Source organism: Leuciscus leuciscus (assembly GCF_965113295.1).
Source record: "Leuciscus leuciscus genome assembly, chromosome: 7".
Classification (NCBI taxonomy): Eukaryota; Metazoa; Chordata; class Actinopteri; order Cypriniformes; family Leuciscidae; genus Leuciscus; species Leuciscus leuciscus.
The window spans coordinates 31,185,921-31,729,740 of NC_138731.1; the positions used below are offsets into that span (position 1 = coordinate 31,185,921).

The window sequence follows — 543,820 nt, forward strand, 5'->3', positions numbered from 1 at the left end:
TTTTCTCTGGGTGTCCTCTATGGCTCAATATCCTGTACAGAATAAGTTTTAGGTGGGGTGCAGGTACAGGGATAGCCCAATTCCTCCGGAATTAAGCCCTTCTCCTGTCATGGGTAGGTCAAGGTATGTTACAGGTACAGCCTTATTATTATATGACATCTATCTATCTATCTATCTATCTATCTATCTATCTATCTATCTATCTATCTATCTATCTATCGTTCTATCTATCGTTCTATCTATCGTTCTATCTATCATTCTATCTATCTATCTATCGTTCTATCTATCGTTCTATCTATCTATCATTCTATCTATCGTTCTATCAGTCATTTTATATATCGTTCTATCTATCGTTCTGTATGTCATTTGATGTATTTATCTATCTGTCTGTTTTTTTAAATTTAGTTTATATGTCTGTCTGTCTATCATCTATCTATTACCATATTATGATTATTATGAAGGCAGAATGTGTCCTTGTCCGTAAACAAGTCCCGCAGGATTAGGCTAATAAAGTCTTTGGGCCATCCTTTAAGGAAACTCACAAGCCAGAAAAAAAGAGGGAGAACCCAGCAGATTAAAACCATCCCAGTCGGTTCTCTCTCCCTGCCTGTTCTTCAAAGACCCGACTCCCAGATTGCGTCTTAGATAATGCAGCAATCGGACACGAGGAGATTTATTTTGGAGAGAGAATAGATAACATGCCATGAACAGAACGGTCACTTGAGTGCACAATTATAAATAAACATTGGGTATTCTTTTTCAGTTTTTGGATGTGGCCATGTCTCTTCGCTCCAGCTGCTTTGGTCCACATCTGATTCGGGGCTCGCTGAGACACGGAAAACACAGATGAGTTAAAAAGGCGTGGTAATGTGCGTGTGATCTGTGCACGGTAGTGAGACGGTGCTGTGGCAACAGAGGGAAGGGTGACTGAACAAGCGCAAACCTCATCCCCGTTCTCTTTTCCCCGCCGTGACTGGCTCATAAATATGCATTCAGGTAAGCTGCCACATCCCTTTGCTGGCCGAACCCTTTTGCTCTTTTCACTTCAGAGTCCTTCAGAAGTGGTGGCGGTGGCAGTAGTTACCCGATGCACTACTGGTGCTCTGTGGTGCGGCCACGTCCCAGGGCCTTCCCCGGCCTCTCCTCGGCAGAGCCGTGGCCCTCTGAAGAGATTAAAAGATTTATGTCACAGCAATAAAATCTTGAGAGAGTCTGCGCTTGACTTACTGGGCTCTGGCCCAAAGGCATTGTTTTGAAAAGAATTAACCTATAATGCATCTCAAACTCTTGAAAGAGCTCTGTCTGTCTTCCTTTGGCTTAGAAAGACAAATCTACGACAGCTTTATTTTCTGATGGTGTCAATAGAAATGGTGTGTGGTTGTGGGACTGTCTGTATGTCCGTCTGTCCGTTGTACTTTTTATTTTATTTAAATTTTTTTATTAAATTTTTTTACATTCACATTTGAATTGGCATCCTGTATGTTACCTCCATTCAAATTCAATTTAAATTGTAGTGTAGTAATAAATGGCACACTTTACAGCACTATAAGTGGGTGCAATTCATTCTCAAAGAATCTTTTCAATACTCCAATAGACCATCACCCACATAACAAGGGACACACCAGAACACAATTCCAAATTATACAAGCTCTCTGTAAATAGTGGACTAGTAAATTATTTTAATGTCCCTAATATCCAGAGAAAAAAAAATCCTAAAGTATTTAAAGACCCCCTGTGGTGAAGTTTTTAATGTTGTATAATGTTTATGTGGTGTTTTTAATATGCCTTAAGACAAACCATGTGCAAATTCATTAGTCAACACCATTGCTGAGTATTTTTCTCCTTAAAACTGCAGTGAAAAAAGACAGTCTCAAAAACACGGTTTGAAATTGCCATTGTTCTCTACGTCACAAATTACTCTTAACCAATCACGTCAACTTGTGGGCGGGCTTTAGCATACAACTATGATGCCAAGCAGGGGGTCTCAAGAGAAGCCAGGTTATCCCGGTATATTTTTCTGTTGATATGAAAAATTGGGTAGCCTACATTTAGCAATATAGTGGGTAAATGATGCTTACATAAATGCATTACCATTCTGATACATCGACTTGAATATGAGCCTGTATAATTCACTCTTCCACTTCTTATTCTGAATCAGTATCTGGTTCAAACATATATGGCTAAATTTAACCAGTATTTCCATTTGCCATTGTGCAGTGTTTACTACAGTAAAGTTGACCGAGTGGATCTCTGAGCTGGTGTGAATGAGTGAGGCGGGGCTAATTTGCATATTCATGGATCTACATTTACTAAATGCAGCAAGGGTGTGGAGTTACAATTTTAAGGCATGAATAATTTTTTTCACTGGAAAAAACTTTTAAACGTCATTTTGGTGATCAAAGATGAGTTTTAAGGGATAACATTATTGACTACAGGGGGACTTTAAATGTATTAAGTATTTACATCTTATCTTATCATTTATGTAGATTCCAAAACAGGAAAAAAAGAAAAGAAAAGAAATATATATTTTAAATTGCACTCTCCTTCAAATTTGTTAATGCTTTTGAACCCTGCAGTTGTTGTTGTTGTTGTTGTTGTTGTTTTGTTTTTAAACCCTGATGTTGTGGGATTCCTTTCTATAATTTCTGCTTTATTCTTATGTGCATACTAACGGTAGAGATGGTAATTGATCCATCAACACTGTAACATCACATTTTATTTTTCACCGCCACATCATGCCTTCCAGATTGCAGCCCAATCACAAACAGCTTGTTGAGAAAGTCACACAGCCGAGCAGATGATGGGGTGGTGTCAGATACACATGTCTGTAGCAGGGGCTGATGGGAATCTCACTGTGTTTGGGGAAGAAGGGGTCAGCGGGAAGACGTTGATTGGGCAGTGAGCCAAAGCTCTCCTGCACAAGGCATTGCATTGATCCATACCCATGCAGCTTTAGAGCACTTTCTGCAACCTTCATATTCACTGCAGGAATAAGCAACTGCACACTCAGAAGTCATCTCTTTCAGTTCACATCCCTCTCTGTCTCCTGCTCGAAAATGTCAATGTTAGGACATGGAGAGGAAGAGGGAATTTAGAGGTCGGGTCCGTGGATCTTCTGTTTTTCTCATTGCTGTATATTTATGATCTACCCAGAATAGTTCACTCAAAAATAAAAAATTATTTCAGCATTCGCCCTCATGTCTGTCCAAATTTGTATGGCTTTTTCTTGTGTGGAATGCAAGAGAAGATATTTCGAAGAATATGAAAGCCAAAACAACATCGAACCCTATATATATATATTAGTATATAGGGTTCGATGTTGTTAATGTACATATATATACATACAGTATATATACACAAACCCATAAAAAAAGCTAAATAAATTTCAAAGGGATAGTTCACCCAAAAATGAAAGTTCTGTCATATCATTCCAAACCAAAGTATATGTATATGTATATGTATATGTATATGTATTAGAAGAATACCCAAAGAATACCCTTAATTAGAAGCACCACAATTTTTAAATAGTGCCTTCTGTTAGGGGCTTCTGAACAGACATTTAGAAGTTTATTTAAAATGCAAAGTATTGAAAATCAAAATAAAGCTCTGTAAACACTTGCACTTTTTGCAAGGCTATAAGTGTTTCCCATCGGGTAATCAAATGTTCTAAACACATTTGTGGCCAGATACAGGAAATAAGTCATGTAAGTAGACAAATGGTCGAACGCAAAGACCCCAAGTGTGGGTATTTGGACAGACCCATTAAGTTTCATTGTAATATAGTCTGCTGCAGGTATTTGTGCAGGTAAATCATAGAGATCTTTGAGGCTGCTAGCTCGACCAAATGCTGCCTATCCTGGGCTGAGTGGAGCCGTAACTCTCCTGACCTTGCTGTCAGCCGTTGAGCCATCCGAGCTGATGTGCCTAGCCTCCTCGGCCTGTCTGTCACGGGGGCATCAGTGCTGTGGAAATGGTTCATTTGATTCTCTGACACTGGATAGCGTGAGTTGGTGGGTGCAGAAACAGAGGTTAGCCTCACCATCTGACAAGTGGGCACAAGAATGCACAGGAAGCAGAGATAAAGATAGGTAGAGAGAGAGAGAGCTTCTGAGCGTTTTCATGAAGGACGTCGGGTAATATCCAAAGCCAAGCTACACAGCTGGGGATCAAATCCCATAGATGCAGCAGAGCAACTTAATTAGAATTCATAAGGTGCAAAAAGTGATTTGTGTTTGTGTGGGCACAGTATGAAAAAAATGAACAATAGACATTATGTGTAGCAGAAACCTTTTAAAAATATTATTTATATATTCAGCTTTTCTGCTAATTTTCTGTTTATATAGCCATGTATATAATATCCCACATCGATTATCAATGTAGTCTTTAGGAAATCTCAAATGAATATCCGTGTGTGTGTATGTGTATGTGTATGTATGTATGTATGTATGTACTGTATATGTGTATATGTATATATGTGTGTGTGTATATATATATATATATATTATATTTGAAAGTGTATATACATTTCACAGTATGATAAATGGATATTCATTTTGAGATTTATTTATAGTCTTACAATACACACAATCTATTATTACCTTTCATTTTAATTTTCATATTTTAATGATAATAAGTTGATTAATAGGCTCTGTTTTTGTTCACATTTTCATTTTTATTTACAAACTTACAGGACAAGCATTTGCTAGATTATGCATTTATTTATTTACCGTGCACCACTTTTCAGATTTCCATCTTGAAGGTTTGTCCAATAAATTGCAATATGCTTTGTGCTTTGTTACTTTTGAAACAAAGTCTCAGCTTTCAAATTCTGTTCATTTTGGCGCTCTTTAAAGCAGCACTCAGTAGCTTCGGGATTTCTTCGCTGTATTCTCGCTTTTTGCTCGCAGGTTTCTCTCTAGAGCTCCCCCCACAGCTTCGGAATAGATATTTGACAACACTGTTGTAAAAACTCGTTGGTGATTCTCAGACACCAGAGGCTAGTAGATCAACGACATCAAAGCAGATGGGACATTCTTTAAAACGTCTTCTTCATTCGGGTTCGGACAGCGTGAGGGAGCGCAATAATGACAGCATTTTAGCAGATTTCTTTTGGCCGTAAAGCAATTGTTTACATCGCGAGACCACCTGATATCACGCGATACTTCCTGACGCAGCGGCCGGCCGGCTCAAAGTTGCAAGTGCGTATTTTCCGCTCACGGACACCAGGGGGGTGCGAAACGACCACCATTCAACCAGAAATAAGTAATATAACCATTCCAATGACTCCGAAGCTGTTCAGTTAAGGTAAAAAAAAGTTACTTAGTTCACCTTTAATGTGACGCGCCACATTAAAGAGCGCCAAAATGAACAGAATCTGAACTGTAGCACCTCCGTTCAAGCGAAGTGAAGCGCGAGTGAAAGTCATTCGTTGACTATTAACATAGTCATTAAGAGCGCACTCGCCACCAAGTGGACAGGGGGGAGAATTACAGTTACAAGTTACAATAAATCAGCCTCGGTGTAATCTGTCAAAATGACAGACGGCTTTCAGATTTTTCCGTCACTGCTAAAAATATTTTGTCAATGACGAAAAAAATTTGGTTAAGGATACCTCTGATATACATATATAACTGTCAGATATAAATGTATAATGTATAACAAAAATTTGAAGTAAAAAATTACAATAAAAATACACATATATTTTACATCCACTGAGACTCCAGTTATTCAATGAGTTATGGTAAGTGTACTGTAAATCTCTTTGGGTATGTGTGTGCTAAATGACTACTTATTATTTTCAGGCCAGTTGCTGTGGTCAGCAGCCCTGCTGTGTTTGTGTAGCGATCTGACTCCCGTCGTCAGGTTTCACTCCTCAAGACTGACAACAGTCTCCAGTCATCCACTGATCTGAGACAGTGTTACTATGTTGCCGTTGGCTACCTGAGTTCAGCCAGGCCAGACGCCATGACAGAGCGGCCCACTCATGTCCTGCCAGGCTTCAACCGTTTAGATAAACAGTTTAGGCTTTCAAAGGCTTTCGACGGACACCAATCCGCACATTTTGCCTGGCTCGGTATGGGTCTGCATGCTACGTGTTAGTTGAGTACTGTCCTTTGCTGAAATGATGTTTGTGGATTGTGGGTATGTAGTGATGCAATTTTACTTCCATCCTGTGGTTGAAGAGCAAAATAATTGCGAAAATAAACCTTTGTTAGAAACCAAAATCACATTCATAAAGGATTTCATTTTGCAGTGAATTACTATACAATTCCATCTAGGTTGAATGACTTTGTTACTCTCTCTTTTTTTGCAAAGTTCCAAGCTATTCTGAAGAAAATTAGCCCTCATTCTGTGCGAATGGATGTCACCTCACACATCTGCCATCGCTTCAGACCCCAATTATCATCCTGATAATTTTAAATTGTACATTAACTTAATGGAAATTGGATTGTGTATGTTCATACCGCATCCTGACACTGGAAATTAAACAGGGTTCAGAATTATTATGCAAAAAATTGGCCCTTGATACACAAGCCCAATCAAATTTGTTGCAAAACCATTTAGCCCGTGTTAAGGATTAATGACGGCCATTGGAAACAATTTGGAACTTAATCAGTTTAACTGAGGAGGGTAAATTTAATATGATAATTGATCCGCATAAAGCAGAGTCACATAGCGGGGAAGCTATGCAAATGACTGACCCTTACCTAGTGACTAATCGGCAGATGCGCTGATGCTGGGATCTGTTTTCATCAGGGAACTTTGAGGAACTTCCGAGTTTAGGAGTGCAAGTCCTCCTTGGAGTCCAGGAAGCAAACCTATCCCGTCTCACACTGGGCCCTGTCGTGGTCAACCTACATTTCCATAATTCACAGCTTCCCCTGCCATGACTGCAAGACGCAAATAAGTGTTTCTAATGATATCAAATGGAGTTGTAGAGGACAGGGTTTTAATGCAGTGAAGGGGCTCCCAGTGGGACTGTTATTGCCACTATAGAACATCAGTTACACAGTTGCAACAATAGTCTCTTAATTGATTCATTTAATTAGCGGGAGATGCAGCCAGTGCTGCGTCTTGTCATCTTGTATCTTAGGGGGTCCCGTACAGCCTGTGTGCTGTCTGCCACTTAACAGTCCCTGCACTTGTCACTCTCCTATTAAAGTGTAATTATATGTAAATGAAAAACCACAAAACCTGACAGAAGTTGCCAAATGAATCATTGTTAGATATACCATGCTTCTGGAAAGATAAGGGGAGAAGGAAGTGCACACTGAATATAATATATATATAAATATATATACCTGACATGAGCCTGTGGAGGAGCTGTAACAATGCTATGAAAGGTGACACTCAGTCTTCAAACCCACAGTGTTTTGCTAATGCCTTTGTCTCGGCCATAGCAAAGCAGGTGGCTCGCAATTTTTGAGTCCTTTTAAGCCTGTATAGGTGAAGACATCACCTATGTTTCAGACATGCTCTGTGGTCATTAACCATCAACGGTTTGTACTGTATCATTGCAGACTGGGGAGAATTTTCCCAATTGAGATATTCTCCCAAGGGAACTAGTCAGATCTTCATACAAAAAGTAATTTGGTAAAGGTATACCATATTATTGTTTTTAATGGTAAAAATAAAATTACATTTTGAAATAATTGTAATAATGTTGCCTGGGTGAAAAAGTAATTGCACCCTGAACATAACCACTTTTTCCACTCTTAAGCAGATAAGTCTGTCATATCGCTGTGGAGAAATTTTGGCCCACTCTTTGCAGAATAATTTAGCACCTTTGAAGTGTTTGTGGGCTTCCAAAATTCCTTAACAGCAAAGTGGAAAAACAGATTTCTAATTTTACAGAACAGCCTTTACTTTTTCCACAAAGGTCCGATTGTTTTTTTGTTTGTTTTTGTTTCGTTTTTTGTTGCTTTAAGTAACTTAATAATATACAAAATGTATTTATTTTAACATATATTATCTATACATTGAATAACATTTAGTGTTAAAGTGTGTGTGTGCATGATTGTGACCACCCATATTTATTGTGTGGGAATATGGGTGCGCTTCCCTAGTCCAGATGTGTATGGATGCACCCACAATCGTCACCTGACATTGGCATCTCAGGGTTAAGTACGTTTCATGAATAATTTTGTATCTAAAGGAGACCCTCTCCATACAAGTTCCGTCATTCAGGCATTTTTATATAGATCTTCTTTGCAAGTTGTCACCAGATTTATACCCCTTTCTGACATTGTGAATGACAAGTATTGATTGACCGCTCGCAGTCTATGGACGTGTTAGTTAATTCCAGGAAAATGGAGGACGTGCTAAAATTGAGGAAAATCAAATTGGGGGAGCTGGGGAATTCTGGCCTGCTGAAATACTCCATTCAGAAGACACAAGTAATTATACGTATTACATTCGATCGCTACCTAAAAGTGCGGTAGACCCTCGTGCAAAAAGTCTTGGGGCTTTTTCTATTGACTTGAGCACAGCAGTAACTCTTTGATAAAAGTGCAGAATACGAAGGCTTCTCTGTTCATTTGGCTTGCCCGCCCATTCTCCTTTCACTGTACTATAACACGCTGTGCGTTTAGGTCAATACACGAAAAGAGGGTTCGTGAGCATCATGAGGCTGGTTAATGGACACCCAAATTCACATTAATTTGACCGGATGCATACTAGTTGAACCGAATGACGAGGAACAGCGACCCATTAATCCTATTCAGCCGCATATCCTGTTGTGAGACTACTGTCATCCCCCGCACAGGGTTCTCAGATTAATTAATTGATTGAACTGATTTGCCGGCACTTACAGCAGGAAATGTACTGTATTTGTAAATGTTAACTTTTAAAGGTGAGCCTGTCCCCTCTCGAGAGCGCGTTGAAAGAGAAAGGTTATAGTCACGGACGGGATTATAATTTTCTCAAATCCCATTAAATGCTCTTATCGGCGGTCAACCCAGAGGCTAAACTCTTTCTGCGGCCCTTTCATGCTGACTCAGCCCGCAAAACGAATCTCCGCGACCTGTATCAAAGCTTGATTGTTCTTTACACTTTGTTTCTGTGTGTTTTGGCTTTCCTTTCCTGTCTCAGTTACATAATGCATATTCGTACCCTATTTGAGAGGGATGATTAGAGGTTGAAAGAGGGATATCTACAGAGACAGAACAACTTTCTGGCCTGCTCCCGCTCTCTGCCTTCATCTTGTGTGTTTTGAGTAGTATTGTGTTCAGAGGCTAGGGAGAGCTGTGGAATTTCCTGTTCGGGGTAGGCCAACGTGCAGCTCCGCACTCGTTCCCTGCCCCAGCGAAAGAGCGCTTTCAATGAGTGCTTGGAGCACGATCAGTGAGCTAAGAATATCTCGCGGCCCTCGGGTCAAAACTAAATGTGCTTCGACGGTTGACATTGCTGTGTTTATTTGGAAAAGGAAAGTAAGGATGGGCCAGTTGGATGAGGTTGCCCTCTCTTTGCCCACAGGAAAAGGGCGCTGCTTTCATTAATCACAATGATGTTTTGAGCCTTGATTTCATTGGCTGAGGTAATGAAACAAATATGATTTATATCAAAATTCAAGTTGGTAATAGGATACACAGAGAGAAGCTGCACAAATCCTTCTTAAGCAAATCCAGAGACCAAATAAAGGGCCAATCCTGATATGTAAAATCGAGGGGGGGTATTTCTTATTGGTTATCACAAAACCTGCTAGTATTATCAGTGACGAAACATTTATCAGTGCCACGGCCGACTCAATGTACTTTCTAAATATATTTTTGTTCTGTGTTTTTGGTTGAGTCAAAGTTATCAGTAGATGTACTGTATCAAAAGAATTTTAAGCTCAATGAATGTTCTGATTTGAGGATTATCTGAGAACTTCCTGTTCCTTGCTCTCAGATTACACAGGTGACGCTCTGCAAATCTTATCAGCGTTAGAGGACAGTTGTTTGTGTGTGTTATGATGTGTCTACTCAGAGTACTCTGTAAATGTGAATTATAAAAAAAATCATGCTTTTGATTGCGCACACAAGGGGTCACGTTGCGCTCTCAACAACCAGAGCATGTCTTCCTTTGCCGTTTTATACACCCGCACTTTTGCATTTAATGGAAAACCGCTTTAGCCCTGTCACACGTTTCCTGAGCTCTCAAAGTTTGTAATCGCATTTGGTGAGCAAAACTCTGAAACTCTTTCAAATCATATCCTACAGAGAAAGTTCCTGTACGCTTTTATGAACTGTGAGTTTGTCAGAGTCAAAGGCCAACATTAAAACCACAGAGATTAGAAAGATTAATGCTGACATCTCATAGCCTCTCTAATATATGGAGTGATGTATGGTGTTCCTGTAGAATGACCTCACTCCCATGACTAATGGTTTCACTTGGCCGATGCAGAAAAGGTCATGACCCAGTGGATAGAGGAAATGGCCAGTTAGTGGGAGGTCACCCCACAGGAGATGCCTTTGGAGTGTCACAGTAGTGTCACCTGCACTGATTCGCTACTTCAGGCCTGGCACCTGACTCCCTACTAGAAAATACTGAACAGTCACCGGTAGAGCCTTGCATTTAGGAGAACCCGGCTCACCCAGTAGAACAATTGCAAAGTGTCAATTTCAACAAAAAAATGAAGACAAATTGAAAGAGGAAACAATTCGTTCACAACAGGACACGCGGCTGTTGAGGATAACCTGCCTTCAAAAGATGCTGGCCTGTCCGATCGGACTAGTTTAGCGCTAGGGCACTTCAAAGCATCTTGTCCCGAGCAGCTTTCCTGCCATTCTTGTTTACGGCTCTCAGGTTGCTATAAGTAGCCCGGCATCCTGTCCCCTGCCGTCTCAGGTGGATTGACTTTGTTTGTGTAGCTGAGACGCAGGGATTTAGTGGTCCTTGGTGCCTTCAGACTTCTGTTAATGGAGCTGTTCAGTTTGCTTGTGCTGTGTCATTTATCACTCTGGAACTGGACAACTGAAGGCCACTCACGGCCAAGTTCTTTTTCGTTCTTCACTTGAAGAGAAGAGAAGTTTGAAATACCTGAGCAGCAATATACTGTTAACCTATTGCGTAATAATAGCACTCCTACCCATTACATAATCGCCATGGTCCAATGGTAGTTCAGAGGTGTTTTCCAGATGGACCGAACTTATGTCACACCAGTTTGCTTTTTGATCTCGCTTGAAGTATACCCTGCCCTTGAGAGTCGAGTGTTGAGTTGAGTGTTTTTTTAAAGGCATGTAAGTGTGTAAAATAGCATCTTTAGGGGTACAACAGCTGGGGTCACTGGGCCGGTACCCTCAGAAGGTACACCTTATCTACGCATGAGGGGTGCATATTAGTTCTTCAACGGTCTAGTTCACCCAAATTCTGTGATCATTTACTCGCCCTCATGTTGTTCCAAACCTGTAGTGTACATTTTAAATATTTAGAAACATTTATTTTGGTTGTCCTTGTCCCGTACAATCAAAGTCAGCTAGGTCCAATGTTGGTTGGACCCCACTGTCTTTAAAATATCTTCTATTGTGTTCCTTAAGAAAAAAAGGACAGACTGGTTTGGAACAACATGAGGGTGAGTAAATTATTATTTAGTGTGATATTTGGCCGAACTATCTCTTTAAGGGTACATATTAGTAGGCTACCTTTTGTAGGTACTGCCCCAGTGACTAGCAGTTGTACCCCTAAAGGTATATTTTAGCACTATTTAGTACTATTGTGTAGTACATGAAATGTACTGCACAGTGGTACTAAATAGTAATAAAATGTGAAATTAAATGATGATAATGTACTTATATATGAACATGGAAACAAAACCATTTTTCCTTACCAACAGCAGTCTTGAGATTCTAGACTTTTGTCTCCGGCATAACACATAGTTTTCCATGTTAATTACGCAGGCTGAAGAGGAGGAGGGGGTGGAGAAAGAGAAAGCGAAAAATGAAACCGTATAGTCAACTTCATTTAGTGGTTTCTAATTGCACCCTACAGGCCCCTGGCAGACGGCAGGGGTCTCTCTACGAGTGGGACGCAGCAGTGTCTTTTACACGCACACACACACTCCCGGAGAAAGAGAGTGGCGAGAACATGAAACGGGTCAGAGATTAAACACTTTCTTTACACTGGTAATTAAGCCATCATCAGGCTGAGGGGCGTTTATTATCAGCCCGCCGCTTGTCTAGATGGATGTGAATTCTGAGTGAGCTCTTAAGACTTCCATCCACACAAACATGCTTGTGCGCACACATACACACGTAGCCTACCCGTGTACACATACGCACACTCATTTGTCTCTAATGATGTCTTCGCACACAGGGTAGAGACTGCGTCAGGAAGCGGACAACTCCAACTCATTTATTAGGGCCTTTTATTTCTCAATATTACGTTATTGCTGAAATGATTGTATGGGCAGGGAGGTGCGTTATTTCACACAAGCTTTTATCATTTGCACTCACTGTGCTGTTGGATATGATTTAAAATGTATTATTTGAATCATTGACATCAAGCAGAAATTAATGTAGGTTTTAAAGAAAATATCTTGATTGTATCCTGATTGCTATTTAAAAAGTGGACGGGGAAAAAAAAGTTGTATTTGAAGAACATGCACATATCCAGCAACAGATGCGGCTTTATATATATATGTGTGTGTGTGGATTACATTACATACATTACATAATCAGTTTCTTTAAAGGGTGCTATCAGCTGTCAATCACAGATTTTTAGGGGCTGAGATGGAAGACAGGGGTCTTATAAATAAATGAGCATGTAAATATAGGACCTAGAATCACCTGTAATTTCAATTAATTATTGGATTGGCACTTAAAAAGAGAAAATATTTAAATATTCATTTAAGTTTGTATTTTTGTCATAAATAAGGCCTAAAAGTGTCTTATAAATAATGAGATGTATAAATTAAACCAAGAAGCACAAATAGGGGATGAATGCTCACTATGTCTCATTTCAGGTCAATAAAATTAAAGTATGCATTTACATCAGCCAGTGTAGCTGTCTTAAGATGTCAGTCATCTTTAAACAATAATAGATGCAGCTTTCCTATAACATGTTCTTATTTTGAAATTGGCATCATTATAGATATCGAAATAACATACTACTGCTTGCTTATGCCAGCTTAAAGTAATGTTTAAAGTCAGTCGACACTTGCCTTTCATTTGGAGGATTTATTTACCACTGTCATTCTTTGTGTCCATGGTTGACGTGGCGCATGTGTTTCTTTGGTGGTCTCGGGCCAATCGGCTCAGCCCACCTCATGAATGGCACACATGTTCCATTGTTAGACCTCTGTGCATAATTGCACACAGTCACACCAACAGGGTGGCAAAAGTGGCACTTAGTCCAGTAAATTACCTTGGTTGGGTAATTACCTGCTTGTTCGGTATGGTTTTGTGGTCACCTGTCAGACCAACTCCTGTCCAGAATGTACTGCTACACCTGCACCTTTTGTCAGGACCCCATAGCAGCGTCTCCAACCACCTTCTCTTCACCACCCGCCTCTTCTTAATCACTTTCGACTTTATCTCCCCTTCCGCCCAACGGAGGGGTTATCTTCCACCTTCATTACCTCACTGCTCTGATTACAGGGGAACAGGAGAGTGGTGGAGGTGTGTGGCGCGCAGCGCCCGCCATTCACTAAGTGTTTATGTAGTAACGCTTTGTGTCATTGTTATTAATGACTTGTGTTTCGGATATACCCATCTGGATCAGATGAGGTGGGGCACAGAAGCAGCCACAGCAATTATTTGCGCCTGCCCGACAATGAGGGCAGATAGAGGAGTAAAGCTGGGAGTCTGCATTGCATTATGAAATATGCTACATGAGGATAACCCACTGGGTTTTTGCGTGTGCCGTGGTGTGTGCCAGGCTCCTAGGCGGGCAATCTCAGAGACAGTAGGGAGGCCCGGTGTTATTTCTAGGCACATTTGGCATGGCCTCCATGGGTGTTAGCCTGTCAAACTGGAACAGAAGTCATAAAAGCAACTTTTGATACCATGTCTTTGGATACATATGTATTTAAAGAGGAATGGATCAATTAAAAGAGATATACAAAAGGTAAAAAAACAACAACAACAAAAACATATAGTCAACATAAAACCATTATAGAAACAATTTACACTACCGGTGAAAAAATTGGAAACATTAAGGTTTTTAATGCTTGTTAAAGTCTCTTAATCTCACCAAGGATGCATTTATTTGATCAAAAAATACAGTAAAAACAGTAATACTGTGAAATGTTATTACAATTTAAATTAACTGATTTCTTTTGTAATATATTTTAAAATGTGATTTATTCCTGGATGGAAAAACTTAATTCTCAGCAGCCATTACTTCAGTCTTCAGTGTCACATTATCCTTCAGAAATCATTCTAAGATCATTTCTAATTATTAATGTTGAAAACAATTTTAGCTGCTTTGGTTTTTGGAAATCATGATATGCTGCCATTCAAAGGTTTTGGGTAAATAAGATACTTAGGCTAAGTAAAATAATATACTTTTATTTAGCAAAGGCACATTAAATTGTTCAAAAATGACAGTAAAGACATTTATTAAATTAATAAATATGACAAAAAAAGTTCTAATAAATGCTGTTATTTTGAACTTTCTATTCATCAAAGAATCCTGGGGGAAAAAATCTTCTTTAGCACCAAATCAGCATATTAGAATGATTTCTGAAAGATCATGTGACACTAAAGACTGGAGTAATGGCTGCTGAAAATTCAGCTTGTTACTATATTTATGATCAAATAAATGCAGCCTTGGTGAGATTAAGAGACTGCTTTGCTTTCACAGAAATAAATGAAATTTTAAAATGAAATGTTATATGTAATGTTATAATATTTCACAATATTCACATGTTTTTTGTTTGCCTCTGTGCTGGTAAATCAAAGACATTAGGTTCAGTCCAGGGTGACCCCATTAACCATATTATAATTTCACCCTCGAGCAAGGAACACAACACTAAGTTGTTCTAGGGAGACTATGCCTGCCATTAGTGTGCTGTACGCCACTGTACTTGCTACTGTACGCGTCTACTAAATAGCTGGTCATGAAATTACAGCACTACCTGTCTGACCTAGACTCTGTTTTCCACTATTCTCATTCTAATCAGCCTGCTGTGATCATCATTTCTGTCAGGACCACTAACGTCAAATACGATTGACAATTAGCATTTAGCATACAGTTTGGATTGGCGGTATGGTTCCGTTTCAGGGCGAGAACTCCCTGCGCATCCATGCAGCCTAGCATGGATAAGAGCAGGGAGCAGAAATAACCCCCCTTAGGGTAAACAGAACCAACATGAATGTATTGCAGATATCATTAATTCAAGATTTTAAAGTACAACATAATTCAAGAATTCATTCTGATTCAAGGGGAATCAGAATGCCATACTGACTGGAGGAGCTGGGGATGGAGGAGGGTAATCAGCTCCTGAGAAACGCGATAGCTGCTGATAATACTGAAGGAGCTTATATATGTATACAGTGATAGGCGTTGTATTCCTATACATAGATGTGGATCAGCTGAGAGTCAGCTGATGCGAGCTTGACATGCCAGAACTGACGCTATGCTTGGTGTTCACGAGTCTCAAATAGAAAAGCCAAAAAGACTTGTTTTTGAGGCCAGTGTTGTGACATGTTTACCTGGTATAACAGTGGCACCATGCCCAGCTGCCATAGAAGCAATGCAAAAGCTGGCCAGATTCGGTGATGTGAGACGTCTCAGGTTGGATATCGAATGAGACTGCGAGTCTTGTCAACCCTGTTGTGTTTGTTGCCGCTTGTACAGCCTTACAGAAACGTACCTGTCAGTCTGGCCCTGTCGTGGTTTTGGGATCATTGCTGCTTTCCTGAATTTGAGACTGTCATGCTGAACAGTTACAGTTAAGTATCGGATTTATACAATAGAGATTGTGTCAAAGTAGCTTCACATTAATAATTGGTAAAATAATTGTTAATGTTGTAAAATTAATCAATTATGAAACAAATTGAATTTCAGCTGTGAAGCAGTTAGAAGAAGATAATAGTGTAATTTAGCTCAATTTAGTTATGTTATTTAATCAACACATGTGACATACTTTTGAACTAAATCAGGTAAAAAAATAAAAAAAACAGTTCATTTGGAGTTCATTTCAGTAGTTCAGAACAGCTTGCCAAAGCAAACTTTCTGAAAAAGTTTGCTCCAGCTTGTTAATACCTTCGAACTACTATTGGTACGTGGAGATTACATATTAAGTAGGTGTGGCTCTGAGGCTCTGCCTTCTTTGGCATGGAAATCTTCTCTTCTATTCAGTCTGTCGAGGTCAGACACGGGTGAACATGAACACTGGAGAGCTACTTTATAGAAATTGAAGTTGTACTTAATTGAAAGCGACACTGTTTTTTAATACAGTAAAGCTGCTTGCTAGTAATCTCGTATATAAAGTGTGATATAAATAATGTGCCACAACTTCATTGGAGTGCCGAATTGCAGAGCTGGTGCAAAAATATGGTGAATGTGATTTTACCAAGTACATTTTCCTGGATCAATATTGTTGATCCTGGAGCAAAATTGCAATCAGATTTTGAGGGACAAGTTTACAGTTTCTGTCTGCAAACATATCTGTCTGCAAATAAACTTATTTTTACCCTTAAAGGGGCTATATGCTTTTTTCTGAAATTTAAACTCGCGACTGACACCTGTGGCCAAAAAACAGAACTGCTCTTCCTTTCTGCTCGCTCTCGCAGCGCGCGCTCGTACGTGCACACTTCACAAGTCATCTGCTGCAAGGAGGTCAACATTATGTTTACTGAGGTAAGAATTATTTATCTGAAATTAGTGATCTGAAACGTTTAACATGAACGCGCTTGACGTCACATCCGCAGACAGCGCGGGAAAAATCTGACCCGACAGAAAATAGGAAAAATAGGATACAGGCTTATAGGTGCACCCACTGTGAGCGGACAAGGTGTCAGTATGCTCATCAGGAGATGTTTGAGTCATAAATGGTAAAATAAAAAGGCTATTGTTACGTTTATTTTGGGGAAAAAGATGCATATAGCCCCTTTAAGCGAAGAACGGAATTTGCAGTACGTATATTGGGTTGCTTTAACTCCCTGCTCTTAATTGCAGAGCTAGTTCTTCAAGGGCTTTTTATCATCCAAAAATTAAATATAGACTTTAAGAAGGTAACACTTTAATTCAGTGTTTTATAGCTCTCATGCAGCTTTATGACTTGTATATAGTTGTAAAGCCTGTAAAAGCAGCTATCGGAGGACATAATCTTACCATTTTCTGATTTACAGCTGAATTAGTCCACATTATACATCTAAACCAGTTCCTTTTACTTAACCTATGTTGGATGGTGTGGATGGGGGGACTCTGTTGTGTTTCTTATGGCGTGGTTGCTATGGTTACATATGTACAATAGCCTTTCCAAGGTTCTGACCCCATGCGACCTGGGTTCAGGAGGAGAATGTGGGGCTTCCTGTGAAGTATAATGGGGAAATGTGCACTTCCCAGACCTTCAAGTGCTCCCCAAAAATCTGTGATTTACGGTTCCCAGTGTGGTTTCCCTGATTGGTTTTATGGTGGAACTTCCTAGTCTTCTACTGAATTGTGTGAAGGGTGTCCACACCAGCTATATATACAACAGTCGGACAGCTGGGGAAGATGATGCAATGTCCAAGAGTGATGGGCAACATGCTAAAGTTCATGAGGGCCATGTAATGAGGACATGGTCTGAACTCTCACCCTTCCTTGCATTAAATATGAGTTATGATAAGACCATGACTTTCACCCAGTCATGCAGACAGAAACAAAGCCATTTATGGTTCACATGCATCAGGCTGCCAACCCCTGGTGGATTTCTATTGAATCTATTGATTGTAAATTTTCTGTATTGTGTGAGTTCATGTCAATAATGCTGAAAAATCACCATAGAGATACTTGATTCTTGTTGTGTTTTGGTTTACTTTGTAGTTTTTGCGGCTTTACACCTTTCAGGAACACAAGTAATGTAACTCGATACAGCTTATCTGTTATGCAGTTGTTGTTTTTAAGTTGAGACAAGAAGCACAGCAGGTAATTGTTTTTGTTTTGTGCTTTTTGAGTTCAAATAGGCCTATATTTAAAAAAAAAAAAAAAAAAATATATATATATATATATATATATATATATATTAGTAATGTAGTCCTATTCACCACTTTTCCCAACAAGCACTTGTCTTGTGATGTCAGGATGTGTGTCCCTCTATTGTAATGATCTGTTTATTTCCCTTTTGTTTCATGTACAAAGTCTTTTAATGTATTTATGAGTGTTTTTGTCATGTAATGTTTTGGTAGTATATCCATGGGATGTTGACAATAGTCTGAGATAACCAGATTCTTTTATTTTATTTTATCGTCTTTTATGTTCCTTAAACAATAATTAATAAACATTCAGGTTTTGAAAAACGTGATGGTAAGTAAATGATGACAGTTTTCGTTTGGCGGAGCAACTTGGCATCTTAAGTTCAGTAACCATTAAGTTCAGTTAAGAAAATTACATGCAAACTGTAACATTTATTTATTTTTAACTTCTGTGGACACCTAATTGTATTACAGTGCATCTGCCAAACACCTAATGACTGTCATGATGCACAGAGACTAGTTGTTTTTACAAGGCATAATTATTCAAAAGGATTAGATTTATTGATTATGGTGCCCAAATTAAATGTAACAATGCAATAACAGCTTGACCGATGCTTAACATGTTAAGATTTATTTTGAGCATCCCAAAACTGATAGCATCTTTTGAAAAAAGAAAAACCCTGATGAAAAGTTCTATTTTGAGAACAAAGGTGCCGAGAAGATACACTCGATGAAGGACATGATTAATAACTTTTCAATTTGGGTGGGGCCATTATGCAGGGTCAGTGGATGATTAAACAAACCTTTAAATGATTATTAAGCTGACCAAAAGTGCTCAAAGCTGCTAATAGTTGGCATAAAGAAAGCCAGGAGCAAGCATGAAATATGTGCAGCCCCCATGACGGGGGAGAATTATGGTCTCCCACATAAATGGGCCACGCCAGAGACAGATGGCAGCCTGGGAAAGATACTACTCTAGGCTCAGTGGCGAGAAGAATGACAGTGCATCATGTGTGATATGAGAAAGGAACAAAGGAGTATGTCATTTTCACTAACTCTGATTGAAAGCGGACAGCAGTGCTTAGGTAATTAGACTCCCGTGGATAAGGAAAAAAAATGACTGGGAACTCATGAAGACACTGTGCACTGGCCACACACAATTTTTGTTCTTTGCTGGATGACTTTACCTTCCTTTTTGTGTGTGTTTGCTGTTTTAGTTTTGTATTTTGTGTATCAGTTATTTGTTGGCGTGTTTTGATACAGATTTCCAGTATCAGTGTTAAGTAGCATTTTCAGATGTCCTTACCTGGCGATTAACCAAAGAGAGAAGTTGTTTTCCATGACTTTACAAAGTGGATAATGAGCAAAAGCACTGTAAAACGCCTTTCAGATCCTTTTTGTAAGACATTTCATTTCCTTTAGTCTCCTTTGCAAATAAGTTGTCAGAACCTGTCTTTTCAAAGGCAAAGCCAAGGGCGCTAACAAAGGCATTGTCTGTCTGTATCCACATAGTAACTACATCAAAAAAAGAAACTGGTCCAGGGCCTAATTAAAGGGGGAGATGAGAGTCTTCTGGCGTTAGCTCACAATAAGGGGCCGCGGCAAATCAATGGATACCCAACACTATTATTATCATCAACAGCAGTGAATTCAGGGTGATTTCACAGGGACAAAAAGACATATTAAAGACAAGTCCAGGAAACTCCAGACACCTGCGTGGCTGAACAGCGACACTGTGGACTAACAACATGTCCTGTGTGCTGGAGGGATTTTAAACTCATTTGTTTCAGTATTTAAAAAAATAATCATAATAGTAAGATAAGCTACAGTAGTTGTTTTTTTCTAAGTTGACTGGATCTCCCTGGCGTATTTGTAAGAACATAAGTGAAGCTTTGTGCGTGTTTGAGGTAGTTAGTCTCAGCTTAGCTGGATCGGGTTGCTTTAAAAACATGACCTTGTGAATGCACTCTAATTCTTGTGTCTAGGATGACTCTTTTAGGTACTTAAAAATTGAATTCGACATTTATGCATAATTATGCATACGACATATGCATTTAAAATTGGTTTCTTTCATGAAAGTATGAGACAGCAATGTGTTTAGGTGGCCCGTTTGAGAATATTTAGGCCTGGTTTCACAGACAGGGCTTAGATTAAGCCAGGATTAGGCCTTAGTTCAATTAGGACATTTACCCCCGGTTTCACAGAAAAGGCTTCAGCCTAGTCCCAGACTAAATGCATGTTTGAGCTGTTTCAACTGAAAGCAACTTACATCTTAAAATATGTCAGTGCCATTGTTTTATCTCAAGATGCACACCAGTAATGTACATTTTTCAATGCATGTTTATAAAAGCTATTTAAATGCCCCAATTGTACTGAGGCCTAATCCTGTCTGTGAAACTGTGAAAAAAAAAAAAAACATTACTGGTGTGCATCTTGAGACAAATCAATGGCAAGTTGCTTTTGGTTAAAACAGTACAAACATGCATTTTAGTCTGTAACTAGGCTTAAACCTTGTCTGAGAAACTTAAATTCAAGGGCACCAAATCAACCTTGTTGAATTTTTATTTTTTTATTTTTATTTTTGATCATCTGATCTGATCAAGTCTAACAAATTAATATGCATATGGAGTTCAGATTTGTCCAGCATAAAAGAATAAAGCTTAACAGTAACTAATATTTTGTATGTGAATAAGCCATCGTTCAAGCATAAATTTAAGGCTGCGAATCATACCTTCAAATCAGGTGTTGGTGACTGCAGGGAGGGAGTCACAGGGTGTTGGACCCCACGTCCCCCACGCAGGTGGTCACTGGTGCCCCCTGAGGTGTGCACAGCCTTGTTTAAACACTTTCTTCACTCCATGGTCCTTTCATCTGTTTTCACTGTTCCTCCCTTCCATATGACAAAGCCATCTTCTCCCTCTGTATTTCCTCGCTGCTTCTGTTCTCTCTGTTCCTCCTCTCTTCTGTTCCATTTGTTTGTCTGTGAAGTGGTACATGAGATACCCTGATTGCTACAGTAATGGGGTTTTAAGCCTTGTGTCCATATTGAACTAACTCTTGTTTACTTTTGACTGTACACACAGGCGCGTTAAAATATATTTTGGGTATGTAAGATTATAAATACAGAATCATGAATCACAGTATCCTAAAAAAATATGTAGCTGTTTTTAACATTAATAATAATGATAACAAATGTTTCATGAGCACCAAATTGGCATATTATAATGATTTCAAAATATATAATAAAAGAGAAACACTTATTTTAAAATGTAATACTATTTCATATTGTTACTGTTTTTACTGTATTTCTGCACATAAATGCAGCATTGAGGAGCAAAAGAACTGAAAGAATGATAAATTGTTATGAAAAAGAGCAGTTTTTATGTTTTGATATTAATTTGATATTCTGTTCTAAAGGAAAGGTCATAGACATTTTGAGTGACACAATTTTCAGTGTAAGGATGCAAGTGATTTTGGCCACATTTTAGGCTTTTTTTTTTATCCTAAAATAATCTTGATATTTGAATACCTCTGTGAATGCCTCTGTGTTCATGGTTGACATAATTTACGGTTCACATGAATCAAATCTGTTTTGGAAATCTGTCAAAAGTTATTTAGTTATTTTTTGCGGTTCACGGTTTCCTTGTGGTGTACAAATTTTCAGGGTAGTAAATGAATGTGATGTCATAAAGATCACATGTATAATTATACAAGAAACAATTTTTGTTTAAAATATAAGTTTAAGTTTAAGTCACTGCTTAACATTTAATGGCTATCTGTGTGCATATTTCCTAAGAAAGGAGGTTATTTCTAATAATCGTAGACCCTTTGTTTCTTTCACGTCTCTGTTGTTCATCACTGTGTTGAGTACATATGGACACACACACATTACATCTGGTATTCATGCTTCATCACCCTTTTGAAGTGACTTTCTTTTAAATTAAAAAATTTGAGTAAAAAATTAATAAAAATCCCGCACTGTAGAACTTATCAAGGAAAGTAGCGCTAGGCATGTTGAGGAGTATTGAAAGCCATGTCATCTCCATATGGTTCATACGATAAATCCTCTATCTACCATCTACATCTCTCTCTCCTCCATGTTCTCGCCCGTGGCTATGTTTCTATCTCTGCATCAATTAGCGCTGTGATTAATACAACAAGCAAGCAGTTTAGAGGTAATGGCAGACAATTAACATCTCATTGCACCATAAAGGGCTATGCTAACTACCCTGGCCACTGCTTTTCTCTGCCTGGAATTGAAATAAGTGTTTGTCTTCATTCGTACACTATCTAATGTGAAGTAGGCCCAATTTGTATGCCACAACACCATTAATCTAATTAGAGCGAGCTGAGAATGAATTCACGTCCCTCCAAAGAGAATGAATGCAGCGTTGTCACTGTTATTTAGCGCTGTGCCACCGTGCCGCTTCCAGCGCCTCTCTCGAAAATGAACCGTCTTCAGTGTGCGTACTGAGACTTGTTGCTGTTTTTTTTCCTGCACCTCTCCACATCCTCTCTCTCACTCGCTCTAATTATTAGAACATTGCAAATACAACTGTGCACATCAGTGAATAGAGCCGTAGCTGTGCTGTCATGGGCATTGCAGGAGGAAAAGTCCTTGGAGTGCTGTTGAATTAAATGATGCATTCTGATTGACAGCTACCTTGAGACTGGGCTGATGGAGTCGTCAAGGCAGAATGCTAACAGGCTGCCACCACTCCGCCTGCTAGCACACACACACACCCACACTACACAGCGCTTTGAACAAAAGCACTCGTGGGCATGTATAATCACACAATATATATTTGAAGGTTATTGGGGTGTATGTGCCAAAGTTAACAATTGAAAACTGCTCCACCAATTAAAGAGCAACCAATTAAAAATAGCATGGTGTTCATTCCGTAATTCCTAAATAAAAAAAAAAGCTCTTTACCTTTTTGTAAGGGCTTTCTAGCCCTCATGTCATGCCAAATCCAAATATGTCTTTATTTCTTCTGCAGACCACAAAAGCAGAACTCTTTGTGTCCATGCAAAACTTATCTTCCATTGTGTTTGAACAAGTCGTATAGGTACTTGAATGATATGAGGGTGAGTAAATGATATTGGTTGCTTTAAGCAACTATGTTCTTGGGAGGATTTTTTTCCTGGAGTGTTGTTGGTGTTTGCAGCAGGGGAGCAGTATTTCTAAATATCATTATGTAAATCTGACATGTAATGAAAATAATTGGGATTTATTGATGTATAGGTTACTGGTGCCTCAACCAAAGTGCTTAAATGAATTAAGAGAGATGCTTTGGGTTCCCATGAGAGAATCCTGCCACTGTTCAAATAACCTTCATGAAGGATTTTGAAACCATATGAAACTCTTTATTTCACAGGAACATAAAAAGCAGATTGAACAGCAAAGCTTAATACAGTAGTGGCATTCTGCAATTCTCTGGGCCCTCCTGTGACCCATGAGACAGGGCCCCAACCACAAATAGTGATGTCATACACAAGGGGTCTTGATGGTTTTTAATCAAGGACTTTCAATATAGCGATGGTAATAGGAACTTGGTAACGCTTTACAATGAAGTTCAAATTAATGCAAATAAATAATGATTTGGACATAAACTAAGAGACAGCAATACTTTACAGTATTTTTAAATTCAGGTTATTAATGACATGTTTAACTAATATTTATTTGAACTAATACAGATAAAAATGTCATGTTGTATTCGTTTTTTAAGAATAAAAGAACGTTATGAATTAAAAATTAACTGAACTCTGAAAACAAGTCTAAATCTGCAACAAAAAAAATTATCTGTGTATATGTATTAATGAAATTCATATACAAAAATTGTATATGTATGTCATTAATATAAAGCTACATAATGTTCTTTTTTTAATTCATGTCCATTCATAAAAAAAAAATATAATGTTATAAATGAACATTAACATAGATTAATACATTTGTGAATAATGTTGTTTATTGTTAGTTCATGTCATTCTGGATTTTGTTCTGAATAAATGTACAGTATATAGGCTTTTATGTAGTGTAGAAACAGCTCTAGATATGCAAATTGAAGTCCTATTATAACTGGCTCATAACGCTGTTAGCAGGCCCCCTGCACAGCATGGACTGCAGGGGCCTCCTGTACACCCTGGAAGGCTTCTACATCAGTCTCCCGCTCAGAAGTCACCTAGTCCAGCGGTCACAGAGAAACTAGGGATAAAGACAGAAATCAATGAACAAGGTGAGAGACCCTTTTGGTACATGTGATCCGGTGTCTTTCATGTTAACTGTTGGCTGTGTAGTGTTTAGAGAGAGTCTCTTGATCATGTGTACACCAGTTCAAGGGTCACGGCAGCCTGCGAGTGACCACCCAGTCTCTTCGTTCAGTTTCCGGACTTCAAGCGACCCCCCTTTTTCTTCTTTCTTTCATTTTCTGGCCCCTCCTCACAACGACACTGGTTTTCATCTCTTGAAACAAAAGCTAACTGTTTTGCTCAGCACTAGATCAAGGGCCTCCTTTTTCCTCCAGGAGAGGTGGAAAAACAAACATGTGTACGCCGATACCTTCTGTCGCTTCCAGATTCACATCTGCAAGCTCCACCACTCTTCAGCTCCTCCACCCAGCTGTTGAGAGCCTACACACACATACACATAATATCCCAACCTGCCAACCACATGATGGATCCTACCACGAGCATCAAACGTGACACTCGGGAGGGTGGTAGCACGGGTCAGACCCCTGCATGAACCTACGGACCAGGCCGGGACGCTCGCTCTGAGCTGTGGACACAAATGTGTACAGATGCCCTGGAGATAATGGTACTGTTTGTACTGAGACTGTGATTCCCCCATTAGGTGTTCCAGCTTTGATGAGAACATTTCATCTCATCAGAATGGCTGATCAACTGGAAGTCCTGTACACTTTTCTAAACACGCATGATCGGCTCTGTTGGATCTGACGTACAATGGCATGTTTTGTTCAGGTCTTTGATCCCAGACACCATCAGTTGTCATCTCTTGTCTCTAAACAGTGGTCTGCCACTTTTGATTTAAAGTCATGCACTGGCAAAGAACAAAGTATTATGTGAGGTTTTACATGATCAACTAGTATCACCAGAAATACAAACATAAAACGATTTTTCCTTATGCTATACACTAAATACTAGTCTAGACACTAATCTAGTGTATGCATTTTGAGTGAAGGGCAATTTAGTGCAAGTATAGTGTCTCCTAAAGCATGCTGAAAAGAGTACGCCTAACACTCTAACAGCTAATATTGCCCACAACCCATTGCGCTTTGATGGAGGATTCGGTTCAGAACTACAAATACAAATAAAAAGTGTTAAAAACAAACATGGCGGATGTGCACAACCGAGAGGTATAGAGGTTTAGATAAATGGGGTTTGAGTAACTAATATTGAACCTGATTAAAAACTATATTAAATGTTTTATTTAATCTGCAACAACAATGTGAACTCCATGTATAAAGCTCCGTTTGGCCATTGACTTTTAAATTCATCATTATGCAAAAATATGAGGAGAGTTCTCCTCATTAAAGATCCATAGATCAATATGTTACTTCTTTTCTCTCCAATATGGTAGGAAATTAAATGAAATGTGGAGGATGTTAACTGTGATTGACAGGCCAGTTTACGGTAGCAAGATGCTATAGTGGCTAAGCGACAGTGTCCATTTAAAGACATATTTTTATGGCATGATGGTATGTCCCAAAGCTTGTCAACTCTTCTGCTAAACACTCAAAAGTCTGTACTTTTTCTTCACAAAGAGAGTACATACGTTTAGGGCATAGCATAAGTAGGCGAATTGGGGCGCAGCAAGTAATCATTACAAATACATTATCTGAAAACAAGTCTTAATATTATACAATATATTGCTTAGATGTATTGCTTTAAGTAAATGCATACATTTTTTGATATTTTACCTGGAAAATAAGACAAAAAAATGTTTCTTCCCTCAGTGGCCTTCTGTTCACAGAACATTCGTAGATAAATTTTTGGTCAAGTTTACACTATATAGAGAAATGTATGTCCACCACATTTTTCCTCACGGTACATTGTCTTTTTTCTCTTTTGTGTGAACTACTTGATGTAATGTAATAGAGTAGTGCAGAAGTGTGAAAAATGGGAAAGCCTGTATAGTTTTGAACGTTTAACTGAATAACAGAATGGCTTTTCTGGTTCACCAGTATAAACCAGCCTGGAAAAGCATTGGAATACTGAGCTAGTCTGAGGACGACTTGATTTTTTTTTTTTAACCAGCACCATCTATTCCTCATTCCTTCACCTTCAACTCAATCTCGTCCTCCTTGAGTGTATTTGAATGAGCTCTGCTTTTCCACAAGCAGTCCGTCCTTGGTGGGCTGCGTCTCCAGCGTGCTTTTAATCCAGAGTGTCTTGATGCAGAGACAGTCCAGCAGAGTAAAGCTTCATTCTAATTGGTCAAGTCTCATGGTGTCGCGTTTCAATCGGCCTGCAATCACAAAGTGACTATTAGTATTCAACAGTGTTGAGCAAAACACTCTCTTACCTCAATGTTCCATGTCTTTTCCTATGAGGATGAATATGAAGACATCATTCCTTTTGTCAAACTGTACAGTAAATACCTTATAATGCCTATTTTGAAAGGGAATGTTAGTTATGTGAACCCGGATACATTAAATGGCCCAATCTAGCGTAATTATACACAATTTCAATATCTTCATACAATTACAGCTGGAGAGTCTGACTTGGAAATGATTCAGTGGAGAAGTGACTGTGACTCATTCTTTTATTCGATGCTTCCAATTGTATCTGGCCAGTAATCTCTCAATTTCCTGGACAGCCAACACTTTATCATTGCATGTTCACTCCGCTCATGGAATAAGAAAAACAAATGAGCAGGCAGATCTCTTTTGATATCAAATATTAAGTTGTTTACCATGACAAATCTGTAAGTCTTCTTTAAGTGACATTGAATTGCAGTGGTTTTATATGTGGCTACACAGAGGCTGAGGAATCCTTATGAATAAAGAAACTGCTTTAGCATTCAAAATTGTATTCATTTTTATAAATCTATTTAGATATTATAAAGTAAATCCTAAAGCTATTTAACATTTGAACATGTATGGAGGACGATTTCAGTGCACTGTATCCGTCAGTTAAAGTCGTTTCTGTGAGCCTTCGCAAAAAAAGTAAATAAAAAAAGATTTATTATATGGCTAGCTGAGGCTGTAGCATGCATTATTAGCAACATTTACCAGAGCATCACCCTCCAGTATCACCATAAAATAGGCTACAGAACGCTTTGATAAATACCTAAACAAGTGATCAGATGTGCATCAGAGATAGGTTGCCATCTTCTGGATTTTCTGCAAAACTTCACCAGACCTGCAAATGATGTTTCTGTCATTTCCTGCACCTGACCTGTGCTGTAGGCTAATTAATGTTTTGACAAGCGTTGTGAGTATTTATCTTGAAATATTGATATTAAGAGAGCCAAACGGAGGATGGAGATACAGTGTCAGTATATGTCGCTGTGTAACAGTGTATCTCCACCCGTTACCTCACCGCTCGGTGAATCATGCTGTGGGTGGACTTTAATTAGCATCGCTCGCGCTGGAGTCAGCCGTCAGCCGGTGACAAGAGGAGCAGGCCAGGAACTCGGAGCGTGTGCGTGTGTGAGTGTGTTCTGTGCGACTGAGTCTGGTGTGAAGGTGTGGCTGCTGAGTAAGTCTGTGACCACGCTGAGTCGGCACTGGCCCCGGGAAGTGCCAGAAGACAGCGCTGGCGTCCTGCGTTCAGCACTGTGGTGGTGGTGTCCGTCGGGCTGGGAGACGCAGGGAGAACACAACCCCTCTGGCCCTGCTCACTCGTGTCTGACTGGGCTGCCAGGCGAGCAGGGCACCTTGGCGCCTCAAAAATATGTTTTCCTCCTATCCAAGCCAGGGGGGTGGGGGGAGAGGCCTCATTTTCTCAAGGTGTGAACATTGTCATTGCTTTCATAATTTTACCAATCAACACAGAGAACTGAACAGAAAGACATTTTTATTATTTAATTTTTTTTAGTCTGTGAAGGATTTGACTGTGATGGCTTTTACATTATTTTGTAGTTGTAGATATTTTTGTAGCTACAAAAAAATTGGTAAAACTGTAAAGAAAGTAGTATTCTGAAAAGCATATCCTCCTCTTTGAAGTGTTCAGCAAGTAGCCTACCCAAATTCTGTCCCCAGAGCCACTGAAACAAATGACATTAAATACCACAATGAAACTCTTTTAATAATCCTCCATTATGAAAGAGATCCATTATAATAAATTATAATCTATTATCACATTTAAAAAATAATACAACAATATTAATGGCAATTACAGTCAAGATTTTTGTTACTTTAAATATTTTACTTTCATGTTCAGTTTCATATCAGTTTTCTGTGATAGGAGATTTGGTTTTAATAGACGTTTAGGACTGACAAATTCTGAATCGAATAATAAAAATATGCTAAACTAATTTTCTATCATTTTCAACCTTTCTGTTATTAAATTGTTTACATTTTTTTATTTTTTTTTTATTCAATAGCCTACTCTTAAGCTTTCAATTTGAAGACCCCTAAAGTACAGGGTGTTTTTGCCCACTAATAACTAAATGATTTATATAGGTTCAGAAAACCATATAATCGTCCTGTCATTTATCCATTTTTCTGTCCATTTTAGGACTTCAGATTCTAGGACTCAGCAGAGTAAATCATTGTTATTTTTACATTGCATTGTATGAAGAAGCTTTAGATTTGAATCCCAATTGTCTGACAAAATCCCTTGTATTTAGTAGGTAACAGTAGCATGCACATGTGGGCTGAATTATTGTTCGATGAATGCTGCATCTCATCAGATCTGCTTTTTAAGCAGAAAATTCAGCTGTCGCACTGAAGTCCGTCGGGCCCCTCAGAGTCTTTCAGAAAGCCTGGATTTGATTGCTGTTTATTCCTTCCTTTTCTATGAACCTTTGTGTTTGCCCTCTGTTGTTAATCATTTAATGGTCTGTGAAACCAAGACAAGTGAGGAGGAGTGACACTGATCCGTTTCTGTATTGTAAAACAGGTTACACTTCTTCTTTTTTCTTGTCTTTTTGGAAAGATTGAGTAATTTATCTGGTCCATGACTTATCCCTGAGACCACCCATCATTAACTCTTTTATACTCTTTCATGTAATGTGAACATTGTAATGTGTTTTGAATGTTTATTCACACTCTTAACATTTAACTTATTTTCTTATTTATATTGGTTCAGCTTTTAATCATTGTTATTAAAATGCCTTTCCGTTTCTATATGATTGCAGCTCGAATCAGCCTCATTTGCCCTCTGATGATTGACAGGCTGTTGACAGGAGTATTGCCGTAGTATTTAGCGAGGTCTCGGAACCCCCGCTGCTAAAGTGAATTTTATGGAGTCGTCGGTCAGTCACACACATAAAGCAAAGTCAAAGCAGTCTCTAAATTCATGCAAATGAATGTATTTTACATCCTGTCATGTGCGATATGCCACTTGATTGCTTTGTTGAGAGAAAAGAAAAAAACAAAGGGTGCACGGAGAGTCAAGAGGACAATGTGGCCCGTGGCCTCTCCCTGCCCTGACGCAGGGGCCCAGGCCGTGTGGAGTATATCATCAGACCTAATTTACAATCTATGGATTCCACCGGGTGGAACAGGGGCAGATATGAAGTAGTTAAGCGCTTGGCTAGCAATGCTTAGCATTCAGTCGGAGGGGAATCTGTTGTGGTTATCTAATGCCTGCAATTATGACTTATTAATGAAGAGATTAGCCAGTGAAGTGAACAGAGAAATAAACATGTAACTCTTTCACAGGGTTATGAAGAACAAATGACTGAACACATTTAAGCAAATAAAGCAAAGCAATTAAGACTGGATTGAAATGGTAGGCTTTTAATTATTTTATTTTTGTAAAAAAATATTTAGTGATGTATATGAATGAAATATGTGAATAAAGTATGATTATATATATATATATAGTGTTGGATGTAAGGTAATGTGAGCACTAATTGTACCCCTACTATGTTATATTATCTAACATTATGAATTCAAATTGGAATACTTCAGAATTCAGAGCTCATTCCAGAAATATCATTTCATGTTATATCTTCAAACATGCAGAGGCACAGAATTATAATATTCCACCAACAGATGGAAAGAATGCTCATTTAGTAAATGGCTTTCTGATTTTACATGTAAATGCTCTGGCTCTGATGTTATCCATCTGCATAATTAGCCTTTTTAGTAATAAGAACACAGTGAGTGAGACATTAATTAGACCCATTTAAATGTTTGGGAATCAAATAGTGCATTAACACAGAAAACAGGGCCTCCTTGGCTCCAGTTGGACTGTTTATTTGTTTAGATATGTGTTAATTATTTAACACTTCCTCCCCTTGTACTCTTCCTTTTCGATATGCTCATGAAAGTTTTCAGTCAGTGTCGTTTGTTAATGATTTTGAACAGAATACAAGATTTTGATTGTTTTATTATTAGTAGTAGTAGCATTATTTGTATTATTATTATTTCATGTCATTACATTTTTTATAAAATAATATTGTCTAATTGTTTGATTGAGTTTCGCAGTTTGGGTGGTCATTCTGATTTTTAGACAGACAGATAAACATTATTATTTTTTTCGTCCTTGCCTAACCAGTTATTTCAAATAAATACATATTCTGATAGGCTATTTTTTTTTATTTTTTTTTTTAGACATAGACATTTTAAAAAGCATTTCAGAAATTTGTCTAATTTTTTGATTTTTGTAGATATTTGTTTGCTGGCTTGTTTTAATAAGTAGCAAGACATCTTATTTCACAGAAGAGATCTTTTTTGTGAGAGAGGTTTTGGCTTTTTTTTCTTTTTCTTTTTTTTAGAAGAGATAGTGCAAGTAGTTTCTTGGACAGCACTGCCCCCAGTGTTCAGTTCTGGAATTGCAGACTTGTTTAGTAGAAAGTAGTAGTAATATTTTGTTGGCCTTTATTAATTCTCTGTAGCCTGATTTTTTTTTTTCTCATTTTCTCTTTTTTATACAAACCAAGTATAGTTTCATTGATATAGATCTAGTATTTCATTAATTAAAAAGTGTCATAATGAATACATTCCTTAAAACATTAAATAAATGTTATGTTTTACTATTAAAAGTGAATTTTGAATAATAAAAAAATAAAACATTTGCATTAGCAAATTTTTTTACATAATGTTATATATGGAGAAAAAGAATTCTACTTTAAGCTTGAAAGTCTAAATGCTTATGATCCAGCAACTCTGACAGAGAATGTATAAGATGGAAGAAAATAAAGGTCCAATTAAAGGATTTTCACTTTGTGGTGCAGGCAGCAGGGTTCTGAGCGATTGTCTTTGCTGGGTAGCTGCTCAGCAGCAGAAGGTAATAGTGGGGTGGACCCCCTTTACCCTCAGAGCCTTCTGTTAAATTTGGCAGAAAAACACCGGGCCCAAGTAGGAACAAAGACAAACCTTTCCACATATAGAATAGGGAAAGGCTTTGAGAAGAATGGTCCAATTTGACCCAATCTTCCAACCAATTTGGTGCCCTCTCTTGCAACGAAAACATTTGGCCTGAAATTACCAGAATCGAACTCATATACATTCCCTCTATGGCAGATGTTGCGTATTAATTGGCATGTGCGCGGCTCTGACCCAGGGTCCCTAACTGTGGGTTTAAATAGCTTATCTATTATTTGTTGTAACTCGGCCGACTCGGTAGGCACTTCCAGACGTGGTATTTCACGCTTTGCGGTTTCCAGTGTCGGCGTGGGCTTTTGGGGGGAGCCCAGTGTTTCAGTGGTGATGTCGTAACAGCAGGTAAGCTCTAAACACCATCTATCAGGCACCCATACTCTCCTCTCACACGGCCAGAGCTGTGACTGATGGACCTGTCTGTAGTATGGATGTTTAGCGCAGTGGCAAGCCATATGCCACTGGCACCGTTTCCTCCTCGCTGCCCTCGCTGAGCTAAAGAGGGGTGGTGCTGAGAGAGAGACCAAGAAAAACACACAGACACAAAGAACGCAAGAAGCCCTCCGCGACTGACATGAGACAAATACCTTTCTCTGATTTCTGGAAAACAAGATGATAAGAAATTACCCAACAGCCATTCCATTCGATCCCGTCCCGCCCTATTCACCCCCACCCGCCTTAAAGCCTAAAAAGCAGAGGATATTGTGTTTTTAATAACAGTGAGAGAGCTCTGATGTATTTTTCCATCTGTTCAGAGCGGCCCACCGCCCGGCCGAGTGGCCGCCCCCTTGTGAGAGGAGCACAGCTGTTACTGTAAACCCTGTCCAGAGAGCAGATCACACCCCTCTGCACCTCTAAAGGATCAAATGAACAAGTTTGGCTCGGTGCAGTCAGCCTTTGCAGCTGCAATTTCAAACCTCTTTAAATCATTTTTCATGCTTACCAGAAATGAATAATGCACACATTAACTGGTGCCAGTTAATAAATTTCCATCTCAGTGCACCATTTTTTTTTTCAGTAAGATCCAGAGCATCTCATTTTGTTGTGCAAAACAGCTGAGAGGGCTCCCTTAAAAATATTCATTCGCCTCCCTGAGGGAAAGACTTTTTTTATTTTAAACAACCAGACTGGCTTTTATACTGGTTTTATGGTATTAAGTTGTCAACTAGATCACGACCCTCTTTTTTTTTGTTCTATCTCACTGTAAAAAAGTATTTTTCAAAGTTGTAAGAAAAGTATGAAATTTACTAACAATTTCTGATCCTTTTTTTTTTTTTTTTTTTGTGTGTATTTATCTAGAAATACATCAAATGCAATCATACATAGTTACTTGAATATACCTAAATTCTGTATTAAAATTGATTTAGATATTTGGGAGCTTAGGCTCCCAAAAAATATAGAAACTTTGATTATTATTTCTTAGTAAAAAATATTTTAGAAAAAATGCTTAAGTCAAAAGTTTGTTTTTCTAGAAAATACTATTTCAGTCTGTTTTTTTGTTTGTTTTGTTTTTAGCCATTTAGATAGTTTGGGGGCTATTTGTTTTATTTTGAACATAAAAAAAAAAAAGGAAACTAAAGGGCCCTGCAGACCCACATGACTGCATGTCAAGGTCAAGAAGTCTCTTAAAATATCAGATATTTTAACCTTTTTATGACAAGGCAATACTAGTTATGGTTGAAAAAAGACTTTCTAAAAACTTGGCACATATTTTAAACAAATATTTCTATTAAAATGCTTAAAAAATATATTTTTTCAACATTTAATTGGTTTTAACTGAATCAAATCACATAAAAAATACACCCAAGCATGCGTCTAAACTTGTTTCATGTCTCAAGGACTTGTGAATGACAGGGCAGTGTTGGCAGAAAATGTCCATGATATTAATTCAACAAACACAGACCAGCAGCTGGCATCGATGGCCTCTACTTCCCCATCGCGAACAATTAATCACAGTAGGGCAGAGGTGGACGCAGGGACTGGTGGTGGCGGCGGCATCGCGTGTGACAATCAGTCCTTTTTAAAATGCTGGGCAGTGTATCGCAGTAATTCGTGGAATGCTCCTCAGAGCGGGGCAACGACAGTGTCAGGCAAGATGCTCCCTAATGAGTGCCATCCTAATAATCACACGTATGCGTGAATCCTGACCCGGTGTCAGAGGAGCGGATGTACCGTGCCGGATGGCGGCTACCGTTCTGGGAAGATCTGCAAAATGTACATCAATTAGACTGGAAGTCGGAGAGCCGACATCACAACCCATTAGTTTTGTTTAAAGGACTGCAGGGTGGGCCAGGGAGCATGTTAGAAGAGCAACATTGACAACATCCTGTCAGATTGATTAGCAGTCTGTCAGAGGAGCTCTGAGCTGTAAAATGTGATTCAGGGCTTGTTCATCTAAACATGCAGTGGGGCCAAGCGGCGTTCACAAAGCGGCACGTGTCAAGTGCTACACTACTACGAGCTAGCCAAAGTGCTGAAGCTTAAATAAACCTCAGGTCACTGACTGTAAAAAAAAAAAAAAAAAAAAGAAAAAAAAAAAAAAGGATTTTACTTGTTTTCTCTCTGCAGACTCTTGGATTCAAAGGATCACAGTCACAGACAACTCATAGAACTGCTGGTGTGGAACCGACGAAGCTTAGCCTGATTGTTTCTGGTTTGAACTGGAGAGGGGGTCTCAACTGAAATTGGTTCATAATGGTAGATAGATGGAAACATGGAAAATATCTAATTTAGTCCATATCATAGGCTACTAGAGCCATTTTATAAAGCACCTCAGATCAGCAATTAATGAATGAATTGTCATGCTGTGATATTCCTTTAGCAACATAGTAGCATACACCACATACTTTTGAGTTTAGGTTAAAATTAACACGCTTCATAAGTGCATTGCAAGAGAGAATCAAAGATACTGTTCTGCTCTCGATTTTTCACCTAAATTTTGTTTTATAGGTTATAAAAAAATAAATAAAAATAAAAAAAAATATATATATATATATATATATATATATATATATATATATAAATCAAGCAGCACAGCTGTTTTCTACATTGATAACAAGAAAAGTTTCTTGAGTACCAAATCAACATACTGGAATGATTTCTGAAGGAACATGTGACACTGAAGACTGGAGTAATGACGCTGAAAATTCAGCTTTGCCAACACAGGAATAAATTGCATTTTAAAACACATTCAAATAGAAAACAGTATTACAGTTTTTATAGAATTTGTGATCAAATAAATGCAGCCTTGGTGACTTTACATTAAAGTGGCCCTGACCTTCAAGGTAAACTTGACAAGTAGATGTTCTCTGCCACATTAATTTGTCTCTCCAGCTTGTGAATTATGTAACTACACTTGATATAACACCATGTATTGAAAATAATCATTACTGTACAGGTTCCTTTGTCCCTGGAATACCTGCACTTTGATCATCCTTTATCGAACCTCCATAATCCAAAAATATTCAAATGCATACAGTTTTTCACATACTGTATAGCCCTGTGTTTTTTGTTGTTGTTGTTAACTTGCTGTATTTTTCAAGAACCAATGGACCTCCTATCCATGCATTTTAGTACAACTGTTCACTTTCTCTGAGAAAGGCTAGGCAGAGATCCAATGGATTCCACACTTTTAAACTCAGTAATGTGTAAAAACAGAACTGGACACAGTAATCCTTCTATGCAACACTATGAAAATATTGCGGGTACAACATGTGTGAAATTCAAGCAAAGGTGGAAAGACACCGGTCCACCCTTGTTGGTTCAATTTCAGCAGTGTGAAGGGAAGTAGAAGAATAGCATGAAAATTCAGACAGACAGTGGTTACCACAATAATTCAAAGCTTTTTTTGTTGTTCAAAAGAGTGATTCTAGTAATACCTTTGTCTATATATTATATCTGCAGTCTGATATTTCAGATCTAAGGATGGTATCGTTAGAACCAACAACCCTGTCATCTTAGCAGCATCATCTTTGCGATCCTTGGTCTTCAAAAGTGTCCCGTTGGCTAGAGGAAGCAGGTGAAAAAATAAAAGCACGATGCACTTTAAACTAAGAAGGAGACTTGTTGACTGAAGTTGTCTCGAGGTCAGCCCTCGCTCAGCTCACTAACTTTCAAGAGCAGCCAGCATGTGTGAGATGCCCCTAGGGACTGCGTTCCATCTCCTTTGAAGCCCCCATTCTGAGCTTCACTGTTTTCTTTGCTGTCATGGCTGCCGGCTTCCTACTTCGGGTGACCCTACGGCCCCGGCCTCGGCACATCAGAACAGCGACTCGCAAAACACCTTTCCGACATTAACTACAGAGGACTCGGAGGAACAATAGGCCATGATCCAGTCCTCGAGACACCTATGTCAGATACCACGGAAGGCATGTAAACAAACATGCTAACAAAAACCATAGCGGTTTGTGCGACACATGGTAACTCAACATTTTAAAACGCAATTTGTTGCAATGTCCACAGTGGGGTATGTTCTTGGTGAATAGCCAAGAGTAACATACTTTGCAATTACAAAGTGTAACAGACTAATAAATAGAGGCCCAGCTGACATAACATGAGGTCAAAGATGAAAGTCAAGATAGTGGATATGTTCCATATGTCTTGAGACTACAGTTACACGTGACAAACTCATTTGAGCCGGTTAAGAAACCGTAGTCTTGACCTTAAAAAGACTATACTGTGGCCAGAATTGAAGCAACCATGTGAGGTGGGAATATTCATAATAGACAAAAGTAAACATTAATTAGATGAATTAATTTATTTAGTTATGTAGAGACCGTACAAAGACTTCTGTGGCATGCAGTTATCAAAAACAGTGTTATCCAATAGTCCTTTGCCTCTGTTCTATTTTGCGTTTCAGCATGTTGTAGTTTTCCTTGGTCCCTGGGGCGCTGGGATCCAGTCGAAGAGACAGTTCATAGTGCCGCTTTGCCAAGTCTAGTTTCCCCCAACGGTGATAAAGAACAGCTGCAGGAACACAAAAAAGACCTGTCACTTAAATCAAGGGACTGTACAGTAACTCAGCATCGGTCCCCAGTGAATGGGAGACGAATCATAGCCACTTCGCTTTGTTTATTGATTCAATCGCACCGATTTATCCCTGTATCGTGTAACATTGCAGGAGTCAAAACTTGCACAACTGTTTTTGTGACAATACTGAAGTGCCAGCGGGATCCTGAGAGACTTACCAAGATTACCATGGCAACTGGCAACGTTTGGGTTGATCTTCAGAGCGTTAAGAAAGAATCCTTCCGACTCCTGGGAGTAAAAGGAACATTGGTTATTATAAAGTTCCTTCTGTATCAAATAAATAGTTTGAGTAACATTTTCACAGAGGAAGCAACACTACACTGAAAAAAGTTTGTATTAACCTTGTATTTTTCCTGTTTCCCAAGGACATTGGCGAGGGAGAACATGATGGTGTGATCTTTTGGCAATATCTTTAATGCTTCCTTTCCAATCAGCTCAGCCTGAGCCAGATTACCTTTAATGAAAAGACAAAACATTAAATAGTTACCTTGCTTAACCCACTGGGCATTTACTTTTCCAAAAGATTAGGCATAATGATTTTTGGTTGGTGATAAAATGGGGGAGAAAATAAATAAATAAATAATGGACATACAAAATGCTTACGTATTTTGCTTAAACCTCAGCGCTACATGAGCTTCTTGTATAGTATTCTCCCATATTTCTAATAACTAACAATCATATTATATATAACATTTTAGTATATTATATTAAAACAACTTCTTAGTAATGAACTTCAGATGCTTTAAATACCTTTAGCATGAAGGTAGATAATATAAATATTGCTTCGACCTGTTTTGCGACAGTTCTTTGTGAGAAAATGTAATCTTAATTTTCATAAACTGTGAAACCAGAAGTTGCTGCGGCCACCAAGGCTAAAGGCAGAATCATGCATAGCGTCTGTTACACTGAAGGACGAACCCAAGCAATATCTAGGGACCAGAATTTCAGTGACTACTAACTTACATAGTGTAAGTAACCACCTAGCAACCACTCAGAACCCTAGCAACGTGCTAAGATCACATAGAATGCCTTAGCAGTTGCACATCATGCTCTGGCTATAATTTGGAACAGCCTAGTATGGATTTTTGCACAGGTAAACCATTTTCTTTATAAAATGTAAAAATCTAGCCATTTAAAATAAAGAACATTTAATTAGTGTTTAGTGCCAGACTTTTGAATCTCTTTCACACAAAAAAAGCGTTTGTTGTGTATTAAACCATTTACAGCAATAAAATTGGCCAATTAAAAACCTAAGGAATTATGAAGGAGAAAATTGATTACATTTTTATATATATAGTTCAAAATGTCACAAATAGAGAATTGTATACCGTCCTTCTGTAATTTCTGTTGACTTTGCAGAGCGGATTGCTCTGGTGTGTCAGCAGCCTCCAGAAGAGAGTTTTTCCACTCCACACATGGCTGATTCTTTTAGCTTCCTAATTAGAGGGCAACACAAGGGCTACTGACTTATTGATCTGGATGTCAAAACTCCCTCTGACCACAGGCTCAGATAGATCTTCTCTCACTGGCTGGCCCTTAACAAATTCATGAGCTGCTGAGGATTATTCCTCACTGTTGAAACCTAAATATGACTCATGTTTTATGTTCGCACACTTTCTTGATACTTTTTCAGTTTAATCTTACAAGGAAACAATAGCAGGAGAAAACTCCAATTTCCTGGTTGCAATAATTGACTTATTTTTGGGAGGGGTTTGGGGATCAATTGGGACTGGAAAATGCAGAGGGTGAAGATGCTGGTGCCAGGTTGTTTTTTTGTTGTTTTTTTGGCAAGGAAAATGGGCCGTGCCAAGAATCTCCAGGGAGGGCCAACCTGCCTGGGAGACGCGTTTGAATAAACGGCTTCTGTCAGGGAATCGCGCCATTCTCCACACGGCAGGGAAGAGTGGCTTTAAAACAACACACAAGGCTTTTAATACATAAATTTCAAGCATTGTTGATTCTTGCTCTTCCGGTCTAATCATGTTGGGTTCTTATGCTGGCATTTCCCGGAAAAGACATCCTCTGTTAATCCTGTAATATCTCGTCAAAACGACAAATTTTGGGGAAATTGTTCCTTCATTATAATAAAAACACAGGCACAGAAATATATGCATATCAATATGGTTAAATGAACTAATATATATATATATATATATATATATATATATATAGTTCATTTAACTTGGTGTGAAGTTACTTGGTATATATATATATATATATATATATGATTATTATTATTTTTATTTTTTTATTAGGGCTGGTCAATAAACAAAATTCAAAATATATCTGTAATCATTTTTGTTGGTGATACAAATTCAAGAAACAAAGTAAATAACATTTTCATGTTTCTTAATTGACGATTACTTTTTCCAAAGACTGTCATTAGACTAGTTTCAAAACTTTCATGAATCGAAAAATGCCAAAAGTGGTAAGTTTGATTCGTTTCTGTGAATCAGTTCTTCTGAACTGACGACGTGATTATTTTTAACTACCGTACATTTCTACTGTTTGAGTTAAACATTTATTATTCTGAATTCTATTTTTGTTTAAAGTTATGGTTCTGACTGTAAATTGTAACACATCCCAAAGTATGTTTAACTTGCCCAACTATATGCTAATTATATCAAACAAAGACAAAACATTAAAATGTTACTGGACAATTCTAATAGAAACTAAGTTGCTAAGGTATCCGTGTAGGGTCTGTGACGAGAAGAGGGGGTGAAGATGGGGTGCAGGAGTTAATTGTTGTAAAGGGTGAACTAATTATGCAGCATGGCCCCATGTGGCAGCGTGCACCTGACGCTCAGCATCTGCAGAATGGAAGTTCACACCTCTCTCTCTCCTTCTATCACACACACAGCTATGAGCCACGGCTATACTTGGGACACACCAGACGAAAACGACAAGGCGGGAAGAATTGGGAGGAAGCCAAGATCATCTGTTTACCCCCAAGGGCAGGGTCAAGGTCACGTTTAATGAGAACATTCACTCAGCTTATACATACATGACTGGCCCTGTCTGTACTTAACAATACGAATCTATACTGCATTGTTAAACTACAAACTGAACTCCGATAAGGACCCCAATGTAAGGCTCACTATCGCACATATATACACCAATTAAACAAACAAATAAACATGAAATATTTAAATAAATTTAAAATTATTTTAGGGGCTGTTTACACCTGGCCACTTCATGCGTTTTCTCAGATCGGATAGCTATCTGATTTATCAAAACGTTTCCATTTACACATGGTCACATAAATGTGTTTTTGCAAAACGGATATAAATACGATCTTCAATTCCCGCGCTATATGCAGATTCAATGGAGTGCACGTCACCGAAAGCAACAAATATGAGCTGCATTTTATTGATCATCAGCTAAAAATTTTAAATCAAAGACAGAGCGGCAACAGCCTTGGTAAGATCATTTTGTTTCTTTACTTTTAATGATGATGATTGTGTGTTAACTGTTAAGAGTCTGCAACTTACTTTCACTTTGATTTGCGATAGTTTGCACGTTGGCTTAATGAATAGATGCTCAGCTGCTCATCTGCGGTGATGCGTGTTGCAGTAGCGTCGTCATATTTGGCTATAACATTACATATAGCCTATAACACGCTCTCACACGTTTATTTTTTAGCATTTTTGGGAGGAGTAAAATTTACATATGTGGTTTCAACAACCAGATGCATTTACACTTGTCCAGTTTCGTCCGGAATGCGGCCCAGACCGGCCCAGTTTCGGAGGGCATTTACACCTGGTCTTTTCACGATCGGATAGCTATCCGATCACAGAAAACGCATGAAGTGGCCAGGTGTAAACAGTCCCTTAATATGTGAGAAGAAAGAGACTGCAGAGTAATATAAGACACTATGTTGCTATGTAGGGACAATGTATAATTAAATAATTAGCAGTCATTATAGAAAATAATTGACCATGGAATGCAGCAACAGACCAATCAGAATCAAGTATTCCAGACTACATGTTGTACATCAGCAACAAGTATACTAATTTCCCCTTTTTGTGACAGGATGAACTGACCTTTTAATCAAACCCAATAAATTCCAACTCCACCTTACCAGTGTTGTCCAACAGTATGACCATGTTGTTCCAGGCCAGGCTGTGGTCAGGCTTCAGCATGGTTGCGTTCCTCCAGGCATTTAGCGCGTCAATGCTGCGGTTCAGGTCTGCATACTAGATATAAAACAAACAAGCACCCAAAAAAGTCTTATGCTTTACACTGTCATTTTTAAAATAATTTTATTCTAGGAGGAAAAAAGGGAGGAAAGGGCAATGAAACGATTTAGGTGGCAACAAAGCTCAACACGACTCTGAAGCGTGTTGATAAACCACTAGTCCACACCTTTGATAAAACTAAGGGTGTAACAATACATCGTTATATCGAGATGTGAAAACGCGACGACATGTATTGTTGATGTAAACGATATGATTTGTGATAGAGTCTCAGTTTACTGTATTTATAAAGTAATCCACCCAAAAATGTAGACTATGTCATCATGTACTCACCCCCATGTTGTTTCAAACCTATACAATTTTCGTTTAACTTCCAAGCACAAATGAAGATTTTTTTTATGAAACCTGAGATATTTCTGTCCCTCCATTTAAAGTCCATTCCTCTAAAACTTAAAAGATCTACCAAAAAAAATCATAATGGCATCGTAAAAATAATCAATCGAGTGGTCTAATCCAAATCCAACGGTGCAGCCGAAATCGCATACAATCCGAGTAGGTACTACATTAGAATTTGAACTTACTTCACAACCATTAAAAAAAGTATGTTCTATATAGTATGAATGTAATCCGGACAAACTACATCCATCATGCTGTCATCATGAGCCCTACCAGCGTCAGTTGTGTCGCTTAACTTCAATTAATAAATCCCCTCTAGTGGTTTCATGGGATAGTAAAGTGTCTATTTAATGCGCACTTCAAAATCTCGCCGAAAGTAGTAGGTCATCCGGGGACTTTTCGCCTACGGTTTATCAAATACTATAAGTGCGTCCCAATTCACGTACTTATGCACTATTCTATGACGTTTTTAAGTATAAATAGCGCAAGTAGTGTATTCACACTGAAATATCCCCCCAAAAAATTTAATTAAATTAAAGGGATACTCCACTTTTTTTGGAAATAGGCTCATTTTACAACTCCCCCAGAGTTAAACAGTTGAGTTTTACCGTTTTCGAATCCATTCAGCCGATCTCCAGGTCTGGCGGTACCACTTTTAGCATAGCTTAGCATAGATCATTGAATCGGACAGGACCATTAGCATCTCTCTCAAAAAATGACCAAAGAGTTTCGATATTTTTCCTATTTAAAACTTGACTCTTCTGTAGTTACATCGTGTACTAAGACCGACGGAAAATGTAAAGTTGCGATTTTCTAGGCTGATATGGCTAGGAACTATACTCTCATTCCTGCGTAATAATCAAGAAACTTTGCTGCCGTACCATGGGTGCAGCAGGCGTAATGATATGACGCAGCGCCTGAAAATAGGTCTAATAGGTTAGACAAACCTAGTCCCGGTCACGTTGGAAGTTACCGAGCAGGGGACTTTTTTCAGGCGCTGCGTCATATCATTACGCCTGCTGCACCCATGGTACGGCAGCAAAGTTTCGGAGAGAGATGCTAATGGTCCTGTCCGATTCAATGATCTATGTTAAAAGTGGTACCGCCAGTCCCGGGGATCGGCTGAATGGATTCGAAAACGGTAAGACTCAACTGTTTAACTCTGGGGGAGTTGTAAAATGAGCCTATTTCCAAAAAAAGTGTATCCCTTTAACGGAAAAAGCGAAGTGTGGAATGTTGAACACTTCATGCACTCAACTGTGACTGTTACAACTTTAATTACATAGCGGAGGGGGAGGGGCATCAGACTCCGATGTTCAATGACAAAATAACCTAATAAAAACCATACACTAAACAACACTCCTCAAAGTGAAAGCACAAACATCATTTTAATCACCATCTCACATTTAGTTTTAGTATTATGATTATTCAAAACGTTTTTGATGGTTTATTCTTATATGTATTGTGCATTAATAGCAGGAGAAGTGGGACATAGCAAGCTCCGGGAAAGTCTGTGCAAGAGATCCAACAAATGCCTGCATTGGAAGTGCGATTACTGCGTACAAGTTTACGGTATTTCATTGACATTACTCCATTAAACTACTATATATAATGTTGAATATAATGTATAATAATGCAATGGGGGGAATAATTGTGGGTCCTGATAATTATAAAATAATAATAATAATAATATGATTATTTTAATAATAATAATAAAGTAAATATAATAATTAAAACCTCTCCTTTATTCTAGCTTGAAATATCACAATAGTATTGTATCGAATTGTGACATGAGTGTATCGTTACACCCCTAGATAAAACTGCTCTGAAGTTGATAATTCATAGAGTACAGGAAGCAAATCTTCATTAACACAAAAATAGCATGTCATTACACATCAAATTGGCAATATTTAGAGCGGAATAGCCAATTTCTTGCCATAATTGATAATAAATTGCACCATGTTGGTTTGTACTCATACAGGAAGAGTGAATATAATAGCTAAGGACCAAAAGCACACTAGACATAATACAAATACATGCTGTTCAGATTAATGAAATTGATGTTTATGAGGAATATGGGGAAATGTCTATAATAAGAAAGAAAACATGCTTTAAATGCATTGAAGGCTGTATGCAAATTACAGAGAAAACAAATCGCTTACCAGACGTCCCAAATTATAATAACAGTCTGGGTACTTTTTCCTGAATCGAATGGCATTCCGATAGCTCTGTTCAGCCTTGTCAAACTTTTTCAGACTGTTCTGAACAATACCCAAATTCATCCAAGCTGCAGCAAAATCAGGCCTAAACCAAATCAAAGAAACACAGCAGAATGATTTACAAGGATGAATTAAGGCTTCATAACAACAGCACTGATATATTTGAACTCAAAATCTTTACTCACTGGATGTAAACCGCAGCTGACAGGAGCTCTTCGGCTTCCCTTAACTCGTTTCTTTCCTTTAATATATTGCCAAGATTGTTCATAGCATGAACGTACTTGGGGTGTAATCTGTACCAACAACAAACAGAAAAAGCATATATGGAAATAAGGTGAACTAATTTATATGTCGCATAATAGACACTACACTGCACTGTTGAAAGTGGAAAGATTTGAGTGTTTGCCAAACCGAATATGATGCAATCATGATCTTTTTTTTTCTTCTTTTTTTTTTTTTTACCTCACTGCCTCCCTGTAGTACTTGACAGCAGCACTCTGGTTGCCTCTGTCAGCAAGGCTTTTGCCAACATTATAATGCACCTGTGCAAGGAAGGAGAAAGTTAGAGAGCTCATCAAGCTAATGAACTCACTGGTGTGCAAAACTGGACTGAATACAATTGAGAACAAATATATTTTTTAATTTTTTATATTTTTTAATTTTTTTTAGCTGATGCTTCAAATCCAGACTGACTCACAGAACACTTATTACAGGTTCAGTTCAGTCTCTTCCTCAAGGCATTTTGGGTGTTGATGGGTAAGCTGAAGTTACCATAATGGATTTCACCAATGGAGTGGAGTTAAACTGCAGTATGAAGGGGAAGGTGTGCAGTCTCACCTTGGCGTTGAGCGGGCAGACAGACAGGGCGCTGGTGAAGAGACTCTGTTCAGACCTCCACTGCTGACTGCGCTGTGCAGAGCGAGCCACGTTCACACACAGCAGCGTCAACGTGGCCGCTCTCAGCAGCCTCTGCGGTCATCCCACAGACACGAGACGTGAACACAAACTCAACGGAACATTAGTTACAGTGAATTATGGTCTGATGGTGAATATTAGGAGGTGATAAGTGGGAAATTGAACAGGTTGAACAGGAAGTAGAACAGGTCACATACCTTGTGTTTCCTCCAGTGGCAGCAACAGTAGCCCACAGCGTAGGCAAGAATGAGGCAGTAGCCCGCTGAGGAGAGGTACAGCACCCGCTCTGCTATCACAAACCCCACCCTGAAGAACAGATTACTGGCTGGCAAGAATGGAATGACCAGCAGTACCAAGCCAAACGTCAGAGTCCTAAACAGAAGACATTAAATTGATCAAGAGTGACAGTAAAGACGTTTTCAAATAAATGCTGTTCATTTGGATCTTCACCCATTAACAGAAACATGAGTTAGTCTGGAGTGCCCTATTCGACAGCATGTGTAGGTAATATAATCCCAGCAATTTTCTAATTGGACACAATGTTTTACACCAACAACAGAATTGATTTTGTAAAGTTTGTTTGTTATACACTGATGCCATTCAGCTTGCCATTTCTTGCGGATATAAGTGTTTATGATATGTTTGAGTTCTGAAGGTGGATTTGGGCATTTTTTGAGCTCTGAAGATCAAGCTTCCTTAGTCGCAGCATCAGCTTGATCATTTCCTGAAATTCCACAATGCCCTGTAGGGGTGGCACGGTTCACAAAACCCACGGTTCGGTTCGTATCACGGTTTTAGGGTCACGGTTTTCGGTTCTGTACGGTTCTTGTTGTTGTTTTTTCTTTTAATCTTTAACACTCCAAAAATTTACTTCAGCATATGATATATAGCTGAATTATCTAATTATTAATTAATTTATTTCATAAATGGGGTGTGTTTGCAAAACGCAGCTTCTCATTTCCCGTGGGCTGTGTCGGACAGTTATTTGTCACCACTTTTTGCCAGGGTTGATATTATGTCCCAGCACGGATGTACCAATACAAATAAATAAAACATTTCCAGTTAACTAGCAAAGTATTCGTTTCGTTCGTTTGTTAAATAAGAAGCAATCTAGCGCTGAAATGTGTTTTTTTTAATCAAGTGATCAAAGTGCTCGTTGCCGTTGCGATCAGTGGCGCTGATACAGTGTTCTCGTGGCTCGCGCACACACCGCAGCGGCCGCACATTCTTCACTCAGACGCGCGCTTCAGTCCGTTGAGGAGACTCTAGGCTACTCTATTCGTTCCGATGAAATCACAAAACAAAATTCATACAAATCTGTCCCTGCTTGATATACAACCGCTGATAAACATAATCGGTTTTGATGAAAAAGAAAAATATATACGAGTGCAGATTAGAACTCAGAACCTTTGACACGCTTGGCAAGTTCTGCCACTGGACCATTAAAGTACATACCGGTACGTGGAACAGTCGATCTATGTAGCCTATTTATTCACGTGAAAAAAACAACATATAGCCTAGCCTAGTGGAGTTGATCTCATTAAATGTCTAAGTAAACCCAGTGTACTATTTAAATCGATTGCTGGACATTGTAATGTTATTCTACATTTGTCTGATTTATGATTTAGCATTGTATTAGCAGTAGCACGGGCACAAGGCTACATTGCGCATGCGTCGAACCGTGCGAACCGCGCGACGCACACACGCACCGAACCGAGACAAGCGAACCGAACGGTTCGGATGTTTTTTCATGTACCGTGCCACCCCTAATGCCCTGGTACCCAACAAAACAAATACTTTAAAATTCTGTGCCTCCAAGGACCTCACATTTCCTGAAATGCTGGGTGTTTGTTTATATTTCAGGATGAATACTCCTTTTTTTTGTTTTTTTGTCATACAGCAAAGAGAACTGAGGTGCAAAAACTGCTTGATAAGCTGGATTAATTTTGTTGGTTGATAACTTTATTGTGTATTGCAGGGCTACATTGATAATAAGACATGTTTCTTAAACACCAAATTAAAATATTAGAATGATTTCTGAAGGATCATGTGCCAAATGAATAAAAATAGTAGCATTATAAATTGTACTGATATTTTACAATACTGATTTTACTGTATTTTTGCTCAAATAAATTCAGCCTTGGAGAGTATAAGAAAACATTATAAAACATTTAAGACATCTTACTGTCCCCAAACCTTTAAACTGTAGTGTTTATATTGATATAATTAAAATACATATATTGATGCAATATTTTAAGACAAATATGTGATTATCACAGCCCAAATGTATTAAACATAGAAGAAATAGTTGCCAATAATTTTAGTTGCCATTACTTTTCCATAAGGAGAATTTGAATAAGGAGTATTTTTGTATTTTGTGTTTCAGGGGGGAAAAAACTAAGAAGACAGGATTGGATTTAAATGATACAAGTAATACATGATCTATCCATTAAAATAAGTCTTAAAAGTAGTATTACAGTATGACAACTGTATAGAAATAAATGTTCAGGTAACAACAACTAGGCTGTCTTCTTCAAATCATCCCTACACAAAGCATGTCTTGTTTTGATACAGTGCTTACCTTCTTTTATTGCTGTCCTGTGAGCACAGAGCTTGGCTTACCAAGCCCATCAGACAGCACCATAGCACAAGAGGCCAGACAATCCTCCAATCAGTGGCTGATTTAATCAGAGGCACACAGCCCATTGACCAATCAAAACACAACCACCAGGGACACAGCAGCAGCCAGGCATTCAAGGAGTAGTAGTAATTATAGTTCACAATCTGAAGAGAGAAGGAGAGCAGAGAAGAGGAACATGTGAAAACACAGTCTGCATGGGGAAAAATGACTAAGAAGTTATATTAAAGAGTACAGTTTATGAATACATTTTAAAATGATTATTATATTACTAATTATTTTATAATTATTAATATACATATATATATACAGTGAAAACAGTGTCATGTAAACAAGTCCTTTTTTCTTCTAAATACAATTTTTAACTACAAAAATACATTGATATAAAATGTATAGTAAAAATACATATTAACAGTATCACAAGCATATTATCAAAAACAACCTAAAAAGATAGGGCTGCATAATATATAGAAATTATCGGAACATTGCAAATGGCTTATGATATTTTAAAAGATTATGAAAAGTTTTAGGTTGACACAGACAGCAGTAAATAGACTAGACATAGATACATGTGACATGCTTAATGTTATTAGGCGCAATAAAGCGAAGTACTGTGTACGGAAAGTAGTCACTAGGACAGCACATAATCACGATTTCAGTTCTCTTCCGCAGCTTATATGGCCAAAAACATAAAAATTATGCAAATTGCCAAACTTTGTGAGTATTCACGTAAACAAGTCATTTATGTCTTAAGTGGAGTAAAAAGTTGAGAAAGCACACGTAACAATATCTTGGATCCATGCAGCTCTTAAAGTGACAGCAGCTTTAATAGGCATCAGTATATACTGTATTTAATTCATACAGTGAAGACTAAGCAGTGTTTTATTTTTACATTTGATTATTCAGTTTCTGTTGTTTAATAACATTATCGTATCGCATTATTTAAAGAGTTATCGAATTTTTCTTCAATATCGTGCAGCCCAATCAAAAGTGCTGTTCAAAAACCCAAACTGAAAGGACTGCTTACCCTTAAGATAATATTTTCAGCAAAGGACGCTGGGTTATCCACCTCAGTGAAAGATGGAGGCCCAGTTCCCATGATCCTCCATCTTGCATACAAAAGAAAGGAACCACCAAGAAAGAGAAGAGCCAACCTCATAAGCAAACCGCTCTGCACTAACCCACCAACCTAGGTGTAAAAGAGAAAGTATATATCAATCCAAAGTTTGTTTGGGTCTAAAGAGTGACTGAGAGTAAGACACTTACATCAGCTGATTTTCTCCTGGACAGCAGCCGGTGAGCGAGTTCATATATGTTCAGATTACAGACCATGAGAATATCATAAGCAGCATTCACTCCCTTCAGACACGGAAGAAAAGAACAAGAATATTTTATAGATGATCAAGGATATGTATTGTAAAAATAGATGTGGGATTATCTAATATTTGTATGCTAATACCATATATTGTATTTGATCTGCAGATCTCAAATGTATACATTTTCACTCACCAAAACCGTAATGCCTTGCTCCTTGCACAGCATGGCAACTGCACAAAGAAGAATGCTGCCAAATATCCACAACACAGAGAACTTTCTATCACCACCTACAGAGAAAAATTCAAGAGCAACTAAATGAAACAGTATGCTTGGTACAAAGAAAGAGATATTTTCAGCAATATTCCAACATGCAATGTCTGTAAATTAAAGGATTAATTCACCCAAAAATGTAAATGAAGTCCTTATTTCTCCACTGTTCAAACTTGTATGACTTGCTTTCTTTTTTATACAATTACAATGAATGAGGAATTATGCTTTAAGTCTTCAAATAGCACATAAAAGCACTATAAAAGTATCCTTAAAGAGGTATATAGAGTTCATGAACAAATAACTCTGATCTTTTCTCAGTGGATCAAGTTCACAAAACATGTATGATCCCAATGATCTTTTTGAAGTGGTTAAATTGTCATTGAAAAATGACTTAATTTTAGTCCACAAAAATCAAACACAAGACATCAGAAGACTTACAATACAGTACACAAGTTAAATGGACTACTTTTGTGATGCTTTTATGTGTCTTTTTTGAATCCTGAAAACCTGAAGTCAAAATCAGAGACCAACTTCATAGAAAAGAGCAACCAGTGCAATTTTCGAAATTTCTCCTTTTATTCATTACATTTATATAGAGCTTTTCTCAGCACTCAAAGTGCATTACATATAATGGGGAAATCTCCTTAACCACCACCAATGTGCATCATCCACCTGGATGATGCGACGGCAGCCATGGTGCACCAGAACAGCCACAAACACCACCTTATTGGTGGAGAGGAGACAGACTGATGAAGCCAATCAGTATATATGGGGATGAATAGGAGGCCATGATGATGGACAGAGGCCAAAGGGCAAATTTGGCCAGGATGACGGGGTTAAACCCCTACTCTTTTTTCGAAGGACATCCTGGGATTTTTAATGACCACAGGACCTTGGTTTAACGCCACATCCGAAGGACGATGTTCCACAGATGCAATAAAGTTTAGAACAGCAGAGTAAATGATGACCGAATAAAAAAAAACATAATAATTATTCCTTTTAAATTTTATTGCTGTAATTTAACATAATAAAATTGCCATAATAACTGTAACAAAGACTAGTGCTTTAGTTTATCAACTGACCTTGAAACGCTCTGCAGTAAACCAGAAAAGAGAGTTGAAAAAAGAGGGCACACAACAAATCTGCTCTGCCAACAATGCCAGCCACCTACAAGACAAAGAGCCAACAAAAAAGATTATTCATAAGATCAACTATATACTTCAGAGAGCTAAAGGACATTGTTACATCAAGCATCATCCGTCATCAAGCAGGTCACGGCTGTGAAATCCACCCCGAGGGCATTCGTTTTAATAGCATCTACGCATTCTACATCTACACCTAAACTAATGAAATCCTGCTTGTACATTAAAGACAAAAATGGGCAGCATAAAAACATCCTTCGCCATCCTTTCGTCTGTGAAATTGCCTGTATTTCTGGCAGTGCCAAATTAACGGTGGAGGCAGGAGGCAGCACTCATTACAGAACTGCAGTCGGCCCTGGCTGGAGTCCTGGGGCCACCTTCTTTGATACATCCCGTAGGCCCTAAGTCAGTGGTCTTTCTGAACCTCACCCCCTCCAGGTCCAGGGCCGGTCTTTCTGAACCTGATTAAAGAGCAGATACCGGAGCATCTCCAGTCTCTGCCGTGCTCGGACGCATCCGTGGCAGGCCAGAGCGAGCGTTCGGTAACTGTTAATAGCCACGGCTGACTGTAGAGCCCACCTATGTGATGCACACCAGCTGCGTGAAGCTTTCTTCTCCATAGGCCTTGTAATGTATATTTCATGCAACATCAATGAACATTGTGATATGAAGCATTGTAGACAAAGATTGTTTACCGGGCAGAGACAGCCTGCTGAATCAAGTCTTCCCACTCTACTTACACTTTCCGTGTGAACTGGATGTGCAGCAAAGAAGAGCGCAGCCAAGAAGGAAGCTTTCGGAGAGAGATTGAGTGTCACCCCTCTTCCATCGTGATCCAGGCCGCCAATTAATATTGCAAACACATCGATCATTAACATAGAAATAACACAGTGGAGGGCAACGTTGAGCGTGTGGAAGCCGATTGGATGCAATCCACCGGCCAAGAGGTAGTTGATCCTGGGAAAATAAATAATATCCAGAATAATTAAAACCAACTTTGACTACTGTGATCACAAAAGTTTTGTATTTCTGAAACACAAACAAGCAGAGATATGATGGCATACAGACATAGCAGCATTATAGACTAACTTTTATGGTTGAGTTGGGATAACGGGCCATTACTGATGCAAAACGATGTCATTCTCATTAGCAGCATGCAGGACATGAATTACGCCCCCTATATAGTTTCCTCACAGTAAGCAGTCAAATGCCAAAGACAATTCTGAAATGAGTTTGAAAAAAAAGCAATATATGCATCCAATTTTAATGTCAATTATTGTGGCGTTTGGTGAAGAAGCACTCGAGGGACCTCTTTTGATTTCCCACTGAGAATAAAATTACAAGTCCACACATCTAATGCATGCAAAGAGGTTTGACAATATTCACTATAAGAAAATTGGCCTATTACCTTGTGTTAATCATCAGTCACACAGCAGTAATTGAAAGACACTTTTGTCTTTGTGGTAACGTACCTGAAGGTCAGGACAGTCAGCGGCCGGTAGGATTTGTGACTGGAGTTGCTACTTAAGTTACTTCCCCAAAAGTCATTTTTCCAGATGTTGCTCAGAGGAGTGCCAGGATTCAAATCCTAAAAAGTGTAGAAATCACAATGGCTTGCCATACAAAAATACTTACATAATAATTTCTTTAAATATTTTGCATAAATATTATGCAAATATTACAAAAGAATTAGATGTATGCACCCAAAATATTGCAATCCAATAGACTTGAGATAATAGCCAATCAACAAAACTTAAGACTATTCAGGAGAAATCGGTTGAGAATGTACAATGTAAAAGTCTGCAAATATATGTATGTTGAGATCACAATTGAACAAAAAGGGGGGCTTTCCCCAAAATGTAAAAATTAAATTACTCAAAACAGAATGTCAAAGCTGCTTTTTCATACAATGAAAATTAATGGCCAATACTTGGTCATCATCCATTGTCAACTCAAAATGAATTGGGTTTGGAACAACATGAGGGCAAATAAACGATATCAGAATTTAGATTTTTAGGTAAACTATTCCTTTCATAATAAACATCTGAATAAATATTTAAGTAACCAGGGTTTAGGGAGGGGTTAATACCTTGTTATTGATGATGGCTTCTGAATCATCAAAGACAAAGTCCCCATCATGGCTGTTTATGAAACAGATCAGGGCAACAAAGGCAGTGACCAGCCTGGAGTGCAAGGGTCCCAGTTTTGGCAGGGGGATGTGATGATCCCAGTAAGGCTCAGAAAGCACCATCTTTCATGAGGTTTCTGTTCATTCTGACCCACCACTGTCTTGCAGAACAAAGAAATCAGGTTGGAGGTTAAAATAGCAAACCAACACCCCAAAAAAGACTTCCAAAATCAAAACATTTCACGAGAAGGGTGAACAGACTGGAAACATACCTACTGTATACACTAAAGAGATCTGTTAGAAAAGGCAGTGTGACATCTCAGCACAGTTGCATGCTATGCTGCTGCTGCATGGTTGTATACACACAGATGCATGCAATGCATAGCAACCGGCTGTCACGGCGAGCAAAGGATACTAAACCATTCACACTTTCTACGTTTTCTACACATATATTCTGCTCGCGCGCGAATGACAATCGTCAAAACATGATTCACAAATATTAATAGTATAAACGTGCACTGACGTCAATAAATGTCTGCCCGCCGAAGAAGACGATGTGCAATCTGTAGGAGACGAGCAATACAGGATTTAAATCACCTGTGTCACATAAATACGATGCACATATCGCGAAACCCCACGAATGTGAAAATAAATGCTTAATACGTGGCTAGACGATGGCTGATCCCTGAATGAGCCTCTCTCGCTGTACTTCCTGCTAGCGCGCGGAGAAGAATAGACTGTGACGTCACGTGACCTGAGCCAGCCAAGTGGAAATAATGTGAGGACTCATTCAAACAAATGAAAAATTATTCACAGTAAATGGCTACATCACATGAAATGTTAAGCGGCAGCAGTGCGATGTGGTATAATTTATCTAAAACTTTTTAAACAACATGTCCTAAATGAACGATGGATTAATGCTGCTGCCTGCATGCCTTCACGTGCTATCGAAATTATGCTAGTTTTCTGGTTAAAAAAATTGGACATGAACGTCGTCTCAAGCAAGTCAAAATTTGAACGCGATAAGCTCGTAATCACGAATTCAGAAGTGGGAAGTAACAGGACATTTCCGATATGATGCCAGCATAGCTGCAGTCTTTTTATTTTCTTTCTTTCTTTTTTTGTTGTTGCCATTTTTGACAAATATCATTAGAATATATTTAGACATATTATTTTAATATCAAATTAGTTTTCTATAAAAGGATGCTTTATTGTATAAAGTGCCCCTTTTTAAAGTCTATTCCCCCTTGCGCCGCCATTTTGAAATTATCACTAGAGGCTACAATGAATAATAATAATAATGCTAATTATATGTTTTACATTATATAGATATTTTTTCAAAGCATAACATAAAAGTACTTAACAATATAAAAACAAACACAATGTAGCCTACATAGGCCTACTGAAGACACAACTTAATGGAGCCTGATTCAACAACATCAAGCGATTGGATCAGACTCCGATGTTTAGTGAAAAAATAACATTACAACATTTACGTCAGTAGTGCATAGTATACGGTGACCGGGAGGGGTTCGGTTCATTTAGTTTGTCGTGGCCACAACATATAAACTCGTGGGAAAGTGATAATAGATCATGGCCACGAGATCATTATGAAAGTCGAAAAATCGTGGCCTCGAGATCATATGTTGAGGGAACAATATATTTTTCTCGTGGCCACGACTTCATATTTTGAGAGAATGACATCTATTTCTCGTGGCCATGAGTTATGTTGAGGGTACCACACCGGTCAATACTGTCCAGTCGGAGATGGAATTAGGAATTAGGAATTACTTTGAATTAGGAATGTCATATAAAGATGCGGTCTCTGGCATTAAGACATAAGTAATGAAAGACACCTGAACATTCTTAAGTTGAATGGGCTTTTTCGTCTGAAATTTGCTGGCTTGAATGAAATACTCGGGTCACGAATAAAGTCCCGTTTTAGGCAATAAACAAAAACAAATTATGAGAAACTTAAATGAACAAATAACAAAGTAAATTATGACCGGGGTAAAAGGAGGAGCCCGTATCGCGTGTGAAGATTCGTTTCCCACATGTTATAAAACGGATGGCCATGAGAAACGGATGTTGTACCCTTAACATATTAAGTCGTGGCCACGAGATGTGTTCCCTCAACATATTAAGTCGTGGCCACGAGAAACGGATGTCATTCCCTCAACATATTACGTCTTGGCCACGAGAAACGGATGTCGTACCCTCAACATATTAAGTCGTGGCCACGAGAAACGGATGCCGTTCCTTCATCATATTAAGTCGTGGCCATGAGAAACGGATGCCGTTCCCTCAACATATTACGTCTTGGCCACGAGAAACGGATGTCGTACCCTCAACATATTAAGTCGTGGCCACGAGAAACGGATGTCGTACCCTCAACATATTAAGTCGTGGCCACGAGAAACGGATGCAGTTCCCTCAACATATTAAGTCGTGGCCACGAGAAACGGATGCCGTTCCCTCAACATATTAAGTCGTGGCCACGAGAAACGGATGTCGTACCCTCAACATATTAAGTCGTGGCCACGAGAAACGGATGCAGTTCCTTCAACATATTAAGTCGTGGCCACGAGAAACAGATGTCGTACCCTCAACATATTAGGTCGTGGCCACGAGAAACGGATGCCGTTCCTTCAACATATTAAGTCGTGACCATGAGAAACGGATGCCGTTCCTTCAACAAGTCTTGGCCACGAGAAACGGATGTCGTTCCCTCAACATATTACGTCTTGGCCACGAGAAACGGATGTCATACCCTCAACATATTAAGTCGTGGCCACGAGAAACGGATGTTGTTCGCTCAACATACGATCTCGTGCCCGCGAGATATTGTGACGTTTCCACGACTTAATATCGCGTTCCCACGAGTTTATATGTTGTGGCCACGACAAAACTAAGTGAATCGAACATGTTCCCTCCCGGTCACTGTGTATAGTGCATTATTCGGGCCACAACTTGTGACTAATCAAAATTCAAACCTATTAAAATGGTGTTTTTGTAGCCTATATCTAAACATGTTCTATCACTGTGTAATTTGTATTTCCCTGTTTGGCTTTATAATTGGATAAAGGCCAGAAAAAATTAGCTTTAATCTAGACTTGCAATTTTAAATAAACCTATTCTTATGGATCATTGTGAAGGCTAGTATTTACCTTGTGAGATACATTATTTAAGATTTCAGAATGGTGCCAACATGTTGTAATAATGATTGTCCTACTATCCTCTTGAACCGCTGACACATCACTAATCAGTCAGCAACACAAATACCACTGCGGCCAGTAAGCTCCGCCATGCCAGTCCCCATCTCATGAGGGATGACATCACAGAGATTAGCTGTAACTCTCTGATTCCTGGTACAAACATTTCAAACACAAACACTCACACCAGTGGCAGAGCTTTCACTATCAATAGAGGCTTTGAGCATGCAGTGAAACCATTCCCTTGTTCCCCTATGGTGCGATGATACATTGTAAGAGCTGTGAATGGAACTGTCCAGTCATACTGCTAACATAATTCAAAGAGGGTAACAGCACTGAAACTCCTCAAGTTAACAGAAATCAGTTATTTGAATTACCACAGAGATTAAGACTGAGTAAGCAGAGTAGTTACAACCTGTTGTAATCTCGAGAATCAGAAGAAGTGTTCCTCCTCCACTGGCTTCAAAATGAGGTAAGAACTTAGATATTTTCTTTAGTTTGCCTTCCTGCTGTTCCAAGCTCTGGTCTTCTCCCCTCTTTCAGCATTGTAATTCACTTTAATGAAAGAATGTGCAGTTATAGTGGTGATTGATTTAGTCTGAAGCAGAACATTTGCACAATAATGTGCTCTATTACCTGCTTAATGAATTGCCTCTGTCCCGTTTGTACTGTCATAGAATGGAGACTCACATCCTGTCTAATTACACCACAAACGAATAACCTTATTTACATTGCGGTTGTCACACATGCGATTATTATCATGAACAATTTGCGGCCTAAATAAATGTATGAATTTGGATCCCCCACAGATCCAGTAAACTCTTTGTCCTGTGTGTTTCTCATATCGAGAGTATGCAGTAAATCTGTTATATTACCTGAATGACCACAATTATACAGATAAAGTTGATGTAATGGAAATACTTTCTTCTAACTTGGCATTTGAGCAGACAATAACACATTTTAACCAAATAATTTTTAGCTGTTGTTACTGAGGATTTATCAGACTAAATAATGTTTAAATCAGTGATAGAAGTATAACAAATAACTAAAGGTCAACTACTGTAGGCCTATGTTTGTGGAGCATTTTATAGCTACAATCTTTTTCTTCGTAATACAACATTTTTATTCCAAAATATATTATGATAATTTGAATAATAACAATAATTGTATTGGAATTTTTTTTTATAAATAAATATTTATTTAAATATGTAACATTAGCATATTTTAATAGTAGGCTCACAAGGCTCATGTCAAGATAAGTTTAGTGATTTGTCTGTTCTACCTGTTCTAGCTAAAGGAGTAACACCTTTGCCCGCTGCCCACAGTCCTGTTGGGAGAGGAAATCACAAGTGTGTTTGACTCTGCCCCCTCCTTGCAGCCGTTGGCCCCTTGCCGTGGCCATTAGGAAGATTCTCAGTCTTACTGGAGCAATGACAGGTGAAATGAAGCACAAAATACTCTCTGTGTTTCTTTTTTCCTTTCTCTCTCGCTTTGACACAAATTGGAATGAAAAGTATAAATATTCATAAGTAAAAATGTGAAACAGGCATAAAATAAGTCCAGTGAAAAGACAAAATATTCTCTTATTATCACTGGCTTGTTATACTTTTTAACATCTCACCTTGGATTATTTATTTTTTATTTGAGAGAGAAATTGAATGGATAAATTAAAAGCTATAAACATGCAACAAAAGTAACACGCAATATGCATATTCAAATCATTTTAAATTAGTACAGGCAATATTATTAATTAACTACGTTTTTAACTTAAATGAACATAATGCAGTTTTTACGTCATAAAGTTAATAAAATGCGTTTCTTGCATTGTTTAGTTGCGGAAAAGGTTTGTGGCCCGTGACATTGCGTGATATCCTGCCATTTCCTCACTTTCATGCCATTTGACCCTGACCTTTCCTTTCTTTTATCATTACATGTACCGTCAGATTGCAAAAAAATCAATGTCTGTCACCCTTTCTGGGATCACAAGACATTACATCCCCATGTTCTTTGATGACTTGTCTGTCACTTTGCATTTGGGCCATTGGCTCTGGAGCCGGTCAGGAGAGAGGGGAGGAGCCCCTCATTAACAGATTTCCCCCTCATATAAATATCAAAGTGCTGCAACCAGCCAACTGATATTAAATCCATATTTCATGCATTTCGCATATGGGGGCAATTATCAGTGACCGAAAAAAAATCTGAACATGAGGTATTTATGCATATTTAGCAGACAAAAACACAGAAATGCAGCTAAATGATTTGAAGGGGTGTCTGCATTAAGTAGATGGTAATAGGAACAAATGCTAATTGTTTGATTTTTTTTTTTTTTTTTTACATACAAAAACACAACTGCAATATGGTACTGCTGTTTCAAAACTGAGCAAATATCTTTAACTAATGAAATAAAAAAAAACAACTTAAAAAAAATTTCTTCAAAAAATATTGCATAAAGAATTGCATCATCGCAAAAGCACTATATAATTCTTCATACATTGGTCTTGTATTTGTATCCTTTGTTAAAAAAAAAAAAAAAAAAGTATTTGTTTTTGTAGACAAAAGCCGTTAAGAGAAAATGTCTCTGAGGGGCCGTCAGAGACCTCCTAAACTGGAGCGACTGGAGTCGGTCATGAGCCGGTTCTCTGGCAGCTTGGACCAAGATGATCTACAAGACGACCCAGAGGAGCTTGACTCAAGTGGCCATACTGACCTCTGTGGCGGTAAACTGCTGCTTCAGTGTGTCTTTGCGTCTATCGGTGACCTCATGACAGCTGACCTCTCAGCATACTGCTTTCATTATGTCAGAAGGAGAGTGAGTTGTACGATTCTAAATTGGACTTTTTGGAGCAGCATACTGTATAGTGCGATAGAAACATGGTCTCTGCACAGCTGATACTGAATCTAATGTAAGGAATATGATTTACATAATGCAAGCATAAATGCATGTGTCACGCTGGTTGCAGCAAGGAGAGTTAAGAAGCAGGATCTAATTCAGCAGTCCCTTTATTTAACAATTAAAATGAAATAACAGAAATGCAGGAGCACTGGATAAATGGAGGAGAACAAGATATAGACAGCCAACTTAAAATTGAAATGAGAACAGACAGGGATGAACAGAAAATGAGGGCTATATATACCCAGAGTGAGCTAAATAAATGGAACAGAAACAGGTGCGTAACTAATCAGAAACCAGGGAAACAAGTGAAGTTCCTAAATTTGGGAGGAGTGAACTCCACCAACGTAATTTAGGCATCTTGCTACCAGACTCAACTTCCAACCATTATTAGTCCCACTGGGGGTATATCTAAGCTCAAGTTGAGGCTGCTTCCTCGAGCCCTTCCACTGTGGACAGCAAGCCAAATAAGTTACACCTTAATAGATTAAAGATTGTATGGGCAAACGATTTTGTGAAACAAGCAAAGTGAACACAGACAAACGGGAACATAACAGAACCATACCAGAACACAATGAACCAAACATACTCCCGACAGCAGAATGCAGCACAATGCAGCAAGCTTAGAAAAACTGTTCACATATTTTTACTCTCAAATACTCAATTAAATGCTACTTTTAATTATTATCTGAATTTAATTACCAAATTTTTTTTACTTTCCTCCCATATAAAAACTGTCATATTTCTTAAAATTGTGACACCCAAAACATTCAACTCTGTTATACAAGTTATTGTTAAAAAACTTTAATATAATAATATATATAATAATATATAATTTAATATAATATAATAACATTATAAAAAACTGAAAATGTAATCAATGTAATGTTAATCAATAACAGTAAATTAAAATTTGGCCACAGCTGTCCCCTACTGAGTGAATTTAGACTAAATATGCAATTACTTGCAACCGTGCAACCAAATGGTTACCATGATTTTGCTGAGCCAGACATGCTCCTGGATCAACATATCAAAAATTTAGTTCTAACCATATAACCTAACTCTACCCAAAACATCCCAATCAGGAAATGATAGATGAATAACACTGGTGTAGAAGCACCTAACTGGTTGTAAGCCTAAACTTGACAAAAACTGGAAACTTGTCCCTCAAATCTGATTGGTTGATTGGAATGTTGTGCAGGATCTACAAAGTTGTTGATCCAGGAACATGTTGCACTTGGTGAAATCACACTCACCGTAACGCATCCTGACTTTTTAAATTTTTTTGGTTGATAAATGTAGTTTATTGAATTTCAATGTTTATTTAACGTTTCTTGCTAGACAAATCCAAGTTTTGTATACTGTATTTATTTAGACATGTCACATATTCTGGTAACAGTGTTGCAACAATTGCAAACCTCATAGAAAATAAATAGAAAATCCAGCTCATATAACATTTATTTTGATCTCCCGAGGATGACGATCAATTTTTTTTCCTGAATGTTAAGCACCTCACTGACCATTTGTTGAAAAAGTTTTTTGCCACTATTTTTTACTGTATAAAGTGCTGTTTATGCTCACTTCTAAATCAGTGCATGTTCATTAATATTTCCAGGAACAATATTTCATCAGGTAAAAGCTTACCAAAATCATTATCTGATACAGAGCAGATTTAGCCTTGAGAAACTTCAGAGCACACAGCATACTATACACCTCCAGCCGGAGTCTTCAATCGCTATCCTGCTGACAATCAAATGGAGCCTCTACATGCCATTACTGCACAACTTCAAAAGATAAAAAGCCAAACAAACTATTTCTAAAGTAGCTGTACTCTTTGATTGCTAAGATGTTATCAGCCAGTTTAAAATACAAGGCCAACATGAATCAGAATGATTACCACAACATAGGTGTGTGTCAATGTTTTCTTATTGATCTCAATAGCTCATATGATTATGCTGAGAAAAAATCACTACAGTGACTCATTTCAATATTATGATTACTTTCAGAATCAAGGAACATATCATTTCAAGCAATATACAACTTTCTTCCATTCAAGTCCCTGGATGGTGTTATATTTCTTGAAGAAGTGCCAATCCTGGTGCAGGTGACAGAGGTGGAGCGATTCACATCTACAAGGGTAATACAAATTAAAACACTACAAGTTAATCATTTACACATTTCTTCAACACTAAAAACGTTAGGAATTTTTTTTTAACTATGATGCTATTTTTTATAACAGGATTATTTGCTAAAGAACAAAAGTAAAATAATACTATGTAGTATTTAAAAAAAAATATCTATACATTTGTACCATGTATCATGATTAGATTAGTACAAAAACATAATTAGTTAGTTCTTGTTTCTCGAAATTATCCACTCAAAGGTGCTGAATCCCAACCTGTATACTATAGAGCTGAGCCACGGAAACTTCAAGTGGAAAATCAAGCGTCGTTTCAAGCACTTTCAGGCACTTCATCAGGAACTGCTCAAATTCAAGGCCCTCTTAAAAATCCCCCTGCCAACCAGAATGTAAGATGCACTGTATTAATTTCATCTTTATATGCATACAGTACACTCTCTCACAAACAAACCACAAGTCTTAAAAAACAAACTCGCTTCATTGCTTTTTGAGCTGCTAAGTGTTTTCATTTTTCAGTTGGGTGTACTCAATTTGTCCCAGATGTATTCTTGTTAGCGCCCCTAAACCCTACGAAAAACCCTTTTCTCAGCCTCAATGCACTGTTACCTCTCGGTTAATCAAATCAGAGGCGCTTTCACGGACACGCAACCCAAATCTTGTCAAATATTGACAGTCAGATTTCCTGTTTTTGACAGACACTCGGTCAAAAGGAGGTCATTCAAAGGCGGCAAACGGTTTCACGGAGGACACATACCAACATTACCACGAAGACCTGATGCTCTTGTCAAAGAGGAACAGCTCATCAGTAGAAAAGTTAAATGATTTATTTTAACTATTGTTTGAACAACTTAAATTGACATTGGCATGCATAAGTGTGCCATAGAATATCAATCAACCCTTTATACAAACTCTGCCCACAATAAAAAAAAAGTATATATTCACAATATATGGAGTAAACAGTTAAAAGGTATAATTAATGCTGGGAATATTTATAATTATATTTAAACACATATATTTTAGCTTTCTTTCTGATGTTTGGGTCTTTGTTTTGATCTTACAGTTGCAACTTGAGGACTACCTGAGGAATATATTGAAAAGGCCTTTATACAGGACACATCCTACAACGGTACTTTTTTCCTTGTATTTGCCCTTACGAAAAAGTACTGTGGCAGCACCATTTGATGGTAATACAATGTCATTGTCATGATATATAATGATACTGAATGATCAAAGAATGAATAAAACTTTTCTCATATCATCTATGTGCAGTACCATTGTCTGCCAATAGCCCTTGCATAAAAAAATAATGGTTCCGTTACCATTGTGTCACATGATGGCAGAATGAAGGTTCTGGAAGGAACTCTACCTGCTGTGTCCCCACTCATTAAAACAGGCTATTTTGTCGAGGACGCCTCTGAGAGGTGATTCCACACTTAGCTCAGTGCTTCACAGGCTAATTCTCTGACAGTCACATAATTAGCAATAGTTTGCAGGGCTAATTAAAGAGTACTTGTACCCAGAAACATTTTCCTCTGCTTCAATTTTCACCTCACACTTCCCTGACTAATTATTAAGGTAGAACTGGACTGTACAAAGCAGAAGCCAATTTGTGGTTCATTTTAGTCAGCATAACTGAAATGATTCAAAGAACCATGCTTAACTGAAATAATGATAAGCAAATTTTAAAGTAACTAGTGTGTGGCTTATACACATTTACCATAAAGCTGCTTTGAGGCTTATTGATGCTAATAATGCTAACTGCATTTTATTTCAGCTTGAATTTTTGGAAGTGAGTCAAATCTCATTTATTCAGGATCTGGGACCAAAAGGAATGTAAGAATGTACATAGTAACATAAAGTACAATAAAACAATCCTTGGCTTGATTAGTGTTTGTTCATTCATATGTTTGTTTGCCTTGACAAAAGTGAAGGTCTGATCTTAAAGAAATCAGGAGGAAACACATTCCCTGTATGTTACTGGTGCGGGTCCAACAGCGTTTGTTACCGGTGGTCCAAAAGGTGAGAACTCTTCTACATTCATTTACTCAGGAAATCATGTTTTTTAGGAAATCATAATACTGTGTCGAAAACCAGCCTTTTTTATTTTTCACCTTTGTTCACATCGTGAGGACAGAACATACTATCTTTCTGAGAAAAACACTTCAATCAGTAGTGTGTGATCTCCGTCTCTTGGTTTCATAAGTAAGAACACCAAGCCCTGAAATGAATACTGGTGAATAACAGATGCTGATGTTGAACTTCATCTGTGCAGACGGGGTTGTTATTGTTTTTTCTTTGACAAGCAACTACAGTAACATTACACTTACATAATTCACATAGCTCTTAAAAGCAAACACTAGAAGACTCTGCCCCAATTGAATTTTGCTCCTCGGATTGCGGCCTTGCTGAGCCTTTGGGTCGTGGCATGTCTTCTGTTGCGGTTGTTTACTTATTTAGGTTATTATGATGTTTTCCCACAGCTGATAGAATGGCTCTCCCCCTTGTTTTAGCTCTCATGTGGTGACTGCTTCATGTTTCAGATGGCTGGTGGTAAAAGACTCCTTTGTTCTCTACATGAGGCCAGAGGATGGCCAAGTAGGCACCGTGATTCTATACGATAAGGGATTTCACATCAAAATTGGGACCCAGGAGACCGGAGTCAGGCACGGAGTCACTATTGAGAATCTTTGCAGGCAGGTTGAGATAAATATGTTTTATACTGCGGATAATTCATCATGCAGTAATTGTTAGATAACATGCTTTCAAAACTCTCTCTCTCTGTGTGTGTGTATGTACTGTTAAATAAGTTAATTATATATATATATATATATATCATAGTTTTGCAGGGATTTTGCTTTAAAACAATAAAAAACATTTTTCCAGTGGGGTAAAGCTAAACTTATTTCAGCATTTTCAGTATTCTCTATAAACAAGTCTTATCTTAATAAAATTGTAAGATAATTGTAAGTTAAATAAATTTGTCTTGTTTAAAAGGTTGTTTTTTTGTTTTGTTTTTTATTTACAGGGCACTTACTATCAAATGCTCCACATATAGGCAGGCTCGTTGGTGGGGGCACTCCATAGATGAGTTTTCTCAAATGTTTGGACAGGACTTTCTGAGGGAAAACCGCCATGGGTCTTTCACACCTGTTAGAGAAAACACTACTTCAAAATGGTGATGAATTATGCATGCACAATAATTACTTAAAGGGATAGTTCACTTTGAAATTAATTTTTGGTATGTTTTAGCTTACCTCAAGGGCATCCAAGATGTAGGTGTCTTTTTTTTCCACAGTAGTTTCAATTTTTATATTTTTAGGTCAAACCGTTCTTGTCTGTCAGTCATATAATGCAGGTCTATGGTCATTATCTCAAAACACAAGCACAGAGTCCAAATTAAAACAATTCCCCGTCGTCCAAATTAAACAATTCCCCATCGTAAGTACACATTGATGGCCTAAGACACGAAACGAGCGGTACTGTTCGTTTTCTCACACAAACTGCTCGTTTCGTGTCTTGGGCCATCAACGTGTACTTACGATGGGGAATTGTTTAATTTGGACGACGGGGAATTGTTTTAATTTGGACTCTGTGCTTGTGTTTTGAGACAGTGACCATTGACCTGCATTATATGACTGACAGACAAGAACGGTTTGACCTAAAAATATAAAAATTGAAACTACTGCGGAAAAAAAGACACCTATATCTTGGATGCCCTTGAGGTAAGCTAAAACATACCAAAAATTAATTTCAAAGTGAACTATCCCTTTAAATATAATACTCCAATTAAAACTATAGAGGACACAGTGCATTCTTTCTAAATAAATTTGAATGTGCAGTATTTAATTTAATTTAAAATATTACATTAATCTCAGAAGTTCAACTAGTCCCTTATTCTTTGTTCTTTTTATGTCAACATGTGAGCAACACTTACCAGAACATTTTCTCTCAAATCTCTGTGAAGTACCCTGACACAGTTCTTAAATGAGGCACCCTGTGTTCCTTTTGAAGGTTTGTCAACGCAGCTGGATACTTTGATGCCCTAGCTGATGCCCTGGAAGGAGCAAAGGAGGAGATCTTCATCACAGCCTGGTGGTACAGATTAGAATCAGCATCAATTACTTCCCATGGTCCTAGCTTTTACAATTAAATGAGCAATGTCGCACTGCTTAATGTAGGCCAGTGGTAGCCAATAACCAGTAGCTAACCAAAACTGGCTAGTACAACCCTTCCAATGTTTATACCATGGTTAATTAAAATGAATTAAGCTATTAATTAATTATATGCATCGTGCATTCAGAGCTTTTATGCGCGCTAAGTTCCCACCCGAACTGAATGGACCAATTATCAGCACAATTTCGACGCTACGGCGATGATAAAATGTGAAACCCAGACAGTCAAACATGATGTTAAATAGCCACATAAACTAAAAAAAGATGGTTTCACTTTATTTTGATGGTCCCTTTAACACATTCTGTTGACTATTAGTAACGTCGCACTTACTTGTCTACTAACTCTCATTAGAGTGTTAGTAGAGTATTAGTAGACTGGTAGGGTTATGGTTAGAATAAGTTGACATGTCTGTTGGAGGAGCATCACAATAAAGAGTTAGCAGATATTAAGCAAACAGACTAGTACTGTAATACTAGTACTGTAAAACTGCAAATTTACTTCTAGTCAACAGAATGTTAAAAAATGACCGTCAAAATCAAGTGTTACCAAAAAGAGTGATGAAAAGAGGAGACAACCATCTTGCATCAACATAAATTAGAAAGCTTTTTAAATTACCAGCAACACTAGAATTGATCATGTTTAATTGGCCTAAAATAACAACATTGGCCTAATGAGGATCCATTAATGGTCTCACCTGTTATTATAACTTTATATTACAAATGTTACTGTAAAATAATTACAAGAACTTTGGTGCATTTTCATAAAGGCAAGTACTAGGTAGAATCAAAGCTTTAAAGTCTGGACCTTCTTGAATTATTGACCAAACAATCAGTTTCCCCCATGTGTAAAATGTGTAATGATGACTAATATTAGGAAAAACCTGGCCTTCAGATACTCCAAGAGCCAAAATCATTAAGAGCCTGAGGAACTGTTAAGGAGAAGGAAATATGAATTATGCCTTAAATGTGACAGAAATAAAGAATGAAAGTTGTGTGGAAACTGTTAAAGGTTTTTAAATTGGTTTTGGTATGATCCTCAGGTTAAGCCCAGAAATCTTCCTCAAACGACCTGTAGTAGATGGGAACATGTGGAGATTAGACCATGTCCTCAAGCGAAAAGCAGTGAGTCTGAACACCTGCTCAAATCTGGACTTCAGCCAGTTTAATTTTACTTCTCACACATCCATATATTGTGTTGCACCTCACAGTTCACCCAGTTCTCTTTGGTTTTCCCAGTCCGAACGTTGTTTTAACAACATTTTGTCTTTCGTCAACTCAGCAACAAGGAGTGAAGATCTTTGTCCTGCTCTACAAAGAAGTCGAGGTAGTGATGGGTCTCAACAGCGAGTACACAAAGAAGACCCTGATGGGACTTCACTCTAACATCAGGGTGAGTCGATCAGTATGTCAAACATTGTCAAAAGCAGAATTATGCCCAGAAATGACAGTATTACAGAGGAGACCCGTCCCTCCGAATCAGCTTCCCACTCTTACGTGTACCCATATCTCTCCAAGAACTAAGGCTCGATCAAATCAAATCATAGAAAGCACGAGAACACCTAGTGTGCCCACTACTTCCCCTCCAGACACAGGAGTAGCATGTTACTTAGATCGTGTTTGGACATTGCCAAAATACTCTCTAGTAGAATGACGGGGATCACTCTGTTGGGAACCCTACGGATTGTGTCTGAAGATGGTCAGGTTCTCCCTTGCCGATTGTCTTTATAAGAGCCTGGGGCTGCAAGTCTGCTTCCTCCCCTGGTGCCACAGAGCTTCTATGGCACCATAGTGCTGTGGTATTCATCACCGTAGCACCCCAGGCCGGTGTGTGATTGACATGCCGTCACATTATCTTATTGGAGCGCTGGTTGAGTCTGGGCAGAGGAGTGACACTGGGAAGTGGCTTGGGATCCACACCCCAAGGACGTGTGCGGAAAAGCAGCTGGATGGAGGTATTCCTGGGCCCTGCTGGTGTAGAAACACCTGCCAGGGGCGGCGTCCTCTGGAGGCTCTGCCAAAGCTGGTGAAGACGCAGCTGCTTCGCACAAAAGTTGACACCATCTACATTGTGGTGTTATTTTTGGCTGAGAGCCCGCTGTATTTCGTTAGCTCATATTTAGGAAATTTGGTCAATCGACAAAAGTTAAACTCTAAAAAAAATTTTTTTGTTGTTATGACAACTTGAATGAAATTATGTTAAACCAACAAACTATACTGAGTTAGAGGAACTCATAACATGTATGCAAATCTTTTCAAACTCAAAAAATGTAGTCACTCCAACTACTTGAGTTATAGCCCTGGAACCAATTTATCTGATCTATTTCAGTTAAATCCACGCTATTATAACACATACTAAATGTAACTTATTTATAAAGTTAATGTGTAATGTAATGTAACTGCATTAGCGCAGTCATTGCTCATAGAGTCAATGTAGTGTTTACTTCATTTCATAAACTCTTCTATCAAAATGGTAACCACAAAAATGTCAGCATTACAGAAACTCTTTAAAATGTCAAACATAACAGCATTAAACACTAACAGGTCTTTCCATTCACTAAAAAACACATAAAAAACACTTAATTTCAACATTTATTCTCCTTATACAGTATAATGCAAAGCATGCAGGGAACTAGAAATACACTACCGAAGTTTCAAAGACAATTTCATTAAGTTACTCCAACTTAATAATAAAAAAAAATCAATTAAAGCAAAAAAACAAAAAAACAATTATATTACACACAATAATAATGATCAACATTATTATGCCGACAAAATTGTTTAATTAAATCAATAAATTAGAATTTTTAACTTGCAACCATGCATTTATTTAAGTTGTGGTAACAGGTCCCCTGAATTACTTTTTAGCGTGCGTGTTTATCAGTTTGTGTCTTGTAAAATCTATGATTGAATGATTGATTGATTCAAAGAACTTTCTGGCAATCCACACATTCATATATGTTCTGATTGAATATTGTATATTTTGGCACATATTCAGAAGTACTTGTATTTCATGTACCGTTCAAAAGTTTGGGGTTGGTATAATTTTTTTGAAAGATTTATGCTCACCAAGGTTGCAATTATTTGACAAAAAATACAGTGAAAACATTAACATTGTGAAATATTATTACAATTTAAAATGTTTTCTAGTTTAATATATTTTAAAGTGTAATTTATTTCTGTGACGGCATAGCTGAATTTTCATCAGCCATTACTCCAGTCTTAAGTGTCACATTATCCTTCAGAAATCATTCTTATATGCTGATTTGGTGCTCAAGAAACACTTATTATTATTAACACTGAAAACATTTGTGCTGCTAAATATACTTTTTTCATGATTCTTTAATGAATAGAAAGTTCAAAAGAACAGCATTTATTTGAAATAGAAATATTTTGTAACATTATAAATTTTTTACTGTCACGTTTGATCAATTAAATGTTCCTTGTTGAAAAAAAAGTACTGACCCTAAACTTTTGAACATTTGTGAATGTGTAAATAGTATTTTAGTGTTGTGCATAACAAACATACAAGAAATGACTGAGCAGAATTGTAGCATTCTGAACACACCCTCAGTTTTTTTTCTTCTTTAATAAAGAATTTCCCAATGCTTTGTGGATTTGAGAAAATGAACCTGACAAGCTGTCCATCTCTACTGATTGACAGGTCATCCGACACCCTGATCACATGCCCTCCACTGTTTTGCTCTGGGCTCACCATGAGAAGTCGGTGGTGATTGACCAGTCACTGGCCTTCCTGGGAGGGATTGACCTGGCCTACGGAAGATGGGATGATTCCCAACACCGACTGACTGATGTGGGGAGTGTGAGAAGAAGCCCCCAGCACAGTCCTGCTCTCTCCCCCAGTCTCACTCATGTAAGACCACCACTATTATTAGTGGTACTTTTTGAGGCAAAAATCACTATTACTATTCTACATACAGTTATATATCTCATAACCCATTCTTCTCCTGTAATACACTACAGTTCAGAAGTTTGTGGTCAGTAAGAAAAAAAATTAAACTATGCTCACAAAAGCATTTATTTGATCAAAAATATAGTAAAATAGTAATATTGTGAAATATTATTACAATGTAAAATAACTGTTTTCCGTTTTAAAATATGTATTTATGTGATGGCAAAGCTGAATTTTCAGCATCATTACTCCAGTCTTCAGTGTCACATTATCCTTCAGAAATTATTCTAATATGCTGATTTGGTGCTCAAGAAACATTTATTATATTATTACTGATCCCAAACCTTTGAAGGACTTGACTTTGAAGGACTGGACTTTTACCTGACTATTATCACTTGATATTTTCATCTGGTGGATAATAAAACAGGAAAAACAATCCCATGTATTCTTACAGTGTCAGAGAGCATTTTGAGGCCAGTAATACCTCTTTTATACCAGAATGGTTAACGTTCTGGAGCCAGAGCCCATTCTTTGCCAGTTCTTAGCCAGGCAAACTGAAGACTGTTGCAAACCGTCTGCATGTTTCCACAGGTTTTAGAAACGAACGGTGACGTACTGCTGCTACACGTTGTTTACCTGCGTAACCAGTGTAAATATAAACATTGTGCGTCCCAGTGTTTGTGTAGGCAGTGTGGCAACTATGTTTAGCTTTTTTTTACAGTACAGGGAGTGATAGCAGTGTTACACCACAGTCTGTGACCTATTGAATCTCGTAGAATTTTATCCAATAGAAACTACTCTGAATGACCTACCACAGGGCAAACACAACTCGCATTTTGATCAGAAAATGTAAAAATGTAGTAATTATTCCTCTTATCAATAATGGATTAAACAAACTTAAAGTGTAGGATAAAGTTTTGATGAGTCCCTTGAGATTAATATTTGTTGGATTCAAATAATAAAATTAAAAACATAATCCTTGTTATTCCCTATATGGATTTATATACATAGAGAGGGTAGGCTATATCAGAAATAGATGATACCACTTCTTCACAGAGGCAAAAGTGAATTGGACAGGAATAAACTTGTAAATGTGACCCATTGCGAGTGTTAGCCAACAGTGTCTTTGCAGTGTTTGTCAACATGCCATGCTATTGCCAGCTGGGTGTTTCTGATATCTGTCAAAGAACTCAATGGGGGAAGTCGACACACACCTGACAAACGTCTGCTAAAGCCTTCTCTAAACATGTGGACTAATGCACCAATTCAATTCAATTTGATTTGTATATAGTGCTTTTCGCAATACATGATCATTAACAAAATGTCATGTAAAATTATTATTACGTATTTATCTTTGTTATGTTATATATTGATTTGTGATTTATACTTGAAAGCATTGACAGCTAACCTGAATTACAATTGTAGTGATTTCTATTTTGTATTGCTGTTCTAACAATGGTGATCATAAAGGACTGGTCCAGACTGCATTTCAGTTGTATGCTTACTGGGATTGATTTTGCGGCTGGTGATTCAGGGCCTCTGCCTTCTTATTCTTTTCTTTTCCCAACGAGCAAACGTAAAATTGCAATTACGGAGCATCTGGGGCACCCTTGAAGGGCCTGCGGTTGATAATTCCAGTCCTTCTCGCTGGGCCTTTCCTTCCCCCCAGAGAGCTGCATTAAACATAAAGGCCCTACATGGATGAGTGAGTCAACAAATGACTGGGGCCACTAAATGGGAGCTTGATTTTCGTCTTTATGCCACCTCTCCCGGCCTGCTGCCTACCTGCCTGCCGTTGTGTCATTAAATATGGGTCTGAGCTTTTAAATAAACATGATTTGAACCCTTCAGATGAAGGCACTTATTGCATTTACTAAGGGGCTTCTCTTTGCATGCTTGAGTGACTGTATCTATCAATGCGGGGCTCCTCAGCTGTAAAATCTTTGCTAATATACATGAAACTGTTACAGCTGTTGGTCTAACCTTTCAAAACGTCTCCTAAGGAGCACAGTGATATTTGCACTTAATAAAATTATGCCCACCAGGAGAATAGTGCTCTGACATTTGCCATTTGTCAAGTCGAGGGCACTATGATCCCCCATGAGCCATTAACTCGCACACATCAGAGGGCATTTTACCCTCGTTCAGACTCCGCTCAGCAGACTGGAGTCACTTACACTATCGTTTAAGTCATAGCTTCCCTGGGCTGATGCCGCACGGGTGGCCATTACCACTCTCTACGTACTGCAGGCTGACAGCTAGCCCGATATATCAGCCACATATAGATAACATGGACGTTTTAACTGTTGAATTTTTCAGAACGTGTGAAGAAAAAGATGGTCTTGGTTCTTTGGCCCTCTGTTGTGCACCAGTGAGAGACTTATGTCTCTAACCATTTATTGTATTTTTTTAATAATACTAAACAGTGTAGATAGAATCAAGTCAAGCAGACAGCCCAGACATTGCATACATGTGAGATTTTGAAAATACTACACTAAAAGTGCCCAGATGGAATAATGTTTGTGGTGGAGCATAAGTGTTCTCACAATAATCGAAAAACTAGACATTTTTAATGTGTAAGGAATGGAGAAGTCATGGGAAAAAAAGTAATATATTTCCAAAATGAAATGAAATGTTCTAGTTAAGTTAAAGGGATAGTTTATCCAAAATGTTTAATTCTGTCATAATTTACTCACCCTCATCTGACTTTCTTTCCTCTGTGAATCACAAATGAAGTTATTTTGAAGAATGATGCTAACAAAATAGTTTTGGTGACCATTGACTTCCATTGTATGAACAAATTACAGACATTTCTCAAAATATCTCCTGTCATTCAGGTTTGGAATAAATTATATTTTAGGGTGAACTATCCTTTTATGCTTAATAATTTAATGGATAGTAATTACTCTTCTTGTGTGAGTGCAATTTCTATACATTTAAAATGTTCTCTTTTTAAATAGAAATTTAAAGCTTTCGTCCGCAACTTTTGGCGCTATAGCGGTTAATAAACAGAACTGCACTTGTCTTGCGGAATAACATTGTAGCCTGAGCTACTTCTCTTTGTTAATGTCTATGATGAGGCACGCAGGTACTGGGCTACGGTGCGACCCAAACCAGTCTAAGGGCGTTTTTCCACTGGGTTCGTTTGCTGCGGTCCGAACCCGAGTGCGCTAGTTCCCGGCGCCCCCCGCAGCGTTGGTCTGGTTTCACACTCAATTAGTTGTATCGAACCCAGGTGCGTTTGCAGTGATCTTACGTCATCGCAAACGCACACGGAAAATGCATGGATAATACAACTCGACTGAGCATAGCTGTAATTTGTCTGTTTTTGTGGTGCTATTATGCACAACATAGTGAGAGACATCACCTCTTCAGTGTCCCACAACGTTCCCTTGCCACTCATGGTTGTCGTGTGTGAGGAAACAATGATATCGACAGTGATACGCATGCGCGGGATACTATACTTCCTGAACAAGCGCGCACCCGAGTCCGTGTTGCTTGCACATTAACGCGAACCGCGCCACGGTTCGGGAGCAACCGAGCTCAGACCACCTCCTCCAGGTAGTCTCGGGTTCGGTACTCTAGTGCGCACCCGGGTCCGATGACAGTTAAGGGCGCTTTCACACTGGCAGTTTAGTGCGGACCGGGGCACGGTTCGCATGAAAAATCGCTAATGTGAACGCTATCAATATCATTGTTCACCCGCCCTAAGGGCGCTTTCACACTGGCAGTTTAGTGCGGACCGGGGCACGGTTCGCATGAAAAATCGCTAATGTGAACGCTGTCATCGGACCCGGGTGCGCACTAGAGTACCGAACCCGAGACTACCTGGAGGAGGTGGTCTGAGCTCGGTTGCTCCCGAACCGTGGCGCGGTTCGCGTTAATGTGCAAGCAACACGGACTCGGGTGCGCGCTTGTTCAGGAAGTATAGTATCCCGCACATGCGTATCACTGTCGATATCATTGTTTCCTCACACACGACAACCATGAGTGGCAGGGGAACGTTGTGGGACACTGAAGAGGTGATGTCTCTCACTATGTTGTGCATAATAGCACCAAAAAAACTGACAAATTACAGCTATGCTCAGTCGAGTTGTATTATCCATGCATTTTCCGTGTGCGTTTGCGATGACGTAAGATCACTGCAAACGCACCTGGGTTCGATACAACTAATTGAGTGTGAAACCAGACCAACGCTGCGGGGGGCGCTGGGAACGAGCGCACTCGGGTTCGGACCGCAGCAAACGAACCCAGTGGAAAAACGCCCTAAGGGCGCTTTCACACTAGCACTTTTGGTGCGCACCCGGGTTCGAATGACGTCAGAGTTCGGTTCGTTTGGATGATGTGAACGCTGTTTTCCGAACTCGGGTGCGCACCCGCGAACCGTACTCGAGTCCGCTTAAAAAGGTGGTCTGGGGTACGGTTCATGTGAACTCGGGTACGGTTCGCTGCTGATATGAACGCAATTGTACCAAATCGCGGAAGTGAACCGCTATTGATGACGTATAATCTGGTGCGTGCCTGCGTGCGTGTGTGTTTAACAACTGTAAAAGGGTCTATATACACTTACCTTGACGAAAAGCGGGATTGACGCACTGCAAGCAGAGAGATGATTTCTGCTTGCCTCCACAAAAATTGTCTTCGGCAGGCGGGCGGACATCCCGACATCCCGCTGTCTTTGGAACGGATTTAATACTTTTGCGGCAGACAGACGCAAGTGTGTTTCTGTATCTTTTCTTTGAAAACAAAACCAAAGGTTCCAAAAAAAAAAGAACAAATGTGAAGCGAGCAATTCTATCCATTTTGACGCCTTTTCATAGCGGTTACCAAGCAACACGAGTACGCGCCAGCTGCAGCATGATGACGTAAGAGTACCGCGGTTCGGATACAAATAATATAATGTGAACACAGTCCATCGGGGGCAGGGGGAGGGGGGAGCAATCGAACTCAGGTTCGAACCAGGCAATCGAACCAAGTGTGAAAGCACCCTAAAATAGTCTGAATATTCAGGATAAGACATACACACGGGTTGGAAAAGGATTCATGATATACTTGCTTAATATGTAAAGAAAATACAGTTTGTACATTTTGAAAAAGTTACGGACTGCAGCTTTAAATTTAATTTATTTTATTATTATCATATTAATTATATTTATATTTTTATCCATGCAAATTCATTTGTCAAAAGGTGTGGGATGCCTGATCCATGCATTTTTGGGGGGCTAATATTGCCCACAACACTTTGCACCACAGAACAGGAGCAGTTTGTCAATTTCATGTCTACTTTTTTAAGAAATTGAGACTGTTTCCCACAGCAGTTATAAAATATATGAACCTAATAGTATCATTTTTACTAATACATTTTTGATCATCAGCCATGTACATATTTTTGGTGCATACAATATTTATTGGGATGCAGGAATGAGCTTACTAAATAGCAAAACATATGTCTTTTCTGTCTTATCTATGTTTTATACGTGTTCATTTTTGTTCTGTAGCAGTCAGTTGCCATGGTGGAGGAGGGCGAGGAGATGAAGATTAATTTGATAGTTGAAGAAATTCAGACTGGAGAAGGAGGAGATTCAGGCTCAGTGGAGGATCCAGGTGAGATCTGTGTGAGCTTCACTTTGCCCATAGAGGAGGAACAGGGAGAAAACAACAGAGGAAGACTGCTAAGAACGCCATCAGAGAAAAGTCGCCACAGCTCTGATGGAACAGAGTCCAGTAAGAGAAATTCAACAAAATAAATGGTTATATAGATATGATTATATTTTAAATACTATATTTATTTTATTTTGTATTTTATTTTATCTATACATTTATAAAGCTTATTTTTTTTCTAGTTTATTTAGCTATTTTGTTTGGTGCCGATTGTGGTGCAATTAATTACATAACAGAGACTGTGTTTGTGTTCTGTGTGTAGAACATCACTGTAGGAATAGTCCTAATTCCAGGACCCCTCTCACTCGGGAATGTTACACCAAGAGCTTGTCTCTGCATTCCAGCGATTCATACTATCTCGGCCTTCATCACTCTCTCCCTTTGCCTAATGGTTAGTACACAAGCATTAAAACCAAACACATCTGTGTGACATGCAAATATTGACACATAAATCCAGTATTCATACACAACTTAACCTTATTATTCATTCACTGAAGCTGACGTTCAATGACCAGCTATGAGAACTAATCAATCTTTAAGTTTATAAATATATTAATTGCTACATCTGTGTGATGTCGACTTGTTTTAGAGACCAGTTCCCTGAGAAGTTACATAGGCAGTACTGAACTCTGTGGAGAGACTCGTTTCTGGCACGGCAAAGACTACTGCAACTTCATCCTCAAAGACTGGGTCAAACTCAACAAGCCTTTTGATGGTACGGAACAGCTGAATTAAACACGACTGGTGCACATCTGTAATATCACAACCACAGCCAAAAAAATTTAAATGTAGACCTCAGCTGATTTATTTTGCATTACAAAAATATCAGGACACATTCAAATTTCGGTGTTTCCCGAAACAGTGAATCTTTAGGCCTTAAGACAAAAAACTAGCAGAAGAGACAAAAATGACAACGACACTACACATTCTTTGATATCTTAAGTCAAATTCATCAAATGAAGCAATCTCTCCAACACAGGAATGAGGGAAAGAAGACACAGAAGTCGTTTCCAACAATCCCATTCTGTAGTCAGTATGGGGTTATTTTCCCAGCTCTATTCTCTTGCCAGAGGGAGATAACTTTATTTTTGCATCTCTGCTTTGTAAATGTGAAGTCCTGGTTTTGCACATAGTGCCAACTGGGTAGGACACAGCAGGAGAATGGAGGAGTCTGATAGATGAATGTAGTGAAATACTCTAAGATGGTTGTGCATTGTCAAAGACGGTGAAAGAGAAAAACCACACTGGGATGCCTTCAAAAGGCCTGTCTGTCATCTCTGTATAACCTGAGATGTATATCTTGGCCAGGACACTCCTGCAAAAGAGATTTTAATCTCAGTGAGGTTCTGGTTAAATAAAGGTTAAAAAAAGAAATATATATAATTGTTTGGTTAATGTTATTATGCATTATAGCGGCTGTTTGTTGTTTATTTTTCTGGTTAAGACTTCATTGACAGGTATAAGACACCTCGGATGCCCTGGCATGATATTGGGGTGGTGGTTCATGGGAAGGCTGCAAGAGATATTGCACGACATTTCATTCAGAGGTGGAACTTTACAAAGGTAGGAGATATTAGATATGTTCTTGGCTATCTTACGGTGCGTCCGAAATCGCGTACGGTCTGAGTAGGCACTACATTTGAATTTGAACTTACTTCACGACCATTAAAAAAAAGTACATTTTATATAGTATGAGTGTCTGTAGTATAATCCGCCCAAATGTACATCCACCATGTTGTCATTATCATGTGACCTACCAGCGTTAGTTGCGTCGCTTCACTTCCATTCATAAATCCTCTCCTGTGGCCTCATGGGATAGTAAAGTGTCCATCAAATGCGCACTTGAGAATATCGCCGGAAGTAGTAGGTCATCCGGGGACTTTTCACCTGCTGTTTTTTAAAAACTGTGTATTCAGACATACTACTCTGTTGGTGCACTGTTTTTCACATGCTATATAGTAGGGACGTATTCGATTTCGGACGCAGCGTTAGTCCTTCTCAATAAGATTAAATGCAAAGGAAATCCTGAGAAAAAGAAAAATCTCTAGAGTTTCAGAAAATTGTGTCCCAGAAAATTGTGTCCAAGAAAATTGTGTCCCAAATTGTGTTCAGCATTGTCAAGATATCAAATGTCAAGATATTTGCATCAGGTTATTTCAAGATCAGATGTTCTGAGCTGTACGATCTAAGTTTATTTCAGAACTCTACTCTTACTCTACCTAAATTACTCTTTTTAAACAACTTTGGAAGAAACCTCGGAGTAAAACCTCAGAAATGAGAACCTGCTGAGCTGAAAGAACAACCTATGAGCAACATAATTTTCATCTGGGGGAGTTTTACATTTAAAAGCATATGTATTATAAGAGTGTTGCAAAGTGTATTGGCCACATATTGTATCGTTTGCTATACAGTATGACTATAAAGCATATCCACTTGAATGTCCAGAAAAATCACTTTCTTAAATGGTTAGAAGGTGCACAAATACCACCTCCATTCAGAACTCTAATTGTAAGAATTAAAGATCAGAGCGCATGCATGAAGCCGAGGTTTCCACCCTCTCTCAAGTGTGTTTGAATAACCATCTTTATTAGCTTGAGCTTAGCACCCCCTGCAGTTGCTCATTGTGTCCTGTTCTGAATGCAGTCAGCATTCAATGGCCGCCCGTACTCTCAGCCCCCTTTTAGAGCAATTAGAGGCCTTTTTACTTTGATTGTTCAGTAATTGAATTGGTTTGAGGCCTGTATGATTTCCTTTGGATTATGCCAGTCATATTTCAGGCTTGGCTACCGATCAGACACTCTGCTGGTGAATAATTAAAGGAGAGGAAGCCAGGTGTGTGTGCGGCAGACGAGGACAAACAAAAGAAAGTTGAATGCCTCTGATGAGGTGTTTAGTGGAAATGAGAATTTACGGCTCAAAGACAGACCAGTCTCATTTATATCTTTTGCTGTTGATTAGGGAACACCACTTGTCACATTCACAACAAAGAAAGTATTTCGAAGTGGGAACAATCCTGTCAGTGATTTGTGTGGATGGCATTATGAGATAGCCTATATTACAGGACTTTCCATACAGTATATATCAAAAGTTTGGGGTTTGTAAGTTTTTTTAATGTCTCTTAAGCAAGTAACTATTTTCTTATTTGAATATATTTTAAAATGTAATGTAGTATGTAATGTAATGTAAATCTAGCTGAATTTTCAGCATCATTACTCCAGTCTTCAGGGTCACATGATCCTTCAGAAATCATTCTAATATAACGATTTGCTGCTCAAGAAAAAAAATCATATTGTTATCAATGTTGAAAACTGTTCATTTATTTGAAATAGAAATCTTTTGAAACATAAGTGTCTTTACTGTCACTTCTGATATTTTGATCTATTTAATGCGTCCTTGCTGAAAAAAAAGTATTTTGAATTAAAAAGTATTAAGCTCTTACTGACCAAAAACATACGGTATTATACAGTATACTGTAATAATAACAATATTTGCATGAGTTCTGAATTAAACTTGTATAAACAATTCAATTTACATTGTAAAATACATTATCCTGCAGTATCTTGTCATCTGACCTTTTATTAAATATAACATCTGAGTTTTATTTGCCCTTTATTTATGAATAATGCATTTGTACACCTGTGCTAATCTAACTTGCTATTATCTAATGTTATCACAGAACTTTCCATCTCCAACCATAAGATCAGTGTTTTATGATCTGCACCTGTAATACGAAGAAAAAAAAATTGAATTAGTTTAAGTCCAGCTTTTTTTAGAAGTGTGGTGATTCAAACATGTGATTCACTATCAAGGTCACTGGAGTTATAAGTATCGCTTGGGCAGCTGCCAACAGCCCGTGAGCAGAGTTAATGTTAGTTCTCCCTCATCAGGGCTCAATGGATTTTAATCAACACATTATGCCAGTTGTTAATTGCCTGAGAACCATCTGTTTATAACCACACGGCCCAGATTACCGCTTGCCCACAGTGTAAGCTGACATGGCGTACAGCTCGCTAATTTGCACCATGAGCACTTCCTTCAAGAGGGGTGAAAACGTCAAGTAAAATAAAACTTCCAAAGAAACTCAAACTTAAGCGAACAAATCCTTTTTTCTCACTTTGTTTTAATAACACTGTTACAGAACAGAACAGAACAGAACAGAACAGAAAGTCTAGATGAATGAAGAACACATTCGTCTTTTATGTGACCACCAAATATCATGGAAAGCATTGAAAATGCTAAAAAATATTGTTTCTCCCATATGTAGATAATTGGTAGGAAGTGGCAACATCATTTTCCTTTGTTTCCCAGGAAACAAAGCTTGTCTCATGTTCAAACAACCTTTGAACCATGTGCCGGGCCCAGTTGAAAACAGTCTGAGTGTAGTCTAGTTAGGACAATAGCCATTAAAAACCTAGTTTCGCAAACCCTTCACACACACGGCCATCAATTTACTGTAATCAGCGGCACTGTCTAAGACTAAACAGAGGAGACTTTTATTCAGCCTCAAACAAGTGCTCTATCTCTGGGGAGTGGAGGTAGCAGGCAGGGGTTGATGGTCAGCCCAACAGGCTATCTGGATGTGGCACAGTAATTAGCGCTCTTTAGGGGTGTGATTTTTGGAGTCTGCGTCGGGCATTCTGTCTGATCCCAATCAACTCTTCTTTTATTTGCTAGCTGGTGAAGAAGCGGTCGGGGGTGACGTGCTACCCCTGCCTCATGCCCAAGTCTCTCTCCGCACCCATGGTGCCAGCTGAGTACCACGGCAAATCCACACAGGCTAACGTTCAGGTGAGATTTCAACACCAAATTACATGAGTTTCTGCTTTGTACTGGCAATATTAAGTTATCCATCATTTTTTTGAGAAATGTGTGTTTTGTGATAAGTCATTCCTTGCGATTCTATTTATTTCCCCCCCAAAAAAACTAAAACAAGGTTTTGAGATCTGTGTGCCAGTGGTCTATTGGGTCAAAGGTCCATGAGGAGTCCATTCATTTGGCCTACGTATCAGCCATCCAGAACAGCAAACATTTCATATATATAGAGGTAAAATACATAACCACAAGCAGTGTTGCGTAATCAGATTAAAATTTTCAAGTAACTTTACTAAACTTACTACAGCTACTTTTACATTTATTCATTTACACCTCTCCTGTCCCCATGTTGAAATAAAAATCAGGAGTGAGATGCAGAGGCGTTATGTGCGCTGTGTAAACATTGTAGTTCTAGACTAAATGTAAGAATGCATTTACTCATCTCACTTGCACAAAACTAGATTCAGTATTCCTCAAATTGAATAAAAACAGTGCAATGCAAACTCAGAATATTACGCAAACCAGCAATAATTAAATATGTGAAATAATACAAATATACTTTATGTTTGTATTATTATTATCTCACTTTATTAACCAATGTCTTTGCTGCAGACCTAAAGCAAACATGACTTTAGTTAAAGGGATAGTTCAACCAAAAACAATTCTGCCATCATTTAATCGCCCTCAAGTTGCTCCAAATCTATATGAATTTATTTATTCTGCTGAACACAAAAGAAGATATTTTGAAGAATATAGGTAACCAAACAGTTGATGGGCCCCATTGACCTCCGGAGTATGGAGAAAAAAAATACAATACACATAAAATACAATTAATAAATACTAAATACACTACTGTACCGGTGTGAATTTGCATTTCCTTCAGCCTAGGCTTATTCATTTCACTGTTGGTGTTAAAGGGTCTTTACATTCATTTTCAGAAAAAGTAACTAAGTAACGTAGTTAGTTACTTTTTTAAGGGAGTAACACAATATAGTAACACTGAACACTGAAACAAGTATACATCAGCTGCACAATTTGAGATAGGGCCTATGCCTGGTCATGAGTACAGAATAAGAGGATTTTATTTTATTTTAAGGGGCACAGTAATTTATTTACCCAGTTATTCATTTAAAGTATATTATTTTTATTTCATATGTAAAAAAAAAATAAAAAAAATAAAAGCCTTCTAAAAATGTTAAACAAGCAAAGACATTTATGTTTTTACAAAATAATTATATTTCAAATAAGTGCTATTCTTTTGAACTTTCGATTCTATAAAACATATTAAAATAGAAAACAGATATTTTACATTGGAATAATATTTCACAATATTACAAATTTTACTGCATTTTTGATAAAATAAATGCAGCCTTGGTGAACATAAGAAAAATCTTACAGACTCTGAACATGATATAAATATATCATTCATATTATGTATTACAAAGAAACTAAAAAAAACAAAACAATTAATAAACAGCTGATCTGGAACCCTGTTTTATGAGATTGTGATTCTTGCATAATGCTTCAGATGCAGTTCCTGTGCCGTATTTTCAGTTTTTCATCTTTCTCTTGTCCCTTTTGTCTCTTTATCTCTCAGAACCAGTTCTTCATCAGTTGTGCTGACAAATCCATCCACAACAGCATTGGAGATGCGCTCACGGAGAGAATCCTGCGGGCATACAGGTGCATCATGACAATAGATACACTTGTATATGAATTTGAACACAAAAACATCAATGGGCAAACCTAACTCATTTTCATTTCCGTTTGTGACTTGGCCACAGGGAGAGGAAAAAATTTCGGGTCTATGTGGTGATGCCCCTGCTGCCCGGCTTTGAAGGTGACATCTCCTCAGGGGGGGGGCAAGCCATCAAAGCAATCATGTACTTTAATTACAGGTAATAACCCTCCAAACATGCGTCTTCTGTAATCACCAAATTGCCACAATTAAGGGCAAAAATGCAGCAAATTACACGTGTGTAATGTGGAAACAACGGTCCCCGCTACTCACGAGAGAGAAGCAAAAGACGATTACAGCCCCAGCTTGGAGGCTCAACACTAGGCTAGATAAGGGGAGTAGAGAGGATGCTGTGGTAACTGGGGTTCAGCGAGCGATGTGATTGGTCGGGTGAAGGAGAATTAAGACACACGATTGGTGCAAGTCAAGACAGACAGTAGATGAAATGAAACCTTTCTTTCTCCATTACAGGACAATGTGCAGAGGGGAGCGCTCCATTATTGAGAGGCTCAAATGTGTGAGTAAGTAGACTAGTATGCAGAAATATAAATTTAGACTACAGCGGTCACATTTGCAAAAATCATGCCAATCAAATGTGGATTGCATCATTTTAATGTATTATAACAGGATCAGGATGAAGAAAGTGTGTGTGTGTGTGTGTATGTATTTGTCTGTGCAGTGGCAGATTGCTGGATCAAGTACATCTCATTCTGCGGTCTGCGCACTCATGCTGACCTGGATGGGCGTCTGGTCACTGAACTCATTTACGTGCACAGCAAGCTCATGATCGTGGATGATTGCACTGTCATTATTGGTCAGCCAATCTCCCCTCTCACACATATAGAAAAATAAAATTGGGTCGTTCTCAGGAAATGGTATAATTTGTGCCAGAAAATTTCATGAATTCATTTCAGACACAATATTTTCCCACGTTTTAGGCTCAATGAAGCAATGCTATAAATGAAACATAGGTGGAGGTGACTTGCTTGATATTCAGATTAGTGGTTGACACATGAGTTTTTTTACTGGCTGATACTAACTACTAAGGTATATTTGGAAAGACAGCATATATATATATATATATATATATATATATATAGAAATAGAATATATATTCTGTTTCTAGAAATAGAAACGCACCTGGACCTGGTCATGTTGTTTGAAATCTTTTAACTGTAAAACTAGTATACGCCACTAGGGGGCACTGCATTCATACAAAACACATCTCGTGTGGACATGAGCAGAATAACAAACACCAACAGATGTTTATGAAAAGCGAAGTCACGCCTGTCTCCTCAATCCACACAAATGCATTATTAAAATCCCATTAACGTCGCTCAAATCCTGTCTGTCTTTATCAATTCCAATTATCCTCTTATCCTTATGAATAGGCTTTGAAGAAGAAAAACAAGAAACCACTGTTTTTCACTGATATGTCCTTGAGGCTCTCAGTAGAGGTCACACCCAAATACAGATCCAGAACACGCATCCTACACTCCCCATAGGCATTAACTATGATAGTAGGAAAAGGAAAAGTGTCTGATAGGTATCTGTGATCTACTTAGGCTCATCAAACATCAATGACAGGAGCATGCTGGGAAAGAGAGACAGTGAAATGGCTGTGGTTGTTGAAGACACAGAATTCCAGCCCTCTGTCATGGATGGAGGGAGTTATCAGGCTGGCAGGTTCGCCCTGTCTCTACGGGAGGAATGCTTCAGGTCTGCTTTTCTGTTACACGTGAGCAACATGGCAACAGGATTTTTATTTGCAGTGGGAGGTTTTACAGTCCTGTGACATACATTGTTGATATTTATTGGATGAATCTCTCAAAGAAAGAAATATATAAACATATATAGACCTTAAATTAAATTAGCTAATTTACACACTAAATCTGCACTATTTTTAAATGACTAAATACTCTGGTGTGAAAACATTTATTATACACATAATGTACATTTTTGCATTTTTTACAATTTTGTGCATGGGAGAAATGAAATTATGAAATTAAATGAAATTATACAGATATAAAAAAATTAAAATCGTAAATATTTGTCCTAAAATCGGGTTAAATAAAAGTTGTTGTTTTTTTTAAGGTGAAAGATTAAATACAGCCTAATTCAACCAATTTAAATGTATTAATATTTTGTGCCCCATTACATTACAAAAGGTTTAATTTAGAGTCTGAAAACAATCTCTCGTTTTAGGCTTGTTCTTGGCTTGCTGGGAGACAACACAGACATCAGTGATCCCATCAGTGACCGATTCTACAAGGAAATCTGGATGGTGACAGCAGCCAAGAACGCCAGTGTGTATGACAAGGTAAATAAGTCACTCAGAAAAGGTAAGAGCACAGCACTGACCTTCCTCACCGAACGCTCTAAATAGCCCTCGATTTATTTTTAGAAAAGACAGATCTTAGATATTTGATTAACCGGCTCAGTCAATAGAGCCGGATGTTTACTAGTGGTTTATTCTGCCTTTTTCCCTTGTCATTGAAATGCTTCAACAATCCAATATTAGATAAATATGCTTAAGCTCTGGCGTATCACCATCACTGCCTCTCTGTGCAGGTCTTCAGATGTTTGCCCACTGATGCAGTCCTAAACTATAAGATTCTGAAGGACTACATGTCACGCCCATGCATGGCTGCCGAGGACCCTGCACAGGCCTGCACTGAACTGAAGAAGATACGAGGCTTTCTGGTCCAATTTCCCTTGTATTTCCTGTCTGAGGAGAACCTTTTCCCTTCTTTCAACTCTAAAGAGGGAATGATGCCCATTGAGCTGTGGACATAGACTCTTTGAAACTGTAATGGCTGCCCTCTCTTTTGACGCTTGTCATCTAATGATGCTATATGTGCTGTCAGTAGCATGCATACATTTGTAGAGCGGAAACTACCTCTGAGCTATCCATAGACGCTAGCTTTACATGTTGCTGTGAAGTCTCAGACAGTCTTAGTGTACATAAACCTTCATTCTTCTGCTGTATATTTGTCCTTTTTCCCTGCAGGTTTATAACTGAACTCTTTTAATGAAATATACATGGACACTGCAGCTGTTGTAAATAATTAACTTTGTTCTTCCAGATTATTTCTTTATGAGTGCATAGTTATTTTCATTTGTTCCTGAAAATACAGGCAAAAATGCTTAAAATAACAACACAACCACTTAAAGTAATATCACAGTGACTTTAAATTTAAAAGCAGGCAAAAACTTGCTGAAATTCTCATTTTTACAAAATATATTAAGTACATTATTTCAATATATTATTTAAATTATTCGTATAACTTACATACGTATCTTTATTATAATTCTTAAACTGAGTCACAGTCACATAGACACATATAATAATGGTAACATTAAATGTCTTGCAACAATGTTTGCAAGTGTTTGCATTTTGTAATCCGTAAACCCATAGATTTACAACACAAGATAATTGTGGACCTTACAAACGATGTAATGAAGATGAATTATGGTGGCACAAAGACTAACAAAGAGAACGATATGGCTTTGATTAGGTGCATCACATTAAGCATGTGCATTTGCCTAACCATTACATCTAGATTATTAGCCTCTTATATTACATTACATAAACTTCCTGAGGACACATTTCAGCTGCTCTTTCATCATACATTTTTCCCATTGACAAAATAATGCTCACTGAAAATTTTCCACACAGTAGAGTGATCATTAACATGGTATAAACCGGTATTTATGTTTTTGAATGAGCAAAAGGTGGCTTGAACGGGTGCAGGTGGCGCTTTAAGCGGCATAGAAACACCTACGTGAAGCCAATACAAAGGATAGCGGCTTACGCTAAGAAGTGAATACAAAAGATTTCGCCGAATGATCCTTTCTTAAGCGGAAAATCTGGAAAATTAGTCAGCAGTTTTGCTTCAAATATCAATGAGGTCATCACCGCTTTCATCACTTTCCACTGTCAGTTGACGAGTCCACCACTTTTTGACTTCAGACCCCGAGGAGGCCTCGTCACTCACAGGGTTCATCTTACACACCATGGACTTCACACTTGTGCGGCCTGCGGGAGAAACACAGGACTGTGATGTGAGTCACGGGTTAACCAGACACACACACGGCAATTTGCAGAATACTAATTACATGGAATATTAAACGATAAACAAGTCTTTGTTTACCAACCCCTTGCAAAGAAACATGGGAAGCAGGGCCTAAAAAAAAACTTTTTGCCAAACCTGCCACTGACTTGAGAAAATTTACCAGAAATAAATGTTTTTTACCTACCATGAAATCAAATTAATTTGTATTAGAATCAAATTTGTATTTGATTATTTTCTTTGAATCAAATTAAAAACACAGACAGCAGCAGGAATATTAGGCTTCTGTTACTTTAAGAGCGAAGGCACGGATCCAATATGCTGATACACGTTTTCTCTCTCAACTGTTTATGTTCACTTAAGACAGGGTTTCTCAAACTCGGCCCTGCACAGTTTAGCTCCAACCCTGATCAAACACACCTAGCTTTGAGTTTCTAGTGATCCTGAAGACATTGATTAGCTTGCTCAGGTGTGTTTGATCAGGGTTGGAGCTAAACTGTGCAGGACAGCAGCCCTCCAGGACCGAGTTTGAGAAACCCTGACTTAAGACATAACTGACTGTTTACAAGGATTCTTGCCAAGATGGGCATTTTGTTTGAACATAATGTAACATAATTTGTCTGTTCAAATGTAAGAAGACGTGAAAGAGAGCTCAATTCAGTATTCATGTACTGTCTGAACACACAGAGAAACAAATTGAGTTCCCTTTCATGTCTTCTCGCACTTTCTTCTGTCCCGATTGTTTTTCACGTTTGTTCATGTTCTCACAACATTGCATTGTTGGAATTCATAAAATGTTACCAGCGATTGACACCGTTTCATAAACTCGCCAACACCGAATTTTTACTCGCATTTGGTGCTTGCCGTGCGTTAATTTTAGGCCCTGATAGGAAGGCATTTGATAAATTGTTTATGCCAAAACAATTTGGTATAAACAAACAAATATATTTTATATGTGCTGCAATTTTCATGGTTATATATTTATATTAAATCATTTGTAATAACTTATAATGTATATTAAAAATATAATTATTTTTATTTTTACAATTTGAACATATTTTTTAAAATGTTAAATATTTAAATTTTCCCGCAATTTTCATTTTTACAAAAAATACCAAGTTCGTTATTTCAATATATCATTTAAATGAGTCTTATAACTTATGCATATTTTTTATAATATCTAAACATCTGGAAAAGTCTGTCATATACTATGGTTACATTAACTGTGTTGCCATAATGTCTGCAATTGTTTTTTTATTATCATGTTATTTTTTGTCATTTGTAAGCTGCTTAGGATAAAATCAATAATTTTGTAAATGTAACAAGCATGTGTAATAGTAAAAGTATATAAAGTTTGGTATAGACCTGCAGGCAGTCGCCATTGTCCCAGCTTCCTCTGGGGTCGGTCGGCGGAGTCCTGTCGGTAGCCGCTGCGGTCTGACAGGGTGGGGCTCAGTAAGGTTTGAAGGCCACTGTTCTGCTGGGTCAGGACCAGGAAAATCATTTTAAATCATTTCATTAGAATGAAGACTCAATGACACACAAAATCTTTCAAGAATAGACACTGGTAAGGTTACCTCTGGCTGAGTGGGATTGTCATGGTTATGTGCGTTGGTGTCCTCACTGGGGACGGTGGTCTCAATGCTGGGAGGGTTGAGCAGGCGGCGGAGATCCTGCTGTTGGCTCTCTCTCAGACTGAGAATGATGCTACATGACTGCTGCTGTTTCTGAAGAAGGAAGGTGATGTCAGTGTTTTCATTCAGTTCATCCTGCATGTCTAATATCAGGATCTATCGCAGTGCCAGTATGCCGATATGGGACTAATTCTATTGCACAATGACAATAAAGGAAATTGAGCTGAATATGCCATCAGTGATCCTATCAGTGGATCTGTGTGAGTTTTATAGCCTTGACTCTGGCCATGTTCATTTCCTACTCAAATCAGATTTCTTTTCGAGAAGAGATATCAAAGTTCTTTTCAAGAAAAGTCAGTTCACTCTGTGGCTATATATGCAATGCCTCCAGGCAGCTATTTTGGGCATGCAATTCTTACAACAGTGAGTGTTTGACATGGTAATGGATACGTTGATATGTTTGGTCTTGGTGGAAAAGATCTGCTACACTGCTTCTGCATTTATGGGACTTTCTACTGCCAATACATACACGACACGCAGCTGTAAGCATAGAACACATGCTGCTAACATACAATATAGCATACATGTATAACCCATAGCAGATCTATACCGGTGGAGTTGGGGAAGGTGGAGGGTTTCTGAAAGCGTGCTGCACTGCTACATCAAATGCTGTCTGAATATTTGAAGGTTGAGCAGCGAGCTCATTGGCTACTGATAAAGCAGGAACCAATCAGCTGTGCTCTATAGAGAATGACGTGACTGCAACCAGATTGAGTAAAGGACTTTGTATTAATCTAAAAAAACTCGAATTTTAATAACATTTTAAATTTGCAACAAAATCTGTCCCAATTAATGTTGTTTCTTATGCTCAAATAGTGTAACAAATATCTCAGGTTGGTCCAGCCAATGTGCATGTGCAGTTCCAAGCTCAGGACACTGATTGTATCTAACAACATTTGCAGTGACACGATTGGCTCTTTTATTTAGAAGATGGGACATATTCTGCCGTATTACAAATTGTACTTTATCCCATTCAGAGTAATATGAATGAACAGTATTGGTACATATTCAGTCCTTGGTGATATTTACAGCTGCACAAGCTGGAAAAAGTTTTCTGGGCAAGTTTTACTGATAAAGGTTAGCAAGGTGTGGTTTATTTACATAAATATTGCATGAATTCTCAAACTGACTGGTCCCACTGCATATCAAATTTATTTCCACATATTAAAGTGGGCCAGATTGAAATTGGCAATGTCAGATTTAATGTGAAATCAGATTTGGGCCACGTTGATATGTAGAGTGAATGGAGTCATTGTCAAACCGCTGAACTGTTTTCAGTTGAGTCAGGTAAATGTCATGACTCTCAGGAGTGTGAGAGCCATGGTGTTTGTGTGGACTCACGGCTCGTATGCGTTTCAGGCACTTCTTTAACCACATGCGGATGGTTTGTTTGGCCACCTCCTCCTCTATAGTGTATTCAAGCTGCTCTCGCGCCAACAGCTCCTCCAGCTGAAGACTCTTCCGGATATCAACCGAGCGGTATGACAACATGCTGAAACATACACGATCAACGATTTTAAACAGACTACAGAACAAGCTTAGGGACCAATATGAACAACATAATAGCAATTGATTAACCCTTTCAGGTTTTGTTCTCTTTGGGCTGGGGAAGAAGATTAGAGTTTTGATAGTAACTCTATTACAAAATAGGACATTTTGATTTATCATAATGTGAAAATGTGCTCTAATAAATGCCACAGTTCTTTCTAACCTCAGAACATCATGGAAGGTGACATCTCCTCCATTGTGCAGACGTTCCATCTCGTAGCACATGTGTTTGAAGAGAAGCTTATCTTTGTCCAGGTCAACTTCCAGACGACCTCTCAGCAGACGGAGCAGAAACTTCACCCGAGAGGTTGGAATCACTCCCTGTATCAAAATCATCCAGACCTATTGCTGACGTTGGTTTCAGAAAACTTCATATATCATCATAACAGTAAATACCTGCTCAAACAGTGAAGAAAAAAAAGCTAAGCACTGTAAGAAAATGATCAGATATTGCTCTGTTCCTAGTGGGCTGTCTATGTAGACAGCATTTTAAGGGATCAAAGGCATGTTCCTTTTATTAAATTCTAAGGAAGCATCATATGGCAATCCCAGAATGCTTTGTGATAAATTATGAATGGTGAAATAGAAATAGCAATATTCATTATAAATTAAACAATAAAAAAAATAAAAAAAACTTTTGGTTTCGTCCAAAATAGTTTTGGAGGACCAAAATCACTGACCGAAACAGTGACATTTAATTAGCGCTTCTCTGATGATGCGTTTTGACTATTTCAGTGTCAGTGTGCAACAGCAGGAAAACCATTTGACCATGACCCAAAAGGATGCTAGAGTAGCAATAATGTAAAATCTGTTTGGCTGAAATATCGAGAGGCGGGCAGCTTGTTGTCGAAGAACTTTACTATGGTTAAATTTATCACAAGAGAACAAGACATTATTTTCGGTTTCAGATTGCCTACGCAGAGTTACAAATCAGCTTTGTGAGGTTCCATCACAGTCAGGATGATTCCGAAGCAGATCACTGGATTTTGGATCAGAGCTCATGTCTCTAATTATGGACCTAGTCCTTCCTGTGCTCAGCTGTTACAGTCTTATGGTTTCAAGTGTTTCTAGCTGATCCCAGCTTGACTCATTAAGGCCAGAAAATGACTGGTGTGCCTCATTTAACTCATATACACGAGCAGATATTACTAATCCTACGGGGGGAGGTCAAATCTGCACGCACTTCTCTCTGCTGCTCTCAATAAGGCTGTTTCCACCTAATGAAGATGACAGCTCAACACCTCTCACTATCTGTGACAGGCAGTAATAACCTCCAATTACTCTGGAGGTGAGAATGTCGATGCGTGTGATTCATTCATTTGCAGCTTCAGAGCCAGTGCGGAGAGCACACATGGGTATTAACTCAAAATCATCCCCACTGACAGCCGCTGATCACAGGCACGTCCCCTCCTCCTCACCTCCCGCTTGTCATCCACCATGTTCCAAATGATCTGGAAGTGACGCAGGTCGTTGTAGCTTAGCAACTGGTCCTCCTCGGTAGAGTAGAACAAAGAGAAATTCTCCACAATGATAGCTGAGGGGGAGATAAAGTGATTAGGGTTGGGTTAGCTTTCAGCTAGGCTCTCAGTGCTTGAGCATAAGGTTGAAAACACTCTAAATAAGTGTGCAAATGCATACTTGGCTGATGCATTGCAAGGACATGGTCCTGTTGTACACACTTTGTGTTCTTGCATTTCTGTGGTGGTGGTAATAAACCTCAAGGGGGTGATAGAGTAAATGCCTGGGTATACTTCATTTTACGCAATCAGCTCCGTCAGAGCGGTCACAAAAATTTGGCTGCAATGCGCTGTTGACCGCACACCTCATCCGTGGATCCTCCTGATGACGAAAAATACATCACACGGACGGTGTGCGGACACAGACGGCCAAAGTATACTTTGGGCTTTTCAGTACCTTCAAATGCCTCTATTAAAATGTCAAGCTGTTGACAGTTAATGCCCACTATAGCACCCCTTGTGGCAATGATGGGAATGCAACACATAATGCATTGAGTAACATTTCAGAGCATAAATTTGAGTCATACAATCACTGTGCAGAGAGTGTATCGGGCCTCACCCTATTGAAAAGACTAGCTGAGACTATTATGATTTTGCTGGTTTAAGCTAGTTATTGCAGATTTGGAGTTGGTCTAGCAAGTGGATCACAATAACCATGGAAATCTTGCTATCAGGATTGGGCAAAATACATTTTTAATTACACTAGCGTTCAAAAGTTTGGGGCTAGTAATATTTTTATTTAATTTTTTTGAAAAGTCTCTTCTCACAAAGGTTGCATTTATTTGATAAAAAAATACAGTAAAAAAAAATTATATTGTAAAATCTTACAATTTAAACTGGTTAACTGTTTTATATTTGAATATACAGTTCTTTCATATACAGAATTTTGGCCATAATTTACAGACTTTCAGCTGTTTGCAATGAACAAATCAAACAAAAGTAATTGAAATAGCTCTACACAACAAATGTTTCAAGTGGTTTCCCAAAATTCAATTCCTCATGAGCAATGGCCTCCAGTTCAGTAATATTCTCGGGTTTGTGTGCTGCAACCGCCTTCTTCAAATCCCACCAGAGATTTTCTATGGGGTTCAAGTCAGGTGACTGATAACCACTGTAGAATCTTCCAGGACTTCTTCTGCAACCAAGCCTTGATGGAATTTGAGGTATGCTTGGGATTATTGTCCTGTTGGAAGGTCCAATGACGGCCAAGCTTCAGTTTCCTCACTGACGGCATGACGTTTTCTCCAAGGATTTCCTGATATACAAAAATGAATCAATCTTGCCTTCCACACGCTGCAGGTTTCCAGTGCCAGAGGATGCAATGCAGCCCCAGAGCATCACCGAGCCACCATCATGCTTAACTTAAGGCAGAGTGTTTTTTACAGCATAGGAGTCATTCTTCTTCCTCCAGACATACCGCTGATCCACAGGGCCGAAAAGTTCCAGTTTTGTTTCATTGCTCCACAGAACAGAATCCCCAAACTTCTGTGGCTTATTTATATGATTTTGAGCAAATTGGAGCCGACTTTTCTTGAGCTTTTGGGTCAGTAGTGGTGTACATCTTGGATTTCTGGCATGGAAACCACATGCGTTTTTGTGCAAGCTGAAACCTCAGTGCCTGTTGCCACCAAGTCTTGCTGAAGGTCTTTTGCAGTCACTCAAGAGTTTTTCTGAACCTGAGGTTTCTCAGAAATCTAGTTGCAGCCATCGATAGCTTCCTTATTTTGCCCTGTCCAGGTAGTGTAACCACTGTTCATTTAACTTTGCAAACTATGCTTTCCAACGGTGTCTCTAGGAACATTTTGTGCCTTTGCTATCTTTTGTATCCTGTTCCTTGTTTGTGAAGGGCGATGATATCTTCTCATATCTTTTTTGGACCATTCTTTTGACTTAACCATATTTCTTACATTTGGGTCAAACGTGACACTCAAAAAAACAGTTCAGGTTTTTCACGTGTTCTTGTTCAAGCAGTAATAATGACTATAGAAGTCATTAAAACTTGCATTTTCAGTTGAATTTGGGGAAACCACTTGAAATATTTGTTGTGCTTGAGCTGATTTGCAATGGGGGTTGAATACTTTTGATTACAAATGTATTTTAAAATTTAATTTATTCCTGTAATTTTCAGCATTATTACTACAGTCTTCAGTGTCACATGATCCTTCAGAAAATAATTCTAATTTACTAACCTTTTACATTGAATACATTGAAATTTCTTAGTATTATCACAATGGTAGTGCTGCTTAATATTTTGAAAACTGTGATACATTTTTTTTCAGGATTCTCCAATAATAGAAAGTTCAAAAGAACAACATTTATTTGATATAGAAAAGTGTTTTCTGTAATTTCTGAACAATTTAACCACTCCTTGCTAAATAAAAGTATTAATGTTTCAAAAATCATATTGACCCCAAACTTTTAAATAGTAGTATACATTTTTACACATAAAAAAAAAAATTGTAAACACAATTTCACCTCAAGTTCCATTCCTAACCAAGAGCAATAGAGACAGAGAATAAACTGGCTTAGACCTAAAGTGATTCAAAGCCTCATTCATATTCAGTAGTGACCAGCGCTGAGCTACAAGAGAAAGACTTTCAGAGGGAGGAACCTCTCTGTTCTGGGAAAAAAGAGATAATAAACATGGAAGGATGTCAGGAAGAATAATGAGCAGCGATATTGTATTTTATGAGCTAGTTTAGCTAGCGTCAAAAGCGGGAGGAAATTAGATGGGACCCTGGGAGATGGAACAGGATATTGTGCCTGCAGTCAGGAGAAAGAGGTGCTTACCTACGAGCAGGTTGAGCATGATGTAAGCAATGATGACATAGAAAGAGCAAAAGTAAATGAGGGCGCCAGCATAGTTTCCACAGTCTGTTTCCCAGTAGCGATGTTTGTCCGGAGTGCAGAATGGCGGCTGCACCTGGGGAACAAGGCAGACAAACAAACATAATCAACACATGGGGCTCGCAGCTGATGTGTTTTGATTTAAATAAATCATTCAGAAGTATGTCGAATGAAAAAATATGCTGTTCAGTTATATTTGCAATTCTATTTGATACATTTAAATTATTTGTTTACTGTTTTTTTTTTTTATGATTTTCACAGCAAGGACACTTGCTTGCGGGCAAAATGGAGCTGCCATCCAATCTCTTACCATGCAGTCATGCATGATCTTATTCCAGTCTTCACCTGTGACTATTCGAAACAGTACAGTGATGGCTTTCCCCGCGGTGGAGAAGTTTGCGTGCCTGTTGGCGAGAGAGGAAAAGGTAACAGCTCACGCAGAGTCACTTCCTCTCATGCTGTCAGCTTCACCTGGAAACTGATTCTCCCAAATACAAGTAGGGCCTTCAAGCAAAACGTTTAGACAACACCAATTATATCAGCGCTGTGGGTAGTAGTAAGTGTGTTACAAATCTTGCCTCTGGTACACTGACAGTCAAATCATTGCTTCTGTGTGTCATAAGACGGCTCACCTGTTAATGTTCTCGCCGTATTTGACAGTGCCGAAAAGGACGACGCCAGCAAAAGCGTAGCACAGCAACAGCAAGAACATGCCCACGATAATAAAGAAACTCTTGTACATGCTGACGACCACAGTTAGCAAAAGCATCTTTAACGTCACCTGTAAATACAAGACAGCTCAGTGGGGGAGGAAATGCACTGTAGGGTTTGAAGTGGACAAGGAAAAATTTTTTTCATGTTATGTTGAATATTTTTACAAGCATAATCATTTATGCATACTCACATGCTTCCCACATATGGTGAAAAACCTGAATACTATCACACATGTGCCCATCATGTATGTGTAAGCATTCTAAAGAAAGAGAAATTCAAGTCATTTCTTTGTAATATAACGTACATTTCAAGTCAACACAGGTTGAGTCAAAGTGCTGTACTGTACATCACAAAACAAAACCATGAATGTTACATTTAAATCATAATAATTTGTAGCGTTTGTGAATCTGAAGAGAAACAACAGATCAGATAATTGGTTTTCTACTGTTTAAAAAGCAGTGCATTTTCAGTCTGACGCGTATGATAGGCCTCAAGTTTCAATTTTGGTACTGGAGTTTATTAGAAATTATTTAACCTTTTGTATAACAATTGAAGATGTACAAAAATTAAAAAAGTAGAGGAAGATTGTTTCATTCAAGACATGTGATGTCTTCACATCAGAAGACCCCAATATATAAGCTGTTGTTTTCCTTAATTATTTTGTTAATCTGAAAAATATTTTTGTGTAGTGCTTTTATTTGTTTTTGTATTGCCTAATTGTAATTGTGCAAGAAATTAAAAAAGAAAAAGGAACTCAAATCATTAAAGTAAAAGGTACAAATTAAATCCCATTGATGAAAATGCATGACATTTTAGTGTGTACCAGTAAAGCAAAGTGCAAAATGATCCATATGACTCCCAGGGATGTGACGAGTAGGTCATATCTGTTTCTCCTGCTCTGCCAGTATCCGGCTGGTGACATAGCTATCAGCTTCATAGTCACCTGCAGCAGAGGAATTCATTCTGTCATGACCGTACAATACTTCCAAAAGACCTCATGAACTGCAAAGCCTCTGGTGAATTTTTTAACTTTTTTTTTGTGGCAGTAAAAAAAGAGGAAGAACTCATGAAAGAACAGGAAACGGAATTTCAAATGTACTGTAACATATTTACCTCCAGAACAAAAATGAAAGTGAAAACCACAGACATTGTGGCCAAGGGAAAAGTAACCGGGTCAAGTACATCCCACTGTAACACATACACACTAATTAATTTGTTATGTTAGTGCTAAGATACAAAAAAAATGTGTTTTATGGCTGTAACCCTCCTCACCTTAACAGACAGAAGGACAGACTGTGCTAACACCAGCACTGCGATACCTCGCTTGAAAAAAGGATGCTGGGTGATGTCGTACATTTTTGCACGGAATCCACCGTTTTCTGCAAATGCAAGAGAAGGAATTTCAGATTTGAAAGAACAGAAAATTAGGGCTTTTCAGCATGAACCGGTACTGTGGTTATAAAACAAAGACCTGGTCAAAATTCCCTGACCTTCAGAATAATTTCTGTGCTCTCTTTTATCATAATTTAAAGGACTCACTGAGAGAAAATCGTCTCAACTGTTCATTCAATGCACTCGGTAAGAGCTTTACCCTTGGCCTTGCTTTTACAGATCCGCCACATCATCGTTTTGCTGTCTTTTAGCTGGTCACAAGGTCTGAGTGTCATTCATCATGCACTGTAATCACAAGTTCATTTCAACAGCCACAGAATGCAGACAGATTATTTGAAGCTGGTTTCAATAGAGTTGGAATTGATGTGGTTACTCTGCCGAGTGCTGACTAAGGTATTGATTTTTCTGTTATTCCAGTGTGCAGACTACCTGGCAGGAAGCACAAAGGAAGCTCCGCCTAACGCCGTCTACAGCTCTCTATATCTATTCCATATTTTAGTTCTTATACGGCATGCACTGAAAATTATTGCAGGAGTATTATTTTAGTATTATTTACAAACTATTATAACATTTATCACGATTTAAGGTCTATGACGCCCATAGGGCAGACCCGTTTAGGGCAGAAAAATAAAGAAGAACCACCTTCAATGCTTGGACCCCTAAATATTATTATTATTAGTAGTATTAGTAATAGTAATAGTAAGGATGTTTGCTTTTTGAGACTGCTAAGATCAGCTGAATATGTGGATGTTAATTATGCTTGATAGTGGGAGAACAAGTAAAAAGAAAGGAAGTAAACAACTATTTACAGCTGATCATGGTTTGAGTGAAATTTAATTTAAGTAGGAGGCTGTGTAACTTGCAGTGTGGCTTACAAAATGCATTTTGTTTTGTTTGAACAAAATTAGATTTCAGTTATCAGTATTGGAGGAAGAGCATGCTGCCTCCATGCTGATAGTGAAAAGCCATTGGTTCAGTCCATTATTTACAAAGATGAACAATTCTTTTGTAATTTACAAAGAACTGCCGCATTTTTTCTATCGGTTAAAATGATAATTGAACAAGTCAGACGTACTTAATGACTAGAAAATAAAAGTACTGAAAATCTGTCCATTGCAGCCTTTGGAGTTTGGTTCAAAACATATCAATCAAACATGTCAGTAGATTGGAGAATTTTTTGTGTCTAATTGCCACATTAAATATGCCTGGATAATTGCCTACTATGATAATTGTGTTTATTCTTTCCTGCTGTTATGAAACATGTCTTTGAAGTGTCTGTTTCCAGGCGAGTCAATGGCAGTCAAACATAAAAACACAACGAGCTACCGCCGTCACTGCAGAGCCTGCGACTGCCAAATCAATCAGTCAGTCAATCTACGGGAGACACAGGGAGAATCGCTCTTCTCTCTTTGGCTCTAAGGTGCCCACAGAGCCCAAAGTCATTCATACTACAGGCAGCTATAACTTCTGACTCAGAAGTGGAGTGGTTATTATCAAGTGTGTGATTGCCTTGGGGGTGTACCCACCGCTGAAAGCTTAAATTTAGTTTGTTCTCTACTACGGCAGAAGAGAGCTGATTAAATGCTTCAGGAAACACATGCAAAGCAGGGATGGCTCATTAGCGGAAGAAGGGAAGATGAAGGGAGGGAAAAAAAGGGAAAGAAAGAGATGAGAGACTGAGAGGTTGCTGCTGAAATTATAATACACTCACTGCGCTGGTGACGTTTATCTGCGCACCACCGAAATGTCTCTTTGTGGCTGTCTGACCATTTTTGGAGGATTCAATGATACCTCAACAAAATATCAAACAGTGTGATGTAGTTTATACTTATTTCAAATATAGTATTATTCTTGCTACTTATATATCCCTGTTGCTCAAACACATGATGGTGTCCAAAAGGCAACATTATGGTGATGCACAAATAGACATTTTAATTGTGGAGACCTCCAGTGAGCACTTACCTGGGCGAGGGGGGAGGTGGAGTGGCTGAGCAATCTTCAGACGACTTTTCAAATCTTCCCATCTCCTCTGATCCACAGTCAAAAGAGCTGTGCCCTAAACAAACACATTTAACACATATGATCAGGGAACAGCCAACAAACATAGCTACTAATCAACTAACAGTAAGAAAACTGCCCTACCTTATTTTCATTAAAGTTGGCTATGACAACACCAACAAAAAGGGTGAGCCCAATCATACAGCCCAGGAACACAAAGACGTGGATATAGATGCCATGAATCTGAGACAATCAAAGGTCATGATGAGTCCAGTCCAGATTAATCAGTTTAGTAGTATAGAGTTCACTGTTAAAAAAGTAACTTACCGGTCCCACTCTGTGTATGATGACGTCTCTCACCTCCACCCAACCCTTCAGTGACAGCACCTCAAACAGAGCCAGCATGGCATTGCCCACATTATCGAAATTGAAGTTTCGAGGGTTTGCCCTAAAAGCAGCAGCACAACATTTTATTTGGGTGAAATATGAAGCATTTTTAAAATGTGTCTCTTACAAACAATGTATTTTTGTCAACTATTCATCTGCGTTGGTTAAGGTCAAGAAACATGCACCAAAATGTCTGTCTGCCTGTCTCTGTGTCTCTGTGTGCGTTTGTGTGTTTGAGAGAGAGGACATGCTGTTCTACGGGCTGAACACAAACACAATACCTAGTGAAACAAATGCCTTGTTCTTTTCCTGTTACCACACAAAGTGCTCAAAGATAAAAGTGCGACAACTTTTCTTTCTTTCTTTCTCTCTCTCTCTCTAGCGGGAGTGGGTTGTTGCGTGAGATTGCACTTGTGAGAGCGCCTGTGCCTTTTTTCGGGCTTTTCTGTTTTCCCCTTCCTGTTAGCTGGTGGATTGTAAAGTAAGGAAAGATGACTTTGTTGGTGAAAACCAGCCATGTGGTGTGGTTTGCTGGTATGGCGTCTCCTTGAGTACAGGGAATACCACCATTATCGCTCCAGAATGGGTGCAGGTGTGTACCTGAACCTGGTGTAAATGTTGAAAATATGCTTTTGGTAGTAGAACAAATAGGATTTGATAAAATCGTCTCTGCTTCACGTATGAATAAAGCGGTAGTGGTGTTTCTGAAGTGAAGCGCTGGTTAATGAGTTAACTGTGAATGGAATTCAGGTGAAGAAAACATTTATTTCTGTGACCCCGCTATCGGAAGTAATTACGAAAGAACTCATAAGATTTGGAAAGACCACAAGCCCGATGAGATCAATTCCTTTAGGATGTAAAAACAGTATGCTGAATCATGTTTTGTCCTTTAGAAGACAGGTGTATATGTTTTTGACCATAACAGAGAAATCATTGGAATCTCTTTCCGTGTTAATCACGGTGAGAGTTTGTATATGGTCTATGCACGCATCAATAATCTACGGTGCTTTGATTGCAGAGATTTGGGACACAAACACATTTCTTGTCCGCATAAACACGAAATTAATGATTAGCTGCTGCCGCCATCAGAACAAAACAATCGAAAGTATCTTCTCAATGCACGGATGAGGGCTCAAGTGATGAGCAATGGTTAGATGGTTTGGATGTGGCAAGAATGGATGTTAAGGACTTGTATACTGTTGATCAAATTAATAGATTTCTGGATGAGACAAAAGGAAAAGTGGGAGTTGAAGTGTTTGAGTTGATTTTTTTCTGAAGTGTGAGTGAAAAATCAAGGTAAACAACCGTATACTTGGGTGAAATTTAGCAATATAGTCTATGTTGCACGTTTAGATTGTTTTTATGTATCAGATAATATGAAAAATATACTTTTGCATAGTACAATTTTTCTAAAGCTTTTTCTGGTTACAAGTTAATTACAGTTGACTGCAGTTTGGAAAAGTGAGCTTATAAGAGCTGCTATTGCCATTTCAATGTGAAACTCTTGAAAAAAAAGTTGTGACATTTTTCAAAACTTTTGGGTAACTTGGGAAAAAGAAAAAGAAAGATTCGAGAACATTATGCAGTGGTTGGAGATTGGGAAGATACATATTAAAGGGCTCTGTCAACAATATGTTTCTCATTCCACTATGTGTATGGAAATTACATAAGAGTGGATTGTAAAGAGTTAGAGTGGCTGCTTCCCCTGTTGTCATATGGGGGAAGGATCCTAATTTGTAATAACCAGGTGGCATAAGATGACCATACTTGAACAAAAAATAAGTTCATAAGATATTGTACAAAAAAAAAAAAAAAAAAAAATCTTTAATAGACTTTTTTTGGTGTGGACAATATTGGTGAAAGCACCATTATTGTTTTTGCCTTCAAGGAGGTCAATGTTTAGTGGAAATAAAGTCAAGGATAAAAGCCTTTAGACTTCAGACAGCCCAGTGACTACTGTATGGTGACAACATGTGTTGGTTTAAAATAGCCTGTGCACTACTAAGAAGTGCAGGCAGCATGGCACTAGATCATCACCGGCTATTTCTCATGGACATTGAGAATCTTAATCTAACAGAACTGACAACTTTCTATAGATCAATATTGAATGCATGGAAAGTGTTCAAGTTTTTAAAGAGAACGTACTCGGTTACTAACGTAACCTCGGTTCTCTCTAGAAGAGGGAACGAGTACTGCGTAAGATATCTTACGCTAGGGGAAAATCCTTTTCCGCGAGATATTGAAGCCAAAAATTATCCTTAATTTTGTAATAATGCAAAACGCGTTGCAGCAGCAATGCAGACATAGGCGAGACAGCTCGCGCGCCTATTGGCTGCTCTGCGGCAACTGCAGCAGCCTATCGAGCGAGGCCTGGCGTGACGTCAGACCCAATCAGGGCACTTCGCGCCCGCTGCGTCACGTCCCGCCGAAATGGGCGTGGTCTAGGCCTATAAATATCGCTCGCAGGCAGCTATTATCTGGTTTTTCATCATCGAAGCAACCAGAGCGTGTGCATGCACGGCAAGATACGCAGTACTCGTTCCCTCTTCTAGAGAGAACCGAGGTTACGTTAGTAACCGAGTACGTTCTCTTACGAGAGGTCTCTCGTACTGCGTAAGATATCTTACGCTAGGGGACCCAGTGTAAAACGCCGTGCATGCTGAGATCTGACACCAAAGACCCAAGGGCAAAAGCCCGGGGTACATATAGTGCACAATCACTCAGTGAACTCACAGAGAGTCCGGGAAGAAGGAGGGGTGCAGCCTCACTTTTCCACATAAAGTAGCGTCGAAGGGACGCAAATTTCATCATACAGACAGGGCGGGGTACGGCCTGAACTGATGGGAAAAAATGTGGGTCTTACACAGTTTGCCCAGCTTTAAACTGTCGAAAATTGAGCTGTGCTCAGTAAACGCAGCATTCTGAGCTGAACGCATCAGGTCAGATAATACTGGTAGTTTAGACCGACAGCAGCCTGGCCTGCAGGGCGGGAACCTCTAGGTTATAAAACCTTATAAATGTAGACGGGGAGGCCCAGCCTGCCGCCATACAAATATCTTGCAAGGCAATCCCACTTGACCAGGCCCACGAAGAGGCCATGCCTCTCGTGGAATGCGCTCTGACACCCAAAGGGCACTGCATGCCCTTGGAGGCGTATGCCAGCGCTATAGCATCAACTATCCATCTGGATAGGCTCTGTTTCGACGCGGCTAGTCCCTTAGAACGTCCGCTAAACGAAACAAAGAGCTGTTCCGTCTGTCTGAAAACAGACGAGCGAGACACATAAGCTCGTAATGCCCTGACTGGGCAAAGGAGGCTCGCGTCTCTTTCCTCATCAGGGACCGGTAGGGCTGACAGAGAGATAATCTGCGCCCTAAACGGTGTGTTGAGGGATTTTGGAACATAACCGTGCTTAGGTTTGAGTATAACTTTTGAGTCATTGGGCCCAAACTCCATGCACGCCGCGCTCACAGAGAGCGCGTGCAGATCCCCTATGCGCTTCACTGAAGCGAGAGCCAGCAAAAACACCGTTTTGAAAGACAGGTGTTTCAAATCGATTGACTGTAAAGGCTCAAATGGCGCACCTTTCATGGCTTCCAGAACCGTAGAAAGGTCCCATACGGGGACTGAGGGAGGTCTGGGAGGATTCAGTCTCTTAGCTCCTCTAAGGAAGCGGATGACTAAATCGTTCCTTCCTATTGACTGACCAAGCGTTGTTTCTGAGAACGCTGCTATAGCCGCCACATAAACTTTGAGCGTGGAGGGGGCCCTGCCCCCATCCAACAGCTCTTGTAGGAAGGAAAGCACCTCCGTCACATCACAGTTTGTGGGTGACACACCACGGGCTGTGCACCAGCCCGAAAACACTGACCATTTCGAAGAATAGAGTCGTCTTGTAGACGGAGCTCTAGCCTGCGTGATCGTGTTTAATACTCCTTTAGGGAGTCCAACATGTACCCGTTGATGGCCCAGACATGAAGGGACCATAGTTCCGGGTGAGGATGCCAGATCGAGCCGCGGGCCTGTGAGAGGAGATCTCTCCTCACTGGTACTGGCCACGGGGCAGTACTTGCTAACTGCATCACGGCTGGGAACCAAGGTTGGTTTTTCCAGAACGGTGCTACCAGCAGTACTGAGCATCCTTCTTCCCTGATCCGTTCTATCACCTGAGGCAGGAGAGAGACGGGGGGAAAAGCATAGAGCGGGCGGCGGGGCCACACATGGGCCAGCGCGCTCCTGCTCTTGGAGAAAAATTCTTGACAGTGAGCGTTTTCTTGAGACGCAAACAGGTCCACTTCCGCTCTGCCGAATTTCTTCCACAGCAGTTGGACTGTCTGTGGGTGTAGAGACCACTCGCCTGCCGGAACATTGTTCCTGGACAGTCTGTCTGGTCCTATATTCATGATCCCTGGCACGTGCGCTGCTCTGAGCGAGCGCAGGTTGCACTGAGCCCATACCAGGAGGCGTTCTGCCAGCCTGTACAGTTTCTCGGATCTGATGCCGCCCTGGCGATTTATGTAGGACACCACAGACATGTTGTCCGAACGGACCAAGACGTGGTGACCTTTTATTTGGGGACAAAAACGCGTCAGTGCGTTGTCTACTGCCAGCATTTCGAGGCAGTTTATGTGCAGGAGCTTCTCCCGTTCTGACCACTGGCCGAAGAACGGTCTGCCCTCGAGCAGCGCTCCCCATCCCGAGGTGGACGCGTCCGTGGACACCACTTTCACCCTCGAGGAAGTCCCCAGGCTTACACCTGATTGGTACCAGTCGTTCGCTTTCCAGGGTTTCAGAGCTGTAACGCATTTCTGATTGACCCTGAGGCGAAGCAAACCGGGTGCCCACGCTTCGCGTGGGACTCGCGCTTTCAGCCAAAACTGCAGCGGGCGCATGCGGAGCAGACCCAGCTGGAGCACTGACGATGCTGAGGCCATGAGACCTAGCATCTTCTGAAAATCTCTTGAGCGGGACAGACGCGCCGCAGCGAAAAGAGTTCGCTGTGCGTCGAATGTCTACCGCGCGCTGTTGTGATAGTCGCGCTATCATGGATAGTGAGTCCAGTTCTGTGCCCAGGAAAGATATTTTCTGACTGGGAGACAGGGAGCTCTTCGCCCAATTGACACTCAGACCCAAATCCTCGAGGTGATCGAGTAAAATGGTCGTGTGTTCTATGAGCACTGCGCGAGATTGCGCTAGAATCAGCCAATCGTCCAAATAGTTCAGCACTCGCATGCCTCTCATTCTGAGGGGTGCGAGCGCCGCATCCATGCACTTCGTAAATGTACGGGGTGCTAGGGACAAACCGAACGGCAGGACTGTGTACTGATATGCCTGGCCCTCGAAGGCGAATCTCAAATATCGCCTGTGACGTGACGCTATCTGTATTTGAAAACACGCGTCTTTCAGATCTATTGACACAAACCAATCTCCTTGGCGAATCTGCACAAGGATTTGCCTGGTCGTGAGCATCCTGAACTGTCGCTTCACAAGCACTTTGTTCAGTTGCCTTAGATCTAGTATGGGTCTGAGACCCCCGTCTTTTTTCGGTACCAGGAAGTATCTGCTGTATAGCCCTCCCTCGCTCTGATCTTGAGAGAGAGGTTCTATGGCCCCTTTGCTCAATAGTTTCGTCACCTCGGCTCGAAGTAGATGTGCTACTTCTGCTTTTACCGTGGTCTCGACGCGCGCCACATAGCGGCGAGGGCGTCGGCGAAACTGCAGCGAATAGCCTCTTTCTATAATGTTCAGCACCCACTTCGAAACCCCGGGTAGCTTTGCCCATGCGTCTGCATGGATAGCTAGGGGTCGAATACGAAGCGCGCTCCGCTCGCTCAGCGATGGAGAAGCTTCGGTGTGCTGTAACACAAGCGTGTCGCTCGTGACATTTGAGGCATGGGGCGCGCTGATGACAGCGGGCAGATTGCCCGCGCTCGACTCCTCTGCGGTGGTTAACCGCGAGGGGGAGGGCTGGGCGGTTCCCGTGGGAACTGTCATGTCTATGTGTGGATGTGGGCGCGGGACAGCGGGCACATTTATCACACCGAAAGCATCGTTCGCTTGCGTGAAGCGAGTGCACGTTGGTTTCGTTTTTACAGAAACCGTGAGACATGCATAACGTGGTGTTAGTGGGCACATTCACCATGTTTGAAGCGCAATCGGTCTGAGCCGATTCATGTGCGCGAGCCCTGTGTGACGGGCTGTGCTTGTGTGTAGAGATGGGCACTGGGCAGTGGGCATTCTTCTTACACATAAAGCACCATCGGCCGTGGCCGGGACACCAGAAAAAATTCACACTTATGGGATTTATCTGGGTAGCCGTAAAAACGGCGTTTGTGTGCAGGCAAGCGGGTGACAGAACCGACTCGTTTACTGCAGGATACACTGGAACAGTCACATTTACTGGAACTGAACGAGCGAGAAGTTGCCATAGAAACAGAGAGCGTCAACATGCTGGCGTTTATTGCAGGCCTGCGTGCATTACAACAGGCTTGTTCACTGCAATATTGACATTTCCAGTCGCCTGAATTCCAGAGGGGAATGGGAAATGTATAGGAAAAAGGAGGTTGGTCCGTCCGCAGCGGGACCAGAAAAACTCCCTTTTTTCCTTACGCCAGTGACGCACGGAACACCATAGAAACGGTGTTTGGGTGCAGGCGAGCGGGTTGTACAACGCGCTCGTTGGCTGCAAAATACACATCTGCAGTCGCCTTTTCAGGGAACTGACAGAGCGAGCATTGACGGCATAATTTTATCTGCCGGTAGACCCGGGGATCGAACGCGGGTCTCTCGCGTGCAAAAACCTGAGAGTCTGCCACTGGGCCACAGGGGGAGACACATTGTAACTCAGTTAGCGCGAGTATTATAAGAGACCGTCAACGTGCTGGCGTTTGTTTGCAGGCATGCGTGTATTACAACAGGCTTGCTCACTGCAATACAGACATTTCCAGTCGCCCGAACTTCAGAGGGGAATGAGAAATGTACGAGAAAGACGAGGTCGGTCCATCCGCGGGGGGACCAGAAAACGCTCTTTTCTCCTTTCGCCAGTGACGCACGGAAAACATAGAAACGGTGTTTGGGTGCAGGCGAGCGGGTTGTGCAACGCGCTCGTTGGCTGCAAAATGCACGTCTGCAGTCGCTTTTCAGGGAACTGACAGAGCGAAGCATTGGCGGCATAATTTTAACTGCCGCTAGACCGGGATTCGAACTCCGGTCTCTCGTGGGAAAAACCAATGATTCCGCCACTGAGCCACAGGGGGGGAACGCAAAGGTTTTTGGATGCACGAGCATATAAGAGCGTCACATGCTTTCTTCGGCGTATGCTTGCAGGCGCGCTTGTATTAAAACAGGCTCGCCTGCTGCAATATTGATATTTCCAGTCGCATGATCAGGGAACTGGGAATATGTATGAGAAATTGAAGGTTAGTCCATCCTCGGAGGGACTAAAAAACACATCTTTCTCCTTTCGCCGGTGAGTGACGCATGAATGGGGCGCAGAAGGCAGGGTAGCTTTCTTATAACGTAAAGAAAAACTAACCCCGACCGTCCGCTTCCAGCCTCCCTTGTGAGCGGCGCAGTTTGCGCGGCTTGAACAGAGGGAGAGAGAAAGCTAGCCCCGTGACCGCCCGCTCCTGACATCCTCTGTGAGCGGCGCGGTGTGCGCGGCTCGAACAGAGGGAGAACAGGTATCGTCCCCCAAGCAGGCAAGGCAAGCGGGCGAACCGGCAAGCTTTGCGGGTTGGGGGGGGGGCGGAGGAGCAGTCTCGGAGAAGGATGCCAGGTGAGTCCTCAGAGTCACCATAGGCAGTACCTAACTCGCAGTGAGGGCAGTCGCCGTCAGCGAGTGCGAGAGCTGCGTGATCAGGAAAAGGGGCGTCTTGAAAAAGACGCCCAGCTCTTTTAGTGCAATGGGAGTGTGTGTCGCGGCGGCGAGCACACACACATACATAAACACAGTAGCAGAGAAAGGATATAATGCCGGAAAGCGCAGCAGGAAGGCAAGGAAGGCGGCGCGGCCAGCGACTTCAGTGACTCGTCCCGCTGAAGGTGCTCTCTCTCGACGGCGCGGCTTCTAATCCAGCTCCAGCGATGCGTGTGCTTCGCTTGAAGGATGAAAAATCAGATAATAGCTGCCTGCGAGCGATATTTATAGGCCTAGACCACGCCCATTTCGGCGGGACGTGACGCAGCGGGCGCGAAGTGCCCTGATTGGGTCTGACGTCACGCCAGGCCTCGCTCGATAGGCTGCTGCAGTTGCCGCAGAGCAGCCAATAGGCGCGCGAGCTGTCTCGCCTATGTCTGCATTGCTGCTGCAACGCGTTTTGCATTATTACAAAATTAAGGATAATTTTTGGCTTCAATATCTCGCGGAAAAGGATTTTCCCCTAGCGTAAGATATCTTACGCAGTACGAGAGACCTCTCGTAAGAGAACTAAGTAGTGTTCAGGGCTTGTGGCTGAGAGAATAACCTCTTTTGTGCAATCCTGCAATAGATGTGGACCTTTTACCATCTATAAAGCTTGTGGAATGCAGGCATAACCAAAGTTGGAAATTTAATAAATGGATGGTTGTCAGCAGAAAACTTAGCTTTAAATACCTATATAAAGTCAGTCCAATTGGGGAAAAAGCTGTTGAACAAAGTTAAAGATATGTTTCTACAGAATTATATATTTTTTCTCCTGAAAGACTTTTTTTAAGAAGAGCATACATTATCTCGGCTTTTCCAGAGTTAAACATTTCAGCTGCGGTTAGGACATGGCAGGAAGTGAAAGGAAGTCTGCTTACCTTTAAAACACCTCAGCTAGAATTGTTCAGTGACACCAGTAAGAAAACTGTGTGTCAATGTGTTACATCTTTTATCTCTTGAAAACCTTAAAGATTCAAAATGGCATAAAGTGCTTGGGTCAGATCCTTTCCTGAAAGGAAGCAGGAGGACCTTGTATAAGGCCCCATTGCAAAAAGAACTGGTGATTCTACAGTGGTGGGGTTGTGCATGGTATTGTAGTGCCCTTTTTGTAGGAAATAAGAAACTTTTTTCATATATTTTTAAATTGTGAATGATTGATCCCACTTTTTAAGACACTAGCTGGAGTGCCCATGATATCCACCAGAGGATCCACTCCTTCCATCTCCTTTATCCCACCATGAACTACATTTCCCATAACCCATTGCCTGGACTAATCATGTTCTGATTACTTCCACCTGTGTGTTATTATCTCTTTTACCCCTGCCTATTTAAGCCCTGTGTATTCACTCATTCTTTGTGAAGTCTTGTATGTGTTACACTGCATTTCTGAGCACTATTTTTGGTATGCCGTGTCATAATTTTGATCTTCTGCCTGTCTCCCAGGATTTCTCTTTTTGTCTGTGTCTTGGACTTATCTGGATTGTTTGCCCAGTGGTTTTTGACCCTATGCCTGTTATATGGATTACAATTGTGGATAACCCTTAATAAAGCTGCGTTTGGATCTCCGACCCAAGTCTCAGAGCACCATGTAATGAAAAATTTCACCATATACAGATCGAGCAGCCGATTGAAATACAGACCACAATATGGATCCAGCAATCACCCTAGTCTGCCTTTGCCAAAGAAACTTGCTCACTCGAGGACCACATTAAGGACTTTCTGGACATTAATCATTTCAATGATCTCCCAGACTTTGCTCTCATTGATTTCTTCTGCTATGGACTCAACAACCCATTACAATCCACGATGATCCGTGATGGTCCTCCAGGATTGCTGAGCGAGTTCCTGGACTACACCTTCCCATTAAGCGGTTCTCCCTTCACTGTGGGGCAGGTAGAGGAAAACGCTTCCCCAAAACATTTTTTTGCCGTTGATGTCGGTGCGAGCAGTTGGCATCTCAGTGGACCTGACATCATCTTCGAGTCCGGTGGTATTGAGTCTGGGGGTCTCACAGGTTCTCCCACGTTTGATTGCACTTCCAGTTACGGCAATGGTCATTCTGTGTGTCTGGGACGCATCTTCAGTTTCTCCCGAGGAGAAACCCGAGGCACCTGACCTAGTTTATCTAAGGTGGCAGCTACTGTTCTTGAACTCTTGGTATGTCCTGCTATGGCCAAGGAGACCACTGATGAACTCTCTGCTTCACTTTCCGTCTGAGAACTTCCTGGCTGTCCAGTTATGACCATAGTGGTTGTCTGTTAGTCCCTGTCTGCCAAGAAATGACCATGGAGGTCATCCCTGAACTCCCTGTCTTGTCCTGTCACGACCACAGAGGTCGCCTATGAACTCTCAGTCTGTCATGTCATGACCACGGAGGTCAATCTGTAACGCCCTGCCTACCCTGTTAGGGCCACGGAGGCCATTTACTGAACTTCCTGACTGTTTTGACATGGCCCCAGAGGACAACCCTAACCTCTGTGTTCTTTGCTTCAGACCCGTCTGCTCTGTTGTGGTGGTCTTCTGCTCCGCCGTGGGGATGTTCAGATGGGCAGTGTCACAACCACTAGCTGGAGTGCTTATGATCTCCAGCAGAGGGCAATCCTTTAGTCTCCTTCTCACCATGAACTAAATTTCCCATTGCCTGGACTAATCATACATAATCGTACTGATTACATCCACCTGATTACTTGCTTGTCATAGACTGGGACAAGTGTTTACAGTTGTTTTTATTAGATTAATATTTAGGACTATATATAAGAAAGACTTGAACAGTTGCCTTGGCTTTTGGCTTGCTTAGTTGGAGACATTTAATATTCAACAATATTATTGATCTGCCTTATTATGGGTGGACGATGATGCAATTTTCTTCTAGAAACAAACTTTGTTGTATTATTTTCATGTTATCAATGTGAAGCTGCTTTGATACAATCTGTATTGTAAAAAGCACTAGGCTATATAAATAAAGGTGACTTGACTTGACTATACAGAAAGGTTTCAATTCAAATGGGCTTTTAATAATTGTATTTGTGAGGTTACTTATGATGATCTTTTAAATTTGTATGTTTAAATTATGTTTTTTTTTTATGTATTTAAAGACTTTGTGAGATCTATGTTTGTTTAAGAAGAATGTTGTTGCGTTTCTGTTCATGATTCAGTAGATTATTTATTGTAAATTAAAGAACTTAAGTAAAAAAATCTCTATTTTAATCTCACTCTCTCTCTCTCAGTGCTATGGACCCATTTGTGTGTTTTGGTGGTCTTCATTATTTAATTTCTTACAAATAATTTGCCATTGTTTTGCCACAAATCTCTAGAGCAATAACAGACTCATTGGTGTGTGGGTGTATGATTGTATGATTGTGTGTTGTTTGTGTTTATGCCCGAGGGAAAGATATATCTGCGCCCACGACAAACTGTACAACTGTACTGCAACACTGACTATTGCTTATGGGGAAAATGAATATGAAAGATGATGAAAATGTGGTGCTGTTTATGCGATGAGAGCATTCATCATACTGGTTTGTGCTGTCACAGATGAGATGTTACTACAGGGATTTCTCAAAAACACCTCAACACTTAAGGTGTGACCGGTTCAATTTGTGTTGAATTATTCAGTGTTTTTAAAAGAAATTGAATTTGGTTTGTTAGTGAAAAGCAATTTTTCTCTTTAAATGTTCTAATTTTATTAGTCAAGTTGATATCAAAATGACCATTTCTATTTTGCTTTAATTGGATGTTAAATTTGAAATGTTTTTAAATATAATTTGAATGGCGCCCATACAAAAGTCACTGGTAGCCAGAGCATTCCTATGTGGTTATTTGTTCTGAGGAGTTGCTAAAGTGTTCCGAGTGGTTGTTAGGGCATTGCTGTGCAGTTGCTAAGGTGTTCTAAGTTATTGCTAAAGTATGTAGCTTTGTTGCTGTGGAGTCACTATTTTCTTCTGACGAGTAGTTAGAGTATTCTGAGTGGTTGCAAGGGTGTAACAATGTGTTTGCTATTTTGTTCTGAGGAGTTTCTAGAGTGTAAGTGGTTGTATACTGGCCCTTACTAGACTTGATGATATTCTGGTCCCTAAATATGACTTGGCTCCCTTATTCAATGTGCTTCTATTGGTTTGTATACCTGTTTTATCATTGGACAGACACAATAAAAAAGAAAACTGCTTAGAAAATAACACATCACAACAAGTCACAGTTTGAGGTATCATTAATGTTCGTATTCAGGATGGAGTAATCTTAAAGTCCCCCTGTATATATACATATATATATATATATATATATATATATATATATATATATATATATATATATATATATATATAGAGAGAGAGAGAGAGAGAGAGAGAGAGAGAGAGAGAGAGAGAGAGAGACATTCTTGTTCTGTTTCATACCAAACTCTTGGCACCCAGAATCCTGGTTTCTTCTCCCCTGGCCCGAGCTTTAAATTCAGGTTTTTTGAAATGCTCACATTGATTCTAAAGATGCCGTGGCAGTCTTCCTAAAAAGTCCACAATGCACAACATTTTAGTGAAGTACAGAAGAGCCTCCACTCTGAACACAATTTGAAAAGTTGCAAGAATTGCCTTGTACCTTACTGGAGATATGGGGATCATTACATTTGGCAAGTTTTCCAGCAAAGAGTTGCACCCCAAAGGTTGCAAACACCAGCATTAGTGTCAGAAGAAGAATAGAGACCTGTTTGGGAAATCAATAATCCAGTCTACGGCAAAATGGCTTTCCCACAAAATCTAGTCAATGCATTACTTTCATATACAGTAACACTATAATAAGCTCACAGAAAAGTACCCGAGGGGAGCAAAGCTTTAATGAAGAAGGTCCATAAAAAAAATCTCCAGGACAAATACTGGCAAGTTAATCTATTACATTCCACTACTGCAAAGAAGAAAGCTTCTTGCCTTGCAATTAAAGGGGACATATCACGATGAATTAAAAATAAAAGTGTTTGATGTCATATGTAAACATACACTACGATTCAGAATGCAAACCTTTTTGTCCAAAAATGTCATCTACTGAAACAATGCTACAACAAAAGATATGTAAAACGTATGTAAAACTATAATGCTAAAAAGTAAATGTTAAAAGAACATAATATGACCACTTTACGCAAAAATGTTAGCACAACCAATATATATCTTAGTAGAATTAACAATCAAATAACCAGTCATCTCTGCTTTCTTTTTACGGAGCGACTAAAGGCAGGAAGTGGACCTGTTTGGTTACTCACCAGGAATATCTCTTTGAAACCCTTGAGGACTTCTCGAACCACTTTCCTCATTTGCGGCACCAGCTTAAAGATACGCAGTGGGCGTAGGCAGCGTAGCATCATGAGGAGCTGGGCACCAGACTCAGGGGGCACATTGTTTGGTAGCCAGCATAAAAAGATCAGACTGACCTACAGAGTGGGCAGAAAGATCACCTTAAAGGGCACAGCTCTTCCCTGATTCCAGATCTTGAATGTGAAATCACTAACTGCAGATGATTTTGCGATGGCTCATTTATATTGCTTTATTAAAATGCAATATTATATAAATGAAATAAGTATTCCATATGAAATAGTTAGCATTGTTCTATTAAATGCAAACAATGTTTATGTGAAACTGTCCGAATTCTTTTCAAATGAGTAAACAAAAAATTGATGTGACTGGGTCATTTAAGTAAAGTACTGTTTAGGGAAATTAAAAAGGGATCTTCAGAGCCTCATTAGAGAAGTGAGTAATCAGATCAAAGGCTGCCATTCACATGCATCAGAAAGTGGGTTTTTCACAGGAGAGCAGATGAGATTGGAGTTTTACTAAGTAGATGAAGATGTCCATGACGCCACCGAAGTCTCGGATGACTGCAGTGGGAGTGAAGAACAGACCATCTGCCATGATCTTCAGGTTCAGCTCAATGCTCATGAAGATGACAAAGACATATTCTCCGATCTGCAGGGAAAGGTGTTGTTTAGTATACAATAGCATACAATGAAAATTAGTGGTGTTTCATGGATTTCAGTGATTTTACCACAGGTATGTGGTGTTCTTAGGCACAACGCAAGACGAAGCAATGTAGCAGCATTAATAAAGAGCATATGATCACAGGTGTGTGTTTATCTGTATTTTATAGACACTGAGTTAGCAGTCACATTTTTTATCTGTATTATACTAAGGCAATGAACAGAAATCATCCAATCAGAATTTCGATTCTGAGCAAACTATTTTGTAATTATTTTTTACCTACAAATCAGTGACTATTAAAGTGAGTTTCTATGCGAAAGTGTAAATGACACATACTAGTACTATTGACATGATTTTGGGGAACAAACAAGCTCTACATTCAATTTGTAGCCAGCAATGTCAATAATATTTCCTCATAACAAAAATACTGTAACTATAGGTCATAACATTTCCTTGTTTGTTGGCCAGGTTTTAAAACAGGGAGTGTCGGGACACAGAACTGCGGCCAGGATACAAAAGACAGAAGACTTTCAAGAGCAGCAGGTCAATCAGTTAAATCTTTCTGTATCATAAATGACAACACAACATATTTTAAACAGAGGCACCCTATAAACATTCACATTCAAAGTCAACATAGGTGAATTCCAAAGTAGCCTAAATTAGTGGGGATCATAACAAAATGTGCTCAAAAGTAAAATCGCAAAATTAGTTGGGAGTGGCAATCAAAAGTGCTGGACTGCAACAGAAATGAGACATGATGACCAGCCTTCAGGAAAGAGATGAGGAATATTTGCAGGTTAAAAAAGTTAGTTGGATGTTTTGTGTGGGATAGAATGGTGGCCGGTTGGGTTTAGAATACCTGCAGGGTAGGGACATGCATGACCCTAGTAAAAGGGGACTCAAACATCATGGAAATACAAGAGCAGATGGTGACCACGATCATCACCCAGTCCAGATAGGTTACCAAGCCCAGCAAATCACTGGAGAACACACAGACACACACACATGCAAGGTTTAGTGCAGGTTGAATGTGCCAAAACATGTTTTTTCTACTCTGCATTTTTCCTACTCTTTTCCTACAGTCTGAGTTTGTGTAAATTTTGTCTTAATTTGTTTTGCTGTGTAAAATGTCAATTTTGCAGATCTTTGGAACTGGTGAAATCCTAGGACAATGCAGCCGAAAAGTTCTCATCTAATCCCACACTAACTCACCCTGGCAAAACTTTACAAAGCCAATTCTCATTTTGCATTTCTAGAATCAAATTAGACATATTAATTAAGGAATCATAAGGACAACTTTACGACCCCAAAAATGTGAAAAAAAGAAATGCAACCATTATTTTGACATTATTTTCATGACAATTACGCACATTTCTCCTCCATATTCTCATTAATGTAATGCTTCCATATGTTGTTTAACTTTTGAGTTAAAAAAAAAAATTATTGGTAATTTTTCACTATTTCAAAATAAATTCTACCAGAATGTATTAATATTTTACAATTATATAATGTATTATTTCATTTGCATTACATTTAAGTAATGCAAGTGTATGTAAGTATAAATGTAAGTGTATGCTGCTATAATTTTTTATTCTGAATTTCACTACCCTTTCCTTTAATTATGAAGAAAAAAAAAATCGGTGTGTATATTATCAGGCTATAATAGTGCAAAGGCCCTAAACATTTACAGACTTACTATAATTGATGGTATTTTGTGCTGTTCACTGCGCCTGTATTGGGATCCGTTTTAGACCTATTCATAAAAAGCCCATTAACACAGTGTCAGCAAAGAAATGGAAAACACATGCACACAACAGTTTGTGAAACAACATGGCATTATTTTCTGTGATTATGGTACAAAGGGATTAGTCATTGATCTCATTGATGCGGATGAAAATGCTACTGTAACTAATAATATAATGCAATGGATTTGTATTTGCTTTGGTCTTACACATTGAAACGTGCCCGCACAATCATTCGGCAAAAGTTTCGGAAGCGGTGCTCTCTACCAACGATGAAGAGTGGCTTGTCAAAGTATGGATGGTTTTCCCGAAGTTCCTCCTCTTGGACTTTTCTGCGAATGAAAAAAAAAAAGCATCAGAGACGTATCAATAAATCCATTTGAAATCTCATCTGCTGCAAACACTGATTTTATCAAAAAGATCTTGGGTACACAGAAGGGACCTTAGTAGTTCTTAAACCATTCTGTATCTGTAAATCAGCTAAAATTATTTCACTTTTATAGTCCCTCTGTACATGGCAAAAATATACAGCCAACCAGAAACAAAAGCTTTGCTTCTGTGCAATATGTCTTGATGTCATATATCAATGGCACTATGCCACCATCAGCATACAGTACAAGAGAAGGATAAGGTGCAATAACTCCCACATGGCATGTTTTGTTTGGGGAGAGGAGATCAAATCTGTTCAACTGACCACATGCCAAGGCAAGTGTATGGAGTGGCAGAAATACCGTTTCATCTCAGCCTGCTCCTTTTTCTCTTGTATCATCTTGATTTCACTGTCCTCACGCTGAGCGTTACGGTAACGGACTGTGCTGGAGTGCTGCAGAGTTCACACGCATGTCAGAGATCACAGATAGACACAGATATCATAGCACTGCCAGCTATTACTCAATGATATCTGAGTGTGTGTGTACTCACATCCTGAGTGAGTGTTTCCAGGGATTTCCCTCTGCTGATTCTCTGGCTGGTAGAGCCATGTCTGAGGGACCTGTGCCAAAAACAGGGGGTTAATACAGAGCACACTAGCATATTGTAGTGCACTTTATTAATATGCATCCATCCAGTATTCTTTTAATAAATTATACAGATGAGTATGTGAAAGCATGTTAATGTGCTTTCCAAACCGGCGCTCTTGACGGATGTGATGCTGGACACTGAGTATGGATCTCTCTTTAGTTGGCTGACCCTCAAAGGAACCACTCAGCATACGTTGTCTGGTGCAGGCTCTGAAAGAAAAACCCAGACAAACCATAACTAGGTCAAGAGCAAATTAATAAATTATGACTGGTATTCTCTTTTTTTTATGCAATCATGAGACTTGTCTGGCTGTCCGGACAATATTAAGATAACTTTACATGTTAACTAACTTCTAATTTAAATGTGTAGTTATACTGCATATGATTCATTAGAACATGTCAAAAGTTTTCATCATCAAAATCTATTAACTATCTCCATTTAGAAGTCTCATCCTAAATTATTTTCGCTGATTATTCTGTTTCACTCAAAAAAAAGTCTACAAAAGCTCATGTCGTTTCTAAACTACTGCATTTGTTTGGGTACAGTACTCTCCCTGCTGAAAGAGTTTTACAAATTAGAAGTTTTTCGCATTTTGTGGATAGAGAGCACGATTGCGTATTTTAAGTTGCGTTTATGAACTTCTTTACTTACAAGATTGATAATATTAGAGAGAAAATTATAACTATGCAACCGTCTACTACAGTATCGCATCAGACAGTGCATTGTAGTCTCCCTGAGGAAAAATTTCATTCATTCATTGATATAGGAGAGGAATAATTGTCTAAACTCGTTAAATCATCTAAATCAACAACATGTATGTTAGACCCTATACCGACTAAGCTATTGAAAGAGATGCTTCCAGAGGTCATAGATCCTCTTCTAAATATCATTAATTCATCTTTGCCACTAGGATATGTACCGAAAACTTTTAAGCTGGCTATTATTAAACCTCTTATTAAAAAAACGCAACTTGAACCTACAGAATTAGTAAATTACAGGCCGATCTCGAATTTACCTTTTCTGTCAAAGATACTAAAAGCAGTATCCTCACAACTATGTTCCTTTTTATAAAGAAATGGTATATGTGCGGATTTTCAGTCAGGATTTAGACTGTACCACAGTACTGAGACTGCTCTCATTAGAGTCACAAATGATTTGCTCTTATCATCCGATCGTGGTTGTATCTCTCTATTGGTGTTATTGGATCTTAGTGCTGCATTTGATACTATCGACCACAACATTATTTTAAATAGACTCGAAAATTATTTGGGCATTAGCTGAATTGCACTAGCATGGTTTAAATCATACTTATCTGACCGTTATCAGTTTGTAGCAGTAAATGAAGAGATGTCATATCGATCAAAAGTTCAATATGGAGTACCACAAGGCTCAGTACTAGGACCGTTGCTGTTCACTCTGTACATGCTACCCTTAGGAGATATAATTAGGAAGCATGGTTTTAATTTTCACTGTTATGCTGACGATACTCAGCTCTATATTTCTTCGCACCCCGACGAAACACACCAATTCACAAAATTAACGGAATGCATACTGTAGCTGATATAAAAATGTGGATGACTAGTAATTTCCTACTACTTAATTCTGAAAAAACAGAGTTTCTAATTATTGGGCAAAAAACCTCTGCACGTATTAACCCAGAACACTGTCTAACACTTGATGGCTGCTCTGTCAAGTCTTTGTCGTCGGTTAGGAACCTGGGTGTGCTCTTTGATACCAATCTTTCATTTGAAAGCCACGTTTCTAGCATCTGTAAAACCACATTCTTCCATCTTAAAAATATATCTAAATTACGACATATACTTTCAATGAAAAATGCGGAACAGTTAGTTCATGCGTTTATGACCTCAAGGCTAGATTATTGTAATGCTCTACTGGGTGGTTGCCCTGCACGCATAATAAACAAAGTCCAGTTGGTCCAAAACACAGCAGCTAGAGTTCTTACTAGAACCAGGAAGTATCACCATATTAGCTCCGTTCTGTCAACACTGCATTGGCTCCCTATTAAACATCATATACATTTTTTAATATTGCTGTCTACTTACAAAGCACTAAATGGTTTAGCTCCCCAGTACTTGAGCGAGCTCTTAATGTATTATAGTCCTTCACGTCTACCGCAATCTCAAAATTCTGGCCAGTTGACAATACCTAGAATATCAAAATCAACTGCTGGCGGTAGACCCTTCTCCTATTTAGCACCTAAACTTTGGAACAGTCTTCCTAACATTGTCCGGGAAGCAGACACACTCTGTCAGTTTAAAATCTAGACTAAAAACGCATCTCTTTTACCTGGCATTCATATAGAACATTACATTTCTATTATTCAAATCAGTTAATTGATTATTAGGCTGCATAGATTAGGTTAGCCGGAACCGGGGGACACTTCCCACAACACCTGATGTACTCGTTACATCATAAGAAGAATGGCTTCTACGCTATTGTTAGTCTTTCTGTTTATTCCGAGGTTTACTGAAGTCAGCCGGATCCGGGCCGTATCCAGATCAGATGGTGGACCTGCGCCTGGACCCATCCATGACGCATCCCTGAGGTGCCAGCCTCATCAGCCCTGTGAAGTCCTCATCGACACAACAGCCATCGGCACTGATCCTCAACAAACTCGTCTCCATACCGGCGTGATGAGTCCGACTTCCAACCAGATGGAACTGGATAATATTCTGAATGTTCTGATCCAATCTGACTTCTGACCTGTAATGCTGCCTGAATCATAATCATACACTGTTCATTCGTTGGCCAGAAGAGAACTGGCCCCCGACTGAGCCTGGGTTCTCCCAAGGTTTTTTTCTCCATTCTGTCACCTGATGGGAGTTTTGGTTCCTTGCCACTGTTGCCTTGGCTTTTGGCTTGCTTAGTTGGGGACATTTAATATTCAACAATATTATTGATCTGCATTACTTAAGGTGGACGAAGATGCAATTTTCTTCTAGAAATAAACTATTAGTATTAGTATATAGTATTATTTTCATGTTATCACTGTGAAGCTGCTTTGATACAATCTGTATTGTAAAAAGCGCTATATAAATAAAGGTGACTTGACTTGACTTTGAATGTACAAGATTATGTAATGATCATCAGTGAACACCCTGTAAGCTATGGCACTATTGACTGTCATGTACTCTGTTGTACGTCCGACACAGCAGATGGCTCTTATTAGCTTATACTGTGTTGTGCAGGTGGAAACAGTTCTAAGCAATGGGGTGCCCAAAGAGAGGATGTCAGGATTCTCTTCTGTTTATTGTGTTTGGTTCTGTCATTCATTCATTCTCTCTCTCTCTCTCTCTCTCTCTCTCTATGTTGAAAGGAATGGCTACTGTTCTCTGCTTTTCAACAAATCATTTGCACACACATTTCTGTCATTTTTCTATCTGAAGCTATAGTTGCCTGAAATATTGAAAGCTCCGGTCTCTGTGTTTAGCGCGAAAGCTCACGTGATTGCCGCTGGCTCGAGATAAAATTCGTGCAGGACAGTCGTGCCGTGTACCAGCTGCTTTGACGCGATTCATAACGTGTGCAATATTTTTACGTGTCCTTTGAGTTTTCCACGTATAGACGACACCAATGTCAAAACGATCCCCATTCACACGAATCCACGAAAACGACTAAAACCCTGTATTCTGCTGCCAGGACATCAGATGGCGATGAAACCCTATAGACTGAACACGTAATACGCATGTGCATGAGGTCATCGTCTTCAGAGATTTGCATTTTTGTTGTTTACACAGAGAGAGTTTACAAAAACTTGCTCTTTGAAACCCATCTTCAAAAGTTTGTGTTTTCAGGCACCCAAAACGCTGTTGTTGTGTAAACGAATAAAAAGTTTTACGTTGGTTTTTAGTTGAAAGTGGTGTTGTGTAAACACCCCTTTTTGTCTGATCTTGTCTGTATTTAGTGGTTGTGTTTTCTCTGTTTATCTCCCGATTTTCCTTGTGAATCTAAAATAAAGACTATTCTCTATCATTGTGCAATCATTACAAAGGAAACTAATCCTTTTTTCAGAGTGGTCAAATGTGACCTGTGGTGCACTAAAATTTCAGGCTAACAGTGAAGTGAAGTTGAAGCAGTAGGAGGGAATTCATCTCCAGGCAAAACAAGGTTACATATCTGCTAGGCTCAAGTTCCAGTTCTGACAAAATAAAAATTTAAATTAAATAACAAAAAATAACATTCAGTATGCATATGGGTCATACACAGGAAAGAACCCCATTTGTATTTTCCATTACTTAATACTGATTAATTTAACAGCATACTAAATTACTTGCATTACTTGGGAGATTAATTTGTTTGCTTATCTCTTCTCTCTGTGCTCACACATCCTACTGTATTTTAATACAGCCAAATTTCCAATAAAACTGTTTTAATTGTTTCGGTTGTAGGATTGAAAATAATCCAAGATATTTGAAATGAACAAAGACATTTGCTTTACTATTTTCCACCCCCTCTTTCCCCAATGACCATTTGGAGTTCCTAAAGGCACAAAGGGGCTGATAGTGATCAAGGCCTGTAGGCCAATATGTGTGTACTTTGGAGGTCGATGAATTGTCACACCTTTAGTACAATGGGGGAAGTTGTAATGATCTGATTGGTCAGTTCGAACGTCTCACATTTGGGTTAAAATCACATGGTCAGGGAAAGGATAAAAGAAGATTGTAACTGTTGCTCTGTCTCTTTTATGCTCTGGCTCTATTCTTATTCTCTGGGTCCCTTTCTTGGGGCTCTCTCCCTTTGCCTCCTCTTTTCTTTCTCTCTCTCTCTCTCTCTCTCTCTCTCTCTCAGGTAACATTTTACATATATGCTGGGTACAATTAATGGTATAAGTTATTATCATCTCCTACATCTATTTTGTAACTATTTTAAGTGTAACCATAACCATATATTGTCATTACTAGTTTTGATTTGCTATTGACTTTGAAGTGCTACTTATTGCAATACAATGTCGTCACTCTATATAGCAACGCTCTCCCACATATTAAGCTATTGTAACTGCGCTTATTTCCGTCGTTGGTATAAGTAGCAGTGGGTGGTAAAAGACAAGAAATTTACAGTTTTCTACCATCTTGCTGACAACGTTTCTTTAGTCATTCGGCAGTCTTGCAGCCTGAACCCCTGCAGGAAATCCACCCTTACACGGTTGTCAGACAACGGGATGAATATGAAATAGTGACTGAAACGTAGCCCATTAAGACTACATGTTAACTAGCTCTCCCTTCCAAACTGTTAATCTGCACTAAAATCCTGATTTATAATTGAGACATCATCTGACAAATTCACCATACACGTAAGATAAAGACAATGTCTGTGCTGTGATTTCGGCTATGGTTAGGTTAGAAGCAACAGAATATCTATTTTAACTGAATGCCCTGTTCCTCTCAGGCTCAGCCACTCGCTGAACAGAGTAGACACAGAGAGAGGTGTGTGCGTGGTGGGAAATCAAAACCTCGTGCTTGTGCGGCAGTACCGGCGAGTCTCGGAATCTAGATAAGGCTTGTCCAAGATCTGTTGCTAAGTGTTTTTTGGGGAAAAAGTCGCTAGAGGGCTCTGAAAAGTTGCCAAATCAACTCGTTGGCAACACTGGTTTCATGAAATAAAAAATAACTAACCTAAATTTGACTTTTTTTTAATTTAAAATACTATGTAGCTAGTTGTTTTCTAAAATTATTTATGCATTTTCTGAAGTAGAACAATTTCTCACACATTTTTCTCACACAGACTGCACCATTTTTTGAAGACCCATATTTTGTGTTTGTGACAACTGCTTAAACAGGTAACAAAACATGCAGAATAAGTCTTTGAATAAACAAAAGGAAAAACCCTCTGTACTGCAGTACCTTGTGGTGTTTTCTGATGGTTTATTAAAAGCAAATCTTTTAAAGATATGTTGAAATGAAATGTAACTGGTGAGGCTATTGATATAATTGGTATTGGGAGATTGTTCCGCCGCTGAGATCCGATTGGCTGTTTATGCTCTGAATCAGCGCTGATCTATGTATGCTTTAAAAAGCCTGCTGCTCACCACCGCCTCTCTATTGTCCATTAATTGCAGAGTCATGTACCAGAACACAGCTAATGACAATTTCAGCTTCAAGAGAACATGTCGCCCTTATTTATGGCCACTCAGAGTGATGAGTGCCTGGCTGATGAAGTGTGTGTGTGTGCATGTGTGTATGCAGACAGACCGAATGCCCCAGACGGCACAGACGACGTGGGATGGCTACTGATGTGCCGTCTGTCTGCTTAGCAGCAGGAGGAGGGGTGGACAAGGTGAGGTGTATGAGTGTGTGTAACACAAGGGAGGTGGGGGGACGGCATCGACGTGACCTGAAACTTAACGACAGAGACAATAACGGTTGCAGGAAAGTGTGGGAATATCTGGCTGCATCCCTGCCAGATTTTTAAATATGAATATGTTCATTTACGCTCACAGGTGACCCACTAACAGTTACATTGATATGGAGATGGCATTATCTGCTTTGACTGCTGGGCTGGCTGGATGACAAACATGGAGTCAAAATCATGGAAATGGAGGGTTGAAATGAAAACACATTACCCTGTATAGGAATTAATTGTTGTTGCCTATGGCAGCCAGAGAAAAGCAATGCTGTTAATTTCAAATCACAGAGAATTTCATATCTATAATATGAATAAATATTATAATCCAAATTAATTTCAATATTTCTGCTTGATGGAAAAACCACTGGGTCTCATTCACTAACTGTCTGTATGCATATATCTACATGCACATATCTACACATTAAAATGACAAAAATCATTACTTCATACTGTAAATAAAATTGCCCTTATTACAGATCGATTAATTTTGACTTTTTAAAATGAATATATGGTATTCATTTTCTAGCCCTGCCAGGATAATGCTAAGCATAATATCATAATATCAATCTCAGCCACTGAAATAGTAAAAAAAAAAAAAAAAAGAAAAAAGAAATCTCACCGCAGAATTTTATTGACAGTGGTTTCCTTCTCTATGAGGTTACGGGCTCGGATGCTAAATACTGACTTTCGGAGCTAGGAAGAAAAAAAGGTTTACACAGTAAGATGCACACAGATCAATATGCAATATAATTCAGACATATACATTTACAAACAACTACTTTATTATTATGTGGGTAAAGCTAAATTTGATATCAGCAAATAAAAACATCCCAATATAATCAACAAAATATTGTTATATAACTGCTGGTTATTTAGGTCTTGTTGCGTGGGAAATAGATCTGTTCCTTTCAGAGCATTCATAAGCTTATTGTTTAGTCCCTGTGTGTACTGAGGGGGCAGACTGTGGGAGTTATGGAGTGTGGTACCTTCTGATCTATGTATTTATTATCCTCAATGGCAGACCTCTTGGAATGGTCGCAGGATGAGGACGATGCTGAGGGAAGGCGACGGAACAGACAGCTGGGGTCCTGCTGCTGTCGGTCGATGAACTGCTTCATGAAGCTTTCCCTGTGGCACACGCCCACGGGCACACGCATAGCGAAACAGACACACGCAAATACACAAGGGACTTCATGTTTTCAGAGGATTCTTGAGGACGAAGTAGGCATTCAGTGTAAAGGAATAAGTATATTTGCAAGCATGCAGGTTTGTTTTTAGAAGAATGAATCTTTCATGAAAAATCTTGTTTAAATTTGTTTTCACTTTCTGACAAAGATCTGATTGATGGCTCCCATGGTACTGCTATGCAGTTGACAAGGCATTCTAAAAAGGCTTTTAGCATATAGCCACAGTAAATCCAGATCTAGTTGCTTACTAATCGAAGACACCACCAAGACAGCCCAATGATACTCTGGCTCATATATATATATAAATTGGGAGCCTCCAGTAATGTAAGATTTTTTTGCATGTTTTATCATCCATAGAATGAAAAAGTCTGATCACTTTGAAAAGTAATAGCACACCTATCTTCAACAATTCACTAGATATGAGGTATCATTCAGTGCACATAGTACCTGATTCTGGGCACAGTGAAGTCTGAAGGCAGCTTGGAGATTTTCACCATCTGTGGTCGATTGGGGAACTTCTCAAAGATCCGTAATCGCAGAGGAAGTTTCTCTTTCGTATCAGCATTGGCTTCGCTCTGTTTCAGCTGTGGAGAGAAGCCAGGAGACTCACTTGAAACAAATGTTACATTCTGTGACTCAACCGAAAGACACTGATAGGGCCACATTGTGTTTTCACACATAGCCCTCAAAACATTTGGTAGACAGTCCAAAATTGACATAAGTTATCCATCTCTACTCCTGATTACCCCTTTTGAAAACTCAGCTAGTCTTCATGTAGAATGTAAAGAGTGTATTTTAAATTCAGTTCCTCACTTCTGCTGGTGAGAGAGGAAAGGGTTAGCCTGTATGGTGCAACGCTCTGAATTAATGTGCTCCTCTGAGGCTTAACTGACTTCATGTGCCACAACCTTTTATCTTTCCCCATGTCTATCAAGCAACATAAAGGCCTCGGATGATTAGGCCGGAGCACACTAGAGGACCACTTCTCATTCTTCTGTCAGAAGAGATGCATAAATTAAAGTGAATAAGATAAAACCAAGATGACAGATTGCTTCATATTTTCTAAACATACATATGAATGCACATTAAAAACATCTACAGAATGCTCTATTGATATAAAAAACAAACAAAAAACATGTAACTACAATTTTATTCACTAAAACAGTAACACTCATGCTAACAAAACCCTAACAACATTTGTTAATTAATAAAAAAATAGAAAAATAGAGAACAAGATGTTCGTTTGGCAGGATTTAAAAGCAAAAATTATTATTATTATTATTATTATTATTATTAAAAGCAAAACATTATGTTAACAGAGTGCTGTTCTGCTAGGCTGTCCAAAGATGGCAGCAGCGCACAGCCTCAACGCAGTTATCCATCCATTACAACAATGGCTGTCAACTAGTTTTGCTTCAGGACCCAGATTTTACATAGACATCAAGTAGAAACCCAATACAGCTCCAACACTGTTTACCAAGCAAAAATAAATCAAACAAATATGTCATTATAACCTAATGTTTAAATGTTTTTGTTGTTTTTTTAAGCCAAAAAGGCACAAAACAGTGATTGGCACAAACTGTTTATCCTCCTAGCAAGTGAAACTAATTTTTTTTACAGTATATTGTGTAGGTTTGTTTATATGGTATTGATGATGCAACCTGTCTATGCCGGCATCTTTCTAATTTGTCTAGCTTCTACCTTGTGACATAAATTTGTGCCAAAATACCATAGAGTTAGATATGCCTATTTACAGTGAGGAAAATAAGTATTTGAACACCCTGCTATTTTGCAAGTTCTCCCACTTGGAAATCATGGAGGGGTCTGAAATTGTCATCGTAGGTGCATGTCCACTGTGAGAGACATAATCTAAAAAAATAATCCAGAAATCACAATATATGATTTTTTAACTATTTATTTGTATGATACAGCTGCAAATAAGTATTTGAACACCTGTCTATCAGCTAGAATTCTGACCCTCAAAGACCTGTTAGTCTGCCTTTAAAATGTCCACCTCCACTCCATTTATTATCCTAAATTAGATGCACCTGTTTGAGGTCGTTAGCTGCATAAAGACACCTGTCCACCCCATACAATCAGTAAGAATCCAACTACTAACATGGCCAAGACCAAAGAGCTGTCCAAAGACACTAGAGACAAAATTGTACACCTCCACAAGGCTGGAAAGGGCTACGGGGAAATTGCCAAGCAGCTTGGTGAAAAAAGGTCCACTGTTGGAGCAATCATTAGAAAATGGAAGAAGCTAAACATGACTGTCAATCTCCCTCGGACTGGGGCTCCATGCAAGATCTCACCTCGTGGGGTCTCAATGATCCTAAGAAAGGAGAGAAATCAGCCCAGAACTACACGGGAGGAGCTGGTCAATGACCTGAAAAGAGCTGGGACCACCGTTTCCAAGGTTACTGTTGGTAATACACTAAGACGTCATGGTTTGAAATCATGCATCAGGGTTTGAATTTCGGCGCGGGATTGCGGGTATTGCGCATCATCTTAATCATTCCCGCAGGTCTCCCATTTATAATGCGGGAAATTCCCGCAAACATTGATTCACTTTAGCATGTAGGTTGTATTAGTAAATTAATCCACACAGATTATAAAATCAAATCAGTCATTTTAAAACTGTCTGCGAGACGCAATTTCACAAACAGCGTGAGTGATTCAGCGGTGCTGCGTCTTCTATCGTCTCGCAAAATGGGTTGCACAAGGCAATCATTAAGAGCTGCAGGCGGCGATAATACACTCTCGCGTTTCGGGAGTCGGGATAGATGGAATTGTCACTTGCATAATCGGGCCAGCATTGCATAAGTAACTTTACCATTTGCACGTCTTTTTAAGTCTTACCAGTTTAAACATTCACGCGATTTTAAACTATTCAGTACTTGTGCGCTGTCTGAGAGATGTTTCTCTGCACACACACATAGAGTAAAGCCGCCTCACACACAGCTCGCGGGTAACAAAAGTTATTTTTAGTGGATTATATCGCTTTAACAGTCAAAAACATGCGAAAATTGTCAATTTCGGTCTTGGTGAGTATCCTCTAAACACAGTCGGTTATGTCTTAAATAAGCATAAATCGCACGTGACCGTATAATGACAACAGGATCCGTGCACTATAGCTCTTAAAGGGACAGCAGACATATGTGTCTGTCATTAATTTGGTTGTCAAAACAACAAAACATAGCTTTCATTTGAAGGAATCAGGATTAATAGCCTATGTATTTAATTTAGTCAGGACTAAAATACTACCCAGTGTTATTTTACATTTGATTACTTTATTCAGTCTCTAGTATTTCTGAATACTAGTGTTAGACCTAAGCAAAAACTTTTCTCTTTATTTCTCTTTATTGGTATCTTTATTCTATTGTATTTATTTGTGCTACTTTTTTCAATTTAATTCAAGGATTGAAATCAAGCTTCCTTGTGTTGTGTAAATTCTTAAGAACAAAATTACCCCATTGTAAAAATGCAATGAGTGAGCATACATTTAGGCGAGATAAATGTAATACATTTTTTTTAAAAGTCTAAACTCCCCCCTCAAATAAAAAATTCCCCCCCATAAGAATCATCTAAGGGGGGATTTCCCCCCCATTTTCCAAAATGAAATTCAGGCCCTGTGCATGGCACGGAAGGTTCCCCTGCTTAAACCAGCACATGTCAAGGCCCGTCTTAAGTTTGCCAATGACCATTTGGATGATCCAGAGGAGTCATGGGAGAAAGTCATGTGGTCAGATGAGACCAAAATAGAACTTTTTGGTCATAATTCCACTAAACGTGTTTGGAGGAAAAAGAATGATGAGTACCATCCCAAGAACACCATCCCTACTGTGAAGCATGGGGGTGGTAGCATCATGCTTTGGGGGTGTTTTTCTGCACATGGGACAGGGCGACTGCACTGTATTAAGGAGAGTATGACCGGGGCCATGTATTGCGAGATTTTGGGGAACAACCTCCTTCCCTCAGTTAGAGCATTGAAGATGGGTCGAGGCTGGGTCTTCCAACATGACAATGACCCGAAGCACACAGCCAGGATAACCAAGGAGTGGCTCTGTAAGAAGCATATCAAGGTTCTGGCGTGGCCTAGCCAGTCTCCAGACCTAAACCCAATAGAGAATCTTTGGAGGGAGCTCAAACTCCGTGTTTCTCAGCGACAGCCCAGAAACCTGACGGATCTAGAGAAGATCTGTGTGGAGGAGTGGGCCAAAATCCCTCCTGCAGTGTGTGCAAACCTGGTGAAAAACTACAGGAAACGTTTGACCTCTGTAATTGCAAACAAAGGCTACTGTACCAAATATTAACATTGATTTTCTCAGGTGTTCAAATACTTATTTGCAGCTGTATCATACAAATAAAGTAAAAAAATCATACATTGTGATTTCTGGATTTTTTTTTTTAGATTATGTCTCTCACAGTGGACATGCACCTACGATGACAATTTCAGACCCCTCCATGATTTCTAAGTGGGAGAACTTGCAAAATAGCAGGGTGTTCAAATACTTATTTTCCTCACTGTATTTTGTTATCTAGGCATGATTTTATGGTTAGTTTTATTTTATTTTATTTTATTTTCTCACTAGGACCCTCAAAATAGACCCACAAACCATTTTTGGTTCACTATCTACCAACATAGTGCCTATTAGGGAAGGAAAACAAAACCAAAATGAGGACACATTCACACAAGCAGGCTAAAACTGGTCAAACAAACAAAAATGTCATGAATAACGGAGAGCAATTAATTTAATTTAATTACATATGAAAGGAAACATTGAAATTCTTTAACTGAAAGCGTCTGAGCGCCTGTAGATAAATAGGATGCATTTCTGATTAAGAGTGAGAAACACCAAAATTAGGTTCTCTGATGACTGCTTATCTTTATAAATAAGCAGGTGACCTGGACCCTTCAGAAAATTGAAAGAATTTGGCAAGAGTAACCAAGAGGAACCGACAAAAAGAGAGAAAAGCTAAAAATGTCATTGCATTATATTATTGTATTATGACTCATGATTTTTTTCATTCATCACTTGAATTGTCCGTACATTCAGACATTAGCAGTGCACCACACATGCTGTTCTTTCATCGAGTTACAGACAGCAGGTCATGTTTTGGGCTGGAAGGGAAGCACTACTTTGAAGAGGTTGTGCTAATGTTGCAGAAAGCCTACAATGAGGACGATACCGTTGGATGCTTGAGCCAAGAGGAAATGTGCTCAACACGGATCTTGATGTTTTCAATGTTTTCAGATGAGAGTAATCGCCTACTCAAACCAAATGTGGCATGCCGGTGTTAAGAAAAAATAGCTTTAGCGCCACCAACATGCTGGGTTGTGCAATGTAACCAAAAGCTCATGGAATAGGTCCGAACGAATGTTTGTGGCCATTGTGAAATGGATCCATTGTTTATATACAACAAACATTCACAACAAATATTCAGACTTGGTATGAATAGTACTTAAGGGAGGAAGAATGCATTGGGAAACCGACCGCTTGCTGTGCTTTCATATTCTTGGCTGCTTGGTGGAAAACATAAAAACCGGTTTAGTCAAGTCAAGTCAAGTTTATTTGTATAGCGCTTTTCACAATACAGATTGTATCAAAGCAGCTTCACAGTATTAAATTTAAATAATACAACAAAGTTTGTTTCAAGAGGAATTTATTGATTGATGAAATTAAATTAAATATCCCCAAAATATCCCCAACTGAGCAAGCCAAAGGCAACAGTGGCAAGGAACCGAAAAACTCCATCAAGTGACCTAATGGTGTCCTAAAACTCCATCAGGTGACCTAATGGAGAAAAAAAACCTTGGGAGAACCCAGGCTCAGTCGGGGGCCAGTTCTCCTCTGGCATTTATGAGCTAGAGGCCGGATTGTAGTTTGAACTGTGGGATTATATGAATGCCTGGCTGAAGAGATGCGACTTTAATCTAGTTTTAAACTGGGAGAGCGAGTCTGAGCAACGAACAGTATCAGGAAGACTATTCCAGAGTTTTGGAGCCAAATGTGAAAATGCTCTCCCTCCTTTGGTGGTTCTGAATATCCTAGGTATGACCAAAAGCCTTGAATTTAGTGATCTTAAAGAGCGCGATGGATTATAGGGCGATAGAAGATCCGTTAAATAGACTGGAGCTAAGCCGTTTAGGGCTTTATAAGTCAGTAGCAATACCTTGTAATTAATACGGAACTTTATAGGTAACCAATGCAGTGATGATAAAATCGGTGTTATATGATCATATTTTCTTGATCTCGTAAGAACTCTAGCGGCGGCATTTTGGACTAACTGTAGCTTGTTTATTGAGGATGCAGGACAACCAGCTAATAAGGCATTACAGTAATCCAGTCTCGAGGTCATGAATGCATGAACTAACTTTTCTGCATCAGAAACTGATAGCATATTACGTAGCTTAGCAATGTTTCTAAGGTGGAAAAAGGCTGTTTTTGTAACATATGAAATATGATTTTCAAAAGACAGGTTGCAATCGAGTATAACACCCAGGTCTTTTACTGTAGCGGATAAAGTAACAGGACATCCTATGATGTTAAAGTTGTATTGTGCGAGGTTTTGTGGGCGGTTTTTTGAACCGATAAGTATTACCTCTGTCTTGTCTGGATTTAATAATAGAAAATTACGCGTCATCCAATCTTTTATATCTTTAACACACTCTGTCAATTTGGAAAATTTAGCGTTTTCATCCGGCCTTGATGAAATATATATTTGAGTGTCATCAGCATAACAATGGAAACTAATTCCATGTTTCCTTATAATATTTCCAAGTGGCATCATATATATTGAAAATAACAGAGGGCCTAACACAGATCCCTGCGGCACTCCATAGTTTACTGGAGTTATGATCGATTTTTCTCCATTTAAATAGACAAAATGGTAGCGGTCAGATAGGTATGATTTGAACCAGCTTAGTGCTTGTCCTTGAACACCAGTATAATTTTGTAGTCGATCTAAGAGTATTGTGTGATCTATAGTATCGAACGCAGCACTAAGATCAAGTAAAACTAGTATTGAGATACAGCCTTGGTCAGAAGCTAAAAGTAAATCATTTGTGATTTTAACGAGCGCAGTTTCAGTGGTATGATGCGGTCTGAATCCAGACTGAAACTTTTCATAGATATCATTTTGGTTTAGTCTGCACAGGGGCAAATTTAGATTTCCCTGTCTCCTATCCAAAACAAAGTCTACATCTGTTTCCGGGCAACTTTATTGTAAGAGTGTGTGTTTGAAATCTCACAAGTCCCAAAGGCTCCAATCAATAGCTCTGCACTCTACAGGGTGGCTTCAACTCTGCGTTTTACTCGGCAACAGCCTCTGATTAGCTCTCACACAAAGACACACGACACGGAGCACTGCGGAGAGAACAGGCGCTTCTAAGTAATACCAACACAATTGACATCCCTCAAGTATAAGTACCCAGATAGCATGGTGACATTGATACAATGTTGAGTTTTGATCCAAACCATCATTTTGGTTGAGATTGACATTTCAATGTTTAAAGTGTGTTGGATCAGCATTGAAATTTTGATGAAAGCCAACTGCACACATGGGTGGAGACAGTGACATTGGACTAACAGTGATTTGTAGTTGATGAGCACAAGATCATTCAGGCATGTATCTCTGCAGAACACTAGTGGCTGTTTCTCAATCAGTGGGGCGTTTTCAAACCACAACGGGCATTTTCAACCGCTTTACCCGATTTGCTCTTATCCACTGGGGGCCTGGTTTAGGGGTGGGCCTTCATGATTTTAGCAAGTCTGTTGAAAAATGGTTGAAAAACATTTATTGTAGTTTGAAATTGGCCACTGATTGGTAAACACCCATTTTGGTTTTGCATGTGCACTTCTCAGTAGTCTAATGCTTCCTCATTAGAGAAAAAACATAGGTGCATCCTATACAGAAGTCTTGTTTGTTGAAGCATCTGATATACTTACATGAATTCTCTAGCACAGTTTCAAACAATGGTGCATCTACCTTATTTATCTGTTCCTTTGTTTTGCGTGCTTATTTTCATTTGATTTCTGTTGTTACTCACTGTAATTAGATAGATTAAGAAGTTGTTAAAGTGTCTGAATAAAGCATCTATTTTTCTCCATCTTAAAAAATGCACCTTGCTTTAGTAAAGTTTATTAGGAATTTCCTGAATAAAGTTCTAATGTCATTTAACAGATTTTTTGAAATGCAGGAGACATCAACATGAGCAAGAACACTGCAAACATAGCCCATGTCTTGCATCCGCCAGTGCTTGCATGCAGAGCACATTGCTCCTTTAGAAGGAGTGAAGGCAGATGAAGATCGACAAAAAAGAAAAAAAAGAAAAGTGAAGCACCCTTCTGATAATGCTGACATTGATTATACACTGAGTTGTTGTCGACAGCATAATAACCTGACCTGGGACTTGATGATATCCTGTGCCTTATCACTGCTTAATTAGGTAATCATTCATATTCCTGAATCTGCATTAAATTTGAGAAATATAACTGATTTCCATTCAGTTTTTGCTTGTTTCCACTAAAAAAAAAACTAAAAAAACATCTTGTGCTTATTAAGAAAGTGACTGACATGGCTATGTTGTGATATTTAAAGAAATTAAGGTCTACATAAGGTGAATCTGCAGCTTTAAAGGGATAGTTCAGCCCGAAATGAAAATGATGTCATCATTTATTCACCCTCAAGTTGTTCCAAAACTGTATGAATTTCTTTTTTCTGCTGCACACAAAAGAAGATAGAGTGAAGAATTTTGGTAACCAGAGAGTTGATGGTAGCCATTGACTTCCATGGTATTTATTTCCTACTATGGTATTTAGTTCCACATCAACTTTCTGGTTACCAACATTCTTTAAAATATCTTATTTTGTTTTCCTTTAAAGAAATTTTAATTGAAAAAACCTAAGCTCTTTTATTCTACAAGATAAACTTGTTACTTGAATGATATGTATAGTTTCACAGAAAATGAACTGAGATATAGTTAAAGGGATTGTTCACTTTGAAATTAAATTTTGGTATGTTTTAGCTTACCTCAAGGGCATCCAAGATGTAGGTGTCTTTTTTTCCGCAGTAGTTTCAATTTTGATATTTTTAGGTCAAACCGTTCTTGTCTGTCAGTCATATAATGCAGGTCGATGGTCACTGTCTCAAAGAGCATGCACAGAGTCCAAATTAAAACAATTCCCCATCGTCCAAATTAAACAATTCCCCATCGTAAGTACACATTGATGGCCCAAGACACGAAACGAGCGGTTTGTGTGAGAAAACGAACAGTATTTATATAGTTTTTACCTCTTGAACACAGCTGCGAAACCGTAGCCAATGCGACATCTAGTGTATATATCTATACCCGCCCGCACTCTCAGATCATTTGGACGCAGCTGTGTTCAAGAGGTAAAAACGATATAAATACTGTTAGTTTTCTCACACAAACCGCTCGTTTCGTGTCTTAGGCCATCAATGTGTACTTACGATGGGGAATTGTTTTAATTTGGACTCTGTGCATGCTCTTTGAGACAGTGACCATCGACCTGCATTATATGACTGACAGACAAGAACGGTTTGACCTAAAAATATCTAAATTGAAACTACTGCGGAAAAAAAGACACCTACATCTTGGATGCCCTTGAGGTAAGCTAAAACATACCAAAAAATTTTTTCAAAGTGAACTATCCCTTTAATGGCTATAGCTCAGAGGTGTTTGTTCCTCTTTATGAAGAGTTTAGCTCCAACTTGTGATGGGTCATTCATGAACGATCATTGCGTCTGTCACGTGACAAATGAACGAAAGACTCGGAAGGTAAAGTTATTATTTATGAGAGTCAGTAAAATGATCCGAACTTCCCATCACTAGCTCCAACACACCTGCCTGGAAGGTTTCATTGATTCTAATGACATGGATTAGCTGCCTCAGGTGTGTTTAATTAGGGCTGGAGCTAAAATTGGACACCCCTGCCATAGTGCTTTTTTTATATTGAAGCATTACTAGATTTTAATCAAATAAATAAAATAAACAGAATTTAACGATACTATAATCGTAGTTTGAATATTTTGTGTTCAGGAATTATTTATTTTTTAAAGTGAATCATATTGTGTTTAGTACATAAACATTCTTGAATGTGACTGTATGTATGAGAACTGAATTGACTTGTTCTTGAGTAACATCATGCTTTATTTTTCAGATTTCAGAGAACCCAAAGGAAAAGAGGCAGTAGTCTGATGTAAGACAGATTTTTAAAAACCTGAACCGTTGGACCACCTGTAGTTATGACATCAGACTTCTGAAGACAATTTTATTTTTAAAGGTTGAAATGCTTTTGTCCTATTTCTCCCCCTTTCTTTTTTAAAGAATGATCTTTTAATATATTTTTGTCATTGATTGATTGAATAAAATAAATTGCTGGAAAGGTGTCATTTATATTTTTAAAGGTTTTCGCCAAATTTTGAAATGGTCAGGAATTTGTTGACGCACCATTGAAGTGTAGTTGAAATATTAATGTTGTTTCAACTAGTGTTGTCACGATACCAAAATTATTGTTTCGATACCGATACCAAGTCAAGTATTGCGATTTCGATACTTTTTCGATACTTTTCCTGAAAAGGGAGAAACACTCTCAAATATCACTGCTGTGCTTTATTTTAAAACCGGGACAACATTCTAATCATATAACACACTAATAAATGAACATATGAACAGCAGATATATTAAACATTTGAACAAAATATGAAATATGAAATATAAAAAATAAATTAGAGCAATGACATTCAAGGAAAAAAAAAGATAAATTTAGCAGCATTATCTCATTTATCATAAGAAACATAAGAGCTTTATCTTGATTCTGAACTTTGAATAAAAATATGAACAGCGATTATATTAAACAATGTTTAATATTGGTAACATATGATAAGCCTCATTGGTGATATATTTGACATGTGGGGAGAGAGTTGTGGAAGGCCTATACTTCATGTTAAACATAAATATATAGCAGCAAAGACAACAATAGGCTACAGAATAATTCGTTCTGTATTGAGAGGTGCAATATTTGAAAATCGATAATATTTTTTTTAATTACATTTATTGTATTTATGTCAAAACTTTCAAACATCAAAATGTCATTTATTAATATGTATTCGTGTCAAAATGACATAGAAACATCTTTTCCTATTCTATTTTGCCTGGAAACGCTTCCAACAGGCTTGCGTGTCGCGTGAAAAACAGGAGTCGGTTCTATTTATAGCATACACGCGTTTTCCGCGCGTCTCGAGCTGCGCCCAGACGCGTGTGTCACGCAGGCAGTTAACATGGGAGCCGAAATAAAAACGGACACGACACGCAGACAGTGTGTCGCCGGCCTTACAAATCTGGAACGTGGTCATTCTTAGAAGTATGATACTAATAAATTAAGGAATCGTGACGTTTTTCATTTCCTATTTACTTTTGAAGTATCGGTGCACCGTGCAACAGAGCAAGGTAGGCAACGTACTTCCATATGTCACTCCTCGCGTCATCTTTTTCTACGAGTCGTGGACCACTTGTGCTCGCACATGCAGCCATCTCGCTGTAGTGTTTTGTCACATGACACTGACAGCGGCAGGTTCTTTGCTGCGTGCGTCAGGAAAAAAACACAGACGTCCATAGGGAGGCGTTTTTTCAAAAAAAAAATTAAAGTATCGATACTGATAAATTTAGGTATCGTGACGTTTTTAATTTCCGAGTATCGCGATACTTTTGAAGTATCGGTACACCGTGCAACACTAGTTTCAACATTAACTTATACATCAGATGGCAACATTGTTTGACATTCCTTTTCAGTTGTATTCTCAGTGTTTCAGCAAAATGTATTTAGAATCAACATCACATTACATTGATCAAACCACATTACCAAATATGATTTTTGTTAATTTCAGAGTTAATTCAACAGCAGTGATGTAGATTCAACATCATAGTGTAACGTAGATTCAACATCATAGTGTAACATTGATTCAACAATACTATCATTGATTATTTTTTGTTAATTTCAGAGTTGATTCAACAGCAGTGATATAGATTCAACATCATAGTGTAACATTGATTCAACTACCATTGATTATTTCTGTTCATTTCAGTGTTGATTCAACAGCAGTGATGTAGATTCAACATCATAGTGTAACGTTGATTCAACAATATTACCATTAATTATTTTTGTTAAATTCAATATTGATTCAGCATCGGTGATGTAGAATCAATCATAGTGTAATGTTGATTCAATAGCATTACCATTGATTTTTTGTTCAACATAGTTTCAACATTAACCTGTTAAGCTGCAATGCCACTTTTGAAAAATCCCCAGAAATGGCATACCCAAACTGAAACAGATACAGTTCATGAACCCTTTGTACTAAAAGCACATTTGAAAAGCACTCATTTCTGACCATGTTATATATAAAATCTGAAGATGATAAGTCTAAAACTCTGTATTTAGTTAAATGTTTTTCAAGATCATGTCATATGACTTTATTTTGATTAGACTCTAAAATGCAACTGATGTTTGTCATCATCTTCTAATCATCCATTCAGTCCCATTCAGAGTCAGTCTTTCCTGCACACATTCACACCTCTCCAGCCTGGTTATGGCTCTAAATATGCATTTCTTTTGCCTGCATTATAATTACTAACGACTGGCTATTCACACTGAATCCCTAATTCAAGGGTTTCAATCCCTAATTTATTTAATCAAAGTTCTCACTTCACATTTGAAACTGTATCAAATGCCCTTCTTGAATAAAGAAACATTTCAGTAAGCATTCCTATTTAGAAAAATTCATAAAATATTAACTGCTAGGTGGCAGGTGCACCTAGGGCTAGCAATAAGTTAGCTTAGCACACCATCAATACACGACAATTTATGAGATTAAAACCATGTTTGTGCTCAAAACTTACTTTATAACACAAGTTGAGTGTTTTAAATAACCTTCTGTGATCTGATTTGGCTTCAGATAAAAAAATCAGACAGAAAATATATTATTTTATAGTACTCTGCACGATGATAAAGTCTATATCGATTAGCATTACATTATAAATATAATCTATTATTATGAAAATACCTGACATGGCTCGAAGAACACTGGTAAATCAAATATCATTGAAAACATGTTTATTGTCCTCAAAACGTCTTTATCTGCATGTTACAGCGATCTCTGTTAGCTTTGTATGTGTCAGGGACTTCCTGGAATGTCACATGATTATGGATCTTCTTCATGTCTTCCATATATGGACTATACCAGGGGTCTGCAACCTTTTTGTCATAAAGTGCCATTTTTAAGTTTCCGAGTTCATCACTGTGCCACAACACACACATAGCATATATATATATATATATATATATATATATATATATATATATATATATATATATATATATATATATATACACACACACACACACACACACACACACACACACACACACACACACACACACACACACACACACACACACACACACTCATAAATACACAAACATTTTACATTTTCATAATGGCTTACACAGAAATAGTACAGAAATGTAAATATTTCTCTTGAAATTTGTTTTAGATTTAGATAGACAATTTAATAGTATTTATAAATCCTAACTAGAGATGCACCGATTACAATTTTCTAGGCCGATTTCCGATTTTTCATTGAGTTTGACCTGCCGATACCGAATTTTTTTGCCGATTCCGATTTAATTTTTTCTAACCACTTTACAGCACACACAAATATTTCTTTTCTATATATTTTTTTAATATAAAATACCATATCCTTTTTCCCAAACTGAATAATAAAAACAAGTTTAAATGGGTAAATTTGATATAAATACTTTTGAGTCTTAATTTTCTTTTCTGACATAACCTAATCCAGTTCTTCTAAAAACACACTAGACATGCACATTATGTGCATTATGGTCACTTTTGTTTGGAATCATATTTATTTTGTCCATCAAAAGTGTGCTTTCACTTTAGCCCCTTTCACACAGCGCTTTGAACCCGGGAAATTGCCGGCAAATTGCCAGAGTGCCTTCTGCGTGAACGCAAACACGACCCGGGATTGATGCCGGGTTGGGGACATACATTGCCGTGTTCAGTCCCGGAACGCGCGCTGTGTGAACAAAAGCCGTAATATGCCGTGTCGTAGTGATGACGCTGAAGCGCGGGATCGTTCGCCAGCTAGTGAAACGGTACGTAATGCGCAAGTTTATGATCGAATCAGAGAAAAAAAATGCACAAGCGTGGTTTTTTGAGAGAGAGATCGCAGCTCATAAGCAAACTTAAGACGCCGCAGAGACATTTTAAGTTACATTGATGTCACGTGTTTTTACGGGATTTGTACGGCTTGTGTGTGAACGCACTCTCTGATTCAGGAAAATCCTGGCAGTGTGAATGAACCAAAATCAAACGAACCCGGGTCAAATCTCGGGTCACTTTATCCGTGTATTTTCCGGAATCTCTGTGTGAAAGGGGCTTTAAATTGAGCGTGAGCAGCGCAGACAAAATAGACTCGGCGGCGAAACCCCCGCTTCACTGCTGCTCACGTGATGCTCCTGTTGGGCGCTCACGCGCTGCTCCTGCTCCCGGTGTGAATGCACTCATTGATTAACATGCACGCCGGAAAAAATATGCGTGAAACGGTCGTAATCCACGAGGTTTCCTACATGTGCGGAAGTTCCGTGTGCACGTGTGATGCTGATGTTGCGCGATGTTAATCATGGGGAGCCCGAGTGCATTTGACCGGCATAAAACTAGACTACTTTATCTGAATGAAATACATACACTTTTCTCGCATTTACTTGTGTGCCAGCGATTAACCCTCCACGTGCCAGTGTTGGCACACGTGCCTTAGGTTGCCGACCCCTGGACTATACTGTGCATAGGGCGCCCTCAGGCTGCTGGTATGGATTGAAAACACAGTACATCAAAGTATCCAGCGCTCATAATTATTACATCGACGCATTTGGGTATAAATTCAATAAATATTATTCCTGTCTATAGAAATTTGATGTAAACCTATGAGAATATATCAATATTTCTCCAAATCTGCAAATTTTTGAGCTAAAAGCCCTGAGGGACGTTGTTTTGTCAAGCGCTGTCATGACGACAGCACAGGAGTTTTTTTATGAATCGCTCATAACTCATATTAAAGGTATCAACTCATTTTTTCGTTTCATAACTCCTGACCAGGGGCGTAATTTGTGGGGGGGTTGGGGGGAGATAACCCCCCCAATATTTAAATCTATGCATTACAGCCCCCCCAATATTTATACCATGATCACATGAAAAATATGCAGAATAATTTTTCAACCCCCCCAATGTTCAAACCAAATCTACACCCTTGCTCCTGACACAAATTAAGACATAACTGTCACTATAAGTTTCTTAGAATACAATAGTGGTCAAATACTGAAACTTAAGTCTTATATCTTTTTAATGATGTATAGTTTGTCAAGGTAATAACATTAAATGTGATAGTAACTTTGAACTATATAAAAAAAAAAAAAACGCTTCAGTGCGTCCACGCACTGGTGAAGCTTAACTGAGGGTGCAAAAGTGATGTTGATAAAATATCACTTTGTAATGCTGAATCCATACTATTACATAGATTTTTGGTTGAAATCTCAACATTATTTCAACATTAACTAAGGGTGCAAGACACTGCGTCCTAGGACGCTAATGGTGAATGCCTCCAACATGACTGATGTCTAAAGCATGTGTTAACCCTCTGAGGTCGAGAAACGCGCCGACGCGTTTTGCTGGATTTTTTTCACATAGCAGCAACATAAACTTAAATTACTCCGTCATTTATGGTTATACAGAAAAAAGAAATATAAAAAAATAATCTGTGATATTTCTACTTTTGTATGTGTCCACTTACAATCAAATCAAAACATTGTGCTTTTGTAAAATAAAGAAAATAAACAGGGTGTGCGTTCTGCCTCTCCGTCGCGGTGAACTTTTTTTTCTTGAGCACGTCTATAAACTGAATCAAAACTCAGCGAATACTTCTCACACATTTATGAGCCATATACCTTTATACACATTTAAGTGTGTACTTTTAAATGATCGGATTCAAACTGAAAACAAATATTCTCTGTTTAAGTAATTTGTATAAAACCAACAGGATGTCCAGTATCTCAAACGCTTGCTAATTACTTTTTAATTCGACACGCCCACACGTGCAAAAGAGATTCACATGCAAATCTCCACACAAAACACAAAACACCAAAAAACTTCACAAGTCTCTGCTTTTCGTCGAGTTTGGAAGACACGTCTGAGCTTACATTGGATTTACCCCCAGAAGAAGAAGAACGCGATTTGAAGACAAGAAAGATGTAAGGTAAGAAATTCTTACTTATTAGTTAATGGTATTGTTGCATAAACTTCACATTGCAGTTGAACTGTTGCTAGATATATGGTGAATATTATACTATTTAGACCTGTGTTTACTGTTAAATACTGTTTGTGGATATCTGCTCAAACATAGATATGTATAACCATAATGTTTAATATTTTATAGCGCGATGGCGTTTGAATGTATCATATTTTGGAGCGCGCTGTGGGTTTGAGTATCATATTTTGGAGCGCGCTGTGGGTTTTAATGTATCATATTTTGGAGCACGCTGTGGGTTTTAATGTATCATATTTTGGAGCGCGATTGCGTTTGAAAGGAAAAATGCACCAAACATTAGGCTTTATGTTTTTACTATTATCTCATTTCATATCATCATAACGAATGGAAACATTTGAAGTAACATATAATAATCAATATATTTTTCTCTAGCGTAGTTGTTCTTGAAATCTTTTGGAAGATTTAATTTATTGTTATTATTATTTTATGCAGCACTGCGTAGCCTATGCCTACAAGGCACAACAAACCTGGTGTTCATTATATATTGTTGGAAACGTGTGTGTGTGTATTCTGTGAATTTTAAAAATAAATTTTAACCAGAAAAATCTAAAATCTATTCCCAAAATCGTGCAGCCCTATAGTTTCTCTTGATATCAGTATGTTCACAGTTTTTCTTTTTCTTTTTTTTCTTTCAGGGACCAGATGCAACTGAGTCCTGCTGACTTCAACATTCACATGAGTCTCTGTACATGAACATGGTAAAGTGAAAATCAACTTTTAAAGGTATGTACAATGTTTTTAGGAATGGCACAAAGGTCTCTGTCTTTGGATCATTGTTTTCAATGTGCTCTTTTGTCATTTGTATTTTTGGATTGTGTTGTGTTGTAAATAAATCCAAACAATCTAAAAGCCATTCTTTTTTAAATCTCCTCATTCTTTGTGCAAGGTTGCTCTGAATGACAGGGCCTGATAGCTCCTAATAGGGCAGTTAGGGGAGTGTCTTTGTCTTTCTCAGGTGTGAAAAGCTTACATATTAATGAGATGATCACGCCTCTTCGCATATGGCTTTGTCACACAAAACACGTCTTAGAAATTTTAAATCACTATATTGTCTTATCTGAAGTAGCAGTCAGGGTGATTTTCACATAGTTTTGGAGCAAATATTCTAGGCTATGTCATACAATTTTCAAAAGTCTTGTGAAGAAATAATCAGTATGGGTTTCATGGCCTTATTTCAGTGAGAATTTTTTTTTGTATTTTCACAAACCACGCATAAAGGTCATTATCTCAAAACTACAAACTTTTACATACATGCTGCTGATATATTATTGTAGCAGAGTTTGTGCTGAATACAGTGTAATTAGACTTTAGCCATGAAAATGTCACTAGTAACAGAAAAAAACACAAATGTCAGAGCATGTCAGAACACCTCCAGAGCCCAGAAAACAGCTCAGACCTCAGAGGGTTAAAAAACACGACAATAACATTGGCTGGCGACAGCATGGAGGTCCCACGAGGGGAGACCTAGCAATACTCGGGAGCTCTAAAAGTGGAGGCCTCACCAAGATGATGCTCTAAAGCAAGAGGAGGCCAGCTAAGTTCTACGCAAAGGACTGCTTATCAAGGAGGCTAAATGCTAAAAGGAGGCTAAACACTCAATACTGCTATCCAGGCGGAGCTCTGGTGGCGGATGCCTCAGCAGGACGACTCTCTAAAGCGAGAGGAACTCTAGCAACGCCACCTTGAAGACAGTTAACCAGGGAGGCTTCAGCATAACGACCCTCTATAGCGAGAGGAAACCTAACAATGCTCTAGGCTAAAAGACCACCTCACTAAGGAGGTTAACAGAGAGCAACACAACTTGGACTGGTTATCTAATGTGGAGCTCTGGGGAGCGCTCTAAATTGAGAGGAAGCCTAACAATGTTTTCCTAGGGTGGTTACACCAGGAAGGCTTTCAGAGAGCCATTCAACCCAACGTAGCCACCCCAACTGAGCTATAAGAATGGAGGCCTCAGTAAGACAACTCTCTAATTGAGAAGAAGCCTAGCAGGGGCCACTTTGAAGACAGATAACTAGCGAGTCTCGAGAAAGAGCCAATGACCCAGTCTAGTGCCTCCATGGAGCTCTCAGAGCGAAAGCTTCAGCGTAACGAACCTCTAAAGCGAGAGAAAACCTTACTACGCTTTATGCTAAAAGACCACTTGGATATGTTATCTAATGTGAAGCTCTGGGGAGCGGAGCTTTCAGCATGACGACTCTTTATATATATATATATATATATATATATAAATAAAATAAAAAAGAGTAGAGTAGAGTGGAAACCCTAAGGGTGGTTCCACCAAGGAGGCTCACTGAGAGCCATACAACCCGGCGCGACCACCCCGGCTGGGCTCTATTAATAGAGGTCTCAGCAAAACGACTCTCTAAAATGAAAGGAAGCCTAGCTACATTTTACGCTAAAGAACACTTACCAAAGAGGCTCGAAAAGAGCCGAAAGTCTCCTCAACCACCACCAATGGTACCACAAGTTCACTTGCAACTCGCAAGTTTCTGGATGGTACGCATGTCTGAAGTGATGAGTTAAAGGGATAGTTCACCCAAAAATGAAAATTAGCCCATGATTTACTCACCCTGAAGCCATCTTGGTGTATATGACATTCTTCTTTCAGACAAATACAATCGGAGTTATATAAAAAAATGTCCTGGCTCTTCCAAGCTTAATAATGAGAGTGAATGGCTGTTTGACTTTGGAAGTACATTAAAGCACATCTATTCATGATTAGAGTGCTCGACACGGATCTGCGGAGGTTAATAAAGTTATTCTGAAGTGAAGCGATGCGTTCGTATAAGAAAAATATCCATATTTAAAACTTTATCGACTAAAACAACTAGCTTCCGGCAGACGGTCGTACGCATCGATTTACGCACCTTATAGGCACTTGAACTTGACGCACAACGTAATGACGAACGCGGTTGCCCAGTCCTGTTTGTTTGAACCTCGAGAGGCATCAATTGCCGTCATTATGTTGTGCGTCAAGTTCAAGTGCCTATAAAGTGCGCAAATCGATGCGTACGACCGTAATATAATATAACTCTGATTGTATTCGTCTGTAAAAAAAGAATGTCATATACACCTAGGGTGGCTTCAGGGTGAGTAAATCATGGGCTAATTTTCATTTTTGGGTGAACTATCCCTTTTAAGATATAGGGGTGAAGGGCCAGTGGTTGTTCTGTAGGCAAACATCAGTGCCTTGAATTTAATGCGAGCGGCAATGGGCAACCCGTGAAATTTTATGAGGAGAGGTGTGACAAGTGCTCTTTTTGGCCATTTAAAGACCACTCTTGCAGCAGCATTTTGGATCAGTAGTAGAGGTTTGACAGTTGATGCTAGAAGGCCTGCCAAGAGAGCATTACAATAGTCCAGTCTGGATAGAACAAGAGCTTGGACAAGGAGATGTGTAGCATACTCCGATGGGAAGGGCCTGATCCTCCTAATGTTGTATAAGACAAATCTACAGGACCAGGCAGTTCTAGCAATGTGATCTGTGAAGTTCAACTGATGTGATGAAGTGCTGGGTTGGTCGACACCAAAAGCAGCTCTGTCTTTGTAAGGCTGAGTTGGTGGTCCTTCATCCAGCAAGAAATGTCTGTCAGGCAAGCCGAAATGTGAGCATCTACCATCGAATCGTCTGGTTGGAATGAGAGGTAGAGTTGTTTTATCAGCATAGCAGTGATTAGGAAAAACCATGTTTCTGAATGATAGATCCTAGTGATGACATGTAGATGGAGAAGAGAAGTGATCCAACCCCCGAGCCTTGAGGCACCCCAGTAGTTAGACGTTATGTCGTAGACAACTCACCCCTAAATGACACCCTGAAGGACCTACCTGAGAGGTAAGACTTGAACCATTGGAGTGCTGTTCCAGAGATGTCTTTCACCTTGAGGGTTGACAGGAGGATCTGGTGGTTAACTGTGTCAAAAGCAGCTGACAAATCCAGCAAGATGAGTACTGGGGATTTGAAAGCTGCTTTTGCCAGTCTCAGAGCCTCAATAACCAAGAGCAGGGCAGTCTCAGTTGAGTGTCCACTTTCGAAACCAGACTGGTAGTTGTCCAGGAGGTTGTTCTGTGCAAGAAAGGTAGAGACTTGGTTGAACACGACTCGTTCAAGTGTTTTAGCAACGAATGGAAGAAGGGATACCGGTCTGTAATTTCCTAGAAGTGCTGGACTTAGAGTGGGTTTCTTAAGTAGAGGGGTTATCTGAGCGCTTAAATGCTGTGGGAAATGTACCAGTGTGAAGAGAGGTGTTGATGATGTGAGTGAGTGTGGGTACATCTGAAGAAGAAATGGCTTGAAGGAGATGAGTGGGTATAGGATCAAGTGAACAGGTAGTAGGGTGATTGGAAAGGTTGAGTTTGGAGACTTCTGTCTCCGAGAGTGGAGAGAAGGAAGGGAGAATGTGTGTGTTAGCAGTTAAGATGTGCGTGTCGATTTGTGGAGTGGAAAATTGGCCGCTGATGGTTGTTATGAAGAATGTGGCAAAGTCATATATGAACAACCATATAAGAACAGATAGCCGAGGAGGCTCACAGAGAGCCATACGACATAGCTCCACTGCTCATTCCCAGCTCCAAAGAGCGGAGGCTTCAACATAACAACTCTCTAAAACGAGTTCAAGTCTAACTACGTTCTATGACAATACTGCTTACAAAGGAGGCTCCAAGGGAGCTCTACAACCGATATTGCAATCCTAGCGGAGCTCTGATTGGGTGGAAATGGAAGGCTCAAGAGAGCTGGACAATTATAGCCGGAAATATATCGCTCATCTAACCGGCTGCGCTATGGCAGATCTAATCTCTCTGTGGCGCAAGACACAACATCCAAGCAACTTGTCGTACGAGTGGCAGGCAGGCTGTGAGAATTCAGAACCTACATCGTCCTCAACAGCCACATCCTGCTCTTCTTGGCTTGAAGCCAGGGGTGCACTCACCGCCAGATCAGAGGATGTGAGCAATAACACATCCTCATCTAGCAGCTCGCTCTCGTCAGCTACCGAAGAATGAGAAATTGCCATACCTTTCTCGAATTCCTAGGCAAGCTCCATCTAAGAGCCCCACAATCTCAGTTTCATCCTCGCCTCAGCTGCAGCAGGCCCCGATTCGCAGGGCATAGATGATTGTCCCAATTACCTCGAGAAAAGAGACAAACGAGAGCGGAGTTTCTTCATAGAGAAACTCCTCGCCCAAGCATATCACGCACAGATCGTGTGTATCATCAGATGTCTGACAGCACTGCACACTCACTTCCTAAATTTCACTGCCATAACTGCCTTCAACATGTCACAAACAAAAGACTCCTGAAGACAAGAAAGAGGATGACGTGTAGTACAGGAGCCCAATTTATACTCTGGTCGCAACAGTAGTGACATCATAGGCTGTTGCTGGCCAATGTCATTGTTGTGTTTTGACACGTGCTTCAGACACCGGTCATGTCGGAGGCGTTCTCCATTAGCGTCCTAGGACACATTGCATGTTCCCATTTGAAAGGGAACTAATATGAAGGTAAAAGAGTAGCAAAACTCGAGAGACCGAAGATGTGAATTTGAGAACTTGTACAATAAAAATGCGTACTTGTACGTGAACATTTACACTCACAGCTCCAATGTGAAAACTTGTAAAATAAAAATCTCTCTCGCCGCCACAAAACTAACTTGTGGTGGCGAGAGAGAAAGGGGGTGAGAGAGAAAGGGGGGTGGGAGCGGGGGTGTTCAAAGGAACTGTTTTATTGGTTGGCGCCTAGCCAATGAAATGGGACTTCTATTGTACGCGATGATGTCACGAAACTCGTGCTCTCGGGGACACTCTGAAACACTAACATGGCTTAATGCATTAGACTGATATAAAAATATCGATATCAAACTCAGTAAACACCATACTAATAATGCATACTACAGAAAAGCAGATGAGCACAGAATATGAACGCAACGCGTTTAAAGGTATAGCGGAGGATTTTCCCGAATTTTAGAAAAGAACCGCCCTCTCCACTTTTTGAAAAAATGCACATGCGCAACACTCTACCTGCTCCCGAGAGGGAACGCCTATTAAACGCTAGCATCGCTAATCATAGCTTACATTAACTTTTACTAGCACTGATTTTAAATGGATTCCTCCAAATAGCATGCCAAACTTTACCTGTCGAGTAGAAACTTCGCGACTGAGGCATCAGTGGGAAGCCCAACCAGTGCTTTTAGCGCACGCCAGCGTGTGAAATATTCTCCCAAAAACACTGGTCTTGTTTCTTTCTTCAGAGGCCTTTCTCTTCTTGTCATACAATTCGTAGACACTTTTTCTCTTGCGACCCTCAGACATTTTGAAAAAACCCGGTGAGAACGGCGAGCTTCAATGAATGGCTGAAACCATAGCTCACCACACATATACACCTGAAAGTGCGCATGCGCAGAAAGGACGAGCACGTACGACGGCCTTACGTAAACATATCACCAGAATGATTGACACTTAGGTGGACCAATAGTATAGGCTACCCACCCGGAAAAAGAAAATCCTCCGCTATACCTTTAAGGCAGTGGTATTAAAAGACCAAACTCAGTAAACACCATACTAATAATGCATACTACAGGAAAGCAGATGAGTACAGAATATGAACGCTCTCGCCCCCCTTCTCTCTCGCTGCCACTGAGTTTCAAGTGCACAAGTTAGTTTTGCACCTAATATATTGCGAAAAGAGTAGCAAGTGTCAAGGCGCGAAATTTGAAATTGCAGTGACAGATTTGAGAAGTTGCAAGTGCCTAATTGAGGTTGTACTGCGAATGTGAATGTAAGAATAAATGCAAATATATATTACAAGTTTGTGTCTGTCATTGTATTTCTGTGAATGGCATTTTACACATTTGTGACTACTTGTCAGCAGCTTCAAATTCAGAATACAGGTTTGTGACTATTGTCTGCGAGTGCAAATTTCAACATTCACCTTCAGATTTTGATTGTACAGGTTTTCACATTGGAGCTGTGAGTGTAAATGTTCCCGTACAAGTACGAATATTTATTGTACAAGTTCTCAAATTCACATCTACGTGCTCTCGAGTTTTGCTACTCTTTTATCTTCATAAACTAACAATAAAATAAATTCAAGAAAAATCAAAAATATTAATAAATACTTTTTTATATATATATATATATATATACACACACACACATACATATGAATATCTGTTTTGGATCCACATGAGGGTGAGTAAATTATGACAGAATTTTCATTTTCAAGATGTGGTAAGTACATGTGATGGAGTGCTGAAGAGGAAGGTAAAGACACATCAAATCAGCACTGCTAGACAGTGAAATCCACAGATCAATAAACAGATTAATATAAAATAGGCCGATTTGCATCTTTACATGACTGCTAGCTGCATTTCATATCCCGATGGCTAGTGAAAAGTCTGCGTGTAGTGCATATTTTTTTGTAAGAATGGCGTATGGCCGCAGCTCTTCATAATAATGAATCATATGTAGCATTTTACATAAATCATAGCAGTGAGAGCCATGCATCTAAAATAAGTGTGTTGGCCTTGGGACACATTAGGGTGATCCATTCACTCCTATTCACACATTCTTTCCAATTTCAGGCTCAGGTGAACCATACTAGACTATTCTCCAAGTACCCTGCCTTTCTAGAAGACAAGGGTCTTGGTTATTGACCAATTGCTGCTTGGTCTGTGGCACATTAACAAAGGAGCCTGTAACAGTGTGTTGTGCTCCCAGCATCATGAGTGATTGGTTGGTCTACAAATCTGTATGTCACCATCCAACAAATTTACTCTACAGGCCATTAGGCACATTTATGCTCCAGTTAGGTCACCATAATACAGTGGAGAATTAATGTAGACACAGGTAATAATGTCTAATGGTGTGTGTGTGTCTGTGTGTACTTGTACAACTAAGAATATCTGAATATTTGAATAAAACAAGAATATTTGTTAGGCTCAAAAGTCTTCGGTGTGAAATTGGCAAGACTATAGCAGCAATAAAAGTGATATAGTTCACACAAATGAAAACTCATGTCGTTTTTAAACTTGCATGACTTTCTTTCTGTGGAGCAAAATAGAAGATATTTTTCATAAGAATGAAACTGTTTTTGTCCATTCATAATCAATGGGGCCTAAAACAACATTGGACCCCATTGACTTTCATTGTATGAGCAAAAACACATATTTTTCATAAAAAAAAAAAGTTTAGAATGACACGAAGATGAGTAAATGGTCTAGTGCAGGAAAATAATAAATTGTGGGTCTACGTAAACATGCACGAGACACATCATGCCATTTAGTTCTGCATTTTTAACATGCTGTGTTAAAGTTAAAACAAGCTAAGAAGAAGGTACAGTTTTAAAAATGCTCCAGACCAGTAGAACACATCCTGTGTAAATGACCCCTGAGTAGAGAGCAAGGTTCTCAGGTTCACTTTTCAGGTTCCCTTTCAGTTAGGCTGCTGATTTAGTTCTAGCATGCATGATAAACATACATTACGCATGCCGCTCTACTCTGCTCCAGACTTGGTGAACTTCCATAAGCAGCTCAGGGGTAGAGGGGTCATTCTCTCCTTCTCATTTAGTATCTAATGAGGCATGGTGCTGCATAGGCTATAAACTCCCAGACCTCTTAGAGGCACACCTTTGCCACCAGAGAGACTGACTGGCTGAATACTTAGCATGGCGAGAGTAGTGCAGCATGGCAAGGCAAACTGTCTGATGTTCCTCAAAAAACTCCTGTGTGTATATTTGGACAGTTCTCATGACCAGACATATCCCCCACTGGAGTTTCATTCATGATGAACACAGCTGGATTTGATCTTTGCTCCCTCCAGTGTAACTAATTATGGCATTCAAGGACTAACAGAAATGTCTGCAAAGAAATATGACAAAGTCATGGTCCTATAAAGAAAACATTTAAAGGCATTGACAAACCATTTTACTTCCCGGATTTTTTTTTTTTTTTTAAATCTATCACTTTTTTTTGTTTCTATTATTTTTATAACCTTTAACCATCAGTAAAATCACAGCAATTTAGAAAGATAGGTACAGTATTTGGCCATATTTGTTTGCCAAGTTTACATGCAAAAATCTAACATTTAGTGGGGTGTAATACTGGGCACACACTACAAGATATTCGGTGCGATTTTGGACTGATTTCTCCCCTTCTAACAATCCTAGGTAGAGTCCCGATTATCTTGATGGTTCTATAGATTATTTTATCAGATTTTCCTGTGGTGTGAGAGAGTGACTTAATCTGATCGGAAGAACGTCGGAGCCGCCCCGATCTCGAATCGTAAATATTCAACATGTTGAATATTTACGATCAGAAATCCTGTTGTGTGGGGGGAACCCCGAGGACAAACGGGCGCACGATCTGGAGATTATCACGTGAAACAAAACAATACCCAATCAGAAAGCGAGCTGACGGAAGACTCACCTCCAGCTCGTCCTGTAACATGTAAAGTCCATGTTAACATCATCTCCACGACTTAATCTAAAATAAAATAAAATTCCCCCCCCACAAATTTTATGTAAAAAGCTGTCCATACACTATAAGCGCCATTTCTTCTTGCCGGTCGTCCGCCATGTTCGTTTACTATATAATCACGTTCGATGTGAGAGATTTTGCAAGATTTTCCATGTTACAGGCGGGACTCTGTTGTTCGTGAATGGAATCTGTTAGTGTGTGGTGTGCTTTCCAGGTCACATCGCAGCACTCCACACACTAGAGGAGCAAAACGGTTAAATCTATGATTTCTTAAGCATTTCTTAAGGCCCCAGTTTAAGCAGATCAAAAACGTACAAATAAGATTGTCCAAGAAAATTCGTATGAATTTGCCACTGTAACAATGTTAAAGGCTCAGGGAACAAGGAGGCTGGAACTGGTGAACGATCAACAAACTTTATTTCCAAAATAAACAAACAACAAAACGAAAGTCAAGCAGCAGCCCATAACGGATGACTGATGTATAAGTTAAAACAAAACAAAAACATAAAGTCCAGGCCTGGTCCTCACTCGTCTTGCACTGTCTTCACTCCTCATTTTATCCCTCCGGAGCTCCTCCATGAGACTCGAGACCGGTTTGCATGGAGCGAGGCCGGTGGCCGCTCATTAGCACTCACGTCACCCGCCTCACTGCATTCCCATGGCTCTCGGCCCCGCCCTGCTTGCCACTAGGGCTGTACTCAACCAAAGAAAATCTTGGTCGACTGAAGTCCTGAAATTTTCGACTAAAAATCGACCAAAATCGACTAAAAATGATGGTAGAAAAAAAAACGTTAAATTAATTAGATGCGCACTGTACGCAGTACTTGGTAGCCTTGTTGTCCGCCTAAATGAATTATAAATAAACATAAAAAACTAGTAGGCTATTTGCAGTATATTAAATCGTTTTTGACCTAATTATTTTGCACTGAAATGAGTCTGACACTCGAGTCTGTCGGCTCTGACAGCGTTGCATCACGTGCACGCACCTGCGCAATATCATAGCTTATGATTTCCGAAAATAGTACTATGTTGTCAACTAGTGATATCATCACAAGAACTGTTGAGGAATATGCAACATAATTTAGACAATAATTTTTGTCATACGTTATAATAATAAGTTATAACTGTCAGACACTATCATTTCACCGTGCATGTCCTCGCACCGAGCGAGGCTGAACATGAGCTCAGCTTCGCAGCTGAGACACGAATAGACTATTAACTTAAAGCTTTTACTCTTAATAAACACAAAAGGCTCGTCCACTTTAATAAAAAAATAATATTTATTAAACAAACCAGATCAAGAGCAGAAACGAAATAAAGTGCATAACTGAAAAATAAAGCATCCTAGGCTCAAAGCTAACACAACCAACAGCACAGCGCAATTGCGCATTAGGCTCCAAATAAAAAATAAAAAAGTTAGGTTATCACACTAAAACATTGAAATATGCTAATTCTGAAATGTTCATATAGCCTACTCAAAACAGACAGGGCAAGCTAACGCAGACAAGTGAGCTTACCACTTTTAGATGATATGTCATGTTTGTCGTCGAGCTGTGGAAAACTGTTGCTTGCAAACTTTGCATTCGACCTTTTTCCTGTTATCAATTTTAACAAAATGCTGCCACACTGTCGATTTCTTTGTTGTTGACATGTTAGAAGAGGAATAACTAAAACGCTCTCACAATTAAATAAATAATATTCAGCATCAAACCTTCTATAGTTATCGCTCTCTCTTGGGTTGGGCTAATCCAAAAAAGGTGAAAACAAGGGGGGTGTTCTGAAGACAGACTGTTACAGTGAAACAAGGGTACTCTGAAAACACCCCCATTAGCAGAACTTTAGTGCTTTCCACCTGATGAAATGAGCGTGCCTCAGCGCGGCAAAACTGATGAAATAAACACGGCAAAACTGATGAAATGAACGCGGCAAAAAATCGACCAATCAGAATTTTGGTCGAACCAGAACGTATCGACCAATTAATCGACTAATCGACTGGGACAGTACAGCCCTACTTGCCACAACCACCAATGCAGTAAATTGTAAAATGCTTACAAAATGTCATTAAAGTGTGTTGGAATATGACCAAATACTGGTCGGTGCAACCTAGTTGACAATTACAATTACAAAGAAATGTAACAATTACATTTCTTTGGAATAACGCAAACTGATGAATCATGCATTATAAGACCAGCAAAGTCTAGAGGTAAATAAGGTCAATTTTTATTTTATGTTGAAACCCCATCATAAAAATGTGGGCTGCTGAAAGGATGAAAACGGGTCTATGTTGAAGATGGAACACACACACAAACACAGTGTCTGGGGCAGCAGACATCTGGATCAGGTGCAGCAGTGAGGGTAGGTGTGGAACTGATGCACTGGAAGGCATTTTATGGACAGGGCTGTGACTGAGGGTCCTTTCTGTCTATCGCAGCCAGAGGGAACCAGCATGTGTGTTTGTGTGCCTGTGTGACAAATTGTTGACGCCACACTTTTTTGTCTGGGTGTGATGATATACAAATGTGTGTGTGTGTGTGTGTATACACTGTATGTGTGTTAGTACATCTGAGTCCCGTAGCAATTTTTGTTAGGAATTTCTGAGCAGGACCAGATGTGCTTTGTGCAGATGAGTGCAAGAGATGGAAAATTAACAGAAAACAAAACAAAAAACGAAAGAAAAAAATGCCGGAGATGATTTTGTCTCATGTGAAAAGAACACATTGTGTGCTTCAGCAGCTGGAAGCAATTTAATACCCTCAGAATTTTTATTTATTTTTTTATAAATTCCTGCAGTTTATCTTTGTTTCATCCACAAACGCAGCAATAATTTCATACTCGACTTCTTTATCTTTTACTAGACCAGGCTGTATACCACCAAACTGAGTTTGGCCCACTCTGGAGCTGCTTCTTACACAAGGTCTTTGCACACTGAGTCCGAAATTTTCGCATGTGCTTTTTCATATTCGTCATTCGGTGGCTCAAAACACCATTCATGCTTGCTACGGATGCGAAAAACGCAGAAAATCGAACCTGATTTTTTTATGACGGACGAGAGTTTCGGAGGCAGTGTGTAAGCGTGATTGACAAAACTTGAGGTTGTATTTATTTTTTAACGTGCGAAAATTTCGGATGCGAATTTTGGACTCATTGTGACATTTACTGTAAATTGACTCCAAGAAGCCAGGCAGTCAAGTTAAAATATCAGTCGCACAGGCACACACTTCTGTTAGAAGGGTGAAGTAAACTGTTAAGAATATATCTAGGTCATATTAAATCTATTTTTAGGATCATTGAGATTTGTTACATTATTTTCATGGTAATTAAAGATACCCACACAATCCAGTTATTGTGCATAAAAATAATGATATACTATTTAAATATTTGAAATATATTATAAAAAAGTGGTATACATCATTCCGTTATTTTCTGAACAGTATTTAATAAAAAAAGAAACAATTAAATAATATAGGATGAATTTGATTACTGTAGTACATTAAAGAGAGAATGAGATTTTTTTTCAATGGGAATTAAAAAAATATTTCCCAATGCAATTAAATAAATAAATATTTATATAAAAAATGTTTTGGGGATTGATATGATTCTTTGTGGGATTAACCTAGAGAACGTATTCCATAAGGAGTGGGAGCTGTAGGCACTAGATGGCAGTGTGGTAAGACCCAAAAGAAAATTTGACACCAAGCACGTATACAGTAGTTGACACTGTGACCTTTTCTTAAGTTCAATCTTTAGATGGTTCTTTAATGTCATAGAAAGCATTCCATTCAACCAGCTAGGAAATAAGACTGTTAAACAACCACTGCCTTAGGTAACAGCACCATTCCTTTGTAGAAAAAGTATTCATGAATGGATGCTTCTACTCCGCAATATGACTCGCAATGAGTGTATCTATTAACTAGTGTTTCTTGTTAAAATATAGTATTGCTCATACTTAGGGTTAGGGGTTTTGGAAAAATTGTGGTGGTTTTGAACAGATAAGCACTACTCACATTGTCTTAAGGCAATGTAAAAAAATAAAATAAAATAAATAATAATAAATAGTGGCCTTTTATTGTCAACAAGTACTAAACTGTTTGAACTTTGACACGCTAGAAGGTTTTGATTTGAAGCATGTCGTATGTACTTCTTGAAAGAGTACAGGACCTCAGTTAACAAACCAACCATGGTCCCACCACCAAACCCTCCCTCTCCTTCCCTTAGGGAAAGTCCTCCCTTTGATTTCTGTCAATAAAAAGATAAACATTTCCCCTATCAGTTCTAGACACTACTCGTTGCCATTTAACCGGAGGAAAGTAATGATTTCTTGAGCCGCTAACAACCATCAATCTCTGCCATCAGAGAGGGAAATAGCTTGTGACCGGCCAAATGAACAGACTGAATCAGGAGATGTGGCACAAAAGGTGATGTGTAGCAAATGGTGGTCAGGTGTCACGAGGGAGACCGGCTTATTCAGGTCATGATTTGTACCACTAGACTTTTCTTTCAACATTTGAAATTCCACTAACCACTTTTGCACATTTGAATGGGCACAGTATAAATTAGGCTGAAAAAAGTATTTAAAAAATGTAATCTATATTTTGCAACAATTCGGTTAATCGATGTTTACATTTATATATACCAAATTTTCTAATATAACTTTTTCGTTGTGCTTTAATGACCATAAATCATATGATTAATTGCAATTATTTTTCTACTGGCAGCTATAAAAACAACTGTGTATATAGTTTTGTGCAAATAAAACTAAATCTAAGTGTTAATCTCTCTGTTACATGTATGCTCTGTTTTGGCTTAGTTTCATTGTGTTTTGGTTCTGTTCCTGTTTGCCCGTATGCCCTGTCATTTGACCTAGTTTCCTAGTGTGTTTGATTAATGATTCCGTTGACCGGTCCTTCAATTAAATAACTCATAACTAATTAACGATTTTGGGCTGTCCTAGACTAAAGATGATCAATCGTGGTGGTTTCTGTGGTCGTGGCTCCTAAACGGTGCGATCATTTTCTGACAGAATTTCCATTTACAAAATTTGCATGCCAAGTTGGCCTCTCTTCCCCAGCCATGACTGCGTCCATATTCTCCTCTTTCGCTTCCTCTTTGTTTAAGCGCACATAAAAAACACCATTACCATTGTTTACCACGAGCGCATGCTGATGACGTTTTATTCTTCTATAATAACTTGGTCGTAGCCTATACTGTAATTCGAAAGGTGTTAAAGAAATACTTTTATTCAGCAAGGATGCATTAAATTGATCAAAAATTACATTAAAGAGTTTTACATTGTTAAAAAAGTTATATTTCAAATAAATGCTATTTTATTTAAAATTTAACACATTTTCTGTTCAGCAAAGAATCATGAAAAAAACAGTACCGTGGTTTCTACAAAAAATATTAAGCTGCACAACTGATTTTAACATAATAATAATAATAATAAGAAATGTTTCTTGAGAACCAAATCAGCATATTAGAATGATTTCTGAAGGATGTGATGAGACACCGAAGACTGGAATAAAGCTTGCTATAAATTCAGCTTTGCCAAATATAATGGATAAATTACATCTTAAACTATATTTAAATAGAAAAGTTTGAATAGAAAAGAGTTGGTGAGCAGAAGAGACATTAAAATTACCTTAATTACCTCTCTGGGCATCTCCTTCTCAATCATCACAAATCACCTCATATTAGGGCTGGGTATTGACACAAATTTCACAATTCGATTCAATTTTGATTCACAAGCTTGCAATTCGATTCAATTTCGATTCCAATTCGATTCCAATTCGATTTCAATTCGATTTCAATTCGATTTCAATTCGATTCAATATTGATTATTTTGGATATCAGGTACAATACATGGCAAATTTTCTCAAGGAAAACCAATCTCTTAAAGGGTAACTCTCGCCAAAATGCAACCTAGGCTCTTTTTGTTAATCTACTCGAGGCAAACTTTCATTTAAAAGCATAATTAGAATGGAAACGCCACTTTTAAGTTTGACTGTATTTTCGTTTTAGGTTAGCCTGGGAAAACCCAGACAACTTCCGGCAAATTTAGATTTGCTCTGCAAGTAGTCTGGCAAAGAGCTCATTCAAGCCCATTTCTAATCCCTCGAAATCGCGGCACCAGTCAGAAACGTTGGGGCGGGCTTTACACGATGACGATCACTCTGATTGGTTTTAGGTCTATCCAATTGCGCCCAGAGGCATTTGAGCGACGTCCGTTGGTGAAGCGCAGCAACTTTTAAATGCATATTAAAATTGCAAACACATGAGGACAGTCTCCATGAAAGACCCACTGGCAGATGAACGTGCTACTACATTTCTCTCCAGAACGGTAGGAAATGAAATTAGATTTAATAGAGGATTTTAACTGTGACAAGATGATTAACAGGGCATCAATTGTTTGTGTACACAGAGTTTACTAAAAAGAAAGATTTGTAGCTGTGTCCGCCGGCATTTTGACAGTCAAAAATAGGGTTCGGTTCTGGGTTCGGGCCCAATATCCGAGCTCAGAGCCCTCTCCCCGGACAGCACGCCAAATATGCATACCATTTATTCTATCTAACTTATTTGTAAGTGTGAACTCGTGAAAAGACCCTTGGTTGCATTTTGGCGAGAGTTACCCTTTAACTAATGCTGTAAACTATGGGAGTCAGTTGTAGCCTACTAGGCTTCATTAGCCTACTATAATATTACACTTGCAGATGCTCATTCATGTTTATTTCGCGCTGTAACTTGTATTATTAATGCGGAAGAGAAGATCATGTGCGCTGCTGCTTCTCTTGATCTGAGCTGCGCCAGAGCGATCTCACGCCACAGCGCCAAAACAGTATTTATGCATTTGAATTTCGTAAGAAAATGGATGTAATTTGAAATCTGAGACTTTGTTTCATATCAATAGTAACAAAGCACAAAGATTATTGTGATTTATTGGATGGGATGCGCGCTACAATGTTCCATTCATTCATCAACTGAAAACAGGATGACTAATTGATTCTTGGGATTTAAGAATCGATATCGGTTCGTAAAAATGAGAATCGATTAAAATCGATGCATGCAAAGCTGTTTGAACAATTCATTAAAAATTATTAAAAAAATTTGATGGAATAAATGCATGATTTCAATCCGTGCTAATGGGAGAAGAGTGCAGCATGAGCAGGTATGGACAAGTTCTGACAGAGGGAAGAGGGAAGCTCATTATACACTTCCTCTTATCACTGGCTGATCTGCAACGTGTGGAACACACTGGATATTCATTAGCTCTCCCTCCTCTTATCCTGTCGGGTTTAATTACTAATGATCCTTTCAGTGTGCTTTTGCAGGTGCCTGCCACGATGCCTGACAAATTGAATCTACGCTCACAAAAAGGAGACTTAGAGGGGTGTGTACAATTTCCGAGGTCTTTACTTAACCCCAGTGGTGGTTGCTTATAGCATCTCCTTCCTGATCCTATACCTGTTTGTTGCAAACTAGAGATGCTACGATCCGCTACATTCATTCTGTCGTGGTGGTCCGCCACACCAAAAATCGTCCCGCCACGGCTGCAGCTTCTCAGTTGAGGGGCTGTTTACACCTGGCCACTTCATGCGTTTTCTCAGATCGGATAGCTATCCGATTTATTAAAACGATTCCATTTACACCTGGTCACATAAATGTGTTTTCGAAAAACGGATATAAATCCGATCTTCAATTTCCGCGCTATTGGTGCGTTCAAGTCCTCCTGGGAAGTTCGTACGTACGAGGTGGGAAGTTGTGTTTACGACAGCATGTGTGTTCAAGTCACTTTCGTCAGAGTAAAATGACGGAGTACTTTCTCTTAATTAATTACACAAAAATACAGTAAGGTTCTTAAACTCTTGTTCTAGAAAATGAAAAACAAAGAAATGTGCACCAGGTGTACTTTGTTTTTTTATGTTTTTAATTAATTTATGAAGCCACTGCCAACTTTATCGTTACATGTTGCATTGTTATATTATAATGCCTTCATATTCTGTGCCGGCAATTAGCTTACTGTGCTGTAAATAGAAAAGCCTGACAATATCACTGCTAAATACCTTTAAGTATTGTGGTATTCCGCCATGTTTCTCAGTGACACACCCCCAACTCGTAAAGATCAGGGCTTAGAGAAAATCCCGAGCTCCCCACCGGTATTTACGACATTGTGGTCAAGTGTGTTCAACTCGTAAATACGATCTATACGAGATGATATGGTACCATATGCATATTTAATTGAGTACACGTCACCGAAAGCAACAGATATGAGCTGCATTTTATTGATCATCAGCTAAAATATAAAAATAAAAGACCGCAATAAGAGAGAGCGGCAACAGCCCTGGTAAGATCGTTTCTTTACTTTTAATGATGATGATTGTGTGTTAAGCGTCTGCGACTTACTTTCACTTTGATTTGCGATAGTTGGCTTAATGTTAAGTGGCTTGATAGTTGGCATGTTGGCTTAATGAATAGATGCTCAGCTTCTCATCTGCGGTGATGTGTGCTGCAGTAGCGTCGTCATATCTGGCTATAACATTACATATAGCCTATAACACGCTCTCACACGTTTATTTTTAAGCATTTTTGGGAGGAGTAAAATGTATATATGTGGTTTCAACAACCAGATGCATTTACACTTGTCCAGTTTCATCTGGAATGTGGCCCAGACCACCTCCTGAAATGGTTTGAGCGATTGGATTCAAATCCATCTCGAAAGCGTTTCGGAGGGCATTTACACCTGGTCAGTTCACGACCGGATAGCTATCCGATCACAGAAAACGCATGATGTGGCCAGGTGTAAACATCCCTGAGGTCCGATATTGTCGGATAGGTAAGTATAAAGCACAACGTTTTCGTGCACTATATTCCAAGACTTCTAAGGTTATTCGATAGCATAATGTGAGGTAAAAATGAATATTTAAGTCTTTAAGTTAAAGTTAATGGAAACTCATCTCTACCCAGTCATTCTCCATTCAGTATTCAAACAGCGCGTTCGGTTACGACAGTAACACGATGACACTCTCTCCAAGATCAATGTTCCCATTATTATACTTTATTTGTAGATAAAGGTCTATAGTTTGCATAAAATGACTTTATCTTGCTGGAGTTCATTGCGCTTTCTAAATCATATTCCTTTCTCCCGGGTGTCTGTTAGATTACAGCACTGGAGTAGAGAGCACTATGAATTGTTCTTCATGCACACTGTAACTGAAATTTAAAACTGTTAAAAGAAAAGGCTCAATAAACTGTTGAATAGATATAATACACTAAGCATCAAATATCTCTTCGCTTTGTGCTTTGAACTTTTCAATGTGAAGCGCTGCACGCAGCACGCTGTGACTTGGCGTTGCTTCAAGTGCATCATTCTGCGCACGGGATGCGCATAATCGATTTGCCGCTCTAAATTGGAGCCTTTCATATTATAATACTTAGGGAGGTTTAAACATGTGGGGCAAGGGGACGTGGCCCATGAGAATATCACTCATGGGTGACGCCCCCTCCCCCTGCCACCACAGCTGGAAAAAATCCTAGAGGAAACACTGATTTGTATCGGGTATCGGCTCTGATATGGAATAAAATTGTAGATTGGGTATCAGTAACAATGGATATCGGCATCAAATTACAGCGAGAGCGATTCGAAAGCTTACAAAGCATCCAGCTCTCTAAACGCTCTTGCGGTAATTCTATGCTGTGCGCAAGTGTGTTGCATCACACGCAATAGCAACATGCGCAGCACGCAGGCGGCAGGTAAACAGTTTTCAATTCAAACAAGCTAACGTACACAGAGCAGTCACCAGCATGGAGCGATCACATATTTGGAGTTATTTCACGCTAGCTATGCCAAAAAGTTTGACAGCAGTTTGCAATATATGCAATGTCAAGGGGTGGTGATAAAGCTTCGAATTATAACACAACCAACTTAATCAGACATCTCCAGAGATGTCATTCTAAATAGCATTACAAAGACAGCTGGCTCATGTTTATTTTGAATGTGTACTAAGCTGTGAATCTTTTTTGTCAGTTTCAGCTCCTTTGTTTATTGTACTGTACATTGGATTTAAAAATGTATGTTAGCCCTAACAAAATTATTATAAAGAGTTTTTGTTTCTGTTTTTTTATAAATTTTTTTTACATGTTTTACAAAGCTTGTGAAGCTGTTGGTTTATTCTACTGCTTTTGTATTGGATGTTAAATTCACAATTTCAGTAAACCATTACAAAGACCTACTGACTCCTGTTTACTTTGAATGTGTACCAAGCTAGTGAAGCTATTGGAATACTTGCATTTGTTGCACAATTAGCTATTTTATCAAATAATTCACTACATTTGTCTCTGTTTCTTAATTTGTTTTACAAAGTTAAGAAAGTAATGTTTAAGTCAAGCCTGCCTGATGCCTTTCACAAAAGAATGATCCCAGTCTCTTCCACACAGTGAGGCATACTGTTTATTAGGTAATTCAGCACTGTTTTTATTTTAGTATCGGATCGGTGATCGGTACTGAATCCCAGATATCGGAATCGGTATCGGAGGCAAAAAATGCTGATCAGAGCATCCCTATTGCAAACCACAGATGAGGATATGATGTGGAGTTATGGCTAAAACATTAAGCATCTGTGACCTGTACTGTTGATGAGGGAACCAGTGTCTGACGAAATTGTGCTGAAGTGAGTCGAGATTGTGGACAGAGTCAAAATGGCCCTCCTGTGGCCATAATGCAAGAACTAACCCGTGTCTATCCATCAATGCCTGCAAATCCACAAATGTCCAAGCCATTTGTGTCTGTGGCTTTGAAATGTACTTCAAATAAAGACAAATCATCTGCCAGTATTGACAGATGCAAGCCATTTTCATGAATCCCATTTATTGCAATCAGCAAATGATGACGAATGTCACTTTGGGAAAAGGGATTGATTATCTCATTGTTTGGTAAATACCATTTCTGTTGTAGTGTTTTTCAACACCTTTGATGGCACAGAGGGCAAACCTTGTTGAAATTATTCTGAGCAAATCTAAAAAATTATCTTTTTGAGTCAGACTTAATGCACATGTGAGAAGAAAATGGCATTGTTTTCTGTTTGAAGAACTTTTGTGAGGTGAAAGCAGGTCAATTTTAGCCAAATTCTGTGTTGTGTTTTCTTTTCTTTTTTAAATTAGTCATTTAGTTTATAAAAGATATGGCAGCTATTTAAACCTAATGTTCTACACTAATGCATTTCTAAAATGCATATTCACCTTAAATGCCTGCTTTTGCCGGCCAGTCTTGTCCTTTGAAGGGTACACAGAAGTAGGAATACTGACTACCCTCATCTGGAGTGCTACCAAAATGAATCTATATGATGTTCCAACAAGTTATGAGTCATCATCTCAGTCTTCCAACTCCTCAGAGCAAGTTCTCTAATAATATATGTGCAAACTTTAGGTTTGAACATGCATTCTTAGCTGCCAGCTACTGTATGCCAAAAATACCAGTTATCGAAGTCAATATCAATGAAAACAGATATGGCTCATTCAAAGCTCTGAATAAATGAGTCCAACAAGCCACACTACAAGCATATCCTGAATCATGAATAGCTCTCACGCAGCCTTCAGCAACCACAGTAACAAATAACATCATGGAGTGCCACACAAGGTCCTTCTGACTGAATACATGTGAACTGTTTCACAGTGAAACAGTTCTATTCTCTGAGAGAATGAAAGAGGGATACAGTAACAGGCTGTTCAGTTTTCTTATGGAAAATAAATATGCCACCATTGCTCGTTGTATGGGATCTCGGAAAGCATTTTAAAGCACAACTGGACAATCACACTAAACTGATTATCTATTTCTGTATTATGTGGCTACAAACTTTTTCTGTGGTGTTCTGTGCTGAGTAGCTCTGCCAACTGTGAAATCTCCAACAACAACAAAGCCATATATACACATATATTGTACACTAAATATGTTCTGATTGGCTTTGATTGGGTTGTTGTACAGCAGATTTCCTCACGTGTCAAGCTTTGATAGGACACAGTGTAACAGTCCTTCCTCTTGGCTCAAACATTTCCAAGTTTGTAATTTTGATACACACAATCATAAACTAAAATAAATTGGAAAAATAGAAAGGTAAAATTACTTGACAAATATTTGTTCTGTTATTTTTGTAGCTGGCAAAAATATTAGTGTGGGAGGATAGATCAGGGTCAGACTCATTTCAACACTTACCCTGTCCTGCAGTGAGAGTGAAATGGAACCACCAGGTCTATTTGTGGAATCTAAATAAACCATTAAAAAAAAAATAACACCCTTAAAACCACCCAGCTGATACATTCTCTAGATTAGAATTTTCTAGATTTGTCCAGGGCTTTACCATCAATCAAAGTGAGAGGATGTTACTGTCCCTAGAGATGTCATGTCTGACATGTATAGCATGAAACGAGATGAAATATCTTGATGAAACAAGATAAAAAAAAAAAAACTAAAAAAAAATCCTGATCACAGACTAGCTATACATACTATACATGCATATAGCCCTCAACCTCATGTATACTTTGGTTAACATACTTTTTTTTTTTTTTATACAATACAATACCACACATATTTTACACTGTACAAACTGTATATTCTACCCCCCTACACCAGGGGTGTACAAACTCGATCCTGGAGGGCCAATGTCCTGCAGAGTTTAGCTTCAACTTGCCTCAACACACCCGCCTGGAAGTTTCTAGTATGCCTAGTAAGACCTTGATTAGCTGGTTCAGATGTGTTTAATTGGGCTTGGAGCTGAACTCTGCAGGACAGCGGCCCTCCAGGAACAGGATTGGACACCTCTGCTCTGCCCTAAACTAACCCTACCCCTAAACTTACCCATCACAGAAAACTTTCTGTATTTTCACATTTTTTATAAAACAATGTGCCATGTTTTAGTGTAGTATGTTTTAAAGCCATTTTAATTACGAGGACTCAGGAAATGTCCTCATAAACCAAGTTTACATTGTAATACCAGTGTAATTACCCCATGTCATTATACAAATTTCCTCATAAATCATATAAACAAGCGCGCACACGCACACACACACACACACACACACACACACACACACACACACACACACACACACACACCAACACACTCTATCTCTCTCTCTCTCTCTCTCTCTCACACACACACACAGATAAATATTATTAAAATTTAAAATAACTATTTTCTATTTTCATATATTATTTTCAGCAGCCATTACTTCAGTACGTCACATGATCTTTCAAAAATCCTTCTAACATGATGATTTCAGTATGGATGTGCTAAAATGACACAAAGCTATTCCTGCCAAGCTTTGCAATAAAAAAAATTGTCTGTGAGGATGTAAGAGATTGAAGGTTAAATATACTGTCTTGATTAATGTTCCATTTTCAGAAATTTTTCAATCTAGCAGTCGGCCAAACTTTTTAGGAGACAGTTGCTGATGACTTTATTACAAGGTGACAGAGGTTCTGAGGCAGCAACGAAAAATCCTACGGAAAGAAAAAACAACCTATACTGTAGGAGAGCTGACATAAAGCCACTGTGAGGAAAAGGACAAAAACGTGTCCGGTTGTTATTTTTTCCACATCAGCTAGAAATGGTTTTCCTTCAATTAAGGTCAGCTGTTGAATTGTGCTTTATAAAAGCCACCTGTATACTTGGAGAGCAATCACAATCTAGTCTATTTTTGGATTGCCCCCATCTGTGCTTGAAGCACCTATAAAATAGGCAATTTTACAGGTGGAACCGTGAATCAGTCAGCTGTGTCTGTGTCTGAGGGATAACCGATCTGGGCATGTGAAGATGCCTGGAGCTTGACAGCCGGGTGGATTGAAGGACCACACAGCTCATGTCATTTACTCGGAATGAAAAAAACACTGAGAAAAAGAGAAATCACAGGAAACCAGTGGCTTTTTCCTTTCAATTTACACTTTTACTTTAACAATTTGTCCTAGCATATTTTGTAACACAGCAGATTGTTATGACAAATTGCAAAAGTAATCATGCAAATTGTGATTTGTGTTTTGTTTTTGTTTTTCTCTTTCCCTCTCTCAACATTTTAAACAATTGCTGAACTATGTTGCTGATGCGCTCAAGGAGAGGTGACATGCTGTTATCCACAGAGACATGCAACCTCTAATTGCTTTCAAAAGCCATTTCCTATGATACTTGGCCGCAGCAGAAGTTCATTTGCAGTGCGCTTGCCAAACAGGTCACGCTTTCTCACACCAATTATCCTATGAGTCATCATTACCTGCGCATCATGGATGGCACCATAAAAAAAGTAAAAATAGACAGAGAACAAGATGGAGAACTGTACTAATTAACATGGCAGGCTCACCCTGTTTGCTGATTTTCCTCAAATGCAGAAAAGACACACCACACTTTTTTAAGGCTATTATTTTTGCTTGTTGACGAATGTTTTTGGATATATTTTGATTCCATGGTTCAGCAACTCTAGAAAGCACACTGTCAAAGCGTTATAAGCTAATTTAGTTTTGAACTTGATCTTATTAGTTAGTTAGAGTAGGTCTGACAGCGAATGGAGGGATTTAACAAGTTGTTTTAATTCAGCTTTGCTAACTGTCCTATCCCAGAGTCATTCCCCCAGAAAAGGAGGACAGGTTTAAATGTTACCAACTGCTACGAAATAAAATAAAAATACAGGCACTACCATTCAAAAGGATCAGTAATACAAAATAAGAAAAAAGAAAAAAAGAATTATACTTTTATTTAGCACGGGTGTATTAAATTGATCAAAAGTGCCAGTAAAGACTTTTACATTGTTACAACATATTTTTCCAAATAAATGCTGTTCTTTTGAAATTTATATTCATCCTCCTGAATCCTGAAAAATATTATGCAGCACATAATAAGCAATATTAAGCATTAATAATGAGAAATGTTAAGTTCTTATGTTACCGTGGAAAATTGTAAAAATACAGCAGCCGCACACTCAAACACTGTGCAAGATCAATTTCTTATGTTACAAAAGCAGCATATTAGAATCATTTCTGAAGGATCATGTAACACTGAAGACTGGAGTAATATTTCACAATATTACACTGTTTTTACTGTATTTTTGATCAAATAAAGGCAGCCTTCTTTCAAAGACTTCAAAAACATTACAAAATCTTACCGACCCCAAACTTATGAACGGTAGTGTATAAAATAAGCAAAATAAATAGAACAATGTCTTACCTGTTTTAACTTTTTCAGGTCTTCATCCAACTCAAGATTGTCCAAAATAACGGCCACAAAAAGGCTCAGAAGGATCTAAAAAACAGGAGCATATTGAATTTAGATTCCTGGCGGGACAAAGCAAATAAACTATTTGAAGACATTTAAGACCATTCTTTTTTTATCAGACACGCATCTTAATTGAACGTTTGAAGGTCCCAGCAATTTTAAGATATAAACATGGTGATGTGGCTTCAATATTCTCAGTCATACATTGTCTATAGGTGTATTGTGCTGACAGGGTGATGTTGACAAATAAACTGTCGTGCAAACGTGAGTTTCTGTCCAAGATGTAGTTCTGAATCCAACAATAAAAATGTTTGATAAAAGAATATGTCGTAGTGGCCATGCAATGTCAGAGAGAGAAAAAAAAGGTGTCACCATGAACAGCATACTATACAAGAGGTATATGTATGCTCAGGACAACAACGAAATAATGATTTACAGTAGTAGATCAATAATGGATTCACAGCTGACTGTGACTTAGATGTCATCAGTGCTTTGATATTAAATGACAAATTAAAGCTGTCCTCAAATGCATTAGGCGTTGCTTCTTTTCTTTTCATCATATTTTCTTTTTTTCCATGACAGGAAATGAATAAATGATTCAGCCGTGTCTTGATTACATGCTCGATCTGTTCTGTCATTAGTGAGCGCTCTCATTCAAATGTCAAATTTAAATGGCTGCTCCTCACTCACTCACTCAAACTTGTCAAAAGACCAGAGTACATTTTGTTCTCCACAGAGGACATTTCCAAGAAATGGTAAACACGGATCTATAGTACTTCATGTGCAAATATTTCATTATCTTCACAGAGTACATGTGCATTACATTGTGAAGCTTTTTCATGTCAATAAACTGCTCCAATGGTTGGTTCAATAAACAACAACCACAACAAAACATCAACAACAAGTCACCAATGGCTAAATGTTTGCCTGTAATATCTGTAATGGGGAGTGACAGGGGCCGTGATGTGGCTGTGAAAAGCCCCAAAGACGTGTTTTTTAAAGATAAAAATATGGGTGAAGGGAGCGTGTTATGTCAGGTGTGACAACTGGAAAATACATGTGTGTTAGGATGTTTTCAGAGGCACTTCACTGTCATATTTCCTAAGCAAGTATTGTTCCTCTTCTTTCTGTTGATGGCTGGGAGGCAGCACAGGAATTTAACCATGTCCACGCCATACACTACTTGAATCAGGCAGTTTTTCAGGCTACAAGCAGTCTGATACCAGGATTTCCCCCTTGAGGTCCGTATAGTCTCTGCTTAACATAGCAGGCAGATTCTCAATTTCTGTTCAACAGAAAGTCCTACACACAGACTGATCGCCTTTATTCACACTCACTAAGTACCTGAGTACTTTAGACAGCAGCTAGAGTGCCGCATCTTTTCAAACCCCACAAAACTGACCATTAGAGGCTGGAAAACTGCTCTCACTAACATCCAACCCGCTGCAGGATCTCTGAATATGTTCTCTTGATGGCTAGGTAAGCCAGAAGATCAAGAGAAGGAAAGAAGGATGAAGGATGATTCATTTTCTAATAGTCTGGTTGGCTCCCACCGGCACAAACACAAGCTGTCTTCATTTTAGATGCATTTGCTTTGCTACTGTGTCCCTGAAAACATAGAGCATGTGTAACACATGGAACTGGGGACCTTTACAAGAAGCCAAAAATGAATGGCAAAAGTGCTGAGGAAGAACAGGCTTCAGACATGTTCCATCACACACTGCCAGCTATCTTGTAAGTGTAAACCCTGTGTAAATCCCATGACCACATGCTCTCATAGTTTTACCTTGCACCAAAGATGCCAGAGCAACAACTGGGAGCTAATACGTCACATGTCACTTTATTTTATTTTATTTTATTTTAGATTAGTTTCCAGAATTGCATTTTAAAACCCAGATTTTCATTGTGGTCTCAGACCCCATTGTACATCACCATTATATCATACAGTATGTCTATACCACCATTAAATAGTATGTGTCAGTGTAGTTGCTCCAAAGTAGATACAAATTCAAATAAAATAAACAGAGCAATTCCAAGAGGGTCCTCACACCATCGGTGCTCGGGCCCTAATTATATTTTGATAACACAGTGCAATAGAGTACTGAAGGGGTGACATATTTTTGTAGGCCAAAGCCTGGAAACAAGTTAGTATTTTAGACTTTTGTCCTAATGCCAATGGGTTTTTGGTTAAATGGCTGAAATATATTCAAGATATTCTCACATTTTATTCAACAACATAAAATACATCAAGGATTTTTTAAAGTCTATACTGTTGCTAACAAGTGGCTAAATTGGAATACAGAGGTTTCGTGCACATCAAACATCATGACGGCGAACTCGCTAGTCCACTTTCACAGCCTCATTGTTTATAATCGTGCTCTTGCAAACTATTCTAACTCAAATGAGTTGTTGGAAGCTTAATGGTGGAGATGAAGTAATGTCACTGTAGTGCAGTTAGTTTATAGTCGTTTATAGATACGTTACGTTAGATGGCAATTGTATTTAGGCTTCAAAAAAATATATAAAAGTTAATTTGTGAAGATTATTATGATGAATAAAAGTATCATAAACTTTTGTCAATATTCGAAAAGCCAATGGAAAAATCATATTGGGCTTTTGTCGAGAGAACAAGGGTGATGCTAACTTCCGGGTTGGCCAACAAAAATACGTCATCATTGCAGCACTCTATCAAAGCCCTTTTGTTTTATCTTACAGAAAAAGCACAACAAATCATATTTACCAGTGTGGCAAAGAGGTGGTAGAGAATGAAGTATATGGCCACGATTGGAGCCCACATCTGTCCCACTGCCACCAGCGTTTGGTCCATGACATCCACCCAACCCTCCTGAGTAAGAATCTGGAACATGGACATAAATGCCTACAGGATAGAAACAGAGAAATGATCAGCCTGTATTCTTTTTTATTTCTCTTTAATCAGAGAAAAACAATACGTCCTTCCTTATAAATACTTAGTCAAATAACTCAGTTAAATTTAAATATGCTATGGCTTCATACGAGTCAGACAACTTATAGCAGCCCCAATCAGTCTGGATTTTGACTAACAATGCAACGACAAAAATAAGTCAAGGCAGAGCACAACATTCACTGAAATGGATGCAAAACAAAAAAACAGTGCGCCCCAGGTCTCAGACTCCTACGGAGTATTGAGACCACATTTTCATGGTCGTTTTTCCATGGAAGTCAAATGAAGGTCTAAACTCAGCTGGTCTCAAGCCTGGTTACAGTCACACTGTCTCTGAGTGACTGCAGATGAAGATAATTTTACAACAGGTCTATTGACAAGGGAGCTGGGTAAACATCATTATCTTCAATGGTTATCGTGCCACCCGCCTTGGAAATGAGCGGCATCTGTTTATGTGAGCCCCTCCAAATCCCAGTACGCATTGGGATCAGTGGAGTCCCACTAATAACGGAGGATAAAAAGACACCACTAATGAGAACCCCTCTCATGAGCACATAGTATCAAAAAACTTGGAAGAGAGTCTTGCATCTACTGACAAATTAGGTATTATAATATATTTAGAGATATTTTGGTCCACACTGGTTCATGAAATCTCTAGATTTAACCTGTGTTTTTCTGACGTGATAATTGTAAGTATTTTAACATCTCGGCTATTTAAATCACACAAAAGATTGTTAGAATACCAAAATCTCCAATCAAATGTCACAGATTTCAAGAACTTCATTTTGTTCCTCCAAGACCAAATTGTTTTAGCATTTCATCTTTTGATCCACAACTACATTCAGTTTATCAAGAAAGAGGGAGCTTTACCCGTGGAAATGTTGTGAAACGATCCAAGTCCTCTACAAAGCAGAACATCTGCAGACTGATGGCAGACATCACTATGAGCAGACTGGCAGTGAACACCACTAGACTGCCGAGTTTCTTCCCTGGACCGAAGATTTTATACACAAAATCCTCTAGTGCTGGGGAGATCTTTATTAGACGGACCACTCGCAAAACCTGCAGGAAAGAAGGAAGGATTTAATTTGAGGTATTTCCTACTTAATATTTGCTTAAAATGCATCTTGAAATGATAAATACATTTTTCAAAGCACTAACTAACCAATATATCCACCGAAGCATCTCATTACACAATTTTGGCACAAATACCATCATGAAAACTATCACAAGAAGAAGGGCTACGGAGCATAGTGGTGTTTGTTTCATTGATATTGAATGAGCAAATGTTGATATTGGAATCTTCCAAGAGTAACTTTGTAACAAATTGCATAGTTGCTCTAGCAGTTACTTAATTACTCTAGGTGACAACAAATTCGAGCAATGATGCATTGATGCTAGGTTGAGTTTTGATCAAGAACAGAGAATGGATATCGATCCATTTGCTTCAAGCAGAATGAGACCTGTTCTTACTTTTAAACCTAGAAAAATCATCCAGTATTCCTCAGAAGGTCTTTCTGCACAACAAACATTGTGAGAAAGCCCTAACCATGCCCCCTGAGAGATTTGTATTATACGGCACTCAGCCAGGTGCGGCCATGCAAAATCGGCAGCTGAGTTACAAATCAGGCCGGCTGGTCTGTTATTCAACAAATGTTTTTTCTCAGTGCGTAAATGATTACGGTGAGTTTTCTTATATATTTCGCCTTTGTAATTGATATTGTTCTGAATGTCGAGATTTGCTCATAAAATGAAACCAAACCGTTTTCATATAATTTTCTAGCTCAAAATCTGATTGTAGTTATATTAGATTATAAGATATTATAGTCACTTCCTAGTTACAGATCACTCGGTTTGTTCAATATTGTTTGAAAATGTTGAATTTGATGACATTGTATGTTTGCTGCTGTAATATTGAGCATACGCAACGATCGTGCAATCTGCGTATCATTGTTTGCTTTTATTTTATTAATATAATCAGCACGCAGTTAACCCATGTATGTAAATATATATATTAATTAATAACTGAATGTTTGTATCATTTACTGATATACTTAGAACTGTTTTCTTTGTTTCTATTCTGTTTATTATAGACCACACATTTGTGAAGTAACATATACAAAACTCCTTTGAATAAACAAGTTAAACTGGGATTCCTTCTCGTGTTTCTCTAACAGATGTTGTGCCGAATTTCGACTCCCGCCAAATGATTACCCCCCTAGCATTGGTAGGTTTAGGATTAGTTGTGGGGGAGGGGTTAGGATTCGGGGTGGGGTTAGGATTAGGCAATCAGGGACTGACTTCAACTAGGGGGGTAATAATTTGGCAGGGGGTCGGAATTCGGCACAACACCTGTTACACACACCACCATCTTGACTGCATTACTCCTGAACCCCTTGAGCGTCCTATACGATCGTATAAATATATCAACAATTGTGCTTCTTTTGGGTTTTGTTACTTGAGAGACTTATCTAATGGTGTTGAGCGACAGTTATAATCTTGATTTTTTTTTCTGAATTATTTCAAACACTGAATTTTTAAAGTATTGTGCTAGTAAATTTGATTCCCAAGGAATACACAAAATTCTCCCAAGGAAGGTGATGAACTTTATTCAGGGACACTTTGTTTAATGTACAAGAGTTCCCTTTCAAGGGAACTCGCGTTGCGTCGAAATTGACGCTATGGGGAACGCTTTGCGTGATGACGTCTTGAAGCACATGTAAAATCAGTCCAATGGTGTGGCGGAACGTCAGAGGCGGGTGACGTCACGTACCAGGAAGCTATAAAAGCCGGCCCGAAACAGAAAACGAAAGCTTTGAGTCTTCAGTTGCGCTCTGTGTGAAATCTGTCTGTATATTTGGTGTTGTCTGTCTATATCATATATATATATATATTCAGTATGGCGAGCAAGCAGCAGTTTAGAGTGTGTGTCCATCCTTGCCCGCGTTATTTAACGGGAGGTGATATTCACACTCTTTGTGTTGTTTGTTTGGGTGAGGAGCATGCCCAGTCAGCACTCGAGGGTTTTGACTGTGTGCATTGCGACGCGCATCCATTGCGTACGCTCCGATCCCGCTTGGCTCGGTTCAATCCCGATCGCGTTCCCCAGGGCTCTGGTCCCGCCGCTGCCGAGGCACGGCGGCAATCACAGACCTGGGGTTCGCAAATGGATCTATCAGTGGATGTTGAGACGGGCTCTGCCTTATCTCAGCCTCCTTCTGATAGATCCAGTGCCTCTCATCAGGGTGTGGAAGCACGCGTTGCGGTTTCTTCCCCCCCGATGGAGGCACCAATACTGCAATTGTCCAGCTCTGAGGAGTTGGACGTTGTTAGTATTGACGCTGAGTCTGAGGATTCGCCACCTCAGTCTCATGCGTTTGAAGAATTGCTTGATGTTATCACTAGAGCTGTCGAGCGATTATCTATTGAGTGGCCAGAAGATAGGCAGGGCGCTCGTTCGAAAAGCAAGCTCGACGAACGTTTCCTGCCATCTCGTGCACAGCCTCAGTGCAGAAGCCTTCCGTTTTTCCCCGATCTCCACACCGAGGTGTCGAGATCGTGGGGGAAACCAGTGTCATATCGAGTGTATACTGCACAAACATCACACTATTCATCCATTCACAATTATAAAGAGCATGGTTATGGGGAGATGCCGAAGGTGGAAGAGACGCTCGCGAGCTATCTCTCTCCAGCAACGGCATCTTCTCTGAAGGCTCCTGCACTTCCATCCAAGCCAGTAAAAGTTACATCTTCCCTGGTTCATAAAGCTTATGCCGCCGCCGGTCAAGCTGCAGCGTGTTTACATACAATGTCCATAATGCAGGCTTACCAGGCTGAGTTATTGGGTGATTATGAGGAGGGCGGGGGTATTAGTGCTCATACGGTGTCTGAACTACGTAGAGCCACAGATTTGTCTCTCAGGGCCACCAAGGAGACTGCTAAATCCATCGGCCGCTCTATGGCAGCCCTGGTGGCCACTGAGAGGCATCTGTGGCTCAACTTAAGTGACATAAAGGACAAAGAAAAACATGTTCTTTTAGATTCACCAGTATCCACGCAAGGGTTATTTGGAGACGCAGTTAATAGTGCTGTAGCGAAGTCACAAGAAGCTTCAAAACAGGCAGCTGCACTTCAGAAACTTCTCCCCCGCCGTTCTTTCTATGAGGCTGCTGAGCGGGAGCAGCCTCACTCCTCTAAAAAGAGCGCTGAGCACCGCGCCACTCAGAAACAGAGCGTTTCCTCCCGTGCTCCCCCACAAAAATCTCGGGGACACGGAGGGCCCTCTCAAACCCAGCAGTCTTCGAGGGGTAAAACGGATCTGCGGACCGCTATTACCGCCAAGAAGGCTGCTGGGAAAAAGTCCTGATGTCTGAGGGCTCAGGACAAATGAGGGTAGTCCCCCCGAAGCAGAGCGGTTAACACCTCTTTTCACGGTGCCCGTCTCTCTTCGGTGCCCTCAGGGGACCGTTCTGCCAACCCTGCCGCCTCCGGTGTTACAGGGCGCAGCGGTCTCCGGCGAGCACATATCTCAAGGTCCACCCGGAAACGTAGTGGCCTCGGGATGCCCGCCCCCTCTGAGGAGGGTGCTAGAGCAGTCTGTTTGGTCGTTCCCTGCCGGTGCGCCGTTACAGGGCGACGAACCGACTACTCAACAGCAACAAAATTCAGAAACCAGTCTCGAGAGGCTGGTACCTCTAGTAGAATCTTTGACAGCGTGGAAGCTACTGTCAAATGTTTCTCGTTGGGTCCTGCAGACCGTGGAAAAAGGGTATTAGATACAATTCTAGTAACGCCCACCGCGGTTTATGGGGGTCCTGCCCACAGTGGTGGGCCCCGAGCAGGTTCTGGTTATGGAACAGGAAGTAAACACTCTGTTAGAGAAAGGGGCCATAGAATATGTACCTCCCTCCAACAGGGAAACCGGGTTTTACAGCCGGTACTTCATAGTTCCAAAGTAGGACGGGGGATTGCGTCCCATTTTAGATCTTCGAGTTCTGAATGAGTCAGTCATGCAGCTCAAGTTAAAAATGTTAACATTGAGACAATCGTGCCACAGATTAGTCCGAGGACTGGGTTGTCACGATAGACCTCAAGGACGCATATTTCCATCCGTCCGTGTCATTGGAAGTTCCTGAGGTTTGCTTTCGGGGGCAAAAGCATACCAATATCGAGTTCTTCCATTCGGCCTGGCTTTATCACCCCGCACTTTCACCAAATGCGTGGATGCAGCTCTGGCGCCTCTGCGCCTCCAGGGTGTTCGCATCATGAACTACATCGACGATTGGTTGATTTTAGCTCAGTCGCATCAGATGGCGGTTCAACATCGAGATGTTGTTCTCGCCCATATGAAAGAGTTGGGGTTAGGGCTGAATGCCGAGAAGAGTGTGCTTTCTCCATTTCAGAGGACCACTTTTTTAGGCGTGGTTTGGGATTCAGTGTCGATACAGGCGCACCTGTCACCGCCACGCATAGATTCCATCCTTGCAGCTGTGAAAAGTGTAAAGCTAGGCCAGCTACTCACTGTCAAACAGTTCCAGAGACTGTTGGGTCTCATGGCAGCAGCTTCCAACGTGATACCTTTTGGACTACTGCACATGAGACCCCTGCAGTGGTGGCTCAGGACCAGAGGGTTTTTCCCCGAGGGGCAACCCATTTCGCACAATCAAGGTCACGCGGCGATGCCGACGTGCCTTGGTTATGTGGAAGAAACCTTGGTTCCTGTCCCAGGGCCCAGTGCTGGGAGCTCCTTGTCGTCGCAAACTGCTAACGACGGATGCTTCCCTCACGGGTTGGCGAGCGGTCCTGAGGGTCGCTCATCTCAAGGTCTGTGGGAAGACCATCATCGTTCCTGGCATTCTATAGCCTAGAGATGTTAGCTGTCTTCCGGGCTCTGAGGAGCTTTATCACAGGTCTCAGGGGACACCATGTGTTAGTACATACGGACAACACGTCGGTAGTCACCTATATCAACCACCAAGGGGGTTTCCGCTCGCGCCCATTATCCGATCTGGCACGCCATATCCTCTTGTGGTCCCAGGGGAAGTTGCTGTCACTCAGGGCAGCCTACCTCCCCGGGGTTCAGAATATAGGAGCAGACACTCTGTCGAGACAGGGGCCGAGGCCCGGGGAATGGAGGCTCCACCCCGAGGTGGTGGAGCTGATATGGAGGGACTTTGGTCTCCCTCACGCATCCAGCTCCTCTGGACTGGATGCTTTGGTACAGACGTGGCCGAGGCTACGTCTGTACGCTTTTCCCCCAGTGGCTCTGCTCCCGGGAGTTCTGGAGAGAGTTCGCAGGGACCGGGTTTGCCTGCTTCTTTTAGCCCCGCGCTGGCCGGGCAGAGTAGGGTTTCCCGATCTTGTGTCCCTCCTCGACGGGCATCCTCTGGAGCTTCCTGTCAGGAGGGACCTTCTGTCCCAAGCAGGGGGCTCAATATTTCACCCCCGCCAGAACGGTGGAACCTGTGGGCTTGGCCTCTGAGGGGGCCCAGCTCATAGAGTCAGGTCTCTCAACTGAGGTTGTTGAGACTGTTCTACAGTCCAGAGCTCCCTCCACGAGGAAACTTTATGCCCGGAAGTGGAGAGTATTCACTTCTTTGTGTAGTGACCGTCGGTTGGATCCAGTCAACTGCCCAATTGGTACAGTTCTGGAGTTCCTGCAGGACCGGTTCACTGCAGGTCTGACCCCGTCCACTTTAAAGGTTTATGTGGCGGCCGTAGGTGCTTACCACAGTCCTTTGGGTGGAATGTCTGTGGGGAAAGACCCTTTGGTATCTCGTTTCCCTCGTGGCACTTGGAGGTCCTCCTCCCTTTTGAAAAGTGGACCAGGAGGCGAATAATTTGCTTTGCCCTGTTCGGGCGTTAGACGCATATGTCCACAGAGCTGCCCTGTGGCGGAAAAGTGATTAATTGCTCCCCTAACAAGGGAGGTCCAGTGTCTAAGCAAAGGATGAGCAAGTGGGTGGTTGAGACTATCTCACTTGCTTATGAGGCGGCTGGGCAGCCTTCTCCTTGGGCTGTCCGGTCGCACTCTACTAGGAGTATGGCGGCCTCTAAGGCCCTTATATCAGGAGTATCTTTACAGGACGTTTGTGATGCGGCAGGCTGGTCCTTACCGCACACCTTCGTCAGGTTCTACTCTTTAGACCTAGACTCTACTCCAGGGTCTCAGGTTTTGCCTTGCTAGTGCTGCTCACTTGATTTCACACAGGACAGACATTTGTAGCTATGGTGGCGTTGGTATAGACGTTCCCCATAGCGTCAATTTCGACGCAACGCGAGTTCCCTTGAAAGGGAACGCCTCGGTTACGACTGTAACCTCGGTTCCCTGAAGAGGGAACGAGCGTTGCGTCGCCTTGCCATATCTCCTTCATGCCTGTCAGCACGACTTCAGACTCTACGAAGCTTTCGTTTTCTGTTTCGGGCCGGCTTTTATAGATTCCTGGTACGTGACGTCACCCGCCTCTGACGTTCCGCCACACCATTGGACTGATTTTACATGTGCTTCAAGACGTCATCACGCAAAGCGTTCCCCATAGCATCAATTTCGACGCAGCGCTCGTTCCCTCTTCAGGGAACCGAGGTTACAGTCGTAACCGAGGCGATTTCTTACTGTGTAGTTTAAGAACCAATGGAAATCAAGTACTAATTAGGCACTCTAGAAACAGAAATGTAAGACTTATTGTATATGGCAAACCAAAATTCAAAGGCTTAGTTTGACCTTTACACTTAAGGGATGACTACATGACTGGTCTTTCTAGTAAGGAACTTGAACAGTGTTTAAAACTGCTTATTAAATTATTAACTTTTTGCATATTTTGCAAGGTGTATGTAAACTTATGACCTCAGCTCAATGCAGTTATGTGCGGCTAATACAATGGGGCTAATACAATTTCTTCGGGAAATGAATGTCTACAATATACATAAATTACATAAATGAAAATGTAAATATAAGATGTAAAAACAGATTACAGAATATTCAATAATACAAAGAAGTAATTATGTTCAAAAAGTTTTAGAATAGGAGTTTGAAGACAGACATTTCTATTTGCGACAATGATTCATTTCACTAATGATGGAAAAATATAGAATGCCATTTCCAAAACAAATTTAACATGGTGACTGCTCATGGTGAATCATGTGTTTTTTTTGTTGTTTTTTATGGCAGCTTCATAATCAGCCCAGATATGAATATTCACAGTTGGAGCTCCACCCCTCCTGCCGAGAGAAAACTGGAGGGAGAGCGCAGGTTGTGTCATTAATGAGGCTTGTCAACATGAGCGGGTTTCATCCATTCCCATTCCCTGCAGCTGCCTGGAGATGTATGAAAACAGCTCCGCCATGGCCACCAGTATGCATTATTATTACCCTGCGTTAGTGCATGATTAGCATCTCAGAATCTAGCAGGTGCTGCACTCATGCAAGGAGCCTTTTACAAATGCTCTGGCTACACACAGTCTCACTAAAATAAAAAATAAACTTTTCTGTGCATAATTTCTCAAAACACTGCTATCAGAGTAAATTATATCTGAAAACTAATCTAAGCAGTTTGAAAGATTATTATTATTATTATTATTATTCATATGCATTTTATTTATAGGCGCCTTTCTTGACACTCAAGGTCACCATACATCATCAACAAGACAATAACAATATTTAAGTAAAAACAATGAAATGCAATACAATTAAAAAAGACAATGCAGTTGTGGACCAAAAAGATATGAAGGGGCAAGATTATGAATGACTTTAAAAGTTAGGAGAAGTATTTTATAGTTGATATGGTAAATGATGGGGAGCCAATGGAGCTGTTGTAAGATAGGAGTGATGTGATTAATAGAGGGGGGTACGAGTGATAATATGAGCAGCTGAGTTTTGGACCAGTTGAAGTTTATGGAGGGTTTTATGCGGGAGGCCAAACAAAAGGGAATTGCAGTAATCTAAACGAGAAGTGACTAAACTATGAACAAGAATGGCAGTGGAGTGAGGCATGAGGAAGGGATGTAGACGGTTGATGTTTCGAAGATGGTAGCAAGCAGACCAGGTAACATTATTAACATGAGACATAAAAGATAGGGTGCTATCGAAAGATGATAGAGAGCTTATTGATTTACAAACACTGCAATTTTGTCTTAATTCAGCATGTTGACATGTTGGTAGATGACAGTACTGATGAAAAATGTAACTAAACCAAGTCAACATGAGTTTCTACTCTCAAATGACCAATGTTTTTATTGGTCTCACATTCTAAGCTTCCAACGCTACACCATAGATTAATTTAGGCAGTATTCGGGAAGATGTATGCAGGTTTGCTTGAATACTCGCATGATAAATTTCAGCAATGACTACTTCCATATGATCTTTCGATCAATAACTGTCTCTAACCTGGAAGTAGGTGAACTGCGAGTGGTAAAGATCAGGATAGATGTGCAGGGTGGTTCCCACTACAAGCAGTGACTCAAACTTGTGTAGAGAGGAACTGATGTAGCCATTGAAGCCCAAACACCAGATTTTCAGCAGAGCCTCCAAATCAAACAGCACCGTGAAGGCGACCTGAAAACAGCAGAAAGAGGCAGGAAGTATGATAATGGAGAGCTGTTCCTTGTGTGCCCCATTTCTTAGTGATTGCATTTTAAGTGTCCTTAGAGTCCTTGGTTTTTGCAAAGGGAATATGTACTGTATGTGAATACATGGACATTCAAACAAAGAAGGCTGAAGAATAATTTCCATTCACAATAACTTTGCTTTTCATTTAGAAGACACAGTATATACTGTAGGAATGCAATCATAGTGAGATGCATTTAGGCACAGGAATGTCAACAGAAGACAGAACACAAAACTAGTGTTCCCCAGTTTTCCCCCATTTGGTCTGATCCAAATAAAGAGCAGTGTGGATTAATGATGAGATGGATCGGCCTGTGAATATACGGGGTGCCTTTTCCTCCTTATCTCCGTCTTTCAGCTTGGAGTGGGCGGGTGGCCACTGTGCCACCTGCATACTGATTGCAGAGGCAGTGAGTGGCAAACAGGACACATACACACACACATGCGTACCTACCCGGCACTAGTTAAAATGGAGTGTTGCCCACAAGCTGTTTGCGCCCACGTTGTCACTCAGTTGATTTAATCTCAGGGTTTTTAAGGCGACAGAAAATGATGATGATATGTTTATATGAGCTTTCAGCAAAAGTCTTATCTGCTGACGCATTTGAGTGCAATAACAATATGGTTATTTTGCCCATCTCACAACAGATGACATAACAGTGTAAAATTGTGTCTTTTAAAACTAATACACATTGCCAAGACAAAGAAAGAGCAGAAAACCCAACCTAGAATGCAAGAATATGACAAGAAATATATCATTTTCAAATGTTCATTATCAAGTAGCATCTTGACACTCCAATGAATATCTGTAAAAGCCGTGAAGACTTTCACAGTGGGATTCAAATTATACAGCATTCGTAGCACCTAGCATGAAAAGTGATCAGGGTGTGACTAGTAACATCTGGGGCATCCATTTTAGGAATCAGATAAATACTCCCTAGAGAAAAATACATTTATTTTTATTCCATATATTATTAAAATATTTAATAATCATTAACAATACTAACTTTTCAGTGCAATCTCATTGCTGTACACAACACATAAAAAAAAATATATATATAAAAAATACATTAAAGAAAATAAGGTCCAGGGCCATTTCTAAGTGCCAGTTTTGACAGGTCTCACCTCAGCCAGGTAGAACTCGTCATTGGTGAGTTTATGGTCCTCGCCCTTGTGGTAATTGCTAGCAGCTACAATCACGTCAACGGCCACCATACTTAGGATGAACATGTGGAAAACTGAAGATCGCATCAGTTTCTGCAGAGATGAGAGAAAAGATCAGATGCATTTAGTGAGACAGAGCAAACACAGTGTTGTTGTTAGCTTAGCCGCATGCAAACAAAGTCCATATGAGACTTTCAGTCAGTGCAGTCAACTTTTTTGTCAGCTGTGCGTATATATTTCAACTGTGCACAACTTCCATTCCTAGAGTTGCCATGCTGAGCATTACGATTTCTGCCATTCATTTTTATATGTGTGGTCCATCTCCTCTTCCTTTTAATGTCTCTGGATGTATATCCTCCATTATGAACAAGCAGGCTGACCACATCCTCATACTGAGTGTAGTCGCTGGAAGAACATTATTTTCCACTTGATTCTCCACTTTTGTATGATGGAAGTTTTTAATCACAGTAGTAAGGACTGAGCCAAAAATGGACCCTCACTCCCTGAGCCCTCAGCAGGCCAAATTAACACATCTCAGGCCCATTACAGACCCAGGAACATGAGGCAGGAAAAATAACTTAATTTAAACCCAGACTGAGACACCTGCCTGCTGCCTATATTTGAGACTGTGGTAGGTGTTTTTTTCTTATAAAGCTGCAACACTGGATGAATTATAAATGTAGGTATTTGATATGACGAACAACCTCATTAAATCCAAATTGCATTATAAAGAAGTTTTCCTACCACAAAGCATGATATCTGGAATACTGTAACTGTATTTTTTTCTCTTATTTTAAAGATCAAATTAAATCATATTACTGATAGTTAGCACTGAAAGGTTTCAAAAGCCTCTTTCCTCTTGATCCGACACAGCTAAGTTTCTTCCAGTGAAACACTGACTAATAAGAAGACATAATCTTTTGGGTCATTTGTCTGGAAGCCAGCATTCTAGATAAACAGTTGTCAGTGGAGCTGATATCATTGGACTCTGAGTACAAAATACAACATATTAAAGCCATAACAGTAACAAATAAGCAAGCAAATAGAATATGAAAATAACTCACAGACAAAATGAGAATGTGTTTATTAATATATATTTATACTACACCTGCCTAGCATGATTTTATTAGAAACAGCTTTACTACAATACATTTATATTATTGTCAATACACTGATACTTTCTCAAATCAGCCTTTCACTAAAAGCAAATAAAAGCAAGTGAAATTTGTATAATAACCTGCATTTTTTTATTAAGATGAGTGAAATATGTATTGCCTATTGAGTTGTCTGTTGTTTAGCGAGTTACATTTGTATTATAAGATGGGTCCACACCCGTTTTATACCCATATTTTTGTTGAAAAAGAAAGAAAACCCAATCAATTACTCTGCAGAAAACAAGGGGAAGTTCAGGCGAGGTTGTGTGATGACACGCTTTAGGTCAACTAAATAAATAAATACGTATTATTGTGGAATTCCTGGTAAAACTATGCTACCCACAATCCTGAAGGAGATCCACCAACCAGAGAAGTAACTGTTACCATGGAAACAGGAATCATGGGAATAGTGCTCAACAGTGACCACCCACTCCCATGAAGCATTGCAAATGATGCAAATGAGTATAGTCTCTTTACACTCTGAAACAACCTATATTTATATTGATCTGAATAGTTTGCAATAAACATCAAATATACAGTAATAAGACTATAGTGGAAGAGTAGTGAGAGTAGTGGAAGACACAGGGCAGGGTGGAGTCAGTGTTTAGGGAAACATATTAAAAAAGAAATAATAATTTTTTTCAATTAAATTTGATGCCCCTAATGCCACAGAAAGTACATGCTGCACCTTTAACTCTAATTCATTAGCAACTTGACTATTGGCCAATTTCTCTTTCATTGCAGTGTCAAAACTTGTATAAGCACTCACTGCTTGGGTGCATTTATGTGTTATAAAACAATGAGAAGACACACCAAAGAGATGTAGATAAAATGCAACGTGCAGTCGACAGTCCAAATACATGAACACAGCTTGTGGGTGGGTGGAAAATCTCAAACTGGAAAAAAAAAGAGAGAGGAAATGGAAACGAGAGAAAAAAATTAGGAAGAGGGGAGAGAAAATGAGAACAGAGGAAGGACCTTTTGGAAGACCAACAGAAAGAATCCCACATCTTTTGGAGCAGCGAAAATAGTCATTAACAATTATGTAAAAGCGATTAAACTCCTCTTTAATAAAGTTAGAGGGAGCGGAACCAGTCTACAACAGCATTAAACTGATATATCTGATACATGTATCTAATAAAAGTAAAATGTAGTAATATTTTATTACATTATATACAGCTAAAGCATTTAGGGTAGGCCAAGAATATCCCCTTGTTACAAAATCGTACTCGGTTACTAACGTAACCTCGGTTCTCTCTAGAAGAGGGAACGAGTACTGCGTAAGATATCTTACGCTAGGGGAAAATCCTTTTCCGCGAGATATTGAAGCCAAAAATTATCCTTAATTTTGTAATAATGCAAAACGCGTTGCAGCAGCAATGCAGACATAGGCGAGACAGCTCGCGCGCCTATTGGCTGCTCTGCGGCAACTGCAGCAGCCTATCGAGCGAGGCCTGGCGTGACGTCAGACCCAATCAGGGCACTTCGCGCCCGCTGCGTCACGTCCCGCCGAAATGGGCGTGGTCTAGGCCTATAAATATCGCTCGCAGGCAGCTATTATCTGGTTTTTCATCATCGAAGCAACCAGAGCGTGTGCATGCACGGCAAGATACGCAGTACTCGTTCCCTCTTCTAGAGAGAACCGAGGTTACGTTAGTAACCGAGTACGTTCTCTTACGAGAGGTCTCTCGTACTGCGTAAGATATCTTACGCTAGGGGACCCAATGTAAAACACCGTGCATGCTGAGATCTGACACCAAAGACCCAAGGGCGAAAGCCCGGGGTACATATAGTGCACAATCACTCAGGGAACTCACAGGGAGTCCGGGAAGAGGGAGGGGTGCAGCCTCACTTTTCCACATATAGTAGCGTCGATGGGACGCGAATTTCATCATACAGACAGGGCGGGGTACGGCCTGAACTGATGGGGAAAATGTGGGTCTTACACAGTTTGCCCAGCTTTACACTGTCGAACATTGAGCTGTGCTCAGCAGACGCAGCATTCTGAGCTGATCGCATCAGGTCAGATAATACTGGTAAATTTAGACCGACAGCAGCCTGGCCTGCAGGGCGGGAACCTCTAGGTTATAAAACCTTATAAATGTAGACGGGGAGGCCCAGCCTGCCGCCATACAAATATCTTGCAAGGCAATCCCACTTGACCAGGCCCACGAAGAGGCCATGCCTCTCGTGGAGTGCGCTCTGACACCCAATGGGCACTGCATGCCCTTGCAGGCGTATGCCAGCGCTATAGCATCAACTATCCATCTGGATAGGCTCTGTTTCGACGCGGCTAGTCCCTTAGAACGTCCGCTAAACGAAACAAAAAGCTGCTCCGTCTGTCTGAAAACAGACGAGCGAGACACATAAGCTCATAATGCCCTGACTGGGCAAAGGAGGCTCGCGTCTCTTTCCTCATCAGGGACCGGTAGGGCTGACAGGGAGATAACCTGCGCCCTAAACGGTGTGTTGAGGGATTTTGGAACATAACCGTGCTTAGGTTTGAGTATAACTTTTGAGTCATTGGGCCCAAACTCCATGCACGCCGCGCTCACAGAGAGCGCGTGCAGATCCCCTATGCGCTTCACTGAAGCGAGAGCCAGCAAAAACACCGTCTTGAAAGACAGGTGTTTCAAATCGATTGACTGTAAAAGCTCAAATGGCGCACCTTTCATGGCTTCCAGAACCGTAGAAAGGTCCCATACGGGGACTGAGGGAGGTCTGGGAGGATTCAGTCTCTTAGCTCCTCTAAGGAAGCGGATGACTAAATCGTTCCTTCCTATTGACTGACCAAGCGTTGTTTCTGAGAACGCTGCTATAGCCGCCACATAAACTTTGAGCGTGGAGGGGGCCCTTCCCCCATCCAACAGCTCTTGTAGGAAGGAAAGCACCTCCGTCACACCATAGTTTGTGGGTGACACACCACGGGCTGTGCACCAGCCCGAAAACACCGACCATTTCGAAGAATAGAGTCGTCTTGTAGACGGAGCTCTAGCCTGCGTGATCGTGTTTAATACTCCTTTAGGGAGTCCAACATGTACCCGTTGATGGCCCAGACATGAAGGGACCATAGTTCCGGGTGAGGATGCCAGATCGAGCCGCGGGCCTGTGAGAGGAGATCTCTCCCCATTGGTACTGGCCACGGGGCAGTACTTGCTAACTGCATCACGACTGGGAACCAAGGTTGGTTTTTCCAGAACGGTGCTACCAGCAGTACTGAGCATCCTTCTTCCCTGATCCGTTCCATCACCTGAGGCAGGAGAGAGACGGGGGGAAAAGCATAGAGCGGGCGGCGGGGCCACACATGGGCCAGCGCGCTCCTGCTCTTGGAGAAAAATTCTTGACAGTGAGCGTTTTCTTGAGACGCAAACAGGTCCACTTCCGCTCTGCCAAATTTCTTCCACAGCAGATGGACTGTCTGTGGGTGTAGAGACCACTCGCCTGCCGGAACATTGTTCCTGGACAGTCTGTCCGGTCCTATATTCAAGATCCCTGGCACGTGCGCTGCTCTGAGCGAGCGCAGGTTGCACTGAGCCCATACCAGGAGGCGTTCTGCCAGCCTGTACAGTTTCTCGGATCTGATGCCGCCCTGGCGATTTATGTAGGACACCACAGACATGTTGTCCGAACGGACCAAGACGTGGTGACCTTTTATTTGGGGACAAAAACGCGTCAGCGCGTTGTCTACTGCCAGCATTTCGAGGCAGTTTATGTGCAGGAGCTTCTCCCGTTCTGACCACTGGCCGAAGAACGGTCTGCCCTCGAGCAGCGCTCCCCATCCCGAGGTGGACGCGTCCGTGGACACCACTTTCACCCTCGAGGAAGTCCCCAGGCTTACACCTGATTGGTACCCGTCGTTCGCTTTCCAGGGTTTCAGAGCTGTAACGCACTTCTGATTGACCCTGAGGCGAAGCAAACTTTCAGCCAAAACTGCAGCGGGCGCATGCGGAGCAGACCCAGCTGGAGCACTGACGATGCTGAGGCCATGAGACCTAGCATCTTCTGAAATCTCTTGAGCGGGACAGACGCGCCGCAGCGAAAAGAGTTCGCTGTGCGTCGAATGTCTACCGCGCGCTGTTGTGATAGTCGCGCTATCATGGATAGTGAGTCCAGTTCTGTGCCCAGGAAAGATATTTTCTGACTGGGTGACAGGGAGCTCTTCGCCCAATTGACACTCAGACCCAAATCCTCGAGGTGATCGAGTAAAATGGTCGTGTGTTCTATGAGCACTGCGCGAGATTGCGCTAGAATCAGCCAATCGTCCAATCGTCCAAATAGTTCAGCACTCGCATGCCTCTCATTCTGAGGGGTGCGAACGCCGCATCCATGCACTTCGTAAATGTACGGGGTGCTAGGGACAAACCGAACGGCAGGACTGTGTACTGATATGCCTGGCCCTCGAAGGCGAATCTCAAATATCGCCTGTGACGTGACGCTATCTGTATTTGAAAATACGCGTCTTTCAGATCTATTGACACAAACCAATCTCCTTGGCGAATCTGCACAAGGATTTGCCTGGTCGTGAGCATCCTGAACTGTCGCTTCACAAGCACTTTGTTCAGTTGCCTTAGATCTAGTATGGGTCTGAGACCCCCGTCTTTTTTCGGTACCAGGAAGTATCTGCTGTATAGCCCTCCTTCGCTCTGAACTTGAGAGAGAGGCTCTATGGCCCCTTTGCTCAATAGTTTCGTCACTTCGGCTCGAAGTAGATGTGCTACTTCTGTTTTTACCGTGGTCTCGACGCGCGCCACATAGCGGCGAGGGCGTCGGCGAAACTGCAGCGAATAGCCTCTTTCTATAATGTTCAGCACCCACTTCGAAACCCCGGGTAGCTTTGCCCATGCGTCTGCATGGATAGCTAGGGGTTGAATACGAAGCGCGCTCCGCTCGCTCAGCGATGGAGAAGCTTCGGTGTGCTGTAACACAAGCGTGGCGCTCGTGACATTTGAGGCATGGGGCGCGCTGATGACAGCGGGCAGATTGCCCGCGCTCGACTCCTCTGCGGTGGTTAACCGCGAGGGGGAGGGCTGGGCGGTTCCCGTGGGAACTGTCATGTCTATGTGTGGATGTGGGCGCGGGACAGCGGGCACATTTATCACACCGAAAGCATCGTTCGCTTGCGTGAAGCGAGTGCACGTTGGTTTCGTTTTTACAGAAACCGTGAGACATGCATAACGTGGTGTTAGTGGGCACATTCACCATGTTTGAAGCGCAATCGGTCTGAGTCGATTCATGTGCGCGAGCCCTGTGTGACGGGCTGTGCTTGTGTGTAGAGATGGGCACTGGGCAGTGGGCATTCTTCTTACACATAAAGCACCATCGGCCGTGGCCGGGACACCAGAAAAATTCACACTTATGGGATTTATCTGGGTAGCCGTAAAAACGGCGTTTGTGTGCAGGCAAGCGGGTGACAGAACCGACTTGTTTACTGCAGGATACACTGGAACAGTCACATTTACTGGAACTGAACGAGCGAGAAGTTGCCATAGAAACAGAGAGCGTCAACATGCTGGCGTTTATTGCAGGCCTGCGTGCATTACAACAGGCTTGTTCACTGCAATATTGACATTTCCAGTCGCCTGAATTCCAGAGGGGAATGGGAAATGTATAGGAAAAAGGAGGTTGGTCCGTCCGCAGCGGGACCAGAAAAACTCCCTTTTTTCCTTACGCCAGTGACGCATGGAACACCATAGAAACGGTGTTTGGGTGCAGGCGAGCGGGTTGTACAACGCGCTCGTTGGCTGCAAAATACACATCTGCAGTCGCCTTTTCAGGGAACTGACAGAGCGAGCATTGACGGCATAATTTTATCTGCCGGTAGACCCGGGGATCGAACGCGGGTCTCTCGCGTGCAAAAACCTGAGAGTCTGCCACTGGGCCACAGGGGGAGACACATTGTAACTCAGTTAGCGCGAGTGTTATAAGAGAGCGTCAACGTGCTGGCGTTTGTTTGCAGGCATGCGTGTATTACAACAGGCTTGCTCACTGCAATACTGACATTTCCAGTCGCCCGAACTTCAGAGGGGAATGAGAAATGTACGAGAAAGAGGAGGTCGGTCCGTCCGCGGGGGGACCAGAAAACGCTCTTTTCTCCTTTCGCCAGTGACGCACGGAAACCATAGAAACGGTGTTTGGGTGCAGGCGAGCGGGTTGTGCAACGCGCTCGTTGGCTGCAAAATGCACGTCTGCAGTCGCTTTTCAGGGAACTGACAGAGCGAAGCATTGGCGGCATAATTTTAACTGCCGCTAGACCGGGATTCGAACTCCGGTCTCTCGTGAGAAAAACCAATGATTCCGCCACTGAGCCACAGGGGGGAACGCAAAGGTTTTCGGATGCACGAGCATATAAGAGCGTCACATGCTTTCTTCGGCATATGCTTGCAGGCGCGCTTGTATTAAAACAGGCTCGCCTGCTGCAATATTGATATTTCCAGTCGCATGATCAGGGAACTGGGAATATGTATGAGAAATTGAAGGTCAGTCCATCCTCGGAGGGACTAAAAACACACCTTTCTCCTTTCGCCGGTGAGTGACGCATGAATGGGGCGCAGAAGGCAGGGTAGCTTTCTTATAACGTAAAGAAAAACTAACCCCGACCGTCCGCTTCCAGCCTCCCTTGTGAGCGGCGCAGTTTGCGCGGCTTGAACAGAGGGAGAGAGAAAGCTAGCCCCGTGACCGCCCGCTCCTGACATCCTCTGTGAGCGGCGCGGTGTGCGCGGCTCGAACAGAGGGAGAACAGGTATCGTCCCCCAAGCAGGCAAGGCAAGCGGGCGAACCGGCAAGCTTTGCGGGTTGGGGGGGGGGGGGGGGGGCGGAGGAGCAGTCTCGGAGAAGGATGCCAGGTGAGTCCTCAGAGTCACCATAGGCAGTACCTAACTCGCAGTGAGGGCAGTCGCCGTCAGCGAGTGCGAGAGCTGCGTGATCAGGAAAAGGGGCGTCTTGAAAAAGACGCCCAGCTCTTTTAGTGCAATGGGAGTGTGTGTCGCGGCGGCGAGCACACACACATACATAAACACAGTAGCAGAGAAAGGATATAATGCCGGAAAGCGCAGCAGGAAGGCAAGGAAGGCGGCGCGGCCAGCGACTTCAGTGACTCGTCCCGCTGAAGGTGCTCTCTTTCAGACAGCGCGGCTTCTTATCCAGCTCCAGCGATGCGTGTGCTTCGCTTGAAGGATGAAAAATCAGATAATAGCTGCCTGCGAGCGATATTTATAGGCCTAGACCACGCCCATTTCGGCGGGACGTGACGCAGCGGGCGCGAAGTGCCCTGATTGGGTCTGACGTCACGCCAGGCCTCGCTCGATAGGCTGCTGCAGTTGCCGCAGAGCAGCCAATAGGCGCGCGAGCTGTCTCGCCTATGTCTGCATTGCTGCTGCAACGCGTTTTGCATTATTACAAAATTAAGGATAATTTTTGGCTTCAATATCTCGCGGAAAAGGATTTTCCCCTAGCGTAAGATATCTTACGCAGTACGAGAGACCTCTCGTAAGAGAACTGTTTTTTGCCTTCCTTACAGATCACGTTTTTCACACTAGTCAACTGGTCATATCGAGAGTAAGAGAGTAAGAAGAAATAAAATAGGAAATGGTCTATTAAATAGAGAGGTGAAAGACTGAAAGATTATGTGGCAGGGTTCATGGGCAGAGACATAAAAAAAGAGACACTCTCCCTCCGGGTTTGACAGCCAGACGGCCACATGTGGAACAATGTGGCCCCGTGCCACATACAATCTTCAAAATAAAGCTTGCCTTTGGAAAGACAATGGCAAAAAGGGCATACAAGAAGAGATTATCTGAGAACAGATTTTCTCTTTTTCTGTGTGTCCAGAGGCTGTTCAGCTGCCCAGAGAGAGATATATCGACAACAGTTCCTTAGACTTGTGTATGTTGTAAATAGAAGGTAACAGTTTTTGTAATTGGCAATAAAACCATCCTTAACCCTGCTAGGGCTCTGTTTGGATTGCAGTAAAGTCATTTAAAAAAGCCAATGGCTTGCACACTATTAAATCCCCATTATACCATAGATTTCTCAACTAACCGGCCACATGAAACCCAGCAAAACTTTCTGCATTTTATACAAAAAAACCCCCCAAAAAACAAAAAAACTTTCTTTACATTAATTTTATAGCATTTTTACAAATGAGTATGTCCCCAAAAGGAGGTTATGGGAGATTTTGTCAGGTCACTTGATCCAAATTTGTCCACAAAATATGGTGAATTAGGTACACACACACACACACACACACACACACACACACACACACACACACACACACAAAATAGACTGAAAGCAAAAATGGTTAACCAACCATTGACAATACCGAGCGACTAATAAATCACTTTATCACTAATGCTGCTCTAATACATTAATTGATATTTATATATTTTTTATTTATCAAAAGGAGGAACACTAATATGAAAAGTAAACAAAGTCGTTTTCAAGAAATTCATGATTTAAGTCTTTATTCATGATTTAAGTCTTTATTCGTAAAAATCCCCTCTACTGTATTTTCAGTTCCCTGTCAGTTAGTCACTACGAGTTAAGTCAGAGACTGACGAATAGGGGTTTCGCTAGAGAGCCCTATCACATTTGAGCTATTAGAAAATGAGCCAATGGTATGAAAAAAACATGGGTCTGCAGAATTTGCATTGTAGATTTAAAAGATGTCTTTAAAAGAGACATTTAAAGATGTCTCGCCAGTGTGTTTCTGGATGTGGGCGCATGGTCCATCCGCCTGACGGTCACGAGCGATGTCTAGTGTGTTTGGGCTTTAATGACGCTCAGACAGCGCTCGTGGATGACTCGTGTTCTCATTGCAGGAACATGACCATCACGGTGTTAAGATCGAGACTCAATGACCTCCGTGGAGGTAAAGTCCCCTCTGCCACACCCCAATTTATCTCCTCCTCGATAGGGGATACTTTGGCTGATGGCCAGGGTGATCTGAGGGTTACGGTGTGGAACAACCCGACGAATCTTCCTCGGGCCACACCCCCCTGCACATCGCAAGCCGTGGAGCTTCCGGAGGAGCCTGGTTCCTCTCGGGGACCCAGTGTTTCATTCGGGGCTCCGGTGGATGACGCATACTGGCACCCGCCAGCATCCGCCCCCAGTACCTTTCTTCCCGGAAGTGCATCAGGTCACAGATCATGTAAGTCCCCATTGACTTCCCACGGCCCGGCAGTGTCCTCCGCCTTCTCCTCCCTCGATGGCGCGGCGGCCAACAGGTACACTGGGGTCCCCTAAGCAGCGCTCCTGAGACAGGCAGCTCGGAGCAAGGGCGCAGTTTTTCCCAGGAGCCAGTAGCAGGACCACTCCTTCCCCCGGTGGAGGGCCGGGGGAGAATCTTTTGTTCTCCTTCCCCAGCCGCTGGCCTCATGGTGGGCTGCACCCTAGAACTGTTAAAAGAAAGAACTGACTCCCCTTCCTCCGAGCCCCAAGAGGCCGCGGATGGCAGTGTGCGACGCTATGCCTCGCCACTCTCGTCCTCCTCTGTCACCAGACCCCTGTCAGAATAGGCCACTGCGGAACGCTCGTCCTTCCCTGGCCTCCTCTGTCAGAACGAGGAACTTGACCACGCCTCCCATGTCTGGGCCGGTCATTCCACATCGCTGCCCCATCGTGGGTACGCCTGTAGGTCCAATGACCTCACTAGTTCAGTTTTTGGGAACCTGGCTAGAGCTTCCCAATCTGTCCCGCTGACTCGCACGAACGGTCAGGCTCAGCTATGCGATTCAGTTCGCACGGTCTCCTCCCCGCTTCCAGGGAGTCCGCTATACCATGGTGGGTGGCAATGCCCCTGTCATGTGTGCGGAGGTCGCCACCCTACTGGCGAAGGGTGCAATCGAGACTGTCCCTCCAGCCGAGATGAAGTCTGGCTTCTAAAGCCCCTACTTCACTGTACCCAAGAAGAGCGGTGGGTTACGACCTATCCTGGACCTGCGCGTCTTGAACCGAACCTTTCACAGGCTTCCATTCAAGATGTTGACAGCCAAACACATTTTTGAATGCGTTCGTCCATTGGATTGGTTTGCAGCGATCGAAAGCACGTACTTTCATGTCTCCATTCTTCCTCGACACAGACCGTTTCTTCGGTTTGCTTTCGAGGGGCAGGCATATCAGTACACGGTACTCCCATTCGGGTTAGCCCTGTCTCCTCGCGTCTTCACGAAGATCGTCGAGGCAGCCCTTGTGCCACTCAGACAACACGGGGTTCGCATCCTGAACTATCGCGACGACTGGCTGATTGTAGCTCACTCTCGAGAGCAGGTTTGCGAACATGGACCTGGTGCTCCGGCACCTCGCCCGTCTGGGACTTCGGGTCAACTGGGAAAAGAGCAAATTCTCCCCCGTGCAGAGGATCTCTTTTCTTGGTATGGAAATCGCCTCGGTCGCCATGTACGCGCAGCTTTTGAGCGAGCACATGTAGTCACTGCTGAATTGCCTGAGTCAATTTGAGGGCAAGAGTAACTTCCACTGAAGTTATTTCAGAGGCTCCTAGGGCACATGGCATCCGCAGTGGCAGTCACGCCGCTCAGACTGCTTCATATGAGATGGCTTCAGCACTGGCTTCGCGATCGAGTCCCAAGATGGGCATGGCAACAGGGCACGTTCCGGGTGCTAGTCACTCGGGCCTGCCGTCAAACTTTCACCCTGTGGTCGAACCTCTCTTTTCTATGGGCCGGAGTTCCCTTAGACTGAGTTTCCAGGCATGTTGTTGTGTCAACAGATGCCTCCACCACGGGTCGGGTGCCATGTGCAATGGGCATGCTGTCGCTGGCTCCTGGACAGGACCCCAGTGCCTATGGCATGTCAATTGCCTCCAGTTCCTGGCCGTACGTCTAGCTCTGCACCGTTTTCGGACGTTGCTGGAGGGCAAGCACGTACTGGTCCGTTCAGACAACATGGCGACAGTAGCGTACATCAATCATCAGGGTGGTCTGCGCTTCCGCCGTATGTCTGAACTTGCACACCATCTCCTCCTATGGAGTCAGAAGCATCTGAGGTCGCTTTGAGCCATTCACATCCCGGGAGACCTGAATCGTACAGCCGATGAGCTCTCACGACTACGGCTTTATCCCGGGGAATGGAGACTCCATCCCCAGAAGGTTCAACTTATTTGGGAACAGTTTGGCGACGCACAGGTAGATCTGTTTGCCTCCCCAGACACTTCCCACTGCCGCTTGTTTTACTCCCTGACCGAGGGGACCCTCGGCTCGAATGCACTAGCGCACAGCTGGCCGCGGGGACGGCGCTCCTGGTTGCTTTGGCCTCCATCAAGAGGGTAGGGGACCTGCTGGCATTTTCGGTTGATGAAGCGTGCCAGGAATTCGGGCCGGCTAACTCTCACATCATCTTGAGACCCCGGCCTGGATATGTTCCCACCACTCCTTTCAGGGATCAGGTGGTGAACCTGGAAGCACTGCCCTCGGAGGAGGCAGACCCAGTCTTGGCACTGCTCTGTCCAGTACGTGCCCTTTGTGCTTACGTAGACAGAACGTGGTGTTTCAGAACCTCAGACCAGCTCTTTGTCTGTTACGGTGGGAAGCTGAATGGAAAGGCTCTCTCCAAGCAGAGGTTGTCTCACTGGATAGTGGACGCCATTGTCTTGGCTTACCAGGCGCAGGACCTGGCATGCGCCCTAGGGGTGAAGGCCACACTCCCACCAGGCTGGGCGACACCTAACACTTTCGTGAGATTCTACAATCTCTGTGTAGAGCCAGTGTCCTCTTGTGTACTCGCTCCCAGTAGCCAGTAAGTAGGACCTGCCCGGTGTCATTGCTTGCTGTGCCATTCCACTCCACGGACTGGATACGTGAGTTCTCCATAGACCCTGAGTTCCTCCTGCACTGTTGATGCCATCACCAGAATACATGTCCGGTTGGTCAGCCCTCGTGATCGGTTAAGTGCCTCCATGTGCATGGTTCACCAGTTGGCCAATTCCACCCTGCGGGCTGGATACCTCTGAGCTTTCCGTATGCATCCCGTACTCTGGTAATATGTGTATTTTAAGTCCTCTCTGCGTGTAGGCACTGTGTCACATATTCCATCTGGGATATGCTACCTTAGTATTTGTACCTTAGTATTCTTGCGTTAGCCTGGCCCTTCACTCGTGCTATTCTCACGACAAGGAGCTGGAGCTTGAAAGGGAACGTCTTGGTTATGTAACCCTCGTTCCCTGAAGGAGAGAACAGAGACGTTACGTCCCCATGCCACTGCCATAATATGATAATGCGAGACTGCACTCACGGCTCCTTTTAAACCCACGTGGTGGGGTGGTGTTCGCGATGCAAATTCTGCAGACCCATGGTATTTTCATAACATTGGCTCGTTTTCTAATAACTCGAAGGTGATAGGGCTCTCTAGCGAAACCCCCATTCGTCAGTCTCTGACGCAACGTCTCTGTTCCCTCCTTCAGGGAACGAGGGTGTTTGCTGTCTTCCTTGACTGTGAGGCTTTCCTTGTAAACTACCATTCAAAAGGTTGAGGGGTTGTTTCTTATTGTTTTAAAGAGAAGTCTCTCATACTTACCAAGGCTGTATTTATTTGATAAAAAATACAGTTAAAACAATAATATAGTGAAAGTAATTTAAGATAACATTTAAGTTGGTAACACTTTATTTTGATGGTCCCTTTAGAACATTCTATTGACTAAAAGTAACTTTTTAACTACATGTCAACTACTGTAACTATCATTAGAGTATTAGTAGACTGTCTGCTTAATATCTGTTAACTCTTTATTGTGATGCTTCTCCAACAGACTGAAGTAACTTTGCAACGTCAACTTATTCTAACCTTAACCCTAACAGTCTACTAATAATCTGCTAACGCTCAGAGTTAGTAGACATGTAAATACAACGTTACTAAAGGCAGGGTTCTCAAGTCTCACGCATTGGCCGTGAGACACACGCAATTCAACCAGTTCACACGCTCACACGCCACACAGTGTATTTCTCACGCTGAAAAGGCAATGCCAACCAAGTTGTCCTGCAAGCTTTATATATAACGTATACGAGCATAGATATATACACAAGTATATATCTTGGTATACAAGGCGCAGGCACACAAAGTGAAGTTTCCTGCCGCCAGCACGTATCTCGGCCAGATTGCGTTCGTTACAAGGCAACATAGATGCGCAAACACACAGAGATTGACGGAACATTCTCAGCCACCGTACGTTCATTACTAGGTAACCAACAACATCGCGCGAACACACGTCGTGATGGAGAAGGTAAGTTGGAAGAAAGCTCGTCTAACATTTTTAGGCTAGAACATTTAATATATTGCCCATCGTATACATTATTATTGATGCAGTCAAAAACTCTACAACAATCATTATACCATTTCGACTAGACACATTCAAAATGGAAAAAGATTTGTTTTTCCAAACTGTTTGGAGCAATTTGTTATATTTTTGTAATTATTGTATATTTGTAATTTTAAAATATAACATTAAAGAGTATATTTGATGTGATGAATTGCTCTGTCATTTATCAGATTTACCAATTGTTATAATTGCAATTTGTGCTGGTTAATTATGAACAATGGGTAAAATTGTGGGGCGGGGGCGGGGCTCCATTAGGGCTCGTCCCCTAACCGCATGTGATCTCACTCCAAGCTTTTGATAAAACTTGAGAACCCTGCTAAAGGCCCTTTCACACCAGACGTGTAACGAAAAAGCGTAACAAAAAAGCGAATAGTTCGCGTGCGAATAGTTCGCGTCAAAACCATTCACATCAGCCGCGACGTGAATTTGCGACGTCTGTGACGTTCAGAGCTTCAACATTCCAAAACTTGTTTCGCGCCGACAGCTGAGAAAACATGGACACTTCATCATCATCATCCAGTGAAGACGAGCTTTTCATTTTCTTTAAAAGACAGAAAAGAAGGTTTTGGGTGCACCCAATCTTAAAGAACAGAGTCTGAAGGGGAGTATGCTAATGTCCACTTTTAGTTTCCTTTTCCTCTCTCCTTTTTCTCACATAGGTGTCCCTGAGGTTTTTCCACAGTTTTCTTGCGTCTTCAACTAAACACAGTGCGTTTTGTAATGTCAATACACATTACATGTAACACACGAAGTAACAAGTTAAAATCATTCGACTAGAAACTGTAGATATCACACAAAGATTGTATACTACATTTTGTTACAGTAAACAAACATGGATCTTTGACGATAGTGTTAGCTTTCTAACCCAAATGTAGTTTAGCCTGCTAGCCTACACAGCACAGGACTATACAACGACAAACTATCACACAACATACTCACAGTCGTGATAACCGAGTTGGTTGGCAATGCTACGCCACACATTGTCCTTGTAGTATGTGATTGGCTGAAGCCTTTTCTGTCGCGCAAAAGTACAAAAAAAAAAATTCTACATCGAAGCGGAAAAAAGAAAAGACGTTTTTTCGCCGCAGCACATTCGCGTTCGGTGTGAAAGCACTCATTACACAAACAGCTGATCAAAAAATAAAACCATTGCGCGAATTATTTGTGCGTCAAAATCGCGTCCAGTGTGAAAGGACCTTAATAGTCAACAAAATGTGTTAAATTGACCATCAAAATAAAGTGAAACTTTTTAACTTTTCTATTTTAATATATTTTCAAATGTAATTTATTCCTGCGATGGCAAAGCTGAATTTTCAGCATCATTACTCCAGTCTTCAGTGTCACGTCATCCTTCAGAAATAATTTGAATATGCTGATTTGGTGCTCAAGAAATATTTCTTATTATAATCAGTTTTGAAAACTGTTGTGCTGCTTAATATTTTTGAGGAAAACGTGATAACTTCCCCCGAAGATTCTTTGAATAGAAAGTAAAAAAAAAACAGCATTTATGTAAACTATGTAAAAGTATTTCCTGCCAATTTAATACATCAATTTAATGCAACCTTGCAGAATAAAAGTACTAATTTCTTAAAAAAGAATGCATTTCCCATTACTGATTAAAAATGGAAAACAACAGCATCTTGCTGTTTATACACAAAATAACCCAGAATATTCCTTTTACCGATTCAAACTATACACACCTTCAAGATGCTAATGAATTGAAAATTGTCTGTCAAATCTGTAAATGGAAAGTCTGTAGTCATACAGGACTTGTAGAGCTCCAGGAAATGTCCTTAGTGTCTTACAGTATATCTCGAGGGAGAAAGGTGAAAGAAGGACAGTGGCAGTCTGGTCTGTCTGCTGGTCTGGGATCACAGCTCAGAATTCACTGAGAAGCCTCTATGACTAATATGGGACATGAAAAAGCAGTCTGACATTTTCAGCTTCTCGATGTTGGTTTTCCCTCGGGTGTTTCGGCTGAAGGGGGACTAACAGGTGACTCCATTTTCTCAGGGCCCTTGACTTCACCTAAAAATGTTCCTGGCTTTCTGAAAGACTTGCTTTTATAGCAGGGTTTGAAAGCTTGCTTGTGCAATTCATCCATTGTCTACTTCAAGACTTGTCTGTGATGTGATGCCTATTTCTCTTGTATGGAGAACATAAAAACAGCACTGTCAATGCACTGAAGGTGTGGTGGCCTACTTCTTCTGATGTTGCTGGTGCCACATGAATACCTAGCCGAGCTGTCGCAATCAAATAAAAAGCAACCTTTGTGAGGGCGGGATGCACCTCTCTCGCTCTCTCCATTTCATTGCATTTGATGCAACCCAATTTGTATGCTCCAAATCTTCCTCCAAAGAGACAATTCAGAGCATCTTGTTACTGCTCCTCCTTGTATGTTTGAAACTTCAGGCTTTACACCTGTCAGCTGACACACAATTAGTGTTCTTTACAGTAAGGTGCCTGTCATGCTTCATCAGTTATGTGCCAGAATCAAAGACAGCAACAACTCAAAGGGAATAACATTTATTTATCATTCAGCGTACGTCAGCGGCATTTGACCAAACATTTACTGATTCCTAATGGAATAGTTGCCCCAAAAAGTTTTACTCACCAACGTCATTCTATACATGTATATCCATATGAATTTATTTTTTCTGTGAAGAAGGTCTGAAGACTATGCTGGTCACTCTTTTACATACCATTACAATAAATGGGGACTACTGACGCTTTCCAGTTTCAAAAGGATGCCAAAACATAAAAGTATTACCAAATTGGTCCATACTTCAATCTTAATAAATGAAGCTTATTTACTGGCATTGATGTTTCCATTAAGAATCTTTAACATCCATGAACCTTTCCATTTCCCAAAAGGTTCTTTAAAGCGGAAAATGGTTCTTTAGATTATTAAAATGTTCTTCACACCAAGAAAAGCTTGGTTTTTTTAAGAACTGTTCACTGAAAGGTTCTTTGGAGAACCAAAATTTGTTCTTCTATGGCACTGCTAAAAAAAAAAAAAAAAAAAAAAAACTTTTAGAACCTTTATTTTTAAGAATGTTGTGCCCTATTTTATATATATATATATATATAAAAAAAACATAATTCCACACAGAACTCAACACTCCAGACCCCAAATCACCAATCCAGAGCCATAAAATCCAGGCTCCAGCCAGTCTACGCCAACCAATGAAAACCCCCAGCTAAGAACTTTATGGCCATGCAAGCAACTAAAGGACAACTAACGTTGTCAATGTTAGATGGTTTGGAAAAGACTGATTGGTTCAGAGATGGCTCAGCTCAGTGCCCGATCAAGATAACAGCAAAGGTTGCTTGATCCCAAAACAGATATACAAAACAGACCTCCTTCTTCTGAAGGACCTCTGAATGACCCCAGGGTGTGAAATCTCTTATATCTCTTTATCTCTTACCTATAAAAATACATAAAACCATCCCAAAACAATTCTTGATGGACTTATAATCAAACATCGTTCAACTACATAATTCTATATTGTGTCTACAACCTATATGTGTGTCTAATATGATTAGATCCCATATAAGTCATGTAATTGTTATAACTATTAGATGTTTGAATGAAAGTGTGTCTTGTTTCCTATCAGTATGATCGTATGTTCTTAATTCAAAAGATAGCTTGATTGAAATCTGTGTAAAATGTTTTGTATTCTTATAACAGGAATGATGTCTAAACTGTGGCCTCTGTACTCTCTGCTAGCGCTGGAGAGTAAGGAGATCACAGATAACGCATGATTTACGATGAGAAGTGAAGAAAATGCCACCTCTCAAATAAAGACAGTGTCTAATTGGTCAGAACTCATCCAGGAGGCTGGACAAACATTTGAGTTTAAAATCTTAGGACCCGAACAAAGCTTTGGGCAGAAGAGAAGAAGAGAAAAGTAGATTCAAAAACGATCATGGAGAAGCCATGACGGAGTGACCAGGCAGACCAGTAACTATGTAGACGAGCAGACGAAAGAACCCAAATCAAGATCAGAAGAACATGGGTTAAACAGCTTCATTCAAGCCATCTAACTACTCTCATCTCAATTTTCTTTATTTTCTTAGTTTTCTTTTCTTAGACACTCCGTTGTGAGTCTCGGTTCTAAGTTAAGTTTTGCGACAAAGTTTCGGTCCACGATTCGACTGCAAAGCCTGCTTCCCACTTCAAAGACTTTCCATCCATCCGCCAGCACACCACGTGATTGGCCGCCCCAGACCTCTATCCAGGCAGGATAAGCCAGCCAACGAACCTGGGAAACCCCTTTTTATGACAACAAAAGGGAATCCCCAAAAGGAATGCAAAAACAAGCAAGTAGCCTCCAGACTTTTAAGCAGAACAGGTGCATTGATATATACTTAATAACCCGCCTAAGAAACAATAGAAGGGTTAAATTAATGATTGATGGTTCGTTCAGGTCAGGTCTAATAAGTGCATATAGAAACTTGGGATTTCATCATCTCACTCTTAAAACTCATTCTTTCCTCACTCTCTTTCTTTCTGCAACTCGTATGAATGTGTGTGCGTGTGTTTGTGTTAGATATTAGTTTTATGTGTTAGAATAATCAATAAAGTATTGTTTGTATTTTAAAGAGAAGTGTTACTTGTGTTATGTGCTTACGAATTGAATGTCTTAAACTGCTGATCTAAGTTACCTTGCTAATACATAGTGTTTCACTATAGTTTGGATATTTATATCCGCTGCAGAGCTGATAGTTGCGGCCGGTTCAAATGAACCCTGGACGAGTCATTTGCTCGGTCGTAATAAATTATTCTTTAGAATTCCCTATAAATTAATTAATAATTCCTTTTGAGCTAAATTGACCTGTCAGAATCACTACATTTACATTACAGAAGTTTGAACGCAGGTTACCATTCGTTGCCATTGCATGAAAATTCATGGAATGAAAATAAGCAGTATTAACATTCTGCTAAACATCTCCTGCTAAACGTTATAAAATTAGATTTGAGGTAAACTATCCATTTAAGCTTAAATGAATTTAAAAGCAAAAAGTCCAGCTTTTATGTATTCCAATTAAATGGAGGAGAACAAAGAACAGAAAGATGAAGAAGATAAAGGTTATTCTTTAATAAAAAAAAAAAGGACACCTGCACACTGACTGAGAGTTATGTCTGTCAACAAGCATCAGCAAAGACCAATGAAGCATCTTATAGTACTGTACATCTAACACACCAAATTTAAGTCATCAGCAAACTGAGTGCTACAAATGCACTTTTTGTGAACTCCATAGGCATACCCCGCCACATTCGCTCCATTGTTTAATTAGAAAACAGGAACAAAAATAGCTGATGGGAGACCTGCAGTGTTCAAATCCCACTGCTTATCAAAGTTATTACTGCAGTGAGGTGATTCATGCTCTGTCTGGGACCTGCTGGTTAATTAAAACTGACTGTCCTCTAGAATTCTCCAGCCACCATTCAAGACCAGGTTAGGGATGCAGACGGGCTGGGTCGTGAGTGTCACGGTTGCGGTTGTTGATTAGGCACACTGATAGCTGGGAGAAATAGGTCCCTTGGGAGAAATAAGTGTTGTAAGGTCAGAGTTGGAGTAATGGAGGGTTTCCTTTATATAAATAACCTTGGTGTGGGAGTGGGGCCAAGGTGTTCCCTCTATGGGCAGCACCTTCAGTTTAACAGGGCTATTAATCATGACGTCCAGGGTTTACAACACAGAGAGGCTGAGCGGGAAAGAGGCTGAACGATCAGGGAACTGCTCTTCATTGAACTGTATTGTAATTCTAAATGACTAACCAACTGTGTTGAGCTTTATCTAAGTTTAGTCCAAGATGTTAATGGCCAACTACATTTTTCTGTCACATTAAAAGTACAATTCACCCAAAAAAGAAAATCTGGGTAACACCTTTTATTTTATTTTAGTGTCCTTGTTACATGTAGTTACTATAGTAATAACTATAAACTATGCATAATTTCATGCAACTAACCCTAAACCAAACCCTAATCCTAACCTATAGTAACCCTATAGTAAGTACATGTAGGTAATAGTATTACTCAGTACAATATAATTACACAAGTCTTACTCATAAATAACATCTCACACATTAATCATTAACAAATACCAACTGTATAGCGTAAAAGAGGCAAATTTACACTGTTTTGAACAGGCACAACATGGTACAACATGGTACAATGTCAAGAGAAACATTATTTCTGTGTTCATTTTAGATTTTGTCTTAACCAGTAATGAACGTCACAAGCAACATGCAACAACACATTATCTTATAAACATGGTCCCAATACATTTGGGGCCCTATTTTAACGATCTGAAACGCAAGTATCAAACACGAAACGCAAGTAACTTTGTGGGTGGATCTCGGGCGCTGTTGCTATTATGCCGGTGGGATAAATGACTCTTGCGCAAATCTAAAATGGGTTGGTCTGAAGTAGCTACATTACTCATAGGTGTGGTTAGGGCGTAACGTGAAATAAACCAATCAGAGCGTCATCTCACATTCCCTTTAAAAGCAGGCGTGCTTGTTCCATGGCGGATTGATATTATAACGGCGGATTTGCCAGGCACACGCCAGGAGTGGTTCACAGCCGAGGAGACCGACGTTCTCGCCAGGGCCGTAAAAGACAGAGAAGTGACATTGTATGGGGATGGGAGAAACTCACCCAAATTAGCTTCGGTTAAACAGGCATATGTGTAAGCTAGATTTATGCCTATTTTTTCACATCTTCATGGACACCACAATGATCTGTAAAGTAATAAGCAGACTCAACTGATTTTTATGCTATTAAAGTAAAATTGCAAATCCACTATTGTAAAGGTCAGGATTTAAACTGTGAATGAAACATTTTTTTTGAGAGAGAGATTTATATCTAGAGTCGAAACTAATAAAAAGTTTTTGCAAAACTCTAGACAAGAAATCTTTTACTTGAGAAACTTGCTTAAAAAATCCATTAGAATAGCTGTAGTGCAATTATAACATATAGGGGAATGCAAAGGCCTAATTAACATCAAGCTGGCCTTTGGAGAAGAGATCAAGTAGACCTCATTAACCTTAACCATATAATAAAACACAACCAAATACAGAATAGCCACTGCTTCCAGTTTTAATATACCGGTATATTAGAAAGAAGAAGCTAGTGTCTGCCCACAACAGAAACATACATATGTTAGTCTATGCTGAGTTATGACATCAAGACTGATTGCACATAATGACAGCTGAAAATGTATCTGCTGCAGATTTTATTATTTGTATTAGCTTTTTGTTTTCAAAGTGCATTACTATACTGTTTCACATTCATTTTTATAAAAAACTATTTTGTGTTGAAATCCACTTCATTTTAGATGCTGGCAATGCATAATTAATTTTTTTGCTTTACAGAAATTAGACTTATTATTTTATATATTTAGAATAGAGATTTATAATCCCCCTTATATAATTATATTACAATTAGAAGGGGACACACTTCTCATTGTAACGACTGAAACAAATCAGACACAATTATTTGTTATATTTAACAAATAATCTTTAAAACTCACTCTGGGATCTATGGTCCCATCCCCCCAACAAGGGCAAAAAGGGTCTTGGTTACCATGACTACGATCAGATAAGTTGGTTTTATTGCTGTTAAAAATGTGGTCACGTGGAAAAAGCAGAGGCCATAGGAAAGACCCACAGCCCTTAAAACAGACTTTACAAGATTAATTTAAGGACGAACTGATCTGTAAATGAACATAAACCCCAGGACACTGTGTGAATGATTTACTGTCTTGTGTAGTGTCTTTTGATACTATTATGTCTTTGATACTATGTATTTTATGATAGAACCAATGGTCAATGTAACCCCACCTGTATCGTGTCTCCTATCTAATTAATCCTCATTTAATGACTCACACTTTAGTGTACATCACCTTCTCATAGAATGCAGTGTGTGTTTGTTATATCTATCTGAGTATAAATGGACACAAACAGCAAGGCCTATGTCTAACCACACTTCAGACAGAGCCATAAATCCTCCCAACAGCGGAATTTCCCGCTTGGAAATTCTCCCTTTCTTATTGATCGAGCCTACCCTGAGAGGTGGGACCTTTCTCAGACTTTAAATGGCCTCTACACAAGCCCTTCCCTCTCTTGGCCTTCTCAGTACTTTCGCATAGCTGTCCTGCGTGGCCACACTAGGCCCCAGGGCAGCAGGCCTTGACCCACAACCAGCTATGTGCTCATTCAGGAGAGAGAGGACTCTCTCAACCAGAACAGAATTCACCAATTCTTCAGTCAACGCCGAAGAATTTGATTGAGACTCATGGGACCATCAAAATCAGGAACTTCACGTTATGTTTCACTGCAAAGGCCATTCAAGTATACATTTAATGAGGTGCTCTGAAAATGATAAGCTGATGGTTCTTTTCATAGTTAAATGGATCTTTTCCATAGTTCCATTTCCTGCTTCCGGTTTCATTCTGCCACTCACCATTTTACCTATGCATGTATGTATGTATGTGTGTTTAGTTTAGTTATGTTTGTGATTTAGTTAATAAAACTCGAACACAATACGTATTTGGTTCTGATTCTCTGCTTGCAACAAAGTTTATTTTACGATTTAGATTTTGACTACAGGCTCTTAGTAGTACTGTACAGTAAGAAAGACATTTCCCTCACCCGGAAATGAACATTTCTTTAATTAATAAACAATTAACACTAAGTGTTCATGGGACGAACAGGTGGATTAATTTTAATATTAATTTTACTACATTAAGTTAATTTTATTAACTGATCCAAATATTCATAATTAACAAATTATAACAAGCTATGATTGATTATTAATATTTCTTTAGAGCTAGTTTGCTACATCATGAAAATATTAAGGTAATGGTCCAAAAATGTTGCTTCATTTTGTTTATGAAAAATAATTTTCTTTCTCTCTTTTTTGTTTTATTTTGGAGTGAAACATGACAGACATTTTTTTGTGAGGTTCACTCAGGAATCTTTTCCTTTAATTTCTGTCAAGGTTAGTGTTCATTTGTCTGCCATTTGTGGCACGACACTTCAATAACAGTTCACAATATTGAACAGAAAGCCATTGTGATTGAAGTCTATGATGAACTACACCTCCACCTACAGTACTTTCTGAGTTCTCTCTCTTTCGTTCACCCCATCCTACCCCCTGTAAACTTTGCCCCTCTCTGAGGAAATACAAAAGCCTTCCTTTACCTGATGGGATCGCATCATGGAAACCTAGCCCCAGAAATGTCATTAAATGCCAGTCTTTGGTCTTGTTTCTTTTTTCTTTTCTTTTTTGCACTGAATATTTTCAAATGCTCTCTACCATGGGAACAATTGAAAAGCTTTTCACCAGGAATAGACTGTTGAATCTTAACCCAAATAGTGTGATGCATTAAAATGTATTTTTGGATATTAAATTCTATGTGACTCTGCCGAGGGCCTATTTTAACTGATGATCTCTCTCCCTCTGTGTAGGCAGATGTAAAAGTCAGGACTGTTTTTTAAAGGTAAGTGCCATTAGACTCTCTCCAGATGCTGTTTTTTTCTGTTATTATCGTATTATCAACCATCAAAAGCCCACTCTATTCTGTAACCATTCAAACCCAATTCATAATTTCTCTGCAGTACAGTACTACAATAATAAGCCATTTAACTTTTTGTCCATTAAAGTAAAAAAAAAATGGTATTAGCAGTCATTTTTTTTCTTTTAAAAAACATGTACTGATAAATCAAGCAGAATAAGACAAGGAACATGGTAAATTGAAAGTAAATGTGGTCAGTATTGATTTCATGTTGACTTCAAAACTAATATTCACTGATTTAAAGTAAAATAGGATGAAAGTGTAAAAATATTGGGCTTATGCAAAGATATTAAGTATATTATCTGAGTGTGTGGGTAGGTGAGTTATGTAGAAAGCATACTGATGTATATATTGTGCATGTGCTAAATTGGGCTCACAAAAGGGGGGAAGGCAAACTTTGCTGTGTTCATTCCACGGTCTATTCATTCTCTGTCAAATTCATACCAGCTAGTTTGAGCGAAATCTAAATGTGGCCATTGCGTTCAGGCCGCCTGCAGCACATTTCTTGCACTCCTACACAGCAGTGTGGCATTAAATGTGGCAGTCAGGCAATACTGAGGGTGTGCTGACGGTCGGGGGCGTCAGTGCCATTAAATCGCATGTCTGGTACCTGGAGGCAAGCAGGCGCCCGGCCATGTGGTTTATTCACGTCCACCGCCACGAGCTGCCATCCTCCAGACGCGTCCTCGTGAAACATCTGCCACCAGGAGGAGAGATGGAGAGAGAGGGAAAGAATGAAGAAGAAAGGGAGGGCCAATTGTTAACAAGTGTGAATGGATGGCGATTTGTCAGTTAACATGCAAAGTTAAATAAAAAATAATTTTAAATGCCATGAAAATGCATTTTTGATAACACAAATGTAGCAAATAAATTGGGGAGGAAATAAGCAAAAAAAGTTGGCTACAAAGACAATTGGCAATCTCAAAAACAATTGGCAATTATATTAATAATTCTTCACCAACATCATAACCATTTTATAAACACAGGCAAGGTCACAAGAAATTGACTTCATGATCCAGCGAGCATCTATTCACATTTCAGAATCTAAATGCACCATGACTTCACTTTGACAGATACGAGGAGACAGCGGCGGAGACAGCAAGGACTAGAGTAGGGAGGCGATGCTACAGCCGGCACCTTGAATCTGGCAAACAACAGAGGCTACTCATATCCATATGTACACAGCCCAGAACTATCAGACGGCTCTGTACTTGAAGCCTTTTTATCATCTGCCTAGTGAAAATCTAAATAAAATGGATTGTTTAGAAAACAAATAGCCCACCACTGTTCAACAAACCACATAATTTGATATTATTAATTTCCATAACACAAAAGGTGTGGGATCAGATGCTCGTCTATGTGCCACATTAAATGTTGCCGTATATTTTACGAATATATATTGAGCTTCAGACACTTTGTGCCCCCTCCCACTGTTTGTATTCCCATCCTAAGCACAAAAGTGAAAATCTGCCTATGGCTGTTCCTAATGTGCACTGCTGCTGTTCCACTTATGTCTGTCTTTTATCAGTTCAGAAGAATAGATAACCAATTAAACCCACGAGAAATGACAGTCATTAAGCTCACAATGCCCCTTCAGCTCTGACAGATTAAAAAGGTTACTACATAAATAGATATTTAAAAAGTTTCCCCTCACAGTCTTGTAATTATAACTGCAATTCATGTGGTAATCTTCTTAAGGGACCTTATTGAATTATATTACTTTTTATAAGACAGTCACAAAAGGGATGGTGCAAATCTTGCCAAAAGAGTATCATCAGGCCCCAGGAGAACCTTATTCTTTTTTATTTCTTTCAGATTAAAGGCATCATTCCGAGTCGTATTGTCTAACACTCAATAAACCAAGGTTTTGTGTACCCTAAGAGATTTTTCTTCAATAAGACATTTCAGCGTAATTAAAATTAAGACACAGAAAGGCTATTTGTTTTCAAGGTCACAACACTTCAATTTGTTAACTCAGGGTCATTTTTTAATTCTGGTTAGTCAGGGGTTAGCGTTTTCACACTTTACATTTAGAAACCCTGGGTTATCATTCTAATTTGCATTTTTATGAGGTCACAATAACATTGTGACCTGCTTTAATAAATGCATGTCCAAAATTGTATACAAACGTTACAAATCACAGCACCAATGTAAATAAATTGATTGTGTGAATCTGCTTTCTTATTACAAATGGATAAAAAAAGACAACGTGAATTAACTTTCAAAACAGTATCAGTAAGCTGATGTTTCTTGCCCAATATTTCATGACAGGAAATAGCCAACCAAGATTCTCACACATTCCTAAGCTATTTCTACCTGTGAAGTTTTAGACACCCAAAATAGCCTTACCTAGACCAAGAGCAAAAGACTACATTATACTGTTTTCGCTGCAGACATTAAAGATAAGGAATCGATTCAAAGTTTTGTAAATGGAAATGGACTTAGAAAACTATATTTTACTGAAGACAATTCAACTTTGTGTCCCTCAGAATGAGATTTGCCTTACTGCTTTTGGAAGGCTTTACTGCAGATTGCAACAAAACTGTATTCCATTTTTAAACCTGTGGCCATTCTTTTCTCATTTCTTTATTTCATGGTAGTATGGTATTCTTTGGTATAGTAGAGTCTTGTGAAATCTGCCAAGAACATGTACAGTTCACTACCATTCAAAAGTTTAGGGTCAGAAATATTTTTTTTCATCATGGATGCATTCAACTGATTAAAAAAATTGACAGTGAAGACTTGTACTTTATATACAAACTTTATATTCATCAAATAGTCCAAAAATAAAAGTTTATCATGGTTTCCACAAAAATATTAATCAGCAAAACATTTTTCACAATATTGCTGTTTTTACTTGAGACTTTTTTTTAAAAAACAAGCTGACCCCAACTTTTGAACAGTAGTGTATATAAAGCTTCTATTTTTTTACAAAAACAATAAATATATATATTATTATTAAAATATACAGTATATTTAAATATCTGAAAAAAACAAACCCAAATCCAGAAAAGTTGGGACATTTTGTAAAATGCAATAAATCAAGAGTCTTTGATTTGTTCATTCTTTTTAACCTTTATTTAACTGCAAAAGTACAAAGAAAAGATTTTCAACGTTTTTTTCACAGACCAACTTTCGTGTATTTTGTAAAAAAATAAATAAACGAATTTCGATTTTGATGGCTGCAACACACTCAAAAAAAAGTTGGGACAGAGGCCAAATAAAAGTGAAAAGCTAATAGAATATCCAAGTAGGCGATATATTGTATGACATTGTTATGCGCATCTCGTCAGTAAAGTCGGTTCCTTGATTAGTAGTAAATCGCCATCACCTGCTTTCAGATGGAGCGGCATTTACTACACAGAGCCGTAGTTCACTGACAACTGGGGCAATTTCCCCTTCATTATCACGGACGTATCATACGCCTGCGATAATTAATGCGATATGGCTCAGCTTGTCAGTAAACTACGGCTCTGTGTAGTAAATGCCGCTCCATCTGAAAGCAGGTGATGGCGATTTACTACTAATCAAGGAACCAGCTTTACTGACGAGATGCGCATAACAATGTCATCCGATATATCGCCCAGCCCTATATCCAAGTTAAACTCTTTAAAAACAGTCCACAATACGTAGGTGAATTGGTAATAGGTGAGGGTATTGTGATTGAGTGTAAAAGGAGCATCTCAGTCTTTGCAAGCAAAGATGGGTCATGGCTCATCACTTTGTGCCAAATATCATGAGAGAATTGTCAAACAATTCAAAAATCTCATTTGGATTTTTTGAAAAAATGCAAGATTGCAAGGTCTTTCACCTTCTACCATACATAATATTGTGAAAAATTCAGGGAATCTCAGCACATGTAAGGCAAGGCAGGAAACCTCTGTTGAATGTGCGTGACCTTTGAGCCCTCAGAAGGCATTGCATGAGAAACCGTCATGCTACTCTTAAATACAGCCATATGGGCTCAGTTTCTTTGGAAAAGAACTTAACAGTCTGCTACTGCATAAATAAATTGCCACTTGTCTGTTACGCAGGTATAAAAGCAAACATCTGCCTTGGTATGGGGTGCATCAGTGCACTTGCATGTGTGTGAAGGTACCACTGATGTGGAGGCATATATTGGTATTGTACAGAGACATTTACTGCCATCAAGATCTTTCCTGGGGAGCGAGGCAATGGCCAGGCCTCATTTTGCACATGCTAAAACAGAGTGGTTTCTAGACACTGTACATCATAGAAGGGATGTGCTTGACTGTCTCTTATTGAAAATGTATGGCACATCATGAAAAGGAGAATCAGACAACGATGACCACAGACTGTTGAGCAGCTTATCAGGCAAGATTGGACAAAAAATTCTATAATTAGAATCCTAAATTCCCAAACATTTAACAAAGTGTAATTAAAAGGAAAAGTGATGTGACACAGTGGTAAACATGCCTCGGTTCCAACATTTTTGGAGTGTGTTGCAGTCATCAAAGTCAACATTTGTTTATATTTACAAAATACACTTGGTCAGTGAAAACCAGTGAAAATATTTTCTTTGTACTTTTGTCAGTTATATAAAGGTTCAAGAGAATGAACAAATCACAGATTCTTGATTTTATTGGATATTACAAAATGTCCCAACTTTTATGGATTTAGGGTTGTATAAGACATGACCATTCTCATTCATGTATTCCAGTAACAAGAATAAGATTTGCTTTGGATTATAGTAACGAGAATTTCAAGAGTTCTTGGTTTTCTTCATGATTTGTTATTTTTGTTTGTTTCATTTTGAGATGACATATGCATCAGACATTTCTTCATGAGATTTACCCCACTAAAGAAGTGCTGGAATAAATTTTGTGTGCTATAGCCGTTATTTTTCCAGAGTGCAATTCTACAACCATAAGACTTGAATAACGGTGGTCAGGTCACTCCTGTGCTGCCAAAAAAAAAGCTGCCAGCTCCACTCATGCCAACCTCCAAGGCTTTGCTCCAGGACTGGCTCTGGCACTGTGACTGGCGCAGTCAGGGATACACTATGCCTCAGTTCACACAATTACACACACAACTTTTCACACCACGCCCCCGCTCCAGATTTTCTGTGCATTTGCACCATTAGCTTGGTTAGTGTGAATTTCTCACTAAACATTAGGTAGGCGATGGTTGTATAAAATCAACAGGACAGGTTTCCCCACAGGAGAGCTTTGCAGGCAGGAAAGCAAGAGCATTTAGGGTTAATTGATCATCTCGATCAGTCACATCAAATCCAAGCTGAATGACACATTTTCTGTATTTTCCTTTCTTTTGGCCTGTTGCGCATTCAGCCACGTTCCTCTATGACTCACCCTTGAGTCTGCCAGCCGCCCAATCAGATCTCTCTGTGCCGTTCGGGGCCCCCACCTGATAAGCAGCCAAATTTATTTAAAAAACAGCTTGCTGTTGGGTGTATCCTGCATGCTGAACGCCAGGGAAGCCAGACTCACAGCCTCCAGGGAATTACGGGAAGAATTCCTTCAGATGTCTGTGTTGGTGTGCATCAGTCTGTGCTTAATAATCATACATGCTGATTTTGATATTTTTGCTTTGGTTGGTTTAATTACATCTGCCCATATATATTTTGTAAAGAGGAATGATCAAAGAGATTAACAAGTGTGGAAAATGAATCACACACCAAAGCTTGCTTGCTTTCTGTGCAGATGTGCGTAAGTGTGTTTGCATTTACCTGTGTAGTAGCAGTTGACGTGGTGCTGCTCCGGGATCCCCACATTTGCTGAAACTGCACTCTGATCTCAGCAAAAGTTTCTATAATCACAGCGATGAACACATTCTGGGAAAACAAGCAAACAAAATGAATGAATGTCCATAATTGATGAGATAAATGATATAGAAATGATTTATTAAATTATGCAGAAAATGTAGCAATGCCATCACAGAAATAAATTACATTTTAAAATATATCAAAGTAGAAAAGTTATTTTAATATTATAATAATAATTTATTATATTATTACTGTTTTTACTGTATTTCTTATCAATTAAATGCATAAGAGAGAGCATAACAGAGATCCCGAATAACCCTGACTTTTCTATGACTAGAAATGAAGGAGGACCCATGTGCCGGTTATCACTATGTTTTTGCAGATCACTGGTGTGAGAAGAAAAGGCTTTTTCCACCTTGACCAGCCAGGCGAGGAAGAAGATGAGCGTGATGAAGTAGAAATATGAGCGCCAGCGTGGGAAGCTGTCGATGGCTCGATACATGATGAAGACCCATCCCTCCTGAGACGCGGCCTCATATACTGTGAAAATACTGGTGCCTGCAAGAGGAGATGACAAGAAGGGTCATGACGGGGACAAGAGAGGACAGAGGAGGGGGAGAAGCTCATATTTGAGATGTTCCTGTGCCCCCAGAGTGGTCTGACTGGGCACTGAGACAAAAATTCAGACATAAACACAGTCTTGGCATTAGTGAACCTTGTCAGGTGCTTCCTATTACCCAGCTATGTGTTTCTGTCTCCAAACAGCTGAATGAGATGGTTATCCGCACTTCTGAAGTACTCTTTGGTTCCATGTTGTGCCGGAGTGTAAAAGTATCAGTATATCAAAGGAACTAGGCTATGAAGAACTACACACTCAAGGACGGATTGCATTCATGGCTATTATGTCTTTTTGCTTATGATTATGTATTTTATGTCTTTTTGATCATACAAGTGTGATTTCATAAAAGATGAAAGGAAAGAGGACAAATCCTCAAGGAACTTATATGAATAGTCTTGTTATTTTCAGTATTAATTCTGTTATTTAGCCACCCTCACACTGTTCCACACCCTGTTTTACACAGAGGGAGATGTTTAGCAGAGTATTTCATTGCCTTTTACATACAATAAAAAAATTATGGGGATAAACGTCATTATGGCACCATCATGGCACAAAGCATTTTTTCTGGAAATGCCAAAGCGGACAGCGCTTTCAAGGAATTACCTCCTTCACCGGAAGTACTGTAGAGTAAATGTTTCTGATCAAAGATCTATTCTTTGCCAATCAAAATTCTAAATAAAATGAAATGGTTTTGGTCTTGACAACTTTTAAAAAAAGAATACAAATAACACAAGCAAATAACAAAATGACTAAAACAAACTAATAATTAGTTTGTTACTAAAACCATTGGGACTGGGTCCCAATTCACATGCTATTCATCCTAAATAGGCTAGTGTTCGTAATTAGTATTGGTGTGTCCCAAACCATAGTATGTTGAAATGAGTATTCCAAATATACCTGGATGGTCAACTATTTCCAGTTAGAATTCAAAGTGCCGATCCATGCACACTATAACAGCTAATATTGCTCACAACCCGTTGTGCGTTGGACGAGGATGCGATTAGAACTACAAACAAAGATAAAAACAGCACTGTGAACTTTTATAAAGATACATTTGGTCATTATAAATGCATCATTATGCAAATTTCAAAGACATAAGGAGAGTCTCCGCATGAAAGACCCACGAAAGACCCATTTCTCTATGATACGATAGGAAAGTAAAATAAATTGAATGTGGAAGATTTTAAATGTGACAAGATGATTGACAAGGCAGTTTAAACGGTGACAGGATGCACGCAACTAAGCGGCAAAGCGGTCTGTAAAAGATACAATTATGACAAAGTAGTGTCCCAAAGCTTGCCTAATCTTCTGCTCAAAACTCAAAAAGTATGTACTTTTTCTTCACAAAAACAATACATACTTTAGGGCATTGTATAAGTAGGCTAATTGGGACGCATCATGAAATTAAAAAGAAAACGGAAAATATACACCCAAAAAAAAAGATTACAAATATAAATAAATACTGCAATAGTATATAAGTAATATTAAAATATATGATAAACAAATGACTTATTTCATATACACGGTGTATGATGTGCTCTCTAGTTCCAAGCCCTCAATGATGTTATCTCTGCACTCACAGTGACCCATGATGCCGTGCTGCGATATGGCTGCCAAAGGCCAGCAGGAAGCATGCCACTCAGTTCTGCTTCCTGCCATTTCCCACCAGGTCCGAGGGCAGAATGGGCCAAGGACACTGGCAGGGCCCTGTAAAGGTTAGCTTCATCACCAACCATACACTTATCCTTTACAGAGACCCATGTTGATGAAATACACTATTTCACTTGGCTTTTTCAAAAAACTGTTAAATCAATATGTAATTCGCATTAGATAAAGTACATGCTTTAGTATAAACAGTAACAGAGTCTTTCCCTGGATGAATTAGAGGGAAATGCACTTGGCAAACTAAAGACTTCCATTAAAAATCACTTAGGGATAAATCATTGTCTCCAGAGATGCCTAGCAAAGGAAACCCTTTTCACATTTCTTACTGGATGGCCTAAGAAGGGGTATCAAGACTAAAGACCAAGGGGTATCAACACAAAAAAAAGACAATATTATTCCAAAAGCCTTGACTGTGTTCCTACAACTCTGTTATTAAAGTTTAAAATTAAACTAAAAAAATTGAGATTTAATTTAAATAAAACAAATACATTAAAATAATGAATACAATTATAAACTTGATCTAAAAATGTGATCTATGATAAAAATGTTTTTAAAAAAACATTGTGGTGGGGTCAGTGAAAACGTTGGAAGTCCAACTGGATCTGCAAAAAACATATATTAACCCTGATATGGGACCTTTTTCCAATCATACTTTATGTTTCTGCCTCCCTGAATCTTGGAAGCCAAAATAAGCCATTGTTGTTGAGGCTGCAATCCGCACTGTGAACACGGATGAACGGACGACAGATCACTGATGCAGGAGCGGTTCTGGTTGACTTACACATGACTTATCGGTGTACTGAACTCTATAAAGAAGACTGAGAAGGGCCCTTTCGCAGATCTCAATGTTCTGTAAGTCAACGGTTCAAAGCCACAACTGTTTTTCTAGGGAAAAGCCTCCCTTCATGGCTATTTGGAGATTAGTGGCACTGCTCTGTGCACCTTTCTAGTGGATTTATCTCAAATGAAAGCGATAAAAATATGGCATGCTGCTCCGTACAGATCAAGGTGCTTAAATAAACTGGTCTATTTGTGAAGCTGCCTTCACAATGCTTTGAAATATAAGCTTTGCTGAAAATATTACATTTCCAAAATGCAGAGAGAGAGAGGGCATTTATCTGTTAATATTTGCTTGCACATAATGCATAGATCAACTCAAAACGCTTCAGCTAAAAATGCTACAATTAATCACACTTTGTCAAAAAATACATAATTGTTCTTAATCACTGTACATAATTACAAAGGGCAGAGATGGAATAATTTTCCACAGACAATTAAAACTAGACCAATCAGGCTTATATTTCCTGGTAAAAAGGCGAGAGACAATGTTTTATTGAAGTAAAAGAAAAATAATAATATAATTAATATTTTTAGCAACAGCAGGACAAATTGACCAAGAGCAAATTGGAGACATACCAACAACAACAAAAAGTGAAATATATGACAGATAGTTCTGATTGGATGAGCTGTGTTCAGAACTATTTTACATTAATGCACATTCTATGTCATATTATTATATGCTTGGTAACTATTATTAACTGATATAAATTATTACTACAGTAATATGTTAATATGTTAGTTAGGTTAGGGGTTTTATGTTTGAAAGAAGATGTGAGCTGAATTTTTGCATTGGCAAGCAGTCAGAGCAAAGAGCAATTCTTCAGAGAACAGAGTGGATGAAAATTAACAGAGAAGAAACAAAATTACAAACATCATTTTATCATGTAAGTGCCGCAATGACTCACCAAGCTCATTGAAGCCACTATATCCGAGTTCCTGTCTGCTAAGTCCCAATTCTTCCAGATCCATACACTCAAACCCCGCTGGACACTGATAACCCTCCCCGTTTGGAGAGCAGTGTGTATCAGGAATCGCAAGGCTGTTCCATGTCACATTACTGGAAAAAGACCAGAGTGAGTTTTCAAAGAATTATTATCAAATGTTATATCTTATCAAATCAACCACTATATTGTAACAGGCCATCTGGTGTTTTCACAGACTGGCAGTGTTATCCTGGTGCTCTTTGGCAACATATAAAGTCAGCATTTGGGACTGACAACCATATTTACTTACAGGTGTGACTCTAATTGCCCTGTACACGAGATAGGAGTTTTAAAGGAGAATAAATGCATACATTATATACACATCTGTCTTCATATGTATTCATCATCAGGCTAAGCAAAAGCACTTCACCACAATGGTAACCCAGTGTAATTGAAATGGTTCTAAATACCAACATAATTGAACATTAAACACTATCAAGTATTTTCCTTTTCTCATCTTGCTTAAAAACATATAAAATAATGACATTTTTGCTCTTCACATTACAGTAAGTCCCATGAAAAGCATGCTAGGAGTCAAGTTTCAGTAATGTCAACAGCAAAAATCATTGTCGAGTACTTACTACATTCAACCTACATAATTGAATCTATTATATTGCATATTTTAGAGAATTACATTAATCAAAAGCAAAGAAATCAAGTTTAGAAGGAAAACACAATTTTGTTGTGTAAATCACACAATCTGTGTTTTCCTGTTTTTCTTTACACACACACACACACACACGCTACTTTCATTCTCTCAGATTTTCATGTTTAGATGTTGCTTAGCTTATAGACTGTATCCGCTCTATTGCATAACTAAATTGTATTTAGCACTCTAAATAAAACTTATGACCTTAATGTCCCTGAAAGATGATAAAAGATATACTTATTCTAACACACATGCATATGCAGACAGCTTTAGATTGGACCACAGGTGTTACTTCAGGAGGCACTTGATGTCTCTAATGAAAATTAATGTTTTCAAATTGGCTTGCCAGACATACTTTCAAATAGTTTATTAAAGACTCTGAAATGAGTAGGGATCATTGATTGCAGTATCACAAAGGCCAATCAGAGGCACAGCGGCGAATCAAAATAGCTTTAATTATTCAGTGATAAATAATCCGCCAAAGAGATCATCCCTTTGAAGAAACTGATAACAAACACTAGTCAAAAGATACTGATAACATCAAAAAATTATCCATTTTATCTAAGTATTGTACACTTAAATGGATATAAAATGCTAGAAAATACAGACAGAAACAGAGATTGTATCATATTGATCACCTGTCATAACTTGATGCCTGTAATTGAGAGAAATGTGTGGGACATTTTCTAAACAAGGTGATAGTTTATGATTGGCAAGGTCACAAGGCCTGTGCTCATTCATATTTTAAGCACCCAAAATATAAAACGTTGAGACATCAAATCTAAAAATATATCCCCAATAGACACAAGTCTGGCAAACTCCCTAGCTCATTTATCCAATTAAATCCATGTGTAATTCAGATAGCGACTAGCCAAGGACAAGTATTGTAGATCTGCACGATGATCAACACTGAGTTTTTCTGAAATACACTTCCATGACGCATAAAAATACTGCCTGTCTACATATATTACATGGCAGACAATATTTGTTAACCTATGACTAATACCTTTTGAATAATAATATGTTGAATGTCAGTGCAGTGAGATATCTCACAATATAAGAGCTCTTTTCTCTCATGCATATATAGAAGGATTGAGGCCAGGCAGCCGAAAAGACGCGAGCATGTGCATGATGCCCAGGCAACAAAGGAAACATTAATTATTGTGATTAGTGCTCAGCACACTCTTCTGTTGCTGATGGTTTAGATTCTTTGTTTTAGTGCCGGCTCTGACACGCCACACATCTGCAACGGAATTTTAAATAGGCCTGGGTTTTAAAGGAGAACCACCTCCACAGCTCCATACACACGCTGCATTAAGACTGCGCTCAACCCTGCTTTCGTCACGCCCTCAAGTTGGGATGCGTGCGAGTGTTCCAGCAAGATTTACTGTTCATTTTTAGACATGAATTTCTGTTGGCTTTTCAAGCGCCTCCATGTGATTAGATATGAATGAGAAATTCAGACAAACATATCATATAATGTGGCTGTTCTTACTTGAGTGTTTATGAGGCTGCGACATCACATGATGAAAATTATGATCTGTTATTAATTCCACTTACAGCTGCTAATGGGATTTGTATTCCAAAGAACAGATGTGTGTGGGAGGTCTACAGCAACAGACGCATACTTCTTATCTTGCTCTGATGCCAGGAAAAACTTCAGCATTATGTTAAATCCCCTTGATTTCTTGGGCTATTAGGTTAAATTATTTTATTGGATTTAAAGAGAACAGTTGAGAGAATAATGATGATGAAACTTTCTTACTATCTCTGAGTACCATTGATGACACAGTGAAAATTGAAGGTGCCAAACATCTGAACTCCCAGGATTCCATACAGGAGCAGGAAAAACAGCAAAAATATGGTCACACTCCAGATCTGTTCCCCCGACCGCCTGAAAGGAAGTGAATTTTAAGTGGTGGATATGTTAACAAGATTACATTTCTCACATTCTTTGCACTTGTGGGGCTCTTACTTGAGAATGTTGGTTATCCGGGTGCGCGGCAGTTCAAATCGGAAGTAGATTCGGAAGGCTCGGATCATAATGAGGGCCCTTGGTATGCGTAACATTCCCCAGGGTGACATTTGGTCCACTATCTCTGCTATTTCAAACACCTTGAGACCATTCAGACGAACAAGCAGATGAGTGGAGTTACCCATGAAGCTCACTCCTTTTTAATTTGAAAGAAACAATTCAATTTGGAAATAACACTAAACACAATTTTAATACCTGAAGCACAAGAGAGACCCAGAGGAAGACCACCATGAAGCCATCAAACATACACCAGCGGTCTTTAACATAGGAGTTCTCTCCCTGGAAACAGAGGCAGGTGATAAGACACAGGCTGTAAATGAAAGTCCACAGGTGAGTGGCAGCTGGTCTACCGGTCTAATGAAAGATTGTGGCAGCTGTTAACAACAGAGCCAGCCAAATTCTGCAATGTGAGCACTTCAGAGTATTAATCCTGCCAGACATTGCCTAACAAGTACCTAGAAAAAGTAAACATGGCACAAAAAATATATAGTTAATGAGAACAATCAAACTATGTCTCTAGTGGTAGAGTAAATATTCAGGTAGAAGCATAGCATGCCCATAAAAAAATAACTATAAAAAAAATTTACTGTATATTTTCATTCATGTAACTGGTTTATTTTAAGCATTTATTTTTAAGCGTTGACTAGTTTCTTTTAAATAGTCCTGTTGAGACTGAAAATTTCTGGTTGAAGAAATAACAGTAAAGACAGACATAAATAAATAAATGCATACATAAATGTTAATTAATAACGTGAATTAATATATAAAATATTAAGCAGAATTTTTTTTTAAATTGGTATGAATTAGAATTGTTTCTTAAGAAGTAAGTTATCTTATTAGAATGACTTTTGAAGGATCGTATGACTGATGACTGGAGTAATAGCTGCTGAAAATTCACAGGAATATTTGATTAAATAAATGCAGCAGAGATGAGCATTAAAAACTTCTTTAGAAAACATTTTTAAAATCTTACTGACCCCAGTAGCATATTATTATTTATTTTTTTAAGTCCATATATTCCATATAGTCTTTCAACAAATATGAGGCCAGAAAGGGTTTGTTTCAAGTAGAGTGCAGCATGTCACACAGCATGTGACACCACAGGGTTTATCATGTCAACTACCTATTCACACATGGAGCTGGTGCACAGGAAATGACATCAGAGGTGTGACGTGCTCAGGTTTGTTTGTTTGAGTGCAGACTGCCTTCACGCTCCAGTGGCTTTTCTTTGATTGAGAGACAGATACTTCAGTGGATGAAACACTTGTTCTCCCAAGACATCTGCCCAGAAATCCCCTGGGATTTCAGAGCCTCTGATTAGCTCCAGTGCTCAGATCTCACACTGTATTAGTAGGCCACAAACATAATTTTTGTGTGAAGGTCTGACTGACTTTATTGATGGCAACTAGGAGAGACTGAATTTGAAATAGTTCATGCTTAATAATGAGTTACTTAATAATATGAAAATGGCCTAATTCACAACAGATAATTAATTATTTACATTAAATCAACAATTAGACTACTGCATTAGTAACTGTTCATAATGCTGTGTCCGAGTACAGAATATACCTAATGACCAAAAATATACCTGCTAACAGTGATAAAGAAAAACACAAGTCTGATTTTCACAGATCATAATCACTCCAAAGATTGAAATACAAAACAAATATACTGGCCTAATTAACTGAGTTGAGGTCACTGTATGTGTATAATAATGATGTGAGTTCCTCTCCTTCAATAAAATTAAAATGCATGTGTTAACTTAGCATATAATTGCTGCAAGGTTAATCACCCTGTCCTCATACGATCTCAGGGCTAAAAAACAAACAAATTAATTACTCCATCTTCTACATAAACCTTCCTGCTTTCCATGCCAGAGGAAAGATAAAGAAAATCATGAACGCATCTTGTGGCTGGTTCAGAAGGCAAATGACTCACTATTCAATATCTCTCTATGGGGTTGTTATTCCTGATTCACCAATTAAACTGACCACACGTTATTCAGCCACCTGCCTTTTTTATTCACTTCCAAAGGACATTTTCCTCATTCTATTTCCGCTATAAATCATGAAAATGCTGATTGAGTGTGTTACCTTGATAATGCCCCTGATATGCATTTTGGCGATCATCTCAGCAGTGTAGAGGAACATCAGTAGTGTGTCCAGGGTGAAGGTGACATACTGCAGGGGCGGGTAGTGCTCAAAGGTCTTAGGTGTATTCATACAGACCGAAATTACACTGATTATAGCGCAAGCCCGCAGGAGAGAATGAACCCACTGAAGACAAAGAACACAATCTGTTTTAGAGTGTGGCACATACTCTGGGTTTCAGTTTTGCACCCTGTCCTGACAGGGGCTGTGTCTGTCCACTATACACTAAGCAAAAGGAATTAGTTTAAAGAAATAGTTTACCTGAAAAGGAAAATTCACTATTCACCATCCAAAGTGACAAAAAAGGATTTGTGCACTATAATTTGTTAAGTTGATAAGTTTTCTTATGTCAAACAATTATTCACTGAAAATATTGGTCTCTGTTGTACAGTAGAGGATTTTCAATGAATATCAAGTTAAATTTCAAGCTGCTCCTCACAAAAAGCTATTGAAAGGTTTTAGAAGACTTGGAATATAGCACACAAGATGGGCTAAATTTATCATCTTTATTTGTCCTTTTTGAAGTTTGAAAGTCCCTGGTCACTTTTGTTATACAGTGTAAAAAAAGAGCAGCATGAACATTATTCTGAATCTCCTTTTGTGTTCAGCCACTTACAGCTATCTTAGCTGTACAAAAAAAGCATGTTATGCTGCTTGACATTGAAAACTGGTATTTGTCATGTATTTTTCATTTGTCATAACACTTTGGTTTGTGGTGCAAACAGATTTACCATTTACTGTACATTCTTTTTCTTCTAGTTATCTATCTATAGCGGCTAATGAATCGGAAATCCTACACATTCACAGGAAATTGCGTATGACATTGCACCTAGTTGGGAAAAAGTTTGAGCTTATCAGGTATCTCTTTTTGGGGGTATGTAGGTCAAACATTATTGATCAGATATCAGAGATTTGTTCACATACTGGTTTGTTGATCCAAAGAATGTCAGCACTGTCTGTCAGAGTTTCATCTGGCCCAAAGTCAGTCATGGGCTGGGCCTCGACCCGCGAGCTCTGCTTCCTCTTCAGCATGCTTGGGCTCGCTGTGCTATAGAGAGAGTGGATCTGAAAGACAAAAGCACATCGACCACAAATGCTAACTTAAACGACACATCAGGCAAAGCTCAAATTCTGTTTGTTGTAGCCATGAGATTTCTTCTTTATTGGATGCTAACTCGATTGTATATGTGTTCTAAGCAATTATATAACAAAATGAAATATTAGAAAATGAAAATCTATTTAAATGAAATCTATAAATGAAAATACATTTAGTTTAGCAAAATTTAGAAACAGTTTTTGCAATTTAGCAATAGGCTAAATGCTTATTACTATAATTATGTGGTATAAAAAGCACAGAGAGGAAGTGCCATATCAAAAGTCCTAAGCAAAGTAACTACAGTGGCATGCAAACAGATTTGAGCAATGTATTCATTGTGGCTGTACAGTAGGACATGAGGACACAGCTCAGTATGATACTAGACAGTATGTATCGTAGTGTTGCACAGTCACCGTTAAACACAATCAAGCACATGATGTACATAAAACACAGACTGTTGACTTTACAAAGAAATGCTGACTTACCTTCTGCAAAGATCACACTGGATCTTCAGCGTAACACAAACGACAGGCGACCGATAATGAGACTGCATAATATTGGCACTAGAGCTATTCTTACCGAGGCCAATAATAAAACATGGATATCACACACTCACTGAAACAAAGCGCACATACCAACGGGAAAAGTAAAGCTGAAATTGCTCCAGCACTGCACATAACATGCGATCAGGCATACCCTGTAAATAACACACAACAGTTAGTCAACATGGCATATGGTGTACCAAATGGGTACAATTATATCGACAAATAATGTCCACCACATCAGACAAGGAATATATGCAACACTGAGTGGCGGAGTCATGGACGGATGGGATTGTGGGACCAGGTTACTCACGGTCAGGCTCCTCATTGGTGCATTCATCCCCGGCATAGAGAGGAATTGAATTCAGTATGAAAGACAGCTGATCGGTGGAGTTGAGGCCTGTCCTGCAAAAACATCATTAGCCTTTTATTCTTATTTATAAAGGAGTCCAGTCAATGAATGCTCATGCTGCATCACATAACAGCTGAAAGCTTGACCTTTACATGCGATATCAATACAAAAGCAACAAATCAACTCCAAGCAACTGTCATGCCCAGTAAGGTCAGGCAGGTTTTGTGCGTAAAAAATCGTATAGGCTAACATGATGAAGTCAGATGTAACACAAAATACATGGTCAAGGTCGTTCGAATGTCAATTTGGATCAATGGCAAGATGCACAAAAAGTGTGCGTCTATCTATAAAAATAAAAATGTGTAGACTTCACAAGATAAAAATGTGAAGTCTACAAAGGAAAGTTGAATCTTAAAAGTTCTTACATTTATGTCAAGAACATAGTGGTCTGCTAAGAACAGATTCCACGTAGTCACAAGCAATTTGTGAAGTAATTGCTACAGTTAGCATATGTTGATAGATAGAGGTTTGAAGACAAGTGAAAACTAAATTATAGGGTGTAAGTGCATTAATGTAGGAGTAAGTTGCAGAAGACTACAATTACTCTCACTTCTCCAGAAAGGACTATTTGCCTAAAGGCAGGATGCAATCACTAAACATTTTAATGGTGGCTGGTGCCGGTTTTTTTTAGGCTGGCTTGTTACATAAATGTTTTGTGTTTTAGATTAGATTGTATAGGCAATGAGAAAGGATAATTATTCCCCCAAAGGCTTTTTTTGTTTTTAAAATTGTTCTACAGAATATAGTCAGATATGCAACTATATACTGCTCTAGATTTATTATCCAATTCCCACTTCATTGTACTATGATTTATCCAAGTTATGTATAGGAATGCAACTCCAAATGAATGAATAATATTAACACATTTTTCACCATTAAAATTATGCAAAACAGCTATCACCATTAAAATTACAAATCATGGCCAGAATTGTTGGCACCCTTGATAAATATTATCAAAGATGGCTGAAAAATAAATCTGCATTGTTTATCCTTTTGATCTTTCATTCAAAAATCTAGCCTTTCATTTCCCTCTAGCATTTTGAGCGCTGTTGAAGGAATTTCTTAAACACCTATGATTGGCAATTGTGTTCACAAGCTCAACATATCTGATTGGGCATTGTGTTCACGCGTTCAAAATATATGTCTGTGATTGATTGGCTACAATGATCGACGCTTCAAAAACATGTTGTCTTCACCGAGTGCTTACACAGATACACATGGGAGCGTTTGAAAGCAAATTAATCACAGACATATGTTAAGCATGTGAACACAATGGCCAATCAGAGACATATATGTTGAGCACGTGAACGCAATGGCCAATCAGAGGTGTTTAAGAATCCGTTTAACAGCGCTCAAAATGCTAGAGGGAAATCCTGGTATCATCACATTTTTTACATTTCAATACTGACTTGGTACCGAAGTCGGTACTTTTGACAACACTAGAAGCACCAGCTGTTTACTTTTGTTTTATTTATTTTAAAACTTCGGTTAACCGTCCACCAGTTCCCCCTTCTTCCCTGTGCCTTGAACTTTGAGACATTTAAAAGCATTTTAAATAGCACATTAAAATAAGACACTTGGGAAAATAATACCTTAGGGTAACTAGCGGAGCCCAGCGGAGGGAGGGCGTGTAGGCAAGGGCGTGGTTAGCTGGTACCCTCTGACGTCAGAGGGTACCACAACTTCCAATAGGAAAATTAAACTGAAAAGTTCAACCTGAAGAGGGCAGCACTCAGACGTTTTTACACCATATATTGTAGAATTAAAACACTTTAAACCCAAATGTCAAAAAAAAATTACTTGAATCAATGAACAGCATTAATAAAGCCCCAGTCTTACAGATCATTAACTAAAAAAAGTTGTTTTAGGGTTTAGTTACCCTTTAAGACGTAGGGCCATATCTTTTTATTTTACCTCAGATGTGTTTTCTTCGTGTCAGTCACGAAGTGCACAGAAATAACGCTCAAAAGACAAACGAGATCCGGGTATAGAAATAAAACAGAAAAGTTTTAAGTAAGCTGTGCAATTTCTAACTGGCATAATTCCACTAGAGCCATGCATAACCATATTCAGGACATGCACGTAGGTGTGATAGCCAAAGCAAGCAAATGCCCATCGCATAATCACTTCAACTCCGACAAAAATAACTGAGCTTCAGAATTAGAATCAAAATGAGCTTTATTTGCCAAGTCTGTGGCGTTTAGGGGCATTTATTATGGGATTTGACTGTTTGATTCATGTATTAGGTGCTCAAATAGATCATACAAGTTTTTAGAGGGTTTCTTACTTAAGACTAGTCGACTAGTCAGTTACAAAACTTCCGATTGTCAAATTAGTTGATGCACACATCCCTATCAAATCCCAAAAGATAAAAAAGTCTAAACCTGACGGCCTCTGCTAGAAATCTTATAATGGGCCGCGTGGTCGGATTTTCCATCAGTGATCCAAAACAAAAATCAAAATATCAACAAACGAGCACAAAATGAAGCTTCTGTCATGACCATCCCAGCCCCCTGACCGGAACCCTGCAGAAAATGAGTGGAGTGAACTGAAGAGAAGACGCACAACATGGACCTGGGAATCTGAAGGAGAGCTTCTGTATGGAGAAATGGTTTCTGATCTCTTGTCAGGTGTTCTCCAAACTCATCAGGCATTATAGGAGAAGACTCTGAGCTGTTATCTTCGCAAAATAAGGTTGCAAAAAGTATTTTATAAAAGGGTGCCAATAATTGTGGAAAACGTGTATTGGAGGGAAAAAAAATTAATCAAGAGATTTTCACCCCACTTTAAATTATTTTACTTCAGTGAAAGGTTAGATATTTAGTTAGATATGAAAGATGTAGGCTAGACATTTTTTAATGAAAGATCAAAAGGATAAACAATGCAGATTTATTTTAACAGCCATCTTTGATCATATTTATTTACCAAGGGTGCCACTAATTCTGGCTATGACTGTATGCAAAAACAGCAATATGCATCAAATGTATCCATTTTATTAATGTGTACACTAATAGGCCTAATAACCAAAATAATAATATTACTGTTACTGTATTTGAAGCTAATATGATTTTTTTTTTTCATGGAAAGAAAAAATATCAAATAAGCTCTTAAAACACTGATCATGAAATTCCACACTCCCAACCAACTCTGTAACAGCAATTTCATCAAACAATACTGTGACAGTTCAGAATACAATGAAATGTAGAGAGTGTGACATTTTTTTAAATGAATTCTAGCAAAGCATCTGTTTTGTGTTGAGATATCTTATTGTTTAAAGTTACTTTTGTAATTTCAAAAAAATTCCCAGGGGGCAAATGTTGTTTATGACACTGGTGCAACATAATTCCCCGTGGGGACTCCCTAAAATTAAATCAAAGTATTTATCTTTCTCTATCTGTCTCTCTCCATGTTTAGCCTCTCAGCCCTGTGTTTTTACAAACAATCACCCGGACATTTTCAAAATCCACAGAATCCGAATCATTCTTCTTAGGTTGATCCAAATAACACTGTATGATTATTAAACACCCAGCATATGTTTGACCTACAGCGATAAGCCTATTTAATGCAAGACCTCCATTTTTACAGGCCAGTGCCAAAAGCCACCTGTCTTCAAAGATTTATCACATGCACAAAACATGCAAATCAGACTGACACGAGATCATGTCAGTATATACCTTATTCATGGCAGCGCTATCATTGATTTTGAACGGGAGTGAAAGCGAGGCTGTGGATGGACATACATCTCTTCAGTGGGTTGTTTTGTTATTTAATGTGTTTTTGGATTGTTCTGCTGACGAAACACTGCAAAATATCTTTACAAGAAATTTCAGCAGACAAAAAACTCCAGACAACATGAGTTGTGGAAAATTGGATGTGATCTAGGAGCTTTATGCAGCTTTTTAAAGCGGACGCCATTGAAAACACTGTAAGTCTATCCCTCACAGCCTCGCTTTCATAACTGTCATGGCCCTGCTCTGAATGAGGTCTATACTTGTGGCACACCGGAACACAGTGACATCAGCTATTATGCAGGGAGATTCCTCCTGCTGCCACACGGTTACCATAGCAACAGATGAGAGCAGGGCTGCTGCCGCTATAGCTCTAGCTAAATAACCTCTAAAGCAAAAACACACGAATTACACAAAATATAAAGGCATGTCGATTAGGACATTGCTTGAATTATTGTCTAAATTTGTCATAAGCGTATCCAAAAAAGGTTTTTAATCTTTGGCAGTGCTGTTTTTTTAACAAAGGCCTTTTGGCTGCGCAGTCGGTCCACACACTTCCTGGTAACGTTATACATGCATACAAGCCGAATAAAACAAAATACATCTCTTATGCGACACTCTAATCGAACTCACACGCCGAAACGACAGAAAAACGCTCTTTGACTTACTGGTTATTGAAGTTTGGCCGTTAACGCGATGTATAGTCCATGTCTCGTACTGAGCTCGAGCTTCACAGTCACAGCAGCCGCGCGACAGATGCGCATCAGACGCGCGTGACCCGCTACAGCACTGCTCGCAGGATGAGATCCCGCAGGCCTTGACATGTATATTATCAGTATTATTATAATTTTTTTTATTATTATTAATGTTTAATGCAGATGAAATGCTGGTGAATTGAAAAAAAAAAAAGAAAAAAAGAAATTGAAATCGAATTTTTAGTCAATTGTTAAACGTTATTAAATAGACAGTAGTTTTGAATACTAAATAACAGGAAGAACAAATATTGATTAAAATTCAATACAACAACCTATCCTAAAATTATCATTGGAAATAATAAATAATAATAATTATGTAGATAACCCCGGGGATAATTGTCACAAGGGCTATCTACTAGGCTGAATGGAAAGTGTTTAAGTGAAAAGACCAATTACCCAAATGCTTTTTTGCTATTAAAACAACAAACAAAATCAGTAAGGATAATAATAGAAAAACAACTAATAATATTACAAATAGGCCTAATATTAATTCTCATTTATCATCATTTGAAATGACTGGAGTCATGGGTTGAACTCAGTGGCACAAAAATGGGGTATGCAGTTCATAGGGGCGCCGGACGGGAGGGAGGTGCCATTGTGCCCCATTCTTTGAAAACCTCCGTTAATAAAACTTTATAAAAAAAAAATATATATATATATTTATTTTAAATGATGAAAATGTTTTTATTTTAACTTTTGTTTAACATTTTAAATGATTTTTTAAATTTTTTTATTATATCAATATCAACCGATCACCCTACTTTAATCTGTCTGTGACCATGACCAAAAATGGATAGATTTGGGAATGGGAAGCGTTCTGGGGCGGATGAAGAAAAAGGGGAAATGATATAGCTAAACCTATTATTATTTGAATCACTGTAAGTCTTGACAAGACAAGTCTAATTTTATTAGACTATTATTAATTGTATTTGCTACATTCAGTGTAAAGAGCGATTGTAAAGGGATAGTGTATATTTCTGGTAAGGTGGCGCTTTTGAAGCTCGTGCTACTGTCTCTTTGTGAGAGACTTCCGTGGATAAATCACACAAAACTCATATAAGAAACACACACACACACACACACACACACACACACACACACACACACATATACATATATATATATATATATATACACAAGATACAGCATACGACCAAGGGCTGCTTTGCTGAATATTATTATGATTCCAAATGTTGCATTAATTTTATAGTTCAATAAACAAGTATATTACGTTTACTTACTTTTTAGACACATTATTGACTGTTTTTGTTTTACTTCACCGACGAAAATAGTTCTAAAGGAAAGCAACACATCACTGTTTTGTTACTGAAATGATTAAGCATTTTGAACGAATCGTTTGAATGAACGACTCAATGACTCGCTTATTAAGACGGTCATTTGCCGCCACCTATTGGCGGTTTAGATTCCTGTTTAAAAGTCTCATTGCATATTTTTCTTACTTGTGAATTCAAACATTTATTTAAAACATTAATCTCATAACATTGGGCTATTTATTGCAAATTGTATATTATTTAAATTGATGTCTTATTATAACTGATTTTATTGATCAAATGTAGGAATTTGACATGAAAGATGATGTATACATTTAATAAGTTTAAAAAAATCGGCCTTTATAAAAGGTAAATAACGCCCTGGGGTAATTATCACAAATATGCAGATTTATGAAAAGCTGAGAAATCGGATTTGGTCAATTCGTGCATGAGGCCTTAAAGTGACAGCAAAATGTTAATCAAACAACTAAAAAGACAAAGGGAAAAGCACTCACTGCTTTAATGCAGCTGTAATTTGTGGGGGAAGCCAATGATCTTGCATACCCCTCTGCAAATGTGCAGTTGCGCCCCTGCTTAAACTACTATTTGACTGAATGTACTATTTTTCTTAAATGTAACCTATCTTGGCACGTTGTCACGTGTATTAAATTTAGATTTTTATTAGATTTTCATAGATTTAAAAAAAAAAATTGGGCAAAAACAAGTGTTTGATATTTCTGTATAGGCTACTTCTAGCAAATTAGCTAATGCGTCTCAATAATTATTTGATTCTTTAAATGTTATTTAAAAGCCACGAATTAGTTCCGCATTCAACATTAAGGCTTTGAATTTACCCATACTGAAACTATGCCCGCACAGACAGCGTAACATTTTTTAAACTCATAAATCTGTTAATTAATAAATCCACTAAATTATCCTCTTTCTGCGTGAGTACTGCCTGAGAAGAAGAGTCCTGAAATGGCGATGATGACTGACAACGTGGTAACCACATTTTCGACCTCCCACAGCTGTAAACATGGATTAGCCTACAACTGTTTCGCCCGTTTAAGTTACCTTGATTTAAACATGCCAAAGTTGTTTTTGGTCGATGTAACATCGGATTGTAGATGTATCATCTGAACTGCACTCTACATGGGCGGGCGGAGTGTTTGTTTTGTTTTGTTTATGCTCATTAAACTTTTGCTGTCAAGGAAAGAGAACGTTGTTCGCTCTCTCGAGTGTAATGTATGGATTCCCACAAGATCACAGAGCTAAATCAACAGGATGTGAGCACGTGGCTATCTTTGTGATTTTCTAATTTGTGGAAGTAGTTTCGGTTGTAGAATGTTGATCGTTTCCATTCCATGAGGAACTGTGTGTCTTCCAACCGAGATCGAGCGAGCGCCCAGCCGAGGCATGATAAATTGTATTTATCTGTAGGCTAAACGGGATAGTTCACCCAAAAAGGGAAATTATTTCATTAATTACTCACCCTCATGTCGTTCCAAACCTGTAAGACTCTCGTTCATATTCGGAACACAAACGAAGATCTTTTTGATTGTTGAATTTGACTCTTCAAAAAGTTCCATATGAATTGAGCGGTTTAGTGCAAATTTTCTAGAGAGACTCGGTCGCTTAATATGATGAACAGATTGGGTTTAGGCATTTATTCACAAAATATTCATCAACTCGCACATCAGTTGTGGTAAATTAAAGCAATAATCCCCGCGAAGCCGTGTTTTACAGTGAACCGCTAAGGGCCTTGTAAGGCACGACGCGGAGCCTTCAAGGGGCTTATTGCTTTTATAAAACGGTTACTTTATTAAACTATTCATTTTAATATTTATTTTATTTATAAAATAAAGACTAGCAACAAAAAATATAACGTTATAACACATGTATTCCTCCGCCAAGCAATGTAGTTCCAAAGAGGTTGCCAAATCAACACATGCAGCAACAAAGAATCACAAACAGCAGTTGCGCAATAATCCTAATGTAATGCGGTCACATGTGTGTATGTATGTTTGTTGAGTAATTTAGGCTTCGAACGCGGCTCAACCAATCAGAATCAAGGACTGGAACTATCCATTTTATAAGGAAGCTCAAGCATGTTCGGTTGAAGTGCAAGAACCAATGAGGTTCATTCTCGTTTGAGCTTCTGCAGGAGGTTTGGCTGAGCTTCTGTTTATGTTCATTGATCAATGTTTATATGTGATTAAAAGCCTAAATTAAATCGGTTCATCATATAAAGCGATCGAGTCTCTTCAGAAGATGTGCACTTAACCGCTCAATTCATATCAGGCTAGTTGTACAATCTCTTTATAAACTCTACAAAAAAGTGTCAAAGTGGTAGTTGCATAGCTGTCAATGGAGGGACAGAAAGCTCTCAGATTTTATCAAAAAGATCTTCATTTGTGTTCCGAAGATGAACAGGAGTCTTACGGGGTTGGAAAGAGATGAGGGTGAGTAATTAATGTCAATTTTGTCAATTAAAATGAACCTGTGTGCTTATCTTTGCTCTAATGTTCTTTATGAAATTGATTAAAAAAAAAGTTTTATAAATAATATATAGCATAATCATAAGTTCAGTAGTAATCTTAATAACCTACGGTCCCTTGATTCTTCAAATTATGCTTGAAGACAATATATGTTATACAGTGTGGGCCATATTGCTTTCTTGGTGTCTGTAGCAACTATATATTTGTATTTTGTTTCATATTTATATTTATTTAATGTAATTATTCATGTATGGAAAGTGGATTGCAGACATACAACTACTGTATATTTTAAGCACAACAGGTTTGTTGTTAAATAGACATTATATAAATAGATAGAATAATTTAAATCATTATAGTGAAAGAGAACCCAACTCATTAAAATAGACTTGAAAGAGATTCTTAATTTAATGACCATCTTTCTCCATTTCATATCCCGTTCTGCATCTATATAATTGAGGTTATAGCAAATCAGCTTTTACAATACATGCCAGCAACTAAAGATAACATTTCAATTATGAGATATAGGAGAAAAGGACAGCACTGCACTGCAGGGATATGGAAAGAAAAAATTCTGAATAATCTGTATTGAATGTTTTGAATTATGGTGACCAAGTTTTCTTTTTTGCCATTTTATCTCTTTCTCCTGCCTTTGTACCGAGAGTCACAACTAATCAAAGGCATTCATATGGAGAGCGCTGTTGGCCTCTGAAGCGTTCAAGCTAGATTTGGCCAGCCCGTTCTCCCTCTGTTTTGGAAAGTGGAAATTCCTGAAGGCACTTCACTTCAGGTTTCTGGTGGGGATCTAAACATGCATGCAGAGACTTTGGTGAACTCCGTCTTTGTTTCTTTGCTTCTAATTTTGCTCTCTGCCGTTCAAGGAAGTTTACAGCAGTCACTAAGGTGAGTTTAGCTGTGTTGTTTTTCCAATCAGTTTGACTTTTCCACTGTGCAACCACGTTTTGCTGACAGACTGGATTTTTACAGACGGAAAAGTTTCTGTTGTGTAGTCACAGCTACAGAACTAGTCCATGGCTTGTAGCTATATATCTTAAGCTATTTACTTTTCTTTCTTTTTTGATTCTCAGCTATAAGAAGGTGCCAGCAATGATTTATTTGTTTTACTTGGTTCTCCTTCAAGCCAGCTTTCACCTAATAGAGCATGAAGTATTTTCTTAAAATCAGCAACATATGCACCTTTTTGATCTCTTCCTATGGTTTTGCTAAAAGTCCACAATTGCGTGACTGTAATTTTGCAAATTACTTAAGTGGTTTAAACATAGCAGGTGCACATTCACCACAATACTATCAGTTCTGTACCACATTGCATGTTTACTGTATGCTCTCGCTGCATTGCACTTAATCAGAGACAGATTCTGGAATCAGAGAGTGAATGTGCTGTTGTGGCTGACAGACTTGTTCCATGTAAGTAAAGCCATATTATACCAAGCCCCTGAATAGTGTTTGCTTTAAAAAAAGAAGAAAAGAAAAAAAGTATTTTTATTACCCTGTAATGTGAGAAAGGCCAACTCCAGAGACGAGAAGCAGGAGAGGTAGGCTATGTAAGAACACAACCAAATGAAATATTTTTCACAGGGAAACTTGGGTTGGAAAATAATAAACAGTGGAATACAGTCTGCCGTTTGTTTTCAGTAGGTTTGTAATGAAATTCTTGAGACCCTTTACCGGCTGTGGACTCTTATATTATATTATATTATATTATATTATATTATATTATATTATATTATATTATATTATATTATATTATATTATATTATATTATATTAATATATTATATTAATATATTATATTATATTTATATTATATTATATTATATTATATTGGTGTCCTCAATTGTACAGAAACATGAGTCACCTTTTTATTTTTTATTAGTAAGTTTTTTATTTATTTATTTTTATTGCTTACAGATCTTCTAGCAGAAACATTTGCATTCACAGTGTCTAGACATGAGTTTTTTGTTCTCTGAATGTAGACTGAATCCTCTAGCAGAATCATATCTTATGACTTATGGCTCCACTAGCATTAAAGCAGTAATTTCCACATAACCTTTATAGTTATTGTATTATTTATATCCTAGGGCTATTTGTAATCTTTAAATATTAGCTTGCAAGCTTATAAGAAGATACAGACAGGAAATCTGTCAAAATCTGATACATTGCACTACCTATCCTCAGAAAGGTTTTTTCCTTCAGAAAGCGAGAGGGAGTCTGGTTGTCATTACTGGTAAAAAGGAGGATTGCAAACCACCACCCACCCATCCAACATCTGGCATATGTTCACCTACATGGGAAGAACAGAGGTTTGATGTTGAAGGCAAAGGTCACAGGTGTGACTGAAAGCTCTTGTGTCTTGCAGGCAGGTGGGTGGAGAGTGTAAGATCTCCTCTGAATCATCACTGAGGCGCTGTCGGACCTCCGACGGGTTGATCTGTAGCGGAAGAGGCGAGTGCGATTGCGGGATTTGCATATGCCAGGTCACGGAACCTGGAACATTCTATGGACCGCGATGTGAATGCCATGACTGGGTCTGTCCGACATATGATGGGAAGACCTGTGGAGGTAAGATATGTCTCAGACTCTCTCAAAACACCATTCCCACTAAGTGCTTCAGTTACTAGTTACTTGTGACCAGGTTTCAATATCTGGTGTCTTGTTTAAATAAAAAAATTGGCTTTGTAGACGTGTGCAAGACACACATCCAGCTTGTGAAGGCCTTTGATGTTCCATCCAATATTGTGTCATTAGCTTCAAGGTCTCATTTGAATTTCACAGTGCTTCTATTCAGACAAACACAGGCAGTTTCAAAGGAGCCTGTTTAGGTGCCATGTTGTTCTGTAGCAACCCTCTTTTTTTATATATATATATATTTTTCAGACACTACTTCAAAGGATAATTTTCACAGACATTTCCTTTACTGTGTCAAATGTCATTTCAGTAGTTTCCACTGGATGGTGAGTGTGTGCAAAATTTGTTGTAAGCCCACAGAAATCCATTAGCAAAGACTCTTGAATAACCTGACATCCAAACCCTCAGCTGACAGCTCCATGACCTGCTGATGGCTTTGAAACATCTTATACATCTTATATAATTATAAGGACACAATCGTGGTACTAGTGTAAGATACTTATAAATCTTACACTCCGTTGAGTGACTGTCCACTTTTCAAACTGCCTTGGTGCTGGAAGTATCATCCTCATTAATTTACTCCATTGACTTCAATATTATTTTTTAAATAAAGAGGTCAAAGCCATGAACTAAAGCAGTTCAAATAATAAGGTATTGACAGAAACTTTAATTTAATTAAACTTTTATAAAATAAAACTTACATGTCACACTTTAAACCATTTTCTAAATAAAACGGATGAGCCAAAATGATAAATAATTGTTTTTATATGTATTTATATATTTTTAATTTGAAATATTATATAATATTAGTTTTATGGGTAGTGTAGTTTTTCTGAGTAATTCGAAAATCAACACATTGTTGTAAAGGAAGTTGAACTCGCTTTGACTTCTAATCATATATCATCACCGCCGGCGGCCCGCTGCTTGTTAAGAGGTTAATAACCTCAGAGATAATCATTTATCTCTCTTGAAATGTTTTTACATCTAATTTTCCATGAATAACTTTTTATTTACTTTTCTGCAGTTGCTCTCTATAGCTGTAGTGTGTTAATTTTCTGTACTGATTTTTATAATCTTGAAAACAGCAATCCACCCGACAGACTTTGAACAAAAACACTCATCTATTTCGGTTCCACATTCAGTTTTGATCTGTAGACATGAGATGTTGAGGACCACTAATGGACATATGTGAAGCTGGAAAGAAAGACAATTTATTTGTGAGGGCATGTTGCGAGCCAGTGAAGAGCTCATTAGCTTTGGGCCATATAGCTGATAATAGGGTTTCCCTCAAGGCTATGTATTCTGAAAATGGAGGTCAAATATGGACCAACAGTTTTTTCTTACTACCATCAAGGCTATTTACTGTGCATCTCTGTCAAAATACCCCACATCTCTTTAACTATAAGCTGGTTTTCAGAGTTTGTCCGTGGCAGTTTGGGATATTCTGTAAAAGGATTCTGATGTTGTGCCATTGTTCACATCCCTTCACTTCACTGTAATTGTAGTTTTAGAACAGCATCAGGTGGAATTTAAACCACAAATATAGTGAGAAAGGCTGTGCTTTCCTTTTGACTTCTGTTCAGTCATTTTGACCATTACACAAAGATAGATGTGCCAGCTGAGCAGGATTGTTTGTATATTACTTTGAAACTTTGTCTCGTCATTTCAATGAGCACACAGAGCATTTAAGGTCTTGTTTACGTGCTCCAGTTTTATAACCGTAAACAGTTCTTTTGAAAAACTTGTAGTATTCCCTGACAGTAAGCAGAATTTCTTATTGTCAGCCTTCCTTTTTTTCTTTCTTTCCTTTTTTAATAATTTAATTTCTTATTACAAGATCTGCATGATAAGTGGAGCATTTAATGAGAAATTTCTGACTTAAGAAGAAAAACCTGTCTTGGTCTCTGGAGATTTGTATTTGTTCAGGAAGACTCCATAAATCATTTTCCTTTGAAACTTTTTCACTGACAAGCAGATACACGACAACACGGCTTGACCCAGCAATAGGACTCCAAACCAGGACTTTTGGGGTGCATATAACTACAAAATGTTTTACCTGACAGCTGGTCACCATCTGTGTGTGATTTGAATTTTTTTTTGTTCACTCGCATCTCTAGGGTTTCAACAGGCTACATGTCTAACATATGTGAATATTTCCTTTTCATTTGTTGTCAGCAAATAGTTTGAAAATCCAAATGTACAAGAATTGCCATGGGATTTTAATTGTTTATACAGACTGGGAAAAATGTAGCACAATTACAGTTTTATTCCCTTTTTATGTGACCTGGTTTTGCTTTTTTCTTCTAGTTTATGGGGACAGATCTCAACGTGGCAGTTCCTTTCCACTTTTCTTACTCATTTTTCCCTCTCCCAAAACAAGTTAATTGGGTTTTCAAGGAGCCACGTGAAAGATTTGGCACAGTGGTGGCTCAACTTTTCCCTCTGTAGCTTTTTTCCATCTGTAGAAATTGTAGTTTTCTACAACTGTCAGGTACTGTCAGGGTCATGCTTCTGTTATATGTACGTGTGTGTATATATATATATATATATATATATATATATATATATATATATATATATATATATACACACACATACACGCATACACATATATATATATATATATATATATATATATATATATATATATATATATATATATATATATATATATGTATATATATATATATATATATTAGTCTGTGGAAGGCGTAGGACTATAAAATATTTATCCAATCATTGAATATGCAGAGTTAGACAGACATCAGCTTTAAAATTCCTCCTGATCCAAAACAATGATCTTATGCTGCGTTCACGCCATTACTACTGCAATTTGGAAGAGATGGAAACCCGTGATGTTATACTGTAGTTTGTGGTTTGTGACTCAGATTTATGCATTTCAATGGCAACACTATCAAAGCTGAAATTAATCTGCAGCAGTCAGGTGGTACAGATCAGTGCTCTTTAAGTTGTTTTTTGTTCATTATTATTGTGATGTTTTTTTTACTGGACATTCTCGTCGGAGGGGCAGCGGTGTTGTTCAAACGCGCGGTCAGACGCAAACGCGGGAAGCGCGCTGGCGCGCTGGTTAAACTCCGCGAGCGCGGCCTCCGTACTGCACTCCCCAGTATTCATCTTGCGAATCTCCGATCTCTTCCTAACAAAATGGACGAACTTCTTCTCCTCACCCGCACTAACAAGGATTTTTTAAACTCCGCTGCTCTGTGCTTCACTGAAACCTGGCTGAGTGAAGCCATACCGGACAACGCACTACATCTGCCGGGCTTTCAGCTGTTCCGAGCGGATCGCATCGCGGAACTAACGGGGAAAACGAGAGGTGGTGGATTGTGTTTCTACATTAACGAAAGTTGGTGTTCAGATGTAACAACACTGAAGAAGATGTGCTCTCCTAATTTAGAGGCACATTTCATAAACTGTAAACCTTTCTACTCGCCGCGGGAGTTTTCCTCATTCATTCTCGCGAATGTTTACATTCCTCCAGACGCGTGTGTGAGCGCGGCGATACAACAGCTGGCTGAACATATAGCTGAAATGGAACAAAGGTACCCAGACTCTCTTTTAATCATTCTTGGGGATTTTAACAAAGCAAATCTCTCCCGTGAACTGCCAAAATACAGACAGCATGTTACATGTCCTACCAGAGACAGTAATATATTGGACCACTGTTACACCACGATAAAGAATGCGTATCACTCCGTCCCACGGGCAGCTTTGGGGCTCTCTGATCATTGTTTGGTTCATCTTATACCGACCTACAGGCAGAAACTGAAATCAGCTAAACCTGTAATAAGGACTGTAAAAAGATGGACCAACGAAGCAGAGCAGGATCTACAGGCCTGCTTCGATTGCACTGATTGGACTGTTTTTGAAGCTGCAGCCACCGATCTGGATGAGCTCACAGATACTGTAACATCATATATCAGTTTCTGTGAGGATACATGCATTCCTACCAGGACATTCTTATCATTCACTAATGATAAACCATGGTTTACTGGGAAACTCAAACAGCTTCGTCATGCCAAAGAGGATGCTTACAGAAGTGGGGATAAAATCTTGTATAACCAGGCCAGAAACAGACTGACAAAGGAGATCAGAGTTGCTAAAAGAAGCTACTCTGAAAAGCTGAAAAACCAGTTTTCAGCCAACGACCCGGCATCAGTCTGGAGAGGCCTGAGGAACATCACCAACTACAAATCACCATCCCCCCGATCTGTGGAGAATCAACAACTGGCTGACACTCTCAATGCATTCTATTGCAGGTTTGAGAAGCCCAGACTCACACCTCACACCCGCTCTGATGTGCACTTCACACATCCACCATCACCTCCTGCAACCCCTCTCCTCCCCCCTTCTGCCATCCAACCTGAGCTTAAGGTCTGTGTGGAGGACGTGAGCCGAGTCTTCAAAAAACAGAAGACTAGGAAAGCTTCAGGCCCAGACGGCATCTCATCTGCTTGTCTAAAAGCCTGCGCTGACCAACTGGCCCCAGTCTTCACGCAGATCTTCAACAGATCATTGGAGCAGTGTGAAGTTCCCTGCTGCTTCAAACGCTCCACTATCATTCCGGTTCCCAAAAAACCTAAAATCACTGGACTTAATGACTACAGACCTGTCGCTCTCACGTCTGTGGTCATGAAGTCGTTTGAAAGACTGGTGTTGGCCTATCTGAAGGACATCACTGGACCCCTTCTGGATCCCTTTCAGTTTGCTTACAGAGCAAACAGGTCTGTGGATGATGCAGTCAACATGGGACTGCACTATATCCTGCAACATCTTGACAGACCTGGGACTTATGCACGGATCTTATTTGTGGACTTCAGTTCGGCCTTCAATACCATCATCCCTGATCTTCTCACAGCCAAACTGACTCAGCTCTCCATGCCATCCTCAATCTGTCAGTGGATCTCCAGCTTCCTGACAGACCGGCAGCAGCGAGTGAGACTGGGGAAGCTCACATCCAGGACCCTCACCATCAGCACTGGCGCCCCCCAAGGGTGCGTTCTCTCCCCACTGCTCTTCTCCCTGTACACTAATGACTGCACTTCTAAAGACCCCTCTGTCAAGCTCCTGAAATTTGCAGACGACACCACCGTCATCGGTCTCATCCAAAATGGTGACGAGTCTGCTTACAGACTGGGGGTTGAACAGCTGGCTGTCTGGTGCAGCTATAACAACCTTGAGCTGAACACGCTCAAAACAGTGGAGATGATTGTGGATTTCAGGAGAAAATCCCCAGCACTCCCCCCTCTCACCATCATGAACAGCACTGTGGAAGCAGTGGAGTCATTCAGGTTCCTGGGCTCTACCATCTCTCAGGACCTGAAGTGGGCAAATCACATTGACTCCATTGTGAAAAAGGCCCAGCAGAGACTGTACTTCCTTCGCCAGCTGAAGAAGTTCAATCTGCCACAGGAGCTGCTGATCCAGTTCTACTCAGCCGTCATTGAGTCTGTTTTAAGCACTTCCATCACTGTCTGGTTTGGTTCAGCTACCAAATCGGACATCAGGAGACTACAACGGACAGTCCGGACAGCAGAGAGGATTATTGGTGCCCCCCTGCCAACCCTCCAGGACCTGTACTCTTCCAGAGTGAGGAAGAGAGCAGGTAAAATCATCACAGACTCCACTCACCCTGGACACCCCCTGTTTGAACTGTTACCGTCAGGACGGCGACACAGATCACTGGCCACAAGAACATCCAGGCACAGGAACAGTTTCTTTCCACAGGCCATTTCCCTTCTGAACACTTAACATGCCCCCCAAGGCATATGCCTGCAAGTGCAATACTCCCACTGTCTAGTGCAATATTCTCTTAACTCAGGTGATATTTATATTTATATTTATATTATTCATACTACTCAAAATACTGTAAATATGTTCATAATCTGTAACATGCACTAGACTCCCACTGTCTAGTGTAATATTCTCTAACTCAGGTGATATTTATATTTATATTATTCATACTTCTCAAAATACTGTAAATATGTTCATAATCTGTAAATGTTTATTCAGACTAAACCCAACTGTGACCCCTTTTTTTTACTTTTTATACTATTTTATTTTATTTATTTTTTTTATATATTTTATTCTTAGAATTTGTATTACTATGTTTCTTGTTGTATTTGTATTTGTATATGTGCACTGGAAGCTTCAGTACCAAGAAAAATTCCTTGTGGGTGCAAGCACACTTGGCAATAAAGCTCTTTCTGATTCTGATTCTGATTCTGATGTTATGTACTTTGAGACATGAGGTAGTTTAACAGCGTCTCTCATGACACTTTTGTTTGCTCCCTGCTGTACGCGCTCATGTGTTTTGGAGGAGGCATGGCTTTGGAGAGTGCTATGAAGCGAGGGTGGGATCTTATGCTTTTGAAGCTAACTCGCTATTGCTAACTTCTCCAAAAATTGCCTACCCTACCTTTAATGTAGTTAATTAGTTCATCACACCTGTCCTGTTTCTATGTTAATTATTTCTGTATGTATAAGCCTTCAGTTCATTCTGTTGTTTGTTCTGCAATTTATTTATTTAGTTGTATTTTCTCCTGAGCTTGCCTGAGTTTAAATATTATATTAAAACCTGCTTTCTTCTGAGTACAACGAGGCAGAGGAACCATCTGAGTCGTAACCCAGATCTCCCTCGTCCCCTTATACCTTTCCTGTAGCTCAAACAGTAGAGCGTTGGCGCTTGCAACGCCAAGGTCATGGGTTTGATTCCCAGGGAAAGCAAGAACTGATAAGGATTTAAAATGTGTACCTTGAAATGCAGTGTAAGTAGCTTTGGTTAAAAGCGTCTGCCAAATGTAAATGTAATGTAACCCACCCCGGAGCCTGAGCCCAAGGACATGTCTGACTAGGTGCGCCACCTGGCAACAAGGTGCCCGCCCCCAAGGGAGTTTTGGGGATTATTCCCAGCTCAAAGTTTCCTGTATTCCGCATTTCCTGTATCCCCGCTGGTTCCGCCCAGCTCACATTTCACTGCGTCCCCGCAGGTTCCGCCCAGCTCAAAATCTACAGAGATCTCTCCCAGCCTCCCTCTCCCACCAACTCTACCAAACTCGGCTTGTCCAGAAGGGGTGGTGGTGGCGCAATGGATAAGACACATGCCTTTGGTGTGAGAGACCCGGGTTCGAATCCACTGTGAGACACCAATGTGTCCCTGAGCAAGACACTTAACCCCTAGTTGCTCCAGAGGCGTGCGACCTCTGACATATATAGCAATTGTAAGTCGCTTTGTATAAAAGCGTCAGCTAAATGAATAAATGTAAATGTAAATGTAAATGTCCAGTCCCCAGCTCTGCTTAGGCATGAGGATCCGCCTCCAACCATGAGCACCGAACTCCACCTCGGTTCTCTGACCCATCGGCTTCGCCTTGGCTCCATGCTCCCACATATCCACTGTGGCCCGTCATCCCAACAGTTCTGCCGGACTCCCTCCACAGTGGTATTCCAGATCCCAGCCTCCGCCTCGGTCCCATGAGCCATCAGCTCCACCTTGGTCCTCCACACTTGCATTGTCACCCTAGCTCCGTGTCTCCTCGGCTCTCTCTGGGTTTTCACCACGGCCTGCTCTGTCTCAGGAGATCACATCCCTGGTCCCTAATCCGAGGTCTCCACCATGGCTCGCCCCTCCTGCGACTCAGCCATGGAACATCTCGCTGGCTGTGGCCTGGCTCCCTCTGCTCCTGGCTCCTCCCTCCTTCCACTTCCCCTTGGACTGTTTTTCCTGCCCCTGACTGTTTTCATCCCATTCCTGTTCCTCGTCCTCCTCCGAAACCACCGCCCTCACTCCTCTGTTACTATATATTACATACTATATACAGGCACTTGTGACAGCTACTTGGTACAACCTTAATTGTTGCCAAGTGTTGCCATCTAGAGACCCTTCCTCTCCATATATATATACACACATCAGTTGAGATGCCTGTGATTTATGATACCATCGAGTTCCTTTTTTATATATATATATGCTTGAGTGAGCGTGTCAGAAGAGTGAGATTTCATGTTTTCAGGTCCCAGTGGAACTCTGTCCAAAAGCTTTTCCACAATCTACAATCTTTTTGTTATTTGACTTCTGTTCTTCCTTAGAACACCCTGATGGGGAAATGAGTGTTCAAAAGAAGGAATATTATATAACCTGGATGCTGCTTCTGGTCTGAAGTGTATGCTTTGGAAAGTTCTTTTAAAATTATAATTGCTGATGAAATATCAGGTTTAGGTTTCCATTTTTTACAAATATAGTAAAAATGATTGTTTTATGAACAAGGAGTCCTACTACAACAGAGATCTGGGGCCTGTTTCAGAAAGGAGGTTCAACCAACTCTGAGTTAAAACTTGAACTCTGAGTTGACTTACCCTGAGATGGGAAACTCTGAGTTTTCGGTTACAGAACAGCTGAAATGAGTTAGTTCAATCAACTCTGAGTTGACCTACTCTGAGTTAAAGGACAAGTTCGGTATTTTACACTTAAAGCCCTGTTTACAGATCGTATCTGATGAAATACAACGGTTAAGATTAAAATTTGGACACATGCTGCTGTCCCGAGAATTTTAGGTTTATTTCGCGCTCTCCCCCCCCCCCCCCCCCCCCCCCCCCCACAATGTTTGTCTATATGCACTGGAAGATTCCGTCCTAAAAACACATTAAACTTTTGTTTACAAAGACGTGAAACTCACCGAGTGGTCAGGGGTGTTCACTGATATGTGCACTCAAAAATCGCTGAAAAAGATGCATTCCAACAGGTTTTATCGTAGTTTTTGTCCAACTCCATTGACTTAATAGGACGTGCTGTGAGACCGCAGCACCTTTACGGTATTACTCCGCCGCTTCTTCTTCTGCTTCTTCTGTGTATTCAATGAAATGCCCGTGGTTTGCTTGCAATTGGCAAAGGTGCATTATCACCACCAACTGGGCTGGAGTGTCTATTATTCAAGCTCTCAACGGAAGAATCACGGGTGTGACGCGTTTGGCAAAATAGGTCCACAAAAGCGAAATAAACCTAAAATTCTCGGGACAGGAGCATGTGTCCAAATTTTAATCTTAACCGTTCTATTTCATCAGATACGATCTGTAAACAGGGCTTTAAGTGTAAAATACCGAACTTGTCCTTTAAGCGTGTGCACCACAACTATGAAAAGCCATTATCAATGGAGTGCAGATATTTTGAGTCACCATGGCAACAGCGCCAGACAAAAAGAGGTCTGCACTTTTCTCACCTTTACATTTTAATTAGTTATACAGTGTTGGGTGTAATTAATTACCAAGTAATCTAAATACTGCAATTTAATTAAAGGGATTACTCTTAATTCTTCTGTAATTTAAAGTAAAATCTGATGTAATTGCATTAGACTATAGAACAATTCTGTATATTTAACATACATTTTTAAAAGGTATATTTTTTATGTAACCTTCTCCCTCTACACACTTTGGTCAATTCAAGAATAATTCATGCAATTGTATATTGTTTATTTGATAGCATTGAAAGTGCAGTTTCTTGTCTCTCCTTGTATTGTTCAAGTGGTTGAGGTTGATATGGGATTTAGTAATTAGTAATAAGTAGACATAAATCTAATTACACTGTTGAAGATGTCATTTGTAGTTAGTAATACAAGTAACTTACCCAACTGTTATAATATCAGAGGTGAAAGAACAGTATGTTATTCAACCTAATTTTAATTTTCATGTACGGGCAATCCTGCAGGTATTAAAAGAACATGGCAGCAGCTGAAAATGAAATATAAAAACATATTTCAATTAGGTAAGGCTTGAGCATATCATGGGTGTAGGCTACCTGACTTTACATTTGACATATTTAACTAAATAGCATCCAGTGTCAAGCAGTGCAGCAGCATTTTTGGCTGAGGGAATTCCTGGAGGGACTTCAGAGCCAGTCACTCCCGAAGATCCAAGGGCCTTCATAAAATGTAAGAGGTTTACATGTGTCATTTTTTATATAGGCTATTTTTGATATTTCCATTTATTTTACTTTGGGTTGGGTTTTTTGTTGGTCCCAACATATTCTGATGGTAATATCTGTCTTTTGGAGCCTCCTGTCCCAACAGAACCCCAGGCAGTTGTAAGTAGCCTACTCAATACACCAGAAATTATGATAAATAGTGTTATAAAGTGTACTCAACCAAATGCTCATCTTCACATGACAATGAGGATAAAGAGTTTCTGCTGCCACAGAGAGGTAATGTTAATATTATGTGTCTACACATCACACAATCTACACATTCAGATTTTTTTCACATATTTATGTGGAGTAGCCTATAGAATATAAGTTTATATCCAAGTATAAACGGGATATAATGAGTAGTGTGATGTGCACTACTCGTTTAAACACCACTTCCTCTTTAAAAAAGGGGAGGAGACCGAAATAAACTCTGGGTTTACCGAAGAAAACCTGCTCCCGACCAGGTTAGGTTCACAGAGTAAGTTACCATGGTAACTGACTCTGAGTATAAGTTACCTCTCTTTCAGAAACGGGCTTGACTTACTCTGCTTTCTCAGGTTTGACATACCTCACATTCTGAAACAGAAAACTCAGAGTTTCCCTCATTTCAGGGTTAACATACTCAGAGTTTTCACTTAACCTCCTTTCTGAAACAGGCCCCTGATCTTACCTTCATCGATTCAGTCTGGGATTATATGAAGCGACAGAAGCAACTGAGACAGTTTAAATCTATAGAAAAACTGTGGCAGCTTCTCCAAGACGCTTAGAACAGTCTCAATGTCTATTCCATACTGACTTGATCTGGGCTGCTTGTTCATACACAAATATCACTGGATTATTACAATATTTGGATTGTTTTGAAATCTAAAACTGATATTTCCTATTGGCAACACACTACGATATATACACATTAAGGGCCCTATCTTGCACCCAGCGCAATTGACTTTGTACACACAGACGCATGTCGGTAAATTAGGGAATGAACTTGTGCTCCCGGGGGCGGTTCAGCGAAAAGAGGAGGCATGTTTCGGCGCAAACGTTCCCTGTTACTATTTTGCTGTTTCAGAAAACATCTACACAGACACGGCAGTTCCCATTATTTGCAAACCATACATAATTACAAGGAAAAATGTTTCCACACGAGGGAAATCATTGTGGTGTCCATGAAGATGTGAAAAAAATAGGCATAAATCTAGCTTACACATTTACCCAAATTATTCAGGCTAATGTAGTAATGACGGATCAAACCTGTTTGACCAATAGTGGCAAGACACATAGGTATATAAGGACACCTGACAAAGTGCATTTTACAGCCCTGACAAGAACGTCGGTCTCCTCGGCTGAGAACCGCTCCTGGCAAATCCGCCATTATAATAGCAATCCACCATGGAACAAGCGCGCCTGCTTTTAAAGGGAATGTGAGATGACGCTCTGATTGGTTTATTGCACGTTATGCTCAGACCAACCCATTTTAGATTTGCGTCGAGATCCGCCCACAAAGTTACTTTCGCGTTTGATACTTGCGTTTCAGATTGTTAAAATAGGGCCCTAAAATAGGGTGAACTAACATATGCATTCTATCCAGCTTCTGTCAACATGTGGTGTGGGTTCTAGCTCTGGCAGCAGGTCTGATATATACTTCAAATTACGAAAAGGTCACATGCGTTCCAGGTCAGTGTGCTTGGGTATACAGTGGAAGAGGAAATTGTGTCCACTGTGTCATTTCACTGCAAATATGAATGATGAGGCCAAAATGACACTTTCATTTCCTCTACGGTCTTTCATCCAATTAGTAACACACAATCAAATGTCAGGTGAGAGGAAATAGGCAAAAGATGAACATGACATGGGCCGGACATGAACACACATCTCCCATATGAGCACTACAGCTTGAAATGCTAGACTGCAGCTCTGACAAGTGCCATAAATCATAAATTGTCTATAAACTTATTACACACCGTGACCCTCATTCTTTAGATGATTTGGCCTGTCTTCATCGCTGCGGGTCTGCTGTAGGTATGCAGCATTATTAGCCAGGACAGATGTCTCCCTCACACCCAACCCAGCCTAGCACATAATCATTTCACGCTCTACGACGCAAAGCAGGAGAACAACTAGGGGAAATAATTACCTCACTGTCTTGTTTTATACAAAGCCGCTGTTTAACAGGCTAAGTGGAAAAAAAATCTTCAAGATCAAGCTACCACATAAAGGCCCTGGTTTACTAAAGGTTTGTGTGGATAAAAAAACATGTGCAAACTTCATAGCACGCTGGTTAACAAAGAGTCTGCTGGGGACTGCGTCTTTTGAAATGCATAACAAATCTTGTCAGTTTTTGTGGTTGTTCCTTAATATATTTTTGGTAAAATTTTACAATAAGGTTTCATTTGTTAACATTAATTAACATGAACTAACAATGAACAATACTTCTACAACATTTATAATTATAGCTAATGTTAATGCAGCATTTACTAATAAATGTGTAAGATCAAACATTGTATCTGTTAGTTAATGTGAAATAACATGAACATGAACATTTGTATTAACTAAAACAAATAAATGCTGCAATATTCTGTTTATTGTTATTTCATGTTAGTTAATGCCTTAACTGTTAACTTAACTGAAATTTCTTTTGGCATTTCCCTGTCTTTGCACTTGTTAAACTTGTTAGATTAATTTCATGGTATGTCCAAATGGTGCTGATTGTATTATGTTTAAAAGAGCTGCATTTAGGTTCAAAAGTTTCGTGTTGTGAGCCATCCGTTTGTTACAGTTTCCTTATGTTTAGCAATTTAAGGAGGCAATCTTTGACTGAAATGAAAATAAAAACAGAAGGCAAAATAAAAACAGAGGAGCAACCTTTTTTCTAGAATGTATAGAATATAATGCTTTCATTTATGTTCGCTTGGATGATTTAGTGTCTTTAATTTTTGTGTACTAATTGGAACAAGCTATTATACTCACTGTCCAATCATAGGGGTAATTGCTGTCTTTGAAGGCACTATCAGGCACTGATTTCATGGATCTGATGACTCATTAATCTGCTCACCGTCTACAATTTATCTGATGAGGAGACACCATCTATTAATACTGTTCACAGCTGTTTTGACTGAGTCATACAGGGTGGCTACACGACCGTCTTGGCCCATCAGCAGGGAGGGGGTAAATTATGCCCCTGGTGGCACAGAAGCAGGGACACAGTGGACAGCAAGGACCAAACTTTTCCTCCCACAAATGGGTGGGTGGTAGTTAATGTCAAAGTATTTATGTCTGCATATAGGCTTAAGCTCTGGCATCAAACGTCTTCAAAACAAACATGACTAGTAATTTTAACGTGGAAGAACTATGTATACTGATTCCAGGTGTTATCTGGACCAAGAAATTCACGTCTATTTGACAACTTCAGGGCTTTTGTGAAAAGTACAGATTATACTTCCACATTGTTGTATCCCTTGCCACAGACAGTTTGATTGACAGAGGGTAATTAAAGGTAGGGTAGGCAATTTCGGAGAGGCTAGCAATAGCAAGCTAGCTTTAAAAGCATAGATCCCTCCCTTCAGAGTGCTCTACAAAGCCACACCTCCTCCAAAACACATGAACTCGCACAGCCAAAGCAGAGTCTGCAAAGCGTCACGAGAGACAGTGTCAAATTACATCATGTCTCAAAGCACATAGCATTACAATAATGATGAACATAAACAACTTAAAGATCGCTGACTTATATCACCTGACTGTTGCAGATTCATTTCGGTGTTGATAGTGTTGGCATAGAAACTCATAGATTTGAGTCTGAGGATGTGAACCGCTCTGAGTATAAAATCACGGGAAGACCATAGCCATTTTTCTCTGTTTTCTCTAGTCAGGTAGCTCTGGTTTAAATAAAAAAAATCGCTTTTCTACTATAAGGCAGCCAAGTTTTATTGAAAGCCCATTTTACCAGCAGTGAAGTACCCCTTTAAGAACATATTAAATGGAATTGAAAGAATACAATTGTACTTTTACTTTGTTCCTGTTTTTAGAATCATCTGTACTGGTGGTTTACAACAAGCTGGTTTAAGTGATTGTTTAGGGGATTGTTCAAATGACCTGTCTGGGTATAACTTATAGTCTTAGCTAAGTTAGTCAGCTTGAGGTGGTTAATAATGTTTTTATTTTATTTTATATTATATTCAGTTGCTAGGTAATTCTCAAATTATGGGGGGAAAACATTAAATAGTATCCCCATAAAAGGGCACCATATCCATATTATTTTTTTATTTATTTCCCCAGGTTAAACATTATTGCTAGGTTTAACATTTGTCCCTTTACTTAATGTCATTCATTGGTGTTCTCAATGTTCAAAACAAGTTATTTGAAAATACATTAAAGGTCAAAGCTGGATCCTCTGAAAAAGTTCAGAGGAAGAAGACGCTTTTTAAAATGCAAACATGTTATTCTAATAACATTTGTAATGTCTAATCACACTGTACAAAATATTGTTGCCCCACTGCTAACAACCTGATTCAGTAATGAGGAATGCCTTTTTAAAAGACCACATACAAATAATGTATATGTGTATGTATATATATATATTTATTTATTTATTTATTTATACATACAACAGTTCTTTCTGGTCCTCCAGTCTGATTTGCTGAAAGCCATGCGATATTCCCCCAGTATCAGCACTCTAACCATTTCACTTTCACCGCATATTATTTTTATAAACATTGTTTGGTTCATAGCTTAACATTTCCAATACCAATTTGCTTTTAAACTATAGGGCACAAGATAGATGTATCTTCCATTTGGTATTAGCATAAATCTTGCCTTTGCCTCCCAGATTGGCTTCAAAACACTGAATGTTTGTGACAAGCAGCCAAGACTCTCTGGTAATGAGTACAGGAGCAGAACAAGGCTATTGTTAAGGACTGATGGATGGCCCTTGAAGACGACATCAAATTTACATGATGGATTAGTGCAGGGAGTGATTGAGAATGACACTTCAGGATGTGGCTAAAGGAGCTGAATTTACAATAACAGGATGTATTTATAGCATATTTTGTCTGCCTTTTTTGTGCACAAATGCACTTTCATCCATGGAGTCAAGAATAATGATAGGCGATCATAACAATGGTCTGATATAGATTTATTTTTTTCCTTGTATCACCCTGGTACTCTTGCATGCAGATTGAAGAGGAAGATTGAAAGAAGAGATGAGAGAGAGTGGTGAAAAATGAATGAAAAAAATGCTATTTCAGTATTTGTAATGTGTAGAATGCAAAATGCTGTAGAAATGAGTGCTTTGAGCTTTGAGACTGCAGGACAGACTTTGATTACATGGTATTAAATCCATTTCTGTCCAACAAGAAATCGATGGTGTGAGAATAATTAAAGTTAAGTATACTGACCCTGATATTGTGGTTGCACAGCACCTGCATAACGTCATGACTAACCTAAGCCAGGTCTATATTCAATTCCATTCCTGGAGGGCCACAACCCAGAGAGTTTAGTTCCAAACTTAATTGAACATATCAGAACCAGTTAATCAAGGGCTGCATCCAAAAGCACACACTTCCCTACTATATAGGCCTAGTAGGCAAAAAACAATACAGTATGTGACATAAGAAGTATGTCTGAATTTACTGTACTCATAAAAGGCAGAAAGTACCGGACGACCTACTACTTCCAGCTAAATTCTTTAGTGTGTATACGATGGACACTTTACTATCCCATGAGGCTACGGGAGAGGATTTATGAATGTCAGTGAAACAAAGGAACAGACGCTGGTAGGTCACATGATAATGACAACATGGCGAATGTAGTATGTCCGGATTACATTTATACTATATAGAACATACTCTTTTAGTGATTGCGAAGTAATACTTATTCAAAATAAGTAATTACTCAGGAGAGTATGCGATTTTGGAAGCAGTCGTCTTCTTCAGCATTACTTGCAGGTGTGATTAGGCTTGGAACTAAACTCCGCAAGTCATGGCCCTCTAGGAATGGAATTGAATAGCCCTGACCTAAGCTTTCCACTAAGATTTTTGGCCATTTTGTATTTTAATTTCTGATGTTTTCATAGTTTCAAGAGGATGTCAAGCAACCTATTCATTTTGGCAAACTTGGCATCTATCTCATTTGGCTAGCTTCTACCATATCGCACATGAAGTTGCGCCAAAATACAATAGAATTTGAACACAGTCGTTGAAGTCAGCAACAAAACAAATGGGGAAATGTTTTGCTTTAACTATGAGCAATTAAATAGCTACCGCATCATTCAGCAAATAGTGTAAAAAAGTGTATAGTAGACGTCTTCACAGGCATTAAAGCCTGAACTTGACCTGTTCGAGCGAGACCCTGACCTGAGCTATTTTTTAATTTTTTGTAAAAATTAAATACTTTTACACTGTTTAGGTAGCAGACCTCTAGTGTATATGGCTGTGCAATTTTATATTGTGCGGTAGTAGACCATAAGAAATCTTCAACACCTTTTTAGCTGTGAAAAGCACACATATGTGAAACACACACAATTCCTATCCTCCTCTCTCAGGGTTTCCTAAGCATGCATGCGTGGAAAGTGTTAATGTCTTGCACATCACCCTGCCCTTCACCTCTCTCCAAACACCTTACAAATGTGTTACTAATCACAAAATCAATCTCATAGGGAGCTCTTTGGCTCCTCCGACATAATATCATTTGTTATCAACCCATTTACTTTTACGCTGTGGTTTTGTATCATGACTGCATGTTACTCAAAACAATCAATAATTGTAATCTGCATATGTGTCCACTACAGATCATGGGATATGCAACTGTGGAAAGTGTTTCTGTGATGAAAGCTGGTTTGGGGAATCCTGTCAGTACCAGGAGCAATGTTCCCTCTCCAGCAAAACCAGTAAAGACCTCTGCCGCAATGCCCAGGGTGTAGTTTGCTCCAATGCAGGTAAGATATTTGATATTTTGTATTGCATGAGGGCATAAAGATAATAGAACTAAAGGTCAAGATATATGGCGTGCAGTTGTCCAAACATTCTTTCTGGGTGGCCTAGAAAATAACAGCCTGCTTTTATTTCACACCTTGCCCCAAACCCTGTACTTAACCCTTACACTGACCTGAACATTAACTTTTGTTGATGTGTCTGTATGTTGTTAACTGGGGACCCAGCTGGTTTGCAGATATTTGTCACCATGTCAGGGCGTGTGTACATGAAAGTGCTGTGCATCAAGATTGATTTTCAAAATGTAATACGTTTATTTATTCCGAGATACGTAGATTTTTTTTTTTTTTTTACTGATCAACATAAAATGTATTATTGAAATAATAATAAATATTATTATTATTATTATAAAATTGTATATAGCTATATTATATAGCTATGCTGTGTTTATGATAACGTGTTTATGATAACATGTTTATGGGTACTGAAAAATAAGAAAAAGAATAATTAAAAATAAACTTACAGAATTCTCAGTTTAATTCTGAATAGCATGCAATTCTATAGTGTTTATAGCCTTAGGTCGGGTGTTGTTGTGTGAGTCTGTGAGTGTCTTCATATGTAGAAGTGTGGTTGATGAGTGACAGCATGAAATCTGTGGATTTTGACATCGATGTATCTTCCGGATTGACAGGCACCTGTAAATGTGGCAGCTGCATGTGCCATAATCCCGATGGGAAGGGCCTGATCAGCGGACGCTACTGCGAGTGTGATGACAGCGAGTGTTTGGATGAAGACTCTGGAGAAGTGTGTGGAGGTATGACCACAGTGTGACCAGTGCTTCTAGATTCATCTACAGCGGTCCCAAAAAAAATATTTGGACACATTTGTATTAATTTTATAGCCCATTTTATGGTTTAAGATAACACCTTATTAAATCAAGTGGCACCTGCTTTGTTTTCCTTACTCATTTTTGCTGAAACACTCAAAATGGTGGCATTAGGAACATTCATGCACATTAGATGGCTAGCCTGTAAAAAATAATGTATTTATAAAAATCTAATATAGAGGGTGTTTCAAAATGATTGACCCATTTTCAAACAAATAAATCACTGCTGCCGTGATTCTTTTTTAAGGTCATCCCGATTAGTCGCTAATGGACTAATGGTAAATGAAAATATTTAAAATATTAAAATTAAAGTTAAAATATTAGTTAGATTTCTCTAAAAGCAAGTCCTTTTGCTCTAACTTACAGAAGTATGTTGTAGTAAAATTGTAGATGATCAATAGCATGGTTTTAATGAAATGAAACCCTAATTTACACGATGCCTTTGCTATACCTGCATGTTGTCTACAAAGATGAGATATTTAAAAAAAATCTAAAAACTCTGAAACGGAATTTCTCTCTTCCCTCTCCCTGTTCGTGGTTGCAGGCCATGGAAAGTGTTACTGTGGAAACTGTTACTGCTCGGCTGGTTGGCATGGAGATAAATGTGAATTCCAGTGTGACATCAGCCCATGGGAGAGTAAGCGGAGATGCACATCTCCAGATGGCAAGATCTGCAGCAACAGAGGTCTGTCTTTGTGCAAGCATTTACCTTACTCGGACATAACCAATGTTTCCCATCACCCTTTAACTAATAATAAATGAATTAAGGTTATCCTTAATGCTACTGCTGGGGCATCTAAATCAAATTATAATTTTATTTGATTGGTTTCCACACAGAATCTGTAACAAAATATGCCTAATTGTCCCATATCTGCTGTATACAGCATAAGTAATTTCACCCGATAAGCACAAATGAGACTGGGACAATGTATTCTCCATTAAGATACATCAGGCTGCCAAAAAAGCTTTGGCTCTCATATTGCCGGTGAACCTCCAGGGAGCTTCTCTGAAATTGATTACAGCAAAAGGGTGAAGTGGTACACAGTATAAACTCAACCTCACATCTGAACCACTGTCTGTGGTTAAGTAATCTGCCCACAAACCGTATCCACTCATCACAAGCAACCACGCTGGTTTTCTGCATCAAAAGGTGGGCACACAGCATTTGTTTCTAAAAACAACAGCATTTTAGCAGCAGTTACACTTTCCAATAGAACAAATACAATCTCTTAATGCCATTGGCATTCATATCCATAAATTTGACCACATGTGTATTTTCATCAGCAGTATTGTGTTCTGTTTGAAGGAAAAGCCCTCGGTCTCTAACAGGAATTTGGATACTTTTGCTCCAAAAAAAGTGCACTTGTTTGTTCCAGTGCACATGGTGAAAGATATCCATAATTTTTTCCACTTTTAAGCTATCCATCCTCATTTTCCCTATTTTATATTCTGTTTATACCCTTCAATTATACGTTCTGCCCTGTGAATGGCAGGTCTCAGTGGATCGCTGCTATTGTGTGAAATGACAGCTTCTTTTAGTCATTCAACCTCTCAATGCATGAAATAGCTTGCCCTTCACTTTGAAATACACCCATGCAAAGTTATATGCTACATTTAATAACCTTTTCAGTAAAAAAAGCAAAATGCTTTTGCTATCGCAAGCTATACTTTTAAAATCAGACTCATGAATTACCCTATTTAGGACAACATGTGCAAAAATCTTATTGGCAGAGTCTCTTAAATGTGATTCTGGCAAGTATAGGATGCCAAAAAGAGGCCTAAAAAGGTTTCCCTTGTTAACCACAGTTCTGCAGAATTTTAAATCAGTTCAAGGGGTCAAATGGCAGATGCAGGCAGACCAGCATGTGAAGAGTTGTTATATTCACTAAATTCTAGAGAGAGAAAAAGGCCTGATATAAACTACCATTCAAAAGAGTGGGGTCGGTAAGATTTTTATAAAGAAAAAATATTTTATGCTCACCAAGGCTGCATTTATTTGATTGAAAATATAGGAAAAACAGTAGCTGTGAAAAATTATTACAACAATTTTCTTTTTTAATACATTAAAAATGTAATTTTTTCCTGTGATGGCAATTATACATTTTTAGCAGCCATTACTCCAGTCTTCAGTGCCACATGATCCTCCAGAAATCATTCTTATATGCTGATTTGGAGCTCTAGATACATTCTGTAGTTGCTACAGTATATATTTTTGTGGAAATGGTGATAATTTATTTTTCTTTGATGTATATAGGCTACAGTTCAAATGAATAGCATTTATTTCAAACAGAGATCTGTTGTAACATTATAAATGTCTTTACCGTCACTTTTGATCAATTTAATGTGTTCTTGCTGAATTAATTTTTTTCATTAAAAAAAAGGACTGACCCAGAACGATATCCAATATTGACCAATATGGTCAATTTAATTACAGATTTAAAACTAATATTGGCTGATAACCGATATTGTATGCATCCCTGATTTTTATAGTTTCTGCCTTCTCTTAATGGACTCCCACTGACTCTTAGCCCAATGTAAACAAGCCTAACCAAGTTAGTGATAAGGTTATGGAAGAGTAGGCTACTATCACTGTATTTGCTTTATTTCATTGTAGGTTCTTACAGTAAGCAACAATATACTTTTACATGCATGACTAATAATAAAGCTCATGCCATTCATTTAAGCATTCACCGAAGGTTGCATAAAGCAAATCAAGCGCTATGAAAGTAAGGTCTATATTCATGAGAAGAATACGAATGATGGCAGCAACAGTGGTCTAGCCTCCTGCTCTCAGGACGCCAGCTGGCTCGGTTCCCATGGTGCTTTCTCCACACAGATAAGAGAAAACAGGATTTCCAGTTGTGCTGCAACTGGTCTGGCTAGGATTCATCAGAGTTGAGGTGTTTCCCGCAGCTCTGTTGCCATGACTGTCGCCCCAGCAATAGATTAGCTGGAACTTGGAGTAAGCATCCTCATCAATCCTTGCCATGCATGGTCCCTTTATTGTCAGCTGGGCTCTGGAGGATTTGGCCCCCAGGAGAAATTTGGCTTTCCTTTTCAACATCACTTCAATTATAGTGCTGTGCAGCTAACTGTTTCACTGAGCTCTAATCCCTCTAACACAGACAAAACAGTTTGAACCCATATTCCAACGAAACGGCCTTACCTGGCACAGACCTCTTTTTCATGTCTTGGTTTCCTGTTTTAGGGTACATTTACACAACAACGATATGCTTAAAACGGAGACGTTTTCCCTTTTTTCAGAGTTCCGCGTACAGACGACACCATTGTCAAAACAATCCCCATTCACACGAATCCGCAAAAACAACAAAAAACGCTGTATTCTGCTGCCAGGCCATTAGATGGCAATGAAACACTATAAACTGAACACGTAATATGCATGTGTATGAGTGTTCGTGGTTGTTATGTAAGGGATAATGTAGAGCGAGGCGGTTGTTATAGCGAATACAACCCCGACAGGCTGATCAGGACGTCTTGAATCAGCCTGAAGGGGTTGTATTCGCTATAACAACCGCCTCACACTACATTATCCCGCTTATTTGAAATATAGTTCAAAAGTTATTTTTTCTTTGAAAGAAAGTAATACTATTAATGTCAGCATTGGTTGCGTAAAAAATAAATAAAGAGCTGGATCTAATCGCATGCAGTGAAACTTTAAACAAACTCAAAACAATACTTCTTAGGAACACAGGAATCGAAGAGAACGCGATCAGAAAAACTGTCACAAAGGCGAGATCACACAATGAACAGAATAAACAAGGCTTAAATAGACAGACGAACCAATCAAAGAACTGAGACAGCTGAGGCGACTTATCAAACAATGAGTAAACAAGGAAACTAATTGAAACATAGGGAAACGACTGAAGAATAAGGGGCTGTTTACACTACACCGTTTTTAACTAAAAACGTAAAACTTTTTATGCAGTTTGGCCGTTCCTTTACACGACAACAGAGCTTTGCGTGCCTGAAAATGCAAAGTTTTGAAAACGGGTTTCAACGTGCAAGTTTTTGAAAACAGTCTCCGTGAATCACATGCGTATTACATGTTCAGTCTATTGTGTTTCATCGCCATCTAATGGCCTGGCAGCAGAATACAGCGTTTTTAGTCATTTTCGTGGATCCGTGTGAATGGGGATCGTTTTGACAATGGTGTCTCGCTGAAAACTCTGAAAAAAGGAAAAACACGTTGTCGTGTAAATGGACCTTAAGGCATAGAACTAAAACATAATACAAAACCCAGCCAAACAGAACACAATCTCAGAATACCCGTTACAATCAATAATCAAGTCCATATTAAATTGATCAAAAGTGACAGCAAAGACATTTATAATGTTAAAAAAGATTTATATTTTAAAGAAATGCTGTTCTTTTGAACTTTCTATTCATCAAACAATTCCGCTTTGCCATCACAGGAATAAATTACATTTTAAAATATATTCAAATAGAATACAGTTATTTTAAATTATAATAATATTTCACAAGATTACTGTATTTTTTATTTAAATAAATGCAGCCTTGGTGAGCATAAGAGACTTCTTTCAAAAACATAAAATCTTACCAAACTTTTGAACAGTAGTGTATTCAGTAAATATAATTTTTAATTAGAAATGTTGACTTGAGAAAAGCTTGTTTGAAAGATTTGAAAAAGAAAAAAAGTTTTTAAAAAGCGAAATAAATGTTGCATTAGTTGTGATAGATTTTTATTCCCTGTAAACGGTTATATGAACATTTCAAGAGTCACACCTGTTAGTAAATATGATTGTCAATGTTTGACTGCATGACTGACTGTCAATGGTTGACTATGTGAATATAATAGAAAATACTTTACTATTATTTCACCCTGTCTTTGTAGGCACATGTGTCTGTGGCGAGTGCACCTGCTATGACGTGGATCCCTCAGGAGATTGGGGTGACATCCATGGAGACACCTGCGAGTGTGACGAGAGAAGTTGCCATGCCATGTACGACAGATACTCGGATGATTTCTGTTCAGGTGAAGCACTAGTTAAAACATTTCTGTCAAACTTCCCGTTCTTATTATCACATTTGTGTTGTATATATTAAATGTGTATCCCACATGTCACTCTGGCAGTGTGTTTCCAAAGAAAAGAGGTTGAAATGTTCAGTTTTGGCTTCATCAAACCCCCTCAAAAGGAAATGGTTCACATTCCAAAATCCAGCAGTGAAAATACTGACGTTGCTGAAAAAGAGGACAGGGTGGAACTGTTTGATATCCGTTCACTCCACCTATCTGTGATCTTGCATAAACACAGGCCACATGGATTATCCTGAGTTGAAGAACAACAGATGCATTTCAGAAACATTTCAACATCTGTTTTAATGCTTGAGGAATGACTCTGCGGCCATATGCGAGGGTCGCTTCAATCTTATGTTTGCCTCAGAGGGGTGTGTACACAATTCATTTTTACATTCATGGTCAGCCAGACCTGTGAGCTGTGCCCTTTAACTTCAAATCCAGAAACCGACACACATACTCCACCGATGTATAATCTTTGCCTGTATCTAGGACAGCTTCAGGTAGAGCTTTAGTTGATCGTTCATCCATTAGAGAACTCTAAATCCTGCTATGTGTCTGTTTGAAGGTCATGGCCAGTGTAACTGTGGCAGGTGTGACTGCAAGGAAGGCTGGGCTGGAAAGAAATGTGATCATCCTCTCTCCTGTTCGCTGTCTGTGGAAGCCAGTCAGAAGAAGTGCCGGGGAACCTCCAGCCTGCCTTGCTTTGGCAGAGGTAATTAAGTCTAGTGTCTATTCATCTGTGCCAAAGTGGGTTCTGTCAGCAGCGTTTCACAGATCCGAGGTGTTAAATTTGTTGGTCGCAGGGTAGGCCGGAGGACTCTTAAAGGTGAAGTGTGTAATTTTCGGCTCTCCTGATTAGTCACTCCGACATGGCATGATGCAAAGCTTGAGCGGAAAGATCAATGCTAAAATTAGCAATACCGTCAATTAGCATGCCAGTCTTAATAGACTGTTTTGAATTAAACATGTTGTTACATACATAATGTTGTGGCTGTATGCGTCATTCTTCAAGGCCTGCAATTTAATTGGAAACTGTGTTTCAGCAATGATTAGAAGAAACCAAACATCTCAATGTGGTAGTTTACCGCTAATCTCAGAAATAATACAAATACTCAAAACAGATGCAGGATGATTTCTGAAAAACAATGGATTTTGATAGAGCTGTGTGAGTCATTGATTTTTACTTCTTTGGATAAATTGTTTGATTTATTTCAGATTATTACATTTCAAAACATTTGGCTATGGTAAACCACACTTTAAAAAAAGCTATTTGTACTTGATCTGACCCTTAAAATGACTTTTGTTAGTGTAGCCTAATGTACTGTAGTCAGGTTCATTCAGTCACATTAAATATAAATTTTTTACCAGAATATTTCGATTTTACTGAAAAAATATTTTCATTCATCTAATTAAAAAATTTTAGGGTAATGGTTCACATCTATATTTTATAACTTGAGCCAATGAAAAATAAATAACTTGCCCTTACCAATATTTTCTATGTCTATGAAAACTATTTTATAAAACTTGGCACAAAGCATATTTTTCTTGTTGAAAAAAATCAATTAATTTAAATTCTATTTTTGATCTAAACAAAAATATATAGATTTAATCAAAACAAAAATTCTCATTTAATAAATATGTATTAGAAATTATTTGTTTTCTCCAATTAAATGGATATTGATTTAATAATACAATTATTTCTCATTTTTAAAAATACAAGTTAATAGAAATTATTTATTTTAAACAAACAAAAAGATATGGATTCAATAAAACATATTTCCCATTAAGGAACATTAATTCATCTTGTCCAAAATCAAATAAAAAAGACACATAATTTTCATTAAATCGATATTTATTAAATTATTATATACATTACTTCCACACATCCACAATTTCGTGTCAGATTTTCAACTTTTTCAACATTTGCGACAGACAGCAAGTCCCTCAGAACCTCTTGACCCTCAAGTATGATTCCAATGTTTGTGGGTATACAGCTTGTGCATCTCTGATGACAAAGATTTCCATGGTTTCTGCTGAAGAGTTTTTTCAGCCTCTTCCTTCTCCAACACCTGGAAAAGAATTTAGGAAGGAGAAAAGAAAAAGAAAAAAAGAATAAGGAATCAATACAGCTTGGGTTTCCCCCCAAATTAGTTTACACAATACTAATACTTCTAACTAATTATAAAATTTACTCCAATTTGTTGTTGACATAAATATAAGTTGCACAAACTTTCCAGCACATGGGACTCTGATTTTAGCTGAAAGTAATTGTTTCTATATTTGAAATTAGCCTTCAGACTGTTATCAGACATATATCTGAACATAGTCTGATGGCTAATTTTGAAGTGGACAGCCATATCTAGCATTTTCACATCTCTAAAGTAATCTGGCCTTACCAGGAAATCTTTGATGAGGTCCTCCACTGTTTCTCCCATATAAAGGATGAGATATTTAAGTGCTCTTTGTGTCGGTGTCAGTATCCTGCATCAAGATAGTACAAATTTGGCATGAGGGTACATTATGGTCAACAAACTTTAGCACAATATACGTTATCAGTTGATATAATAATCATTATAATATATGATTCAATAGTGTGTCAATCCTATTACTAACGCCACGAAAAAATGTCTGCCCCCCCAGTGTCCTCTGGCTAGTAGCTGCTACTACACTTTTTTGAAAACCAACCGACATCAACCGATTGGCGCCAATGCAGCAATACTTCTATGCATACAAGCCATAAATAAATTACCATTGTGAGTGTCGACAGTCATACGTGTTAGATAACGTTACCATTAATCACAAGTGAATTTCAGTCCTTTTACATGTAAGTTAACTTTAGCTCCTTAGTTGTTGATCAGGTTTCTACGGTTTTAACCAGAGAACGTCGTTCTTATGACGCTGCATCGAGATAACGTTATGTTCAATGATTAGCAGTAAACGTTTTAACGTTAATTACCATTACCAATCAAAATAAGCCAGGGGTAAATGTATATGTTCCCTTTTGCAATCGGTCAGGAATTGATTAACGTCGACACATTAACGTTAACTTGCCTAGTGTAAACTAAGCTAGCTAGCACATTTTTAAACTAACTAAGTTACATAACGATATCTAACAGATAAATTCGGCAGAGCAACATGTCTTGTACAGGCTTCTAAACATACAGCAGCACATTTAAATGGTTGTTTGTTTCACTTACTTTAGTTTATCCGCGATGAAATCTGATTCTCTCTGGAGCAGCAAAGTGATCCACGGAACGTAGAAGAGCGGTTACAGCGGTCTGCTGACTGGTCGTTGTCGTCGAGAAGATTTGTGTTTAATGCCCATGCGCAATCCTGTGTGTAACCTTGAAATTGTACATTCGTCGAAACAAATATTTCTTATTTGAGCTCTTAATGAAAAATATTTATATTTAACTATGTTTTGAACGAAAAAAATATTATTTGAAAAATAAAACAAATAATGGTAAACTGAATTGAAAGACAAATTATTAATTGGATGAAGTACTGCTTGAAAACCTTTTTACAGTGCACATGAAATGCAATGGTAGTTTACCTGAACAAAATTTCAATAAATTATATACAGTTACAGTAATTGGGGTTACAATAAAAAGATTCTGCCACTGTTGGAGACCCCATATTAATTTAATATGGTTTTATAGTAGTAACATGATTTGTAGTAACAGTGGCATTTGGCAGGCACCTTACAATTCTAACACATTTAATATATATATTTAAAACAAATTGCCACAATCATCTGAATTACAGTCTCATATGAATATGTGGTTACAATAGGGTGACCAGACGTCCCGAAAAATTCGGGACAGTCCCGAAATCTAAACTGTTGTCCCGAATCCCGAATCTGGCCCTAATTGTCCCGAAAATTATACTAAAGCAAAATCTTGAGTAGTTATTGTCTGATAAACATTAAGAACTGTCTGCGGAGGTTGAGGCCGGCGACACACTGGCTGCGTGGCGTGTCCGTTTTTATTTCGGCTCCCCTGTTAATATGGCGTTCCGATCGGCTCTTTATTATGACTTTGCTACATGCACTCGTCTCAATGAACGTCTCACTCAACGTCTTTTTTTTTTTTTTTTTTTTGCTATTTATTCCATTCATTTTAAGACGCAGACGTGACGCAGACGTCACGCAGACGTCACGCTGACGTCACGTAAATCACGCGTGGCAGTGAAGCGTCCATTCAGACGTCACGCGTCATTCACGTGTGGCAGTGAAGTAAAAAAAAAAATTTTTCTCTAACACGTATTTAACACGTATTTAACACTCCACTCAACACAGCTCAGTGCAGTGTGCCAGCGGATGCGATCGGTTCTTTAATATGACTGTGCAACATGCACTCGTCTCAATGAACGTGACACTTGCGTCTGTCTTATAACGTGACGTCTGCGTCTGTGATTTATTGGATATTGTGTGTGTGTGTTGTTTAACCCACATTTTGAGGGCCAAATGCCCCCACAAAGATAGAAATATGAAGAAACAAACTTGATATAGGCTATTGCATTTTTATAGCTTATTGTTAGGGTTGTTATTGTGTTTTTAATTTTTTATAGTTTTAAAAGGCCTAGGCTACAGCACTTTGGTAAACTAGAAAACAGACAACTCGATCGCGCAACCACTGTTTCTGTAGATCCTTTAAATAGAAGAATAGAATTGAAAAATAGGCTATATTTTTTATATATAAGTCACCTGTGGTGAAAAATAAAAACGACTGTAAACTTTTTTTTTTAAATAGTTTGTAAACTATTATTTGACTTTTTGTTTATGACGTTTTGCCCCTTTATTAAACATTTAAAATATTCACAAATTAATATGGATTTTCTTTTTAGATTTTACTGGTTTTCTAAGGCCAAATTATTTTCCCGCAGGGCTGAATGAGAAGAGCCATCTCTGGAAACATACAGAGAGCTGATTTAGGCTATAGGTGGTTTATAGGCTAATGATAATAAATGTGTCTGAAAAAATAACGAGGCATTTTAATTGTTTTTATTAATAAACTAGTATTTTCTAATCAGTCGGCTGCAAACATATCTCCATCTCCGCTGTAAAGCGGGTGCGCCTTTAGATAGAAATGCACCGTTCATGCGGATTATCAGACAGTATTTGCTTTCGATTCAAATTAGTTTGTTTAAAATTGGACATTTCAAGCTTTATTTTGTTTCAGTTCATTTTTGAGATGCGCTCCAGTTCACGGAGATCATGAAAGCGCGCCTGATTGTTTTCTTTTATTTCACGAAATCAAAACGTTTTCTTGTTATTTTGAGTTTACTCAAATAAAAGTAGTTGCAAATTATGTATTATTATTTTCTATATGACCTTAAATTATGAGCATTTTAAGTTGTTTCCACTGTTGATAGGAAAATACAAGTGTTCGCGCCCGCGCCTCCGTGCCACGCAGTGCGCGCTCCACTCCGCACAAACCATTGGATATGCGTCAAAATCTTGTGTTGATTTGTGATAATCAAATAAAACCCTGTATTATTATTGTCTAACCTGTATTATGACTGACATATGACGAATTGCTTTGTTCCTTTTTTCGATAAAAGCGTCTTGTAAATATTGTTTGTTCTTTTTTTTTTCTTTTTTTTTTGTCATTGTTATAAATAACAACGAAATAACATCAGAGAATCTTACAATATAAGTGCAATAAAAACTCCTTAAAGTGAAATCCGTAATATCACCAGTCGACAGGGAAATAACAATTGTATAAACAATATACAATGGATTGTGAGATGTAGAAAATAGTACAGCAATCCATTCCCAACTATTAAAGTTGTGTAGAGTTGTGTGAGAGAATTTTGGTGTATGTGGTGGGGTGGGTATAAATGGGAGGAATATTTTTTTCGGCCCGTCCTCACTAGAACAGCAAGCGGTACGTTGTTAATTATTGTATATTGTGTATTAAGTGGAATACTTCAAATTGTCTTAGCGTGCATGCTTAAAGTGATTCTCAATTGTAGCGGGTCCAGGAAAAACGAAGCCCTTTAAAAAAAGTTATATATCTTCATTACCTAGAGATAAAATTAGGGTATACAAAATACAAAAAGTAGTCAAAACGCATAACAGAACATAACTTTTTTTTTTTTTTTTTTTTTTTTTACAATATTATGTGCTTATTATTTTTAATTAACGAAATGTCAATCTTCATCTTTATAACAGAAGATACAATACAACAATCTTCAAGATACAGTATAATCTTCACGTATATAGGATTGCCACCTTTAAAACAGTCCTTTTCGTGTAGGAACAAGCAATGCAGAAATACATGGTTAGCATATTAATTTAATCTCTTTTTTTCGTTCTTTTACTAATTAGGCTATATATGTTAACTCAACTAATGTAATGTAAATAACTGGATAATTACTATCCAATAAATAATAAGTAAAAAATGTCAAATAAATGTATTGATTAGAGTTGCCATAGACTAAAATTTTTGTAGTCAACTAGTAGTAATTTATTTAAGCAATTAGTCGACTAATCGCACGTTTATATTAATACTGGTGCATGCATGGTAGGCTATAGCTCAAGCGCACGCATAAATCTTGCTGCAAAGCACCAGCAAAAGTAGGCTAATTATAATAAAGGTGTCTGAAAAAATAAAGAGGCATTTTAATTGTTTAAAGTGTTTTTTTATTTTATTTTTTTTATTCGTGTCTGCAAACATATCTCCTCCGCTGCGGATGCGCCTTAGAGAGAAAGACACTTTCGATTTGAACTTGTTCATTTAAAAGTAGCCATTTCAAGCTATGTATATTCCTCAAGTCTGACTGTGAGGCAGTAGGGCCTACACTGTTTCAGTTCATTTTTGAGACGCGCTCCAGTTCACGGAGATCATGCGGCTGATTGTTTTATTTTATTTTACAAAAGCACAATGTTTTCTTGTTATTGTGAGTTTACAGCTATTACAGGCTATTTTAAGTTGCTCCCACTGTTGATAGGAAAGTGTTCGCGCCCGCGCCTCCGTGGCATGCAGCAAGCGCGCTGCACACTTCGCGCAAACACTGGATATGCGTCAAAATCTTGTGTTTATATGATAATCTTATATTATGACTGACATTTGACGAATTGCTTTGTTCCCATTTAGGATAAAAGCGTCTTCTAAATATGTAGCCTAGACTAGCCTGATATTAATAATGAATTATTATTATTTGCTTTTTTACCTAACTGTAAATTAGTTCAGTAGGCTAATGTTTTTCATGAAATAATTTATGAATGTTTTATTTTTATATAACCTAGCCTAACCTTTTACAGTTTTGGAAATGTTTAAGAAATTCAAATAATAAATAGACACACCGTTTTATGATACTTTACTGTCCGAGCAGGACATGAACTGATCGATTATCTCTTTTAGTTACAGTGCATGAATGAATATCAGGATATGTTGACAAGAAACAATGGCAAACAAATATTTTAACATGAACATTTGGAATAAAAGCTATACATAAGCAAGGTAAAATCACTTAATTGCTAATAAAATACAACTGAAGATCAGTGGGAAAAAATAATAAAGAATGAGTGTGTGGAATGTGCTGGAAACCGCCCTTGCAGCAGACTATGGCAGACGCAGACGTCACGTTCGGCACACGAACGAGTGATGTGGCAGACGCAGACGAGACGTTCGGCAGACGCAGACGTCACGTCCGGCACACGAACGAGTGATGTGGCAGACGCAGACGAGACGTTCGGCAGACGCAGACGTCACGTTCGGCAGACGCAGACGTCACGTTCATTGAGACGAGTGCATGTTGCAAAGTCATATTAAAGAGCCGATCGGAACGCCATATGTTAACAGGTTAGAGCTTGCACACTGCCTGCGTGACACGCGCGTCTCAGGCGCGCCTCGAGCCGCGCGGAAAACGCGTGCATGCTATAAATAGAACCGACGCCTATTTTTCACGCGACACGCAAGCGTGTTGGAAGCGTTTCCAGGCAAAATAGAATAGGAAAAGATATGTCATTTTGACATGAAAACATATTAGTAAATTACATTTTGATGTTTGAAAGTTTAAGATTTTACATAAATGTAGGCTAATAAAAAAATATATATGATCGATTTTCAAATATTGCACCTGTCAATTATACAGAACGAAATATTCTGTAGCCTATTTTGCCTATTAGAGCGCAAGTTGCTGCAGCCGCGAGGACAAAATACTTCACTACACAATTATCTCGTTATTTTCGTTTAAGCTTATTAGCGTTAGGCTATACTGAAAGGTCTGATTTACGCACTGTTACTTACAACAGTCATTGTTTTGTGGCAGACTAAAGAATAATGACAGACTGTTGATCTTTGAATAAAAATATGTTTGGTTCAGGTTTGAAATTCATTATCTTTTATTATAGGCTACGCAGTCTAATATCATAGAAGCCCCACATCCCGTCACCCCAGACCCCAGACCCATAGACCCCCCCCCCCCCGTCCCGAATTTCAGCCAATCTCATCTGGTCACCCTAGGTTACAATGGTACTTTTTTTAATGGGTATTGTGAACTTATAGCTTGCTTTAAGTGGTAGTGCTGGTCTGTACATACTGTCTTTGCATGAGTCTTTTTAGAAAGAAAAAATAAGTCAGTAGATGAATCAGAACTAGTGTGATTGTTCTGAGACAATGCTATTTCCATAGTTCCCCCTGCATAAGAAAGCGAAGGGCGATAATAATAGTCCTGTTTCACTGAGTGAGGTGATAATTTAACTTTAATGGAGCCTGCGTTCTGTGCACTTGTTTTTTAAAGGACTTCCACCCCTGTGCTCTTTTTTTATACTCTAGCGACATAGAGCAGATAATATAACTTGACTCATTTTAAAAGTAAAAAATGTAATGGCTTTTGCTGTTATGGCTGGGTTGAAAAAGAGTAGACATAAGTCAGTACACAAGCTGTTTGTTTTATAGTGCTACAGTAAATACTGAAAGCTAGACTTGTTTTAGACAATGTCAATGATGATTACATCCAGCGTACCTAAGAAATACAAATGTAAAAAATGCAGTCTGGAAGAATCAGATACATAGTAGCTTTTGTGCTTCATCCCTCAAGGCTTTAGCTCGGCATGTTCTCTCTCTGAAGCACCTGAAATAACACTGAATCTGGCAGCAAGTCTTGCGGTGAAACAAGTCTTTAAGTGAACCAGATGCATTGTATTGTTCTGGTCTTTAAAGGAACATAGAGAGTATGATGTGAATTCTGTCTCTCTAATAAAAAAGAAATGATTAAATTGTAACAATGTCACTAAAATTAATTAGCCTAGCTTGAGTTCTTTCAGCTGTACCTTTAAAACATCTAAAATCTGCTTCAACCAAATGGTGGGTTAAATTGTGCACAAGCGCAATAATTAATTGGCAGGAAAATAAAAATGAAAGATTTCCTGGAAGGAAGCCAGTTATTTATTTAATTTATTGCAGCACTGACTGAAGTCAATTTTATAAGGTATACCACTATGTAGGCTATTCTGATTAACCCTATAAAGCCTGCTGTATTATATGTGATGCCCACATTTCTACATTTCTAAAAGGTTTCTTCTAAAAATTATCAATATGAAAAAAAAAAATGGTTGTATGGTACACAATATACTACATGCCTTCTTTTGTCTGATTTATGGTTTTTGCTTTTGTGGTAAGTAAAATGCATGTTAGTGTAATTCCAAAAACTTCTCCTTTCAGGTTGTGGCACACATGTCTTTCTACTGTAAAATTGTTATATTGTTTTGTAAACCTAGATAAACACTTGAGGTTTGCTTGATTATCCTTAAATCACATTTTTTTCAAATATGATACTGCAGCTTTTGAGGAACATTTATTTGTACATCTCTCAATAATAATTGTATTGCATTACTGTATATGTTTTACCCCACGCAATTAAAACTACAGAGCTTTGTTTATAAAAACTAATAATTCAAACATCATCTTACTAAGATGTATTATTGGGATTTATATAGAGTGACAACTGATATTTATATGCATTTTTTATAAGTAGTCTGTTATAATTTTATAGAGGTCACATTGATTTACATTACATGTGATCAGAATTTCAAAGTACTTTTTGGCCATTTAAATATCAACAACTGAACCAAATTGCATATTTCGAGTATGAGCTCCATATTGTCACTATATCATTCATATTGTCACTATATATCATAGCCAAAAAACGATCCTGATATATAAAATATGTTTCTCAACAAAAACACATATAAACTTTTTTAGATTAAAATCTTGATTTAAAAAAAAAATATATTTTGTCTAAAGGTGCAATAAACTCGTCAACTCCCCCCAAAAAAATTCTAACTATTATTTCATATGTCAAGCTTTACAGAATTAAATACTAGTTTATATATTATATAAATGATTATTCTTGATTTAATTATTAATAATCAAGTATTTCTATTATATTATACATAAAAATAAAGTGTATAAATCATTAATATTTCTTTATATAGACCAGTGCCTGATTCTTTTTTTAAAGGGCTTTTAAAAGTATGAAATGGATTTTTTTTTTTCACACAGCTCAAGATTGTTGCTAATGAAGAGCTTGGAACTGTGGCACCAGCCAATCAGCACTGCAATGCCATCATTTTCCTCCAGCTCCAGGGTCTTTTATTTACATGGCATTTACAGCTCAGGTTTTTGGCTCAAAAGCTTAAAACTGTTCTAGACCATTTTCAGTCAGAGATTTGAATGCCCAAGACCAGCCCCATCCCTGCACTTTCCGCATCCCCTGTGAAACTGTCTTTATGTTGAAGTGGTACTGCCGTTCTGTGACTTTACTTTATTAATTCAGCATCAATAATCCATAGATTCACTGTCCCTTCGTACAGCGAGCAAGTGCTTTGAGACGTGGCCAGCAAATGATGATTTATACATCTGTATACATAGAATTTCACCCATGATTGGAGCTATAGGTCTGCTTGCTGCATCCATTATCCTGACAGCAGGAAATAATCAAGGTTTCCTCTGTTCTGAATTCCATTCCCACAATTAAAAGAAGGGCTGTCATCCTGGCTGAATCAATTCAACATTTACACAGTGACATGGAGAAGCCCCATATGAGGGATTCCCATGCCACATGGCAGTTTTCTTGGGATTCATAAAGTCTCCGACTAAAAATAGATATCTTGATGTTTTAAATCAGGCTTGTGCTTGCCTCATTTAGTTTTTCCTAGTTAAGAATGATGGCCATCACTGCCAGTGACTTGTAGCAAATGGACACAGAGAAAGCAGGATTCAGTAGAAAAGCTTGTAAATGGTTTTGAGAGGAAACAAAGAGCCAGTTTAGGCGGTGAAAATTGGGAAGATTTCACGTTCTCTTAAGCCTGGAATATCCTCCAGGAAACACCTGTTCTGAGAGTGTTTCTGCTGAGGCTGGAAAACCAATTTCAACTGTAGAGAAGTTGATTCTTTTGTGAATTTGTCAGCAGTTCCATTGTATATGATCTTTAGGTCTAACATTTGGCATTTCAATGATATCTGAAAGATATTTACTGTATGGTTGTATATCCCGCCATTTGAGAAGCAACAAATGAATGATTTCAAAAAAAAATCTTGTTTTTTTTTTGATAGCACGGAAGTTACTAAGTGTTGGTTTTTACACTATTCATTAGCTCACTAATGCACTCTATAGATTACCGTGCAGAGCCTGTATGCAAAGAATGCATCTTGATTAAACATGCACAGCAGCAATCATTCAACATTCCCAGCCATCTTACAGGAGAGGGAAAAGAGGCCTAATTTGCCACGCAGATGTTGACTGTTATCCAGTGTGTTGTAGGAACTGCTTGGTGTGATGAGCGATCTTTAAAGCAAATCAGCAGAATTAGGGCTGATTGCAATCACTTCCTCTGAGTTTAATAATGGTGGCCTTCTCTGGTGCACAAGGACCAAGTGGTGCTCTGCATTGAGAAAGAATGTACTTTCTGAATGTGTCCAATTAGTATGGATATGCTTATTTATATTTATATGCATGCTGTTGAATTGTGGGTTGAACTTTCAAGTCAAGTAAAAAATGAATGAATATAAATACATGACAAAAATACCTTATGCTATAGAAAATGACATTTTCAAAACCAATATGTTATATAAGTGAATTATAGTTATTGGTTTATGAATGTGTTGAATGCAGAGTGCTGTGTCATTGTGGTGGTCCTTATGGCTGCTAGTGGGCAGCACCTGAAAAGTGGACTCGAGATGCCTTTAAATGTCACATCTTAACACAACTCACACTGTCCTCCCTGACCTTTCATTCCCTGTTCTGATTGAAAGGCTTCCAAATGCTATGTTTCAAAATTGTCTGACAGAAGTGAAATATTGCAAAAGAAAAAGAGGTAAAGCTAGTACTTCTCCCCAGATTGCTCTATATTCAGAATCAGCAAATGATGAGAAGTGGTGCATTAGGAACACATCAAATATTAATGCCTCTTAAAATGTGGAAAGCTTGTATGTAGTGACTAACTTGGATCGTAGAGTATTTTACTTTATTTTCTAAACAAAAATAGTTCCAAATGGAGCCAACAAAGGATCTGATATGCATATCACAGCAAAGGATCTGGTATGCAAATCAGTTAATCATGAATTGAATGAATTGTTTGCATAAATTATTTATTGACTCACTCATAAAGACCTAAAAACTCTCTCACACCTGAATGAATCAGTGTTTTTGAAAGAATCGGTTGAATAAATGAGTCAAATTATTATATTAAATTATATTATATTTTTATTCTTACTTCAGTGTACTTTCATTTTCATCAGACTTTCATTTTATATTCATATATACAAACCTACATGCATTTGCATCTAAAAACCTACCGTGAAAAGGTCCACCTCTGGTTCTATGTGGCTTTTGACATTTCTTAATTGCACTTTAAAAATCAGACAGTGAAAAACCTCTTCACCCCCTTTAGCACCCTCTGAGTCTCATTTGCATGAACCTCAGTATTTGGCAGGTTCATGCTTCACAGGACACATCAGGATACACTCAGCATGACTCCAGCACGCTTGTCATTTAATGTCAGAGCTGGCAGTGGTCTGTGCAGCTAAACACTGGTGTCTTTACAATGCCTGATTGTCCTTGTCAAGTTTGTGGCACAAGAGTGATAGAGTCTTGGCATTCATCATCAACATTCTTTCCAGATATGCCAAAGAATAACTTCAAAATGGCTGTGTCCCAATTCTCATTTGTCATAAAAAGTATAGGTGATTAGAATTAGTGTGTCCTACATTGAAAATAAGCATTCCAAAGGTGGATTTCGTAAGTACACTTTATTGGCTTATTTGGTTATTTATTGGCATCTATGGTTCCATGAAGAACCGTAAACATCCATGGAACATTTTCATTGCACAAAAGTTTCTTTATAATGGAAAAGAGTTCTTCAGATTATTTAAAAGTTCTTCACAATAAGAATTTTTTATTTATTTTAAGAACTGTTTCTTGAAAGGTTCTTTGGGGAACCCAACATGTTATTTTAATGGCATTGCTGTGAAAAAAAGAAAGAAAAAAAAGAAACCTTTTGGAACCTTTATTTTTAAGTATATGAATATTTTTTGGCTATAGTATCACGCACAAAACCTTGAGCCCCTGAGTTTTAGGGCCAGATTAGCGCCAGCGCAAACCCTGAAGACATGCAGTGAAAAATTGGTGCTGAAAAGGTGTGGACAGGGTTATTTTTTGCTGCTGACCTAATTGCATATGCATTCGTAGAAGTTGCCCTTTCAGATGCAAAATAAGTCTGTAAATTGAGACATAACCAATATCTACTGAAAACTACTTAACAGAGATAATATGATAGAAGTCCCAGTCTAACACCGAACAGCTGGTGCTGCTCCCTGTACAGCGTTTACTCTAAATGCCCATCCCAGGATTTAAGCACCATGGTCATAAATTTATAATAATGTAACTCTTAGAGATGATTTAGGGGTCGAATTATTGGAAATTGATGATGCTGAACCATTATGATGTTTAACAATTTAGAGCAACGGGGCTTTTGTCTTGGCATCTGCAAAGGCACGGCTCTCTAGAGAATTGAACTTGCCGGATGGCTGTCTCTCAAATATTGTGAAGGAATTAAATGTTTCGATTGGGACCAAAGCTCAGTACATGATCAGCGAGGGAGCCATTAATCACACTGAAGCTGCCAGCGCTGCTTTCTCCATTTACGCACACATAATCATACCAGCCACTGTGAAAGCATATGGAAAATATACGCTTTCTCTGTTTAGTGCATCATGTGTTTCATATTTTCTGTATAAAGGTTTTGAATAATGTGCAGAATCAATTTAGTTTAGTTTGTATGATAACTTGTACATTTTAACTCGTTGAGCTCCACTTGTTGCAGACAGTTCTGCATAATTTGGTACTAGTGATGGAAAACGCTATTAGAGAAGTGAAAATGAAAGGAATAAGACAGAAAAGACAGGTGGTTAGTCATTAAATGTTTTTTTACATGCTCTGAACACTCTTGCAGCTTAGCATGCAAGCTTAAGGGAATGACGTCACTCATGCTAATCGATAAAGGAAAAGTGTTTTGACATCACCAGTTACCGTGGCAACGGCAGTACGCAGCTTTTATCTGCATGGCAGGCTGAGAGGTTGTCAGACAGGGCGTTGCTTTGTTGTTCTCCTCGCCTGCACGGAGCTGGAGTTGTAACGGCTGTCAATGTCAAACAACGACAGTGCCACTTTAGCAGACTAATGTGCTCTATGATAAGCATAGACTGAGGCACTCTGTGCTTTTCAATGCAATGAGCTTTTCAGTTGACCTTGATAAGCAAAATTCAAGGTGAAATGTAGTTTTTAACTACCTTCATACAATATCTTGATAATAAAATGGCAAAAATAGCCAAATGCTAGATAGGATTGAGTTTCATTCTCATTTTTTGCTTTCTGGCCAGTCACAGAGTATTTGTGTGTTTCAGGGCAGTGTTTGTGTGGCCAGTGCACTTGCCACCCACCCGGAGATAAACGCGTTTATGGCAAGAACTGTGAGTGCGACAACAGGCAGTGTGAGGACCTGAACGGAGAGATCTGTGGAGGTAACACACACAAACACACACAGCAGGACAGATAAGCATAATGGTGCCATTGTTTGATATCTCTATGGTGCTGGTCTATGAAAATCTTATGAAAAACTGAATGGGAATTTACCATAGTAATGCAATCCATCATTGGGGCTTGTATGTCTCACCGCAATGTATGTGTTTTTCTTTAATCATAATCATAATCATATACAAGCTTGTGGGTTTAAACATTAACCTATAAAGACTCAGCTGACTGATCAACACATCATTCAATCGACCGAGGGCATTGACATATTAGGTCTATATTTTTATGCATTATGATGGAATGTAACATACACTTACACCATCTGACTTTAGGGATATTGATAATAAACACTAGGGAACTAATCATGTTATACATTATGGTTCTGCCAAGGGCAAGTAGGTAATTAATAGAGAATCAGCATCTATCCTGCCTTCCATGGCCACTCTCAGAACATACACATTGTAGATTGGTTCAGTACAGGTACAGAGTTGCACCTTTTATTTAACAGAGTTAAACAAATAAAAAATAAAAACTCAAGTCACATGTTTTCAGTAGGCTATAATTGAATTTGGATGTGAGGTTGAGTTGTTAACTTTCACTTTTACCCATTTAGGCAAATTTGCAAACCAGTTCCATATACTGTATGACAGGCGAACCGTGTAAATAGCAAATCAGAGTGCTCACATGATTTGTCACATGTATTTTGCCACACTTTAGGACCTCTATGAGAGTGCAATGAGCTTACATTTACATTTACATTTTTATTCATTTAGCTGACGCTTTTATCCAGAGCGACTTACAATTGCTATATATGTCAGAGGTCGCACGCCTCTGGAGCAACTAGGGGTTAAGTGTCTTGCTCAGGGACACATTGGTGTCTCACAGTGGATTCGAACCCGGGTCTCTCACACCAAAGGCATGTGTCTTATCCACTGCGCCACCACCACCCCACAATGAGCTAAATCAAATCAGTTTGAAACTTTATTTACTGGTGTTGCTCTTGGACATTGTTACTTTTAGAAATAGTTTTGTATTATATACTTACTATTTCATCTCATATTTCACTTTTTCTTTTTTTTTTTTTCTTCTTACTGTTAATTAAAACTGTTAATTATTAACAGTTAATTATTGTTGTTGTTTTGTTTTGTTTTTTAATTTAAATGAAGATGCACTCCTCTGAGAAAATATCCCTTGTACAAACCTGCCCAAATGATTAATTAAATTTTTTTATTTAATCCTACTTCTCTGAGAAGTTTGCACTCTTGTTTGAAGGCATCTAGGCACAGAGCGTTGACTTGGGGAAAGTTTTTGCCGAGGCCAAATGCTCACCAATTTAGTCATTTCATTTTAATTTACATTTTCTAAGACTATTTGCTTTTGAACAGCAGCTTGAATCATGTAGATAACAGTATGTCCTGTACTTTAAGATGAAGACACCACAGGAATATTGACACTAGGAAATATTGACAGACTTGTGTATTCTTAGAATTTGCTGACATAGAAACAGACTTTACAAATTATAGTAATTACATTATTGGCTAGAAAGCAATACTAAACAAGATGATTTTCATGCCCTCCTGCTGGGGTTGTCCGGTCATACCTGAGCAGTGAGCACGTCTGTTTTCGTGCATGTATACGACTGTTTCATGAGTGCTTGTCCAGACAACATTGTCCCTGAGGCCACATAGCTGAGATATGTTGCCACGACTTTCACTTATTAAAAAGACTATTGCTTTCAATTTCTTCTCTATACTTACTTTCGGGATTTCAGCCATATACAGTGCTAATACCTGACACAAAATACTTTTTTATTAATTTATTATAAAAAACTACTACAATGTATTTGTTCACTTAAAGGGATAGTTCTCCCAAAAATGAAAAATCTGCCATCATTTACTCAGGCTCATCCAAACCTGTAAAAGTTTCTTGTGTGGAACATAAAAGAACATATTTTGAAGAATTGTTTAACCAAATAAAAGTTGGTTAAACCAAAAAAAAAAGAAGAAAAAAAAAGGTTTTGGTTACTGTTGACTTCTACTGTATGAAAAAAAGGCATTTGTTTAAGTCACCATAAAATCAAAATGGACAATTCTTGTTTTTTATGGAATATTGCAGTATTTATTATAAATCTTTTATCTGTGCACATCTGTTTTTAATTATTCATGTGCTGTTACAAAGGACTGGGTAAGGTGACGTAGTTACACATTACTATATGTACATCATAATTTTCCCAGTTATCAGCAAATAATATATATGTGCCACCAATATAAATGTTTATCTGTCAAACTGTTATCTATTCTATAGCAGTGCCATTTGAGAAACCCCCCAGTGAAAATGTGATGATAGCTGAGCACAGCAATTTCAACAATGGTACACGTCTGTATATTAAAGGCCCACTGAAGTGCCTTGGAACGAGCAGCTTTGCTGTGTTGATGTCATTTCCACTGAAACACAAAGCTAAGGCGGGGCATATTTAATGGCTCCTCCCCCTTTTCAAATAGCCAATAGCGTTTAGTTGACCTCACAGACTGCAAGTCGTACTTGACAGCACCATGGAAGCGAATCCGAGCGCAGATGATACGTTGGATTCAATAGGAGAGGTGTGAATAAATTCAAGCCATTTCATTCTTAACCAACGTACAGTTGGAAAATGGAATAAAACTCGAGCATTTGAGTGACTGAACATACATCTCTAACCTATATTGCTCTGTGACGTGTCAGCGCCGGTTGCTTTGGCCAGGTGGTATTTATAGTATAGGGGGAGGGATGCTTCAGATTCTAGAGAGCATTTGATTGGACAGAAGATGTGATGAGAAGCTGAAGTCCACGGTAATGTCATTAAAATCCGTGATCCATTTTAGCGGAAGTGAGAGACCATAAGTTTGAATCTCCTAAATGTGAATTTAGTCATTGTTTTGGAACACACCAGCTTTTTCATAAACTTAAGGCTAACATATTCATACTAAGAGCTAAAAAAATTACATTTTGATTTCAGGGGGCCTTTAAGAACGACATTACTCCTCTTTTGGTGGGGATACAAATATAATGCTGCTTCTTTCTGAATGCTTACTGTGTTGTGTCACTAAGCGACCAGCCGCCACAGCTCAGCCGGCTGCCCTTGTGTGGGCCAGCCCTAGGAGATGTTTAAATATGTATAGGGCTCGGGACTGTGACTGCCCGAGTCACAGTCAGACAGATGAGAGTCTGCTAACAGAAGTGAAGCGTGGAAACACGCCGTCCCTCCAGCTCTCAGCTCAGAGAGACAGCCGTCACACACACTGATGAAACGTTCATCTCAGCTAATTGCATAGATGGTCCTGCAGGACTGAATTGGTGTTCAAATGAAGGGCAGCCTTCAGATACGCCTTCCTATCATGGGATCTTTAGCTCTAGAGAAGCCATTCCAGCTGTATTAACATGAAAGTGTTTTACTGAAATGCAGGATCATCTATATTTCAGATTGGATTTATATAATTTTATGAGGCACTTGCCTGAGAGTTTAGGACTAGGCTACATTCTTTGGAAAATATCCTTCCAAAGATAGGTGTGAGAAGCACCGTGAATTCAAACATGCCCACACTCGAATTGCATTTACAGGCGGGATAATGGGGAATCGCAGGTGCGCTTTAATTGAAAGGACTGGGGTGCCACTCACCAAAGCAATTAAATGCTCTCGTAGGCTGGCTGATTGAAGCAGTCAAGCATGTAGCTCTACCAAGAGTGCATCAAACTTCAAGCCTGTATACCATACACCCACAAAATAAACGAGTTAGAGAGAGGAAGACAAAAGAGCCACACACAAAAATATTTTCTTGCAGTTATTATAATGTACAGTCGGAATACACTGCCACTCCATCCATTTATTCTAAATAGTCACTACAGTGCCTGTTCTGTTTATTTAATCAATTTGCCATTTCATAACCTCCTAAATAAGTATTTTATAAGAACTCAGTGTGTAAGTACAAGCATATTTCACAAATGAATCTCTGTTGTGATTTGGCCCACTTTGCACATCCTCTGCAACAAATATATTTCCTCCCAACTGTAGAAAATAAACTTTTAAATTGGGTACTTTCCTTCCTATTTTGATTTGGTGTTCCAATTTGGTTAAAATCACCTTGCACAAAATGAAACACACACACACACATTTATAAAGAATAGCATTTTTAAATGAGCTTGTTCATAGAAGTCCATATCATGACTAATGCTGCCTTCACATGATATCGGAAATGTCCTACTTAACTACTTAAAACCTAACCTAAACCTTAAGTCATAATTACGAGCTTGTCGCGTTCAAGTGCATTGTTGTCGGAAAGAACAAGTATCATGGAGGACACCAGGTTTATTCTTGTCTATTTATTGGGAAAATCTTGTTAAAGCCTAAATGATATAGCGCCCCATTCATTGACAACCATTTATAAATTCACTGTGATAATTTCAGTCTTTTTTCGCTGTGTATAAAACTTACAATACACTTTAAATGAATATTCATAATGTGTAAATATGCACTACTTTAACGATAAGACAATGCATTAGCTATTTGGGAAAAAAATTTAAAAGAATACCAGTCACAGCAGCAATCGTTCTCCCCTCCGCCATGTTTAAAGTTTATGGCACACCCATCTTGGGATCTTGGGTATACATTTTTAACTAGGAAACTCGTATTTACGGTCATTACAATAGCATGTGAAGGTAGCATAATATGCGTCAGACATTCAGTAAACATACGGAGCACTGAAGAGAATGTTCAATATTGTCTATCTTTTCATTTTTAGGCACATTCTTTAGTTTGGTTTTAATAACACATTTCTGCCTTGCCAGATGTAGTCTAGGCTAGGGGAATCCCTTGTTTGTTTTTTTTCTTGACCAAGCACTGTTCCAGAAAGTAAGTAAGTCAATGGGTTTAGGAGTTGTTCTATAGCTCAGTGTATCACAGTGAGTCACCAACTGCTCTTTAAAGATTAAGGGAAAAAACACAGTTCTGCTTCAGTGAACATTTGGTTTCTTTGCAGCCTACGTGAAATAACGCCCATGCACAAATCTCCCGAAGTGACGCTCTTGTAAATGCCAAATAACCCGGTCCATAAGTGATGAGGACAATTAAAATGACAACTTTATAAACTTTATAAATTATGACTCCAACCACTTTTTATTCTCAACCTGTTCATAGATAAAGTATGTATGTAAACACTACAGATTTTCAACCCATTTCAAGCAACTTTCCCTTAAAAAAATTGGACATGAACGGCCTCTCAAGTTCAATTTACCACTGGGAAGCTCGGGATATGTGTGTTATTAGTTAAATAGCTATAAACATGTTGACGACTTACTACCATAAAGTGGTTGGAGTAGTAATGCATGCAGGCTTGTTTAGCTATGTATAGGCTACAGTTTTTTGGATTTTAACATTATCATGAGTGCCTTTGTTCTTAATGCAAACATGACTGCAACTGTGATACTGTTTTACAGTACAATAAACACAAAGTTTATATTGAGTAACTTACATTATATACACAATATTGTACTTACATACTGTCTATTTTTCTCAGCCAATGAACATCCAAAGAAAGTTGAGCAACAGACTGTAGTGGAGTTCCAAAATGAATCTGTGGTTTTGAACAAATCTTCAGTGAATTAGTCAATGGCTCACTCGATTCGTTCCTGGGCAATTCAGTGTTGTGAACGAATCGGTTAAATAAATGGTTGAATGACTCATTCTTAAAGACAGTCACTTGTCGCCACCAACAGGCATAACAATGTAACCTGTGGAAAGAATCGTTGAAAATCTCTACCACTAATGCACAGACTGTGTGGAACTTGTCAACAATGGTTAAAATCGCACTTTGTTGCACCCAGGGAGGTGAGATGGTGCCCTGGTACCCCCTTGGAAGTTGGTGACCAACTCTTTCTATATCCTTTCAAAGCAGCTTTACAGAAAATGCATGTTTCTACATTACAATTAAGAGTAATCTGCTATTACGTGACTGTGTCAAAGTAATGTCCATATTGCAGAAATGTACAGTTCTAAACTATACAGATCATGCAGTTAGCCAACATTATGTAGTAATTTAAGCAAAAACAATGAGCATGTTAAAGCAATGATTTCATAATATTTAGAAAATGGGCATCCTGAGGAAATAGAAAAGCAAATGGAGATTAATTTGAGTAACAATCTGTTCATAACTTCTCAAGCAGACTCGTGCTTCTGATCTGATATAGCTGGAGTACAAGGTTATGAGATGTACTATGTGAATGCTTGGCTAAAGAGATGTGTCTTTAATCTAGGTTTAAACTGGGAGAGTGTGTCTGAGCCAACATTATCAGGAAGGCTATTCCAGAGCTTAGAAGTCAAATGTGAAAACGCTGTCTCTCCTTTGGTGGATTTAGATAGGTATTACCAAAAGTTCTGAGTTTTGTGACCTTAAAGAGCATGTTAGATTGTAGCGATTAATAATTTGTTACACAGAACTTTATTATATTAAATATTAATCAAATTATTCACACCTTCACAAAATCCAAACATTCAGTGTAAGAGTAAAAGAATGACTCTCTGCTTGTTCTTTCAGTAATATGCGCCCTTTCGCAAGCGCAGCAGTCATCTACATCACTCATCGATCAAATAAGGCTTTGGTGAGACAAAAAAATCTCTTGTGAGAGAGACGCGTGAGTGACAGAGAGACGGAGGGAGAGCAGGGAAAGGAAATGCAGCTGAATGAATACGCTGCGTGTATTAAATAGCGTAAAAAATTATTTTTAGAACGAAACGCAATATGTGGCGGCCGGTGGCGATTCTGTGGCGCACCGCCACGAATTAGTCTATGTGTGGGAATAGAAACTAAATTTCTGTCAGGACCACTATCGTCAAATACGATTGGCAATTGCATACAGTTTGGATTGGCAGTATGGTTCTGTTCTGGGCAAGAACTCCCTGTGCATCCATGCAGCCTAGCATGGATAAGAGCAGGGAGAGCAGCAATAACCCCCCTTAGGGTAAACAGAACCAACATGAATGTATTGCAGATATCATTAATTCAAGATTTTAAAGTACAACATAATTCGAGAATTTATTCTGATTCAAGGCGAATCAGAATGCCATACTGACTGGACGAGAGGAGGAGCTGGGGATAGAGGAGGGTGATTAGCTCCTGAGAAACATGATAGTTGCTGGTAATACTGAAGGAGCTTATATATGTGTACAGTGATAGGCGTTGTATTCCTATAGGTAGACGTGGATCAGCTGAGAGACAGCTGATGCGAGCATGACTAACGTGACCTGCCAGAACTGATGCTACGCTTAATATTTTTCATATAATATTGGATGATCATTATCATATTTAGGGGGTCCATGGAATCTACAAGGTTGAAAACCCCTGCTCTAATCTAAGTCTAAGTCTATGTATCAAGCTTAAATCAAGATCTAGGCTATAGATAATAGTATTTTTTTCATGCCAGCTGAAACAAAGGATTTGACTGAGTACAATTTAGACAGCTCGTTACAAATGATGAAACCAAACCTCAACCTCATCCAAAGCGATCTGAGAGGCTAAAGAATGTTTCATCCCACGGGGTCCATAAGTGATAAGAGCCGTATAGCTAACGCAACACCATTAGCCAGTCTGGAAACGAATCCCTGTCTGTTTGAACCAATTATATTTGCCTGGATCAATCAGACCGTCGCTTTGTTTTGGCAGATACAAATGGCGGTTTTCTTTGGTAAGGAGAGAAAGTGATTGTGTGTGCACGCGCACGTACATGTGCGCTGTGTGTCTCCCCCAGGCCACGGCTTCTGCTCGTGTGGCCGCTGTATCTGCAGTGATGGATGGTTTGGGAAGCACTGCCAGTTCCCCCGCAGCTGTGACATGACGGACGAGCAAAGCAAGAGCCTGTGCGAGACAGCCGACGGCATCATGTGCTCTGGAAAAGGTAGGAGGGACGATGCTTCGAGCGCCACCTTAAAAAATCTCTTAAAAATCAAAGTGGGTTCCCTCATTTGTTTGATGGGACACAAACTGAACAATTAAATTGATTCCCCACATATGCTTCTCTAATGAGGTGGATAGCACACACAACTATCAATTGTTATTTGGGGAGGGTTTGTGTCACATTTAGTTGATAGAGAGGGAATGAGATTGCATCTTCATAAGAGCTGTGGCATAGCGGTTAAAAGCCACATTGGGTTCTGGCTTGCTTAATTTCTTGTAATCTTGGTTCCTATGTGTAATAATATGAGAATCCCAGTTTATAAGACTTGTTTTGAGCAGTCATGTTGACTAACATCTAGAGACCAGGGTCTCCCCAAAGCATTGTAAGTCTAACAATACTTAGTCTTATGATGCATTGGGGAAACGCAACCCAGGGTGGTTAGTACAAATTAAAGACAGCAAATGCAATGCCCACACAAATAACAAAATTAAATTAGCACTTATTTTACACAATATTCACTCAGAGAGGGAGATAACACTTGGCCTGTTAATCAGCCAATCAGACAAGGTTATCAACTAGGAAGCATATTTCCACCATAACTGTTATCCAGTAATATTTCTTTTTTTTTCTCTCTCTTTTTTTTAATGATCTGATATTAGATATTTAAATAGTTTACCCCTATTGTAAGATTAAAAAAATCTGATTATGTCAGATTTAGTCACTGTGCACATGTAAAGATATCAGAATACATTTCTTTAAATATTAGTTTTTTAATGCACAGTAAAATTCCACATTCGCAAATTGAATACATTTATTTTATTTTAGATAATTTTTATTTTTTTTCACAAATCAAATTTATAATCTGTAATTGTCCAAAACAAATAACTATTGGCTTATCGGCATTTGCTTGAATTGTATTAATGGTGCAGCTGTATTATCGACCAATGCAGATTATTTCCAAATGGCCAAATATCCGCCTATCGACTGGCCTAGCTTGTATATTGGTCTGTTACTGACTCAGTAGGAACATGAAATTGGACCTTGCAAACAACAGCTATTTCACACATTTAGAAAAACAATTTACCCTATTTAAATTCCAATTAGGAACCGTATCACAGCTTTAAGTGTTTTATAATCACGTGAAATAGCACAGGAGAATAAGGGAAAACTAATGGATCTCCAATGGTTGTGTGACTGAAGGCTAATTTGTTCTTGCAGGCTCTTGTCACTGTGGTCGCTGTATCTGCTCACCACAGGAGTGGTACATTTCAGGGGAATTCTGCGAGTGCGACGACAGGGAGTGCGACAAACATGACGGCCTGGTTTGCACAGGTATGTGTTCAAATGCAGCACCGTTCCTCCAAACACCCACTCGTACGCTGACAGATCTCTTTGTGACGGTTATTGAGGTTCTCTGATGTGGCTGCCGTTTGATTAGACAGCACTGTGCGACTCTTAGGCTGAGCCGTCCAATCAGTGGGCTCCTGCTGTGTTCTTCTCGTCCTGCTTTTCAATGGGAAAGATGCTCCGAAGAGAGCCAAGGTTTTCCTTTAAAGCCCTGAAGAGTTGGCCAGTCAGTGGTAATAAAAAGCACAATAAATATTTATCGCAATAGGGCTTGAGGATGCTTGGACAGCTCTGTATAGAAACTGTTTACTTATTGGTCTAATGACTTCGTTATCAGTTGTCGTGTCATTCAACCAATTATACAGTTCCTCGCGCAGAGATGCGAAATTCATTACAAAACGAGATGAAAAACAATTGACAAAAGGAATGCATAAATGTGTCTGTTAAATGTCACTGATTAGCATATTAACGATTAGGGCATATGTCATAATTTCCATATTCATAAGTATTATTAAAACTATTTTCTCATGTTGCTCAGGGATAAACCTTCTTTTCTCTTTAGATGAAATGCAAATGCAAACAATCAGCCAATTCTTTCCCTTACCTTGGGTAACAGTAATGCACTCAGCCTTTATAATTATAATCATGCAAAAATGTGCCTGCCAGTTTCTAAATAATAATCTTCATGGCTTCTTCAGTAAGATATTCTCATTACACCCACAATTGATGAGCGCTGTGGAAAATTCAATGTATTAGGGAAAGCCGGGGCTTAATTTCATGCACAGCAGATGCGAATTCCAACTGTTTTGGTATTGATACAATAAACGGCTCTCAAGCTTTCTTCTGAAAGAAAGCTGCTGTCACATAGAGCTTTTCTAACGGCATATGTAAACCTCACTTCAGCTGATTTACAAGTAGCAGGCGATTTCATTGACCCGACCTATGCAGCTATATGTACTGCAAATTATGTGAATTCCCAAGACACTCTTTAAGTAGCAGTAGACACTCGGTATAGATCAATATGGAGTTTGAGTTATACACTTAAGTGTATAATATACAAATTACACTCTTGAATTATCTCAGTAAGCTTCCACAGATAATGATTTTTGTGTACACCAGATTACAATGTTCACTTACAAACGCTGAATAAAAAGGACTAATAACACTGTAATCATACCAGTGCCGCCACATGGACTGAGTTTGAACTGAATAGATGGGACCCTAGAGATATTGGCTCCAAAACTTGGTTTCCCTTTGCACATTCTGCCAAGGGGGTGTGAAGAGAGAAAGCATGTCGAGACTTGGAGAGTGGTGATCTGGGTTTCTCAGTTCGGTCTCTTCTCTCAACTTCTGTTCCAGGGAACGGCGTGTGCAACTGCGGAAATTGTGACTGCTGGGACGGCTGGACAGGAAACGCCTGTGAAATCTGGGTTGGAGAAGAGTATTAACCCCTGGTGGACACTTAAAGACTGTTTCTGTTGTCAGTCAAGAAAAGAGTGCCTACATCAACAGCAAACAAGGGAAAATTGATTTTAGAAATCTGTGCAATATATCAGCCTTCATTTTCTTAAAGTGATGTGGTTTCAAATCCATTATAAGCATATAAAACAGCTGTGGGACTTCTATAATCCTCTATAGTTTTCTTATATATATATATATATATATATATATATGAAAATTGTGTATAATAATGCTTACATAGACTATTGACTGACACATAAGCACAAGTAAAAGGAGAAAATCCATGGAAATGGCAAACAGATAAATAAGAGTATTTTATTATTTTTCAGGTTGCTGTTTTTCAGAGCGCTGCTTGTGTGGAAAGATTTGACCCTCTTATATTTACAGCAAGTTTCATGTGACAAAACTCACAAGTAATAAACAGCCTGATGCCAATAAATGTAACCTGCTCTGAGATGTCATGAGAATGAAAAAGCTATTTTTTGCAATCTGCATATGTAAGCTATTAATAATTGTACTCTCATATAAATCATATTATTTCCTGTCATATTTTTATTATGATGATATTTAGATTATTTTTTTTATTAGCTGTGATATTTGGGGCCTGTATGACTGTAACATTTCAGACTGTTCTTTCACTTAATGAAAATGTTGAAAAAAAATGTGCCCGTGTTGAAGGTAAACAATGCTGACATTATTACCATAAATGAAAACAAGGATAACGATGATAAAATAAGTTCAATAATATATGTATTGCAGAAATATCACATTGAATTGGTTGGAGAGATTTCAGTACCTTTATATAAATATTTTATTCAATATGTTGTATCTGTGTATACAACAAACACAAACTGTACAGTGCAGACAAACTCTTTGCATATATGTATGTAAAATTAGCAGAACATACCAACAGTCCATGATACACATAGCCTACAACATGCAGTTCATATATGCCACCCTCTTCCCATGCAACAGATGAAGTAACTGTTAAATCAATGTTCAAAACCAATCAACAGACAATGGAGACCTTCCTTCACCACTGAAAATCAGAAATACGGAGAAAACACAGAAATGATCATTGTTCAGCGATTGCTCCTCATTACGATAAACGACGTCACGCACGACCTGAATGGAACGAAACAAACACGGACTTCTGAAAGAGGAAGAAACAAACGAACATACTAACAAAATGCACACGTACTCACCAATCACTTACAAAAATAAATTTAACCTTCGTAAAACCAGTTCACTGGTCTGCAGGGCAGCTGTAGCCCAGCATGTAGAGCTCATTGGAGTGAGTGATTTGTTTGGTGTGGAAGTGGGACACCAGCCTCGAACTGATTTCAAATATGAAGCTACTTTTCCTGTATAGTACTGCATCTCTTTCTAGCATTAAATTCGGCTTTGTACAGACAAATATCTATTAAGTCTAACTAATGTGCTTGAACATCTCCTAATATGAAACTAGCTCAAAATCCCAATAAATGAAAATATAGGTCTTCAAATGAAGTGTAGAATATATTTGTATTTAGCAGCATAGCCTCGGTCTACTTCATAACATTCTAAACGGTATTCATCATTCAAACTATGAAAACTGTTAAAGCAAGACAGGCTTTGTCAACTTGGCTGATAATTGACTAGTCGTTAAAATCCTAAGTAGATGTGAGTAGATGACGATTTCAAACGCAAAGTGCAATAGTCTCAATCCAGAGTATGAGAGAGCCTTATATAATCATGCCCATTCAGTGTAGCCCTACACCTCAAACTAGCTTTAGACATTTCTAGCTGTCCCATACTTTGGTCCTTAAGAAAACGCATGCAGGTGATTAGTAATAGGTACCCCGGTCTTGTGCTAAATGAACAATTGAAGTAAAGGACATCATTTGGAATCTCTTCAAATTTGAATCGAGACGATTAAAAAGTAGAGACAATTGTTCTTTGTGATGAACTCTAGTCACAGTGAGGACAAAAACTGAAGAGGACCACCGTCCTCTGAGTAATTGAAATTGTTCGGCTGGATTCTTGTGTTTACGGACTTTGGTAACAATCAACTTGTATGTGTTTGTGGATTAAGTTGCTACTGAATCTGTGTGTGTGTATGCGTGTGTCTGGGGCATGAGGCACCTTTAACCCAGCACAGACTGGGTACATGTTTTTGCATGCTGGGTTAGAGGTCATCACAGGCACATGATGAGCAGTACTGGACTCTGCATGCTGAGCTAGGAAAAAACCCTCTCATTTCAGAATCATAATATCTGGTAGTTAAAAATCTATTTATTTACTTATTTACTTCTCTCTTTTTTTTTAAAGATTTTTGTTTTATTTGTATACAGTGAAAACATCGTTATAGAAGCCATTTCTTGCACTGCGTCAGCGTTGCAAGAACAGAATGTAATACTAACCTTGCCCATGCCTTTGCTGAACAAAATGGGTGTGCAGCCAGTAGTAATGGTGCTTACTTACATTGAGCCGTTTTACCGCACAAGTCTGAAGTAGACTGTATTTTTCTACGGCTGCCGCTCTCGTCACATGTAATGAACCAGAACTAGCCCATAGTTCAGAGAAGTCAGCATGTCAAAGAGGGGCCTTGACCAGAGGCCTACAAGGCCTATAGATATTCCTAGAGCCCACGCTCTAAATTAAGAGCAAAGAAAAGTGTAAATTCACCTAGTTACTGGAGTTGAAACCTGTCTGCACCATACTAGATAGTGATATGTACTCTATACACCTTCTCCAGCTCTTGTGTTTGACTGCGGCGGGCGTGACTAATGCCCTCGCTGGCATTTGCTGTCGAAGTATACTTGTGTCCCTTTCTAGACATTACGAGAATGAGAAGACATGAGCGCTGAACCTTGGATAATGAGTTTGATTCTGTTTAGGAGGCTCCGTCCACTTGATCAACGTCTCTTGACTATCGAAGTCGTGAAAGGACTTTAAGGATGGGTTTACGGAAATCCATCATCGTGTTTGAATAACTGCACACCAGAACGCATCGCACACTGCCCCGACAACAAATTTCGTAAGTAACCCACAAAAGGGAAAGATTTGGTAATTCGAGCTTTGAGTGGGGGACACCTAGAAAGAAAGAGACACAGGAGCATACTTGATTTAAAAAAAAAACAACACAAATGTTGTGGACTGCAATCCATATATGTATATCTTTACAGTATTACCCCAGAGTGTGGCTGGTGTTACTGCGTATATAGAAAATAGATCTGAAATGTACGGTCTCTGCTGCGACAGGGTTCAAGAAAAGGGTTATAACGGGCGACTGTTAGCAGGCAAAAGAACCGCCACTCAAGCGCCTGCGGTACACAATTTCATTCTCGTGGATTGTCTCGATTACAGAAAAAACATCGGCTTTATTGTATGTCAAAAGGCATTCCATTATCAGTTAGGGCATTCCATGGTGAAAGTTTAGCTGGTTTATCCAGTTGCATCCTCCTAGTGCACAGCTGACCACTCTTCCGGAGCCAGTCCATCGTCGAATTAAATCGGAACAGTCAAGAGGAGTGAAGGGGGAATGGAGGGAATGGTGAGGAGAGAGCAGAGGACGCCTGGATCTGATCCACAAACATGGAGAGTCTGACAAAAGGAGCACGGCTCTCGGGGGTTGAGCATGGTCGAGCTGGGATCTGGCTATGTGGTGGGCTTGGTTTCCTTGCTGACAGGTTTGCCTCCGTTCATGACGGCCGGCTCTGTGCTTTTACTGGGAGGCACGGCAGGTTTGGGTACTGTCTCCCCCACGTCATGCAATGATGGTTCTCGATACATAGCGACTGCAAAAGACATTAGAGAAGGAAAGAGTCAGTCAGGTAACCACATCTGTCTCTCTTATTGGAAAGGATTTTTGAGACCGGCCAGGAATATGACTGAAATCTGTGAATAATTATGTGTAGAAAACTTTCTCCCAACTCATTTTCATTCCGAAACCTGAAACTTGGCTAAAAAGACGACATTCATTAGAGCAACTCTGACAGGACAAGTGTGAGTTTGTCAAATTGCGGGCAAGCTGTCATCAGAAGATGGCCTGATCTCTTGGGATGCATTTGCCTGGGTTCACTGCTTTATGTCAGTTCAAACTTACTGTATTCTTGGCAGTGCCGCTACACTACAGGTTGCTGGCTGGTGTTTAGGTGTTAGCGGAAAATATAATGAACACACAACAGGATGAGAGACTGGTTTAAAATGTGAGCATCTGTACACGGCAATAAAGCATCGCACAGACAGGAACGGGTCACACATCATTGCAAATTACACCTCAAACCGTACATAAAGCATCAATCTCATGCTAGTCTGACACATTTTACAATGTGGCCATAAAGGAGCTGTAAGGAATATTGGGAAGAACAGGTTGTCCATCATTATGGTATGAAGGTGGGTCTTGGATATGTAGTGCTTTGAAATAATGTTTATTGAGTCATAAATCATTGCGTAATTAAATAATGGAAAAATAAAGCCAATGTTTCTAGTCGAACCCTTGGTGAAGTGCTTATTATCAAGATAAAATGTTCATTTTACATCCTCATGATCCTCATACCCTAAATCTGAAATTCGTCAGTTCCTGTGACCTGTGCTTGCTCTGTACAGATGCTTTTCTAACACACATTTTAATATTTTAGCTCTACAAACAAAAATGTGTTCATTTCACAGTTAGCATATGAGTTTAGAAGACTTGCAATATAACACATTTTTATGCTAGTTTTATGGTAATATTTTTTGTCTTTTTAGGATTCACTTTAATGTAAAAGAGCAGTCTGGATATCCTGTTGTGTTCCACCAAAATCATACAGCATTTGAACATCAATAGGGTTTTTACCCACAATTTTTCCCAGAACACAGCTAACATCACTGATAAGACCTCTTTTGCTGATTATAGTGTTTCTCAACTTATTTTACACATTTCTAAAGTCAGTGCTTTCAAAACAAATAGTTCTAATTAATTCAGCAAAACAGTTTATTTTCACATAACACTTTTAACAAAAGCAAATGATATCAAAACAGTTGTGTTTTCTATTGACTGCACCTCATATTCAGGTTATGTTAATCATAAGCATGTAGTTTTTAAATATTTCTATATGCTTTTCTATATATGGCACATAGTTGCAAACCAAATGTGAAAAATGTTTTGCTGCCACTAAATATATAATCAAGCCTCTCATTTGTGAGAATTTCCTCCACATCAATTCAAACTTTGTATCTAATGAAAGAATGGTGTAGATGTTCAATTCACACCTGGCACGCATCTTATACGGCCCCACGAGAGCGCCACAGATGGTGATGTTGGGTCTTCCCTTGGTTTTCTTAAACTGCTCACATTAGCCTAAACTCAGTCTGGCCTCTATCAAGAAACCTTGATTCACTGTCAGTTAGACTGGCTCTCATTTCATTTGAGACTGTCCCCTTCCTTCTCTTCTCACCTCTTCTTACTTCGTCTCCTCTTGCTCTTTCCTCAACTCTTTCGATGTCCTCTCCTCTCCTCATCCTACATGCATTCCTTTTTCTCTTCCATCATCTGTCTTCCTCCTCCACTCACTCTCTCATCTTTATCTTTTCTTTCTATTCTTTCTTATTGTTCTCTACCTCCTCCATCTCTGTAGTTGCTTGTATTAAATGTTTTGAAAGCTTGAACCATGGACTGGAGATTTTGTGAGTGGGTTTTATTTATTTTCGCAAAAATTGATGCATGTTGTCATTTTTATTAACGCAATGAAAATGGAAAGTGTTTTTGGAAAAGTGTTCAGATGCCTGTGTTCCTTGTTTTGAAAACCTTGACCTTAGTTTGAAGAAATGTGTAAAACCAGTTGAGAAAAAAACTGTAAAAAGGCATCAGGCAAAAGCATATCTCTCAGGGACTCATGCTCTTCATTACCATTCTGCTAGTGTCACAGTGACCTGGATGTTAACCGTTCCCTTGAGGTTTTCAGAGCATGCTTTACCTTCTAATGGCTTGGGCAGGAAGTGAGCAGCTGGTTTAGTTTTCTTCACCCGGTTCCCCTTCATGGCCTGGCCATCTTTATTCAAGCCAAGGAACCATGCTCTCCCCGACTCCTGCTGCCTATACAGCATGGATGAGTAGATCACATAGTAGTTTTCAAACACAGACTCTTTAAACTTGCATTCCGGCGTAAACAGTTCCTGCAAGAAAGAGAGACGAAAAAGAACGGAGTCACACGAGAGCTGTGGGAAATTTTGAGTGGGATTTAGAAAATATAATTCTGTCTTTTGTCTGCTGAACCCCATGAACCTGACGTACCAATACACAAATCCTCACAAGTTAATATCGCAAATAATAATTTATAATTTGAATAGTGTGTTTTTTATCAGTTTGACTTGGTAATATTTAATAAGAAATATATATATAATATTTCTAAATAATAATAATTATATATATATATTATTATTTATTTTTTTTGCATTGCATTGCATTGCAGTTTCTATCGCATCTCACAACCCCCTGCACTTCCATAAAAAATTCATAATTTCTAACATTCAGATTTAAGACACATTAAGTTACATATTTATTTTGGAAGAGAGGGAAATCACAACAGCTATACAACATATAGAACAGATTGTACTTCTGTCCCTCACATCCTTGTTTCCATTCATTCATTAAATATGCCAGCCACTCTGAATAGCATCTATGAATATGTTAATACAGACAATTGAACAGACAATTAATCAGTCTGTGGAGTTTTGTTTTTTGTAATCAACAGAATAGAAATAGCAAACTTGGTATCAGAACACAGACTTCCCAGAATAACATTAAAATTCCTGTACATTTTCCTATTACTCTCTCTGTATGCATGGTGATATGCCTGAGGTCTAATTTGTAGGCAGACACTGCAGGTCTGTCTGCTGATACCTGAACGAGCATACAGACAAAATAATTGGCCCCAAGACAAAATGTGATATTCGCTCATGACAAATTAATCTCTACTTTCACCTTCACTCCAGGTGCCATGCTCAGCCAGGCTAAGTCTATTATTTTGTTCAAATATCCATACCAATTGCACAATCTACACTTTAGCAACGCCATTCCAACCTCTTCTTCACCATCTTTTCACTACAATTGATTCCACCCCTCAGAGCATTTGACAAAAAGTACAAAGTAAATTATGGGCATACTGTCCTCTCACACTTCATTTGGCTCCACGAAATTTTATTTTGTAGTTCATTTGAAAAGTTTAGGATGCCAGACTGTGAATCTAGCAGAAGCAGTTAACATTATCTGTAAATATTGAATCTAAAAATAATTTCTCAAAACGAGAAGTTTAAAGGAACATGTTTCTCTCTCTCTCTCTCTCTCTCTCTCTCTCTCTCTCTCTCTCTGTCTCTCTCTCTCTCTCTCTCTCTCTCTCTCTCTCTCTCTCTCTCTCTCTCTCTCTCTCTCTCTCTCTCTCTCTCTCCAGAAACTTAAGCCATGAATCTGATTAAAATTCCTTATTTTCATAAACATCTCACACCTTCTTAACCAGAACATAAAACTGCATCAGATGATTCAATAAAAGAAAGTAAAAACTGTTACACAGTGTTGTGATGCAAAGGTCTTAAAGAATGAAGGTAATTTAAGTTGTAATTCAGTAGTGTGGCAATGCACATTTCAATAATGATTCAGTCCATTTGTTTTTGTTGCAAAACTACTCCTTTCCTGGTAAAAAAAAAACTTGATTTTCAAAAGTCAACGGATTTGCAACAGCTGAATGTAACATCTTTAGTGTTACATCACCTGAGTAACATGTCATTTATTTAGGCCACGAAATAAACGTAATTCCGTAAAATAAGTATAATGAACTACGCAAAAATTTGTTTGCCTGTCGGTTGGAATATTAGAAATAAAAACATTGACATAACACTCATGGGCATCACTCACTTCACTGAATACTTGCCGGCTAAGAAATAAATAATTATTACCATACGATCCATCTGTTTTTGAATCCACATCGTTTGAATATCAAAACATCGATATCTGTCAGAAAATAACGTGCACAATACATGGTAGAATTTATCATGTGTTGGTTTTGACGGACATTTTCTATGCACAAACTATGCATTCTGAATCTGACATTCTTAATTGGAATATTTTCAATAATTGTCTGTTCTTGACTGATCATTTTTGCATAATTTTGGCAATAGATGAACTGTTAAATGATTGATCTTGAGATGAGTCCCTGTAGTTGTCCAATTTGACTCTCATATGCTGATGTAATATATATTATATAAACTTGATGAGTGATTTTTATAAAAATGTAGTTTGATCACTATCTTCTAAGTTGTTTAAAAGATTACGACAATTATCGAAGTTGGATCAAAATGCTGCTTAAAACTCTTTTTAATTATTTGTTACATTTAATTAACCCTTAACAGATTTTGACTCATATATCATCCTGACTAATCTAATTATTTTAAAATATTGCTGTGTATGGTCGTCTTCAAAATGAATTTATTTAGCCAGTGAAAGCCATTCATCTCCTCTGTATGATCCATTATTTGGTGCCATCTGTAAACACGGTGTGTATGTTGCATTACCCTGCAAATTATTGCATTGATTAAAAGCTTCCAGGCTTGCTATGTCGATTCAATATCTTCACCACTTCAATAATCCAAAGGAGCACTTCTCTCTATTGGTAAATCGCACCAAAACTATCATTTGTAAACCTACAAGTTCCATTAACACTCATCATTAAACTGCACATTAAAGACCTCACATCTGAATAAGAAAGCAAGATCTAAATGCATAAATATGCATATCTTCTAAAAGTCTCTTGTAATTGGCAAATAAAGATTTTACAGTAAAACACTTCCTAAATACTTCCTTGTGAAAATAACACTGGAATATGAGATTATACATCTCATATTTTAAAAGGTCAGTTAATCACAAATAGAAATCCCTATAATACATTATGATGAAAGTTAAAACTACTTTCTCCTAATCTCTTTTTAAAAGATATGAATAACCATTAAATAGAATTGGTCTTAAAAATATTATACACACTGTAACGCGTATGTTCTGTCTTGGTTTCGTTTTCACTGTGTTTTGTGTCCCTAGTTGGTTTCCTTGGTTGTTAATTAATCCCACACCTGTTCCTAGTTATTTTAATTATCTCTCCCTGTCTATTTAAACCCTGAGTTCTGTTTGTTCCTTCTCCGGTATAGTTGATGTTGGAAGTGGTTGTGTTTTTCTGTGATTCTCCTGTGTGTTCATTATTAGATTGTGAAATAAAGACTTACTGTTTATTCTCCAATGTTGTACGCTCATTGCAGCCACCCTAATGTGTCAGCTACATTTTTGAGAACTATTGGGGTTTTGTGTGTGTGTGTGTGTGTGTGTGTGTGTGTGTGTGTGTGTGTGTGTGTGTGTGTGTGTGTGTGTGTGTGTGTGTTTTGTTTTTTCAGCTAAAAGAAAGGCATTTCCACAGACCTCATTCCTGCCTGTTATTTCTGTGCTAAATTGTTTCTTCTCAACTACCTTACTTGGTTAGAAAAGAAGTGGAGACAGGAGCTAAGTGACATGTTAGTCAGATGCAATTGCAGAACAAATGGGATGAAATTGCATTATGCAAGGGAGTTGAACTCGGATGTGTTTTGGAGGGCTCTCTTGCACCCTTGATTAAATACTAACAGCTGACTTCATTGACTGCATGCTAACCAAGGGCTTTAACACAAACCAGATCCTACCAACTGGTGATCAAACCTTGCCAAAGATGTGCTTTCAGGCATATTGAAATGTGAAAGTTCAATTGATGAGTCATTTTATGAGCCACTTTATAACACAAAAGAGCATAGTCGAGTGTGCCTTTAATTCAGAACGCACAAGTAAGGCTTAAAAGGTGTGTGCAATGTGCTTCATTCAACAGAAATGACCAAAGACAATCATATAAATGTTTACTGTAAGGTTAAATTAGTTAGCAAGAGGACACTACAAAATGTTAACCACATCTGACAACAACAGCAAACTAATTTGCCAGTTTAGCCTTACTCTTTTTCTCATAGAATTTCAATATATCACAACTTTTATTATTATTAAATAAATAAATATAACTGACAATTATTCACAGTTTCTTAAAATAAAAATATAATACATTCATAAATGTTTCATTTATTTTGCCAAAACTAAGCATGCTCCTATTGCCAAAAAGAATGCAAATGGTGATGTAAAGTACATTTTTATTAGATAGAGAAGAATCATCAAGACCAGAATATAATTAGACACTTCTTAATGATGCTCATAAACTAAAAATGTCAAATGTAAGTATATATTTGTAATGATGATTATACTGTTTAGAAGATGTCTATCAAATTTTGTTTTATCTTAGCAACTTTGCAACTTTCCTTTTGAAATTGATTATTGCGATGTAGAGAATCTACCAAGTTTCTGATTCACAGACTTGTCTTAAAACAAAGCCTGTCATTCTTTGATGTCACTCTTAGAAGTATTGAGTATGATAAAAGCTACACTAAACTATAACACTGAACTTAATAATGAATTTAAAATAAGTATGAATAAATAAAAGAGATAGAGAGAGGTACACACAAACTGCTTGCACAAAATTAAACACAACAACAAACCACAAATGAGTCCAGTTTAGTTTAAAAATAAATAGCTTTATTCATGGCTTAATAATTAATATGCAAAACTCTGAATCACAGAGATGTGCAGTCATTCAGTTGTTTTGACATCCTTTAATAATGCGGACTGGAATTCAGATAAATTTGAAGTCTCTCAAAATCTGTTATTTATTTAATTCTTGTTTTTGTCTCTCTCCACCTGTTGTGTTTACTAACCACAAGCAGACTATAGACACACTAAAGGGACACTGACAGCTAATTGGTTTGAAAGGTTCGCACTGATAATGATTGGCTATCTTATATGGAAGGCTGCATTTATATTTCTGTCGCATTTTAGCCAGAAACAAACAAGGCCGATTTATACACAAAATTGATTAAAGCAACAGTTAATTGTACCGTTTTAGTGTTGTATTTATTTAGAACACATTTTTGAGCAGGCTGAGCCTCCCTTGCTTGCTAAACTTGATTGCTGACTGCAAATGTCTCCCATGGGTCGGCACAAAGAGAGCTGGCGGGCTATACAATGAAAGCTTTATCTAATTTTGCATCCTAGCCAACAAATTAGACAGGTGATATGTGCCACACGGTCTAACTTTGATCTCTGGCAGCAAACAGTATGAGGAATAGGCAATCCATGCTTTTAACCGCCTTCTGCCTGATGCTCTTTTCTTGACAGCTCTTCCATTTCACAGCCTGCTATTAAAACAGCACATACCTTTCTATCGCGTAACCATGGTAACGCTTGAAAGGCTCCTGCCTAGCAATTAAGGTTTTTTTCCCCCTTCTTTCCTTTTTATTTTTTTGAAGGGAGACATCAGTATTTTTAGTGTTCGAATATGCATATACATGAAGTCTTTTGTTCGTGTTTCAAGAGTAACTGTGTGAAACAATGCATCATGGAAGAGTTGGTGATCTCAGTAGAAGCATGTTGAGAACTTAATTACTATCAAGTAATTAAAGACTGTAACTTAAATATATCTCCTTTGGTATTTCACCAGGCTATCATAGAACAACCAATCTCCTACGAATGTACAAATGCTTCTTATACACTGCCAAAAAAACAAAACAAATAAATCACTGTATTTAAATAGGAAAATGCTTAAGAATCTATAATTGGATCATTATTGCTGTGATTATTATGTTTCTAGCATGTTATATGTTTGGCAACAGTTCTTTCAACCCTAAATGCTAAATGTAGGAAGACACATCATGGAAATACATGTGATGTTGTTTCCATCAATTGGTGCAAGAGGTGCATCGATTTTTGGTCAAGATCTTGTATTGATAATGCAAGAGTCAAGCACTATGTAAAGTCTACTCCAGCACATCCCAATGAATTTAAGGTCTTGACTCAGAGGTGCCAATTCATGTGCGAAAATTCTTCTTCTTGACATTGTCATCCTGGAATATGGCCATGATGTGTCTTCCTACATGGTTGTTTAACAAATTAAAAGCTACACACTCCATCAACTAGGGCTAAAAGAACTGTTGCCAAACATATAACATGCTAGAAACATAATAATCACAGCAATAATGATCCAGTCATAGACTTTTAAGCATTTGCCTATTTTAAATCCAATCAGCGATTATTATTATTTATTTATTTTTGGCTGGACAGTGTATTTACTATTTTAATATCCCAAACGAATGAAATGACTGAAAAATGTAAGTTGAAGAGATATGGAAGAGATCTTAATAATGGAAAGGGGAAGAAAATCTGCTTGGAAGAAACAGCCCATCTACTGCACCTGTGTTTCACCACTTACGTTCATTCTGCTTTGAATGTGTGGCCGTAATTGACCTTGGCTGGTGCCAGAAAGGGCAGTTTACTTTAGACACAGATAATCAACCTCATCCCTCTCTGAGAGCAGACAGAGACGGGGGGATGGGGGAAAGAGAGGGAGAGCGAAGAATTGGAAATATAGAAGTGAGAGAAAAGAAAGGTTAAGGGAGTCTGGGCTGAACTAGGAATAAAAAATAAATAAAAAATAAACAAGGGGAGACAGAGCACGAGAAAGCGAGTGAGACTTGCAAAAAAACGTGCTGGGCTGCCAAAGATTTCTAACTTAACAGAGAAAATTTTAAATTGTTTAAGGTTAACATTGAATTAAGTCTATTGAATATTAATATTGAAGAGACTGAGCTCCCCTTACATCTCTCTTCATGTTAAAACATCAAAAGAGAATCATATAATGTGAGCTTCACTGAATTTCCTCAACCAGCCAAACACTATAGAAAGGATGCTGTTAAATATGGATGGTACATAAATATGTATTGTATCGGCAGGCTCTGATGAGCCTCTTGGCAACGTGTGCATCTTGATATGAGGAATGATAGGATAGACTAAAACACAGTCCAAACAAAAGGAGACATATCAGAGAAACGTACTTGTTCCTGTTCAAACTGGAGATGAGGGCGGAGCCTCAACCATGGCACTTTATGTGTTACGGTTCATTCTCTACAGTGGCAGACATCTGCATTCACACCATTCATTTCTGCCTTAATAATATTCATTTTTGCATATTATTCTACTTTTGCCAGCTCTCTGGCATAATATCAAGCCTGTGGAAGCCAGTCTGGATATCCAGTGACTTGCACTGCTGAACATGCCATAGATTACCAATTCAAACACATCTTTTTTTAAAGTGCTACTATTAATCCCATCTCACTGTCATTCATCTCTTTGTTGATTACGGAGTGATTTTGTCCCATGATGAATAGCTAAGAGCCCATTGCCTTTTGAAGAGCAGTCTAACCGCAAGCACTTAAAACTCTCAGTTCATCCTCCCTGAAGAGAGTGACCTTTCGGCTGTGTGGTATATTTTTAACACCAGCTCTATGAAAGGCAATGTCCCTAGATTTTGAGTGCACTTTTAAGTGTCTCTGCTTCATCTCCTGTGTGTTTACTCAGAAACTGGATAAAGAAAGAAAAAAGTGAACCCCTACAGCAAATTCTGTATTGTAGATCCTAAATCCTAAATGCATACCAGATGAGAGGATCAAAAATCCAAAATCAACTAAAGTATAGGTAAAAACAAACAAATTATTTCTCAGTTGAGGATATCTCAGTGTCTGCAGTATTTATGCCACTCTTGTCTGAGTGATGCATCATGCATAAAGCTCTGAAGACTGAATTGAATGGCTGGTTGTGGTCCAGTTCACGCTGGCACAGGCTGGATCCGAGGGCTGGAGAGGACGCCCTTACTGTAGCAGGGTCATTCTCTAAAAACAGTGCCATTTGAATACCACGTGTCCCTGTGATTACTACTGAAATATTTAACAGGATACTGAACTTATTCACATTATTTACACTATTTACACATAAGAACAATTTTATTTTTAATGTTTGCTTTTCATTAGAATATTAGCCAATTTGCATGTCCCCATTTATCACCATTGCAATTAAAAGGACTATATAGGGCCCTATGATTTCCGTGATGTGGAAAACAAGGACAGAATCGCAGAATCTAGTCATAAAAATGGAATTTACTGTATAACGTGGAGTTTCACAGAATTTGTCAAATTTTTGATGAATAAATAAAAAGAAGGTCAGTACACTTCAATCAAATCACTATATAGACTAGTGTCTGTGAATATTAAACTTCAAAAAGACCATTTAAATATAAATCCTGCATGTTCTGCACCGCAGACGCGGTTTCATTTACCACACACACACTGAGGCACGTGTAATTCATTCAGCACACACACACACTGAAGCAAGTATAACGCTCGTGGTGTTTTCAGCCTCTGCCGTCTCACTATATGAGGACAAGAATGATTTAAATTGAATTAAACCATTAAAATTGAAATCCAGAAATCTTGAAAACACAGAATTTGGTCAAAATAGAACGGATTTTGAGGAAAAATATTAAAATGTATCTCATAGGGACCCAAACATGCAATGTTTGTTAAAAATGTTTTTATAAGTTTAATGATTTCAATTAGTAGACATGATTTTTGATTGAGTCCAAAACATTTAAAAAGGACCAAAAAAAAAAAAAAACAGAATCCAGAATTTTTTTTATGGAATTTGTAAAAAAATAAATCATTTCATAGGGCCCTAGATTATATAGAATTTTTTTTAGCTTTCATCGAAATTATACTTTTAAATGTATAGGTTCTACATTTATATATATATACACCTCTTTTTTTCAAAAATGCTTTCCCCCATTTAAAAATAATTATTGAAACAGAGACATGTTTCTTTTAGAGTCTTTATCATTATTTCATTTTATTTACTTATATTGGCCTATGGGGCATTCAATTGATCAAAAGTGACAGTAAAGACATTTACTGTACATTGTTCCAATATATATATATATATATATATATATTGGCAAGAATAAATGACATCTTAAAATCTATTAAAATAGAACACAATTATTGTAAATTGTAATAATATTTCACAATATTGCTATTTTTGCTGTTTTTTGATCACTAAATGTGAAATACATGCAGCGTTGGTGAGCTTAAAGGACTAGTTCGGTATTTTACACTTAAAGCCCTGTTTACAGATCGTATCTGATGAAATAGAACGGTTAAGATTAAAATTTGGACACATGCTCTGTCCCGAGAATTTTAGGTTTATTTCGCTTTTGTGGACCTATTTTGCCAAACGCGTCACACCCGTGATTCTTCCGTTGAGAGCTTGAATAATAGACACTCCAGCCCAGTTGGTGGCGATAATGCACCTTTGCCAATTGCAAGCAAACCACAGGCATTTCATTGAATACACAGAAGAAGCAGAAGAAGAAGCGGCGGAGTAATACCGTAAAGGTGCTGCGGTCTCACAGCACGTCCTATTAAGTCAATGGAGTTGGACAAAAACTACGATAAAACCTGTTGGAATGCATCTTTTTCAGCGATTTTTGAGTGCACATATCAGTGAACACCCCTGACCACTCGGTGAGTTTCACGTCTTTGTAAACGAAAGTTTAATGTGTTTTTAGGACGGAATCTTCCAGTGCATATAGACAACCATTGTGGGGGTGGTGGGGGGAAGCGAAATAAACCTAAAATTCTCGGGACAGCAGCATGTGTCCAAATTTTAATCTTAACCGTTCTATTTCATCAGATACGATCTGTAAACAGGGCTTTAAGTGTAAAATACCGAACTTGTCCTTTAAGAGACTTTTTAAAAAAAAACCTTACCGACCTCAAACTTTTGAATGGTAGCATAATTGTACAAAACTACAGACTGTTAATAAATAAATAAATAAATAAATAAATAAAACTACTTTTGTTATTTGGGGAAACACATTGCCCTGTGGTGGTCCCTCAATGTCCATGGCGTTTACGGTCCGTTCTGAGGTGGGAAAATATTATTTCCCTAAAGTTCGAAAGTAACCTTTTCAAATGACTCAATTGAAAAAAAACAAATCCTGAAATGTTGTAGCATAAATGGCACAGTTTCCTGTGAATGACCCAGCCGTAAGTTAGTCTAGGAACTCCACACAGTGCTCGACCTTGAGGGAGATCTCAACGGATAAACTTCCTGCGAGCCAGCACTTGCCACCAAAGAGCTGTTGATCTTTAAATTGAGGCCAGTCTGGTCTTAAAGGAGTAATCCAGCAGTCATTATTGACTAGCCAGGAGATGTGAGGTCTCTCTAACAAGCTGACAGACTGCAAGAAGGCAGTACTCGGGGCTGTGGCAGAGTCACACGGCGCACAATTCCCTAGCTGTCAGCCTGACAGAGATGTAGATGACACACAGTCCAATGCCCTAAGAAAGAAACATGGATTTTGCCTTTAGGCTTTCAGCTGCATCATGGGATTGATTCGAAAAATGCATCAAATATCTGTGCGGTAAACAATGGTATTTTGTCATCTTGAGGAAACCCTAAATATTATGCAGTGTGCAACTTGTCCTGCATAACTTATTCCATGCACATAAATAATACTTCAAATTCTGCAGCTTGATGTCGAGACGCATACTATACTCTCCTAAGTGATCCTAAGGAAACAGGCACAAAAAAATCCATAGACTCACATTGAAGGAGGGTGACCTGAGTTATATCAACTTGGGGGTGGAAATCTTTGATTTGGTCAGTTAGCAGCCTCTTAGCAACCACATAGCAACCTTCTAGAACAGTCTAGCAACAACCTAGAAACCAGCTAAAACAACCTAGCAACAACCTATCAAGAACACCATAGTATTTGCATAACAATCACTTAAAATACCCTAGCATTAAATATTGAAAATCATTGAAAATATTGTGGCAGCAAGGTTTGCACAGCCAGCCACTCACATGTTCTCCATAAAATACAGTATTATTCCTAAACAACCAATATGACTGATCTTGGGCTTTGTACTGACACTTATTGCCATGGATGCATGTTAAAGTGTTTGCCTGTCAATAGCCCCTTTCACACACACAGTCTTTAATAGGGAGGTGTGAGACTAGTCGATTAAACGATAAGCCTGCTTCTGCTGCTACTCCACTTGGAAATACAAGTTGTTTACTTTTTTTGCACATTTAATGTTTTGCTTTATATTGTTACAAAGGCAACGTTTAAATTACCATCATGTTAATGTAACATTTTAAAATTAATATATTATTTTGAAAAGTGCATATCTGGGGCAGAAAACATGTCGTCAAGTGATGTCAAACTATAGGTAGATAACAATTAAGCTTGCCTTTGGCTTGTTATACTACCGGTTATGAGGGATAATATGGTATGAAATTTTATATCGTATTAAAGCTGCAGTTGGTAACTTCTGTAAAAATTTATTTTTTACATATTTGTTAAAACTGTCATTATGTCCTGACAGTAGAATATGAGACAGATAATCTGTGAAAAAATCAAGCTCCCCAGGCTCCTCCCAGTGGTCCTATTGCCATTTGCAGAAATACACTGCTCCCGGTAAGAAACAACCAATCAGAGCCAGGAGGAGTGTCTTAGCAGTGTCAATCATTCTTGTGTACGCGCTGATCATCACCCCCCTCTCTCGCACAGCGCGTACCGTCGTTCAAAATCAAGATAGCCGGTGTGCCGCGCAGCTGTGCTAATGGCGGACAAACAACCAAAACTGCCAATTTCTCGAGTGGCACCAGCTCATGCAACAAAGACAGGTAAACGGAAAAAGACCGATGACGATAAACAAGCCCGTCGGAGCCCATTGACTCGGTGTCAAAACTCTAGCCGCATAACATACAGATAAAATGTCACGCACTGTGCAAAGCAACAATAGAAACCTGCTAATTCACTGGCTTGTCATGTTGCTGAAATAATGTACTAGCAAACCTTATTTAGCATTACACATCGCTAGAATAATTACTTAGATACTGTAACGTTACCATTATTATCTTGCTAGCTATTTATAACTTATAGAAAGAGTGCAACGTTATGAAGTTACATTACATGTATTGCAAAATACGTAATGATTTGAGGACCAAGTTTGTAGTCAAAGTATGGGCAGGCCATAGTCAATGTAAAGCATATTGTTGATGTTTCGTCCCTACCAGTGAATGTGCGATAACTGTTTATCCGCCGTCATCAGTGTCCCTGCATGTTTACTAGCCTGCGCGTTCATGGCAGGCTCCGCTGTGGAGGGAGGGCTGTAGCGCAGCAGAGAGCGAGGGGGAGTGACCTGTAAGCTGTGCTTGTTCAAATTTTCAGGCTAAGTCAACGTTTTCTAAAAGCTCCCTACAGCAGCTTTAAACTTTACCAATACTAGCTTGATAGTGAGTACTAAAATACATCTTATTTGTTTATATTCATAATGATAAAGTTAGATTTTTTTATTACATGTGATTCTGAAATGATGTCACTGCATGCACTGCGCTCCTCTCTGCTCGTCTCAGGTAAATAATACGTCTTCCAGTTCAGCGGTCGGAGTCGCGCGTTCATGTGTTTTGGGGGCGTGGCTTTGGAAGTAGCCCAGAAGGGAGGGGGTGGAGTGAATGGAAATAATGAGCTGTCTTTAAAACAGTCGTGAGAGGTCTACAGACACTCGATTTTTATACTTTCTTTTTCAGAGTACTTACATTTTAATTATGTATTGATATATAAATAAAGTTTAAACAAATTTGGAAAAGAAGTTTTTTAGACAATTCCTACCTACCCAACCTTTAAAGAAGAAGCATTATGAATGAAACTTACTTGACACTTGAACAGTTGTTATGTCAACATACTAAATATTATATAAAGTATAGTTGTCAGTACATATCAAGCTTTTCTTGTGATTTTGCAGCCCGTCATGTGTACAGATACTTTTGCGTACTATAGTAACTATTATGTCTCTATTAAGAGCAAAAACATGTTCTGTGTGTGATCATCCCCTTATAGTGAAACTAAAGCGCCTCTCCTCATCTAGGTGAATAAAGAAAATTAAAAGCATTTTAATGCTTATTAAAGAAGCTTATTAAAAAATTAAAGAAGGTAATTTCCAATGATTGACATCACAGAGTTCACCGGTATTTTTGGTGTGAATGCTATCTTACACTCTAAACAAAAATGGTGCTAAATAGCACTAAAAGTGGTTCATTGGCTTGTAATCATAGGGGAACCACTTTAAGTGCCATATAGCACCTACCTTTGTCAAATGGTGCTATGTAGAACCATAAGAGGTGCCATATAGCACCTTAACCACCCCAAAGAACCGCTAAAGAACCGCTGAAGAACCAAACTGGGCTTAACAGGTTCTTTAAATGGTAGTGGTGCTATATAGCACCTTAACCACCGCAAAGAACCCCTGAAGAACCACTGAAGAACCATTTTTTTTTAGTGTGTACCAATAAAATGACAGAACGATGTTGCTTGTACAAACAGCACATTTACCGAAAAAGTCCATCTGGTCATTTTACGATAATTTACCGGGTTTAATGTGTGAAAGAGTCTAATGACTCAGATAGGGCTGTCACGATTCCTCTATTAAATATGAGTACTCGATTTTAAAAAATCCTCGACTGCAATTTACCCGTGTCGATTAACTGGCAAATTACCAGATGTGGCGCATTCCACGTACGAGAACCACATTATTAGACCGTTTTCTAAGGCTGCACAATATACTGTATTAAAACCATTTAAAAACCATACTATAGCATAGAGCTATTGTAATTTCACAAAGGCTGCAATTCATCTAAATAAATATACAGCCCTCGGGTTTAATATATACTATCTTTAATTATTTACATGCGTCTAGGTTACGTGCGTCTCAGCAGCTCTGCTCACAGTAAATGCTGCTCCACATGAACTGTTTCACTCATTTACATGCATGGAGTGCATCTCAAACTCCATCTTCGCATATGCTGTGATCTTGGGTTGCTTATAACGTTCATCTGAGAATGCAATGTGTGCCATTTAATCAGATATATCATACACGACGCACAGAAAGATGAGCGCCAGTATCGTGCGGACAGACAGACATTTATTATAATGGGTTTATATAAAGATTGTTTTAAGTTCACTTAAATTAAAAGTTGGCCTATTTTTTTAAAAGCCTAATAAATGTTGGAATTGATGGCTTTCAATTATACTGTAATGTTGAATGTCTATAATTAATTTTAAAAAAATCTATTTCATAGATCCATCAGTATTAGCATCGGTGATACTGGCCTTCATTCATAAAAAGATGCTTTTAAACAAGTATTTAAAATACACTGTCTTTAAGTTGTTTCTATTGTGAAATTATTACAATATAAAAATATTAAAAACACGAATAAAAAATACATGTTCTAATCGCGATTAATCATCATTAATTATAGAAAAATGTGTGATTAATTAGTTTTTTTATTTGATCAATTGACAGCACATACATATATATATATATATATATATATATATATATATATATATATATATATATATATATATATATTACAGCGTTATTCTATAAAACCATATGATTACTTGCTTTTGATACTTTATTTGAACCAAAAATTATTGCCTCATTATTATATACTGTATGTATTTTAAAGGGGTCATATAATGGTACATGCACTTTTACAAGTTGATTGTACTGAAATGTGTGTTGGCAGTGCCTGAACACAACCATCATAAAATGATAAAAATCCATCCAGTGGTTTTTTTTTTATCTTCTTATACGTTTCCTCCTATCTCAAATCAAGCTGTTCGATATTGTGACGTCACAAAATCGACGCCCCTCCCACGATGGTTGATTGACAGCAGCGTTTCAACACAGACCTGCCCTCGCGCCCTCGTGAGTGAGCTGTCAATCATAGCACGCGCCGACCGGCACGTTCATTGTTGATTGCTGGAACACTGAGTAGAATGGTGTCTAAGCGATTGTGGTGTTCTGTTCTTGGGTGTAATAAAGAACACAGCAGTCATATTGATGTTCCTAAATCCGTACAGCTGAAGACGCAGTGGCTGAGTTTGTTTTCGAAGGGAATATTCCCCACGATCAACGTCAATGCTTCCATGTTTGCGCGAATCATTTCACCAGACTGCTTTACAAACGAGGTCAGTAAAAAGCAGGTTATTTGCTAAGAAGCTGCTCCTGAAAAAAGGATCAGTACCAACTATTCGTGTTCCTGCTGCACCTCCAGAAGAACTGAAGTGAGTGTAACGTTTTATTGACCTTTATATTAATCTTTATATTAATCTTTGCAAATCGCTTGCACGTTTCACGATGAATGCGGCTATTTTTACACTCAGGGTACATTACAGCATGTTTTCTATGTACGACGTTATCAATATAATTCATAATCCCACGTTTATAATGAACGACGCGTTATGGTTATTGTGTTATTGTGTTACAAACAGTGTGCGCACAGAACAGAGGGGCGGGGTGAGCAAAGCTCATTATCATTTAAAGACGCATGCACTTAAACGGCGTGCTGAAAACAGAGCTGGTTTTGACCAGGTAAATTAGTGTTTTCTTACAATACTAATGAGAGTTTTTAATTAAAGTATATTACAAACTTTTAATTTAGACCCTAAAGAATCATATTAGCTTTCACAAAAATGACATTATATGACCCCTTTAAGTCATTTTAAAGGCTATTGTTTGCTTAGGTCTATTTTTATTAACACAAAAAATATCAGATTACTCGATTAATCATCTAAATAATCGACCAATTACTTGATAACCAAAAAAATCGTTAGTGACAGCCCTAACCTCAATTTCAACGTGGTGGCCACAATAAGAGTGTAACATGCCCAGTACATAATAAATATGTGACTCAAGAAGACCTGTAATACCTTGAGATATCTGTTTGTTAGCATTTCAGGCAGTTGTTTGGCTTGGACGCACCGCTCAGTGACTATGCTGCCAGAGCATGAGCTGTGATGTCAAAGGCAATAAACAGGGAAAAGTTCATTTCACGCTTTTAAGAGTCCTCCGAAAAACTCTGGTGGGCTACAGTTTCAAGCTAAAAATAACGGTAGAGCAGGTTGGTTTAAACTTATGTATGCATACATGTGTCTCCCTCGTAGACAGGATTTTCCTCCAGCAGGAATTCCTGTCTGCCAGCGAGCATAGTGAGTCACCTTCCACCTCACATTCACAGCTTGTGTCAGTGTGGGAGAATTTGTCTGTGTGTGTGTGTGTATGTGTGAGAAAAAGTAGAAATTATTATTTCCTCTCTTCCATCCAATATCTGTTTTGAACTGCTTGCCAGAATATTCATTGAAGTATTTGCTGTTTCCTCTAATCCCTTGATATGCCTGTTTGGCGGATTTGGTAAGTGCAGTCTGGTTGGAGATATGTACTTTATCACGGACGAAAATCTAGGATGACATTTGCAGGGCCTTTGAAGACCTACATTTCATTTTACATAGCCAAAAATACAGGAAATACATGAAGATCTCCCTCTTTAATGCTAAGGAAATAAAGAAACACTTTAATTCCACATATCCCTAATGAGAAGACAAATAGAACATCTTGATCAAGGAAAAGATCAAGCTTTATTCCACAATATAACAAATCTGTTGAAACCTTTTGTTGTCCCCATAACACAGATGGAATCTGAGTGATATGGCTGATCTTCAGTTAGAGACTCTAATAGGAGATATCGTTTCTCTTTGTTGTTTCAAATTGGGCTCTTACACACACCCAGGGAGGCAGACTTTGCCTTTCACTGGTCCAGAGCATTGCTCACAGAAATCTGTCAAACCCTCTACACAGAGGAATATGAACTGCACCATGGAGCATATTTAAACCATCCATCTCCACAAGCATGGGAATAACATTCTCTGGCAGTTAAAGAAGCCCCATCGGGGTGACATCTCTGAAGCCCTGAGGAAAACTTGTACATTTAAATGTAAATTTACTAAAGTCATGCTACAGGTACAAAGATAATAGATATTCTTTTGCTGTTCAGTCTTCACATTAAAAGTGTGGCAAGGTGAAAACTAAAGGGATAGTTCACCCAAAAATGAACATTTTGACTTAATTTACTTTTTCTTTTTGTGGAACACAAACAAAGATATTTTGAAAAATATCTTAAATATGTTTACTCTTTTGTGATCCACAGAAGAAAGTAGCCTAAGTCAAACAGGTTTAAAACAACATGAGGTAATGATGAGTAAATGAGTAAAAATGAGTATCCCCAAAGAAAGAAAAATGAGATATCTTTAAAATCACAACTGCTTCTCCTATAGCAGTAAAATTAAATGGAAAGCAAACATATGTATAAATACATCAAAAATACACAATGTCCTTTAGCACTTGCATTAAATTCTTAGATGTTTGGGGTGTTTGTATGGGGCTTTCCATTAAGAGATCTCTGTAAAATGCAGCTTACATACAGTGACATGCTTTGTCCTTTGATTAAAGACAGGTTATACTTATGTGAGTCCAAGTAATTATAAGCATGAATTAATCTTAAATAGGGCTTTATTCTATGACCTGCAAAGCAATAATGCATCAGTGTCATATCTAGAATATAATTTAATCCTAAACTAACCCATAGCCTACATTAAAAACAATTCAATGTTCAACTGTTTACATTAATCAGACATAGTGCCCTCATAGGAAGCTATGAGATTAGCAGCAATGGGGTTTACGCTAAAAAAGAAAATTATATTAGAGACAAATCAAAGTGAAACATTTGCTACTAATGTTGGATTGTTGGATTTAGTCACTACTGCATTATAAACAAGTGTCCAATCAGAACAGTGAGGATTGGGAACTTCTTAGCCAATTGGAAAGGTTTAAATTGCCCCTGTGCTCCTAGTCACTAGCTGCATGTCTAGATGTTTCAGGTGCTTCGATTAATGATGTAACCCATTAAATGAAATGGGAGACGTCTGCTAAAGGAGGGGCTCACTTCGCACAACAGCAGCATCATTACACATTATAAAAAAGTAATTGAGATCTACGGTCAACAACCCTGGCTGTCATGCAGGAGTTACGACTCCCGGCAGAGCATTTGGACTTTGTTTACTGACACACGTTAGCATGTGCGCTTGTTTGCAGAGTTTATTATGATGTGATCATTTAATAGGACACCCATTAAACTGAGAAAAAAATCTCAGTGCCTTCTGCCAAATAACACTGCCACAAAATTACAGTAATGTTGTCAACACAATGTTTTGGCATGCATTGTATCGAAAAGGCCATAGATATTTCAATACTACAAACATAATTCAAATAGATCCTGCTCACGAATACAAGTTGATGGAGGACTACTTCAAAACGGAGGCCTAAGGTTGGATCTCTGCTCTCTCGAACATGGTTTGCAAACCAAGCCTGCGATCTTTCATCCCTACACTCATCTGTTCAATAGTTTTGCAGATCCCGTGGAGCCAAATTTGAGCAGATATAAGCCAGGCATGCAGCACAGTCCAAATGTACTGTGTGGTAGAAGAGAGAAGTGATTATGTTGGGGGTCTATATTTGTTTATAGAGAACTAAGAGCTGCCACCCCCCATCGCGCACACACAAACCATCTAAAGCTCAGAAGAGTGAAGCTGCCAGAGCTGTCAGAGCAGACGTGTATGTGGGAAAGAGAGTGGGTGTTCGTGTATGTTTATTAAACAAGACTGTGGAGGGATCCCGAATGGTTGAAAATATCTCCCCGCCTGGCAGCGGGAATGAGGCGCGCTGTTAAAGGTAGCGTGTGGGTTGAGCGTCTGTGCTGTGCGGAGCGTTACTGAACAAAACCATCTGGGCCTCAGAGATATCTTCTGAGAAACAACTGGAGACGCCGTATCTCGCTTTTCATCTCATAGCGGGTGCATGCAGAAATGCCACGGCTTGTGCTGAGAGCTAAGAAACACATTCAGACACTCCAATCCACGGTTATAGCTGTGACATATATAGACCATAACAGATTAAAAAGGCCAACTGGTTTTGATTTGAAGAAACTTTGTTTCCGCAGCTAAGCTAGCAAATATTGTAGCATTCGTAAATCACTCTAGATAAATTAATAAAGTATAAATGCAAGCATGCAGGACATAATACACATTTATGGCAACAGATGTACACGTGCTTATGAAATGCTAGACATTTGTCTGGTATCTGTGATCATGTATTAGTGCTTCTGAGTGGATGTTTTACATTAGCTAATAATAACCTCTTAAAATATAGTGAGATTAAGCTGTCATCTACTTTTATATGGGCGCTCCAATGGAAACGTGACCTTGTCTTTTTAAATCGCTAACTGCCATGCCATTTCATCCTCTGTGCACCTCACCCTGATACAACAGCAGCTGTTGTTTACACTATTTCTTTTTCTTTAGTGTGTGTTTGTTATTTATGACCTACCCCTGTCAAAGTTCACATACAAGCATTAGTCTCAAATGTATGGCCGGAATATGTTTTTTAAGCCATACTAAATTTTCATGGCCCCCAGCATAATTTGTTGTATGAATATCTGACCATGCAATATCGAGGGAAAGTACAGACCCTCTTCTTTTAAACAAAAAAAGCTTATTTCTAGCTTTATTCTAACTTAATGCATTATTTTTTATCAACACCATAATGTGGGCAAGTTTAATAAAAAAGCAAAATTTTGGGCAAAAAGCTGAGAAAAACATGTTTTTGACAAAACTACATCCAGATCAGATTCAGAACGATGATCAAAACACAGATGGAGTAGATCGAGTCCATCAACACCCCCAAAGCTTTCACAATCCTATACCTCATCCTGGGTCGACAGGAGGGACTGTCTGATATTGATTCACCAGATTTGTTGTTGCCGTAGTATCTGAAGCACAAGCTGTAAAGGCTCCGCCCTCTTGAAAGCCGGCAGAGAGCTTGATGTCAGCTCATTTGAATTTAAAGAGATACACGAAAACAGCATGTTTGTGCTTACAGTCAAAAAGGGCATTTACAGCATAGTTTAATATATGATTTGTAGGGTATTTTGAGCTGAAACTTCATACACATTCTGGGGACACCTGAGACTTATATTACATAACCTTAAATAAACATTAGAATACAAGATTTCATCAGTCACGATGCACTGCTGGCCCGATTGTGCAAGTGAATATTCCGTCATGTCCCAACTCCCGAAACACGAGAGTCTAGTATTGTTATAGCTTTGCAGCTCAAACACAACAATATTTTGCAAGGAATAATTAAATGTTTGTCTTGACCTGTGACTTTCATTGCAAATGCATTATTGTAAATGTAATTTTTGACCACCGAGAGAGGATTCAAATTATTTTCTATGTTAATCGACAGTATGATAGTATGACAGTATGATAGCCGGAATATTCCTACAGACAGCTTGGAATGGAACAGATGAATATTGTGTCATTGCATCTCATAAAGTTATTTCACTTCATGGCTTTTAAACCCCCTTGATTTAGTTTTCTGCAACAATAACAAAAATTACTAACATGAATACAGAACATAAACAAAAAATGACAACATGTAGTTATGACATCAAGCAACAGAAGTCAATATTGGTACATTTTCTGCCATGGCTTTCTTGTGTGGTTTGTGATGTAAAATGAATCTGAATGATTCGAAGCCTTTCGGTACTTGCTTTCCCTATTGATTTCTGTATAGCGCTTTATATAAAATGCTTTCATTTTGAGAAGAAATAAAAGACACTCTAGAGCTCTAGGGTCTGTGTGAGTGTACCGTTTGCTGCAAGGGGTGAAGGAGTGCTGTGTTCTTTACATTTTCTGAGCACAGCTTCATCTCTGTGACTGCCTGGTGCAACGACAGACTTATAGAACAGATCTGTGGGAAGCTGTCTGTACTCTTGTGGCCCGAGGGGCTGGCATGGAAACAGATATTGAGCTTGCAATGGTGCTCATTACACTTTCACAAGCAGCCCAAAAACACTGCGTAATGAAAAATAGGCTGCACTTTGTTCTGTAGACAAGTGTGAACGGTGGAAAAGAGTGAGATAAAAAGATGAAGGAAACCATGACGGGGACATCTCTAGAGAGGTGATTATTCAAGGTCTGTATAGTGAGATTGTATGACAGCCTTACATCCAAGCAAGCTGATGGAAAAATCAAACACACTTCACTAGAATGTCCTCCCTTTCTCAAGTACTGCTGGGAAATGGGATTCATTTCAGCCAATTGGTTCAGTTGGCTAAACAATTTACCAGTCATCATCCCTGAAAAGTGTTCACTGAAGTCCCTTAAATATTGAGGGTTTTTTTCCCACTATTGCTCATACTTATTATTGTTCTTCCAAGCAATAAATAAAACAGACTGTTGGAAAAATCTCATTGACTTACAGAATACCTAAGTCAGAATGCCAAAGAAACTTAAGAGTGGGCCAGTAAACTACCACCCTGGCAACCATCTTAACATCTTAACAACTGCATAGCAACAGGTTGGCAACCACCCAGAACACCCTCACATTTTTTTTAGACATCACTCATATTTTAAGAAAACATAAAACTCTAGTATTGTTATCTAGATTTTTTGTTTTCTTTATTTATATGTAAATTTTTTGCATTAAAGTATGTCAAGATCTTAATGTTTACCTTATATACAAATGATGTATACAGCTCTGATTTTTCTAATAAATTGTATCATTTACACTATCGTTTAAAAGTTTGGGGTTATTTTTTTCAAAAACAATTAATACTACGTGACCGTAAAGACATTCATAATAAGACATATATATATATTAGGGGTGTAATGGTTCACAAAATTCACGGTTCAGTTCGATATGACACAATGGTGTCACGGTTCAGTAAATTTTTGATACAGCAAAAAGAAAGAAATGCCAGAGAAATTTCCTTGATTTTTATTTATTTATTTATTTATTAAAACTAACATCATAAAGTATGATTTTTTTTTTACTTTGAACAATGTTGGAGCTACACTTGACCCATCTTCTGGGGTGTCTTCTTAGCAGCATATAAAACAAAAACAACTGTAATACTGTAGTACTGTTTTTACTTGTAAAAAAAAAAAGAAAGAAAGAAATGTAATATTGTATCAGTAATACAAAGAAATTAACATTTGAGGGCAGCATTTTTATTTATAATGTCGAAATAATAATTCAAAAGCAAAATTATTAAAAAAAAATGTATTTGGTAGTGGAAATGGCAGCCACCTACTGGTTACAATGGTAATTTAATGTCTTGTTCATTTTTAAATAAGTGTGAGTTTTCCTATATCTTGAAACTTTTAGTTTTATAAATGGGGGTAAAGGATGAACAAATAATCTTTTGGTCATCACATTAAAATAACATTTAAATATGATAATATTCCTGTCAAACTTCCATGGTTACAGTTATTGTTTCTACATTAAATCCATGGTGAATGTTTCTGATATGTGGACTTAAAGCCTATAACTAGTTCATTCATGGTAAAATATTTCTCCTGGTTTCCACATCAGCTTTGTTTGATTTAATAGAGATCTACCGTTAATAACGGATACATTTGAATGCTTCTCATTAGATCTCACAGCGATTTGTTATTACTTCTGTGGTGAATTTAAATGCTTTCTTTACTGGATTTCTTAGCGCTGTGTAGTAAAAGTGATCGAACAGTAAGATCGTCTCGCGCTGCACTGACATTGATCCAAACTGATAAACGGTCCATGAAGCAGAAGCACAAATAAGTAGCGCAGTTTTGTTCCGCTTTCATTACATTTGCCATTTGATTTTGGGCAACGTTGTGGTGGTCGCACCAGCAGAAATCTTCTTCTTCTCCACCCACACTAGAAAGCGTATTGGGCGACTTAAAAAATCGTACTGACCCCATATATATACAGTATGTATTGTATAATAATATAATAGTTATAAAATTAAGAAAACAATTCCCCCAAATGAAGTTTTGTTATCAGATTATAGTGTTGCTAGCAACTTTTTCAAAAGGGTAGCCTAAGGCTGATGCTATTTGAGTAGCTTGGAGCTTGGCAAGCTGCAGTTTCAAACTCTGTTAATCGCTGAATGTGTTTGTCTGTAGAGTTGCCAGCTTGATGGCTCGAACATTGCTATCTACCACAGCATAAAGCAAAGGCAAGAGTTTGTGATGCTTTTATGAAACATTCATCCAAAGCACGCCTGTAAAACTGAGGGTGGACAAGGCTGGGATTCAATCCACAGAACACACCACCCACGATCACCATCAAATCTTCTCTGAAAATAAATAAGATGCTAAGCTAATTACAGGTCCTCCAAGTGCACTTTGACAGTTGCTACGACTATACGCAAATCAGTGTTATCAGGCTGTTCAGCTAAGACACAACTAATTACATCTTTTCACTTAATGTCCTGGTCAATTTTGCCATTGTAGCGCCTCTTTTATCCTTCCGTGGGCTCATTTGCATGTTTCATGTTCGGAAAGCAACAGCCTGCACTATGCTTTGACATATTCCACTATTAGAAAGACAAATTAAAGGAACTATTTCTTCAAGGGTCATAAGTCTTTTCACATGTGAACATGTTTTATGGCTTTGGCTTGCATTATTGAGTAATATATGGAAAGTAAAAGTAGAGACAATGGCCACTCTATGAAGCTTGTCCTGTGGGTACTGGAGCTCTTGTCTTGTGAACTCAATTTATCATGTGTGAAGAAGATTCATGGAGGATCCAGTAACATCAGGATCCTTCTGATACCAAAATCTAATAGATAATATACATCAAGGTAATGCAGCATTCAATGTGTAGCAGCTAAAAAGACTCGCATTTTAGATTGTTTTAAGCATTACTATTACAAATGTCCACCATGCATGGCATTGTGAGGTAAGAATGCATGGAAACCTTCATTATCTACTGTAAATCGACTTCAATGTCATTTTCTCATAAAGTACAAGTGAGCTAACAAAAGTCAGAAATAGTTTCTGTTGAAATGTTTGCGTTGCACTCACAAGTTATTTCTGAGGCATATAATCAAAACATTTCTGTGAAAAAATTTAACGTAACTCCTCAGAAAAAGTACCAGTAGGCTATATTAAACAATTTGTATGTATAATCCCAAACCCCTGCTGAGTCCATCAGCAATATGTAATCTAGACAAGTTTTTGTTCTTTTCTTTTTCTATTTTAGATTGGGAAATGCTCTTATGTTACAGACAAGAAAAAAAATGGATTTGGAATGCAGTACACTTTGTAGGAACTAAAAATAATGCACAATTCAGAAACAATAATAGAAAACTACATTTTTATCTTCAAAATCAGAAATTAGGGGAAAAAAACACTGTTGTAGGCACTCTTTTACAGACCTGAAAGTTCTGAATGTGGCACTTACATGACAATGAGAAACTAATCAGGGGTCTAAATGCTTGGAAACCACCAAAGTCTGAGACACTGGTAAGCTATCCATTTAGACTGTGCAAGTAATGTAATTAAAGCCACGATACAATCTTACACAATAACTAAACCACTAAATGCTGTGATTTAAAATAAAGTTTGCTTTCACTGCTTCTTTCAGAGTGAAGCAGCATTGCTCTAGTGCATGTGGGGCTCACACTCAGCAGCAGAAACATGAGATGATAAATGTTTATCATATCGCAGCTCCAATCGAAAAATGATCGCAAAATGATTGTTTTGACCTAATTGTTTGCATAGCTAAATGAGCAATGTATGCATAAAGCTTTCATTTGAATCAGCTTTGTTAAGACTCATATATTTTATTTTATTTATTTATTTCTTCAAGCTTGATTTTTTTCATTGCATGGTATGCCCCAAATAGTTAATGCCATTTAATGTATGCATGTTGACAGTAAGTCAATGGGCAACTGGGCAAAGTGGGCACCTTATGGAAATTTAAAGTGTAATCACAACGGATGCGGATTACAATATTGACATTGATTATAAGTCAATGCCATTTAACTAATGAATCAGTTCTAACAGAGTGAATGCAAATAGTTATGGTTTATACTAGTGTGCACTTGTCCAGCAAATACTGCGGGCTCTTCAGCTGTCCCCCAATGAACAGGGAATACTGAGCTCCTCTTGTGTGTGCACAGAGAGAAAATTAAAGAGAATGCTTGAAACAAAACAAAACAAAAAAAACAGTAAATTTTTCTGATTCATCCAATGATTCAGTCATAGGGAGTGTCCTTTTATCAGTGTGCAGGGCTCCAGACTGCGACCAAATGGTCACATTTTGCAACTTTTTTGTTTGTGAAAGAGTGCGAGCACCTTTCACAACTAGTCACACGTGTGCGACCTGCAAATTAGGCTTCCTGCGGTAGTCCTGTGTTACACAGTGTTTGGCCGTACACAGATTACATTACTTGGCCAATATGGCACCGCACCGCCCCCACTGTCGTTTTGCTTTTTTATAGAAATAAAAACCATTTAGTTTAGCCTGACAATGGACGCTACAATTATAAACTGAAACCGTCTGCTCTGCTCCATACAGCACGAGCTGCAGGTTTGCAGCACAGTTCAGCAGGAGTCAGATTTAACTTATTACGTAACGAGAATAAGGCGAGAAGACTGACAGGATAAGGCCCGATCACACAGAATGCGTTTTTTCAGGTTTGAAAACGCAAGACGCACCGCACTGCCTTTTTTTTGTTGACTTTTTTTCATTTAGAAAACAGCAGTGCGCTGCATGTTGCTAAGCAACCACCGAAACAGCTGTCCTGTCAGTCTAATCAAGGATTATAGCGCGAGCGCTCTAGAATCTTTGGTTTGCTGTCAAGTAAATTGTCATATTAATTTTTTATTTACTTTATTTACTTTTTGTTAACATTGTGGTATCTGAATCATAATCATTAACATTGTGCACCTGAATCATAATCATACACTGTTCGTTTATTGGCCAGAGGAGCTGTTCGTTTATTGGCCAGAGGAGAGCTGGCTCCTGACTGAGCCTGGGTTCTCCCAAGGTTTTTTTTCTCTATTCTGCCACCTGATGGAGTTTTGGTTCCTTGCCACTGTCGCCTTTTTCCACCTTTGTTGCCATTGGCTTGGCTTGCTTAGTTGGGGACATTCAAAGAAACATCACTGAACTTACTTAAGCTGGACTGTGACGCTATTTTCTTCTGGAAAAAAACTTTTTTTGCATTATTTTCCTGTTATCTCTGTAAAGCTGCTTTGAAACAATCTGTATTGTAAAAAGCACTATATAAATAAATGTGACTTGACTTGACTTGGTAGTTGTGGTTCGTGAAGTCATACAGAACAGGGTAACCTGTGACAGCCACCACAAGTTTCTCCTCCCTCTCCGGACGTTCAAAGCAACAGTAAACGTTCGGCACTACAACGGAAGGCCCGCCTCTCCATTCATTCGATTGGACCGTGGGGGGAAAACGCAATGACATCGGGTGCTTTTTTTTTGCAGAGTTGATTTTTTTTCAACTTCAGGCGCTCAGAGCGATCCTACCAAAACACGAGGCACAGCAGGCGGTTAAAACGTGAGGTGCCCGGGGCGCAAAACGCTCACTGCCAATAGAAAACAATTTTAAAAATGCGCCTCTCACTGCAAAAAACGCATTCTGTGTAATCAGGGCCTAATGGTGGAGGATTTTGTGTGCAACAGATTCTGAGCATCATTGATAAATATCTTGTAAAATGTGCGGTCAGTACTGCCGCTCCCAGCTGTTTAACACAGTTATGTATCATACAGTACCTGCCAATATTATATTAAAAACTCTTATAAACACCTGATATTATTTTTAAGGGAGGTTGTCAATTGTTTAGTTGCAGATGCAAAGTATCAATTATTGATCAAATAAATATCACTTATTCCATTAGGTATCACTTATTATCACTAATTCCATTATAGACACTTCACTTAGCAGTTGGTAAAGATTTTGATTCCATAAAATTAAAACACACTGTCTTTCTTCCTACATTGACAGCTATCCAATACAATGATTCTATTCGTAATCTATCATGACTAAATTTGTCTGTCTCAAACAGCCTGTCTATGACTCAAACAACCTCAGTCAGGAAAACAGAAAATGTTTTGTACGAATGCATAATCCACAAGGGCTACAGTAGACATTGTCTTAAGTGAAGCTCTCTGACTGCTCGTAACAACATAAAAATCCTCCGACATACCCAAAGCTTTTTTCTCCTGTGCCATCAAGAAGATCCTCCACCTTTCAGACTGTCTCCTGCTCTCTAATCGATACTGCGTACTTTCCACTCTGTTGTGCTCAGATTAACTGTCAGATACACATAATGCACAGCTCCAAAAGTAGGTCATCTCTTTTTTTGCAACATCCTTTTTTATGAAGACATAGGCAGATTTTACAAAGTCATTTAGCCTGAAACAACCCCCCCCCCCCCCCCCCCCCACCTCAATGTAAATCATCATGGTTGTACGGCCCTTCTGAGGAGGAAAACTAGAGAATAAATTGTCCTGCTTCTGTTTTGAGTTGACAGCTCCAAAGCTTTATGGTTAAAATGCCAGTAAACTTACTACACCTTCATGTCGATAAATACAAGGCCAGTTGTACCCTCCAAATAACTAGTGATACTGGTCGTCTTTTGTAGATGATTGCCTTTCACTGATTTGTGTATGGTGTCTAAATAAATTGATCAAAAATGACTGTAAAGACATTTATAATATGTGACCCTGGATCACAAAACCAGTCATAAGTCGCACGGGTATTTTTGTGGCAATAAACAACAATACATTGTATGGGTCAAAATTATCGATTTTTCTTTTATGTCAAAAATCATATTAAGTAAAGATCATGTTCCATGAAAATATTTTGTAAATTTCCTACCGTAAATATATATAAAAAAATATTTTTATGAGTGGATGCATTTTTGACCTTTCTACTTATCAAATATGCGGATGTTTCAGGCCCACAGTAAAACTTAATGAGAACCAAGGTACGTTATAAACAGAGAGTTATAAATATTGCACAAGCAGATAACCATATGCTTCAGTCCATAAAGTCATATTTTGGTTCACAGCTTGTATTCCAAAGCTCATAAAGTCATTACATGGCTGAAAACAGATGACAAAAAAATCATGTTGAAAACATGGCCAAACTTGCCTGAAGATATGGCCAGACAAAAAGAGACCAAACTGGCATGGCTGTAAGGCCAATGTCGGGGAGCAAGCAAAGTATTCTATTTAGATATAGTCTGACAGTGAAATTGCTTTCGCCTCCATTAGTCACCTGACCTGGTTTTGCCTATGTATTTCCAAATAAGACCTGCTTTCTGCCACACAAGCTGGCACAGGGAAACTTTATCAGCGTGCCAAGCTCCATCTCACTGGTAGGGCTTCCATTAACTCTGCGACTGGGCTTTCACGCGACACCTTCCTCCTAATCCTCCATCCTCCTTTAAATGACTGCATTGAATTCTAAGTGAGCAAGCCTGCTCTCTATACCAATGCCAGCAAAATCAATGAAAAAGCATGGACATTTTGTCAAGTCGTGACCCTTGGGCTATGTGTTGCAAAAGTGCTTAAGCTTAGTGACAGACTATTCAAAATTTTATTGTCCGCACAACGGACATAGTACTTGGGTTAGATACAGTTTTGACTATAGTTATATCTAGGCTATATATAGGCCAAATGACAATAATTGAAAAAGACATAAAAGTAAGAGTGGTATTATTCAGCTAAGCAGAATGAAAAACATGGCCTATTTATAAACGACTTGTCCCCTGATTCTATTTTCCAAGCCAGCTTGTAGCTTTGACCTTATTGTTCATTAATGCATGAAGATGGCTTCTCACCAGTCCCTGGTTCCTCCCTCTGCTGTCTCTGTATTCAGGTAGCAAAGGTTTGTTGAAGCTTATTTAAAAAAAAAACACAGGTCCTCATGACGATTTGCATTCAAGATGCCAATTTAACACAAATAATAAAAGCTAAAGCATTTTAGCATATTCCATTTAATAAGGTGTTTCATCAAAAAATGTTATGCTCTGTGATTCCGGTTGCTTGCTCAAACAAAACAAACAAACAAAAAAATGTGTAGGAAGATTTAGATGTGAGGGTGAGAATAATAAACACTTGAGAATATAATCAGACTGAGCCATCTGCCATCAGTGAGAAATGCCATGGGATGAACTCGCTCATATCTTATCTATTATAGCTTATATCCTCAGGTTGTTTTTGAGCTGCGGTTTCTTGCCCATTGGAGAAGCATGCCCCTTATAACAGGAATAAATATGTCTAAAAAGGTGAAGGAAGGTATTTTATTTGTTTTAACAGAACAGATAATCTTCCAAACGTCAGGCGGTGACCATCAGCGGGAGGGCAGGGATAGGATGGTGCTTATCTCTGACTGGATAGGTTATGTGAAATCTCTGGTTAGATATGAGATTACTGTTCAAAAATATGCTGTAAGAAGACAACTTCTTATCTTTAACCAACATATATGTCTACCCTACAAGAAATCCTGGCAACCAGATTTGATTGTTTTTATAACCCCAATTGTACACCCCCATTGAATGCCCCATTACAAGTACTGTAGAAAAACATCAAGTGAGCGGAAATGCTGTCATTATGTCAGAAGATGATAGATGTGATTACTTTAATTCATGGAGCTAAAATCTCTATCACTATCTAGAAATATGCCAAAAAGATCCATAATAAGATTTATCCATTACTGCAATGTGTTGTGGCTGCATTGTTCAGTAAGTGTTCAGAAAGTAAATCAAATACTTAACAAGTGAAAACTGGCTCTATACAGTGAAAAGAGTTTTGTAAGCAACCTCTGGTAGCAATAGTTCAAACACAAGCACCAAAGGGATGTAAGTCTACAGGGGCCAGTCCACTGATGTGAAGAGTCAATCTAACACTCATGAAAGGTAGCTCTAACAACTGTGGCAGGGCGATAAAGCTATAGACCTGTCTCTCTTCAATGCATAGAGAAGAACAAATGGCTTTGAAAAGACCCAGAGAGCCACAAAAGGCCAAATCACTCAGCCATATAACAGTGACTTGAATGAATATATGATTACTTTTTTTAATGTTCTTTGCCATTTGTTTTAATAGTTACATACACATTTCTCATTCACTCAAGCAGACAAGTATGTTTGCTTTTCAGACCAATGCTTTGTTTTGTATTTATATAACTGCATAACTGTCACACCTGCAGCCACCTAGAAAAGGAGCTTGATTATTATTCCAAAGGATGAATCAGCCTATGAACATCAGAAGCAGAGAGGAAAGCAGAGTTTGAACCCTTTGAATAAAATAGAGGGATTGAAAAATGGAAGATTATTGAAGTCTTTCTTTTCTCCCAGGCATGAGTCCATTGTGCCGAGACTCCAAGACATTTTGATACTATCAGGTCACTTGTACTCCTGCACAGTACAAAAAAAGGCCTGACAGACAAAAGACCAGGATGCAGTGCTAGAGCTTCTTAATGGAATTCTGCTCTATTCAACAGGACTATTGTATTCTTTCAGCCTGACTCTAAGATAGAATAGAGAACAACTAATCAAAGTGGGCTGTCAGCGTGCTTTCATTTGTGTTTGACTGATGAAGGTAAATGAGTAACGATTGATCGTACACTATAAAATGTCATTAATCTGAAATACAATAAAATGTTGGAATGATAGAAACGGACACAAAATAATTTCAAAACTCATTTTAGTCAGGGCAGACCAGTTTTAGTGGTCGTGGTTTCCGTTAAAATAGTAATAAATCTCATTCTGGTCTATTTTCCTGCTTAGCGGTCTATGCCAAAATGCGGAATATTATTGATTCCATCATTTTTGTTCATTTAATTTAGCAAAAACTCTTGAGTATATAAAGTATGAAGCTCTTTGAAAATGGTTAAAGTCAAGTTTGCCGTAGTGCTAGGATTAAAATGTATTTTCTAATAAAAAAAAAAAAAAATAAAAATGGCCCTTAATGGATGGAGGGTCAGGTAATAACTGCACGCTCTCATAGAAAGAGGAATAATGACAAATGAATCTACAAACCGGAGAAAAGGAGGGGAGCTTTTTCCCTGCCATTACCTGAGTCATTCAAACAGGAACAGAGAGAGGAGAAAAGAAGCAGTGATAGAAAGCTGAGAGAGTGCGTGGGTGCATCCATAGAGTTGATTAGTAAGCCCATTAGGAACAAGAAAGATTTTCATTGTGTAGGACTCCACAGTGAAGTATGTGGGGTCAGCTGTGGCTGAATATTGGACGTTTAAGCTTTGTTATCTGGGAAAAATAGCTTCTGCATTTCAACATGTTTAATCCATAAAACCATTATTCTAAAACTAATGTCTAGCACTAAAAATACCTGTATTATTGGAAACATGTATGGGGCATATACAGAGGCACTTCAGACACTCTTAAAAATTTATGACAAGGGAGACTTCCGGGTTAAGGATGGAGTAAGACGTGTTTTTTGGAGCTCTGCTGACTTTCACTCAAATTTCATTAAAACAAGAAAACAAAGTTCGCTAGTAATCTCGAAGCCTTTATAGTGTTGCTATACGTTCAGTATCATTTGCAACTTGCTTTTTTAAATGCCGTCGAAGAAACAAGGGAAGAAAGATGCTGCTGAGGGAGAAAGTTTGGCCGAGACCACGGGCTCGCTGGAAGAGGCCTGCTCAACCGCGAGTAACAACCCGGTGCTACTTGCAATTGAATCACGATTTGGGCAAGGTTAAAACTGATATTACAGAGAGCTTGAAAGGAGATATGGCGACGCTGTAGAGAAAAATTGATGTGAAGTTTGATGCAATGCAGTTAATCATAAATGACCACCGTACAACTCTCGAACACCTTGAACAGACCGCTAACGCCTCGTCAGATGCTGTTACGAAACTACAAGCCAAAGTTAAAAGTCTGTCCAAGGAGGTGTCAGAACTAACGGAGAAATGCATCGATCTGGAAGGCCGTTCTAAGAGGCAAAATCTAAGAATCGCGGGAGTCCGAGAAATATTGGAAAGCGGTCAAGGTGCCAGAGAATCTGTGGCTAAACTGCTCATGGAGGTGCTTGGACTAGATGAACTTCCTGTTCTGGACCGAGCGCACCGAGCTCTTCGCTCCCGGCCTGAGGACAGTGACCCGCCACGCCAGTTCATCGCTCGAGTGCATCATGGCCATTTCATGGAAAACATCATGCGCAAAGTGTCATCACAAAAAAAGCTAACCTTTAACAGTCACTCCATCCAGGGCTGAGTTTCCCGAAACCTTCTTAACTCTACGTCGTTCTTAAGTTACACCTTAAGCTGTACCTTATGGATAATACGTGTTTCCCGAAACGTTCTTAGTTAAGTATACCTTCTGTAAGTCATAATTTCGGAAGGTTGGTCTGGACCACTCTTAGCTTCACCTTATCACTGTTGCAGGGCTATATGAATATAATTCTGAAGTTTTAATACACACAGACAGTGTTCAGTTAGGCTAATTCAAGTGTTTTCATGCAAAGAATAAAATTGTCATTACACTGATTGTTGTTAGAATTGTAATTATATTATTATATATAATACAATTTTATAAATGTATTTTAATAAAAGAGCGCTTTTAAAGGCCAGTGAAAGCAAAGGCTACTGTCAGTTAAGTCCTATTCGGACGCTGATATTGTTTATCATGGGCTCGTACGGTATTTTAAACATTTACAGGGTTAAGTCTGTGATTTTAGTGCCGTCCGAATCCATAATATCAGTGTTTTTTCTCACCCAACCCGCGTAAAAATCCCTGGCCAAATTAGTACCTACTGTTTTTTGACAAACAGGTCGTGTGGTAATTTAATTGCCGTCTGAATCCACATATCTGCGTTTTCAAGAAGAGATTCAAAATTCACTGTTTAAATAATTTTTGATCACTGCTGAGCACCGTACGTAAGATGTAAACTTTTATTACTGAAATGCTTGAAAGTATTTACAAGAACAATATTTCATCGCAGCTCCACCTCAGCAAACAAAAATGGGAAAGAGAAGAAAGCACATACAAATGTAAATGTTTATTATGGCAGCAATATATGATACAATTTAAAAATATGTAGGCAATGCTATTATAGTTTGGATTACTTTTTATAATATCCCATGAGTCCTAATAAATGCAATTTCAACTATTTCTAAAGTGTTTTTTTATAAAGAACACCGCTTTCTCAGATAAGCAGCCCTTGCACGAGAGAATAATTGATTCTCGAGCCATCGATATCAGCAGATTCAGCACCATCGCCACGGACAGCACCCGGTAACGTCGCACGTAAGAAGGTATATCTTAAGCAGCTTCCTAAGGTATAGTTCGGGGAACACGCCTAGAAATGGTATACCTTCAGTTAAGTTATACCTTAAGAGTCTTCGTAGCGCGCTAAGAGACAACGTTATCGGGAAACTCAGCCCAGATCTTCAGAGACTACCCTTCGGCTGTGGTCAAACGTCGCGCAGCCTTTGCCAGAGTACTACAGATCCTTCAGGATAAACCCGGTGTGAAGTTTGGAATTCTGTATCCTGCGAAGCTGCGGGTGACGTTCAGCGAGGGAGAGAAACTTTTCACCGATGCGAATGAGGCATGGAAATTTGCAGTCGAACAGTTTGGGGCAGTAAAGTAGATGTTGAACAATAACTTGAGAAGAATTCCTGTTGTTTTGTTGGAAGTTTCTTTTATTTAGCGGACTCGATGCTGGATCATTGTGAAGTCTTTGAAAGGTAATATGCGGAGGTGGGCTTTTCTTTTCTACGTTTTCTTTTTTAGTTTACGCTTTTCTTGCCTTCAACTTCGTGAAAAGTTCTGCTGTACATTTGTTCCTGTCACAGCTAAACATGTTCTGTTATCTAATGTTTTGTTGGGAGGGTGGGTCGGTGCTAAAGGTTTCCATGGTAACAACTACCAGTGTGTAGGTAATTGGTTGGAGCAGATTAGGATGTCTGTTATAATCACTGTTTATGTTTAATAATCTAAATGCAAAGGGGGCTTCACTAAATTTTTCAACTTGGAATGTTAAATTGCTGAATGAACCAGTTAAGAGGGGGAAAATACTGTCTCATTTAAAATCACTGTCTTAGGATATTATGTTCCTGCAAGAGACTCATTTGAAACGCACTGCCCACGTTAAGACTGAGGTGCAAGTGGATTGGACAAATATATCATTCAAATTTATCTGCCAAATCTAGAGGCACAGCTATCCTTATCCGTAAAGGAGTTCCATTTAAAAATAATCAGACTATTTCAGATAAAGAAGGGAGATATGTGATAGTTGTTGGAGAAGTATTTTCTGTGCCATTGACATTAGTCAATGTTTACGGACAAAATTGTGACAAACCTGAGTTTTTTTTTTTATTGTTTGACCTAATTCCTGATATTTCAGATACAAATCTAATAATTGGGGGTTATTTTAACTGTGTCCTAGACCCATATTTGGATAAATCCTCCTCCACAAAAATAGTTAGTTCCAATTCCAGTAATTTTTTTGAATGCATATGCAATTCTAATATGTTTGATGTGTGGAGAATTCTCTATCCGATGGATAGGGAATACTCTTTTCATTGTCAAGTCCATAATGTCAACACCTGAATAGATTATTTTATTCTGGATGGTAAACAGGTCTGTACGGCTAAATATCATAATATAGTTATCTCCGATCATAGTCCAACCACAAAGAAACCACAAACCACAAAGAAATTGGAGGCTTAATTCTCATTTACTAAGATAAAACATAAAGTCTTTATCAATTACTTAAAACAGGAGATAAAACCCTTTTTCGAGTTCAATGACAAGCCTGACATGTCTATAGGGGTGATATGGGACACATTTAAAGCATACATTAGGGGTTGTATTATCTCCTATCAAGCATCTCAAAGAAAAAGAAGTAGGGTTGAATTAAAGGTATCGGAAATTAAAATTTGAGAATTAGATATTGAAAATGCTAAACAGCCATGTATTGAAAAATATAAAGAAATCTGTGCACTTAAATACAAATTAAATCAAATTCTCTCTTGTAACATTTCTAAATCCTTTCCGTATGTAAAGCAAAAATACTTTGAATTCGTTGATAAACCACAGAAACTTTTAGCTCGACAACTCCGTAAAATAATATCTGAACGTACAATATACAAAATTAGATCACAAACGAGAAATTCTCACTTCCTCTAGGGATATAAATATTAGGTTCCAGACATTTTATGAGGCACTATACTCGTCTTAAGGAGGTATAGATCCTACAGTTATGGCCCAGTTTCTAGACCAACAGAGTCTTTCCTAATTAAATCAAGAACAAGTTAACGAGTTAGGTGCAGAAATTACTATTAAAGAAATATCAGATACTATAAAATCTGTAAAAGGCTGTAAAACTCCTGGTCCAGATGGATTTTGTGATGAACTCTATAAAGCGTTTAACAAACTACTATCACCTTATTTATATAGGGTTTACAAACAGGCATTTATAGATCACCCCCTACCGCCCTTCCTAGATGAGGCAATTATTATTGTTGTCCCAAAAAAAGGGAGGAACCCAGAGGAACTGGGTTCTTATAGGCCGATCTCACTACTAAATACAGATAAAAAAAATCTGGCAAAAATTTTGCCACATAGATTAAACACAGTAATTAGAAACTTGGTGCACCCAGATTAAACCGGCTTCATACCAAAACGTAACTCTTCTTCTAATCTTAGGCGTCTCTTAAACATAATGTACTCTTCCAGAGGCCTGGCGCAAGATTTAGCCATTCTGTCATTGGATGCGGAGAAGGCATTCGATCAAATTGAAGTTTAATCTTGGAGAAAATTTTATTTCAAGGATCAAATGTTTGTACTCTAGTCCGTGTGCAAGAATTCTCACAAATCAAACAATATCCTCTCGTTTTAATTTACATAGAGGTACAAGACAGGGTTGCTCGCTGTCACCACTTTTGTTTGCTTTAGCGATTGAGCCCTTAGCGGAGGCCATTAGAGACCATTCTAGTATTAAAGGCTATAAAACCAGAAATACTGATAATAAATTAGCGTTATATGCAGATGATATAATTTTATTCCAAATATCCTTAATTTGATAAATTCATATGGTTATAGGATATAAAATTAATTGGGACAAAAGTGTGTTGATGCCAGTCACTATCAAAGATTCTTCTTGGCCATCCTTTAAGGTTGCTTCAGAACAATTCACATATCTAGGAATAGAGGTGACAAAAAAGTTTTCCAGTTTAGTTAAGGCTAATTTTCAACCCCTGTTGTTTAACTTAAATCCATGATCAAGTTCTGGAGAATGTTTCCTATTTCTCTTCTGGGTAGGGTAAATGCAATTAAGATGATATTTCTCCCACAATTTTTGTACATGGTGCAGAACATTCCCATATTTCTGCCCAAATCTTTTTTCCAAAAATTGGACTCTATTCTGGTTCCTTTTGTCTAGGAATATAAAGCCCATAGAATTTCTAAGCAGCACCTATGTAAACCCAAAATACAGGGTGGGCTCGCCCTACCTAATTTCCTTTATTACTATTGGGCGGCAAACCTGAGGGTTCTGACTTCATGGATAGATTCTACTATGATAGGGGAGAGCTGGCTGATGCTGGAACAGGAGGAATGCCTCCCATATTCCATTAACGCAATGCTTCTATCACCCACAGGTATAGCTAGTTCACTTTATAATCACAACCCTGTTATTCATAATTCTATTCGTATTTGGAAGCAGTTAAAGACGCATTTTAAATTAATCTAGATGTCGTTTTTGCTCTCTATCTCAGCTAACCCCTCCTTTTGCCCTTCGATGTTAGACAGTGCATTTGAGATTTGGAAAAATGTAGGGTTACGAAATATAGGGGATTTATATATGATTGGAACATTTCAACAGCTGTGTAAGAAATATAATATTCCTTCAAATAATTTCTTTACGTACCTTCAAATTAGAGACTTTGTGAAGTCTTACATTCCTAATTATGTCACTGCCACACCTATGTATCTGGATGCATTCTTGGAAAGACGTCATAGAGATGGTAATACCATCTCCTTTCTGTACAAGGCTTTAGAACAGGTGAAAAGTCCTTCGATGGAGAAAATTAAATCTGCCTGGGAAGAGGAACTTGCGGTAGAAATTCCTAGTGAAATGTGGGAACGCAGACTTGAACTTGTCCACAGGTGTTCCATTAATGCAAGACATTGTCTTATTCAGTTTAAAGTGCTTCATAGGCTTCATTATTCCAAGTGTAAACTGAACAAAATATTTCTAGATTATGTGACAAATGTAAAATTTTAGATGCCAGCCTGTCTCATTGCTATGTTATGTGTTCAAAATTACACCATTTCTGGAATAAGAGTTTCCAGATACATTTTTCAGATACATTGGACATAAGTTTTGAACCAGATCCTATATTAATTATATTTGGAGTTTCTGAAGAGTTTTTTAAACTTACACTGTTACAACAACATTTTGTTTTGTATGGTTTAATTTCTGCTAAGAAAAACGTATTCTTTTGTTTTGGAAGAAAAAGGAAGTTCCAATGCTCCAAACTATGGCTGACAGAGTTGACTGGTACACTACATTTAGAAAGAATTAGGTGTGCTCTAAAAAACAAGATTTTTTTATTTGAAAAAATGTGGTCCCTTTTATTTATTTTCTGCAAGCAAGTGATTAATGTTTACTATGCCTTCATCACCTGCTTTTACCACTGGATAGCACCTTTGGGTTGAGTTTTTAGGTGGGGTTGGAATTATTATTATTTTTTATTATTATTATTTTTATGCATATTTGTTAGGATGTGAGTTTTATTTGTTTGCATAAACAAAGTGTAGTTACAAATGATCTTCTGCTGAAATACCAAAAGAAAAAAATAATTTAAACACCAAAAATATATGACAACAATAAAATATATATATCAAAGCAAGTTTAATTTATATTAAAGATACTTTTCAAGCAAAAAAGAAAACAAAAATCACAAAAATGTTCAAATTATGAAACAATTGATGAATGAAAATCTTTAGACCATCTGGTCATTGTAAAAACAAGTTTGTTCAGAGAAAAGGTCTAGAATCGTACATTTGCAGACCTCACTTGGTTTGACATTTTGTTATTGAATGCAATTAAATCCATTAATTTTAAGCGTGGCTTAAGTGTCCAAAACTGTCTAAATACTTTTGGGGGGATGTCTCACATCTGCCTGTTTCAGTATGCAAAGTTATTTGTATGATGTGACACATTAGATTTAAATTTAGATTGATTAGTTTAGTAGACACTTTCACCCACACTGACTTACAAATACAACAATCAATTCATTACCCCCAGAGACGAATGGTAACAGTAGCAGTGTTTCAGCAACAGATCTTCTTGATAAAACTACTAATGCTTATGTGGTTGTGCATTACTGTGGTGTGCATTTAAAACTAAAACCATAATAGAGACATTATGAGCTATTATATATTATAGCTCCATAATGATTTCTGCCGTGTAAAAGACATTTATATGTAACTTCTGTCAGCTACCTGTGTACCTATCTGGACATATATTGTCCCACATCTGTTTATAGTGCAATATTTGTTTTTACAGAATTAAATAATAGATCCAAAGATGTCCAGTCTAAAATGTTGCAGTAGTCACAATGACTCATCTTTTACCTGCAGTGAGAATATTTTTTGTTTGTGCTCTAGAGGTATAAAGGAGTAGCAAAGAGGGAATCAGCTTTGAGCCTGAGCTGATGTGTCATTGTAAATAAAATGACCATGCCGACATCTGAGAGAGGGCAAATGACTGATACTGAGAGTGGGCAATTTTGTATGTGCAGATTTTTTTATGTGTCCAAGGCCACAAAAACATGACATTTCATAGTTAAACTATCCAACCAAACCCTGTTCCAGAACCAAGGGAGCTTCCTTGAAACATACTCAATTGAAAATATTACCCATTATTTGTATGTGCTAAGTATTTTGTTTAAAGATTAGCATATATAGCTTAGCAATATGCTAACAGCAAAACTTCATTGGAATCAGTTGTGTATCACTTCTCCCATGTACAATCAATCAGTTGTTTCAGCTAGGATACCTATTTAGAAGGAGATTCTGGTACAGAGCAACAGAATCTTGAACAAACTGCCATCTGTAAGACCTGAATTCTTCACAAACACTGTGTACTCACTGATGTGTACAGATGGCCTTCTCCATTCATGGCAATGTACAAGCCCGTCTTCACAGACTGAATAGCAACGACCCGAAGGCCCACAGGAATGAGGTTGAACAACGCTGTAAAACAATACAGGGGTTAACAAATGCGAATTTCCCATGAATTCAAATTTCAACAAATAATATCTGAAATAAGAAGTGTGGAATTGTGGAATTACTGTCAAATTTGAAAATGAAGAAAATTTGAGAACAGTAAAGTGCTTTTGAATGTTGCTATGCAGTTCTCAGAGTAATTATGATGTAGAACAAACCACAGTCCTGCACGCGGACGGGTGAACAGCTAATTTTGATGTAACGTTGCGAGTGTGGGTCGGGAATCAATAGGCACGGGCGGACTGCGGGTCCAATAGCCAAGAGACTATTTTGACTGAATTTGGTACCCACTGATAGGCAGCTGCTTATTTGTGTTCGTGCTCTATAGTCTGAAGACCGCCAAATGTTATAATGTTTCAGCGTGGTTTAGCGTTGAGCACAGCAACGCTTGCACGCTGCCTGCAACTGAAGTGATTGACAGCTTCTGTCATTAAGAGAGTGCTCTTTGCCCGCTTTCTGTATAGCCTACAATCTATTCTCAATTGGAATAAAAGTTTTATTTTTTTATGCTGCTAAGAGGACCAATGTCCGCATATACACTGCAAAGTTTCAGGAGAGACAACCGCATTTAAATGCAGAGTGAATCCGGTAAAATATCCATGATCTAATACCTATTATGACAATATAGGCTCATTTGGCCATATTCTTCTAATTTATGGAGAGCTCTAAGCGTCAGTATATGGCCTATTTCTGCACATTTGTTCAAAATAACCTGCATGGGCATATTGGTCACATATAGGAAAAAAGTTTACACGACGGATGCACTTTCTCATCTTTTTTTCTGTTAATAATCACCATGTGCTGCCACGTGTCTATTTTCCTTAAATGCATCAACTCAGAATGCCATGTTGGTTTTATTGCTTGTGTTACATGAGCAAATAAATGATTAAATTAGTGCTGCTGTCGGATAATGGGTCAGGTGTTCTGTTAAGTACTGCGGGTTCGGGGCGGGTGCAGGTTTACCAAACAGGGCCCGTGCAGGACTCTGGAACAAACTGCTAACCCCAGAAATAATAGCAAATAATAGCATAATAACGTCACTAAAGTAGAATTAGAATGATAAACATTGGGCTTCAAATCTGAACCCCTAAACTGAACATGAGCCGCACTCCACAGCGTGCATAAACAAGTGTGGTGCATAATAACTGATACACAGAAATTGAATGGAGGCCTCATATTATGTAAAATAATTGTTTTTATGCCCAGTGGGCAGCAACAGAAGCCTGGCGCTACAAGCTGGAGCATAGAAGTCTAGTGATTGGAGACAGTAGTAGTGCGTGGCAGATTTAATGGATCTTTTGTTGTTGGAGCAGCTCTTCGCTCTTGTTAGGTAACGGCCATTGTTTGTACTGGAGGGAAGTAACAGCCTAGCTGGTGACACTAAGTGCATCCAAAGGGGTGATTTAAACCTAAAGTGTAATGAACTGACTTCAACTCACTGTTAATTGGCAGAGCTCCCGGGGTGCTAGAAAATGATTTCAGAAAAGCCCTGTTCTGGAAGACTCTGGTGTGGCAAAATAAGAGTGGGACAGTTACATCAAAGAAAGTTTCTGGAAGTGTTCCATGAGCACATTGGAACTGATTCTTACAAGGGCACCAAAATGGACTTTGCATCCTAGTCTTCCAAAGCAAGCATGATATTGAAATCTCTTACACCATTTCATTCTTTTCCTTCTCCTTTTCTCTCTCCCTCCATCTCAATCTACATATGGGTTTGCAGCTTATAGAATTTATATAAATAACCCATATTAATATTTTTAAAAATAAAGTGGAATTTATTTTTAAAATAACACAAGCATTTTCACAGAAAATCTAATTATCAAACAATCAATTAATTAAATGTTTTAGACAAAATGGTTAAAAATCAATGCAAAGATAGAAAAAACTTTATTTCAGAGAAAAGGTGTAAAATTATTTGTTTGCAGATCACTCTTTGTTTGGGATTTTGTTATCTAATGCAATTTTTTTTTTTTTTTTGCAATTAAATTACATCCAAGTGTGGCTTAAGTGTCTTAAACTATCCAAATACATCTGGGGTTCCAAATATAAATACATATTTGGGTTTGCAACTTATATAAATATTTTATATAAAATTATAAATTGTATAAAATATATATACACAGCTATATAAATCAAATTTATATTAAAAAAAGAAAAAAAATATTTGACCTAAAATGAAAACAGTTTTTCTTCCTTGTAAACACTTCTGTTTCCTTTAGGAAAGGAAAATCTAGTTACTGCTATAACCTTAAGCTAAGGTAACTACTTTTATTACCTTAATAAAACTTTGATTACTTTTGGAAGAAAAAAAAATCAGTGTGTTTTTATATTGTTTTTGGTAATTTTTGTAGGTGTCACAATTGTCAAGCACCATCTTCTCTCAGAGTGTGTGACTGACAGAGAGCCCTCTGTCTGTCACTCTGTCGGTACAGCTACATATTAAAATCAAATTAAGCAGCTGGCCTGAAGCATTTGAAAAGCAGGCCCAGCAGAGCCTAATAATACACCTCTGCCTCCTGAGTTATCATCTCACATGCACACACAAGTCTCCCCAAGGACCAGCCTACTGCCATATCAGCAACAGTGATAACTACAGAAAATGAATCAGTAACGGGGATTTCAAAAGTGTGTGCAGTAAAAGTAATGATATGCATTTGTGCACACTTTACCTTTTAAGTGTAGCATTTTCCCCACCAGAAATATCAAGCAGGAGTCATTCCTTTTGAAACATGTCCATGTTTTGATTATTTAGTATGTGCAATGATTATGAAATAGAGGGAACTTACAAGAATTACTACTGTCATCCTTGGTCCCGTCAAGAGATCCATCTGGGTTCATCTGCAAGTAGTATCCCTGCCTGCAATATAACCTGGTCACTATACCCTTGAGCTGGGGATCTGTGGAGAAAGATAGAAAACAACAGTTCTTGAACTATGGAGTCTACACACACCATGAATGTAAAAGGAAGTTTATGTAATCTACCAATAAATCACAATAACAATGTAAAGAAATAGTCCACCCAAAAATGAAAATTCTGTCATGATTTACTCACCCTCATTTCATGTCATTTCAACTCTGTATTTTTTCTTTTGTAGAACACAAAATAAAGATATTTTGAAAAACGCTGGGAACCAAATAACACTGGAGCCCATTGAATGCCATTGTATGAAAAAAAAAACATTATTATTTTATTAATTATATTTTATGTTCCACAGAAGAAAGAAATTACACAGATTTGGAACGACATCCGCGTGAGTAAATGATGACAACATTTTTATTTTGGGGTGAGCATGATTATGCAAAAGGATAGCTAAATGTTAAGGAGAAGATGTAAAGAAAATCTGTCCTGGATTAACTATGATGAATTTTGTGCTGTGCAGTGATTTTAATATGAAGTAAACTCAGTAGCGCCCTCTTTAGCTGGGCCTGATAAAGATTTTTCTTGACCTTCAAGTACTGAAGTACCATACAGCAAGACCGTAACCATGTCTTGAACATACAGTATATTAACCATGTATTGGCATTATTAAAAATAATTAAATAATTACGTGATTAAAAGGGATTTAAGCAAATAAAAAACAAATAAGAATGGCAAAAAAAGTTGTAGGTCTAATTATGAAGTAATCAACTATTTGCAAATACTGTTTTATTTTAAAATATGCACACATTCACTCTTATTCATGTTTAATATGTCAAAAATGCAAAACATTTATTGTCACATTCAGTTATGAATTACATGAATCACATAAATTATAGTATATTTTCAAAATCTCATTATAAACAAGTTAAGTAGTTTGCATTACTAGATATTACTGTCAGTCGTTGAACATTTCCATCGTAAAACCGTTGTAAGTAGCTAAACATTTATTTGGGATATCTTACCACGCACACTTCCACCATTAAAACTAAAGCATCATGTTGGAATTCGCACTCATCTTCTGTGAACAGTAAGGCCTGCCTTCTTTGATCTGATTGGCCATCTCAGTCATTTTGACATTGATGAGCGCTGTTAGACCACTGAGGCAGATCAGCCTAAAAATGTAACTTTTAAAACTTTTTGTCATCTTAACAACATTCAAAGCAGAGCGTAATGGAAGGCAGCAGAGCAAGCAGCAAGAATATTAAATGTTTTGGGGCAATTTGGCCATTTCTAATTATTGAGGGGGAGGGGCTTGTCCCCCTCAATGTCTATGGTGGTTACGGCCCTGCCATACAGGAATACATTATTTCTTATTAATAATAATAATAATAATAATAATAAAATTATATTATATTGTTACTATAATGTGATAACTGTAAAGCAGAATAGCAGAAGAAACAAAGACAATTATAATTTGATATCAACAGTCAAATTTATCAGACAAATCACTGAGGTAACCAGGCAAGTGAGTCGCTGTTCACATGAACAGTTTGGGTAGCACTGTAATCTGACTTATAAACAGAAGGAAAAGGTTTCATGATAAAAAATGCCTCTGATTTTGCATGCAGAAATTGTCACAGGTCTGTTTTTGGAAATAAATAAATTGGATTTGAGGATATCATACTGTAGTAAAAAATAAAGATACTGGAAAGTGTGTCCCCTCTAGATCTTTTTATGTCAATAACTGATTCTGTATGAATTTTCTCCTGTGTTTGTCATGGTTTCTTGCTTAGAACAGTAAGAGGAAAAGATTGTTTTGTCATATGAGAGTGGAAATCCAAAGGAACTAAAAAACCAAGGATGGTTCTATCAAAACATTCTTAACTTCAGAGTTAATACACACATTACAGCTACGCTGTTTTCAGATGCGTCTGCTCAGAAGTATCGCAAAGGGAATACCGGACGTGTGCATACTAGACGGTGCTAATTCAGAAAGACACAGAACAGCAGTTTGCACTGTTGGAACTCATCTAAATACCGTAGAAATGTGGTGGAGGAGCGTTCAAAAGCAGCAACAAGCATTCATACCAAATTATCTCATTCCAAGTATTTTGAAGAATTACACAGGGAGATGCATTTCTCCAGTTTTGACTTCAATAATTGTGTCTTCAAATCAATCATAATGTCCCAAGTTTTAATATGTGGACATCAGCAAAATTTGCAGTCATACGGGTTTAGAATGACATGAGAAAGAGTCAAAAAAAAATTTGAATAACTATTCCATTAAAATTGTAAATGCAGTACGTGAGGATTGTAAAACGATAGTGAGAAAACAACAACAAAAACACTACCTTTGGATGTTTAACTCTGGGGAGGCTGTGTTGTGCTTTAGCAAACACTGCTCGGGGTGTAATCACATAAATAGATGCGAGTGACACCAATTTCAAGAGACAGGAAGGGAAAAACCAAAGGATTGTCTCATTTGGTTATAAGGGTCTGCTGTGATACACTTAACCAGCCTTGTTGTGCTTAACTCCACACTGGTAAACAAATAACTACCATGTCATATTGATGTAGGTACAATGCTGCTGTTTACAGTTGGCCTGCTGCCCTGGATTTGCCTGTGTTACGCTAGGGCAGGGCTGAAGGTACTGCCACATCAAAGGTGGAGAGAGAAAAAGAAAGAGCGGGCGAGAGAAAAGAACAAAGGAAGGAAGGAGAGGGCGAGTTTAAAGGGAAAGAGAGATACAAAGAATGCTAATCACAGTGGTGCTTTATGATATCTGCCTCCCCCTACACAGAGATAACGCTGAGACAGCATCCTGAGACGCTTAAAGACAGCAAAGATATCCTCAGAATTTACTTAGACGGGCACTATGAGGAAAAAAAAAACAAAGAACAATCAAAGAGATGGGCATGAGCTATGGTTCCATGTGCATTCCCAAACTAACGGATGCAATATTGAGAGGATATAAGGAAAATTACATTTCCACATTTTTTGAAGAAAATATATGTGGTGCTTGCTCATGCAAAACACTCCTTGAGAGAGGCTGGACTCTCTACCACTCTGGAGTTGCCCATGGTCAAAGGCGGCGGGCTGGTGTGCGTTTGCTTATAGCCCCCCAGCTCAGCCGCCAAGTGTTAGAGTTCACCCCGGTGAATGAGAGGGTTGCTTCCTTGCGCATTCGGGTTGGGGATAGGTGTGTGCCTACGGGCCGAACGGCAGTGCAAAGTACCCGGCCCTCTTGGAGTCTCTGGGAGGGGTGCTGGTAAAGTGCTCTGACTGGGGGCCGTTCTACTGGGGGACACGTAGGCAGTGACAGTGACACCTGGAGGGGCGTGATTGGGAGGAACGGCCCCCCTGATCTGAACCCGAGCGGTGTTCTGTTATTGGACTTCTGTGCTAGTCACAGCTTGTCCATAACGAACACCATGTTCTAGCATAAGGGTGTCCATCAGTGCACGTGGCACCAGGACACCCTAGACCGGAGATCGATGATCGACTTTGTTGTCGTTTTATCCGACCTCCGGCCGTATGTCTTGGACACTCGGGTGAAGAGAGGGGCGGAGCTGTCAACTGATCACCACCTGGTGGTGAGTTGGATCCGATGGCGGGGGAGGAAGCTGGACAGACTCAGCAGACCCAAACATACTGTGAGGGTCTGTTGGGAACATTTGGCCGAGTCCCCTGTCAGAGAGATCTTCAACTTCCACCTCTGGCGGAGCTTCGACCGGATCCTGAGGGAGTCCGAGATATTGAGTCCGAGTGGACCATGTTCTCCACCTCCATTGTCGCCGCGGCCGCTCTGAGCTGTGGCCGTAAGGTCTCCGGTGAGTGTTGAAGCGGCAATCCCCAAACCCGGTGGCAGACACCGGAAGTAAGGGATGCCGTCAAGCTGAAGAAGGAGTCCTATCAGGCCTGGCTGGCTTGTGGGACTCTTGAGGCAGCTGACAGGTACCGGCAGGCCAAGCGGACTGCAGCCCGGGTAGTTGTGGGGGCAAAAAAATCGGGCCTGGGAGGAGTTCGGTGAGGCCATGTAGAAGGACTATCAGTTGGCTTCGAATAGATTCTGGCAAACCGTCCGGCGCCTCAGGAGAGGGAAGCAGTGCCCTACCAACACTGTTTACAGTGGTGGTGGGCAGCTGTTGACCTCAACTGGGGATATCGTCGGACGGTGGAAGGAATACTTTGAGGATCTCCTCAATCCCACCGACACATCTTCCATTGAGGGAGAAGAGGCCGAGGGCTCGGAGGTGGACTCGTCTATCACCCAAGCTGAAGTCACCAAGGTAGTTAAGAAAAAGCTCCTCTGTGGCAAGGCACCAGGGGTGGATGAGATCCGCCCTGAGTACCTAAAGTCTTTGGATGTTGTAGGGCTGTCTTGGCTGACATGCCTCTGCAACATCTCATGGTGGTCGGGGACAGTACCTCTGGACTGGCAGACCGGGGTGGTGGTCCCTCTTTTCAAGAAGGGGGACCGGTGGGTGTGTTCCAACTACAGGGGGATCACTCTCCTCAGCCTACCCAGGATGCTGGAGGGTTCATGGGAGTTTGCCCAACCAATCCATGTGCTTTGTGGATTTTGAAAAGGCATTCGACTGTGTCCCTCGTGGCATCCTGTGGAGGGTGCTCTGGGATTATGGGGTCAGGAGCCCTCTGCTAAGGCCTGTCCGGTCCGTGTACGACCGGAGCAGGAGCTTGGTTCGCATTGCCGGCAGTAAGTCAGACTTGTTCCCGGTGCATGTTGGACTCCGGCAGGGCTGCCCTTTGTCACCGGTTCTGTTCATAATTTTTATGGACAGAATTTCTAAGTGCAGCCAGGGGCCTGAGAGTGTCCAGTTTGGGGAGCACACAATTTCGTCTCTGCTTTTTGCGGATGATGTTGTCATGTTGGCTTCATCAAACCAGGACCTCCAGCATTCACTGGGACGGTTTGCAGCCGAGTGTGAAGCGGCTGGGATGAGAATCAGTCCAAGGCCATGGTTCTCAGTCGGAAAAGGGTGGCTTGCCCGCTTCAGGTTGGTGGAGAGTTCCTGCCTCAAGTGGAGGAGTTCAAGTATCTCGGGGTCTTGTTCACGAGTGAGGGAAGGATGGATCGGTGCAACTTCTGCAGTAATGCGGTCGATGTACCGGTCTGTCATGGTGAAGAAGGAGCTGAGCTGTAAGGCGAAGCTCTCGATTTACCAGTCGATCTACGTTCCTACTCTCACCTATGGTCATGAGCTGTGGGTCATGACCGAAAGGACAAGATCCGGGATACAGGCGGCCGAAATGAGCTTTCTCTGCAGGGTGGCTGGGCGCTCCCTTAGAGATAGGGTGAGGAGCTCGGCCACTCAGGAGGAGCTCAGAGTAGTCGAGAGGAGCCAGCTGAGGTGGCTCGGGCATCTGTGTTCCGGGTATGTCCCACCGGGAGGAGACCCCGGGAAAAAGACCTAGGACACGCTGGAGGGATTATATCTCCCGGCTGGCCTGGGAATGCCTCGGTATTCCCCCGGAAGAGCTGGAGAAAGTGTCTAGGGATAGGGAAGTCTGGGCGTCTCTGCTTAGACTGCTGCCCCCGCGACCCGGCCCCGGGTAAGCGGAAGAAGATGGATGGATGGATGAATGGCAGTTTTTTCAACTGATTTATCACCTATCAGGGAAAAACCATAGCACAATTCTCTTCGACAAGCCATCCAATGTGAGGTATAATTCATGCCTGCAGCACAAATGGTGCAAAATGAGTTTTTAAACATTATCTCTACACATCAAAAAATCATAACGAAGCTTATGTTAGCAAAATCAATGTAAATAAATGGTATCCATGTAATCAACATACAGAACATCACTCCTTTCCATAAAAAATAGCTTAAAGTGATAGTTCACCCAAAAATAAAACAGTCTGTCACCATTTACTAATGTTGTTCCAAAACTATGACTATTTCTTTCTTCTGTGTATCATGAAAGAAGATATTTTGAGAAATATCTGTTTGTTTGTTTGTTTTCGTAAATGAAATGGAAGTCGATGGGCTCCAATGTTGTTCAAAATTTTCCACTTTCGTATTCCACAGACAAAAGAAATTCATCGATTTGGATTGACATAAGGATGAGAAAATGTTGACAGAATTTTCATTTTTGGGTGGATTATCCATCATAATCATATACCTCAAACTACCTTTACAAACTGCTTTATTGTCACACTGAGAATAAAGAATCAGGCATTGTGACATCTGAAAATTCTGGAAATACATCTATTTTTTAAAGATGATTGATGTTCATAACATTCATCCTTATAAAAGGTTAGCAGCAGGTGCATGGTTTTGTGTGTGTGTGGTGGATAGAGAAACAGAAGGAGACAGACAGGTGGAGGCAGCTATCATCAGACAGACAGGGATGGGGGGCATGTCTCACTGCACACAGTGCCAGCTGCAGACTTAACCACATGTGATTGACCCACTATAGACCTTCAGGAACAGAAGAAGGGCTTTTCCAGATTTCGTAAGCACACCCGCACTATTCATGGTCAAAGGAAGGACTGAGAAAGACCTGCCATTACATAAAATCTTGGAACTACTAGCAATATGAGATTCATACTCTCTTCCCAAATATTGATGTAGGCCTAACTCATATGATTTTATGAAAAAGACATGGGGAATAAAAAAATGTGCGAAAAAACGCTAAAAATTTATCGCGATTAATTGATTTGACAGCACTAATATATAGTATATATATATAGAGAGAGAGAGAGAGATAGAGAGAGAGAGAGAGTGCTGTATATTATATATACTATATATTAGTGCTGTCAAATCAATTAATCGCGATTAATCTCATCTAACATAATATGTTATAATATGTATGTGTGTATACTGTATATATATATATATATATATATACATACATACATACATACATACATACACACACACACACATAAAAACTCAATTAATCGATTTGACAGCACTAATGTATATGTGTGTGTGTGTATATATATCACCTCTATAAATAACAATGAATATCATTGTTACAGCCATAACATTGTGGAACATGGCGGAAATGAATTAAACGTGTAAAACCGGAGAGTAATTTAGTCATTACAGGCGAACTGACATCAAGCTCAGTAATTTACACAGTGCAAGAACAAGCACCACCTTACACTCAAGACTAAAGGAGGCGCTGTGCACTTTCAGTCAGGACTAATTGAGTGTATGCAAGATTCATCAGACTTTTTAATGAGACTTAGCATAAAGAGAGATTAAAAGCTAGTCTCCACTGGTGGTCTTCCATTCCATTGAGCATTCTAATTGGACGCAACACGTAACGTCCAAACAGCGTGTTGAACCATGTCTTGCAGTGAAGAATCTCTGTCATATTTATCACTTATCCGGATAATAAGCATCAGAGCACTGAACTTTCACAGTGGATAAATGCAGAAGCACAAAATGACAATAAATACCACAAACCTATCTAATTTTGGGGCAGTTAATTGATACAGATGTTTTCTGCACTCTTCCTGGTTCGCTACATGCTTTTAGCGAAACTTGAATATAAGGTTAGAGTTATACAGTTTGCTATAAAAGAACTTGTTCAACCTTCCACCAACTAAATGTATAAATTGAATTTGCCACAGGGCATTTTAGTAAGCAGTCACTTCACAACAATGTTTTTTTTTTCATGGCCATGAGACAAAAAATGTCCTGTGGAGTAAAAAGGATAAAAATTGCACTCAGGGATGCAATCAAAAAGATAACCTCTCTGTTTTGAACGAAGAGATTTGAAATAAATGAAAGATGTACTTGTTTTTACCGGCTTGACGGGGACCTTTCATGTCTGGAGCCGTTTCTCAGATTTTTTCTGAAGTCAGGCATAGACATTTACAAACAGCTCAACCACCTCATATTATTAGAATTGTGGAGCCATTCATATATTAGACATGGATGGCTTGAAATGGCATAAAGGTGCAGCATCAAAAGAATAAATATGCCAACAGTTGGTCAATTTCAATATCTGACCTATACTGAGCCTTAATCAACCTTTATTCTAAAATACCTATGCCAGCCTAAAGTAATTTCCAATTTTACAACATTGTTGTGACCCCAGTGAAATCCTAGGTAAAAGCTAAAACATACAACTATCAGACTGTATAATATACATTTATCTAAGACTTTGGTAACAACTGACAGCATTGACTGGGCATTTGAAATAGTCTGTTTCCGTTCTGACATCTTAAATCAAAATGGTACCTTACAAACCAAAGCAAGACCTTGTGCCAATGTTGGAAAAGCTTTGCTTGAAAATACTGAGATATTTAGGTTTTCTTATTAATTACTGTGTTACTATTGATTCTTCATTCAATTTTGCCCTATGAGCCAATAAATATTTTTTGATCCCCGAAATTTGTTTTAGATGACAATCATGGCAAAAATTTAGCGAGAACCCAAATTAAAACTTTTCTTGTGCTTACTAGTGCTAACACACTTATAAAAGTCTGGGGGGAAAAAACAGCATGATAATGTTCAATGATAATGGATCAATGCAACATGACACATAGGCTATCTCTGTAATAATCTGGTCAAACCAATCAATAATAGCATTTTGCTTGAGAGTCAAGAAAGTCACATTTAAACAGTATATCAGGACTGTTTCTTGTTTAATGTTTTTGAATGGGGCGCTGACCAAACCTGAAATCACAACCTGAGGTCCACACCAGTACTCCAAATATGCAGGAGGAAAAAAAATTGTACCTCTATTTTGGCAAACTGATATTGGCATTATTATCAACGTTCATTCGCCAGACATTTGACAAACCGAAAGGACACTGAAAATACGCTTGAGGATTTTTTTTTAAACTACTGTCTTCTCTGATTTCTGTTACTACACTGCTACAAGGCAAAATGTCTTAGTTCATGGTCTGTAGATGCTTTTCCATACTCTGGGGATTTATTCCTATTGTCTGTATGTCACGACCTAAAAGTCAGAGTTAAAATGGAGACGGATGTAGCATCTCTGCCTCGTATGATGGGAGGCTATGCTCAAAAGCTATGCTCAAAGTGTCCTTTTTGTGACCACTACTAAATTACCACCACTAAGCCAACCATGATTTCTCCTGAGCACACAGGCTACATGTGAAAGAGCCTAGGAGGGTGGGCAGGCTAACGCTCAGCTTCAGAGAGCCCCTGGTGAGCCCTCAAGGCTGTGAAAATGCTCACTGAAGATTTTGTAAATCTAGCTGCAATGGGAAATTAATGAGGTAAATCCCAGGGGGTGCTCCGTCAAAAGTAACTCAGGCAACAACGCAACAGGCAGAAGGACTCAAAAGAGGCTGTCTAACCAGCTGTGAGCACTGGTAGTCATCTTAAACAGCTAATGCTTAAATACACCTTATTTTAATGTTTTCGATTCTCCACGTGTAATTGTACATAGTGACATCATGGGTAAGCTTAACCTACAAGCCTTGTAAGAAGCAGCTTTCCAAAAAAGTGAAACCTAGGAGTGTAAGAGGAGGCCATGAGCTGTTCGCCATCTGTAATAAGATGGCCGTCACAGGTGCACGTTAGCCGAGACGTTGCAGGGCTAATTCATCACTCTCAGTTTCTCCTGGCAACAGCTACATCTTTTACTCACTACTTATTTGTGCAAGATTCCTCTCTGGACATCTCTGACAGGTACCATGATATACAGAATGCCAAATCGCCACCTCTATTATAGTTTTATCAGACTGTAGCTCATCTATTGAAAAATTGAAAAAAAAATGTTTTTTTTATTTCTGCATGCAGGCACAATACACACACAAATGTACACACAATACACACACAAATATTTTCTGGTTCTAAAAATGAGTCTTTAACACCCGGGCTGTGATTATACGCTAACATATACTACAACATTACAACATAACTATATCATATATCAACATAACATATGATATATGACTGTCCTGAGCTGACTGTCAATTTATAAGATAAATTGTTTCCTGAAAAATTGCTTATTTTCTGATTATATAAATGTATTCTCTATATAAATAAAATTGCTATATTAAAGTGCTGAATGAATAAAATGTAGTATTGTATTTGTTAATCTAAATACTTACATTTATAAGAATAAATATTTAAGTCGTGTCATTTATTTTATATTTTATTTATTTTTTCACCTGAACAGGTCTCTATTACTCTGGGGGTGACAGAAATCTATTCTAATTTAATTTTAATCTTACCTAAACTGAATATTGTGTCACTGGCATTTCCATTAAGATAAGCTGTCATTGGATGTTGTTTACTGATGGTGTGATACAGTGATTTTTTTTTTTTTTTCTGCAACACGTTGGGCACCTGCTGCTTTACTTGCATTCATGAAACGTGCCAATAATTCCACATTAACAACACCTCTCAAGGGTATAGCAAATGGGAGAGAGATTGCCAAATCTCAGAATATTTCAAACAATATATCTAGCTTAGTATAAAAAAAAATCATTATCTAGCTCTGATATAGGCTATGTGGCCTTAAAAACAGGAGACAATACTGAGTATTATTTTGAAAGTATGACGTACATAGGTTTGAGTTGAATGCGTGGTCTTATTACTGACTTAACAATTTGTGTTGAAAAATAATGACAGATTTGCAGACTGATGGAAATTAAACTGTCTGTCAAAGAAATCTGTCAAGACACAACACAAGTCTATACAAACTCTATAAGCTATTCTCGTCGAGATAAACAGCATCCCAATGCCGTAGGTCCCTTGCTGTCAAAGCTGGATGTGAAAATGAAATGTGGGCGTATTATCTCAAGACATTAGACATAGCATAGACTTCTTATATGCACAATTATGGTTTGTGTACGGAACTTCCCACACCTTGTCGTCGTAGTCTGCGTTTCCTGAGGCCGAAGATTCGCACTTTGGAGAAGATGTCGACCAGGTTGCCATTGCAAAGCCCTTTATTCTTATTGGGGCTTTTTCTCCTCCTGTTGGTGGATGGTCGGTCTATATGCTGCTCCCGTGCCTGTCTCTTCTGGCGGATCAAACCGCTGGCAATCGCCGCTGCCATGTCTCAAAAACAGGGCTGTTGAACTCCTTACACACAAAGCACAGACAACAACAACAAACCGCCCGATCTGTCTCAATTATTGTCCCATTTTTGCGACTGTTTGTGTGCTCTGCCCTCTGAAATGCACGGATGATGATCAAAGATATCCACACATCACGAACGGCGAAATAAGACACTGAATTAGCATAATGAATACAAAGGTGAAGTATTACTCAACTGTCCGTATTTCACATGTTCTCCGATTTGCATTTCGAAGTCACGCAGGTTACTTTTCATTCCTGATTTCACAATGGTTTTCGGAATATGATTCTGACATGAGTTGCCCGGCTGCTCCAAAATATAGAATATGAAAATATATTCACGTCACGCTTGAGAGTCTCTCCGAGCCGTCACTTTCCTTCCTTTATTTTTGACCCGGTCCTGATGAAATTCAGCACCCTGGCCAGCGACGTCCACTCCCGGAGTCTGAACAAACAAAGCGTTTTTCGTTCTGAGCTGTCAAGCGGAGAAACGCGACCACCTTCGTCTCCCAGGTGGAGCCCTGCGACTACACATATTCATGTCTCACATATTCACCAAGTTTAGCAGATATCCACGCCGGTTCTGTTCAAACGTTCACTCATCTTGAGAATAACCGACGGCGCAACGACGGTGACTTGAAGTTTGAACGAAGGTGTTGATAAGGGATCTCCTCAGACGATCACTCCCCATTCAGACCCATGTTCTAGGTCGCGTGGTTATTCAATAACGATGTGCGTTTGTTCCTTTTCTAAAGCAGCATGTCTTGAGAGAGAGAGAAAATGTAAGTAACACCGAGCGGCTCCGGTGAGAATGACGTCTACCCTGTGTGACGGGAAGGAACAAATAAATAAACTCAAATAAAAAAGTCTTTGGCAGAAGCGGGAGTACACAAATGTGCAGCATAAGTGCTAACGTTAGCCAGGAAAGAAAACATATTCAAGAAATGCTCCTCTTCATCCTCCAACTCGGTCTCCAACCGTTTGGAGCGACTGAGGCGCACGCGCTTCCCGCCTCAGTCACATAGATCAACGGCATCAACAAGTCTTAACGACCACGCGCTTCCCGCCTCAGCCTCACGGGTCATCAACAAGTCTTAACGACAAACTCCTCCTTTGCCATCATTTCAAAGACGAGAAAAACCCACCCTTCACTCAATGTCCGTATATATATGTGCACGGAAGGATTCTCTGTGTGCACGGGCTGATAATTAGATTCAAACCCGACGATGACATAAAAAAAAAAGGCTAATTCATCTTATCACATGAATCGTCTGATATAATTTAGTGTTTATATAAGCTATAAGCAGTTAACATGCGCCAAAAAATATTTAATTATATATATTCAGATGCCATATTCTATCTAACAGATCTCAGACGCAAAAAAAACATGTAGGCTATTTTTCCCTGAATTGCTTGTATTAGGAACTATCAAACAATTGATGTTATGTTTATGAGACAGAAAGCCTGAGAAATTAATTTCACTCAACCCCACCAACCGCACGCCGCACGAGTGCAAAATGAACCAGGACTACAGCACACCTCTGAGGTGCTATTGAGACCCCCGGTGCTTTAGACAAACACACCTATGTAAAGCATTGTGCGGATGAGTGTCTGTGTTTCTATAGGCCTACATATATCTGTCGTCTGTTTCTTTAATCATATGGTAATGAGTGTTGCGATAAGGGCTGGGTGCCAATTTAATATCATGCCCCAATAACACGCAGTATTTTCTCATTTAGATTAATATCACCAGTGAAACACAATCACAGAGAATGAATTTAAAAAAAAAAAAAAAAGAAAGAAAAAGAAAAACTCAAGAGGGCCATCTGCTGTTTGTCGCTGCAATGAAATATTCAGTCTTTCATCCCCCCTGATGTTTTTCAACCCCTTTTACCAGACTGACAATGTAACTCTGGTATGGTATTTCCACACCGGTCACTGCTTGAGCAGATTACAGAGAAAATATACAAATATATGGAACATGCATTTAAATCTAATAATATACACATTCATAGACATTCTTAGTCTTATTGCATTCAAATAAAAAATTAAAAAACCTGACCTTATAAGCATACAAATCATTATGAGCACAGAAATACCAGACTGCAAAAATAATGAGAGCTTAAAACTGTCTGCATCATTGCCGGTGAAGCAGCCACTGCAGTTTGAGCAGCCGCCAGCAGCGGACACTGTCAGCTTAACTATGACTCCATTTATTTACAATAGCACAGACAGATCACTAGGTTTCATGAATAAGCCATTAACATTAAGACATATGTACTTCATGGACATTCAAATGTAAATATATTTGAAAATATATAAATCCAAAAGCCTTATTTAATGTATTACATTAACAGATGATATAAAGCATTATATAATGCAATAATTTTGGCTAATAGCTTATAAATTCAAATTATGCAGCTGTTATAAATAGCTGCTTAACATTTATATAGTAAATGCAAAAAAAAAAAAAAAAACAGTCTTGTTTTATAGTCTGACAACATGACTTTGTGCACAGAAAAAGAACGAGATTATGCAACAAAAAAAAAGTCAGTAATCAACGCGACTGCAGTAAACCATAAAAAGAGGAATGAAAGAACATGCCTGTGGCATTTTCTTAGTTCTTCTATTCTGAGTCTCATGAATACAGAATTGGATCTTTTACCTATTCCTCTCCAATTTCATCTTTAGTGTATGGCAGGAAACTTTACGCTTCAGAAGCGTTTACTCAAAATAAAAGGAAGCAATCAGATGGCAAATGGACTACACAGCAAACCCCATGACAAAAAGAGACCAAATATCTGAATCAACTTGCACGCATGAGAGATTACTATTTTTTTTTTTTTAAAAGAAGAAAGAAAAAGAAAGATAGATAGAAAGAAAGAAAGAAAGAAAGAAAGAAAGAAAGAAAGAAAGAAAGAAAGAAAGAAAGAAAGAAAGAAAGAAAGAAAGAAAGAAAGAAAGAAAGAAAAGAAAAAAGAAAAGAAAGACAACTGCATTGTCATGAATATGAGATTGTGCACATACCTACATGCTTTCTCCTTCTGAATGTATGAGACTCCATAGTGAACCCATTTGCACATTCAACCGAGGTAACAGCGCATTTCTCTGCCTGGCTGTCAATGACATGGCGCCATTTATAGGGTCTATACTCACAGATAACATTATTAGTAAGATCTGCCCCAAACAATTGCCGTTCAGCCGGCTGAGACCATCTCCTCCAAGGCTTCAGAGGCAAAATCTTAAATAACAATGTTCCACTTTGAACTTTGAATTATGATGAGCTGAAGTGTTCTGTATTTTGCTCAATTTTACCTAGAGTTTAATGTAGAGGCACCCATGCGAACAGCACAGCTCAAAGATCATAAGAGAACAGATGTGTAATTCAAGAGAAGCACTTTTGATGTAGAACTAATTAACTGCTATATAAATGTGAGCCAACTCCAGCCTCCCACGCTGTCCTCCACCTGGTCTTTTATGAACATTAGCTGACAAGATGAATGAAACATGGTCATTCTAGGAAATGCCATACAATACAATACCACATGAATGGACAGCTAGTCAAAAAAAAAAAAAAAAAAAAAAAAAAAAAAACATAAGATGACTGCAAATTCTGTTCTATACAAATGTGCAGTGCTCTGAAGCTGTCCAAATAATAAAAGGGAAAGAGAGATGGATGAGATATGGAGGTGGAAGGGAATAAGAACTCCAAATTCACCAAAGCCCAGTGGAGCGACTAGAACAGGAGAATTAAATCTTACTTCAAGAAATGTCACAGCAGACAGAGACACCAAATAAACAAGTCGATACTTTGTATCACTATGGAAGCCTTTAGGGTCGCCTGGCTTTTATTAGCTGTCGTGATGACAGCAGTTGTAAATTGGACTTAACGTCGTACGCGCTGAGACGAGAGGAAAACAGGAGATTTAGTGCTTTGTTTAAATCAGATTGTTTCACACTGTTGGGGTGGGAAAGGGAGTTTAATTTAATTGAGGAGAAAGTAATGATTTTTGGTTAGTGTTGTTGACATCGGGGTTTAATCGGCTTGGTGAAATGTCACCGTTCTGAGAAGCTGAAGACACTGAGGCTCTAAGACTTTGAATGTGGAAGTGAATGTAGTGTTTTGAACAGAAATCTCACCATCGTCTACTTCAATGGCTTTAGCTAATATAGCAGACTTGATTTGGGAGTAACAAATCAAAGGATTAAAAGGAAAATGAGTTTTCTGTTTAAGTGGCGGAGATTAACTCTCTCATTTTGAGGGAATTACTGGAGGAGATATCAAACGTAAGAGAGAAAAAAATATTGTTCTCTCATTTTCAATGTTTTTTTTTCTGATACAACTAACAAAAAAAATCGAGACAGCAATTCCGAGTCTTATAAACAACATTAAAGCAATATTACTGTAATTCTGGTTATATTGATATGCTGTTTCAGCATTAAAGATATATACAATAGAGTATTAAACCAAAATGGCTATCAGAAAGTCATATTCTCAGTCTGCAATCTACAATAGCAGCACAGTGTCATAGAACCAGATAACTTCAAAATATGTAATTGACAATAATGTCTAAACACCATGTGTATATTCTGAATGACATATTAGCATATTTCTCATATTATATGCAATTATGTGGACATTGCAAATGTTCTGACCTACAACATTTGGCAAAATATGCAGTACACAAGCAGAGGACAATGCGTGGAATTATGTATCCCATAAAGCAATGCACTCAAATTCACCCTCCATTTTTAATAACTTTTTAGTTATTTAATCAGACTGCTAAAAGTGAAGTTATGTTTACACAGAATTGCATTAAAAATGCAAAATAGCCATATTTTCTTTCCAGGATGTTAACTGGACATGACCAGCTAATTTAAATGTAGAAAGAGGGAAGATCCTGTGTTAAATTTGTTAGAAATGTATTGTTGTTAAAAAATAAAACATGTATTGGTGCATATTGTTTATATATTTTTTATCTGTGCATATTCTTCTATAATAAATTGTATGCAGTAGGCTACACTGTAAAATATACAACAAGCTCTAACTTGACTGCATTGCAAAGAATACATCATATATGATTCTCTCACTTTAAGTAAAAAAAACAATTCAGAAACTGATTTGCATAGGCTGTATGTGCATGCCAAAGTTATTCTGCGTATTGAAAAAATAAATGTGACGAGTCTCTAAATCAAGCTAAAAGCTTATAAGACGAGCACCTGTGTTAAATCAAATTGTAGATTAATGAGACAAGAACAAAAAAGAGTCCAGCAAATCAATACAAGTCTGTTTGAGCTTGAGGGTTTTGCCATTAAGCTTGACATTTAAATATCAACAACAGATCTCATTACAGAGGTGAGAATGTCAGTAATGTAGTAAAATGAGGAAGGACACTTCCCTGTAAACAACCATACATATCCTTCAAACTACAGACATTTTATCAGGGGCCAAACCAAATTAGCCTAACAATAAGCAATCAAAATACATTATTGTATATTAATTATATTATATTAGAGTAACTGGTTCTGGCACTGTTGAGATCAAAATATATATGTATCGTTATGTGTAATTTTATTGTTGTGACTGTCTTGTTTTGTGTTCCAGTGCCTGTTTTTATTGCTACTATTTTAATTTAATTGCATGTGCAGCACTTTTGTCGCCTTTTCCCTTTATTAAATGTGCTACATAAATAACATAAAATAAAATTAACTATATTAACAAAATACATTATTTTACATTAACTGTTATTATTTACTTATTATTAATAATTATTGGTGCTTCATAATTGCTCATACTTCTGGTTTAACATAATATGACAACTTCAGAGGTATGCTGTTACATTTCTTAGTGATTGGTAGGGCTGGGACGGTATGGATTTTTTCTTACCGCGGTAATTTCTTGCTTTTCAACCGCGGTATGAAAAAATCCATACCGTCCCAGCCCTACCAATCACTAAGAAATGGGACGGTATGGATTTTTTCGGTAAACCGCTTTAAACCTTTTGAAAATGATTTTCATTTTTTTGGCTTGGACGCGGTGTCCGGCGAAAATAGACTGTGCCTATCTTTAGCGAAGCGGCACGGAGAGACGCTTCTGAAACGCGCCGCGTCGTGGCTGGTGTAAACACAAGCATTGACTAGAGTGGGCGCGATCAGCTCCAGTAGCCGCGTCGCAGCCGTAACGCGCCACAGAGTGTAAATAAGGGGTTATAGTCAATAGCCTACGAATGGAATGTTATTATGTGTCATGGAACATTGCGCTCCCCAACTTGCGAAAGGTCGGATTTGCTCCATCTTTTGATGATAAGTTTTGTTTAGAAAACCTTGAATCCATGTAAGACACAATGTTATTATACACAATCCATGTCATTAGAATCAATGAATCCATGTCATTAGACACAACGTGAACACATGTGAAGGCCAGTGTTTATTTATTTATTTTATTTTATTTTTTTGCGGCGATGACGGTGACGAGCTCAGACCCGCGGTAAGCGTCATGTGACCGCGGTATTGCGGTAATGCGGTAACCGTCCCAGCCCTAGTGATTGGACATACAATCTAAATAATAAACACTGTAGTAACCACTAAAACAGCTTAACAACTGCACAGCAATTGCCACAACCCTGGTAATGACAAAGACCCAAAGAGTTTTGCATGGTGAAGCACCACACATATTTTACTTTCTTAAATTGACAAATTTAGCTTTCTTGACACCTTTGGATGTGTAAAGTGGTATTGTGATTTCCTAATGTCATTTTTAGTTGTGTTTTCTCACTGACCGGAAAGAATATGAGAAAATCTGAGAGTGGTAAAAGGTTTCATGACATTACTGAAATTGTGTGTGGTGTGTGTGTGTGTGTATGGAGGGGTTGGATGTCATTGGTTTTTAGTCACTGTTGACGTGTTCCATAATACTGAGAAGAGCAGTGCTCAGTGATATTCACAGCTTTTGGCTCATCACTGACCTCTGAACAGTGAGAGCAGAGTGAATTTCTCTGTGAGAGAGTGTAGTCTAAATGACAGAGAAGAACACAACGCATCACACGCCGTTACTCCCACCAGGGGGTGGGAAATGCCGGGATAAGCTCCAACGAGATGGATATAGACAGAGCTGCTCCCTGAACAAGAGTTAAAAATTCAGCTCACATCTCTGCGTGTCCTTTGATCCGGTTTTTAAGTATGCAACACTCAAAAGTGTCTTGTCAGCACTGGAGCAAAAAAAAAAAAAAAACCTCATCCGAGAAAGCCTGGGCAGACACTGTGAATTTAAATGAGTTGATTCTCTGCCTGGAAAGCCCTCTTTTTTTCTGGTCTGTGAGAGAGAATAGGGAAGGACTCTGCAAAGTAATCTCCCGGTGGAAACCCAAGGGACCTCCAAGCATACAAAAATGGGCCAAAAGCGTATAGCCTTGAGAAACCCCTGGAATGATAATCATGTTCAGTTCAGTTGAAGTTAAAGCACTGCTATAAAGATCCACACTATATCAAATGCTCTCATTTCAGTTTTATGGAACATCTGGGTCCAGTGCACAGTCAATGTTAGCTGACATCAGGGTTTCCTACACTCTGTTTTTGCAGCAGGGAGATGCTCATTATAGAAATATAAATAATAAATGATACAGACATCACTAAATATAATGATAACTTGCAGTTTAATAAGTGATTCATTCGCTCTGGTTGATTAAATTAAGTGAAGGATTCATCCCAGTAAATTGTCTCTCTTTAGTCTTAACTGCTCTTTAAAAGACCCAGCTCATAAGTAACATTCGTTCATGAATGAGACTACACTGATCATACTGTATGTTTTTTATTCACAAAACGAACTGGATCATAAGTAATTTGCTTATGAATCGGTTTACACTACTCACACTGTGTTTTTCATTTTACAAAACGGATCATAAAAGTTGTTCATGAATCAGACTATTTGTTTGTGAATCGGACAACAACGCTCATGCTGTATGTTTCTGATTCACAAAAAGAATCAGATAATAAGAGTCATTTGTTTGTGAATTGGACTGCACTCCTAGTGCTGAATGATTTTGATCCACAAAAAGAACCAGATAATAAGAGTCATTTGTTTATGAATCGGTTTACACTACTCACGCTGTGTTTTTCATTTTACAAAACGGATCATAAGTCATTTGTTCATGAATCAGACTATTGTTGATTCACAAAAAGAACCAGATCATAAGAGTCAAACTGTACAGTATGTTGTGCTTGAGCACAGAAGACATTTCTTATTATTTGACAGTACTCTGCCATGGAGGACTGACTTTACTGCTGAAAAGAAGTGCAGGAATAACCCTGGCTGACATTAACGGTCATGTTGTGTTGAACCACTATTTCCCCATCATTCTCTCTGATACACATCAAATGCATTTTATCTCAAACTGGAGCCCAAGGGAAAAATGTAGCCTACCTACAGTCTGCAGTGACATTTGAGCTATTCAAACATGATGACAGAATCTCAGTAAGAGTGTGAGAGCGAGAAACATCTAAAGGAGATGTTGGCACACAGGGAACGTCCCTTCAGTATATCGTCCACAGTGTATTTGCTCCCACACACCACATGCTGTGGCCTGTTTCTTGCGCTGGTCTGAAGCAAATAACATCAAGTAAGAAGAACACACCCACCTAAAAATCCTAACAAAGGCGTGCAGGGCACCCACACAAACCCCTACATACAAAACACACACATTATTTAAAATGGGAAGTCTGACAAACGTGAGAAAGAGAGACTGCGACAAAATAAGCATGAAAGCCGGAGGGAGAGAGACGCATCACTACCCCCAACAATTCATGAGATAAATGGGATTTCTATTAGGTACATCCATTGAATGCTAATACCAAGCAAGCTGCTTAGTCTAATGCCCATCCCTAATCTGAACCTTTTTCTCTGGACTGCCTGTTTCAGCAGTTACATGGAAAATCCCTGTTGGTCAACTTATTATAGCTCATTGGATTTTTTCCCCCACTCGTGTTCGCTTCATGACGGATGATTTTTTTTTTCCTAGCTTGCTCCCAAGGATTTGTTCTCTTGGCTGAAATGGAATGCATAATGAATTCGCACTCTGACAACATACATTTGTTATAGTGATATGTCTATGTCAGCTATTTTGAATGACAGGGGTAGATTACAATGTGTTAGAAATGTGTTAGTGTCAATATTTCTCTGAGGAAGGTTTATAAATCTCTCATGAACAGCCTGTAACAGGCCTTGATCCATTTGTCAATGTGTCCCCATGCAGAGCAGCACAGAAGTAACTCTAAACGCACATACACACACAGGCCTTATCAGTGCTGAGATCCTTCCAACTGACCTGGAACCAGCTTGAAATATTAATACGGTCTTAATTAAATCACAGTGTTGTAATTTTATACCTAAGTGAAACTCATTTAAAATTAGCAAAACCACAGATCAATAGGAACTGTACCTTTTGTTGCAGACTTAAATATCGCTTCACATGAAAACTGATCTGGAATGCCAAACAATGAGAAAGCTTAAGCTATGTCAACATGTACCATTGGAGTCAGGTTGTGTTAAAGCAATAGTTTGTGTAAGAAAGAGAAGAGTGAACATCCTTTAAAATTTATTTTTTTGTGTTCCACAGAAGAAAGTTATATGTGTTCGGAACAACATAAGGGTGAGAAAATTAGGTTACACTTTATTTTAAGGTGTCATTGTTACAGTGTAATTATATATTAATAATAATTAACAAAATGTACTTACTATAGGGTTAGAGTAGGATTAGGTTTTGGTTTAGGGTTAATTGCATGTTATTATGCATAATTTACTTGTATTACTACGGTAAGTACATGTAACGTACAAGGACACTGTAAAATAAAGTGTTACTGAAAATTATTACAGAATTAGGTTAACTATTTCTTTAATACAGCAGTAATCATCCTTTATAATTTCACTTTACATATTTTAGGTTATACTTTATTTCGATAGTCCACTTTATACATTTTACTAACTACTGTAGGCTTTTAGTAATTTTGCTCTCAGAAAAAAAAGAAAAAAAAGAACTCTCAGAGTATTAGTAGACTGTTAGGTCAGGGTGAGGGTTAGTAGAATAAGTTAATGTACTTGCAAAGTTACTTATAGTTAGTAGAATGTATAAAGTGGACTATCGAAATAAAGTGTTACCACACTTTAAATTGAATTTCATTAAGAATATTAACGAATATTACTATGTTATGTAATACCTAACAGATCATCAGTTAGAAAGTTAGAAATGAATTAATCATAGTTAGAAATGGCACTTTGACACTTTAAAATAAGGTTTAATTTGTTAATATTACTTACTGTAACATGAATTAACAATTAACAATACTTTTAAAGCATTTATTACTCTATGATAATTATATTATCAAAGATGAATAAATGCAGAACATTGTTAGTTCATGTTAGCTATTGCATTCACTGATGTTAACAAATACCTAATTGTAAAGTGTTTCCAAAAATTCTACAGTATGTTTTATATATGAAGAGTTCAGATGCAAAAGCCAAAAGTTGCAAAAGCCAAAAGTGTCATCTGAAATTTTCTTCTAGAATGATCATTTTCATCAAGCTCGTATATTTAAGTTAAGTAATTTCACTTAAATTACAATTAATAGGTAATTTTCATTGCCATTTAAGTGAAATTACTGAACTTAAATATACGAGCTTGATAAAAAATGATCATTCTAGAAGAAAATTTCAAATGGCACTTAGAGGCTTTTGCATCTGAACTCTTCATATCCTCTTCACAGCACCCCTAGTTAAAAGCCCTTACTTTAACACGGCAGTTTTTAGTTTATTTTTTGTTGTTGTTGTTGTTGATTCTACTTTGTTTTCATTCACTTTAAAAAAGTGATTCTACTTTAGCAAGTCAGTGACATGTACAGTAGTCTTACGTCACTTACATCTTAAAAGTCACAAGTTAATCATGAACATTTCCTCAATCTTGCATCACAGTATCTGTGCTAATGTTGCATAATCCTATAGTTACACCATTTATACAATACATTACAATCGTATCTAAGTCTCCAATTATGTCCTCAATAGTAAGAAGGTTTAATGCTTTTTCATCTCTGCAGATGAACTTTAAATCCTGCAGAGCCTTGAAAAACTGCTGACCAGGTGCTAAAAGCCAAGGGAAGGTCAGCTGCAGAGACCACAGAGACGAAGACCAGCCCTGGACACTTCTCATCGGCCAGGGAAAGAGATTAGCTGTCTAGCATCTGGCCTACAGCAGGCAGAAGTGCACTTAATACTGTTAGTGATCATAGCAGGTGTGAACTGAGATACTAACTGTGGAGGTGTTGACTGTGTACGTACCTCCAGAAAGCGTGCGATAACCTCGCCACACACTGCTCAACACACTGCTTGTTTACAGTGTGTGTACAACCACTGCAAACACAAACCAGCCATTATGCACCCATGATAAACTCTCTCTGACATATTTACAGCAAACAGATTCTCCCTTGAAGGAAAACACACATTTAAATGTCATTCCCATAACAGACACAGCACAACAGTGGATATCCGAAGCAGCTCTGAGATCCATATCCCACAATCCCCATTTCCCCGGAGAGAGAGAGAGAATAGCTATGCAGAGATTGTTTATTTGCCCATGGCTATTTTAGGGGGGGAAATTAGAATAAAATAAGTAAAAGTTAAACCTTTTTTTTTTCAACATGGTTTGTACTGGGATAGTTCACCCACTAATGCTGGTGCTCTGTGTTGTTTTGCACGTCATGAATAAGGACTGGACCTTAAAAAAGCACCATAAAAGTGGTCCATATGACTTGTGCACTGTATTCCAAGTCTTCTGAAATCATAAAAAAGATTTTTGGCTCACTGAGTCAGTGAGTTAACCCACATCAATCTGATTTGTGAATCATTCTGAATTGTGAAAGAACAAACGGTTTCATAGAAAATATTTATTCACAAATCAGACTCATAAACATATCTAGAAGAGGGCTTTTGCCAAGATTTTTATATAACTTATATTTCAGTCTGCTCCTCATAACAAAGTTATCAAACAGCTTCAGAAGATGTTTCATCTAAAAAACGTGCAGCCAGGATAATCTTTAAAAATTCACATTTTATGTTCGACGGATGGAGGAAAGTCATACAGGTTTGGGTAAAATATGACAATAAGTAAATCATTTATTTTTAAATAAAAAAAAGTGTAAGTAATCAAAGGGACCTGTGAGAGCAGACACAAGACCAATGTATAAGCAAAGACAAATTATATAAAGGGTTTATGTGATTAGGGGCTTAATCACCTGCAAACAATGATTTATAGTTCTTACAGTCAGATCAGCTAAATTGCAAATTACTGAAATCCAAAGAATGTATTTATTGAGCTCCATATATAAAAAAATAAAAAATAAAAAAAGGTAGTTACTAACATTTGTGTAAAGCAATACTGAAAAGGTAGGATATTAGAAGACAAATTCAGTTGAAAAGTCCTTGTTGGTAAATGAGGATCTGTATGAAAATAAATTTAAATAGCAAGAAAAATAACAGTACTCAGATGTGAACAGTAAGCGCTCGAAAATGTTTGTTTTCGTAGGTGATGAATGTTTGTTTTATGCTATGCTGTTATAAATCCACAAGAGGGAGGTCAAGAGCGCAGCAGAGAACAGCTCAGTGATATCATTATCAGACACAAACTGCAAAATGTGGCTAAACAATCCCTCATGACAGCCATTATCCGTTATGTCATACTGTAATGACTCTTTCAGACTTTCAGCTGAATTGTGAATATAATACAACACTCACCATAACATCCTGAACACAATATTTAGCCGCTTGACGTAGGCTCCATAATGAGGTTCTCCTAGTTAAACCAATAAGGCAACTTGTCTAGACATGCTATTTCTGTAGTTTATGTGTCTTATTTACTAGTGTGCTGCAAAATGAAAATTACCATACTAGTGAATAAAAAGGCAGGATAAGAAGACAGATAGCAAAATAAGAAAGGGCCTTTATGTACACGTTTCAGACAGAAAAGATGCCCTCAAGTGGTCAGATTGGGCTACTTCAAGATTGAAGTCGGAGGGGATGGGGTGGGGGGATCACTGCAGAGACTACAAACAATTCCTCACTGATTTAATCACAGCACAAAACACAGCCACAGCACTGACCTGTGAACGAATTTAGCCACAATTTAAACACACATGCTCTTTGCAAATAAACAAAAGAGAAGTCAGGTATTCATGCATATTAAATGTCATCAAAAGCAACAAACACTGGCACTTTCATGAACAGGAAACATCTGCTACGGAGCTGGATGACATGCTTCCTGTGAACTGCTGCAGGCGCCATTACTCACATTCAAAATCATTACGGCTCTGTGTCCTGGCCGACAGAGCGTTGTGCAGTGAAATGCAGATTGATCTATTGGCCTGCCCTCACCCTGCTATGACATCATCAGCAAGAAGATCTTTTGGTGCATGTCATTAGGAAGTGTATTATTTCACTTCCAAAAGTTACGTAATACAGACGGCTCTCTGTAGTTTCTCACTGCTCTGAACCCCACAGCATGGATAACAGCCCGCAGCCAAAAGCGATCCGATAGGAGTGCAAGTGTATGTGTGTGTGTGTGTGTGTGTGTGTGTGTGTGTGTGTGTGTGTGTGTGTGTGTGTGTGTGTGTGTGTGTGTGTGTGTGTGTGTGTGTGTGTGTGTGTGTGTGTGTGTGTGTTGGCCCAAATTATACATACTGTGCAACACTCTCACACAGACCGTGAGAGATTTAAATGCTTTGTATGAAGGTGAGAAGGACAGCTTGCGCCCACTGCAAGTTGGGAATTCAGAGAACTATCTGTTAATCATGTCATTCATTAAACACATCAGCATTTTTAATTGATCCATCTATAGGCACTGCATGTTTAATCCATGCACCTTCAAATCATGTAGTTAATGGGTTTATCATCCTGTCACGCATGTGTCCCGTGATCATCCCCATATTGACAAGGTCACCTAGCCATTCAAACCTAGCCATTTTGATATTTTGCTGCAAGTTACCACAGTCCAATTAAGGTTCCAGTAAGTGAAATATTACATTATAGAGAACAAAAACGATTTTTTGCGATTACATTTTGCAGGAAAAAAAGGTCTACTGTCCATAATTTAGCGATGTATGAAGCACAGCTAACACATAGCCTATAGTCACTTATAAACCAAGCAGCTTTAGCAGCTTAAATCAATGCATGACCAACTTGAACCCATTGTGAAATCTGCATGGGGAAATCTTTCGCCCTCAAGCAAAATTCCAGATTGTGTAGATTCCTATTGAATTGACTGGATTTACCCCGCAAAATTTCGCAGCGCAATGATAAATGTGTGTACGTGTACTCATACAAGACCTGCATCCATAATGCTAGGATGTTGTGGGTGATTGGCAGGGAATTTATATTTGTTTTAGTGACTCACAGCATTAGTCTAGCAACATGCCATCACCAAACTCTAATGAAATAAGGTGAAAGTTGCATCTTCTATGCAAATAACTATTTGTGTGGTGTGAAGAGTTGCTACCTACAGTGTTCCGAATCAGTCACTTAGGAGTTTTTTTTTTTTTTTTTTTTTTTTGTAAGGCAGCTCACTGAATTCTGGAAGAAAGCTCAATTATCTTGACTCTCAGAATCTATGGTTTTCCATTCTGAAGAGCTACAAGCTACAGGGTTAATATAATGAAAAGAGTAGACATCTCAAAAGTTCAATTTAGAGATTGGAGGACATCTTTCAGGCTGGAGAAAGAGTGGTAATGGAGCATGACAGGATACATCCATTTCACACGAGACAGATAGACAGGCAGAAAGAGAGAGAAAGAAAGAAACAAAGAAAGACAAATGTAGCAGCGCTCATGTTGTCTACTTCACTAGGTATGTGACCTTTTAGCACTAGCTAAATATAGCCCAAGCTAGAGGGGGGGAAAAGGCAGGATTTGTCCTCTCCATTTCTTTCCCCACCTCTTCTGCCCAGGTCTCTTTGACGTGTTCAATTCCAGCGAAAGCAAGTCTTATTGACAGGCTTTAATGAGATTGCTTCCCCTCATCTATCTTAAGTAAAGATCCATTGGCTCTCTTCTTTAGCCACAGCTTCATGATGCCCATCAGGCCGTGATTTACAGTGCTAACCCATCAGCTGACATCCAGTGCTTTCCGTAGACGTCTTTTTTCATACAGATCCTTTTTAAAAATGGTCCATAAATCACTAGATATACCTGATAGTCCCGAAAGACAAAGGAGCCATCTTTATCACATACATTTAAAAGAGGGATGGTACAATAGTGGCTCTATCTTTTTTTAGTATCACTATTATTATTGCTCAGATTTGGGGTTAGGGATTTAAACAAACCCCTCACCCTGCGTGTCCACTAGCGCGTGGTGAGCAGAGATGAGCGAGTGTTGCCAATTCATTCTTTATTGGTGGCAGGCTTGTGCTGGGGACTTTAGGATTGACAGCAGAACAGAATAAGTGGTAAGAGTGTGTAAATGTGAGAAACGTCTTCAAAATGAGAGCTTAAAAAAGCGGGGCGGCGGTGAGGTCAGTCATAGACCCAGAATGGACATTAAAAAACATTAAGGGTGAGTAAATAATGACAGAATTTTAATTTATCCCGTTAAGGCCAATTACTGGCACAGATTTATCTTGTCTTTTTTTTTCTTTTTCTTTTTTCAGGAGGGGAGGGGGACATTATTTTAAAAAGTTGTTTTTAATATATTATTGTTTCAAATTTATTCATTCAATTCAATTCAATTCACGTTAATACATCATTTCAAAACAGCTTTACAGAAAGTAAATAGTCCATATTACAATTTAGAGTGATCTGTTATCAGAGGTTACTGTCTAAGTTATATATTTCAGAAATGTACATATACAAAATCACAGTTAGCTAAAAATGTATTAATTTAAACAATGTAATAATTTAATGCAGAAACAATGAGCTCAATGAAGTAATGAATACTTGTTAGTTAACAAATGATTATGACAATTCATCATTATAATCATTTTGCATAAAATATTTATTTCCTTAAAGTACTAAAAGGATTTTTTTTTTTTTTTTTACTAAATAAAACCACTAAGTAAACGAAATCTTTAAGAGGGAGTAGAACCGGAACCATCAAATTCCTGCTCCTAACACCCTAGTGGCGATGACTTGTGCATGTACAAACAAAACAAAAACAGTAAAAATCTGGTTGGTGTACTGGTTGTAGTTTGAGAGAGCTGAATGTAAGGATGGGGTTTCGGCTGAAAAAGGCTCTCAAGTCTACAGTAGCTCTAGAGCGATCTGATGGAAGTCTGAATGTGAGCGACAGACGACAACAGATCTGGGATTCCCCAGTTTACTGATTCTCGACACGTTCCCTCTGCCCGACTTTCCTCCGCCCACTCTCTCCCTCTTCTTTCTTTCTCTCTCATCCTTTAACAGTATAAAGGTGAAAGGCTCGATGCGTTGGGAGACCGCCGTTGTTAGGTAACAGCCTGCAAGCTCCCTAAAGGCACGTTTAGACTGTTTATGACTATATCACTCCACAGGTGCATCCATACTGCGTCAACACACTCAAACGCACGCGCACAGCCACACACAAACTATCCAGTGGGGCGTCTGCACTCTAGATGCCTGCAAGCATTCACTCACTGTTTACCCGTAATACATCAGTAAAGGTCAAATGCTATAAACCTCAGACTGCTATTCCTAGAACCCCGCTATTTATGACACTCTCCATCTACTATGTCTGCTCTGAGGCATTTCTAAGAAGTCGACAAAAAATACTAACACAGCCAATGTAACACTTCCTCATGCAGAAAGCTGTCAAGCAGAGCTGGAGTAAAAGAGAAGGTGCAAATGCCTGTGTGTTTGGTGGGAGCTCTCTATGACGGGCTTCAGACAATTCACACACTGAAAAAGACATTTTCACTCAGAAATTGCTAGCACATTTAAAGTAGAAAAACTGAACTAGTATTTTCTTGTTTACTCCAATAATCTTTGTTTTTTTTCAATCTACAGAGCAGCAGCAGAGAAAACGTCCCCTGTAAGTTCTTATAAAATATTAATCTGATCATGACTGATTCAGTCAGGCAGAGGCAATATGGCTCTGGGACGAGTCCCTTGACTACTTAGACCGCCATAATATAAAACCTTGTGTCCAATGGGCTTGACCTCCTTTGAATGAATGTCCAGGTTCAGCCACTGGGGAGGATCAAACTGCAATATTTCTGCTAGCATTACTCAATCAGGACAGATTGCACCAAACTGCCATCAGATGATTAAATACCTTAAAGATTCTAGCGATGTTGTAATAGATCAAAGAAAGCACAATCAAGGAAGCCATCTGTCCACTACCTTTTTCTTTGTGCCTGTATTGGGGGGTAGTATTATCATTGTACTGTACAAAAGCATCTATCCAGAAGGCTCCTATTTCGGTAGTTTTAGCATTCTGGCACAGTTTACACAGCTAAATGAATGATTGCATCAGATCCACTGATGGTTAGTGCCAATAAGCCGGAGAGTGATATAAGAGAGTGGATGGATCAATCTCTGTGCGTGCGTGTGTGTGTGTGTGTGTGTGTGTGTGCGTGTGTGTGTGTGTGTGTGTGTGTGTGTGTGTGTGTGTGTGTGTGTGTGTGTGTGTGTGTGTGTGTGTGTGTGTGTGTGTGTGTGTGTGTGTGTGTGTGTGTGTGTGTGTGTGTGTGTGTGTGTGTGTGTGTGTGTGTGTGTGTGTGTGTGTGTGTGTGTGTGTGTGTGTGTGTGTGTGTGTGTGTGTGTGTGTGTGTGTGTGTGTGTTTATGTGCGCATCTTAAAGCGCACATTCAATTAAAGTAACTCATCAAAGTGTTACAGTGGACCCTAACCCTAAACCTACAGGTCGAACAATCTGAGAGCTGTCAAGAAGGATCGCTCCTACCAAACACTCTCAAAATAATAGTCTGTTTTTATTCCTGAGGAAAGGGACAGAACTAGATTGGTTGCCCCTCTCTCTCCCTGTACTGTCCTGCTGATTCTTCTCTGTCTAATGATGGCAAATAAGCCAAAATATAATGAAAAAAACAAAAAACATGAAAGTGCGCTATCCAGTTGATCTATCTATGCAGTCCAGTCCAAAATGTGTTTATTCGCGGTCAGGATACTTTACAAAACGCAAACCACTAAACAGTGGCATCTGTGAACAGATCTTTCACAGGAGAAAAATTATAGGACCATGGTAACCACACAACATGCAAACCTGAACACAACAAACTAACTAGTATTCAAACAAACAAACAAATGTTTATTTAAACAGACCACCGTTCAAACATTTGTGGTCTGTAAGATTTTTTTTGTTGTTTTTAATAGAAGTCTCTTATGCTCACCATGGCTGCATTTATTAAAAAATATTGTGAAATATTATTATGTTTTTAAATATCTGCTTTCTATTTGAATATATTTTAAAATGTAATTTATTCCTGTGATGGCAAAGCTGAATGTTCAGCAGCCATTACTCCAGTTTTCAGTGTCAGATCCTGAAATCATTCTAATATGATGATTTGGTGCTCAAGAACTTTCTTTTCTTATTATTATCAATGTTGAAAACAGTTGTGCTGCTTAATTACAGCATTTATTTGAAATATAATTTCTTTGTAGCATTTACTTTTAATGCATAATTGTATTTAATGCATCTTTCCAGAATAAAAGTATTAATTTCTAAAGAAAAAAAATCGTACTAATCCCAAACGTTTGAACAGCATTGTAAATATGAGAGTAAATATTTTCTAATCCAGTTTTAAGCATTTGTTTACAAGGTAATCTAAAGAAGAAGTGCTATTTTATTTATTGTAAACCCTGTAATTAAATAATCAATAGTTTTATTTCATAATGTCATTTCAAAATGTACATTTGATCAATCCACATTTAAAGATTTTTTTTTAAAGATGTAACATTATTAATCATTTTAAGCAAAATTGTAAAAAGTAAATAAATAAGAAAAGATTGTAAGTAAAAAGTGCACTAAAAAAATAAGTTTTTTGTTTGTTTCTAAAACATTATTTTCTTCAATGTACTGTATCTTTTCATTGAATGTTCATCAGCTAGTGAAAGTGTACAATCCCCACAGACAAATGAGATTTATCAGAAGAGAGCAGTTATTGATCCATCGGTCTGATGTATTTACACCAAATAGCTGATCAAAGACTGTCTGCTCTAACCTGTCATTGTGGGAGGTTACACCTCTGATCCAAGCGAAGTACACTGGCACCCTGATAATAAAACAACGACAGCTTCAGTTTGCTTTATGGGCAAACTATTAATGATAATAATATTAATGATTTATCAGTCTAGGACAGGTGGTGCCAGATCAAACTCCTTTCTCATAGCGATCGAAGAAACAGGCTTGCACTGACGTAAGGGGAGACGATTGCTCTTTGACAAAGACACTTAGTAAATCCTATGACACAAATTACACAGACATAATGAGAGCTATCTCTAGATTAATTTTCATTTTTGTGATATGCGCTAGCCTTCTGAGTTATTCAGTTGTCACTTAGGTTGAAAAGGTCTGATAAATGAATTAATGTAAATGTAATGAAGCCACCAATTACAAGCAATCTACTTTATCCTATAGAAATAGGAAGTGATCCAGGGTGGTCTCAGTGTGCTGTGGGACTGTCTAAGATGGATGATGTTTAAATTCAGCATGACTTATCACAGGGGCCATTTATGTGAAGTCCCTGGAGAAAGGCGATGTTGAGAAATGGCACAGTTGAGCTTTGATGAAAATCAAATTCCAAAGACTGCAGAAGGCTTTACTTTTGTGTTAAACACTGTGATTCTGTGGCACTATCAAAACATTGCTCTGTTTTGTTTTTTTCAGCATCCTTACAAGCCCAGTACAGCAATATTGGCTAAACCAATGGCAATGGATGTCCACATTTCCAATTCTATAATATTTATAAATAAATATATTTTGACATGAACAGATTATTTTGCATTTGGGAAATTATTGAAATAACAACCTTTGTTTTAATATCATGTTTACTATTTTTCTTACATACGGTAGTCAGAATCAGGTTTTTTATACATGAAAATATATGCCTTTACATTTTAGGACAAGAGACTCTAACATGTTATATTATTCTGTATATAACATATTATATTTTGAGGACCTTGGCATTTGAAAACTCCTGCCCTAGTTTGTTTACTTTACACCACTAAAAAAAAACCTTGTATTGCCATATGAGTTTAGTGTGGTAATGTATTTATCAATTAAAACAGAAAAAGAAAATCAAATTCATGTCTTTTTTGGCAGTCGGCTGCTTATTGGTTTTCTATAAATCACACAAGCAATATTTACAAATGAATCACCACTAGAATGAAATACAAATAAGAATGAAGATCATGAAAAAATCAATGTGTCAAAATAATCTACATGCAATTATACACTACATCCAAAGAGTCATTTAAAACTGCATTCACCCCACAGACTTCCACTGGAACTTGGAAGTGTATTACTTCTCTACGTGTTTTCCTTTATTTTTTCAATCAGGGGCAAGTTAAATTTTCTATGCCAAAAGAAGCTTTCGATCGATCTTAAAGAAATAGCTCACCTGAAAATTCTGTCAATAATTACCTACCCTCATGTCATTCCAAACATATGACAAACTTCTGACAAAATAATTTTTTGTCTATACAATAAATAATCTGGTTTGGACTTTCATCGTATGGAAAAAAAAACATCCTTCAAAATGCCTTCTTTTGTGTTCACGGAGGAAACGGAAGTCATGCAGTTTTGGAACGACATGAGGGTGAATAATAATAATTTCATTTTCAGATGAACTATACCTTTAAGTAGTTTAACCTGTAATACTCCCTTAAAGATGTGCATTGTGTGCATGCCTGCGTGTGTGCTTGTGTGTGTATTTGTGGTCCCGATAAACCTTTCGTTATGGGGACAAAATGTCCCCACAAAGATGGCAATATCCTAAAATCCTTGTGACATTTTTTTGGGTCCCCATGAGGAAAACAGCTTATAAATCATACTAAGTGATGTTTTTTGAAAATGTAAAAATGCAGAAAGTTTTCTGTGATTGGTAGGTTTAGGGGTGGGTTAGGGTTAGGGGATTTAATACAGTTTGCACAGTATAAAAATCATTATGTCTATGGTTAGAACTAGGCCACAAAGAACTATAATATGATTTCCAAGAATGAGCTGTGTGTGTGGCAACAGTTAAGGTCAATTTTGCAACCTAACCTGTAACCGTCTGGCACCTAGACAGGGACGTTCATTTATCAAGTCACACAGTGGCCGCAAATGACTCCGACTTTTCTCTGAAGTGGTGGGGAGAAAAGGGCATAATGGAACAAAGCATATGATATAAGGCATGATATCATCCCGGTCGGGCCGCAGTAGACGAGCTGAATTCAGAGAAGGAAAATGATTCATAAGCACTCTTCTCCATGCCACTTCATTCATCATAATTCATCTTGAAATATAACAGAACTCAGCATCCGTGAACAAATCAATACATCTCTGCAGCCCGAGCCGAAAAGATAAATAAATTAATTAATTAATTAACTTAGGCTTTATTGAGCTTCTTCAATTATTCAACAACTGCTCTATTAAACCCCAGAGGCCTTTAAAGATACAGTAAGGAGATGAGGGAAGCATTCTGAGCGGTGCTCACTTCCAGGTCTCGGCCCATCTGCTTAAAGACAGCTCTCTCCGCACGCTGAAACCCTCAGGAGGCCAGCGTTAAGAGACCTGCCTCTTTTATCTATGGCACTCGCGCTCGTACGTCCTTAGCTATGCGTACTCCAGCGAAGCTTAGCTACCGAGCAGGTGATCCTGCAAAACACCGACTACGCCACAGGGAGAATCGTCTGCCTGATATGTGGCGCCAGATGCTGATTTAGTGCACTAGCAGAGTTCTAAGGGGAAGAAGTGGGGAGTGAATAGGGCATTAAATCATAAGCTGAGCTCTGGGTTTCAGAGCGGCGGAGATGAAGAGAACTACAGTTAAGGAGAGAGAGAGAGACGTCACCTCATTTAACCTCCTAGCAAGCTCTCCTGGGACCATCAAGCCTCCACCTGCACCCGCAGCCTCTGAAGTGGGTGGCACGCTGAGCTGGACTGCATGTGGGCAGCAGGCTAAGTGCTGCTATGGGTAAGCATAGAACCCACTGACCTGTTGGAAACAACATTGAGCCATCCCATAACTTCCATCATGCACCTGTCACATCATATCCCCTCCATCCAGGACAGTACCTTCTAAAGAAGAGCTCTTAGCTTCTTAGCTCACTAAAAAAATGCCAAAGTGAGTGGTTTTGATCATCAGGCTGGTAAAAGCATCAACAGTTGCCATTATTTATGAAGCAGAGATGCTGTTAAATGTATAAGGCCCTGCTGAGATTCTCAATTGCGTTAATATCAATGTTGGGAAGTCATTAACTAAGGGAAAATTAAAATTAAGAAATTTGTTTTTTGAGATTTTATTGGATTTTTTTTAGTTTGGCTCATGTCCCATTTGTTTACATCGAGAAGCCGGGGTTTAAGCCATTAGGGCACAATCGAAATGCTTTGGCTTCACTTTTCAGGCATACTTGGCCCGTACCAAAACATGAAAATTATACATTTAGGGAGTGTTGTTCACACATGTTCTCTTGGTTCTTTTGGTCTGGACCAAAAAAGAAAATGAGACCCATCTTTTCAGAGGTCTCGGTTCTCATGGTTTAGTGTGCACCAGGGATCGAATGGCAGCATTCAGACTTATTCAAATGAACTGCACTAACGGAACAATCGCACCAGAGTTCATTTTAAGTTCAAACCTACTAAGTGTGAACAAATCCTTAGTCTTGGTTTGCTTATTGTTCACAATTTCATTTTTAAGACCAAACCTAAAGATAAAAAACTAAACAAACAATAAATAAATAAATAAACACTTTTATGACACATATTTTGAGACAGAACTTACAGAACATCCAAAACAATGCAGTGTGCTGGTCTAAATGTGCTCGCTGTGTGTGTGTACATATGATGGTATTTTTACCTGCTCGTGAAGAGCTTATAACATGCATAAAGGAATCAAAAAAGCGCCAGGAATTCCACACAAACAAAGATCTGCTGCAAGGAGACACGGTTCCGAAAACTGTACCAAACTGTAATGGGATAAGTAGCTCCTATGACGAGAAAATCCAGGTACAGTATACTTGAGCATTTTGTTCTTTATAGGGTTGTGACTTGACGCTGAACTGGATACTGTAAGTGAGTGAAGTGAGGTAGAATAGAATAGAATAGAATAGAATAGAATAGAATAGAATAGAATAGAATAGAATAGAATAGAATAGAATAGAATAGAATAGAATAGAATAGAATAGAATAGAATAGATATTTATTGTCATTGTCAATCAAATTTGCCAAATGTCCACTAAAGTAAATCACTTTATTCAGACCAATTCATTTAAATTTACTGGTTCAAATATGATTCACCAGTTCGTTTGAGTCCCTATGCAGATGCTTGAATATTATAATATGTTTTTAGCTAAATTCTGCTGTTCTCCACAATTCTTTTTACTAGGACTACTTTTACGAGTTACATAAATACATTTTATTTCTAGTTTGGTTGTGTGCCAGAAAATACTTTTCTGATTACTAAATACTAAATACCACCAATAAAACTAGAAAGCTCCAAAACGTAAATAAATATATATATAAATTATAAAAATACTTAAAATATTAAAATATATACTGTAATCTTGTCAAGCTACAAGCTCATTATTTAAATTAGCATCTCCAATACCGTTTAATATAATTATATTAAGTGAATGAGATTGGAGAACATATCTAAATATATTAATAATCAAACCTACAACTAAACCAGGGGTAAAGAACCAAAAGGTCACAGAATCACAGAAAACCATATAAATGATGTTGCTTCTACACTGTAATGGAAGCCTGTATTCTATTCTATTCTATTCTATTCCATTCCATATTGTGGAAGGTTTGTTACACTTTCTTTACAGTGACATCGGTGACCTTAAATAAATGTAAATGTGGTTTACTTCATTATATAAATTATGCTATAACTGTGATACAAAATTAATCTGTGATATTTATACTGTGATATAAGATTTTGGTCATGCCGCCCACTCTCATATTGCACTCTTTCTGTCCCCTCATTCCCTCCCCCCACTTGTATAAAGCAGCTCTGGGCTTTAGAGAGTTGGTGACAGGCAGAAGCCACTGAGACAGACTGAGAAAGCTGAGAGGAGTTGCCGGAAGAGCCTGCAGGACTCACAGGGATTAGCAGTGGTGAGGGACATTGGGTCATGGCACTGCCAAGCGGGTCAGACTGCTGAGGACGGAGCAGTGGGGCATCTCTTTATTCCAACTATATCAGGAGTGCTGGGTTTTCAACTGTGGGACTCATATTAACCCCTGCTGGGGAAATTACAGTGATCTCATTACTTTTCCTAGGTATTCATACTCGTGATGCTTTAGATGTTGCCAGTTTGTTGAAAATGTACGTCAGTGTTTATCCAACTATAAAACAATGTGTCTGTGCTAGAAACACACACAAAATATCCCTAATGAGATCACATTGAGGAAGCACATTTTACAATCGTCTGTTTTCGAATTCAGCACCGTGGACAGCTCCAATAAGTAAAAATGCCTGCAGAGATACACAGTTCTTCTAACATTCGTCTACATTACGCCCTTCTTGCTGGTCACTGAATCCTGCAGCAGAAAATTAGGTTAAATACTTGAAACACATTGGGAAAAAAGTTGCTTCATATTAGGGCAGAACAAAAGGATAACGCCAGCATAATCAGCCCATACAGCTTCATTCAATGCTGCTATTTAGAGGATGGCCCATAGAACTAGGCATGTTACACAGCATGGTCACACAATTACTCTACGTATGTCACTGGGAAATGACAAGATTAATGGACTTCATTGTTTTTCAGAGCCAAAGAGACTCCAAGTTCTCCACACAGTTCTTACAATAGACAGCAACAGCAAAGGAGAACAGAAACTATGTTCACAAATGTATTTATTCAATACTTCTGAGATAGATAGATAGATAGATAGATAGATAGATAGATAGATAGATAGATAGATAGATAGATAGATAGATAGATAGATAGATAGATAGATAGATAGATAGATAGATAGATAGATAGATAGATAGATGCAAATGTGTCTCTAAATGTAATTTTACTGCTATTTCTCTCTATAAATCACTGTGTTGTTGACATAAGGCAATGAGTAATGATAGCCAAGCACATAATGAGACTTGGGCCTCACTAGCTTATGCACACACATACCCAGTGTGTGTGGCTCTGTAGAGTATGCTTGGTTAGTTGGAGACATCTCCAGTGGGAGAGCGCTCTTTGGTGCAGTCTGGACTGATGAGAAGCCAGAGATGTGGGGGTGGTGTGGGCTGGGTCATGCTGACTGCACTGAACTGGCACCAGGACTGATTAAGTTCAGTATCGCTGCCTGGGATCAATGATTTCAGGAAATCAAATAAGGTCAGTCTCATCAAACGCAGTATAGCCACCACCTAAACAGCAAATGTTTAACATGGGTCTAAAAGCGCTAAGGTGATTCGGCAAGAAAAACAAGCAAAGCAGCACCAGATGTGGCCTACAGTAGTCTCAGCCTCAGACGCCCACAGTCCGCTCACTGACCATCTGATGCATATTGCTTACAAAAAAAAGCAATGCAAGTTCTCAATCTGGAAAGCTCTAATCTGATTGGATGACTTTACACAACTTCAGGGAATAAAGGCACATCATTACTTTAGGACAGACAAAAATTCGTACTAGTCTATATACATTTTCCATTTACTTTTTCATGTTTTCTGTTAGGGATGCACAATATATATCAACAGCATATCGTACATGTACATAACTGATAAGAAAAAACTGGTAACACTTTACAATAAGGTTTCATTTGTTAACATTCGTTAATGTATTAACAAACATGAACTAACCATGAGCAATACATTTGTTACTGTATTTGTTCATCCTTGTTAACATTGTACAGCTGTTCATGTTACTTCACAGTGCATTAACTAATTAAAATTTGGACACATGCTGCTGTCCCGAGAATTTTAGGTTTATTTCGCTTTTGTGGACCTATTTTGCCAAACGCGTCACACCCGTGATTCTTCCGTTGAGAGCTTGAATAATAGACACTCCGAAGCGAAATAAACCTAAAATTCTCGGGACAGCAGCATGTGTCCAAATTTTAATCTTAACCGTTCTATTTCATCAGATACGATCTGTAAACAGGGCTTTAAGTGTAAAATACCGAACTTGTCCTTTAACAAATACAACATTTGAATTTAATAATGTATTGTTGAAATTAACATTAACAAATATTATTAAATGCTGTAGAAGGGCAGTACATTATAGTTCATGTTAAAGAGGCTACATGCGATTTTCTGAAATTTAAACTCGCGACTGACACCTGTGGCCAAAAAACGGAACTGCTCTTCCTTTCTGCTCGCTCTCGTACGTGCACACTTCACAAGTCATCCGCTGCAAAGAAGTCAACATTATGTTTACAGAGGTAAGAACAGTCAAATACATATATTGTTTGAGAAACTAAGTTTGTTTGCTGACTAGCGGTGGTGGCAGAGTGATCTGAAACGTTTAACATGAACGCGCTTGACGTCACATCCGCAGACAGCGTGCGGGAAAAGCCGACCCGACAGAAAATAGGAAAAATAGGATACAGGCTTATAGGTGCACCCACTGTGAGCGGACAAGGTGTCAGTATGCTCATCAGGAGATGTTTGAGTCATAAATGGTCAAATAAAAAGGCTATTGTTACGTTTATTTTGGGGGAAAAGTTGCATTTAGCCTCTTTAACTAATGAAGCCTTATTGAAAAGTGTTACCAAAATATTTCTTAATATTTCAAAATATACTTTAAAATAAAATAAAAAAACTGGTTTTAGTATTTTATTTTAATTTATTAAATAGATTTTACAAACAAGGAATTCACTGGGAATTTATCAGCTATTGGCTGTGACATAAAGCTGATTCCTAACTTAGCTTATCAATAACATAGGCGCATCCCAAACCCCATCTAAACAACAGTTAATACAAATGTCTGATAACCAATAAATGGCACAAATGTTTAATTAAACATAATGGCACTAGTGCTTTTGCTCAGCTGCCGCCAGCCAGTACAAAACACCAATCCAGCACAAGCTCCATGAAAAACCTATTTGCATGCACTATGGCAGAGTACAAATGATCCTACAAAAAGCACTGAAATGATCTGATCCATGAGAGTCTGCTGAGTGATTCACTCATTCGGAAAATAGTACGCACTCCACACAGAGTCACTGTTGCGCATTAGGGTGTAATATGCTATTCGAGAGAAGTACGGTGCGTAACAGGTGGCATAAAGATCATACACAGCTTCCATTAAGCGATGAACATCCCCTCATTTACAGAGCAGCAGTCACATTGTTTCCTGCACTTCGAAGTGCACTTCTGCAGGTATGTTTGAGAGCAAATTACCTCCGGTTTTTATGCCCACTTAAAGCTGTATGATGCTTAGTAATGCAGCTCATTCACATTTGCTAGGCTTGAAAATGAATGGGCAGAGTATAGAGTGATTAAGATCTCCACATTTATCAGGATTACTTTTCCAAACACACAGCGAATGTAAATCATAACTGGACGTTGAGCTCTGCTGTAGAATGGTGGTATGTATTTGAGTATATATTTACCAATAGCTCTGTGAAGTGTACTTGCAGAATAATTGCATATACACTACCTGTCAGATATTTGGAATAATTCAGATTTTTTTTTTAAATTTGGAAGACGTCTTTTACTCTCACCGAGGTTGCATTTATCAAAATAGTAAAAACGGCAATATTGTGAAATATTATTACTATTTAAAATTACTAATTTAATATATTTTGAAGTGTAATTTATTCCTGAGATGGCAAAGCTGAATTTCTAGCAGCCATTACTCCAGTCATCAGTGACATATGATCATTCAGAAATCTAAATTATTATTATTATTATTATTATCGGTGCTCATTTATTAATAATGGTTTGAAAACAGTTTTTGCTGCATAATATTTTGTGGAAACCGTGATACCTTTTTTCAGAATTCTTCTCTGAATAAAAAGCTTAATGAAAAGCATTTATTTGAAACATAAATCTTTTATAACATTAACAAATGTCTTCACTGTCACTTTTGATCAATTTAATTCAATAAATACAAAGTTCTGGCATGAAACTCTCTATGGTGCAGGCTAATAGTTTCTTTTACTCACCTGTTCATAATCACATCGTTATCTATAGGGCGCAGCTGATTGGTTCCTGCCGTATCAGTAGCCAATGAGCTCGCTGCTCAACCTTCAAATACTTGGTAGCATTTGCCTTAGCAGTGCAGCATGTTTTCAGAAACCCTTCACCTTCCCCAGCTCCACCTGTATAGATCTGCTACGGGTAATTAAAGTACACTAAATTGTACAGCAGCAGCATGTCTTACTTGCTCACAGCAGAGTGTCGTGTATGTATTGGTAATAGCAAGTCCCGTACTTGCTCTGCCGCAGCAGCAGCAATAAAAGCAGCAGCAGTTTTTCTAAGAAATGTTTCTTGAGCACCAAATCAGAATATTAGAATGATTTCTGAAAGATCACGTGACACTGAAGATTGGAGTAATAATGCTTGAAAATTCAAAGGAATAAATTACATTTAAAAAAATATAAAAAAGACAACTGTTGTTATAATATTTCACAATATTACTTTATTTTTGATCAAATAAATTCCTTGATGAGCATAAGAAATTCTTTCAAAAACATAAAAAAAATCTTAATTATTCCAAACTTTTGGCCGGTATAGTGTATACAGTACAATTCTTATATATATCAATATTTATTTTCATAATATTTACATTTCTTTTTACACAAGCATATGATGACATCCTACTCAAAACCAGTCTGAGCAGCTCAAGTGTTCTCTGTTTGATGATGTTGCAGTCGATTCCAAATGAGCAAAATTTGAGATGCGCTTCTACAGATATCCCCTGCTGAGTGTGTAGGGAGCAGTCAACACTGTGCAGGGACCCTGTGAATCGAAACACAGCTTATGATTTTGCCAAGTAGGGCAATTTTTTTTTTCTTGGTCTTGGAACCATATTTCTGTTAATGGAATATCACTACTTAAAGGGTTAGTTCACCCAAAAATGAAATGTCTGTCATTAACTACTCACCCACCTTTGTTCATCTTCGGAACACAAATGAAGATATTTTTGATGTAATCCGAGTAGGGTTGACCCACAGAGGTTGAACCACTTTAGTCACATGGACTATTTTAAAATATCAAGATTTCAAAAATATCTTGATTTGTGTTCCGAAGATGAACGAAGGTCTTAAGGGTTTGGAACGACATGAGGGTGAGTAATTAATGACAGAAATTTAATTTTTGGGTGAACTAGCCCTTTAAAAGTTAGGGTACAGGTTAGTGATAGGGTTAGGATTCTGTTTGATGGGAATGTTGTTCTAAGAGCAACAAAAGATGCTGATCCTGGTACACTCACTTGTGTCACAGCGCCACGATGCACAGGAGCATGCACGTGCACAGATGCACATGTGCTTTCTATGCCCCTATTGCATGTTAGGATGACGCACGTAAGATGCAATGAGTAGCTAAAGGCATTTTTTGAGTCACATCTATGTATCTGGCTCAGCAGCACTGCATAATCTAACTTCACTTGTCCATTCTCATTGAGGGATGATCATTGTTACTGCAGGCACATTTTCTGGCTATACACCATTCATTTCATACAAAACCCATATTACAGTTGAATTTTTATTTTGAATTGCAATTCTGCATTCTGCTTGATACCTGAATTAAAATTCAACTAAAAATTGAAATGGGGAAAGGGGAGAACCTGCACCACAACACACTGATAAATACAATTAAATCTAAATTAGAAAAATGCATAGCCTACTTTACAAATGTTAAGTCATTAAAGATTTGTGCACCACAAAATGGCTGCAACAACAAACAAATCAAAGGAAATAATTAGAATCCAATTTGTCCATTCATACGCACTCATTAATATTCATTATTTAAATGAGATAGACTACTCAAAGCTGCGGTGTGATTTTTTGCAATACTTCTATTCTAGTTTAAAGTACAGACACAATATAAACCATAAGCCATATATAGGTTAATTTCCCAAATACTGTAAACACTGTGGCCGTGTGGCACTGACTTTGCTCTGTTTGTTTGAGAGGCATGACACAGCATCTTTTGCTCAACCAATGACATGAGTTTGGGGCGGGACTTTCCTTTGGAGCCTGTTGCAAATGTTTGGAATTCATTCATTTGTAATTCTGTTTGTGCATCTAGTGGTCAGAAATTACACACAGCTGCTGCAAATAAATTCAGCTGAATGACAGAATGACTGCATATGTAATTCACAGAGATCTATGCTGCAATAAAGCCAAACTACCTCATAAACATCAAAGCCAATGCTCAATGAAACTTCAAGAGAAAAACATTTTAGAAATGATTTGTCCATGTGACAACAACTCTCTCAACATTCATAAGTTATCAGCACAGCTTCTTAGTGATTGATAACTGCTCATCATCTCAAGTGTCATATTTAATATGGGGTTTCTTACTTTTTTCTGTCTTAAAGGAAATAGTGGCATCTGTCCTTAACTGTGAGAAAGGAGTTACAATTTACACTTCTGTAAAACGCTCATTACGCCTGGGGTTGACAGGGAATTCAGAGCAAACAAAAACACTCTCCCACACTAAACATCTTCATTCCTCAAAGCTCCACACAGGAGATTCGGTGTCGCTCTCACTGTGGAAACAGATCTTTAACTAAAGCTCAGAGGTGAGAAGAAACGTGCACCACCTCTTTCCTCAGCTCAGCCTTTTCAACAAGCATTCAAAATAAATCATGCACTTAAATGTTTGTTCATAACGCAATCTGTTCATCTGCGTCTAATGTGTGTCTGATGGTGCGACTAAATGTGTTCATATGTAATTCAGAGAGATACTCTCCTGTACTTCCTGTACACGTAGTGTTGTGACGAGGGCATTATGTGTGGTGTGCATATCCCGTGAGGATTTCATCACACCTTTTGGGAACATAACACACGTATGCACTGTTATGGGAACAAAAGAGAAATAACACCTGCACCATTTCTCTGTTTTAGGCATTATGTTGCAAATTATTCAGATTATGAACATGCAAGAGGGAAAAATGGAAATGTAGCACTTTTGGTGTATTTTCAGAATGTGCAAAACAGGGTGAAATTATTTAAGTAAGTGTTGATGAGAAAGGGAACGTGAGAGGGATGCTGTTAAAACAGAGTCCAGTGGAGCTGTGGTTCTACGGTTAATGTACTGTAGGTACAGGTGAGGTACATTCTCTCTCAATGGCCCGAAATAACATAAAAGAGTCTACTTATCCCATCATTGACTCATTGTACATGAGTCACTGTGTGGCACAGCAAGAACAGCAGAATATCCTCCACTGGGATATGATGTACTCCCATAAAGTTCTGCATGTGACATTTTCAGGGAGCTATTCGCAGCAATACCGATATGAACATAAAGTTGAGTAAAGACCAAAAGATATTAAAAATAGTCCAGTTAAAACCACTTTAGATGTAGCATTCATCTGCTTAATTCAAGTCAGCATGCATGTTTTCTTAAGCAGTGCATGATCATAGACATATACTTAGACTGATCTTTATCGCTGAATCCAGTTCTAAATAATCTACATCTAATTATCATCAAGTAATTTAATACCATGATATGTAGGCTACCAAAACCCGATCACTAGTCCAAGAGTAACCATCTTTTTGCAAGTTGCATCGCTAAACCAGTAGGTTCAAATAAGTGATTGTCTTTGTAAGTGAGTGTTTGAACTATTCATTCATCAAAATATGTAGATTCATTCAGAAATGAAACAAGTGACTGTGAGTGTAGAGGTCCATTCAGACCAAAGACGATAACGATAAAGATATAGTTTTAAAAATCATTCTAAATGTAAAAGAATAGCTGAATAGAGTCCACACCACAACGATATTGACGATAATGATATTGTGCATCAGAGTGGATGCTAAGTTATCGTTACAGTTATTTTTATAGTTACTGCTCTTGATGTGAACAGGCCTCAAGTCAATGAATCAATCACAGATTAGTTTTAAACGTATTTATTCAGAAAAGAAACTTCTGAAAAGAAAGTCTGACTGAATTCAGAATAGCATACTTCCATACCACTCTTACAATTTGCCATATTAAGCCACTGTTTATATGAAAGAGTCACTGAATCATTTTCAACTGATTCGTTAAAAAAGGTTGATTCATTCAGAAATGGCTCTGTGCCCTTATAGGGTTAGTTCACCCAAAAATGAAAATTATCCCTTATTTTACTCACCCTCGAGCTGTCCTTATAAAGCTTGATTTCCCCCAGAACTCGACTTGCATACAGCCATTACCAGTGTTTATAATTTATAAAGTTATGAATATGGATATTTTTCTAACAAAAACGCATCACTTCACTCCAGAAGGCCTTTATTATCCCCCTGGAACTGTATGAATTACTTTTATGATGGATGGATGCGCTTTTTTTGGCTTCCAAATCTAGGGTAACATTCACTCCCATTAAATCTTGGAAGAGCCAGGATATTTTTTTATATAACTCCAATTGTGTTTGGCTGAAAGAAGAAAGTCATATACACCTAGGATGACTTGAGGGTGAGGAAATGATGGGATAATTTTCATTTTTGGGTGAACTAACCCAGGCACACTAAATCCACCACTTCGGAGCAGTATTTAAGGCTTAGCCTATCCCATCATTCATCATGTTCAGGAGCTCACGTACCCCGAAATCGTGAGATGTTGAGGAAAACTTTCTAGTGTAAGTTCAATTATTATAATTTTGGAGTAAAAAGTAAAGTGTTGTACAAAACTTTTGCAACTGCTTTGCATCGCCTAATTAGAAGCACCATAATTAAATTGTATCATGTTACATATAGAGACTATTGAATAGACATTTAGAAGTTCAAAGCGCAAAGAATTGAAAATCAAAATGTGATAATAAAGCTCTGTAAAAACCTTTGCATTTTAACAACACTAATCAAATTATATACACACATGAGGTCTTCATGCCCACTTGTATTAACACTTCGCATAAAATGTTGTAATCATTATAAGCCTATTGTTTATTGACCTGATGTATAAAAGCAAAGACACTCACAATCATCCTGTTTGTCTCAATATCACAACTCATCATATCTTTTGCTGTGCAGCTGTAGATTAAGTAGCAGCTGAATATTGGTGCAGGAAAAAATGTCAAGACAGTGTTCCTTTTGCATCAGCTAGACAATGCAGACCCTGAACAGATGAATGATCATGAATATTTTTCTTAACAGAAAAGGTTTTTGATTCCCAACCCAAATGCTGAATAATTTCGTATTTCATATTAGCCCACATTCGTCATTTCATGTTCTCGTTAATTGCGATGGCAGTGCGGTTTTGAACCATAAAATGTTTTAGAGACTCCAAACACAGGGGCAAGGTTAAGTGCTACTCCAAAAACACAGAATTATCTAAAACTCCAAAAGCTAAAAATGTATGCACCTCACTCTGAAACCAAACACACATCTGCACAAGCTATTGAAAATAATGCAGTCCCCTGCGTATACTGACTAAACTAAGCATGCATCACTTGGAATTGTCATGTTGGAGAGTCATGAATAAGTCATGAATTCAGTAATAAGAGGTTTGTAATTCCCTTGCAGTCACTTATCATTAGCGAGCTGAAAATGAAAACAGCATCAGACTGCAATTAACCGACATGTAACTTCTGCTACTGTAAAACGTGTGACAAATACATTTTTCCACCAGAAATTACATTGTTTTTTCACCTTATCTTAGGTAGACACAGACTGGCAGAAAATGTTCTGCTGAACAACTCCATTACTCTTATAAACAAAGGTATAACAATGGCCATAAAAAACAAACAGCAGGGATTAGAATTTCACGTTGTGCTCTTTCTGCTGACTGTAAATCCATTCTGAACATGTCTTGGGGCAGTGCATGCTGAGATCTTTGCTGACAGGTGCATTTGTGGCTGTTAGAGATGGCTATTATTGAGAGAAGATATGGAAGCTGAGGTGCTACAATCATTACATTCGTAATTGGATTCCGCACAGATCTTAACATTACTCCAGATCTGTGGTTTTCATATAGCTTGGCCAGCATGTCAGTGCTCATGAATGAACAAGTATCATTGTTGGGGATAGAAAATCAATACTTACCTTAAAAAAAATGCTGTGTTGTTTCAACCCATGTTTTGGTAATAAAATGTAATTTGTATTTTAATATTAATATAAAATATTTACAATAATAATAAAATATTATTTTTGTATCTATACCAAGTAACACTATTTTCAAATTCATCTAGTCAGTGAGTAACACATAATGTATTGCTAATATTGCGTATCCACCTCATTTTTACCATAAAAGGGGGCACAGACATTTTTCTTTTAAATGTGCAAGGCTTCTGGTGTCATCCACTTCCTGTTATTTAAGCTTGTCTATTATGTTGATATTACAAACTGTTTTAATTCATAATTGTGATGCAGTGATTGTCGTGCAAATAGTTTATTGCACTTTCTTAATTATTTACCTATAGCAGCTACTGAATCAGAAGTCTCACACATTCACAGGAAATAACTTACTTCTGCATTGACAAATAAGGTGGAGAGATTTGGTTTAAAAGCAAGATAATTTAAATAAGTAGCCAGAGACCAGAAACATCATGAGCTGAGTTTATATAATGATTTGAAAACAGCAACAGTGTTTTAAGTCTGTGCACAGCACCATGGCTCTGGGACAAATTTCCCCTCAGGGTCAATAAAATATTTTTCATTTCAGGTTATTTAAATATATTCCACATAAATTTCCAAGCAATCAACTCAAAAAAAAAAATGTGATTAAAAAATCGCACTATTTCAAACAGAAGGGTAAAATAAAGTGGCTAAAGTAAATGTGGATCACATCAACACCAGATAGATCTGTTGGTTATAATGAGACCCATCTAGTTTTGTTGTGACTCGATGTAAACGTCCAGTATAGACACAGTCTGAGCCACAACCTTCTATTTATCTCATTTTGCACCAAATACAATTTAAAACATTTTCCTATCCCTCACAACAGAGTCACTTAGGTCTATGGACAACACATCACCATGTCTACACAGCAAACGAGCGGTGAACAAAGTTATCTTTTCTGCAAGCAAGGCAACATCTACACACTGTGTCTGTAAAAATGCTGTGTGATTTCAGTTACCCAAAAATAAAAAATAAACCATGCCTCAGACAGCTGACAGTAAGAACAAGTGGATTTCCTTTTTTAGAATATTACTTTATATTTTTTTTATGTTTTAATGATGTAAAAGTAACAGTTACTTTTTTACAAGTAACAATAATTTAAAGTAACAAATGACATAAAAGTAAGTTTTTACAATTAAGAATAATAGAGTATATTATTTTTAGAGTAACATTCCTAACACCTACCTAAATACATAACATTATTCAAACAAAACATATTGGCTTGAATAGAGCTGAGATGGGCAGGTGTGTGTGGAACAGTCAGTCCAGGTCATAATAATACACTCTTGTTTCATCTAATGGCTCTGGATTATGTCCGGCAAATGGGGCTTGGATTGGATTAACAATATTTAGGAGATTAACTCCTTTTTCATAACAGATGAACCACAAAACGAAGGGATATAAGAACATCTGACTGCAACATTCCGACAACAAAAGAGAAACACTAGTGATATTACAGAATTTTGACGTCTGGTTTAAAAGTGTGTGTTTGTGTATGTGTAAGACCAGGGTTATTATGTGAGGGTGTTAACAGCAGAGTGATTCACACCCGGGACTCTGCACCCTCAAGTCTCACTCAGCGCCACTGAGGCATCAATAGTGTGTTATCAGACCCATCAGGTGACATGCCTATTCTTGGAGTTTCCATTCAGCATGCGGAGAAACAGCACACCCAGAGCAGGTGCCCGCAGGATACTGGAGCTCAAAACCATGACTGTTATAATCTTGACTTTGGTCATTCGCGCGCACACCTTCATGTGACATGCACTTACAGCCTCATTAAAGTACAAAAGGACAGTAAGGAAATGTTAATACGCTGTGTAAATGTGTGAGAGCATGTGACAGCAATCTGTGCACTGGACAATGACTTTCTCTATCTGCAGGGCTGACGTCACCTGTGCTGTCTCTCTGATCTAGTTAAAGTGAGCAGATCTCTGTCAGGAACCAGAGCAGTGGCGAAGATCACTCATTCACAGACTCTATCCCCAAATAACATTCAAAATAGGCAGCTTAAAATAAAAAATATGTGAAAAATTTGATTGTTAAACCTAATAGGGTCCAACAAATATTGTATGAGCGGTTTTATTTTCCATTCATTTTATGTGAAGTTTGCTAGTTTGGTAAACCTGTTGTCTAAATACAATTTAAATCAACAAACATTACATAAACATAAAAATTAAATAGACAAAATGTAAAAAAAAAAAGAATAAAAAAAAGAAATAAAGATAAATAATAAATCAATAATGAACATGAAAAGTACATTTAAAGCCTGTCACACCTCAGAGGTCTTGAGCTTCACAAATGTATCCAATTAAAATAAATAAAAAACAGTCATATTTTTAATACAATAAACTGAATTGATATTAGTGCTAAAAGTAATTTTTGTCAAATGAATATCTTGTAAAAAGTATTTTATATATTACATATTTTATATATGAAATTGTGCAATAATAATTTAAATATATATATATTTTTATATTACATAAATAATATCTAAATAATAGGACACAAAAGTCCACCATATTGATGCAAAGTGTAGGTGGTGTAGGTAGTGCACTAGTGTAGGTAGCGTAACTACACTAATACCTCCTCTCAGCTTCTGTCTACTCTTATCATCATCCTCTCTCTTTTGTTCACTCACTACTGAATGATAGTAGATGCTGTGCACTGATGAACTGTGAGTGGGGCCGCCTCTTCACTCTCTGTTTATCCTACACAAACAAGTGGTTTTCTGAGTCGCCCGGTTAGAGTAAATACTGTGTCCTTTAGCTCTTTAGCTAGAAAAGAAAGAAAGAAAGAAAGAAAGAAAGAAAGAAGAAAGAAAGAAAGAAAGAAAGAAAGAAAGAAAGAAGAAAGAAAGAATAAAGAAAGAACGGTTGGTATGTAAGAAGGAAGGAAGGAAGGAAGAAAGGAAGGAAGGAAGGAAGGAAGGAAGGAAGGAAGGAAGAAAGAAAGAAAGAAAGAAAGAAAGAAAGAAAGAAAGAAAGAAAGAAAGAAAGAAAGAAAGAAAGAAAGAAGGAATAAAGAAAGAACGGTTGGTATGTAAGAAGGAAGGAAGGAAGGAAGAAAGGAAGGAAGGAAGGAAGGAAGGAAGGAAGGAAGGAAGGAAGGAAGGAAGGAAGAAAGAAAGAAAGAAAGAAAGAAAGAAAGAAAGAAAGAAAGAAAGAAAAGAAAAGAAAGAAAGAAAGAAAGAAAGAAAGAAAGAAGGAAGGAAGGAAGGAAGGAAGGAAGGAAGGAAGAAGAAAGAAAGAAAGAAAGAAAGAAAGAAAGAAAGAAAGAAAGAAAGAAAGAAAGAAAGAAAGAAAGAAAGAAAGAAAGAAAGAAGAAGAAAGAAAGAAAGAAAGAAGGAAGGAAGGAAGGAAGGAAAGGAAGGAAGGAAGGAAGGAAGGAAGGGAAGGAAGGAAGGAAGAATTATATTCTGCTCAATTAGTAGGCCTGTGCAACAACACTACAGTAACATTTCCCATAATTCTCTGTGGCTGCAAGATAATGACACATACATAAACATCAATTACACAAGTAGTCCATATTATAGTCCAGACTATCCTTGTCTGGAGGTGAAAAAGATAAAAGAAATATGAAATTCTCCAACACATTAATTTTATTCCAATTAAAATCACTTTAAATCACAATTTCTGAACTCATAATTAGGAACTTCTCAGGAGGATTTGAAGGCAGTAATATTTCACACCTGGTGACAGCTGGCCCTCCAAAGTGCCAAATATTACACAATCTCCTGCTTTCTGCCTCTTTAGGGTTTTGTATCTCGTATGTTTGGCAGAGCCATTAGACATCATTATGTCTGGCTGACTCTATGTTCACACCCTATGTAGGAACAAACTCACAGTCACATTCTCTGCGATAAGCGTGTGACCCTGTAGGACGTTACTGAACCGCATCAGTCGGACTCACAGTCACGCAGTCACTGCTAATACACTCTGACACTAACAGGAGGGGGATAAATTGGTTTGATGTGTGGAGCACTCAAAGTGGAGGAAAGCTATCTGGGTCAAATTCTGCTGACGTCCTTCCACACTTCCTGAGCCACCTGACCTGAGCAGACTTCATTACACAAAGGTGGGGAACGCACTGGTCACCGTTCCGGCGTCATGTGAACTTCGGAAATATAGCAATATCAAACAGGAACACAATGGAAAATAACCAAAGCCTGCTTCAACTGAATTCCCAGCATACTGGGGAATCTGTTACTCAACAGTTACAGTACGTATCTTTTCAATATAATACAGTAGGCAAGAATGCCATCTTGGTTACCATAGTTATCCATTCATCTTCACTCATTCCAGGTGCAAGGTATCATTTATTTTCCTCTCTGGTATTATTTTGCTGTCTGCATGTTACTTATGTACTTTTCATTGAGATAAATATAGGGCCAGATTTACTAAACATGGCAAATCCCATAAAAGCGCCAATGGGAGTGGAAAGTTCTGCGGACGATTTTACTGACAATGTGCACATTAAGAGAAACCCCTACAAATGCATATGCAATAAGGTCAGCCGCAAAAATGACTGTCCCTTTTAAAGCCTTTCCGTTCTGTCGAGAAACTTTGCGTTCGTTCGCATCTTTTCGACTCTTTGCCAGCAAACGCTAAGTTTCTGGGGAAACACAGTTTCTCGAGGGAATGCAAAACATTTCCAAGCAGGGCCTAAAACTAACTTTTTGCCACACCTGCCAATGGATGGTGACTTAAAGGGGTGGTTCGGGATTTTTGACATCGGACCTCATTTTTAAGTCAGCCTGGTTGTTATTCATCAGTGGAGACATTTTTGTAAAAAAATTATCCAGTCCTTATATTTGGATAGTTAGCCGATGCTAGGCTAGCGCGAGTCAATGGTATATGTTAGCCAGCCATTAAAAACCGTTTTACCCACTCCACAGAGCACCAAATGCAAATCAATTATAACACTAGACTATCGATGTATATGTCCGTTGAGAGAATAATGTTAGAAATCAAACTTACCTTTTCATCACATTGCATTAGTTATAATTTGTTCCCTGTAATCATAAGCCTTGTCTACAGCAGCAGCGGAGTGATATTGATTACCTAGGCAACCGAGTGAGCCGGTACACACATGACGCAAGTGTATTTACCTGCCGCGACTTTGATATCGCTGAGGAATGCTAGCTAACGTTAGCTGGATGTAACGACTGTAGTGCGCTTCTGTTCTGTGTTTACTTTTTGCCGCATTACTAACCGGAGCAAAGTAAAATTCCGCAGCTGCTGAGAAACTAGTTCCTTTGGGATCATTGAGATGAAAGGTAAGTTTGATTTCTAACATTATTCTCTCAACGGACATTTGCATCGATAGTCTAGTGTTATAATTGATTTGCGTTTGGTGCACTGTGGAGTGGGTAAAACGGTTTTTAATGGCTGGCTAACATATACCATTGACTCGCGCTAGCCTAGCATCGGCTAACTATCCAAATATAAGGACTGGATAATTTTGAAAAAAAAATGTCTCCACTGATGAATAACAACCAGGCTGACTTAAAAATGAGGTCCGATGTCAAAAATCCCGAACCACCCCTTTAAGAAAATTTACCGGCTAGCCATAAATATTTTTTACTGGCCATGAATTTTTTTGCAAAAACAGGCAGTAATGACACCAAAATTTTACATACCAGTGAAAATTCACAATTCTCTATTCCAATTTCGATAAGACAGCTAAATTTACAAGCCTTACTAATGTCAATTAGTACAAGTAAACAGTCAGTAATAAAATAAGAACAAATAATCAAATTACAAGCAAAAGCATAAATAAATACAATGTAACAAAGATACAGATGAAATTAACAATGTATTTAAAAAAAAATTCGGTAGGTCTGACAGCAGTTTTCAGGGACAGAAATGTAATATAGCACTGCATAGTCTTCACTGTATAAATTAAACATCATTATTAATTAATCCTTAATAAAGTAACAAAAGTTATTCAGTCAAGTGATTTTTTCTTTGTCCTTTATTGTTTGATTAACATTAAAAACACAGACAGCAGCAGGACTATTAGGCTACTGTCACTTTAAGAGCAAATGCACAGATCCATTATACTGATACTGTACACTGTGCACATTTACTTTCTCAACTGTTAACGTTCACTTAAGACATAACCGACTATGTTTACAAGGACACTCGCTATTTTTTTACAATTTTGTTTGAATTTGTCCAAGAAGACATGAAAGAGGGCTCAGTTTAGTATTCGCGCGCTGTTAGAAGCGGCTGTTTGGGAGAGCGCTTCAGATGTGTGCGCACACAAAACTTTCCACACAGCACAAGACTAACGAAATGAGCTCCCTTTCGAGTCTACTTGTCAAAGCTTAAACTTTCGTTACAATGAAGCACTGGCCCGTCAACTGTCCTGAGCGTCGTTCACATGTATTCACATTTATGCACTGTTAAAATTTATGAAAATGTTAACTGGCCAACTGGCGAGTAACCATTTAATATACTCTTTTACTATTTTTACTCGCATTTGGCACTTGTCGAGTGTTAATTTTATACCCTGTTTGCAAGAGAACTCAAAAGCATTGACAAATAACTTTTCCTCCCATGTCATATTCTTTTCCTTCACCATGTCCCTTTGGTGGCCCTGTACTAATGTCATTTCATTGGTGTCACAATTTTAAAGGATGTTGCAAAATGTTACATTTTGGTAATGTTCAGTTTCCTCATTGAAATGAATGAGTAACCATGGTAACCATGATTTGTTTTCCCCTCATGCTAAACCCACGCCCCCAGTATGTAGTACCTGTCTCTCCTTTCGAAGCATGCGCCCTCCGAAGCGTAAATTGTTGTAATTTCTTTATGACTTTGGAATAAAATGGTTTCTTTACTGAAATGAAGCAGCTTCAATGACATAGCTAATGTGTTGCAGGCTGTACGCTAAAGCTGAATGTTATTGATCAGCCTTTTGACGTTCAGCTACTACGCAACAATCCCCATTGTTCTGACTTCAGCTGAACACAGGCTCCGCCTACTCTGAACAGAAATAAATGTAATTAGGCAGCTGAACAGACTCAGGTGGGTGATACAGTCTCTCTGTCACCCTTTAAGAGAAAAGCTATTACTTAATGTGAAGATTATATAACAAAACAACTCGAGTTCTATCCCATAAGCACACAGACACTCTCAAAGAGCCTTACTAATTAAAAGAAGCATTGATTTTTGAATACTACCTGCAAAGCACTAGCTGTTCACAGGCTGGTGAAAAAAAAAAGAGAGCAGATGATCACTGGCATACTCAGGGAGCATGTTTCTCTGAATATACCAATATATGATAGATTTTCTTTTTCTTATAAAGATTTTGACCAGTTGCTTTTGGCCTGGGTGACTTAAAAATGTATGAATTACCTTGAATGATATTTTCAAGTCAGCCTTCACACTACATTGTAAAACCTTCAACAGCAATCCTTGATTACATATTTAAATCACAAGCTGTCCGTAGTGCAATAAAAACACATGCTGACCAGCTATTTATAGACAATAAAACTTGAAAAATTACTTCATTGCTTAAATGCTATACTGCTTTTAAATGGGAAAGTTCACCCAAAAAAAAAAATCTGTTTATTTTCTCACCCTCTTGTCTTTTTGATTTTTCTGTTGAGCAGAATGACAATATTTTTTTCATACAATGAAAGTAAATGGTGCCAAGCTAATAAGGATGGATGGATGGATGGATGGATAACAAAATTCAATTCAGTGTAAGCGTTGCATGAATAATTATTTACAATTCTGGAGCAACAGTTCATCATATCAGTTATATTCAATATTCATATTTCTCACCTCTTTGAAAGATTTGAATGAGGTTAAAATAACAGCTCTATTTCACCAGCATGTGTGTACAACATGCCTGGGCTTGCCAGGTTGAAGACAATTAAAGAGCCAATTATCAGTGTGCTGTGGAGAGTGAGGCCCTCAGCAGTGGGCCAGTGGAGATCAACACCAGCATGGCCGCCTGTAGAGCATGGCAAAGGTATGAAGCTTTTCTCTCAGGGATTTGGCCAGCGCACAGATCTCAAAGAGCCATCTATCACAGCCAGACATTTCCAGCAAGTCAGCATTTCTACAGCGGCCACACACGATACACACCACGCCAAGCACTACCCATGGGCTACAGCAGAGAGATGAACCGGGGAGATAAGCGCTTATATGCATGCAGGAGATAATAGTACTGATAGCCCTAATGCCTCATTTGGATAACGTTTGGGAAAAGTTGGCATCAAGCAGGAGGACATGTTCTCCCTGTGCTACGGTTTTGTTTTTCCCCAGGAAAACCAAAGCTGGTTGCTTTCATTTAAAATATGAATAGCATCATTCATATTTACTGTGTTCCTATTTAGCACTCAAACTCTGGAATAGTCTTCCTAGCATTGTTCGGGAGGCAGACACACTCTGTCAATTTAAAGGGCACCTATTATGCAAAATTCACTTTTACATGGTGTTTGAACATAAATGTGTGTTGGCAGTGTGTGTACACAACCACCCTATAATGATAAAAATCCACCAAGTGCTTATTTTTAAATCCCCATAAATCATAAGCACTGTCTCAGAACGAGCTGTTCTCAGATTCGGGGCAATGTGACGTCACTTTGCACAGGCCCCTCCCACAACTGTTGATTGACACTGCAGTTTGAGCATAGACCCGCCCTGAGTGAGCTGGACACAGTCCGCCATTGTTTCCACGCTGGAGCAACTGTAGACAAGAATGTCTCCTAAGCGATTGAGGTGTTTTGTTGTTGGATGTAAGAATGAACTTAGCAGTCTTCATTTACTCTCGTTCTTACTCGAGGATGGATCTGTACTGTTCGTGATCCAGCTTACAGTCTCCGGAGCGACAGGCCTAACGTTACTGATCACGGCAGAAATGAAAGTGAGAGCGCGCACTTTATGACAGCTCATCCAGTCGTGGATATACAGTTTACCAGTTGATTAAGAACCCACTGAAAAGGTGTGTATATATTTGTTTACTGTTAGTTCTAACGAGTGTTTTGTGTATTTCGCTGTGTATGTTCCATGATAATGAAAGGGAGAGAGAGAGAGTTTATGGATAAGACTTTAATGCGCACTTATATACTGTGTTTATTCGGCTCTTACAGTGATTTTCTGGAGTAAAACTAAGGCTTCATCTTTTGTGTGAGGTACAATAAACTTAATTGAACTCATCAGTATATTTTGGTCATCATTCGGACGGTGTCTTCTACAGCAGGCTTGTATTAATAGTGGATAAAAGCAGATGACAAATAACCATAATTAAACTAAACTATTCCTGTTCTATCTCCATACAGCATATATTCTCTGGCTCTGTGGGCATTATTGTCCGACTCCGAGTCGAAATGAACACCACTACTGAGAGTTTCTGTTTTGATATTATCAGATGAGATTGTCCTGGCTCTGAGCGCGAGCTCGTGAGGCTCCGCCCCCTGGGCCGGCAGCAGCAGTTTATTTGCATTTAAAGGGATCAGTGGCGGATTTAGCAAATCGGGGGCCCAAGGCGAAGGTAGGTAGGCTATGGGCCCCTCCCCATCCAATCTTTAAAAGAGAACGAAAAAAATATGTACCGACTGAATGGTGGATAGGCAGGTAAAGCTAATCTATGGGGAAGTAAAGGTTAGAGAGGAGAAAAAAAACGCCCCCTTTAAATCCTGCATACACTTCTTTACTCCTAAACAGAAACATGTTACAATGTTTACATGGTACAATATCTGGTAGGCTAAGCAAGGTTTTTTTTTTTTTTTGCTTTACAAATTTCACCATTTCGATTCAATTCTTGTGATTTGATTCAATATTGACTCATTTGGATAAATATTAGGTAACGTTTCACAAGATAGGCATTACTTTTTCTCAAGAAAAAAAGCCCTATCAGCTGGTATAATTTAAGGTTAAAATAAGTAATATAGTACACATATTTAGCCAAATACTCTCTATAGCTCTTTTTTTCTTGCCAATTAAATGGCTTTCCTGAGGTAAATTTTATGTGACGATTGTTCTCCAGCTGTTTTACCTCTTTCCGCGGTTGAAAAACACGATTGATATTATGAATGAGGAATATACATTTCGGTAAGTTATACTGTATCTTTCAACATTGTTAATTCGTGTTTATTTACTATTAGCTAGAGATGATCAGTTCACGTGCCGCTATAGGAATCTGTCACGTCACATTAAAACGGCAAAAACTGTATTTATTGTTTGAATTTCGTAATAGAATTGACAGAATCTGAGAGCTGAGATTTTTTTTAAATATCATGATTCAATTAAACTGCTCAGTTTTGTCTGTCGATCTCCGTGTCCTCTTTGCTTCACGATTTTTCTGTGCATTGGACGTTGTTGTTCCTGATCTGTATCCCCAACAGTAGCCGTAAAAAAGTTTGTCATTTTTGGCAGCGTTCCCAAATAACGTTACTTATCAGCGTCTTTTCACTTTTTTCTTTTATTTGAGCCGCTTGGGTAACTTCGAAACTTAAAATTTTCGCGTTTAGACTCGTCTTGCTCTGTTTGTGTATTTCCCAGTCCTCCTGTTACTGCGTGTTGTTTATCTTTCGCGCCGCGCACCTTTACATACTTTTTGCTTTCCTCCCGCTTCCTCCTTTTTTCAGCACCGCTTGGATAGCTAGCCTCGCTTCATTTTTACTCTATCTACTACTCTGTCTGTCAATCACTTCTTTTTCTCCATCAGTTTTTTGGCACAGCCTTGTCACTTTCGCAGATGCGCAGTAAGTGAGATAATGGAATAGTCCAATGTAGTGAGGCGGGGGGCCCCCTCCTGTCTGCGACACTAATGATTTGATGCCATTTTTCGCAAATGGAGTTTTAGAAATATATAATAAAAAAATAAAAACCTTAAGCATAAGTTAATAGGGCATTTTGGGGGCCCCAAGGTAGCTCGGGGCCCAAGGCAATTGCCGACCTTTGCCTAATGGTAAAGTCCGCCCCTGAAAGGGATACACACTAAAACGGCACGTTTTTCTGAGCCCCAAAAAATGACATTTGAAACATGCTGTAAAAAATTATCTGTTGGGTATTTTGAGCTAAAACTTAACATACACACTCTGGGGACATCAGAGACTTATTTTACATCTTGTGAAAAGGGGCATAATAGGTGCCCTTTAAATCTAGACTAAAAAACATCTCTTTAACCTGGCATACACATAACACATTATGTGCATATTATTCAAATCAGTTAAAAGAATGTTAAGCTGCATAAATTGATCAATCGGAATCGGGAACCCTTCCTATAACACCCGATGTACTTGGCATCTACGCTAATATTAGTCTGTCTGTCTCTTCCTTATCTCGAGGTTACACTGTATTTGTTCGTTGGCCAGAGAAGAACTGCCCTGATGATGAAGAACTGATAGATGAAATGAACCAATTTAATAATTGATGACATTTACAACGGATCTGTATCAACACTGAACTGACTTCAGCTTTATAACAGCCGAAATGCATAATTTTACTGTAAATCCGCTTTGAAACAATCTGTATTGTATAAAGAGCTATATTAATAAAGGTGACTTGACTTGAAAACAGCATAATATTAGTGATGCTAAAGGCAATTACATTTTTTTGTAATGTAAAAAAAAATCATATAATATTAAATATAACTAATAATAAATTATCAATAAATATATTTAAATGAATATCATTATGTATTTTTAACTATTATATTATTTAAAGATATATAGTAAAGCCTTTTAGAGGTCAGGACTGCACAGTTCTATTACAATGCAAATGAATGAATAAATAATAAAGAAGAGCTGTTGGCACCAAAAATAATCAAAGTCTCAAAGTCCATCCATCCATCTTCTTCCGCTTATCCGGGGCCGGGTCACGGGGGCAGCAGTCTAAGCAGAGACACCCAGACTTCCCTCTCCCTATACACTTTCTCCAGCTGTTCCAGGGGGAATACCGAAGTGTTCCCAGGCCAGCCGGGAGACATAATCCCTCCAGCTTGTCCTAGGCATGGCGCAGCCGGGTCCCCACCCTGGAGCCAGGCCCGGGGTTGGGGTTGGCATGCAAGCGCCTGGTGGCCGTGCCTCCCCCCATGAGTGAGGCCCAAACAAGTGACGTGGGGCCGCCCTCCCGTGGGCTCACCACCTGCAGGGGGGACCGTAAGGGGCCGGTGCATAGTGGATCGGGCAGCAGCGGAAGTCTCAGAGTAATCGAAAATAACCCTTAAAAATGAATGCAGCGTTCCTGGCCAAAAGATTGCTTACATTAGCATTCACTTGATCCATCCAGGAAGCCAAACCCTGAACGTGGGATGCAGCACTACACCGGAGCCAAAACTCTGAAAAGCTGCTGGTTAGGAGCATTTCGAGGCATTTTCTAAGCAAACTGTAATTGCCAGTGATGAATTTCCATGACATCCAATTATTATTTATGAATAAGTAATATAATTTCTGCTAAAACAAATCTGTCATGAATTTCACAAATACTACTTTTTTTAAACGAGTCAATGAATTGTTAATGTTGTGGCCTTTTTATAGACTTTTTTTTACTAGACTAATTTAATGCAGTCCAGTCCTATTTAAAATTCATAGATTTATGTTTGGAGAAGGTAACGGCTAATCATTGCACATGATCTTGTTTCAAAAGAAACATTACTATAATAGTTGACTAATTCAGATCATATAATGTATAATTTAATCAGAATATTACTTCTCTGTAATTTCTCTGTACATGAACAGATACATTTACAAAAAAACAACAACAGCAACAACATAGCAGTGTTTATCTAAATGCTCTGCTATAAAATGCTTTTGGAGGATCTCAGATATTCCTATTTCTTTTTGAATTGGTTTATTTACATGACTCATGCAAAGGAATCAACTCACTAAAACGAATTGGACTTTCCAGTGCAATAACAAAAATGAGATGAAAACATTTAATTATTGCCTCAACAATTTTGTGCGGAACACAAAGGGACCAAAAATCTTAGCATTACTAGCATTTTGTCATGCTATAATGCTACTTTTAGAAAAGTACACTGCAGTAGCTTTTTACTGAAGAAAATATTATGAATACAGACTGGATTGTTACTGAAGACTGAACACTGAAGACTGAGACTCATTTATTCTTTTTACCCATCTAAATAACATCTTGTGTGCATTATAAAATGATTTATAGTTTTAAAAACCATTTCTTTTGCTATAATATCTATCCATACAGAAGGAACACATCTCCTGGCCATGAAAATCTTACAGATATGAAAGAAGGAAGAACCTAGTTCTCAATAACCAACACAGACCATACTGCTGGAGGGATATGACATTTATAGATTCATAATGCAGTTAAGGCACAATCAAAAACACAGTCCCAGTGCTCTGCAGACACACACACACACACACAGACACACACACGTGGTTGAACCTAGAAGTGACTGACTCACTGAAATGAGTAAGGCTGAGTAGCAATCCCATCATTACAATCATTAACTCTCGATGTGACATATGTGACCTTGCTTGGATATATCATGCTTGCCATAACACCATCCAATGAGGTTTGTTTATTAGCTTTCATACAGTATATATATCCTAATAGCAGAGACATCTTCTACAGAATGTGCAGAAATATGTTAGATTGACATTCACCAGATTTTTTTTTTGTTGATGTTTATGATTTTAAAATGTATACTTTAAATTGCTATTATTTATGCTGTTTTAAAGGCTCCTGAATTTAGTCTCCTACAATAGATTAATATTATTTTCTCATAATATACATTGCACATCACCTAATTTCTCAAAGCGTCTGAAAACAGTTTGTTCGAAGATTCAGTTTCTCTAAACCCTTTCTACCCGAGAGCATACTCTGCTCTGATTGGTCAGACGGCTCAGTCTGTTGTGATTGGTCTACCGCTTACAGGGCATGTCAGCAACCAAACGCCCTTTATCTGAATTTCAGCTCCGGAGGCTTCATAAGTGCTTGATGCACAGTGATACGAACGGTAACAATGGCGTCTGTTTTCTTGTTTCAATTCCAGCGCGAGACCTCATCCTTCTGAAACGCATGCAAAGTGGATTCGCAGCGCTGAAAACAGCGTCTTCTTGACATGTCGACAGCACAGACCACACTCCTCAAGGAAGTAACAGGAAGTGAATAGCTGAAAACTCATTTAGGCAGTTCTTTTCTTTTAGGATACAATATCTTAATTTGTCGTGCACTTCGATCTTTAAAACTTTGCAAATCTTTACAGTTGCAAACAGCTATATTACCCACTACATTAAACATACTATTTGAAAAAGCATAATAGGGGCACTTTAAGATATTTATGAGATTGTTGTACACAAAAAAAAAACATTTTCAATGCTTTCCAGATGGGACATCTGTAACGTATGTTTACATACTGGGGACTTATTCATTGTTGATATGTTTTTAGCACTTTTTTAACAGCTGTTGCATCAACAGAGGTATCTAAAAACCATTAGGGTGATTGTGTCCTCTTTCTCTTGCTAACATTAAACCATTTTTCAAAGAACCGCAAATAGAACACTACTTAGGTCTACTACTGTTAAAATACTGTTGACCTAGTTTCTCAATTTCCAACACAAACTTTGCCAAATCCTAGAATCATATTTATTAATCTACATGAGCAATCACATTACACAAAAAAGAAAAAAGGAAACCAAGGCGGTTATTTATTTTATGACTACATGGTTTAAATAAAGCTGTAGAACAAAATGCATCTTGAAAAAAATATTTGAAATAACTATTTGCTTCATAGCCCCCAGGTAAGTGTCCTTGCCTGTTACCCTTACCTGTTTGCACCATCAACACTCCTGCCTGGCTTCAGGAGGGTAATCAAATAAGAGGCTGCGTGAATCAAGGAATCCAACAACAAAACTGACCCCTGATCTCCTCTTAAGTCACCACTGCAGCAAACTACAGCCACCTCAGCAGTCATGTACTTCAAGGACACGCTGGAGTTTCTCCATAATTAGACAGTGTTCATACACAAACAGCATATTAATAACAGTCCCACATTCCAATCACGCAAATCTTAGGATTTCAATTTTTGAAACAGATGCACGGAACAATACTTTTGTCACATCATATATTTTTTGCTTTGTTTTGTTTTCCATTGAGGTACACTTATTATGTTAGTCAGGCTTTCTTATGCCAAAATATTCATAATTCAGTTTTTTTTTTTACGGGCATGCTGTGCCTTTATATAAATATTTATGGTTTATACATGTTAAGCTCAATCAACAGCTCTTGTGGTATAATGTTAATTACCACCACAACAACAAAAATAATAATAATAATAAATTCTGGGTTACAGTGAGGAAATTTCAATGGAACTGAATGAGGCCAATTCGTAAACATTACAATTTTCAATTTTATAATTAAAATGTAAAGCATGTACAATGTTAACATGATTTTAATAGACTAACTAAAATTAACATTTTGTAATTGTTTCAAGTTATATCTAATTGTACAACTTTATTGCCATGACAATGTAACACCTACATATATAAAATGACAAGAACAGAATGTTATTACAGCTCAAATAACACAGAAGACATTTTAACAGAAGAATTCATTTAAGTGCTTTTATAAAATTACATGGTTCACATTTCTGCTGTTAAATCGTCCAAAATTTTGCACTGTAACCTTTAACTTTTTTTCGGAAACTCATAATAAACATGATATCACAAATGCTGTCCATTGAGCTTAACTTGACTTCAAGATCGATCAATAACGCTGTCTGACTTGTCCATCCTTTTTGCCAAACTTTCCCTTCCTCTTCCCTTTGCCAGAGATCCATGCATACCCCTAACATCCATTTGTCAGTGTCATCAAAGGATTCGGTTTCTGAGCGATAAGAGTTTTTTTTCTCCCTTCTTGTCTCATTCCCTCAACTTTCTATCCACTCAGAACTGCTGAAGGACAGAGAGAGGTCATCTTAAGAGATTCAACAACACACTGGCACACAGAATCACAGGTCTATACTCCCCGAGGGGATCGGGTTCTACTGACACCTGCCTTTCCGGGCCGGTCCAGAGCTGAGATGTTGCACTGGCAGGGAAAATTGATACAGGCCGATAGATTGAGAGGAAGCACATCTAGCCACAAACAGATTTCCCCCTCTTTTAAAGCCACTAGAGCAGTCCTCTGTAAATACGCTGACATTTGACACGGGAATATTACACCACAGTGAATAGTGCTGTGTGTGCTTGTGGGCTTTACCAGCTACCACATGTAAATAAAAGTGTTTAAAGTAATGGACACATTCAATAAATAAATTCAATCTGTATCACTGAATCACCTTTCTTCTGTGGAGTATCCCACAGCACATTTAGCTCAGGTTTCATTTCATATGCGTGAAAAATGTTTTCGCTGATCTGTAAGTGTAAATCACCACAATGCAAGCTAAAAAAAAAAAATCCTGTAGGGCAGGGGGGGTTCAATCTGAGAAAACGAAATGTATATAATAACAATAAATAAATAAAGTTAAAATTTATGCTTTCTAAATACTGATTGTAAATCAGGTAGGAAAAGATTCAGTGTCAATTTACAGTTTTTCTGAATTGCTAAAACACTAAACCCCATTCTCTGAACCAAATTCTCAATAGTCTAAACCAATATGTACTTTCTGTAAAACATTAAATAAGTTAATGTAGTTAAAACACTGTTTGCAAATCTCATGCACTCTTTTTCAAAACTCTAAACACATTCTCACTCACTAAAACACATTTTGCACTGTGATGCACTTATGTTTCAAAATGCTAAACACAGGCAGGCGAAAGTCAAACACAACTGCAACACAGTTGTCATCGTTTACACACAACGACTCAAAATTGTTCACACTTATTTCTAATGATGTGACCAAACCAACTGTACATAATACAAGTCAGTTCAGAGTTCCAAAATGTACTTAAAATGTTGCACTGAATGTTGATTCCAACAATGAATGGAAACAATATAAGAGGGAGAGAAGGAAGAGGATGAGTAAGAGGAGATGAACAAGCAGGAAGAGGATGAGTAAGAGGAGATGAACAAGCAGGAAGAGGATGAGGGTGAGGAAGAGCAGGTATGGAGAGTGTTGTCAAGGCTGGATCTGGCTTTAGGGTTTTTCCCTTTGCCTGCAGAGATGACATTGTCTGTGATGTGGAGAAACTCCTCCGGCCGGACCCAACATGAAGACATGATGCTGAAGCAGAATCAATCTCTCTCACTGACCTTGATTCTGCAGTTGCACAACTCTTCTGAGTGTACTTTACTGTAACATGCTTTTCATTTAGAGTTTTTTACTGTAACCTTTTTGGCTTTTGCAGTTGGGTCACTGTATTTTCACAGTATGCAAGAGGTGAATATACAGACATTCGATAGGTCTACCATTCAATATTCAGTACAATACTATACTTACAGTGGATACAGTATAAAATGTATTCACCTTACTACTGTAAGTTGTCATTACTATACTTTTTTACATAAGTGCAAAAAAAAATTTCTGTTACAATATCCTTTTTTTCTGTAACTGCATGCTTTGGATTCTGTGTTCTCCATTTTTTTATGTAGTGTGAGTGTCAGATGAATGATCTGTAGTGTTTATAATTTTGACTCGCTGTGTGTATGGTCTGAAGGCATTGTTTGAATTTGAGCACAGATAAAATTATTTTGAGGCAATAGTTTGATTTTGCCAGAAGAGCCAGAGGTTCAGTGAATGTGGTTTGAAATTTTGGTTTTGTGTTTAAGGTTTTGAGAAAGTGAGTGATGGTTTCAAGAAATGTTTTTTAGCAATTCAGACCCTAACCCTAACCCTAACCCACTTCAGAAAAACTGTAATACAAAGTAAATATTTTCCAGAAAATATACATATATAAATATTATTTTTCACAGTTAATAACTGACCATTATATTTGAAAATCACTACAAAGCTCCATGCTGATAGTTGGTTGCCAGGGCATTGCTATGGGGTTACTAAAGTGTTTTTGAGGCACAATGGCAGTGATGAACTAAACCCTGTACGCTATACCCTGTTGGGGGCCATATACCACCCAGGGGTGGTAGTGGCGCAGTGGATAAGACACATGCCTTTGGTGTGAGAGACCCGGGTTCGAATCCACTGTGAGACATCAATGTGTCCCTGAGCAAGACACTTAACCCCTAGTTGCTCCAGAGGCGTGCGACCTCTGACATATATAGCAATTGTAAGTCGCTTTGTATAAAAGCGTCAGCTAAATGAATAAATGTAAATGTAAATGTAAATATAAAAGGTGTCACATTCAATGTACACTGTAAATAATTTTTTTATTTCCAATTGTTAAATCAACTTAGTTTATGTGGTTCAGATAACATAATATTTTGAGTTTATGTTGATTAAACTCTCCTTCAATTTCAATGAACTCAAAATTTTAAGGCAACCAGGTTACTAACTTTTTAAGTTAATCCAACAATACTTTTTTACAGTGTAGGTATTTTTGGTTGTCCTCCAGATGAAAACTGAAAACAAACAGCATGAATCAATTTGAGGTCGTAATAACAATTCTCAATACGATAAACTCACAACCCCAAGTATGAACGATGGTGACACTTGCTAGAAAGCAGAGCACAACTAATAATTAATGAGTCTTGTGAACTAAACTTTTGAAAAGTGCAGCCTATGTAAAGTTAAAGAAATGTAATGCCACTTTTTGGTGGGAAATCTTGGTGCAATGGGAGCTGCTGTTTCAGCATGTGCTTAGTCAACCTAACAATGTCCAGACTGGTAACTTAATTACTTTCAGACCCCTTACTTGAGCCTTCTATAGTAAATGCTGCTGCGTTGGGTAAAACGATCACTTTTGAATCTCCAGAGGGGAATAATGGATGCGGCAACTTAAAGCACTGCCCATAGTCCCGTGAGACCAGCTGGCTTCCTTTGTATAAATGAAATCAGTGAATTACAGTAATAATAGCGGATAACTTATAGAGGTAATTTATTAGCCTTTACAGTCATTTCACAAATGAATGGTTCCTTACTTTCACATTACCCGCAGGGTTATGTGAATATTGCATAAGAGACTTTGGTTAAGTCAGGCTTTTTTATAGGAATCTCACCCTGGATATATCAGTGACATTTTACGTTTTTGCACATTTAGGGCTACCAGTCCTCTGAGCTATAAAGACATTAGTGGTGAAAATGTTGCAGGCTGGTTCATTGATCCGGAACTTTGAACAAAACCCCCCTCTGTCTTCTTTTTCATGTCATTCTTTTATCTGTTAGATACCTCTTTCTCTTTCAAACACTGACCCATCAGTTGACGTAACATGTCACTCTGTCTGTCTCACTCTCTCCCTCTAACTGATAGCTATGTATAGTGCATATTACTTTGAGATACAGAATTTGGCATAAAGTGGCACTGAAATGAGTGGTGTTAAATGTTTAAAGGGATAGTTAACCCAATTCTGCAATCATCAACTCAGCTTCATATTGTTTGAAAATTGAAAAAAAGAGAAGAATTATATTCATTTCCTGTTAAAATGTTGTTTGGTTCGTTTTGACGTGAAGAAATATTTGGAGTTTAGATTCAGTGAATGAGTGAGACAGATCAATTCAAGATTACTCAAGTCTGACACTGATTTGTGAGTCTTTTGGACTGATTCAAGAACAGGTCCATAAAAGTCATAGTCATTCTTTCATGAATTGGATCACACTGATTTTGGAAGAACCATTAATGTACTGTAACTTAAAGGAATAATTAACTTCAAAAATAAAATTCTTTCATCATTTACTCACCCTCAAGTAAACCTGTATGAATTTCTTTTTTCTGCTGAACACAAAGGAAGATATTTTGAAGAATGTTGGTAACCAGACAGTTGATGGACCCCATTGACTTACATAGTAGGGAAAAAAATACTATGGAAGTCAATGGGGTACATCAACTGTTTGGTCACTGACATTCTTCAAAACATCTTCTTTTGTGTTCAGCAGAAGAAAGGAATTCGTACAGGTTTGAGACAATCTGAGGGTGAGTAAATGATGACAGAACATTCATTTTTAAGTGAACTATTCCTTTAATGGATATGAAAATCGTTTGGATCCAGTACTTGAAAAAAAAATATATATTATTAAAAATGATTCTCTTAATAAGAACCAGGTTTCGATATCCAACTCTAAGATTGAGAAGATGAACTATCCCTTTGACAGTTGTCAGCTGTGACCCCATACTAGGAAGTAACTCACAGCACCGGCAAATAGACAGTCTCATCAAATCAGTGTTCAAAACTGATCTTTTCCACATCATTCCTCACTATCCTCCTATTTGCCTTTTTCTTGCCGTTCCTAAAATGAATGATGAATCATGTAGCAGCAGCTTAGCCCACTCATGGAAGACATTAAAACAATTTCTACATCAGTTCCCCAGTGGGAAAGTCAGTCAGTGCAACAGGTTAAATGCCTGTGCGAGAGAATGTCAAAGATGATAATTACTCTGTTTTAAAACTCCAACCTTTAACAGAAGACAAAAGCCCTTGAGAAAGTTCAAAATATATATATATTGTGTTGTACAGCACACCGCCTTTACCTGCCAGAGAAACAGACCCCCCTCATGAAGCCAGTGTGACATGTCATTAACTGCTGCGATTTGATTTAGAATAATACATCATTATAAATGAGACACCAAAGGTGAGACGTTGCAAACTTATAATGTTGTGACTAATTGTGCACAGATTTCTCTTTGAGAAAGAAAGACAGCAATTGTGACTTGGGATGAGAGGGAAATAAAGTGAAGATCTGAGACAATACTGCTGACTGGAAGCCAAAAGCAAAGTAAATCTCAGCACAAATAAACAGTCAAAAGTATCCAATTAACTTTCTAAATAGGCGTGAGAGTGCAGAAACAATGTTAAAACTGTTATTTTCCTAAGTTTAATGGCAGCAGTACAGTATACACTCACCTAAATGATTATTAGGAACACCTGTTCAATTTCTCATTAATGCAATTATCTAATCAACCAATCACATGGCAGTTGCTTCAATGCATTTAGGGGTGTGGTCCTGGTCAAGACAATCTCCTGAACTCCAAACTGAATGTCAGAATGGGAAAGAAAGGTGATTTAAGCAATTTTGAGCGTGGCATGGTTGTTGGTGCCAGACGGGCCGGTCTGAGTATTTCACAATCTGCTCAGTTACTGGGATTTTCACGCACAACCATTTCTAGGGTTTACAAAGAATGGTGTGAAAAGGGAAAACATCCAGTATGCGGCAGTCCTGTGGGCGAAAATGCCTTGTTGATGCTAGAGGTCAGAGGAGAATGGGTCGACTGATTCAAGCTGATAGAAGAGCAACTTTGACTGAAATAACCACTCGTTACAACCGAGGTATGCAGCAAAGCATTTGTGAAGCCACAACACGCACAACCTTGAGGCGGATGGGCTACAACAGCAGAAGACCCCACCGGGTACCACTCATCTCCACTACAAATAGGAAAAAGAGGCTACAATTTGCACTAGCTCACCAGAATTGGACAGTTGAAGACTAGAAAAATGTTGCCTGGTCTGATGAGTCTCGATTTCTGTTGAGACATTCAGATGGTAGAGTCAGAATTTGGCGTAAACAGAATGAGAACATGGATCCATCATGCCTTGTTACCACTGTGCAGGCTGGTGGTGGTGGTGTAATGGTGTGGGGGATGTTTTCTTGGCACACTTTAGGCCCCTTAGTGCCAATTGGGCATCGTTTAAATGCCATGGCCTACCTGAGCATTGTTTCTGACCATGTCCATCCCTTTATGACCACCATGTACCCATCCTCTGATGGCTACTTCCAGCAGGATAATGCACCATGTCACAAAGCTCGAATCATTTCAAATTGGTTTCTTGAACATGACAATGAGTCTACTGTACTAAAATGGCCCCCACAGTCACCAGATCTCAACCCAATAGAGCATCTTTGGGATGTGGTGGAACGGGAGCTTTGTGCCCTGGATGTGCATCCCACAAATCTCCATCAACTGCAAGATGCTATCCTATCAATATGGGCCAACATTTCTAAAGAATGCTTTCAGCACCTTGTTGAATCAATGCCACGTAGAATTAAGGCAGTTCTGAAGGCGAAAGGGGGTCAAACACAGTATTAGTATGGTGTTCCTAATAATCCTTTAGGTGAGTGTATGTTATACTGAAAACTATTAGTGGGGATGTACGTACTGTATGAAGTGTGTTTACCTGTTGCAGCTGTTTACTTTGTTTTGTTAGTTTTAGTCTATATATTTTTCACCTATATTCTCTGTCTCAGTATCTATAACTTTTTCATTAGAATTCACATTTTAAAATCTTTTGCTCAACACGCAGTTACACCACATAAGATCACATAAAAGTAGTAGCCTACAATGGGTTGTGATTACCACTTCATGTTGACTTTAAGAGAGGTATAGTGTACAAAATTCTTTTATCAATATACCAAGCAACTTTACAGAAACAAAGACGCATCCATTCTTTCACAGCGTTTTACATAACTCCTTATAATATAACATCTAAACAAGACAAAGACGGTGAGTCAAGATCACTCTATTCAAACAGATTTCAAAAGGCAGTACTGAAGTTCAGTTTCTTTAGACAACGGATCCCAACTCTGTTGCTATGCCACCTCTGAAAGAGATAACTATATTTAGATGGCCATTATTATGAGGCTTTTCACACATCACGACCAAGATAGATGGAGGAGGTGTAGGTGTGACGACCTATCTTATGTTTGTTAAACGTGCATTACGCAGCGCAATGCCAATCTGACTTTCTAACTTCCCTTTTCATGTGTGCCATTGTCTTGGGAGAGGACTAAAATGATCCTAAAAATATTTCCAGTTGTAAGGACAATGTTTGTTTAAGGAGACCTTCATGCTCTAAATCGTAAAGCGTCATTCAGCACATCAGCACTTGTTTAGAGTTTGAACTAGAGTTTGAACCAAGTAGATACATTGTAAAAAAATAAATAAATACAATGATTTAACTCATCAAAATAAGTTAAAAAACCCCTGTAGTCAATAATTGTATCCCTTAAAACTCATCTTTAATCACTAAAATGACATTTTAAAAGTTTTTTCCTAAAAAAAAGTTCTTCCTTAAAATAGCTTGAATGTAACTCTCCACCCTTGCCTCATTAAGTGTACCCAGTTCTATGAATATGCAAATTAGCCCCCCCTCCACTCACTTGCACCAGCTCAGAGACCTACTCGTTGACGATCACACGTTGACGTGATTGGTTACAAGGTAGTTTGTGACATCAGAAACACCAGCGATTTCAAAACGCATTTTTGAGACAATCTTTGGTTCACTGCAGTTTTAAGGAGAAAATACTCAACAATGAAAAGCTTGATTTTCACTACAGGGGGACTTTAAGCTATTTTTTTTTTATATAAGTTATACAAGATTCAACTCATTTTTTTAAAGTCAGTTTAAAGTAATTTAAGTTGAAATGACTTAAACATCCAAGTGGATTCTACTTAAAAATTTAAGGCAGCAACTTTTTTACAAATAATGTATACATTAAATTGGACATAATACCATGTGAGATTGTATGTGAATAATTGGTTAAATGATTGGATAATGAAAAGTGGGTGATACATACAGGTACCACAATGGAGCCAGACCAAATGCTAAGTTTGCTAGAATGGTTGCTAAATAGCTATTTGGCAATTAGTTAACATTACCTCACATGGCCTATATGTGACATGAGCTGAAAAGGAAAATAATTTCAAGGGAAGAACAAGTTATTACATTTTGATGAAAAAAGCTGCAAACATTTTTTTTTTTCTTTGGCAGCACAAGCACCAATGAATAATTCAGAATTAGACCAGGAATGTGCATTAAGTAAATAGGGTCAATTTGACTTTAATAAGGTACTTTAAATAGAGAAGGACTAATAAGCAAGTGCTATGGCTGTTTTTGCATGGGCTACATACATACAAAAGCCCTCAAAGACTGTCCTCTTGGGCTCTTGTAGTCCAGACAGAGAAGAAGACCTCCTCGTTTGATGTTAATGTGACATACTGACTGATATGTGAAATGAAATCATGATTTAGCAAAATATAGGATATTTTCTGCATCAACATTTGGAACAACTATAGATTTTCGAGTTAGGCTTTGGGCTGTAGCTTGAACAATCAGTCAATTAGCTCTAAAAATGACAAAAACACATTAAAAGTATCATAAATGTGGTCCATTGGACTCATGCACTGTATTCAATGACTTCTAAAGCGACAACATTGTATGAGGGACTCGGAGAAAGCTAAACTGAAATTTAAATGGTTGGATGAATTACTGCAATGCTGTGATCCAGACCTCTGGAATGGCCATCTAAGTGCCCAGCGAGAGAGACTTGAATCTGTTGAGTGCCACCTGATTATAAAAACATTCCCATGTCAAGCATGTACATGTATGCTTGTGGATAAAGAGAGTTATTTGTGGGACACGTGTGAGTGTGTGAATGACACTATAAGATAGGCTGCAGAGTGACAGTATAAACCTAAAGGATCCAATATTTTTCTATAACTTAACCAAACTCGACTTAACTCTCTTATATTTCTATAAGGGAAATCGAAGCTCCGCTATTTCGAATTGTTTAACTGACCAAAGAACAAACATCAACATTGCAGAGAGTATAGGGCCTTGAAGAGCAGCAAACCGGTCAATGACTGGATCAGACTGAGTAACAGTAGGTTCAGAGATAAGAGTGTCCAGAGAGCTGGCAGCCTTGCAGCCCTGCAGCACCGGGGTCTGCCCTTCTCTCACCAGCTCCTCTAATGAGACTCACTCATCTCACACTCCAGACAGGTGAGGGGGATGTGAGGGGATGCCAGATGTCGTGAATGCATAATCAAATCATTTCCCCTACTAAAAAAAAAAAAGAAGTAATGATAAGATACAAACTTGACCTTCCAGTTTTATTATCTGCAATGCAGCGATTAGTTTTATCTGTCTGGCAATAGCTATAGATAGCTGTCTTCCCCGATATTTTTATGTGACTGACTGCACATGATTTACACTTTGATTCAATGTTTATTTACAACCATGCAGTGAGAGGAAGAGGAAAATGAAGAGAGTTCTGCTCAAATCACTCATGCCTTTGCACGCAGTCCCTGGCCCTTGTGTGAGAGAAAGAGAGAGAGAGAGAGAGAGGAGGGGGTGGCAGATTTTGTTTGCGGATTCTGAAATTTTAATCGTGCAAGATCAGCATATCTGCTGTGGTGTGTGATATTCGGCAGACATTACACTGTCTCTCTGACTTAAAGCAGTTCTCAAGAGCAGAGTTTCTGCAAATAGTTTTACATTATTTTGAAGGCTGTTGCTCATTTGATTATATATTGTTTGTTTGTTCATTCCCTTAAAAGTCCAGTATTGTACCTTTGTTATTTGTTTTGTTTTGTTTTTTAAAAACATTCTGTTGTAATTCAAATGTTATTTCAACAAGTAAAAATGCAAGTTCAACTACTAAGAAAACCAATTCATAATAATTTACTTTTTCATTTTCAATATGTACTAATAAAATATAACACTATATTATATTATACACAATATTACTACTAAATACGTCATTTTGATATTTTTTATAGAAACTATTATACGATAAAAACTACTAAGAGCAACAATTAATAAAACAAATAATTTGTAATCATAATTATGATTTTACTAGTAATGATACTAGATAATGAGTAGCAGACATCCTGATTTTAATAAAATTGCTTCTGTAGAGCTAAGTAATAAAAAAATTACAAATAAAAACATATTTTTAAAAACATGTACAAAAAAGTGTGTATATATATCTATCAATCAATCTATCTATCTATATATATATACTATATATATATATACATATATATATATATATATATATATATATATATATATATATATATATATATATATATATATATATACAAGTTTAATACAAATCATATGAACTGAAATGGATCATTCCCTTGATTTATACAAAATGTTTTGAATAATATATAAGGATTATTATATAAATATTTTTTAGATATAAATATTTTTAGTGAATTTTTCCCAATAATATGCCTACATATGAGTTCCATTGATTTTTACTTTTCGATATATACATAAAAAATTGAAATTCGTAAACCTTAAAAACAGGCTTAAATATTTTTTGAGTGTTGAATTCTGGATATGTGAGCCTGGAATTGTTACTAGTCAAAATGTAATAATGCATCTGTTGACCTGGAATTATGGCATTAAAATTGCATTATAGACAGCATTGGGTGTAATGCATTTCTAAGTAATTAATAACTGTAATTTAATTTCCTTACACTTGAAAGAGTAAAAGTAATGGATTACTCTTATTTTTTCTGTAATTTTTCTGTAAATTGCACTTAATACTTTATTTGCTGTAGAAAAAAGTATATATGAAGAGTTCAGATGCAAAAGCCTCTAAGTGCCATCTGAAATTTTCTTCTAGAATGATCATTTTTATCAAGCTTGTATATTTAAGTTCAGTAATTTCAATTAAATGCCAATGAAAATTACCTATTAATTGTCATTTAAGTGAAATGACTGAACTTAAATATACAAGCTTGATAAAAATGATCATTCTAGAAGAAAATTTCCGATGGCACTTTTGCAGGCTTTTGCATCTGAACTCTTCATATATATATATATATAAAATGATATATATATCATAGTTCTGGTCGAAGTTGACATGGGACTTAGAAAGCAATTAGAAATAAGTAATGCAATACTTTTTAGAGAGAGTAATCAGTTCAGTAATCTAATTACACTGTTGAAGATGTAATTAGTAGCTAATAATTAACCCAATAACTGATATCATCGATGTCAAATTCTATAACAGATATCGGATTGAAATTTTTACTAGTCTAAATTGCATTATGACTTGTAACAGTGAGGGCACTAAAAGACGAAACAGAGCTGTCAGTAGCAACACAAAATATCAGGCACTTCAGCTTGCACTTACCCTTCACATCAAGTTTGATTGCACTGCGTATGCGTCTCTCAAAAATCTCGATTAAACCTGAGGTTTCCATTTTCCAGCTTCTCAACATCAACCAACCTTCACCATTGAGCTGAACAGCCAGCAGTGAACTTGTGAATGCTACCCATGCTCTTATGGCCTCTTCAGAGGTAAGCAGATGCTATGTGGCACTGGTTACCACTAGAATCACTGATATGCTGTTGAATAATGATAACATTTGAGAAATGTCAAGTGTTAGCAGTACAGCACATCTCTATCACTTAGATATTATGTTGTGCCTGATATTGTTCTTACAGGTCAGGACAGACCATGTTGCCAATTTCCAGTAATAGCAGTCTCACCATGGAAACATAACGCATGTACAGTGCTGCAAAACACGAGAGCTGTATATACAAATGTTAGTGTTGTTTTGAGAAGTCCCTAAACGTTAGTTACAACAAAACTCTGTTTCAACAAAAAGTTACAGGGGTTCAGAAGGAGGCCTTCATGTTCCCAGCAAATCTCTTATTGACAAGGTCAGCTTGTACCTTCTGAGTACAATATTCTTCAACCCGTTCTCAATCCCAATGCGTCAAATACTACCGCTTGAATAAGAGTCAGTCACTATGTAGACACCAAAGAGGCCTGAATCTTTATAGCGATGTGGTCGATAACCCCTTTGCTTTTAATGAGAAACATTTGGTGTCAATATACTGACAGAGAGGGCAAGTACATCATTATGAAATTAATTTCTCACAATAATATCCTGGTTTGAAAAACACTGTTTTATATATTGATTAAACATTGGTCTGTGCTGTTCCTCTAAAAAAAAATAGGGGTCTATATTTTATTAGAAAATATTCCAATTTACACCTTAAGAAAATAACCTATCTTAATCATTTTAATTTACTTCTACTACTACAGTTTCAAAATTCCTGATAGTACCAGAAGTTAAAGTGCTCTTATTAGGCTATTTTAAAAGGTGTCTAAGTTTGTTTTGGAGGTCTCCTCTAACAGGTTTACATGCATCCAAGGTTATAAAAATAAAAATTAAATTAAAAACCTTTAATTTTCTCATAACATTGCAGCATCACCTCTTTTCTCACAGTGTCTGACACTGTTTGATAAAGGATTTGCTCTCTCTAAACCCCTTCTTTCCAAGAGCCTACTCTGCTCTGATTGGTCAGATGGCCCAGTCTGTTGTGATTGGTCTGCACTTACAGCACAGTTTCGGAAAAAATTGCAGCTCTGGAGGCTTCTTCAGCACTTGTATGCACTACGAACAGTAACAATGGTGTTGCTTTTACCACATAAATTCATGTCCAAGTCCTCATGCTTTATAAGTGCATGCAAAGTGGATTTGCTCAGAAAACAGTGTCTTCTCGGCATGTCGACAACAGAAACCACACAAAAACTCCAGTGTTTGAGGGTGGGTCAAAGTAGACGTTGTTTGCAGGCAGCCAATGAAAACTATAGGCAAGGCATTACGCAAATTTGTTACAAATCTACGTAGGTCCGTGCAGGAAGTAAGACTGGATTTCCTGACAACTCGTTTCAGGCAGTTCAGAGTTTGTTCTTTCATTTAGGAGACAATAAATCCATGTGCATTTTGATCTTAGAAACTTTGCAGACCTTTTACATTCACAAACAGCTACATTACACACTGCAGGAAAGGTAATATCCAAATAAAGCATAATTGGGGCACTTTAAACCAAGGAGATGTATTATTTAGACTAATTATATCCAATTACACACTATTTTTAGGAGCCTGTTGCTTGCAAATTGTCATTGCACCTTCTTATTCAATTACTATGGTCTTTTGCCTTCTGACATGGAAAAACATTCAAGTTGGTGTTCTTTAAAAGCTCAATGTCACCTTCAATCATTTTCCAACTGTCTGTCGCTCTCTCCGGAAGTCTCCTCCTCCTCTCTATTGTCCCCTCTCAGTTTGAAAGCATCATTATTAGCGAATGTATTCAATTAGCCCTAGGGCAGATGAGTAAACACTAACAGTCCTCTAAATAATAGCAATTATCCATAAACCTACAATTAGCTGTGCCATGACGCCATTCGTAATGGTATCATTACCAATTACCGCAAGAAAAAATGCCAAGGGAACTTACTATAGTAAAAGTTCAACACTACAAAAGAATTGCGGACTAAGTTGAACACCCAATAATGCCGGGAATAATAACTTCCAAAAGGTCAGCATAAAACGTTGACAAAGCTAAGTGTAAACGTAAGGCTACAAAGCACAGGGGATGTCAATGATGATGGATGAATACGAGACTAATGCAATTTTTCTTAAACAAAGCAGTTTGGAGGTGCTCCACAGCTTGGAAGCAGTGCTGCAAAAAGGCAGACATATTCTGCGAGAGGCGGTGTTACAATACTGTCAGCTGCACTGCAGCAAAAATTAAACAGCACAACCTCCAGTAGCTCAGATCCCTGAGTAGACTGCTGGAAAAAGAGAAAGAGAGAGAGAGAGAGAGAGAGAGAGAGAGAGAATATCTTCTACTCACACACACACACACACACACACAGAGTCAAGCTGAGAGACAACTGTTCGCTTTCACAGGTTATTCATACTGTTTGCAATCCAAACAGTTACCCGCATTGTAAACCCATCAGCTAGCACAAGCTACAGGCTGAGCTTATACATAAAAAGCATTCTGCTCAGACACTTTGACAATCAGAAACTAATAAACCAATACTTTAAAGAGGAAAAAATACCATTAGCCTATCGGTTGGCACACATGCTTTGACACAGTGGTGAATTCATGAAAACAGTAGGACATCTCAACACAAAAATGTATTCACTGACATCATTAAGGTATTACCACTATAAGCGGAATTGAATTTTAAAAAAGTGTTTGTGTTCATTTTCTATTGATTGTGCCAATCCAGTGATAAAGAAGTATTATAGCTGGCCATATAGCCACTTTCTGTATTTTAAAAAGCCAAATTGGGAACCTGGATTGCAGTGATGAAGCAATGCTGTAGAGTCCCTGCAAAGTATGTCAGGTCATGGTAGTCTGCTACGTCCTCCATAACCTAGTAGTAAGAAGCGGCTCAAAAAAGCCCACGTGTAACATGCTATAGTCCTAGTGATTAAAAGATTTAGGCTAGTAACTTAAAAACTGATGGTTTTAAACCAACAAGGGTTTATCCATTAGCTATCACCATTGTGTCATTTAATAATAAATGTACTTACGAAAATCAAAACCTGTAATATGTGTGTGTAATAATATATATAAGTGATTAAAGTGCCAGCTAAATGTTAACTTTGCAAACTGCCTTTGTTAAAACAAGCAGAAAGGAAACCATACTGTACTCAACTGGTGAAATCAAAGAAATCTGTGCAATCTGGATCCAATAAACAGCGAAAGAAAACAACAATGTAAAATAATATGTGGTAAAATGAGATTGCATCATTTCAAGCTTCTGTTTGCATGAACGGATAGTAAAACAAGGCACTTTCTCAGCACAGTCACTCCAACATTAACCGGAAATCCATAAAAACAACAATGAAACTGAGATATAGGCTATCTCATCACCTATTTATGATGCACTTTATGATCTATGCTCTTAGAGTTAGTAGGAATTTTAGGTGTATAAGTATTTAATGGCTAAAACATACTTTACACAAGTATGTGATTTCACACGATAATACACTTTGAAATATGCCGAAATTTTCTAATACAGGTTACGCAAAACAAGTAAGACACGAAAGCAGGCAACTATGGTCGGTTTTCTCTTTTTTAGGTCAACTACTGTCACAGCAACATTTTGGGCAGTTTTTCAAACATTCGCATCTGCGTTTGAGTGTCTGGCCTAAGAATGAGAGCGAATTCACCAAATACATGAAGTGTGGGGGAGGGGCACTTTAAAATCAAGTGGTGTATGGTGGTTAGGAGTCACCATCAAGCAACTTGCGAGTGATTCACATTGATGACTACATAAGGAAACCCAGACGGGTTGCCGAGACGCAGGAAACTCTGTAAGCAGTTCTGACAGATGAAAAGATCTGGCTGGTGCAGAGGAGTTGTTTGATTTCAACAGGGTGCAGCAACCATTTCAACAAAAGGAAAAAAGGTCTCTTACACACACAAATATCATACAACCTTTGTTAGCGTAGCACAGTTATTGTTATAGCCTCCTGGGACCCAGGAATATCCTTTGTGCTCTGTAGTGGACCTTATATTTGAGTGAATTTCTCTGAGACCATGATGACACAGTTCTGGATGTCCTGTAAAGAGCATATTCAGGGCTTTTCAGAGATACCAAATGTTTGGAGGTTTCACCATGACAACAACATTTACATTTAATCATTTAGAAAACGCTTTTATCCAAAGCGACTTATAAATGAGGAGAGTAATAGAAGCAATTCAACTAACAGTATGCAAGTGCTGTGACCCTACCCAGTTTAGTCTAAAGCAGTATACGTCATTTTTTGAAAATAGATATAGAATAGAAAGAAAAAAAAGAAAAAAAGAAGAGAACACAGTCTTTAAAAATGACTGACATTAATTTAGTGAAATCAAATTTAGCACTCTTATGGAAATATTATCTTTTTTTTAACTATCAAACAGACAATTTTTTTTTATTGTTTGTCATGAATCAACATCTCAGGAAAATGTTATGGGGTGTCCAATCAAAATATGACTTTCTGTAGAGGACACCAGGACTTAAAGCATGTTTATCTGGCATTTTGGGAGACATGACAAATGAATAGGGATAAGTGAATATTCCTATGAAATATTAGATATTATTATAAAAATGTTACCAATTATTACTCCCATTATAAAACTTCTTTTTTCATTACATGTTGCCCCAAGAACACAATAATATGCAAATTAGAGATTGTGTATAGATACATTGTATTGAATGGCACTAGCCGCACTACCCATTTATGGCCATTTTACCCACATTTCGCATAGAGTAAAATGGTAGATCATTTAATTCCATTATATCTTTCATTACGTAGTTGAGAATCATCTTTATACAAAGTTTGGTTAAAAAAATCCTGAAACTTAAAAATGTATTTGTGAATGAAAAAAAAAAGCCCATTGTTTTTCCCTATACATGTCATTCCATTTCATGTCATTTTATTTTTTTAAACAAACTTTTAAACAGTCCTGGTCACAGTGCACATAGAATAACATATGAACAAAATATTTTTTCAACAACAAAAAAATCTATTTGTTTTTTATGCTCAAATCAATGTACTAAATTCAAAACACTTTTTCCCTTGGTTCTCAGGAGGATAGGTCTACGCTGTGACAGTTTGGGATTTTTCTACAATTTCCAACATGTTATAAATTTGGTAAAAAAAAAATTTAATCAATCCCACACATGACTGTTGACATCACCACTACTACAGCTCATCTTTGCTCAATTATATCAAAATATAAAAGGTGCTATATTCAAGAAGGTTATGTAAGTGCAAGCTTCATGTGCTATTAAATAACTCCATTATCATGTGGCCTGAATAGACACAAGCCTGATGTAACAAATAAACAGGACCTATTCAGTCAGTGTGATTCCTGCAAATTACATTTCAAAGGAAATGATGTACCAAACCATCAGCATGAGGACACGGCAAAAAAGGAGGGGAGGGCTCTAATGAGGCATCTGATAGGCTTTTGGCCACGTCAATAAAAATATACAGGCAGTTTATTGTGTTTGTGTGGAAAGATCTGGCACCCGTATCGTATGCATCACTCCATACGTTATTTGATCGTTTTCCTACTTGACACATGAAATGAATGGGTTAGTCTTTGCCTTTCTGAAAACATTATTCAAAACTGACAATTTCTATGTTACTGTCAGGGTTGAACAAAATTCATGATTAATCTCTTTCAACCCCAAAATAAATGTTAACTTGAATGAAAGGTTGAAAAATTTATTGAATTGCAATTTAATGAAATTCAACAGAAAAGGAATTTCATTAGTCTAGTCTAGTTTCGTTCATTTTGACAAATTAAGTCTATTTATTCCCTGAAATGTAGAACAATTAAACTTTTTTCCCCCAAAAATAATAATCAAAATAATTAGTCCAAAACCATTAACACCGTTTTCTTTTTATTTAGTCCCATACCTCCACAATGTCAACAACGTTGTTTTCAGATAAGTTTATAAAAATAAATATTGACTTTAAAATGTGGTAAATGAGAGAAATATGGGAAATAAAGAAGGGATGCACAGATTCTGAAATCCTGGCCAATACAATATCATTATATCAATTAAATAATATCATCTAATATTCCTGGATATACCCTATGTGATCAAATCTTTTTAGGTTATTTATACTGAAAATGAAATTATTATTTTGTTAAATAATCAATTTTTATTCCATTTTATTTCTTCTTTAAATTTGACTCACAGTTCTCCTTTCTTTTTCATTTTATTCATTCAATTCATTTCTGAATGATGCACAATCCTGCTTACTGCAGCATCTCTGATCCAAACCGGAGCAACAACATTTTGTGACAAAAACATTTCTTGCTCATATCATTCATTCTGATTTGATTCTCAACCAAAAAGTGTGACCTGTGTTCCTCTCAGCGAAAGCCTATATTGCCATGTATGAATCCATGTCCTGGAGCATGAAGAAGCTTGGTGTGCACAAACATCAGTTCACTGTACCAGATAATGACTGTAGCTCGCGCTCGGTCATGTGACCTGGACTCCAGAGCTTGTGAGATAGTGCTGAGATGTGTTGCAAGTAAAACAGAGACAGGTTCAACTAGATAATTCCCCATCCAACTACAGTAGCCCAGAACATGGGAGACTGCGGAAACACTAGTACTGGGAACCTGGGACCCTCCAAATTGCTACATGATTTATTGAGGCAGTGTGAAACATGCTGTTACAAGCCATGTGAGAATGATCCACTTTAATCAGAGGGGATCACTGACAACATGGGAAAAAAACACATAAAAAAAAAAAAGCTTGCGCACTCCTTTGCTATTGTCACAGTTGCGATATATGGTTATATGTTCATGCAGTGCTGATGATTTATTCCCACTGCATATGATACAAATGCATCACATCTCAGCAGAGAGAATGAAGGAGCGTCTTTCACAGATCATTTATCCTTGAAATTATATTGTACTTTAGAGCAATACCTGCTGATGAAATAAATTTGATAGCTTAAAAGTTAAAGGGAAAATATTATGACTGATAAGTAACAGCAAATTGAATGTATTCAATAAAAGTACAACACAGATTTATGTCTTCTGGAAACATTAATGATACTTGGAACTGCAGAATAAACATGAATTACAGCCTTACTAAATCACGTAAAGTAAATATTGTCATAAATTACTGTTTTTTAGCACCATTTAACTCGAGAGCTAGGCCTATTTGTAATGTAGCTCTACACAAGAACAGCACACTTGTGAAAGTACAATTTGTGTGGGTTTTTTGTATGCTGTCTAACAATAAAACCGTAAACAGCCTTTGATGAACAGCTTTTTTTCTTTTTTCTTTTTTCAGATCTTTATAAATCCACTGTTAATCAGCATTACTTTAGTATCGAGTTACTATTATAGTTTTAATAAAATATTTTGAATTCGATTTTTATATTTTCCTTTTCCATTTTAATATCAGTAAAATGTATTATAAAAGCTATTATAGTACTATTATAGTCATTTTGTTGTCTTTGCCATTTTTAGAACTTTTTTCTTAAATATGTAAATATAGTTTTTTTAATATAGAAATGTTAGCAACTAGCTGAAATAAAATGTTTTATATTTTATTTTATTTAAATAAAAAAAAGTTTTTTTATGGTTTTAGTTTTAAGTTAACTATAATAACCCTGCTGGTAATTTGTGTAAATCTATTTACAGTAAAATGTACAAAAACATTATTAAAATCAGATTTTTTATTTATTTATTTGAATACAGAGATTTGAAGAGAGAGAGAGAAAAAAAAACTATCTTTGGTATTTGAATCAACATGAAAGCAAGACGTTAGAAGTTACGGTCCCACATGTTGCATTTACGTTATAATGGCAGACCCCCACACACGGATAAACACAAACCAATTCGCTCGCTGATGGATGCAAGTACAGAGAGCACTTACTTTGTCCTCTGAGGGTATCAAGGCTAATGCCACCTTCCAGGGAAGCCGGCCAAGAGCTATAAACTCTACCTGCTTCACTGTGCCGTGTGGCGCTGCAGCATGGAGCCACAGGAGCAACTCGATGGTAGCTTTATGTAAATGTCTACTGCGTCTAATGTGTTGCAGAGGGTCTGTGGACCTTCCTTGTTTTAATTGGACTGCTCTATATGTAAAGTTTATTCCATTAATGAGACCAGAAAGACACATGAGACAGGCCATGAATATTATCGGCATCACACAAACACAGCTTTGAGTGCAAGAAGCACTTTCAAAGACTAAGAACAACTCTTTATCCCTGCAGCATGCTGCAAATGCAGCAGTCGGTTACATCAACTGAGACACTGTGGGCTATTTTAGCTAAATAGCTCAAAAAAAGTAGGACTTTTAGTTGTACAACAACCACAGCAAAAGTTTCATTACATTGACACAGCGGAATTAAACTGCTGTTGTCGACGTGACAAAAAACCCACGAGAGATTGTATAAAAATCTCCTTTCAGCTCTGTTCTAATTAGAATGTTTTGCAATATAGTGTATTTCCTATATTACTCTGACAGCAATAATGCCTTTTGCACAAACATGAGAATTGCATGAAGCAGATATACTTCAGCAATATTCAGATATTACACGACCCAGCAGGATCTTTGTCACCCATTAGTGCAAAGTGCGCAAGATAGACATTCACTAACAGAGAGGGAATGCTGATGAATGTTTCGAAACATTCGAAATAGCGGAAACCACTAGTTTACTAATGGAAAAGCAATGCTGACATGGCTAAGAACAATAGAAAAACAAACGGTTTAAACAGAGGAGCCAATCGTTTGGGAAAGTGATGAACAGGGAGAACACGATTCGTTGTGTCCCTTTGAGTAGAAACCCAGCTGTGTTTTACCAATTATGACATTCTCACTGTCTGCAATGTTTCCTGGGTGATTCTTCATTTAGAGGCACTTGACTACTTGAAATCTTGAAAAATGAAAGTTCTCCATCTCATGATCGGATCATGACCTGCTTAACGACACTTCAGTCACTCTCAAGTACCCCATGTCTAAAATTTTCAACATATTGCCACCAAAATAAATAAATAAATCTCACTGGACTAAATGATCTGTCCCTATTACATCATATTCCACTGAACTGATCTGAGTTTATAGGGAACTTCTTTAAAGCTTTAGCTTGGCAAGCTACATGTTTATTCATTATGTAAAGCAGCTACTACCATTAATTGTGCAAGAATTTATTTTGATATTTTTACTAAAACATTATGATTGGTGACTCAAAAAAAGTTTATTTTACCATTTAGTTGAAATGAATGGATCAATTCACTTAAAGTCCCCTTGTAGTCAGTAATTTTATCCCTTAAAACTTGTCTTTGATTATCAAAATTACATATTTAAAAAGAATTTAATGTGAAAAAAAAATTCTTGGAAATAGCTTGAATGTAACTCTACAACCTTGCTTCATTTAGTGTACGCAAGCCCATAAATATGCAAATTAGCTCCGCCTCCACTCACTCACACTAGCTCAGAGATCCACTCGGTCAACTTTACTCTAAACGCTGCACAATGGTATCGCTCTCTACAACGTCAGACACATAACGGTAATTCATATGATTAGCCTTTTGCTTGACTACGTCATCAAACAGCTAATAATGTGTGGCTAATGTTACGTCAGAAAGCTGCCTTCTGAAAATTAGCATCCTTATAAACGCTTTGAACAACTTAGAACGTCAGTGGAGAAAGCTCATCATAACAACGTAATATCATATACATCATACACCCGCTATATTGCTATTGCTAAATATACAACATTTTTCATATCAACAGAAAATTATACCAGGATAACCTGGCTTCTCTTGAGACTCCCCTGCTTCGCAACATAGTTAATGATATGCTAAAGCCCGCACACACACACACACATTGATGTGACTGCTAACAAGGTAGTTTGTGACGTAAGAAACACCAGCGATTTCAAACCGCGTTTTTTGAGACTTGTCTTTGGTTCACTGCAGTTTTAAGGAGAAAAATACTCAGCAATGGTGTTGACTAATGAATTTGCACATGGTTTGTCTTAAAGCATATTAAAAACACCACATAGTCATATAAACAACATTAAAAACTTGATTTTCACCACAGGGGGTCTTTAAATGAATCAGACATCACAACACCACTTGAGAGAGAACATTCTAGATAGTTGTGGATTATTTCCTCAGCTCACTTGTGTACAATACACAGTGATGAAAAGTGATTGCAGGAATTTGTCATGCTAGTCAGAAAAAAAGCATCTACATTACATAAAATCAAACTATTTTGAAATCAGCTGTTACTGTCACACTACTGAAAAATTTAGTTAGGTTAGTATTGTTAGCATGTCGCTGTACTGGTTGTTTGTTAATGAGTATTCCTGCACGACTGCAGTATCAAACTGTTGCATATTGTCCACTCACATTGCTAGATGACATCATATTGCTGTGCATTTGCATAAAGTTGAACTCTGCTCAACTTTGGTGCGTCGCCAGTGGTCACATATGTTGCCTCAAATCGCCAACTGTCATTGAAAATGAATGACTTCTAGTCACTTTGTTGCTGTAAATCACTGTTGGTGTGAATGGCCCTGAACAGGCAGACTGTTTAATCTTGTCTGAACAGGTAAGAGGTAGTTAGGTAGTTAGTCTGTTGAAAGGGAAGCACAAAGGAAATAAATTAGGAAGCTAAAAAACAAGTACACACACACCACAAAAAATATATATATAATTATTTGATTGAAGAAGAATGAGAAATGTACAACCTGCAATTTGTAATACAAGTGTATTCTATGACAAAGATTGTTTCAGTCACTCAGTATTAATGTTAAAATGGTGTAATATGTATTCATTTGATTGTTTCGTTGTGAGTGCAGTGCACTTAGACAAATACAGACAAATTACTTTCTCCTGAAAACTTGTTGCATCAGTCCTGATGAATGAACAGAGTTTGACAATGCCATTATTAGATACTACAAATCATACACTACCATTAAATAGTTTGGGGTCAGTAAGATTTTTATTTTTATTTTTTTTATGAATACTTTTATTCAGTGAGGATACATTAAATTGATCAAAAGTGACTGTGAAGACATTTATAACGTATACATTTATAAATACAGCTCTTTTGAATGTTCTATACACCAAAGAATCCTGGAAAAAAAAGATTCCACAAAAATATTAAGCAACATAAATATTTCAACACTGCTCAAAATAAAATATTTTCAACACCAAATCAGCAAATAAGAATGATTTCTGAAGGATCATGTGATGCTAAAAACTGGCTTTGCCATCACAGGAATAAATAAGTAATTATGTTTAACAATATTTCTGTTTTGACTGTATTTTTACAGTATAAAATAAATGCAGCCTTGGTGAGCAGAGACTTCTTTCAAAAACATTTAAAAATCTTACCAATCCCAAACTTTTGAAAGATGTACCTATAATTGGTTGTAGCCTGGGGTATTAAAAAAATTGGACTTGCATTGAGAAAAGAAAAAGAAACAGTATCATTGAAACTTGGGTGTATGCTATTGAAATATTGTACCATGCAGCAATGCCATAGCAACCACCCAGAATACCCTAGTAACCACATAGCAACATACTAAAAATCATTCAGAGCAACTACATAGCCACACACAACACCTTGAAATCATAAAGCCGAATTGTGCACAGATAAGAACCATTTTCCATTATAAACCTTCAGGCCTATACAGCACAAGATAAGCTAACTGTTTACCTTAAAGCAAAATATTTACTCATTTCCCATGTGGAAGAGATAGTGCTTATAATATTTTTTATCTTATAATAAACTCCTGTGTTTCCCACATGTTTTAAATTTTAAATGGAGAAAGAAACAGCACTGACAAACATGAAATTTCCATTATGAGCTATTACTGCCACTGTTTTTGACCACAGTGGATAAGTAGATAGCAGGCAATTTGAGCTTTTAAGCAGAGTTTGAAGAATCCTTGATCAAAAGAACAAAAAATAAATAAAGGATGGTTTACAGCAAGACTGGACTGCTATCTCAGACTGTACTGATAGTCAATGTCAATGAGACATAATTCATCCCAAAATAAACAGAGTTATAAACTAAAGGAACAGCCAGATAAATGGACTAATGTATCATATCGTTTAATTCAGGAACTGGATGTCACATTCTTTTAACAAAAAAGGAGCTTTGATGGAATTTTGCTGCAAGTTATTCTTGCGTAATCAAAGACAACTCAAACAGTCTTGCTTCTGATATGGTTAATTGTGATGTGAACAAACAACAGACGTGTCCACAGAAAAATGTCAACACTGATTCAAATTACTGTTGAGATCCAGTATATGTAGTAAATTTAGCTAATGGACTGCCCTTAAAGGGATAGTTCACCCAAACATGAACATTTACTCATCATTTACTCCCCCTTATGTCATTCCAAATGTTTATGACTTATTTTCTTCTGTGGAACACAAAAGAAGATATTCTGCTAAATGTGTCAGTGCTCATACAGTTAAAGTCAGATGTGGACAAAAATAGTTCCTTCTTTAAAATATCTGTAGTGTTTCACAGAATATTTGTGGGTGAACTATAGTATGCTTTAAACAGTCTAGTTGGTACAGCCTGAATGGACTCTCTGTGTGTGTGTGTGTGTGTGTGTGTGTGTGTGTGTGTGTGTGTGTGTGTGTGTGTGTGTGTGTGTGTGTGTGTGTGTGTGTGTGTGTGTGTGTGTGTGTGTGTGTGTGTGTGTGTGTGTGTGTGTGTGTGTGCGTTCTTAATATTTAATATTTTTGTTCACCACCAGAAGTTACTGCAGGATCCAGTCTGCCAATTCTGCACAGAGGACTGATCTAACAGTGTTATGACAAACTATTCTATAAATAAATGCCATCTGAGAACAGATTGTCGATGTGAAAAAGAGTCCAGTGAGTCTTTTACACTCACATAAAATAAAATAAATAAGCCACAGCCATTACAGGCATTGTTATACTTCATGAATGAAAGGTTATCCTGTAAGTGCCCCCTATTCACTTGCATCCAGAGGGAGAAAGTTCTGTCATGCCACGCAGATTCCAGCAGGTTGACAACCAACCTGTGTTTACCTCGGTCCTACAGCATCAGCAAACACAAACCTTCATTGCAATCCACATTGCCAAGTGCAAGACTTTGTCCCTGCCAGGAAAACATTAGCCAACACAAGGCTATCAGAAAGTGCCATCTGTTGGAACAGAAGACAGCCATTGAAACGACTCTCTAAAACTCTGGAAAAACGTCGCCTGTGACTTCACCCCTAAAAAATAAAAAAGAGCCAGGACCAAGGGAGTGTTACATATAAGAAGGTGTTAAGTGATAGAACTAAACTAAAGTGATTGTACTCTATGCGGCCCCTGCTGCATGTTGTGTTTCTAAAAATACAGCCTGTGTGCCATAGACTATAACCAGCAGGCCCCAGCAGCACTCTTCTCTCTTTATTAATCTTATGCAGCTAAGACCGTAATAGCCATGGTAAACTAATCAAAAACCTCACGCTTTGCTACTTCTAATCACTGACGGAGTAAAACAAATGATGGTTTCATTTAACTATGAATGCATCACTCTGGACATTACTGCTAGACAGAGACAATCAGTGCTGGCTATAATTAAACTTTGGTCCTAAACCGTATTTTACAGTTACAACTATGCATTTAAAAAGAGATTTGCCAATAAATGTACTTGCTTATTTACTTGCTAAATAGTAAGTGAAATGTCTATAGGATTTAATCTAATCATTTAAGTGCCATATTTGTGTTTTCACATGACTTTATATATTTGAATAGGTTTATATTGTATTATTATATATACTTAGATAAGTATCATGTTACAGGTCCTTTCTGTCAAAAAGCCAAAAATTGTTCTTTAAAGTTTGTAGAGTGACATCAAATGCATGCATATGGTCCAATAAGCATTATCAATGCACATAAATGCTTCTGGAATATAAAATGAAGTGGTAGTGGTACAGACTTAAAATAAAGGCAAATACAGTGTCAAGAATGACAGACCGTCCATTAAACTACAATGAAGAAATGTGTCGTGTCAGCATGGGAAAACTGCTATGATCTACTACGCTGCAGTGTCAACGTCTAGGAAAGAAGGTGTCAACATCAACTTAGGACTGCACGCTCTGTACAGTTTTCCTTTGTGTCCATATTTGTCAACAGCTTTGTTAAAATAAAACTGCGCAAGTGTGCCCTGCGGACCGCCTTGTTGTGATTTGTTTTGGGGGGAATTTGTGTGGAACAACAGGGTAGCTGTACATGCTTTGACCGGAATAAACTGCAAGCTAATGATCTCTTAATGAACAGATTAATAGAAAGAGACAAACGGCACGAGGTCTTTGCACTGCACATAATCACGTAAGAATAAATGCTGCACACGAATGCCAGAGAGCAGCATCACTTTAAGTGATGCAGGACTGAGAAGGATGCTGCAGCATCCCTGAAATGAACCCCCCAAAAATGTGCTTCCCACGTACGGCCCAAGTAAGACTGTTCAAGCTGTCTTAACACTACATACCTGTGGGATTTAGTTGAAAAAAGTTGAATGTTAAAGCCTTCGGCTGTGATATCTGTGATTGGTCTCACCACTAGAGCTCAAGTTATCCTCAGCTTTGCCTGCATTCACTGACTTGCTGCACAAATTTGACTGCAGATCAGCACACATAGAGGGGAAGAAGAAGACGCAATGGCTCTTACCACTTGGGTTCTTGTTCTTCTTAAGACTCTTGCCACAAAGACACTGCAGCATATGCGTTCCTTTGCTGAAAATGTTCCAAAGAAACCACATTGATTTGGGCGAGGAGCGATCCAACAGCTTAGACACCCTGATAAAGAACAGATCCCTGCGGTTGCATAATAATAAGAACACAATGGGATGCTCAGTTTTCCAGTAGTAACATAGAAAAATATGTATTACTATCCAAGCGTCTTCATGCACGAGGTAAAATATTCTCTTTAGAGCAGGCAAAACAAAGGTATTCTTCTTAGTAATAAAGGTTTGTCGGTCATAAAAATAGATACTCTATAAATTGCATGTGCTGCAGAGGGGGAACGTGCAGCCCGTTATAAACTAACGTGAAAGACACGGCGGATCTTTGCGTTCCCTATTAGTTCATCACTCAGATGAAGGGTGGATGGATGTGCACGGCATCAGAAGCCTGGAGGGGATGCATCCCATTTAAAAGCAGCGATACCTCCGAGCAAAGCGCACATTTCCAGCATGAGCTCAGTGTTTCTCAGGGAAGTCTTCCTAAAACCTGCTGCTGCTGCTGTGTCTGTTGCTGCTGCTGCTGCTGCTGGTCAGTAATATCCATGAGCTTTCATCAATGTGAAAGCACTGCACTGATCCTGATGCTGAGGATGCGGTTGGAGTGCGGCTTGATGTTTCACCTGTGCATCACAGATCCAGTTGCCTCCTGAAAAGTATCTCGCACGTATCCCTCTTTGCCTTGGATCTGTGTTGGATATAGACGAGAGGGAGGAGGGGTTGAATTGAAAGATTGCCTTTCCATTACGTAAAACACGTGGTTTGGACTCTGGCATATCACTGACGCTTTCGGCATTTCGACATAGAGTAGCGTTGGGAAATCCGATGCATTTTAGCGAATCGGTTCGTTCGAACTACTCGTTTCGATGGAGCGGTTCGTTTGAATCACCACTCAGAAAGTCTTCCTCGTTTTAGGTTTCATTCTTCTGAAGTTCAGTTAATATTTGGCTGTTATCAGTATGTTTTCGGTGTTTAAATTACGGTGTTGTGTTTGCTGTATTTAGTAGGCTACAGCCTAAATGTTTGTGTAACAGCTAGCCAAATTCTACCATAAAAGAGACTCAAGACACAGACATAATTTTCTCACGTTTAAATATGCTTGACAGTTTACAGAAGGTCCTTCTTTAAAAAAAAATTAGGCTACTTATACTACAAGGATTTAGCCTACAAATTGAATCGGTTTCTTTGAACGGCTTGTTTCAGTAGACCTGTTTGGTTTTGCTCAAAAGTGTTTCACGCGCCGGCACGGCATTTTACCTTTAACTCTTTTGCATTAAAATGAACAATTGCCTAAACTACTATTATGTTTTCGATTAAGTAGATAGGGTAGAGCTTGGCACAACATTACACTTTTTGACTTTCTCAGTTTGTGTAAATTCTCTTGGGGTTCAGAGTATTTATTTTTTCCCACATTAATATCACACATGTCTAGTACAATTATGTGGTTTTGTTTCATTAATACAGTGTATGCTTTTTTCTTGATTTACCCCGAAAGAATGGAATTGAAATGTGACAATATGCCCCATAGTAATGCAAATAAGTAATAATATGCACGTTGTAACATTTGAGGGGCACATTGTAACATGAAATTACAGCTTAAAATGTTATCTGATCTAATAAACAATAAATAAACTAGACAAACTGAAATATTTTGAAAATAAAATACAATTATTAACTTTTTCATATAAAATAATGCCATTTTTTTATAATGTAAAATAAAGTAATTTTTTAGTTTGACAACAAGCACAACAAAAAAAACAGCTATACAGCATAGTTCAAAACATAATAATAATTAATCATTTCTGAACATTGACTCTCATTATTCGCCTTTTTCTCATGGTTTCTCAATAGAATTCATAAAAGAACAGCAGTTAAAATAGGGGCACAGTGTTACAACGTGCCCCACCTGCACAACTGGGATTTAAACCCTGTCTTCTGCTGGTTAGATCAGCATTAAAGAACTATCTCAACTGTTAAATAACAGATATAAGATTAAATTAATATCAGATTTGTCCTAATTTTAAATAAACACACACACACACACACACACACAAAAAAAAAAAAAAAAAAAAAAAAATTTAAAATTAACTTAAGAAATGTACTTTTGCTATAAATAAATGTCAGTGATATCTTCCAAAGATTTTTTTAATTGCCGCAATTTTTTCTATATATTGTTGATATGGCAACTAGTCAACTCTAAGTTTCATCATGCTGGCATGTGTATACATTTTTAAACCATGTGTGTTACAACTAGCCCCTTGTTAGGTTGTGTCCCGCTCACCCTATTTGTAAAAAATTGTACAATGTAGAAATAAATCAATCAATCAAAGAAAGTTGTAATCTAAAAAAAACTCTGATTTGCTCTTCTTTGTTGGCATAGTATATAGCCTATAAACTGGCGAATAAAAAATGAGTAAGAAAAGATTATAGGCAGAAATAAAACTGTGCATACTGTTTGTAGCCTATATCACTTGCATCTGATGAGCAAAATTGGTTTATTATGGGACACACCAAAAATCTATTCCAATACATCCAACTATTAAAAATCTAGTAAACTTTCCATTGATGATATAAATGCATCTTCTAAGGGCATTACAAATGTTACAAGATAGGCCTATATAACCTGCTTACATAACAGGTTCCTTATAATTTTGATAATGCTATCCTACGTATAATTGTTTTCCTTGAAGAAAAACAAAAGAGCAGTGTTCAATTAACAGGAAGCTCCACGCTTTGATTTACTGCATTAATCTACTTTAACGACCTACTTTTGTTCAGCCCAAGACTTGCCACTCTTCTGTGATGTCTAGGTCTTCAGGGAAGTGGGCTCCTTTGAGGCTCAATGTTTCTTGACTAAATTCCCCACAGAAAGTCTGACACAGCCCAATCATTCCCACTACAAGATGATCACAAAACCCGAATCCATGAGTCATCCAAGCAAGGGGCACTTCCCTGATTAAAGCAACAACACATTGCCGTAGATCCTTAAAAGATGAGCAAAGTGCATCAAATTTGAACACAATAGTACTCTGTCACTGTTTGAACCATGCGTGACATCTTTGTGACACAGGAAATTTGGTAACAGCACTTTAGAAATTCGACATTATGACCTGATTTTGCAGATAAGTGTCTGCAGAGACTGTCTGTGTAAGGGATAATGCAGCACTGAGGTTTTCTCTGCTCTTACTGCCAGACCTAGTATTGATCTGTTTCATGTAAAGTAAAACATCATTGCACCCGAGGGAAGATCCTCTGACAATTTTGTCAGGCATCATTATTATACTTCTTTTTGATTAGGCTGTAAATTGCTCATGCTGGGGGATTAAGATGTGTTATTATTGGTGTACTCTAATATGCATCAATCATTTAAAATGTAAAAAATTAAATCAATGAAACTGCTAAAGACTTCTCAAGACCACCTCTGCAATGTGCTAAAATGACCACAAAAATGCAACAAGCATAAATGGAAGTCTAAAAACAATTTATTACATGCATCTCTGGAAGACTTCAATCTGATTGGTCATTTGAAGGATATTGTGGTTGAATATTTAATGACTATTGTCCCTGGCAATCAATCAATTACACTGTGCTAGTTTGGTGTTTCACATCTTTTTACTCATAAAAAAATAAAATATTTAAAGCTTTATTGGTTTAAATTATTAAGTATCCATGTAATAAAAGGGATAATGTACAGTTAGATGCTCATTATCATACAGAAACCCCTTTAAAATCCTTATCACATCATACATTTTTAAATAATATTCTGAATGCATTTTATCCCTTACATAACTCATAACCCCATATTGTTATGAGTTATGTAAGAGATGTAATTTTTGTTTTTGTTTTTTTTACGTAAACTCCCACAGCTTGTACCAAAACTTCCCCCTTCAATGGAAAAGGCGCATGGGCAGCAAATTAAGCTTTAATATGAATCTCATGAGATGAGCACAGTGTCCGAATATTCTCTCTTGCCTGTTCATGTGTACAAAACCCTCCAGTCTGTCCCTTCCACATTTACTAATGACTAGCCACTGGATGACACCACAGCACAATTCACTTGAATGAATGTTGGGCATGTCGGGACCCTAGGCGACCACATTTATCAGGCCTTCACCTTCCCAGCAAAAAATAAAATACAAATCCAGTACTACGTGACTGTGCATGTAAAAACGCTTTTCTACAAATAACGAAAAAGGCTGACCCAGGCATTTCTGAGAATGAAAAAAAATGTGTTGACCGTGTTTACAAAATCACCTTGATACTAGGTGAAAATAAGATCTTAAAAGTTGTTTTGTTCATTTTCACAAAGGCAAATAAAGTGCAAGTGCCTCCACAGTATGACTAACAGGGTAGTGAACCTGACTAAACCCACACACATGTGAAGCAGCACCTCTTCAAACAGTCAATTAGAGATGTTTTATCAGAATGACATATTGGCTTCAGTGCTGGCATTTGCCTGCTTTTATAGTCTTTGGGTTTGGTTCTGTGCTCACATCAATTTGTGCCACTCTCATGCATGTTAAAAGTCTCTATCTGGAGCAATTCTGCATGAGCGCAATGTTTCATAAGGAAAATGAAATGTAACTTTACAGCACAAAACCCTGATTGAATTAGTCAGCCCATCAAAAAGCAGATTCCTGTACTTTTGGCAATGCATTTGGTCCAGGTCAACTGAAAATCAAGGTTGCGTAGCATGAGGGACAAAGGATTGTTGGATTATAGAAATATGTGATTTATCCAAAAGTCCCCAAGAGTGAGAGCGTAATGCAAGCGAAACATAAAAAATAAAAAAACTGTCCCTTGGTAGAGCCTAGGGCAAGCTAGACCTTTTACTGTCAGAGTTGCTTTAAAAGCACAGTAGTGATTGAGCCGAAATGGATATAGTGGGCATATTTGTCCATCGTCTTTACTGTCCCAGAGCTGCTGATGCACTTTTTCCCCTTCCATCGGATGACTTGACATATGCAGTTCTGTGACTGTGCCCATGGATATTTCCCCACAGCAAGAGTACTTTTATGACGCTGTTCTAAACACAAGACAGTCTCATGCTCCATGATAATCATCTCTCAGGGAGTATCCTAACCAGCACAAACTGAAAGCAGCAACATGTTCCATCACTCAGCTACTCATGCTGCTTTGCTGACGTTTTCAGTGTGCCAAACATACGATGCATATGTAAAAATCTCTGGGAAAACGCATATACCCCACTAATAAAAACTAAAATGCTGGGTTGCGTTAACGCATGTTTGGGTCCAATATGGACAAACCCAACCGTTGGGCGGAAAAGTTTAACTAAAAAATGTAAACCAACGGTTTGGTTTGTATGTCCATATTCGACCCAAACATGGGTTGGAACAACCCAGCATTTTTTAAGAGAGTAATCATTCAAATAAATATATCTGAGCTCAAACACTTCAAGACCATCTCTGCTATCTTAAAAAAAAGTGCAATAATTTGATATTTTTGCTGTAGTCTTTACAATAATTTGGGCTACTGAAGTACTGTTGCATGGCTGTCTGGAATACTTAATTTTGACAATATTTTCAATATATTTTTGTATAATCTTGAACATTTATTAAATATTTGATGTGCAATATATTTAATATTTTTGTATAATGCCTGCTTTAACCATTGCTCCTGGCAAACAATCTCCCGCTATTTGTTTCTCATAACACTCTTTCTCCTCACAAAAATGTGTCATATACTGGAAATAACATGTCTTATGTCCCTCTAAATTTGTCCACCACAAATGAAAATTTGTAACTTAAAAAAAGTGTTGCTATAGGGTGTTGCTGTCACAATTTAGTCATTCCTGGCCTACATTTAAAAAGAAAAAGAAAAATCCACTCCCAAGTCTCGATGATATTATAATAGATTCCACCCATTTTTGTTGCACAAAATTAAGAGATATGTTACATGCCACAGTTTAATACTTAGCAGTTAAAATCGTTATCCGTAAGTAAGCAATAATAATAGAGATGCTTGCCCTAGAGATAAGGATAAATAAAAAAGCATTTATTATTCAAGGTGTCCTCTGCTGCATTACTGATATGTGCATGTAAACAGCTAAACTGGCACAGATACTTTAGGCATAAACACCCACAAATACTGGGCATCAGACGACAGAGAGTTTTCAGTTACACTCTTAATAAGAGCACACTTCCCAAACATGTCTCCTCAGCAGCGAGAGACCCTGTTGAGGATGTGACCGTCACTAGACGTTACCCCCCCTGAGACTTGTTGCCTTGATCACTTTCCATCACAGTGAGAGAAAAACACCGATCTCACAGGCTCCTAAAGGAGCACGTCTGGCTCTTCGTTCTCAGTAGAGACTTTAGTGCTCCCCAGCAAAACAACAGGGAACAACGGGGATTTGTATCAGCCAACGTTGCTAGTTGAAATGTCTTGAGAATGTCCTACTTCCAACTTCCATGATATTTGTATTAAGAACAGCTGATGATACTAATTCAAATTCAGACATAAACAAAAAATCAAGCATTGACTGTTTTTTCATATGTTGACATGAGAGGAAATAATTACAGGATAAGTCCTTCACAAAAGAATGTACTGTAAATGTCCCTCCGGTGCTGGCTTATACAGCAGCGTAACAGTAAAGGGCAATTTGCTGTATCACACCACTATTGGGCATCATTACAGCGTATGTTCCTGCAGCCCGATGTTCATTTGGTGCTTGAAGTTCGCAGAAGACTAGGAATAGATCATACACCACCGCTTGATAATTAGACACCAACAGGTCCAATTGCGCAAGAGGGAATTTTTGCACATGGGCATCATCTTTAGGGAAAGGAGCTTACCAAACACGCTTTCTGCTAATGATGCCTGGCTTTGCCCGCTCCCTTCTGAGTTTCCCTGGAGCTAATTTACTGGAACATCGCCACCGTTGAGACTTTTTCAAGCTTTCGTCCCTTTGGATACAGATTCTCAAGACATGGATAACGAAGGGAAGCAACTAATGCATGTCAGGCAAAAAGACTGCATCCTTTCCAGGTCACGTCATCAGAAAAGATGATTCATCCTAATCTGATTTATCCTACAACAGGCTAAAATTGTTCTTCATTACTAATATTAAATCAGGACATAATGGTAATGACGGAATGCAGAGAAAGCTTGCTTTTATGTCTAACAGCCTTACACTAAAACAGGCCATATCCTAAGAGCAAATTCAGTTGCTGAAATGTTGCTCTGTCATAGCTCCAGAGATTTAAAGGGGCTCTCAGTCATATTTTATTTAAACATTAACTGAACTTAGTTTCAGATTTTTCTCCTGAAATTACTAAGAAATCAAACAAAAACAAGCCAGTTATAGAAAATTATAGAAAACTCATGTAGCTAGTTTGGTCATGGAAGAGCTGAATGAGAAATGTTTGATTTCAAACTGAAATGTCTGACTTTTGATTGATGATTTTTGTTTCTTGGCAAATATGAGCACAATTTGAGACATTTTTGTCCTCATGAAGCATAAGATTACTCAAATCTATTGCGCTGGAGAAAGAACTTAAGCATAAGTTTCCATTGACTTTCAGTCTCATTGCTTTCTAAGAGAAACAACTGAGACATTAATCAGAACTCATTTGAGATTGTTCTTGTCAACGGGACAGCCTCAAGAGAAACTTGCTGTTTTCACCTGGCAGACCATAAATTAGGCACAACATTTCTAACCACTGCCAAATTGTAAAGTGTACACATTACAGAGAAAGGCTCTTTGTTACTGTCTGATAAATCGCAAGGTAGTTATGAGACTGCTTTGGGGTTAACTATGCATATTTTGCATGTTTCTGTCCCGCATTAATCTTTTATTTAATTATTATTCATTAAATGCTGGTAAATTTGCCTGTTTGGAACCTGAAAAAAACCCCCTGAAAACATAAATCTCATCTCTGAAATCTCATATATCTGATGTGATAAGCTGCCATAGTAACAATAACGCAGTAAAATAAAGCAAGATGTTTGTCTGTATTGGTTATAAAGGGTAAGAAAGGGAAAGATTGATCATTTTCAAATATGTCCTGGCAAAAACAAAACTGACACACTAAGATTATATCTGAAGGAAGAACATCTTAAAGGAAAAGGTCAATCAAAAATGAATATTCTGTTCTTATTTCCTAATCTGTATGACATTCTTTCTTCCATGGAACAGAAAAACACTATAAAAGTAGTTCATATAATTTCATATGAGTGATCTACATGCATCCTTCGGAAAACTGTGAACATCTCCTTTGAAGAAAGTCAGTCATACAGCTTTGAAACAACAAGTAAATCATGACAGAATTTTTATTTTTGAATGAACTATTCCTTTAACAAAATGCTAAATAGAAAGAGCACTATATAGGCGTCACTGTCTCCTGAGAGTGTCGCCATCTTGTAATCCTGCTCGCAGTAGTCTGTGTCATTACTCAGCTACGGTACAAATTAGACATGTAATATTTTATTGCCAGTGATTAATTCATGAAGCAATTTTCAAGGCAATAAACTCAGACCTCAGTTAAGAATGAGGGGCTAATAATGTCATTGTATACTAAAAAAGAAACCAACCAAACATGTAGTGAGGCAACTCTGCCAGGCATTCAATTTCACTGGAATAAGAAGTGTGACTTCTACAGTAGCCCTGTACCTATACATCAGATAACTAATGTTTGTTAGAATTATGAATTTTGTATTAAACAGAGAAGCTGTAATATCGAGCAGAAATAATAAGGCGATGAAACTTTCCAACATAGAATTCTATTTAAATTCTTTCTTCAAGCATGGAGATTCCTGTTCATCTACAAGTGATATTGCACTCTTCAGACCATCACACCCTGCATGTTAACCACTCTCAATACTGTAACAGTTCATAAACCTGCACAAATAAGACATTTCTGAAGAAAAGGCCAAGAGAGATGACTCACTGCTATACAAACCAAAAGTCAAGAGAATAATTTGCACTCATATAACCATTATATGAACATAATCACTGCTGTTTGGAGTGACTGCGTACAGTTCAGTAGAGGTTACGTTTACATGAAGCACACTGGAACAACAGAGACATCAAAGTAACTAAGCAACTGTTGTCAGGTTTTAAACTCTATAACTATAAAGGCATTATATTAACATAAGCAAAAGGTTAATATCCTTGCTCTTTATATACAACTATATTAGGTAAACAAACCAGCTAACTGAACATCAAAGAATTCAAATTCATCTAAAAAGGACACAATACTGGGGATATATTTTTGTGTGTGTGTGTGTGTGTGTGTGTGTGTGTGTGTGTGTGTGTGTGTGTGTGTGTGTGTGTGTGTGTATTATAACATATATTATTATTATTGTCAATGTTGATATATTTTTTTGTATATAATAGGTACTTGCTAATTTAAATTATATTAAATATACTTGCTGATTTAAAAAGATTGCCCATATCATACTCTCAGGTTCAGTTGTTGTTGAGCTACGTGTCAAATGAATCACAGAGGCAACGGAAGCTACAATCTCCGCACTCAATGTCCTTGGGATAGAAAACACAAAACATCACATAACATTAGCCTTTACTTGCATATGGACGCACGCATATATCTGTGCTTCCTCTTAAAAGGTTACATTAAGGTCGCTTAAATTCTGTTGGGGTCACAGTATATTAGAGGGCTTCCAGCTTTTCCATGCATGCTGCTCTGCTAAAACAACAGAGCCCTGCAGGACACAGAATATTCATATCGGACAAGGACACTATGTAGGCCATCCTTTAAATGGGTGAGGGTGCCCTCTCAATGGTGCTGCTGGGTTAAACTTCTTAAGAAAGTTTGGATAAGAGGCAAAAGGCAGGGAAAGCTATTTAGGATGCATTTAGGAAAATAAGTGTTCATCAAACTGAATGAATGGGACCCACTTACAGTGTCTCAGAGAGTATAATTTCATAAACATAGACAACTAAGCTGCTGTTTCTTTCTGAATGGCTGCCATGGCAACAACCACATGACTAGCTCAAAACTCAAGCTGAACTCATATCTCTGTTCATTGTGGTTTCTGGTGCAGCTGGATTTAGGCTACAGCGAAGCAAAATAATGCAACATCAAGCTTACCAACCTGTTTTGCCCTGTGTTAATAAATATCTGCAATACAGATGGGACAAAAACTGCTATGAGATGCACAGGAACAAGGTAAAATGGCAAATTGCTGGTTTATTTTGGACACAGTACCATGGTAATATGTTTTTGGTTATTCAATGGCATTATTTGAAATATTATAGAGAACCATATTGATTCCATGTTATCTGTCAAAGTACAATGGTAGGCCTACATTTTTGTACGGGATATGATATGGCCAAAAAATATACATGTAAAGTTTAATTACTGAGATACACCAAGTGCTTTTTTGTATAATATGATAGCATATGCATATTATTTCAAGGTTAAATCAGCAAAATCAACTATCAACACTACTTCACCGAAAACCTATGACCATCTACTTGTCAAGTTTAAGAAAAGTCAGGTAGGACGACTGAACTACATCGTTTCATGACCACCAGATGCCGACATTTCCCTTGATAATTCTCAAAGGAACATTCTCAAAAAAATTCTCAAGGAAAGCAAGGGAAACGTAAGTAAATTAAAACGAAAGTAAGTAAATCAATGTCAGATAGGCCTATCCTTCTCTTATCTATCATATCCAGCTTGAAGAAGAACGGGTTTCGAGAATCGAAAGAGAAAATCAGATGCTTATAGATAAAATGGCCCATATAAAGCAGACCAACGGGGGAGTTGACTGCGGAAATGACTATGTAAAGAAAAGGTATAAAATATCCAACAATATAATATTGCATATTTAATCATTTACATGATATTCATTCATATCTAATATATTGCACTTCATCTGTTTCAGTCTTGGGTCAGAAAAAAGACTGCAGGAGCTGCTTCACATCACCAAGGAGAATCAGCGTATCCTTCAGCGTTTGTCCACATGCAGGCCACGTCACAGCGTCCAAGTGTGGCGCGAGCAGTGGCTCAAAAACCTTGAGCTCATGGAGAATATAGGGAGATATCCGCGTCTGTACACCGCACAGGTCTGCAAATTATTACTAAAATGTACAGATATTTCACATTTTGTCTTTACGTAGGCATACTTAATATTTATTTGATGCATTTTCATCTATAGGCTACTTATTTATCCATATTCGTGTTCGTGCATATAGGCCTACATAATTATGCATACTCTTGACCTGAGTTTTTCCATATTCTGTGCTATTAAAGAGATCCTCCTTGCCACCCATTTCAGCTGACAGACACTGAAGGGTAGAGAACAAGAAAACTGCAAGAAATGAGGATGAACGGTCTGTGTGATGAGAAGACGAAATCTGAACACAAAGTTACATCTGAAGACGAAGCGTAATTCTGCAAGAATTCTGCAAATCTATGTTAAAATCTAAGTTAATTCGTAAAGATGTTGTCTACAAGGCTAGAATTAAACGTTCTTTGCTACTGCTTTGGACAAGTTAAATTATTTGGCTAACAAAATACAAATCATAACCACTAGGGGTAACTGTCAATGTTTTAATCATATACTGGAAAAAATATATGTTCTAATGTTTTTCTCTTTGTTATTTTTATTTTGATAATCTTTTTTTGTATTATTCTTTTGTTGTTGTTGTTGTTGTTGTTGTACTGTCTCTGTGCGATATACACATCCCCTGTACAAGTTCTAAATCTAAATAAAACCATTAAGCCAATCATGGCTGACCATGTGTCTGACTTATGACCAGATTTGAACATGGGCTATGATGACTCATGAACAAACAAACATGACATGAGATTCAGACATTTTATCTACACATTTCTTGCTGTTTATATGAACTCTTAAATTCTTGATTAGAAGCTTAATTAAAAGTATTAAAAAAATTCTAAATATTTTTAAATGACAGGCCTATTTTTAATCGATTAGCTACGCCTGATCACGAGAGGCGCTATCATAACACCACACGAATTTTCTGAATCGACTAAGCGGGTCTGATCAAGTCGCCGAACATCACAAGGGTGGAATTAACTGAAAATGTCTTTTGGTTCAATGCATTAAGGATTAATGACATCTCTAAACAGCTGACATTGACATGGTGTAAAAACGACGGCACAGGTACGTAGATTTATGCTATGATACATGTATGCTGTTATTAGTTTATCAGACAGCTAACGTTAGCTTTGCTAACTTTACCGGGGGCCTTTGATAAATGTAAACAGGAAATTTGACGTTGTTGTCAGAAAATAATTGTGTGTGTTAAATATGTTTTGTATATATGATGTAAAATAAGCAAAGCTGATGTGTGTGAATTATAAGCCTGGCAAATTAAATGAATGAAATACTATCCGATAACAGCATCTACAGCAGCATCACAGCTTAAATGTGACACATCTCAGTATTTATTTGTATTTATTCGCTCTGTAGCTTTCTATTATGTGTCGGCATGTTCGCTAATGTACATTTTCCAATGCTCTAAACCTATTTATAGTTATTGTCGTCCACTTCACACATGAATTTTGGTTTGAGTTTTCTAAAACAATAACACTCTTCCTGCCGTGTTTGTAATAGTAATGCACGTATACGCAGAGTTAACGCTCTGCAGCAGTCGTAAAGTTAGCTCAAGGTATATGATAAAAGTATAATAAACGCCACGGAATGCGAACTTGTCCTACTATGGCGAAGGTTTGATTCCTGAATGACGCCTTCGCGTGCTATCGGAAATTTCCTACTTCCCACCTCTGACGTCGTGGTTACGAGCTTATCGCATGTCCTTTTTTTTTTTTTTTTTTTTTTTTATACAAGAAACAAGTAGGCCTATTTACGATAATTGCGATAGCACGTGAAGGCAGCATTAGTAGTACACTTACCTGATTACCTGAGTCAGGTGGGCAGTTAGTTGATTGAATGTTGTTACCGCTAACGTCAGTATGAAATAATTAGTATTAATGAGTAGGCCTTCGCCATAGTACAATTCTCATGGAATCACATGACATATTAAAACTCATGATTTCGTTTTCCGGCCTTTTTGAGCCATTACTCTATACACATCACTTGGTCACATACAGTTACTTTAAAGTGGCGATCCTGTTTTTGAGATTAGTGGATAATAGATGATAAATTACGTAATGATTTGTTTGAACTGATAACACATTGTCCTGAAGTCCTATTGTTATAAGGTCAACTTCTCTTAGTCTTCATTGTGAATTATTATTAATATAATTATTTTGTCAAGTTTTGTTCTGTAGTCAGCAATCCTTTGTAATCACATGTCCTCATTGTGTGATAATATAGTGTTTCAAAGTGAGGTTAACATTATATAGTTCACATGACTGACTTCCCCATAAACTTGTGCTTTAACCTAAAGTTGCTTTGATATCAGAGAGGTTTTGTTTAGAAAGCATTGCGGATTCATCATTCATAAAGACATCAATAGCATGAAACAGCAGCATTTTATCAAACGTACATGTACCTCTTAATCAAAATTGTGCATAATTTATTTCTGTGGGGTTATTTAAGGATATTTGTGAAGTTAATTATTTTTGCAACATATTCAGAATGTAATAATAATAATAAGAAGAAGAAATTCTAAATAAAATACTATGGCATAATTTTATGTTTGAAACCTTTCATATAAACAAAATGTATAAATATAAGTAGTTTTAAAGCTGTTGAAAAACTTTTGTCCGACCTATTTGTAAAATTTCAAATGTCAGGGTGACTGGTCTTTTTTTTATTATGAATTGACAAAGAAATAACAGTAAGCGACTAAGTGTGATAATGCAGCATCCAGAGGACCCCAATTGATCCTTGTGGCAGAGATAAAAGGTTTATAGATCTCTTTTAAATACTGATTAAAGTAGCTACTTTTTAATTATGGGTAGGTTGGTACACTTTACATGTCAGATACAACCAATGTAAAACTAGGAAACCTGTTATTGTATTTAAAAAATCCATGTATAAACTTGCCATAGGCAAAAGTTCATACAGGCAAGTAGAAACCCGTTTAATGTAAAATTAGTTGCAAAAGTCAACAATGTCCCTAGGCCTATATGAAGAAAAAAAAAAAAGAAGAAAAAAAGTTTCAGATAAATAAATAATACATTTAAGCTAAGGTTATCTATTATTATAATATTTTTTTTAATTATTGTTCTAAGTTAAAGATGTTTTACACTATCAAATATTTTCATGATATTTTTTTACAATAACTTTAGATGCCACTATCATATCAAGTAAAGAAAAATATAAAGTTAAATGCGCACTTAATATAAAGTGGGACTGAGAAGCACGACAGGGAGCGCATTAAAAATTATCCGGCTGCAAGAGGAGCATATTTCATAAATGCATTTTTGACTTAAGCTTCATGATTCTTTTTGTATCAATATAAAACATGACTTTGTTGTTATAAATGGCAATCTTATACTTATACTCGGGTATACTTACTCACGGAGACCGGCATGGACAGAGACACGGACACTGACATGACACCGGTGCCCATATCATGATGGTGTCCGTGCCGGTGTCCGTGCTGGTGTCGTTGTGTCTCCTTTTCGGTGTCCGTGCCGGTGCTGTGTCGGTGTCCATGCCGGTAAAGTGACAGTAGCCTAATAGTAAACATGCTGCCGGGGATAGTTCACCCAAAAATGTCCTCATTTACTCACTCTTACGTTGTTCCAAACCTTAAGTTCTTTCTTCAGTTGAAAATAAAAGATATTTTGAATAATGTGGCTAACCAAACAGTTGCTACTATGGAAGTCACTGGGGAACAGCAACTGTTTGGTTAGCCACATTATTCAAAATATCTTTTATTTTCAACTGAAGAAAGAAACTTATTTGGGTTTAAAACAACTTGAGAGAGTAAATGATGACAATTTTCATTTTTGGGGGAATTATCCCTTTAATGTTAATAAAAACAACAACAAACTAAGAGAAAATCAATCACTCACTGCTCTGAGAACTTTAATAGTAGCTTTAACTAGATGTACCGCATGGCGGTACAAAATATGACCGCCGCTCAGGCCTGCACTGGCTTTCCACAAAAATAAATGACGTGGAACAATTTGGCTGTATTGCGTGTTTATGTATATACCTAAAAAAAGTAGTAGTATGTGCATGTCTGTCTGTGTGTGTGTGTGTGTGTGTGTGTGTTGTGTGTGTGTGTGTGTGTGTGTGTGTGTGTGTGTGTGTGTGTGTGTGTGTGTGTGTGTGTGTGTGTGTGTGTGTGTGTGTGTGTGTGTCTGTGCGTGTGTGTCTGTGCGTGTATGTATGCGTGCGTACATGTGTGTGCGCGTGTGTGTGTGTCTGTGCATGTGGATTTGTATGTGTGTGTATGGGTGTGTGTTTGTGCGTGTGGATGTCAGTGTGTGTGCATGCTTGCGTTTGTTTGTATTCCTGCATGTGTGTGTGTGACAGTATCATCCTAAACCAGCAACCCTTCGCTCAACACCACCATCTACAGGCCGATGAGTGTACAGTCACTAAATGTGCACATAAATTAATTTATTTTATACCCCCCCATGGATGAAATTCTACGAAACTTAGCATACCCCCAGAGGTTGTCAAGTTAATCATACACATGAAATATGGTGCAGTTCTGAACATCTCAACTGAAGATAGGGGCGATTAAAGCAGAATAATATTGCATTTTCATTTTTTATGGGAGGGGCGCAAATCACAAATGAGTGATAATGGGCTAGGTTGATGTGGGCCCTTAAGACCAACATACCATAAAAATGTCTTCATCCTCGGTGCCACGGTTCAGGTAGTTATTTAGGAAAAACTGCATTTTTGGGGTTTGGGGGGGAGTGGCCCCCGGGGACCAAACGAAATTTTTCCGTAAAAGTCTAGTGGGGCTACATGCCCACCAAATTTCATGTTCCCCGGTGTTTCGGTGTCCCTGGTATCGTTGACGAAAAATTCAGTAGATGACGAAAAAAAAAAAGAAAAAAAACCTTTGCCAATCCCTATATGACCGCTTTCGCTAGCTACGCTAGCGGCGGTCATAATAAGGATCAATGTATAATTTATACAGTGAAGTCTATGTAGTGTTTTATTTTTATATTTGTTCATTTAATTTCTTTCTTGAATGCTTCTGTTAAATGCACCTACTGTAGCTGAAAAAATAAAGCACTGTTTATTTAATTAGTATATTATATGTTGTGTATATTTAATGTGTATCTTTGTTCTTATATTTTAATAACAAAGAAAATAATGACAAAGATTTTTATCTTTGCCACTTTGGCCTTAATGTCTGCCATTCTTTTTATTTATTTATATTCTGTTACCCTGTAAGGCTTTGTTTTTAAAATAGGGACATTAGTTTGGCTGTAATGCTCAGTCACTTGCAAAATAGTAAAACCAACATGAAAGGGAATCGTGATAAAATCGTGAATTGTGATTTTCCTGAAAGAAATCGTGATATGATATTTTTGCCTCCCACATGACCAAAAAAAATTTAAAACTGTCAGAAAATGTATTGAAACACTTTGAAATGTTATTTGAAACATGTTTAAATACATTGTTCTTGAATCAAAATATGCTTTACTTCAATTGTGAAAAAAAACAAAAAAACTTTTTGGGAACTTTATTTGTCCACCTCAGCATTTATCAAATGTACATTAAATAAATGTATTTGGAATTGGTTTGGTTTGAATTGTCCCGCAGGGGCAGTGACATGGCGGCCGAAGACAAGGCTGCGATGGACTGGAGCTCTGAGCCGCCACTCTCGCCCACCAGTCCCTCCCATCTAACGCACTTCAAACCCCTGACCCCCGAGCAGGACGAGCCGCCCCTGCGCTCCGCTTACAGCTCCTTCGTCAGTCTGTTCCGCTTCAACAAAGGTGAAACGGATTTATTTCTCGCCATTATGCCGTACTCAACATCTGCGCCTGCATTTCTTTTCTTTTTTAAAGTCTATAAATCATTAATTTGTTTTCAAAGTTTCACAGTTTGTTTTCTGTCATCAAACACTGATTTATGGCAATACTTTGAGTGGGAAATGAGTATTGTGAACCATCACTTATTTGGAAGCTTCAAACAAGATGATTTTGAGTGTGTTGATTGCATTTAACAACGATAAACGTATCGCATGCGCAGAAATCTTTTAGGCTAAAGTTGTTTGTTTTCTGTCATCAAACACTGATTCATGGATATCCCCCTCCATTTGCATTGCTTTATGCAATTATCTGAATGTAGTCCCTTTTAATGGATCGATAGCACTTATTTGGATGCATAGTATTTTGTATTCCTGATGGCTGTACACATCAAACCTTAACCGCAATCATTTTTATCTTTTGAGTAGCTTTTGATTTCTGGAATAAAAGTTCAAGGTTATGTAGTAGTCATTCTGTTTTTAGTACAGGATTCTGCTGGAAATTCCAGAATGGCAGAGCAGGGAATTGTATTGAAGAGTCATGTGACAGTGCTCGTGATGTGCCAAGAACACAGTGTGCAATCCACTCAACGACTTCTTTTACTCACATGTTGTTGTTGTGTTTTTTTTTTGTCCCTATGTATAGTATCAATTCCTGCAAGAAGCATTGCAGTACACGACTGAAAAGGGAATTATTAAAATTAAGTTATAAAAGCATAGGAAATTTACTGTTCATAGGACTGACAGGAATAGATGATTGAATAAATGCTCTCTATTAAAGAAGTAGTACACCCTAAATTGAGGGGTAAAAACAAAAGCTCACTCTGAAAAGATTATGTTCTCTAAAGAACACTTTAGAGTAGTAAAACTTTATACTGTATGTGTACTTAATTAAGAAAAGGAAGAAAATCGAACAGGTTTAGCTAAATTTAAGCCTTTATAAGTATGGAACACACAGATTCTCTTTGCTCTGTTATAACGAAGTTGCATTTGTGTTGGACATTGTTATTTAATGATTATTTTTAGGTAATATATTCGATCATCAAGTCATTGGAGCGGAAGAAAAGTCTGATGTACTACAAAAGAGAAGTTTCTGGAATTCAAATTACATTTCTTTTAATATTAGTCTTGATATACAGTTAATCAGTGTGATTATCTGTAAAACCTTAAATTCAAACTACATTCATAGTGATCAACTCTCTAACCTCTCCCTTTCATTCCTTTTAGAAAAAACAGGTGCAAACATTGCACCAGCAAAAAAGCTTACTAAGCTTGGTAAGTCTAGCTTTTGTACAGAAATGAAAGTAAAGCAAGTAAATAAAAGTATAGAATTAATAAATGGGAAAAATGATTTCGGAATAAGAAAATGAAAAGAAGAAATGTCAACACAATGCAAATTCTTTCTTAAAATCAGACAATCACCACAAAATTTCTACCCAAATCCACCATTTCCTCATGAATCTCTACCTTCTGACCAAGCTTTTCTGTTGGTTTCAATCATTCAGAGGAAGGACGGCCTCCTTCAGTGACAGAGAAAAGTCAATCGGCTTCATCATCACCGCAGGGGCCACGGCACAACTGGTCAAGTCCTTCACATTCCATACATGGCTCTGAAACCCACAGGAAACATCCGGAGCTTCTCCGAAGAACATCCACTGCTTCAGGTACAAAAACACAATTTTACATATACTTGCACCCATTTGTCTTTTAATCTGTCCACAAGTAACATCCAGGTTTTAGAATTGTTTACTTTGGATCTTTTGATTTTGGGGTGAAATATTGACCCGGTCACATTCAGTAACCCTCTTCTTCTATAGAAGACAATGCTAAAATCGTGTGTTTTACTGTAGATAAAACTATCGTTCTGAATTCTTTAAAACATGCTCTTTCTAGAGTTAGAAAAGGCAAGCCTATCATTGGTCTCTTTGATTGACGACTAGTCACTGCAGCCTGGTTCTCACAGGGTTTATCATTGAAGATAACAATTGATTCAAAGGCTAGACTCTGACCTCAAATGATCCATACCACTCACTGGACATTCACTGTAAGTGAAAATTCAGGCAACAATTCAGGAAATCCATGAAATCTACCCAACGCTAAACCTGTAAAACTACATTCGGGAGTTATGGCAAGAATTTGAGTGGGAAATGAGTATTGTGAACCATCACTTATTTGGAAGCTTCAAACAAGATGGTTTTGGGAGTGTTGATTGCATTTAACAACGATAAACTTATCACATGTGCAGAAATCTTTTAGGCTAAAGTTGTGTTTATGTTCCTTTCTGTTCACAGTGGAGTGGGAAGGTGAGGATTCTTTATTTTATTTCCCTGAAATTATTATCTGTTTGAATTCATCAGCACTGGTTTGGAGTACATACTGTAAAAAAAAGGATTTTCTTTTATCTGTATTTTCTTTTTCTTTTCTTTTTTTGAGAAAAAAAAATATTTAAATTAATAAGATATATGTCCTTGAGAATCAAATATACTAAGGCTTGTGTTCAGAGACTATATCTTTAATTAGGTGTATTTTTCTTACCTTAAGGCTTTGTAAAAAATACCAAAATAGCTAAACTATTGGCCAATTAAGTCAAGGTAAACTTGTTTTATCTGAAAACAAGTCTTAGAATCTTATCTTACTCTCAAGTAAATGTATCTTGTTTTAATGATATTTAGATGTGGAAAATAATACAAAAATACTGATTAAGAAAATAGTTTTTGCAGTGTATAGTTTTAAATGAACCACATTTGTTGCATGTGAAAGGGTGTGCCGAACGGACTGCCTGAAGTTCTTGCTCGACACCATTTAGTGGTTGATCTTAGTAAGTCATAATCCCACAAAAAAATCCTAAGAATACTCTCTGGCCTATGCCGGCTTACATAAGCAATTGCATTTCAATAAGCATTGTCGGGATCAAGAGTGCTGGTGGATATTTCACTGCAAGCTTTGGCTTTGAATGAGCATGTGTGCCATGTATTTTCACCTGCATATTGTACTTTAGAGTAGGTTTAACATCTTAATTTGTACATTACTGGTGCTTGTGTGTTTCTTTGCATTTATAGAAGGTCGACGGAAATCAGAAGCCCCTCTGGGCAACCACGATCCCCGAACTGCTGTCCAGTTACGCACAGCCCTCAAGAGACTCAAGGAGATCATGGAGGGGAAAAGTCAGGTATTGATTTCCAGTGAACTAAGTGGGAACATTTCTATACAAATGACTCAAAGCTTATTGACAAAAGAGTCAATGATTCAGATGTGAATGGAATCCACTACAACAGTGTTGTTTTGTTGTTACAGTTGGATGTAAGAGATGTGAATCATGTCTTTATGTTCCAGGACAGTGATCTGAAACAGTACTGGATGCCGGACAGCCAGTGTAAAGAGTGCTACGACTGCAATGAGAAGTTCACAACCTTCCGACGGCGTCACCATTGTCGACTCTGTGGCCAAATCTTCTGCAGCCGATGCTGCAACCAGGAAATTCCTGGCAAGTTCATGGGCTACACGGGTGAGTGTTGTTGGGGTGTTCGCTTTGGGGAGCGAGGGTCTCGTTCTGACCGCTGGTTTGTGGACGTAGCCTCCTTAAAGAGGCTTTCGACAAGGAGACGAGCAGCTATGTCAGATTAAGAGTAAGAGCACCTCTAGCATGCTGCGTGTGTTTGCAGTGGTTTTTGGGCCTTTGATTTAAATGGGTTGTAGTGTGAATTTTGAACTTTGTGGACTAACTGGTGTGATTCTGAAAAAGGTAAGAATTTGTCTGTGCACTTTGACCTTTTAGGAGGAATCAGTACTTACTTAAAAAGCCTTTAGCAAGCAGTTTTTTTGCAGATATTTGAATGCTGTAAACTCACCTTAACTATTCAAAACATGACATTCTGTCAGACTGAATTCTCAGAGAAACTGTAATCTTACTTTGGTTGTTCTTGTATTCAGGCAGGTTTTGGACCCCAAACATTTAACCATAGACATTTTCAGGGTACAGTGGTCCCTCTGGGGATCACAAGGGAGTCCATTCTAGGGGGTCCTTGGAATATTTATGATATTTCTTTTATTTTAAAAAAACAAAATTAGGGCTGTAAGAAATTAATTAATATTTAATCAAGATTGAATCAAGATTTAAACTGACTTATTTTTTTTATGTAACAATTTACCAATTTTTATATCATAATCATTCCCTTCTTTCTGTTGACAGCCAAATCTGTTGTTTTTGAAAATTAGAAAAAATTGTGAGAGCAGTTTCCAAAAGGGCACGTGGCAGCTTGCTAGCATCTGCATCTCCAACACTCGTAACAGTTCAGTGGCTATGACGATTTCTATAGGGACCTTATGACGTCAGTCCGACATAATGTTGATCGTGACTGACGTTTGCGAACGTTTGGGTTACTAGTGTAACTCTCGGTCCCTGAAAGAGGGAATGGAGACGTCACGTCCTCCTGCCACAGCCCTGAACCACCACTGAATGGCCGAGATCCCTGTCTCGGCTCCTCAGCAAAACATGAATGAAGTGAGTAATGCCGGTCATATTTATACCTGTATATGTGACTCGGCATGCAAATCTCACTGGCCAATGTCCATTGGCTCGTTTTGTCACCACTTGGAGGTGATTTGGGCTCCCAGGCGAGACCCCATGACATCAGTCCGACGAATGTCTCCGTTCCCTCGTTCAGGGGTTAAATTAGTAACCTAGAGTCCTAGACGTTTTTATTTTTTGTTTTATTAATATTTTGAATTAGCTTTTATTTTAAAATTTTGAATTGAATTTCATTATGTGCTTTTGACATTTTATTGGTTTTGTTTTTAAAAAATATTGGTTAATAATATTAAATTTAGGTTAAATTAATTTTTATTTCGGTTTTAGTTAGTTTTACTGTTTGTTTATTTATTTCCAGTTAATCATTTCAGTGCCTCAACTTAAACTTATTTCAGTTATTGCCAGGGCAACATTTCTAATTTACCTTTAGTTTATGTTTTTCAACAAATATTTTATAATTTATTTGATTTATTTTAATTAACAGAAATGTTTTAATAGTTTTAGTTTTAGCGATAATAACCTTAGTTGGTTGTCTAACTTCTCTTTTGGCTTCATATCCCCCCCACCCCTAGGTGATTTACGGGCGTGTACGTACTGTCGTAAGATAGCGTTGAGCTACGCTCACTCAGCTGACTCAAGTTCCATCGGAGAAGATCTCAGCGCCCTGTCAGATTCGGCCCTCTCCGTGTGTGTGCTGGAACCCACCGAACCACGCACACCTGTGGGGGGCCGCAAAGCTAGCCGGAACATCTTCCTGGAAGAGGACCTGGCCTGGCAAAGGTGAAAACTACAGAAAAGGGACGGGGCATAAAGACATATCACTATCTATTCCATTGTTCCTGCTCACTTTACCTTATCCCTATGGTGTTTCTCTGCTCTGTTTTAACACTGCTTTCTTACCATACTCATTGCTCTCGCTATTTATCTCTTTCACATGAGGATTGTAGGAGGATTGGCCCTCCCAGGGTACATCTAATCAAGTATCCGCCTGATGATTTATGATTCATCTAAAGCATAGAAGCAAATTGGTAGTTAACAAAAAACATGGGATGTACAAAGAAAAGTGAACATTAAGATGTTGTTTCTTTGAAGTTTATCTTCATTAAAAATTGTTTGCTGTTGAAATCATTTTAAATGGAGTAAAGCATGTTTCTGGGTAAATCTCATGAAACCTGTCAAGAACATGTCTGGGGTTATGTTTCACATTAAAAAACAAAAAAGAGAATAATACATTGTATTGTCCTTAAATGAAAATAAAGCCTTTGTTTAGGACCAGTAAGATATTTTGCATTGAGACATTATAATCATATCAATTAAGCTAGGGAACAATTTTCATTACTGTGATGTAATAAACAATGATATATAAATTAAATTAAGTATTTTAGTCTTTCATTTATGATTGAGTTGATTTAATAATTGAGAAAGTCATTGAGAATAATTGGAATAAAAAAAAAAAGTAAACTATTTGTTGCGTAATTGTCATGAAAGTAATTTTACCATGCAAAAAACCTAACTGTCCCAAAAGGCTTCATTTTCTTCATCCAAAAATATAATTTATTTTTTATTTTTGGAGTGAAATATGAACTGGACATGTTTTGTGGGTTTCACTTTGCTAGCGTCTTCAAATAATTTTGACTTTTTTTAGACAGTGTGCATTGCATTGTTATTCAAAATAAAGTTCTGAGCAAAGTCACACCTCCTTGCTGTTTGTTTCCCCTACTGTAACCAATGTTTACTCTTTTATGAACTATGTTACTCCTAGAAAGCTTCTAGGAGTTCCCCCACCCCCCGACATAGCAAATGACATAAAAGTCACAGGACTATTATGTTGCAAATGAACTTCAACCCTCTCTGCTCGCCTTTATTTAATCAGCTCCTTCTGTGTTGTGTGTCTGTCTCAATGCTCATCTTTTCTCCTTTCTCTTTCCATGCATAGAAAAAATTCCATTGGGATGAGGAAGAAGTGAGTTTTAGTGTTACTTTTGTTTTGCATGCCCTCCTAGAGAAGACATGCTGCTGCTCTTGAGTGTGACTCTGTTTCATGCAAAGCTTGACTGTCATTTATTTACATAGTATTTCAAAGGGAAACGATTAAGATGTTGCTGACGTTCATTTGCGTGTATGTGTGTGATCACTCTAGTCATCAAGAATCTCAGAACAGTGGTCTCAGTTCCAGACTTACAGCAGTCCAAGAGGATATGGGCAAGTCACCGGCCAGGAAGAGGTGATTATGGTGTATTTTGGCCGAAGATTCTTTACTCATTTCAATGCTTATGCTTACAGACGATAAATACAATGTTATCCATTTATTGCTTGTGTTAAGGTCAGCTAGTGTGACCAACCTGTCTTTGGACCGTTCTGGCTCAGCCATGGTTCCTGCCTATGAGAGTTCAGTTAGTCCACAGAACAGCCGGGCCGTATCCAAGACCGACCACAACGAAGAGGAGCGAAAGATCCTTCTGGTACGAAATTGTCTTTCACAGATTCCTCCTTAACTTTTGCATTGTTATATTATGTGTTATATATGTTGTTATATAATTATAATGGCTGATTATCTTGTTAGGATTCTTCTCAACTTAAAGATCTATGGAAGAAGATTTGCCACAACAGTACAGGGATGGAGTTTCAGGACCATCGGTATTGGCTGCGTACTTACCCCAACTGCATTGTCGGTAAAGAGTTGGTCAACTGGCTCTTACGAAACGGCACTATTTCAACTAGGTAAGAACTTAGTTCATTACATCTTCAAGTGTGGTCAGACATTAAAATATAAATTTAAGCTATAACTATATATTTATATAGTGCTTTATACAATACAGATTGTTTCAAAGCAGCTTCACATTAATAAACAGTGAAATAACATGTTAATGTTGTTAAACTTTCAATTATTCCGACACAGGGCTCAGGCCATAGCTATTGGGCAGGCTTTGGTAGATGGTCGCTGGCTTGACTGTGTAACCCATCATGATCAGATCTTCCGTGATGAATATGCCCTCTATCGCCCTCTTCAGGTTAGTATAAGTATAAATATGTGCCATAATAATGTTGAAGGCACAATATGAAACATATTTGCTTTAAAATATCCCCAAAAAACACTAGCACAGTGTTATATATTTTGTTCAGTTGTGTACTTTATCCCAAATGTTTTCAACAATGTTTAAATCCAGAGAAATTCACAATTTTAGCCAGTGTAATGGCCTGTGTCATTGCATCGCCTGTCAATGACATCATATCCACGTTACCCTCGATTTCTGGTCCTAGTTCGGTAAAAACCATGGAAACACCAAAGATTCTTTAGTATATTATGTGTTTTATTAGACTTTTGAGCAACTGTTTGGATACCTTTATCAACAGATAACTTAATCATTGTTATGGTCTTATTGTTTGAATCACGTTTTCTTGATTTACACCGAGTAACATGTTTGTACCATACCTCAGAGACAACACTATTTTGGTCAAGTGGCTAACATAGCATAATTAGCATTTTCTCCACCATCTAATATATTTGATATTTAACTACATAATTAATTGCACACATTTAGCAACACAAAAGTCATCCAGTTTTATAATATAATATTCTAATAACGATCTAGCTTACTGCAATGTGCAACAAGTGTCTCATACCAGCCACCGAGCGAACGCACAGTAACGTTTTAACATAACTTTCAACACACTTGAATGTATTTATGATTGTTTTGCAGTGCTGCAATTGTGCATTACCCTAATTTTTAATTGTCAAATAAAGTAACCTGTATCAGTAGTAATTCAGCACTCGCAGCTATTTCATTAGAATGAGATAATATGCGGGTATTTTTTGTGGAGGTGTAGATGACAACTCCCATGATTCCATGCTCATTCACAGTGTCATCATGCTACATCTTTGTTATTGTTTTAAATAAGCGACCTTTAGCGGATAAACTTACATACTGTCCCTATAAATTTAATATAAGTATAAGTTTCTGTTGAAATTACATGACTGTAATATAATTGAGCAGGCTAGTTACATGCTAACTGAATACACTATTTTTATAATTCTGATTTGGATTGTTTATTGTAATGAGCACTATACAAATAAAATGGAGTTGGTTTGATTCCTTCTGTCATCATATTAGTAATGCGTTTGTTGATTTTCAGAGCACAGAGTTCTCAGAAACCCCTTCTCCTGACAGTGACAGTGTGAATTCTCTGGAGGGACACTCTGAACCGTCATGGTTTAAAGACATCAAGTTTGACGACAGTGACACTGAGCAGCTAGCAGATGAAAATGACTTTGTCACACCAAGTAAGTATCCCATGACTGCTGATATCCTATAGCAGTCATTATGTCTTTCCTTTACCAACTTTCTGGCTCCCTCTCACAATTTTCCAGACTCGGCCAGCCCCAGCAAAAGAACATCTGTCAGCAGTTTCCATTCTGCAGTGGACAGTGACTCAGCCGCCTCCATCAACTTAAACATGGAGCAGGACAATGTCAATTTCCACATCAAGAAGCAGGCCAAGTACCCCCATGTGCCTCCTTACCAAGCCGAGCAAAAAAGTATGGAGCCCCATGACCCGTTCACCCCAGAAACCGACATCCATGCACCAAGTGAGGAGAGGCGGAGAGGCCCATTGGCCATCCTGGTTTGCCTCTGTCTGCTTCAAAAGCAGCACTAACTCACTGGCTTTGTTCCAAACCCTAGTGAGCGGCCTCACTTTATACTGTCCACATAGGCAGCAACCTTGTAACCTATGATTTGTCAAAGGCACAGCAGTTTAATATTCTGGGTCAAAGAGTGGGTGTAAAACGGTGTCGAAAAACGAAATTATTGTGCAAAGTCTTGACTAACAATTTAAGTGGCCCCTAGGAAAAAAATTATTTATTTTTTAAAATGTATAGCGTGACCTCTTTATTAAGAGACCTCTTTATTGTTTTTTAACAAATGCTATCTCAGATTTAAAAAACAAAGCAAAACAAAAACACAGATTTCTCCATAATGCAGTCTGGGATTGCTTTATCCTAAAATAATCCATGTGCTACTGCCTAAGCTAAAATGAGGCATCTTATGAAACAGAATAATTTTACTGCATTATGTATGTGTCAGGCTTTTGCATAAGGAGCATTGTGGTGATGCCTGAAAATCCTATCTAGGTAGGCAGCTCACTAGGGTTTGGAACAGAACCAATGTCTTGCTGATCTGAGACCCACCACTCAATACTAGTCCGACCCTCCAAAATATAATTAACAATTGAAGTAACAGCCCTAACTATAGCATACAGTCCCGCATGACTGATTTGTTCCTTCCCAGCCTCACATTATTTCCCTTCCCAGTCCAACATTTCAAATTAACGCATTTCCAGTTTGTCATACTACCTCAATAGCATGGCTTGCTGCTTATGTCATGCATGCCTCACAGTTACAAAGCAGTAACACTGACTTCCACTTCCTCAAAAACACTTGTTGAAACTAATTCATTGTCATGTACTAGACTGAGGCATCGCCTTATTGCAACATTTAAATCCATATAATCCAGTGTGTCTTCCGATGTCCACTTTTGACTGTCCTGTCTCACATGCACTCTCTCTCTCTACATCAGTGGAAGTCCTGCTCTCTGAAGATGGAGGTCAGCATATATCCATCAGTGATGCCTTCATTAAAGGTAATTTGTTTTTTGCATCTTTTATTGCAGTGTTGCAATACTTCCATTCAAAAGTTTAGAATCTCTAAGACAAGTTTTTGAAAGCTTAAAGTTGAATTTAAACGCCAATAAAAGAGTATTATGAGTAGATGAATCAAAGTTTGAGCTGTTGTGAGAATCATAAGGTTCCATCATAAAAACAGCTATAGGAAGTGCAACAGAAAGCATGGATGAAACTGCACCTAATTTTCTTCTTAAACTGACTGCTAAGAAGGCATACGTTTTTGGTTTTGTTTTGTTCAAAATGTTCAAAATAAATAAAGACTTCAATTACAAAAAAAAAAAGAAGGCATACGTTTTGCACAGATGTCATTTAACAGAGAGTTTGAAGAACAGCATTAGATAGAAAAAGCCATTTGTTATTATGAATGTCTTTACTGCTTTTTTACCAATTTAATGCATCCTTAATTTCTTTCAAAAACAGTGTAGTGTACATAAACTCTTGTCTTGCCTATGCTGATGGGTTTCTCCTCTGTAGAGTCTTTGTTTAATCGGAGGGTTGAGGAGAAAGCTAAAGAAATGCTCTTCACTCCTCTCGGCTGGCATCACAGCTCCTTGGACCAGCTGCGGGAAGAGAATGGGGAAAAGAAAGCGATGGAGCGTTTACTGTAAGATTTAATGTACAATTTTTCCAACATATAAGATGTTATTTTTAGGTTGGTCACTTGTATTCATAAACAATTAGGAGCAAAATACTTCACTGCTGTACTTTTATCAACATGTAAAGTACTAATATATATATAGTAAATACTAAATATAAACAAGTGTCTAATGTGTGGTCACACAAGCATCACATAAAAATCACATGTAAATGAGTCCAGGGACTTTTGGAAGCACACATCATGATTAATACTTCCTCTTCAGGTCTGCTAATCACAGCCACATGATGGCGCTTCTGCAGCAGCTGCTCTACAGCGAATCACTGTCTCTCTCCTGGCGTGACATCATCGTACCTGTGGTGAGGCAGGTGGTGCAGACGGTGCGACCGGATGTGCGCAGCTGTGATGATGACATGGATATCCGTCAGTTTGTCCACATCAAAAAAGTGAGGAACGCAAGTGGATGCAAAATCAATGAATCTAGTTTTGCCAGTTACATTTGTCTAATACTAGATATTTTGTAGATTCCAGGGGGAAAGAAGTTTGACTCTGCTGTAGTGAATGGCTTCGTTTGCACAAAGAATATTGCACACAAAAAGGTTTGTATTGATTCAACATTATGCCACAGAGGAGGCCATATGATATTTGCGCTAACGGTGTCGGGAATTTCTCAACAGATGAACCCTTACATCAAAAACCCCAAGATACTTCTCCTCAAATGCTCCATTGAGTATCTGTACCGAGAAGAGACCAAGTTCACCTGCATTGACCCAATTGTGTTGCAGGTGATGCTTGAAATGTGATTTCAAGACTTTTTATCTCCAGACAATATGCTAAAAATACAAGAATCTGAAAAACCATTTCATTTACAATTTGCTTTTTTACAGGAGCATGAGTTTCTGAAGAACTATGTTCAGAGGATTGCTGATGTCCGACCAAACCTAGTGTTGGTGGAGAAGACTGTGTCCCGTATCGCTCAGGACATGCTACTGGAGCACGGCATTAGCCTTGTGATTAATGTCAAACCTGTTAGTACCGTCTTTAAGGCACTGTTTAAACATTATTTCCACATTGAACATTAATAATGAGTTTTGAAGAGTTATTTTGGTCTAGTTTGGGGAAGTAATAGCTCTCTTTAATCGCCACAGCAAGTCCTGGATCGTGTAAGTCGAATGACTCAGGGAGATTTAGTCATTTCAATGGATCAACTCCTTACGAAACCTCGTCTGGGTACCTGCCACAAGTTTTACCTGCATTCCTTCCAGCTGCCAAATGGTGAGTCTCTATTTCTATCTCTATTTATGATGTATGTCACTGTTTATGTTATTAATGAGCTTTAACTCGCTTCTCATTTTACTAAAAGTTGTTCCCTTTAGGGATGCAATAAGTACCATATTGGCTATTCATGTATCAGTATCTGTTCCTTTGACATCATCTAACACTCACTAAAAGCTAATCTTTAACACTAATAATTTAATAATATTTAACTCATCTGAAAATTAACATCCCTTTTTCACACTGTACAATATAATGTTGTGATGCTTAAATTCACGTCTTGATAAGGACAGTTGTGATCAGAATTATGATTTTCACCAAATTAGTTTTATTTATATTTTTCAGGTCTGGCATATTTTAGTCTTTTATTGGTAATTTTCAAAAAGCTTTGTAAAATTCACTTGCTCCCTCTGTTTACAGATGAACTGAAGACCCTGATGTTTTTTGAGGGCTGTCCTCCTCAGCTGGGCTGCACTATTAAGCTCCGCGGTGCCTCAGAGTATGAACTGGCACGGGTGAAAGAAATCATAATTTTTATGGTGTGTGTGGCGTACCACTTACAGCTAGAGATCTCTTTCCTCATGGATGAGTTTGCAATGCCTCCCAGCCTGGCTGAGAGTTCCTCCTTCCCATGTCTGCTGGAAAGCACCACTTTGGAGGAAGAGGAGGAGACTGGTGGAGAAAAGGAGAGCCAAGATAATGATGGGTCCACGCTGGGGGACGTTAGCCTCACGCTTCTTCCAGAAGCAGACTTTGAGCCAGGACTTCAGGAGATTATCAAACTCCACAGTAGAGAGACTTCCATCTCAGAATCTTCCTATAAAGATGGAGAAAGCCCCAGAATAAATAAAAATGGTTCAGTTGCTTCCTTCTCTGGAGGAGAGGAAGACATTATAAAGACCTCCACACCCCTTTCCTCCTTCTCTTCCAGCTTTCCCCAGCTGGTGTCACCACCTTTCCTGAATTCAGACCTGAAAGAGATGTCACAGGAAGTAGACAAGGGGCCAGTTGAGGAGGAGAAGAACAAAGAGCTGGAGGAGCATATGGTCCATCAGGACAGCACAAGCTCTGAGACCTCCCTTCCACCAGCCCGGCTCTTCAGGGATCCCTTACAGGACGACACAGGCCTGTTTGTGACCGAGCATGTAGCTTCCTCAGATGACCGCCTCAAGTCCATCTCAGCTTTATTTAAACAGGAGCTAAAAGACATTATCCTGTGCATTTCACCTTTTATCACATTTCGGGAGCCGTTTTTGCTCACGGGGGCCGGACTGCGTTGTCCTAGCCGTGATTATTTTCCAGAACAGGTTTACCTCTCACCTCTATTAAATAAGGACTCGAAAGAGCTGGACGGACGCCGCAAGCGGCAGCTGCTGAAAGAGTCTAGCCCGAGTTCTGGCAGCCTGACAAACGGTACTGTGTCGCATCAACGGACCATCCAGATTTTGCCCTGTCACAAACTCACGAGTGCCCGTATTGCAGACCAGCTAGGCAGCAGTCAGAATCTGGCACGCATGCTGGCTGACTACCGTGCCCAGGGAGGACGCATTCGGCAAAGAGAGGGAATGCAATTTCGTGAAGCCCCGCCCACAAAGGCACCGATAAAGGCAGATAGTGAAGATGATAAAGGTGCAGGACCGAGTGAAATGACATGGGCTACAAAGGTGGGTTTCTCATCAGCTATTATGTTTATTCTTTTACTTTGTTCCACATTCCGAATAGTGTGAGGCACTTTGCATGATTAGGGCCCAAAACTTGAAATTTTAAACTATTGTTTTTGGTCAGTGAAAGGAGATGCTTAACCGTAGGAAAAAGTCAAGGTCAAAGTAATTATTATATAAGCTGTATTATCTCTTAATTTTATGTGTTTTATGTTTTTGTAACTTGTTTCCAAAAGTTGTAATGCAATGTAGAACCCTGATTTATTTATTTATTTATTTATACTTGTAGCTACTCATTAGGGGCCAGCTAGGTATCCACTATATATTGCAGAAAAATATTTGTTTTCTAATTTATTTCTTTTAACAAATAAATTGTAACTTTTCTGTAGTGAGAGAAAATCATTCTGTAATGTCTTTGCATGTGAAATGTGGGGCTTTAATTAGTTAATGATTAAAAAAAGTTTCTTTACTACAATTCATTGTTTTTAATTGTTTCAGTTGGACTGTTTAAATCCAATCAACCATCAAAGGCTCTGTGTGCTCTTCAGTAGCTCATCAGCACAATCTAGTAATGCCCCAAACCCCTGCGTCAGTCCATGGTAAACTCTCAGTACAATTACATTATTATCATATTAATTCAAGATGTATTAACATTAACATGACAGAGTGATGTTACTGACTGTGTTCTGAATATGTAAAAGTTAATGTCTAGGTTTTTTTAATGTATCTGCTCTGTATTTACAGGATTGTAACAATGGAGTTTTATGGCAAGAATGACTTGACTCTTGGTGTATTTTTGGAGAGATACTGTTTTAGGTAATTTATTAATTCACACATTTATTTTTGTCATTCCTAGGGTTGTCACACAATAACAAAATTTGTCAGTGCAGAAGTTGCACTGTACTTCAACAAAAAATTAACACTCCTTTATTTGAATGTGTCATTATAATATTTTTGCATTTATTTCTAATTTTGTTTTTAAATGGGTGTAATTCAGACCCTCTTACCAGTGCCCCAGCATGTACTGTGAGACCCCCATGGTGCACCACATCCGGCGCTTTGTGCACGGTAGCGGCTGTGTCCAGATTGTTCTGAAAGAGCTGGACTCGCCTGTACCTGGATATCAGCACACGATCCTCAACTACTCTTGGTGCCGTGTCTGTAAACAGGTAATTGAGAGACTTTGAATTGTATTGTTTTTTTAAACAGAACTAAAGTAGGCTATTTTGTGCTTCAGTATGTTTCATGTGAATTGTTACCCATTTTGTTTCAGGTGACTCCTGTGGTCCCTTTGTCTAATGACTCCTGGTCCATGTCCTTCGCCAAGTATCTAGAGCTCCGTTTCTATGGTCACCAGTACACCCGTCGGGCCAACGCCGAGCCTTGTGGCCACTCCATCCATAAAGATTATCACCAGTACTTTTCCTACAACCAGATGGTGGCTTCCTTCAGGTGTGCATCTTCACAGTATAGATCTCATATCTTTGAATATGCAGAATGACTACCTGAGTTCATTTTTATGAACTTTGTAATCGAAATGTGTTTGTACTCTTCTGTCTCCTGTAGCTACATCTCAGTGAGACTACTAGAGATCTGTCTGCCGTCTCCAAAGATCATCATCAGGAACCAGGGACCCTCTAAAGCCAACTTGCAGCAGGATCTCAAAGACTTCTCCCAGAAGTAAGATTCCCTATCTCTCACCCAGCCTCATTAACCTCCTCCGGATGTCAGCTAAATGAATCGTTTCTCCATCGTTTGTAGGGTGGCTCAGGTGTACCTGGCCATAGATGACCGTCTCACCTCTTTAAAAACTGACACTTTCAGCAAGACCAGAGAGGAAAAAATGGAGGACATGTTTGCACAGAAAGACGTAGATTTCTTTTCATGACTTTACTTATTTCATCCAAAGTATTAACCAATGTCCAGTTACTTTAAATGAATATTCTTCTGTCTTAGATGGAGGAATCCGAGCTTCGCGGTTGGATAGAGAAGCTACAAGTGCGTCTGCAGACCAGTGCAAAGGACTCGCCACAACAACTACAAGCTGTTCTGGAGTCAGTGGTGGTCAAAAAGCAGGGCTTGTGTGAGACCTTGCAATCTTGGAACAACAGGTGAGGACTGCAGTCATTCAGCCATAGAGATGGAGACTAAACATCTGCCATCAGAATAACAGAACTGATGTTTTATCTCATCTTCAGACTTCAGGACTTGTTCCAGCAAGAGAAAGGCAGAAAGCGTCTATCTGTTCCTCCCAGTCCTGGCAGACACAGACAAGCTACATCAGATGAGAGCAAGGTCAGTCATTTATTTGGCAAATAATGTATTAATCACCAGTTAGTTTAGTATTTTTTTAATTTAGCATGTTAAAACCCTCTCTGAGAAGTTGCTTCTCTAAATGTATCCCCTTTAAAGCATCTGCATTCTGTACTAAAAATAATAAAGCTAAAAAAAGAAAAAAAAATTTGTGATAAATCCATTACCCAATTACTCAGTTATTGGACCACTAGTTGGTGGCCTTGTACTAACTTGTACTTGGTGGATCTAGGGCTGGTAACCAAAAGGTAGTGGGTTTGAACCCTGTGCTTAAGTAAGCCACCTCCTGGACTTGAAATAAAAGCATCTACATACTTTTGATCGTTTATTTGTTGTTTTTGATTCATAGACTAGTGCTTTGGAGTCCTCTCCTCGTAACTCATCCCAAACGGATGGAGAGAAAGGTGAGTTCATTGGTCCTTTATTCATCTTAAAATAGTTCTTCGTGATTGTTGCGCACAGTCGACTCACAACCTTTTCTCACAGAGGACCGTCATCTCAACACATTTCCGTCAAGTTCAGGGTCTTCATCGTTACTACAGTTACCGTCTCCGGCTGATCAAGCTTCAGATGTCATTACGAGCGGACCATCTTTTCCTGATCAGGACTCTGTCAGCATTCCAGAGGGTAAACTTACTTTGAACACTTCCTTGTGTTTGAAATCACACACAAACATCCCACCTGATTTTCTCTCTCTCTTCATCTCTCTACTTCTTTTTTTGTTTAGACATGTTTGATGGACACTTACTTGGATCCAATGACAGTCAAGTAAAGGAAAAGTCCACCATGAAAACCATCCTGGCCAACCTGTTACCGGGCAACAGCTACAATCCCATCCCTTTCCCTTTGTAAGGCTGTTGTGATATTATGGATGCTAAAAGGCAAACCAATGCTCTTCTCAATCTAATAAAGGTCTTTTTTTTTTTCTTGGTATGTTAGTGACCCAGACAAGCACTATTTGATGTATGAGCATGAGCGAGTTCCTATAGCAGTGTGTGAGCGAGAACCCAGCTCCATCATTGCTTTTGCACTCAGGTACAGCTTTTGTACACTTATAACTATTAACACTTGACTAACACTTACTATTCTTATATCTACTACATGTACTGTGCTAGACTAACTGGGAATAGTCACAGCACTTGCATATTGTTGCCCTATTGTTGGTTTGATCTCTTCTATTGTTCTCCATATTTGTAAGTCACTTTGGATCGAAGCATCTGTTAAATGTGAAATCTAAATAACTAAAAATGAGATATGGATATTTTTAAGCCTTTTGATGCATCTCAATATTTATGTAATTGCTCAGAAATGGCTTAAATTGATATTGTATATATATTTTTTTAATTATTTCTTAAAATTTTGTATGATATATTTTTTGTTCGTTTGGAGGAACCATTGTTACTAAACAGCCATTTTTGCCAAGTAGATCCTGTAAATCAATGGTGTTAACCAACTCACTGAAGCAGACTTGCTTCCAGATTTCTGAAAATGAATCAAACTTCTCAGTAGTATCAGCATTTTAAATGAGACACTATTCAAATATTGTGTTAATGTTCTTGTACTCACAAATTGTGAAGCTGGCCTACTGGCATGGATGTAAAGTCATGTTAAATCCATTGTGATATTTATGATATTGATTCATTTTAATTTTGTCAACAAATAATATTTAATACTTTGTAAATATTCAATGTATAGCTGAAACGTCACTGCAGTTTTGTTTCACTGATTGTACCCTGGTGTTTCTTAAACATTATCCTAATTCTTCTATTCCCATCATCCAGCTGTAAAGAATATAAAACTGCCCTTGAAGAGCTTACAAAGACTACAACGAAAAGCGGAGGTGACGACACATCTCAGGCCATAAGGTACATAAATCACTCATTCCCCTTATTTGCTGTATTTTCTCAGTGTATATTGGTTAAACAGCAAGCTAATTTCTTCTTCTTTTTTTGCAATCTATAGTGCTGGAGAGAGTAGAGCAAAGAACAGCCCAGCCAAACCTAGTGACAGCAGCATGTCACAGCTGAACCGCAGTAGCATTGATGCTGACCCACTCAGTAAGACAAACCACAGTTTAACCAATACTAGCCCAGGGTTCACAATAACGACTGTCTGATGGCCAGCGTGGAAGACGCTCTTGACAGTGGACGGAACTGTCACTTGCTGGATCGGGCCAATGCTGCATTTTTAAGCCTGGTTAATTTATGTATTCAAGCGCAAGAATACGTGAAAGAGAACTCTATTTAATACTTGCGTGCTGTGTGAAAGTTTTATGCGCGCCCACATTCCGAAGCATGTGCCCAGAAATAATTGCAATTATTTTTTATTTGATTATTCAATTTCTGTACCTGTAAAACATGAACAGCACTGTTTATTTCATTTGTATGTTTGTTCTATTGTATTTATCTTTGCTATTGCGCATATTTGATTATTTGTTCTTATTTTATTACTAACAGTTTACTTATCTTTAACAATATTTGGAATTTACATGAGTTAGGCAAGTAGTTTGTGGTGTCATAACCTTATTTATTAATGATTTATTAAGGTCTATTTTATTTCATTACTTTCTTGTGGTTGGGATAGTGAACATTTTGGCTAGGCAAGTAAACATTTTAACCAGTGGCCGAACCAGGCCAGGAGAAAAAAATCCTTCGTGTTGAGCTCTGTAGCCACTTACAAATAGCATGTAATGTATAATTTTCTCTATGTAATATGGAATTGCTTATGTGACTAAATGTTTATGGGATCTCTTTTGCAGAGGATCCTGAAAGTGGAGACAAACAGAAGAAGCAGACCGGAAACCCACACATTGAGCTTCGTAAGTATCAGTCTCAAATGGCTGGTGAAAACATTCCTTATATTTAGGTCAATATTATTGACCCCTCCGACAGTAAATAATTGTGCGTCAAAAAAAAAAAAAAAAAGTTACGTTTTTTTTTGGATCTCACGTTTCATGTAGTGTGTAAAATAGTTGTTTGTGAATGTAAAAGGTCTGCAAAGTGCTCGGAAAAAAGTTATTCAGACCGATTGTGAACTGCCCGAAATGAGTCGTCAGTAATTCCAGTCTAACTTCCTGCATAAACCTAAGTAGGTTTGTAGAAAATTTGCATGCCAGACTATGGTCTGTTCAGACTATGGTGTTTATTGGCTGAAATTAACTGAAATTCAGATTTGGTTATGGGCGTTTAATTTTTTTTGACGTGCTGTAACAATCACAACAAATTGGGCCATCTGACCAATCAGAGGAGGGGTTTAGAGAGACCGGATCCTTGATCGAATGGTTTCAGACAAAATAGGTGATGCTACAGTGTATATTATAAGAAAATGTAAGTGTTTTTTTTCCCCCTTGGATTCATGTAAACCTATTGTAGGAGACCTCCAAAACTAAATTAGGAAACTTTAAAATATCATAATAGGGACACTTTAATGTTTCCACAGATTTGATTTATAAATAAATTATCTGTTTAATTATAATAATAACAATTGGTATAAATATAAATAAGAACATAATTAATATTAAATCTGAAAATTATACTTTTGATGCAGAGTTCTCAGATGCCAATGCCAAGTTTTACTGCCGGATCTACTACGCCGAAGAGTTTCATAAGATGCGGGAAGAGATTATGGAGAGCTCAGAGGATGAATTTGTACGGTCGCTCTCCCACTGTGTCAACTGGCAGGCTCGTGGCGGGAAGTCCGGTGCAGTTTTCTACGCCACTGAAGGTGCGATTTACAGTGGATTCTTTACTGAATGTGTTTTTTCCATGAAGGCAGTTGTCTTAAGTGAAGACTTGTTGGATGTATTTAGCTAAAGTTGCTGTTTCTCCTCAGATGATCGTTTTATTTTGAAGCAGATGCCCAGATTAGAGGTCCAGTCTTTCTTAGACTTTGCACCCCACTACTTTACTTACATCACAGGATCAGTTCAGCAAAAGGTAAGCATATACTGTACGTACCTGTATATACAGTATTGGTCTTGTCATAGCTCTGTATGAAGCAGCATTTCTCGGCCCGTTTTAGGTTTTTCTTTCTAAACTCATTGTTTTTGCATGTTTTACAGCGGCCCACAGCACTTGGTAAGATTCTGGGAGTGTACCGTATCGGCTACAAGAATTCTCAGAACAACACAGAGAAGAAACTGGACCTGTTGGTGATGGAAAACCTTTTTTATGGGAGAAAGATGGCACAGGTATATTAATTTAAAGAAAAAAGCCTTTAAGCCTTTATATCTGCAGCTTATAACTGATTTGACATGGGTGTTTCAGAAAAACGGTGTCAGACAATTTGGGTCTTTTTTTATGCTCACATTTACGGTCCTCTTAACTGTTTTTGTGCAGGTGTTTGACCTGAAGGGATCCCTGAGGAACAGGAACGTGAAGACAGATCAGGGAAAGGAGAGCTGTGAGGTGGTGCTCCTAGATGAGAATCTTTTGAAACTGGTGCATGACAATCCCCTTTATATTCGCTCCCACTGCAAGGCCATTCTGCGTGCTGCCATCCTCAGCGACGCCCACTTCCTGTCCAGCCACCTCATCATTGATTATTCCTTACTGGTGGGCCGTGATGATGCCACGGATGAGCTAGTCGTGGGGATCATAGGTGAGAAAATGTTATGTTATTGTAAAATCCAAGTGTTTTTTTTGTTGTTTTTTTTGGTTGTTAAAACACTAAAAACACTTGTTTATTTGAAGATTATATCCGGACTTTCACATGGGATAAAAAGCTGGAGATGGTGGTCAAATCTACTGGGATTCTTGGAGGTCAAGGTACAGTTATGCTGTAAAAAAAAAAAAAAAAAGATATCTCTGATAATCTCAGAAGAAGCTAAAACTCTTACAAGTGTTATCATCTTTCAATCCTGACAGGTAAAATGCCCACGGTGGTGTCACCAGAGCTGTACCGATCACGTTTCTGTGAGGCCATGGACAAATACTTCCTCATGGTTCCTGATCACTGGACGGGTCTTGGGCTCAACTGCTGATGGGGCAAGAAGAGAACGTTACAGCTGGAAATGGATATGCTGCTCTCTTATGTACTTTGCAGTTATTCATTGGAAAGGTGAACCCTCCATTATCTGCAGTGGTGTCTGAAGCTGGGTGAAACTGAACCTCTCTTTTTATGCTGTGTACAGTTTGACCAAAACTGACGTGCCAAGACCCAGTTCCTGAAGATCCATGGAAGAGACTGAACTGAAATGGCATAACTTGTTGTACCCTGATTTGCAGTTGTGTTTGTTTATAACCTATTAATCTGAACTGTGGACGATGTAAAATTTTATAAATGTACAGAGATGTATAATTAAAGATTATTAATACTGATAAAAGTGTCAGCCTTGTGTCCCTGTCAAGGTGTGTATCTCTATGAGGATTCTAAGATGTTTCTTCAAACCAAAAAAAAAAAAAAAGAAATAAAAAGATATTAGAGGTACAGTATTTTTAGGTACAAGTTCTCTCAAATATAAGACAGAAATGAGGTATAGGTACATGACACATTTACTTTCTCAGTAAAGCATATCTGTACGTTGCTGACTACATGTGCATTTGTTAACCACTATGCTGCACATATATTGATATTATTGGTCTTAATGGGGTTTGAGATGACTGTGAAGGCTTCAGTAATCAACAGTTCTTGAACCTAAACATCTTTGACCCTCTTCCACTGACACTTCAGACGGGGGTCAAGAGCTACAAACACACTTGAATTTCTGTGAAAACTTCCAATAGACTTTAGAAATGTTCATGTGTTCAAAGGAGCTGTAGAAGCAACTTAGTTTTACTTGATTATTTATACATAATTTTTTAGAAAAATCATGTTAAAATTAGATGATACCAGGCTTTTTATTTGTTGAATCATCACAGTGCTCACGACCGCCCACACCGGAATGACGTCATGTTGTTGTTTACATAAATGCATGCCAAATGCATTACCAGCACAATGAAATAGAAAAAAGAAAAGAAAAACCTTTAACACACAAGGTAAAACCTAAAACAGACACTGAATACAGTAAACGCGAAACATAAGGAAAACCCCATTGGGAGCACATCTTAAGCACACCGACTAATCGCTAACACATCAACATCACATGGAAACCACAAGACATTCAATATTAGAACTTCCTATGGGTAACAATATATCGCAATACAAAAATGCAACAATATGTATCGTGGATGACAATATGTATTGAGTATAGTTCACCCAAAATGAAAATTGCTGTGTGTGGGGAAAAAAAATGTTTTACAGAGTTTTTGTGTCAGTACCACATTAAATTACTATATCTAATGTTGAATATAATGTATAATAATGCAATGGGAGGATATATGTGGGTCCTGATAATGCAAATGTCTTATATTACCTAAAAAAGTGCAGTAGGGGTAGCCTACATGATATACGTGAAACAGTGCCAGCATATTATCATTTTAATCATTATCATTTTAATCAACAGTTAATTTTTTGTTAACCTTTTACCATTTCTCTTGGAGTATCGCAATAATATCGTATCGTGATGTGTCGAATCGTGACATGAGAGGGTATCGTTGTCCCCTAGAAACTAGTCTCGCATAGCCAGACCTTCAGACTGACGGCATTTAGCCAACGTTCCGTGGGCGTGACGTCTGAGGCTGAGACTACCTAGAAACTAACTCAGAGGACTCAGGTATGCTACCTCCTCACCCCTAGAATTTACCCATAGAATTAAAATCATTCATCCTTTCACACTGCACTGCACTGCACTACATCGTGCACACAACACACTCAAATGTTGCAACTTACTTTTACAATTGCGGGCTGCAACTTCACAAATATGCTGGTTAGAGTATCTAGTGGAGCGAATGATATAAAGTGGGAGGAGTTGGATCGGTATCCACCCTCGCCCCCTAGATCTCGTGTTCTGCAGCGAGGAACATCTCATCAAGTTTGCGCCATAAAATCACCGAATTATGACTGACCCTCCCTCATTTGCTGCATTAGCATTTTATTCCAAATGCTTTAGACCATTAACTGATGCCTTATCTCAAAACTTGCATTTGACGAGAAAATAAAATATCCTAAGAATCCATTTAAATCTTATGGACACAGGTGAACAGGTGACTTGACTAGAAAGAACGGCTCAGATCCCACCCCCCAAAACAGTCCCATTAGAACTTACCTGATAATAATACGATTGTCTAATTTTTATGCAAAATTAATTTAGCTTTATGCAATATTTCATTAGAGGCTATTAATATGTTTTTGATGGATCTTTTGATCTGATACTTTAAACTGTACCAGTAGGCCTACTGTTAAAATTAGTGTTCATGCTGAAAAACTACAATATGAAACTGGTTAAACACAATGCATTTCACTTAAGCATGAAAAGTCCCTCCTTATGAGTTAATTCACTTAATGAAATTAATATTCATGGATAAATAATAATAATAAAAAAGACTACACAAAACTCTGTTAAAACATTTTATATAATAGTCATACAATTTATATATTTATTAAAAAAACTTGAGCTGACAAAGAACCTTCAAAATCAGAATGGAGGAAACCACGATCTAGATTGTCATACATTTCAAAGCTTTTTTTCTGTTATAATACTGTTTGACACCATTCCTCTGCATCCTTCCAATCATAATCAATCTAATTTATTAAAAGAAAATCAACCACGTGCTTTTGTAATAAGACAGTTGTGTGCAATTTTTGCTCTGGTGATGATAATGTCCATGAGCTGATATGTACAAAGACTGTTTCCTACTGTAAATCACACACTCGTAGGCACAAACATCAGGACTTGGTAAGAAAAAACATTGGCTTACGATTGGCAGGTGTGTCCCAGACTTATCTTCACATCTTCAGACTCTTTCATTACACTCTAATACATACACACAAATGCACACTGATGTAAATCTAACAAACTCTGAAAATGCAGAACAAGGCACTGGACACCGAGAAACTGGCACATTGTGGACAAAGGCAAACAGATAAACAGTGGTTTACGTTTTCATGTAGAATTTTCTGGAAAGTTTCTGACCAGCAAGATTTTAAAACACCATCTTCACTAAAAGCTCTTTATCTTTTGAAGCAAAATGGATTCAAATTTGAAAGCAAATACCGGTAAACACTCTTGCTGAGATCCCCAAAAAGCATGTTAGAAATCTGTTTTAAAAGGATTAATTTTCAACCAGTGCAAAAGAAAGGAAAGAAAAAAAGGGTAGGCTACTCATAGTTCTGGATTCAATGTTAAATTAATAGTTAACCTCCAAATGCAATTTCTGTCATTATTTACTCCCACTCATGTCACTCCAAACCCCGGTGTTGTTTTTCTGTTCATGGCGCACAAAAGCCCTACAATAATTTTGATGGAGGTAGAGACTGAAATTTAAGTCATTATTCACTGATAACTTTTGTGACTTTATCAGTGAGTCAGTGAGGTCACCGGATCAGTTCAATTAGTGAACAAATCATTCTTTTGAACTGGTTATTTTCAATGAATTGGTTGATTTGATTCACAAAACAAACTAAATGATTTGTTTTCATGATTCAGTTCTTGAGTTCAATTCACTAACGCAATGATCCAGTACCAACAGCTCACTGAAGAGGAGCTCTTTCTCAGACAAAGCTTTCATTTGAATTCAGAAGACTTGGAATACAGTACATAGTTCTTTTTGGAGGTATTTCTGTCATTTTTGGAGCTTTACAGAGCCGATGTATGGAAAGAGTCACATTTAGGTTTTTAAAAACATGAGTAAATAATGACAGAATTTTGATTTAGGGATGAACTATTCCTTTAAACACCCATTTACTGCTATACATAAGTGCATACAATTGTAGTACCATTGTTATCGAAATGTAAATAAATATTGGTACAGGCTTGAAAACATCCTGGTTCACATAACATGCCATGTCCTCTCACTAGAATCTAAAATTCAACCTGAATAGAAGTATTATTTGAACACTGTCTCTATGTCTGAGAAGGAACTGAGTGACAAAGTGTCACTCTCCAAAAGCGTCAGACTTAAGATTAGACCATCAAGGCCTAGAAATCTACTTATATCTATAGCATAAAAATGCTCTTCTTTACAATATAAATCTCAAGAGCCTTCTATTCACAATGTGTCAAATTCAATGTGTGAAGTACAACTGGTGTACGATCTGGACAATGGAAAACTTGCATTGGATTTTCATCACATTACAATGGGTTTTATGGACTTACAGTCAAAAGGCTGGAATACACTACACAACTTTTCAAATCTAAACAGATTTTAAAACATAGGCGTCATGCGCTTGCAGACTTTGTAGATGGTTACAGAGAAACACTGGGCACTGGGCATATATACACAAAATGACGATCACTGGGCACTGGGTATATATACACAAAATGAGGATCACACACACTTAGTAGATTTTAAAGTCACTCCGAACACAAACTCATAAAGCATGCGCCTTGTTGGGAGATGAATGACAAATGAAAACAATGTGCTGTAAAATTGGTTCAAAATATCAAACATGTTTGATATTCTCAGACTGGATGGAATCTTATGGTGCATTCCATTTAAGTGGGAAGTTCCAAGTTCCAAGTAGGAACTTTTAATTGGAATGCCCCCTCAAGTCAAACCGCAACAACCCTGACTTCAGAATCCAATATGGCTGCTCAGCGCCTCAACCCTAGTAAAACACTAGTACTACATTGTTTATTAGCGTGTCTGTTTGTCTGTGTCTCAAAGTCAGTTGTCTGTGCCCATCATATACAATGTGATTTTTTTGTCTAGTCAAATCTGCACACTGGCTCTGACTTTTAACAAATTGTCTAGACTTAAATCAGCAAAAATCTGTGCCAAAGTCATGTAGTGTATTCCAGCCTTTGCTCTTACAAATAAATACTAAGTGACGGTAATGCAGTGATGGCAATTCCCCTGTTGTTTCAAAAATGTGATTTCTTGGTTCTTGATTGGTCCCACAGTGACAACAGGAGTGAAATGACTGTGACCTAACCTTGTGCAGGGTTTGTGCTTTCAAAAGTCCACAGATTAAGACAGACCACGCCACACTATACATTACCGTACTTCAAGCGTGAGAAGTCGGTCAACATTTGGCGATCTCAATCATCCTGTGTTAAAGTGATTAAAATGGCTTTCGAAAAAAATCTCCTGTGCAAACAAGTGTGGCAAAATAAAAGCGTACCAAGTGTACTATGTCATGTTTCATAATCTCTTGTTATAGAGGCTGCACTCCATAATCAAAAATCTGTACAACTTCTGTAATGTTCATGACAATATGTGCTTTGAAAACTATGAAGGGCGCCTCTAGAAGGAGCCGGGGTCAAAATGTCTCTGAGTCCGAGTCGTTCTCAGTGGTCGTGCCCTCGCTGGAGGGACCGGAGGGGTCCCTTGGACTGCGGGGGCCTTGGGGACTCTTGGCCTGGCGGGGCAGAGATTTCAGCAGGGCGCCTGGGGAAGGAGTTCCAGAGCTGCAAGGGGAGCAGAAAGGCATCATGGTAGCCAGAATGAGAGCCAGGCAGTCAGCCACTTCCCTGCTGGGAGCGCAAGCCAGAGCAGGGGTGAGACCTGCGTGGAAAGACAGCCAAAGAGCGAAAGAGACAGGATAGCAGAAAGAGGTGAAGGGAGGGACGGAGCAGTGGAACAAAAGGACAGTGGTGGGGAGGTGATTGACGAAAGCGGCATTCCATTAGTGCCTCGCTAGTCAGGAAGCCAAACACATGGTTGGGGGGCAAAAGGGGACACGCAAGACACCGTCAAAGCTTTGAAACACAGCCACTGCTTTGGCAAAAGCTTCTATGGCACTAATAAAAGAAGACTGGCATAGACAGATGCACATACACTGACAATCTACGCATGAACAAAATCTGCTGAGATTTCAGACGCACCATTCTCATCTAGTACTTGAACGCTGGCCCCACGAGAGAGCAGCTCTTGCACTGTCTGCTTCATCCCGCTGCGAGCAGCCAAATGGAGAGGTCTGAGAGAGTGAATGAGAAACAAGTGAGCGAGAAACAAGTGAGGATCAATTCAGTGGCGTCATGCCCATTCAAAGTGAGGGGGCACGTGCCCCCTCAGATTTTTCCTCCCTGATAATTTTTTTGTCACAACTTTATTCCTATTATGCTCCATAATATACCAGAGCCTATAACGACTCAAATGTATTCTTCTGGATGTGTAATAAATCGGTCAGCAATGCATCAGCCCGCCCCTTTTTCCTAATATGGTGTCTGTGTATATCAAATCTAGAGCTCTACGCGCGTAGCGCTCTAGAATCTTTGCTGTGTATGTTCAAGCAACTCACTCGTCTCGCACGTTGAGCTGGCAATGTTTTACAGATGGTCTTGAAGTGGTAAGAGGGCAAAGCAACAAATCGGCATTGAATTAGTTATCGGATGATATTAAAAGGTAGTGGGATTATTTGTGGTTTACCTGGAAATTTTAACTTGATCAAAAAGTTATGGATTTGATATTAGCTGCGAATTCAGAGCATTAACTTAAGTTGTGTCAGTGTAACGTTATCGATAGCTAGCCTAGTCTAACCGTAAACTAGTTGGCTAACGTTACTGCCATACAAAGCCATAGTAACGTCATCTGATCGGTTTTGATTACTTTTTTACATTTCTGTCAAATATTAACCATTTTCAAATAAACGGGGTAGTGTTAACCTTATTCAGCACTGAAATCTGTCAAACTTCTTTCAAAGTCCTTCATCACATATTAATATTAAAATAACTTAATTTCAGAGCACCACAAAGTCAGACCTCAGCACCTTTATGTACCTTTAATGTAAGATCATTCTTAGGTCACATACCAATTATCATAACATAAAAACTGCAATGGTATTGTTTTTAAAATCATGTGTAGTAGGCCTAAGTGTACAGTAAGTGTGTGTGTAAACATGCTTTAATGAAGTAGACTTCAAAAGCTTTTGAATTTGAGCTTACAGTTCTTTCATCAACCTGCCTTTTACATAAACGTACAAAATAGATATTTTAACTTAGTCCTCAGATAGAGGAGGATTGCTGCTAGCTCCGTTAAGGTATTTCTGTCCCTCCCAAACTGCATTGAAATGGTATGTTTAGCAGCCAGAATAAAAAAAAATTCAGGGGGAGAAACCCCCTGACCCCTCCTAACATGATCCATATCACCCGTCAGAAAACAATTGCAATGTCTCAGATTGTGCCCCCCCAGAATTTTGGCTTGCATGACGCCCCTGGATCAATTGCTTCTTTATTAATATATAAGAGCATGGTGCTAGCAACGTCAAGGTCACAGGTTCGATTCCCTGGGAATCCATGAACTGATAAAATGTATTCCTTCAACGCAATGTAAGTCGCATAAATGTAAACATAATATGTAATATAATGTGGAAGGGAACTCACGTTTGCAGTGCAGCGTTTGTAGCAACGAGGGCAGATTCTGGAATTTTTCCAAGAATGAGCAATGCACATTCCTCCATTCCCTGGAAAAAAGCAGACAGAACAGGAAAATCATCTTTAGAAGACATCAGGTAATGGATTAATAAAAACATTCAAAAATACATATCTGGCATCATTTTTTGTTTCATAGTAATAATACATATTAGTAATATTAATGGAAACCCAATGAGAACTGTCATACATACATTACAAATTTCAACATTTTTTCCTGTTTTTAAGAAGGCCAAATTATTAAATACAAATTAAATATGATTTTGGAGTAGATAATATGAAAATATTAGTGTTTTTTTTGTTTTGTTTTTTATGTGAATATACAATTTTCTTCCATGAAAAATCTATAGTAAAAGTTGCATTAAAAATGGCACCACTTAGTTAACAATGCTAAAATATGATTTTAACATCAAATAAAGCTTAAGATAAATTTGCACAAATGGGACCATTCCCAGAGAATGACAGCCATATAGTGAGGTGGAAGTAACGAATTACAACTACTCACGTTACTGTAATTAAGTAGTTTTTTTGGGTACTTGTACTTTTTTGAGTATATTTTTAAATCTGTAATTTTACTTGTACTCAAGTACATATTAAGCTAAGTAATCTACTTCGCTACTTGTAAAATCACATTTCGTTACTGAGTACAATTTGAATTGATATTCAAATCTTTGAATGGCATTTCGGTAGCCAATAAAAATATTCGATCGTAAACGGACCAATAAAACCCCTGATATTTGGACTGAATGAAAGCCGCCGCAGTCGCAGCAGGTTTTGAAGAGCTGATCATGAAGGAGGCGAGGAGCTCAGAGTGATTAATGGCTGGACTGAAAGTTTGGAACAACAAACTACATAGTAGTATTGTCAAAATATCTATATTTTACCAGCTGCGCGTTCTCATTCTCTCATCTCAACGACAGCGAGTTTGACACACCCGCCTCCTCTCAGCGCGGGATTGCAGGTAGGCCTATTACGCATAATTTTATTAATACCTGCAAGTTTCTATGGCATATTTTAATGGCAAATGTCACGAACAATATTATAACGTGAGGGCACATTCATGTAATCGCAGAAAACTGGACGCGAGCTCTCAAATATACGAACGAACTGGACTCGGATATTGAGTGTGCGCTCTCGGACTTTGTGTCATATCATGTGTAATCGCGAATCTCTCCAAGTGGTTCTCACTGCAGACTCAAATGACGTCCAGCTCCAATCTCTCCATGCTCTTGAATTAAACGCTGTCAAAAGTTATGAAAAATCTAGTCTTTTTGCAAATTAAATTCAGTTTGAATTGAAATCAAGCTTCCTTGTGCTGTGTGTGAGCTATTCCAACAGTTCACGTTACCCCTATTGTAAAGACAAATACACTGAGTGAGTAAATATTAGATTATTGTAATGGTTATTGATCAATGTTTAAATATGTAAACAAAAGCCTAAATTAAAATCTCACCTTATAAAGTGGACGTGTCTCTTTAGAAGACTTGAATTAAACTTTTCCATTCAAATAGATTACTGTTACAATGAGTGTTGTGCTTTTCAATGCTTGAAAATAATGATTGCCTTGACAAAATGGATGGACAAAAATGTAGATATTAAAATATTTAGTATGTAGTAGTTTTCCCGATGGTATTAAAAATTATAGGCTAGGCCTACTGAATATTGACATATTTCAAGGTGTCATATTGAAGTTAGAAATTCCAGTATCCACTAATTAATGTCCTTTGACAATAAGGTAAAAACGTGTTAAAAGTAGCTATTTTCTACATAAATCTATGATTTTGTTGAATATTTTTATTGGTAATGCATTAACTATCGCCAGCTAAAAAGTAATTAGTAACTAGTACTCTGAGTAGTTTTTGAGAAGAGTAATTTGTACTTTTACTTAATTACTTTTTTGACACCAGTACTTTTACTTGTAATTGAGTATTATTTCAGCAATGTAATGGTACTTGTACTTGAGTACAAATTTTCAGTACTCTTTCCACCTCTGAGTGAAACCAATAATAACAGGCCTGGGATTTGATTTGATTTATGTCATATTATGAAATGATTATAAAAGATCACTGCACCACTGCTGAAACTATAGGGTAAACTATAAAATGATAGGGACTGATGAACCTGGCATGCAATTGGCTCTACTTACATTACTGCAGGCTAGATGAAGTGCTGTATTGCCTTTCTGGTCAGTCAGACTGAGATTCACATTGGCATCAGTCAGCAGAGCTTCTGTTTAAAACACATGCCACACTTTGCATAAGTGAGCTCATTTCCATAGCCCTTTTATACAAATGAACAGAGGCATAATGCAAAAGAGGAGAAGAAAAACATGGTGAAGAATACATACCTACAACCTCAACTCTTCCTTTCTCTGCTGCCATAATCAGTGCACTGTGCCCTGATTGGTCAACATCATCCACAGATGCATTATGGGCCAGGAGCAGCTGAACACAGTCAATGTGCCCAGCGAATGCAGCAGCATGGAGAGGTGTCCTGATAAACCGAGACAACAGTTCTTCTTTAAAATAATTTCCACTGGCTCATGTTTCTTATATTTGTTAAAATTTTGGAGCCACTGTAGGTACAATTCTATTATCTCTAGCATAGGACTGTTACTAACCTGCCCTTGGAGTCTTTGCAAGTTACAATCTTTGATCCCATGGCTTCTAATAAAAGGGTGGCACAAGACTCATGGTCATTGACCCTATAAGACAGAGGATTCAGAGACAAACAAGTTGAAACGGAGAAGAAAAGTGCAACAGAGGACAGAGATGAAGACAATCTCACAGCAGACATACACAGCGCAATGCAGCGGAGTGAAGGGGTTCCCATCAAACTGACGAAAGTCTTTTTGTTCGAGTATGACCTCCACACAGCCTTCGTGACCTATAACACAGACAATGCTAGTCCACCATACTTCAAAAATTGCATTCTGTTTACTCATAATTAAAAGCATATTGTTAAACTCATAATGTAGACTGTTAAAACTAACCATAGTAACAGGCCCAGTGCAAGGGTGTGTATCCCTGGTTGTCTCGCAATGGGGGCAGTGGGGGTTCAGAACATGCGATATTGAGCAATTCGCTCAACCAGGATGCGTGACCCCTCGCTGCAGCCATGTGGATCGCTGTCCGACCCCTGGAGTCCCCCAGTACCACTGATGCCTCCAGCTCCAACAGGGACTGAACACATTCCTCCTGTCCACACAAGAGCTGAGAGAGAGACAGAATTAAAGTAATTAATTAATGAATAAAATAACTCATAAGTCATGACAACCAAATAAGAGTACATCTTAAGATATGCTAAAGTGTCTGTCTTTATAAACTTTATTCTTACTGCTAACAATATCGTTCAAAAGTTTTGGGACGGTATGATTTTTTAATTCAGATAGGATGCATTAAACTGATCAAAAGTGACAGTAAAGGCATTTACAATGTTACAAAATATTTATATAGTAAATTCTATTCTTTCTATTCATTGAGGTATCCTGGAAAAAAAAGTTATCACATTTCCTAAAAAAATATTCAGCAGCACAACCCCATTTTATTCACGATCACCATTTTATTTATTCACCATCACTATTTTAACACCATATTAAAATGATATCTGAAGGATCATGTGACACTGAAGACTGGAGTAATGGCTGCTGAAAATTCAGCTTTGCCATCATAGGAATGAGTTACATTTATTTTAAATTGTAATACAGTTTTACAATATTACTGTATTTTTTTTATCAAATAAATGTAGCATTGGTGAGCATAAGAGACTTCTTTCAAAAAAATTAATCTTTTTTTAAATCTTACGACCATATCAAACTTTTGAATGGCAGTGTGTATAAATTGCAAGGAATCAATATGTCTGGAGTTTGTGCGTCAACCATTAGGCCACTGCCCTAAATGTTTGTATACATTTACTATAGATTTAGTATTTTATTTTATTAGCATTACATTAAGTCCTTGCATATCTTGGACTTCAATACAGTTGACAAGATCAGGAAACTCACCCCCAGGTGTAGAGCAGTCAGACCCTGATGATCAGCCATGTCTACAGTGGCCTCACGCTCCAACAGAAGAGACACAACGTCCACATGACCCCCCATTACTGCCAGCATTAGAGGGGTCCTGCAAATACACACAGTATGTGTGTACATTAATGCAATCTCAAGCGCAACAATGTGTGTCTCTCCAGTGCACTTTGATTTCAATTAAACATCACTTCAATCAATCAATGATCTTCCAATAAGTTCTTATGCACATTTTTCTATCTTAATTTTTCTATCTTAATACAGCTGTTTATAGTGAGCTAGTGAACATTATTCATATTGAGAAGTTACGATTTATCAATAACGACAAGCTAGAAATATTTAGGCCTGTATTAGATTACTTTGGAATGTGATAAATATACACTGGGTCTTATACTTCATTACATATTTGTAACTCTTAATTTATTCATATGATGTTACCACTGTGATCTGTCTGGAACTCCTCTATCCTATGTATCAGGAATACTTAACTGTAACTAGAGTTGCTTCACTTTTATGTATTTGGTATACTGTGCTAATGTTTCCATTTTGGACCTCTGTTCAGTAAAACAAAATAAAATTCAAATAAATTTCAAAAAATACAGCTGTTTATAACTGTTGATTTAGTTACGGTCTATAATTTTGTGAGTTGATTCACTTTATTACTATTGTTAATATGTAGTGTGTTGACGTTTTTTGTTGGCACTCCAATTTATTTATTACAGAAAAATAGTTATGTTGCTTTTAATGGATTTAATAGATGCATATTAATTTTAAAAAATAAATGTAGTCAGTGACTTAAGGGTAACTCTTTTTTTTATTCTTTTTTTTTTTTTTTAGCTTGAATGTAATTAACTACTTTAGCTTAACACTGTTGAGGTGTAACAGGACATGACACACTCATTCCACTCCAAAATAGTTCATAAACGAGTCACTCACTGTCCCTGAGAGTCCGCTGTGTCAACCAGATCTGCATTATCAGAGTCTTCCAGCAGGAGACGCACACATGATGTATGACCATTCATTACTGGAAAGAATCAGTGTATTTAAATTTTACATTTGAAAAACAATTGCACAATTGTGTAACTTCCACCACGCATAGGTACAATACCTGCAAGGTGGATGGGTGTACGTTCTCGTGTAGTATCTCTGCTTCTCGGCGAGGCCCCGTGGTTCAGAAGTGTGAGAGCGCAGTCGTTGTGGCCCCTGAGGGCAGCAAGGGCCAATGGAGTCCGACCCACCTCATCCCCCTGATCCACCTCGCAGTGACCCTCCAAGAGCACTTCTAGAGCCTGTGCGTGACCATGGTATGCCTGGACACAGACATATGCACTTGTCAAGGTGGAAGATTAACTGTCTGAAAATGTCACCAACCAATATTGGTGTTCTATTGCTATCTCAGCAAACAAAAATATGTTCTAAAAACATTTTGCTAACGTTCCTATTAAGTTATGTAACCGGTATTTCTGAATGTTCTCTGAATGTTAAGGGAACATTTCATTTTATCATTTTGCAAAAAATATGGGAACATTCTGTAAGCATTCTTTAACTTTTTAAAGTTAAAGTTTATTATTGTTACTGGAATAAAGTTTGTCCATAACTTTGAGAGAAACCTGCTAGAACGTAATCCAAAGTTCTGAGAACATTCCCTGTCAGCTGAGATGCCATTATTAAGGTGTTTTGTTTTTAGCATGTTGCTATGTGGATGTTCTTGGAATCTACTAGGTGGTCAGATGGGTTTCTTTAAATCAATAACACTATGAATGATAGCCATTGAGATGCTTGTTTTAGAGAGAGAGAGAGAGAGAGAGAGAGAGAGGGAGGTCAAACAATACTGCTATTTGTCTGAACAATGGACAATGGGGGTAATAATTAGCTTAAATGCATGCATTGTTTTTGGATATATATATATATAACACTGCTTAATCAGCTTCATTTACAATAAATTGGAGGTAATGTGAACTGTCCTAAGAAATGTGTGTACACTACCATTCAAAAGTTTGGGGTCAGTAAAATAAAAAAAAGATATATTTTAAGAAATGTATATTTTTATTCAGCAAGGATGCATTAAATCAAAGTTGACAATAGTTACAAGAAATATATATATTTTTCCAATAAATGCTGTTCTTGTGAACAGTAGTGTAAGTGAAAAATGAAAAGGTGTTTGGACTTACAGCCAGATGCAGTGGACTTCTGGTTTGGCTGTTCTCCATATCATCTGGATGGTTTTCATCTCTGTCCAAAAGCTAAAATCAAATTTTGAAAAGTCTGAATTACAGCTGTTCTCAATAAACCTAATTCAAAAACTAATCTAAATTTAATAGGACCACGTTCATTCTTGCACTGACAAGTTAAACAAATTGCAGGCATTAACACGCATATCATTTTACTACAAACAATGAAACTACAAACTTAATTCATTTGCATGTTAGATTACACATTTACATCTAGGAAGTGCCCTGAAGCACACACTGGAAATGTTTGTGTCCTCACCAGTTTCAGACAGTGTCTGTGGCCGTACGCTGCAGCGTAGTGAACGGCACTGTAGCCTTGTTTATCTTTAAGAGACGGGGCGGCACCGTTCTGCAACAGGAACTCAAGACACCTACACGCAAATATAAATATATATTTAACAAACTAGTATAACAAACATACACGTACATACATGCGTCTATATATAAGTGTGTATGTGTGTGTGTGTGTGTGTGTGTGTGTGTGTGTGTGTGTGTGTGCATATGCATATATATATATATATATATATATATATATATATATATATATATATATATATATATATATATATATATATAAATAAAAACACCCTTTAGCCATGACTTATTCACCATAAATCACAGCCTCTTGTACCTTATTGCTTACATATACAGTATACAATGGTTTAATTACTGTTCAATATTATTGCGCTGTTTTCATTGAAGCACACACACATACATTATTTGCACCGTATAAGCACACAAACGCATACATCACTTGGACACACTGCCGTGCACACACAGAAACATTCAGGAGCACAGAAACTTATCAACGCTGCCCCGCGACTTTTATTAATAAAATAGCTTGGCTACTGAATCACTACTTTATATTTTTCAGCATCGAGGGGTTACATTGCTGGTTTTGAAGTAGTTAAACTCACAGCTTCGTTGTTAATAGAGAGAGACGCTGAACAGACAGGTAATTCACACACGCATCTCTCTCTATCAATAATGAATTCAAATAAATGCTATAAATCATTCATTGATATAAATGTAATCTTACGCACCACTTTATCTCTGTGACTGATTCAAAGCGGGCAGAATGCTAGATCTAATGAGCTGTAACTGATGAAAATAACCGTCATTATTACCCTTCTGGTCAAATATTGCGCTGCAAACATCAATAACAGTTGTCAATGCTGGAAAATGACCATGGTAGAAGTGAGGCAATACACGGCTAGCAGTGCATTAAACATTTTGTACGCACTCCGCGGAGGTAAGGCAACCGTATGCATTTATGTGTGTACATTGTATGTATACATGCATGGGATAAAGCATAATTATGCATGTGTATACATCTACTGTGGAAGATGAGAAGGGAAAAGTACATTAAGGTTGTCCCAGACCGGGGCTGCGTTCCAGTCCAAAATGGTCATGCCCTTCACTCGCTAACTTCCCTCCGTCTCGTTCACTCGGATGTACGTCATTGCGAGTGCTCACTACTGGCGGAAACTGCAATGGGCTGAATTGGAACTTCCTAAGCCCTTGATCACTTGGAATCAGCTGTGGAGTTGATTTATTATTTACATTTTTTTTCCCTTTAAGAATTTGTTTAATGCAGCATCCAAATGTTTATAGGTGTGTTTGGGTTGTTTTAAATTAAACATATATATTATTAATATATCATAGAGTTGTCTGTTGTGGTGGTGATTAGATGATATATGTGGTGACGTCACAATCGTACTGCATTGTGGGACATATAGGTGCCTGAAGTGTACATTTGAAGCAGACTCGCTCCCTCGGTCAAAATCGAGGGAACGAGGGTCTGTCCATATAAACTTCCCTCGTCCACTTCACGAAGTGGAACGCACTTCAAAATGGCGGCAGGGATTCCCCCAAGGGGAAGTGCTTAGGGAAGTTCGCAAGTGCGTGTCTAAAAGTGGACTGGGACCCAGACAGTAAAATGATGAGGTTACAGAATGCACGCAGACACAAACACCCAGTGTTTTTGTATCAGAGCAGCACATGTATAAATGAGGCTGAGCAGACATGGACCAGAGAACTCACAGAGCTGCCTCCTTCTCCCTCTCAGCTTGAACACCGTCACTCTCTGGTTCCAGGACCACACGCCGCCTATAGAGAAAACATGTACACAAGGTCACTTCTCCAACAATAATTTTTTTTATTGATATATTGATAATATATATATTTTTTATATATATATAAAAAAGCATCAATTAAACATAATAATTAATATTACAATATTAAATGTGATTAGGCATGGGATCAGCTTAAGACAGCAATTAATGTCTTAATTGACCCCCCTTAATTGAAAATGCCCCCTCCCCCCCCATAAAATTCAAATATAATAATTTATAAGTATTTATAATAATCACTATAATAATATATTATCATAGCTTTAAGGTCGGAAAATACGGAAATCCGTATCCATACGGAAAAATAACATCCCTGTTAATTCATTATAAATCACACATATTTGTAATTAATAATAATCATAAAAAAAGTTTACATATTTATATAAATATAATTATATAATTTATATCTGTGCAATAAAACTGGGGTATCTTAGTATAAAAAAACAAGGTTATACAAACTTTATTTTAAGGTGTCTGTGTTAAAGTGTAATTATACATTTAATTACCAAGTAGTAATAACTACATGTAAAGTGTAATAAGGACACTGTAAAATAAAGTGTTACCAAAATTAAACTTTATTAATTAAAATGTTTCTATGGTACAATGTCAGAAACTACAGTTACAAATTCATTACTCATTTACAATTTCTTTGTGCCAGTGAAATCTGGCAACTAATCTACTTAAATTAAGCACAAAGGTGTTTCCGTAACTTGACGCTGAACCCCTGTCTTGGCACATAAACTATCCCAATGACATGAGACTTAAAAATAGCCTGTGGTTGCCATGGTAACATAGATATATGCGTTACTGTAGCTGCAAGCAGTCAATAGAGATGGGGACTGGCAGTGCACTCGATTTCACCTGCTGTTGGACTACAGCTGCTGTTGTCTACATCATTTAATTGTGTTAGACATGCATCAATTACATGTTGTTTGCCCACAACTAGCTCCATTTGTGCACTGTAAAAAAAATTATGTGGGGATGTTTTGACCCCCAAGAACCCCCAAGTACAAACTATGATTAGGGTGAAGGATGATTTAGACTGATGAGCTGGAGGTTTTTTGCATTCAAACATTTCAGAATATCAGGCCCCAAAAAGCTCCATTATAAGTCTATTACCGAAAACGCAATATTTGTTTATTTTTACAAACTCAGAGCCAAATCCATTTTTTAACTGAATCTTGAAGGAGGAAACCACAGATGTGGCTGTTTGTGTAAATGTGTATACCTCCTGTCCAGATCAGAAGCAGCAGCGTAATGCACAGCAGAGCGCCCCCAATGGTCAGTGGCATTAATGCAGGTACCGCAGGACACCAGAGTCTCCAAGCACTGAAAGTGTCGACTAGCTGCCGCATAGTGGAGAGGGGTCCTGTCAACAGCCATAACAAAAGAAAGAGGTAAAATAAAGTTGACAAAATGTAAGTATGATCTTAAAGTTTAGAGTACAAAAAAATTTGTTCAAAAGGAATGTTATAATTTAATGTGTGCAGTGATAGTTGTACAATCAGAAAATATCAACGAAAAACCTTTGAGCTAAATTTAGCACTTACTACTCTTCATGAAAAATTATTTAATCTTCACGTATCATATGACAATGAAACTTATAATATATTACTTAAAAATTATTTATAAAATGATCAAGTTAAAAATGCTATGAAATCTGAATGTCGTTAAATTGTTACTTTATTACAAAAGTACGTTTTCCCTTAAGCCGACATTTTAAAATACTTAAAAAAATTAATTATTTTGTCTTAATGCTTAATTTAAAAAAAAAAATGATCAAGTTAAAAATGCTATGAAATCTGAATGTCGTTAAATTGTTACTTTATTACAAAAGTACGTTTTCCCTTAAGCCGACATTTTAAAATACTTAAAAAAATTAATTATTTTGTCTTAATGCTTAATTTAAAAAAAAATTGTTAATGTTGAATTTTTTAATGATTTTAGAAAATGTTCCCCTTTAATGCACTGAATACCGCAGATGTTTTATTGTCCATGTAGAAGATTCAGTACTTTAACTGCAGCTGAAGTGAGCACAGGCATGAAAAGTGAATGAGCAATTATCCTGTTACCCATAACTCACCTTCCATGTTTGTCCCTGTGGTTATGATCAGCTCCACTGCTAAGTAGTAGCTTCACACATTCCACATTGCTGAGAGAGAGAGAGAGAGAGAGAGAGAGAGAGAGAGAGAGAGAGAGAGAGAGAGAGAGAGAGAGAGAGAGAGAGAGAGAGAGAGAGAGAGAGAGAGAGAGAGAGAGAGAGAGAGAGAGAGAGAGAGAGAAATTTAATAATTAGTTTTGATATTGTATTCTTGCATTTTTAGGTATTGTTTTTGGGTAGGCTATATATAACTTAAAGACTTCTACATTTTGTATCACATTCCAAATAATATAATTGCAGTTACAAGAGGTCCAATCAGAAATAGAATAAGGAACTAGACAGACCTCTAGTAGAAAAACAAAAGGGAGAAATAGCAATGCTCAATATGGCAGATGTAGCAAAAGATGTTCCGCCTTTCAGTTAAAAGGTTAAGTCACTTTATTGGCTAATACTCTACCTAATTGTATAGCTCTACAATGTGTATGCACACTTGAAATATACAGTTTTTCCCTTCAGCTAAGCTAAGTTTATTATATAATTTTTGTCAGATTGGATAAGAGATTGTTTTTGCCTATTTTTTTTTTTTGCATTTTTTAAATGTTTTTGAAAAGTAAGCTTAGCTAACACCAGCACAACACCTGATCACATCTTATTAGACATGTATTTTTTTCACATTTAACAGGGCTGTCTGCAAGACAGACAGACTCACCCGCCCGCAGCCGCAGCGTGTAGACATGTCCTCCCAAGGTTGTCTGGTGTATCGATTTGATAGCCTGCAGACAGTACCGAGTCATTATTGAGAGGGCACATTATGCTATACCTCCGTCCTGTAGAGGAATGACAAGATGGGGAGGAAGGATGCAGTGCCCCCACAATCAGACGCAGACAGTCACAGTGTCAGACCGCAGGAGGGGGAAAGAATGAAATGGGGAAAAAGGAGTCCAAAAAGAGACAATGTGAGAGAAAGAGAGACAGAGAGAGAAAGTATGTTAGTGCAGGAAAAACAAAGACAGTGCACACAGGAAACACAAGACAAACACACATCGCTCACACAGGTGAGAACACAAATGTGTGCAATCAAACAGAATGATTTAAAAGTACAGATATTCAGCATCTACATTCAATCTAATGTTTCCTCTACAACAATCCCATGATCAAGAGTCAAAGTTAAGCAAGCACAGAAATTAGGGCATTCCAGACTTCAGCAGAGACATGAGGAAAAATTCATGCCAATCATTTCAGAGACAAAATATCTTTAACTCACAGAATAAACCTAATTACATAAAGAAGAACAGCATTTAACACAAAGAGTAGTATGAAGCATTTTTTTTTTTTTAAAGAGGAGGGTTGTCTGAGTAGCATCAATTTGAGGGGTACCTCTTGGTTCAGTACTTGGTCCCCTCCTCATCTCAATATAGACAACAACACTATATGGCCAAAAGTATGTGGACCATAGCCAGTGATTACTGATTATTTCATTTCAAAATCATGGGCATCAATATGGAGTTGGTCCTCCCTTTGCTGTTTTCTGGGAAGGTTACCAAAATACAAAACAGGCCCTTAATAACGAGTGCTCAAAGTCTCCCAGACCTGGTGTGATATGTGGTCAATGACATTAAATCTAACACCTTTGCAAATAATTTTATTCTGAAAGGATTCATTATTTTATTCAAATCATCAAATTGATCGAAAGTGACAGTAAAGACATTTCAGTCATGACAACTCTCGGACTGTTTGGCATGGTAATGGGTATGACAATGTTGAATTGCTATTCTGCCAGATCTGCTATTCTGCAAGTAAGACATGCTGCTGCTGTACAATATTGCGTACATGAATTACCTATAGCAGATCTATACAAGTGGAGCTGGGGAAGGTGGAGGTTTCTGAAAGCATGCTGCAACTTGGTTGAGCACGTGAGCTCATTGGTTACTGATACAGCAGGAACCAATCAGCAGTGCCATATATAGAATGATGTGATTGCAAGCAGGTTGAGTTAAGGACCTATCATCTACAGTTTCATGACAGAGCTTTGTATTTATGTTTCAAAATATTTATATTTCAAATAAATGCTGTTCTTTTGAATGTTCTATTCATCAAGCAATCATACTTTTTTTTGATAATAATAATAATTATTATTATTATTTATAATAAGTATACACTGAAGACTGGAGTAATGGCTGCTGAAAATTCAGCTTTGTCATGACAGGTATACATTACATTTTAAAATATATTCAAATAGAATATATCTTATCAATTGTAATAAGATTAAACAATATTACTTTTTTTACTCTATTTGATCATATACATGCAGACTTGGTGAGCATAAGAGACTTCTTTCAGTAGAGTAAAGTAAAGTCCTATAGAAAGAACAGGAAATAATGGGGAGAAGTAAAAGGAATGGGATCAGGAAATGTCCAGAGTCAGATTCAAACTTGCATTTTCTGCTTGAGCTTAATGTGTACATTACAAGCACATTTTAAGCAAAAATGGTTTCCGCTAGGTTTACATTGTTATATTAATGCAGTGCAACTAGTGTGATTTGGTGGCATAGTTAGTACCTGAGGAGAGGAGTTTCCGGCAGCAGTCGGCATGAGCATTCAGAGCGGCCAGATGCAAGGGGAACATGCCGTGAACCCCTCTTCTGCAGAAGAATATAGGGGAGAATGAAAGAGTCTATCAGAGACAACAAGTTATGATGCTTTACCAATATTTTTAACAAAGATCCAAATGCAGTCAAACCTGGTGCAGTCAGCTCCACTCGTGATTAGAGTGTTTATTAAAAGTTCATGGCCGTATCGAGCAGCAACGTGCAGCGGAGTGTTTCCATCCTTATCAACACAGTCAATCTCTCCACCTGTATCAAAAACACAAAACTGTACTCACAATGCACCTGCAGATCAGTGCATATCAAAATCAAATGCAGTTTAGATTCAGACATTTTAGGGGCCGTATACACAGAATGTTTTCAATTCCACTGAGCTAATTTTCCATTCTTTTTCTATGTAAACACATGGTAGACAGACGCTTGCTTTTTTTGCAGATTCTTGTGCATGACATTCTAAAAATGAGGATCTCAAGTTAAAAGTAGTTCATATTTTTAAAAACGTGTCTCTAGACCTTGCCTTTTTACCACTGACATGCATCTCTCATTTTAACTGCAAAAATGCATTCTGTGTGAATGGTCCTTCAGCCGGCTAAAAAACAGCTTTACCGTTTTGGATGAGCGTCTGGGAGCGTGTGAATCGTCCGTGCACTGCCGTCAGATGAAGAGGGCTTTTCCCATCTCGACTCTGAGGAAACATCACAAAATGTTTATTAGCATACAGCACACAGGATTTGGATGGTCTGCCTATATTTAGTCCAAGTTGGGCATACCTGAACGTTGACATCAGCTCCACTGTTGACCAGGAACTCCAGACACAGGGCACCATGGGTGGACGCAGCAGCAAAGTGGAGAGGTGTGAAGCCCTTGTTATTTGGCTGACAAACATTAGCACCATAGTCGATCAGCTCGCTGACCACTGCGTCCTGTCCATTAAAACACGCCACATGCAGCGCTGTGTTCCCAAAGGCATTGGCTTCATCTATCTACGAGTGAAGCATACAATGTAATGGTTAGTCCAATGACCCAATGGTCTCTTCCCTATATGTATCTATTTGCATCCTAAGTACCTCTACAGCCAGGCTAAGCAGATGTTTCACCACAGCGATCTGACCGTTGGAAGCAGCAGCATGTAGAGGTGTGTATCCCCTCTTGTCCTTGCAGCTGATCTCTGCCCCTTGACTCACCAATAAACACACTACATCTAAGTGACCTGCAAGAGCATAGAGAGGAGCTCATGAACACAAACACAGATATAGCAGATTAAACAGTTCACCCAAAAAAGAAAAATCTGTTATTAGTTACTCTCCATCATGTCATGGAACACAGAAGGAGATGTTTTCCAGAATGTTGACTTCTTTCCATAAAACAAAATCAGAAAGTGACTAAGGTCCGTCAAACTCGCACAAACCACAATAAAAGCTCTATAAACTAGTCCATACGACTTGTACACAACATAATATAAGTCTTCTGAAGCAATGCCACTGTTTGAGGGAAAACCAATATGAATGTTCGCAAGTGCTAATTTCTTTTTGAAGACTTGTAATATTGCATATCATTAGCATTTTTGGTTGTGCGATACTGACTAGTAAATGATGATATCTCAATATTTTGGGGGGATTTTGTTGATAACGACAATTAGACAACATTTTGCTGAGAGTGTTTTCATGCTGGTTCCTTGGCTGGTTTAGGCCTGTCGTATCAGCCCCCTCGTAACTATTTTTCACATTTGAATGGAAGAGAGCAGCATGAACAACTCCTTTTGTGTCCCAATGAAAACAAAAGAAAACAAGGGCATACATGTCATAGTTTTTATGGAACCGTTCCCTCACCCATATATGCTGCCCAGTGCAGTGCACGGCAGTCTTTCTTATCAAAGGCGTTGATGTTGGCACCCTTAGCCAGTAGAAGACTAACCATCTGAAGATAGAGAGAAAGGAAACTGAATAACAGTTACAAGATTGAGATGGAGAAATGGAGGAGAGAATGCATAAAGCATGAGCCAATAATGCACCAGTAATTATGGGTCTCCTGATGCTCTTATTGTGTGCTGCGTGTTTGTGTCACAATTTATATAATGACTTTCTAAACCATTCTGCATTGTTGAGAGCTCAATAAATGTCACTCTATGTTGACAATGCAGTGTGGGAAGTATTTAGCAGCACCCTCACGAAATGTTTTATTATTATTAGTGTGCTATTAGTAATAATTTCAGTCTACTTTTTATGTACTTCTCAGAAATATACTTAAAATTGCACTTAAGTATACTTGACTTATACTAATATTAGGCCAATTCTTGTACTCAATATTTTGATTGAGATATGCTTGAAAGTATACTTTGTTTGTAGTTATGTTTACTCTTTTGATTGAGTAGCCTACTAAATCACACTAGTTGCATACTGTCTTATAAACTTACATTGTATGAAAATATTGATATATGAAAAAAAAAAAACTGATATGTTCCTAATTCTGAGTATGTGAAATTTTGTGTAGGCTAGTCCACAGGTAGTGTACATAGGACTTCACTTCAAATCTACTTTCCCCACCATTGACTGAATTTTCCAGCTATCCATGTTTTCACTGTTATACTGTAGGGGGCGCTATGACATCTTCTAGTACAGAATCTCCGGATCAAAACACAGGTGAAGAAGAAGCAGAAACAATTGATAGAAGATTGCTTACGAAAATCCTCAAATGCAATCATCAGACATTAAAAACCCAAACAGGATACCTATTTAGGAACATAGTAGTATACTTAAAGTGCAAGAATAATATATAAATTGCCCAGTTGGAGCGTCACTGCCTCAGTCCTTTGGACTTGCAACACTTATTGCGTTAAACTGTACCAAAATAAAATATGATCTAATTCTGTATTGCTATGAATTAAGCAAAAAATATTTAGTCTCGACTTGCAATACCTCCGTGTGTCCATTGAGGGCAGCGTGGTGTAGGGCGGTGCGTCCCCCGCGATCTGAAACATTGACGCTGCTCAGGAGCGGGATGATGACTTCAGCACAGCGCAGGGCCTTGTTGGCGGATGCGACATGCAGCGGAGTCTGCCAGTTCTTGTCCCGTGCATTAACATCGGCAGAATGACGGATCAACACGCGAACGGCCTCCTAGATTTGTGCAAAAAACGATTGTCGACAACTGTAACAGCTGTAGAAGTATTTTGACCAATCAGCATCCAGGGTTGGAAAAAACCCTTTTCTAATCACACAGGAGTTGCTTCATACGAATAGCACTGTTTTAAAGGCATCCTGGCGCGTGACAACATCACACAGCAGCTGTTTCTCATTCAAACATGTTTTTGCGTGTTTAAAAACTAAGCCCACCTCGCTACGTGATGCCACTGCCCTGTGGAGTGGAGTCAACCACATGTTGTCTTTGGCATTGACCCGAGCCCCTAAAATGAAGTAGTACAAGACACATTAAACAATAAGAACTACAATAAATATAAAGATTCGCTGGATTTTTAAAAGGAATAGTCCACCGAAATATTTCAATTCTGTCATCATTTACTATATAATAGTAATACAAGACACGGGTTTGGAAAGGTATAAGTAATTGATGACAGAATTTTTACTTTTGGGTAAACTATTCATTATTGGTTTTGAACATGCATTTATTTTTATATGAGATGATGTAAAGCTACAATGGAAGGGAGATGGGGAAGGAAAGGAGGGAAAGAGAAAAAGAGCAGCTCTACCTGACACAATGAGGAGATCTGTGATCTCAGCATCTCCGAGGAACGCTGCTGCATGAAGGGGGGCACGCTTATCAGGGTCCTGAGAGAGATTGAAAAACAAACAAACAAAAACAGAGTGAGACACATCGAAAAAGAAAGTGGGAAGATGATGTTAAAAATTAACTACATGTACTTTTACTACATGTCTGTGAGCTTTGAACCTCTCTGTATGCTAGTGTATTCTCAAAAGTTCATACACATTTAGAAATTACAGTCTTCCTCTACCAGGAAGGAATAAATATTTATGACTGTTGTTCAAAAGTTTGGGGTCGGTACGATTTTTGAAATGTTTTTGAAATAAGTCTCTTATGTCCAATGATCACCAAGGCTGCATTTATCCAATCAAAAATAAAGTTAAAAAAAAGTTTTAATATATTTTAAACCAATTTATTCCTGTGATGGCAAAGCTGAATTTTCAGCAGCCATTACTACAGTATTCAGTGTCACATACACATATATATTTTGTTTGTGTCCAATAAAATGGACAAAATATCCCTTTAATACCATCTATAACCACATAGCAAGAGCAAGCAACACATCATATTTTGCAAGCTGTGGCATATACAAAAAGCTATTGGCTAATAAAAAAAAAGGATAGGCTAAACCATTCTATGTGTCTTACCCTAACTTCCTGTTTCAATTGGAAATCTACATCAGCGCTAGAAAGACTGAGTCACACTAACCAGACTCATGTGACCTATACAGTACATTCCACTATTTTTAAACCTCAAAATATTGTACATTTTCAAAAGTCCCATTGTGGACTGCAAAGCTTTCACAGAAAATTGGACACAGACTTGATCACTTCTAAAATGAATATGCTGACTGGGGGGTCAATGCAAGGGATCCACAACAAAGAAGCATTGACTGGCTCTCTTCAATCACTAAAGGGGACGTCAGTGTGTACTAATGTGCTCACACACTTGTGGTGGTGACATCTCAACGTGTGTTTGTCTGAACCTGTTTGCACATGCAGCCTAAAATCATGACTTTGGTCCAGCGGCTCTTTAAAAAACATTCAGACAGCGAGCTAATTCTTGCTGGAGCCATTAGGGCGGACACAGACAGACAAGCAGAATAAATAAATATTCTGGAAGAAGAATGGCCTTGAAAACTGTTTTGTGTCCTGTTGCCTTTACTGAGACAAATGTATATAAATCTCTGGCTGTTTTCCATGGGGTTTCTCAACTATTGTGCTGCAGGGAACAAAGAGATGATATATAGTCATGTGAGAAGAAGAATAAAAGAAACTGATTCATACCAGTGCATTGATGTCTTCAGATTTACATATGAGCATACGAATCTCATCGGGGTCTCCATTAAAGATGGCTTGGACGAGGGGTGGCTGTGAAAAACAACAGAATATTTAAACATGTTATTAAAGAATAAAATCGTGAAGCATTGGTTTGAAATGAACCTGGTTGCTATATTGACTATAGATATACGATTGACGATACATTGTGACACTAGTCCTGACGATAGACTGACCTTCCTTGTGACTGCACCTTTAAGGTTACAAATGTAACGCTAGCAACCACCCATAACACCCAAGGACACTGCCTACTAATGCCCCAGCAACCACATAGTAACACACTAAAAACCACTCAGAACTGCTTCGTATCATACAGCAACAAACTATGCAACCACCAATACATTGTGGCAGCAGGTTATGCATTGGTAAGTGTTGCATTCTTTCAAGAAAAAGTGGTAATCTAGATTATATTTATGTTAATTAAACAAACCCAATGTTTGGAATAACTTAAAAGTTTGTCATTCAGAATCAGTTAAATAAGTTCTTCAAATCCGTTTCTCTCAGCACAAATCACTAACCAGACAAGTAGGCTTTGAAACCACACAGTCTCACCATTTCCATAAAATGGCGTCATTACAGGGAGGCCAAATCAGGACCCAAAGAGCCCCAAGGAAGCTTTGCACCACATACTGAATTAAAGTCATGTTTCCTTTACATAATTATCACCTTCAATCCTTGTTTATGGAGAGAGACTAAAGACTAAACTGAACCCAAATATATTTATAAACTGTATTTTCCAGCTATCTTCTTGAATTCAAGTGCCAAGTTCCAAACATTAATGGCAGCACAATGATAGCATGATAATCTGATGCACGCGTGGGATAAGAGGAGAGGTGGTTTGAGCCAAACTTGGCTGCATCTATCCTTCCAGTGTCTCTATCTGCAATAACCCCCACATCTCACTTCCTGTTGCTTTTTTTCACCTTCTCAGAAGCGACACAGAGGAAGCGTGGAAAGCATTTTCACTTCCGCTATACAACAGAACACATGCAGTCAAGCCAACATGCAAATTAACACACAGGGTGTTTCAGGGCTCAACACTAAGGATGAGCATTGTGTCAACTTTTAATCTCTTATCAGTATATCAGCATACACTGCAAACCCTAGTATAAGAATAATGATAGCTGTAATGGAGTTACATTATGGCTTTTTGTAAAGAAAAGTTATGTTTAATGAAAAATATAAATAAATTTTTTCAGGCATGTCAAAATATGTTTCTAACAAAAAGCTTCTTTCACTCTTTGACTTTTTCTTTATCATGCACACATGCAAACAAACGCGGTGTAGAGACAACAGGAGATGTGTTGTTGAGATCTGCTCTATTTTCAGCTGCAGAAACAGGCCATCTAACACCCACTCACTTCAAACTCATTTCATCATCCATAAAAAAACGATCTCTGCTGGGCCAATTCGCCACAAGCCATCAGTCATTTCTGTTAGTCATTTCAAGTCACTCAGCTCTCTAAAAAACTAAAGGCAGAACAATTTCATGCATTTTTCTTTTCATGAATCTTATAAATATAAATATATATATATATGTGTGCGTGTGTGTGTGTGTGTGTGTGTGTGTGTGTGTGTGTGTGTGTGTATTATACATGTATATAACATTTTCAAGTGCTATACAGTGTATACACACACACATAGTGTATCGCCTGAGAAAATTGGCCGAATAACAATAAATGTGACCTCACATTTACTGCAAGTTAACCATTTGTCTCAATTCAGTTTCTGTTTTCATTCCTCCCCAAATTTTTTTTATCTGAGACCAAGCTGAAACATCTCCTGGGCGATGAAAGAGCAAAATATGAGCAACTGCACTTTCTAAGAGGATATCATATAAAAAACAATACCATAATAATTTGACCACCATTGAACCCCCCAAATTTCTTCTCTTGGTGACATATTTCAATCAGCAGAATTCGAAAAAAACAAATATTAAAGTTTGCAAGGCCTAAAAAAACACATGCACAAGATCAACAAATGTAAGATTTACAACACAGCACTGGCCCAAACTCTCTCACGCTGGCTCCGGGCCATCCTTATTGAGCTCTTTTATGAGAGCATTGAATCTATGAGAACACAGTGTTGAATTCTCTTCACTATGAGATGTTGCTTCTGTCTTGATCGCATACACAAGCACACATCTCGTCTCTCCCTTGAAAGAGAACACAACAGCTGGTGACAACAGTGCTGTCTGTGTTGTGGCACCGCAAAGCTTCAGGACGAGATTGCTGAGCGCTGGCACAAGCGCACAATCTGGACGGGGCTCATCACAAATGAGGACATTCCCCGACCTCCCAGCACCACTCCATGCCAAAGCCAAACGCTCCAACACTGAAGCCATTGTTGACATGCATTTGGCTACACGGCCTTCCCCCAACTCCTCGTTCTCATCATCTACCTCTACGCCCAATAAGTGAGCTGAAATTTCTTCTTAGCCAATGAAGGCTGAGGTTTCTCCACTTTTGACACTGCAGGTTCTTCTTCAAAACAGCAGAAATGAGGAACTGTTGATGTCTCATTTTAAATGAACTGCAAAACTGAAATCTAGTTCCTTGTGACAGCATTTTTTCCCAGATGTGTAAAGTCACACCATGAAATGGAAATTCACTCAATCTATCTATGAACAATTCATCCATGCATAGGTTTAATTTTGACCTTGTAATTTTGAATCAAACTTGATCTTCCAGTGAAACATCAGACTTCTCTTTGGTGACATATATGCTAGACTTCTCCAATCATTTAATCTATTTTATTCCACCTCTTTCTTACAATTGACTGCAAACTCGGATGTACGACACTTGGATGTATGTCACAATAAAGTGTAAAAATCAAAAACTAATGTATGTCATGAAGAGCATAACAGAACCATCTAAAGTCTTAAGCACTGATGATGTCTAAGCAGTAAACACACTATCCTCTATTTCCTCTCTCTCTGGCTCTCTGAACTTGTGTCATGTAACCCTCTGAGACTACCAAAAAAGCATGAGGGGGGAATGTTGCGATTCAACAACTTCCTGTTCCTTTCCTCTTTGGGGCAAAATATGGAAATCAAACTGTACACAAGACCAAAATGACTGTAAACATTACTGACGCTCCGAACACATTTAGTGTCACATATTAACTTAATGTCATGGGTTTAATGCAAGTTAAACTTTCTAAGGCATGGTGTCAATTACCACACAAAAAAATATTTAAACTTGTGTCTAAGTCTGTAAAAACAAACAAGACATGCGTTTATATTAATGCACTTTAATGCAGAAGTCTAAGGGGAAAGGCACTGTGCCAGAATAAACATTAAAATACCGTTTTTATTGCCACAAGACTTAAACAACTTTACAACATTCTACACTTGAGATGTTCCTCATTTGTAAGCCTCTTTGGTTCAAATGTCTGCTAAATAAATTTATGTAAAATCTAAATGTGTAAAAAGTATTATCCAATCTTTCAACTCCTGTCATGACAGTAAAAAAAAAAAAAAGAAGAAAAAAACTCCTCTCAGTAAATTATTCCCATACCTACATTTACGCTTTATTTAAGCATTAATGGAAGTACACCAAAGTTCATCCACCTAAAACACTTGTACCACCACTAAAGATTGACTTAGGCCAAGGGTTTTCAAACTTTTTCATACTAAGAACCCCCAAATTACAATAATACCCTTGTGAGGGACCTCATTGATAAATATAAAGGCAACTGTATATGTTTATGTATAAAGATCCATTTACAGTGTGAGGAAAATATTAAATTTAATATTATGAAGACAACAAAATTAAACAATTGTTTCCAAAATTAAACAGTTGGCCTTTACATCATCATTATACTAAAACAAACTATTAAAATATTTTCTGGAACATATTTACTTGTTATTAAGAACACATCTGCGATTAGCACATTACTTTTTTCCACAAATATTTTTTAATTTTCTTGTATAAAATTTAAATTAAATGTATAAAATTACTGCAATTAATGCCATGATTTTTGACCAGTCTTTAGAAAGCAACATTTTCAATAAAGTGAATGTAAAAAAAAAAAAACATTAATATCTCAACTGCATTTTGTAAAAGATTACATTTTGTAAAAAATTAATACAGCTCAAATATGAACATCTACGAACAAATTAATAAAAGTGCTATATTAAAAATATGATCTGAACACTTCTGCTTTTAAACCCTCTGGAATCTCATTCTATTTTTGTAAATGCATTACTGTACACACAAATTTTGTTTGTTATTACAAATTGAAGGACAAGTCAAGTTGGTGTTGTTTTCTGTGGCAATCAACAACATGAAGCTGTCGATAGATTAACTTGTTTGAATCCGAAACATTCTTTTAACCGTGTAGTGTGCATAGATTTAGTGCACACTTAGATTATGTCATTCTCACAGCTGAAAAATCTTCTTGACCTTGACATGAAGTCCATGGGGCCCCTAATAGACATCAAGTTGCTTGTTGCAAGGACAACCTCCTAAAACATTTGCAAGTGTCTAGATATAAGGGCATCACATGACCGTTAGGGAAATAGGTCTACTTGACACAAAAACTAAACCTTCTCACTTTTTGCCCACCAAATGACACATGAAAAACTAACAAACAATTAGTGGAGGTGACTAGTCTCAAAATATGTAACATGTAACTCCAAGTGTGTAATATAGCTTACATAAATATAGCAGCAGTATAACATATCACAGTTAAAAATCAGATGACAATGAATTCAGTCTTTTACTAACTAGGCTGCAAACAAAAAGCATTGTTGGAACCTAAATTACTGCTACTATCACAACAAAAGATCAAGTGAACAATCATGATATTAATGACAAAAAGGAACTCGACTATCTGAGCTTTAACTGGGAGGAGCTCAACCATATATTGGTACAATACTTACACTACACTAGTTAAAACAGAAAACTGACTAGGTGTGCTGATAGTGATATAATATAATGATTTTTTTTTTATCTTCTCAAAACCTGGATCGGTGTACAGATTAGATTTAAGAGCCATATCAACATCAGCATCACAGCACACTACAGCAGGAAGTTTGTTCTCTCTAGAGTAGACGAAACAGATCATTTTCCTTACACAAGTTATGCAATAAGTGTGAACAACGAATTGCATGAATTGCTGAGGATGTTACCGTTTTTGATTTTCAAGGAAGATCTTAATCTTCCAACAAGAATAATGTCATTTTAGCAAATGGTCAAAATCCTTTATACACACACATATATATATATATATATATATATATATATATATATATATATATATATATATGGCTCACGCAATGCATGTGCTGCACATGCATCATGCAATTTCTGTAGCAAGCATATGGAGCATCACAAGATGTATTTTATGCATTCATTGAAAATCACATTTAATCATGTGCAAACCCCTCAGTTAGATAAGCTACATGACATCCTCCAATTGAACTGTTCATTTTGCAATCAAAAATATATTGTTAATTCAAAAAACATTGTGCAATTACCTGGTCGACTAGTTTAAGAACAGCCATATCATGTGAAACAGCACATCCAAACTCCTGAAAAGACCTAGAGGTGAGGATTAATCAAATCCAGACGAGCCTGTTCGCTTTTTTCACGAGAGGATGGTGCTGCACAATGATGTGGCATCAAAAGCTTGCTTCCTGCTTTGCTGTGGATCGCACCCTCCAGGGGCCCGGGGTGATGTGACGGCCGTGGCCGGGTCTGCAGGCGCTATCTTCGGTCAGCGTGAGCAGCTGTGGCCGCTGCCTCACCACCAGCGCTCCGGCGCTCCGGGAAAGAGGAAAAGGGGAGGGAGGAAAGGATGCGAGGGCTGCTGTAAACAATCCGCATTTACAGCATTGGCAACAACAGCGATACCGATTTCAGATATTATATCCCACTCGCTTATGTCCTGCGTTATGTGTTCATTCGTTATAAGAAAATACAGGAAGTCAGCGTTTTTTGTATGCTTCCCCTTGCTATTTTCGAGATCCTACTATGGCAAAGTCCTGACTTATGAATATTAATAAAGTACCGACATTGGTAACAGATTGGCTGAGAGGCAAAGTGGGCGCTGTTGAGATGGCCAATTAACAAATCCTACACTGGACTTATGAATTAACTACTGTTTCATGAATATTAATTAGGATATGTGACTGGACGCTTCAGGGAAAATAGGAAGTAACGTCACCAAAACCTGATTAATATTCATGAACTATTCCGTCACCATAGTAGGTTTTGTTATTTTGTTTCTCCTCTGAATCTGATGCACAGGATTGTCAGTTCTTCCGAATGGCCATCATCATCATCATCATCATCATCGCCTCACTGATGCCCTCGCTAGTCTGACGAACGAATGAATCATTCTAGTGAATCTGTTCTTTTTAATGACTCGATCACAGTGAGTGATGACTCCAACGTATACGTGAATCGTTTTAGTGAACTGTCCGAACGAACCGATTTGCTTAAATGAATCAGTTCTCAAAGAGCAAAGTCCTCTGGTTTCATCGATCTGAACAATACAATACAGCTATCATAATAGGAGGCAAAGTGTCCGTGTTGGTAATAGGCAATCAATATAAACTGTCAATTTGGGCACTATCCTGTTCAGTTTATATGACATGCCTTTAGTCTGTCCATCTGTTAATATTCAAATGCTAATGACAGTTCTTTATGTGCATGCTAAAAACAAACAACAAGCAGCAAATTATTTTACTGAGGCATTGGTCCATGTTTCTGATTGGTAGTAATTCATATTTACATCTGAATATAAGCAAAACTGTTTGTATGTTCTTTTCACAAAGATGTACAGAGATTCCTCATCCTGATGTATTTGTTAAAGGAGAAAAGCTTAACAGGTTCCTGATTTTAAATACTTAGGAGTAATTTTAGATTCTCAGCTGTCTTTTCAAAAGCATGCTAAAAAGGTAGCCAATATTATTACATTTAATTTGGCCAACTTGAGGCATATAAGACCATATTTAACAACAGAGGCAGCAAAACATTTTAGGCATTCTATGGTATTTTCTCATATTACATATTGCTTTAGTTGGTCTCAAGCAAGCACAACAATTTTAAAATCAATTGAATCTCTTTAAAAAACAGACACTTAGAACATTTGATAGGAAGACTAATAGTTTTCATCACTGCAACATAGTGCAAACAGCTAATTTATTGAGTTTCGATAATATTAAACATTTTGTTGATGCTTGCTTGATTTTTAAAATTTTAAATGGTTATGCTTCTCCCCCATTAAGTCAGTTGATAATGCAAAAGGATACTAATGGCAGAGCAACCAGAGCAATTACTAGAGGAGACCGTGTTGTTCAGTTTAGGCGTACAACTTTCAGACGATCAGTCTTTTCAGTTAGAGCCATTCATTATTGGAATACTCTACCAACTGAGCTAAGGGGTAGTACAAACTATTCAACATGGCTAAAAGCCAATCAAATTTGTAATCATGTGTAAATTATTATTATTTTTATAATACTGCCTTTATTATCCCTAGCAGTGTTACTGTATGTAATTTGATATTGTTTCTATTTTTTGTGATACAGGTTTCTTATTTATGGATAATTTGGATTTGTATATGCGATAACCTACCAATCATGTGTTTAAATTTTAGGTTGCTTTTTTTAAATCTGGCAAGGGGCAACAGATGAAAATTAGCCTGTGGGGCTTATTTAATGTTTGACTGTTGATTAATGAGCACTGTACCTATTAAAGAAAATAAAGAAAAATTATTATAATTATATATATGAAAATCAATTTGTTGTTACTGATTTAAAACACAAATTCCATTTTAAGGTGCCCGACTTTCAGGAAGTTTGTAATGGTCATTGAACCTTTTGATATTCACTGTATGATGAACACTTGTATTATAAAACTTTTTGTTTTGATGCTGTTCTGTTTGTCTCGTTACCTATGCAGTTAATAAATGACAGCACTACATTCTTCAAGGAATGAAAAACAGGAACCTGCCCACAATGTCACTGGAAGCAAATATCAGTGTTTGTTTGTGCTCTGCTGGATGACATCACCTAACAGACTCCATGTGTTACTGACTGATACAGAGGCTATATTTAAAGAGGCATGAGAGTTTGGCCTGACAGGTCAGGAGACCACAGGAAGTAGCTATTGCTTGTGTAGAACCGTATTTACACAGGAGGATCTAGTGAAATTAAATGATTTCCTAAAACATTTGAATATTTAATGAAAACTAAGATCAAACATCCCAAAACTAGTTTGGAATGAACATGCAGTCTTCCAGGTAAAGACATAAGTTTCTGATCCAAAAAATTATTTTATTTTAACTTAGCAGCCAAAGACCATTGATCAAGAAAAAGGTTAGAGAATATTTTCAGTCAAGATCAGCTCAAACAGTGCAGTCCATGATAAACCCCATTGTTTACAATTTCAATGATCTGCAAAAAAGAGCAGATGTTGTCAAAGAATTCTCTACTCGAGTATAGCCTCACATTGTTTCAGACTGAGAAACTCCAGGACCCTCATGTTTGTGCAGAACCACAAATGACAATCTTCTCTCCATGTCTGCTGTTATGTCTAAGTTAGAATGTGGGAAATAATCAAACAAAACCTCATATAATTGATGCATTTAACCAAGATCCTTCCACAAAGAAATGGGAAAATAAAAATAGTGTAAAAAAAATATGGTAAGCTTTTATTAAACATGATTTGGGTTTAAAATGTCTTGCGACGAGCATTTAACTACAGGTAAAAGCTAGAAATATTCCTTGATCAAAGGTCTTTGTTCACACGGCAGTCCAATCTGATTTGATTTTCAAATTCAAATGTTAGTAATGACTTTCCCAGTTGAAATCTTGCAAGTGATGAAACTTAGTTCAGACAACCTTTGAAAGAATTTTAAACAAAAAACAAATCAGGATTTAATTTGGTTGCGCTAACCCATTAAAAACATCACAGAGGAGCTCAATCACTTTTAATACACAAACGTTTATTCAGCCAAACTAAGCAACATTATAATAAGAACAGATGTGACTGAGCAAGAGTGAACTTGACAGACCAGCACAAGTCTCAAGTTAAAAGACACGAATCACATTCCTCAGAAACTCTGCTACTACCTTTAATTTCACTGTGCTTGGTGCCACGCCGTAAAAACAGAAACGTCTAATCCAAAGATCTAAAAGCGACACGTTTGACAGATTCTTTTTTTCGACATTTTTCTGTTCTTTAATAAGAAATAAATTTTAGACCACAGAATCTGTGGTACTGGTTTCAGTCTACCAGAGAACATAAAAAAATGGACCAAGTCCTATAAACCATGAAATAGACAGATATAGGAGGAGAGAGTGCACATGTAAGAGTAGACATATTCACAGGAAGTAATCCAGCTCATAGCGAACGAATGAGTTCTTCTCATCGTTGAAGACGAGAGGATAATGTGCGATCAGTGCGTCCTGGGAGCCGATATAGATGGAGTTGTAGATCTTCCAGTATACGTCACGCACTTTACGAGCAGGATGGAACAAACCCTATTGAGGGAGAAAAACCATTGCGCCATTAGACAAGTCTTCATAACTCAATGGAAAAACTATTACATAAATACCAAACAAATGTGCAGATTCCATGTTGGAAGTGAAACGTACCTGTAAGCAATACTGCAGCATGCGGCAGGGTCCAATCGCAACCCGCAGACCCTCGAGGGCCCCCATTACAGCTTGGATCACATGAGGAGATGTTTCAAAGACATTGGGCCAAACATAGTTGAGCAAATGATTGAGAGAATCTTCACAGCCAAAGCCATAAACTCCCAGAGACATATGCTGCACCACAGCACTGGCTGTTTGCCGGTGTACGAGATCCCTGCGACCGAGAGCAGAAATACAGGAGGTTAGAGTACTATTGAGAACAATCTGCATGCAACTGTCTTGTGAAAAGAAATAATCTACTTCCTTACCTATCCATCAGAGCATCCTCCAACAGAGGTGTGACAGCATAGATATAATCTTTGCCCATTTCACCAATGTACTCAAACAGGAAAGACAGAGACTTTAGGACACCATTCTGAACATTAAGCTCAGGAACACGGTACTCATTCATTAATGCAGGAAGCACGGTGAATGGCGAACACGTCTCAGCCACGATAGCAATGGCTACTGTTGTGCACACACGGTTCTGACGCTCCTGCACCTTCAGATTGTTGAGCAGCGTGGCCAGCACATCATGAGGACTAGAGAATTAAGAACAGGACAAATTAAAATCCGACATTTTCATACCTCTAATGGCAGATTCTGCATTATCAGAGAAGGATTTTACCCAATGGCCTTGGCGATGTAGCCGAAAGTGTTGACAGTAGCTCTACGGATGGCCTTCTTGTGGGCTTTCAACAACTCCAACAATTCAAAACAGATACGCATCCATTCCCTGGCAGACACGTACTCCGCACCCCTGGAATGGATAAGATGCGTTTAGGAGGCATTATTGACATTTTTCAAAAGTTAACGGCTTAAAATCTGTGAAGAACTATAGGACTGACCTGTCAGCGATTCTGCCCACTAGATCAATGCAGTTCTCCTGCACCTTCTCATGTCTGTTCTTCAAGATGGGAGTCAAACGTGGAAGCAGGTCTTTGATAGGTGGTGTCATCTTGTGCATACCTGAGAACAAGACATTTAAACATTTATTCAAAGTCAAAAGAATGCAAAGCAGTAGAAACAATATTCAAATTTATTAAACATTGATTAAAACAAAATGTGATGCACCAAAATAACTTTAATAAAGTTTCCATTTAGCCAAAAAGCAATACTAATTTGTTTTAGACATTTGGGTAACTGAACTTGGTATGCTGTTCAAGATATTGTGTTTTCAGTTAATAAATTAAACCAATCAGAGTAAAGTTCCTCTGTGCCTCTCGATATTTCAGTTGAACATTTTAAATACTGCTACAGTCATGGTGAAGTGCATCCACAATGCTGACATGTTTAACTGTTGTAGCTTATCCAAGTTATGTGCACAAAATAGATGCTGAAAGTCAAAAAGCACAATCAGAAAGTGCACTAATTAATCATTACTCTTTGGGTCAATGATATCGGCCCCTCAAAATGATTTTGGTGATTTACGCTGCTCTGGATGAAAATTGTGTGCATCACTTAAAACAAACATTGTGATCAAAGTTTAATCATTTGGATTAACGCATAACTGCTAGCAAGCACAACTTATAAAGTGCTTTTGCTGACACTCACCAATGACATTGACGATAGCTTTAAGGGCTCCAAGAATGCTACCCAGCACTTCTGGGTATTCTTCTCCCAGATACTCATACAACACCACACCCAAATGGCCCATGAGCTTTTCCTAAAGGGAAATGTCAGAACAGGATATATATTATTAAGCACGATAAGTAGTTTAATTTAACCAGTACAAGTATTTTCACGTCCATAAATGAACATAAGGGCTTCCCTCACCTCTTGGCATGTCTTCATGACCACCGCTGTGCGAGAAATTAGGTCAGCAGCCTGTTGACGGACTTTGGCGGATTTGTTGTTGAGACGCCACAGCACTGTACCGCAGATCTGAGGCAAGTATGGTTTAACTCTCTTACCCAGAGCATTCACCACCGTACCGAAGCCATTCAGCATCACAGAGTCCTGGAGATACAGGCAAAATTATAAGTATTATAACTATATAAATTAGAAGATTAACAGAGCAGGATTGTTTAACTGCAGCAAAGTCTGAAACTCACCTCAGTGGTCTGTTCCTGAAAGGCGTACAGGATACCGTCAATAAGCTGCTCCTCCAGTTTATGATCGATGTCAGCAGCACCAAGGTTGCCCATGATTTTCTCAATGGTCTCCATCACCATCTTTCTGTACTGCTCAGCTTCATCCTTCAAGTCATCCACGATACGGGAGATAATCTCAGCTGCGCCTACCTTATTGGCCAGCTCCACTGTAGTGTCCACTAACTGTAAAGTGGATAAAAAGACAAATAAAGTTAAGTGTATTGATCATGGTTAGTTACTCCTAATTAGGTGTTGATCTCACAAACCTGTCTGTAGTTGCGCCTATCCAACGCCATTCGGTGCTGCCAGAAATGTTTAAAGAATGGGGGCAAGATCTCCGTTTTAATGTAATTGGCTTCCACACCATCAGTGCCACAGCACTGCTTCACCACCTACAATATATAAGAAAAAAGGTTAGCCTAAAATGTTCAGAAAGATCATGTTTTTAATACTTCTGAATCTTTTTTCCTGACGCACCTTGAGGACAATCTTCTTCATCTCCTCGTCAGGAGACTGGAACTCTCGGATGAGGATAAGCATCACTTCTCTGGTGTAATAGTTGGCATATTCAGCATCCATAAGAGGAATCAAGTATCCAATAGCTTTCAAGAAGGCAGCAAGACCCTGAGAAGACAAATAGTGTTAAAAACATTTACTAAAAATAATCCTTTCAACCCAAAAACTAAGTTTGACCATTGATCAAAATACATGCTCACCTTGCCTCTGTGTTGCCTGATACCTTTCCAAAGAGGTTTCAGCACAGAATCAAAGGACTCAATACCGTATGGCGTAGCAGCTTCAGCCAGGGCAGCGATAGCCAGGGCACTGATGGTTCGCACTTTCTGCTGCTCATCCACGAGACCTGACGGAATCAACGGATTGAGATTGGCCCATATAGCAGACAATGTTAAAGAATTTTGGTACACCCACATACAGATGAGTCGGACAGACTTCACCACAAGACCATACTAACCATGCTCGATAATCTCCACCAAGCTGCGGAGATGGGGCAGGATAGCACAGCCCATGAGAATAGCGATCTGCTGTACGATCTTGATGCCTGTGTGACGAGCCTGCCAGGATTTCTTGCTCTTGCAAACAGCCTTGAGGAAAGGCAGGAGAGATGGAATGCCCAGGGCAGACGCCACGACGGCAAAAGCACGAGCTGTCGTATTTCTCACATACTCATCCATGTTGTCAATGTCAGGCCTCATGGTGGAGATCATGGTGGCCAGACCGGCAGCCTGTGAAAGAAATGTAGATTTGATTAAATCATTAAATCAAGATCTGTTAACAATGGGATACTTTTATCAACCAAAGACGATATTTGCTATTTGAAGTCAACCATCTTACCTTTGCCAAGTTGGAGATGATCTCTCTACCCTCTACTCTAGCATAGTAATCTTCATCAATCAGCAAAGGCTCAATCACCACAAGAATCTGCAAGAACATACAGGTACGTTAGAAAAGAAATGAAAAGGAATACATTTCTCCTCTATTTAAAAATGTATGCTTACAGGTAACTCAGACTTACCTTGTGGACATATGGTCGAACCAAGTCGTCAAGTTTGTAGAGAATACGATCGATGACTTTCACCAAGAGATGACGCTCTTGGTCCTCCAGTGTAGGAGACATCAGCAGTGGCAGGATCTGGTTAAATAGGGGTCCTGCACCAAACTCTCTTGCCTTATCTGTGATTTGACGAAGAGCAGCCTGAAATGAGAGTGCTGGTTAGAGATCATATTTGAAAAATGACATGTTACAGTCAACCAAGTTTGAGAAAGGACACTAACCTTTCTCATGGGAGGGGTTCCATTCTTGATCTTCAGAAGAAGCTTCATGATCTTGCGCTCCTTCTGTTCTTCTGGACTGAGGGTGGACTCATCAACTTCAACCTGCAAACAGAGATGGGATAATCAGGAAAAAAGAAATTAAAATAATATTTTTTATAATATTACATTTTTTGTTTTTATCATTTTATTACTATTATTTTTACTTAAATACTTAACTAAATTAATACTAAATTAATAAAAACATTACGACTTTTTTAAAAGTATCCCAATATTGTACAGGAGATATCCCTGGTGCACATGTGACTCACCAGCAGTTTGTCAAAGTACTGGATGTCATCTGGCTTGAGGAAAGGCAGGTTTCCAGAGGGCTGGTCATTGACTTGTTTCATAGATCTGTCCTCTGTTTGCATGTGGAAGCCAGTCATTCCTCCGATGGGGGTGGGAGTGGCGGCTAACTTGCGAGCAGGTGTGCGGATGGGCACATAGCCTGCTGGTGGGGGCAGTACCTGGAAGAATTGGCAAATGAAAATCAGGAATGTCAATAAATTCATTTTAGACAGAAACAAAAAGTGTCCTGTATACGTTAATATAATTACATACTTTGTATCCTTCTGGAAACATGGCATCAAGTTCATCATCAGTCAATGGGCGGTTCCTCTCATCAATCTCTCGCTCCCAGCGCCAAGCCTGCAGCTGTTCTGGGGTCATGCTCATCAGGTGACCTGCAAACATAGAAAACTTTACAGCAACATCCACAAATTGGTGCAGAAAACATCATTACATTCAACAACAATAGAAAAAAACAACAGCATTTGTCAAGTACCTGGAGTGGGCGTGGCCATATTCATGGCAGGAGTTCCCAGAGGGGTTTTTCCAGGGGTAAGCAGAGGAGTTGAAGACCCCATCTGACTGGCTGGTGTTTCATCCCATCTTGACTTCCTCTTGCTTGCACCCGGGGTGGGCGTCTCACCTACTGACTCATCTCCTCTATCTGTACGTGGAGTCTCAGCCCAGCCACTGCCATGACCAGGTGTCTCTGAAACACAGAATAAAACAACTTAAAATCACTCTGCTCTACGTCTACTATTACAATATACAAAAAAAAAAATGGACAAAATAAAAGACCTCTCTCTGTCTTTGGTGTCTCATCCCAGCGGTTCTTGCGCACGCTGGAAGAGGCGCCTCCATGTCCGGGAGTAGCATGACCAGGAGTGTCTCGACCAGGAGTAGCAGCTCCGGCTGGGGTGTGACTCGGTGTGGGCTCCCACATACGGGTGCTCGGGGTGGCTCCAGGGGTCTCGCTACCTTTGGCACGGCCAGGTGTCTCGTCCCAACGACTGTTGGAAGGCGTGTGTCCCGGTGTATGTCCGGGTGTCTGGGTACAGAGAAGATCATGATTAGCAATATTCCTGGGTAAGTGGCCTTGTGATAATGTTGTTTAGGCTGCAACAACTAATTGATAAAACCCATAAATTGATAATGAAAAAAAAAAAGATCACAAATTTAATTGAATCATGTCTGCACGTTGTGCATAAAAAAACATCCATCAGTCACATCAGTTTACAGTAGTGAATAATGCATTTGTATGTACACAACACATCTGAAATACAGCGAAGGAAACACTTTTCAACATGCTGTGGGAAAAGTGCATGAACCAAGTTACCCAAATATGAGAATGCTTTATATTACGTGCTTTAAACAAACTCGTAAGCATATGTTTTACAGACTGATTGCAATACGTTGCAGCCCTGATATTGTTAGAGATAAGACTCACGTCAGAAGACCCATCTGCCTGGTCCCAACTGGACACTTTTTTGGGTGTGGAGTTGCTGGGGGTTTGGTCGGCTGTCTGGTCCCAGCGACGTTTGCGTTTGGCCACAGCAGCCTGAGCAGCAGCAGAGCCGTTCACTGCTTTCAGCTCTCCAGATTTTGCTTTCTCTACCATCTGCAGCCTGATCTCTCTCTGGAGAAAATAACATTAAAGGTTTTAGTCAAAGGAAAATCTCTTAATTTAACTCAAGGTTCTTTTTTTTTTTTTTATCAGCAACATCTTATAAACCAGCGTTTCACTAGAAGACAAGCACACGGACAGAGAAATATTCACCTCCTCTTTGGACAGATGCTGCTCCTTCATAACATCCATGTACGTCCTGACCTGCATCTTAGGGTCCGGTGTTTTGCCCCCTATGCGAAAGAGCACCAACAAGATGCGAGACCGTCAGTCAAGTGAGTCTCAAAACCAGTGTTTTCACACACAAAGCACTACAGTCAACTGTCCCTGAATAGATGGCCTTAATGTTTAAATTACTGTCCTCTCATAACACAAAACAACCCTAGACAATAAAAGCTAAGCACTCTTTACAGTCATACATTAAGAACAGGCAGGTACAAAGAGGTTTCTGTTGCTTTTAAGAGGAGATAAGGAGAGGATATAGCCATCACTGATGCAGGGTCCTGGGCTGCGCTCTCCAGAATACGTACACTTTCAGTGCCAAGGGTCCCTCTGCAGTCAGACTTCAACCGGCAGAAAAGAAGCCTAGAAAATTTCTCTTTACCATTAGTAACACTTTGGAAAAGGGTTTGAACTCACACACACAATTGCATACCACCTGTTCTGTTCTTGTCACTCATTTATAAACAAAAAAGGGAAAAAAACCTTGTAGTATTCCAAAAGCGACTTCTAAAATAATTTATTTTACTATACGTGTTGCAGCCAGAGACACTGAACACTTTGGGGAATTCTAATAAAATCTATAAAAAAAAATTTAAAAAAATTAATGATTTAAAATGCACACTTGTGTGCATAATTGTGCATCTGGTTTCATTACAAAAAATAAAGCTATGATGAATTGGTTTTTAAAAAAGTTGAAATGAGAAGGGAGGACATGAAGTTGAGAATTGTCCTTGATGAGGCTTTAAAAATGACACATAACAAAAAAAAAAGGTTTTGTGAAACCATGGTGGATTCCCCTTAAAGGCCCTCTGGCCTCACACCAAAGCAAAACTACCAACTATGGTCTTGATTTATCTGATAAACACGCTTCTTTTTGTTGACCATAACCTACACAGGACGAGTTGCTGCACCCTTAAGAGAGTGCAGACAGGACTGGCATAGCAGTACTGCTGTAGGAGAGAAATTAAGGACAGTTAGTATGGGCCTGTGGAATCTTGGTACACAGATTCTTCAATAGATATATCTCTATTTTATGATAATAAAATAGAAATATATTTACACAACAGTTTTGTAAAGCTTCCTCTATCTGGGACTACATGCAAGATGATGCAGAATCAATTCCCTCCTATAATCTGATCCTGAATGTTGCCGTTTTGAGAGTGTGTAGCTTGCTAATTTGTAGCAGTATGAGCACCCACAGGCCATAGGTTTAAATATACTAAAATAGCTGGAAAACATTTCATTGGATGTTCAGTTTGGCTTTTTAACACTACAACCGGTAAACAGTTAATTTTAAAGTTTTTCCACAGGTGGCTCAAGTTTATTTAGAGCTCCACTCTTGTTTGGAAAAAAAATTTACAAAAAAAAAAACTGACTTTGACACGTCAGGGGTTTCTAGCAAACATGCCATTGGGCAAATATCTAGAATATATTATTAAGGAACAAGAGAAAGCGGAAAAGAAAACTGTAACTGCACAACCACAGTATGCTGCAGCCTCTTATAATAATAAACTTTTACTTCAAAGTGTCTTTGTTGGAGGTGCCTGACTATTATATTGCCTGTTTCACACAAAACAAAATACATTAACCCTTCGAACAACACACCTACCTGCAACCTATGCCTTGATGGGACAGATGACACCACCCAACCAACTGTCCCCCAAAACCTTTGCTGCCCAACTCATTTATAACCATTAATCCATCATAATTAATTCTCAATGCATTCCATTAAATGATCTGTGTCTTACTGAGACAGTCTTACAGGTCAGTTGAGTCCAGGGAGCAAGCTGTTGGGTGGTGTTCGAAGGGTTAAGCAGCAAAAAGACCAGTCTGGACCGGAACTTCATGGGCAGAGTAAATACTGATCGGCATGGACAGATAAATTAAACAGAGGAGAACGATGGTGTGAAATTTACCATCAGCAAACGGGTCGTGGCGCTCTGGGGAGATGATCATCTTTTGTCTGCGTTTCTTGTACTCGTCCTCGCGGTCCGAAATCTTCTGTGGTCTGTGTTCAGCAAAGGGATCATACTGCAGGGTGGGCAAAACAGAGAATATTGTATAATCACAGTTTTCTTCTATATCCTACAACAAACGCATTTGGGAAATACACAGTGACATTTTATTGAAAACTTCACAAAAAGAATATTAGAACTTGAAAATGGAAAATCTGTTCATTACCTGCTCATCTGACTGAGGAATGGAATTGAGTATTGCAACCGGTGCATGATATCCTGGTTTCTTCTGTCCAAGCAGACTAGTGGAAGAATCTTCATCATCATCCTGAAATAAAAATAGTAGGGATCAGAAACACCACCATGCAGTACTTACACATTCTGACATGTTTTTTTTTTTTAACTATTAAAAGCATTTTGTCATTGCTTACTTCTTCCTGCTCGTTGGCAGCAATTGAAGTCACATATCCGGCAAAACGGCTGTCACTGCCTCCGTAGATCTCCTGGTCATAATATCCAGTGGAATCAAGCCCGACACCCTGGTCAGCTCCCTCTACCAGAGCGGCTTTCATCCCCTGGATTTCCAGGATCTGAGCCTCTATGTCTAAGAAAAAAAAAACAGAAATAAAAACAGATCAGAACCCCAAAATACCTACAAACTGCTTACAACTATATATATCCATCAAGAGAGACATAATTTCATATATATATTTATTTATTTATTTATTTATTTATATATATATATATATATATATATATATATATATATATATATAGAGAGAGAGAGAGAGAGAGAGAGATGTATGTGCATACACACTTAGCAATCTTCTAATATAGACAAGAGTGCGTAAACATGTATATTGTGTTGTTCATTTTACATAATATAAAGATCCATGCGTTTTACATAAGCGCCGTAAATTACTGGACGATTAATACAACTCATTTCTACAAAGTGCTAGAAATAACCACACTCAATTAAAACCTCTATGTAGAGATTAGATAATGGGACAAGTTTTGTTCTGTGTTTGACTGTTTGCAACGCCATTTTGGTTTCAATACATCGGTGTTTAACCAGTACGTTTTAACATTTACACAGTAAAGGCAAATAGCGTAATAGGTAATACGCATTTCTGCAAATGAATGTTAGAAATAACTCTGCTATAAACCACAAAACAAATCTCCAGATGGAGGATTAGTTGATATTTCTCATGTGCGCCACGGCCAGGTTTAAATCAACGATCAGACGCCATATTCTATTCACCGCCTCACACAGGTCTAATTCGGCTTAATTCTCGCTAATTCCACTTCTTAAGACTAGAAATAGCACCCCAAATACAATATATGTGTATGAACAACAAAATACGACATATTCATAAGAAAAAATGTAAAAAATTTACCGTCGTGTGTTTTGGCGATCTGCGCCATTTTCGAGCTGTTGTGTGCGCCTCACTACCGGAAGGCCTTTGACTGCACATCCGACTCTGCGGTCACAAGAACGCGCATGCGCAGAGCACGAGCACTAGACGTCATCACAGCTGGCAAATGTCAACAACGCCCCCCGCTCTGCTTGAGAAATGTAGCCATAGTGTAGATTTTGGGAGATTTCTTTGTACATTTTAATTTCAGACTCCAAGATTATCAAGATAAAGTGCAATGAAGCTATTTATAATAACACACCTTAATTGATAAAATATTTATGTGGCAAAGACCACACTTTATTCCGAGGAATGTCATCAGGACATGCAACTTTTGATCTCTAAAAATAGCCGTTCTAAAAAGCTTTTAGAAACCTAGTCTAAACAAAAGGATTATATAAAATGCATACATTGTTTCAAATTGATATGTTACACAACCATCAAATGAGGCAGAAATTCATTACAGTTTTCAAAAAGCATTATGTAGAATAAAGAATAGCGTCCATTTCCATAGGAAATCTTGTGGAGTAACTGGAATGCTATACATTTGAAAAACTGAATAATATAACAAATATTAAAATGTAGTATTTACTGACATAAACCAAATAATGGCATTAGTCTGGATCTGGAAGAAATACATAATATACATTATATAATTTGTGTAGCCTAATTGTTTATATATATATATATATATATATATATATATATATATATATATATATATATATACATATATATATATTTTTTTATTCTAGTTATTGTAATTTTGTAAAGGTGAGGTCAGAGATCAACCGCCAGGCAATGACCATTTTCTTATCAAAATTTGATAGCTTAAAGGGAAATGTAGAGATAACCTACTTTAGAAAATACATCATTGGAAAAAGTGTTCCAAATTGGATCAGGGCTAACTTATATTGTATCAATTTCATTGATGTATGACAAGCAGTCTAAAGTCAATGTAGTTCAGTAGTATTTTTATAACAGCTATAATACGGGACAGACATGAGGGGGTGAATACAGGTTGATTGGGACACTTTTTCCAAGTCATCTCAATGCCAAAAAAGTGTCCCAATCAAATCACTCTGAATTCACCCCTATGCATTTTAAACGAAAGGCATTTTCCTCAAATGTATTCGTTTAAATGTATTCGTCTTTTTAAAACTTATTAGTGATTTTACATTGTGTCCTCAAACAAATTTAGCTGTAACCTTTACTAACTATGCACTGTAGGTCGCGCAGTCTGGGCAACCCAATCCCGCATCCCGTGACAATTCTGCGCACGCAAACCCTCTGCACAATTAAAATACTGACGTCAGTAGTCTCACAATGTGACGGACGGAAAACTCAACCAATCCGAATTCAATAAAAACAGCTTCAGCCAATGAGATCCCAGGGAGGGTCTCTGAGAAGGCTGGTCTTCGAGACGGGAAAAAAAGATTTCTCGACGGGAGGAGGCGAAAAAGAGGTGAAGTGAAGATGGCGAGAGGCTCCCGGTGTTTGAGGAGAGCGGTGGCGGAATGTATCAGAAACTTACCTTCCACAACCAGTCGAGAAACACCGGGCAGGAATGGAGTGAGGTAAATAACGACGGTTTAGTGTTTCGAACGGCCTGTGTGCGGTTATGTGAAGATCGAAGTGACTATTGAAATAACTCGCGAGCTGCTGACGATAGTTGGACGGTTAGTTTCACTCTTACAAGCGGATACAATTTAAGGCCAACTTGACATTTGTGTTAATAAAACCTTTATTTATTGTCCAACAATGTATTAATGTATTTGACGTACTCAAATAAATTTGTAAAAAACCCACACTAACTTTAGGAGGAAGGGTGGGAGGGAGTCACATATCTGGTTGCCAGATAAGTGACAGTGGCAAGGTTAAGATATTATGTAATTGACCAGGTGTATTTAACAAGAGCTTTTCTCATTTTGGAATAAATTATTATCAACTGCATGCAGCGGATGTTTATTCGAGTATATTTATTTTATTAATATAGCTTCAAGCTCAGATGCAGCCAAATGCTTTTAAGGGGATACAACAAAAAGTGTGATTTTTGTTTTATTTTTGGAAAATCTGGTCACCAGCTGCATACAGTTAGTGTTAGATAAGATTTAATTATTATACAATATAGCAGCATATCAGATGCAAAAACTTTTTTTTTATTGGGGAAACAAACTTGGCACCCATTTACTGTGGCAATAACAAACAAACTTTTGGCATCCACCATGTAACCAAATATATAGTGCAACAATGATTTCATTAGTAATTCTTTCCAGACACCTGTGCAGGTATGAGTTTACAGAATTCTGCAGAATATGTGACGTCATAAGCCAAGCTGTGACGTTTATCACTTTTGGCAAGGGACGTAGTGTACCCATACCAACTGCTGGGCAGCTTAGTGCCATAACTGCTTGGCATAAGGCCATCTGAAGTTTCTGTTCTGTCAATATCTGCTGTCACAGTTACGCATTGCTTGACAGCTCTTGGCAGCACTTGCGCCAAAATGAATGAATTTGGGTGCCGGTCTCTCTATTGAGGAGATATTGTGATACCCCATCCCCTTGCGTTTCAGATATGTGTACGTGATTGATCTGGCATACATCGGACACATCTTAATGGAATGGGTTGTTACTACTGCCCTTGACTTGGTTATAGTGGTCAGTGATCTCTTGTGATTTATATCTTGACCAGATAGAGGGCAGGTTAACATGTCATGATTTGCATATCCTTATATTTCCTTAAACCATGCTCCCAGTCCCATGGCATGAATGCACAACTCCATAAGGTTTTGTAGTTAATGATGAACAGTTTGAATCAAGAAGTACACTTTTTTTTTTCTAGTACACAACCGCGTTATGGAGCTTTTATTGCTATTGTGGATTGCTTGTGTGGTCTAATTAGTAAAGCTGGTAGCATCACAGTTGGCATTTTTAAGCCCCTCATTAACATTTCAGAAGCTTTGCATTCAAAGTCTTTGTAACTTAAATTAGCCAGTGCATAACAATTAATACAATACCGGGATCTCTTAAATGCTAAAGTTTTAAACACAATTGCATATAAAACATGATAGAGCATTGTACGTAAACTCTGTACAACCACATCTAGGCTACACGTACTTGTCACATCTACACTTTTTTTGTACATTTAGTTACAAAAGTAACAATAAAGAGTCTATAATTATAATATAATTTATTAACAATTATTCAGTTGTTTGTTAGGAATACCTCAAGTAAATTAGTAATGCTGAGATGGACATCACTGAAAGTGTTTCAATGTGTTTATTCAATGAAGGATTTGTCAGCCTGGTAGCTCATAAGTTTGTCAATCTTGAAACGATTTTTTTAAAAGAGCTGGCTTCAAATAGTCGTTTTATGAATTGGACTACATTGGTTGTGCTATATGTATGTGTGCAGCCCACAAGGACAACTCAATTTTAGAGTAGTTATTGGGATTTCGCATATTATTGGGATTAGATTAAAGATAACGAGCAACTGTTTTCACTATTCTTAATCAAGGCTCTGTCTTGATTGAGAGTCCAAATCTTGTTAATTGCAAACAGCTATCTATGTTGTTCATACGTTCTCTCCAGTCTTATCTGACTCGGGAGTCGTCTGCTATCTTGACACATCCAACAAACAGATAGTGCCTAAAATTATCACACTAATAAAGTACACAAAGTCTTGTACAATACCACTACCTGTCTATGTATAGGTACTGAGTATGCTTTTGCTGAATGACACACTTTCACCCTGTTTTGTCAACAGATATCTGTCTTCATGTGGAATTCTGATGACCAGAGTGCCTCCCCTCTTCAGGGCTGTGTCAGGTCGTGCTGTGGTGGCTCCTGCCAGGAGCTTCTTCAACTTCGCAGATTCCTTCAACAAGAGGAAGGAGTACTCTGAAAGACGTATTATTGGGTATGTTCCCAACCAAGTTTGATATGGTGCATGATCTGTTGCTATTTTCTATTTTTTATTGAGGTCCATGATTACGTTGACCCCAGTGTCCCTGCAAAGATTGTTTATGTAACAGGGCATGAGAATATTTATTGTGTCAGCTTTCTAGGTATCTGGGGTTATTGGAGTATGGATCTGTTCTGGTTATCTCACGTCATCACAAGTTACTTAGGTACCGCTTCTGACAACCGATGCCTGACATTTTAGAGCAGAGGATCAGCTGTCCTGCAGAATAGAGCCCCAGCACTAATGCATCACATGAACACATACTTAATTTGAAGAAGAACTTTTCTGCGGCCTATGACACAGGACAGGACACACTACATCCGCCATGTTGGCATCCTCCTTTGACCCATGTGCTCTTTGACCTATGACATACTAACAATAACCTAAACAATTCACTTCAGTGTTACTTATACTTGAAAAGAGACACCTAGCTCACAAGCCCCCCTCAGACTTACATTTCAGATTCAGATTAGACCTATCTACCTTTCTATGACCAGTCTAGATTCAGACTAGATTCTACAGGAAGGTGGTTCTCCTGAGACATACTATTGGTATCCAGAAGGCTGTAAGGAGTGAGCCATGAGAATTACCATTGTACCCTTGCATTGAACCATACATTGCTTCAGGGCAAGTCCATGTAATAAATGTACCATTAGTAGCTTTGGATAAAAGCATGTGCTAAATGATTATGTGAATATCCAGGAACAAAACTGAGCACCTGTGTAGTCAGCGCGTTTTAAAAAGAATCATATTGGTCGGATTGTGGCTTACAAGCAAATGGTGTGGGACTTGAGTTATTTCTCTGAACATTTTATTTTATCTTTCATCTTTAACTTGAAGGTAACCTTCAAACCTAAGATGTCCCCACTTTTACCTCTAATGGACCCTGTGTACAAAAAAGTGACTGTAAACAAACAGTGTTTGACCTTTCTTCTGTCTTGATTCCATTCTGCAGTGACGTTCAGCATGACTCAATCCCACACTGATATGTGCCTTCATATCTGATTGGTTGTCTGAATTGACCATCTGAAACATGTTTCAGTGACGGCACTAAATCCATCTTCGTCTTTAGCAACAACCTTTGGGTCACACCTGTATGGTGATGAGTTATATTTAAATCATCCAATCTTCTTTGCAGTGAGGTTATGAGCTGCCATGCCGATATTGTTAGATTTATAGGAAAGGTCATTGCACTCTTCAGACTATAACTGTAGATTCTGTGGTGTGACGTAATGGCTAAAGGAGCTCAGGGCTGGTAATCAGACAGTTTATGGGCTATCACCATTGTGACCTTGAGCACTTAACCCTGGATTACTCCACTGTATTCGGTCGGTGTACTGTAAGTCACTTTGAGTTAAAGTGTCTGCCAAATTACGTAGAAAGACCTTCAACCGAAATAAAAGAAAAACAATTGGTGTAATTTACACAGAGCATTATTGTATTATCTTGGCTAACTGTCTTTTCTATGGCATGCAGGTACTCAATGCAGGAAATGTATGAAGTTGTGGCCAAGGTAGAAGACTACCTGCTGTTCGTGCCCTGGTGCAAGCGTTCAGACGTTGTATTCCGCCGCACGGGATTTTGCAAGGCCAAGCTGACTGTGGGCTTCCCTCCTGTGGTAGAAAACTACACCTCTCTCATTACTACAGTCCGCCCTCATTTGGTGAAGGTATGTACATCTTCATTTTTCTTTAATATAGATCTATTGTATGAATTGATGGCAGTGATTTAGTGGCATATAGCCTACAGTGTTATCAAGTGTGTGAGCTACAAGTCATTTCTGACTTCTTCTGCTCTTAAGGCATCTTGCTCTGATGGAAAACTTTTCAATAGCCTTGAGACGGTGTGGCGCTTCAGTCCTGGTCTTCCTGGCTACCCCCGAACATGCACCCTTGACTTTGCTGTGAGTATTACCAACAGAAACTGGTTTATCGTCCTCAGGTTAAGCTGCACTTTTTTTTGTTGAATGTTTTTGAAACTGAAGTTCTCTCAGCATATGTAGATGAAACAGAAGAATATAACTAATCCTTTTTAGCAGTCTTAATGTTAAAGATTACATAAACACTAAATATTCTTAAGTCTGAAGACTCCTGTTTTATCATTGCTCATACTTAAAGGAATGTTTTGTCGTCATTTATTCACCCTCATGTCACCCCAAGCCCTTAAGTCTTTGTTTATCTTTGAAACACAAATGAGGTTATTTTCAGTATTTTTAATTTCTATTGAAAGTTTGTTAAACCAAAACACTTCAGACACTGTTGCTTTATGTGATGAACATATTTACTTTCGGCCTTTTTTCACATACAAACTGTGATCAACACATACATGAAGCTTATCAAATATGGTAAACAGAACTGGTTCTTGTGTGTCAAGCAAGTACATTTCAGCTTACTCAAGGAGTCCCATTCTCCTTCTCTTATATTTCAGAAAAGTCTTAAAATGAAGAGTTTTGGACCTTGAACCAGCTCTGAGATGAGTTATAACATTTGATTCAAAGCAGGAATTGAAAATCAGTGGGGAAAAAAGATTTGCATGATTCATGCAAATGAAACATCTACTCATCCCATAAAGCACTGCGAAAAAATGTAAATTAATCAGTTTGTCTTTATAATGGTATCCTACAAATATTCATAATGGTGGCTTTGCTGCAACACTGAAACAAGATTCACCAATCAGTTTCATTGCTTCTGGTGTTTGACTGTTAAACATTTTTGTAATTATTTTGTTTATAAGTCATCACACTGACTTTTACACAAGCTTGTACCATCATTTAACAAACTTAGAGCTTATGTTAGGTCTCTCTTAGAAAGTTTATGGGTTTAACTTAAGGAACCCGACTTGTGAGCTTTATAAATGTCGACGTGGGACTGTCTTTGATTCGCTGCTTCTTTCTGTTCCTAGATTTCCTTCGAGTTCCGCTCGCTCCTGCATTCTCAGTTGGCCACCGTTTTCTTCGACGAGGTCGTGAAGCAGATGGTGTCAGCCTTCGAGCGGCGGGCGTCCAATCAGTTTGGCCCAGAGACACAGATCCCACGTGAACTCATGTTCCATGAGATCCACCACACGTAGTTCATTCCACATCTTCAGACGGATGGGGAGGGGGTGTCGTTCAGGGAACTGGGGGTTTTATTGAACGCATACATTTAGAGTATTATAAAGACAGTCGGGAGAGCGGGAAAGCTGCGTGCCTGAATATCGTCAGTGCCTGGTCCAAACAAAACGGTTGATTTAAAACATTTAATGCTAAAAAACATGGCTGGATCTTTTTATGGGGGGCTTGATTGTCCCCACTGTGCCCTGCCCCACTACCTCCATGTTCACTTTTTTAAAACCCGCTGTCAATATGGCGCCAGGAGCCGTATTTTTTATATGAGGACCTTGACATGGTTTTAAAAACAGCTGCCAAAAACCATAATGGCTTCATGAATGGCACAGTAGACAAAGGTCATGGGTTTCTTCGAAAAGACATTATTTTGAGGTATTTGAAAGTGCATTATTGAAAGATTGTCCCTCACGTTACACAGTTTTTGTGACAGGTGAGTGATGTATTTATTTAAAAGCTTTTAGGTGATCCTTTAAGATTTCAAGAAAGGGACGAGGAGACTCAACTTGAGTGCATACGTCACGTGCAGAAGACTGACAGTTACTGCAGGAAAATGCACATAAAGCGCTATCAGGGTATCAAGGCCACACCGGACTCAGGTCTGTTGTATTCTTGCATACCAGCACAAATAAAGGCTTGAAAAACAAAGAGGCCGACAAAGAAAACACACTGCCTTGCGTTATACAAATTTGTGCTATTTATTACTGGCGGTGGTGCTCCAGTTCACTCCTCCGATGGAAGTGAAATCTCATGATTTTAAGTGTCCATACTAAAGACTGCTTTTCTCTCCTAGAGGTGTGCAATATATTTGTATGTGGTTTTTAACAGACTGCTCACCCATCTACGATATCCACTGCTTTTAAAAGGGCCCAAACTCTGGGAACAGAGAGCGTACCGAATCTTTCCCAGAGCTCTCATCGGATTGTAGTGAGGTATCCGTCGCCACCGACATTTAAAGATTCCAATCCACACCCTGCTCACATCCTCATGATTACTGCTTTTTTACAGAGAAAGTTACATATTATTTATCCTTATCTTAAATACATGTATGCGTGTAATCCGTGTATCCTATATTTATTTTGGTTATGGGTTAACCACGTGTACATATCTGATATAAGACCACAGACTAAACTTTAGTGCGCAACTGAGCTACAAAAAAAAAACAAAAGAATAATCTTTTTTTTTTCTTTATTTCTGGGATATCTTTTTTTGTTTGTTTTAATTGAGGTGTTTTAATGAGTGTGTTGTGGGTGAATATATATCCTGCCTGCATGGTTTATAAACTATTTTTATATGTAAAACCTAGCCTTGTCTGGTGTGGTTTGTGTTTTGTTTATCAACATCTGGTTCTGACTAGTTTCTAAACTTAAAATAGGTTGATCATGTGAGGGGGTAATATTAGAAGGCTTCCAAATAACCCATTTTATGACCCCTAGTGGCCAGTGTCAGTGGCGGCTCTAAGATCTAATTACAACACACTGGCTGTGTTGGAATGGAATATTAGTGACATGAAAATGTGCAGAACGCACAGCATGCTGTCTACTATTTTTAGTTTTAGATAGTGCGTGAAATGGAATTAATTATTCAGTGGTATAAATATCAAACTGAAGCATGTAACATTCGTCACAAGTCCTTTTACTCAGAAAGAAATGGTCATTTTGCATTGTTATAGAATACTAAATTTCTATTATTATTATTATTGCACCGAAAATGAGCAAGAAATACTGCTGTTTAATAGTATTAGTATAATAGTATTATGTTATTCACAGCCTTTGGATCATTGAAGCAGTCATTTATCATCCTGAGAGAAGTTTTGGTAACACTTTATTTTACACTGTCCTTGTTTCAGACATAAGGTTAACTGTATAGTAATAACATCAATTACATGCAATTAACCCCAATTCAAACCCTAAATCCTTACCTTCACAATATAGTAAGTACATGTTCTAAATGAATATTACTCAGTACTTAAATAGATAATTACATTGTAACAAGGACACAGTTTTTTTGCAAAGTACAGAACACATTCACAAAACTATTATTAGTCAACTGATCTCTGAAAGTTATTAAAACTATTAAATGTTACATTAGATCATTAATCTACATTCAGATAAAGTTATGACTCATGAGGTTTACCAAGGCTGCATTTATTCAATCAAAAATACAATAAAAACAAAATATTTGAAAGTATCATTACAATTTAAAATAACTTATTTAATAATGTAATTTATTCCTGTCATGGCAAGGCTGAATTTTCAGTATCATTACCAAGTAATCATTACCTTTAGATCTCAGTCTAAAATGCTGAATTGGTGCTCAAGAAACAATTTTGATTATTTTAATATAATTATTATTTTTTTAGGATGCTTTGATAAATAAAAAGTTCAAAAGAAATAAATATCTTTAATAACATTTTAATGGCTTAACTCACTTTTAATCAATTTGAAGCATCCTTACTGAAAAAAGTTTCAATTTATTTAAAAAAAGAAAATCTTACAAAACTTTTGAAAGGAAGTGTATATGAACTACTGATCTGGACAAGTTCACTTTAAAAATTCTAATTCTGTCATTTACCTCAAACCTCTTTGGAGATATTTTTTTTTTAGCATCTTCATGCAGCTCTTTAAGACACAACATTAAATAAACTGTGACCATGTGCTGTCAAGCTACAAAAGGAAAGAAAAATAATTGCACAAAATGTATCTTAAATAAAAATCAAATATGGCCCCTATAATGATGGTTGGATGTCAAACCAGCATCATTTTCATGTAAACAACTACTTAGGACTTATTAAGGTGTTGTATTATTCACATTACTGTCAACAAGTCAAGACTCGACATGAAATCAGAATGAAGCGATTTCTTGATATGTTCCTGCTGCATCAGTGCATATTACAAAGGAAACAAATGTTTGTCTTTGTAATCATCAAAACAACTTCACGATTTTCATTTTCAGCTGATGTGACTAAGGCTGCTGGTGTTTTGAGGAGTGTAGTCTACTATGGAATGCCCTTTCACATTCCAATCAATTCTTCAGTGGATGAACTTGAGTTTTGAGTGGTGTTTTATGATGACTTCATTGACTTAACGAGGCCTGGTTTCAGACAAGGATTAGATTAAGCCAGGATTAGGCCTTAGTTCAATTAAGACATTTATGAACGTGACTTAGAAAAAAACATTACAAACAATGGCACTGACATATTAAAGATATTTCAGTGCCGGTTGCTTTCAGTTAAAAGAGCTCAAACATACATTTTAGTCTGGGACTGCTTAAGCCTTGTCTGTGAAACCGAGGGAAAATGTCTCAAGTCATCAGTCCTAGTCACGCCATCACTACGATAGGGCTGCGTCAGAAACCGCGTACTCTCAAGTACATTCTGAATGGTGAATGTGTAAAGTATGAATGTAATCTGGACATACTACATTCACCAAGTTGTAATTATCATGTGACATACCAGGATCTGTTGCATTGCTTCACTGCCATTCATAAATCCTCTCCCATGGAGTCATGGGATATTAAAGTGTCCATCATATGCACACTAAGAATCTGGCCGAAAGAAGGTCATCTGGGGACTTGTTGCCTACTCTTTTATGAATACTGTGATTTCAGACATATTTATGTCACATACAGTTTTTTGCCTACTATATAGGAAGTATGCAATTTCAGATGAAGGCTAAATTCATCACTATTTTAAAAGGATTATCTTCCAGAGAAGAAGCCACTGATTGGCTAGGACATTGATGGGACAAAATTCATTTCTTTGTGAACACTGAATTTTATTAAATAAAAAATACAGAATTAATGACTATATTGTACAAAACATTGTTGGATGATTGTTGCACATTCATAGAGAATATAGCTTAAAAAAACAAAACTAACAAACAAAAAATCTCTTGATGAACAGCAGTTTTTCAAACACGATTCTGTACCACTAGACTACCGAAGAGTTAGATCTTTAAAATGAATTCACACTAATTGTATTCAGTATATTATTGGGCATATGCATGTATGACTGTTTTTAAACTGATGTGCAACAAGTTCACCCATCCCTCCACTTAACCTTCCTCACAAACTCTAGGCTTGACCAAAAGATGTTTAAAGCTCAGATTTTAAAAGATTAGTTCACCCACAAATAATATTCTGTCATAATTTTTTTTTTTTATATATATATATAGGGGTCCAATGTTTTTTTTTAGCCCATTGATATTCAAAGTATCAACTTTGTTTCACAGAAGAAGAAAAAAACTAAGAAACAAAGGTTTGGAACAACATGAGGGAGAATAAATGACAGTTTTCATTTTTGGGTGAACATCACTTTTAGATATTAAACCAAAAAAAACATTAGCAAACAATACTGTAAGCTGATATATCCAAGTATTTCCATTCAGTGTGAAAAACTAACTGAAAGGCAAAACAAGTACATGCTTTGTCAGAGTTATCCTCAAATGAGGGTTTTATTTTTATATGAAACAATGAACCATAAAAAAAAAAAAAAAAGAACTGTTAAATGAAGTGGAATTTTTTTTAAAGATACAACTGATCAAAGTTTCAACTACTTTCTTGCTCATGAAGGCAGACTTTAACCATAACATCTGGCTTTTGAAGCCCCTACAGATGGTCATTCAGAACCAGCTATATATCACATGATACAACAGCATGACAATATGCAATTTGTTAAATGCACTTTCCCATTAGACATTAGTGAGTACAATGTTACAGAACAAAGGCGAACAGACTCATTATCCCTGGTCACATGATCAGGAACTTGTCTTTAAAGAAGTAGGGTGATGTCTTCAGCCATGAGTAAAGAGATTAGATCGGACAGTGGTGGAAGGATGGGAGACTGTAACGTCCATTTCTTTTGCTCCATGTTCAGACCACTAGCACTCAGTTTCGGCAGGTTTTTCCAAGTTGAAAGGGAGGGGCAAATCATGTCCCCTGCCCACAACCCTTCCACTAAAGTCAGTGCAAATCGGTTTAGAATCCCATGCCACCCATTCCACCCATGCCTCCCATTCCTCCCATTCCTCCAGCTGGCATGTCCTCTTTCTCCTTCGGTAGCTCGGTGACAACGGCTTCAGCAGTCGACAGCAGAGACGCAACACCTGCGGCGTCTAGCAATGCCGTCCTCACAACCTGCAGGGGGAGACAAATTTCATTTTAATAAAAGAGCATTACAGTTCTAGCAGATACTAATAAGCCAATAATTATTTTCATGTTATAGCCAATAACTGGTAAATGGCAAATATTAAAATTCAATGCCATTTTGTCTAAATTAAAAATCATCAGTTTAAATTCTACAAATTAATTTAGGCAATACATTAAAATGTATTGGGCATCACAATAAAATATGAAAAAGTGACATTGAAGACTTTTGTCACATTTTTTATTTCAAAAGGACTTTATTTAAAAGCCACTTAGATAGAAGTTATCGGTTTAAATCAGTGACATCTATGTTTGTGAACCACACATACACACCTTTGTGGGGTCGATAATGCCTCTTTCGACCATATTGACATATTCTCCAAGCATAGCATCATATCCAATCTCTGGAGAGCCCTGCAAGATCTTTTCCACCACCAGAGAGCCTTCAACTCCTGCATTCTTGGCAATGGTCATTGCAGGAATACGAAGAGCTCTGCGAATAATGTCGATACCTGGAAGAGCAAAAGAAGTTTTCAGTTTTAAGAAGTTAACACAGGGTTATTTCTTTTAGGGTCTGGACTGAGGATGAGATCTCGTCCTTACCAATCTTCTGATCAGAATTGGCTGGCTTGATGTTCTCCAGGGCTGGGATGCAGCGGAGCAGGGCACATCCTCCTCCAGGAACGATTCCCTCTTCCACAGCAGCTCGAGTGGCATTCAGCGCGTCAGTGACACGGTCTTTCTTCTCATTTACTTCAACGTCACTTGTTCCACCAACCTAACAAAGAGAATAGTGATTTTTTTAATCAGGATGATGGCAGATAAATGCATTACACTAAGCTACACGCTTCCTGCTTTCATACCTTAATCACAGCCACTCCATCAGAGAGCTTGGCCAGACGCTCGTTGAGTTTCTCCTTCTCGTAGTCACTGCTTGTGCTCTCCAGCTGTTCAGCAATCTCATTCGCACGCTTCTCAATGGCTGATGGATCACCGCGGCCTTTGAGGAGCATCGTGTCATCCTTTGTCACGATGACCTCTCCGACCTTGCCAAAGTCATGTAACTGGATATCCTCAAGGGCCAGACCCACAGCTTCATCACCAAACACCTAAAAACAGTTCAGGGGTGTTAAAAGATTTGGCAATGGAAAATAGCTCATGATATGATACACATCACAATTCAATATGTTGATGCATCACATAAGTGAGACATTTTAAATTAGTTCATTTAAAATCATGAATACAGACAAAGACAAGACGGGTACATACCGTGCCTCCAGTGGAAACTGCCATATCCTGCAGCTGGTTCTTCCGGTTATCCCCGAATCCTGGAGCCTTGACTGCCACGACCTGAAGTCCAACCTTCAACCTGTTGGTGAGATTTAGCATTGACCTTTAACCCAGAGCCTTTAAATAAAAATGACCATCCCTTACAAAAAAGAAAATAGGTTTCCACCAAAATACTATTACTACAGTAGATATGTGTAGATATGTACATATATATATATATATATATTAGGGCTGGGGGAATTAACGCGTTAATCTTTGCGATTAATTTGAAATGTTTAACGCGTAAAAAAAAAATAACGCAATTGACGCAGCACTTTTTTTTTTTGCCTCGTTTTAATGATTTCCTGTTGCGTCTGCTATTAAAAAGGCCGAAATATGCCGTCCCGCCCCTCCATGTTCGGCGGTCAGGTTTCATTCTCGGGCAGCTTTCATGAGCGGGTCTTTTCCGCTCGGTATGTGCGTGCGTTTTGTTAGGGATGACAATCAAAATCAGTCATTGACTTTTGTTTGAAGCCAAAATCATGTCAAAAATTCTGAAAACTATTTAAAGGAGATTCCATAATTAGTTAAACAACTAACTGTACAACAATAGTATTTATGAAAAACAATGAACTAACAATTGTATTAATAACAATTAACGTGGTATTATTAGCCGCGTTTCCATTACCCTTCAAATTGTGAATTGAAAAAACGCCCAATGGAAACATGTCAATTTTGCAAAAAGTCCCATTTTATCGTAAAAAAAGTTTACGCTCGCATGAGGTGGTTTTTCAGGCAATTCAAAAAATACATTTCGCAAAACTGCCATGGAAACAGTTTTTGCGCATTTACAGGTCACCTGACGCGGTGTGTTTGGACAGAATACAAGAAAGAGTACTTTATTAAATTCATAAAAGACGAAAGAATTACAGGAATACTGGATTCTAAACCTCAAAGAAATGCCACAATCAAGACCTCGAAGCAGATATGAGGGAGAAACACCCCGAAACTCCTCATATGTTAGGGTGACCAAACGTCCTGTTTTCCCAGGACATGTCCTGTTTTCAGGTCCTGTCCTGGCCGTCCTGCCTGTTTTTTATAAAGTGATGAAAATGTCCTGGTTTTCATTATTTTTCATTGGGCCATTAAGCATGTACTTTAAATACACGATTGCTTTTGCACACAAAACATATGAAACCGGCTTCGCCCCGTCTTGTTATAAAAAATCAGCGCGTTCCTCAATCCGCAGCGGCAAGCAGAGAGCACGTCAGAATACAGAGGTCTGTGTGTGTGTGTGTGTGTGTGTAACAGTTAGTATTTCATTCTGTTTTTACTGCTTGTCAATGTCAGAATATTTGAAATGGCCAATGAAATCAAAGTAGGCGGACTTTACGTTCACAGAATTTGAGCAGCATGACTCGATGCTTCAGTTTACGGTCAAGTGCGAGATAAGATGTAAGTAGCTAACACTGTAAAAAAGAAAAAAGAAAAAAAAAGCCCAAATGTAAATTCACAGATAATTTACAGAGAAAATTCCTGTGTTTTCTTTTCGGTCGGGATCAGTGTAAAGCAGAATGCTTGAACTGCAAAGCTGGCACGTACGTGTCAGTGTCAAATAAAGGTGCTAGCGACCTAGAAGCCCACATAAAAAAGTATAGGCTACAAGAGAACATCAGGAGGATTTAAATTATTATTATTTTTATTTTTTTACTGAAATCGGGTAGTAGATTTTTTTAGTAGTATATTTTTAACCTATGCTATGGCCATGAAAAGAAATATTGTCATGTAAAATGTGTTAAAAGCTAAAAACTTTTTTTTTCTAATAGTATTCTATTTTTGCGGGCCAAACATTGAATGGAAAGGATGTATTACTTTATGTATTAAAGTACAATAACATAGTTGCAAGGTTGTGAATGCATTTGTCAAGTATTTTTTGATGCATTCACCCCAACCACACCAACGCCCATAAACCACACCCCCGTCCTGTTTTCTGAAAACTTAAATATGGTCACCCTATCATATGTGCCACTCACAAGTATAAAAGGTCTTTCCTTGCCATTAATGCTTGGAAAAACACACGTCTCCTTCGATTAATAATAATGGCTAGTGCAGTGGCTGGGATATACGTAAACCTACCAACATCCGTCGCCATGATTTCTGGAATGACTTATCGCGAGAGGAAACATTTCGCAATAGTTTTTTGTCGACATTTAGAAGAAAAAATAAAAAAATAGCTAAAGTTTTGCGCAAATCTGTAATGGAAACGCGCCTAATGTTTATTTCTGAGGGATGGCAATCAGAATCAGTCAGTAAATTGACTTTTTTGGAAGTTCAGGCTTAATAAAACCTAGTTCTCTTTCATATTTATCCATTTCACACATTTCTTGTGGACGATGTTATTTATGTTTGAAAAACAAACCTGTTGAGGACCAGAGTGCTTAGTGCTTCTCCATCCACATCTTCAGCCACGATGACCAGAGGCTTGCGATGCTGGTTGGCAATTTCCAGAGCCGGTACGATGCTCTGTACGCTGGAGATCTTCTTCTCACTCAGAAGCACGTAAGCATCCTGGAACTCACACTTCTGGCCTGGAAGCAGGGAATAAACGCTGTTGTCATTCCAGCCTCAATACTGGTACATACACATGACCTTCCAATACCAAATACGCACCTTTAGCGGTGTTGATGAAGTAGGGAGAAATGTAGCCACGATCAAACTTCATGCCCTCAATGATCTCAAGCTCGTCATGTAAGGTTTTACCATCCTTTAAACAATAATAACAGTTCGAGTCAGATATTTTAAGGACCAAACCATAATTCCATCTGTACTAAATACTACTTTCACTGTAGCAGCCTACCTTCACTGTAATAACACCCTTGCGTCCAACTTTCTTCATGGCATTGGAGATGATTTTACCAACTTCAATGTCTCCATTGGCAGAAATAGTGGCCACCTGTGTCAAAGAAAGATTGACAGAAATAAAATTTAAAGAAAAAGGCCAAAAAACTCTGACCACATTTAGTATTTAAGGTTAAAGTCACCATGAAATCTGAACTGACCATTCTTATTTTATATTGCCATATTTATTATAATGATTTTCACGCACAATTTATTTTAAATTAATGTGCTTTAATCAAACTAACTTCCCCCCTCCCTCGTGCAACTACATCTCTTTTCTGATGCAAGGGTAGGACAACTTGTCACATGAGATCACAGCAATAGCAAACCACAACAATCCAATCAATTCCCTGAAGTCCCGACCTAATTTTTTTCTTGTTCGAGAAGTTGTTTCGCTTGGATTACAATAGGGAAGAATACAGGATTATAGGGACATTACAATAGGGAAGAATAGACTAATGCAACTTCTATTTCATGTCGAATTTAAGACTACTTTTTACCTGAGCAATTTCCTCAGGTGTTGTGACTGGCTTGGAGAGTTTCTTGAGTTCATTGATGATTTCTTCCACTGCCATCATGACTCCTCTACGGATCTCCACAGGGTTGGCGCCTTTGCTGATGGTGTCAAATCCCTCCTTGGCAATAGCACGTGCCAGTACTGTGGCGGTTGTAGTGCCGTCACCAGCCTCCTCATTAGTGTTGTTGGCCACGTCCTGTACCAGCCTGGCCCCGATGTTCTTATACCTATCTTTCAGCTCGATACTTTTAGCAACCGTGACACCATCTTTGGTGACTTTGGGGCTTCCCCAGCTCTGCTCAATGATAACGGTGCGACCCTGGGGGAAAGAGGCCAATCTAGTTGTGTTTCTTCCATTAATGGATTACAAACTTGGCTTTAAAGGGTTAGTTCACCCAAAAATTTTAATTCTTTCATTGATTCCTCACCATCATGTCGTTCCAAAGCCGCAAGAATTTCATTCATCTTCGGAACACAAATTAAGATCTTTTTGATGAAATCTGAGAGCTTTCTATCCCTCCAAAAGACAGCTACGCAACTCCAACTACTGATCTCTTTATTTTGAAGCGTCAAAGTTTCGGTTGCGTAGCTGTCTATGGAGGGACAGAAAGCGCTCACATTTCCATCAAAAAGATCTTAATTTGTGTTCCGAAGATGAACAAAAGTCTTGCGGCTATGGAACGACATGATGGTGAGGAATTAATGACAATTTTCATTTTTGGGTGAACTATTCCTTTAAGAGCAATAACATGTCTAATGTTCATCTAGAAACTTGTCAAACTAAGCATACCTTTGGTCCCATGGTGACAGCCACGGCATCAGCCAAGAGGTCAACGCCCTGAAGCATGAGGGCCCGGGCATCTGCCCCAAACTTGACGTCCTTGGCATACGCACGAGTCAGGTGTGGGGCCAGCGCCCTGCACACTGGCCTCATCTGTTTCATTACACTGGGTAAACGCAGCATTTCTAAGAGAAAGAGAGCAGAAGCATAACATTCAATATTTAAAAAGATAATAATAATAGTAAGTGATTTCTACACCATTGAAGTATTAGTAAAAAGTCAGAAGACTAGTGATTATCAACTTTATAATGGCCCCCATTGTCACCTTTTCCAGATAACATATTTTTATTCACAATTTCTACTTGATAAAATATTTTAGAGCTTAGCAGAACTAAACTAAATGAATATTCTTTAAAAATGCCCACAAGATCTTGGCAATTCTTTATAAAAATACCCACAAGATTTTGTTACATTTACATTTAAAAGTCTAGAAATCACACTTTCAGAATGAGGCTTCCTCACGTATCCAGGTTATCCAACACCCTGGAAATACTGGTTCTTTAAATACAAAAAAATAAGAAATGTGGATTTTTAGTTGTTTTGTCTTTAGTCACCTTTGGAAGTTTGCCTCAGCCCCCGGTTGAGAACCATTAATTCAAACAAAACAGGTAGCCCCGCCCAAAACTCACGGTATTGGTTGAGGGTAGCAGACAGCCGTTTCTGATTGGCAAATAACCACAGACAGCACGCCACTCAAGTTTCTTTTTTGATTTGCATAGCCTAGTCACAGACTAATGTGATTTGTCAAAGGAATTTTAGTGATATCTGTACGGCAGTAAATACAATTTAATACATGGCATTCATTTCTTTTTGTTTAAACCACATACAAAATTAAGTCTATTGTCGAGGTCACATGCTAACCACCCCAGATTCCAAAAATTAGACTTTGCCCCCGCTGTTCCTTGAATGGATTACACTGCCTGATTCATTCATTCATTCATTCATTCGTTAACCTACTGTAGCAATACTTAATGTCCTTAACATCAAAACATTCCGTAAAATGTTTTAATATTGATCTAGTAAATGTGAGGAGATAAATCACAATTTCATGGTTCTCATGGATAATGTTTCGAAAAATAAATCAATCAATCAAAACAGGAAAAAAGGTTTTAAAACGCAGGGCTAAAAGTTTTTTTTAACTAAATGTGTGTTCACGTAAACGTGTAGATGCAGAGTCCCTCATCTACCCCACGTGTGTTCAGGGCGTCCGTCACAAGGTCAAAATCACTCCGCGTCACGACAGAGACGGAAATGATTCCTTTCATCTCCATGAGTTCACGTTAATTACCGGGGTAACGTTATTCCTTTTGTTTTATTAAAACTACACATTGTAGCCCTGACACCGATTCATTATTCCATACATATATAATATGCTTAGGCCTCAGTTTCATAGATATTGCTATAGTTAGCATGCGAGCTATAATCATCACTATTTCACTTAAGACTGCGCTTTACTTCTTTGGCTTATAAAACAGTAACGTTAGTCAAGGCAGCAGATAAAACACCAATGCAGTATAATGGTTAAGCAGTGCACATGCTGTGCGAAACACGTTTGTTAGTCTAATTCTGATAAGCAGCATCTGCAATAACGTATAAATCTACTAAATATGACTAAATGGCAGCTAACTAGTCAATAAACATGCACGATGTTACCTTCAAATCCAAGAAACAAACTGTCAGTTACAGTTACTAGCATTAACGTTACATGATGGTGTTACGTATCTGCCTGTTTGATCTCAATAACTTCATCTTTATATTACCAGGCCGGTTAAAAGCGTTATGCAATATATAGTATGTTGATACGCTTTTATAGAGATGGATAATTCTCTAAATGACTTACTGCAGAGTGGTCTGTAGGTGAATGAAGGGATGCTCGTGACCGTCAGTACAGCAGACTGAATGATCTAAGCTGAGGAGCCGCTTTAGATTTGCTGCAGTTACACTCACTTTAGCGAACATGTGTTCTTCATCCGGGTAACCTCCCCGCCGCCCCGACATCTGAATAGCACAATACTCTCATTAAATACTTGATTATTCTCTTTAAATACATACGTCCTTTCATTTCCTTTTTGCCTCAATGCCACTGAACACATTGTATTGATACTGAGGGAAAATATAAATAAAATATACAAAAATCGGCCATTAAATTGTTATTATGCTCGTTCCTGGGTTTCAAGTTCGAGAAATTTCGCTGATTCTATTGGAGAAAAAAAGACGTCAGAGGTCAGGGTTGTGCAACCACCGATTTTATTGCGTTTTTCAAATGTCTATGGATTTGTTCATAGTTTTATAATATATTTGTATTTTCTTTATATAATTATCAGTGTTTGTTATTATTTGTTTTATTATATTGCCACTTTTACCATTCATCCACAACCTTTATTTTGGTTTTTACTATTTCTTTGGTTATTTGTAATCCACTTCAGTTTTAAATTTTTGTCGTCTTTTTAGAATAGAAATTACACAAAAAATAAATATATATTTAAATGTCTTTGTGCAACGTTTAGGAGATCGAGGAATATTCTAGATTGCAGGACGGGGTCGGTAAGGATTGTCTTTTGGCGCATGCGCAGTGGCCTTCCAGACATTTCTTCTTCACGTGGATCGCAGGAGTGAACAGTGAAGTGATCCAGTGTGACTGTCTTATGCTGCTCTGCTGCACGCTCATTTCATAAAGATCAACTAAAATGGTAAGACGCGTAACATAATTCATCTAGCTGCATCACCTGAATGAGTTGTTTCAATAACTGTTTGATCTTTGTGAATGAGATCGCGCAATGTTTTATAATCCTCCATCAATTGCAACTGCAAGGTCACGGTTAGTAATGTAGTCATGCTCTGACTTTATATGAGATAATGATGTGATGCTAAGTATGTTACTTAGTACATGTAAAGAATGGGATAAATGTTTAAAATTCGTGGTTTTCTGTCATCAGGATTGGTGATTTTCGCAGGTAAACCGGTTTGTTTCATGAAATGCTAAATTATGGCTATTTTTTAGACAAGTTTGACGTTTAAAAGGTGGTATAGTTATTTTACTTTAAAAATTTCATATGACAGTCTGTATAGTATGAGAATATCTGTTCACGCGTGTAAAGTATATTTGTTTGCAGGTATCTGTCACATCTTGCTTGTGAAAACTGAACATATTTCCATGATCATAACTAGATAACTTGAATCGTGTTTTCACGTTCAGCTAAGCTCCAAGATCATTTCAACCAATAGTATTTCAGGAAGAAATGAACTTCCGGGTCACTTTGAATGGAGTGAACACGTGTGATTTGTGATGTACAGTAACTGTTGTGCCTTTGTCTTTAGTTAGATTGAGGCATAGAAATATTCTCTTAAGCAGGACTGACTGTTATCTGTGTCTATTAACCCTTTTGATAAACTGCCATAGCGTAGTAAATATGCGCATACTTCATTGGCTACCAACCAGACTGTAGGAAACTTCACTTGTGACTTGAATTATAAATTACATCGTAATTCATCACAAATGTGTTATAAGGTAAGGTAAAATGCACAGCTGATTCATTCTAGAATCTTCTACATTCCTGACTGTTCAGCCTTGGGGGGGTTATCTTGTTGCCTGTCCTTTTGTCCTTCACCAGGATGGTAAACATTTACAAAACCTCCAAACTTTTCTCCTCCCCTACATGAACCCTCAACATCTCCTATATTCCATCTACCCTCCTCCATACACAACCTTCACTCAAGGTCACACACACACATCTGTTCTCAGACAAGCAGCAGCTGGTGTCTTTGATACTGTGTAGATGGTCAATATTCTTTCTCTAAGTTGTCTACTTGAAGTATACGTCTAATTTGGTAGCCTAAAATTGGTCTTTTAAAGAAGGTCAATCAAAGATTGTATTATAACCCGAAATCAAGAACTCATAGGAGAAGGAAAGGAAAAGACTTGCGATTAATTAAAACAATTGGTTTTCGCTTTGCCTGGTTTGTAACGCCCCCTGGTGGTTTTATTTTATTATTATATATTTTTTTTGGAACTTTTACAGTGTTGCGAAACATGCATTGACTATTTCTACACTGCACTAAGCATTTCTTTGCCCCACAGCAGGCTTTCCGGAAATTCCTTCCCATGTTCGACCGTGTGTTGGTGGAACGGCTTGCTGCAGAGACCGTTTCAAGAGGAGGCATCATGATTCCAGAAAAGTCTCAAGCCAAAGTGCAACAGGCTACAGTGGTAGCAGTGGGTCCAGGATTCACCAACAAGGTAACCCAATCAAAGTGAATCATGTTTTATGATCTGATTGAAACATCTGTGTGAGATCTATAGGTTGTTCTTCAGAGTTTAAATAATGTCTGTCTTTCAGGATGGGAAAGTAACACCCGTCTGTGTCAATGTTGGGGATAAAGTTTTGCTGCCTGAGTACGGAGGAACTAAAATTGTACTTGAGGATAAGGTTAGAACATTTGCCATGATTAGATTTGTTTTGTTATGTATTTCTTATTAACTAAATTATAATTTGCATAAAAGTAACTTGATTTTACAATTGGCGTTTTCTTTTGTAGGACTACTTCCTTTTCCGGGATGGAGATATTCTTGGCAAATATGTAGAATGAAGTCTGCTTGTTCAACCATCTGCGTCATTCTGGAGCTTGTAGAAAGAATGGCTGTTCATTGTTTATTTTCTTTTTTTCTATGTCATTTGATTGTAAATAAGAATGATCATGTTTTGTTCAAATAAAGTGATCTTGATGTTTCGTCTTTGCTTCTTCATGTAACAGAACAGTTTGGATTGATTATGTGAAAGGACTGTCTAAATTGTGTGTATTAGGAAACAAAATATGAATTCCAATGACTTCATAGTCCATATTCATGAACAGTCCATTTTTGCGTTTGGTCAAATGTTAATTATGTTCTTTAATTCTTAACTTTGTACAAGTTTATAATGAAGTCAGATGGAGTTTGGACTATGATGATAAAGTAACTAGTGAATTGCTAATTCTAGGGTTTGAAAATTAATTTGTTTTACTGATTATCTTTTATCTCCCTAGTAATTTCCTTTCGATTATGAATATGTGCTGTAGGATGTGATCAGAAGGTATAACTAAAATAATTATTGTACAGTGCCTTCTGAAAGTAATCTGACTCCTAGACTTTTTAATCACTATAATTCATTATAAAATGTTTTTTCAACTGACATTACATTTTTGTTCATTAAAAATTATTGAAATATGAAGAATGGCTTTTTCTTATTTGACATGATATACAATAATCTGTTGCTAAGTACAAATATAGTGTTGATGAATAGATCTAAAAAAGATAATATTTTGTAAAAAAGTAGTGTACCCTAGGAAGTTACGTTTACATAGGCTATAATTTAATTCATTTAAAAGGAAAACCATAAAAAAATTCTGCAAAATAAACTTTTCATTTGTATAAGGGCTTTGAGTCATTTAAAATAAGAACATAGGCTATGGGATAATAATGCTTACACTAAGCTACTCTATTAGTCAGGTCTTTGTGGACTTGTTAGATGGAAGGAGTAAAAGTCATATGAGATGCCACCTGGAGTTTTCACACTGGGGCCAGTTTCATAAACCGCTTATTACAATTTAGTCATTAATTTTTTTCAAGACATTTTTCTAAATCATTTTTAATTCACTTGTCAAATTTGAGAATGAAATGTCCATTGGTTAACTGCTAGTTGGTCAGATGACTAGTTCTTAAGACATCATAACTGTGTTAGTACAACTGGCCCCAGGTCAGTTAAAACCTGAGAGTATCAGTGCATACTGCCCTTCCCATCGGCAAGGATTAGAATACTAGAAATATTTTAAAAATAAAATAAAATAATAATAATAAAATGTTTTTAGATGCAATGCAATAACATGCATTTTGTCCAATATTTGTTGGGGTCACTGAATCTGAGCTCTCCCTGTAGTAGTTCTACTCGTCCATTGGGGGGCGCGCTGTCAATCAAACTCTAAATCTGTCGAGATGGTCATGGCGGAGGGCACAGCTGTTCTGAGGAGGAATAGACCAGGCACCAAGGCGAAGGTAAAATGAACAACGAATAACAGTTTAAATCGTTTTCCAAGCTCAAATCAGTTCGCAAAGTATATTGCAATGTAGCAGCTAATATTAAAATAAAAACGATTTGTTTTCGTGGGAGCGGAAGCCGCAGATATGCTAAAGAGCTAAGCTATCAGTTAACCGTGAAGACCAATGATTCTCAATTGAAGGGTTTTACCTGAATATTCTGTTAAATTCATCTGGTCATAATAGGATTTAATCTTCTCTTTTGTAAGTTGGTGAATATGATGTGAAATATGAGTTAGAAGGTGTCCGAAATGGTAGGTTTTCATGATCTAGCTATTTGGCTAACAGCAGTCAGCTAGCAGCAGCCGTTTTAAAGTACCCGGATGCACACAACTGCTGATGTTTATATACATTAAATTATTGAACTTAAAACACAATTAAGTTCATATAACATTATGTAGCCGAGTCATGAAGCGTTCAGCTGCTCTACACTGCTGCATCGAGTCACTAATACTTCATGCAATTGACAAAACCATTGGGATATTTTACCACGGGTTTAGTAACGTTATAGATATAGATTATGGTTACAACGTAAGAACTATAGTAAATTGTCTAAAAGTCCCTTGAAGTGTATATCTATCAAATATGTTCTGTCAACAGCAATTACTGATACAGTTGTGTTGATTATTCTAGTGCTAGCCCTATTAACATGTTTTGTTTTAATCCTTAGGACTTCTATAACTGGTCTGATGAGTCTTTTGAAGAGATGGACAGCACCCTGGCAGTGCAACAGGTGAGAGCTTTTCTTACTTGAGTGGATCACAAAATAATATTTTTGAGAGGTGCTGTTTTCAATACAGTGACCACATTCTGTCAAGCTCTAAAAAACACAGTAAAAGTTGTCACTATGCTTATTGTACTATATTCTAAGTCTTTTTAAGCAGTACAGTAATTTTACATGAGGAACTAGTGCAAGGGCGGGACAACCTGTCACTCACATGAGATTGCAGCAATAGCATACCACAACAATACAACAATAGAATCAATTCCCAACGGACAAAATCAAGTTCCGCCCTACATTTTTTCTTGTTCAAGAAGCTGTTTACTCCTGTATATATCACAATAGGGAAGAAAAGACATGCAACTTCCATTTCTTGCTGACCTTAAAATGTAATTCATAGTAATATGTTTTCCTTTTCAGTATATTCAGCAGAACATCCGCTCAGATTGTTCCAACATAGAGAAGATTATGGAGCCCCCAGAGGGACAGGATGAGGGGGTGTGGAAATATGAACATCTCAGGTATATTATTAATCTCTGATTAATCTCTAAAACTCTGACCATTTCATCCTTCACATCGTCTAGTGTTGTAATGACTCCATCTCAGTTTTTGATTACTAAATGGGTCCTGCTATATTAATTGTCTTTATCTACTGTGTACGTCAAAAATTGCAAAACACGTATGCTGCTGTTGATGTGGAAATGAAAACTGCTGTAATTACAACAAGCAGGTATTAAAAAAAATGTATAATAAGTACAACATAAAAACATGTATGTACACAATAAGTGCACTGTATCAAATGAGTAATTTAGATGTTAGTACATAATACTTAAGACATTTAATATAAAGTGGGTCCACAAAATGTTATCATACACTTGTTGCTGCAGTGTCCCTTATAGTGTAAATGTAAATATCATGTGATTTTTATTTTTTATATATATATAGACAGTTCTGCTTGGAGCTCAATGGCTTGGCAGTTAAACTGCAGGTAATTATCTTTCTTACAACTATTACTGTTATCTCACAAACAACTCAAGTAGTCTGTACTGCACTATTCATTTAAAAATTAACGTATGTCTCCTTGTCATGCCAGATTGTTTTAGTTGACAGACTTTACTGTTGTCTTAATATTATATTTTTTATATTAAAATACTTATAATGCTTTGCGCCACAGAATGAGTGTCATCCGGACACATGTACCCAGATGACGGCCACTGAGCAGTGGATCTTTCTGTGTGCTGCCCATAAGACTCCCAAAGAGGTGAGTGTCCTCTGTGTCAAAAGTTTGGAAAGACTGAACTACATGTATGAATTTTATGGCTGCAACTAACAATAATCAGTTGATTAGGTATGTATTCAATTAATCGGATAACAAGACCATGTTTTATTTATTAAAAACATTTGTGAGCAGAATGTGATTAATCAATGTACATTTGTTGTTGGTTATTTTTTTAAATTATTGATTAGCCCTAATGAATTTCTGAACCGAATTGAGCTGGAGAAGCTAAAATATAGATGATTGTGTCTTATGTTGATTTGTTTGTTTACTGTGGCTCACAGTGCCCTGCCATTGACTACACAAGGCACACCCTCGATGGAGCTGCGTGTCTTCTCAACAGCAACAAGTATTTTCCCAGCCGGTGAGTTATTGAACATCTAATCTATAAAAGCAGGGGTGTTCACTGTTCCTCCTAGAGATCTGTCTTCCTGCAGGGTTTAGTTCCAGCACTGCTCAAACACACTGGGTTAGTTTTTATTCAACCCCAAAACCTTGATTTATTTTCTGCTTAGGGGTGGGTGATAAATCTTCAAACTTGTCATTTATATGCATCATTTAATCATGGCAGTGATACTCATCACTAAATAGTAATTAGGCTTTTTACTACACCAAATTTCTATTATTAAACAACGTTACAGAGCTCAAACCTTTCAATGCATAATGAATCAACAGCTTGCTCCAATTATAAAAAATATATCCAGCTGTATCCGCATACATGGAGTACACTCGCATAACACGATTTATACTTAATAGCAAATCTCATCTCTTTATATCATCATATGCAAATTATCCTACCACCCAGCTCTAAACTGCAAAATGTGGACAATTAATCATTGGTATTATGAACATTACCTTCATGAATTTCTGTAAAGCTGCTTTGAAACGATGTGAATTGTGAAAAGCGCTATATATACACAAATTAAATTGACTAGTTTCAGGTGAGGGCAGATTTGAGCATCCATGCATTACTATGTTAGTAATTTCTAGGATTTTCTAGCTGTAAATAAGCCATTGATGTTTTGTTTGTGTAGCCACTGATCCTCTCACTGCTTTCTGTATAGCGTCAGCATTAAGGAATCATCTGTGGCCAAACTGGGCTCGGTTTGCCGTCGCATCTATAGGATCTTCTCCCATGCTTACTTTCACCACCGCCAGATTTTTGACAAGTATGAGGTAAGCAAGAATTCTTCTTTTTTTTTTTTTTATCCATAAGCACATAGATTTTATAAAACAGAATATCAGCTCTGCTCCAAAACCTACTGCACTGCCTATTTCGGCATCATTTCACACTACTGAACCTCTTGAAAAATAGGAAAACATACTTCAATCACGCAACCCAATATTTGTGTGCTGTATTTTTATGCTCAACAGAGCAATTGTGAGTTTGTGCACCACAACAGGAATTGCTGCTCATTAAGAATGTTTCCAGTTGGTCAGAGATTTCTGTCTTAGAGGCCATTACTTTAAATTAAAGTGAATGCTAAGCATGATAATGACAGTGCTCATGACAAAGCAACTACTGTTCGTGCTAGCAACAATTCCTGCAATGGTCAGTAGGAGGCAGGTTCCTACAAAGGAGTTTCAGATTGGCATCAGATTTGTATCAAGAGTGTCATCTCTCTCCCACAGAATGAGACTTTCTTGTGTCACCGCTTCACTCGTTTCGTGATGAAGTACAATCTAATGTCTAAGGATAACCTCATTGTGCCCATCCTGGAAGAGGAAGTCCAGAGTGCCACTGCTGGGGAGAGTGACGCCTGAGCTGTATCTTGTGCATCTTCAGCCTCTAGCATCCAGACAGCAGAGGCATACAACTTTAGTCATTTTGTTACTTTTCCACTCACTAATGCTTTGTTTGATCCAAATCTCTTCATTCAGCTGTAACAATCAAAATGTAACATCAGCAGCTCCTTGTACATATCTCACTCCATCTCCATTGTAAATCCTGCTTAACCAATAAGAATTTCCTTTCTTTTTTCCCCCTCTCTCGACTATAACAAGTCTGGTGATATTCACCCTGTCTTTTCCCTTGTTGTTAAGTTATTACATGGGTGGAGGGTTCTTACCTGGCCCACTTCGTCCTTTTTTTTTTTTTAAATGAACTAAAATGTATGGTATTTTCATTATGTCAATTGTTAATAAAAGACTTGTACCTAGTTTACGTTTATGCGTTTGCTTTTTATGTCATGTGTTAAGTAACAACACAAACAGCCACTTTAAAATGAGGTAAATACCCATTTAATAAAATATTACAAAAAATGGTCTGAATCGTTCAAATACTACAGTTGGTAAATAATACTGATCAGTTCTGGCATATTAGAATATAATGTTAAATATCTGAGTTCAGCTTCTGGAGTGAAGAAACATCTTACTAGTTTCTCCAGGCATTGAACAATTACAGCAGCTTGATAGTCTGGTTTGCCAGCTAAAACGTGCTTATTCTATTCTGCCATTCCTCAAAGAGGGATAAACATTGTCAAGGCAATATAAGATGCAAAAATTACAAAGCTTAACTCAGTTAAAATTATACAACGTACAAGTGAATAAGGTGGCACAAGCAACACCATTGCAGCTTAAAAAAAAAATCCAGCCTGATAAATCTAATTTGATCATCAGGCTGAGGAGAACTACAGTCAGAGTAAAACTGAAATGTTGCCTGTTACTTAACATGCAAATCTGAGTGTATCACCATTCCCTTTTAGATAGCAGAAATTCCTAGGAGATTAACATACAAATTCAACTCAAGCACCACTTAAATTCATGGCAGGGAGTGAGATAAACCAAACTACAGCATCAAGTTCTGCGTTTAGTGCAGGCTAGTTCATGGGGTCCTGCCTGCAGCGTTGTACGTTTACAGTGCACATACATTTCCCTTAAACACTGGTGTCCCAAGCTGTATTGAGCATTCCTGATGTTTTGACTCCAAGGCCTGGAAAATTCCTGCAAAACAAATCTAAGCATGTCCCAAATATGCACACCAAATAAACGTCTTCGTCCTACAGAGGGGCTGTTTGGACACTCCTGAGTTCCTGAGTGCGTCACACGGAACCGTTCCAGGTGTTGGAACAAACAACTCAATAGTCAGTTGGTTTGAAGTAAAAAAAGGAACAGGAAAACGAACAGCAAAAAGTGAACAGTGAGGAAGGACACTCGGTGATAAGGAGGGAAAAAAAGATTTGTTGAGGTGTTGGAGCCTTTTTCGTGTTTCTGTTGTGTTATTGTGCAACAAATGTGATATGAACTGTACATGCAGTTGTGTCGTGCGAGTGCTGTGAAATACTGCTGTTGCAAATAAGTGACTTTCAGTGCTGTTATTGATACTTTGTGTCAAAAAAAGAGACGGATTGCACATACTTTGTGCTTTCAATTAAAAATAAAACGGTAAAATAAAACTGACCTCTATGATACGTTATGGCTTGTTAAAAAATAACTTACGAAAAGTTAAAAGTGCTATGAGTCCGTTTCTAACACAAGAATGCCAATCTCTTTGTCCTTGTGATGTGGTCAATTCTAGGGCATTGCTTCAGCTCGTAACCATCAAAGGTTTCTGTCGGACAAAAGAAATTGCGTCTTTGATTTGGTGCGTCACATACAGGTGACTTCTGCAGCCCCATCGTCTGGCTCAAACCCTCCCTCATCTAGGTGGGAGAGTGCACTGAGATACCCTCCTCCAAACACTGGGAAACCACCGATCCCCCCTGAACATGGAGACGACAGCTCTGTGTGCGCTTCCTCCACACCTCGACTCACAGAGTGACTGGACGCTTCTCGCCGCGTGGATCCCTGGAGGAACAAAAACAAGGCTTTTAAAAGCTGAAATACAGTAAAATAAATATTAGATGAAAACAGAAATCAATCAGTGTTATTTTAGTATCATTAATATACTATGATAGTCTTTGTTAACATTTTTTATTAGGTTTTTATATATTTTTCACTTTAATTTTAGTTCAAGTTTAAGTATATTTTTCACTTTAATTTGAGTTCATGTTTTTGTAATTTTATTAGTTTGTAGGGTATTTTTGTTTACATTTTATAATGTCTTTGTTAACATTAGTTAACGCATTAACTAACATGAACTAACAATGAGAAATATATTTGTGCAGCATTTATTACATTTTGTTAATGTTAGTTAATAAAAATGTTCATGTAAGTTAACAATGCATTAACTAACGTTAATAGAGTAAATGTTGAAATTAAAACTTATTAAATGCTGTAAATAAGTGTTGTTCCTTGTTAGTTCATGTTAACTAATGAAACCTGTAAAGCGTTACCTTTTATTAAATGTCTATATAGTTTTTATTAATACTTATTTATTAGTGATAGTTTATTTAACTATATATATATATATATATATATATATATATATATATATATATATATATATATAAATAATGACAAAAGCACATAAAATTACTACAAATGTAACATTAACATGAAAAATAAAACTCTAAAAATAAAAGCTACTTATTAATAAAATACAATAATGTTATATAAATAACACTGGATTGTTTGAAAAAAAAAGTGGTTGAACTATCACAGTTACTCTTCCTCACAAAAAATTGACTGTAAATAGTTACATATAATTATTTCTGACAGACTAAGTTATAAGAAAAGCAACAGATTGCCACTGGTAAACATGTACCTGACTGTGCTGTGGTACCGATTGGCCTTTGACAGGTCTTTGCAGAAAAACAACTTGTTTAGTGGCGAGATTCCCTTCACTGCAGGAAAAGAAAAACAGTCAGCTTTGGAAACGGTGTAAATGAAGATAATTATACAGCTTGTAGTGTGAGGGTCCCACCTGTCATGGCGAATAATAGGAGTGGGCAGCACACAGGTGAGCAGCCAGCCGAACTCTGCTAATGTGTGGAGCAGAGGACCATAGTCGGTCTTCACATCTGAACCCTGACACGCAAACCAGAATAAATTAAAGAGAATAGAAAAATGCCATTCACAACACACTTAATGTGATAATGTGACACCTTTCAGACATTTCACACCTCTATAACAGTCCACTGCTCAACTACAATAGTGTCATTGGCAGGTGGCGCTGTGCTTTTCTCTTCATAGACAAACAGCCCCTCTAGAGACCTGGGCACTGGCTCACCTGTAAAAACAACATGATACAGTAAGAACTGATATATGACGATTCACAGCAAGGTTTTTACATTATGTCTGTAAGAGTACATGTATGTTAATTTAATTGCTCAAAAGCCTAATCTGAAGCATGAGCAGTATTAATGACTTCCTTTTAACATGATTACACAGATCTGAACATTATAAGTGGCTGTTTTAAGGAGACTAAGGAGACCATTTTATTCTGATATAGTTACCCACTGAACTACAGAGCAACAATTTGTAGGTCTCATTTAGTCAGTGCTGGAAGTGTGTCAATGACCTACAAAAGATAATGAAACTGAACTACTTATAAGACAGCAAGACAAATCCATGTGCACCAACATGTATGAGAGGACAAAGAGAGAGAGAATGAGATTATACAGCCAACACTGAGAACATATTTCAAAGACTTCTGTATTTTTACAGCTAAACTAAATAAATAGTCAATTACATTTTAAAATAGATTAAAATAGAAAACAGTTATTTTGAATTGTGATTTTTTTTTACCAATATTACTTCATTAATATTTTTGATCAAATAAATGCAGAGCCCCGCACATGACATGCGGACAAAAGATATACATCGTGGCCACAAATTAATAATGAATTCCCACAAATTAAGAATTTGTTCCCATGATTTATTAATTCGTTCCCTTGTTTTAGTAAATCTTGGCCACATTGAACTAATTCGTTGCCTCGTTTTGATCGAACTAAAACAAGAGAACGAACTAGAACAACGTGGCCACGATTTAGGAAATCGAGGGAATTCATTATTATATTGTGCGCATTATTTACTTAAAAAGAGGGGACAAATTAGTAAAACATGCTGACATATTAGTATGTCAAGGAAACAGATTGTTAATTCGTGGCCACGATATACATATTTTTTCCTGAATGTCATGCGGGGCTCCGTATAAAAGAGACTTCTTTCAAATATATAAAAAAAAAATCTCGACCCCGTACGTACATACATACATACATGCATGCATACATAAAGTATAGAGAGAGTGAGCCCAGATGTCTCAAACACCCACCCACACACACACAAAAACAGACACACACATCTGATTTAGCTCCTATTAGTCTAGTGCGAAACAGGAAGCACGGTCGTGAGGTTAGGGACGTGAGCTCTAAATTTAGTTCTGGTGAGAGACAGGAGAAGAGAAATCTTGGCTTTAGTTAAAGACAGAGAGATGTGGCGGGTTTAAAAAGAGGAGGATGAAGAACATAACTTCTGAGGATGAAAAGATGTACATGGAGAAAATGAAGTTTAATGACTTCCTTGGGAAGAGCTAAAGAGAATGTTGATATCTTTCTTTTGCAATCAGAGAAACACAAACACGGCAGCCAGATGAACAACCAGCTCAAGGAACCACTCAAATGACAGTCAAAAAGAAGTCAGAGAACTACCTTTAGGTGTGTCCCAATATATAAAGGAGTCGACCAGTGACCAGCCCTTGCGGTAGTAAGCCGCGGTCAGTTCCAGCCAATCAGCTTCCAGGGCACTGACAACTTGGCCCTTTCTGGACACACGCATGGACAGCGCCCCCTGGTGGTAACAGCAGGCGAGAGAGTCCAGCGGGGCACAACCCGGAGCCCAGGAGTGAAACAGCACCAACAATCTCAGGTCTGAAAGCGACAGTGACAGTCACACATTTTGTCAGACAAACGAATAATAGAGTGCAAGGTCAAACTTACTGGCACATTTCAATAGAATAAGTTGTGCAATGATCATTGATTTAGGCACCATTTTTATTAGGTCAAACTAGCAATCCATCTACCATAAATAATAAGTCAAATGGGGCAGAGAAATGAGGTACAGTACTGGTGTTAAGACGCTAACAGCCTCTGACTGATCTCAATCTCACACGTGGCCCCAAAATGGTTGGCGTGGAGAATCGAGCGGTTGGTGTGATGCCCAGAGGGCGAGGAAGCACTGCAGCTCCACAGAGGGCAAAGATATTACAGGGTTAAACCAAAATTAAACTGACACCGCTCAAACTGAAGAGGGGAAAAGAAAAACACTCTTCATTACTCTGAATAAGGTTATACAGACTGGTTATTATTGGTTTTGTCTTTATGGTAAAAAAATATAATTTTGCCTTTTGATTCAAAGATGAAATATAAGTTCTTCGAATCATGCATTGTTGGGTGAATCCCACAAGGCATTTATAGTTCATCTGTGCAGTCAAACATCATTGTATATGATTTAAAGCTATTAAAAATAATAATTGTTTAATGATTGAGACTTGAGATGGTCTATAATGAGGTTAGAGGAAAATCTCACCAGGGCTGTAGCCACGGCCCTCTAGATCTCCGTCTCCGGGCGGCGTGCAAGGTGGGGTGCGGGACGGGGAGCGGCAGCCCCTCCTGGGACTGGGCACTCTACCGTTACACCCCCCTCCTCCAGCCTGCTGAAGCACTGATCCCACAAACCTCACACCACCCCGGGCATAGCTGTTCACCTGAGGATGCAGACAAAATACATATGGTTAATAATAGGAGTATGGTCAGTATGTCTAAACCCTCCAAGAGGAACTGAAAGTTATGCAAATAGATTTTTGCAGAGAAAGACCTCTGACACTTAATGTCGGCATGAAATTCATTATTTTCTAAATGCATGTTAGTGATCTTATTGTGAACAACTTTTTTGAGCTTGTAATTTTGAATCAAAATGTCATCATTCGATATAAGTTGTCATAGCTTCTCCAATCATTTAGTCAGCTTAAACCCCGACCCTTTCATACAATCAGCTGCCATCCAATCAACAACCAACAGATGGTACATCACAATACGGAAGAAAAAATAAATAAATAAATATTGGTCACTTTTCCCATTACAATGTGCCTTCAAAATTGCCAGACATCATGCGTTTTTGGGCACTAATATAACTTTTTGCCAAATCTGATTGCGAGTTTCCAGTGGGTTTTAAGAAATGGGATTGTAAGAAAAAAAGTCTGGCATTCATCGAAAAAATTAAGCATATGCTTGCATAGAGGACTCGTTCACAATAAGATCAATGAGTTGAATTTTCAACGTAAATTAGGAGAATTTCCAACTTTAAACAGCACATTCTATGGACCCGCACAGATCTATTAATAAACATTGCAATTACAATACCAGGGGGGTAAAAATAGACAATGATGATTATTATAATTGTGCAGCCCTATTAAATATAGCTAGCAAATATAGATGAATTTTGTTTTATGCATTTGTTCAACTTATTTATTTTTGTAAAAGCAACTTTATAAACCTAAACATTTTATGAAAAAGTAACCATTATTTGTAGTAAACATAAAAATGCATGGCTAAAATAAACATTTATTGTTTTTTTGTGGTAAAAAAAAAAAAAACACGGACCCTGTCGATGAGCAGTCTCACTGTGTCACTGGTCAGAGATTCTCCAGGTAGAGGCCACTCCTCCACTCGCAACACTGGCAAGCTGTCAATCATCGGCACAGCATGATTACTGGAACCACACACACAACACAAACAAACACACATCAATTAAGGCAGTTGTAAACATTATGCATATTTTATAATTGCTGACATTTGCTATTCTTCACGTGTCCTCGATTAGCAAAGTATCAATTTGCAGAGAGGTTTAACCCTTCTAACCCCAACTGACCGTATCAGCGGTGTCCGAAATCAATGATTTAACAGACAGCGATTCTGTATGAAGCCAACACTAAAACTGATTTCAGATATGTTTTCACAGCACCATAACGCAAATGATCTAGAACTGATTCAACTGCGCTTTAGATGCGAGCAAACATTTACCGACTACAATGCTTACTTCTTGGTGGAAATAGGTTAATTAAAAAGCCATTTATAAATAAATTCCTGTCAAGCCAGCCTATTTCTAGTCCATCAGACAGCATTTTATTCTTTCAAACAACCTCTGAATCACACAGACAGTACTGTTGGGTATCACAAGATGCAAAAAATACTTCTATGCTGCTTTCCTTCAAGAAATGACCAGATGTAGGCATCTTAGTAGACAGGAAGTTAAGCAAACAATGGATGTGGTGGATACGTCTGGATGCCACTGCCTGATATGGCAGCTTTTTCCGAGTTTCATAGCCATTGTCTCTGCTTGAAAGCGCATTCAAGCTTATACTGACTGGATACAGACATCATTCATACAGTATTCACAGGAGTTGGCATTACACAGCTCAGTGTTTCTCACACCACAATACTGTTAACACACTACAACTGTCCCAGACTTTACTTTTGAATAATTTATTGTCACCTAAAGCATCATAGTGGAAATTAGCCTGTCGGATCATCCACAGCTGCTTTGCAGGTTCTCATTGGTTGGTGAAAAACTACACTGTTGTCAGGGCTTTCTTATAACTTACATTTAACCCACATCTGCACCCCAGTCTGACTTCACACAAGCCCCGCCCACTCTAGCTAGACTGTCTGACCTCCAACTACTGATTATTAAATATTCATGCAGAGCAGACTCATTAAAAGTTAATTATTATTTACTTGGAAGGAGCTGGTCTGGGTTTTTTGGGGTACAGAATAGGGGGCGCAGTGATGAGGTATGGACATGGTCAACATTACCTGGACCGTGGGCGGACCAGAATGGCCCTGTAGAGCAGGCTGCAGGGCAGAGAGCGGGTCCGGCCCACTGAGAGGATGATGGGATGCAGGGCGGCCAGTACAAAGCCTTGGGTGTAGTAGGACTGCAGGGCATGGGGCAGCTCGCACAGTGAGGATAGATACTGCACTGTGGGACGACTGCCTGTGGAACACAACAGAACTAAAACTTACAATGCACTCAGTGAAAACCACCATACAGTGCTAAAAGACACTGGCAGAACACCACAAGCTGTGCTAATATTATGAAGACATGATGAAAATATTATGAAGATACAGTCTTTCGCAATTTATTTTCGCCAAGAGCCAACCATTTAGACAGCGAAGGGTTATCTAATAGATATGTAAAGTGACCAATCACAGTTTATTTTATTATCTGTGGGTAGTTCATTTTTTAGGGGTGGGCAAATGTGAAATTAGATCAAACTTTTTTTCCTACTCCTGAAAATTGCGTGAAGAATAAGAAGACTCTTGAGAAAGAGCCATTTCAGCGTTCAGTATACAGTTCATTAGAGGTTTATCTGACGGTTCACCACAGCTGATATTATATTATATTATATTATATAAATTGTCCTAAATGTGACATGTAAACTACCGTTCAAAAGTTTAGGGTCGGTAAGACTATTAAATGTTTTTGAAAAGTCTTTAATACTCACCAAGGCTGCATATATTTGATCAAAAATACAGTAAAAACAGTAATATTATGAAATATTTAATATAATTTAATAAAATACTTTAATATATTTTAAAATGTCATTTATTTCAATGATGGCAAAGCTGAATTTTTCTCCAGTCTTTAGTGTCACATGATCCTATTATTAAAGTTGAAAATAGTTTTGCTGCTAATATTTTGTGGAAACCATGATACTTTTTTTTTTCAGGATTCTTTGATCATTTGTGACTCTGGACCACAAAACCAGTCACATGGGTAATTTTTTTGAAATTGAGATTTATACATCACATGAAAGCTGAATAAATAAGCTTTCCATTGTTGTAAGTTTTGTCAGGTATGACAATATTTGGCCGAGATACAACTATTTGAAAATCTGGAATCTGAGGGTGCAAAAAAAATCTACTTTAAAGTTGTTCATTTATGTTTGTGATTGTGCTGCATTCACTCACAAAAATAAATGTTTTATATATTTACGGTAGGAAATTTACAAAATATCTTCATGGAACATTATCTTTACTTAATACCCTAATGATTTTTTGGCATAAAAGAAAAATCTATAATTTTGACCCATATAGCTATTGCCACAAATAAACCTGTGCGACTTATGACTGGTTTTGTGATCCAGGGTCACATTTATAAAAAAGCATTTTTTTGAAATACTGCATTTGGCCAATTTAAAGTTGTGTCCTAAAGTTTTTATTTCTTTTCATTTTAATTTGATTCAAAATAGCTGAATTTACAATGTGAAAATGTCGGTTTTATTTAATCCAAACCATTACATACTTAAAAGCAGTAATACAATAATTTTACCTAATATTTGTGCAATTAAACTATTAACAAAGGTTACTGAAGTCAAATTTAGTCAAGCCGAGCGCTATTTGTATGATGCAAACTGTTGCTGCCCATGTGCAGCGTTACATTTCTGAGTTCCATTCCACTTAGGATGCTGTCTATGTAGGCAGCAAACAGCAAAGCCGGCCACTAGGTTTTGGAAAAGAGCCAATGTTAAGGTTTCTCTAAGCGGCTCTTCAATAGCGTGCTACCGTTTAGTTAGCTTCTCGTCCTCCTGTCTGCAGCCTCTGACAGAAGATCACCCTGACGTCTCCCTCCTCTCCCCCAACCCCCCAACACACTTCCTGTGTCCACAAAGAGCTGCTGTTCACAGGGAGGCCTGGCCCCATGCCACACACACACACACTTAGCCTCACAAACACAACATTCCAACACACACAACACAAACATACTCACGCAAACATTCAGTCTTTCGGTTCCCACACTGGAGCAGACCCCAATTTTTAACCTCACATGAGAGACGATCTCACGGACCACAGAAAACTTATTCACAAACCGTAAACAGCTATGAACAAGAACGAGTTTTCTATTCCCGTCCAAGTCTGATTTTGCAGCTACCTGAAAGTTTCGCCATCCCCGGTGTCTGTGGCCACTAAAGGGCTTTAACTGACACGTATACATGTCCGCCCTTCACACCTGAGCTTTATAGACTCGTCATGGACACAACGACCCCGATGGGCTGGGGAGAGCGGTGGCTCGTTCACAGAGACACAGACCTTAGAAAGGCCTGCAATTTGTCCCAAACCCTTGAACCCCCCTCCTGTCAACTCTCACACAGAGGCCTCTGTTCTCTATAGAGACACAGAGAGAGAGAGACTGTGTATGCGTGTTGTTTATAAAAAGAGAATGAGCTGAATGGATGAATAAAAAGAAAAGGGGGTGAGAAGACATGGAGAAGAGTTTGAAGGTGTGAAATCTGCAGAGGGAAAATGAGAAACAGATAGACTGGGATATGAGAGGGAGACGAAGGAGGTAGAGGGAAGGAATTTATGGGATATTTTATGACCCAGAAAGGGTTTAGGGGAAAAAGATGTCTTGTGTATGGAAGTAGACCTTTTCAGCGTGTGGAAATTTTGCACATTTTGCCACATTTCCTTCAATCAAATATTCCATCAATTCAATGCATTCAATTTGCTGTTATATTTCACCCCAAAATCTAAATATTTATAAAAGAAATATTATATATATATATATATATATATATATATATATATATATATATATACACACATAATGCAAAACAAATTATTTTATAAATATTTTGAATTTGACGTGAAATAACAGCAAAAATAACACCACCATGCAGTTGTAATATATATCCTAAATATTTATACATCTTAGTAGTATTTGCTATACTGAATTTTGTGACGATTTTTTTTTTTTTTTTACGTGCTTACCTTCCATCAAAACAATTATGTTGCAATGCAATAAATTATTTAAGGTCTAAATGGGAAGGATTTATTTACATTATGCAAAAACATTTTCTTTCTTTTATTGTTTATTTTGGTGTGAAAGACAAAAAATGTTTTCATCCAGCAAAATATTGCAAGGTCATCATAGTAGTTCATTTCAGTTACAGGCCTTTAGATAACCCGATTAACCAGTTTTACTAGATTAAACTACATTGCCTGAAAACTCATTTAATACTCATAAATCCATCAGCATGCCAGAGCGAGATTAACCAAAAAGGAGATTACACCAAAATACCGTACACCTTAAGTCTGACTATAATGTTGAATGCTATCGTTTAAAGGATTCATTCACTCAGAAATGTAAACTGTCATCATATACTTATGCTCAATTATGGAGAGGGTGAGACCATTATGAATTTTCATTTTTGGGTGAACTAACCCTTTAAGAATATTATTGACTCCTAAATGGACAGGAAAATTGATGAAGGTTTTTCAAATGGTGATTTAAGGCCAAAATGAGACATTGAAACTAATCCCTTTTTCGACTTGACAGCAATGAAACTGATCCAAGGTAGAGATTAAGGCCACTCGTAATTCTGTCTGCTGCCTCTGCAACATGAACATCTGGCTTTCTACAACCAAACACCCAAATTAAGCATCAGGCAAGCTCCTGTACATGCCAATAGCATTAATGATGCATAAAATGTCATAAATTAATTTCTAAATTAAAAATAGATTGGTTAGTGAACATTACAGTACTTTACATAAATTATTTTATTTCTCTTTATAAAAAATATTGAAAAAAAACAGAGAGAAAAAGTTATTTTCTTAACCTTGTCCTCATCCAAATAATACATAATCGAGTGTCCAAGAGAGCCACACATACGGAGCACACCAAACCTTGGACCTTCCCAGAACCTAAGACGAGTCACCCTATAGGAAGATCCTTTAGCTTTCCTCTTGCACAACAGACAAGACCTCTAAGATTATTTGACAAAACAGTTTACACATTACAGCCCAGCACTCTTAAAAATTAAGGTTCTTTATTGGCATCTATGGGTCCATGAAAAGCATTTAATGTCCATGGAACCTTTATATTTGACAAAAGGTTCTTTAGATTATTAACAAATTCTTCAAAGTAGCACGAAGGAAAAAATTAATGGGAACACAAATGATGGTTCTTCTATGGCATCACTGTGAAAACCTCAGTTTGCAACTTTTGTTTTTACGAGTGTAGAAACCAGCATTGTTCATGTTCTGACATGAGATGCAGGACAAGACAGGTCCAAGCGAAGAGAGCATGGAGTATGCAAGCTAACAATAACTGTGGTATTTTTTCCAAGTGATACACATCTACCATGATTTTAGGCATAGATAGGTGTACTTGTCAAGCTGAGGTCTTGCAAATGGCTGCAAAGAAGAACTGAGTCGAAAGGTATAGCCACATCATCTCGTAACCATTCAAACACTCACAGGCACACAGCCGAGGAAGAGTTGGTTACATTCGATATGCAGATAGAGCAAGGCAAAGGAGCACAGCCTGTGATGCAGATCTGTCTAAATAATGTGATCAGTGTCAGACACCATCGCTTCAAGAATCTGTACACCAGGTGTTCTCGAGAATGAAAGACTAGAACAAAGTCTTTCACTCATGGCTGACATGCCAACTGACTTTTCCCTCAAATCGCCAACTCCCACACCCGGGTAGATGACAAATAAGGGTGAAACAGCATTTTTTTAAACAAAGTTCTAAATTGCTTAAGAATTGTATGAATTTGTAAAGTACAAATACTGTTGTTTTTGAAACTGTTAGAGGTTAGCAGATTTTTTTTCTCATTATGTAATTTATTAAGCTTTTCTCACAGCTCCAGGCAAAATATGTCCTGCGGTGTGACATGACATTACTATAAAATTCAAATATTGAAATATTATTAATTTCAAATACAAATCAGGTATGTTTTATGTTTAACAAGTATTCTTAAAGAATGATCATTAAAATTCTGCATATTTTTTTTTTTCACAGCTGTTTTTCGATTATATTCTTTGCTTGTGCCATCTTTTACCACTCACTCCAGTGGAAATATTGTTTAAAATGAGAAAAAATATTTGAAAATGTTTATTATTTTTTTATATGGTTATATTATGCAATGTTTTCAAATGCATATAATTATTTAAGCTAGTTAACATAGTAAAAGTCGTTTAATTGTGTTTGAAGTGATGTCACACCACAGGACATCCCGTCACACCACAGGACAAAATGAGACACTGCATGAACATTTATGGTGAAATTTATTGAATACTTTTGTAACAAACAAATTCATTTGCATCTCTATTTGAACATTAATGAAAATCCACCATATCAGTACAATCTTATTACTTAGTGTATGAATTTGAACTAAAAACATAGTGAACAAGACATACTGAATAATTAACATTTTGGAGGTGTCAGATCAGACCCAGTCATAAAGACCATTCATTTCTATTTTTAACTTAAAAGACTAAACAAATATCTTGTTTCTCAGGGGAAAGCATAAAAGCATGTTAAATAATTAAATAAAATAATTAAAAGCATGTTAAAATCATCAATTCAGCTCTTTGAACAAAGATTCCAGTGAACAAGAGAAATCTGACTTCATCATTTCCCTGTACCTCCTTGTCCTTTCTTTACTCATGCCTAAAAACTGACAAATCACTTTAAAAACAATGATCAGTGACTGTTAACATACACATACAACAAACAAATGAAGACAGATATATATATTTATGCTTAATATATGTATAATATAGGTATATTATGTATAATGAAGACAGATATATATTTATGTTTAATATATGTATAATATAGGTATATTATATATAATATTTACAATATTTGTTTAATATATATATAGAGACAGAGATATATTTATATTTATGTTTAATATTGCAAACATAACAGACGAGAATCTAGCTAGACATCTGATTTAATTATGTCACACTACAGGACGGGCTGTCACACCACAGGACTTTTTCACTTTTGCAGCCATTTTGAGTAATTGCTATACAAGACTGACCTTGGGCATTACAGTAACTGAATAAGTTCATTGTTTTAAACCTGAATATGATTCTTTTTTAAAAATATTTTTATTTTTTCTCGAACTAGATCAGTCTAGATCAGTCACACCACAGGACTATCAAAAATGGACACGTTCATGGTCTGACAGAAATGATCAAATATATCAAATTAATAAGAGATTAACACTCACATTTTAACCTCCTTAGCACATCCAAACATCTGGGGGACTTCCTGGTAGGGGGCTTGACTAAAGGACCCCTATGGCTGTCCATGTAACTGCCAGTACAAAAATCTAATATCCTATGTCACACTGCAGGACAGCATTTGTGTTTCAAAACTAAATGTACTGTAAATATTATTTTAGTACTTTTTAGCATTTTGAAAACTTAAGTTAAGTAAGTAAATGCATACAAAAAAATGCCAAGGCATTTATTAGCTGCTCCAAGCATACCTGCTTTATTTTACTAATATTTACATTTGATGAGTCATCAATGTTACAGTCACACCGCAGGACATTTTGCTATTCACCTTGAAATATGAACAACACCAAATAAATTTTACGTCCCAAAATCATAATATTTAAATAAAATGATGTTCTATGCCCCACTGGCATGTGTCGTTTTAATTGAGAAATGCAGTTCAATAAACATTTAGACTTGATTACAGAAAAAACATGCGTCACGTCATCGTGCAGACATGTCTATGTTCAGATAAAAAAAGTATAGCTAATATCTGGATTAAGATGTGTTGCATTAAAATGACTTATTGTTCTGTTATTACTGTGGCTTTTTACATTGACCTTTATAACCAGCTGACAACAATCCAGGTAACCTAACTGATTTAGCTCAGTTTCAGAGAGATTAAATAATTTGCCTCAAACTTCTAAAGTGGTGGACTTGAGGTCTAGCCAGGTGGAGACATGTAACCTGCATACATTACCATCACAAAACAATGATTTTAAACGGGTGTGTGACCAACTAGATGTGTCCATCATTTCGACAGAATTTATCCATACTACAATTTTATAGTATTCTCTTGCTGTCAAATAAGCATTATCTACAGAATTGGAAAAGCGTTCTATATCTTTCTCAGATCTGAAACCTAATGTAATGTATAGGCTTAGGCTATGTCAAAAACAAGTGGCAATCAGAATGGAATGAGTGCTTAAATTACATTACATCAATCCTATTATTGTTTTATTGGTACTTTTTACTTTTACTTTTAATAACTGTAGGGAACAAGTAATTTACATACGATGCAGACATTCAAGGCTTACACTGGTTTAAAACCCCATTTGACAAATATTTAAAATGAAATGAAAAATGTACATCATGCCAGAACCCATTGTCTGTCAAACATATTTTATTGGATTGTAATATTTAGTCACCTGGGGGGAAAAAATCGAAAAAAAATCTGTTAATACAGTTTTTTTATATCAAGTTAATCTAAATTTAGTTTTAGGAAAAATGGGTCTTAAATATTATTTAGTTTCTCTATTTTACATTTTTATAACTAAAGTAGGCCTATGGTTTTTTCGCCATAAAAACTAGCTAGCATGGCATAGTAGCATGGCATTAAAAAACAAACAAAGAAACACACTGTAGTACTGGACTATTCTATGTAACGTTACATCTCATTTCCCATCATAAAATTATATTATTTAACGTTATCCTGTAAGAAATATTACTAAATCTAAAGTGCCGTTATACTGATCAGCTAGGCTGCTGCTATGTTCCTCAGCAATTTACAATAGTACAATAAACAAAAAGTGAACATTAGCGCTATATAATGTACATTAAAAGAAAAAAGTTTGTACAGTTTTTTCGTTAATGAAAATGGTTCTAACGCACAGACTGAAATACGGTCTGGAGCAGCAAAATTAGTGAAACGGAGTGAATGAAGTTTCCTCTCCGTGCTCAAAGCTAATCACTCCAGGTATTCCAAATCCATTACGTGGTTTTCACTTCCCGCTCCCGGCTGGTTAGCGAGCGAGAAATCCGCACAAACTTTCAAACAATCCACTTCTACTCCAGGCAAAATAACACAACACTACAATACACTGACTATACTATACTATAAATGTGGGCAGTACTGAGCAATTACTGTGCATGGTTCCTTCAAACCAAGAAAAAGACGCTTATGGGAAATGCAGAATGCAGATAGTGGAAACTGTTGCACGGAGGGAGTCTGTATGGATGTCATCTTGAACTGGCGCGGGTGAGCTGCTGTCTTAAACCCCCTGACCTATTTCCACATGCGATGAGGCTTCAGCGCTGTTGCTGGGTAAAACGGTATTAGCTCGCGCAAACTCCAGGACGCACATGTCAGGATTCATCATTGCCAGAAGTTTGAAATTGAAAATATGATATTGTCTCAAATCCTAGCGAGCTTCCTGTCTAGGGAGCATTTTTGCCACCACTGGCACGTGCCACTGTTATCTAGCCAGGCAGAGGCTTGTGTGAGACAGCCGAATGAACAACTGGAGCTCTTTCTCATTCATTACACCCTTGGCTTGCAAAATGGAAAAAGTAGCCTGCCACGGAAGGAGTAATTTTCAGGAGGGGAAAAAACTATTTGTTTAGTTTATTTTTTAACTACGTTAACGCAGTTTTATTGTAGTAAGAATAACTGAAATAACTAGTATTTTGGTGGAAACTATGGTTAACGTTACCATGGCATTTTTTGTAACATCACATCCACACTTTTGTTTACTGAACTGTTCTGTAACGTTACCTTCCAAACTGAAGTCCAGAAGCACATACTCGTACACGGAGTCTGTTTTGGTCTCGACCTGTGGTCTCTTTAAAGTGGAGTAGATTTTCCCCGGGCTGCTGTCCTCCGGGTCCTCCAGTTTCCGTAGTCCGCATCCCATTATAACGGGATCTCCAGCACTCGCAAGGCCGGACACGGGGCGACCCACTCGGCCACACAAGAGGACTCCCGCTCCTGTGCTTAGAGGGTTTACTCCATATTCCAACAACTTAATCCTTCGGGAGTGGCACTGAACCGAGGATGACGTGCAGTGTATCCGATCCCCTTTAAGAAAACGGCTTAAGTCTAAATGAGCAGGCAAAGATCACCAAGTCCTGCTGCTGCGAGAGGGTTTATGAAATCAAATAGCCTACTTTCTGAAGTTGATGTTTAGTAAATAAATCCAGATTGTTTTCCTTAAAACCTCTACCAGAAAAACCACATCACCTCCAGTCTCCCTAAATGGCCGCGAAATAATAAAGCAAAAGTTGTAGAGGGTTGGAAGCATGCTGAAATTAATGAGGGGGCGTGGCGAAGGAAGAACGGGATTGCTGAATAATTAATCAGGGCGGGGCTGCATATTAAACAGGAGGAGGGGCGTGTATAAATCATAAATGTTAAGGCAGAAAACGTTCCAGTACTTTTTTAAAACAACATTTTCACACATGGAGATTAAGGAAGAAAAATGTTGTCCTCAAATGGTTGTCTTAACTTGGCAATTTAATTTAATTCTATTATTACAATGACTTTTTCTATAATTATTAATATTTTTTTTATTAAAGAATGGAATAGTAAATTTTTCCTCCCCCAACCATAATTCATTAATCCATCCATTCTCTAGACCACTTTTATCCTTTTTGCAGGGTCATAGGGATGTTGGAGCCTATAATTTATATTAATAATTTTAAAATGAATTGGTCAGTAATTCATAATAAAATCAGCAATGAAGCAAATGGCTTTTAGGTCACTTTTGGCACTTTGACAGAGTAAAGCAGGGATGGAAACTCTATAAAGGGACTGGAAACCACTTTAAATTAAGACCGTTTCACTAGAAACAGCTGCTCAAACTAAGTGGTGAGCTAAATTTGTTCACCATACAAGGAGTAGAAAATTATATGTATGAGCATGAGCGATTTTTTTTAAAGATTAATGTCTAAAATACTTAATTTACTAACCACATGGTCATTTCTTTAAAGAATTTTCTTTTAAGTGTTATTGTATGTCATATGCTCATGACTTTCATAATTTCAGATACCTGTTTGAAGTCTACAGACTTGTGGGAGTGAGATATTGTGTCATATGTGTCCCGTGTGTTTGCAGCCGTTATGCAGTCCTAATGTTGAGGTTTTTTTACAGGGCATCTGGATCTTGTTTGTGCATTTAATAAGGAGCACACGACTGAAGTACAAACAGACCACTGTGGCTGAAAAACAAGATAGTGCCTTTTCTCTTACATAAGCAATAAGAGCATTTTGTTGATAAAACAGAACAAAAGAGAGAAAAGGAAGGAAGGAGGCCTCTAAATAGGGGGAGCAGAGGAAAGCTAAGAGACACAACTCAAATCCCTCAATATGTGTATTACATGGCTCTATTTTTACACATTTCTGTCAGAGTCAGAATTCACCCTGGCTAAAGCGGAACCAAAAAACAAAACATGAAACTACCAAAGTAGCTCACTACTGTACCACCTGTCAACCTTACAGCTGAAAACAATGCCCACCTGCTGGCCGTGACCACGCTGAACAACAGTCGCATTAACCAGCCACAAAGCGGCATATTTTTGAAAGCAGCTCATTTTAGTGGCTTTGTGTCGCTTTATTGTTTTGGCTCTTGCCGCTCACGACACAGTAGTTATGATTAGGGATTAGTTTCAAAATCAATCCTTCAAAAACATCTTTGTGTCAAATTTCCTGTAATTCTTTTTAGATTATGTGGCCTTGGGTCACCCTGCAATACAACAGACATCTGATGCATTTAGAGCCAAATCCAAAGTTGGAATAATATGGATAGTATTTGTTAATCTTTCATAGAAATGAAAGAACATCCAAATTTTTGATCTTGACAGTATGTCTCACAGCTGTCTGCCCATGTGCCTCTTAGTCAGTGCTCAGAAATAACACTGAAAAACCAAGTCTGGGTCCTAGACCGGAAACCACTGTCATTCTGAGACCACACCCAGAGGACACTGGGAAGGAAACCCATGCTTGCTTTAAACACACAGTTTAGGAAGGAAACAAATATACAGTAGGTAAAAACTGACACAAAACCTTGTGCAACACACCTCCTAGAAAAGTGAAACACAAATGCATTATTAAGTTGGCTTGGAAAAGCCAATTTACTGATATTGTACTTAAGATTATTATTATTATTCTTAGACTAAATTTCTCCTCTCTACTCCTCCTAAACTGTTCGAGCTACAACCACTAAACTCAGACTAGACCTTCAAACTGTTCTGACTCGAGTTGCTTCATCTATTTAGACTGATCAGACTTGCTTTTTTCCTAAAATTGCTGATAAAAATTTGGAAAAATCCAAATCTAATCCAAACTAAATTCAAATGTTGACTGTTGGAGAGGCTCATTAGACTCCATCAGCTGCCATTCTATGTACTATTTCTAATCAATCAAGACTTATTTTCCATTCTATCTAATATTTATAAACTGAAAACCTTCAAACTTTTAAAAGTACAAAACTTAAACTAATTAAAACTAAAAACCTTCAAATTTAAAGCTTTTAATACTTCTTCAAACTTTGGTACTAACAAACCATCTTTCTTTCTTTCTTTCTTTCTTTCTTTCTTTCTTTCTTTCTTTCTTTCTTTCTTTCTTTCTTTCTTTCTTTCTTTCTTTCTTTCTTTCTTTCTTTCTTTCTTTCGAACTTCAAACTAAATTCAAATTTTGACCGTTGGAGAGGCTCATTAGACTCCATCAGCTGCCGCTCTATGTACTATTTCTAATCAATCAAGACTTATTTAAGCTTCCCTTCTATCTAATATTTCTAAACTGAAAACCTTCAAACTTCTACAAACTTTTAAAACTACTAAACTAAAACTTAAACTAATTAAAACTGAAAACATTCAAACTTTTAAAACTACTAAACTTAAACTAAAACCTCAAGCTTTTGAAAATTCTTCAAACTTTCTGCACTGATAAAAATGATTTTGTGGTAAAGTAAATACTACAGAAAAAAACAATGTAATTTACATGAAAAAGTTAGTTCAGGCAAGAGTTAGAAAAAATTAAGTAAATTCTATATTAGAACTCAATTCAAGCGTGTAGAAATGAAAGCGTAAATATCAACGTTATAAAATTAAGTAAAATTACTCAACTTTTCTGATACTGGTGTTCCCATCATGCACTGGGCCTTGAATAATTAATGAGGTTGATTTTTCACTGTTTTCAAACTGTATTTACACAGTTTCATCATTGCTTTTGTTGTCAGGATTAGTAACTTGCCATTTTGTGACATTTGGAGTTAATTTTTTACTCAAAATGACACATTCAAACACAAAAACGATCCATCAAATGTTACCGTCATTGTGTATTGTATTAAGGTCTATGGGTTCACATGATGCTAATTATCTGGTATGCTGTCTCACACAATATCTATTTTATTTATTACTTAGGTATTTTTAAGTAAAGCATATATTTAATTCAATATTTTATTATTTGAGTGAAATTTATTGCAAAGGAAACTTCAACTAAATAAATATTACTCAACCTTTTACTAGCCAAGTTAAAATGACATATTATCTTATACTTTCTCTTAACTTAGTTAAGTAGAGTTTACTTAATTCCATATTGTGTGTGAAATTTACTTAAAAAATATTTGTGCAAAAACTTGCCAAAGAAAAATTGAGTAAATTTTACTTATTGTTTTTTTCAGTGTGGCAATAAGGCTTTTTCATGCCAACTTAAAGTTTGTCTACACATTTTTTCATCTAGTTTAATCTTAAACGTGTAGCCTACTTCTGAAAATCACATTCACTATTAATTTCTCATCTGTCTCCACATTTTCATCTCAAAACGAATACAGACATCTCCATCTGATGCAAATTATACTCCACATTATAATCCCACCTCTGTTAGTGTGAGATTCATTGACCTGGCCTACATCATTTGCTCTGACACATAATCCTGACTCTACACAACCTATTCATCTATTCCTGAGCTCCAGTGAGATCATATCTGATAAGAATCAGGTGTAACTTTTTATAGTCATTTTCAACAATAGAGCGGCACAATGGAGCACTGTCGCCTCACAGCAAGAAGCTTTAAAATGGATGGATGGATTGATTTCAACATTTATATTCAAACGGACACTTCTTTGTATTTCATTTAGTGATGAATTTGTGTCTTATTTGATCTTTTAAAGTCATTGAAAGGCACTTACATAATGTAGGGGAGACCAGGAGTGCTGTAACAAGATGAGACTTGCAGCCAATCAGAAATGAGCAAATGGTGAAATCACGATCAGACATGACCACCACCATAGTAAGGTGTTTGTATAAGTTGTAAGACTTTTTTCAAAAATACTTTAATTCATAGCAGAAATATGTGAATATTATATTTATATCAAAGTTTGAGACGTGTAGAACAAAATGTGAAACACCCCACATTCTCTCCAATAATTTTCGCAAATTGCCTTATTGAGAAAAGATCTTACAACAAAATGTAGCTAAATATTAAGAGTATAATATTGCTTAGCGCTGAGTGATCACAAATTCAAATGGGGCTACTTAAAGACACAAAAGGCACTAAACTGGGCTCAATTTCTTTCTTTCTTTTTACTAAACTGGGATCATGCTAGTCGATCTTACAAAGGAACGTTACACGCTTCTTCTCCAATACCTGTGACACAGCGTCATCTACCGTTCAACACATGTAGTAATCTTGTATTGAATAGTGTCATTATGTAGATACAAAATAACAAGTGGCAATCATATCGGTTAGATTTTCTCATTGTTTAATAATATTGGTTGTGGATCTGTTGCCACTCATAGTCGTACAATGGTAATTTGACTCTGATAAATAGCCTAATTAAAATACATTTAAAAAATAAAATGTACATTTTTGCAACTGATTATCACTATTATATTCATCTCATTGTGTAATAATATTGGTTGTGGATCTTTTCCCACTCTTAGTCAGTGGTACTTTGACTCTGATAAATAGCCTAATTAAAATAAAATGTAAAAATAAAATGTACATTTTTGCAACTGATTATCACTATTATAGAATAAAAAATACGCTGAAAGAAAGAAAGAAAGAAAGAAAGAAAGAAAGAAAGAAAGAAAGAAAGAAAGAAAGAAAGAAAGAAAGAAAGAAAGAAAGAAAGAAAGAAAGAAAGAAAGAAAATAAAAAGGTAACAGATATGTTGATGCATTGACATTTGCTTTTGGCCCTCACCAAATATTTTCAAACAAACTATTACTCTGATTTGTTTAACATGTTATCTGTCTGTAATTTAAACATGACTATTATGACTGAATAGCTATAATGCAACCCCTTTTTAAATTTGACTGGTTTCTTTATGGTTTTTAGCATCTTCCCTCTTGTGAAAATGTGAGATTTCGGAACCAGATGCTAGTCTTTTCATTAGGCCTACTCGAGAGTACTTTCAACACTTTGATTCAACACAAGATAAATGCAATTCAATTTAGAATGACGTGAGGAGAAATGTAGAGTGCAGATGGAAAAGAAGCAATGCAAAGCATTTCAAATACGTTATAGGCTACCTTATAAAAACGTAGGGGTTTTAGTGCATTTACCACGTTTGTTCAAAACGTCTTTATAACACCTTCTGAACATTTGATTTTGACTTTGTTTTGAAGTAACTGATACAAATACTTTCTGCACCTGCTGTTATCTGATTCTTCACCGAAAAGGGAGCAAAGAAGCAGAGCTGAGGAAGGACACAGAGATAAGAGCAACACGACCCTGACACACATCTGTCACCTCTCACACTCGCCTGTGCTCTCTGGCAATAACAAGCTCTTGTTTTGG

At 38.3% G+C, this 543,820-nt stretch overlaps 13 protein-coding genes and 4 long non-coding RNA genes across 46 annotated transcripts; 8 read left to right on the plus strand and 9 right to left on the minus strand.

Annotated features, from left to right (window-relative positions):
• Nucleotides 1-36,349: 36,349 nt before the first annotated feature.
• tmtc4 (transmembrane O-mannosyltransferase targeting cadherins 4) lies at nt 36,350-52,594 on the minus strand. Of its 4 annotated transcripts, none has more exons than XM_082176548.1 (18): nt 52,385-52,594; nt 51,823-52,018; nt 51,206-51,321; nt 50,474-50,690; nt 49,674-49,758; nt 48,514-48,608; nt 48,271-48,363; nt 48,032-48,193; nt 46,948-47,150; nt 44,564-44,738; nt 44,289-44,420; nt 43,914-43,993; nt 43,637-43,744; nt 43,395-43,536; nt 40,722-40,836; nt 36,982-37,094; nt 36,799-36,868; nt 36,350-36,577 (listed from the first exon to the last, which is right to left on the minus strand). In XM_082176548.1, exons 2-18 carry the CDS (start codon nt 51,982-51,984, stop codon nt 36,429-36,431), a joined length of 2,217 nt encoding a protein of 738 aa, XP_082032674.1. In that variant the 5' UTR covers nt 51,985-52,018; nt 52,385-52,594; the 3' UTR covers nt 36,350-36,428. The 4 variants fall into 4 exon arrangements, with proteins under 4 accessions (XP_082032674.1, XP_082032673.1, XP_082032672.1 ...); XM_082176547.1 differs by having other exon boundaries at nt 52,134-52,594; XM_082176546.1 differs by having other exon boundaries at nt 51,823-52,022; nt 52,134-52,594.
• Nucleotides 52,595-55,339: 2,745 nt separating this feature from the next.
• On the plus strand, nt 55,340-83,355 carry LOC309503750 (phospholipase D1). 4 transcript variants are annotated; one of them, XM_082176536.1, is made up of 28 exons: nt 55,340-55,545; nt 56,365-56,510; nt 57,626-57,790; nt 59,970-60,100; nt 60,347-60,492; nt 60,799-60,916; nt 61,164-61,229; nt 61,878-61,936; nt 62,030-62,122; nt 62,644-62,800; nt 63,163-63,278; nt 64,115-64,198; nt 65,316-65,397; nt 65,555-65,665; nt 67,937-68,146; nt 73,684-73,909; nt 74,109-74,237; nt 74,436-74,561; nt 75,291-75,409; nt 78,521-78,634; nt 78,780-78,890; nt 80,256-80,341; nt 80,443-80,556; nt 80,868-80,917; nt 81,076-81,210; nt 81,962-82,115; nt 82,602-82,716; nt 82,968-83,355. In XM_082176536.1, the coding sequence occupies exons 3-28, from the start codon at nt 57,646-57,648 to the stop codon at nt 83,190-83,192; spliced, it is 3,222 nt and encodes a 1,073-aa protein (XP_082032662.1). In that variant the 5' UTR covers nt 55,340-55,545; nt 56,365-56,510; nt 57,626-57,645; the 3' UTR covers nt 83,193-83,355. The 4 variants fall into 4 exon arrangements, with proteins under 4 accessions (XP_082032662.1, XP_082032660.1, XP_082032661.1 ...); XM_082176534.1 differs by having other exon boundaries at nt 62,644-62,796; nt 63,129-63,278; XM_082176535.1 differs by having other exon boundaries at nt 62,644-62,796; nt 63,129-63,278; nt 73,687-73,909.
• On the minus strand, nt 80,182-220,873 carry nalcn (sodium leak channel, non-selective). 4 transcript variants are annotated; one of them, XM_082176523.1, is made up of 47 exons: nt 220,768-220,873; nt 216,273-216,364; nt 216,053-216,114; nt 215,246-215,386; nt 214,265-214,447; nt 212,367-212,450; nt 212,112-212,251; nt 211,902-212,030; nt 209,410-209,561; nt 205,796-205,938; nt 205,345-205,449; nt 200,248-200,334; nt 175,531-175,662; nt 174,187-174,354; nt 165,676-165,867; nt 164,623-164,760; nt 161,835-161,909; nt 121,186-121,322; nt 120,538-120,679; nt 120,171-120,244; nt 113,296-113,397; nt 113,090-113,159; nt 112,900-112,991; nt 112,378-112,500; nt 112,123-112,179; nt 111,286-111,406; nt 110,283-110,414; nt 109,715-109,882; nt 109,060-109,164; nt 108,861-108,967; nt 96,507-96,627; nt 96,324-96,422; nt 96,144-96,237; nt 94,062-94,168; nt 93,903-93,977; nt 93,613-93,732; nt 92,980-93,048; nt 92,708-92,856; nt 92,386-92,479; nt 92,019-92,151; nt 89,130-89,245; nt 87,875-88,032; nt 87,505-87,655; nt 86,047-86,196; nt 85,835-85,946; nt 84,316-84,435; nt 80,182-80,327 (listed from the first exon to the last, which is right to left on the minus strand). In XM_082176523.1, the coding sequence occupies exons 3-47, from the start codon at nt 216,092-216,094 to the stop codon at nt 80,314-80,316; spliced, it is 5,223 nt and encodes a 1,740-aa protein (XP_082032649.1). In that variant the 5' UTR covers nt 216,095-216,114; nt 216,273-216,364; nt 220,768-220,873; the 3' UTR covers nt 80,182-80,313. The 4 variants fall into 4 exon arrangements, with proteins under 4 accessions (XP_082032649.1, XP_082032650.1, XP_082032647.1 ...); XM_082176524.1 differs by lacking the exon at nt 80,182-80,327 and adding an exon at nt 215,903-215,925 and having other exon boundaries at nt 83,549-84,435; XM_082176521.1 differs by lacking the exon at nt 80,182-80,327 and having other exon boundaries at nt 83,549-84,435.
• LOC309503785 lies at nt 114,353-361,419 on the plus strand. The gene is made up of 2 exons (XR_014207859.1): nt 114,353-116,273; nt 361,150-361,419. It is a non-coding gene; the product is annotated as an uncharacterized lncRNA (long non-coding RNA).
• Nucleotides 198,385-205,886, plus strand: LOC309503784. Its single transcript, XR_014207858.1, has 3 exons — nt 198,385-198,411; nt 199,535-199,562; nt 205,763-205,886. It is a non-coding gene; the product is annotated as an uncharacterized lncRNA (long non-coding RNA).
• itgbl1 (integrin, beta-like 1) lies at nt 225,329-276,420 on the plus strand. Its single transcript, XM_082176560.1, has 11 exons — nt 225,329-225,523; nt 226,997-227,199; nt 244,017-244,163; nt 244,850-244,972; nt 245,589-245,729; nt 249,918-250,058; nt 250,669-250,815; nt 265,016-265,132; nt 272,919-273,065; nt 274,284-274,397; nt 275,772-276,420. Exons 1-11 carry the CDS (start codon nt 225,432-225,434, stop codon nt 275,858-275,860), a joined length of 1,461 nt encoding a protein of 486 aa, XP_082032686.1. The 5' UTR covers nt 225,329-225,431; the 3' UTR covers nt 275,861-276,420.
• Nucleotides 251,917-253,645, minus strand: LOC309502813. Its single transcript, XR_014207406.1, has 3 exons — nt 253,301-253,645; nt 252,500-252,584; nt 251,917-252,172 (listed from the first exon to the last, which is right to left on the minus strand). It is a non-coding gene; the product is annotated as an uncharacterized lncRNA (long non-coding RNA).
• fgf14 (fibroblast growth factor 14) lies at nt 276,563-411,838 on the minus strand. 3 transcript variants are annotated; one of them, XM_082176572.1, is made up of 5 exons: nt 410,911-411,838; nt 323,645-323,755; nt 320,722-320,825; nt 281,813-282,011; nt 276,563-279,652 (listed from the first exon to the last, which is right to left on the minus strand). In XM_082176572.1, exons 1-5 carry the CDS (start codon nt 410,999-411,001, stop codon nt 279,513-279,515), a joined length of 645 nt encoding a protein of 214 aa, XP_082032698.1. In that variant the 5' UTR covers nt 411,002-411,838; the 3' UTR covers nt 276,563-279,512. The 3 variants fall into 3 exon arrangements, with proteins under 3 accessions (XP_082032698.1, XP_082032699.1, XP_082032697.1); XM_082176573.1 differs by lacking the exon at nt 410,911-411,838 and adding an exon at nt 396,047-396,244; XM_082176571.1 differs by lacking the exon at nt 410,911-411,838 and adding an exon at nt 334,546-335,896.
• Nucleotides 411,839-420,945: 9,107 nt separating this feature from the next.
• cfap97d2 (CFAP97 domain containing 2) lies at nt 420,946-422,696 on the plus strand. Of its 2 annotated transcripts, none has more exons than XM_082176576.1 (5): nt 420,946-421,131; nt 421,382-421,462; nt 421,644-421,762; nt 421,853-422,033; nt 422,246-422,696. In XM_082176576.1, exons 1-5 carry the CDS (start codon nt 421,036-421,038, stop codon nt 422,264-422,266), a joined length of 498 nt encoding a protein of 165 aa, XP_082032702.1. In that variant the 5' UTR covers nt 420,946-421,035; the 3' UTR covers nt 422,267-422,696. The 2 variants fall into 2 exon arrangements, with proteins under 2 accessions (XP_082032702.1, XP_082032701.1); XM_082176575.1 differs by having other exon boundaries at nt 420,948-421,131; nt 422,221-422,696.
• Nucleotides 422,697-422,945: 249 nt separating this feature from the next.
• On the plus strand, nt 422,946-449,233 carry pikfyve (phosphoinositide kinase, FYVE finger containing). Of its 7 annotated transcripts, none has more exons than XM_082176514.1 (43): nt 422,946-423,097; nt 427,643-427,818; nt 429,078-429,125; nt 429,356-429,514; nt 430,910-431,019; nt 431,184-431,355; nt 432,951-433,158; nt 434,315-434,341; nt 434,519-434,602; nt 434,702-434,840; nt 434,942-435,099; nt 435,278-435,389; nt 436,513-436,660; nt 436,748-436,966; nt 437,955-438,017; nt 438,535-438,664; nt 438,921-439,101; nt 439,180-439,254; nt 439,333-439,440; nt 439,543-439,683; nt 439,804-439,930; nt 440,351-441,594; nt 442,090-442,190; nt 442,336-442,407; nt 442,589-442,760; nt 442,865-443,043; nt 443,158-443,271; nt 443,353-443,461; nt 443,548-443,702; nt 443,790-443,886; nt 444,254-444,308; nt 444,391-444,531; nt 444,632-444,752; nt 444,844-444,939; nt 445,686-445,769; nt 445,867-445,961; nt 446,663-446,722; nt 447,451-447,627; nt 447,736-447,839; nt 447,965-448,093; nt 448,242-448,503; nt 448,596-448,670; nt 448,770-449,233. In XM_082176514.1, the coding sequence occupies exons 2-43, from the start codon at nt 427,653-427,655 to the stop codon at nt 448,883-448,885; spliced, it is 6,333 nt and encodes a 2,110-aa protein (XP_082032640.1). In that variant the 5' UTR covers nt 422,946-423,097; nt 427,643-427,652; the 3' UTR covers nt 448,886-449,233. The 7 variants fall into 7 exon arrangements, with proteins under 7 accessions (XP_082032640.1, XP_082032643.1, XP_082032641.1 ...); XM_082176517.1 differs by having other exon boundaries at nt 436,748-436,915; XM_082176515.1 differs by lacking the exon at nt 434,315-434,341.
• A 2,104-nt stretch (nt 449,234-451,337) lies between these two features.
• On the minus strand, nt 451,338-480,415 carry ankrd44 (ankyrin repeat domain 44). 5 transcript variants are annotated; one of them, XR_014207844.1, is made up of 29 exons: nt 479,946-480,414; nt 474,413-474,496; nt 473,113-473,191; nt 472,739-472,809; nt 472,322-472,522; nt 471,236-471,323; nt 470,474-470,616; nt 470,177-470,389; nt 470,013-470,091; nt 469,541-469,655; nt 469,360-469,442; nt 467,511-467,628; nt 466,784-466,852; nt 465,929-466,069; nt 464,612-464,677; nt 462,828-462,939; nt 462,509-462,580; nt 461,446-461,647; nt 461,274-461,361; nt 460,317-460,434; nt 459,306-459,525; nt 459,112-459,199; nt 458,934-459,017; nt 458,661-458,806; nt 458,460-458,542; nt 456,266-456,345; nt 454,769-454,860; nt 453,280-454,448; nt 451,338-453,243 (listed from the first exon to the last, which is right to left on the minus strand). XR_014207844.1 is itself a non-coding variant. In XM_082176539.1 (28 exons), the coding sequence occupies exons 1-28, from the start codon at nt 479,970-479,972 to the stop codon at nt 454,204-454,206; spliced, it is 3,204 nt and encodes a 1,067-aa protein (XP_082032665.1). In that variant the 5' UTR covers nt 479,973-480,415; the 3' UTR covers nt 451,338-454,203. The 5 variants fall into 5 exon arrangements, 4 of the variants coding, with proteins under 4 accessions (XP_082032665.1, XP_082032664.1, XP_082032666.1 ...); XM_082176539.1 differs by having other exon boundaries at nt 451,338-454,448; nt 458,460-458,539; nt 479,946-480,415; XM_082176538.1 differs by having other exon boundaries at nt 451,338-454,448.
• Nucleotides 480,416-483,397: 2,982 nt separating this feature from the next.
• On the minus strand, nt 483,398-493,670 carry sf3b1 (splicing factor 3b, subunit 1). Of its 5 annotated transcripts, XM_082175395.1 has the most exons (25): nt 493,525-493,670; nt 492,559-492,731; nt 492,354-492,455; nt 492,089-492,203; nt 490,104-490,183; nt 489,774-489,962; nt 489,125-489,374; nt 488,823-489,035; nt 488,600-488,721; nt 488,308-488,505; nt 488,000-488,101; nt 487,740-487,919; nt 487,559-487,645; nt 487,179-487,449; nt 486,922-487,067; nt 486,683-486,829; nt 486,472-486,597; nt 486,167-486,388; nt 485,889-486,071; nt 485,667-485,778; nt 484,961-485,081; nt 484,741-484,872; nt 484,382-484,654; nt 484,071-484,287; nt 483,398-483,956 (listed from the first exon to the last, which is right to left on the minus strand). In XM_082175395.1, the coding sequence occupies exons 1-25, from the start codon at nt 493,550-493,552 to the stop codon at nt 483,798-483,800; spliced, it is 3,948 nt and encodes a 1,315-aa protein (XP_082031521.1). In that variant the 5' UTR covers nt 493,553-493,670; the 3' UTR covers nt 483,398-483,797. The 5 variants fall into 5 exon arrangements, 4 of the variants coding, with proteins under 4 accessions (XP_082031521.1, XP_082031522.1, XP_082031524.1 ...); XM_082175396.1 differs by lacking the exons at nt 492,089-492,203; nt 492,354-492,455; nt 492,559-492,731; nt 493,525-493,670 and adding an exon at nt 490,481-491,983; XR_014207415.1 differs by lacking the exons at nt 483,398-483,956; nt 484,071-484,287; nt 484,382-484,654; ... (14 more) ...; nt 488,823-489,035; nt 489,125-489,374 and adding an exon at nt 490,481-490,535 and having other exon boundaries at nt 489,903-489,962.
• Nucleotides 493,671-494,963: 1,293 nt separating this feature from the next.
• On the plus strand, nt 494,964-501,912 carry coq10b (coenzyme Q10B). The gene is made up of 5 exons (XM_082175402.1): nt 494,964-495,119; nt 497,307-497,459; nt 498,981-499,173; nt 499,306-499,407; nt 500,406-501,912. Exons 1-5 carry the CDS (start codon nt 495,019-495,021, stop codon nt 500,571-500,573), a joined length of 717 nt encoding a protein of 238 aa, XP_082031528.1. The 5' UTR covers nt 494,964-495,018; the 3' UTR covers nt 500,574-501,912.
• A 2,450-nt stretch (nt 501,913-504,362) lies between these two features.
• hspd1 (heat shock 60 protein 1) lies at nt 504,363-513,275 on the minus strand. The gene is made up of 11 exons (XM_082175399.1): nt 513,118-513,275; nt 511,227-511,402; nt 510,420-510,755; nt 509,879-509,974; nt 509,692-509,785; nt 509,441-509,609; nt 507,022-507,121; nt 506,616-506,861; nt 506,356-506,530; nt 506,086-506,264; nt 504,363-505,743 (listed from the first exon to the last, which is right to left on the minus strand). Exons 2-11 carry the CDS (start codon nt 511,398-511,400, stop codon nt 505,585-505,587), a joined length of 1,728 nt encoding a protein of 575 aa, XP_082031525.1. The 5' UTR covers nt 511,401-511,402; nt 513,118-513,275; the 3' UTR covers nt 504,363-505,584.
• LOC309502850 lies at nt 507,561-509,434 on the minus strand. The gene is made up of 2 exons (XR_014207416.1): nt 509,034-509,434; nt 507,561-508,030 (listed from the first exon to the last, which is right to left on the minus strand). It is a non-coding gene; the product is annotated as an uncharacterized lncRNA (long non-coding RNA).
• A 534-nt stretch (nt 513,276-513,809) lies between the features above and the next one.
• mob4 (MOB family member 4, phocein) lies at nt 513,810-521,504 on the plus strand. Of its 3 annotated transcripts, XM_082175406.1 has the most exons (9): nt 513,810-513,967; nt 515,356-515,514; nt 518,018-518,080; nt 518,489-518,589; nt 519,014-519,056; nt 519,243-519,329; nt 519,629-519,708; nt 520,409-520,520; nt 520,977-521,504. In XM_082175406.1, exons 1-9 carry the CDS (start codon nt 513,965-513,967, stop codon nt 521,106-521,108), a joined length of 780 nt encoding a protein of 259 aa, XP_082031532.1. In that variant the 5' UTR covers nt 513,810-513,964; the 3' UTR covers nt 521,109-521,504. The 3 variants fall into 3 exon arrangements, with proteins under 3 accessions (XP_082031532.1, XP_082031531.1, XP_082031530.1); XM_082175404.1 differs by lacking the exons at nt 513,810-513,967; nt 515,356-515,514 and adding an exon at nt 517,218-517,305; XM_082175405.1 differs by lacking the exons at nt 518,018-518,080; nt 518,489-518,589; nt 519,014-519,056; ... (2 more) ...; nt 520,409-520,520; nt 520,977-521,504 and adding exons at nt 515,615-515,704; nt 515,814-516,005.
• Nucleotides 521,505-521,562: 58 nt separating this feature from the next.
• On the minus strand, nt 521,563-538,316 carry rftn2 (raftlin family member 2). 2 transcript variants are annotated; one of them, XM_082175400.1, is made up of 9 exons: nt 537,798-538,314; nt 529,037-529,217; nt 527,825-527,933; nt 526,752-526,929; nt 525,875-526,093; nt 524,348-524,454; nt 524,149-524,252; nt 523,990-524,068; nt 521,563-523,130 (listed from the first exon to the last, which is right to left on the minus strand). In XM_082175400.1, the coding sequence occupies exons 1-9, from the start codon at nt 537,934-537,936 to the stop codon at nt 522,933-522,935; spliced, it is 1,314 nt and encodes a 437-aa protein (XP_082031526.1). In that variant the 5' UTR covers nt 537,937-538,314; the 3' UTR covers nt 521,563-522,932. The 2 variants fall into 2 exon arrangements, with proteins under 2 accessions (XP_082031526.1, XP_082031527.1); XM_082175401.1 differs by lacking the exon at nt 529,037-529,217 and having other exon boundaries at nt 537,798-538,316.
• Between the last annotated feature and the right edge of the window lie 5,504 nt (nt 538,317-543,820).

Excerpts from the sequence above, each read along its gene's own strand:
- tmtc4 (XM_082176548.1), bottom strand. The coding sequence starts at position 51,984 with ATGGTGCTTTCTGAGCCTTACTGGGATCATCACATCCCCCTGCCAAAA. Across the intron at positions 48,364-48,513 it reads AGCAAGGCATTACGGTTTTG|GGAGTGAATGCTGCTTATGA; the intron begins GTGAGTGAAAAT and ends CCGTGTCTGAAG. Across the intron at positions 36,869-36,981 it reads GGAAACAGGAAAAATACAAG|GAGTCGGAAGGATTCTTTCT; the intron begins GTTAATACAAAC and ends TTTTACTCCCAG.
- LOC309503750 (XM_082176534.1), top strand. The coding sequence starts at position 57,646 with ATGTCTCTGAGGGGCCGTCAGAGACCTCCTAAACTGGAGCGACTGGAG. Across the intron at positions 61,937-62,029 it reads GATCTGGGACCAAAAGGAAT|TGAAGGTCTGATCTTAAAGA; the intron begins GTAAGAATGTAC and ends CCTTGACAAAAG. Across the intron at positions 65,398-65,554 it reads ATGTCCTCAAGCGAAAAGCA|CAACAAGGAGTGAAGATCTT; the intron begins GTGAGTCTGAAC and ends TCGTCAACTCAG.
- nalcn (XM_082176521.1), bottom strand. The coding sequence starts at position 216,094 with ATGTGCAGTGCTGGAGCAATTTCAGCTTTACTTTTCCCGTTG. Across the intron at positions 212,031-212,111 it reads CGGATAACCAACATTCTCAA|GCGGTCGGGGGAACAGATCT; the intron begins GTAAGAGCCCCA and ends ACTTCCTTTCAG. Across the intron at positions 113,398-120,170 it reads ACTGTCAATAAAATTCTGCG|AGCCTGCACCAGACAACGTA; the intron begins GTGAGATTTCTT and ends TTTTTCTTTCAG.
- itgbl1 (XM_082176560.1), top strand. The coding sequence starts at position 225,432 with ATGCATGCAGAGACTTTGGTGAACTCCGTCTTTGTTTCTTTGCTTCTA. Across the intron at positions 250,816-265,015 it reads CCTGCCTTGCTTTGGCAGAG|GGCAGTGTTTGTGTGGCCAG; the intron begins GTAATTAAGTCT and ends TGTGTGTTTCAG. Across the intron at positions 273,066-274,283 it reads CATCATGTGCTCTGGAAAAG|GCTCTTGTCACTGTGGTCGC; the intron begins GTAGGAGGGACG and ends TTGTTCTTGCAG.
- fgf14 (XM_082176571.1), bottom strand. The coding sequence starts at position 334,738 with ATGGCAGCGGCGATTGCCAGCGGTTTGATCCGCCAGAAGAGACAGGCA. Across the intron at positions 320,826-323,644 it reads GGATGACAGTAGTAATTCTT|CGTTGTTCAACCTCATTCCT; the intron begins GTAAGTTCCCTC and ends ATTGTTTTACAG. Across the intron at positions 282,012-320,721 it reads AAGGCCATCTGTACACATCA|GAACTGTTTACGCCGGAATG; the intron begins GTGAGTACACAG and ends TCTTTCTTGCAG.
- cfap97d2 (XM_082176575.1), top strand. The coding sequence starts at position 421,036 with ATGCAACATCAAGCTTACCAACCTGTTTTGCCCTGTGTTAATAAATAT. Across the intron at positions 421,132-421,381 it reads ATGAGATGCACAGGAACAAG|GTTAAATCAGCAAAATCAAC; the intron begins GTAAAATGGCAA and ends TATTATTTCAAG. Across the intron at positions 421,763-421,852 it reads AATGACTATGTAAAGAAAAG|TCTTGGGTCAGAAAAAAGAC; the intron begins GTATAAAATATC and ends CATCTGTTTCAG.
- pikfyve (XM_082176514.1), top strand. The coding sequence starts at position 427,653 with ATGGCGGCCGAAGACAAGGCTGCGATGGACTGGAGCTCTGAGCCGCCA. Across the intron at positions 429,515-430,909 it reads AAGAACATCCACTGCTTCAG|AAGGTCGACGGAAATCAGAA; the intron begins GTACAAAAACAC and ends TTGCATTTATAG. Across the intron at positions 448,504-448,595 it reads GCTAGTCGTGGGGATCATAG|ATTATATCCGGACTTTCACA; the intron begins GTGAGAAAATGT and ends GTTTATTTGAAG.
- ankrd44 (XM_082176538.1), bottom strand. The coding sequence starts at position 479,972 with ATGGCTGTTCTTAAACTAGTCGACCAG. Across the intron at positions 470,390-470,473 it reads TGCTTAGCCTGGCTGTAGAG|ATAGATGAAGCCAATGCCTT; the intron begins GTACTTAGGATG and ends CTTCACTCGTAG. Across the intron at positions 459,200-459,305 it reads GCACTGGGCCTGTTACTATG|GTCACGAAGGCTGTGTGGAG; the intron begins GTTAGTTTTAAC and ends TCTGTGTTATAG.
- sf3b1 (XM_082175395.1), bottom strand. The coding sequence starts at position 493,552 with ATGGCGCAGATCGCCAAAACACACGACG. Across the intron at positions 488,722-488,822 it reads TATGGCCACGCCCACTCCAG|GTCACCTGATGAGCATGACC; the intron begins GTACTTGACAAA and ends CTATGTTTGCAG. Across the intron at positions 485,779-485,888 it reads TCATGAAGACATGCCAAGAG|GAAAAGCTCATGGGCCATTT; the intron begins GTGAGGGAAGCC and ends ATTTCCCTTTAG.
- coq10b (XM_082175402.1), top strand. The coding sequence starts at position 495,019 with ATGGCGAGAGGCTCCCGGTGTTTGAGGAGAGCGGTGGCGGAATGTATC. Across the intron at positions 495,120-497,306 it reads CCGGGCAGGAATGGAGTGAG|ATATCTGTCTTCATGTGGAA; the intron begins GTAAATAACGAC and ends TTTTGTCAACAG. Across the intron at positions 499,408-500,405 it reads CATGCACCCTTGACTTTGCT|ATTTCCTTCGAGTTCCGCTC; the intron begins GTGAGTATTACC and ends TTCTGTTCCTAG.
- hspd1 (XM_082175399.1), bottom strand. The coding sequence starts at position 511,400 with ATGCTGCGTTTACCCAGTGTAATGAAACAGATGAGGCCAGTGTGCAGG. Across the intron at positions 507,122-509,440 it reads AGCACTCTGGTCCTCAACAG|GTTGAAGGTTGGACTTCAGG; the intron begins GTTTGTTTTTCA and ends TCTCACCAACAG. Across the intron at positions 506,531-506,615 it reads ATGGAGTGGCTGTGATTAAG|GTTGGTGGAACAAGTGACGT; the intron begins GTATGAAAGCAG and ends TCTCTTTGTTAG.
- mob4 (XM_082175406.1), top strand. Across the intron at positions 518,590-519,013 it reads TGGAAATATGAACATCTCAG|ACAGTTCTGCTTGGAGCTCA; the intron begins GTATATTATTAA and ends ATATATATATAG. Across the intron at positions 519,709-520,408 it reads AACAAGTATTTTCCCAGCCG|CGTCAGCATTAAGGAATCAT; the intron begins GTGAGTTATTGA and ends CTTTCTGTATAG.
- rftn2 (XM_082175400.1), bottom strand. The coding sequence starts at position 537,936 with ATGGGATGCGGACTACGGAAACTGGAGGACCCGGAGGACAGCAGCCCG. Across the intron at positions 526,094-526,751 it reads GGGCCGTGGCTACAGCCCTG|ACCTGAGATTGTTGGTGCTG; the intron begins GTGAGATTTTCC and ends TGTCGCTTTCAG. Across the intron at positions 524,069-524,148 it reads CCTATTATTCGCCATGACAG|TGAAGGGAATCTCGCCACTA; the intron begins GTGGGACCCTCA and ends CTTTTCCTGCAG.